Source organism: Alternaria metachromatica (genome assembly GCF_023757995.1).
Source record: "Alternaria metachromatica strain BMP 0045 chromosome Unknown scaffold_19, whole genome shotgun sequence".
NCBI lineage: Eukaryota > Fungi > Ascomycota > Dothideomycetes > Pleosporales > Pleosporaceae > Alternaria > Alternaria metachromatica.
The window spans coordinates 6,780-546,229 of record NW_026055510.1 but is presented as its reverse complement, the minus strand read 5'-3'; the positions used below and the strand labels follow the sequence as shown (position 1 = coordinate 546,229).

The 539,450-nt window shown below is 51.2% G+C and overlaps 172 protein-coding genes and 1 non-coding gene across 173 annotated transcripts; 88 read left to right on the top strand and 85 right to left on the bottom strand.

Annotated features, from left to right (window-relative positions):
* Positions 1-554: 554 nt before the first annotated feature.
* J4E83_007664 (uncharacterized protein) lies at positions 555-2,555 on the top strand (the record flags this gene model as incomplete). The annotated part of the gene is made up of 1 exon (XM_049334567.1): positions 555-2,555. The coding sequence occupies one exon, from the start codon at positions 555-557 to the stop codon at positions 2,553-2,555; it is 2,001 nt and encodes a 666-aa protein (XP_049186453.1).
* Positions 2,556-6,029: 3,474 nt separating this feature from the next.
* Positions 6,030-8,660, top strand: J4E83_007663 (uncharacterized protein; the record flags this gene model as incomplete). Its single annotated transcript, XM_049334566.1, has 2 exons — positions 6,030-6,538; positions 6,599-8,660. The coding sequence occupies 2 exons, from the start codon at positions 6,030-6,032 to the stop codon at positions 8,658-8,660; spliced, it is 2,571 nt and encodes an 856-aa protein (XP_049186452.1).
* A 3,105-nt stretch (positions 8,661-11,765) lies between these two features.
* On the top strand, positions 11,766-16,207 carry J4E83_007662 (uncharacterized protein; the record flags this gene model as incomplete). The annotated part of the gene is made up of 7 exons (XM_049334565.1): positions 11,766-12,116; positions 12,169-12,817; positions 12,869-14,328; positions 14,381-15,051; positions 15,105-15,255; positions 15,311-15,463; positions 15,524-16,207. The coding sequence occupies 7 exons, from the start codon at positions 11,766-11,768 to the stop codon at positions 16,205-16,207; spliced, it is 4,119 nt and encodes a 1,372-aa protein (XP_049186451.1).
* A 4,607-nt stretch (positions 16,208-20,814) lies between these two features.
* J4E83_007661 (uncharacterized protein) lies at positions 20,815-21,991 on the top strand (the record flags this gene model as incomplete). Its single annotated transcript, XM_049334564.1, has 2 exons — positions 20,815-21,814; positions 21,864-21,991. The coding sequence occupies 2 exons, from the start codon at positions 20,815-20,817 to the stop codon at positions 21,989-21,991; spliced, it is 1,128 nt and encodes a 375-aa protein (XP_049186450.1).
* Positions 21,992-24,791: 2,800 nt separating this feature from the next.
* Positions 24,792-25,440, bottom strand: J4E83_007660 (uncharacterized protein; the record flags this gene model as incomplete). The annotated part of the gene is made up of 3 exons (XM_049334563.1): positions 24,792-24,983; positions 25,046-25,252; positions 25,306-25,440. The coding sequence occupies 3 exons, from the start codon at positions 25,438-25,440 to the stop codon at positions 24,792-24,794; spliced, it is 534 nt and encodes a 177-aa protein (XP_049186449.1).
* Positions 25,441-25,955: 515 nt separating this feature from the next.
* Positions 25,956-26,923, top strand: J4E83_007659 (uncharacterized protein; the record flags this gene model as incomplete). Its single annotated transcript, XM_049334562.1, has 2 exons — positions 25,956-26,451; positions 26,499-26,923. 2 exons carry the CDS (start codon positions 25,956-25,958, stop codon positions 26,921-26,923), a joined length of 921 nt encoding a protein of 306 aa, XP_049186448.1.
* A 961-nt stretch (positions 26,924-27,884) lies between these two features.
* On the bottom strand, positions 27,885-30,269 carry J4E83_007658 (uncharacterized protein; the record flags this gene model as incomplete). The annotated part of the gene is made up of 3 exons (XM_049334561.1): positions 27,885-29,916; positions 30,029-30,183; positions 30,234-30,269. The coding sequence occupies 3 exons, from the start codon at positions 30,267-30,269 to the stop codon at positions 27,885-27,887; spliced, it is 2,223 nt and encodes a 740-aa protein (XP_049186447.1).
* A 1,234-nt stretch (positions 30,270-31,503) lies between these two features.
* J4E83_007657 (uncharacterized protein) lies at positions 31,504-34,903 on the bottom strand (the record flags this gene model as incomplete). The annotated part of the gene is made up of 2 exons (XM_049334560.1): positions 31,504-32,634; positions 32,684-34,903. The coding sequence occupies 2 exons, from the start codon at positions 34,901-34,903 to the stop codon at positions 31,504-31,506; spliced, it is 3,351 nt and encodes a 1,116-aa protein (XP_049186446.1).
* A 1,504-nt stretch (positions 34,904-36,407) lies between these two features.
* On the top strand, positions 36,408-37,311 carry LCL3 (putative endonuclease lcl3; the record flags this gene model as incomplete). The annotated part of the gene is made up of 2 exons (XM_049334559.1): positions 36,408-36,779; positions 36,859-37,311. 2 exons carry the CDS (start codon positions 36,408-36,410, stop codon positions 37,309-37,311), a joined length of 825 nt encoding a protein of 274 aa, XP_049186445.1.
* Positions 37,312-38,255: 944 nt separating this feature from the next.
* Positions 38,256-42,108, top strand: ARG4 (argininosuccinate lyase; the record flags this gene model as incomplete). Its single annotated transcript, XM_049334558.1, has 6 exons — positions 38,256-38,595; positions 38,651-40,142; positions 40,201-40,228; positions 40,355-40,540; positions 40,588-41,952; positions 42,004-42,108. 6 exons carry the CDS (start codon positions 38,256-38,258, stop codon positions 42,106-42,108), a joined length of 3,516 nt encoding a protein of 1,171 aa, XP_049186444.1.
* Positions 42,109-44,007: 1,899 nt separating this feature from the next.
* J4E83_007654 (uncharacterized protein) lies at positions 44,008-44,843 on the top strand (the record flags this gene model as incomplete). The annotated part of the gene is made up of 2 exons (XM_049334557.1): positions 44,008-44,048; positions 44,105-44,843. The coding sequence occupies 2 exons, from the start codon at positions 44,008-44,010 to the stop codon at positions 44,841-44,843; spliced, it is 780 nt and encodes a 259-aa protein (XP_049186443.1).
* Positions 44,844-45,231: 388 nt separating this feature from the next.
* Positions 45,232-46,465, bottom strand: J4E83_007653 (uncharacterized protein; the record flags this gene model as incomplete). Its single annotated transcript, XM_049334556.1, has 2 exons — positions 45,232-46,346; positions 46,417-46,465. The coding sequence occupies 2 exons, from the start codon at positions 46,463-46,465 to the stop codon at positions 45,232-45,234; spliced, it is 1,164 nt and encodes a 387-aa protein (XP_049186442.1).
* A 1,428-nt stretch (positions 46,466-47,893) lies between these two features.
* J4E83_007652 (uncharacterized protein) lies at positions 47,894-48,893 on the bottom strand (the record flags this gene model as incomplete). Its single annotated transcript, XM_049334555.1, has 2 exons — positions 47,894-48,569; positions 48,616-48,893. The coding sequence occupies 2 exons, from the start codon at positions 48,891-48,893 to the stop codon at positions 47,894-47,896; spliced, it is 954 nt and encodes a 317-aa protein (XP_049186441.1).
* Positions 48,894-51,433: 2,540 nt separating this feature from the next.
* Positions 51,434-54,499, top strand: J4E83_007651 (uncharacterized protein; the record flags this gene model as incomplete). Its single annotated transcript, XM_049334554.1, has 1 exon — positions 51,434-54,499. One exon carries the CDS (start codon positions 51,434-51,436, stop codon positions 54,497-54,499), a length of 3,066 nt encoding a protein of 1,021 aa, XP_049186440.1.
* Positions 54,500-56,463: 1,964 nt separating this feature from the next.
* Positions 56,464-58,533, top strand: J4E83_007650 (uncharacterized protein; the record flags this gene model as incomplete). Its single annotated transcript, XM_049334553.1, has 2 exons — positions 56,464-56,831; positions 56,880-58,533. 2 exons carry the CDS (start codon positions 56,464-56,466, stop codon positions 58,531-58,533), a joined length of 2,022 nt encoding a protein of 673 aa, XP_049186439.1.
* Positions 58,534-61,088: 2,555 nt separating this feature from the next.
* On the top strand, positions 61,089-61,663 carry J4E83_007649 (uncharacterized protein; the record flags this gene model as incomplete). Its single annotated transcript, XM_049334552.1, has 2 exons — positions 61,089-61,317; positions 61,371-61,663. 2 exons carry the CDS (start codon positions 61,089-61,091, stop codon positions 61,661-61,663), a joined length of 522 nt encoding a protein of 173 aa, XP_049186438.1.
* Positions 61,664-62,782: 1,119 nt separating this feature from the next.
* On the bottom strand, positions 62,783-64,475 carry J4E83_007648 (uncharacterized protein; the record flags this gene model as incomplete). Its single annotated transcript, XM_049334551.1, has 2 exons — positions 62,783-63,800; positions 63,850-64,475. The coding sequence occupies 2 exons, from the start codon at positions 64,473-64,475 to the stop codon at positions 62,783-62,785; spliced, it is 1,644 nt and encodes a 547-aa protein (XP_049186437.1).
* Positions 64,476-64,680: 205 nt separating this feature from the next.
* ATP3 (atp3 gamma subunit of the F1 sector of mitochondrial F1F0 ATP synthase) lies at positions 64,681-65,567 on the top strand (the record flags this gene model as incomplete). Its single annotated transcript, XM_049334550.1, has 4 exons — positions 64,681-64,711; positions 64,771-65,222; positions 65,276-65,498; positions 65,548-65,567. 4 exons carry the CDS (start codon positions 64,681-64,683, stop codon positions 65,565-65,567), a joined length of 726 nt encoding a protein of 241 aa, XP_049186436.1.
* Positions 65,568-68,096: 2,529 nt separating this feature from the next.
* J4E83_007646 (uncharacterized protein) lies at positions 68,097-68,763 on the top strand (the record flags this gene model as incomplete). The annotated part of the gene is made up of 2 exons (XM_049334549.1): positions 68,097-68,107; positions 68,223-68,763. The coding sequence occupies 2 exons, from the start codon at positions 68,097-68,099 to the stop codon at positions 68,761-68,763; spliced, it is 552 nt and encodes a 183-aa protein (XP_049186435.1).
* Positions 68,764-69,425: 662 nt separating this feature from the next.
* J4E83_007645 (uncharacterized protein) lies at positions 69,426-70,789 on the bottom strand (the record flags this gene model as incomplete). The annotated part of the gene is made up of 5 exons (XM_049334548.1): positions 69,426-69,504; positions 69,565-69,832; positions 69,886-70,449; positions 70,527-70,688; positions 70,747-70,789. The coding sequence occupies 5 exons, from the start codon at positions 70,787-70,789 to the stop codon at positions 69,426-69,428; spliced, it is 1,116 nt and encodes a 371-aa protein (XP_049186434.1).
* Positions 70,790-72,815: 2,026 nt separating this feature from the next.
* On the bottom strand, positions 72,816-75,892 carry J4E83_007644 (uncharacterized protein; the record flags this gene model as incomplete). Its single annotated transcript, XM_049334547.1, has 5 exons — positions 72,816-72,950; positions 73,001-73,450; positions 73,501-75,348; positions 75,404-75,645; positions 75,844-75,892. The coding sequence occupies 5 exons, from the start codon at positions 75,890-75,892 to the stop codon at positions 72,816-72,818; spliced, it is 2,724 nt and encodes a 907-aa protein (XP_049186433.1).
* Positions 75,893-76,694: 802 nt separating this feature from the next.
* Positions 76,695-77,764, top strand: J4E83_007643 (uncharacterized protein; the record flags this gene model as incomplete). The annotated part of the gene is made up of 3 exons (XM_049334546.1): positions 76,695-76,756; positions 76,866-77,455; positions 77,505-77,764. The coding sequence occupies 3 exons, from the start codon at positions 76,695-76,697 to the stop codon at positions 77,762-77,764; spliced, it is 912 nt and encodes a 303-aa protein (XP_049186432.1).
* A 1,230-nt stretch (positions 77,765-78,994) lies between these two features.
* Positions 78,995-79,998, top strand: J4E83_007642 (uncharacterized protein; the record flags this gene model as incomplete). Its single annotated transcript, XM_049334545.1, has 2 exons — positions 78,995-79,123; positions 79,219-79,998. The coding sequence occupies 2 exons, from the start codon at positions 78,995-78,997 to the stop codon at positions 79,996-79,998; spliced, it is 909 nt and encodes a 302-aa protein (XP_049186431.1).
* A 586-nt stretch (positions 79,999-80,584) lies between these two features.
* On the bottom strand, positions 80,585-81,826 carry J4E83_007641 (uncharacterized protein; the record flags this gene model as incomplete). Its single annotated transcript, XM_049334544.1, has 3 exons — positions 80,585-81,571; positions 81,630-81,734; positions 81,788-81,826. 3 exons carry the CDS (start codon positions 81,824-81,826, stop codon positions 80,585-80,587), a joined length of 1,131 nt encoding a protein of 376 aa, XP_049186430.1.
* A 231-nt stretch (positions 81,827-82,057) lies between these two features.
* NUO49 (NADH:ubiquinone oxidoreductase 49kD subunit) lies at positions 82,058-83,535 on the top strand (the record flags this gene model as incomplete). Its single annotated transcript, XM_049334543.1, has 2 exons — positions 82,058-82,726; positions 82,777-83,535. 2 exons carry the CDS (start codon positions 82,058-82,060, stop codon positions 83,533-83,535), a joined length of 1,428 nt encoding a protein of 475 aa, XP_049186429.1.
* A 632-nt stretch (positions 83,536-84,167) lies between these two features.
* On the bottom strand, positions 84,168-84,854 carry J4E83_007639 (uncharacterized protein; the record flags this gene model as incomplete). The annotated part of the gene is made up of 1 exon (XM_049334542.1): positions 84,168-84,854. One exon carries the CDS (start codon positions 84,852-84,854, stop codon positions 84,168-84,170), a length of 687 nt encoding a protein of 228 aa, XP_049186428.1.
* Positions 84,855-85,701: 847 nt separating this feature from the next.
* J4E83_007638 (uncharacterized protein) lies at positions 85,702-87,638 on the bottom strand (the record flags this gene model as incomplete). Its single annotated transcript, XM_049334541.1, has 2 exons — positions 85,702-87,535; positions 87,613-87,638. 2 exons carry the CDS (start codon positions 87,636-87,638, stop codon positions 85,702-85,704), a joined length of 1,860 nt encoding a protein of 619 aa, XP_049186427.1.
* A 2,025-nt stretch (positions 87,639-89,663) lies between these two features.
* Positions 89,664-91,346, bottom strand: J4E83_007637 (uncharacterized protein; the record flags this gene model as incomplete). Its single annotated transcript, XM_049334540.1, has 3 exons — positions 89,664-91,034; positions 91,084-91,170; positions 91,221-91,346. The coding sequence occupies 3 exons, from the start codon at positions 91,344-91,346 to the stop codon at positions 89,664-89,666; spliced, it is 1,584 nt and encodes a 527-aa protein (XP_049186426.1).
* A 1,809-nt stretch (positions 91,347-93,155) lies between these two features.
* On the bottom strand, positions 93,156-94,784 carry J4E83_007636 (uncharacterized protein; the record flags this gene model as incomplete). Its single annotated transcript, XM_049334539.1, has 3 exons — positions 93,156-94,615; positions 94,725-94,733; positions 94,781-94,784. The coding sequence occupies 3 exons, from the start codon at positions 94,782-94,784 to the stop codon at positions 93,156-93,158; spliced, it is 1,473 nt and encodes a 490-aa protein (XP_049186425.1).
* A 1,060-nt stretch (positions 94,785-95,844) lies between these two features.
* On the bottom strand, positions 95,845-97,085 carry J4E83_007635 (uncharacterized protein; the record flags this gene model as incomplete). The annotated part of the gene is made up of 2 exons (XM_049334538.1): positions 95,845-96,009; positions 96,057-97,085. The coding sequence occupies 2 exons, from the start codon at positions 97,083-97,085 to the stop codon at positions 95,845-95,847; spliced, it is 1,194 nt and encodes a 397-aa protein (XP_049186424.1).
* Positions 97,086-97,720: 635 nt separating this feature from the next.
* On the bottom strand, positions 97,721-98,614 carry J4E83_007634 (uncharacterized protein; the record flags this gene model as incomplete). Its single annotated transcript, XM_049334537.1, has 1 exon — positions 97,721-98,614. One exon carries the CDS (start codon positions 98,612-98,614, stop codon positions 97,721-97,723), a length of 894 nt encoding a protein of 297 aa, XP_049186423.1.
* A 1,496-nt stretch (positions 98,615-100,110) lies between these two features.
* Positions 100,111-102,353, bottom strand: J4E83_007633 (uncharacterized protein; the record flags this gene model as incomplete). Its single annotated transcript, XM_049334536.1, has 5 exons — positions 100,111-100,903; positions 100,996-101,105; positions 101,153-101,263; positions 101,766-101,871; positions 101,920-102,353. 5 exons carry the CDS (start codon positions 102,351-102,353, stop codon positions 100,111-100,113), a joined length of 1,554 nt encoding a protein of 517 aa, XP_049186422.1.
* A 258-nt stretch (positions 102,354-102,611) lies between these two features.
* On the bottom strand, positions 102,612-103,552 carry J4E83_007632 (uncharacterized protein; the record flags this gene model as incomplete). Its single annotated transcript, XM_049334535.1, has 2 exons — positions 102,612-103,392; positions 103,548-103,552. 2 exons carry the CDS (start codon positions 103,550-103,552, stop codon positions 102,612-102,614), a joined length of 786 nt encoding a protein of 261 aa, XP_049186421.1.
* A 1,781-nt stretch (positions 103,553-105,333) lies between these two features.
* J4E83_007631 (uncharacterized protein) lies at positions 105,334-106,488 on the bottom strand (the record flags this gene model as incomplete). The annotated part of the gene is made up of 2 exons (XM_049334534.1): positions 105,334-106,428; positions 106,483-106,488. 2 exons carry the CDS (start codon positions 106,486-106,488, stop codon positions 105,334-105,336), a joined length of 1,101 nt encoding a protein of 366 aa, XP_049186420.1.
* Positions 106,489-106,986: 498 nt separating this feature from the next.
* On the top strand, positions 106,987-107,383 carry ALTA5 (60S acidic ribosomal protein P2; the record flags this gene model as incomplete). The annotated part of the gene is made up of 2 exons (XM_049334533.1): positions 106,987-107,058; positions 107,114-107,383. 2 exons carry the CDS (start codon positions 106,987-106,989, stop codon positions 107,381-107,383), a joined length of 342 nt encoding a protein of 113 aa, XP_049186419.1.
* An 843-nt stretch (positions 107,384-108,226) lies between these two features.
* Positions 108,227-108,919, top strand: RPS15 (ribosomal protein S15; the record flags this gene model as incomplete). The annotated part of the gene is made up of 4 exons (XM_049334532.1): positions 108,227-108,263; positions 108,366-108,423; positions 108,503-108,624; positions 108,675-108,919. The coding sequence occupies 4 exons, from the start codon at positions 108,227-108,229 to the stop codon at positions 108,917-108,919; spliced, it is 462 nt and encodes a 153-aa protein (XP_049186418.1).
* Positions 108,920-109,286: 367 nt separating this feature from the next.
* J4E83_007628 (uncharacterized protein) lies at positions 109,287-110,424 on the bottom strand (the record flags this gene model as incomplete). The annotated part of the gene is made up of 3 exons (XM_049334531.1): positions 109,287-109,377; positions 109,428-109,845; positions 109,896-110,424. The coding sequence occupies 3 exons, from the start codon at positions 110,422-110,424 to the stop codon at positions 109,287-109,289; spliced, it is 1,038 nt and encodes a 345-aa protein (XP_049186417.1).
* A 712-nt stretch (positions 110,425-111,136) lies between these two features.
* On the top strand, positions 111,137-113,762 carry J4E83_007627 (uncharacterized protein; the record flags this gene model as incomplete). The annotated part of the gene is made up of 3 exons (XM_049334530.1): positions 111,137-111,232; positions 111,282-112,969; positions 113,018-113,762. The coding sequence occupies 3 exons, from the start codon at positions 111,137-111,139 to the stop codon at positions 113,760-113,762; spliced, it is 2,529 nt and encodes an 842-aa protein (XP_049186416.1).
* A 3,618-nt stretch (positions 113,763-117,380) lies between these two features.
* On the bottom strand, positions 117,381-120,469 carry J4E83_007626 (uncharacterized protein; the record flags this gene model as incomplete). The annotated part of the gene is made up of 4 exons (XM_049334529.1): positions 117,381-118,216; positions 118,270-119,058; positions 119,402-120,175; positions 120,229-120,469. 4 exons carry the CDS (start codon positions 120,467-120,469, stop codon positions 117,381-117,383), a joined length of 2,640 nt encoding a protein of 879 aa, XP_049186415.1.
* A 37,863-nt stretch (positions 120,470-158,332) lies between these two features.
* J4E83_007625 (uncharacterized protein) lies at positions 158,333-160,045 on the top strand (the record flags this gene model as incomplete). Its single annotated transcript, XM_049334528.1, has 2 exons — positions 158,333-158,490; positions 158,542-160,045. 2 exons carry the CDS (start codon positions 158,333-158,335, stop codon positions 160,043-160,045), a joined length of 1,662 nt encoding a protein of 553 aa, XP_049186414.1.
* Positions 160,046-162,100: 2,055 nt separating this feature from the next.
* Positions 162,101-163,027, top strand: J4E83_007624 (uncharacterized protein; the record flags this gene model as incomplete). The annotated part of the gene is made up of 2 exons (XM_049334527.1): positions 162,101-162,392; positions 162,447-163,027. The coding sequence occupies 2 exons, from the start codon at positions 162,101-162,103 to the stop codon at positions 163,025-163,027; spliced, it is 873 nt and encodes a 290-aa protein (XP_049186413.1).
* Positions 163,028-166,139: 3,112 nt separating this feature from the next.
* On the bottom strand, positions 166,140-170,285 carry J4E83_007623 (uncharacterized protein; the record flags this gene model as incomplete). The annotated part of the gene is made up of 6 exons (XM_049334526.1): positions 166,140-166,261; positions 166,314-166,583; positions 166,632-168,981; positions 169,697-169,855; positions 169,904-169,984; positions 170,037-170,285. 6 exons carry the CDS (start codon positions 170,283-170,285, stop codon positions 166,140-166,142), a joined length of 3,231 nt encoding a protein of 1,076 aa, XP_049186412.1.
* Positions 170,286-170,916: 631 nt separating this feature from the next.
* J4E83_007622 (uncharacterized protein) lies at positions 170,917-171,647 on the top strand (the record flags this gene model as incomplete). The annotated part of the gene is made up of 4 exons (XM_049334525.1): positions 170,917-170,949; positions 170,998-171,021; positions 171,078-171,137; positions 171,186-171,647. The coding sequence occupies 4 exons, from the start codon at positions 170,917-170,919 to the stop codon at positions 171,645-171,647; spliced, it is 579 nt and encodes a 192-aa protein (XP_049186411.1).
* A 1,074-nt stretch (positions 171,648-172,721) lies between these two features.
* ATP1 (Alpha subunit of the F1 sector of mitochondrial F1F0 ATP synthase) lies at positions 172,722-174,844 on the top strand (the record flags this gene model as incomplete). Its single annotated transcript, XM_049334524.1, has 7 exons — positions 172,722-172,793; positions 172,985-173,193; positions 173,247-173,642; positions 173,695-173,891; positions 173,953-174,065; positions 174,130-174,518; positions 174,568-174,844. 7 exons carry the CDS (start codon positions 172,722-172,724, stop codon positions 174,842-174,844), a joined length of 1,653 nt encoding a protein of 550 aa, XP_049186410.1.
* A 746-nt stretch (positions 174,845-175,590) lies between these two features.
* On the bottom strand, positions 175,591-176,792 carry J4E83_007620 (uncharacterized protein; the record flags this gene model as incomplete). The annotated part of the gene is made up of 2 exons (XM_049334523.1): positions 175,591-176,293; positions 176,341-176,792. 2 exons carry the CDS (start codon positions 176,790-176,792, stop codon positions 175,591-175,593), a joined length of 1,155 nt encoding a protein of 384 aa, XP_049186409.1.
* A 1,219-nt stretch (positions 176,793-178,011) lies between these two features.
* J4E83_007619 (uncharacterized protein) lies at positions 178,012-180,339 on the top strand (the record flags this gene model as incomplete). The annotated part of the gene is made up of 4 exons (XM_049334522.1): positions 178,012-178,934; positions 178,985-179,698; positions 179,748-179,920; positions 179,969-180,339. 4 exons carry the CDS (start codon positions 178,012-178,014, stop codon positions 180,337-180,339), a joined length of 2,181 nt encoding a protein of 726 aa, XP_049186408.1.
* Positions 180,340-180,864: 525 nt separating this feature from the next.
* J4E83_007618 (uncharacterized protein) lies at positions 180,865-181,698 on the top strand (the record flags this gene model as incomplete). The annotated part of the gene is made up of 2 exons (XM_049334521.1): positions 180,865-181,598; positions 181,644-181,698. 2 exons carry the CDS (start codon positions 180,865-180,867, stop codon positions 181,696-181,698), a joined length of 789 nt encoding a protein of 262 aa, XP_049186407.1.
* A 1,031-nt stretch (positions 181,699-182,729) lies between these two features.
* J4E83_007617 (uncharacterized protein) lies at positions 182,730-183,733 on the bottom strand (the record flags this gene model as incomplete). The annotated part of the gene is made up of 3 exons (XM_049334520.1): positions 182,730-183,157; positions 183,232-183,469; positions 183,695-183,733. 3 exons carry the CDS (start codon positions 183,731-183,733, stop codon positions 182,730-182,732), a joined length of 705 nt encoding a protein of 234 aa, XP_049186406.1.
* Positions 183,734-184,034: 301 nt separating this feature from the next.
* On the top strand, positions 184,035-184,435 carry J4E83_007616 (uncharacterized protein; the record flags this gene model as incomplete). Its single annotated transcript, XM_049334519.1, has 2 exons — positions 184,035-184,106; positions 184,166-184,435. The coding sequence occupies 2 exons, from the start codon at positions 184,035-184,037 to the stop codon at positions 184,433-184,435; spliced, it is 342 nt and encodes a 113-aa protein (XP_049186405.1).
* A 633-nt stretch (positions 184,436-185,068) lies between these two features.
* On the bottom strand, positions 185,069-186,429 carry J4E83_007615 (uncharacterized protein; the record flags this gene model as incomplete). Its single annotated transcript, XM_049334518.1, has 2 exons — positions 185,069-185,222; positions 185,291-186,429. 2 exons carry the CDS (start codon positions 186,427-186,429, stop codon positions 185,069-185,071), a joined length of 1,293 nt encoding a protein of 430 aa, XP_049186404.1.
* Positions 186,430-187,090: 661 nt separating this feature from the next.
* J4E83_007614 (uncharacterized protein) lies at positions 187,091-187,773 on the top strand (the record flags this gene model as incomplete). The annotated part of the gene is made up of 3 exons (XM_049334517.1): positions 187,091-187,285; positions 187,335-187,499; positions 187,549-187,773. Coding segments are annotated over 3 exons (585 nt in total), but the record flags the coding sequence as incomplete, so codon positions are not given.
* Positions 187,774-191,202: 3,429 nt separating this feature from the next.
* On the bottom strand, positions 191,203-191,746 carry J4E83_007613 (uncharacterized protein; the record flags this gene model as incomplete). The annotated part of the gene is made up of 2 exons (XM_049334516.1): positions 191,203-191,622; positions 191,669-191,746. The coding sequence occupies 2 exons, from the start codon at positions 191,744-191,746 to the stop codon at positions 191,203-191,205; spliced, it is 498 nt and encodes a 165-aa protein (XP_049186402.1).
* Positions 191,747-194,650: 2,904 nt separating this feature from the next.
* On the top strand, positions 194,651-196,578 carry J4E83_007612 (uncharacterized protein; the record flags this gene model as incomplete). The annotated part of the gene is made up of 4 exons (XM_049334515.1): positions 194,651-194,801; positions 194,863-194,958; positions 195,034-195,779; positions 195,829-196,578. The coding sequence occupies 4 exons, from the start codon at positions 194,651-194,653 to the stop codon at positions 196,576-196,578; spliced, it is 1,743 nt and encodes a 580-aa protein (XP_049186401.1).
* Positions 196,579-197,216: 638 nt separating this feature from the next.
* Positions 197,217-198,302, top strand: J4E83_007611 (uncharacterized protein; the record flags this gene model as incomplete). The annotated part of the gene is made up of 3 exons (XM_049334514.1): positions 197,217-197,295; positions 197,352-197,449; positions 197,502-198,302. 3 exons carry the CDS (start codon positions 197,217-197,219, stop codon positions 198,300-198,302), a joined length of 978 nt encoding a protein of 325 aa, XP_049186400.1.
* Positions 198,303-201,822: 3,520 nt separating this feature from the next.
* J4E83_007610 (uncharacterized protein) lies at positions 201,823-203,724 on the top strand (the record flags this gene model as incomplete). The annotated part of the gene is made up of 2 exons (XM_049334513.1): positions 201,823-202,044; positions 202,093-203,724. 2 exons carry the CDS (start codon positions 201,823-201,825, stop codon positions 203,722-203,724), a joined length of 1,854 nt encoding a protein of 617 aa, XP_049186399.1.
* A 772-nt stretch (positions 203,725-204,496) lies between these two features.
* J4E83_007609 (uncharacterized protein) lies at positions 204,497-205,107 on the bottom strand (the record flags this gene model as incomplete). Its single annotated transcript, XM_049334512.1, has 2 exons — positions 204,497-204,653; positions 204,707-205,107. 2 exons carry the CDS (start codon positions 205,105-205,107, stop codon positions 204,497-204,499), a joined length of 558 nt encoding a protein of 185 aa, XP_049186398.1.
* An 855-nt stretch (positions 205,108-205,962) lies between these two features.
* J4E83_007608 (uncharacterized protein) lies at positions 205,963-206,755 on the bottom strand (the record flags this gene model as incomplete). The annotated part of the gene is made up of 2 exons (XM_049334511.1): positions 205,963-206,207; positions 206,260-206,755. The coding sequence occupies 2 exons, from the start codon at positions 206,753-206,755 to the stop codon at positions 205,963-205,965; spliced, it is 741 nt and encodes a 246-aa protein (XP_049186397.1).
* A 309-nt stretch (positions 206,756-207,064) lies between these two features.
* J4E83_007607 (uncharacterized protein) lies at positions 207,065-208,735 on the top strand (the record flags this gene model as incomplete). Its single annotated transcript, XM_049334510.1, has 1 exon — positions 207,065-208,735. One exon carries the CDS (start codon positions 207,065-207,067, stop codon positions 208,733-208,735), a length of 1,671 nt encoding a protein of 556 aa, XP_049186396.1.
* Positions 208,736-212,128: 3,393 nt separating this feature from the next.
* J4E83_007606 (uncharacterized protein) lies at positions 212,129-213,841 on the bottom strand (the record flags this gene model as incomplete). The annotated part of the gene is made up of 2 exons (XM_049334509.1): positions 212,129-212,941; positions 212,990-213,841. The coding sequence occupies 2 exons, from the start codon at positions 213,839-213,841 to the stop codon at positions 212,129-212,131; spliced, it is 1,665 nt and encodes a 554-aa protein (XP_049186395.1).
* A 970-nt stretch (positions 213,842-214,811) lies between these two features.
* J4E83_007605 (uncharacterized protein) lies at positions 214,812-216,322 on the bottom strand (the record flags this gene model as incomplete). Its single annotated transcript, XM_049334508.1, has 2 exons — positions 214,812-216,146; positions 216,308-216,322. 2 exons carry the CDS (start codon positions 216,320-216,322, stop codon positions 214,812-214,814), a joined length of 1,350 nt encoding a protein of 449 aa, XP_049186394.1.
* A 273-nt stretch (positions 216,323-216,595) lies between these two features.
* On the top strand, positions 216,596-218,244 carry J4E83_007604 (uncharacterized protein; the record flags this gene model as incomplete). Its single annotated transcript, XM_049334507.1, has 2 exons — positions 216,596-216,646; positions 216,748-218,244. 2 exons carry the CDS (start codon positions 216,596-216,598, stop codon positions 218,242-218,244), a joined length of 1,548 nt encoding a protein of 515 aa, XP_049186393.1.
* A 3,136-nt stretch (positions 218,245-221,380) lies between these two features.
* On the top strand, positions 221,381-223,423 carry J4E83_007603 (uncharacterized protein; the record flags this gene model as incomplete). The annotated part of the gene is made up of 2 exons (XM_049334506.1): positions 221,381-222,183; positions 222,283-223,423. 2 exons carry the CDS (start codon positions 221,381-221,383, stop codon positions 223,421-223,423), a joined length of 1,944 nt encoding a protein of 647 aa, XP_049186392.1.
* A 2,648-nt stretch (positions 223,424-226,071) lies between these two features.
* Positions 226,072-228,605, bottom strand: J4E83_007602 (uncharacterized protein; the record flags this gene model as incomplete). Its single annotated transcript, XM_049334505.1, has 6 exons — positions 226,072-226,102; positions 227,078-227,142; positions 227,408-227,714; positions 227,810-227,903; positions 227,956-227,995; positions 228,045-228,605. 6 exons carry the CDS (start codon positions 228,603-228,605, stop codon positions 226,072-226,074), a joined length of 1,098 nt encoding a protein of 365 aa, XP_049186391.1.
* A 2,898-nt stretch (positions 228,606-231,503) lies between these two features.
* On the bottom strand, positions 231,504-232,255 carry J4E83_007601 (uncharacterized protein; the record flags this gene model as incomplete). Its single annotated transcript, XM_049334504.1, has 2 exons — positions 231,504-232,044; positions 232,095-232,255. 2 exons carry the CDS (start codon positions 232,253-232,255, stop codon positions 231,504-231,506), a joined length of 702 nt encoding a protein of 233 aa, XP_049186390.1.
* Positions 232,256-234,419: 2,164 nt separating this feature from the next.
* On the bottom strand, positions 234,420-235,135 carry J4E83_007600 (uncharacterized protein; the record flags this gene model as incomplete). The annotated part of the gene is made up of 4 exons (XM_049334503.1): positions 234,420-234,476; positions 234,534-234,749; positions 234,801-234,973; positions 235,024-235,135. The coding sequence occupies 4 exons, from the start codon at positions 235,133-235,135 to the stop codon at positions 234,420-234,422; spliced, it is 558 nt and encodes a 185-aa protein (XP_049186389.1).
* An 809-nt stretch (positions 235,136-235,944) lies between these two features.
* J4E83_007599 (uncharacterized protein) lies at positions 235,945-238,858 on the top strand (the record flags this gene model as incomplete). Its single annotated transcript, XM_049334502.1, has 3 exons — positions 235,945-236,065; positions 236,292-238,300; positions 238,352-238,858. 3 exons carry the CDS (start codon positions 235,945-235,947, stop codon positions 238,856-238,858), a joined length of 2,637 nt encoding a protein of 878 aa, XP_049186388.1.
* A 1,002-nt stretch (positions 238,859-239,860) lies between these two features.
* Positions 239,861-243,058, top strand: J4E83_007598 (uncharacterized protein; the record flags this gene model as incomplete). Its single annotated transcript, XM_049334501.1, has 6 exons — positions 239,861-240,065; positions 240,118-240,347; positions 240,405-240,713; positions 240,766-242,166; positions 242,219-242,776; positions 242,828-243,058. The coding sequence occupies 6 exons, from the start codon at positions 239,861-239,863 to the stop codon at positions 243,056-243,058; spliced, it is 2,934 nt and encodes a 977-aa protein (XP_049186387.1).
* A 598-nt stretch (positions 243,059-243,656) lies between these two features.
* Positions 243,657-245,100, top strand: J4E83_007597 (uncharacterized protein; the record flags this gene model as incomplete). Its single annotated transcript, XM_049334500.1, has 3 exons — positions 243,657-244,030; positions 244,103-244,874; positions 244,933-245,100. The coding sequence occupies 3 exons, from the start codon at positions 243,657-243,659 to the stop codon at positions 245,098-245,100; spliced, it is 1,314 nt and encodes a 437-aa protein (XP_049186386.1).
* A 758-nt stretch (positions 245,101-245,858) lies between these two features.
* J4E83_007596 (uncharacterized protein) lies at positions 245,859-246,842 on the top strand (the record flags this gene model as incomplete). The annotated part of the gene is made up of 1 exon (XM_049334499.1): positions 245,859-246,842. The coding sequence occupies one exon, from the start codon at positions 245,859-245,861 to the stop codon at positions 246,840-246,842; it is 984 nt and encodes a 327-aa protein (XP_049186385.1).
* Positions 246,843-247,533: 691 nt separating this feature from the next.
* J4E83_007595 (uncharacterized protein) lies at positions 247,534-250,128 on the bottom strand (the record flags this gene model as incomplete). The annotated part of the gene is made up of 3 exons (XM_049334498.1): positions 247,534-249,044; positions 249,092-249,793; positions 249,843-250,128. 3 exons carry the CDS (start codon positions 250,126-250,128, stop codon positions 247,534-247,536), a joined length of 2,499 nt encoding a protein of 832 aa, XP_049186384.1.
* A 3,140-nt stretch (positions 250,129-253,268) lies between these two features.
* J4E83_007594 (uncharacterized protein) lies at positions 253,269-255,791 on the bottom strand (the record flags this gene model as incomplete). The annotated part of the gene is made up of 1 exon (XM_049334497.1): positions 253,269-255,791. The coding sequence occupies one exon, from the start codon at positions 255,789-255,791 to the stop codon at positions 253,269-253,271; it is 2,523 nt and encodes an 840-aa protein (XP_049186383.1).
* Positions 255,792-256,057: 266 nt separating this feature from the next.
* On the top strand, positions 256,058-256,710 carry J4E83_007593 (uncharacterized protein; the record flags this gene model as incomplete). Its single annotated transcript, XM_049334496.1, has 2 exons — positions 256,058-256,100; positions 256,151-256,710. 2 exons carry the CDS (start codon positions 256,058-256,060, stop codon positions 256,708-256,710), a joined length of 603 nt encoding a protein of 200 aa, XP_049186382.1.
* Positions 256,711-256,847: 137 nt separating this feature from the next.
* J4E83_007592 (uncharacterized protein) lies at positions 256,848-259,513 on the bottom strand (the record flags this gene model as incomplete). The annotated part of the gene is made up of 5 exons (XM_049334495.1): positions 256,848-257,406; positions 257,461-258,243; positions 258,290-258,405; positions 258,455-258,733; positions 258,782-259,513. The coding sequence occupies 5 exons, from the start codon at positions 259,511-259,513 to the stop codon at positions 256,848-256,850; spliced, it is 2,469 nt and encodes an 822-aa protein (XP_049186381.1).
* A 439-nt stretch (positions 259,514-259,952) lies between these two features.
* Positions 259,953-261,233, bottom strand: J4E83_007591 (uncharacterized protein; the record flags this gene model as incomplete). The annotated part of the gene is made up of 4 exons (XM_049334494.1): positions 259,953-260,635; positions 260,684-260,936; positions 260,986-261,010; positions 261,064-261,233. 4 exons carry the CDS (start codon positions 261,231-261,233, stop codon positions 259,953-259,955), a joined length of 1,131 nt encoding a protein of 376 aa, XP_049186380.1.
* Positions 261,234-262,596: 1,363 nt separating this feature from the next.
* Positions 262,597-263,405, top strand: J4E83_007590 (uncharacterized protein; the record flags this gene model as incomplete). Its single annotated transcript, XM_049334493.1, has 2 exons — positions 262,597-262,805; positions 262,859-263,405. 2 exons carry the CDS (start codon positions 262,597-262,599, stop codon positions 263,403-263,405), a joined length of 756 nt encoding a protein of 251 aa, XP_049186379.1.
* Positions 263,406-268,911: 5,506 nt separating this feature from the next.
* On the bottom strand, positions 268,912-269,818 carry J4E83_007589 (uncharacterized protein; the record flags this gene model as incomplete). Its single annotated transcript, XM_049334492.1, has 2 exons — positions 268,912-269,462; positions 269,515-269,818. 2 exons carry the CDS (start codon positions 269,816-269,818, stop codon positions 268,912-268,914), a joined length of 855 nt encoding a protein of 284 aa, XP_049186378.1.
* A 1,875-nt stretch (positions 269,819-271,693) lies between these two features.
* On the bottom strand, positions 271,694-272,709 carry J4E83_007588 (uncharacterized protein; the record flags this gene model as incomplete). Its single annotated transcript, XM_049334491.1, has 2 exons — positions 271,694-271,780; positions 272,176-272,709. 2 exons carry the CDS (start codon positions 272,707-272,709, stop codon positions 271,694-271,696), a joined length of 621 nt encoding a protein of 206 aa, XP_049186377.1.
* A 239-nt stretch (positions 272,710-272,948) lies between these two features.
* On the top strand, positions 272,949-273,630 carry J4E83_007587 (uncharacterized protein; the record flags this gene model as incomplete). The annotated part of the gene is made up of 2 exons (XM_049334490.1): positions 272,949-272,978; positions 273,031-273,630. 2 exons carry the CDS (start codon positions 272,949-272,951, stop codon positions 273,628-273,630), a joined length of 630 nt encoding a protein of 209 aa, XP_049186376.1.
* An 874-nt stretch (positions 273,631-274,504) lies between these two features.
* On the bottom strand, positions 274,505-275,255 carry J4E83_007586 (uncharacterized protein; the record flags this gene model as incomplete). The annotated part of the gene is made up of 2 exons (XM_049334489.1): positions 274,505-274,793; positions 275,101-275,255. The coding sequence occupies 2 exons, from the start codon at positions 275,253-275,255 to the stop codon at positions 274,505-274,507; spliced, it is 444 nt and encodes a 147-aa protein (XP_049186375.1).
* A 576-nt stretch (positions 275,256-275,831) lies between these two features.
* On the top strand, positions 275,832-276,620 carry J4E83_007585 (uncharacterized protein; the record flags this gene model as incomplete). The annotated part of the gene is made up of 2 exons (XM_049334488.1): positions 275,832-275,986; positions 276,038-276,620. The coding sequence occupies 2 exons, from the start codon at positions 275,832-275,834 to the stop codon at positions 276,618-276,620; spliced, it is 738 nt and encodes a 245-aa protein (XP_049186374.1).
* Positions 276,621-276,915: 295 nt separating this feature from the next.
* J4E83_007584 (uncharacterized protein) lies at positions 276,916-277,691 on the top strand (the record flags this gene model as incomplete). Its single annotated transcript, XM_049334487.1, has 2 exons — positions 276,916-277,043; positions 277,094-277,691. 2 exons carry the CDS (start codon positions 276,916-276,918, stop codon positions 277,689-277,691), a joined length of 726 nt encoding a protein of 241 aa, XP_049186373.1.
* A 1,501-nt stretch (positions 277,692-279,192) lies between these two features.
* Positions 279,193-280,869, top strand: J4E83_007583 (uncharacterized protein; the record flags this gene model as incomplete). The annotated part of the gene is made up of 1 exon (XM_049334486.1): positions 279,193-280,869. One exon carries the CDS (start codon positions 279,193-279,195, stop codon positions 280,867-280,869), a length of 1,677 nt encoding a protein of 558 aa, XP_049186372.1.
* An 80-nt stretch (positions 280,870-280,949) lies between these two features.
* J4E83_007582 (uncharacterized protein) lies at positions 280,950-281,428 on the bottom strand (the record flags this gene model as incomplete). The annotated part of the gene is made up of 3 exons (XM_049334485.1): positions 280,950-281,146; positions 281,235-281,327; positions 281,392-281,428. 3 exons carry the CDS (start codon positions 281,426-281,428, stop codon positions 280,950-280,952), a joined length of 327 nt encoding a protein of 108 aa, XP_049186371.1.
* Positions 281,429-281,850: 422 nt separating this feature from the next.
* Positions 281,851-283,466, bottom strand: J4E83_007581 (uncharacterized protein; the record flags this gene model as incomplete). Its single annotated transcript, XM_049334484.1, has 2 exons — positions 281,851-283,205; positions 283,259-283,466. The coding sequence occupies 2 exons, from the start codon at positions 283,464-283,466 to the stop codon at positions 281,851-281,853; spliced, it is 1,563 nt and encodes a 520-aa protein (XP_049186370.1).
* A 1,786-nt stretch (positions 283,467-285,252) lies between these two features.
* Positions 285,253-286,128, top strand: J4E83_007580 (uncharacterized protein; the record flags this gene model as incomplete). Its single annotated transcript, XM_049334483.1, has 1 exon — positions 285,253-286,128. The coding sequence occupies one exon, from the start codon at positions 285,253-285,255 to the stop codon at positions 286,126-286,128; it is 876 nt and encodes a 291-aa protein (XP_049186369.1).
* A 557-nt stretch (positions 286,129-286,685) lies between these two features.
* J4E83_007579 (uncharacterized protein) lies at positions 286,686-289,802 on the top strand (the record flags this gene model as incomplete). Its single annotated transcript, XM_049334482.1, has 3 exons — positions 286,686-286,980; positions 287,038-288,451; positions 288,704-289,802. 3 exons carry the CDS (start codon positions 286,686-286,688, stop codon positions 289,800-289,802), a joined length of 2,808 nt encoding a protein of 935 aa, XP_049186368.1.
* A 644-nt stretch (positions 289,803-290,446) lies between these two features.
* On the top strand, positions 290,447-291,655 carry J4E83_007578 (uncharacterized protein; the record flags this gene model as incomplete). Its single annotated transcript, XM_049334481.1, has 1 exon — positions 290,447-291,655. The coding sequence occupies one exon, from the start codon at positions 290,447-290,449 to the stop codon at positions 291,653-291,655; it is 1,209 nt and encodes a 402-aa protein (XP_049186367.1).
* A 3,414-nt stretch (positions 291,656-295,069) lies between these two features.
* On the top strand, positions 295,070-295,874 carry J4E83_007577 (uncharacterized protein; the record flags this gene model as incomplete). Its single annotated transcript, XM_049334480.1, has 2 exons — positions 295,070-295,192; positions 295,254-295,874. The coding sequence occupies 2 exons, from the start codon at positions 295,070-295,072 to the stop codon at positions 295,872-295,874; spliced, it is 744 nt and encodes a 247-aa protein (XP_049186366.1).
* A 515-nt stretch (positions 295,875-296,389) lies between these two features.
* On the bottom strand, positions 296,390-296,481 carry J4E83_007576. The gene has a single exon. It is a non-coding gene; the product is annotated as a tRNA-Asn (tRNA).
* A 167-nt stretch (positions 296,482-296,648) lies between these two features.
* Positions 296,649-297,502, bottom strand: J4E83_007575 (uncharacterized protein; the record flags this gene model as incomplete). Its single annotated transcript, XM_049334479.1, has 3 exons — positions 296,649-296,719; positions 296,769-296,882; positions 297,073-297,502. 3 exons carry the CDS (start codon positions 297,500-297,502, stop codon positions 296,649-296,651), a joined length of 615 nt encoding a protein of 204 aa, XP_049186365.1.
* A 773-nt stretch (positions 297,503-298,275) lies between these two features.
* J4E83_007574 (uncharacterized protein) lies at positions 298,276-299,254 on the top strand (the record flags this gene model as incomplete). Its single annotated transcript, XM_049334478.1, has 3 exons — positions 298,276-298,385; positions 298,443-298,966; positions 299,016-299,254. 3 exons carry the CDS (start codon positions 298,276-298,278, stop codon positions 299,252-299,254), a joined length of 873 nt encoding a protein of 290 aa, XP_049186364.1.
* A 4-nt stretch (positions 299,255-299,258) lies between these two features.
* Positions 299,259-300,395, bottom strand: J4E83_007573 (uncharacterized protein; the record flags this gene model as incomplete). The annotated part of the gene is made up of 2 exons (XM_049334477.1): positions 299,259-299,980; positions 300,029-300,395. 2 exons carry the CDS (start codon positions 300,393-300,395, stop codon positions 299,259-299,261), a joined length of 1,089 nt encoding a protein of 362 aa, XP_049186363.1.
* Positions 300,396-301,794: 1,399 nt separating this feature from the next.
* J4E83_007572 (uncharacterized protein) lies at positions 301,795-304,008 on the top strand (the record flags this gene model as incomplete). The annotated part of the gene is made up of 4 exons (XM_049334476.1): positions 301,795-301,897; positions 301,957-302,726; positions 302,785-303,615; positions 303,664-304,008. The coding sequence occupies 4 exons, from the start codon at positions 301,795-301,797 to the stop codon at positions 304,006-304,008; spliced, it is 2,049 nt and encodes a 682-aa protein (XP_049186362.1).
* Positions 304,009-304,648: 640 nt separating this feature from the next.
* On the top strand, positions 304,649-305,989 carry J4E83_007571 (uncharacterized protein; the record flags this gene model as incomplete). Its single annotated transcript, XM_049334475.1, has 3 exons — positions 304,649-304,716; positions 304,767-304,799; positions 304,855-305,989. 3 exons carry the CDS (start codon positions 304,649-304,651, stop codon positions 305,987-305,989), a joined length of 1,236 nt encoding a protein of 411 aa, XP_049186361.1.
* A 992-nt stretch (positions 305,990-306,981) lies between these two features.
* On the bottom strand, positions 306,982-310,605 carry J4E83_007570 (uncharacterized protein; the record flags this gene model as incomplete). The annotated part of the gene is made up of 3 exons (XM_049334474.1): positions 306,982-307,266; positions 307,317-310,460; positions 310,510-310,605. The coding sequence occupies 3 exons, from the start codon at positions 310,603-310,605 to the stop codon at positions 306,982-306,984; spliced, it is 3,525 nt and encodes a 1,174-aa protein (XP_049186360.1).
* A 1,316-nt stretch (positions 310,606-311,921) lies between these two features.
* Positions 311,922-312,869, bottom strand: J4E83_007569 (uncharacterized protein; the record flags this gene model as incomplete). The annotated part of the gene is made up of 1 exon (XM_049334473.1): positions 311,922-312,869. The coding sequence occupies one exon, from the start codon at positions 312,867-312,869 to the stop codon at positions 311,922-311,924; it is 948 nt and encodes a 315-aa protein (XP_049186359.1).
* Positions 312,870-313,353: 484 nt separating this feature from the next.
* J4E83_007568 (uncharacterized protein) lies at positions 313,354-314,190 on the top strand (the record flags this gene model as incomplete). The annotated part of the gene is made up of 1 exon (XM_049334472.1): positions 313,354-314,190. The coding sequence occupies one exon, from the start codon at positions 313,354-313,356 to the stop codon at positions 314,188-314,190; it is 837 nt and encodes a 278-aa protein (XP_049186358.1).
* Positions 314,191-318,384: 4,194 nt separating this feature from the next.
* Positions 318,385-319,692, bottom strand: MDM12 (Mitochondrial distribution and morphology protein 12; the record flags this gene model as incomplete). Its single annotated transcript, XM_049334471.1, has 1 exon — positions 318,385-319,692. The coding sequence occupies one exon, from the start codon at positions 319,690-319,692 to the stop codon at positions 318,385-318,387; it is 1,308 nt and encodes a 435-aa protein (XP_049186357.1).
* A 6,937-nt stretch (positions 319,693-326,629) lies between these two features.
* On the top strand, positions 326,630-328,900 carry CAT1 (catalase A; the record flags this gene model as incomplete). Its single annotated transcript, XM_049334470.1, has 2 exons — positions 326,630-326,860; positions 326,909-328,900. 2 exons carry the CDS (start codon positions 326,630-326,632, stop codon positions 328,898-328,900), a joined length of 2,223 nt encoding a protein of 740 aa, XP_049186356.1.
* Positions 328,901-329,946: 1,046 nt separating this feature from the next.
* On the top strand, positions 329,947-334,396 carry J4E83_007565 (uncharacterized protein; the record flags this gene model as incomplete). Its single annotated transcript, XM_049334469.1, has 3 exons — positions 329,947-330,162; positions 330,215-330,561; positions 330,796-334,396. 3 exons carry the CDS (start codon positions 329,947-329,949, stop codon positions 334,394-334,396), a joined length of 4,164 nt encoding a protein of 1,387 aa, XP_049186355.1.
* Positions 334,397-334,688: 292 nt separating this feature from the next.
* Positions 334,689-335,735, bottom strand: J4E83_007564 (uncharacterized protein; the record flags this gene model as incomplete). The annotated part of the gene is made up of 2 exons (XM_049334468.1): positions 334,689-335,074; positions 335,129-335,735. The coding sequence occupies 2 exons, from the start codon at positions 335,733-335,735 to the stop codon at positions 334,689-334,691; spliced, it is 993 nt and encodes a 330-aa protein (XP_049186354.1).
* Positions 335,736-336,467: 732 nt separating this feature from the next.
* Positions 336,468-338,389, bottom strand: J4E83_007563 (uncharacterized protein; the record flags this gene model as incomplete). The annotated part of the gene is made up of 2 exons (XM_049334467.1): positions 336,468-338,158; positions 338,206-338,389. The coding sequence occupies 2 exons, from the start codon at positions 338,387-338,389 to the stop codon at positions 336,468-336,470; spliced, it is 1,875 nt and encodes a 624-aa protein (XP_049186353.1).
* Positions 338,390-339,295: 906 nt separating this feature from the next.
* J4E83_007562 (uncharacterized protein) lies at positions 339,296-342,481 on the top strand (the record flags this gene model as incomplete). Its single annotated transcript, XM_049334466.1, has 2 exons — positions 339,296-341,512; positions 341,561-342,481. 2 exons carry the CDS (start codon positions 339,296-339,298, stop codon positions 342,479-342,481), a joined length of 3,138 nt encoding a protein of 1,045 aa, XP_049186352.1.
* A 496-nt stretch (positions 342,482-342,977) lies between these two features.
* J4E83_007561 (uncharacterized protein) lies at positions 342,978-344,102 on the top strand (the record flags this gene model as incomplete). Its single annotated transcript, XM_049334465.1, has 3 exons — positions 342,978-343,315; positions 343,406-343,897; positions 343,946-344,102. 3 exons carry the CDS (start codon positions 342,978-342,980, stop codon positions 344,100-344,102), a joined length of 987 nt encoding a protein of 328 aa, XP_049186351.1.
* Positions 344,103-344,403: 301 nt separating this feature from the next.
* Positions 344,404-345,411, bottom strand: RPL20A (60S ribosomal protein L20A; the record flags this gene model as incomplete). Its single annotated transcript, XM_049334464.1, has 4 exons — positions 344,404-344,562; positions 344,616-344,792; positions 344,843-345,027; positions 345,378-345,411. The coding sequence occupies 4 exons, from the start codon at positions 345,409-345,411 to the stop codon at positions 344,404-344,406; spliced, it is 555 nt and encodes a 184-aa protein (XP_049186350.1).
* Positions 345,412-345,766: 355 nt separating this feature from the next.
* Positions 345,767-347,364, top strand: J4E83_007559 (uncharacterized protein; the record flags this gene model as incomplete). The annotated part of the gene is made up of 4 exons (XM_049334463.1): positions 345,767-346,423; positions 346,479-346,690; positions 346,739-347,171; positions 347,281-347,364. The coding sequence occupies 4 exons, from the start codon at positions 345,767-345,769 to the stop codon at positions 347,362-347,364; spliced, it is 1,386 nt and encodes a 461-aa protein (XP_049186349.1).
* A 1,987-nt stretch (positions 347,365-349,351) lies between these two features.
* Positions 349,352-350,218, bottom strand: J4E83_007558 (uncharacterized protein; the record flags this gene model as incomplete). The annotated part of the gene is made up of 2 exons (XM_049334462.1): positions 349,352-349,979; positions 350,037-350,218. 2 exons carry the CDS (start codon positions 350,216-350,218, stop codon positions 349,352-349,354), a joined length of 810 nt encoding a protein of 269 aa, XP_049186348.1.
* A 1,517-nt stretch (positions 350,219-351,735) lies between these two features.
* J4E83_007557 (uncharacterized protein) lies at positions 351,736-353,258 on the bottom strand (the record flags this gene model as incomplete). Its single annotated transcript, XM_049334461.1, has 2 exons — positions 351,736-352,984; positions 353,062-353,258. The coding sequence occupies 2 exons, from the start codon at positions 353,256-353,258 to the stop codon at positions 351,736-351,738; spliced, it is 1,446 nt and encodes a 481-aa protein (XP_049186347.1).
* A 1,708-nt stretch (positions 353,259-354,966) lies between these two features.
* Positions 354,967-356,283, top strand: J4E83_007556 (uncharacterized protein; the record flags this gene model as incomplete). The annotated part of the gene is made up of 3 exons (XM_049334460.1): positions 354,967-355,187; positions 355,236-355,481; positions 355,542-356,283. The coding sequence occupies 3 exons, from the start codon at positions 354,967-354,969 to the stop codon at positions 356,281-356,283; spliced, it is 1,209 nt and encodes a 402-aa protein (XP_049186346.1).
* Positions 356,284-356,558: 275 nt separating this feature from the next.
* J4E83_007555 (uncharacterized protein) lies at positions 356,559-357,457 on the top strand (the record flags this gene model as incomplete). The annotated part of the gene is made up of 2 exons (XM_049334459.1): positions 356,559-357,317; positions 357,368-357,457. 2 exons carry the CDS (start codon positions 356,559-356,561, stop codon positions 357,455-357,457), a joined length of 849 nt encoding a protein of 282 aa, XP_049186345.1.
* Positions 357,458-357,945: 488 nt separating this feature from the next.
* Positions 357,946-358,838, top strand: J4E83_007554 (uncharacterized protein; the record flags this gene model as incomplete). Its single annotated transcript, XM_049334458.1, has 2 exons — positions 357,946-358,553; positions 358,622-358,838. 2 exons carry the CDS (start codon positions 357,946-357,948, stop codon positions 358,836-358,838), a joined length of 825 nt encoding a protein of 274 aa, XP_049186344.1.
* Positions 358,839-359,671: 833 nt separating this feature from the next.
* On the bottom strand, positions 359,672-360,358 carry J4E83_007553 (uncharacterized protein; the record flags this gene model as incomplete). The annotated part of the gene is made up of 1 exon (XM_049334457.1): positions 359,672-360,358. The coding sequence occupies one exon, from the start codon at positions 360,356-360,358 to the stop codon at positions 359,672-359,674; it is 687 nt and encodes a 228-aa protein (XP_049186343.1).
* Positions 360,359-361,079: 721 nt separating this feature from the next.
* J4E83_007552 (uncharacterized protein) lies at positions 361,080-363,835 on the bottom strand (the record flags this gene model as incomplete). Its single annotated transcript, XM_049334456.1, has 5 exons — positions 361,080-361,800; positions 361,847-363,170; positions 363,408-363,474; positions 363,524-363,594; positions 363,643-363,835. The coding sequence occupies 5 exons, from the start codon at positions 363,833-363,835 to the stop codon at positions 361,080-361,082; spliced, it is 2,376 nt and encodes a 791-aa protein (XP_049186342.1).
* Positions 363,836-364,342: 507 nt separating this feature from the next.
* On the top strand, positions 364,343-365,728 carry J4E83_007551 (uncharacterized protein; the record flags this gene model as incomplete). The annotated part of the gene is made up of 3 exons (XM_049334455.1): positions 364,343-364,670; positions 364,722-365,496; positions 365,545-365,728. 3 exons carry the CDS (start codon positions 364,343-364,345, stop codon positions 365,726-365,728), a joined length of 1,287 nt encoding a protein of 428 aa, XP_049186341.1.
* A 481-nt stretch (positions 365,729-366,209) lies between these two features.
* Positions 366,210-368,003, top strand: J4E83_007550 (uncharacterized protein; the record flags this gene model as incomplete). Its single annotated transcript, XM_049334454.1, has 4 exons — positions 366,210-366,362; positions 366,504-367,085; positions 367,145-367,879; positions 367,932-368,003. 4 exons carry the CDS (start codon positions 366,210-366,212, stop codon positions 368,001-368,003), a joined length of 1,542 nt encoding a protein of 513 aa, XP_049186340.1.
* A 1,593-nt stretch (positions 368,004-369,596) lies between these two features.
* On the top strand, positions 369,597-370,003 carry J4E83_007549 (uncharacterized protein; the record flags this gene model as incomplete). The annotated part of the gene is made up of 2 exons (XM_049334453.1): positions 369,597-369,762; positions 369,810-370,003. The coding sequence occupies 2 exons, from the start codon at positions 369,597-369,599 to the stop codon at positions 370,001-370,003; spliced, it is 360 nt and encodes a 119-aa protein (XP_049186339.1).
* Positions 370,004-370,992: 989 nt separating this feature from the next.
* Positions 370,993-372,389, top strand: DLH1 (carboxymethylenebutenolidase; the record flags this gene model as incomplete). The annotated part of the gene is made up of 8 exons (XM_049334452.1): positions 370,993-371,034; positions 371,088-371,279; positions 371,335-371,438; positions 371,493-371,629; positions 371,676-371,747; positions 371,800-372,018; positions 372,068-372,253; positions 372,322-372,389. The coding sequence occupies 8 exons, from the start codon at positions 370,993-370,995 to the stop codon at positions 372,387-372,389; spliced, it is 1,020 nt and encodes a 339-aa protein (XP_049186338.1).
* A 164-nt stretch (positions 372,390-372,553) lies between these two features.
* Positions 372,554-374,079, bottom strand: J4E83_007547 (uncharacterized protein; the record flags this gene model as incomplete). The annotated part of the gene is made up of 2 exons (XM_049334451.1): positions 372,554-373,927; positions 373,984-374,079. The coding sequence occupies 2 exons, from the start codon at positions 374,077-374,079 to the stop codon at positions 372,554-372,556; spliced, it is 1,470 nt and encodes a 489-aa protein (XP_049186337.1).
* Positions 374,080-374,556: 477 nt separating this feature from the next.
* Positions 374,557-376,689, top strand: J4E83_007546 (uncharacterized protein; the record flags this gene model as incomplete). Its single annotated transcript, XM_049334450.1, has 2 exons — positions 374,557-375,489; positions 375,538-376,689. The coding sequence occupies 2 exons, from the start codon at positions 374,557-374,559 to the stop codon at positions 376,687-376,689; spliced, it is 2,085 nt and encodes a 694-aa protein (XP_049186336.1).
* A 794-nt stretch (positions 376,690-377,483) lies between these two features.
* Positions 377,484-377,876, bottom strand: TIM10 (protein transporter tim10; the record flags this gene model as incomplete). The annotated part of the gene is made up of 2 exons (XM_049334449.1): positions 377,484-377,682; positions 377,779-377,876. 2 exons carry the CDS (start codon positions 377,874-377,876, stop codon positions 377,484-377,486), a joined length of 297 nt encoding a protein of 98 aa, XP_049186335.1.
* A 4,971-nt stretch (positions 377,877-382,847) lies between these two features.
* On the top strand, positions 382,848-383,795 carry J4E83_007544 (uncharacterized protein; the record flags this gene model as incomplete). The annotated part of the gene is made up of 2 exons (XM_049334448.1): positions 382,848-383,391; positions 383,443-383,795. 2 exons carry the CDS (start codon positions 382,848-382,850, stop codon positions 383,793-383,795), a joined length of 897 nt encoding a protein of 298 aa, XP_049186334.1.
* Positions 383,796-383,939: 144 nt separating this feature from the next.
* On the bottom strand, positions 383,940-385,576 carry J4E83_007543 (uncharacterized protein; the record flags this gene model as incomplete). The annotated part of the gene is made up of 2 exons (XM_049334447.1): positions 383,940-385,518; positions 385,569-385,576. The coding sequence occupies 2 exons, from the start codon at positions 385,574-385,576 to the stop codon at positions 383,940-383,942; spliced, it is 1,587 nt and encodes a 528-aa protein (XP_049186333.1).
* A 1,347-nt stretch (positions 385,577-386,923) lies between these two features.
* Positions 386,924-387,351, top strand: J4E83_007542 (uncharacterized protein; the record flags this gene model as incomplete). The annotated part of the gene is made up of 3 exons (XM_049334446.1): positions 386,924-386,983; positions 387,035-387,153; positions 387,204-387,351. The coding sequence occupies 3 exons, from the start codon at positions 386,924-386,926 to the stop codon at positions 387,349-387,351; spliced, it is 327 nt and encodes a 108-aa protein (XP_049186332.1).
* A 285-nt stretch (positions 387,352-387,636) lies between these two features.
* Positions 387,637-388,908, bottom strand: J4E83_007541 (uncharacterized protein; the record flags this gene model as incomplete). Its single annotated transcript, XM_049334445.1, has 1 exon — positions 387,637-388,908. The coding sequence occupies one exon, from the start codon at positions 388,906-388,908 to the stop codon at positions 387,637-387,639; it is 1,272 nt and encodes a 423-aa protein (XP_049186331.1).
* A 247-nt stretch (positions 388,909-389,155) lies between these two features.
* J4E83_007540 (uncharacterized protein) lies at positions 389,156-394,240 on the bottom strand (the record flags this gene model as incomplete). The annotated part of the gene is made up of 6 exons (XM_049334444.1): positions 389,156-391,422; positions 391,474-391,517; positions 392,464-392,773; positions 392,835-393,320; positions 393,382-394,072; positions 394,130-394,240. 6 exons carry the CDS (start codon positions 394,238-394,240, stop codon positions 389,156-389,158), a joined length of 3,909 nt encoding a protein of 1,302 aa, XP_049186330.1.
* A 785-nt stretch (positions 394,241-395,025) lies between these two features.
* J4E83_007539 (uncharacterized protein) lies at positions 395,026-395,704 on the bottom strand (the record flags this gene model as incomplete). Its single annotated transcript, XM_049334443.1, has 3 exons — positions 395,026-395,287; positions 395,363-395,375; positions 395,425-395,704. The coding sequence occupies 3 exons, from the start codon at positions 395,702-395,704 to the stop codon at positions 395,026-395,028; spliced, it is 555 nt and encodes a 184-aa protein (XP_049186329.1).
* An 879-nt stretch (positions 395,705-396,583) lies between these two features.
* J4E83_007538 (uncharacterized protein) lies at positions 396,584-398,403 on the top strand (the record flags this gene model as incomplete). The annotated part of the gene is made up of 5 exons (XM_049334442.1): positions 396,584-396,750; positions 396,795-397,088; positions 397,135-397,310; positions 397,357-397,727; positions 397,777-398,403. 5 exons carry the CDS (start codon positions 396,584-396,586, stop codon positions 398,401-398,403), a joined length of 1,635 nt encoding a protein of 544 aa, XP_049186328.1.
* Positions 398,404-398,477: 74 nt separating this feature from the next.
* Positions 398,478-399,458, bottom strand: J4E83_007537 (uncharacterized protein; the record flags this gene model as incomplete). The annotated part of the gene is made up of 1 exon (XM_049334441.1): positions 398,478-399,458. The coding sequence occupies one exon, from the start codon at positions 399,456-399,458 to the stop codon at positions 398,478-398,480; it is 981 nt and encodes a 326-aa protein (XP_049186327.1).
* A 477-nt stretch (positions 399,459-399,935) lies between these two features.
* On the top strand, positions 399,936-400,938 carry J4E83_007536 (uncharacterized protein; the record flags this gene model as incomplete). Its single annotated transcript, XM_049334440.1, has 2 exons — positions 399,936-400,203; positions 400,256-400,938. 2 exons carry the CDS (start codon positions 399,936-399,938, stop codon positions 400,936-400,938), a joined length of 951 nt encoding a protein of 316 aa, XP_049186326.1.
* A 99-nt stretch (positions 400,939-401,037) lies between these two features.
* On the bottom strand, positions 401,038-402,789 carry J4E83_007535 (uncharacterized protein; the record flags this gene model as incomplete). Its single annotated transcript, XM_049334439.1, has 5 exons — positions 401,038-401,366; positions 401,419-401,566; positions 401,617-401,813; positions 401,867-402,265; positions 402,321-402,789. 5 exons carry the CDS (start codon positions 402,787-402,789, stop codon positions 401,038-401,040), a joined length of 1,542 nt encoding a protein of 513 aa, XP_049186325.1.
* A 598-nt stretch (positions 402,790-403,387) lies between these two features.
* Positions 403,388-404,836, bottom strand: J4E83_007534 (uncharacterized protein; the record flags this gene model as incomplete). The annotated part of the gene is made up of 7 exons (XM_049334438.1): positions 403,388-403,416; positions 403,469-403,553; positions 403,601-404,059; positions 404,108-404,169; positions 404,219-404,475; positions 404,526-404,688; positions 404,740-404,836. 7 exons carry the CDS (start codon positions 404,834-404,836, stop codon positions 403,388-403,390), a joined length of 1,152 nt encoding a protein of 383 aa, XP_049186324.1.
* Positions 404,837-405,102: 266 nt separating this feature from the next.
* J4E83_007533 (uncharacterized protein) lies at positions 405,103-406,420 on the top strand (the record flags this gene model as incomplete). The annotated part of the gene is made up of 3 exons (XM_049334437.1): positions 405,103-405,246; positions 405,294-405,931; positions 405,976-406,420. The coding sequence occupies 3 exons, from the start codon at positions 405,103-405,105 to the stop codon at positions 406,418-406,420; spliced, it is 1,227 nt and encodes a 408-aa protein (XP_049186323.1).
* Positions 406,421-406,722: 302 nt separating this feature from the next.
* Positions 406,723-408,150, top strand: J4E83_007532 (uncharacterized protein; the record flags this gene model as incomplete). The annotated part of the gene is made up of 1 exon (XM_049334436.1): positions 406,723-408,150. One exon carries the CDS (start codon positions 406,723-406,725, stop codon positions 408,148-408,150), a length of 1,428 nt encoding a protein of 475 aa, XP_049186322.1.
* Positions 408,151-408,599: 449 nt separating this feature from the next.
* J4E83_007531 (uncharacterized protein) lies at positions 408,600-413,690 on the top strand (the record flags this gene model as incomplete). The annotated part of the gene is made up of 11 exons (XM_049334435.1): positions 408,600-408,894; positions 408,942-409,931; positions 409,982-410,301; positions 410,565-410,777; positions 410,828-410,859; positions 410,910-411,036; positions 411,086-411,590; positions 411,644-412,137; positions 412,666-412,763; positions 412,817-412,987; positions 413,036-413,690. The coding sequence occupies 11 exons, from the start codon at positions 408,600-408,602 to the stop codon at positions 413,688-413,690; spliced, it is 3,900 nt and encodes a 1,299-aa protein (XP_049186321.1).
* Positions 413,691-414,986: 1,296 nt separating this feature from the next.
* On the top strand, positions 414,987-417,754 carry J4E83_007530 (uncharacterized protein; the record flags this gene model as incomplete). The annotated part of the gene is made up of 4 exons (XM_049334434.1): positions 414,987-416,219; positions 416,269-416,391; positions 416,441-416,491; positions 416,540-417,754. 4 exons carry the CDS (start codon positions 414,987-414,989, stop codon positions 417,752-417,754), a joined length of 2,622 nt encoding a protein of 873 aa, XP_049186320.1.
* Positions 417,755-418,163: 409 nt separating this feature from the next.
* Positions 418,164-419,663, bottom strand: J4E83_007529 (uncharacterized protein; the record flags this gene model as incomplete). Its single annotated transcript, XM_049334433.1, has 2 exons — positions 418,164-418,949; positions 419,001-419,663. 2 exons carry the CDS (start codon positions 419,661-419,663, stop codon positions 418,164-418,166), a joined length of 1,449 nt encoding a protein of 482 aa, XP_049186319.1.
* A 340-nt stretch (positions 419,664-420,003) lies between these two features.
* On the bottom strand, positions 420,004-421,736 carry J4E83_007528 (uncharacterized protein; the record flags this gene model as incomplete). The annotated part of the gene is made up of 3 exons (XM_049334432.1): positions 420,004-420,806; positions 420,867-421,107; positions 421,158-421,736. 3 exons carry the CDS (start codon positions 421,734-421,736, stop codon positions 420,004-420,006), a joined length of 1,623 nt encoding a protein of 540 aa, XP_049186318.1.
* Positions 421,737-422,629: 893 nt separating this feature from the next.
* On the top strand, positions 422,630-423,460 carry J4E83_007527 (uncharacterized protein; the record flags this gene model as incomplete). Its single annotated transcript, XM_049334431.1, has 1 exon — positions 422,630-423,460. The coding sequence occupies one exon, from the start codon at positions 422,630-422,632 to the stop codon at positions 423,458-423,460; it is 831 nt and encodes a 276-aa protein (XP_049186317.1).
* A 1,522-nt stretch (positions 423,461-424,982) lies between these two features.
* On the top strand, positions 424,983-426,541 carry J4E83_007526 (uncharacterized protein; the record flags this gene model as incomplete). Its single annotated transcript, XM_049334430.1, has 2 exons — positions 424,983-425,007; positions 425,055-426,541. 2 exons carry the CDS (start codon positions 424,983-424,985, stop codon positions 426,539-426,541), a joined length of 1,512 nt encoding a protein of 503 aa, XP_049186316.1.
* A 738-nt stretch (positions 426,542-427,279) lies between these two features.
* On the top strand, positions 427,280-428,047 carry J4E83_007525 (uncharacterized protein; the record flags this gene model as incomplete). Its single annotated transcript, XM_049334429.1, has 1 exon — positions 427,280-428,047. One exon carries the CDS (start codon positions 427,280-427,282, stop codon positions 428,045-428,047), a length of 768 nt encoding a protein of 255 aa, XP_049186315.1.
* Positions 428,048-428,138: 91 nt separating this feature from the next.
* Positions 428,139-429,196, bottom strand: J4E83_007524 (uncharacterized protein; the record flags this gene model as incomplete). Its single annotated transcript, XM_049334428.1, has 3 exons — positions 428,139-428,920; positions 428,975-429,044; positions 429,107-429,196. The coding sequence occupies 3 exons, from the start codon at positions 429,194-429,196 to the stop codon at positions 428,139-428,141; spliced, it is 942 nt and encodes a 313-aa protein (XP_049186314.1).
* Positions 429,197-429,713: 517 nt separating this feature from the next.
* On the bottom strand, positions 429,714-430,346 carry J4E83_007523 (uncharacterized protein; the record flags this gene model as incomplete). Its single annotated transcript, XM_049334427.1, has 2 exons — positions 429,714-430,135; positions 430,211-430,346. The coding sequence occupies 2 exons, from the start codon at positions 430,344-430,346 to the stop codon at positions 429,714-429,716; spliced, it is 558 nt and encodes a 185-aa protein (XP_049186313.1).
* A 1,418-nt stretch (positions 430,347-431,764) lies between these two features.
* J4E83_007522 (uncharacterized protein) lies at positions 431,765-433,105 on the top strand (the record flags this gene model as incomplete). Its single annotated transcript, XM_049334426.1, has 1 exon — positions 431,765-433,105. The coding sequence occupies one exon, from the start codon at positions 431,765-431,767 to the stop codon at positions 433,103-433,105; it is 1,341 nt and encodes a 446-aa protein (XP_049186312.1).
* A 1,117-nt stretch (positions 433,106-434,222) lies between these two features.
* On the bottom strand, positions 434,223-435,882 carry J4E83_007521 (uncharacterized protein; the record flags this gene model as incomplete). Its single annotated transcript, XM_049334425.1, has 2 exons — positions 434,223-435,738; positions 435,785-435,882. 2 exons carry the CDS (start codon positions 435,880-435,882, stop codon positions 434,223-434,225), a joined length of 1,614 nt encoding a protein of 537 aa, XP_049186311.1.
* Positions 435,883-439,640: 3,758 nt separating this feature from the next.
* J4E83_007520 (uncharacterized protein) lies at positions 439,641-441,122 on the bottom strand (the record flags this gene model as incomplete). Its single annotated transcript, XM_049334424.1, has 4 exons — positions 439,641-440,538; positions 440,595-440,712; positions 440,759-440,971; positions 441,017-441,122. 4 exons carry the CDS (start codon positions 441,120-441,122, stop codon positions 439,641-439,643), a joined length of 1,335 nt encoding a protein of 444 aa, XP_049186310.1.
* Positions 441,123-441,567: 445 nt separating this feature from the next.
* Positions 441,568-443,658, bottom strand: PCN1 (DNA polymerase delta processivity factor; the record flags this gene model as incomplete). The annotated part of the gene is made up of 6 exons (XM_049334423.1): positions 441,568-441,585; positions 441,633-441,919; positions 441,984-442,413; positions 442,461-442,501; positions 443,303-443,480; positions 443,578-443,658. The coding sequence occupies 6 exons, from the start codon at positions 443,656-443,658 to the stop codon at positions 441,568-441,570; spliced, it is 1,035 nt and encodes a 344-aa protein (XP_049186309.1).
* A 2,880-nt stretch (positions 443,659-446,538) lies between these two features.
* Positions 446,539-448,538, top strand: J4E83_007518 (uncharacterized protein; the record flags this gene model as incomplete). The annotated part of the gene is made up of 4 exons (XM_049334422.1): positions 446,539-446,587; positions 446,647-446,828; positions 446,883-447,358; positions 447,410-448,538. The coding sequence occupies 4 exons, from the start codon at positions 446,539-446,541 to the stop codon at positions 448,536-448,538; spliced, it is 1,836 nt and encodes a 611-aa protein (XP_049186308.1).
* Positions 448,539-456,049: 7,511 nt separating this feature from the next.
* J4E83_007517 (uncharacterized protein) lies at positions 456,050-457,537 on the bottom strand (the record flags this gene model as incomplete). The annotated part of the gene is made up of 2 exons (XM_049334421.1): positions 456,050-457,423; positions 457,475-457,537. The coding sequence occupies 2 exons, from the start codon at positions 457,535-457,537 to the stop codon at positions 456,050-456,052; spliced, it is 1,437 nt and encodes a 478-aa protein (XP_049186307.1).
* Positions 457,538-458,127: 590 nt separating this feature from the next.
* J4E83_007516 (uncharacterized protein) lies at positions 458,128-459,322 on the bottom strand (the record flags this gene model as incomplete). Its single annotated transcript, XM_049334420.1, has 5 exons — positions 458,128-458,320; positions 458,374-458,978; positions 459,030-459,109; positions 459,161-459,221; positions 459,278-459,322. The coding sequence occupies 5 exons, from the start codon at positions 459,320-459,322 to the stop codon at positions 458,128-458,130; spliced, it is 984 nt and encodes a 327-aa protein (XP_049186306.1).
* Positions 459,323-459,770: 448 nt separating this feature from the next.
* J4E83_007515 (uncharacterized protein) lies at positions 459,771-461,731 on the bottom strand (the record flags this gene model as incomplete). Its single annotated transcript, XM_049334419.1, has 5 exons — positions 459,771-460,319; positions 460,366-460,923; positions 460,978-461,242; positions 461,439-461,569; positions 461,624-461,731. 5 exons carry the CDS (start codon positions 461,729-461,731, stop codon positions 459,771-459,773), a joined length of 1,611 nt encoding a protein of 536 aa, XP_049186305.1.
* Positions 461,732-462,242: 511 nt separating this feature from the next.
* J4E83_007514 (uncharacterized protein) lies at positions 462,243-464,355 on the top strand (the record flags this gene model as incomplete). The annotated part of the gene is made up of 3 exons (XM_049334418.1): positions 462,243-462,472; positions 462,520-463,426; positions 463,486-464,355. 3 exons carry the CDS (start codon positions 462,243-462,245, stop codon positions 464,353-464,355), a joined length of 2,007 nt encoding a protein of 668 aa, XP_049186304.1.
* Positions 464,356-465,066: 711 nt separating this feature from the next.
* Positions 465,067-466,691, top strand: J4E83_007513 (uncharacterized protein; the record flags this gene model as incomplete). Its single annotated transcript, XM_049334417.1, has 3 exons — positions 465,067-465,173; positions 465,336-465,511; positions 465,562-466,691. The coding sequence occupies 3 exons, from the start codon at positions 465,067-465,069 to the stop codon at positions 466,689-466,691; spliced, it is 1,413 nt and encodes a 470-aa protein (XP_049186303.1).
* A 2,576-nt stretch (positions 466,692-469,267) lies between these two features.
* Positions 469,268-470,586, bottom strand: J4E83_007512 (uncharacterized protein; the record flags this gene model as incomplete). The annotated part of the gene is made up of 2 exons (XM_049334416.1): positions 469,268-470,393; positions 470,444-470,586. The coding sequence occupies 2 exons, from the start codon at positions 470,584-470,586 to the stop codon at positions 469,268-469,270; spliced, it is 1,269 nt and encodes a 422-aa protein (XP_049186302.1).
* Positions 470,587-473,315: 2,729 nt separating this feature from the next.
* On the bottom strand, positions 473,316-477,376 carry J4E83_007511 (uncharacterized protein; the record flags this gene model as incomplete). Its single annotated transcript, XM_049334415.1, has 2 exons — positions 473,316-473,795; positions 473,846-477,376. 2 exons carry the CDS (start codon positions 477,374-477,376, stop codon positions 473,316-473,318), a joined length of 4,011 nt encoding a protein of 1,336 aa, XP_049186301.1.
* A 1,006-nt stretch (positions 477,377-478,382) lies between these two features.
* Positions 478,383-479,721, top strand: J4E83_007510 (uncharacterized protein; the record flags this gene model as incomplete). The annotated part of the gene is made up of 3 exons (XM_049334414.1): positions 478,383-478,625; positions 478,673-479,277; positions 479,325-479,721. 3 exons carry the CDS (start codon positions 478,383-478,385, stop codon positions 479,719-479,721), a joined length of 1,245 nt encoding a protein of 414 aa, XP_049186300.1.
* A 2,453-nt stretch (positions 479,722-482,174) lies between these two features.
* On the bottom strand, positions 482,175-483,530 carry J4E83_007509 (uncharacterized protein; the record flags this gene model as incomplete). Its single annotated transcript, XM_049334413.1, has 1 exon — positions 482,175-483,530. The coding sequence occupies one exon, from the start codon at positions 483,528-483,530 to the stop codon at positions 482,175-482,177; it is 1,356 nt and encodes a 451-aa protein (XP_049186299.1).
* Positions 483,531-485,686: 2,156 nt separating this feature from the next.
* J4E83_007508 (uncharacterized protein) lies at positions 485,687-486,742 on the top strand (the record flags this gene model as incomplete). The annotated part of the gene is made up of 1 exon (XM_049334412.1): positions 485,687-486,742. One exon carries the CDS (start codon positions 485,687-485,689, stop codon positions 486,740-486,742), a length of 1,056 nt encoding a protein of 351 aa, XP_049186298.1.
* A 263-nt stretch (positions 486,743-487,005) lies between these two features.
* Positions 487,006-487,472, top strand: J4E83_007507 (uncharacterized protein; the record flags this gene model as incomplete). Its single annotated transcript, XM_049334411.1, has 2 exons — positions 487,006-487,292; positions 487,346-487,472. The coding sequence occupies 2 exons, from the start codon at positions 487,006-487,008 to the stop codon at positions 487,470-487,472; spliced, it is 414 nt and encodes a 137-aa protein (XP_049186297.1).
* Positions 487,473-489,031: 1,559 nt separating this feature from the next.
* Positions 489,032-490,070, bottom strand: J4E83_007506 (uncharacterized protein; the record flags this gene model as incomplete). The annotated part of the gene is made up of 2 exons (XM_049334410.1): positions 489,032-489,293; positions 489,346-490,070. 2 exons carry the CDS (start codon positions 490,068-490,070, stop codon positions 489,032-489,034), a joined length of 987 nt encoding a protein of 328 aa, XP_049186296.1.
* A 734-nt stretch (positions 490,071-490,804) lies between these two features.
* J4E83_007505 (uncharacterized protein) lies at positions 490,805-492,762 on the bottom strand (the record flags this gene model as incomplete). The annotated part of the gene is made up of 5 exons (XM_049334409.1): positions 490,805-491,040; positions 491,092-491,356; positions 491,405-492,586; positions 492,638-492,669; positions 492,738-492,762. 5 exons carry the CDS (start codon positions 492,760-492,762, stop codon positions 490,805-490,807), a joined length of 1,740 nt encoding a protein of 579 aa, XP_049186295.1.
* A 330-nt stretch (positions 492,763-493,092) lies between these two features.
* Positions 493,093-494,368, top strand: J4E83_007504 (uncharacterized protein; the record flags this gene model as incomplete). Its single annotated transcript, XM_049334408.1, has 2 exons — positions 493,093-493,184; positions 493,240-494,368. The coding sequence occupies 2 exons, from the start codon at positions 493,093-493,095 to the stop codon at positions 494,366-494,368; spliced, it is 1,221 nt and encodes a 406-aa protein (XP_049186294.1).
* Positions 494,369-497,008: 2,640 nt separating this feature from the next.
* On the top strand, positions 497,009-499,264 carry J4E83_007503 (uncharacterized protein; the record flags this gene model as incomplete). The annotated part of the gene is made up of 2 exons (XM_049334407.1): positions 497,009-497,495; positions 498,009-499,264. The coding sequence occupies 2 exons, from the start codon at positions 497,009-497,011 to the stop codon at positions 499,262-499,264; spliced, it is 1,743 nt and encodes a 580-aa protein (XP_049186293.1).
* Positions 499,265-499,341: 77 nt separating this feature from the next.
* Positions 499,342-500,766, bottom strand: J4E83_007502 (uncharacterized protein; the record flags this gene model as incomplete). The annotated part of the gene is made up of 3 exons (XM_049334406.1): positions 499,342-499,569; positions 499,619-500,465; positions 500,516-500,766. 3 exons carry the CDS (start codon positions 500,764-500,766, stop codon positions 499,342-499,344), a joined length of 1,326 nt encoding a protein of 441 aa, XP_049186292.1.
* A 513-nt stretch (positions 500,767-501,279) lies between these two features.
* Positions 501,280-503,072, bottom strand: J4E83_007501 (uncharacterized protein; the record flags this gene model as incomplete). The annotated part of the gene is made up of 6 exons (XM_049334405.1): positions 501,280-501,439; positions 501,499-502,261; positions 502,307-502,556; positions 502,603-502,816; positions 502,868-502,995; positions 503,052-503,072. 6 exons carry the CDS (start codon positions 503,070-503,072, stop codon positions 501,280-501,282), a joined length of 1,536 nt encoding a protein of 511 aa, XP_049186291.1.
* Positions 503,073-504,005: 933 nt separating this feature from the next.
* J4E83_007500 (uncharacterized protein) lies at positions 504,006-505,499 on the top strand (the record flags this gene model as incomplete). Its single annotated transcript, XM_049334404.1, has 4 exons — positions 504,006-504,069; positions 504,141-504,285; positions 504,373-504,905; positions 504,955-505,499. 4 exons carry the CDS (start codon positions 504,006-504,008, stop codon positions 505,497-505,499), a joined length of 1,287 nt encoding a protein of 428 aa, XP_049186290.1.
* A 682-nt stretch (positions 505,500-506,181) lies between these two features.
* J4E83_007499 (uncharacterized protein) lies at positions 506,182-507,563 on the top strand (the record flags this gene model as incomplete). The annotated part of the gene is made up of 4 exons (XM_049334403.1): positions 506,182-506,879; positions 506,930-507,000; positions 507,051-507,344; positions 507,403-507,563. The coding sequence occupies 4 exons, from the start codon at positions 506,182-506,184 to the stop codon at positions 507,561-507,563; spliced, it is 1,224 nt and encodes a 407-aa protein (XP_049186289.1).
* A 345-nt stretch (positions 507,564-507,908) lies between these two features.
* On the bottom strand, positions 507,909-511,369 carry J4E83_007498 (uncharacterized protein; the record flags this gene model as incomplete). Its single annotated transcript, XM_049334402.1, has 3 exons — positions 507,909-509,354; positions 509,401-511,168; positions 511,236-511,369. 3 exons carry the CDS (start codon positions 511,367-511,369, stop codon positions 507,909-507,911), a joined length of 3,348 nt encoding a protein of 1,115 aa, XP_049186288.1.
* Positions 511,370-511,798: 429 nt separating this feature from the next.
* On the bottom strand, positions 511,799-512,587 carry J4E83_007497 (uncharacterized protein; the record flags this gene model as incomplete). The annotated part of the gene is made up of 1 exon (XM_049334401.1): positions 511,799-512,587. One exon carries the CDS (start codon positions 512,585-512,587, stop codon positions 511,799-511,801), a length of 789 nt encoding a protein of 262 aa, XP_049186287.1.
* A 516-nt stretch (positions 512,588-513,103) lies between these two features.
* On the bottom strand, positions 513,104-514,066 carry J4E83_007496 (uncharacterized protein; the record flags this gene model as incomplete). The annotated part of the gene is made up of 1 exon (XM_049334400.1): positions 513,104-514,066. The coding sequence occupies one exon, from the start codon at positions 514,064-514,066 to the stop codon at positions 513,104-513,106; it is 963 nt and encodes a 320-aa protein (XP_049186286.1).
* A 1,765-nt stretch (positions 514,067-515,831) lies between these two features.
* On the top strand, positions 515,832-516,778 carry J4E83_007495 (uncharacterized protein; the record flags this gene model as incomplete). The annotated part of the gene is made up of 2 exons (XM_049334399.1): positions 515,832-515,945; positions 515,999-516,778. 2 exons carry the CDS (start codon positions 515,832-515,834, stop codon positions 516,776-516,778), a joined length of 894 nt encoding a protein of 297 aa, XP_049186285.1.
* Positions 516,779-518,590: 1,812 nt separating this feature from the next.
* On the top strand, positions 518,591-524,483 carry J4E83_007494 (uncharacterized protein; the record flags this gene model as incomplete). The annotated part of the gene is made up of 2 exons (XM_049334398.1): positions 518,591-519,127; positions 519,174-524,483. The coding sequence occupies 2 exons, from the start codon at positions 518,591-518,593 to the stop codon at positions 524,481-524,483; spliced, it is 5,847 nt and encodes a 1,948-aa protein (XP_049186284.1).
* Positions 524,484-525,688: 1,205 nt separating this feature from the next.
* J4E83_007493 (uncharacterized protein) lies at positions 525,689-530,158 on the bottom strand (the record flags this gene model as incomplete). Its single annotated transcript, XM_049334397.1, has 3 exons — positions 525,689-527,252; positions 527,311-527,403; positions 527,457-530,158. 3 exons carry the CDS (start codon positions 530,156-530,158, stop codon positions 525,689-525,691), a joined length of 4,359 nt encoding a protein of 1,452 aa, XP_049186283.1.
* A 4,194-nt stretch (positions 530,159-534,352) lies between these two features.
* J4E83_007492 (uncharacterized protein) lies at positions 534,353-535,153 on the bottom strand (the record flags this gene model as incomplete). The annotated part of the gene is made up of 1 exon (XM_049334396.1): positions 534,353-535,153. The coding sequence occupies one exon, from the start codon at positions 535,151-535,153 to the stop codon at positions 534,353-534,355; it is 801 nt and encodes a 266-aa protein (XP_049186282.1).
* Positions 535,154-539,450: the final 4,297 nt, after the last annotated feature.

Here is a 539,450-nt window from a genome sequence, read left to right as displayed (position 1 = left end):
TGTTTCTCGGCAACCTCTCCTTCAGACGCTTTCCGCAGTTCGACAAACCCTTGGCCGTGTGGGAACTGCGATACGGGGTCCAGTAAGTTGAGCCCGGGCGTGGGAGACGGCCAGAAGCAAAATGGCACGCGACTGACATGCTCCAAGACCACACGAGTACCCTTGAGCCCTACGCGCCTCCGAATCGACCGCCGTAGACAATTCCCTGCCCCTAACTAGCCAGCATCGGCTGCACCCTCCATCCCAGCGTTATCACCACAACATACCGCCAGCGGGGCTTGCGTGTGCTTACTTTTGCACCGAGCATTGTCCGCAACGTCGCTGTCTCGCTGTCACGCTCAACAGCGCCCCTACGCAGTTACATGCCTCCGAAATATTCCGAGCAAATTCCCCGCTTCGGTTCCGCACCTCCCCAGATACTAGGCCTCTGCCACTAGTCTACCCGGGCGACCGCATAGTCTTGCGATTGGCGAAGACACCGTTAGTGATATATCCGATTACCTGTATAAGTATAGCATCAGGGAGCATCCTTCAAGTGCTGGAAATACTTAAAGATGGCGTCAGCAGCTCCCCCCAGGCGATTCAAGGTCGAGCCCATCGAGACAACAGTCTCGTCCTCCAAGGACAAGGCTGCGGCAGAGCAGGACAAAGCTCCGGCACAGCAGGCCGAGAGGCCGAAGCCACGGAGGTTTGCACCACAGCCAATAGAGACGACAAAATCAAGTTCCAAGTCTAGCCGTAGGTTTGCGCCCGAGCCCGTTGAGACTACCAAGAGGTCCAACCGTCGTTTTGCTCCCGAGCCCGTGGAGACGACCACACGAAGCAGTCGTCAGAAGTTTGCCAAGGATTGGGAAGAGCAAACCTCCCCCACAGGGAAGTTCAAAGCGGATCCTATGGAAGCGGCTTCAAGCTACAGTAGCCAGTACAGAGCTTCTCTAAAACTGCCTACCAAGAAATTTCGACCGCAATTGATCGAAACTGCCCAAAGACATCGCAAGGCTGGGGACGACACTCCCGCAATACAACCGTCTGACAAGACTGAGGCGACCCCGGACTCTGCAATCAGTGCCCGGAAAGCAAGGATACTAGGAATCCCTCCCACACCGCCAACAAACACACCGACTTTTGATATCAAACAGAACCCTTTGTTTTTGGAGATACAACGCAACGCCTCACCGTGTAGACGTCGGTCGTACTTTAGCTCCTCGCAGCACTCGTTCCGTGTTCCTGACTTAGACCCGATTGAGTCTTCCGAGTCTGAAGCATCTGCGCCGCCATCGCCGACCGAGTCGCCACCTTATACTTCAGACCATTCGTTTATGTACAAAGAAGCTACTCGACGACGAGAAAGTGTTGACGACAGTTCTGCTGGCTACCTACTTGAGTTGGCTGCTAAGGCTGCAGAGAAACAGCTTCGGGAACAGGCCTTGGCCGCATTCCCGAACAGCGACTTCCACGAACCCGTGGCTCATTACGTGGATCATGATACAGAAGGCTCTGAGCCATCAGTCACTGAGGCCAAGCCGCAGCGAGAACCGTCCTTCACGCAGGTTAATTGGGATTTAATTGCCATGCGTGAGTATCAAGAGAAACAGAAAGCCGGTAAAGAGGAGCAGAAGCCGAAAGAGTATCACAAGCCTGCTTTCAGTCCATTCGGAAACCCAGCCGGCTTTCTGGATGCTGCTACGGCCAAGAAGTTTGCGAACGAGCGAAAAGACCCCGAATTAGAGCGTCAACGCAAAGAAGCCCGACCTCCCATGCTTGGACAGGACATCAAATTCCCCCGATGTGCATCACCGGAGCCATCTCGTTTTGACCCTACTCAAGGATGCGATGCGGTCAGGACGGCTATGTGCTATCTCTCTGAGCAGTCCAAGGCCGCGTCTGAAACAGGAGAAAGCCTATGGTGTGGAAAAGGCAATGGCAGGCAAACAAGTACAACACCATCACTGTGGTCCAATGCCAACAGCCGAGCTTCAAGCACGCACGGGTTGTGGGGTGGTTTCTGCGTCAACGGTGGAGACAAGTCCCCACGCGGGCCAGCCGGTCTACTTACACCCCACAATGAGAAGCCAAACCCCATGTCGCCTTGTCCAACGCCCTCTACGAGCCTCTTGCCACCTACGCCTCCGGCATCGAGCTCCGGCGTCACTTTTGGGCAAACGGACTTCTCGGGCATCGATGAGAAGCTCGCTGTCGAGCAATCCATCGAAGAAGAATTTGGTGACAACTTTGTCACCCAAGTGTACAATTACCTGTCACTCGGATATCCGTCAATGGCACGTCCGTTCGATGAAGAGCTTTCAAAGATTTCGCACATTCCCATTTCCGAGTTGAGGCAAGACGATCACCTCGCCTCATCCCGTGGCTACATTCGTCTAGGCAACGACGGCAATTTGAAGGACACCCAGATTACCGAGGAGACATGCATGCGCTGGCGCGCCTTACGCATCTATATCCAGGAATGGGCGAGGCAACACCCCCACATGGCTGAAGATGAATTCATGGCTGGGGGGCGTGGAACTGCCGTTAGGAAAGGCAGTTGGGCGCTTTAGATGAGTGTTGCGCTCATGGATTGTATCTTCCCTGTACATGGAGCTTTTTGAGCGGTTTAGCGTTTACATTCAGCGGTTTTTTGGCGTTGGGTCTGGTGTACGTGGTCGGTCCTTCCCTGCATGATGTGGCTTGGTACCTGGATGCAGATCTCCTATGGAGCTGTTCCGGTTTCTCCGCTGTCTGTTTCATGGTGCCGGAGGGTCTGTTGGGACCTGCATATTTCCTTATCTTGAGAATGTACATATGTTTCTTTTGAGATAGGTCCCTTGTAATCAAGCCGTGGTTGGTTTCTAAAAGCTTATGGAATGTAGGATCTGGCAGTGGCAGGGATCGCTTGGCGGATGACATCCGCATTCCGTCGTGGTTTCTTTTTCCCTTATCGCGCACCTCCCCGCCTCCACGCTTCAACGTCTCCGTGTGGATATTGCCGCAGATAGATGCATACATGGCAGGACAAGTCATGTCTTATTACCGGAATCTCACTGCGCTCATACCTAGGTATACAGCTTGAGTGGTTCGAATAGCCTTTGAGTGTGTTCTGGACGAAGCAACGCGTGTTGAATACATGTTTCTGCTAACAATACGGTGCTTCTCTCGTTGTTGAGGCTATTACTCACCGCTCGTCCTACCGTCAGTAAGATTATCCCAAGCATCGCTTACACTTGAATCCTTGCGATGTTTGATACCAATACGGACAATGCCTACCGTGCGGCTGGAGGCGTCCGCCTCGGACGGCGCCTAACTGGGTACATCCCACGCCTTGCGGTCAACCCCATCACGCCGAATGTTGCACCCCGCGCATCGTTCAGGGACAAGCTTACCTGTCGGTAACAATTCTTACCAATTATGCATCCCCACTGGCATTTCTTGGAAGGATGATAGGGCCGACACAGGATGCTAACTATTTAGGTCGACGTTGATGGTGATCATCGCCATAGGCCATCCACGCCATTGAGCTTCGAAGGATTCCAAGATACCGATTGCAACTTCGCGGAGATGTTTATTGACGTTTCTTGTGGGTATAGTCTCAGGATACCCGTCCCGTTTCTTGGGCCATATCCAAATATGATATGGTGTCTAGGTGTATTGATAGGTGCAGCGAATCCATGTTTATCTTGGCTAAGCAGTAGACTTCCCGCGGTGTAGCGTTTTTATCATCCAAGGCTGTCATCTCATCTCCTGAGAATCAAGACTTTTATCTCGACACTATGTTTGGACCGAGCTATTAACAATCCAAAGCATGGAGCATTACATGTGGAGGAAGTGCGACTAATAACTCGAAGCATTCGCTTTCTCTACACAAGGTCTCGTGGACAATACCCTTGGCCGAACGACTCTCAGGCGGAACTATCCTATTTTCGATCATGGGTGAGAGCGACATGTCCGACTTTCCGCAGCAATTGTCGGTGCAGTCATGGATATTATACGGCATCGGCATGGTCATGATCTTACTCCGCACGTGAGTAATACCTAGCCAAATCATATCGCTGTGCTCACTCTCAACTACAGCTATGCGCGATGGCATCGAGTCGGAAGCCTAAACGCCTTTGCAGCAGATGATTGGATCATGGCAACAGCCGTACCAACCTTCTACACCGGGCTGATTGTATGCTTGAACACAATCGCAACAGGAGGTGGAAGCAACCTCTTCCCACCAGAGCTGTTCTCAACGTTCAGTCAAGAAGAGATTGATGAGCGAATCAAAGGATCGAAGATCGTCGTCGTCTCCGAGCAAGTAAGTCAACAGACCATGAGACATGCAAACACACTATGGCGCACAACTAACGCCTAGTAGTGTATGCTGAACGTTATTTGGTCTCTGAAAGCCTGTATGCTGTTCATGTTTGCTCGTATGCTGACCGGAACAACGAACATGAAGTGGATCAAAGTGGCTGCACTATGGGTCGTTATCGGCTGGTTCGCTGTCCAGATTACTTTCTTCAGTGCATGTCGCCCATTCGTAGGATACTGGGCAGTGCCGCCCCCAAATCCGCAATGTACGACACTTGAACACTTTGCGATAGTACAGGCAACTTTCAACATAAGTAGCGATGTCCTCATCATCGCTGTGCCGATACCGATGATCATGTCGCTTTCACTTCCTCTGAAACAGAAGGTTGTGTTAGGCATACTATTCAGTATGGGCGTCTTTGTTGTACGTTCCTCCTTCCTGTCATCTCACGGTTTCTTCTTACTGACACGACCGATAAGATCGTCGCAGCAATATTAACGAAAGTTTACAATCTATCGGACGTATACTCAACCACGTACATGCTGTGGTATACCCGTGAGGCTTCCGTTGCCGTCTACGTAGCCAATCTCCCCGGCATCTGGCCTCTTCTCCGCGAACACATACGCTTCCTTCGTGAGCACACAAGCTATTATGCCACCGGCCAATCAAAGATGCCTGGACAGAGCTCGCATGGATACGGTAACCTATCCATAAGCAAACGCCAGAGCCGTATTCGCACCTTCACAAACCTTAGCTCACACGACGTCGAGCTCGCTTATGATCTCAAGTCCGGCATTAGATCGATACATGCACCTGGGCAGAGAGTACTAAGAAGCGATGATCCCTTCGCGGAAAGAGAAGATATCGAAAGGAATGAAGACAGGAGAGGAGACCTGGAAGCGGGGAGTAGTCGGAAGGGTGGACATGGCGTAGCCCACATGGGCGTACAGATTGATACCGAAGTAGAGATTCAGAGTGACCAATGGATGGGAAGTAGGTTAGAGTTGGCGCAGTCGAGAATAGTCCGGTGTGAAGGTCCGGAGGCGCAGGCAGGAAGATGATGATGCCAACTTATGGGACTGTTGTTAGTTGACGCGCTTCGTCGGGTGTGCTGAATATATCAAATTTCATCTCATCTCGAACCAGACGTTACCCAATCAAGCAATATCGCAAGCCGTTGATTGCGGTAGCATATCCTTCACCCTCTACCCTCCACCCACTCCTCTAGCGTTGCTATTCTTCTTGGTGCATACCCTTCTATAGATGGGTTCTCTCCACCGTAGATTTTAGGGAGTGGGATTTCACACGTACATTGCTGTCGCAACTCATCTCAACCTGGGACAGACGTTACCGCGTTAGGCAAGTATCGAGAGCTGTCGATTGTGGCTCCGGTATCTTCACCTAGACCACTCACCAGGAAGGCGTTTAGACGTTTGTAGAATGGGTAGAGGTTTACTCTTCGTCGTCCGGAAGTGCTATGCAAGTGCCTTCGTATTACCGTATATTCTGACGTAAATGTATTTCGTCGGCCATTAGGCATCTTTCAGGTCCGTTGAACCTGGCGGAGGTCCTTCACTCAGAGATCAAAAGGGCATCGCGATGACGTCATAGGCCCGATCACGCTAAGTTACGCTGAGACTAGCGCCTCGTGACAGCGCGATTCAGCGCGTCGCCCTGGCCTGTGGCGAGTGCTACTTGCATTGGTTCGAGGCGCCGCTCCGCAGCTTGCTGCGACCTTGCAATGGCGCTCAATCCTCGGAGCCCTTCCGTACACAATCAAATGATAACCCGATTCATCAAGCATCCTAAATCCACCAACTTCGATGGCGAGCAAGATCGACCGATCAAGCGCCAGAAGACGGGCAACAGCCCCAAGAAACCACCGCCAACACCACGCAAGACTGTGAAGCGCGAAGTGCTTGACTCTGATGACGAGAATGATGGCACTATAATCAAGGAGGAAGAGAAAGAACACAAGACAGATCTCGAGAGTGCGCTACCACAAGTCGACACAGGCGATGACGCCATCAAAGCATACGAAGCGTACAAGGCGGAGGAAGAGAGCAAGACAGTCGGGACAGATGAGCGCTTGGAAAAGCGATCCTGGGTTCGAGGCAAAAGCTCGCTCTATGTCGACGCATTCAACCTCGCGCTGGATACTGTGCTGGACGAGGAAGGCCACCTCTTTGATGAGGCCGAAACAGAAGTCTTTCGAATGTGGAGAGAGATAGGCTACGAAGCACAGTATCTGTAAGATGGAGGTTCCAGTATGATAAGCAATAGAGTCACTAACCTCGATTTCTCCCCTAGATACGTACGCCTTTTCCTCCGCAAGACCTCCGCATGGCATCGCATAAAGAACCTGGGCTACCACAGCGACATCTCAGACCTTGACGCAGCAGCCGAAATACTGCAACGTACATACGACCTGCCAGCCTCCTCCTCCGAAGTCGAGTCACATCCGGGCGAACTAGAAGCACCAGCAGGCACAACACTGGGCAGCACATTCACGTTCGCGGATCGATCTGAGGAGGAGATAAGCACACTCGAGGAAGCATCATCCTTGCTGAAACTAGATGAACTGAAGGCTCTTGCAAAGGATGCTAAGGTCAAGGGAAAGAACAAGGGTGAGCTTCTGAAGGCTCTAAGACGCACAAGTCAGCGACAGGCCGGTCTTGGCCACGTTGGTTTGACGCGGTCGGACTCGGAGATGTCGCGAGCATCTTCCGTATCCAGGTCACGAACAGAGACGCCCGATGTCGAGCTGGAGCCCGAAGCTGATCTCTCCGATGATGCAAATCGCGATGCGCACTTCACACGGAGGATCATGCAAGAAACAGGCCCTTGTATACGACTCTCGCTGGCCACTTTGAAGCTCTTCGAACGTGTGCATCTTGTCTTTTACCGCTCTACCGAGTGGACCGAGAAGTCATTGACAACCATCATCTTGGCGAAGATTGCGCGTTGGAACTTTCCAGAGTACGTTGTCTCTCGATCAGCGAATATCTTCGCCTCTCGGTCCCTATTGCTCGAGTATGAGGCTTCTATACGAACGCAGTACCGGATAGATAACATCTTGGAGTTCAACGGAAGACCAACGGAGAAAGGGTATCAAGAAATCTTGGATACCTTTGAGGAGGTATATCCGCGCTGGCAAGTGCTTGTTCAAAAAGAGCAGCGAAAAGAGGACAGCGTCTACCACAGTGGCGAGGGGTCATACCTTCGTCGTCTTTCACCAGCTTGGGTATACACGCGCATCATTCACAAGACACTTGACATACTCAGACGACGGAAGGAGCATAGGCGCGAGCACGAACTCTTGAATGAACTGCTGCAACAGCGACTGTTCCATCATTCTCGCAGAGGAGCTTGGTATCAGCGCAAAGCATTGCTTGAAGAACACTACATGGCCGCCTTGACCGATGCGGAGAACAGAAGCGCAGAGAAACAAAAGAGGCATTGGAAGCTTATTGCTTTGCAGACCTGTGAAGACGGGTTGCAGGATAACCTTGTGCATATTATCTATCACTATGATTTGCAGAAGCGTATCACCAAACTTGAATTGTCTCTGAAATGTGTTAAACGATTGCAACACGACTTCTCACATGTCCGCTTGACGAAGCCGGTTGAAGTTGTTATGGAGGGAACGCGCATCGAACGTGAAAGACCCTCACTGTCGAGACGGAATAGCTCACCACACGCGAAATCGGGCCGACGGGGTGGAAAGACAATATGGATCGATCCACGTGAGGACGGCGAATGCTCAGTCGAAGCAATGTGTCTCTCGCATTACCGCAATCAAGGCTGGAAAGGCTATCACGCCGAAGGTGGTATCGTGCGCACGCTTTTCGCATACCTCTTCTTCGACGTCCTATTCACCTACGTACCCAATGTCTTCCAGACTCCGTACCAGACCTGTCCGTTGGACCTACATACCGACGCCTTCTATCCCTCTCGGATATCCGAGATCAACGCAAGGTTGAACGAGATATCAAACGGTGACGCACCCGCCATCATCCAAAGAATCTACGACGACCACCACGAGCGTCGGACTTGCGTTGTAGGTCTGGACTGGACATACGACGTTGTTGATCTGCTTGAGATTGCTCGCTGCTTTGACGGCGAGGCGTTGGCAACTGTGTGCAAAGTCATGGCGCAAGAGTATGGACAGAGAGGTGGCGGTGTACCCGATCTATTCCTTTGGCGAGTTGCAGAAGAAGAGGGGAAGAAGGGCGAAGTCAAGTTCGCAGAGGTGAAAAGTGAGAACGACCGTTTGAGTGATACACAGAGGCTTTGGATACATGTGCTCTCTGGGGCGGGAGTGACGGTCGAGCTTTGCGCTGCCGTGGCTAAAGAGGTGAAGGTCGTTTGAAGTGAGAGAAGAGGCGCACCTTCCGATATTGCAGAACAAGCCATGGATGACATCAGAGGACTGTTTGCTCTTACTAGCCCGATTGGACTGTTGTCGTAACCTTGGAAACCACCTTCGACGCTCCTTCTGTTTTGCTCACCGCCAAGCTTGAATAGCGTCCACGGGTACGAAACACCACGATGGACGCTCGAGTTGCTCAAGAAGCAGCCGTCATGTAAGTTATTACTGAAGTTTCGCGGTGCTCAGATCATAACTAATATCGCTGTAGCACCACGCGCAACCAGCGAGAGTCGGCCTTTCTGCGCCTCCCGGGCGAGATCCGCAACCAAATTTATGCCTATGCATTTCGCGACACCACGATTCCCAAGTTCTCGGAGATGTACGTGAGCCATCTTGATCGACGCCTACCCCTCCCAGCGGATCTCCGGCTCCTCGCTGTCAGCCGCCAGGTCCATGCGGAGACACGCCTCCTACCTTTCAAGCTCTACGCCTTCCAGATCTTGCCTCGGGGTATCAGCACATTCATCAACCGGCTCAGCAACGAGCAGCGAGACGCTATAACCACGTTCAGGGTCACTAGAAGGGCTTTCGAGTTCCCCAGTGGCGTTGTCCCGGTGACTGACAGGCATCCAGTGCAGAACGATGCATTGGCCGCCCTTCGGACTCTGGAAACAATGAGAGGCCTCCAGCGCATTGTGGTCTATGGCTGCGTTTCTTGGGACACGGAAAACAAAAATGTGTGGACTCAGCACTTGGAAAAGGAAATGTCTGCGTGTATTCGTCGCTGTGCTGGAAACCCAGAAATCAGAGTGGTATTCGAGTACACCATGTGGTAGTTCTTTTCCTTGGACTGGAAGCGAGTTTTACACTCTTCTCTAGGGACTCGGAGATCGTAGATGACAAGATCATACACTACATTTGGACTATACAATCGCTTCTCGTTGTTAGACCTACACATGATCTCCCAATGTGTCGATTTACTTTCACTCACTTCATATACCTCACCAGTCTACTTGAACGCCGTAATGCTTAGGCTTGCAGCTCCGAATGTACGACTGCGTGTCGGATAAATAGGAATATCTGGATCACGTTCGTATTGTGCCTGAAAGCAGAGTGATTTGTGAGGTATATTATGCCCACTCAACGGAAGAATAGCAATGTATCTTGTGATTCAACAGCCCCGCCCATTCACATCAGGGTATGCTCTCCTCCATGTCCTCTCTCAAGTTGCTCGCTTCAAGCAGGGATATCAGATGCTCTTCAATGCAGTACTTGTTCCCATGAACTCCTTCGTATAAAGTCAACCTTTTGTAGCGTGCACTGCCAAACGCTTGCGTACGCCCATTCCTGCGCCGTGTATATGCTAATCGAAATCGTCGGGATTTGGTTCGTAACGTGTATGCGCCGCGCTCAGCCGAGGACCAGTAGATAGATTATCATGAGGGTGTTGATCAACATCAACGGTACTGCATCGTGTTAGCAAATCTGCCTTGGCTTTGTCTTCCACCCCTCCAAGGGACGTGGGTATGGAGAGGATGGAGGGGTACACGTACACCTCATGAGTGTCCGTACGGAGGATACGAGGTTGATCAGTCGCGCCTTTATACTGGCATCGTCGCGAGGGCCGCCGAAACCGGGTTCTGCTGCAGATGCTGTCCAGCCAACTGTGTCCTGGTCAGTCGGATGCTCAATTGTAATTCGCGTGTGCCAGTGGATGCGTAGACGCGCAAAGGTCGCGGCGGGTCATGAGGACCTGGTAAACGTACTGCGTGCGAGGAAGCGGTCTTCGGAGAGGATTGCTATGGCGTTGACGAGGAGGACCGCGACTGCGCGTATTAGCGAGCGAATCTATCAGATGCGACTTCACATGTAATACCTGTGAACAGCCCGCCGAGCCCGAAGAAGAACATTTGTGAGTTTTGGACAGGATGAAATTGTTGTGTCGTGCACTAGGAGGTGTGAAGAGGGTATCGCTGAGAGTCGCAGGTGTCGATGTAGCTGCCTAGTAGAAAGACAGTTGTCGTCCTGGGCTTCAACATCACCATCATCGGGATTATGTAAGCGCAACGCCTACCACAGCGTATCTGGAAGCAGCTCGGGCTTCTTGACAGGACATCGCCCCAGCTAAATGGCACGGGAAGACTGTGTTCACTATGTCTGTTTAATACCAGTTCCGCACGTGCATAAAATGTTGTGATCCCGGAAAAGGTACAGTTGCATCGTAATCATGGGAATTTCTCGATTGCCGTGCATGGCTTGTCAATCGCGTTTGCAGTAGGCGGCATTCTAGACCGCCGGTCGATCATGCCCAACCTCGACTGAGGACCATTAGTGGAGGTCATTATCAGGCCAAATCGTCGACATGGTCAATACACACAATGGAATGCCCAGTTCGAGGATGATAGAGACAAGACGGTGAAGTACCTAGGTACCTACCAAGGTAGCCGTGGAGACCCTTAACCGAACAGTGTTCAGCCCACAATGATCGACGTCGCATCAGCCAAAGGAATCGACCCCCCAGATCTCGCGCCAAACAACCGACAACCATGTTCCGTCGAATGGCAGAGCTCGGGCATATTCCCCATGGCCGCTACGGACGCGCGCCGTCTCAAAGGTGCGTCGACTTCTTTCACCTGCCAAATTTGCGTCATTGCTATAGCACCCGGCATCCCGGAAGCGTGATTCTAGAACTTCGCGACATCTCTGACCTTCACTCATACGTTTTCCTGGTGGTGCCTTTGTGTGCTTGTCGCCTCTCTCGATTCACTTTTCGCAGCATCGGTAGTTGTTACCTTGGTAGCGTCTGTCAGGGTCTAGACTTACCGATCGACCCCTCGTATAGCGATCACCGAAGCGCGTCGACAAACACCGCCCAACATCTTTCTACGCCGCAAACTCGCACTTCTCTCCCCCGATTTCGAATACGGCTGCGCGCGAAACTGCTCATGATCTGGATACGGCGTTTACTCCATGTTGTTGACTGATCTGGTTGAGGCGCTCGGAATCGGCTCTATCTTCGGCAGTCGCCACGGTTCGCGGATACACGAGTCGCATCACAACCCTACGCGGCCATAATAATCGCGCCACCACACCACCGTGATCATAATGACAGAGACCGACAGCGGCGATGGCGGCTACTTTCCTATGGGAGAGCGCTCTCGCTCCAGATCTGCGTCTCCCAGCTCGATTCGTAGCGACTCAATGTCAATCCATCTCACAGAGCCGTCAGCCACCATGGCTGCATTTACTGCGCTTCAGTACTTGCCAGTACCGGTTCTTGTCTTGTCTGCCCAGAAGACCGTAGTGCTTGCAAACGAGGCCATGGGTCGCCTTTTTGGTATTGACTTGGAAGGTGATCATGATCTTTCAATAGCGGAAGCGTTGCAGGACAAGACTATGGGTGATCTTGGTGTAGATATTCTACAGAACGGCTCTCCGATTCTGATCACATGGGAGGTTCGTTATAGCCCATGCATTTGCCGATGGATCAATTATTTAACTTTTGTAGAGCTTTCTGGATTGCGTAATCGACGACTCAATAGCAAGCAGCTTAGACGAAGATGGAGATTCTCATATGGGCAGCGGCCACACCACACCGACCGCAGCGACCATGCCATCTCTAGGAGAACCCCAGTCAACAAAACCATTGCCGCGCCTGAGCAGTACAAACCTTGCGCGAACAATGGTACGCGACGTATCAGTAGAGGTGGTCATTGCGCCGCTTTCTTTGGATCCCGACGGCACTTTGAAAAAGTCAGAAAGAAAGAAAGATTACGAAAATGCAATGCAGGCATCTTGCATCATATCCATCTGGAGCATTGATGATAACCAATACTACACGCTGACTTTCACAAGTGCAGTAGCTGCTGATAGTGCGCCACCACCCACCAGTCGTATAGTCACTCGTACAAACACAGGAGCTCGCCTCGACAAGTCACGAAGTTCGGGTTCGTCGAGCTCTTCCTCAGGCCGGCGTTCGGGAAGCAGTTCGAATTCGACTTCGAAAGCCGTTACGCCTACTTTACAGCAGCCAGAATTTCCACCTCGAGGTCCTCCCACTAGGGGCAAGGCCGACATTGCGAATTCAGCCTCTATATTCCAAAAGGCAACACAACTCAAGGATGCTATCCTGAATTCTATTACCATGCCCGCATACGGTATGTATGATTCCACACCTACCTGAGGTTCTCCGACTGACTCTTTTACAGCAATGTGGAAAGACCAAAGCTTCGGAATTCCAAACAAAGCCCTCCTGCGGCTACTTTCGAAAGATTCCACCTATGCGCCCGGAGACCAGCTAGATTTTCTCAGCCAGTTCAACTGTTGGACCGAAGATTTCCAGCGCCTTCTGAACCTCGATGAGTTCCCCATTATTGAGGTCTGCCGTACACGAGAGAGAGTCGGAGGACGGCGCATCGGTATGCGACATCCGCTCACAGGTACTCGGATTGTGTATGAGATCAACGGCGAGCCTGTATTCCACGAAGAGACTGGGGATTTCCTTGGTGGTATAGTGATCTTCAAGGATATCACCGAGTATACCAAGCAAATTGCCGCCCAGATTGAAGAGAACGAGAAGCAGTTTGAGTACATTGCAAACTTCATGCCGGTCATGGTATGGACGACTACGCCTGATGGGCTTCACGACTGGTTCTCTCAACGGTGGTATGACTACACAGGGTTGACAGTCGATCAATCAATAGGTGAAGGTTGGCGCCTACCGTTCCATCCAGATGACATGGCAGCGACCGCTCAACGTTGGTTCCACTCTCTCAAGACAGGCGAAGAATACAACACAGAATACAGATGCCAGCGCTATGATGGAGAGTGGCGCTGGATGTTAGGACGAGCTTTGCCCTTTTACGACGACTCCGGACGCATAGTCAAGTGGTTCGGCACATGCACCGATATCCACGATCTTGTCTTGGCTCGTCAAGAGGCTCGTCAAACAAGAGAGCAATTGCAGCAGGTCATCCAGCACGCGAAAATTGTCCTCTGGGTTATTGATCGCAACAATGAGGTCAAGGTCCTGGAAGGCGATATGGCCGCTACCGAACGAACCAACAAGGAAAAACTGGTTGGAAAAAATGTTTTCGATGTCTTTGAGTTGCCCAGCAATGATCGAGCGCGATGGCATGGACCTATTCAGGAGATCCTACAGGGAAAACAATCAGCTGAGATCGTGAACGGGAGATACATGTCGGAAGCTCGCTACTACCGGACCCGTCTAGTGCCGCTCATGAGCACTTCCAGGACTGCAGGCGTCGACGGCAATACTTTTGTGAATGGTGTGATCGGTGTTTCTATGGATATAACCGAGCTGCGAGAAAGAGAAGAACAACTCAAGGAGCAAGAGAAGGAGAATTCGAGGCTCCTGGCCAACGAAGCGGCAGCGAAAGAAGCAAGTCGGATGAAGTCGCAGTTCTTGGCTAACATGTCACACGAGATCCGAACACCTATCGCTGGCGTAATTGGCATGTCTGAACTCCTCTTCGATATGAACCTGGACGAGGAACAGAAAGAATGTGCCGAGAACATTCATCGAAGCGCCAACAGTCTCTTGACGGTAATCAACGACATTTTGGACTTTTCGAAAGTTGAGTCAGGACGGCTTGACGTCGAGGAGGTGCAGTTCAGTCTCAGCGTCGTCCTCCGAGACGTGAACAAGGTATGTCGCAGACTACAGCGTATGACCTCATTGTCCTAACTGACCCGCTCAGATGATGTCTTTTGCTGCACAGAGGAAGGGTCTGGATTATCAGAGTTCCATACAAGATGAGGTCGGGGCAGACCTGCGCGTAATGGGAGATCCAGGCAGATTACGGCAAATTCTCACCAATGTGCTAACCAACAGCATCAAGTTCACCTCGGTGGGTACTGTAAGACTTGCCGTCTCCATCAGTCAAGAATCAAAAGATATGGTCACGGTCAACTTCAACGTTGAGGACACTGGGATTGGTATAGAAGAGGAGGTCCGCAAGCGATTATTCCAGCCCTTTAGTCAGGCAGATTCGTCCACGGCTCGACGATTCGGCGGAACTGGCCTGGGTTTAACCATCAGCAAGAACCTCGTTGAGCTCATGAAAGGTCAGATATGGCTGGACTCGAAGCTGGGGCAGGGGACTACTGCTACTTTCTGGATACCATTTACTCGTGCACCCTCGCAAGATGGAGAATCACCCTTGGTTCATCTAGAGTCAATTCCGGATCGACTTCAGAGCGACATGTCAGTCTCATGTGGCAGCTCGGAAGGCCATACACCGCCGTTGACACCGCAACTTCCTAATGGGAACTCATCATACCCGTTGCTCAAATCAGCAATTCCGGATCATCTGATGAGCCTTCCCGACAATGAAAGACAGGAGATTCACGTTCTCGTTGTCGAGGACAAGTAAGTTGCGCTTGAGCATGTTCTCATGGAAAAGGTGATTAACAAACGACCAGTCACATCAACCAGCAAATCGCGCTCAAGACGATCAAGAAGCTTCACTTCTCGGTCAATGCAGTGTGGAACGGCCAAGAAGCTTTGGAGTATCTAATGCAGGAGTTCGGCCCTTCGCACCCACGCCCGGATATCATCCTGATGGACGTTCAAGTGAGGCAGCTTCGTACGAGATTTTGCACGTGTTGCTTGCTGACAGAAAATGCAGATGCCTATTCGAGACGGTTACTCCGCTACCCACGCAATCAGGACAGAATCGCCGTGGCGCAATATGCCCGAAATTCGAGGTGTTCCGATCGTTGCCATGACGGCTAGCGCGATTCAGGGCGACAAGGAGAAGTGTGTATCGTGTGGTATGGATGTAAGTTTTCACCAGGCACATCTTCGGATTCGTGATATAGGAGATGCTAAGACTCAGTAGGACTATCTCGCCAAGCCAGTCAAAGGGAAGCTGCTGGAGAAGGTAGGTTTCCCCAAGCCAACTGGTGGGTCCGCTAACAATCAGAAGATGCTTGTGAAGTGGGCACTCGAAGGCCGGCGAAAGACGGCAAAAAGCAAGCCACCCACAAACGACAAAGATCGACATGGCGTCGCAACCCCAAGCTCCAAGGTGGGCTCTAGGGCAAAAGATCACCCGCGAACGGCAGACTTGTCGGTTGAATCTGAAACAACGGCGCAGGCATTGACCGCTGAACTTGACCGCCTCCACTACCAGAGCGATGCAGCATTCACAAGGTCCAACGAGAACGAGGGTGAGAGGGCTATGCGGCGTATTCACGCTGAGGAAAGAGACACGAAATTGCGCGACGAAAAACTGCTTTCGTTAGTCGGGCCACAGCTCATCCGTCACAACAGCTCTCAGGGGCCACACAACGAACCATCGATGCCTCTGACCGAGGCAAACATTGAGAAACTGGCCCATGAACAAGAAACAGACTCTCTCACAACAAAGAAGCCCGGTTCTCTGGATGAGGCCGACTCGAATAGGGCAAACAATGCTCACAGTATGAGCAACGCGAGACAGGCTACCTTGGCACGACCGGGGCTTTCAAATTCGCGCCTCCATGACAGTGAACGGACGGTCGTTGAGCACGTCACTCGATGAAATGCTTAGAGACGAATGCTTCATCACGACCACCGTCATTTCAACATCGATAGAGCCTCGACATGTCGGGAAGACACCCGCGCCTTCCTTCCTTTTAGAGACGAAGCATTGACAGCGCACAGCTGCACCACTTGCTCGAAAGGTCAAGTCAGTCTGCAAGAAAGAAGTCATGCAGATACGCTTAGACACTCAACCACAGTACCGGAAACTTTTCTGAAAGATAGGGATGCATCATAGGGTAGCGACAGGAAGTTAGATGCTGGTGGTGCTCGGCGACCATGCAGCCTCACTTCATTGGCAGGGCTTTCAATGCCAATGCATAACCTGACCCGTTCAGGCCCCGAGATGCGAAGACCCATGCGATGTCCTGGCAGAAAGGAGAATGCAGCTTTCCTCATGCAGCATGCACGTGCTCGGGGAGATCATGTGCATCTGATCACATCCTGGTCGTCCGATGATTCTCCTTGAAGCCGGTCAAAGAATGAAAACGTGGATTTCGACTCGAGTCAACTGTCAGAAGTACCCCACCAGCAAGTTAGAAGCATTGGCATTGCGCGTCCTTTCGGGCGCATAAAGGGGAGATAGGGCTGTAGTAACGGCTGTAATGCCGCATAATCAGATTAGGAAAGAAAAAGATTTTGATCTGCGAACCACATCACAATTCTCGTGTCCCTGGTCTCTCGTGTCTCTCGAAGGGGAAAGTGTTTGCTTTTCGTACCCAATTCCTTGGCTTGACAGTGATGATCATGTACCTTGTCCGTTAGGAGGGCGGGAACTTTCTGGAGATCATGCGATAGAAATCGGACATGCAGAATCTCCAGGTCAAACTTTGTTATGGCACAGACGTGCCTTGCGCAGCCACCCCCAAGATTGACAGCCTGACAGCCCGCGTTACTCCCGCAGTTTCGATGAACGTTACATCGGGCGGGTTGAGAACTCGTAAGTGCGGCTTGCCGAGTCGTAGCGCTCTCTTGGCTCACCACGTTGCCATTGGCTGTAGCGCGCAATTGCACCGCTGCCCGTGACTAGTGTTTTTGCTAGCAAAATGGACCTGGTGGTTAATGTACCAGAGTGTCGGGCGCACTTGATTCGCTGCCTCGCCGACTGCTTTTGTTTTGCGGTTTTACTGCTGGCTTTTTGTCGCTGGTTTAGGCGCTGTTCGGTTCACCTGCTGCCCGGATCTAGCAGGAGTTTGTTCGTGCGCTACGTGGCTATGGAGCGGTTGTTGAGCACTAGCTGCACACAAGCCTCGGCGGAGATGGTTTGCGCAACCAATTCGGTGCTGCGCAGCTTCGTCGTGAACGTGTCCAACACGTGTGCCTGACAATCACTCGCTGCTGATCGATCTCGCAGAGCCGCATATCTGGCTCATATGAAGATCGCGGGGAACGCTTACTGAAGATCTCCAGAACTATGGGATGCTGTTGCACATAGATTGTCTGCAAAGCCGCAGGTATCTGGAGAGCCGGCTTTGCTTCTCCACACGCCTTGTGCTATTGCTCGTATTGCAAAGCTAGTGTGCGATCTCGGAAATAAAAAACAATCCACCCTAGAGCTTATCGAGTACCCAAATGGCTTGGCGGTGGGCGTAGGTGGGCGCAGGATGCTCACAGACAACGGCTAATAAACTTCGGTGATCTGGCATGGCTTGCGAATGCAGGGTCCAATGTCCAAATGCCGAGCGAGCGGCTGCCGACACCCTACGACCTTTGCGACAGCAGATAGCGCTGGGGATGGGTCACGTCCACTTCTTTTTGGCCTGCTGTTCTGCTGCTGATGCGATGCACAGCGCGGCGTCAGATGCTGCACTCGATTCACCGGCCACTCGAGTAGGGTACCACTCCCGCCGACAGCTGCATACGCAGAGTAGCGGCAGAGGCAGACGCAGCGAAGTGGAGGCCTGACGCTCAAGTGACTTTGATAGTGCAGGCTGCACGCTCGATGTTGAGCGGGATGGCGCTGCTCCAACAGATCTTGCCCTGCATGACCAGGCCCCGCGGAGCCACGAACACAGTGAGGGGGTTTGCAGAGCAGCTCCGTGCGCTTGAGATGCAAGGCGGCCCTTTTGTCCCAACACCTAACCACTCACGTCGACCAGGCATACAGCGGTGAGATGGCAGGTTCCGAGTGCATGCTTTCTGCCCATTGCCACTCGTGCTCGCGCTCGCATTCAGACAAAGGCCCCAAGCCACAACGCGCGCTGAACGCCCAACACAGCGTTCTGCCCGCTGGTATAACGCACTGCAACAATGGCTGCTGTGCAGCATGCTCAATATCCCGGGCGGCAAATCATCTGCATGCTTGACCGCTCCTACATCATCCTGCATGGCCTTCACTGTCGCCAGGTACCGCTTGGGGGCTGCGCCAATGACAGCTCGCTTACGGCCTCTAGCGTCTGCGCTAGGGCGGGCTTCCTATGACGACATTGCCAGCAAGCACCCATGATGCGCCCACATCCTACAGCACCTTCCACCAGCGCGCGTGTCAGCGGGGTGTGCAAATGGGCCTTGGCTCTCATCATTCCTCCCAGCTAACCATCCGGTCCGCGTCAATGACAGGCCGAAGATACGGAGCACGAAACACCCTGCCCCAGGCCAATCGTCGACGCTGTGCTATCGGCTCACGATTTCGTCATTGGTGGATATAGCGACCGCACACACAACCAGCCCTGCTACACATGACGCCTCCATCCCAAGGGCAAGCCGATATTGGGGAGTGCGACTGATTGGAGCTCTGTGGGAAGCCAAAGTGGTGTCTTCCTCAAGACTCGGCCCAGCGTGTGAGTCGAGTACAGTTACATGGTGCCGAGCAGGTACACCGACTGCGACCGACGTGCCTGTGGTGCCCCTATTGGACAAGGCAGTTCCCGAGACTGTCGTGGATGCCGCAGCTCGTGACCCGCCATCTGGCTAAGCTACAGTCGTTGCAGCCAAAGCAACATGGACGGCGATCAAACGCTTGCCCATTGCTTAGGTATGCGCACAGGCGCTGCTTCAGGGGACTAATTTCACGTCGGGCGCTTTTTTTTCTGAGTGCGCCGTGCACGACGGAGAGTCAGGAGAGGGGCGGAACCAACGCTAGGACAGAGGGAGAGAAACTCACAGAGTTCGAGTTTACGCAACAACGTGGAGATAGTTGTGGCGGTCCGACTCCGCGACGCGAAAGCAGCCTCTCCGGCCAGTGTCCGGCGCGATGCACCTCGAAACCGCAAGCTTGCGAAGCCGCCTTTTCGGTCCCTTTCTTGGTTGCGGTGGAGCGTGCTGCTAGGCGACCGTTGTTCTGCAGCGTCGAGTGTCGACAGTCTCAGAAGCAATGCTTAGGGGGTGATCAGATATCGCCAGGATGAGGACACAGGGCAACTCCCAGGCCTGCCGCACTCGTCAGCATTACTGCGGAGCATTTCACTCTTATCGCTCATCAGGCTAGCGCTCATTGACCAAAACGGCAGGATGCAATTGTGAGTGAATGCACTAGTCCACTTCCATACCCCTCGTCGACCCTGGCCAAGTGGATGCACGCCAAAACAAAAGCCAAAAATCCCTCCCGCGCCTACCGCCCGCTGATTCGCAGCTGTCTGGCAGAGACGAAAGGCTTGCCTAGCGGCGAGGGCTTGTTTGGCGCACCACTGGCCTCTCACGGGTGAGAGGGCTGCCGGTGATAGCGCAATGGAGAAGCGGTAGACGCTGGCGTGAGTAAACGGGAGCTGAAGGCTGTTGAGCCCACTGCGCTCAATGGCGCGGATGCCACATCGGCCGTGGGCAGGCCATTGAATAACGCTCCCCACACGCTTAAAAGCAGCGTGCAGAAAGATGCCTTAGCGCAAACCATCCCTGTCGTCACCGACGTAGGTGCTTCCGGGGTCTTCAGCCAACTTGCCTGCTCACTACGCTTGGCTGCCAGCCTATGATGGAGGTGCTGTGAACCCAAAAGACGTAAACGCTTCAAGGAGCGGAATTTATCAGTGTCTCTTCCCCGATAAATCGCCTGCTGATCAACACTCCCCAACCTCTAAGCTTTACTCAATCCTAAATTGTCTCTTGCCTTAACTCGTACCAGAGACTATCAATACTGCTTTCATCATCGTTACCCTCACATCCTTACTTCTTTGTCGCTGGTTTGCTTTTGCAGCGAATAACGTTACCGAACCTTCCACCGCGACACGCAACACGCAACCCCAGCCCACACGGTCCGCCCCTGCACCCGCTGGGCATTCTGCTCCTTGCAAGCACTGTGCTTCACTTGAAACGCTCGAGCGTCTGCCACCCAGTCACTGGTGTCCGCTTTCGCCCTACACCTAATCTCGCTGGTTCATCGCCACGGCTCCTGGTTAGTACAGGTCAACTGATCGACATACCAGAGGGATTATCTTTACTCGACTTGGACTACCACTGCACGGGAGTCCCCAGTGTCAGAGTGAATTCAAAAGGTCGCAGATCCCACCACTGAGTACCTGTGATCGACTATCTCCACGTTTTCAACCCTCGAACTATCACGTTTCACACCTGGATCTACGAGTAGAGTGCCTGTTGTAACACTCACATTCGTCTTCTTGTACCACCTTCTCCTCCGGTCCCTTCCACCTCACCTCCGCAACCATCGACATCGCAATGGCAATGGCAGTCGACAACCGCCAGCAACCCCAGCTTAGCAGCATGGGCTACGATCACATGCGCTACCCCCAACAACAACCACACTTCACCAACCCGTGGGTGTCCACCGGCGCCTCGCAGCAGCAACTGTACCAAACAACGGTCGCACCCAATGTAGACGCGCAACGGCCTACCAGCATTGCGATCCCGTTCCACAGTCTGCCAGTCACAGCTCCTCCCATGGGACAAGGTATTACTCTCCCGGACGGCACTTTCGGAACAGAGAACTTACTTGTTACGTCTGAAGATATCATGTCGCGAGGATACCCTACTGGCTATGCTACCTCTGGGTCATCACCAAACCAAACCTATGCTCCTACTTCCGCACCCTACTCTCAGGTGGAATATGGCAACACAGAAAGGAGCCCGTACGCATACCAACAGGATGCCTCCCGCCGCTCTTCACATCCGTCAGTCCCCTCAATAGCCTTCTACGAGTCCGTAGAGAGCGCAGCCCAACGACAACGCCAAAGTTCACTTGTTGACTTTAGCAGAATGAACGCACAGCAACCGCGCAACAGCTTTAGCGATGCGCTTGACGCAAGCCGTGGCATGGTCTCCCTGAGTCAGTCAGACATTACTCCTAGGAATATCTACGGCTCTCAAGGAACCAGCCGCAGCTCGACCGATTCCTACGGCTTCCCTTCCGCACACTCGACACACTCGTCAATCTCATCAGGCAGCTATGGCCCGAATGGGTACTACGGTGGTGAGGGCTCTGTGACAGATTACAGCTCTGCATCTGAGTCTGTCGATCTTGGCAACTCGCGCACTTTGCCCCGCCCCAATGCGCTCCTCGGTGCCAACATGCCTCCCGCGCCTGCGTCGATGATGAGCCAGTTCAGCTCAAAGGTCTCCTCCAGCTCGCAAAAGAAGCACAAGTGCAAGATCTGCGACAAGCGCTTCACACGACCAAGTTCGCTACAGACGCACATGTACAGCCACACTGGCGAGAAGCGTAAGCACTCCCTAGCACATCACAATCTACACCACTAACATTATGACAGCATTCGCATGCGAAGTCGATGGCTGTGGCCGCCACTTCTCCGTCGTATCCAACCTGAGGAGACATCGCAAGGTTCACAAGAACGACGGCAGCATCGACCACCCTTCACCGGAGAGCGTCGATCACTAGGTGATCACCACCTTGGTCGCATTTAGTGCTTTGCTTGTCTCGACCCCGTCCCAGGACTCACACCAACCGCTTCGTCGCACACGTCTTCAGTACATATAATGTTTTGAGATACCACCGTCGCGCGTTTCCTAGTCACGACTATAGATCGAAACGACAACAATCTGGGACGGTCCTTCCCTTCTACCCATCGCTGCCCACGGTTTTTTACTGAGATACCACCTGGCCCTCGACCCGAGAGACCACCACGGCGTTCTGGTGTTCCGAATTACGAGTATTCCGTTTCCGAGCGATTTTCAGCACCCTGTAACATTACGCGTTTGTCTTATCCGGGCCTGGTCTCTTGCCGCCCGCCGTTGCTTATTTAATCTTTCGACATTGCTCGACAAGGGCTTTGACCCATAGTCGTCATGGAGCATTTTGTCATCACCATTCGCTTATACCCTTTAATATTTTAGACTCTCTTTTAGCAACCACCCTTTCCCGACATAGAGTCGTGCGGAGGGTCGGTTAGCACAATGACGTTTGTACAGTAGTAGCTTGCAGCGCGCGCGCATAGGTGCCACCCACCGAATGGGGGTACAAGCCAGGATGGCTTTCCGACAGACACTGAGTCGTCGAATACAGGCAGCGGGATCGAAATGACGCATCCCTCCATATTGTGGATAGGAACGCGGCTGAAATCAAAGACCCTTGTTTAATCCCATGCATACCATCTCCCGTTTTTTCTCTGTCTCGAAAACTTCCAAATTCTTCTCACCAGCTGACATAGTGACGGCAGCGGCCCTTTGGTTCGGGACCATGGCGCGGTCTCCGGTCGTCACTTGCGATACCTCGGTCGCCGGTTTAGCCAACGCGACCTCGTCATGACCTTGTCTCCGCAATGCCATCATTTGGCGTCCCGTGAGCGGTGGGCTTACGACAAGGGGTCAGTCTTGGCTCCCGTCATGCAGCGTCAGCCCCTTGCTAGCCGCAAGACCCTTCTTACCTCAGCGAGTGGGATGTCTGCCGCCGCACCTTGGGCCGCCAAAGGCTTTGGTTCTATGCTATCATTCGCTTTCACACCCACCGGTCCCGTCACTCATGGTAGCCCCTGCCATTAAAGTCGGAGTTGCGTACGAGGCTGAGTGGGACGCAACGATGTCACTTGTTTCACTCGAAAGCGCAAAGCCCCATAGCTGCTGACGTCGGGCTTTCTCTCTGCGTCGCGTCGGCTGCGGGACTTTTTATTTTCTCTGCTTTGCAGGAAGTGCCAATCACGATGCTCGCTTGTAACAGTGGGTCACGCGCTGGAGACGGTCCGAAAGCAGCCTGAGATGAGATCGTAGTGTGCCTGACGGCTGTAGAGTCGTGCCATTTTTCGAGTAAAGATCGTCGTAAGGACGCGACGACTTACAGCATCGCGAAACTTGAGGCAACATATCGCGTTACGAGAACGTGACGAGGCGAGTGCGTGACTATTTCGCTCCGCTTGCTACTGGTTTCCGCCGCGCCTGTTGGTGCCCGGAGAGTGCGCTGTAATCTAGCTTGCAATACCGCCGAACCACCACTCAGGACAAAGTATCTCCGCCGTGGTCCTAAACACCTGTCTTTTCGCCACCCGCTCCGGCTCCTCTATTTCGGTCGGCCTTTGAAACCGTAAACCTTGTGGCCACCACACGGAATTGCAAGCCATCATGCAAGCCAGTGTTGCGTTTTTGACCGTTGGTTCGTAAGGGAGACACCCTTTCGCTTTGCTATCCTAATCTCCGGCGATCGCGTCTCCAAGTGGTACCATGCACCGACACGCTCACGAAGCGAGGGCGGAGTGCCTTAGCTGAAGCGAACTGGTGTCGTTGGGTTATAGTTCCGCATACCATGATATTCCAGGATGCGAAGTCCACAGCCTACCAGCATGCACTTCCTGCGCAGCCGTCTCATGTTAAGCGACCATGGCTGGTAGTATAATCTCAATCCTGGTCGTGTCTACGCCGCTTGAAAACAACCATATGAGGCTTGGGATTGCATGCATTAATGCCCTTGCTATTCTTGATCTTGACGAAAAGAAGGGTCTCTGCAGCGGTTAACGACAAGGATGGTAGGACTATGACCATACGCCTCATCTTCACTACACATTGCGGTGCTACCATGTCATGAAGAATCGAGGGAAGCAGGTTCGAAAAGCTCATTAGCTACCGCTATCCCCAGATGATGTACTTTGAATCCTTCACAATCTCTGGCTGCGACAAGCGGGACTTGCACTTCGCATTCTACTTCGTGATCCACTATGCTAACCCTCGTCAAGCATGAAATCCGCTTCGCAGAGATGAAGCCGCCAGCAGAGACTACAAACACGGCTTGCGCGTAACAAAGTGCCAAGCCGAACTCCACCGCCATTCCTCGAAGCAAGCACCAAATTCAAGCATCAGGTAATCTCCACTACGAACGCCAGCTAGTCAGCACAGATGCGTTGTCGTCCGCTGGTGGTGTAGTACGTTATCCTCCCTAAAGTGGGTCTCATATCGAGATTGAACCAACCCCGCGTTCCCAAGTCTGATCTACGACAGTTTCAGCCCTCCCGCGCCTGTTGTAAGGTATCCACACGCTGAACACGCGCAGCTCCGGGTGCCTAACCGATGCTTTTGTGCCTTCCTATTTTGTTGGTAGGCGTGTTAGATTCCGTGTCTCGGGACCCATAGGACGCGCAATCGTCCTCTCGAGCAAATTGCTCGCCTGGAGAAACTTTGGTACTCTTTTGTAATTTCAGGATTCTTGTATCCCGCCGCTTTCGAAGCGAGCGGTGTCGGAGTCTTGGGATCGGTGCTCACTCGCGTCCGTAGGAAATTTTCTGTCGCTTCGTCTTGTTGCCGTCATCGTCGTCGTCGTCGGCTGCCTTCTTCTTCTTGCTTCCTCCTGGCCTCGCCCCGTTTGTAGGTTGGCTCGATTCGCGTGTAGGGAAGGACGAAGTTGGAGTAGGAGCGTGCGATGGCGTCGCGGAGCCCGGTGTGGAAGATTCCTGGAGTGCAGTCAGCATCGATTCTTTGGCTGTCCATGAGCAAGCGCCGTATCTCCACGTACCCTCAGGAAGCTTGTAGAGCTCCGACTGAATATCCGGTCTGCATCACTGATGGGCGCTTTCCGTCTGGTCGCGGTGCCTGCTCCTCCTGCTGTCGTGGTGGTCGCCGCTCCCTTGATGTAGTTGTCGAAGCCCTTGATAATGTTTCCGGCGCTCGTCTCTTCCAGGTATTGCGTCTCGACTCGGAGGATGTTGTCTTCTAGTTGTAGCTGCCATGGAAAGTCAACACGCAAGTTCACAACGCGTCATTGGCTGTACTGACCAGACTGTTGTCGATGATGCGCTTCTTGTTGAGCGACTCGCGCAAGTCGCGTCGCAGTCTCTCGTAGTAGGGCATTCCGCGCGAGCTGTCTGCGCCCGTGTTGTTTGCGCTTCCTGGCGCCGCGTTTTCGGCCATAGTGATACTTCGGATGTTGGCTTTTGGTTATTCCGGAGGTAGAGGTTCACGGCTGCAGCAGTTGTCGTCGGTCCCTAGTCCGGTAGATCCCAGGTAAACGGTCGCGGTTGCCTTTGGGTGAACGCGGAGGCTAGCGTTGCTGAGCTCGGGCCTCTTCAGCAAACGCAACTTCTAGATCTCGAGCAACGATGCCATCGCACCACATCTCCTTCCCTCCTGCCGCCTAGCTGCCATCTGTCGCCTGTACAGTCGCCGACACCTTCCGCTTACCAACGTCGCGTATACCTGCTCCGGACGCGCTCAAGCACCCCGCGCCGAACCTCCGACCTCTCAGTCGCAACAACAAATCAGAGAGACCTTGCCCGCGTGACAGCGACAGAATCTCTCCCAATCACCCAAGCAGCAGGCCCATCCTACTGTATTTGCGACTTCACAAACATCGTCGACGGTTTTACCAAGACAACAACAATCTTGCGCCCGGTGTATACCAAACCTCGAGGATTGCTGCCTGAACTATGGCAATGGACGCCAAAGAGATTGAGCTCCGTGGCAAGGCCATCGGAAAAGCTGTGGCCGAGGGCGAGCCAAGCGCTTCTGTGATCAAGCTGCTCAACGACTTGAAGACGGGTGTGCAAGCGACCGAGGATCTCTTGCGCTCAACCCGCATTGGTGTCACCATCAACCGTCTGCGATCGCACAAGGACCCGGCTGTACAAAAGCTGGCGACAGAACTGGTAGCAAAGTGGAGGGACGAGGTCAAGAAGAAGCAGCCACCCAAGATGAATGGTCCCGCAAAAGCAGCCGCGAACGGAGGTGCAGCATCTTCGCCAGCTCCTCCACCCTCAGGGACTGCGTCACCGGCCCCCAGCCTGGCAAAGAAGAAGCACGATGTCGCCGCCGACAAGCGCAATCACAAGACCGACAAGGTCAAATACCAAGTCACTGGGGACGAGGCACGCGACAACTGCGTAAGGCTGATGTACGATGGCTTGGCCTTTATGAGTGAAGCGAGTAGGTTCGAGCATATCGTGTAACTTGTACTTGACTGACATGTGCAGTGCCCGACGAGATCCTCGGTGTCGCAAAGCAAGTCGAAGCCGCCGCCTACAGTAACGCCGGCAGCGTGAATAACGCCTACAAGGAAAAGATGCGCTCTCTCTTCCAGAACCTCAAGAACAAATCGAACCCTCAACTCCGCAGGCGCGTATTCAGCGGCGATATACCCGCCAAGCAATTTGTCGTCATGACACACGACGAAATGAAATCGGATGCGCGCAAAAAAGAGGACGAGGAGTTGGAAAAGCTCAATATGAACCAAGCCATGGTTGCACAAGTCGAAAAGGCCATCTCTAAGGAGTTCCAGTGCGGCAAGTGCAAGCAGAAGATGGTCAGCTACAGTCAAGCGCAGACTAGGTCCGCTGATGAACCTATGACTACGTTCTGCGAGTGCATGAACTGTGGTAACCGGTGGAAGTTCTCATAGACGGTGGTCGATTGTGTTCACGTGTGGTGCAGATTGTACGCGTGCGTGGTGTATCAGTATAGCGGGTTGCGGCAAACATTGAGTAGCGGGCGTTTATAAAGGTGGCATCGAGGGCGTCGGTCCATTGCGGAAGAGTGTCTGCGTTTCGACTTTCTAGTCTAATCTGCGGAGGAAAAAAGCAGATGCAAGCTTCTCTTCTTTCGGCACTGATGGATATGGTTACTATATCAAATATAATTTGGACCCAATTCTTTCACAGTAATCATCGCTTCAAGCATATTCTCTTCCAGCATGCGACTGCCGTGTCTCTAGACCATCTCGAAAAGAGCAAGTCGCCTTCTTCCTGAACGACCATCTGATGGCAGCCTATTGAGCTACAACAATCCTTTCAAGACATCAAGGTATTTCCGCGTCATAAGAGTACATGATCTCTGGAAATTATAAGAAGTCAAAGTCTCGACAATTCCCCCTGTCAAATGATAGACCACACACAAAGTAGTTCTGATATCACCAGCCAAACACAGTACTGTCGAGGTACGAAGTGAACATCCCCACCATGCACAACCCAACCCAATAGACTCGTGACAGATATCAAAACGACAACAACAAGAGGTCATAGCAGCTCGAGAAACAGTATAATTCGCTATTCTTGTCGTCGCCATAAACTCGCAGTTTTGCTCAAACGAGTACGCTACAACGGTATTCCGAAGATTGAATATGCACAATACACCCGCCCAATCCGTGGGGGATGGTAAATTACAACGCCATCGTCAAGTTAACAAGACATAGAGAGAGACTGCGAGAGGAAAGAAAAAGGTAACTATGCAATGCACCGCCGACGCTTTGGGTTTCGTCCTCATCCGCTCAGAAGAGACTCACTCCAACAGGTGAACTTGTTGGATCCAAAGCTAACAATGCAACAATCAGCGACACTCGGTTACGGCCCGGCATTCCAAGTCTCCTAGAACTTGAACGTGCTCTTCTTCCGCCCTAGACTGAAGCGGTTCTTGCCGTCCTTGTCGGTGTCGGTGGTGGGTGTATCGGGCGGGTTGTGCTCGTCTGTCGTACCGTCGTGCTTGTCCTTGCCTCCGGACCAGAATTTGGGTTTGGCTTTGAGACTCATTGATGTATGCCTAAAACGACTCAATCCGCTCATACCCTTGACGCTGCCAAAGCCATTCGCAGCCTTGTCCTTTTCCCCGACCGCACTTGGGGGTGGTGGTACAACCTCCCCACTCGCGACGCGTTTCTTCTCTTCTTCAGCTGCTGATGTTTTGCTGGCTTCGAGTGCTGCACGGAGGTCATCTTCTTGTTTGCGGTAGTTTTCGCGCCGTTGGATTTCCATCTCTTTGCGCTTTTCCCTCGCTTGCCTCTCAAGCTCCTTCTCCTGAGCCTTGCGTTCCTTCTCTTCTTTGCTCTTACCGAAGAGCCCGAGATTGCTTTTGCGTGGAGCGAGTGCGGGGACCTGAGTTGTGGTATGTTCGACTGGGTGATGGTCGGTGTTCGTTTGAACATGTGCAAGCGGTGGGGCGGTAGCTGCATGGTCGAGGCTTGCGAACTTGTCGGCCTCTTCCATCGTGGGGGTGGTCGCGTTGTGGAAGGTATGATATGACTGGCCGTTGACCCCGTTCGCTTTCGGTGTCGTGACTTCTTCCTGTGCCATCTTGGCAGCTTGCTCTGCTTCGGCGAGAGCGTCGGCTTCTTGCTCCTTCATCATGGCTTCTTCTGTTGTCTCCTGGTAAAACAAGACATATGCACAAGCCAGCACATTCTCTCCACCGAAGAAATTCCTGACGTAGGCCTTGTCTACCGGCTCAACCATCTCGTCGTCGAACAATAGCCAGCCTCGATCCTGCGTCTTGATGATGGATACGTAGTGACCATGATAGGGCCCACCTCCTATATGCACCACAACTGCATATAGCTCGTATAGTCTGTCTGGGTCTTCTGCTTCATCGGTGGTGTTGAACAGCCGGAGGTAGAAGGGGTATACGACGCGGTGGAAGAGCTTCTGCAGGCGCTGGAGATCCTCGGTATACTTAAAACGCTTGAGATGCAAGGCCAGGATTTTGGGCAATCGCTTGATCTTCATCCTCTTTTCCGCCTCTTGCAGGCCTCCACAGTTGTCGCAATGAAATTTGTTCCGTTCACACAACATCTCCTCTTCTGAGAATTTGCGCAAACAGCTCGTCACTGACGAGTGCTGTTCCAGATCGACAGACAGATCCAGGAATGCCTCGTCTCGCTGTGATGTGTTTTCGCATGTGAGGCATCGTGTTTCGGACGTTAATGTGCCTTCAAACAGCTCGTGTACCCACCCAGAGTTCGACTTGGCAGAGGCCACCGAGTTCCGCGCGGTCACTACTTGGCCATCCGTTACAGTCTCGCCGTCCTCGGTTATCTCTTCCACTTGGGCTGGGCGACTCTTGGAGTAATTCTCGACATTATCTACGACCTCGTTCAGCAGTAAGTTCAGGAACTCGTGTGCATCCTGGTGCATAGGTGTCCGGAACATCTCATTGTCCCGCCGCAATATCTCGAGAAGTTTGTGTGGGCTGACGACGCCTATGCGTGATCTGTGTGCTATGACGGCCTCGAATATATCTTTCAGCGATGAAAATAGCGATTCGTTCATGCCATATGCGTTTGCGTTCTCGTAGTCCATCTGCAGAACCGGACCGGCCGCCAGAGCCTGCTTCTTCTTGTACTCTGGCGAGTCTTTGTTATCCTCGGGCTTGGTGCCTGGGGGCTGGTTCGTCGCGCCTGGCGTGGTTGCCGGCTTTGCGGGACTTTTGGCATTTGGGCTGGAAAGTGAGGTGCGCCCTGTGGGTGAGAGGGCTGTACTCTGGCCATTTGGGAGGTTTGTGTTGAGTTTGAGGGGGCCTGACGTGGGCCTCTCGAGGGCTTCTGGGGGCGAGCGCGCGGGAAAGTTGATGACCTGTTCTCGAAAGGGCACTGAGTAGTATAGACACTGGACTATCGAGTTGCAGTAGCTGGCGGGCAGTCAGTATGTGTCGGAACGGGAGTGGACGAGACGTGTGCATACCATGTGCTTCCAAACTAGAGCATAGCGTTGTCAGCAGGCGACTCGCGAAGGGCGGTTACGTAGCCAGACTTACATTCTCAAAGCCGAAGAACTTGTCGCTGCCGTCGCCGCGCAGAGGGCCCGCGTTGAGCAGCAGCTTCTCCAGCGGCGTCACCTCGGGTGCGTTGGGGTCTTTCCTGACGGGTATGCTGCCGGTCGCTGGGCTCAAGGGCGGCTATGGTATGTCAGTCAGGGCCAGCCATTGCCGACGAACGCGCGACTCACAGCACCGGACTTGATGCGACTGAAAAAGGAACTCATGGCTGGGGTATCGTGCGCAGGGAAAGGGTGGGGTGCAGGCGGACGAGGGCTAATGCGACAGCACTTCAGGCGATGTGGGCACGGTCGTGGTGCGAACGGGCTGGGGAAGGTGCTACTGGGTGCGGGCCCAGGGTTGTGGAAGGAGCGAAGGGCAACATGGAGGCCGGCAGAGGTACGAGGCGTGAAGGATGCAATTCACGCACAGCGGCTTGGAAGGCTGGCAGGTTGGGGAAGCAGAGCCGGAAGACGGACCAAGGCGAGGCGAGGCATGGCTCTTTGGGATAGCTAACGCGACTAGAGGCGCCATAAGAGAGGCCGATGCCGAGAGATCCCCACGACCTGGCACACGCGACCCCGCCAACGAGGAACCGCCTCGGACTAACGCGCTGAAGCCAGCCGTTCCATCCAATGCTGTCCCGGCCAGCGAATTGTATCACCCACGCGGTGGGGCGCGATACCGAAGAACATGCATAGAACATCTGATGCTGATGCCCCATCACGACACGCTGACCCTCGACGGCACCCTGCCCAGCCCGCCGACGGTGTGCCTGATGGACAAGACGCTCAGCCGCCTGCATCGAGGCTAAACTCCCACCAGTCATGCGCCGCGCTTCTAGAACAAGACTGGCAAGCAACCGTGGCGCTTGTCGGCTGCCAGAGCGCGATCGTCATTGGGGGACGAGGGAACTGCTTCTAGCGTCTTCCCATACTGTGGTTGTGACATGCACTGCAAAAGTCCAGAGCATGACGACACCAGGCCTGACAGTCCAGAATTTCACCCCCGCCAAGTCGCTGTCGACTACACTCAAAGTCCAACACCGACACCCATCTCAACATATTGCCGGGGCCATGCACATGATTCAACAGCAGGCGGGCACCCTCCCGTCTTATGCAGCACGGCACACATCCCCCGCATATCAGCTTCGACGACAGGGTATCCATGGTGGGTCCGAATGGGTGTGCGGCAGTCATGCGTTCATGTTAGTTCCGTATTACTCACTACATTTCTACCTCTGTCGCTGTGGACGACGAATTACAAGGAGTATACACGCACTAAATACACTTGCCTCACGAAAATGCCCAAGGCGGGTGTACATTGTTGTGCGCCTGCCGTTGAAAATAGCCACGCGAGAATCTCAGCCACCCTTTTACCCGAACTCCATCTCAACTCCTCCAAATGCTGATAGCCCACGGAACACAAATATGACACATGAATGATACAACAAAACAAGACTTAGAGTCTCCGCAATCGCTTGCCAGCTCCCAGCTCGATGGCTGTGCGGCTGTTAAGAATGAGCTCCTCGTTTCCACCCTCTGGCGGGTTGGCCTGGATGTACTCGCGCCGTATGCGTGCGGCTTCTTTGTCCCACGTGTCTACGCGCTCCTTGAAATCTGCTGTACTTGCCGTCGCGTCGTCTCGTGCGTTGCTGGCTTGGTCGAGGTAGGGCTGCTTGACTTCTTGCTCTGCCGTGCGCCACCGTAAGCCCACAGCATTACGGATCTCTTGCTTCGGTGCTTTGGCTTCAAGATTGCCTGTCCTAGCTTTGTGGGCGTCGTCGCACTCCTGCTTGCAGATGTACCAGAAGTCTTTGGTGAAAAGCAGGAACGGGTTGACGCCCGTACGTCCTGGCTTGATTGGCCGTTCACCAATCTGTTCCAATATAGCCCCTATAATGGCAGCTTCATAGTCTTCATCGCGTTGTATCCGTCCAGATTTGTTATCTCTCGACTTCGACGTTGATGCTGGAACGGCAGGCTCGAATCGGCGTTTCGTCTCGACGCTGGGTGTCCCTGGCGATTGTTCGATCTTGACCACTTTCTTTTCAACAAGTGGGCTGGGTATTCTGATGGGTCCGAAAATTGTCTCAGCAACCTCCGCAGCAACCCGAAGGCCTGACAGATAAGCGCCGTGCACCGTTGCGGGATGTGTGCCACAAGTTGCTTCTCCTGCGAAATGTAGTGGGCCATGGGGTCGCGCCATGATATCGTAGTCTCCTGCTTGTGTCTGTGGTCCGACGTATGAATAGCTGCCGCGGGCGAACGGATCTTTCTTCCAACGCGTCACTATCGTTTCTGTTGGGAGTGGAACGTGGTTCGGTGCGAACATCGCGTCGAGCCGGTCCGTGACCTCTCTAACGAGCTGATCGTTCGATGTCGCTTCGGCGTAGTGAGCAGCGTCGCCTGCCATCAGCGCTATCAGCACTGGCTTTCCGCTTGTCTTGATACAGTTCCAGAAGAGATAAAATCGTCCGCGTTTCGCAGAGTAGTCTTCCGGTCGCATGCTGGCTTCCTCCTCTGCTTTGTTGAGCAGGCCGAACATGTCTCGGTCTGGCTCCCAGAAGGCCTTTTCGTACACGAGAACGATCTATGCATATTGTTAGAAAACGTAGCAAGCGTCTCATAGTTGAACTGACCTTGTTGAGGAGACCGAAACCCATTCGTTCGATAACGTCCTGCTTCCAGTCAGGTAGAGGAGGCTCGAACTTGATTGACCCGGACTTCAGCACTCCCAGTGGGGTTGTTAAAACAACCTGATCGGCCTCGTAAAACTCGCCATTCGTGCACTCAATCCTGACAGCTTTGCCCAGGTACTGCTCCTCAGTGTTGTAATGAACGGCTTTGATAGGGGTGTTGAAACGGACGTCAAGCTGACTGGGACATTGCCAGAGGCCGCGCGGAACTTGTTGATATCCTCCAATCACTTCGCTGTGCTCGCCCTCGAACTCATTGCCGATGTCCTGATCCCAGCCGCTCAGACTGAGCTGGTTGACGCTTACTGCATTCGCATATTCGAGATTAGCGTGATGCCAGTTCAACAGACGCATGTCTCTAGGCTTCAGATCGACAAGCGATTGGTATTGAAGAAGACCTTCGTCCATTGTCTGCCCAAGTGTGGGATACTGGGACGCTTTCGCAATCGTGTCAAGATCTAAAGACTGCGTCCCTAATGCGCCTGCTTTGAGTTCCCAACCCATGCTTTGCACCGTGTCAGCTGCTGTGACATCCGGGTTGAAGCCAGCGCTGAGTTGGTACGCCCTACCAGCTAGCTTCTCCACTCCTGTTGTCGGTTTTTCTTGCTTCATTGACGCGGTGCTCGCAGCGTTTGCGGATAGGGGAGCATCGGAGTGTTCCAATTCGGCGACGGTAGGACCACCGGCATCAGCTGGCTCACGGCCAAAGGCCATCAGGTCACGATCGCCTTCTACTGTCCTATGAGCTGCTGACTTGTTTCGGTATGCTGCCGCTCGTTCAAGGACATCGTTGTAGAGCTTCTCCACCAAGATGTCTTGACCCCTCTCTACAACCGTGCCATCGTAGTCGTAGAGTATAGTGTTGTCGCGAAGACCGTGGTAGGGTATGCCGAGCTGACCCCGGATGATCGAATTCAACGGGTTGCCGTGTTCGAATCCAGTAACGATCTGAGCGCCCATCTCAGCTGTACAGCGATGCCCGGGCGGAAGTGTAGAACCAGACTGCTTGAGAAAGGGGTGTGAATAGACACGGCCTCCAACGCGTGGGCGAGCTTCAAGGACAGTAATCTTAGGTGGAAGTTCTCCTGCTTCTGTCAACTGATCACCCAGCTGGGCGAACAGTCCTTCCAGATGGCGAGCGCATCCTAAACCTGACATACCCGCACCCACCACGATTATGGTCCGTCTTCGCGCGACCTTGGCTTTCGACTTGGGTAGTGTACCAGTAGTATCAGGCACCTCAGCGCATCCGAAGTTGATGTATCCGTTCCTCATGAGCCACAAGTGTGCCACCTTCGCGAGGCCAAAATAACGCTTGTCTCGAGCGCATCCCGCCGCTTCTTCAAGAGAGACGTATACCAGAGGATTGCGATGCCACAAGCGAAGTATCGCGTTCCTGATGTTGAGGTAGATGGTAACCTGGGCGTGAGTTACATGATCTCGTAGTAGCTCGTACTCAGCAGGATGTAGAGTGAATGGGTTGAGCCGACTGTTCTCTGCCGCTAGAATACATTGCCTGCCAAACTCTGGCCAGGAAAGCTCTGCAGGTATGCTTGAATTCGCCTTCATCTCAATGACCTTTCCTTTCACCGGAAGAGAATTTGTCCTTCGATGCTTCTTCGGCTGCTCGTGTGACTGCGGAAGCTCGGGGGTTGAAGATGCATGTGATGCGCGACTCAGGCTCTGTGGTGTTCTTGTCGTAAACGCTGCGTCCCTTCGATGGTCTTTCAATGATGAATGAGGTTTCGCGTCGTTTCCGTTGGCAATCGCATGCGAACTGCCGCCCTTCAGATGCGATGAATGTTTGTTCGGGATATTAGTCAGGCCGTTGATGCCTGAGTTTGGTGTGAATGGCTTTTGCAGTGGCGAAGGTGTATAGTTGGCTCCATATCCATTAACGAATGCACCTGGAGTAGACTCCTCCCCTTCGTGACTTGTGCCCAGTTCTGATGTATCGCGAGAATCGCCGTAGTGCACGGACGACGCACTCGATTCCCGGCCGTAGCCCAGGTTGCTAAACCCAGGTATAGGTGCGATGCCGCCTTTCAGATGTATGCTATCATTAGACATTGGCATCGATAGGAGATCATCGTGAGTTTGGTCGAAGAGATACGTGCCGTCATCGAGTGCGGTGGGATCGGCTGTGGATGCGATGGAGAACATGCTGATGGAGACCCGGGGAGGGAATGGGAGGCACCTGACAAGGAAGCGGCTACGGGCCGCAGTCAGTGGTTGGCCACAATTCCTCTACGAATGTCAGAACGTGTAACGAGTGAGAGTTATTGCGAAAACATGAGGGGTTCGGTTGAAGTTGTAGCGATGGTGGCAGGATGCAAGTAGACGATAGACCTGATGCCCAGAGTTGGAGGTCGAGGCACGAAAAGAAACGCGCCATACCCACCTAGGCAAAATCCGTCCAAGCCAACCCCGTCGTTCCTGACTTCATCCCTCTCCCACCCACCTCGAGGCGCCCATCTGCCATCCATCATGGCCATGGTGGACTTGCGCATACTCTCTCAATGTTAATGTGTAGCTTGGCATCCAGGAAGCGCCGATAGCTGCAATGCCGACCCCGCTCTTACGGAAGCGAACAGTGCTACAACTCGTTGCGACACCCAGCCCCAGACATCCGTATCTCCATCTCGAAGGCCTTCACCTGGGTCTGGATATTGCGCAAGACATGCACACAATCTATTGATACCTCACCAGCAGTCGCGATAGCATGGCTTCAAGGCTTTCCATCATTGCATGCATGTCTGCATTCATCATATTGCGCCTCCTGGGGTAAGCCTCCACTGGTGAAGCTAACTGAGAGAAACGATAGAAGCATAGGAGGGGGAAAAGGCAATACATGTTATTGTACATAGCAGGTACTTCGATACGTATATATCACTCTGATTGGATCATGACTGATGAGACATACAGGACTCTAGAAGCCACCTATTTTCACAGATTCCTGCGCAAACCTTCACCGTACTAGATCCGAGACTGCGACTATATCATATCCACCAATCGAGACTCATCATACATATCGTCTATGCGGATCGCGGCCTACCGAGTTCCTAACATCGGAATTGGATGATCTTGACGGCGCGTTGTAGTCTACGAGGCACTATTCGAGATGCACTCTGCTCCCTCGCAGACATACATGTCATCCGTTGCACATATTCCTTGGTGCTGCGTGGATTGTGATGGCCTGCAAAGCCGAAGGCATACTTTCAAGACAATAGCTGGTGCTACACCATGGGCCCAGGGCTGCCAGATCCTGCTAGCACAACCCATCGCAGCCTTTGCCTGATTCTGGGACATATAATGCTCGAATACACATCGACGCTTAGAAGACTGTGTGCTTTCACCGTGGCGCACCGTACTTTGCAGCTCCCGGGTCGAAAGCCAACTGGGCGTCACGTCATTGACATACTGACAATGTACCTGAACACGATAGAATGCTTGATAGTCTGATCAAATGCACTTTACATCTTCAGTTTTCTCCAAATCCTCTGCCCTTGTCGTGGAGTCTTGACAACGCATGTAATCACGTGATAGGTATTGACGCTAACCTTCTATGTAAACCGAGGCGATCGCGCTGCGCCAATTGCCAACAATTCGAGGCCCACACTGTCTTCTGTCTTCACTTCCCACACCTCACGACCTCGCATAATAAACAATGCGATGGCCGTGGTCACGCAACGACGATGACCAAAAGAAAGGTGGACTCGCAGATTGGATCGCGCCAGCGAAGCCAAACAACTGGTCAAGCGCGCTGTATGAGCCGAGGACCCTGATTCCGGCGATCGCGCTCACAGTCTCGACGGTTGCTGGTGTCCGGCTCTACAAGTCCTATCTGCGTCGCATCCCAACCGTCAACCACATCAAGCCAAACTACTACCGCCGCAAAGGTGTATTTGGCCAAGTCACGAGTGTTGGAGATGCAGACAACTTCAGGTTGTTCCACACGCCAGGTGGGAGAATAGCTGGGTGGGGTATCTTGCCCTGGAAGAAGGTGCCATCAAAAAGAGAGGATCTCGTCAGGCAGACAGTAAGTGCTCTGTAACAAGACGGTACTAGACGTCACGGTAGGACTTCACGTCGTTATCGACGGCTAACTTTGCGCCCAGCTACATATTCGGATTGCTGGAGTCGACGCTCCAGAACTTGCGCACTGGGGCCGAGAAGCTCAGCCGTATTCGAAAGAGGCCCATGAATGGCTCATCAATCTGATCCATAACCGCCGAGTACGCGCCTACATATACCGACGTGATCAGTACGATCGCATCGTCGCCCAGGTTTTTGTGCGCAGATGGCTTTTCAGGAAAGACGTTGGATTGGAGATGCTGAAGGCTGGATTGGCTACCGTATACGAGGCCAAAACAGGTGCTGAGTTCGGTACCGCTGAAGAAAAGTATCGTGCTGCAGAGAGAAAGGCTCGCGAGAACAGGGTCGGGATGTGGTCGAAGCCAAACTTCATACAGAGGATGGGAGGCGCCAGCAGTAAGACACTGGAGAGCCCACGCGAATACAAGAATCGGCACACCGCTGCAGACAAGGCAGATAAGGCAAAGAAGGCATGATGAGGAAGTTCGGCTAGAGACACAGTCATACACCTGCTCGTGCGCAGAAGCACACGAGTGCTGCGATCGTGGCAGAAACGCGCCAGGCTTCTTCATCGTGCCGGCCCAAGCATGAGGAGTCACCAACGGTCCGAAGACCCCACAAAGTGAATTAGCGTATTGGCACAATGTGATACTGGTTTAGTTCAATGTTGGCATTTTGTGGATGTGTGATCGTAGAGACCGCAAAGAAAGCGGTCTTGAAGGGCGCGAGTTGTTGGCATACTCTACTACAACGAGTGTACGTCTAGGAGTGTCACGACTCGTGCTACCCGCCCTTACAGACGAATGACTACTAAGAAGGTGCGCATGGTGCTGAAAGTAGTAATGCAATGACTTCCGCAACGCGCTAGTGTGACTGTATGGAGAAAGCTCTGCACGACCATGTCAAAATTTCTTCTCATCCGTGCTTGCGTGCCAGAATGCTGGGGATCAGAGTTTCGGCGCCGCAATCGGTGCTCCGCATCGATGTTGCTCGCGACAATATGGTAGCAAACAGAGCAATTCGCATTTACATCGGGCGTACTTGTGACTGGGTCGCGTATAATGAGTGGATCAATTTGAAGAAATGCGAATTAAATAGAGGCAGTAAATGACCGCATACCACGCTTCGTCCCTCCCGTCTCCCAGGATCGCCGACGGTCTTATCTGTGCGTTATCGGAGATAGCTTGATTGGCCCGTCGCGCATCATTGGAATTTTTTGGCTGCCGCATCACATCTTCCCCACAGATTATACATAAACCCGGAGGGAGTCATTCGTGCTCTGCTCAACTGGGTCGAGCTATAAGCCTGCAATTTCACCCGTCGGCCACCGAGCGACCTTCCTCCCGCGCGTTCGACGCCTAATCCTCCATCCTCATCCTTTGTCGAGGCCGAAGCTACCCAGTTGCTTGACTGCCTGCAAATGGCTCTCTGCGGACGTCTAGCACGTCGCGTACCTTCCCTCACAGGTCACACCCGCTCTATTGCTCCTTCCACATACTCTCGAAGTTTCACAACCCGAAGTGCTCGGCCGTTGACTTCGCTCCGCTCCAGCACAGAGTCACCTGCCGCCCTCCGGCAGCTGCGGGCATTCACAAAGGTCGCGTCGACATGGAATAAGACACAGACTGCGCCTAATGCAGAGGCATACCTGAAGAGCGGCGTCATTTCTGGCGCGCAGAACTTGGTCGATGTCAAGAAAGTCCTAGTTATTGGCAGCGGTGGTCTCAGCATTGGTCAAGCCGGAGAGTTCGATTACTCAGGTGCGCATACATTCTCATGCACACGCAACCTTGCGCCATGCTAACCAGACATCAGGTTCGCAAGCACTCAAGGCCCTGAAGGAAGCTGGCGTCAAGTCTGTCCTTCTCAACCCTAATATTGCTACCATCCAAACATCCCACGTGCTCGCCGACGAAATCTACTACCTGCCTGTAACTCCCGAATACGCCGAATATGTAATCCAGAAGGAGAGGCCCGATGGCATCTTCCTCAGCTTCGGTGGACAGACTGCGCTGAACCTTGGTGTACAGATGGATGCCAAGGGTATCTTCGAGAAGTACGGCGTCAAGGTGCTCGGAACCAGCGTCCAGACTTTGAAGACCAGTGAAGATCGTGACCTCTTCGCGCGCGCTCTCGACGAGATCAACATTCCCATCGCCAAGTCGATTGCCGTTTCCACTGTCGACGAGGCACTGGACGCTGCTGAGAAGGTCGGATACCCCATTATCGTCCGTGCTGCTTATGCGCTCGGTGGTCTCGGTTCAGGTTTCGCGAACAACCCAGAGGAGTTGAAGAACTTGTCAGCTCGTTCCCTCACACTTTCACCCCAGATCTTGGTCGAGAAGTCCCTGAAGGGCTGGAAAGAGGCTGAGTATGAGGTTGTGCGCGACGCAAGCGACAACTGCATCACGGTCTGCAACATGGAGAACTTTGATCCTCTTGGTGTACACACTGGTGACAGTATCGTTGTCTCCCCCAGTCAGACATTCAGCGACGAGGAATACCACATGCTCCGTTCTGCGTCCATCAAGATCGTCCGTCACTTGGGAGTCGTTGGCGAGTGCAACGTGCAATACTGCCTGCAGCCAGATGGCCTCGACTACAGGGTCATCGAAGTCAACGCTCGTCTCTCTCGTTCATCTGCGTTGGCATCCAAGGCCACTGGTTACCCGCTCGCGTACACTGCGGCCAAGATTGGTCTCGGACACACTCTCCCTGAATTGCCCAACGCCGTCACCAAGACCACCACTGCGAACTTCGAGCCCAGCTTGGATTACGTTGTTACCAAGATGCCCCGATGGGATCTCAGCAAGTTCCAGAACGTCAAGCGCGACATCGGCAGTTCCATGAAGTCCGTCGGTGAAGTCATGGCCATCGGCCGTACATTCGAGGAGTCTTTCCAGAAGGCTTGCCGCCAAGTCGACCCCAAGTACCTCGGTTTCCAGGGCGAGAAATACGGCGAGAGCCTAGACGAAGAACTCAAGAACCCCACCGATCGCCGATGGCTCGCCGTCGGTCAGGCGCTCTTCCACGAAGGCTACACTGTCGACAGGGTTCACGACCTCACCAAGATCGACAAGTGGTTCCTGCACAAGCTCCAGAACATCGTCGACTGCACACACGAGCTTGAGGAGATAGGCAGCTTGTTCGGCCTGAAGAAGGAGATCATTCTCAAGGCCAAGAAGCTCGGTTTCTCTGATAAGCAGATCGCCAAGGCCGTTAACAGCACTGAAGACGAGGTCCGCGCTCGCAGGAAGAGCTTCGGCGTCAAGCCATGGGTCAAGAAGATTGACACACTGGCTGCAGAGTAAGCAATATGCCTATCTCAACATCATGCGAGACACATACTGACTTGTTTACCATAGATTCCCCGCAGATACGAACTACCTTTACGTGAGTATACTGTCCTCTTTCATGGCTTCGCGGGATTTGGATATTTCCACGGATTCAAGTTTTAAGCTTTTGAACATGCGAGGACCTTTCATCTACCCCATCGCAGTCGCTAATCTATCATTCTAGACCACCTATAACGCCTCCTCTCACGATGTAACCTTCGATGACCATGGCATCATCGTTCTCGGCAGCGGTGTCTACCGTATCGGAAGCTCCGTCGAATTCGATTGGTGTGCCGTCAACGCTACCCGCTCCCTCAACGAGCTCGGAAAGAAGACTGTCATGATCAACTATAACCCCGAGACATACTCTGTAGGTGGCATGAACGCGTACATTTGGCTTAACTAACCGCTTTTCAGACCGATTTCGACGTCGCCGACAAGCTCTACTTCGAGGAACTCAGCTATGAACGTGTCATGGATATCTACGAGTTGGAGACTGCCAGCGGCGTTGTTGTTTCTGTCGGTGGTCAACTTCCCCAGAACATTGCTCTCAAGCTGCAGGAGTCTGGAAAGGCGAAGGTTCTTGGAACCGACCCTCACGACATCGACAAGGCCGAGGATCGCCACAAGTTCTCTTCCATCCTGGACTCAATCGGTGTTGATCAGCCCGCATGGAAGGAGCTTACTTCCTACGAGGAAGCGAAGAAGTTCGCAAACTCCGTCGGATACCCAGTTCTCGTTCGTCCATCATACGTCCTGTCAGGTGCTGCCATGACTGTCATCCGTGGTGAGGACGAGCTGAAGGAGAAGCTCCTTGCCGCTTCCAACGTCTCGCCCGACCACCCAGTTGTCATCACTCAGTTCATTGACGGTGCTCAAGAGATCGACTGCGACGCTGTCGCCTCCAACGGAAACGTTCTTGTCCACGCTGTCAGTGAGCACATTGAGAACGCCGGTGTTCACTCCGGAGATGCCACCCTCGTGCTGCCCCCTGTCCACCTCGACAAGCGCATCCAGGAACGTGTCAAGGAGATCGCAGACAAGGTTGCCAAGGCCTGGAACATCACTGGTCCCTTCAACATGCAGATCATCAAGGAAGAAGTTGAGGGCTCTGAGCCTAACCTCAAGGTCATCGAGTGCAACCTCCGCGCCTCTCGTTCCTTCCCCTTCGTCAGCAAGGTTCTTGGTACCAACTTCATCGAAGTTGCGACAAAGGCCCTCGTTGGCCGTGACGTGCCCGAGCCAACTGACCTCATGACCGTTGAGAGGAACTACCTCGCCACCAAGGTTCCCCAGTTCTCCTGGACTAGGTTGGCGGGTGCTGACCCCTACCTTGGCGTAGAGATGTCATCTACTGGTGAAATGGCCTGCTTCGGTAAGGACCTGGTCGAGGCCTACTGGGCGTCCGCGCAATCGCAGATGAACTTCCGTCTTCCCCAGCCCGGTGAGGGTCTCCTCTTCGGTGGTGATGTTACACCCGGTTCGCTCCACGCGAACTCCCTTATCCAGATCGCCAAGTACGTCCACGCACTTGGCTACAGGTTCCTTGCTGCCAACAAGGACGTCAAGGAGCTTCTGGAGAAGAACACCGAGGGCATCAGCGTCGACGTCATCGAGTTCCCCAAGGATGACAAGAGGAAACTCCGTGAGGTGTTTGAGAAGAACGACATCCGTGGCTGCTTCAACCTGGCCAAGTATAGGGCGAGCGGCTTGTTTGATGAGGACTACGTAATGAGGAGGAACGCGGTCGACTTCGGTGTTCCGCTATTCATGGAGCCCAAGGTAAGTTCATCATCTTGATGTTCGTGAAGTAACAAGCTAACCTGAACGTAGACTGCTGTTCTGTTCGCTCAATGCATGAGCGAGAAGCTTCCCAAGAAGGAGGGCATCCCAAGTGAAGTCAGGTCATGGAGCGACTTCGTTGGCGGTCGACCATAGAGGAAGAAACTTGTTGGTTACTACGGCAATGTTGATGTTTTATCGGAAAAAGGAATGGTTCATTGTAAGAGATATATCCAGATGTAGGGTTGGGTGGGATCAAGATCTTGGGACAGGATGATCGGGATGAAGATTATGTTCTCATGTGTATAGCGTTTCCAGCTTGCGATCAGCTCTATGGGTCGGTCAGCGGGAGTTGTATCAGTTCCTTTTACTTTCAATCTACTTGAAAAGCTTACCGCCTATGTGTCCAGGTAGTCAAGGATAAATTTAGTTCTACTCTAGTCTGCTGGCCTTTACAGGTGTTGTGCTGAGGTGGATACCCTGTGATACCACGAGAAGATCGTGGGGCATTTCACGTTCTATTTCCACATGGAGACGACGATGCACATTCCTATCGACAGTATAGTAGCAATAAACAGCTGGAATGCTTGCATAAGCAACAGGTACGCTGGCGTCTACATTAGTATGAAACCAGGATCAAAAAAAGTATTGAGGCAATGTAGTCTCCTGAGTTATCTGTGTATCTCGACAGCTCTATTATCTTCCCTGAGATGAGGTGCTGGAAGCCACGTTTTGTTTGTTTTCACTCGCTTTCCCTTCGTAGATGAGAGGCTCTGGGAGGCAGGTGCGACCACTGGCCAGAGTGAAGCTGAGCCTAGCCTTGGCACTATCTCTTACCTTGTCACTTCCACTTCTACTTCCCACAGCTACCCTTCGAAACGCGCAAACTCCATACGAACAATATGCCAAATTACTACGATACCATCATCGATCCTTCGGGCGAGAGACTTTCTAGCGAAGCCGCAGAAGTCATGTAAGTTTGAAGTAACACAACGTTTCATAAAAGCTTACCCGATGTATAGCTCCGAGGTCAACCGCCAGCGCTCACCTCTTCTTCGCCTACCTGCTGAGCTACGGAACAAGATATGCGCATACGCGCTCGGTGGTATGGACATTCGCATCTCCTACAGAAACAGGAAATCGGCCCTCTTTTCTGCATTGTCTTATGATCCGTCCGTCTCGCTCACACCTCTCCATCGACTCGTCGGCTTGACGCTCGTGTCTCGGCAGCTCTACGCGGAGACCAGGATTCTACCATTCGAACTATGCACTATGGATGTCATAAGGTCCTTGTTCCATTATCAAATAGAGAGACTGAACACCACTCAGCGTCAGGCCATATCAATCATACGTACGCATTACCGGGACGCCTGTAATGGCATAGCATGGGAAACTTGGCCAGCGGTCAGGTCGCTGAAGGGGTTAAAGTGCGTGGTAGTCTATGGCTGTCCAACCATGGAGCAATTGAAGCCTGGAAGTCTAATCGAGACTATCAAGAATGGGCTTGGTCGAGACGATGTAGACGTCCTGCTTGAGTTTGAGAGGTGAACTTTTCCTCTTGGCTATCGGCACGAGGCCGTCGAAGACATGGATTCATACGACACCAGCTGGCCAATGAAATCTGGTCGTGGCGTATAGGCAAATTTTGGAGCAACAGCTGGGAAAGGGTGCTCTTTGGCTGACTGGAAGAGGATAGAGCTATTCATCTGAACAAATCGAGCATTCTTTACATCACTTACACCTACCTTTTGTATTCCATGTGCCTGATGAAGCGAACGGTGACCCAGGACCGCATATCCAACTTGCTCTTCATTCCTTGCTCTTCATTCCTACGTGACAATAGAATGAATGCCTACGCAGATCCCGCAACACTGTAGTGGTAGCTTCACAGGGTAATACATAACAAGAAATTCACACCCTATCCATTCACCCAATACTATCAACATCGGGCGTGATACAAAAATTCTTGCTCCCTGAATTTGTTACCCCTGTCACATCTAAAGTCTACTTAACACGCTTCCGCAACTCTAGATATCCTACAACTTGCACTCAACCATGTCCGATAAAGAAGATATGATGGCCGAGGCAGATACAATGTACGTCTGAACGTTGAAATCATCATGACAGACCCCCATGCTGACTACATTGACAGTACACAACGCAACCAGCTCGAGTCGCCCCTCCTAAAGCTGCCAGGCGAGATCCGTAACAAGATCTTCGACTACGTCTTCTCAGTCGGCAGCGTCTACTTCGGTCGCTCACATCACCACTATCGCACGAGCGAGACAGACTACGTGCCGGAAGGATGTGAGCCCACCGATCTACTAGACGTCACATCGACGTGCCGACAAATCCGTTCAGACACCTCTACGCTACTATTCAAAAACAACGTAATCATCATAGACGACCAAAAGATTTTCAAGATAGTTGAGCAGCTAGAGCCGCACCAGCTCGAAGCGATCAAGGCTCTAGAGATAATCTTCTACGACATAAAGGGCTGTATGCCGAACTTGACTACTTTGAGCAGAATGTTCGCCAGGGAGTTCAAAAACATGCTGGGACTCGAGAGGGTAAGCGTTAGGTTGATCTGCTGGCTCCAGGAGGATGATGTACTCGAGCGCGAATGCGAGGCATTTTGCGAGGCGATTAGGAAGAACACTCGTCGTAAGCCAATTGAAGTTACAAATGCGTTAAAACATGAAGACGACGATGAGGGGGAAACGGACGTGGATGAAGAAGAGACAACGTCCGACGAAGAGACAACGCCCGACGAAGAAGCTGAGCCCGAGGACGAAAAGACTGGAGATGATGACGACGTGTCAACATCTATGAAAAGTATGTCGTTGGACACCAAGACTGCCGTGGAAGAGGACGATCTTATGGAGAAGTAACGCTATCCTACTTACAGCTGTTCTCGGTAAACGACTTGCAGAGCACGACCTCACGGGCTGCTCCAATATCGATAGCAACTTATGTATACACAAGAACAAATGCCTATATTGAGTCTATAACTGCCATCGTAGCTGACCGACCAGTAATCCCGACACATTATACGTGCATTCAACAGCACCCACTATCTTCTCACTTTCCTTGGAATCGTAGCCACGACCCCAAGACTTCCTAACTTTCAGACCAAGCCCAACGCCAAACCAGCGCCATGCCGAGTGATATCAATATGCAAGCTGTCGTAGTAGAAAGGAATGAAAACGCCCGCAATACCTGCAAATTCGTGTTCGCTAAATGCTATGCATGTCATGTCGTCACCGTTATCGTGGATACTTAGACGCGGATTCCCGCGCCAGAACCCCATCGTAGCTTCCGCAGACCGAGGCCAGTGCCCTTCATGCCTGCAGCAGCTTCCTTACCGCAGCGTCCGGCCTCGGAACCTGCAGTGCCAATCTGACCCATCGCCTCAGCATGTCCGGTCTCTTTACCAACGACATAGCCAGCCGAGAAGCCGATGGCGCTGACCAGGACTACGACGCCAGCGCTGACGACCCAGGTAAGCAGCGTCGGGCTGATTTCCTCAATCATCGGGGTTGTCTTGCGTGCCTTTTTGACGGTACGGCGGTCTTTGCTACTACTACGAGCACCGGGTACCGGCGGACTTGCTTTGCGCTTGGGCTTATCAGAAGGACTGCTGCTGGTGCTGCATGGAGAGGATGCGGTCTCTTCGGATATGTTGCCCAAGGCCACAGACTCTGGGACCATGCGGAGGGAGGATGGATCGACTCGGGTGGATGAGGGAGTGTTCGCGCGCGGTTGGCCTGGCTTCGGGAGGCCACGCACAGCGGCAGCAGCAGAGAGCAACGTGGATAGGCTGGCGCGGAGGGCTTCGTCGTGGTCGGGTTGGTAGTTGGGTGCCATGGCATTGTAAGGGTTATGCTGAGGGTAGGAGTGCTGTCGCTGTCCAGCCGGCCTCACGTTCCTGCGAGGTGTGTACAGGGTGCCGGACTGCGACCGAATAGCTTGTTGGTTGTTCGGATGCGAGAAGGCGTTTGGCCGTGGCTGGAACTCTCGCCTTGAGGAACGCGGGTAGTTGACCGCCGTCGCATTCTCATCGTCGTCGTCTTCCCTCTCAGACATGGTCTCCGAAGACGCGACAGACTGGGGAGTTTGCCTCAAAGGTGACGGAGCGATGGCCTCGTTCGAGGATGTCATGACCCTGTCCGACTCGCTTTCGCTCTCCTCATACTCCTCCTGACTACTGTTCCCTCCCGCTGTGATGCGGTGTCCAGTCCCTATTGAGAACTGACCGCCGCCTCGTGAGCGTCTGTTGGGCCGCCTGTGCGCGTTGGAGTCGTGCTGCACCGTAAGGCCCGTTGTGATGATCTCGTCGGTCGCAGAGGATAGGGAGGTGGACGAAGGCGCCGATGCGAGATCAATCCATGACTCTGTGTACGATGTGTCAGCTGTTGCTCGACGTACAGATGCAGTGAAGTATTGAAAGAGAAGGGGTCATACCCTCTGAGCGTTGCCTTGAAGACGCAGCGACATGTCGAGAAGGAGGCATGGCTTGGTCCTGGTGGTTCGCGTCGTCGGCCCCTATGTTCTGTCTGCCTGCTCGCGGTGGACGGTGATCGTGCATCGCACCCTGACCTTCACAAACTCGAGCCTTGGAAAGAGCTCTGCGGCGCTGGACCTCTGCGATAGTCCTTATATCCCCGAGCCCTAGGTTGACCGGTGGTGTGGAGGTATGCGCTCAAGTGGATCCCAAGGGCCGTTCCGACTTCGGTTCTTTGTTAGGACTCGGAACGCTACAGCTTGTTGATGGAAGCAAGAAAGGCCAGCGCAGCTCTGAAACAGCTTATCGGGGCCCAGAAACAAGGCACGGCACCCAGAGCCACCGAATCCTGTCGCGGCGACGCTGCGAGTCGTCGTTGGAGATAAGGTAAGGCCGCGGACGAGCTGACGCTATGTAGACTGGCTCCCCAACTTGCGCACGGCCAGGGTCTGGGCGTAATGACGTTTCGTGGGGAAGGGTGGAAAGCGGAGATCACGGTAATCGCCTTGGGCGGGGCGCGAAGGAACACGACAGAGAGCGACCGTAGCAAGCGGAAGGAGACGAGTTGATGTAAGGAGAGATATCGCAAGGTCGAGGTTGGAGTACGTAGACGGCTGCTCGTTCCTGACCCCGTGTCCCGTCTGGTCGTTGGCGTATGACCATTGGCAGTAGGTGTGGGTGACGGACGAATCAGACGTCGCTCACTCCCCTTCCTATCCAAGCCTGGCGAGTCTAGACGTGCTCACCTGCCTTTATTCAGGACATGCGCATCTACCTCCTGAGCGCATTTGCCCTGTGGTCTGCGGTGTGCAAGACATGGTCGCGTAGTCGCGCAGCCTCATCTCTCAGTGCTACGTACAACCATGCCGAAGATTATACAGATCGATCATCACTCCACCCTCCTCGACGCTTGTTTACCACACGCTATCTATAACGTCATTATCTGGGGTGTGAAGCGAGTCGAGTTGCGCCACGTAGACTTTGTTCTTCTTCGACATGGACTGGACAAGGGAGGCCAGCTCTCCCGGGCATGCTTTGCAGGAGATTCGCGTCCTCCAATACCGCATACTGTAGGTTCGCTCATCTGTGTCGACTTCAAGTTCTTCTTTCCTTGTTCCCCATACTGCTTCTGGAGTACGTCACAGGCTTGGTATGAACAACTGGGGAACCCTTGCAATACAAATAGCGATCCTACGAATGAGATGCAAACACACCGTCCAGCTCGGTGTCCAGTGCGCCGAAAGTCAATTTCGTATGGTACAGATATGGAACATCGACTCCGATCCATGCAGATATCATACCACTGTCATACATCCTCCTCTATGCGTGCGGGTATTATAGCAAAATCGTAAGCCGAGCCGCAGGCTTAGGGAAATCCAAAATATATCGAAATGCGTTCCAGTTCATCCAGACCAACCCCCATGTTTCGTGAAATCTCTAGTTCTTCTTCTCTTCTTTCTTCTCCTCCTTCTTGGTCCTACTCTTAAAGAAGTCCGAAATGCCGTCCTTGAACTTCTCCCAGGGTGTGCGATTCAGGTGGTTACTGAGTTGACGATATTTGTACATCTCAGCCCAGCAGTCGCGACCCCATTCGCAGCCAGCCATGTTGACCATAAAGTCGCGATCTTGCTCTTGGTAGTGGATATCGGGGTTGTCGCCATTCTCACCGCATGCGCCTGGTGGGAAACTCATGATTTGGCGTTGCTGGATAAAGGCGACGTGAGGCCTGATCCAGGGCTGGTTCTGGTACATGTACTCAAAAGCGTCCTGCTCCTTGTGCTCCCACTCCATATGTTTTTGTTCGTAGCCGACAGGGTCCCACCAGATGTCAAGCAGCCTGTCGGTCCACGCGCTTCTTCGCACCATGAATGAGCCCAGATTGAAACCGCCACAGTCTTGGGGTAAGAGCATGTTGACAGAGTCGACCTTGCCGTCTCCCACTGGTGAGCGTGTCTCGGGGTCGAGGTATTCGTCGGTCAGAGGATGGGTGATGTTGAGGGGGTTGTAAACGTTGATGTCGCGATATGTCACGTCTTGTAGCTGCTTGAAGACATGCTTCTGAAGGGAGTATGTCGGCTCCATAATGAACGTGTTCGTATCAAGCCACCAGAACCTGCGAAATATTAGCCTGGACCACATCATCATCACGCAGCACGTACCATTCAGCATGCGGGTACTTGCGCATGGCGTTGCGAATGGTGTCAACCTTCTCCCAACTTTCTCTCCACTCGTGCGCATAACGCTTCTTGGTGCTCATGTCTACGATCTCCAATTCGTAGCCCCAATTCCTTGTGTACTTCTTCTTATTCTTGACGCTGTCGCGTTCGATAGCCCATTCGCGGGGACCTTTCCATTCCATAACACCTCCACCTTGGTTCGCTGCGAGTATAACGACGTATTTGCTGCCGCCGCCGAACCATGCGGACCGTCTGTACATACGACGGATGGCTAGAGCTGTCAATGCCAATCGCCAGAGGAGGGGCTTGGAGGGGGTAATGACTTACGTGTGTTTGAATTGTAGAAAATGAAGAAGAATACTACGAATAGTACCAATGCGACCCGTTTCCGCAGACGCCATATTGTCCAAGCTATGCCATTCAAAGCACGCATTACTTTGTTTTGCGACCGCCCACGACCTAGTTTCTCTTTATCGCCGTGGTTGAAGGGCAAGCTTGTAGAGATTCTGCGAAAGTGCTTGCCAAAGAAGCCTTGGTTTCTCGGGGTGAAGCCGGGGTATCCTTTCACCTCAGCACTCCGCTGTTGAGCCGATGCCCAAGTGACATTGTGTGAAGAGGAGCCATTCGGGTAGGGGCTCGTCCGCCCACTGTTATCGTATGGGGTATTCAAGCCCGGGCTCGACCATCCGCCTGGCTGAGGCGAAGGCGATCTCGACATTTCGAAGGCACCTGGCGTGCCAGGAATGGAGGGTAAGGCTTCGCCCAGCGAGCGGCCGTGAAGACCGCTGGTTGTGCCTAACCTGCTTCGCGACTCTGCACTATCCGGAAGGTTGATATTACTGGGCGGCAATTGCCTTGCAGCAGAAGAGCGCCTCCTGCGTTGGCCACTGGAAGCGGAGAAGGAGGATTGGGAAGCCAGCGTGACTTTGGCGGCGTTGGACGGGCCGGGTGGAGATGGAGGAGCGACGCCGACGTGAGGGTCGTGGCGACAGGACAGTCAGCTACAGTCGCCGATGTGATTCGACGGCAGCTGCTCGAGCGTGCGGCACTGCAGAGGCAGCGTTGTGGTATTACTGAGGACAGCTGGCGGCTGGTAGCCAAGTTCTCGAACGGCAGGAGCGCGGCGGTCGCACTTGAAGCGGGAAGGAGCGTCGGGGAGAATGCGGTGCAACGTCCAAGGCTGTCGTCTCGTCAATGGCAATTGATATAACGAGGGACGGGAAACAATAAAATACTACAATACGTCGGGGTGTATAGCTGCTGGAAAGGAGTCTGGCGATAACCCAATCTAGGTCTTCGAGTTCGCTGCTTGGCGTGGATCCAAAAGGAGTACGCTAATTCCGCCTTGCGCGCACCTCCAGGATTGACTACCCTTCAAGACTCCAATCTACTCCGCGGCAACGATAGACCTCTGCTCTACGGCCTTGTGTGGCTTCAATGCGTCTCGTGGAGCGCGAAAGACGCTGATATACAGCAGCTGTGGCATCGTGTGGTGATATTAATAGTTCGTATTCGGATAGCTGCACCCACATCGCCAGCAGGCGCGCAAGACCGACTTTGATAACAGCTGTCATGAGTTGTTGTGCGTCCAGCAACTCCAAATGAGGTGTCTGATGTTTCCCAAGTGATTTTGGCACCAGTGTGTTTGCATGTGCCCCGAAAGGTAAAATGCGAACGTGTGGTCGCAGCTTCGGCTGACCACATTGTGCACGCTTAAGCCGTGGCCGCCTAACGGCAGACGTCGCAGAAGTATGCATATCACTATATGCTATACAACCTGATAGTGTGTTCAAGAGAGTACCTATAACCGGCGATGGAGTCGCATCTATACAGTGGTGGTACTAAGAAGAAGAGTCCCAAGCACCTGTTCGGCTGAACACCACTGGCCCAATCTCCACGACTTCACCACTGCTACCACTGACTGCGGAATGCTCATGGAATGGAGAAGAGCCTCCTCAGGTACTTATAAAGGCATCCACCAAAGAGTAGACAGGGAATTGGTCGGCGCATACAGACCGCACCGACGGCTAGCTAGCGCCATCTTGGCGGCGCCTTTCTCGTCCAACGGTTGGTGGCAGCCCTGATTGATCTGGCGCTTGAGTTACGTCGTCCTCGCCCCTGACTGGCCCATCTCAACTTTCACTAGACACGACATCCAGCTATGCTTCTGGAGCGTCTCAGATTTCGCATAGTGTTGTACAATTCCAGCCCAGCGAATCCACGGCGGTTACTGAGCCTAAAGCCTGGATACATGGCGCTCTTCATGAAGCAGATCCACCTGGTGGCTCCAATCACCTTCACTCGGGACCCGTTGACAACGCCTGTTGCGTCCAGCACGCTTTGACTCATTCATTCGTAGTCGCCAGTGCTGCCACATTACAGGCTGGAGCGGAACTCTAGGTGAAGGAGCTATGCACTATGCGGTATGGCAGCAGTTTGCCTGGTAGGCGGCAAGGCCATCGATGGCCATGTAAAGATCCGGGGTTGCGTGTTCGCCCAAGAGCAAGAGCCTCACCATTCTCCTTTTGTTGCGCCTTTACCGTCTTCCGTACCTTTATATCACTCTCTTTAACAGTTTTCGCTGTCATTTGCTTTATGCCGTTTTCCTCGTTTTCTTTTTCCATCGTCACGTAATAGATTTCGGGCCCCGCGACACCTCCACAATAGCAACAACAATAGCACAGCCACATAACGTCTCGGCTTCACAATCACTTCGACGCCGACATAAGCCATTGTTGGTATCACCTTCGTTTAGTATCGAATACCAACCGACGGAAGACACCGACGGATAGCGCCAACGATGAGCTCGACGAGGAGAGATGTATACGGCCAGCAGCCATCTCTCAAGCCATCATCGAGGTCGACATTCAATACCGCACACCAAACGGACAGCGATCCTTACGCATACGACGTACAGGTGGATCGAGAAGAGCAAATATCGGTGCACTTCAACGATGAGTTTGACGGAAGCGCAAACCCAGACAGGTCAACGTGGGACACCGAGCCCCATGTTGAGTCGCAACGAAGAACGTCAAGACACAACTCGCGATCATTCGCAGGACGCGTTTCAAGGCAGAAGAGTCGGCGGCGAGAGCTTCTGGGAAGACCGGCGAAGCCTGGAATTACTGTCGATACGAGCTTCACAAGACATAGAGGCACCGAACCCCACCAGGTCTTCCCCCAAGGTGGAGAGAGAGGAAGCGGGTCTGTTCGCAGGTCGCCATGGTTTGGCTTAGGGCGATCTTCGACCAGGAATAAGGGCTTGGGTATCACCAAGGGTACACCTCAACCGAACAGCACACATCGGAAGAAGCCAAGCGTCGACCGGAATGATCTAGACACAGCCATTTCGATGACACCCGGCGGCAAGTCGTGGCAAGAAATATCACCTTGGGATCGACGTATTCCAATCGGAATATCAGTGCCCACCGACAGCATCTCCGACTTCAGCACGCTACAAGCCAACCGACCTCGCGCTGGCAGTGACGCTACTCTTGTGACACCAAGCATTATCATCACTCCCGCAGCAGTGAAGTCCGTTTGGTCTCCAGATACTCCCTTTACAGAATCCGATTACACGCCGAGCATTTACTCTCGATACCAATCGACTTTTGCGAGCTCGAACGTTCCTCCAGTTCCAGCTCTGCCTGCTGGTATGTCGCAGGCACCAGGCCCTAGTGCATCCAGAGACACACAAGGAGCGACTGGCCACGCCAGGAACGATACTTTGGATTCAGCGGGGACTGCCTTTGAAGAAGAGGACGATGACGCTAAAAGGAAGGATCGTATAATGTCTACCAGTACCGTCTTCGAAGAGGACGAAACACCTCTAAGAGAAAGAAACGTAGAGAACTCTCTGGCTATTGACACATCCATGGTACCCACCCCACGACGATCACAAGGTTGGTGGAATGTCATCACAACCCCATTTGTTATGACACCAAAATCTTCAACCTGGACCGAACGTGGCGGAGACCGAACACCAGACGTACCGATGGTCCCTTTCCAGTATGGTACCCGAAAAGCAAACGAATCAACACCACTTCCAAACACATCCAACACCACGGCGGCGACAGGACCCAGCGTCCCAATGGGAGCAGAATCGGAGAAAGCCTTAGCCTACTCGTCGCAAGAACCACCTTCTGATCCTCATCGCGGTGTTACGTCGCCACTTTCTACTATGTCTGCCTCGCCAGTCGTTGGTACGGCCGCCATCGGAACTGTCTTGATGCCCCGTCAGGTCGAGGAGCCACGGCAGATCAACGTCAACATTGAACTGCAAGATAGGCGACCGATGCCGGACAACTATTCCGTTCGAGCTAATTACCCACCGCCTGCACAGAACTTGCACACGTCAGCGCCAGCACAACAAGTGAAGAGGGGAGTGTCTCCATCCGCCAATGCCAACAGCTCACAGCAGAGCTTGCCGGTATTTGCGCCGCCACCCAAGTTCGCCCAGAAGGCCTCACACTGGAGCTACGATAACGTCAGTCGTTCCAGCTCACAAGCGTCTTCACCTGATCTCAAATCACGAAAGAAGCATCGCAAAGTCTGCAACATGATGAGCCTTTGGCCGTTTGGGAAGAAGACAATCCAAAAGAACCAGGATGGCACAAAGGAGAAGAAAAAGAAGCGAGGCATCTGTTTCTGGGGCTGTTGCTGTTGTCTGGTCTTCCTCATACTATTGGCAATCATCATCCCTCTAATCGTGGTCCTCCTCAGGAAGGGCAACGACGACAAGCCCACGGCAACTCAGCCAAGCGCAGATGTCGGCAACCAGTGGCTCAACCTGACCGACTACCCTCCCATACCAACGGGCATTTTGACTGTTGCACAACCCGAAGCTGTGGAGGAAGAAAGCGGCTGCGTTGCGCCTACGACGTTGTGGAGCTGTGCACTACCGAAAGAGCTTCAGCAGTCCATTGAGCCTAACAAGCCCGACCAACCGAACTTCAAGATCGAAATCACGTTTGAGAATGGCAGTGCGGCCGAGTTGCCAAAGTCTCAACGAGCAAAGAGGGCGGCAAATGCAGTCTCCGCTGGTGCTTTCATCCGGTCATTGCTACGTGCACGTGCTGCACCTTCGCCATCTCCTGCGCCTCCATCGACTGCTGACATGAGTTTTCTGGGACAGACCACTGACGGCAATTCTGCACCGTTCGAGGGTGAGGAGACTGGCCTGTTCATCAGCATGCAAGATCCCACTGTCACCGCATCGCGACTGATGAAGCGTGCCGATGCGAGCGATCCGACAAACATCACCGCGGCGATCCCACCACCGATGTTGGCTTCTGACGGAACTGCCGCGCCTGCGAACTTGCTGCCTTTCCCATCTGCGCAGCCTCTACGACTGTACAATCGCGGAAAGGACAATGAGCACTACGGCTTCTACAACTACTTCGACCGCTCCATTTTCTTGAAGCAGATTAACGGCACCAACCGTGGTGGCAATCCTGCAGACGTCGACGGAGGGAGTGCAAAGGACGCCGCAAAACTGAGGTGTACGTACTCGCAGACACGCTTCCTGGTACAGATCTGGACACGCAGCAAAGAAAGCAAGCCACTGCTACAGAACTCGGCCTCAGGCGCATCAGACGTGTTCAAGCGGCCAGGCACCTTCCCTTACCCAGTCACTGTCACTATGGACCGTCACGGCGGCGACCCATCGAAAAAGAACCTTTATTGCTACGAAATGGAGGACGACGGCTCCATCAAAGACGAAGAGTCGAAAAAGTCGTTCCAGTTTGAAGACCGCGGGTTCGGAGGCAACCTTGTCAAGGGCACGCAGGGACAAGGAAGTGTCAGCGGACCCATCGACGGTGGGACTGGCGGCTGCCGATGCCAGTGGCAGAACTGGTTGAGTTAAGGGTCCACTCACTCGGGACCCCAGTCATGAGTTTTCCTTTGTCGAACGAACACTTCCAGGTTGATGGAACTTGCATAGCGTTTGCCTTTTGCGCATAGAAGATACTGCGCCTTTTCATGTCTCTCACTTTTGTTATCAAAATTGCAGCCTCTCTCGTCGGCGACCGGAGTAAGCTCGATTATAATACTTACCCACTGGATGGCTTTCTTGTATAAAAATATCCTTAGCTTGGATCCCTAGTTAATACATATTTATATCAAAACACGAACACCGAACAGTTCACTTCCACCGTGCATGGTCGCTAAGGCTAGCTGTAGCCGTAGCTTGAGTATGTGCTTGGTCCACATGCGGCTCGGCGAGCCATTTCGAGGGATTGTGGATACTGTGCAGTACCGTCGGATGGTACCGTGGCATCTCCGCTGACATCCTGGGCCTTGTGTTTTGAGAGCTGAAATGCCGAGTATCGTATGTGTGTATTGGGTGAAGAGAGAATGATTACGCTGGTGGTAGTGGCAAAGACATGATGCCGGTAGTTCCATGGCAGGGTGATATTGCATTCTCCTGCAGAATCGACGACAGGTCCATCATCCCGACTCTACTGCCGTGGCCGTTCGAGACGAATCCTCGGATATGAAAGTCGTTCCTTGTAGTCCCACTTCGGGAGTAAGCAACAGAGATTTCCTCGGATATGCGTCTGTCAGGCGGCAGCACGTACCCCAATACGTTCGGAGATAATAAGGGCAATGTCACTTGGCAAGCGTTGTTGGTGTTGATAGGGACGTGGGAGGATGGCAGCGGAGGAAGTGTGGATACTCCGCAGAACTGACGAGGGTGCATGCGACTAAGCAGTCTAGCAGCCCTGCACGGCCCAGATTCTCGGACCCCGCCATGTCCACTGATCTCGCCCACGTTCTCTGTGCGGCGCTCTCATTGGCCCTCCAGCGCCTCATCCTTTGAAGACCTTTCGTCGCCTCGTACGTGCAAAGTAGTGGCGACGCGGGTCAAAGTGCGTCAATGGCGCGGGCGGCCTGGGCAATTGATCTGTTGCCATGCCTCCTGATCGCAGGCTTGGTGGTGCTTGTCCAAGCCCGCAAAAGGCTTGTCCAAAACGTCATCGCTCCAGCAGCTATCGCGAAGTAAACCTTGGTTACACCGGAAATCTGGGGACTGGGCGGGTGTCTATGGCACAAAAAGGGTCTTTCAGAAAGACAATCTTTAGCACTATGGGGCATAGAGCAAGGCACATAGCAGATGCGCTCGCTCTCGGCCCAATTAGAGGCTGTTGCTTGTGCCGAAAAGGCTGGGATTTGCTGTCGCGTGAGCTCCTTCCGGACTGGGTGGGCCCTCCAAACTCGTAGCATACTCGCGTCCGTAACGTTATGCCCCCGCCGGAAGCGACGGTCTCTACACTAGAATTTTCTTCCCATCCGTGGACCCTTATATAGCCTGGTAGCATCGGCGTCTTGCGAAATGCTCAACTTTGTTCACCCAAGTTCGCGCTCTCTTTGCGCCCCTGCCTCTTCTCCTCCCCTCGGCTGAACGCGTGGGACCTCTGACCCTCAGTTCTTACGTACTGCGACCCTCAAGAACAAAAAAGCGCACTGCCACCACGTGAAGGCGCATTCATCATCAATCAGCGCATACACACTCCCGGAGTCGGTTTCGTCATCGGACCGTCCGGCTAGTACTAGGATCTGGCAGCGTGCTGAATCGCAGATCCCATCCACCACTCAGGAGCCACCCACGTCGAACGTGGTACTGCTCTGCATTGTACGTGGGACTACTCGCGCTACAGACACCACCGGGTGATCGGTATCCCTGTGGGACAATCAGCATTCTTGCATTACAACCAAAGCGCATATAAGCTTCACTAGGACCCGCGCTTCTGGGCAACGCTTTCACCAGCCATCTCCACCATCAGCATACAACAACGAGATCGCCTCGATCCTCGTGAACTTGCTGCGATGCCGGAACTTCGCGATCCTACGCCACCTTCCCTCCGGGATTATGGTATCGCTGCACCCCATGGACCCAACATGACTGGCGAGCACCAAGCAACTCAAGACATTGACATCCGGAATGACATGAGCGAAAATGAATCGAGCGTATTCCATGCCCTGTTGCACCCGGACGACCTCTACAATGCCAACGGCACCTACTGGGCAGATCTGCCCCTGGGTCAACGGGTCAAGTTCATCGGCCAAGTCGACAAAGCTGAAGCGAAAGCCGAAGCGAGCTACTTCTGGGATATGTTCAAGAAGGACCCGCTTGCGCCTATGGGCCACTACTTCCGCACATGTGTGATCCCCGGTGCTGGTCTTGGTCTCGAGGGGTAAGTTCTACGATATTGTAGCTTAGAACATTACTAACAATTGTTTAGATACGTGCTCTTCTCTATTGGCAACGTCAGACCTCTCTTCCAGGCTGCTTTCCCGGAATGCTGGAATGATCACGAAATCTGCGACAAGACCTGGCTCCAGGCTGTCGACTACCTAGAGATCTGTGGTATCATTGTCGGTCAGATCCTCGTTGGTATTATCGGTGACTGGCTCGGTCGTCGCTTTGGTCTCATCCAGGACGCCGTCATCATGTTTGTCGGTCTTCTCATGCTCACCGCCGCCTGGGGTGTTACCCAGAACGGATGGGTCATCTGCTACGTCTGGGCTCTCTTCTTCTACGGTATCGGTGTCGGAGGCGAATACCCGATGACTGCAACTGCCGGTATGGAGAACGCCGTTGGCTCTGGCAAGGTGTCCACCAAGGACGACCGTCTTCACCGTGGTAGGAAAGTAACCAGTGCTTTCCTGATGCAAGGTTGGGGACAATTCTTTAACCAGGTCATTTTGATCATCTTGCTCCTCATCTTCCACGGTGGATCATCGCCCCCGTACTCGAAAACCTTGGCTCAGTGGACCTACCGCGTGTCCTTCGCCATCCCCGCTGTCGGCACACTCTGGCTTGTCTACTTCCGTTACTACAAGATGAAGTCCGCCTCAAAGCAGCTCGCGCTGTCCAAGAAGAAGTCCAACGTCACCGGCTACGACGTCCAGTCTTTGAAGCTCACCTTCACGTATTTCGGGCCCCGTGTCCTAGCCACTGCGGGGGCTTGGTTCGCCAACGATGTTTTCTTCTACGGTAACAAGCTCTTCCAGAACCAGTTCATCGACATCATTACGCCTGGCAACAAGTCCGTCATGACCGGCTGGTTATACAACTTGATCAACGTCGGTGTATCGCTATGTGGCTACTACCTCGCTTCCCTACTCATCGACAACAAGTTGTACGGCCGCAAATGGATGATGATCGTTGGTTTCCTGGCTGACTTCGTCCTCTTCATGATTCCCGGTTTCGCCTTTGAATACTTCACCAAACCCGAGAACATTCACGGTTTCCAGGCCATGTACTTCTTGTCCTCCTTCTTCAACCAGTTCGGACCCAACAGTGTTACTTTCCTCGTCGCTGCCGAGGTCTTCCCCACACCCGTCCGCGCCACTGCCCACGGATTCAGCGCCGCTTGCGGCAAGGCGGGTGCCCTACTCGCTGCCGTGCTGTACAACTACATCGATACCCAGACCAAGTTCTACTTTGTCCCCTGGTTCGGTCTCGTCGGTGCTCTCCTTACTCTACTTTTCCTGCCAGACACCACTGGTCTGGATCTCAAGGAGCAGGAGCGTCGTTGGGCTTACATTCGCGCCGGCAAGGAGCACGACTACCACGGTATTGCCGTCCACTGGAAGCACATGTCCTGGTGGGAGCGTTTCCGCGGCCAGCACAAGGACTACGATGCCAAGCTCGACTACGAGCAGAAGATCGCTGAGATGCGCACAGATTGGCTCGAACGCCAGCAACACAAGTTCTCTGAGAAGAACGGCTGGGAAGGTGTTGAGGCGGACGAGGACGATCACACCGACGTGCACAACTACTTCAAGCGTACCACACCTGGCTCATCGCACGGCCCTGAGCCCATGATGGCACCCAAGACGGTGTCGGAAAGTGACTCAGCGGATGAGATTACGCGGGAGAAGCAGCTCTAGTGGAGCTACGAATTTGAAGTTTCGTTGTAGATCCGATGGATAAAATGTTGATTATTAGCGTTATCGTTCTTTTTAGCATTACAAAGGCGTTTCTATCGTCTTGCGCTCGACGCAGAGGTTGTACCATGATACATATAATGAAGATCGTTATGACAAGTATGTTCTTGGACCCATCCAGACCGTTTTCATTCCCGGCTTGAGTTGTTGAGTTTGATGAGGAGAGCGGCGCGGCAAAAGCAATCATTGACAGAATCTCGGTGCATTGTTGAACTCGATCAGAAGTAATATAAACGCGCCCGGCTAAGCTTCTCTGATACACGGCGTGCAGTCGTGACCGATGTTGAGCATGCATACATAAAGTTGTGCACGAACAGCAGTCGCTTGGACAGAAAACCTCTGTTCGGCTGTTCGACCCAGCCAACAAGACAGCCACCGGCGCCTAGCCCCGGGCGCAACCCAAACAACAGCCTCTGGTTTCACGAGCGACACCTCGGGATGACACAGCAGATAGGCGGACGGACACCTGCAGTTGGCGGCGCACATGAAGAAACCTTACCGCAAACCTTCACAGGTTTCGGTACACGCTTGGTTTCAGCAGTCAGCCATGGTGGCAGGACGTGGTAATTGGAAAAGGGCAGGCTGGGTGGTAGCCCGGGCAACTATCACCCACCCGCTTTTTCTCCACGATGCGCGCGGCGGTTTGGCGGTGACAGCTGCCTGAACTTCGGGTTGCCGGCGCTACACCGGAGTAGAGTACAGTTGGCAGCTTGGGAACCGCAGCAACAAGGCTGGATGTCTGGTGTCAGTCGTGTCTTGTGCAGATGTCTACGACATTGGGACCTGCGCAAGTGCAGCATGTCAAATGCAAGTCGTAGCGTCGGACCTGATGTGTGGACAGGGTGAAAGGAATCTTCCCGAAAGCTTTCGCGGCTTTTTCGCCGAACAATCTGCAGGCGCAAGATTTGCAGGCACTCTTCTTCAGTGTGCTTCCATGGCCGTCTTTCCGTAGTTGCGCCGGCACATTCGTCCACACCATGTTGTTGCGACGAGATCGAGAATATGTCAAACACGAGATGGGAAGGAGGGCATATGACGACGTCATGATCTCCTTCTCCTTGAATCCTTATCACGTATTACGGCAGCGGCAAGCAATCGTCGTTGCGAAACGAGATTGCGAGCGTGGTCCTTGCATGCTGGTGAAAAGTCCGGAGATGGGGGGACTGGGGTGTTTCTGGCCGTGCGCTTCATTCCCTTTAGCCTTTTGCTCGCATTTGCCGGTGAATGCGTCGACATGTAGGTACAGATTGCACGTTGTTTGTTTCAATATATTGTGTTTGCAAGGGGTTTCAATCGAGATTCTTGGGGTTTCCTCGGGCCATCGAAAAGATGGTTTAGTGTTGGTGGCGAATGTTCCTTACTTAGAAGCAAGCTGCAAGGGACGGGGATGGATCATCAGGAGAGGGAAGGAGAGGACCGAAGTGCTGGCAGCATTGATCGATTGATTGATTGCGCGTTAGCGACCAGAGCGAAAACAAGGGCAAGGGACACGCGTCACCGCACCCACGATCACGGGATTCAACAAAACCGATGCAGCTGCCGAGGATGGCTATGAGCAATCCCAGGCACCTGTTGCTAAGGATAGTAAAAACGAAGCAGCATCGCAGGCCAGCAGACGAAACACGATCAGACAGCGGTGCGCAGGCAAACTGCTGCCAACAATAACCGTGAGGGACGCATAGGGCCGCCAGCTGTACCGGGCAGCGATCTGCATGCGTTATGGACGGGCTTGAGGCGATCGAATGGTGACGGACCTGCCCCTGGCACTATGGTTGCTAGTCGCACGGCCACTGGCGGGAGGCGTTTGCTGGCGTCGCGATAAGGTGCGCACAAGCGAGTTGCAGTGGAGAGATGTTGCGTGGCACTGCGAAACGGGCCTCTTCTGAAGTCAAACTCTTTCGCCTGCTTGCGCGTTGGCGATGGCTGGTGTGGCTGGCGGTCTGGGAGAGGGGGAAAAGCTGGTTACACGTCGAAGTTGGCGGTAGTCAGCGACATGGAAGCTCCCAGGCAATCAAAACGAAGCAATTCGGCCGCTTTCACCAGCATGACAAGCTCTCTCGCAGGGGACTAGCCTCGCCCAACGGTTCGAGTGGGCCAACTTGGATAAAATTCTTGGAACGATGCTTGTCCATCTGCCAATCGCGGACTCGCCTCGTGTCTGTGCGCCGGGGCTGGGTTGTTCTACTCTTGTCGAAACACACGGGCGCAAAGCCTCTCCAATTACTCTGCCTACCACGTCCACTGGGCGCACAGGGCACCTTTGGGTACGGTGGGTCCGCCCGACCCCATTGCGACACAACAGCCGCAAGTCTTGCGTGTGTGTTGCCCTGCGGCTCCAGGCGAATAAATAGATAGCCCGTTTGCTGCCTCCCTTTCTCTTCTTCATCCACTCACTCCAACGCACAAACAGATTCCACCCGCTTCAACTCTCCAATCTACGAGTCGATCACTACACAGTCGCTATCTTCAAGTAACTACTACCAACCCACATCATCAACATGCGTTTCTCCATCGCCTCCGTTGCCATCATGGCTGGTGCCGTCGCCGCTGTTCCTCAGTACGAGGTCCAGCCCATCTCCCAGATCTCCGACGGTCAGATCCAGGCTCCTCCTGCCACCAGCATGATCCCCGCCGTCCCCATGCCCTCTGGCTCCATGGTCTCTGAGATCCCCGCTGTCCCCATGCCCTCCGGCTCCATGGTCCCCTCTGGCGACATGACCTCCACTGGTAAGTTTCTCTGCGACTCTACTCAGTCCATAACGATACTAACAACACCATAGTCGCTGTCACTGAGACTGCTTCCGTCACCTCGGTCGTCGTTGTCCCCACCGCCACTCCCGTCGTTCCTGGTGGCTCCATGTCCGTCCCCATGGGCTCCAACACCACCATGGTCACCGGTACCGGCTCCATGTCCGCCACTGCCTCCACCCCCGCCTCTGAGGAGACCTCTTCCGGCGTCGCTGGCAGCGCTACCGAGAGCGGCGGTATCCCCGAGTCCACCGGTGCTGCCGCTGGCAACATGGTCTCCTTCGGTGGCCTTGTCCTCGCCATCGGTGCCGCCATCGTCGCATAAGCGCCTCACCACCACCCTTTCTTTCCCCTTCTTCACGATATACCACCAACTCAGTCACGATTGGGTTGCATGTTTGTTTAAAAGCAACACGGAGTAACAACACATTTCCAAGCATTAATGGCGGGGATTTTTAATTCGGGGAACATTCAGGTCGGGGTTAGCGGGTTACGAATGATTCTTCTTCTCATGTATCCTACTAATGCGACAATGTTCCGACGGGGATGCATACACATGGCTTGACATGTATAGATAGTTAATTCAACTGAGATACCAGCCGCCGAGAGGCGGTCTGAACCAAACTTTACTTCCTACACCTATGCATGCGCTTGAACAATGTCTCTGTCTCCATGACGTGTAGTTCAGAAGAGTTTTCCTAGCTACCTTGTTTGACACATGTGAAAGCTCTCGACATATGCAGCTCAGCGCAAAGGAAAGTGGTACCTGGAACCGACCGCGCCAACGTATGCAAGATAATCGCCGACCTTCCAGCTGCCCCTGCCTCGGTCAACCCGCAAGACGCGACCTGCCTCCCCTCTTTGCGCGACCACACGCCCACACCTACTCACTCTTCCTGCTGCTGCCTCCGACAGCGAATGTACGTCTCTTATCGCGCGTCCTCCCCCTCTGCGCAATACGAGAAAGACAGCGGGCGCGCGGGCGACCCCGAGCCAACGAGCTGCCCCCAGCGCATTAGCTCCACTCCACTAGCCAAAACGCTACGTGGGCAAGCTTTGCAGCTAGAAAACGATGAAAATGGCACTTGGCAGGTTGGCTGAACTAGCACCGGTCAAGTGCAGTGTGCGTCTCAACCAATTTTTATCATCCTGGAGCAGAGCTAGAGGGCGGAGTTTGGAATTGTCGTGTGGTAGTGCTGGTGTATATGTTTTGGCCTTGTCTAGATGTGTGTGGTTTGGCTGGAATGGTAGGGAGCTAGAGGTGTCCCCACATGTTCATGCTTGGATGACGGGTGAGGGTGTTCTACGGCGCCTTGGTCCGACGAATGAACGTTTGCAGATGTGAGAGCTCTTATGCTATCGGAATAAATGTGTGGGAGTTGGTCGGGAAGTTGCTTAAGTGATGTGAATATTCCGGGTATCATTCTAGCTATACATGTATCGACTACCTCGCCTCCACAACCTGCGTCAACAACTGTCCAAATACATTCAACCCCTCATCCGCAGTGAAGATGCGCTTGGGTATCTCAAACTCTACTTCTGGCTCCTTCTTCAGATCACGGTCGAGTTCGACATCGAGCAGCGCCGTGTAGGAGTGGTCCAAGAAGTCTTCCAAGTTGTACGCTCGCTTCGTGAATTGCTCCGAGATGATCTTTGCCAGCGTCGCAACGTTGGGGTGGTAATGCGACTGCAGTGCCTCTAACTCCCAGACACTGCTGTCAATGGCGTTTGTGAGGAGAGGGTCCAGCTCCTCCATGTCGAACGGGTCGTCCATGCCTTCCTCTTCCAGCTCCTTTTGCAGGGCCGGGTCCCGGATCTCGCGGTGCATCATGAAAGTGCAAGCTGGATGTCTCTTGAACATGTTGTAGACCCAGGGTATTACGACGACGACACCCGCGGGCGGGCCGTGAAGAGCTAATCGCGAGAGACGCTTGATGAAGCTGGCGACGAGGTTGGCGGGCAAGTGGGAAGAGGACATGAAGGTATCTAGTAGGCGGAAGAAACGCGATCGGTGTTTGGAGTGGAGGAGGCCTTCGTCGAGGAGGGAGTACAGCTTGAGGTAGAATGACGGGTAGTCGAGGTTCTTTTCTGAAATTAGGTAGTAGATTCCGGACAGAGCCAGAAGAGAGGTTGCGCCGCCCACGTTGTACGAGTCTGTCAAGAAGTCTGACAATATCTCAGGCTGCTGGAACCACGGCGCAATCTGGTGAGAAAAGTTGTGCAGGATAGACTTGCGCTGCTCCTTGGAGAGACCTGTGCGCATCGTCGCTAACCATGCTGCCTGTGCCTTTTCCTTGTATGCTTGGAGGGACGGTATCGGGCTCTTCCCTTGCACTTGGACGTAGAAGTTCTGGATGTCGGTCTTTGATTTGGGGACTTCGGTGAGTGTGAACAGGAGGGATAGGCTGTTCGCAGCTACGAGTTGGCGCGTCGTAATGTCGAGTTCGCTGTCCAGTACATCCCTGGGCGTGTTAGTGGGAGTCATGAGGCCTAGGATGTGTATATACTTACTTGATGCTCTGGAAGGTCTGATATCGGACATCGTCGAACTGCTTAAGGTACTTCTCTGCAAACTCCTCGCGATTCAGATCGTCTAGCGGGAGACATAGCAGCACCCGAATCAGTCTCGGCAGCGGCCCGTTCTTGATCTTGTAGTCCTTCTGTGACTTTGCCTCCTCTTTGACTAGTCGCAGAACCAGTGTCAGGGCCACAGACTGCTTCGGTGGATGTTCGCTGCCGAGGAAGTCGTCGATGAGAACGTCAGAGAGTTCTCGGTAGCGCTCTTTCAGCCACGATACAATGACACCCTCTGCCTCGCTCATGCCCTTGCTCTTCACCATGTCGCCTGTCACGAGTAGTCGTGAGAAGACTCGGCAGAGGGCCACGGCGGCGAGGATTGGACCCTCATTCTCGGCGTCTGGCTGTCTCGCTCGCTGCAAAAGAGTTGCAATGTTGTTGTAGTGTTTCCGCGATTCCAGGATCTGTGCTTCGAGCTGTACGATCTCCGACTGGATGTCCTCGCCGTCGTCGCTGGGGGATTTGCGCCGGCTCTTCGATTTGGATTCGCCGCGCTCTGGCTTGCTTGGGTCCCTTTTCCTCTTGACACCAGACGTGCTGGCCGACTTTGCACCCGGCATGTTTTTCTGCGACACGTTCCTTGGCGTGGAGTTGAATTGCTTGCGGGCGCAAAAAAGTTGGCGATGTCGAAAAGTGAGGGCGGGCCGGGCGAAGTTCGGCTAGCGCATGGGCATCGGCGCTTGGCTCAGAGTTCACGCAGCATCACGAAAAGCTAGCTCTCGACGACGACCAGCACCCCCAACTCCCCACGCCCATCAGACAGCCATGGCCTCACGTCTTGCAAGGAGCGCGGTCGGTGAGTAGCACCTGCCCGATGATTCTGCGATGCCATTGACCCCGTGCTCACCCCAATAGGCGCCGCCCGTCTCCGCCCATCGCTCCCTCTCCGCGCCCTGCCCTCCATCGCCGTCCAGGCCCGCTACAACTCCAACCTGCCCCAGGAGGACCCCAAGAAGAAGGCCCAGACCGTCCTCGACTCGATACCCGTCCCCGGCAACAGCCCCCTCACCAAGGCCGCCGTCCTCTCCGCCGGCGCCGGTCTCAGTGTCGCCGCTATCAGCAACGAGCTCTACGTCGTCAACGAGGAGTCCATTGTCGCCCTCTCGCTCCTGACCATCTTCTGGGCCGTTGCCAAGTACGCCGGACCTGCCTGGGGAGAGTATGCGCAACAGCAGGCCGACAAGATCTCCGGCATCTTGAACGCTGCCCGCCAGGACCATACCACCGCTGTCAAGCAGCGCATCGAGAGCGTCCAGGACCTCGGCGGTGTCATTGACATCACCAAGACCCTCTTCGAGGTTTCCAAGGTGCGACGCGACGGCAGAGGACATGCAAGGACCACACACTGACAACCCCACAGGAGACCGCCCAGCTCGAGGCCCAGGCTTTCGAGCTCGAGCAGAAGACCGCCATCGCCGCCGAGGCCAAGTCCGTCCTCGACTCGTGGGTCCGCTACGAGGGCCAGGTCAAGCAGAGGCAGCAGAAGGAGCTCGCCGAGTCCATCATCGCCAAGATTGAGAAGGAGCTCGAGAACCCCAAGACCCTCAAGCAGATCCTTGACCAGAGCGTCACTGACATTGAGAGTATGTGGCATTGCATTTCAAACGTGCGGTATGAGCTAACAAGCAACAGGGATCGTCCAGAAGGCATAAGCGTCCTATAGCATCCACCAGTCAAGTCAATCAATGTTATATAAATCTGTGCAATAGTCAGACTCGTTCAATATAGAGTACCTCAGGCTGGGAAAAGGCCGAAATCGATTTCGTTCTGTCTCCTGAATACAAGTGTCTTTTCTGTCGCATCTTTCAGTTCGGTCTCAGACAAGGCGGGGCCATTGATTATCTGGAAACCCCCTTCTCACGTTTAGCATCGCCATAGCACCGAAGATTTCAACAGGCACCAGGCATTCAGAAGCGAGAGACGTTATACGAGCTTCATTGGGTATTGGACAAGACGAATTGACAAAGGAAACAGGTTTATTACCCCGCGAAGTTTACGAACCCACTACCTTCCCATTTCGTAACGACACCCAACCCAACAACATCCCTCTCCGTTCCCTCAACCCGTGCTGCCACCACTGCAGGTTCTGTCGATGACAACGAATGGCTTGGACCAAAGCGGCCAATGCTTCCGATACAGATCCGAGAAGTTGCGACGCGCCTCTATGTTGGCAAAAGAACTTGGCACCACCATCAGCCCAGTGACGATACACAAAGTACTGCGTGGAGCCCACTTTCGCATCCGCGTAGAGACGCATCTAAGCGTCGACTCCGCCATCTACAAAATCAACCTTTGCGCTCTCTTGGACCGCTGTGTTTTCACCCTTGAGGTAGCGGTGATGGTCTTTTTCGCGGTCCTCCACTTCTTCTTTACATCTGCATAGCGATCCTTACCTTCCCAATTCCCGACGCGCTGGTCGTTGACATCTGTGTCTAATGACACCCCAGCAGTACTCAGTAGCTTGATGAGTACAATGCTATCTGTATTTGGATGTGTTACTATCATTAATTCACTATGTGGTAGTGTTGTATCTAACAGGTTTAGCGCATATCTGACAATGAAAGTGGCGTGAGTGACCGAGCGAGTCTGTCTCTAGGCAGCCAGATATAGCAATTCCCTTACAAGTACTCAAAGTGACTGGCCGTTCGAAAAACGGGTCTCTACTCTATCATCTGCCCAATTACAAGATAAGCGGTCAAACGAACTCTAGTTCTACACTATCACTGAAGCCGTTGCCCACTCTCCACCATCGGCTCTATACGACCTGATAAACCGGCCACTGTTCTTCTAATCATACGTCTAACCGTCAGACCTAGTAGTCATGACAATAGTTTTCGGCGTCTGGCAGGCGTCGGCTCGTCAGCGCAAGCTGGCTCAAATCATGGCGAATCCTCGACACTCTGCCCCTTATTATCGAGGCCCTTCGCCAGCAGTTACTTACCAGAAGAACGGACTGGTGCAGATGGATCCCACTCCAGAGCATTTGCTCTCCAAGTAAGTACTATCTCCAAGGTCACGTCAGACGCTAATGTATTAGAACCCAACACAACGCGTCGACGAATCTCCTCTTGCTGCCTGCAGAGATTCGTAACATGATCTTTCAGGAAGTTCTAGGCGGCTTCCAGATATCAATGAACGTCCCCGGACTCGATATTTGGCAAAATGGTGGTGATGACTACAAGCCTGGAGAACTCCGAAAGCTCGCGTTTGTGCTGCCATACGTATGCCGCCAGATCTATACAGAGACCGCTCTATTACCTTACGCACTCAACACGTTCGTCGTGAGCTGCCGTTCCCACCGCGATGCCTTTGCCGGAAACCGCAACCAAGCCCAACTAGAAGCCATACAAACTATCCAAGTTAATAACCCCTTCCTTTTTGATTCGGTCAACGGGACGGGGTTTGGAGGCTGCTCACGGTACGCACGAGGATGTAGTTGCCCGTTCGAGTGGAAATCCTACCGTTCTCGTTCCCCACCACCGTTAGCTATGCCGTTCACGCTCCTATTCCCGAACTTGCGGCGAATTTGGATTGAAGTTGACGTCACTGAAACTGGTTCCGACATCCATTTCGTCAAGTTGTTGGCGCAGCATGCTGGCTTCAAGGATTGGAAGGATTATGTGACGATGCGGGAGCGTGGTGTCCTTGAGGTCGTCGAAATCGTTGACCCTGTCGAGATCGATGACGAATAGCTCCTGATCCAGGTTCGGCAGGGCGCGTCTATCAAGATGCTGTCAACTGTATTGGCCCGAGGTTGAGGCTGTCGTCATCGGTTGGCTGTTTGTAAGAGCGTCCGGATTCAGGAAGCTTTGGTATGTTGGGATGACTCACACTACAGTCAAAGATGTTATTGGCCTTGTTTTGACAGAGTATCTAGCGCTCATGTATAATCAAACTATTGATTCAAAGTGTCACATGACAATAGTCTTCAAGCTCGTATAGTCTGCCAAACAAAACGATACATTCACTGACATTGTCTCTGACCAATTTCGAGAATGCACGAAGAGAGAATCGCTACGAGAAGTTCTTACTCTTGGAGTAATTTAATAGCACAGTGAATGAGACTTTCCATTTCCAGATACGTATGGCTCTTGACTGTCTGCGCTAGTCGCGGTTTGACCAGTCGCATGCTTATCGCAACAAACCCTTCGCACCTTCTCAGATTCTCAACTAACGCCATCATGAATCCAAAGTTGAGCGCCCGTCCTGATAATGCCCTGCCAAATCCAGGGAATACTCCAGCGTATCTGCGCCCTCGGTAGGGAATAGAGCGATCAACATAGCAATAATTAACTGACCAAACACAGTACACAATCCAACGCGCGTACACGTCTTCTCGCACTGCCTGCAGAGATTCGCGAAAATATTTACAAGTTTACACTCATTACCAACAAGGAGGTCACCGTCTACAAGGGACGCGTCAAGTTCGACCGCGGACTAGCCCCCCACGCCCTCGCTTTACTAACGACTTGTCGACAAATCTACATTGAATCGCGCCTGGTATTCTACTCCGGAAACAATTTTAAGTTTCCCTACGACACCTTCCTCGACCGCTACTGGGCCGGGAAGTGCGCGCTCTCGCGCGAACAGTTGGAAACTATCCAGAGCGTTGTTCTCTACAAGTCATGGATTTACTTCTGGAACGGAAGACATTGGGAATTTCCCTGGACGGCGTGTATGAGGACTTTTCCAAACTTGAAGAAGATTGTGTTGCAGGGGGTTACTTTGACGTTCATGTTAGAGCGTGATGCTGTGGTGGGAGGGAGCACCACTTGGGTGGAGTACCTCGAGATCCAGAAGGGTATCAAGCTTGAGGTCATCACCGAAGATCATTCCCAGGCTGGGTAGCTGGCGAACTCATCAGTCATCAATATCCAGGATAAGGGATGCGATAAGTTTTTCTGTGATGGAGATAGATTAATGGGATCGATAGCATGTAGTCAGCGGGTAGGATTCCGGCGATCTCATACATTGCTGGTTGTAGCCTAGGCAATGCACCTGCTCTCAGCATTTCGCACCTCACAGAAACCATAGCACAAACCAACAGTCAATGAGCACAGTTAGTCGTCTTACGACAAGTCGCGGTGTACAAGAACAAATGCTAGATTGAGGGGTATGTAACACCAAAACTCGCATGCTCCGACAGCAGCAGCAAAGATCAACACCATACAGTACCGTGCGCAAACGAGATACATGCCCCAAACATACAGGAAGAAGGTTGACACACACACAAGGGAAAAGCGACTGCCAGATACAAATGCCCGCAAGACATGAGAAGACCATAAGGGGTGAAATTGTCGAATCGGGTCGAAGGGAGCCCAGAGCTCCAGGTAATGCATGCTTTCGCTGCTATGCTATGCTGAACTGAACAATCGGTCGTCGTTTTTGGAAGATGTAAAGGTGGTTGTTTTGGTGGTTGGGTATACGGGAAAGGGGGTTCGTCGTGAGGAAGGTCGTGACAAGAAGGAGGGTATCGATGGAAAAGAAGTGGGCGAGTCGAGCGGCCGAGGCTATGGCCACCAGTTCATCCTCTTGTAGCTCTCAATGACCTCTTCGACCTTTTCTTTGGTGATCTTCTCTACGTTGTATCTGGTGGTTTGTTAGTATATCGCTGGCTTAATCTTCTATGTGAATAGTGGTGTGACTTACTTGAAGCCCGTCTCCTTCTCGAACAGACTCCCGTCCATGCTCAGATCCGCATCTTTCAGCAGCTCCTTCTCCATGTACGGTGTCAACGGTGTCGATTGGCTGATGCCGGCTTTTTGTTGCAGTTCTGCCCAAGGGTCTAGCGTCTCGTCGTTGACTTCGTCGACGACATGGTCGAGGTTCAATCGTGCAAAGGCTGAGATGAGTGTGCCATGGAAGCCGGTTTCGATGTTGAAGATCTTACCCATGAGCTGGGCAGTGTCTTTTTGGGCTAAACGTCATGTCAGTACTGCAATAGATCGGATATAGTCTGGAGAGGCTTACAGTGATTCGCATGATCGACAATGTTGAACGTAGGCGCCGGCCTGCGTCCCGCGGGCCCCTTCATGTACCACTCGACACCATGCCACAGCGCCCTTGTAGAGTCTTCAATGTGCACCAGGTTCGTCTTCAGGTCTTCTTTCCACAGGAAGCGCATCTCCTTTCCTTTGCTCTGGTATACCCTCGCCATGCAAAGCGCCGTGCTCAGGTATTTGCTCGTGTACGGTCCGTAGACGTGTGCCATCCTCATCACTATCAGGTTCAATCCTTCGATCTTGGCCAGGTCCTCCTCAGCCTTGAGCTTCCATTTCGCGAGATTTGACCAGGGCTTCGGCTTGTCTGACTCTTTGCTGGGTGCGCTGTCGGGCTTGTAGACCATGCCGGTGCTGACTTCGAGGAAGCATTTGACCTTGCGTTTCGCGGCTTCGCGGCCAATGGCCATGGACAGGCCGTAGGAGCGGAGCTCGTAGACCTTCTCGTCTTGGGCGAAGCGGGTCTCGCCGCCGCAGTTGAAGACATAGTCGAATTCGGCGCCGCCTTCACGGTCGAATATTCGCGGGAGGGATTCTGTAAGGTTCGAATTAGCCTCGAACGTCTTGTTGTAGACATCCCTTGGACCCAGAGACATGGTCAGGGGTACGCACTCTCCTGCGCCGCATCCGCCTGTATGAACCGCTCTCTTGAGCACGCCTCCTTGAATTCAGGTGCAAGCCATGCCAGCTCCGGGAGATGTTTGTCGACGATGCGAATCTGCGAGGCGAGGTTGTTGTCGTGGATGTACTTGGTGAGGTGTCGCCCGGTGTAGCCTAATGCACATGGTCAGCCCTCGTGGCATGCTTGGGTTGTGCCCAGCGCGAGCCTTACCCAACCCTCCTATTATCAGCACCGAAGGCTTTTCTGAAGCCATTTCTGGGGTCGCGTATGTTCGTGATCTGCGTCTCCTGTGCGCGCAAGAAGAGATCGCTAGGGGATTCTGAAGGGCGCAGTGGGCGGATGGTGTCTGCTAAGGCCAAAGTCGGGGGTGGAGATTTGAGCGGTGCGGATCGCGCTCAGACCGTCTTTGCGAGGAACCAACTGGCGAGGGACAATATCACGGCTGCTATAGGCGAAGCGTCTTGCTGCGATCGTCTGTCTTGCTCACGTTGGAAGAAAGATAACACGCGGCGTTCGTGATCGCGGGCGTCGAGCTGGAACGAGAGGGACTAACCACGAAGAGAGATACTCCAAGTAGGATACCGCGGCACCACAACGATGTCATATAACTCAGGCCCAATATGCGCGACTCATTGACCTGCAGGAGGGGGGCAGTCAGGCCGATATTTAAATGTGCACACCCAAGCCCGGCGATAATTCTCTTCGCAAGAGGCCACCCCCATCACTGAGGCTCAAAAACCAACTATGGCCGCCAGTAGCAGTCATGGTCGGGCACTTGTGGCTGATCCAATGCACACCATAGTGGTCCGCTCCGCAAGCAAGTCGACCGAGATTATGTGGGCTTCGTATGTAGCGAGCCCGCGACAATTGTATTGAAGGCGCCCGCCGCCACCCGCCACGTTATGCAACTTGGGCACGAGCACACAATGCGATCCGCTCCACCGTATCCCCTCATATTCACAGCATGACGTTTGCTGTTCCTATCTCCTGGATACATAGCGGTTGTCGCGGGAGATGTACAAGAAGCGGGCGGTGAACGACGGCGCGCTCCCGCAGTGCTGGACCTTGTCTCGAGCTTCAATACTTTGGGCGCATGACAGCCCGACAGTGGGGGTGAACTCCCCCTGAGTTCACACCAACAGAGCTATCAGGCAATCCCTGACTGACGTAGCCATAATCCTTGGGCGTTCTCCGACGTTGTGTACGATGTGTAAGCCACACTCGCCATCCTTCAACGAGCGATTACCGAATAAAAAGCAAACAAGTGCGGAGCCGCGAGGTTTGTCGCTAAATCGCCTTCCCCTTTACAGACACGATGCTGGGGTTGTCCTTCTAGCTTAACGTCTAGCCTGCATAAAACCCTCGCTTCGTAACAAGTTCAGATGACTTCTACTAGGCTAGGCACCGTGACAAGAAGTTCGGCTCGTAGCATTGCCGATATGTATTCAATATTATGGTCATTGAGTCAAGTAAGACCTCGTAGCGGCTGACTTAGACGGCACGAATGCCGTCAGATGTTGCTGTGATTCCGCGGAATGGGGACTACTCATCAGCCCAACGCCCTCGTCGGCGACTAAAGATTTATTGTCAAGCCTATGGACGGCGCCTCCAACATACACAGTTCGTACCGGCGATGTGTCATGCAGCTCCGGGCTCCGAGGGCCTGTCGGCGCCGGGTGCCGTAGCACACGGCGTGCGAATCTAGAGATCTCTTCGATCTGTACCTCCTATCAATAAATGTAACGCAGGTACCCAAGCCGTATCATTGGCTGCGACGCACTTTCTTACACCGCTCTATGCCATCCATCGTGATTGTGCGACTGGCCGACATGCAGTTTGCATCCAGAGCAGGCTGTGTGACGGTGCATTGCAAGACAGGCATGCATGCACAACCTCGGAGTCGAACAGCAGTTCATGCATAGAACGTCACTAAGGATGGTGATCGTCCCGCACTTGCATATGCATCAGTAATCCTTTTCAGCTGAGTCTCTATTTGATATGTTGCTGTAGATGACTGGCTAGATCGCAGAGCAACTATGAATATCTTAAAGCTATGCAGTGGACTCCCTGAAGTAAAATGAGATCGCAAAGTCATATCGCATGCTCGCCGAACCGTACCACCCATGCCCTTTCATACGGAAATAGTACTAAATGCCATCGTGCTTTTCTTCGCCGCATGTCGCCCAGTCAGTCTCACCCTATGATGCTGTGTGCACCCGATGCAAATCTAAGAAGATGTCCGAAGACAAGGAAACCCCGCCTTGTATGCATGCTTTGCTCTAAAACTCCCAGGTCTCGTCGACTGACTTGATGGCCCAGTCGAACTTCTCGCGGAGTGTCTTGGAAAAGAACTTCTCGATGGGTACGTCGAACTTCTTGGAGAAGACCACAGTGAGACGAGGGTCGATGTAGTTCTAGTTGCGGTTAGTCAGAGATCATGCAAGATGGACGGGGAGTGACTTACGATCTTGGACGTGCCAAGGGCAACCTCCTTGTTGCCCTCCTTATCCTCCATCTGGATCTTCATGTTCTCAATGCGCTGGTTGAGCTTGTCGATGTTACCCTCCAGCTTGTCGACTGTTGGACCCTTGCCCTCAGCTTCGACCTTGCCAGTCTTGTTCTCCTTCTTGTACTTGGCGGCCAGCTCATTCACCTTCTCCATACGCTCCTCGAGCTCCTTAGGCTTCATCTCCTTCTCGCCGTCGGCCTTGAGCTTCTCGTTCTCTTTTTCGAACTTCTTGATGATCTTTTGTCGCATCTCTTCGATCTCTGCCTCCTGGTGCTGTTTGACCCACTCCATATCGAGGTCTTCGGGTCGCTCAAAGTACTCAGCACCCTTCTTCTTCTTGATCTTCGGGTCCACGTCGATCATCATCATCTTGGTCCTCCAAACCTGATAGCGAAGACCATTAATCTGACGGAAGTTAGCATTGTAAAACAGGGGAATGTGCGACGATAACATACCCTCTCGTTCATCTTCTCGATGGAGGTTGCGTGACTGGCAGCGACAGTACGCTTGTGGTTACACAGGATGGCAACTTCACGATTGGCATCGTTGTAAGCCTTCACCTTCTCCTGGACTGTGCCAGTAGCCTTCATCTCCTTGAGCAGCCGGGCCATTGTGTACGAGGCGTTGTAGGTACGGAAGACCTTTGCGGTGAGACCAGGCATGTAGCTTGTCAGATGCTTGTTGAGACCCGACGTAGTCAATCGATCGAAGATGTCATCGCCTGTGGTCTTGGGCTCCTTCTTGAACAGCTTCAGGTTCTTGAAGACTTGCGGATCGACCTTGACTTCGTCGTAGAACCGAATACTGTCTTTACCCAAGAAGTCAAAGATGACAGTCTCCGGCGGCTTCAGAGTGATATGCTGAAACTTGAGCGAGCAGCAACCGACCGTATCAGCCTCATCCTCTCCCTTCTCGTTACCAGCACGGAGGGCGAACTGATCAATGAGGTAGATGGCGGTAGCACGTTGACGATCAGCCATCATCTTGGAGTTGAGATCTTTGCGGTAGTCTTTGCGGATGCGGTCGATGTGCTTCTTGAGTTCTCGCGCCTTCTCGAACTTCTTGAAATCGCTCTGGCCCTTGATGTCGGAGTTGGCAGCGAGCATGACGTACTTGTAAGCACTGTTGATGTTTTCTTGCCACATAGCCAGCCATGTGCCTTCGTGATCGTGCTTGACCGCCTTCCATTTGTGACCCGCGGGTGGCTCAGGGACTTTGGCATTCTCGCCAATGTTGATGGTGATCTGCTCGGGCATAACGCGCTCCTTTACACGACCGGTCTTGGGATGCTCGCCACGACCACGGAAAAGACCGGGGGGTTCAACGCGGAAGTTGCCGACCTTTTGCTTGCGACCGTCCCACAGGCAGTACATGTACTGAGCCTCAGCAGCCTCCTTCTCAGCCTTGAGCGCTTTCTTCTCAGCTTGTGAGAGAGCCTTCTTCTTGGCGCGCTCCGCGTCGAACCATTCGAAGATGGGCTTGAAGTCGCACTTCTCAAACTTCTTGATCTTGACTGTGTTTCCATCTTTGTCCTTGCCGTGTCCAGTCTTATCCAGAACCTTCGTAAAGTCCTCGAAGAAGTTTTTGTTGAAGGTAGGGTTCTCGACGTTGTGGGTGGAGTTCAGCATGCTTCCGTAGAAAGTAGCTACCTCTTCGGCGTCCTTGTGCAGGGTAACAGGTACACCATCGTACACCAGTTTGACGTGTTTGGGAAGCGGCTCGTACTCGGGAGGAAAGACAACACCGGCGTGTTCCAGCGTGTCCCACTTCTTGGTGCCATCACTCTTGCCTGGGTCCTCCCACCAGCGGTACTCTTCCTCCTCGTTCTCAGCCTCCTCGTCCTGCTCAGTCTCCTCTTTCTTGACTTTGCCCTTGCCCTTCTTGACAGGCGCGGCGGCGGCGGCAGGCTTCGCTTTGGTGGCTTTCTTCGGGGCGGCCTTTTTGGCGAGCGGCGCGTCAGAATCGGACTCTTCCTTCTTGACTCCGTTTGTCTTCTTGGCCGGCGCCTTCTTCTTCGCAAGAGGAACGTCGTCGTCGCTATCGCTTTCTACCTTTTGCTTGCGCTTCGGGGCAGCCTTCTCCTTGCTGCGCATGGCCTTAGCCTCCTTTGCGGCGGCCTTCTCGATAGACTCCTTCTTCTTAGTGAGCTTCGTGGCGAGAGGCACGTCGGAGTCGGCAGACTCTCCGATTTGTTCGGCGCTTGCTTTGGGGAGCACCCTGGCCTTGAGAGGCACATCGCTGAGTTCTGAATCGGAGTCGTCCTGGGTGGGTTTTGCTTGCTGTGAGGTTCGCCGCCGCTTGCTCTGCTGGAAAGTTAGTCCAGCTTAACGCGCGTGAATTTCATCAAGGGCGACCTACCAAAGGCTTGTCGTCATCCTCGGAGCTACTGGCGTCCTTGTACGATTTGCTGTTTGTGACGCGGCTGCGCGACTTGCGCTTTCCGTTGGCGCCGTTGGTCTCGGGCGCATCGATATCCATCTTGTCGTCGTCGGCGACTGGACCCATACGGATTGAGATGCCGGGCTCGACGTGACCGTTGGAAGGGACTTGGGCGTCCATTTTTCGGTCTTCTTCTTTGGTGATCTGTTCGTTGGACTTTGCTGTTGGAAAAGTTTCGTTAGCCATTTTGCGTCTTTAGTAGAGGCGCACTGGTTGCGCTACGTTGGGTAAGGTAGCGAGGGAGGAGGTTGGTAATAGTTGGGAGGTGAGAGGGTGGAATTTGACAAGGGCGATCGGGGCGCGTGAGAGGGAGATAGCCGTGGCGCGTGGAGATAGCGCAGATTGCTGGGCGCACTCACCTTGGTTCTTTCCTCTCACAAGAGGAGTGTCGTCGTCTGAAGAGGACATGATGGAAGAGACAGGCGCGCGCCGGGATTGCGGATAATAAAAAACAGAACGGGCGTGCTCAGCGAGATCTGGCGCAGATCGAGGAAACCTAGTGGGAACGAAAGAGCGGAGCCCGTGGAAGGGTGAGAGTTGTGGAGAGACGCGCGCCACTTGCGGGCAAACACGTCGTGCGATTGAGGCGATGTTGAAGTTTGAGGCAGCAGGGACGAAGGGAATAGACGAGGGCGGACAGAGGATGCTGAGTTAAGTGAAGCGCAGCCAGGGAGCCATTGCCCAGCTGTGCTTCACTAAGTCCACCAGCGCACGGGCGTTCGGCCTTTGCAGCAGATGCGTAACCTCACCATCGATCGATGCACTAGGACGTTGCAAATCGGCTACCAGAGGACACAGCCATTGTGCAAGCTGCTTGCTTTTCCTACAATACGGAACATGCGGAACGGTGCGTCAAGGCTTTGGTGGGTGCCTAGTTGGTGCCTGCCACCTGTTCCTCCATTGTTCGTGCCTATGTCCTCCTAATGTTGTCACGACGATGTCGTCTTTGGAGCCATTTTCAGACTCCTCGGACTTCAGCATGGTTCAAAGACACACTATACACTGCACGCAGACTGCCACGAGCGTGGCGGCGCTGGTGAGAGGGACCGCATCCGGTGTCCTTTGCTGGATCTCTCACGTGACACTTGGCGTGTTAGCGCGGAAAGCAATTCAGTGTCCCGACTGCCCGATGAGAGCTTCCGCTCAGCAAAGACAGCAGTGAAGCACCACCACCGGCTGTCGCCATCTCCACTCATCTCAATCCGTAGCCATGATGCTGTCACGAGCTGCGCGCCCGGCCTTCAAGGCGGGCATGGCCGCCGCCGCCGCCCGGTACGCTCCCACCTCAGCCCGCAGCTTTTCTCGCGCTCTGCGACCCCCCATTGCCGGAGCCATTGCATCGCCCGCTGCATCGAGTGCTGACTGCAACTTGTGTATCTAGGCCCGCCACCCTCTCCGTCTCCAACGCTGCCGGCTATGCCACCCTCCGTGAAATCGAGGGCCGTCTCAAGTCGATTCGCAACATCGAGAAGATCACCAAGACCATGAAGGTCGTCGCCTCCACCAAGCTCACCCGTGCCCAGAAGGCCATGACCGAGTCCCGCAAGTACGGCCAGACGTCCAACACCGTTTTCGAGAGCGCCGAGACCAAGCCCATCGAGAGTGAGGGCAAGAAGAACCTGGTCATCGTCTGCAGCTCCGACAAGGGCCTCTGCGGTGGTATCCACTCGGGAATGTCGAGGAAGGTCAGGGCTATGCTCCAACAGAATTCTGACATTGAGTTGGCTGTCATTGGCGAGAAGTGCAAGGCGCAACTTGGTCGTTCCAACGGAAAGAACATGGTCCTGTCCTTCGCCGGTGCCGGAAAGGACGTTCCTACCTTTGCCGACTCCCTGCACATTGCCGACCAGATCTCCATGCTGCCCACCGAATACGCTTCCATCAAGATCGTCTACAACAAGTTCATCAACGCTTCGAGTTACGAGGCCACCATCCAGGAGGCCTACTCTGAGGAGGCTATTGCCCAGTCTGGTACGTCACACCTCCAAGTAGCAAAATTCATGTCTGACAATCTATCTAGCCAACTTCTCTGCTTTCGAGATTGAGGATGAGGTTCTCCCCAACCTCCGCGAGTACGCCCTTGCCAACTCGCTCTTCTGGGCGCTGGCTGAGGGTCACGCTTGCGAGCAGTCTGCGCGTCAAAACGCCATGGACAATGCTTCCAAGAACGCTGGAGACATGATCAACAAGTTCCAGATTCTCTACAACCGAACGCGTCAAGCCGTCATTACTGGCGAACTTGTCGAGATTATTACCGGTGCGGCTGCTTCCGAGGGTTAAGCGCTCCAGGAGCTTTAGACTTGATATCCCAATGATCTGGTTCCATCTCCCTCATGGGCTGTGTAGAATAACCATCTGTTCATAGCTCTTTTGTACCAGCCAGTTCGTGGAAAACATTCATGGTTGAATCTTGTGCTTTGTGTCATGTCTGCTTCTCGACCGCATCTACGCTGCGGCCTACGTCACATCTGGGCAGCACCGTGCAGATCTAGGTACTGTCATGCTCATCACGTGTGTCAGCTCTCCTGCTCATTGTCGTCGCAGAAATGCAGGCTAAGATGACCAGCCACCTCAAAGAGCGCCTCGGCATCCTCCGTCCTCGCTACAACCTCCACGCCAGATCGGAAACGGTCGCTTGGATAAACACCACGCGGATGTGTGCTGCAGTGCAGCGCGATCGGCCTCGGATCTAGATCAATCATCTGCAAGTTGGCGTGTGTGTGATATATCTCATCATGGTCCAACAGCAAATTGGCAAAGCTAATGTCCGGCTTACAGTGCCGACCTGTCCCTGAGCTGTAGGTCATGAGTCGCAGACAACGGCAGAGGAAAAAATCGCCGGCAGACGACTACACCACTACTCAGTGAGGCAGCAACTATGCACACCAACAGCCATGAGACTGCAAATCAAGCTGTCTGCACGAGGGTTCTTCAAACCTTATGCGTGCTTCAACCCCAATGACGGCAAGTGTTTGCGTACCTGACCTTCTTCGGCGCGCTAAGGGTAGGGATAGCTGGTTTATGAAACGTAACCTGCATTCGAAACGAACTCGCCCCTCTTACCACACCCTCACCCGCAGAAATAGTACGTCAGGCCTAGTCAGGCACGGTCAGGCCCTTGAGGCATCATATAATATGGCCCATTATGGGCGTTCGCACATTGCTTTTAATCCCGTTCGTTAATTCTCCACAAAGCGCTCTGGTAGCGGCCTGGCATCTACCCTGGAACTGTCCCGACGTCTCAATACCATCGACAAGAGGAAAGCGCACCTGCATTATTGCCTTTACTGCTTACGCCGCTACCAATTCAACAAGTCTTGACGACCTCAACCCTGGAGCCGGCTTCACTTTTTTCATTCTTTGAGGCTGCGCTTCTCTCTTTTCGTTCCGCCTCTATCCGGTTTGCTTCACGCCCAAGGTCACATTCGCAACTACAATTCAATCGCTGCTTGTCCTTCAATCAAGTTCGACCCACAGTCAGCGATCCGCAACTTCGAACGTCTGAGCAATATGTTGGCGCAGGCTGGAACCTACATGTTGAAAGCGAAAATGCAGGCTCTCAAGGATCTGTATGCTAGTCGACACTACACGCAGTGCGCAACTTTTGGAGAGCGTTTGCTGGGCGACATCAATGACAAGGTATGTAAAAGTAATAGTACGCCGCGTACCTTCCATGAACGGAAGGTTGCCAAAGCAGGCGCAACACGTGAGGAGCAAGTGCTAACGAATAATAGATCCATCCCATCCACTCCGCTTATCTGAACTTCTACATCGCACTCTCTCACGATACACTGGCAAGAGAAGCTACCCTCAAGAACCGCTACAAGGAACTGAACGCGGCGGAAAAGTACTACAATGAGACCATTGTCGCTCTTACACCACCTTCGCCATCTTCCACTGCGCCGATGGAGGACGACGACCAGCCTCTGACACCAGACTCTGCAACCATCCCCAACGAACAGACTTGGTTCCGGCGGTCATCCAGAGTCAGGTCTTTTGACTCGACCAGCAGCTATCGCAGCTCGACCTCAAGCACAGATTCCTACGCCTTCGATCTGGAGGTAGACCCAGATCTTGCGCTGAGGAACTTCCGCTTCCCATCCCCACCCGGCAAAAACGTGGAATGGGACTCGTGTGCCGACCCTAGACCCTTGTCCCGCCACATCAAGAACGACAGTATCCTGTCACCGTTATCCACAGAGCATGTGCGATCGAAACCAGGGGTCCAGCTGCCGAGTGGCACCCCCGCCTTTGTCCGCATGGTAGAGGGCCATCTTACTAGTGTGCGGACCCTAAAAGAGACGACCGGTGTCCGTGGTGTGCGTTTCGCATTCCCGACTCCCTCGCCATCCCCCACCAAGTCGCAGTTCAAAGATCCTCGCAGCAGCTGCATGCTGACAGACGAGGAACGGGAGAAGCTGCAACAGAAGAGGAAGAACATGACATGGCGCCCACGCTTCAACCCTGAAAGCGTGCAGAAGCTGTGCAGCGATGCGCTGGCAGAGCTCTCGTAGCTGTCGGCATGTCCTTTCGTGGAAACCTTCCCAACTATCGGTCGCAACGATTCAACGCGGATGACGCACGAATATGCCCATACATTATGTCACGGTCAACGAGACACACAACTCCTATACGACTTTCTTTGATGTTCATTTAGCAAGGTGTCCCAGGTGGACAAACTCTCATATACCCCAGTTGATACTTGTCGGTTTCGTTTTGTGTAAAGCTATGATTTGTGTATAAATACGCGTCAATTACGAATGTCTAGTTGTATCAATAGAAGCAAGCTTGTTTTTCTCTCTAGACTGTACTTCGATCTTGTTCTAGCATAGACATCAACGTCATTGAGTACGTTTTGAGTTTGAGGTACCAGATCATACACATGAAACCTGCTCCCTTAATGCGAGATGTGATGTGAAAGTATGGTGTAATGATTTATTATGCCTTTTTGACAACCGCTCAAAGGCACAATGCCAGATGGACTAATCCATGCAAAAGAAGTCGCTCCGTGATATCGTAGACTTTTCGAAACCCGCCACCGTAATGCCCTAAAACGCCGTTGCAATGCAAATTCTTCCACACTCTCGTTCCGAAGACCTCCTACTTTTGCATCTCATCCAGTCCCCTCTTAATCCTCTGACACTTGATCTTGAGCAGCTTGACACTCTCCAAAAACAGCTCGTCGCTCTCCCACTGGCCAGTGCTTTCTACCTTGAAGATGAAATGGTCTCGTATCCGACCCAGCTTCACTTTGTCTTTGAATTCGGGATGTCTTAAGCATTCTCTGCTGACGGTGTCGTTCATGGCGTTCTCGACTACAGCCTTGGGCTCGCCTTCCTTGCCTTCCAGCTCGGCGTGTTTCTGAGCATCCTCGGAAGTGACCTTGTCGAGCTTGATGACGCCCCGGGGGAAGCAGCGCGCGAATTTCTTTGCGTCGGCGCCGATGATGGGTTTCGTGATGTCGATGGTAGGCATAAGGCGGTACGAAGCCGTTGCGACGGGCGAGAACTTGGCATGGTCTTGTCCGATACCCTTGATAGCGTGCATGCTGAGACAAATGCTCTGCCCTGGCCTCATCTTTGCGATCAGGATATCTGGGTTGGTAGACCGGATTTCTTTCCCTTCGCTTTGCGCAAACTTCTCCTCTTGACGGCCGTGGGGTTGGAAGACGATATCTTTAGCGTAGACATTGTGGCCGACGTAGAGCTTATCGGGATCGGTCTCTCCAGCTACTGCTCGTTGCAGACCGCCCTCTTGCCATGTGCATTCCACGTCTAGTCGCAGCGCAATGGTGTTGTAGTCTGAAGGTGTTCCGGAGCCCTCGTCGTCGTCTGTGGGCTTCTTGTACCATTTCAGCCAGCGGAGACCCTCGCGGTCGCCGCAGAGGGGAATCAGGCCGAGGCGGTGGGCGAGCACTTCGTCTTGGATGATGGATGTGTTTTGGTAGATGAAGACGTCTTCTATGGCGAGCGTAGGGATTTCGGAGAGGAGAATGCGGCGGAAGGCGTTTGCGACCGAGGTGTCGATTCCAGTGAGGGAGAACTCGGCGTTGTTGGGGACAAATTTGTGGAAGGTGACGTTGAAGTTCTGAACCTTTGGTTAGTACGTGGTCACGTATTTTTGACGTGAATCTGGTCGCGCATACCTCCTTGAAGTATTCCAAGTCCCATTCGTGGTTCTCGCCCGGCCAGTGTCCTGGGAAGTCGGTAGACTGCTGGTTGGTGACGGTCTCTGGACCAACTCCAAGCGTCTAATCGTGGCATTAGCAAAAGATCAACCCCATATTCCAAGTCGCGTAAGTACCTTGCGCTTGATCTGCTCCTGTGCACTCGGCGTCGACATGGTTGCGGTGTTGGGGTCAAGTTTGGGTTTTTCGGAGGGGAGCACTTTCCATGTTCACAAAAAGTTCGAGGAAGGCGCCGGCACGCCAAGACCCACGCAGCCAATGGCGGTAGACTCAATCTGGTAGCATCATCGATATGAGGAAAGCTCCCCTCCAACGCCACGCCCTCACTCTCCACTCTACACGCCCATTGAGGCCCTATACTCGACGTAGGGAGAGATACCACCACCATGCCCGTCTCCTTTGCGCGTCTGGCCGGCCCCGCGGCGAAGCGAGCGTGCCTCAACGCCTCCCGACCCCAGCTCCGATCGGCAATCCCTTCACGGCCCATTGCACGCTGCCTGTCGACTACATTCCCCCGCCGATACGCTGAAGTCGAGGAGAGCCAGCGGACACGATTGGTCCCGACCGATTCCAACTTCGGCGGCGTTGCACCGGCCGAGACGGCCCAGGAAACCCGAGCGGAGGAGGACGAACATGTAGACACCAGGAAGATCCGGCATTACACTGTCAACTTCGGGCCCCAGCATCCCGCTGCCCACGGTGTGTTGCGCTTGATTCTGGAGCTGAACGGAGAGGAAATTGTGCGCGCCGACCCGCACGTTGGCCTGCTGCACAGAGGCACAGAGAAGCTCATCGAGTACCGGACATACCTCCAGGCCCTGCCATACTTTGACCGACTCGATTATGTCTCCATGATGACCAACGAGCAGTGCTTCTCGCTGGCTGTCGAGAAGCTGCTGAACATCGATATCCCAATCCGCGCCAAGTACATCCGTACCCTGTTTGGTGAAATCACCCGCATTCTGAACCATCTCATGTCGGTTTTGTCCCACGCTATGGATGTCGGTGCTCTGACGCCCTTCTTGTGGGGTTTCGAGGAGCGTGAGAAGCTCATGGTGAGTTGTGCGTGGCAAAAGTATAGATTGCACATGCTGATTACGTCTAGGAATTCTACGAACGTGTTTCCGGTGCCCGTCTCCACGCAGCCTACGTCCGCCCCGGTGGTGTGTCTCAGGATCTTCCCCTCGGTCTTCTCGACGATATCTACCAATGGGCTACCCAGTTCGGTGACCGCATCGACGAGACTGAGGAGATGTTGACAGACAACCGTATCTGGATTGGCCGCACAAAGGGCGTTGGCGTTGTCTCAGCTGCCGACGCCATCAACTACTCTTTCTCCGGTGTCATGCTCCGAGGATCCGGTGTTCCCTGGGACGTCCGCAAATCGCAGCCATACGACGCCTACGACAGGGTTGACTTCGATGTCCCAGTCGGTGTCAACGGTGACTGCTACGACCGTTACCTCTGCCGTATGGAGGAGTTCCGTCAGTCCCTCCGCATCATTCACCAGTGCTTGAACGACATGCCAGCCGGCCCCGTCAAGGTTGAGGACTACAAGATCGCGCCCCCACCACGTGCTGCCATGAAGGAGAACATGGAGGCTCTCATCCACCACTTCTTGCTTTTCAGCAAGGGCTACACTGTACCACCTGGTGAGACATACAGCGCTATTGAGGCGCCCAAGGGAGAGATGGGTGTCTTCTTGGTCTCAGATGGTAGCGAGAGGCCGTACAGATGTAAGATTAGGGCACCTGGATTCGCACATTTGGCCTGCATGGACCAGATTTCAAGAGGTCATTTGCTCGCCGATGCTGTCGCCATTATCGGAACCATGGATTTGGTGTTTGGTAAGTACTATCTGTAAGAAGTGCATATGAGACATTTACTAACTTCCCCTGCAGGTGAAGTTGACCGGTAAGAAGTAGAAGAAAGAAATAGAAAGGCGGCTGCATTTTGCTTCGATTTGCACAGCATGATTTTTTGTCGCGTTGCATGAGGGATATAGGGCCGATGGGTGACACTCGTATGGTCGACGAGATCAATCACGAAGACGATTTGATCTTCGATGTGGTGGCTCAGCAGCGGCGGTAGCGGGTTAGGTGACTGGTTGTAAATACTGTACCTACGTGTTTCTTGAAAGTCAATTGACGTTTGCATGTTCATCTCATCCCTTTCTATATGCGCATCTTGTAATGACCTGCAGGGAGTTGTGCTCGTTGGTTCTTCGACTCTTTCTCTTTGCCATTTTATCGCAACATGAACGCGTCACATTATGGAACGGCCATGAGCATGGTAGTGAATGAGATGTTCATGGCCATAAGACCATTTCAGGCAAGCACCAACCATGCAATGAGACCATCAATCATACCACTGGTATGCATGACAGCAATTCGTGAATTATGTTACGACTAGAAAAACTTACACGAAGGTGCTAAAAGGGGACATGGAAGCAGGACCAGCTCAGCTGTAATATACATTATCCTGTCCCATGCCCTCTTACAAGAACATGCCCGCAGCGGAGCCGAGCGCCACGATGCCGAATACCGCCAGCCCAGCCTTCGAGAACGCACCATGTGTAACACCCACCGCACTGGCAGCGCCCGTCGAGTCCGCATTCGAAGAGCTAGCACTCGCGCTCGCATCGCCACTTGAGCTCGCAGTCGCGCTCTCCCTCTCGCTCATCGTACCCGCCGATGACGACTGCGCAGCAGAACTGCTGCTACTAGCCGTATCCGGGTCCGTCGAATTCTTGCTAATCTCGTCGAACGGTGGAGTGCAGATGACAACGTCGACCCTCTTGCTCAGACACTCTCCCAGTTCCAAGAAGCTCTGTTCATCGCTAGCGGAGCACATTGCCGTGCAAGGGAACGGGCTGCCCATTGCGGTGCTATCGTTTCCAGAACAGCACGCGTACATGTCCCAGAAAGCGTGGTCGTTGAAGTCCGCGTCGTTGCTGATGACGCATCCGCCATCGCGGCCGGACGGTCGACCGAGAGGGTAATTGGAAGGCTGCGCGGGTGTGTCGGGCATGGCAGAGTTGGAGGCGCATCCTACTGCAGGGCCGTAGCTGAAGATGGACGGGAACTCTGTGGGTTTGGTGAAAGGGCTCGGTGACGCATTTGTGTAGGTTGTGTAGACGTAGTTGTAGGTTGTCGTCGGTGTTGTGGTGATTGTAGACGTCATCTTGAATGGTTGTTGCTGCATGTAGCGTGATGCGAGTGGTATGTTGGTAGGTAGGCAGGTAGTAAGTGACGAGTAGCTAGCTAGCTGGAAAGAAAGGCTGGAGGAGGTTGAGCACCACAAAAGCAAACAAGATAAACTTCAGCTAGTAACGAACGCACGAGCTGACGCGTCTGAGTAAAAGAGCTATATCGTATCACAGGTGAGAAGAAGCGGTGTCTCGAACGTAGGCGGGAAAGGATACGAGATGTGTGACGGAGTATACGAGTCTTAGGACAGATCTAGAAGGTGACTGCTTTTCTTAGTTTCTCAAAATAGTAAGCGAGATCGTCGACGCAGGTTTGCGAGGAAGTGTCGTTTTGAAAGCCGGAACGTAGAAAGTGAATCTGGGCATCTGTTTTGTAGCGTTCACTGCACAGCAAACAATCAAATGGAGTGAATGATTGTGCATGGGTGCAAAGAGTCTTCGCCAGTAAAGTTCACGGGAGTTGCGGGGCGCCTCTAGGGCTGGCTTAGCGCGGCGACGTCACATGCCGTCCTCCGCTAGCCTGCGGTTGGCCAAAATACCAGGCAATCTGGACTCGTCGCACGCCGAACAATAGTGGACCATGAAACATAAGAACGCGGCCTCAAGGTAGATCGAAGTCCAGCTACGTAGAAGAATTCAGACTGTATCGGCATCAGTGCTTTTAACGGATGAAGAGAAAAGTCATTCAGTTACACATCACGTTATCAGAGAACAGACGATTTATTTTGAACAGTTGAATTCTCATCTTGGTATCATGGCTGCCATGCAATATGGCACATTAACTTCATACTAGCATCCCTATCGGGATCTCCTAAAACCCATCTACGCCTTCTCATCAATAGAATGGTGGACACCGACAGTGCGGTCTCCATGCACACTGCTCCTCCTCAAGGTCTCATCCTTGTCGTAGTCCTGGTCAAGCTGGTTCATCTCGTCCTCAGTCTCGTTGAGGTGGTGGAACAGAATCCATATGAGACAACCAGCGATGAAGGATGCAACGGCAAGACCAGCAAACATCCACTGGATCTTGGGGTCAACGACAAGCGGGTTGAGAGCCTCGGAGATGGCAGATCCGAAAGCGTTGGTGAGGAGGTACATGGACTGGACGAAGGACTTCATGCTAGGCGGGGCCTTGGTGTACGCGTACTCGAGTCCAGTGACGGAGGCGAAGATCTCAGAGAGACCAATGAGAATGTAGGCACCGGTTTGGGCGGCAACGTGGATGTTGTTACCCTGGTGAACGCCATCGACAAGATCAGCGTCGCAGGCTAGCGGGGTCATGTAGCAAGGACCAGAGTGGTAAATGTAGTATTGGATGACGCAAGCGTAAATCATGGCGAAGGATGCAATCCAGAAACCGGCGACAATACGGTTGATGGGAGGGAAGGCGATCTTGTGCTTGCGGAGTGTGGGCATGAGCCACTGGTCGACAATGGGCAGGAAAACGATAATAGCGATGGGATCGAAGTTCTGCATCAGATCGTTGGGAATGCCGTGAAGACGCATCTGACCGGCCTGGGTGACGAAGTTGTTGGAGAAGTTACCGTAGACGACCCAGTAGATGGGGTAGAAGCAGAAGACCTGGCAAGCAATAAGAGCACGCTTGACCTCATCGACAAAGTGGTCGTCCCAGTTGAGGACCTTGGTCTTGCCGAGGCCGGCCTGGTAAGATGGCTTAGCAGCGTCCATGTTACGGTTCTTGATCATCATCCAGATAATGCGGAAGGCATCGGTAATGATGGATCCCTGAGGAGGTCGGACAACGTAGACCTTGCGGCCGAGGACGAGGACGAGCAGTCCGACGAAGAAGACGCAGAGGCAGAGCAAGTAGGCACTCCAGAAGTCGCGGTCGCGTTCCAGGTAGGGAGTAGCGAGCAGAGAAAGAGATCCGGCGTTGATGCACCAGTAAAAGATCATGTAAATCCTCTGGATGGTGATGGCAGGGTCAATGATAACCTTCTCGCCAGTCTTGTCATCGGTGCCAATGACCATTTGTCTCCTCTTGTATTGATCGGCGATCAAAGGCGCAACATTAGACTTGATACCTCCAGTTCCGAGACCGATGATGATAATGGCAACAATGTAACCAGCGAGACCGGCGCCGTGATCCAAAGCGGTAGGAATGGATGTGCAGGTGAGGACGATAAGACCGAGGATGTAGACGCAGCAGAAGATGACGATGGTGTTGTACTTTCCAAGGTACTGATCGGCAATGATGGCACCGAGAATGGGAGTGACATAGCACCAGAACTGGAAGAAAGTGGTGAGACCAGTGGCTCCTTGGTGACCCATACCGAGCGCACCGCGACCTTCCTCACCGCTGCGAGGACGCGAGATGTAGTTTTGGAAGATACCGGAAGCACCATAGTAGGTGAATCGCTCGCAGAGCTCGACAATGGCGACCAAGAAAGCGCTCTTGGGGAGAGGCTCTCCAACCTTGCGGAGTGTCTTCAACTCCTCGGCGGTGGGCCTGATGCCACCAATGCCATCCTCTTCCTGGACATAGGAAGCAGCATCGGAGTGGGAGCCAGCAGTGAGCGCAGCGTCCTTCTCGGTGGAAACATGCGCGCCGGCAACGTTGGAGTCGTTGATGGTGGCACCGTAGAGGTGAGGGTGCTTGTCAGCGACCTCTTGGCCGTGCTGGAGTGCCTCAGCGCTGTCAAACATGTCAGTAACCCGTATTAATCCCAGTGGACCCGAGTACCAAAGGGCCGACGGGGAAGCAGAACATACGCAGTAGTCTCGTGGGCGGTAGCCATGGTTTCAGATCTCAATTGCGACCAAAGATTCGGTCAATAGAGAGGCAGCCCAGAGTGAGTGTGACCAGAGAGTGAGAGGGAAATCCGGTAACACCTGGAGTCATACCAGAAGAACGAAGACACCTCCATATTTAACCCACCCCCTCGTTGAGCACACGCGGTACCCACATGGCATTCACCTACCCAATGGCTCCGACGTTTGCCTCTGTCGCTCAAGGGCAGTGGGACCAAGCACGCACAAGCACTCTCGCCAGGCCCGATGTAACGTCTTGATAGCCCTGGTTCTAACCAGATAAGCATAGTCGTCCGGTACAAAGCCTGTCGAAGCCTTCCCTTGGCAGCTTAGTCGCGCCACTGCCCGCTCGGCGTGCAGACAACCGATTCGCCCCCAACCCGGAACACCTGCAAGCACCTGCCAAACGCGGCGATGGCACGCGGTGATCTTACGTTGGTGTTTGTGACAGAGTAGTTGGTTACCACACCTCAATGTCGTGCCGGGCTGCCGGGCCCTCGCCTGGAAATACAGTCGTCGTGGTTCGCCAGTCCGCCAGTTCGCTTCGATGTAAGGCACACCCCGGCATGATCAATACTCGTATAAAAAAAACCGCAAACGCAAGTCTAGCTGCAGTCATGCTAACCACTGTGCCGCCACAAAGATAGGAAGGCATCGGCAATCCTGCAACCAAAAGATCCAACACTTTCCATTACACAGCACCGACCGACCCATAATCTTTCCAATCTCCAGCCTTCCAGACACTCATCTGTTTGCAGAAAATTTGCGTGGCCGGCCCACTCCGATTTGCGGAAAGTAGTAATGGTTCTGCCATTTTCTCCGGTTTCAGGGACCAGGTCCGCCGAATCTAACGACCTCGGTTTCTTCTCTAAACGGTCCCGAGCACACACTAGCTCGGGCAACGCCGAGAGAGATAAGCTTCTGACCCGCCGTGGAGCTGTTCTCTCGTGCATGGTCATCTCGCCTAGACACGCTCGATTGGGGATTCCTGCCTCGACATGGCCAATGGGTCTGGGAGGATCTCCGCATCGCGCGCTTATTAGGTGCTTAGTGGGGAATTTAAGCGGTGGTTGGGTCTTGGATGTTGGTGTGGGATCAATGTCTGATAGCGGTGACCGAGGATCAGGCGAGTAACGGGCGTAAGACGATGATGATCTGGCAGCGTGATAACTGGACAGTCGCCATTGCCGTGTGTCTCGTTACTGTGAAAGCGCTGTGATGTGAAGGTGAAAGCACTGCATTGGAGGATGTTTCCTGAGATTCAATCACGCCCATTCCGTCACCATACGCAATTTCCGTTACAAGCACGGCTGGGCTGCAGCGCCCAGACACGGAAGGCGCGGTCAAGCTTTGTTACCGACACACATCAATCTGTCAGCGGCGCAGTGGCGCGCCTGAACCTCGGGATGCCTACATGGCCCTTGGCTAAGCGCGCAATCCCCGCGTTAATCCCGGGCTTTCCCTTGCCCATGCGATTCTTGCTGCTTTCCGTGTGCCTGTCGTTGAGGCTTCCAGAAGGTCACAGCTGCAGCAATCATGGCGGTACGCCGGTACCCACGGCTCAACCCACAGATCTGGAAGCTGCTTATCCTTGTGCCCACATAAGCTCCATAGTATTAGCTTGGTATATGCTTGGAGTGCTTCGTGTCACAGGGCGCGAGTGGAGATGTTGCCCACTTGGGTATACTACCCACAGCATCAGCACGGAGCAAGTGAGACACGCGACCTGCCAGCTACTAATTTAGTTGGGTGGTTGGTGTAAACGGTGAGATAAGGCCTGGGGATACGAGTACGCAAAGTCACGTTTTGTGATATCTTTTAATTATGTTTACCTCATCTACTCGTCGAATACACAACGATGCAATCAAGCTTCATCCGGCTCTCTACACGCACCCCGCGATCGACGACGACCTATCGCCTTAGCTTTTCGTACAAATATCCTCCCAAACATTAAAGAAAGTTGACACATGATGCGTCGGGTACTGTGAATAACAGAAGGAAACAGTCGACGCTTATGATGATGGACCGTTGGGACCGGTAGTGTTGGGGTCACAACATTGCTTTCCTCCACCACAGCTGTCGGGGCACTCTAGAAGACAGGCGTCAGGGCCGCCCTTGACGCTGGGGTTCTTGCTCTTGCGACCACCATCTTCCGCGCCGCTTTCGTCTGAGCCATGTGCCGAGTGGTCGTGGCTAGCGTCGAGGCAGAACTCGGGCTGGATGGTCGAAGAGTGAATACCGTACTGGTGGAGGCATTCGCGGATTTGGCGCGCGAGATCCATGTAGCGTGCTGAGCCCTGACCCTTGAAGTCAAAGTCGACCTGGACGTGGAGGGATGCGATGAGCTTAGTGTCTGATAGTTGCCAGACGTGGAGGTGATGGCAGGAGACGATGCCTGTGAGGTCAGTAATGTCGTCGGTGATGTCGTCGATGGACAGGTTTTCCGGGACGGCTTGAAGAAGGATACGAGATGCAGCCTTGCACAGGGGTAGAGCAGACAGGAGGATGATGACGGTGATGAGCAGAGATACCGCGGGGTCGGCATACATCCTCCAGGAGTATTCGGTAAGCCAGATGAACAGGGCAGTGGCAATGACACCAATGTTGCCCAGGGCATCACCCAAGACATGTAGGAAAACACCGCGCATGTTCAGATCAGCGTGAGAGTGACCATGTCCACCTCCCGATGCCTCCTTCTTGGGCTGGTTGTGCTTGTGGCCCTTGTGGTTGTCCTTCTGGCTAGTCTTGCCGTTTCCGTGAGCATGGTCGTGAGAGTGATCGTGCGAGCCGTGGCTCTTAGGCTTAGATAGAAGCGAAGTCTGCTCAGTAGGCTCCTCGTCCTCTACAACATCGTTGTCCTCGTCATCTGCCTCATCATCGTGCGCGCGGGAAGACTCGATGATGCTGTTCCTGAAGGAAGAGGGGTGTACGTAGATCTCGTCGATGGTTGCGTAGTTGCGTGAGTGCGATCGGCTGTGGCGCTTGTTCTTCTTTGCGGTGGCTTTGGAGGGGCTTTGGGTGAGGTTCGACGGGAAGCCGACGCGGTTCTGGGGCAGCACATCGGCTATATTGCCGCGCTCGTCCGCAACGGCATGGTCATGCGCATCGATGCCGTGAGAGTGTCCCTCCTCAGCGTGCGAGTGTGTGTCGTTTCCGTGTGAATGACCGCCGTGGGAATGGCCGCCGTGACCGTGGTCGTGGAAGAGGAAGAGGCCGACAATGTTGGACAGGAGGCCGCAAGAACCGACGATGAGGATGATAACCGGGTGGGAAACGTCCTGAGGCTCGACGAAGCGCTGAATGGCCTCGAGGAAGATGGAGAGACACAGCGCGACGAGGAAGACGCCGTTGATGAGAGCGCCCAGGGTTTCCGCGCGTTGCCACTGCTCCAAGTTAGCATAGCCATTACATGCCAGACGCGAGGCTTCTTACTCCGTATGTGTATGTCTTCGAGTTGGTCTTTTGGCTAGCGACCTTGACGGCCCATAATCCAACGAGGAGCGATATGACATCGTTCAACTGCGCGTCGTGTCAGCATCATCACTGGCGGCGAGGCCAGATATACGCACCATGTGGAACGAGTCGGCGACCAGCGCCAAAGAGTGCACCGTGTAACCCGCGATGAGCTCGACAAAGAAGAAGGCCGTGTCGATAGCCAGCAGGATCATGATGCGCGTCGATTTGGAGAGCCCCATGGTGGCGGTATCGAGGCGCCGTGGACGCTGTATCGGACTGGAGTGATGGCGGCGCAAAGGGTGCGATCGGGGCTTCGTCGCCTATTATACAACTGCAGAGGTTTGTTGTGTTGGCAAGGACGCAGAAAAGGGTTTGGATCCACGGTTCACAATGCGCGCTGAATTCAGAAACAAAGTCGCACTAGACATTGCGTCAAGGCTCATCCAGGCCGGTCCGCGTCCCCCGCCACCATCTGCCCTCAGCACCCTAAGCACTCCGCCCAAAATGGCTCTGTGAGGCAGCGTAACGGCCCTATCTGCCCAATGTAACTTTAATCGCCTCAAACATCATCAACTCTCCAAATTCTTGGGGACAATTGGCGGTCCTGTTCGCTGCTCGCTGACTGCGCATAACAATTCCAACGTATACCGAAGCCCAAGACCAAATGCGTCCATTCCAATAGCCAACATACCCACAAAGATGGCAGACCTTTCCAACGCTTTGCCCCGCATAGTTACTACGGTTTGCCGCTGTGCCTTCCGCCGACTTCAGTGCCGCAGCTTGAACAGTGAGCATGGCTAGTCGAAAGGGTCTTACATGGACCCACAGCAAACGATGACTATCCGCTATTCGAGACATGTTTGAAGCGTAACGACGCTTGTACAACTCCTACATGACTAGTTCTCGACCTCTGCTCGTGGCTGGTGCGCTGACTAACCACATGCTGTGGCATGTGAACAGGCACTACTCATCCTCCAAAATACGTCTTCTCCACGTCCACTCCAACGAGTACTGCAAACGTGCCCAACAGCAACAACCCCATCAACGCCATAACGAGTCCTACTTCCCACCCTCCCGCCATCGCCTTGCCTCTCACAAGCGCTCGCTGTAGTCTCCAAAACCTCATCGCTCCAACCAAAACTACTACAATCGCCATGCAGATGAAGGTCGCTGCAAGTGGTTTCCCAACCTTGTAGAAGCCAAAGTGCGAGTTGGGCGTAGACGAGTGTTGCAAGTGGAACAGTTGGGCAGTCACGATGCCCGTCATTACAAGAATGAGGGAGGTACGAAGGTAGCCCAGGAAAGTGCGTTCGAGTGCTAAGCGCAAGATTAGCGATTGGACTATTTGAGGAAGCAAGGGAGATATACCTAGATGATCTCTGTGCGCCCCTTCGTCGATGCTGAGACTGACATGTCTAGTCCAGAACCTAATGACTGGGTCGTACCACCGCTCTCTCCTACCCGCTTCCTCTCCATCGCTACGATCCTCATACACATCGATCTGTGTACTTACACCATCCACATCGGAAGTACGGCGTCTTAGGTCATTTCTAGACCCATGCGACGAGCTGCGCAGTGATGTGTTGCGTGATTGTAGGCTAGCAAGACCGGGTGTCGCATGCGCTTCATTTGCTTCAGCAATCCTTTCGTGATGTACGGGAACTAGTTCCTTTGAAAAGCGCTGTCGCTCGTAGCGCACTGCATCCTCGGAATCGGGGTGGGGCTCAGCATGGGCGTGATAGTGTAGAGCAGCCGAAGGCAGGTCAAGTGGTGATAGCGCGCGAGATGATGTAGGGTCGCTCATCAGTTGCTTCTGAAGTTGTGCAGAGGTTGTAAAAGTGGGAGCGTGTTATTAGACATGGTAACACTTGCTTGGTTCGTAAGTGACGGTATCGGCTTGTCGCTCGGCTGATCGGGCATAACCCTTGGAAGCTCATTCAAAGCCGCATGTTCCACTTCAACACCTCGAACGCTTGATGATGATAAATATTAATATTACGTTCCAGCAACATACCATCATGACTACATCCCTTCTTCCAACTGCTTCCTCATGCAAGCGCCAACCCACCAACAACCACTACAGCAGCAACGTACACCTGCTCCATAACCCCATGTGTCGCTCTTGCCGCAGCACCGCTCGATGTGCTCGCAGGGGCAGCTTCCGTATTGGATGCTGAGCTCGAAGGAGAAGCAGTAGGCGTAGGAGTCCTCGCAGACCCAGTCTCCTCAACATCATCCGGCGCATCAAAGAGCTCATTCCCATCAGTTGCCATCGTCCAGCCCAACGCGGTACCGTCACCGCTGACAGCCTTTCCACGTACAAAGCCTTCCAAATCGACATCCTGCAGATCAACCGTCGTTTCGAAGCCCGTTCTCCTTGCCACAGTGACATTGGTCCAGGTACGTGAATCGCTAGCATTGGCTGTGCACACAACCCAACTCTCAACCTCAGTGGCGCCGTTCCAAGAAAAGAACGCCGTGTTGCCGTCTTGGTCCCAGTGCACATCCGGCTTGGTTGATGGCTTACCCTCCCATTGCTGGCGGTACGCTCGGTATGCGTTCACGACGTTGCTCTTGCCGAATTGCACATCGAGCAAGACATTGCCTTCGTGATCTAGCTCGGTGAAGTAGGGCTGGCTACCAAATCCAAGCATGAAGTTTGTCGTTTCGTTGGAGGGATCGATGGCCTGTAGGCTACCTTCGAATGTACCAAAGGTTTTGCCTAGATTGGTGAACTCGGTGATAAGCTTGACAGTCTTCTCGTCCTGGTTTACGTCGAGCAGAAGGCCTCGTGAGTAGCCGATTGTTTCGGTGGGCCCATTGTCGAAGAGCGTCATGCGTGTTTGATCTTCGTCCACCCAGCGAGCATCGTGCTGGAACGCGAAGGTGACGGCTGGATCAACATCAAAGTCCGACTGACGGCCTTGAAGACGCCAGATGATGCTTCCATCTTGTCCAGATATCTTGTAGATGCAGTCCATGACACGCGCTGAGACTAGGTAGTCGCCGTTCTTATCCTTTTCAACTGAGTTGATGTGGAAGTAATCCCACGGCGCTTCTTCGGACTGGCCAACGTCGGATGGTAAAGAGTTGTACGACTCGTTGATTCCAACATGCGTACTAGCGTTCCACTCAAAGACAATATCCCCAGTCTCGATGTTGATTTCCTGGAACGTGTTCTCGAACAGCCAACCGTTCTCAACACCCCCAGACGCTGTCAGATCCCATGGAATACCATGATAGATCAGGACGATCGCAGTGTCATCGGCGGTGATGAGAAACTCGTGGATATCGCCCATTTCGTCTCCGAACCGGCTGACTTGGAAGTGCGCAATCTCATCGTAGCTCTGGTTGAGGATGTGATAAGAGCCGCGCCCATAGCCGTTCAGTAGCTCGCCCGACCAGAGTGTGAGTACAGGCTCGCCCTTGTATGTTTGCGTCTTGAAATCGAAGGGTTCGCTGTAATTCCCGGTCCACACGAGCGAGCCCATGCGGTCGTCCGAGAACTCTGGTTACACAGATTAGCACATGGATGCCGCGTGATACGATAGGGCTGACCCAATGCAGGGTTCATGTCACAACCCTCAACCAGCTTCCTGGGAAATAGAACGACGTACCAAATATCGCTGGCCAGTTCTGCCCACTTGTAGGCAAACCGTTGATTCCCAGAAACACATGGCCATCCATCAATGCGGTGCCGTTGCGATTGATCTGCATCTGCGGTGGCTTCACATCCACATTGGATCTGTAAGTTTGGTACGGAGTGCCGCTTGGGTCTTCAGCTCCGTAGCTATCGAAGTCATAACTGACAGAGTCCTGCGCGGTGACGAGAGGCAGTAGTAGAGACGAGAGCTGCAACAGTGCAAGGCTAGCCTGAGTAACGACTGAATGAACTCCGCGCATCGTGACGGCACACACTTAACGACTGACTGGAGCAGAACGAGACGAAAGCGACAGCAGGCACCGACAGGATATAGTAGTGAAGGATTCAGAGCATAATGAAAGAGGACAATCAGGCTGAGAACAAAAGGCACCTGCACAAAAAAGGCGGCCAGCCGTCATGTACCCCGGCCAGGGTGCGGCTGTTGGCTTCCCAGCTCATCTCCTCAATCCGGTCTGTCGATTGCTTACACTTGGCCCGGATAAGCTGAGCAAGCCACGCGCATTGGGCCTAACACGTCTCTCTTAGGCGCAGGTCATGGGGTACGTGATCCTCTTCGATGCAGCTTGTAGCTTTTGGCTGGACAGCTGCAGGGTGTGGGGCCGCGGCATGTTAAGGGCCCAGAGTATTGCATCCTACAAACCGTCTATTACACGTACGATCAGGCTGCCCATTCACCGGTTCTGGCTCTGCGGCTGGGGTACTTGCAGACGCTGTTCGTAGGCTGACGACGGCTTTGTTGTGACGCAAAGTAAACAGCAGGCTGAAGTCAGGCGTGCTAACGGCACGCGTTGATGATACGGACGACTGTGCCGTGTGCGCCACAAAATGAAATGCGGCTGCCGCGTCGAGCGGGGCTTGAAGGATGATTCGTACACCACCGCCACAGTCTTTCACCCTCGCTTATCGCTTGCCAGGTTTTACGGAAAATTACTGATGGTTAGCGCGGCATCATATCTCCACTTACATAAAGCAGGTTGTTGGTGGGTCGGTGGACGCATCGTGATGCCAAGTCAGGATGAATTCGTCGGCTTATGTTACCGTCTTGACCTCTTGGGCTATCATACAGATCGACTCTACTTACTCATAAACTTTGATGCCATGTTTAAGACACTCCCAAGGCCTCCAGAGCCGCCGCTGCTACCACCACCACTGCCTCCGCCCATCTGCGACTTCAAGTAGAACTTGAGAGCCATCTGTGCAGCCTGCGCAATGGCATCCTGCTTAGTAGCGCTCGGGTCCTACGCGTGTCAGTAACGATAACAGGTATGTTGAGCTTGTGACTTACAGTCTTGCCCTCGCTCTGTTGCTTGTCGAAAAGCTGGGCCGCCTGTCCCATGGCCATGCCGATGAACTTGTTCTGTCCGCCCTTGGCATCCTCGTTGCTGCTGTTGTTGAACATCTTCATGGCTTGCATAGCAGCAGCAGCTCCGACGTTGTTTGAGCTGGCTTGCTCGTTACCGCCGTGGCCACCGCTGCCGTAGAACTTCTCGTGCTGCTTGACAGCGTCGTCCTCGTCAACGTCCTCATCCTTGAGCTTATCCTTCTTGCCGGAAAGCATGCCGAGGACATTGCTGAAGAGGTCGTTGTCACCGCTGTTACCAGACTCGCTTGATGCGTGCTGGGCTGCGCCAGAAAAATCATCTGAGCTGCCGCCGTAGCCGCCACCTCCGCCGTAGGATGTGCCAGAAGATTGTTGGCCTTCATGGTGGCCGGATCCGCCGTAGCCTCCTGAGTTACCTCCACCATAGCTGCCACCTGATGGGCGGTCATTGTAGCTGTCACCTCCGGATGGGCGGTCGTTGTAATTGCTGCCTCCGGATGGACGATCGTTGTAGCTGCTGCCTCCAGACGGACGGTCATTGTAGTTGTCACCGCCACCTGAGTAGCCACCGCTTGGACGTGACTCCTGGCGGCTTTCGTGTCCATATCCTCCGCCACCCGAGTAACCTCCACTGGGGCGGTCACCGCCATATCCTCCTCCACCCTCTTGTCGTCGTCCACCGTGGTCTTCGCGTCTGTCATCACCTAGCGCAGGGCCACCGTAGCCGCCTTCCTGTGGTCTTCCATGTTCTTCTCTGCGCTCATCACCCCCACCGTAACCACCTGAGGAGCCGTAGCCACCTCCACCCCCACCCCTCCTCTCTTCGTCGCCAAGAGCAGGTCCTCCGAAGCCTCCCTCCTGGGGACGGCCGTATTCTTCGCGGCGTTCACCGCCACCGCCGTATCCGCCCTGTTCGTTTCCGCGGCGGTCGTCTCCCCGGCCACCGTAGCCAGACTCCTGGCCGTACTCGCGGCGATCGTCGTTGTAGGACATTTTGTAGGGTTGAGAGTCTATATACGTGTTAGCAACCGATGCGCCAAGCTGCACTACTCTGGAATTGACGATGTAACTATGAAGCGTAGCGTCGATGCTTGCCAGTCTGACGAACGTCCAGAACACTTCACCAGAAGCTTGCTCCGATGCTTAGGAGCAGCCAAGCTTCATTAGACCGAGGCGAGCATCCAAGCTCGCAGCTGATCAATGCCTATGAGAATGAAAAACTTACAATGTGTGGTGAGTAGAAGAGTGGCTGGGTTGAGTGTTGCCAAAGTGTGTATGCGTAGATGTGTGTTTAAGGGGATGTAGGCTTCAAGTGACAGACTGGCAGCTATAGCTCTGGGCCCCTCCCAGCATGAGATTGCCCCGCTAGTGACGTACACCACGCGGCAAGCTTCCCTGTCATGATTCGCGCTAGTGTTACAGTAACATCTGCGCTGTCTGGGCTCGCATGTCATGTCACGTCACGCGATTCATCGATTGGCGGTCAGGGTCTTTAGGGTACAATTGCAGTTCTACAAACATACTATAGTAGCCTCGGCGCAAAAATTGCACTACGGGAGCCAAGCGACGATTTGCAGCTATGAGCGGCCATACCGAATCCACCGACCGTCATGGTATTACACCGACCTTCAGTAGTCATCGCTTCTCCTGTTTGAGCTACCATATCCCGAGTTCCCGCGGTCGTTGGAGCCGTAGCTGTCTTCGTTCTTGCGTCCAGAGCTTCCGTACGAGTCATTGTCGTCACGGCCCGAAGAGCCTCCATACCCAGAAGAAGTGTTGCCGGAGCCATAGGAAGTTTCTTCAGAAGCTCCAAAGCCACCGGAGGACTTGTTGCTTGAGCCGTAGCTGTCGTTGTCCGTCTTGCGATTGGACGAGCCGTACGAGTCATCATCGTCCTTGCGGTTCGATGAGCCGTGGCTCGACTGGTTCTTGCTACCATATGAGTCGTTGTCATCGGTACGGTCCGAAGAACCGTAGCTGGATTGTTTGTTGCTGCCGTACGAGGAATCGTTGTTGTCGTTGTCGTTGCGGTCCGAAGAACCGAAGCTGGACTTCTTGTTGCTGCCGTACGAGTCTTCATCGTTGTCGTTACGGTTCGATGAGCCATAGCTCGATGATTTGTTCTCCGAACCGTAAGCGTCGCCATTGTCCTTACGGTCGGAGGAGCCATAGCTAGACTGCTTGTTGCTACCATAGGAGTCCTCTTCGTTGTCGTTGCGGTTCGAGGAGCCGTATCCAGAGGACTTGTTGCCAGACCCATAAGAGTCGTCGTTGCGGTCCGAAGAGCCGTAGCTGGACTTCTTCTCGGACCCGTAGGTATTGTCGTCATCATTCTTACGGTTGGAGGAACCGTACGAAGTGCTGTCGTTGTCATTCGACCCGTAGCTAGACTTCTTGTTGTCGTAGGACGAGTCCTGGTCGTTTCCATATCCGGAAGACTTCGAGCCGTACTCGTTGTCCTCACGGTTGCTGCTACCGTAGCCTGAGGTACGATCCTCGCGGTCGTTGTCGTTGTAAGACATGTTGATAGAGATGTGTTTGAGTGAAAGACTCTGAAGCGTTGGAGTGTTTGGTAGAGAAGTTGCTTGCTGTTTGCTGAACACTGACTATCGTGGCAGGCCTCTTCCTCTTTATATGCGTCCTCTCGAGGGCAGCCTACCCCTCTATCACCCCGCAATGCCGAAAGCAGGTTTGGTGTTGTTCATCCCGCCTATGCTGTATTACTATCGCTGTGACCCCTGTGAAGCTGAGCCGTACATTCGGACCGCTCTAGATCTCGGCAAAGTCCGGATGTGCCTTGGTTCAGCGGCAGCTCATCACCAAAACTGTCATGGTGAGTGATTGAGTCTTCATCGTGGCACCGCAAAGCCACCGCAAAGAAATGGTCCAGGAAGGATGTGAGAGTCTAATGTGGCCTGTTACAGCATAGAACGACCTCACCAACTCTCGTAGTATTACCGTGGATGCACCGAAGCTGAAATTGCGGTATTAATGCGGTGGCTGATCATGGTTACACTTTGTTCGGACACGTCTGGAGAGTTGGAGGGGTAGCTATCGAGTGGGCGTGGGCGAATAGAGCAAGTGCGATCGGACACGGGATGACCGAGGGGTGGGACATCGAGCACGCAAGCGACATGGGTCGCGAACTGGACCCCTACACAGCACAGCCACCTCAGCCACGCTTCCAGCCACGGTCTAACCCACAATTGATTAATGTATGTGCTAGAGAGATCCGTCCAGACAGTAAGTAGGTTCCATGTGACTGCGATTACGTGGTACGGTTTGCTTCCACTTGTCTTCGTTTGTGCGACCAACGCGTCCGTCTGGACTTGCACGATCACCAGCGTACGTGGCACCAGCAAAGGCTCTTGCTGAACCCATACTGTAATTTCGTTCACCCATCAACGTTTCCACTCATACTGCGTAGGCTGTTGATTGCCTCCATAGATATCTTGCTCTAGGTTCCAGGCTCATTGCTAGGAAGACTCTGTTCCAATCTACCAATCGCACGCTCAATCTTTTCTGCCATCGAATCTTGGGAGAGGTGTTTAGCAAACGTCAGCGGCGTCATGCCATCGTTTGTAACAGTAGTTAGATCAGCGCTCCAATCGATCAGAAGATCCAGTACGTCTTCATGATCATTTGCAATTGTCTCGATGGTTGGTGTCCAGTTGTCCCAAGTTCGTACGTTGATATCGCAACCGTACTCCTTGAGCTTTCGCACTATATCCAGATCTCCACCACGGCAGGCCCGATAGAACGGACTGGCTCCAGATGTTGAAGTTACATGCGGATTGGCCCCATGTTCCAACAGCAAGTCCAGTACGTCGAAGGCGCAAAACTCAGCCGCGAAATGTATCGGAGTCAAAGCTCTTGGAGAGTCCGGTTCGGAAGATGGCTGATCAGCGTTCGCGCCATGTTGTAGCAGATGTTTTGCCATGTACAGATTGTTCGCTTTGGCTGCTGCAGCTAGGCACGACAGGCCGTTTTCGAAGCTATAGTCCAGGCTCGGTAATTTCTAGATCAAATCTGTTGCAGTAGCGTTTAAGCCGAGCCAAATACATAGGCAGATGGGAGAATAATCGAAAAAGTCCGTGTCTGTGTACGTGGTCGCAAGCAGTTCCTGCCATCTCGTGTAGCAAGGTGGACCCTCCTCTGAATCAAAGAACAGATACACGAAAGGGATGGGGATATCTTTCGCAGACCAGTAGTCTTCTACAAGCGTCGCATGTCTGTACCAGTTGAACGCGGCATATACGCGGAACACGTATGTCTCACCGACATCCGGATCCAGACTTTCGTCCAGTGGCTTCCTGAACGCATCGAAAGTGAGATACCGTAGACACAAGCCAGTCATCCAAGCATGTGCCTCGTCCTTGTCGACGTAAAATTCGTTAGCTGGGCTTTGTCGAATCTCATCAGAGCTGAGATACTCTTGAAATGAGTAATGACAGAGCTTCACTACGCTGATCAGTCCGTTCAAGTCTTCGATGCGTACAAGAGCAGATACTGGTTCCAGGACATCGTACGGATCCGTAGCTACAGCGTCATGGTCCAAATCATGTTCCTCGGGTTCTATGGCCAAGACCTCTGCTAGCTGGCGAGCAGTCATGGGCGAAGCAGCAGCAACAAGACACCGGAACAACTTTTGTACCTCTTGAATCTTAGTTGGGTATCGCGCAGCGATATTGTGTAGAAGTATCTGGTACGTGTATCCAAGCCCATTTGGTAGTCTTTGTATCATGTGCTTGATTTCCTTATCCGACTTCGCTGCACAAATATAGTCGATCTGCAAACGTGCCTGTAGTATTCTAGACCATGTTAACTGTCTTTCTAAGAAGCCAAATCATGCTGCCTGAAACCTGCGCCCAGCTCACGTGGCTCAAGGGAAAAGGTAACTTACGTGCCTGCGCAGAGGGAAATATGCCGCTCTATGATAGGCAGAATGCTTTTGTTCCTCAATTTCAATATACCATTGGCTAGGCGCAATTGAAGTTCTTCTTTGATGTAGTGCTGGATGTCGGGACGCATGTTCTCTGCAAGAACGATGTGTGTCACACCAAGGTTTGGATATCGCCCTTGAGTGCGAGCATCGAATCGGCTCGTAAGAAGGGTTCTGATACGGCAGCCCGCGCTCTTTCCGGAGTTGTGTATTGTTGTGAGGCTTTGAGCTATAGCATCACCTTCAGTGGACTCATCAAGCGCGTCTACGATGACGAATACCTCTTTCAGGCATGCCGTTGCCGAACAGATCAGTGGTATGTACTCATCTTTAGGACAAGGACGACTGCCTTCCTTAGATTTTTCATTGTACAGCGCTCTGCCTGGTTCGAGAGACAATGGTGAAGCTTCCATCATCTGCCTCACGACGCTTGCAGCGAAGTTATCATGCGTCATTTTCGCACGATCACGATGATCGCAGAAAAAGTACAAGACCGCGGTGGTATCCGTACACATCTGTTGAATATGTCGAATAATAGAAGCACAAAGAAGCGTCTTCCCTGCTCCGGGAAGACCAGTAATCCACATGGTGCCAGAATCCGAGTCTTTCCAATTTTGAAACTCTTTGGAGTGCAAGAGCCATTCTCCGGTCCCAGGAATATGGCGATTCAATGCACTTGCAAGACTGACATGCGCACCATCGGATGGCGTTGAACAGACCCACGATATTACCTTCTGTGTTTCCTCACGACTCATCTGCGCACGCAGCTGCTCAGACATATCCTTCATCTCATTTAATATGAGGCCTTGTCCTAGTTCGATGCGCCGTATCGCGGATCTGTGGACCGTTTAGGCCAGATACTCATCAGGAAGCATGCATACTCACGCAGAGTTGGCCTCGATAGCATTCGCAAGTAATCCACGCATGTGATGAAGTCTCTGCAGAGCGTCTTTGGTCTCTTTCTCTTTGAACGGCCACATCAGTTTCCTTCCAAAGTTCTTTGCATCTTGACCATTGACCTGCTCGCATTTTGCCAGCGCCCGCTCGATCGACTTGAGCGTTGACTGACATTCTTCAAAGACACCAACCCGTTCAAGAGCCTGTAGCGCATCGTCTGCAGCTGCCTTGGGCGATGTATCTGCGATTTGCTGAATTTGCGCAAGAAGGCTGTTGACGGCCGCGGTTTCCGTCAGGAGACTCCGGATCTCGCTGGGCGCTCGCGCGACCTTCGATAGGAAGTTGTAGCCGCCAGCGAGTAGGGCACCACTCAGTTGGACAAGCTGAGCGACAGACGCAACTGTGCCAACAATCTCAGCCATGACATCTGGCCAACAATGAACGCACGTGGTTGATCGTTGTGAGTGCGCGCAGTGTAGGAGTCTAGGATGGTAGGCGCGTCAGAGCTGAAGTTCAACGCGAAGGCGGGGAGAACCCCAGCCACTTCCCTAACGGTCAACCTTCAACAATCAGCACTTCCATGGTTGCATCTGAAGAGCAGTGTTGCATTTGTAGTCGCTGCTTCACATGAGATCAAAAAAATAATGCATTACGTTCGTTCTGCACATCGACACATATCATCAGACATCCCTCCGCGACCCTTCAACAGGCCGCACCCCCTCCTCTGCCGCATTTCTCTTATCATACGCCTCCGCCAACCCCTTCAACTCTCCCAGATCCTCAATGAGTATGGTGACATTCTGTTTTGCCATCAGCAGAAGAGCATCGAGTTCCTTCTTCTTAAGAAGGCCCTGTGTTACTTTTCCAGTTGGCAGAGGCGGGGCGACATAGCCTTCTGGCTTACAGAATTCTAAAAGCCCGTCGTCTTGAACACTGGGAGTGGGAGTGCGCGAGAAGATGCATGCCAAAGGACTACGGTACATTTCGCGCCTTCTCTGGATATCGAGGAGTGTGCGCCAAACCTCCCATTCGCGCTCCCAGCATCCAGTCAGAACTTTGGTGCTGAAATCTGCGATGCGCTTTAGCTCTGTGATCTCGTCTTGTAAACTGCTGTTTTCTCGATCGAGTTCTCTGATCTGCAGGTGATTCTCTTCGAGCTGCGTGCTGAGCTGCGGAATGAGATCTTCTTCTAGGCCCCAGACGCGATCTTGCAGACCGTAGACAGCAGCATGTAACCTCTGCACAAGACGCACTACTATTGGAATATCTGACGCGGCATTACTGGGCGGCACAAGTGCAGGGAAGGGTGGCAGATGCGGAGGTGCCGAGTCCTGGACGACGTCGTAGTGGAGGGCGAGCTCGGAAGGTGTTAGTAGCGAACAGAGGAGGTTGAAGACGTGCTCTGGCACGTTGTCGGGAAGTGCAGGTGGGTAGTGGAGGGCAGCATTACCCGAGTCCCCACTAGAGCTTGATGGGGGATAGTAACCTGGATGTACACCATTCGTTAGTAGAGCTGGGCTCTCGTCACTGCCTCCTCGTAATGGCAAGTTGCGGGGCGTGGGGGATCGATAGAGAGTGCGGCTTGAACTTGAATCGCTGTGATGTCCAGAACTAACACCATTTGTCAACGGCTGCTGCTGTCCTCCAATCCCCCTAACATCTTCTAGTGACTGTGATGGAGGTGTCTCCTCAGCATAAATGCGATCATAGAACGCACTTCCAGCAATTGGGTAACTGAAGTTTGGAACAAGACCGGCGTCTGCCATTGTGATGGGGTGAGCGTCTCCATTCCTAGGTTCAACAGTGGTAGAGTTTTGACGCACTCTCTCTTGAATCCTTGTTCTCGTGGCCGGATCAACACCATCATTGCGAATGATTCTGTTAAGCGCTGTAAGCCACGTTAGTAATTCAAACTGCTCCGTCCGGTCCGATAAACCATTTGGTAATTCTGTAGGGAGTTCCGCTTGAGCTTGCGTATGTATAGAATCTGCTGGAGCAGGTGGAGGTGATGGATCTGTCCGCAATACCGCATCAACAGTAGTTTGAGGCGGAACTGTTCGATGCAATCGTGCTGCAGGGTTTGTCGTTGTCGGTAGGTTGTGTGCTGCATTTGACTCATCTATATTGGCCTGTTCACCATGGTCACCGAACTGACGATTATCTGAAGGGAAGTCCATGAAGCCATCCCACTCACGAGTGCCTGGCGTGATTGGCGCCCTCGGTGGAGAAGGTTGTCCTGGAGGAGAAGGCCGCCGCTCTGGGATCTGTGTTCGCCTTGCAGTAGGAGTCCTGCCGCTCCGCTCTTCCCATCGCCTGAGATTCTCCGCGTTTTGTGCGGAAGTCAGATACTCACTCGGTACAGGCCTTGGGTTCTGTGTTTGCCCAGCCACAGCAGACTTGTTGTTCTTCTCTTCCCACCTCCTCAGATTTTCTCTGTTCTGTGAGGCCGTCAAGTACTCACTTGGTACGGGTCTTGGAGGGAGCTTCTGCTCTGCTTGTGTTTTTGGACGCCGGATTGGAGTCCTATGCACCTCCTGCCGAAGCTCTCCACCTGGTGGACCAGCGTATATTGGTTCAACGTCCGAAGCTAGCATGATGCTGTTGAAGAAGAGCTGCTCTCGTGGGTATATATGGCCTCGGTACGGACCCCTATCGATGATCACCGGCAGTTCGTCGGGCGAGTCACCACTCCTGGGCCCAATACGTCCGTCATCGAGGTCATTCTCGATTTTGTCGAGAGCCCTTTGCCTCTCCTTCTGGCGTTGTGTTTCTAGCTGCCTCGGTGTAGGGGACGGCTCATGGATCGTGTAATAATGAGTAGGGCGTCGGAATGGGTGTTTGAGTCGCTGAAAGGATGGCATCGTCGTGGTTCTGATACTGGGAGTTAGGTGGCGGAGATACTGGACAGGAGATCAGAACATGAGTGTTCGATGGTGAGGATACATGCTGGGCTGTTTGGCAGTTCCATGTGCTCGGTTGTGACAAAGGGGCGTTTGTTCACGCGCTGGCTGAACATTCGCTTCAATGCAATCGCAGAGCGGTGCGTGGCCATGGTAACATATGGACACGTTGATCCTCGGCAAAGGTGATATCGATGGTTTGGAAGGGACAACACAGACAGAGCACAGTCCATGCGGTAACGTTGGAACGGAGTAGAGGGGTACCGTGATATGTTGGAGCCTGAAGGTATTATTGCCGACGGCGTTATAAATATACACTACTTGCATTGTAATCTCTTGCAGCGAGATGCTTACTGTGAAGCCATGATCGTTCTTCCGGGTATGCAAAAACCGTAAATGCGCCATGAAAAAAAGAAGAAACCGCTCCATGGCTATGCAACCGCGAGAATGCAGATGAAACGCCCCCATGCCGTGTGATCGTAAACCGTAACGCCGAAGAACCTCAAAACCTCTTCTTCGCCTTGGCAGCCATAGCCGCCAACTTCTTCTTACGTTCTTCTTTCTCACGCTTCAACCGATTTTCCTCCGCTAGTGCCTCCGCGTCTTCCTTCTTAGCAACCTTGAGTGCTATTTGTTCTTCTTCTTCTACGTCCCAGATACCGCCCTCCATATCAGAAGAAGCGTCCGAGGCATAGTCTTCTTCTTCGTCCTCCATCTCACTAAGCTCGTCCCAGTCTGCGTAACCGTCATATCGTCCTTTGCCTGGGTTCGGTTTGGCCTTGACGGCTGGTGTGCCGTTTCGACTAGACGTTGCAGGTGCGCTTGTTGGACGGGCGGTTCCCTTGTAGCCAACCTCAACAGGCTTCTTGGCAGGTCGTGCTGTGCCTTGATAACCAACTTCGACAGCCTTCTTCTTGTCTTTCGATGGATCGGCTTTCGGGTCTGTTGTTCTTGAGGGTAATCCAGCGACGGGCTTCTTGCCCTTTGCGCCGGCACTTGCTTCTGCCTTGAGTGCCAAGCGTTCTTTTCGTGTGAGGATCTTTGTTGGTTCATGCTTGATTGGTGGGGCGATAGGCTTCGTTGAGTCCTTCTCTTTCGCCTTCTGAAGCATAGCGAGATATCCTTTCTTGGGTGCGGCAGACGAGGCGGGTGTTGAGGTGGTGGCGGCGGGCGCAGGCTTGGGTGCAGGAGCTGCAGCCTTCGGTTTGGCAGCGGGTGCGTTTGACGACTGTAGAGGTTTTCGCACGGGGGGATTCGCCGGCTTTGAGGATGCGGGTGCAGCAGTGCCACGATACGGGACGGCGGTGGTAGATGCGGACGGAGCTGGTTTCGACGTGGCAGGCGATGAGGTGGCGCGCACGGCACCATTTGCCTGCGCTGATCCCCCGACAGCCTCTTTCCGCTGTATCTTGACCTGTGTACTCTCGACTGGACCTGAGGCCTTGCGCTTCAGCTGGGGGGTTTGCGAGGCGCTACTTGCCCCTCCGATCGGTCGCGGCGCTGGCCTAGGGGCTCCGGCGGGCGAGCCTTGCTTCGAAACCGTCGCCTGCGTCTTCGCGCCCGTACGGTCGATTATAGACATGATGTCTTTGAGAGACTAGATGATGCAGTCAGCATACGACTGCTGCCGGGGATGAGTCGCGGGACTCACACTCATGATGGGCAACTGATAAGCGTTTGACTCAGGCTACCGGTCGTCAAATCGATTGGAGGACAAGTTGTACATGCTTTCCAGGTGAGATTCGCCGGTGTCGATAGTCGGCGGTGACTGATCACGCGCGCGGGGAGGAGGATGGGCGCACGGGACCGGTCGTGGATTGAAGAGGGGAGCGGCCAGAGAATGAGCGGTCGGCGGCGGCGCAGACAAGTCGCTTTTATACATGGCTTTGCGCCTAGCCCGACGACACGTGACAAGGCGGGCGTTTTGCGCTAGTCGCATTGCGGCATAGCCCAGGTAGCGAGATCCCACCCGAAGTCAATATTCGCGGACCTCGAACTTTTCTTTTCTACGACAACCTACAGAAGAACTTGTAGCTTCAGTCTCCGGCCCCGACGGTACGCACCACTTTGGAATCGCAATCAGCAGCGCAATACTGACAAGCGTAGGTTAAATCGATTGAACTCCTGTTCCAGACAAACCACCCCAACAATCACAATGAAGCACCTCGCGGCATACCTCCTTCTCGGTCTCGGTGGAAACACCTCCCCCTCCGCTGCTGATGTCAAGGTAAGAGGGAATTGCTCAGTACAACTCGCTGTATCACGTCCTAACAACGCAACAGGCCGTCCTTGAGTCCGTCGGTATCGAGGCTGACTCCGACCGTCTCGACAAGCTGATCTCCGAGCTTGAGGGCAAGGACATCAACGAGCTCATCGCCTCCGGTTCCGAGAAGCTTGCTTCCGTTCCCTCTGGTGGTGCCGGTGGCGCTGCCGCTTCCGGTGGTGCTGCTGCCGCTGGCGGTGCCGCTGAGGCTGAGGCCGCTCCCGAGGCCGCCAAGGAGGAGGAGAAGGAGGAGTCTGACGACGACATGGGTTTCGGACTCTTCGACTAAGCGCGTCGCCAACCACCTCTTCACGATGTATGATCCAGCAAATCTCTCGACCATTACGAGAATCATGCGCAACGAGTTCGATTTGGGGAGTGTCGAGCGAGCACTACAAGGGATTTGGAGAAGGACACTGCGGCATTACTAGATTAATTGCCTGCTGAGATACCCGGAATGAAGCCATGCACCCTCAAACATTTATCAAGTGTACTAGTGTCGTGTGATACCCGACCAATCCCGCATGGTGACTGTGATTGTTTAATACAACCGTCTTTGACTAAAGTTGCGTTGTGTCCAAATAGACCAGGTCCCAGTTTGAGTCTAAGGCGCATTCTCACTTACTTTCGACATGTCATGTCAAATCTCGCGACTGGCGAACCGACAGTGAGATGTATTGGGATACCACAGCCACCATGAACGAGCATAACAGAGATGGTTATGATCTTGGGAAAGTATTGAAGTGATCTCGGATCGTCATCTAGACTTAGAGAAGAATAGTCGCGTGTGAACTCACTGCGTCATCAGGTATTTGAAGTCGTTGAACGCATCCTATGTAAGGCGAGGTTGATGTGGAGATTCTGTTGCGAGGTTCGCATAAAGCAGTTTCCAATTACAACCACGGAGCGATAATTCATCATCACAACTATGTTCACATCAATTTAGATGTTCTTGTTGGTGAATAGCATGATCGCAGCTGCCCGTCTGGACTGGCGCTAAGAGGTCTCGCTTAGCGCACGGGGCAGCTACACCTCCAGGGCTCTAATTTCAATATCGCCCATCGAGAACTGACGACCGACAACTACCCTCGCGACCCAACGAAGTTCTCCCATCACTTCGACAACCGCAAACATGGCTGACGCTGACTACGATCCCGAGGCCGCAGCTGGTACGCCCTTGCCCTCCGCACCAGACCTTCCCACACTCCCGCACCGCTCTCCCTGGATACGTAGACGCACAACGTGATGGACATGGCTAACGAACACAACAGCCCTTAAGGCCAAGAGGGCGTTCCGCAAGTTCTCTTACCGCGGCGTTGACCTCGACCAGTACGTCTTCCGATCCCCGCGACTCCTCGAACGCGCTGGAAATATACACAAGTGTGGCGGTATTCTGATCGATAAACAGGCTCCTCGACCTCGGCTCTGAGGAACTCCGCGACCTCGTCCACGCCCGTGCCCGCCGCAGGTTCAACCGTGGTCTTAAGCGCAAGCCCATGGGTCTCATCAAGAAGCTCAGGAAGTCCAAGCGTACGCAAAGCTGTCCGCCCAGCCGACGGGTCATTGCTAACACAACACAGAGGAGGCCAAGCCCAACGAGAAGCCCGACCTTGTCAAGACCCACCTCCGTGACATGATTGTCGTCCCCGAGATGATCGGCTCCGTCATCGGTGTCTACTCCGGAAAGGAGTTCAACCAGGTCGAAATCAAGCCCGAGATGGTCGGCCACTACCTCGCCGAGTTCTCCATTTCATACAGGCCCGTCAAGCACGGAAGGCCGGGTATTGGTGCCACTCACTCCTCCCGTTTCATTCCTCTCAAGTAAACGAACTGGGTTTTGGTTGCATGGGTTCTTTCGTGGGGCGGATATGTACTTGATGACCTACAATGAATAAGGTGTTAGGTGCATTTACTCTCGATGGCTACGACGTACACAACGGTCACAGCGGGCATGAAGATATGGTGTAGATAGCACCACCATGACATTCGAGATACCTCCAAGACTGCTCCTTCATTACGTAACATGCACATGTGATGGTGACGAAGTAGTTGTTGGTTAATCAAACATGGCGCCATGCTGCACTTCACAATGTTCACATTGTACCAAGACATGGTAAGCCAACGAGACGATGGATAGTAGTAATCAAATTGGGTATTGTTACAATAAGAGATACGACAAGAATGCGATGCTGCTATCTCCCTAGGCGCATCTCGACCTTTGCAAAGTTGTACAGGGCTCGCAGGAAGACCTGGTAGTTGACACCCTTGTTGTCTGGTAGGTGGCTGCATTGTATGTCAGTAGGGAATCAGTGGTTCGAAGTATGGCAACTTACAAGATCTCTGTCAATCTCAGCTGCCACGGTGGGTATCCTTTAAGCTGCACTGTAGGACTGAACAGAATCAGAAGATCCGGTTCACTCGAAACGTGGTCGTTCAACTGTGCATCGATCAGGTCCGTATTGATCTGCTCTTGTCGAACATCGCCCTTCTGGGCCATCTCGGCCAGTGTGCGCGTCAGGTCAACAATGGTGTCACGGCCGTCGTGTTCGGAGAGGAGGAGGACGGTAAGATGCTGGCGTTCTTCCCCTTTGAGGTCATCGTCTGCACTCTGAGGAGGCGTGTTGGGAGGAGAGTAGGAGGATAGGTGCGGCGCACGGAGGGAGAGCGTAGGCTTGCGATGGGGTCCGAAGTAGGCTTCTAGGGTTGACCAGATGGAGGCGTGGGTTTGGGGGAGGTAGTTCTTAAGTACACCTGTTCGTTCTTGTCAGCATAGCTCTACGGCCATGATGTGAAAGACTTACCCGTCCGTTCGTAGACACTCAGAAAGGGTATGCCGGCACTTGCGGCCCAAGCTGCTATCTCACAGACATCGTTTACAAGTCCTTCCAATCCGGCTGTACCCTGACTTCCGTCGTCCTCTTGGTATTCAACTATCACACTAAGGTGCTTTGGCAGCTTCTCGAGGTCCTTGACATCGTGGGCGATGAACTCTGGGGTGCGGTGATGGTACTTGAGCAGCGAGACGACTTTGCCCCTGACAAGTCGGTAGGCGCGACGGAAGCGGAAGAAGATGCTGAATAAGAGAGCGACGACGTGGTAGATTGCGAGGTGGAGGAAGGTCTTGATGGGGCCTGCGAGTGGCTTGCGGTTCTGTTGGGCTGCGCGTTGGCGGCGATCACGGAGCGCCTTCTTCTTCTGCGCCTGCGTCTCGCTGTCGGATGGCTCAGAGGGGAGAAAGGGCTTCAGAAGTTCTTCGCGTTGCTGGACAGAGAGTTGCTTGCTTCGTCTAAAAGCGGCCTCTTGCGTGGGAGTCAGGCCTGTGGTAGCCATTACGGGCGGTGTGGAGGGTGTTGAACAACAAAATGAACGGGACAGGCAACGTCTATGGGAACAGGGTCGAGTAGTTGGAGTATGACAGAAAGGAGAGGAACAATGCGCGCGTTAGCTGGCCATGTCTGGCAGACGTAAGATGATGAAATATCCCGGTGAGGCTGGTGCATACGAAGTACGTGTGGCGCCGTGCCTGCCGAGCACAGCCAAGTATAGACGCGCATTCCGCCTGCTCCGCCATGCGCTGAGGCGCCATTACGCGGACGCTGTCGCAAGTACTGTGAGGCTGTAGACCACTGACAGATTGTTTTGCATCTTTGTATACGGCCTACCCAGGCTGGACTGGTGGCATCATAGTGCATGGGGTCACCCGTTGTTCGTTCGGCTGGAGCTGCTGCGAGTGCGGACCTGGTACCGAGGCGTGGGGTGTCCACGGGTGCGACAAGCCACAGTCGCGACTCGGACATGTTACACGCTCCATCACCACATGCAAATCACTGCAACAGGAGACATTTACGCCTAATACCATGCGGGAGTGAAAGAGGCGTATCCTTTAGCAAAACCCGGCAATTTCATGCCCTGCGACGGCTCAATCAGCACCTCCAGGGCAACCGGGGGCATTGGCGCGCTGGGCTGCTACGATAGACGTCCGTGATAGTAGACTCGAGTGATACCCAGCACCCAAGGCGCAGTTGCCCACACTTCTGCAACCATGCAGCGCATCAGCTCCGATGGCTCGTCGGTACTCACCCACCAGACGTCGAGGAATTCGATACGCGCGCCGCAGTTCACCCTAGAGAAGTTCACCGTAAGCAGCCGTACAGCTTCCGCTTGGTTTCCTCTGTTGACTCTCACAGAGCAAAGACTTCCTGGTCAAAGACTTCATCGAGGACCTCTCCCAAATTGCCGTACCTGCGACACGACGCTCCGGAGGCGCTGCCGGCCAGCAGACATTCGACCCCAAGCCGCTCATTCGCACGTTCGAACACGCCCTCACACGACTCAACAGTCTGTCTGAAGACCTAGAAGAGAAGGAGACTGAGCTTTCCACGGCTGTGCGTCGGGCGGAGCTGCAACACAACCAGAATGTCGAATCGCTTGGGAGACGGCTGGAGACGGCCATGGATAAGTTCCAAAGGCTTGACAGCTCGCTGAACGGCAATGATGAGGGAGGGTCCGATACTGGGGGTAACGTGGCCATGCGCATCGGAGAGCGACTCGAAGAGCTCGATCGCCAGCGGAAGCGAGCCCTGGACGCAAAGTTCCTGATTGAATGCTGGCAAGAAGTCAGCGAACGAGGCGAACTCATGATCCTCGAGGACCAGCGAAAGAACGGCGACATAGTACGATGCGCTGAGATTGCACGTCAACTACTGCGCATCAGCACGCGTCTCGACCCAGAGGGCAGCCAGCGAGTCAACGGAGAGGTACAAAACGGCATGAAGAGGAGAACGGTGCACCAGTCAAGACACAACACGAAGGAGGTCATCGAGAAGTTCTTGGAGAACCTGGAGCAGGACCTTCTCAGCAAGTTTCAGGAATGCTATGCGCGTCCAAACTACGCTGGCATGCGCGACTGTGCCATTGCGCTCAAGGGGTTCAACGACGGAGCTAGTGTCATTGGAACATACGTCAACCAGCACTCTTTCTTCATCGACCGCATGCAGCTGAATGGCGAAGACCTAGCGACGGATTTGGAGACTTGGGATCGCCTTCAAGATCCTGATGCGGAACCACCGGGCGTCGAGCCTACGCTACAGTCTCTGATCGACGAAGTCAAGATTGTCGTTCAGGATGAGTCCGCCATCATCAAACGAGCATTCCCGTACTACGAGGAGGTGCTCATCAAGTTCCTCGAGCGCATCTTCCAGCAGTCGATACAAAGCCGATTGGAGATGGTGCTCGATAAAGCAGGAGAACTGTCTTCACTCGCATTTCTGCGCTCACTGCAGGCATCGAGGAGCTACATCACGCAGTTGGTGGACGACCTAAAATCACATGGGTTGACAGAACATCCAGAGCCTGCTACATCGGCGGTTGCAGCTACCCTTGATCAGCAACTGGAAGAGCTCTTCTCCTCCTACTTTATCGGAGAGAAGTATATCGAGCGCGAAAAGAAGAACCTGGAGGAATTGTACTCCTCGCTATTGCTCAAGTTTACAATCTATCACTCGCGACGCAGCAAGATGCCCACCTCATACTTCGGATCGCTGGCCCAGCGAGGTAAGGAGTTGGCTGCATCCGCTCGTGACAAGTATATGGAACGCCTTGAAAGTACCGAGCTGCCCGCTAGTCAAAAAGCAACGCTGCTCCGCATTGCTGGCTTGAAAGAAGACCAACAAGAGAAGAAAGACATCGAGGTGACGGATGAAGATGGCAGGCTATCGCTACCAGTCGCTAAGCGTATGCTCAAGTGGCTGGCAGAAGGTGTTGGGCGTGGACTTGAGCTGTCGCCTGGTAATGAGACGCCGAAGGACGTGCAAATACTACTGAACCTACTGCTACGGCAGATGGGCGAGATCTATCTGGAGACGGCACTAGACGCGTAAGTCATACCTGCTTGAATTGCGCATCCTTACTAACACCAAAACAGTGCACAAGACCATGCCGTTTCTCAAGAGAACTCCAAGACAGCTCCTGATCTCGCCCACTTCCCGTCGCTACACGCCATCACCACAATTCTACATCTTCTCCAACAAACCACTACAACCATCGTCCTCCCCCTTTGCACACCCAATCTCACCATACGCCGCGACATCGAAAAGTCCGCGAATAGCACAACGTCGACCCTTGAATCCAAACTATCCAACATCCTCAATCTCACACTCACAGCATCTCTCAACTGGGTGAGCAGGTGTCTGTCTCAACAAAAGAAGACCGACTTCCGACCCAAAGAAGACGATCTGATGGTCACAACCGAAACACAAGCTTGTCGCGACGTCTCCGCGTTCCTAACCCGCGTCGCCTCTCAAGCCTCCGCCGCCCTCTCCGGCCGCAACCTTTCCCTTTTCCTCGCTGAACTCGCTCGCGGTCTGCGATCCCTCGTTCTATCTCACCTCCTCAAGTTCACCATCTCACAAGTCGGTGGTCTCAGTGTATCCAAAGACATGAACCGCTATGTTGAGCTCGTGAGAGCATGGCCTACGGGCGATGAACTGGAACCGGGTGCCATGGATGTGTTGACGGATGTCAGTACGTTGTTCATTATTGGACCGGAGGCGTTGAGGGATAGGCTTAGGGCTGCGGGTGGACAGGATGCGCAGGAGCTGAAGGGCTTCATTGCTAGGAGAGATGATGTTGGAACTGTGGGGGTGCAGAGTGTGCTTAGTGGTTTGTAAAGATTCAACGTTCATATAAGCTTGCGGAGCTATGAATACATTACCAGTACATTGAAATTGTCCACGAAATACACAGCGAACGTCATTCTGAACATGCGCCACGGACTTTTCTGGACATCAACCAATCATGTTGAAGCCAGGATCCGGACGCCATGCACAGCCAAGCAACAAAACTCATGCAGGGTCCGGGTATCGCGGGTCTGAATGTTAACAGTCGAGTTGGTAACTCAGGCCTAGAGGTCTAGATGTTTGGAGAGAGTGGTTCGGCGCATGTCATTAGTACTTAGCGGGGAGGAAGTGACGTCCAAGGTGAGATGCCGCACTGCACACCATATAGTGTATAAGAGGAAGTAACGACCCATAAACTTAGCTATCACGAAATCATCATCATCATCAACCATCACCTCTCAACGGCCGTTCCTTCTACATCCGAATACATCTTCCCAAACACCCTCAACGCACCCATCCAACCGCAACCATTTGTATCACAAGCGCCCTCGTGGCGTTGCTCGCCTGCTTTAGCGGCAAATCGTCATCGCACTCACGTTCACGCTCACAATCGCACTCATCGAAGTCGAGATCGAAGTCCAGGCAGAGACGAAGTTCAAGCAAGCGCTCTACGCGTTCTGGGCATCCACATAGGAGTTCGAGAGATTATCCGCATCGTTCGCACGCTCCGAGGCGCGTTTACTAGGTGGCTTGTCTTTCGGGGGTTGGGGGATGGGCGGGGAATGTTGGATGATGGGACGGAGGGGCGGGTATGGTGTGTAGAGTTTGTATGTGTTGGATTTTGGATATATCAGAGTGAGATTTTAGGTGATAGCACCTGGGCAGTGGAGGGGGCAGGGTCGTGTGAGAGGAAGCAGAATTGCGGGTGCAGGTAAACATGGCAGCATGATCAGAAGAGCACATGGACAAGTACAAAGGTTTTGCAGAAGAGAACCCCCAAGTGGTACTTCATTACCCATCGGGAGTGCTTGGGCTTAGAGGAGGGCGGTGGTAATGTCATGGGGAACTATGAAAGATTCAAAGTTTACCTTTACCTTCACCTTCATATATGCTGCGCATCTACCACCACTTACCAAACACTAGCGCGAGTACCGAGCACTAGCCGACTATAAACTGGCCTTGTCGTCGATGTCAACTTCCACGACTCTCTAACATCACATCATGGCGCGTCCTGACCTCGAGAAACGCAATCGAAAGACTCCTGCCTCCAAGACGACAAGCAAAGTCGCAAAGCCCAGTGTTTCTCGCGTTACCAGAAGTGAGACACTACGTCGGGCAGCCATGTAACTACTTTTCCAGTCCTCCGCTATCTGCAATCAGCTGATGAGATGGTGTTCAGTGCTCAGCATAACAGTAACTCCCCTCTCCTTCGCCTACCAGCAGAAATCCGGAACCAGATCTACGACTACGTTATAGGAGGCCAGACTTACGTAGTTGATAAGACATATTGGGAATCACGGTACTGGCTCACCCGACAAGATGGTATTGGCTTCCTTTGGCGTCATCAGACAGCTCTCTCCCGAACTTGCCGCCAATTTCGCCACGATACAAGTGTGCTTCCCTTCCAGAAAAACAGCTTCACGGCCAACTATAACGACACTTCCTTAACCATGAACAGATGGATGTGTTCATTGCAGCCGTATCACGCAAGTGCCATACAGACCATATTGTGGGGATTCTTGCCACCACACAGCAACCTCGAGGCTCTGGAACTTCTCTTGGCTGAGTGGGTGGGAATCAAGAGGGCTGGGGTATATCGCTACAACTATTCAAGTCAGACCGCAACAACTCAAAAAGCTCTGGAGACTGCAGGTTTCGAGTTTGATGACAGAGGTGAAGATAGTATCTGGGGGTACACCTTAATGTGGTATGAGCGGTCTTGATCAGCTCATCAGTAAGTGACTATTACACAATTCTTTTGCTATATCGGCTGACGTGAATTTCCAGACATGTCGCGTTACCATGTCGCGCTTGCTGAACTCGGTCAAGAATATCGGCATGCTCTATTGGTGGGTTTTGGATTCTACCTATTGCTTGACCACCAGCAACGGACTCAAAGATTTTAGTACCTTCCTAGCTAAAGCGGTTCAATACTCCCAGTGGTTGGATAACCATGAATAATTTGCTTTGACCTTTTTCAGCTCTCATTTCCTTCTGCGCAGCAGCAAAAGTCTTTAAACGATTACTATACCGATAGCATATACGATATGAGAGACATTTAACTGCTTTCAAGAACATTGATTCTCATAATGATTACTTGTGTGATCTTCCTATCTTCCACACGATCTATCAACTTAGCCTCTACCCCAATGGCTCAATGGTAGTTATCCACAATGTCATAACCACGAGAAAACCGATCATCAACCCTTCGAAAGCCTCGAAGTGGCCCTTTGCTCTGCACTGACTTCGCTTTAAGCCACTTCTGCAGTATCACCATCAACCTCTCTTTATAGACTGCCTCAAGTCGTTCAAACGTCTGCCATTTATGCTCCCGCAGTAATTCCAGGTGAAGCAAGTCTGACCTACATCGCACGTGAGTAAAAATACGTTACTGGACTCTTTCTGTAAATCATAAACCACTCACCAGTATATCCCAACCTCTACATTCTTCCCCTGTATAGCGCTACCGATCTCCTCAAAGCACTCTCGCAAAGGTATATTTGTTTCGATACCACTCCATTCCCACTCTTTCATAGCTTTCATCTCCCCAGCCGTTGGTAGCGTTTTGGAGAATATCAAGTGATCGCGTGGTAGACATTCTACCACATGCAAGCCCAGGTCGAGATGGGTAAGCGCCGGGAATTTCGCCAGAAGATTCGACGCAAACCATAATTTAGACTGCTCCACCATACCGTTTCTTTCGTCGAACAAACGGATAGAGTACAACGGCAGCGAAAGCTTCCGTATAAGAGAAAGGTTATGTGCCCCAATCTTCAGCCAAAAGGTCGTGAGGAGACTCTGGTAGCCGTATTTCCCGTGTGCGGGTATGAGATTGAAGCAGTAGAAGCCGAAGAAGTAAGTGCGCACCTCTTGTGAGATTTGGCGGCTTGTCAACATGAGACTCCAGAGGATGGGCCGCGCGGATGATTGGAGTGCTTGAAAGGTGCGGCGGTAGCAAAGGCGGACACCGACCGAGAGTGAATCAGGGTCGCGTTTGTTGAAGAGGTATCGGTAAATTTGCTGTCGGACTTCTAGGGGAAGCTTTTCGAAAGAAGATTTTGCGTGTTGGGTCGGAGGGGATGGAACAGTAGGGTTTAGTTTTATCGCAGATAGGGTAGTCGTGATGCCGTCTAGTGTTGCGGATGAGGAAGACATGACTGAGAGATGTTGCCCGATGGCGCCACAGTATCTTGAATATGAATGTAGAGCGAGTTGAGGGATCAAGAAGGTAGAGCTTTGGTTGACTGCGTGTATTGTTGATGAAAGACTGCACCCGGGTAGATAAGTAGGCTAGGGGACTGCAAAGTCCAAACCGCGGTAGCTCGTAGCTCACCCAGTTAGATTCGCCACATGTACTCGCAGAGAAATGGCACCCCCATTCACTCGACCTGTCAGCGCTCCATAGCAAGTACTCTAGCTTATCGTTCTCTTCACCCGCTTGACAAGTCGCTACAGTCTTGCTGGCTTATCGAAAGCAAACAGCGACCTCCCCTTCTTCTCACCATCTTGCCAAACCCATCCGCTTTTACCCACAATCTCGACCGCACCACTAGCCATCTGTCGCAATGTACTTTCATCTCCATGGTTCGAGAGGAAACGTTTGTTGCTGCTCTTTAAGCGACCGATAATGTGACCTCGAAGCGGGCTGCCGTCTCGGTTGAACTCTACGGTGTAAGTTTCGACAACAGCCTCGCCCTCTGGGTCGAAAACGAGCTCGGGCGCGGGCACATCAGTAATTTGCGGCGGTAGAGGGTTCTCTGTCGGATAGTTTCCTTCTCTTCTAGGCTCTTTCGACAATATCACGACGTACTGATAGCTCAGAACGCCGCCATTGCAGAGCACCAGTCCTTTCTGGCCTTTGCCGTCTCTCAGCTGTCGCGTCATCTCAGTGAGCGCATGCATCGAGTAGTTATTACCAGCTCCACCAAACGATGTCAGACCACCAAGTATCGTCAATGGCTTTTGACGACCAACCACAGGTATTCCTAGATGCTGCGCCGCAATCTTAGGCACGATAGGGAAGCAGGAGTATATATCAACTATATCCATCTCTTCTTTGGTCGTACCAGATGTCTTCAAACTCGCATCGATAGAGCGCGATATACTGGGCGAAGAGTAGAAGTTCGGTCGTTTCCAGAACTCATCGTCGTCCTTCGTTCCCGCGCCGCCAAGCGGATAAACCCATTTCGACTCGGGAACACCTAACCTTTTGGCGAAGGAAGTCGATGTAAGGATGACTGCAGAGGCAAGATTAACCGTGTTGAAGGCGTTCATAAGCAGGGGATCTGCGCGTGTGATGTAAGCGTCCGTTCCTAATGCGGAAAAAGGTGAGACCAACAAGGATAGCATATCATCCTGTTCTTCTTCCCAATAGTCTTGATGTCCTCTTCACTACTTGCAGTTCCTTGACCCCATGCGTACTCATTATTCTTTGCGACGTCTGCAAATTCAGCATACAGCTTTGCACTCTCTTCGTGGTTTGCCTTCAGCGTCTGCCCGCGATGCGCACGGAACGCATTTTCGTAAAGTGGGTAGACATGTATTGGCGCACCAATCTTGTGAATAGCTCCGAGGTCTTTGCCAGAGTCAGTAGAAGAAAGGGTCTGCCAGAGAGAGGAAACCGCACTATTTCCTAGGTCGCGACCTGTTGGTGTGAAAACCGAATCTACGGCTTCGGACGGAGCTGTCCAGCCTGGTGGAGGAAGCTTCTTTGCAGCTGCACACGCGGATACTGGTACACTTAGCGATGAGTGGAGACGACGGAAAGGCATGCGGTACGCACACGAAGCTAATGCTTCACCTCCAGTTACAACCGCGACTTTGCATTCGCCTTTTGCAATCCTCTTAGCGGCCTCATCGAAGAGCTTTCCTGGTTTATCGCCTCCATGTTCGGAATATCTCTTCCATTTCAGACTCTGATCAACGCCCAGCTTCTCTGCCAAAAGCCCGGGTAGATCTGGATACGGCCAAGTCCACGTCTTGACGACATCGATGCTGTCGATTGATGACTGCAAATCGGTCTTCGAAAAAGATGCAGTGTCGCTGATGGCTTTCTGGATGGCTTCTAACATCAGTGTCGCGGGCTCCTTCGCATCCGCGATGGCCGTAGAGCGGTTCTTAATGTCGCCTACGCCAATGATCACGGGCGTATTGGTGGACATCATGTCGGGTTGAAAGATTAAGCGCAAGACGGGCGCAGTTTGATCTCTCGGTGTGAAATGCAGTTCTACTTATGTCACGTACTCCGTGATTGAAAGCATGGCTTCCATTGCATGCCGGAGAGTCATGGTTGACGTGAGGAGTCGGATTTGCCGAGGTACAAACGACGCGAACCACTGCCGCATGCGCTGCTCATGTCCTCGACGCGTCAGTTCCGGTCATCGCGATTGATGCATTATCTGCAACAGTCTTCCAGTCTCTCCATGCAGCGTATAACAATACGACAAAAGCCTGGCCCTCCGGATTGATACCGTCGAGCGGCGTCCGCTGACCCTCCTTCAGTGAGTTAACCACAGGTGCCGCAACACCAGTTTCCTCATCTAGATGGCAACTGACAGACTCCAACTTACGCGTCGCCCATCCTACATATCGTTCTCCGAATGTGCCAGGCTCGAGGACCGCCATCCTGAAGACCGTAGCTGCCATTAACGCCGTCCCAGCAACCTCTGCAAACCATGTCTCGTCATCGAGATAGTTGCGCAACAGGCCGGATGCATCGGTATCAGCCTCTATCACGCCGTCAAGAATGCCTTTGGTCATATCTAGTAGTATCTTCTGCTCATCAGCGGTTTCCGGTTCATGTTGAGATTTGCGCAATGTTGCTAGGACCCTAGTCATCCCAGCCGCAGCCCAGGCATTGCTCGTACACCACGCGCCGTCATCGCTCTTTACGCTGTCTGTGCTCTCGACATTGGCGATGTGTCGCCAATACCCTTTCGATGTGCCCAGCACCTCCCAGTATAGCTGGCACTGCCGTACACTCTCTTTCATCATATCTATGTCTGAGGTGAAGACACCGTCGTATGCAAGAGCAGGCGGCACCATGTAGATGAAGTCTGCCCACAAAGAAGGGTACTCATCGCGATGCGATATCGCGCCATTGCTGTATCTGGGCGTGGTGGAGAGCAGGTCGTGCAGCTGGCGATTTACAGCGGAGAGGTAAGGATTGTCAGGCGCTTGCGAGGTTGTTGATTTGTAGAGCAACAAGGCCGGAATGCAGAGAGATGTCGGATCGGACGACGAACCTAGTTACTGCCTTTAGCATGCGTTGGATGAAATTTGAGAGAAGAGAGCTTACCGTTACCTTCGCACAGTCTCGCCCTGTTCGTCTGTATGAATGGTTTCACATATCGCAACGCCTCTACATCCTCTATCGTCAACTCTGGTATCTCGCCCCCGGGAAATGGGTCATGAAAGATGCTATAATGAGGATCTCTGTACTCGAGTAGCGCTTCAAACACGGTGCCGTACTCCCAGCTATGTGATGCAGTTTCCTGCGCTTTGGAGAGAACTTTGTCCATCACAACCTGCGGAATCATATCGCGAACTTCCCGATTGATGCTTTATATTGGTTTCTAGGGTCGACGGGGATTGTAGCTTCGAAGCGCGTGCATACACGTCTGCGGTATGACGTTCGCGACGCGCATATGGTGTCATCTCCGCGCCTTCGCTTCCTGCCGCGGGCAGGTGCAGAAAGCTTGGTGAGGGGTTATTGTTCCTTCCAAGCACCCTCGAAGCTTGACCTAACAGCCTGCAGCAAAGCAGCGCAGCGCTAAAGCAAACTATGCTCTCTACTCTTGCTGCACAGCCTGTATAACGCCCTTACTAACGCTATAGACTTTCTACTTTGTACTGCTAAGCTAACTTTAAGTTATAGCATAGTTATGTGCAATTTATAATACTTAGCTACTTACTCTACGCGTTGCTTATTTTATACTATTATAATATATTAATAATATAATACTTTATAAATGCACATTTATAACTCTATTATACTGCCTATATCTCTATATTAATATATATACTATTAAAATGCTGTAGTTATATAATTAAAATAAGCTAAAGGCTCTAAATAAGACATAACGTAAGGCTCTTAAAATCTAATACTATAATAGTGTCTTTAAGCGCCTACTAGCAGATATTTATCTTCTAGCTAACACTAGTCTCTTACTTTAACTTAATACTAAATTTATATTAATAATATTCTATAGCTATATACGTCTACTACGCATTTATTATAATCTCTATAATAGTAGTCTTCTTAAACTAGAAAACTATTAGCTTTCTTAAGAAGATATAAAAGAATTACGTACTTATAAAGTTAGTAAAATATTAATAGTAATACTATAATATATTAAGATTATATTAGCATTACTCTATTTAAGAGCCTCTATTACTGCGTTTAATATACTCTAGTTAACTAAATAGTTACTAACGCGCTAACCTATAAAGTTGTATAATATACGCTAAACGCCTTTAGCATATTAACTATTATAATAAGTACTCTAGTATAGCTATAAATAGCTTTGCTTATGTTATTAATATTACTAGAAAGACTAGAGATTAAGTAATAGCTCTCTTTACTATACGTATATACATCTACTAGCTATATAAACTAAGCTTACCTAGTAAAGTATATTTAATATAGTATATATAGAGCTAGTAGAACTATATCTAATACGTACTGCAACTACCTAGAGACTTAAGTTAATATTTACTAATTTAACTACTTGTTTATAAAGCACTATAAGTATCTAGTACCTAAGCTTAGAGACCTTTACTACTCTAAGATAATAGAAGATTTATAAAAGAAGATAATATTCTACTATATTATAGTTAAGAATAAGAACCTAGATTCTATAATATCTAAAGCTAATTTGTAAGTAGATCTTATAAAGTGTAGCTACTCTATTATTAATATATTATAGTCTTTATATTACTTAGAAAAGACTACTTAAGTAGAAAAAGCTCTATATAAGACAAACACTAGACTACTATATTACTATTTAAGAAGAGAAAACTAATAGACTAGATTACTCTCTACGTAAATATATATACTATAGCTACGTAATAAAGGCTTAAGAGAGTGCTTGCTATTATAAGGTTAAGATTCTTAACACTATATTAGGCGTTAATATTCTATACTTTATTAAACTTATTAGCGCTTAAGCTTCTATTAAGTCTAGTGTATATAGTGTTATTAAGAACGTTTATAGTAGTAAGAAGAGATTATATAGTAAGACATTCTATAACTACTAGTAAATATTTTACTAAAGGCGTTAGGCGTTAATTATCTATAAGAAAAAGGTAAAATAATTTATTTAAATAATAATAAAGCTACAAAATACTCTTATATCTTCTAGTTTATTATACTTCTTAACGTTACTATCTACCTCTAAGTTATTATTATAGCTAAAGGCATTTATAACTATGCGCCTCTGCCTTCTAAATAACTACCTTCTACCTATATAGAGTAACTTATCGCTGTTATAATTATAGTAATAACACTCTTAATAACCTATAGTATAGACGCCTTAGCTAATAACTAAATTATTATTAATATATTATCTAGTATAGTTCTAATAATTGTTGTAACTTTGTAAACTTCTTAAAGAGTATAGAGTAAAGATACTTAGCAAATTATATATAGTATTTACTAATACTAATCGCCTTGCGCGCTACTTCTGCATAGCTAAGTATATAGTAAATCTAATAGGTAATAGTTTATAGAGACTATAGTAGAAGTTTAACTAGTATTATAAGACAAAACTAGATATAAGCACGCTAGTATAGTTATATAGTTAACTAACTCTACTAATACTATAGTAGCGCTATATTTAAACTATTAAAGCTAAAGAAGATAACTACTCTATAATTTACTTCTTTAAAGAATAAGTAGATAACTTTCTTCTTTAATTTTTATTTAAAGTAGACATATTCTTTAAGCGCGTACACAACTCTAATATAAATAAAGTTATCTTTACCTATTATTATCTATAGTAGCGTAAAGTTATAATATCTAGTTAGATTATTATATTATATAATTTAACTAAAGAATACTATAAGTGTTTTTATTAGTTTTTCTAAGCTGTGTAGAATTGCACTAGACGTGTACTACGCTAGCGCTATCTCTATAAGCAAAGAGCTATAGCTTTCTAGACTATAGTTACTAATATAGATAGTAAGTAAATAGCAGGTATATAGTAAAGCTACTACTATCTAATACTGTACTAATATATTGCGCAAGGTCTTAGAGCGTATCTATTAGATATTAACCTAAAGTATTATATTTAGTAATAGTAGCTAAAGTAGGTTATAATATTTTATAGCGTTTACTTTGCCTATAGTATTAAGAGAGTATTATATTCTATTTAAGATAAAAAGATAAGAGAAAAAGCGCGTGTATTAATATTTAGCCTATATATAGTTAAAAGTAAAGAGAAATACAAATCTATATATTGCGCACTAATAAGTTAGTATATTAATTTCTAAACTCGCACCTATTAACTAAGTTATAGACTCTAGTAAATCTACTCTTTTCTTTTAGGCTAGGCATAAATTAATTCTAGTTATTACATCTAGCCTTAATCTATATATGTCTAACATTAACGTGTATATCTTCTAGACTACCTATTAATATAGTAATATAGTAGAATAAGTAGCTAATAAAGGCTATATATTTAGTAGTACTAGATAGAATATTATATTAGCGATATATAAGTATATACGTTTTCTTAATAGTATAAGTATTTTATTAACCTTACTAGTGCTATAGAGCTTAACTATCGCAATCTTACCTAGAGATAGAACTACTTTACTACTAGTATTCTATATCTTAAATAGAACACATTATAATTCTTAAGTATATATAGTTTTAAGTCTAGAAAGAGTAAGTGTTACTTAAAGAAAATATTAGTAGCTAATATATTACTAACTTACTGCCTAGTGCGCTAGTAGCGTAGACGTAACGTAGAACTCTTAGTTAATAGTTATCTTAACGCTGTAACTAACAATAAAATTCTTATAGTAGCTAACTCTAGTAGTAGTTCTAACTACTATAGAAGAAGATATATAGCTACTATTTATTAACGCAGTGCTAGAGGTATTCTACAATTTCTACCTATATAGTTATTAGTTTAATTAGAGTTACTACTAAAGCAGTAATAGATAGAGGCTAAGACTCTAGCGCTAGTCTAACTAGGCTTATAATATATTGCATCTCTTAGCCTTCTAACGCTGCAATTAAGATCTAGTTCTATAGTAGTTATTAACTTTACAACACTAATACGCCTATACGTTTAATATTTTATATTATAAAAACCTAGCTAATTACTCTATAGATTTACCTGTTAATAGCTTACTAAGTAATTACTATAACTAGACTCTAGTTCTAATAACTCTATTAGAGACAGCTAATATTGCAGTTCTATTACTATAAATATTAATAACTTCTCTAAACCTAAAATTAATAAGCTAGATCTTATAAGCCTAACACTAAGGTAAGCCTTACTACGTAATATATTAGTACTAAGCTAACGCGCCTTTTAGACTAACGCGTCTACTTATAGTACTACTCTCTAACGCGCTAGTATTTAAGAACCTTAGTAGTAATATTCTACTATCTACCTCTTGCGTACTACTTCTATTAGATTTATCTAACGTTTCTCTACTCTATACGCAGAGTTTACTATCTTAGTTATCTAGCTCTCTACTAAAGCGTAGACACTATAACATACTTAATAAGTTTTAATTATTACTCTCTAAATAGTTAGACTACTTCTCTATAATAAGCTCTGCGCTACTAGTTACATAGTTAGATTAGTTAAGTAGATTATTATTACTAAGCGTTGCTTACTAAGAGCGCAGAATAGCTACGCAGAATTAGAGTCTAATAACTTCTAGCGCTTTGTATATTACTTAACTTTATGTATATATTATATATTACTAATCTACTAGTAATCTATCTCTACCTGCCTAAACTATTACTTCTAGAAATAGTAGTTTTATACTAACTACTCTTAGTTAAGTGTTTAAGACTAATTCTACTAAGACTATAAACGCGTTAGAGTTCTAGTAACAGAAGTTATAGAAGCTTAAAAGACAGCTTATTCTTCTTTTATATTAGATTAATTTATATAAGAAGTAGCTTAAGCTTACTAGCCTTAATTCTACTTTTAGTAATAGCTCTAGCTAAAGTGTTTATCTAAATATATCTTATAATATATTACTATAAGCTTATAGAACCTTGCGTATATAATCTTATAATATATTATTAAACTTATATTAATGCCTCTCTTTGCCTAGGCGCCTAGTACTAATTATTGCTAAGACTTATAATTCTCTAACAATACTACCTAATATTACTACGTTTACATTAAAAGTGTATTATATAATAACCTTAGTCTAAACTATATAATAATTATTATATTAGTATTTGTTATTGTAAATAATTATAGATAGAGTAATACTATACCTTTAGTCTACATTATATAGTGTTAGTGTAGCTTAGACGTTATTATAAAACACTAATATTTCTTATTTTTATATCTACACTATATATATAAAAAAAATCCTACTTACACTATATTATATTTTAAATTATAAATTTTATATCTTTCTACTCTTTATATCTAGCTCTATACTGCTACACCTTTTTTTTTAATAAAAAAAGCGTTTTGCGCTTATTAATATAGAACAAGAATAAGCGCTGTACTATATAATTATAGTTTCTCTACTACGCAATATATTACTAGTAGTATACTAATAATATAAAACTATATAATTACTTAGGCGCTAGAAACTCTATCTATTCTATTTAAGCTAGTATTACCTTATATATATTTAAGAGATTAGAAAGTGTTTATAGATAATAACCTAAGCTTTATTATATTATTCTAGTAGCTTAATATATAATAATAAACTAAGTATATATATAGTAAAACTAGTTATTAATTTCTATATATAAAGGTCTAATTTTTTGTTCTCTAACGTTTTAGAAGCTATTCTTGCGTATTCGCTATATCTATATCTATATACCTAATATTATAAATATTAGTAGCTACTACGCGTTATACTCTCTCTAAGCTATTATTATAGTTATATAAACTTATAGTGTTACGCGCATTGTTATTATTACGCGTATTACTATTATTGCGCGTATTATTATTATTACGCGTATTATTAGCGTTAAACGCGTTACTAGTAAGTAGCGCGTTACTAGAGGTGCGCGTATTAGTATTACGTAGTAGGCTAAACGCGTTAAAGATAGAAAGAGTGCCTAGTAAGGCTATTAGAATAGAGTCTACCTATTATTAATATATTACTAGTAGAGTAGAGGCGTAATTATATAAACCTAATACGTTACGTTATAATCTAATAAGCTTAGCTATTGCCTTCTAGTGCGTAGACGCTAATATTCTCTATATTATCTTTACTATATTCTTTTTATACGCTATAAGAAAGGTATCTCTATATATATCTACTAAAATCTATTAATATAGTATATATAATAAATAGAATTACTTATTACGTATACTACTTCTACTATACCTATATATAATTAAGCTTGTCTTCTGTATAAGTAAACGCGTAGTTCTTATACTAGAGTATCTTAAAATAGCCTATAATATATTAGAGACTTATTATATACTTCTACTATAAATCTACTCTTATATTTCTAAGTTTTTATATATATCTAATATAGATAGTATATACTTAGGCAGCTAGTCTTTGTAAGAGCTTTTACTTACCTCTTAAGGTCTAAGTTATCTACCTAATAAAATTAGATATTATCTTTATTAGATATAGAAGTAACGTACACTACTATAATTAGTACTAGAGCGCGTAATAATAGAGTAGCGCATAAAGTTGTCTGCGTTATTAATACCTTACTACACTACTATTAACAAATTATAGTACTCTTAAATGTAATAGTACGTACTAGAAGTAGTTATTATAGTTATTTATATTCTAGGCACGCAGCGCTAGTAAATAATATAGGCCTTACTATTAGTAAATATAGTAGTAGAATCTGTATAGACTACTAGTCTAGCTCTATATTACTATTAACGTCTTCTAGTGTTATTATATCTATAACTAGTAACGTTTCTATTATAGCTTGCTTATTTAGGTATAACGTTATAAAAGTTATTAAGAACGTAGAGACTATAATAGAAAGCTATTATTATTATCTCTTAGAAGAGAGTGTTAGCTATAATATATTAGTAATATATTACTACGTGTAGTAGAATATATACTATCTATATATTGTCTTCTGCTTTGCTAGGCGTCTAGTTCTTCTCTAACTACGCATTATTATTAGAAGCGTATAGTAAGCGTTAAATATACTCTTTCTTCTAACTTATAGTATCTATCTTATCTACTAAGTTACTAGTAGTATACGTAGCTAGCTCTATAGAGGTCTCTGCTTATCTAAAGTATTACTAGTCTATAGCTAGTAGAGCTACTACATTAATAAAGTTAGACGCGTTTATTATATATAAATATATCTATAGTATAGGTTATAGTACTATATTTATTATATAACGCGACGTAAAACGCGCTATATACGCTATAATTACTCTAGTATAGTACGCTGTATTAAAGTAGTCTTTAAATTATTTATAGTTAGAAGAAGCTGTTATATTAGCTATTACGCGTTAGTAGAAAGCTATAATATATTAGTATATATATAAGAACTTATTACTTATTCTATAACCTATACTATTTACGTCTCTAAGAGCTTTACTAGTAATATATTCTACTTATCTAGGTTAGTATTAATACTCTAGATACGCACAGCTTATATAACGCGTAAGTTTTACACGCTCTAGGTATAGTTTCTATAATTTATAAATATAAGCGCTAGAGTAACTAAGTAGGTATACAAACACTATAACTAGAAAAGTAGCAGAATATTAACCTAATCTCTAGATCTACCTATTATATACTCTCTAACTTAGGTTCTATATTACCTGCTTTATTCTAATAGAGTTAGACATATTTACCTCTTAGATTACGTAGTAGTAAAGTATATTTATAGCTTCTATAACCTGTATTTAAGTAGAAAACCTCTAGAGCGCATTATTATATAATATATATAGGTAATATATAGGCTTTGTTATTAGAGCGCACTAAAGCGTACTTAGATAGGCCTATTCTTATAGAAATTTAGGCTAGAGCTATATAGTACAAAACTAGAGGCGTCTGCATACTAAGTGTAGTTATTTCTAGTAGGCTTAATAGAGTTACTTATTACGTACGTAGGTAACTAATAAGACGTAGTATATAAGGTTACTAGTATAAATAAACGTATTGTAATATATTATAATTATATTATTACGTAAAATATAAGAAATAAGATTAACGCGTACGTAGTAGTTCTTAGTATAATATTAGTCTACTTTATAGTAGCTTAGCTAGAATATTATAAGTCTCTATTTAGTTACTAAACTTATTATAAAGTATATATAGAAGGCACTAAGGTTAAAATATTTATTAGAGCTAGTTGTTGCATAAGAGCTAGCTACACTATTACTACCTAAGTATGTTTAGCCTCTAATACGTTAGTATTCGCTTTTACTCTTCTTCTAATCTAAATTATCTAGCGTTGCTAGAAGACGCGTAATTATATCTAACGTAGTTCTACCTATTATAAAGGCTATAGGCTTCTCTCTACTATAACGTAAATAAGCTTCTAGCTAATATTAGGTAACCTACTATATATACTAATATAACTAAGCGATTAATTAGCAATATATTACTTATAGTATACTTAATACCTATCTTAATAGAACTCTAGAAAATACGCGTAGAAAATAGTAGTAATCTCTAGAAAGTTATTAGACGCTAGAAATCTGTCTAATTTAGGCGCGTTATTAATACCTACGTCTTAATTAGAGTTTTCTTAGGTCTCTATAGCCTTAGAGTCTACTTCTAGTCTAACTTTAGTTTATTAAACTACTAGTGTATAACCTTGCTCTATAGCGTTATTTGCTCTAGAGATATCTTTAGCTTTATTAGCTAAGCTTAGATTCTTCTCTTCTTTATTACTAGATATAACTATAACTATAATATATTAGCAGAGAAATAAACTAAAAGAGCGCGTTTTCTACTCTTACGCTCTTAGACAACCTATCTAGCTAATTCTGCTCTCTCTCTAAGCTATCTAGTAACTTGCGTAGGTTTCTCTCTAGCCTTCTAGATACGCAACGCTAGTTACCTTATTATAGCTAGAACTAGTAGTTACTTTTCTTTTACTTTTTAGATTATATTTACTTAGAAGCGTTAAGTTCTTGTTATAGAAGCTCTGCCTTATCTAGCATTATTTATATTTCTAGTAGATAGACCTAGTAGCTCTAGCTCTATAGAAAGTCTTAATATTAGGTATAAGTAGTAGAACGTGCGATTAGATAACTTAGCTAATACTAACTTAGCTAATCTATTACTATAATGCTAGATCTAGAGAAGTTAGTAATATATTATATAGTAGGTAATATTATATTTACTCTGTAAATATAGTTAAAAGCTCTATCTAACACGTTAGAGATAGCTAGAGAAAATTTAGGTTTAGAAGAGTTACTATCTACTCTATTTAACGCGCTAGAGTCTAGATAATCTTAGTCTAGAGAGTTGCTAGCTGCGCTAGATCTCTAGTAATTAGCTATACTACGTAGTAGTAGAGTAGTTGTAGTTAATTTAGGAGTAGGTAGTAGTTATAAGTAAAGTAACTAGCACGTAGTAACTATAATACAGCACTAGGCTTTACTAGGCTTAGTCTTAACTATTACTATAAGTTTTGTTAACGTTTAGCAATATATTATGTTATAGTCTAATTGTAGTAGTAGTAGCGCCTACTAAGTAAGTCTCTTCTATTGTTTAGAAAACTCTTTTATATAAAGAAAGTTAAAGTAGATAGTATAAAGTATAAAGAATAGCTACTATCTAGGTATATGTTACTAAAATACATTTAGCTATTATAAAAGTGTAGACTATATTTCTCTTATTAATATATTACTAATATTCTATTACTACTATATTGCTTTACTGCATGCTAGCTAGAGTGTTTAATTAGTCTTAGTATCTATAAACAAAGTTAACTACTACTATTTCTCTTTGCTTCTAGCCTATAATTATGCCTACTATATAAGTTTTAGCTTACCTATACTCTTTCTCTATTATTCTTTCTATATAAAAGGTTTCTTAAAAAAGCGCTACTATAGCTATATATAGTTATCTTACTCTAAAACTTATTAAGCTCTTTAATAATAATTACTATACTACTATATTACGTATATATTTATTTAAAAACGCTTACTCTAAAGCCTATAGAGTATAAGATAATATTCTAGTACTAACTAAAGTTACTAAAGATCTTATTAATAACTACTTTTGTGTCTATATATTTTACACTAAAAACTATAGAGTACAAAATAATATTCTAGTGCTAACTAAAGTTAATAAAGATATTATTAATAACTACTTTCGCGCCTATATATTTTACACTAAAAGCTATAGAGTATAAAATAATGTTCTAGTGCTAAGCAAAGTTAATAAAGATCTTATTACTAATATAGCTCTTGCGCCTCTACTTTTATACTAAAAGAGATGTTATTTTTATTAATATTGCTTACAGCGTAGGTTAAAAAGAAAAAGACTATATATTAAGAAGTTATCTTCTATATAACACTAACTCTTCTATTTCTTCTAAAATATACTTTAAAAAAGAGTATAAGGTTTCTACTTTTCTAAAAAGAAGTTAAGATTTATAATATAAGTATTACCTCTACTCTAAAAATATACAAAGAAAGTCTCTATAGCTTCTTTATAGAAGAGTACCTAGAAATTATCTAAAAGTCTAGCAGCGTTAAGTTACGTATAATATATTAATAGCCTATTAGCTATAGGTATAGTAGAGGCTATTCTAGCTTAGTTAGCAAGCATAAGCCTTTCTTAGTCTTTCTACTTTAGAATATTACCTAGCTAATCTTACTAGTTATAGTAATACTAGAATTATTTATTAACTACAATACCTTTTCTATTAACTTCTTATACCTCTAACCTACTATTAATTGCGTTTAACTAGTATAGCGCCTATAAAGAAGAACTCTTACCTATTTAGTTTAAAACTTACTAAGACCTACGTAAGTAACCTATAATATATTATACATAAACCTTAGAATATTAATAGAGGCTAGAGTGCCTATAGGCGCTACCTCTATTTTTTTAGAAGACTACGTAAATAGCTAAAACCTAGTACTACTTAGAAGAAGGTTTAAGCCTAAGTTAAAAACGCTGTAATATAACAAAATAGCTCTCTTTAGAAAGTTAAACGTAACTATTTTAAGCCTCTTCTTAGAGCTATATTTTACCTAGTTTATAGTATAAGCAACGTCTACGTTAGAGGCAAGCATACTATTGCTAATAATAATAGAACAAAACTCTTATATAATCTACTCTTATAACCTATCTTAATAGCTAATATAATATTTACGTACTTCTAGTAGAAAGTAGTAATCTAAGTAGTAGAGCTATAACCTACGCTGCTTATAAGTCTATTAAAACACCTACTAATATATTATTAATATATTACTAAATATATTAAGGTAAGTATAAATATATTATAAAAGATATTATAGAGAAGAGCCTGTTTAAGCGCTTTAAAGATAGATTTAATTCTATTAAGTGTAAGCTTGCTACCTAAGAACTTAATAATATAGCTAAATAGAAGTAGGCGTATACGCTATATAAGAGAAAGTAGAATAATATTATAGAAGAAGTCTAGTAGGTAGATAAGCGTCTATTAACGCTAAGAGCCTCTAACTACAATTAGCACTCTATAGGTTCTACTAATAATATAGCTAGTACAACTATAATTACTTTACGCTAACCTTAACACTAAAGTTAGCTATTACTGCTATTACAGACGCCTAAATGCAAGCCTATTAACTTTTAGTATGTAGTTACACTAGTATCTAGTAATTATATAAAGTAAGTACGTATAATAAGCTAAGGCTCTAGCACTAGAGCACGTAAATTAGATAGTATTATAGAACTAGTATATTTTCTATCTAGTGTACGTTAGCAAGAGAAGATAGTTTATCTTATTGCTAATATATTATTAGAAAGAGTCTACTAACTACGCAACTTTTAGTGTAGATAAACTTATAGTGCTATATAACCTAATAGTAGAAGTCTCTAATTATAATAATCTTAACACTAAGAGCTAGGTCTCTATCTTAATAATACCTAATACGTTATTATTAACTATACTACTAATACTAGTTATACTGTAGAAACGTTGTACTTTGTTTAATAGAATTATAGTTCTCTCTACTACCTAATAACCTATAATACTCTATTTTAAGTATCTATAGAATATCTAAGATAATTATATACTCTATAAGACTATAGTTTATAGATAGAAGAGAATAGTAAATTGCCTTAACACGTATTGCAAAGCAAAGCTAATATATTATAGATAGATCTATTATCTATGCGTACTAGTGTAGGTTACTATAATAAGACGCACTCTTTACGTACTATCTTTTAGTTAATATAGCTATGCTATATATATAGAGCGTAGTGTAAACGCTATAGAAAAGAAACTAAAGATAGTAGGCTTTACTAAGACTAGTTTAATAAGTATTATATTAATTATGTTTTAGATTGCTTTAAGACACTATTTTATTAAAACTATACTTACTTCTACACTAAAGATAAATTAACTATTTTAGAGGTATAGTAATATTAGTGTAAGTGTATTACTTTATATATAATATATAGCTTATATATTATAGTAGATAAGTACGTAGATATAGTAAAGAGCGTATATTCTAGTCTTAATATTAAGGCAATTATCTATTAGTATAACTATTATTTAGCACTAGAGTCTTAGAGGTACTCTAATTACCTTATAGAAGATATAAGTAGTAATTTAAAGTAGAGTAATAGACTATAAGTTCTTTGTATAAGTAGTAGAAGTAGTAAATAAATACTTATTATTAGTAGTATTACAATATATTGCAGACATTTGCAAACAGCACTACGTTTATTACTAGATATAACTTAACGCCTAGTACACTAGTATTACAATTGTAGTTATATTACTAACTATAATTACAACCTAAGCTTCTCTATAATATCTAGTCTATAGGTAAATATATTATATTTATATAATAGCTTAATAATCTCTCTAGTATCTTCTATCTACTATTTATAAACGCTCTATTTTATACGCAAAATTATAGGCGTTCTTATATACTCTAGCTCTTAATATATTACTAGTTACTCTTACTAGTAGATAGTATGTTTTCTAGTTACGCCTTTCTAGCAGAATTAACTTTAGCTAAAGACTTTTTAGCGCGAACGTAGGCTTACTATAATCTAGTTTATTAGTCTTAATAGGTTTATTATTAAGATCGCTAGCGCTAGTATTATTATTACTACTAGCTTTCTTTATACTTAAGATGTTAATTATCTCTAGTATAGTAGTTTTAACTTATTTATTAGTTCTATTCTTCTTTAATTTTAGAATAGCTATTTTTATCTTCTTATAAACTTATTCTATAAGTATTTAGTAAACGCCTATAGTGTATTTATTAGATACTTATAGCGCAAAACCTTAATAGGCTTTATAATTTTCTTTATTAACTCTATAACTAGAGGCGTGCTCTTATAAGAGCGTTTGCAGCGCTTACTAGCCTACGCTAACTAAGACTTTTAGAAGAGTGTATATCTAGTCTTCTTTTTAGTAGACGCTATAGGCTACTATAGTAATAGCGCGTTCTTATTCTTATAAGGTACTATATTCTATTCTATATCTAATAAGGTTGTATATAGCTTGCTAGGCATAGAGACAGCCTTTACCTAGTGCTTATATAGTATAAGCAGGTTACGCGCGTTAAGTATTATTAGTAGAAGAAGCTACTAACCTCTCTAAACTCTACTATAGTTCTAGTAATATATTAGTAAGACCTTAATATAGGTATAAGGTATATTATAGCTTAAAGTAGGTTAGAGTTATCTACACTATAGAGTTATACGTGCGTAGTTAGTAGCTATTTCTATATTATAGACTTATATAAAGCATAGAGTTAAGACTCTTGTATTCTGTTCTAAAGTGTAGACATAGTACCTTAGCCTTAAGATTTCTATCTCTAGATAGATATCTTCTATAATATATTAGTAATATATTATTATTTAACTATTAGAGCATAGTACACGCTATCTAGATAGAATATTCTACTTATTTTACTTAAGTAATCTCTAGAGTCTTATAGCTTTAATATCTCTAGATGTTATAGGTAGCTGCGCTATATCTTGTGTATAATAATATTAGAGACAACTTTCTTAGCTAGTAATACGCTAAGAAAGGTAACTACGTTACTTATTATAAGTAATAGATATAGCGTTGTTGCTATATAGAACACGTGTAACTATCTAGTTATTTATAGATAAAGTTAATATCTAATAGAGTTAGCTATCTTAGTGTACGCTACTAATATACTACTTATATAGTTATTAGAGTATTTTAGAGCGTCTCTAAGCGTATATATTAGCGTATATCTTAGGCTTAGACTTAGGCTTATAAGAAGAGGTTTTATATATAAAGTCTACGCTTCTTATTAGTACTATAACGCTGCTGCATTTTAAAGCGTTAGCTAATAGTAGGTATTATAGTCTAGTAAATATAAGCTTACTATTATTATGTTATATACTATATTATATGCAGAATAGATACTAAAGTTATTTAATAATTAAGAGAAAAGAAGTATTTAACTAAGATATTACGTAGTAGAGCTATATTAGCGTTAGTGTAGGTGTAAACTTATAGTAATATATTATAGGTATACTATAAATATAACACAAAAGCTTTAATAATAAAAATATAGCCTAGTTACTTAATTAAGATAAGGCTAGATATAGGTATACACTTATATAACTACTATCGCCTAGAAGAGCTTATAGTGTAAGACTAGTAGGCTTAATAGATAATAGCGCTTTTATATACCTTAGTCTCTAAGCCTTCTCTTCTATTATTTCTTACGCGCTAACTCTAACTACTATACTCTTTGTTTTCTAGTTTCTAGGCCTTATAGTAATAAAGTTTGCTTACTTAGAATCTATAAAGAACCTAAGGCTCTTAAGCTATAATATATTAGTATACATTCGCGATATATAAGTAAGTACCTTATATTAGAATTAAGGCTGCGTTTAACAGCTGTGTAGGCCTATAAGAAAATTAGTGTTTACTTATTAAAGATAATTATATTTTAGGTAGTTTATATACATAGATAAGTAGGTACAAGTTATTAAGTAAATATTAAAAGGTTAGTAAAACTACTATAGATAGTGCTATAGAGAAGCTATAGTTGTGCTTATACGTGTGCGTTAATGTTAACTAGGTAGAGTTTGTAGGTAATACCTATAATATATTAGTAATAGATTTACACTAAGATAAATAGTTATATACTTAAAAATCTAGACTATTACTTTCTAGAAGTAGGTTAGGCCTTAGAATTATTAGGCGCTAGGCTAAGAGCGATAGCTTCTTAAAGTATACGCTTTTCTTCTTAGTATTAGCTAGTAGAGTTGTTAGTAAGCGCGCTAGATAGATTATAACTTCTTACACTAGTTAGTAGAATGCTATATAGATTACGTATAGCGTAGTTTAGTGTTGCTTGCACTACTCTACTATCTACTCTAGCCTACTAAAGATAGTTAGCATTATCTTACTAGTTAGTAGATTAGGCTTACTACTAGCTACTAGAACAAGATATTACTATTATTCTACTTAGCAGAGGTTTAAAGGTAGTCTAGAACTTTATCTATACTACTAAATATTCTTTTCTAAGTAGTAGTAGTGCCTATAGCACTCTTATAAAGGTTAACTTAAGTAATACTAATATAAGATATTGTAACGTACTTACGCTTTAGAATTCTTATCTTTATCTTTTACTTCTATTAGGTTTTCTATTATATTAGGCAGTGTTAGTGTTTTATATATTAGAAGAGTAAGAGAGTTATGTACAAAGCACCTCTATTAGCGCTAGCGTCTTAGCGCTACTTCTAGTAAATAAGGTAAATAACGTTCTTTTATATTTAATATATTATAGACTTTCTTACTATTATTAACTTTAATAGAAGAGATTAAGGTAAAGAATCTATAGATTTAGTGTAGATAGAGAAGTAGCAAGACAAACTATTTATACTCTATACTATTCTCTTACTTCTTATATATCTATTTCTACTTATTATATTTCTAATATCTAATTATAGATATGTAATTATAGTATACGCATTTGTAAGTACTATTACCTAACCTTAACTAGCTATGTACACTCTTAAGCTATATATATATCTAATTCTGCCTAAGCTATAGTATAGCGTAGTTACTTGCTACTATTATTAGGCTAACTATAATATTTAAAAGTGTTTAACTAAGCTAATAGGTTCTATAATACGTTAGTAGGCGTTTACGTCTATAGTATAGTAACTTTACTAATAGCTCTTAACCTCTCTCTACTACTATAAAAGCTTAATAATCTATTAGAGTAGTAATAATAATAATATTAATAGATGCGAATATACTTAAATTAGCACACTAGAGTTATTAGTAGCGTATTAATAGGTTCTCTGTATACGAGTATAGCTAGAAGTACTATAGTAGAAAGAGATTAAAGATAAGAAGTAAGTAACGCAGAACTAGTAGCTATTAGAGGTTAAATTATTATTATCTATAGCTATAGATATAAGTAGCTATAATATATTAGTAGTAGATTTAAGTGTTATTAGAGGTTGTTATATATATTACATATGCAACGCCTTAGGTCTTATTCTTATAGTAAGCTCTTATTCGCGTTGTCTAGACTCTTGTAGATTACTAAGTCTAATACAGCTACTTCTTATATATTATTCTAGTTTTATTATAAGTTCTAATAACTATATATTAGCTTTACTAAGTCTTAGTAGTAGTAGCTAGAGAATTTAGTTACACTAGAGTTAGTAGACTATACTATATTAGCATTTATATTTATAAGGTGTTTAGAGTTTATAGATCTACTACGTATACCTAATATATATATATATAAGAGCTAGCTACTTCTAGCGTCTCGCGTAGGTGCTAATAGTGCTTATTCTTATTAGTAGAGGTTTTATCTACTAGTCTGCTATATTTACGTAGAGTAGAACTAGCTTTAGTTAGAAAATCTATCTATACTATTATTAGTACTAGAGTATTAACGTTATATTCTAATATACGCCTAAGCTATTCTTATAAGGCTTCTTATTAGCTATAATTAGAATTATATAGTGTAGTAGTGTAGTAGAAGTAATAGTGTTAGCGAAGCTCTTAGACTTTAAACTATAGAAAATAAGTTAGTGTAATAAGAGATCTAAAACTTTGTTATAGTCTAGCTTATATATATAGATAACGCTAGTAATTAAGTTATTATAAATACAGTAGATAACAGCACGTATAATAGTAACTATAATATATTACGTATAGAGGTTACCTTAAGGCTATACAGCCTGCGCTAGTCTAGCGTGCCTAATAGTTTATTAATACTTTATAGACACTTTATAGACTACTACTAACTAGCTTTATTCTCTAAGTAATCTACCTAATATTTTAAATTAATCTACACTATACGCCTACTTACGAAAGCTTAAATAGCTACTATAGTAATTATAGTTATATATTACTTTAATAAGAGTCTCTATAATAATTTAGTTAGTTACTTTATATAATATATTGTAGCTATATTAACTAACCTTAGCGTAGAAAGTATATAGAAGATACTCTTAGCTATTAAGAGGGCTCTGCTACTAGCCTAATTCTCTAGAACAGACATAGATAGTTAAGGTAAAAGAACGCGTTAATAGTAAAATTACTAGTAAGGTTATAACTATATTGTAGTAATATATTAAGCTACTTATTAGCTAGTTTTTCTATTTAAAATATAGTGTATGCTATTCTAGAAGACGCTCTTATATATAATATACTAATTTATTTTAGAATACTATATTAGACTACTAAGTTCTTAAAGTCTATCTAGATTAAGTATATAATTTGTATGTCTTACTAGCCTAATAAGCTAGTAAGGCAATAAAGCGCGCACGCTGTACGTAGTAAATACCTTTTATAATCTATTACTAATATATTACTAGAGGCCTATAAAAATATAATAAGTAATATTAATAATAAACTAGCTCTTAATAATCTACTAGATAGGTTGCACTCTATAAAGCTGTACACTATCTAACAAGATTAGAATACAAGAGAGAACTAAGAATGCCTTTTTACTAAGAACGCGCAACTTTAGCTTGCTTAATAGTATCTATAGTATAATAGTACTAAGTATCTTGTAAGTTACTATAAAAGCTTCTATTAATAGCTCTAGAGCTAACTTAGCTATAAAGAACTACACTATATTACTAATAGCTATAAGTAGTAGCAGCTCTAATATAATAATAGCTAGACGTTAGAGTTCTACTATTAAGAGAACTAACTTTTCTATTAGCTTACTCTGTAAGACTAATAGCATCTATATATTACAGACTGCTTAGAGTAGAACTACTAGATAATATTTAGTTCTAATAACGTGTTTAACTTCTCTAGTATAGAGAATCTTAATAGTTATAACTCTAGTTATAGTATAACTAACGTAAGCTATAATATAGGCTATATATATATTAAACTACTACTAATATATTACTTTAGGCTTTCTAGCTTATGCTACTACCTACACTACTACTAACGTAAGGCCTACTAATATTCTTTAACTAATACTCCCTCTTTATACGTTTCTAGAGCTCTAGCTACGCTAAGATAATCTATAGCGCGTTACCTTATAACTAAGACTAATAACGTAATTAGAATTATAAGAGACTATATAATAACATCTTACTTATACTACTAATACGCTAGCGTAGAATTAATTAACTATCTATATCTATCTAAGGTAATATATATTAAGAGCTATATATAGTTTATACTCTTTTTATATACTATAATATATTACTAATTAGTGTAGCTATTATTATCTAATAGTACAACTAATATAGTAGAAGAAGAGTAGATAAAGGTTACTATATAGCTAGATTAGCCTTTTATTAATATTAAAGAAATCGCTGCTAAACCTACCTAACTTATTCTACCTCTACTAAATAGGCTTAATAAGCGTTATAAGCTATTTAACAGAGAGTTTATTAATAATAGTTAGCTCTAGCTACTAGTTTCTGTTATGCGTAGTAAGTAAGAAACGTAAGTGCACTTAATAGAATATAAAACAAAGTAGGTTAGTAGAAAAGAGGCTATAAGATTATATTAAAGACTAATATTTACGTGCTAATATATTATAGGTTAACTCTAATAGTATAAAGGCTAGAGTTAAAATATATAATAAATTATATCTAAATAACTTTATTAGCTACCTATATAACGTATGTAAGGCTATTAACAAATATAAAAACCTCTACTAGAAGCCTAGTTAGTGTCTTCTCTTTCTATATATAAAGTGTATTACTAATTACTCTATAGCCTACTTTAAGACTGTAGAATATAAAAACTACGCCTACTTCTTCTATGCCTAGAACATAGAACTAGTTTATAAATAAGAATTATAGTATAAGTATAATATTACTATTATATAACGTGTTACTAATATATTATAGTACGTAAGTACAAAGACGTAGTAAAGAAAAGGTAGCTAGACTTTAATAGAGCTGTATACGTTTATAACAGCGTGTAACCTATAAAGTATCTATTTAATAAGAATATCTCTAATAATATCTACTAACTAAAGAGTAATAATAATAGTAAAAGTAATATAGATAACGCTAGTAGTCTCTAGTAGGTAATATAAGATAGAGCCTATAAGCATATACAAGAGGTTAATAACTAGCATTAAGAGCTTTTAGTATAGAAACTAGAGAATAACTATAATGCTAGTAATATAGATAGATTGTAAAGCTAGGTTACGTAAGTGCTACTAGGTAAGAATAGAGTAGCCTAGTTAAACACTTTCTATCTAGTTAGAGCTAGAAGACAAGTTATATATATTTTTAGATAGTTTGCAAATATACTATAATCTCTATATATAATAAACTAGTCTGTATATAGTCTATCTACCTCTAGCTATATAATATATTAACACTATAATATAAGTTACTTATACTCTACGCATCGCTAGTACGCTGTAATTATAGTATAGTTAATACTTAACCCTCTAGAGCCTATCTACCTATATCTACTAACCTAAAGTAGCGCTAGCGCCTATAACTAGTATATTAGGTTTTCTTAAAGCTACTCTTACTAATAATATATAATTAAAACTTTAATTAGTAGTAGTACTTAGAATAATATCTCTAGCGTTTGTATCTTAGATACTTTAAACTATAAGTAAACAGCGCTATACCTCTAAAAAGATTAGTATAATATAATCTATAGTTATAGAAAACCTACGTAAGTATAGCGTAATGTATTAATAATTTATAAATAGTTAAGCTTACTTCTCTTTAGATAGCGTATTATAGGTACGTCTAGTACCTTTAATAACCTAATAACTAGCTAATACCTATTATCTACTAGAAGATAATAAAAGTACTAGTAAAGTATAACTAAAAGACTACGCACTACAAGAAAAAAGAAGTACCTATATATAATAGGTTACTAGAGGCAATATTCTGCGCCTTCTATAGAGTAAGTCTAAATTTATATATAGTCTATATATACGCAGTATTAAATATTTATAGGCTAAGATAGCGAATTAGTCTACTTATATAATCTATGTCTAGTATATATATAAAACGCGTATAGCGCCTATACTAGCTAGAAACCTAAGCAGCTAAATAATTAATTAGGCAGTATGTAGGTTAAGCTTCTACTTACTAATATATTACTAACACGTAAACAGAGCGCTATATATAGATTATAGATACTATTAATAAAGAACTAGAATTTAAGAACTTTAGAGACTAGCTTAACCTAATAAAGTACTAGCAGGCCTAGAAGCTATACAACTACAGAATTAATTAAGAATAATAGTAGACTTAAATAAACTGCTAACTATAAGTATAAGTAGAATACTATAGCTAATAAAGGCGTTAGAACTCTCTAAGGCTAGCGCTATAATAGGCACTATAACTTCTACCTCTACTTCTATATACAACTAGACCTATGCAAGATAATTTCTATATAACTAATAATATAGAATAGATATATAACTTTAATTTTAGTTTACTACTTATAACTAATAATATAGATAAGTTTAATTATAACGTGCTGCTATACTCTTCTCTAAATTTTATTATATAGTTGCTAGGCAACACTAGACAGTAGAAAGACATTATTAATATATTACAGAATAATTCTGTTAGTAGACGCAACGTAGTAATACTAAGCACTCTCTTCTTACTTAGAGGTAATAGTATACATAATAACGCAGGATCTAGTACCTATAAAAGAAGGCGTCTAGTAGATAGAGACTACGTTTCTAGCGTATATAATATAGCACTTATACTATACTTAAAGCTAATATATTACTAGGTAGGTAGAAGTAACTATTCTAATACGTTTATAGATACGTCTAACGTTAATATAGCTCTAGCTAATTCTAAGTAAATAAGAACTAGCTAGTCTATTATAGATAAACTATATAGTAAAGAAGAGTTAGCTATAAAAGATAAAGAACTTTAGTTCTAATATAAAGCAATCTCTGCACTAGTGCGTATATAGTAAAAGAGAACCTACTTATTTAATAGTAGTGTTCTACCTCTATATAAATATATTAATATGCTTTATATTAAAGAACTAGAAGACGTAGATTAATATTATTTACGCTATAAGACTAAAATAGTAGATAGAGAAATATTAGTATAATTTATTATATATTATACTATATATAATACGCTAATATATTATAGGCTAATATAGAAATAATAAAAGTAGATATTGCGCTCTATAACACCTGCTATCTAAATAGACTATAAGTAATATTTCTATATAGTAAGTGCTACTTCTAAGATACTAAAGGTAATTTAATATACTATTAACTCTAAGAGTAGAAAGTAAAAAGAATTCTATTAACATGTACTTAGATTACTTTACTACTCTATAGTATAGAAACTATATGCTATTCTATACAGAGGTAGAGTATAGTATACTATAGAAATAGGCCTGCTAGCGTAAGGCCTATATCTACTCTTACTAGCAGACACTAATATATTGTAGTACGCTATTATAAATAAATTAGTAAGAAAAGATAGCTAGGCTTCTTAGCGTTATTGTACGTATACTATAATATATAGAAGTTTATTAGTAAAGAAGGCTTTAGCCTATAGTATAAGTGTAACTATAATTATATAGGCACTTCTATACACTCTATAGATAATATTATTTTACTTACTATAGATAATAGCAAGTAGAGCATACCTAGAGTAATACTAGATAGAGTTAAGAACGCACTAATGCTAAAGCAATATCTGTATAGTATAGCGCTAATAGTTTGTTAATATATTACTATACTATTTATCTTATATTACTACTCTAATAAGTAAGGTAATTAGTTTTCGCGTAGGCTACACTATTTTATATTAGATTATAGACTATGCGTATAGCTCTCTTATATCTAGTTAATACGCTATAATAACGTGTATTAAATAAACTAGATAACGCACACGTAGTATTCTACTATAAAGTATTCTTTTATTAAAATTCTTATAGTTATATAGCTAGTAGAACTACTATTAGTGTAAGGCTTAGATAAAGGTCTGCAATATATTAGCAATCTAACGCTTATTACAACGCAAATAATTACTAGTAAAGCTTGCTAGTTATGCTATGCTATAAGCTATTCTTTAATAATATAGATTATATCTATTATAAACAGGCAAAATAGCCTTAAATAGTAGAGATTACTACTCTAATAAGCTAGATTATCTAATTTACTACTACAAGAGTCTAAGTATTATTAGATAATACACTTAATATCTAACGTTATTATAGATATTACTTATAGTAAAAAGAAGATCTACGTTGTCTAGAGTCTATTAGTGCTAACTAGCACGTGTAATTATAAATGTATAGTAATTAGTGCTAAAACAAATATTAGCCTAGTCTTAAAGATACTATAATCTATTACTATATGTATGCCTTCTATTAATACTATAAGGCATTCTACTAAGAATCTCTAGTAAATGTTACTACTACTCTCTATGTTAGTAATTTAGCTAGATAAGAGTATTATATATCTATAGAAGGCGCGTAGGTATAAAGAGTAAGTATAGACAAGGTAAGATTGCTTTAAAGTACTTATTAAGAGTTATAGTAGACTTAGCGCTAGAAGTAGGTTATTCTAAGCTAAAATATATCTATAGTATTAGTAATATATTACGCTACGTCTGTAAAGCTAGACTAGGCTTACTAGTAGGCTAGCGTCTTCTCTGCTAGCGCTACCTAGAATTATCTATAGGTACTAGTCTATATACCTACTCTTCTCTATCTATTTAGTCTTACTCTAATACACGCTGTATAACTATAATAAGCTATCTATATTATAATAATCTCTATAAATCTAGTGTAAGCAGAACTAATACATTACGTAGCTATTTACTAACTAAGGCTAGAGTGCCTATAGGCGCTATATTTAGTATCTTTAATAGCCTTCTAGATTACTATAGCTAATAATAACTATATAGACTATAGAAGTAAAGATAAAGAAGAATAGAATAGTTGTAACTACCTCTACTAAGAGATTGTACATTAAACTACTTCTAGAGACTATATTCTATTCTATATATAGAGTATATATACTATAACTAAGAAAATATAGCTTAAGACTAATACTAGTCTAGAAAGAGGTATTTATAAGACTAAAGCTAGTAGTCTATTTACATACTAGCTACAACACTATTATCTTACTACTTAATACTTCTCTACCTAGAGTAAGAGTAATTAATAATACTTAACGTATATGCGTACTCTACTAGATATTAGAATACTAATATATTATAAGGCGCCTAGAACGGCCTTATAGACAAAGTTTAAACTAAGCCTAATTTTTAGTTATTTACTAACTACTATAATTCTAGAAAATACTAACAAGCTTAATAAGATAGTAATATAGTAGCTTTTTAAGATAGAGAAATTTAAAAATGCTATAAGTAACTAAGTTACCTCTAGAATGCAAGAGAGGTAGAGGAGCTTTAAGTCTAATAGATAGGTAAGTGTTACTAGTAGTAGCTACTTTATAGAAGAGCTAAACAAAACTTCTATCTATACTTATAGAGTATTACCCTCTAGTTTTCTTAACTAAATTAGTTTAGTGCTATACTAATATAATAGCTACTAGAGTATTATAGTAGTTAAGCAGCGTCGCTATAACTACAATATTATAATATCTAAGTAGAACTATAGGCAACTTAAATCTATTTACGCTAGATATAATAGATACAACGTTATTCTAGATAGCTAGAGTATAGACTATACTTATCTCTACTAGAGAATAGCATAGTTACTAGGTATAATATACTATAAGAGTAACACAAGTTATATAAGAAAGAGCGCCTAGCCTAGTAATATATTATAAGCTATAAGAATCTAGTACGTAAAGAGCTACTTTATAGTGTTAACACTAAAGCTTCTATCTCTATACCTAAGGTGCGTTATAGTATATTTATATATCTACCTACTACTAACATAATACTAAATAGACTAATAAGAAGAGATCGCGTATAGGTACTAGTAGATATCTAGTTACACTACCTAATAGTGCTAAGAAGCTAGGTTATATTAATTCTAGATAGAGCTAGCATAAGAAACCTTAATATAATGCTAATGCAGTATATCTCTATACAAGGTAGACTAATAATACTACTAATATATAGAAATTAGTTAGATTTACTCTCTAAGCAGCTATAGGCGTCTATTTTAATAGAAGCTAGTAATAAAACTAGGTGTAAGAAGCGCTGTGCTAACACGCTAGATACTTGCAATAATAGTAAGAATAAAGCTAGCGCTATCTAAGCGCTAGACCTAAGAATAGTTAGTAACTAATACTATGTATAGTTTTATGCGTACTATAAAGTGCGTATAATTTAATACTAATATATTATAAAGATAGTATAGAATAAGTAGTAGATAAGCGCTACGCGTAACGTATATAAGAGAAACAAGCTACTACTAGACGTAAGTAGAGATCTACTACCTACTTTTAACCTAGCTCTGCTTATTTCTACACCTTCTTAGATACTATAGAAATAGTAAACACTTTTTAATAGTTACTCTATAGATAATAATAAAACGCAGCCTATAACTTTTCTATTTCTAGGTATTACTATAACGCAAAAGTATTTCTTAAAGTATAAGTTAAGAGTATATAGTAGAAGAATTATTATATAACAAACTTATATAGATCTATACTCTTACTAATATATTATAGATAGACTCTAGAGTAATTAAAGTAGATATAGCTAGCTTTAATAACTCTTGCTCTCTTAATAAATAGGTTAGCTAGCTATATAAACACTATCTAAGTTATAGTTAAAAGGCTGCTACTAATACTAGTAAGATACTCGCAGCATACGCTCTAGAGAAACGCTAACTATAGCGCAGCCTACTTTATAATTAGTAGATATAATAACTATAATTGCTTCTACACTAAAGAAGAAATAGCTATTATTAAGAAGTAAGATAAGTAGAGTATATTTTCTATAATAGCGATTTATATTAGTGCTAATATATTATAGTACTATAATATAGATAGTACGCAGCTAGACAATAGCTAGGCTTTAACGTAGACTAGTACCTATACTATAATAATAATACTAGTGTAATAGGTTTATTAAATATAAGTCTCTTATATTATTTATATCTTCTACTAGCCTAGTCTATAAGAGTAGTATTCTAAGTATAGCCTAAGATAAGCTATACTTAAATAATAGTTTAAGCTGCTAGAAGACATTTAGAGTATTAGAGAGTACTATACTAACCTTCTACTAGAAGAGAAGCCTCTATCTATACTTAACCTAAAGATATAAGATATACAAGATAGAAACTTCTAGTTACCTAATATACCTAGTAATAGAAGAGAAATCTTTGTCTCTAGAGAGTTGTGTAGGTTAATCTTACTTCTAATATATTATATATAGCTAATAGTAGAAGATATAGCGCAGAAGATTACTATAACGTTTAGAATATAATAGATCTAGAAAGCTATTCTAAATAGTAGTTAGATATATAAGTTTTTAACCTTATATTATTATATTATTAAAGACTAATATTAAGTATAGTTACTAAGTACATTAAGGCTTATAAAGCTAAGTACCTATTAGCACTAGAGTACCTTAGTTACACTCTAGTGCTAGAAGACGAATTAGAATACAAATAAAGTACGCAGAAACTAGGTTTAATTATACTATATATAGAGTAAAGGTAGTAATAAGAGTATAGATAGTCTAGCTAAACAAGGTTAGTCTAGATATAGAATCTAGTATAATGTAAAGTCTTATTTCTATAAATTATTATATATATAGTAAGCATTATACTATATTAAGACTAAGATATAATCTTTTTATATAGAACGTATTTACTTAATAAAGAACGTCTTTGCTATACGTAGTTGCTATCTATCTATAGTAGATATAATAATATAAGAGTAGCTATTTTCTCTAGCCTAAACGTAACTAAGAGTACTACTACTTATACTATAGACCTTTATAATATATTACTATACTAAAGTAGAAGCTAAGTGTATAAACTAAGTCTTTCTCTTTCTACTAGTAACCTTTAGGTAGAGACGTTCTGTCTATATTATAGACGTATTCTTAATATTATTATATATATATAATTTCTTGCTATCTAATACTATAAAGTTATTATTCTCTAGTAAAGCTACAGCATCTCTCTCTTTCTTATTCTTATTATTAAGGTCTAAATTACTCTGTATAATTAGCCTATTCTAATAGCCTACCTTTATAATATATTAGTAATCTATTATAGTACTTGTGTAAGCACTTACTATACAAAGCCTTTTTATTTTTTATAATTTCTCTAGTTATTAGAGGGTATATAACTTAGTTATATAAAGCTACACTATTAGCTAGTATAGCAAGGCTTCTTGTATATATAGATATAAGCACTAAGATTAGTAGAGAATAGAGTAGAAGTGCCTACTTACGTTCTTAGGCCTAGTGTTATACGCTACCTCTTTCTAGAAATAAATTACGCGTCTAGTACGCTAGAAGCTAGCGCTAGGTAGAGATATTATATATATAGGTAACACTAAGAGAGAATAGCTCTAGATCTTACTTAACTCTCGCGTAATTCTGTAAAAGATATTAGTAATTTATTAAGACTAAATAAGGTAAGTTACACTACTTAAACAGAATTAGAGTTATTAAGGTTAAAAGAATAGACTCTAGTAGCTATTATTCTAGCCTATATTAACTTACGTCTAGCGCTTATAGTCTAGAGTTATAATACTAGTTTGCGCTAAGAATATAGTGCGCTTAGATTTAGGTATAGAGCTTTAGTAGTAACTAAGGCCTATAATAGGTTAGTAATATATTATAGATAGGTAGAGCATATAATATACTCTTTTATAGAGATACTACTAAAGCTTCTTTTATTCTTGCTATATCTTAGCCTCTTAAACTACGTTACGCATATCTACTTTGCTTAGTTAGCTCTAGATATATAGGTGTATAGATATAGTAGTTGTAGTTTAGTAGTTAAAGTAATTACTCTCTTACGTAGTAAAGAACTAATTATAGCTATAAACCTAACTAGATATTAGTATTAACTGTCTTTACGCAGCTAGTTAAAGAGTTATACTAGGTTCTAAGGTAGCTATATAGCTTAACCTTATTTGTCTCTATACTAGCGTTGCAATTATTAATTAGATAATATTATAGTAGATTATAATTATAGAGATTATAAGATTATTACTATATAAGATATTATTAGCAAAAGTAAGATAGTAAAGAGAGAGACTTTTATTATAGAGATACTAGCTATAAGATTCTACTACGTACGTAGGTAGAGTAGTAGAGTTAGAAGTAGTTCTTATAATATTATAATAAACTAATAGTAATAGAATAAACGTATAGGCAGCAAGTAAGTAGTCTAGATATAGACTAGCGTTGTTTAGACTACTTATAATATATTACTAGTATATCTCTATTAAATATTATTATAATAACGTACTTACCTTATAATTACTCTACTAGGTAATAATAGTAATATAAATTCTTATTTAGGTACTGCCTAACACTTATCTCTACTACTAGAGAAAACGCTAGCACGTTTACTTTTTACACCGCACAAACGTATAAGGTTAACTATTATTAATATATTATACTACCTACGCTCTGTTAGTCTATCTCTTAACTATAATAATCTACTACTTATAATATACGCGCCTAATAATAACTATACTCTACTATACCTAAATACTGCCTAAAATACTAGCGTACAGCGCTAAACTCTACAAGAACTACGTACGTAACTATTAATATATTATTAATATTTTACTTACTTTATATTAGCTAGAGTATTAGTAATACGCGCTCTACGTCTAAGAGCTCTAACTATAGCTAGAGCTAATAAGGCGTAGAGAGACTCTAAACGTACTTATAAAGGTTAATAAGAAGACTATTAAGTATAAAGATTAAGAGGTAAACGTAATTAATAAGCTCTTTAGAGTAATCTTCTACCTCTTTTATAGTGTAAGGTATTATAATATTAAGAATTTTATATACTTAGGTAGCTAATATCTTTAGTAACTATTAAGTAATAGATCTTAGTATACTAGTTATACTAAAACGTAGTATAACGCCTATATTAGACCTTATAAAAGTAGTAACCTAATAGTGTAAGTACTTATAAAAGCTAAGAGTATAAGTAGCTGTACGTTTCGCAATATATTACTAATAGATTACTAGAGTTCTATAAGATAGTAATAAAAGAGGTAGACTACAAACTAAAGTTTAATAATATTCTAGATTAGAGAGATCTAATTAAGTACTAGACTGCGCTAAAGAAGTATAACACGTGTATAGAAGAAGCGAGAAAAGAAGCTATACTAAAGACAAAGATAGTAAAGCTATAAGAAGAGTAAAAGGCAGTAGTTTAATAATACTAAGCCTTAGTAGCTCTAGGTAATAGATATTAATATAGATCTACTAGTAGGCGTAGATAGGCTACTTGTAAAGCTGCTATAGTTAGCATATAGCTTATAGCTAGAATAAGACTAGCACTTACTTTCTCTTATGCGCTCTAGAGAAATTAGCTAAGATAGTACTAGGTTTATATTCTAAATATCTATTCTCTTGTTTTTAACTAACGCTAATATATTATAGCTAGACTACCTACTAGCTTAAGATCTAGTCGCACTAAATGCGCAAGTTAAGACTTATAGAGAAGACTAGATAAGCTGTTTAAAAAAGAGAAGAGTTTTAATTACTAAATAAGTAGATTACTAGATAGGTGTCTTAAGAACTATTTGTATATATTACTAATATATTGCTAGAACTTAATAGAATAAGCGCTAAAGGCAAGAAAGATAGAGTCTACTAGTAGAACACGTGCTATAGCTAGTCTAGTAAAGATAACTATATAATTTCTAGGCAAGAAGAGAATAGCTCTAACTTTAACGTATTACAACACTATAAGAGAGCCTAGCACTACTAAGAACCTAAGCTCTTATAAGGTAAGATAGACTTAGAAACTACTTACTACGCAGCCTTATAGCTACGCTACGTCTAAATATAATAAGGTTACTAATATATTATAGGCTAGTTTAGAGAAGGTATAGCGTAAGATACTATAGCTGTCTATTCTATTTAAGAAATAAGAACACCTATTTAATAGTGTTATAGTACTACTAAATAAGCGTTGCCTATAAGTACTGCGTATTATAAATATATAAGATATCTAAGATAACTACCTTTTATTTAAGAGAACGCTAGGCTACTTTAAGCTAAAGGTACTCTTTTAAGATACTATAAATAGAGATATATACTAATATAATATAGAAGTGTATTAAGTAGCGAAATAAGCTTATTAATAAGTTTAATAAAAGATATATAGGTAATAAGATTAAGAGCATACTTTGTACGTTCTATTAAGTCTACTAGTAGAAGTTAAAGGTAAAGAAAGTGTAAGGTATATTTTAGTCTAAACTATATAATTAACATGCTATATACTTACTATTATATAGACTACTTTACCTAACTAGATTATAGTATGTATAGAAGGTTTTATAATAATAACAAGTTTAAAATTCTATAAATATAGTAGTGTTAGCGTAAGCTTTACAAGCTAAATAATAATATAAACCTATTACTAATATATTATAGTGCTTAAGTAGAAAGTAGAAAGTAAAGCTAGATAGCTAGAGTTTATTGCGAAGAACTACATGCAGACAGAGTATTTAGGCAATAGATTTCTAGACTTTAATAGAAACTTTAAATACAACTACACGCACTTCTTACTACACTAATATAGAGTATATTATATAGCTACCTAGAATAGAAAGTAAGAGGTAGCTATTATATAGCGCGTAGAAGATTATCTAATCTTAGCTTTTGTATATATACGTACGTAAGACCTGCGTAGTAATATATATTATAAATTTTATATTAGGTAATAGCTTCTATATTTTATAGCGGCTAGTCTAGAATAGATAGAAGAGTTTTATACTATCTGCTTAAGAATAGACATTTAATAGAAATAGTTATAGAGTTAAGCTAGGTTAATACAAATGCAATATATTAATAAACTATTCTTTTCTAACTATACTATAACGCTATAGTAATAATAAACCTAGATAGTAAAGTTTCGCTAGCTGCGCTAGATAGACTAATAACGCAATAATAGAGGTATTGTTTTATTCTATATAGCCTTAGAGAGTTATACTTATATATTACTTTCTCTAGACTCTAAACTATAGACTAAGAGATTATTAGAATTAGAGTAGATAAACTTCTCTATTAATTTACCTAAGTTTATAGACTAGAGCTTGTTATTATAATACTAGTTATCTAATTTCTTATCTAACTTCTTTTCTTTCTACTTCTCTTTACTTAATAGATTCTGCTAGTTAACTTCTATACTAGATGTAGCATTACTCTCTTTACTATCTTCTAATACCTTCTTAGTAAAGAAAGACTTTATCTTTCTTTTAAAACCTATACGTAATATATTAGTAAATAATTATAGACGCTAGACTAAATTATTACTTTAGTGTAATAGTAAACGCAACACTCTAGTCTTTTTTGTAACCTGCTTATATCTACGTTATCTAAGAGTTAGCGTCTTCTTCTTTAGGTTTAGTTTAGTAATCTTTACTATTACTACGTCTCTATTTAACTCTATAGTAGTCTTAATAATAGTAGGCGTTCTACTCTGCGTAGGCGCTGTACGTAATAAGCGCTTCTACTATAAAATAATATAATCTAATATTAACTAGTATTATACTAGTTATTGCTGTAATAGAGTTATATACGTATAGTGCTGTAGGTTTAATAATATTGCTAATAGGTTTATACTAAACTAGCTATTTCTTAGCTACTACTAGTACTTATAATAGTTACTAAGAGGCATTAGTCTATAACTACGCTTAACTTATACGTAATTCTTATAATATATTAGTAATAACTTTATATTTAATATATATACCTCTTACTAAAAATAGTAGGTCTAGGTTATAGAGGCTGTATTAAAAGTTTAGTAGGCTAAGTAGTAGTAGTTAGACACTACTATGCTGTGCTAACTGCACATAGTTACTTTACTAGAAGTATAGTTAGCTTTACTATAGGTAATACTATATAAGCTGTTAGTATTAAATTATAGTTATAAGAGAGAGAATTAAACGTACTAGCTACATAGTTACTATATAGGTGTTAATAGGCTTATATAATAAGAGTAGAAAGAGCTAGTAGTACACTATAGGTATACTAGAAGTATAAAGTTATAGAGGTAAATTAACTTAGAAGTAGGTAGTAAAGAAAGTATATATAACGTACTACGCGAGAGATACACTAGTCTAAAAGAAGGTGCAGTAAAAGTTGTAATTACTCTTACTATCTACTATATAAAGTATAGCTAGCTCTAAATATACGTAATAATAACTAGACTAGTAAAATATAAGTAATATATTATAGGTATAGCTCTTAGAGAACGCTACCTAGGTAACTAACTACTTTTTAATAATAGAGAAGAGTAGAATATATTTTAGATTTAATATAATAAGTAAGTTAGTATATTCTACTATAGGCGCTTAAAGCTAAGAGATTATCTAGTAGGTTTTAATGCTGTACTAGCTGTCTAACTATACTATTCTAGACTATATCTGCCTTTACAGCCTACTTAACAACTAGCATATAGTTACTATTAACCTAGAAGTACTAGAAGAGATTCTATATAGTATTAGCCTAGAGAGTAGAGAAAAGCAGAGTATATTTACCTTAGAGAACTAGCCGCGCTCTATAGTAGTAAAGGCTTATAGTACTATTAAAGAGAGAGCTAATATAATACATTAAAGTACGTACTATAAAGAGTAGATATAGGTTATCTAGCGCGTAATAATAAGTCTATAGTAACCTAGTTAATAAGCGACGTATTGCTGCATAATAACGTAGGTTAATAGCTCTAGATTAAGCTATACTCTAGATCTGCTATAATATATTAGCTATATATTAAAACTACTTATATAATTAGTGTACTTGCCTATATTATAGGCAGACCTTTAGCGGGCGTAGATATCTTTACTATACTCTTTCTTACTAACGCGACTAACGTAGATCTTAGTACTTAGAATATAGCTATTATATCTAGGTTCTTGTTATAAAGCTCTAAACTTATTCTTAAACCTAGATCTAGAGCTACTTAGTTATCTTTATTATTAGACTTAGATTAAGAGTTATTAGTAATAGTAGAGCTACTATAAAGACTATAGAGGTTAGGTTTAACGTTCTTAGAGAAGCTGCTAGTAGTAACAAAGGTAACTAGTAAGTTCTTCTCTAGCTAAGCGGGTTCTCTAGGCTTTGTAGATAATAAATTATTAGTTTTAGATAGATTGTTAGAGTTAGCCTAGCTATAATTAGTATTATAATAGAGGCTAATGTATTACTAACTACTTATAAGTAGGTTATAATCTTTACTCTCTATTTTTAGTGTAAGGTAGTTAAATAGATATTCTAGAAAGAGAAAAGTAAAGAGAGAAGTACTTAATAGGTAATAGAATTAGTGCTAGTAAACGTGTAGTCTAGTGTAAACAAATAGTTTCTAAGATTACTTTTACTTAAAGCTAACTACTAGGTAAGACTACGCTACTCTATTACAACGTTATATTAATAATATATTATATTTGTGCCTAGACTAAAAGCACAGGCCTTAGACTTCTATTAAGTCTTATTCTAATAGTAGACACTAACTTTCTTCTATTATATAATCTACCTATTTAGGTACGTAGGTACTTACAACCTTAGAATATACTAAAGAGATAGTAAGAGTAGCACAACGCTAAAATATCTAGTTTACTATACTATAAGTAAGTCTATAAGTCTAGCGTAAGTCTAATATACATAATATATTAAATATTAAAAAGCTATTTTATAACATTAATTAGGCTAGATATTGCTAATATATCTTATACTAATAATAACTCTAGAGACTCTCTTAGCCTATATCTATAAAGGCATAAGTTAAGGTTAAGATTAAGTAAGATAGAAAGTCTAGACTAATAATAATAACTAAAGAGTATAACTGCGTAGAGGTTTATCTAGAGATAATATACTACTCTAAATATAATATACGTTAACTAAAGATTATTTAGAATTGTAACGCTAAGTAGATATAGATTAAAGCCTTAAATAAGGTAAAGATAGCTTACTACTTACTTACTAGCTATAATCTATATATCTTACTAGTAGACCTAGCTATACTACTAGCACGTGTAGTCTTTCTTGCTACGCGTACGTATCTTAAAGGTTAACTATTAATATACTAATATATTGCTAGAAGTATAGAATTAAGATATAGACCTAGTAGAAGATAAACTAGACTATAAGTTATTTGCAGACTAATATAACGTAGTTAAAGTTAATAAAGCTCTCTAACATTAGAATGTAATTGCCTACTAAGATTAAGAAATTAAAAGGTATAATAAAAAGCTAGTATTATTATAAGACTAGAGGTATATAAGTACGCGTAGGTAGTATAGAGTCTTCTAGCCTTACTCTTTACCTAAACTATAGAGTAGAGATTACCTACGCATTAATAAACGCAACTAGACTAACTAATATTCTTATAACCTAGATATACGTACTACACCTTAACTACGTATATTAGAGTATAGTTAAGTAGGTAAGAATAACTATAGTTAGAAGCGTTACTATACAACTAATAGTATGCAACCTCTAGTTAGATAGCTTAAATACCTAATAAACTTCTTTCTTCTTAATACATAGATAGAGGCTTACGCTTATTAACTAGATAGATACTTACTTAATAGGCTGCTTAATAATACATAATATATTACAGAACTAGAGACTACTACGCAATAGAATAAGAGAAAGTTATATAACTAATTACTCTTTAACGTACTAACTAATATACGTAAGATTAAATATCTCTATTATTATAGTTTACTAATATGTTTCTATAGCTGTTTTTAAGATTTAGAACTATAGAAGATTAAGTTAGGTAGGTAACTCTAGTTAATATGCCTAGTCTCTGTAGAACTATCTACAATAACTCTACAAAGTACGTAGATAATATACTTAATTATAAGAGTACGCAAAAGTAATAGTATAATACGTTTCTACTTAATACACGTAAGGCAAATGTTAGTAAGAGTAATTAGAATAATATTAGTAGTACTACTACAGTAGACGTTCTTTATAAGTAGTTCTAGCGTAATAAGTAGATAGTACGTTTAATATTATTATTAGCTTATTATATAGCTAATATATTACAAGAAGAGTATAATAAATAGACTAGATAGTGCTATAATAGATAATGTCTTCTATAGAGCCTTAGTTAATAGCTTCTATCTAGATTCTTATAAATATAATAAGAATCTAGATAAATAAGTAACTAGTAATACAACAAATAGAGACTCTAAGCTATTATTCTACTATAACATAGTATTATAGAAAGTTAGATTTATACTTTAATAAATGCTAACGTATTATAAACTAGAGAATACTTAATTAGCTACAAGAAGACGTTAAAGCTAAAGTACTTAATAATACTATTTTATTTTAACAGCACGTAGTTAATTACCTAGCATTTAATATAGTAATACTAATCTCTGCACTACTAACTTTTCTACTATAAAGAGTAATATTATTTAGTAACTATAAGCTACCTAAAGGTAAAGATAGTCTAGTAATACTAGTTCTACCTAGAACTAAAGCTACCTATAGAGACTTTCTAAGGTACAAAGAAAGAGTATATAGAAGTAATATAGAAGTAAGATACTTACATAGAGTAGTAAGCTATACGCTAATATATTATAGGTAAATTTAAAGAAGATAAAATAAGATGTTACTAGCTATAATAAGTCTTAACCTATAGAGAGTTGTATAAGGTAGCTATGTAAGCTATATAAAGAGCACTAATACAAAATAAGAAGCTAGATAAAAGATAAGTTCTCTATTTATATATAAAGAATTTATAACTAATATTTCTTAAGTATACTTTAAGATACTAAAGTGTAAGAACTACGCTTGCTTCTATATAGATAAAGAAATAGCGCTAGTTAAGAAGTAGAACGCATAGTGTAGGTAAAGATAACCTACTATATATTATATTGCTAATATATTATAGTATCTATATACAAGAACTACGTAAAGAGAAGGTAGCTAGGTCTAAATCTGCAACGCTACATTTACTATAGAGATAAGTAAAGCATAACTTATAAGTTATATATAATGCCTTAGCTTAGTGTAGATATATAATATTAGTTAAAGAGTAGATATTATATAGTAGATAATAGTAAAAGCTAAGGCATTATAGCTTAATAGGCCTGCTAGGTTAGTAGTATGTTAAGAATACTTTACTAACATTTCTATAGTAGTTAAATCTTCTTCTATTATCTCTTCTACTAATTAAGACATTAAAGATAAGAAGTTTACCTTACCTACTAACTCTATAACTATAGTTAGTATCTCTAAGTTAGATAAATTATATAAGTGTTAAGATCTATTATAGTATATTAGAGAAGCTAATCTTACTAGACGTGTTTTAAGGCGTAGCCTACGCGTTTAGAGTATAAATACTCTAGAAGTAGATTCTTAGTAGAAGTATATTATATAAGTATAGCCTGTTAATATATTATATAACTACTAATAGATATATAGTTATAGATTATATTAAGTTAAAAGAGGTAGCCTACCTCTCTACTATAGATAAGTTTAGATATACTCTAGAAGTAGATAACTACGTTAATAACTAGAGAACTAAGAATAGCTAAGGTATATTAGACAAAGTAAATATAGTATAGTAATAGAGAAAGTAGTTTAGAAACGCGCTTTTAGCTACTTAGCTTACTATTAGACGTTTTTAGATAGTCTATAGATACTTTAGAGTCTCTTTAACTTAGTGTACTTACTATCTAGTTTAAATAAAACTATATTCTATTAGCTTTATAATATGTTTACTTAGAAATATATTATATAGACTTATAAGTTAGCTATAGATACTTATCTTTGCTATTTAGTTTGTAATATATTACTAGCTACTCTTAACGTAAGTTTAGTATTTAGGTAGTAGAGATTACTATATCTAAGTAAAGTTGCTATTATATATAAAATAGCTAAAGTTTAATTTTCTATAGCGTAAGAGATTGCACGCAGCCTCTATTTACAAGAACTTGCTTTAGCACTGCTACGACTTAGTAGCGGCTGCTTGACCTAACTAACTTGATAGGCCTGTGAGAACGACTTAACTTACGTTTTGAGATATGATTGACTGTAAAGGATATTGGGCTGTTGTAAGCTTACATGACTAAGCATAGGACTTGCTTCTGCGCGATGTTATGGGTTATATGTGCTCAAAGATAGAGATAAGTGTGCTCTAAGAGCACATGTTGCATGTTGCTACCTGCCTTCAAAAGCGCATGCGGGTGGAATTAGGAGACCTATATATTGGTGTGCGCAGGATTGCAGGACCAACCGTGTCGACAGGGGGGACGCCCGCACAGTGTTACCGCACTGACGTTTACCAAAGCTAAGAGCGGGCTTTTTCTCGAAGGTCGACAAGCAAGTACTGCCCAGGAACGAATTGTTAAGAGGGTTCCTTTACTCCGGAATCCGGGTACATGCCAAAGCTGCTAGATTGATGTCTGATGTACCCACAAGAGACCCGCAGTGAATATCCTCCAAGCGACGTCCAAGCTTCTGGGATTCTGTCTGGGTGAAAGTATTACGTTTGGAAACCTCAACGGTACGAATGCTGAAGATAAGAGTAGCACATTATGATAACAAAGGAGGCCTAACAGCATTACAGTTGAATGTCAGAATTTTTCAAGCGAGTGCCAACATGTCGAACTACTGCGTCTCTTGCTATACGGCGGATACAGTTTTGGTTGGTATCATCGGCAACTTGTCCGGTGGGACCAAATAAAAGCGCCGCCGGATGAAACACGAACCGCCATCCCCGCGATCTCCAGGTTTTGCAGTGAACTGTCAGTCAGTGCACCTGGGCAGTCTCCATGCGCCCCATGACCAGCTCCATTTCTACCCAGACCCAGCTCGCAAACCAGCGGCGGGTACCTCGAGCGCTAAGCCTTCTAGGCGTATTTCCAGAAGCTTGTCTGAGCTCTGGACACGCCCAGTTTGAGCCTCATGCACACGACAAGCGCGGTTTACGTCGGCTCAGTTTCTTTCATGTCACTCCACGCGTAGGGCGCATCTCGAACCCCAACAGATGAACAATGCCCGTGGCGCAAGGAAGTAAACCCGAAGGAATGCGCGCCGCGCAGAGGGGACGTCATCATACGAGTTAAGCAACGGGCTGCAACCATCACAGCGCTCGAGGCATTTTCCCCCGCCTTTCCTACCGGTAGTCTGCACTAGCCAACGATAATTGGTTCCTCAGAACCCGTTCTGACAAGGGTCTGGGCTACAGTCGTCCCATACGTTCGATAAGGACTTGGCCACCGAAGCCGTACCATGTTTGGGTAGGTCCGAACCGCGAACGTGGAATAATCCTCCTCTCGCGCCGGCCCATGCACCACATTTGTTACAAAATCTGCTATCACAACCGGCGCGTTCTTCATCCGCTTTCGTTATCTAGTTCTATATAACCACTAGGCATCCCCTCTAGGGCGAAAGCAAGATTGGTACCACCGACCAAGCCTTCCTTTTGTCTCGTGTTAATCATGCCGAACCACCACATGGCCGATGAGAAGCCTGAGGCTGTGCCGTATGGCTACGATGAGAGTCAGGTTGGCTTCGAAGAGCCGTTTGTTCACGGCGCCGCTACTGTTGGTGGTGAGACTGGACGAGGAGGAGACACACATCGTGGACTGAAGAGTCGACATATCCAGTTTCTGTAAGTTTGCATTCTCTTGTGTCGCTGAACCAATCGCTAACATTCTGTCAGTGCGCTTGGTGGTGCTATTGGAACAGGTCTCTTCATCGGATCTGGATCTATTCTAGCCCTTGTCGGTCCTGCTCCGTTGTTCATGGCCTACCTCAGTATGATGCTTGTTGTTTACAACGTTATGAACAACTTGGCTGAAATCGTCACTTACCTCCCCATGCGCGGCATCACCATTCCTTACTTCATCAAGCGATTCGTAGACCCGAGCCTCGCATTCGCCGCTGGTTGGAATTACTGGTATGCCTACGCGATTTTAGTGGCCGCTGAAGCTACAGCCGGAGCAATTCTTGTGGAGTACTGGGAGACGCCTGTCCACAATGCTGTCTGGATCACCATCTTCCTGGTCGTGGTCTTATTCCTTAACATCGTTGCAGTCGAAGTTTTCGGAGAAGCCGAGTTTTGGTTCGCTTCTATCAAGTTTATCACCATCATCGGTCTCGTTATTCTCGGCTTTGTGATCATGCTAGGTGGCAGCCCAAACGACCAAGGCCGGCTCGGGTTCAGATACTGGAATAATCCTGGAGCTTTCAAACCGTACATCGTGGAAGGGAACTCCGGGCGTTTCCTGGCCTACTGGACTGCGTTCGTTCGTGCCGGATTTGCTTTCATCACTTCGCCTGAATTGATTGCGCTCGCTGCCGGAGAGACTATTGCACCACGCCGGAATATTCCCAAGGCTGCTGGCCGCTTCGTCTACCGTCTCGCCATCTTTTACGGACTGGGTAGCTTCATCATCGGCGTCATTGTTCCATCAGACGACGATCGCCTCCTCAGCAAGAGCTCCAACGCTTCCGCTTCTCCCTTCGTCATTGGTATCCAGCGTGCGGGAATCGTGGGTCTGAACCACGTCGTCAACGCGGCTGTCTTGACATCAGCATGGTCTGCCGGAAACGCTTTCTTGTTCTCTGGATCCCGTGTCTTATATGGTATGGCTCTCAACGGAGAAGCGCCTAAGATCTTCGGCAGGACCAGCAAGAAAGGTGTACCGTATGTAGCTGTTCTCGCTACATGGGCCATTGGACTCCTCGCGTACCTGAATGTTTCCAGCACTGGCGCCCAGGTCTTCTTGTGGTTCTCCAACATCTCCACCATCTCTGGATTTATTGCCTGGATCGTTGTCATGATCACATACATTCGCTTCCGCAAGGCGATGATCTTCCACAACTTGCTCGAATCTCTCCCCTACCGCACACCGTTCCAGCCATATCTTACATACTTTGTTCTCGGCGTAGTGTCGCTCCTGACTCTGACCAACGGTTTTCAGGTCTTCGTGCCTGCCAACTGGGCCGTTTCCGACTTCCTTGCCGCCTATATTACCATCCCGATCTTCATCGTACTTTACGCTGGCCACAAGATCTACTTCAGAACACCATTTGCGATCAAGGTCGAGCACATTGATGTTATAACGGGTGTGCGAGAGATGAACGAGTTGTGCAAGGACGATATCACCGGTGCACCTGTGCCGAAGAACGTCATGCAGAAGATCTGGTACTGGATTGCTTAGAGTAGCACTATATAATGGTTGCCTTCGTCTCTTTTACTAGCTAGCATGTGCTTTCTGTATGTTCTTAGCTGTATACCATTGCTCCATCAACAAGTTTATTCAGCACCGTTGTTTCTTGCCACAAGCATTAGACTTCTAGAGCAAATGAGATGCAAGGTTACTAGAGTTGCTTGATAGTGAAGATCCCCGCCTTTCATCCTACTCTTACTGGTTAGTCAAGACATGCGGCTGAACCATTGGATCAGCCTTACCGTGCGTCTAGAGCGGTTTACACCTAGCATCAGGGTAGATAAAGCTCATGCATCAACACTGTACCTAGCCACTGAGATCCTATCCAATGATCATCTGGCATATGACGGCATCGGAGCGCGGAGCAAGGCTATGGCATCGAAGTCATCTGAGCAGCATCCAGTATGAACAGCAATGATGACAACATCGTAGTCGAAGCGGTGAGAACGCAGGCTACATACACACGTTGCCCTACGTCTTTCATGCATTCCAGACCATGGCGCGCGCGTCGATCAGGCTCACCGGTTTCTGTACTACATGCAGGTGCTTTCGATTCCGAACTAGCGTCGCCTTGCCACGTTCGTACACACTGATAGCCTGATGTACCCCATGCATGTTGCTCGGTTAGCTAATGCGGCTCTGCCGTTGACCCGGGTTGGTCCCAGGAGAAAGAGAATCCGACTTGACGGCACGGTATCAACGTGTGAATAGCTTACCATCACTCTTTTCTTGTCTGCTCAGCGACAGTCGTGCAAGAGAGTCTGGAAGCACACTTGCATTTTCGCATGCACTGTACTTTTCTTTCGAATCGCTTGTTGATTGATATTCGTTTGATCCGTTCTTTCCATAGCTGGCATATGAGCAAATACGCCATGATGCGTGCTCAATACCGGTGCATGGTTGATAGCTTACTCAAACCCGTATACCAAGCCGATTGCTTCTCTTTTCGGCGTAGACTATACGCCCTGTCCGCAGGCTCAGGTGTTGCACCAACGTTGATGTGCTGGAGAAGCAAATATCAGATCTGCTAAACAGGAATTGATGCTGGCCGGCATCGCCGGCCGTGGCGTGCAGGACACTGCGCTGCGCCTGCAAGACCAAAACCGGAAACCAGCAACACTCAGAAAAGACAGCAGCGGTTGACGTCCATAATCTTGATGTTGACAACGCATCTAGGCTGTTGATGATGCTTGTCATGATTTATGATGTACATGACTTGTTGTGGTCTGTTCAACTCAGGTACGCTGCTCTTGTGCAGAATCGAGCGTGGGGGTCGAAGGATGTGAGCCAAGGATGCGCCGCGAGGCCGCAGCGGATCGAAGAACTCAGGCCTAGATCTTCTGGAGAAGCGCGCAGAGGAAGATCAGATGATTGTCTTCGTACTGCTGTCTACTGTTGGAATATGCGGGGATCCGCCTTCATCATGCTCCATCTTTTGACATGCTCGACCGCCGGGCTTATTTAGTGGAGGAGTCGGGCGGCGGTTGAAGTTCTTTCCGGTAATGTCGCGATGATGACTTTCTGATTCCTAAGCCCCTGCCTTCACCGCCAGTCGGCAAGCTCAACGGGCGTCCGACCAGCGTGCTCAGCCCTGATCCGAAATCCTGAAGCTGATGGCGTGGCATCCGGTGAGAGGTCTAATATGTTGTGTACATGTTTGATTTGGTGATAACAACCGTTACGACGCACTCAGGCTCGAGACGAAGTCCGTAACGGATGCGCCCTTGTTGATTGGAGTGACGATACCGTATTGGCCCTTGTTTGTATTGCCGAAAGGTAGTAGCAACGGTGTATGCTATGTGGTGGAAGGCAGAATCAAGGTCGTGGTCATCCAATTGGTATTTATCGTGAGGCAGAGCGGATAGGTTATATAGAGATCGATTTCCTGACTTGTGGGTCCCCACAATGCGATCAATTCACGGTTCGAATAGACCAGCCTGCTGCCTACTCTTTCTTATCTTTGCTCGATCCGAGATAACTTCGAACAAGATCAAAACTGCCGAATCGATATTGCTGCATCGGGAATCCTACTGAACTCCGGCTGTCATGCAAGGCCCTCCGCGCCGCTACTCCGTCCTGTACGGCGAGATTGTAGAGAATCCAGAGCTTGCGAAGTTCCGGAGAAACCTGGGCCTGTGGGCTTGGATGCTGTACAACGAAACGGGGGAAATCGATAAGTTACGCCGAGAATGTGATGACCTTATCGAGACCATTGGCGCGGAGACTTCTGGCTGGACCGTCCGCACACTCCTGGATTATCACCAGGCCTACGACTTGGATGACCACCCAGTCTTGAGATCCAAGATTGACGCTCTAAAGATCTCGGTCCGGCAATACAGTAGGTTTTGGCCGATTCTGTGCGCCAAGGATCGTGCTGACGGTGGCGATGTAGGCAAAGATCTCTGTCTTGCAACCCATGTTGCCAACTTACCTCACCAGTCCGACGTCTATGCTCGACATTTCGCTGCTCGAAAGAGTTTGTTCGAGGATGGTCTGTTTGGACCAACCAAGGAAGAGGCGGCCATGTATACCCAGGTTCCGTCGCATGCCGATGCATGTTCTTTTAAGGACGGCGACCTAGATGAGCAAGACATGTTGACTGCTTTCGTGATTCGGCACCTCGAATCAGTCAATACGTACGTGACGCGGTTCATCACTCGCGTCCGAAGACAACGATCTCTTGAGGATGGCGTTGCATCCCAGCGATACCTTGAGCTGGACAAGATACAAATGGTCGCCAACATACTCACCGGAATATATGTACCAGTATTCCTAGCAATATGCTTGGGTATTCTGAGCTGCATCGAATCTGAGAAAAACCGTATTGTTGTGCTCGGTGTGCTTGGTATTCTGCTTGCGCTCCTCATGGTCGTGTGCGTCCCGGTGCCGAAACGTAACGACATGTTCGCAATTATGGCGGCCTTCTTCGCTGTGGGTGGTATCTTCATAGGAGCGAAGCGTGAGAGCGATTGATGAAGGGAAGGAGCGGGCAGATGGTGGGTGAGCTAGGTGCAGGTGCCACCTCATGCAGGGCTTAACACAGCTGACGTAGACCGTGCAAATCAACGAATTGATGCAAGCGCCGTTCACTGCTATGGAGTATGTCCCAAATAATCTATCCTCTTGTCACTGTGAATAGAGTAAGTCGAGAGAAGCGTACATACGGTTGCTGAGCACACCTTGAGACTACCTAGGTATACCTAGGTGTCTCCGCATCATCAGCGGCGGTACTTCGGTGCTACTGCCTAGATCACGTTAGCCACACAAGACCATCGCCGAATGTTCCGAACCAACCGTATCGTAGCGCACTTAAGTTTGTCTACCGTTCGTTGCACTATGCAGGGTGGTGGAGAAAGCAATTATATACCCTTTCTCAACATCATCTTCCGAAATGAGCTTGCCTGAGTCACAAGAGACTGGATATATCTACCTAGGCAGTTTAGACATCACTCGCTACGCTACAAAAAGCTACATATCTGCGAAATTCCTTTTGGATTTTGGGGCAATCAGCAAAAAATGGTGTGGGTCCGTGTGTTTTACGACGACGAAACACGAACCTCTCCAACTTCGTGTATGTGACGGTGGGACTGTTTTGAGGCATAGAAGTCAATAACGTACGTCCTGTAAATTTGGCATCTCGAATGGTACAACTAAATTGGTCTTCGCATCTCGAAGATCGCGCGCGTTGGAAGCTGGTGTCGCTTTGCTTTTTTTCTGGCCTCACATCACATGCAAACGTCACTGCGCTAACATGCAACTAAATATACCCACTGTGTTGGTGTTTTCCTTTTCCTTAGGGGTAAATGGCTCCTTTAAACGTATGCATCACTCCAAACTTCCATCTCTCTCTCTCTTCTCCTCTTGCCATCGAACAGCCAAGCGGATGCTCCAAGACCCCCCCACACCCTTAGCATTATGCAACAACCAATCCCTACGCTATATGCAATGTCGCGTACTAAGGTTCCAATTGCTCCACCGAAAGAGCTCCGTAGGTACATCGTTCATCGGTGGAAACTAAGAAGCTGAAGTCTTTCTAGCTCCGGCAAAGTAGCATAGTCAGTGACATGGTATCCTGGAACCACAAGTGCCAAAGCTTCCAAGCGTCCAGACAAGGTACTTAGAGGCTCGCTCTGCATGATGACCACGTTTGCAATAACTAACGTGTGCGTGTATTAGTCTTCAAGGAGTATAATCTTCTAAATCGCCGCTAGGATGCACCCCCTACACGCCTAATCTCTTACTAAAAAGCAGCTACATCAGAGCAGCAGATTTAACCGCTAGACGCACAACGCGACAAAAAGGATATAGAGTCAAGTGTAAGCGAACCTACAAAAATAGAAGAGGTATTACTGTAGGCGCTTCTCGCGACCAATTCAAACAGCCTAGTAGAGTGCTGCGGCTTTCTAATATACCTATGTCCTTTTAGTTTATGCCATTATACTCCGTCAACAACAAGAGAATATGTTAGTTAATCTTCTGAGTCCATGCTAGTTTACGTTCTCTTCCTGTCAAACACTCTCCTCATACACATCTGCGTTCTCATGTCCACTCCTCCGCAGGAAGATCTTCATGCTCTCGAGCACTTGCTTCTTCAGATCCGACCTCTTTAGATTCTGTCCCGGAAATCCTCCATACGTACTGTCAAACTCGAACGGCTTGATCGCCTTCCAAATCCCATGGATAGCATTGGGCGTCAGTGGGATCATATTAGGGTACGCCCACATGAACGAGTACGACGTCGTATCCGGCACGCGGTGCGCGTTGTTGAAACCAGACTATCACGATTGTTAGCAACCGTGACTACATTCATGAGAGAATCGGAGGACTGACAGGTACACTCATAAACGTATCAGCAATGAAAAGCTTCCGATCCCACCACAACACCGAGCTACCCTCGAAGTGCCCACCGCATTGAATCATCTTGGCCTCGCCCCCAATCTCTTCAATCGGAACGACGCCCCCGACAAACCTTCTCACATCATTCTGATCCTCTCGGTTCAACCACATCTCATCGCCTATGCACATATACACCGGGCACCCGAACACACTCGCCCATTCCAAATGCGTCGTGTAGAAATGCGGATGGCTTATCACAATCGCCTTTAGCCCACCTCTTCCTTTGATGAACTCGATTGTATCAGGGTTCAAGAAAGCAACGCAGTCCCAAAGGATGTTTCCACGTGATGTCTGCAGTAAGATGGCTCTTTGACCAATACCAAGTTGCTTGCGGGTCGTGCTAGAATCGGCCAGACCGGGAGGGAGTTCCGATGGAGAGAGAGGCGCAGTGGTTATGTAGTGAATACGAGGATCTTCTTTATCCGTTTCGAAAGTGTTCTTTTGAAGGGATTGGCAGGCGGAGAGTGAAGTCCAGGATTGTCCTGATGCGGGAACATACTGGCGGGGGTCCTAGACATCGATTAGCTCCACTGCTTTTGTGTCTCGTATGCTGGTTATGGTGGTTCTGGCTCCTTGGTGGTAGCAATAGACGTACATCGCAGATCCGACATGTCTCTGGGTGCTGCTCAAGCGGAACGTCGAATTGCGTGCCGCACGTTTCGCAGACGGCTAGATTGCTAGGCTTGAAAGTCATTTTGTCGATATTTGGGGTTTATGTATCGAGCCACAACTTAGTCCAGGCGCAAATGTAAGAGGATGGACGAAGATGCCGTCATGCTTGCGATGCATGATGTAGTAGCTTCAAAAGTGGGGTTCGAGAGGGGAAGGAGCAGCCGATGAGAGCTTCCTCAATGACAGCCACTTTTGGACCTGCAAATGTATTGTGTGAGATTTCTTATAACCATACTGCGATATCACGATTGTCAAGTAGGTTCAAAGTCGCGTCAAAGTGTGGGGCTTGCTTAAGCATATTCCTACATCGTAGGTTTACTCCGGTACTCAAAAGCGGCGAATCAGCAAGCACAAGCAATGCATCATGCATCTTAGCTGGCTTCGCTACATTGTTCGACTTATTAGCTGCGAAATTCAAAGGTATCTGCACATTCGGGATGGCTGATGAGAATAAATTTGCAAGGTAACGATATTGGAATTCGCCTGTAACGCCTACGCAATCTATACGCGTCAAACACTATACATGCTGAGCCTTTGACTCACGTCCTATCGACTTCGAATCAAGTTGCGATTTGGGCACCGCATTCGTGATCCTCGACCATTCGCCGTTGAAAGCGTTGACGAGCCACCACTTGAGCTCTGGAATTCCGTTAGTCGTTTCCTTGCATCAATGGCACACTGATTCACTTACTGTCGTAAACAATGCGGTTCGCGTTGTGGAAGTAAATACTATGATCCGAATCGGGGAACACATGGACATCGTAGTTTTCGATACCTGCAAGATCCAGCCGGTCAAGCAGGGTCAGCGTGTTTTGCATGTGCACGTTGTCATCGGCGACACCGTGCATGACCAGGAAGCGGACGTTCTTCGCTAGGGAAGTGACATCGGTGATGGTGGAGTTGTCATAGCCCTCGGCGTTGTTCTGCGGCGTGTGCATGTAGCGCTCCGTGTAAATGGAATCTGCGGTAAATTATTAGCGAGGCAGATGGGTACCGTGAGTCTTCTTACCATAGTACCGCCAGTCAGTCACAGGAGCGACAGCCATTCCATACTTGAACGTCTCTCCTCCATCCTGCTCAAGTGTCTTCAGTGTATTGAAACCGCCGTAACTCCAGCCCCAGATCGCGAGTCGATCAGCGTCCACGTACTTCTTGGCAGCCCAGATTTTGGCTGCGGCAATCTGATCGTGCGCCTCGTAGTATCCAATGTTGCCTCTCGTGATGCATCGAAGCTTCCGACCGAGGAAACCCGTACCTCGCCCGTCCACTGTCACCACGATGTACCCGAGACTGGCGGCAATGTACGACTGGAAATCAACCTTGAACTTCTTGTTGACTTCCTGCGAGCCTGGTCCGCTGTATTGGTAGAAAAGAACAGGATACTTCTTCTTCGGGTTAAAGTGCGGCGGACGACGCTCGAGGACGTTCAGCTCGAAGCCATCAACGTTGATTGTCTGATAGTTCAGAATGGGCATCTCAAGCCGGCGTACGAAGCGGTCAAGCGCTTTGTTTTCCTCAATGACCTTTTCGTACTTGTCATTATTCGATGGCGTGCTGATGATCTTCTGCCATGGAATTCCGGGACCGTTGTAGGTGATCAAGGCGTAAGAGCCACCAGCTGAGAAGGAAGCGTCGTAGTAGCCTGAGCCTCCATTCTCCAGCATTTCGCTCTTTCCAGTACCGTTCAAGAGTACAGAGTAGACGTGTCGTTCCATAGAGCTCTTCTCAGTTGAAACATAGTACACCAGGTTGTTCTTCAGGTCCACGCGAGAAGGCGCATCAACGACTTCCCACTCGCCCTGAGTGAGCAATACAGGCTTGTCGCTGTCCAATGGTGAAAAGTAGCCGATATGGTCGTAGCCTTCGTGAATGATTGTATCAATGTATCCATCATCCTTGCGACCGTTGTCAGGATCAGCTGGTACGAATGTTGTCTTCTGCGAGACCTCCATCCAGCCTCCGTCCAGCTCAGCGACATTCTCGGTTCTTACTGTCTTGCCAGTACGCTTCTCGACGTCCATCAAGACGAGCTTCAAGATGTCGCTCTCGCGATTGGTTTCACGAACAAGTACTTGCTTCGTCTTGCCGGCCCAGACGATTTCGGTGATCAGACGGTTTTCGTCACTGAAGTCGTCTTCCATGTCGACACTGAAGACCTCGCCCTTTTCGACGTCGTAGAACTGCAGTGAGACGATGGGGTTGGGGGCGCCTGCCTTGGGGTACTTGATGTCGCGAACCTCGGGGTAGTTCTCTTCGCCAGCCTTGGGCTTCTCTCCGCTAGGCCGTGACACGAAATACTGGACGGGGTATGTCGGGACGGTGGACTCGTCGGTACGCAGGAAAGCGATGTACTTGCCATCCTCAGACCACCATGTCGCACTGTTTCCTTGGAAGACCTCCTCCTCGTATACCCAGTCAGGTACACCATAGAAAAGCTCAGAGCCACCATCTTTTGTAATCTGTATAACCTCCTTGGAGTTCAGCTTGCGCAGGAACATGTTGTTGTCTCTCGTGAACACGACCGCATCCGACTGCGGAGATATCGAGGCTAGCTGAATTGCGCCGTTCGGCTGGTCCGGATCCAAAGCTTCCCCAGTCTGTGTCTCAACATAAAAAATCCAGTACTTCGCAGTACCGGAATGTCGCCAGTTCTTTTGGTAATCCGACGTGACAAGAACCTTCTTGAAATCTTTACTTGGCTGAACATCACTTGGATAGACGTATGTGCCATCCACCTCAAATGTGTTCTTCTTCATCAGCGTGGTCTTGCTCGCAGAAGACGTTGCCTCGCCCTTGGACCTTATGTCCTCAACGACCAGGTATTCCTCGTTGCTCGAGCCCTTCTCAAGCAACAGGCCATCCTCGCCCTTTGGTCCCGGTATCCATGCGACGCTTTGCTGTTGGGCATAAAAGCGGCCTCCGAAGACGTCGTCCAACGTAATCTTCCTCCCCGAGCCCTTGGTAGAACTGGCAAGAGGGTCGTGTGGCCTGGACGAAGCATGCTTGTAGCTGCCGTTCATCAAGAAGAAGACGAGCGCAAGCGCCCATCCAGCTACACAGGCCGTGCCCACGATCCAAAGCCACCTCCTCGTCTTTTTGTCTACAGCAATGGGGGCCTTGAACCGCCCATCCTCGACGTCGAACGGCTCGCGCGCCAGGCTTGCGTCGTCATCGTCGTCCGTGTACTTCTCCCCACGCTTCGGTTGCGACGCGCGATTGAGGGACGGGTCGTTGATGTGTTCGAGGACGAGCGATGTTGTGGAAATGGAGGATATGGATGTTTCGGAGCCGTCTTCTGAAGTGCGCGCGGATCTCTCTTCCTTGGCTAGCAGCTCCGTCTCCTCCTCCTTCGCGGCGCGCTGTCGCGGCATGGTAATGATCAAGTATGAACAAGAATGCAAGCAATTATAACATGATAGTAGAAGGCGACGCAGGATCAGATGAGACCAGCCTCAAGAAATGGGTATAGTGGCAAGGCGCGGGTGCGGGTTATGAACAGTGTCCAGCTGGGCGGAGTTGCGGAGTTCACGCGGAGGTGCGGGAGCTGGTGTTGGCCGAAACGCCCCAAGCCACTCTTCGACGCAAGGGGCCGCCCGCGCTGCACCAAGACTTGCATTACAATGAGATTGTGCGACGCGTTCCTATTCAAGCCTGCTCTGGGAATTTATTGGAATGCATGGCGCTACAAACTGTGCCAAATCTAGATGGTATGATTTCCTTCCGCTGTGGTCTTCAATACAGCCACATCTGCTCTGGTTCTGCAAACCCTTGAACCAACTGAGCAATTGCCTTACTCCCTACGAGTACTGATACAGCCAAGAATTCGATATTTCGCTTCGTGTTTCTACGACGGTGTTGATTTGTGCATGAATTGCCAGATGGTCCCGCCGAACAATAACATCTGTTCTGTAGTGAAGATGCCTGTTTGAGCAGACTGCTCACGCACTGGCCCTCCACAATGGCGCATACTGTCAATGGCCGTCGAATCATTCTACTATGATGGCAATGGGCCAAGGTAATCCTAGGAGCTTTGCTTAGCCGATGGTCGGTAAGGCCGACGTTCATCTTTCTTACCTCCTTCATGGTGCCGACCGCATACATCTTGTCCACCTCTGATCTCAGACCCTTGATCTTTATGCGGATGTTGGTGCCCTTCTCGATAACCTGCTCTCCGTCGTCGGTCCACTGCGGGGGTGTAGCGTTCGCGTCGAACTTGATTTCAGCGGGGATCATCTGTCGGTGTTAGTGATGGATGGAGGCATGAATTAGGGTGAGATGTACACTGCGTCCCACAAAGGCCTGCAAAGATCCACAGTCGACGAAGAATCCGGTGCGGAGCACTGAGGTGACAATGCCGTCCATCTTAATATGATTAGCAGTGGACTCGATAATCACGTCGGCCGCTTCCACATACCACCTCGCCCTTGTATGGCCGCCATACGACCGCCTTGTAGTGGACAACATACTCCGCAGAGCCGGAGCCAGGCATCACCTTGCCATCGGAGATGTCGAACGAGTCCAGAATGCACACGATGGTGTACTTTCCCGTGCTCGATCCCTCCTCTTTTTGTAGCAGCTCGCGGTGGATGTGCTGACGGATGAGCGGACCAAAGTACGAGGGATGCAGCTGGATGGTCTTCTCAAGCTCTTTGAGGAAGAACATGTTGCGCGTTGTACGGCGGATACGGTAGAGGAGATGCGCGGTGTGGACGAGTTGCACGGTTCAACGGTGAAGATCGAGACAAGGTAGAGACAGGACCGTCGTCCTTGCTATTATGCGACTTTATTGTCTTTATGCTGAGCGGCCCAGTCAAGAGTCGACAGTATGCGGTAGGCAGCGCGCGTGCTTCAGCGAGACGCGCCTTCGGCCTCCAACGCAGCCCAGATTCTTATATGCAACAGCCCATGCACCCAAGTCGCAGTGTGATCGCGGCGCCCGTGCAAGTCCGAGGGTACAGTGGTCGCAGATGTGGGCGGAGTGAGTGTCTTGTAGCCGTGCAATGGTCGCGACGAGAAAGGTGAGCTCCAAGGGCTGCAGGGCTCTCGGCGCGGAAAATCACTCGCTAAGGCCCGAGCAGCGACCCAACTCCCACCTGCCAGCTTGCGCACCCCCACACACCCATGTCGTGATACCCATTCACCCTGCGCCATCATCTCTCGGCTCCCGCCGCCGGTGCCTTGGTCCTTCCACACTCCCCGAGCTCGACTCTTCACCCTGCGCTTCCAAGACATGGTTTAGTCCTTTGACATCCATCCCACTCTTTGACACGCGCCCAAGTTCCCCATCCGGCACCATGTCTCTTAATCTAGAGAAACAACTCGTCTTCGTACGTCATTCTTCAACAGATGTCTGTACTTGGCTGACTGGAATCTAGTACGGAGCATACCACCATAATAAAGTAGGCTCTGCCGTCAGAGAGCATCTTCACATGTCAGCTAACATGCCATGTGTCAGGTCAACGTCGGAATACATCTGCTCTGTGTACCTCCGATCCTGTTGACGTCTTTCCTACTGGTGAGGAATCCGACTGCTCTCATCGCGGCCCCTCTAACACGATAGTAGCTCACCAACACGCCTGCCGTCCCCATACCGTCATGGCTCTCGGTACCTAATCTCCCGCTCAACGTCGGCACCGCCGGAGCCGTTCTGTACTCGACCTTGTACATCCTCATGGAACCTGTCGCAGGTGCCATGATTGCTCCGATCCTTATCGGCAGCACCGCGTACGCGAACCATCTTACGTCGACGTACGGGGCGACTGCCAACTCGTGGGCAGGCGCAATCAACATCGCATGCTGGATCGCCCAGTTCGTCGGACACGGAAAGTTCGAAGGAAGAGCACCAGCGCTTCTGGACAACCTTGTGCAGGCCATCTTCCTGGCTCCGTTCTTCGTCTGGTTTGAGATACTTTTCATGCTCGGCTACCGCCCCGAACTCAAGCGCCGGATAGACCAGGCTGTCGAGTTGGAGATTCAGAAGTTTAGGAAGAGCAAGGAGAAGGGTCAAAATGGCTCCGCGAAATGAGACGCAACTCGACAACGGATGTACAGCGCATGAGCAGACAAGGACCCAGTTATTGGCACTTGCAGGTTAACCGAAGCAGACATTGGAGGACCAGAAGACAGTGCAAATAGTGTATGAATACTGCAGGAGAAGGAGCATTGCGCAGGAGCAAGGTGTACGCGGCGTCTTGAGGTATACGTTGTCTTTGGTAGTCAAGTTTGCATAAGTGGCTGCGAGTTTTTAAAGATTCACATAACATAGTAGGATACCAATTTAGAATGTTGCTATTTTATATCTGAAGCCATGCTATTTCGACCGTGATCTCTTGAGTAACCCGAGCTGGAAGAATGCTCGACACATTGGCGTAGTTTTTTTGCGTACTACAACAAGACAGCAAGGCGTATACAAGAACGTATCAACAGCTTTGACACCTACGATACAGCGGAGCTATCGTAATCTTCCTCGCTGTTTCTTTATGTAGATTGCAACATAGAGGACAGCCCGTCGGCTTGTGTTGGAATGCGCCCTTGTACGTGTTACAAGTACTGATGTATTGGAAGGGCCATTGAGGTAGATACGCCATCCGTACAATGTATGCTTCCAGTCGATAATAATTATCTGATCCTGACAACATAAATTTGCAAGGGAGACCGTGATATCAGTTGTACCGTACACCGAAACGCAGTCCGAAGGTATCCACAAACATCTACTTTATCTTTATCAAAGTGTGGGGTACTGACAATGTAGACGAGGATCGTGTATCGGATCGGGACGTCGTACGAGGAGTTCAACGCAATAGTGCGTAGCAGCTGAATGCTCCATTTCGTTGTCTAGTGTTTCATTCAAAATCGCCAGTCAAATCATGGCTCGTCGAGTGCCAACGTGGTGTTGCAGTGAGAGAGCTCGGTTGAGATGCGGCTTTTTTAGGATTAGGGTAGACGCCAAGGTCCGCGCTTTCCTCCCGAACCGCAGGACTTTCTTCCTCACAGCAGAGCTCCCCATCCTGCACTCCATCACCATCTCCCCTCTTCCATACCTGCATCAATCTCAATTGGTTGCAGAGCCTCCGAATTAGACTCTTGAGCAGCTGCAGCCATGTTCTCAAGGGCCATCCGCCAGTCGAGCCGCCGGGTCGCTGCAATCTCTGCCACGAGCAGGATTGCGTCGGTAAGTCCATCGCAACCGCCTGCAATTGCGCCTGCCGCCCGTCCAGCCATCGCCAGCAGCCTCCAGAACCGATATCCGATGCCATTGGCGCCGCAATGGAGCTTCGTTGATGGAACTGCCCGGGCTGCGCGGCGGCGGGACCAGCTCCCCTCTACCCAAGTGCACCACTGACGCCTTTTGCCCGCCCACAGACCCGCGCTCCCGCGTTCACCAACGCCATCCGATCCTACGCCGCCGATGCGAAGGCCACCCCCACCGAGGTTTCCTCCATCCTGGAGCAGAGGATCCGCGGTGTCCAGGAGGAGAACAGCCTCTCCGAGACTGGACGTGTCCTGTCCGTCGGTGACGGTATCGCCCGTGTCCACGGCATGAACAACGTCCAGGCTGAGGAGCTTGTCGAGTACGCCACTTGCACACTACGACAATTTGCCATGGAAGCTAACGGGGTGACAGGTTCGCCTCCGGTGTCAAGGGCATGTGCATGAACTTGGAAGCTGGCCAGGTCGGTGTTGTGCTCTTCGGTTCTGACCGTTTGGTCAAGGAGGGCGAGACCGTCAAGCGTACCGGAGAGATTGTCGACGTTCCCGTCGGCGAGGCTCTTCTCGGACGTGTCGTTGACGCTCTCGGTAACCCCATCGACGGAAAGGGTCCCCTCAAGACCACTGAGCGCCGCCGTGCTCAGCTCAAGGCCCCCGGTATCTTGCCCCGCCAGTCCGTCAAGGAGCCCGTCCAGACTGGTCTCAAGTCCGTCGACGCCATGGTTCCCATTGGACGTGGTCAGCGTGAGTTGATCATTGGTGACCGTCAAACCGGAAAGACCGCTGTTGCCCTCGACGCCATGCTTAACCAGTACGCAAATATTCTTCCGCCTGCAAGCAACACAAGCTGACATGAGGATTAGACAGCGATGGAACAAGGGCACCGACGAGAAGAAGAAGCTCTACTGTATCTACGTTGCCGTCGGTCAGAAGCGATCCACCGTTGCCCAGCTCGTCAAGACCCTCGAGGAGAACGACGCCATGAAGTACACCATCATCGTTGCCGCCACCGCCTCTGAGGCCGCCCCTCTGCAATACATTGCTCCCTTCGCTGGTTGCTGTAAGCTCATTCGCACATTCGATAGTGTAGCCAGGATGTATTCGCTAACAATTTTGAACAGCCATGGGTGAATGGTTCCGTGACAACGGCAAGCACGCCTTGATCATCTACGATGACTTGACCAAGCAGGCCGTTGCCTACCGTCAAATGTCTCTGCTTCTCCGCCGTCCTCCTGTCAGTAATATCCATGTACGAACTGTATGTGAGACAAATACTGACTTCGTACACTCATTTTTAGGGTCGTGAGGCTTACCCCGGTGACGTTTTCTACCTCCACTCTCGTCTCCTTGAGCGTGCCGCCAAGATGAACGACAAGCTTGGTGGTGGTTCGCTCACCGCTCTGCCCGTCATTGAGACCCAGGGTGGTGATGTGTCCGCTTACATTCCCACCAACGTCATTTCCATCACTGATGGCCAGATCTTCTTGGAGGCCGAGCTCTTCTACAAGGGTATCCGTCCCGCCATTAACGTCGGTCTCTCTGTCTCCCGTGTCGGTTCCGCTGCCCAGGTCAAGGCCATGAAGCAGGTCGCCGGTTCCCTCAAGCTCTTCTTGGCCCAGTACCGTGAGGTTGCTGCCTTCGCTCAATTCGGTTCCGATCTCGATGCTGCGACGAAGCAAACTTTAAGGTCCGCCGTCCCCAACATGCACATGAAACATATACTGACTTCTTTCTAGCCGTGGTGAGCGTCTCACCGAGCTCCTCAAGCAGAAGCAGTACTCTCCCATGGCCGTCAACGAGATGGTTCCTTTGATCTACGCTGGTATCAACGGTCTCCTCGACTCCGTACCCGTCAGCAAGATTCTTCAGTGGGAGGCTGACTTCCTTGCCCACCTCCGATCAAACGAGCAGGACATGCTCAACCAGATCGACCGGGAAGGTGCGCTCAGCAAGGACCTCGAGTCCAAGCTCAGGGAGGTTGCACAGAGCTTCACCAAGAGCTTCGCGGCATAAACGAGTTGAAGGCTGGAAGAGTGGGTACTGTCTATTCCAATGTTCTGAGGGGCCAAAAAAGTGCTGATTGGTCTTTGAGAATAGATGTATAATAGAAGATGCGTCCTCGCCATCAGCTGTGTCTCAATATGGAAGATTTGTTCGTTTTTCTGCATTGACATCAGCCTGGCAACGCACGCCTACCTTGGTCGACGAATACCTCTTGTGATTCCCTGTGCTCCTGTTAGCGGTACATATACGGCTCTTTTTCAGCTCATGGAAGTGGGATGGTGGAGGCTCTGTATATGACAAATGAACGTTTCCTCTGTTATACTTGTTGTTCCTGACGCATGTGACGATGATGGTGATACCAATACTAAACTAGGCAGGAACTCGTTTGTTCTGCTGTAGCTACTTATCATCTTGGGGCATACGTGATGATTTGTGTTAGACTCCAAAAAGCTTAGAGGTGCCCTGATACGCACATTGCTTCATACCTCACGCCTCTGTCCATGGGGAAAACACCGAATACCTCCAGGGACCAGTATAAAAAACTCTCTGAAGACGCAAACTTATCTGTAGTAGGCAAACATAATGTGGAATGTGTGCAATATGGAATGAACTTAAGAGGCTTTTCCCATGGCTGGTAGCCAGAGGATACCTGTGTCACGATATAGTTGGAAGGGAATGACGTTTGACAATGCGCATTCAATTCTAGTAGTCTATAGGTACGCGCCTTATCCAAGCGATCTAAGCAAAAGGACCGTCTACTTCTGCCTTCCGCGTCCCCGTTCCTCTCCGTCACTCGCATCACCATCCTTGAAAGGATCGTCGCCGATTTCCACGGCATCACCCGTCTCGGGTGGCTCATCTCTGTATTCATCGTCCCATGTTGTCCGGAGACTGATGTCGTCATCTTCCTCGCGTAACCGTTCGGCAGCTTCCAGCGCTCCCGGGTCATCCGCGTATTCATGTTCAAGGTCCTCGATACTCATGCGACGGATACCCGCACGCTCCTCAGCTTCTAGTTGAGCAGCGCGGGCCTTGGTCTTACGGTATACGAGCCAGCCCGTGGTAACACCCGCAACGAGACCAATGAAGATGGAAACGTAGGATAGAGCTTTTGTGCCGGGGTCCATTTTCCCTCCACTCTCAGCAATCTTCTCGAGTTGGCTGCCGATGAATATGTGTAGCATCAACTTTGGTGATACAATGGCTGTGGCTAGAGCATATGATGCCCAATGTACGGTGGGGAAGGTTGCGACAGCGCCGTTGGAGATGGAGTATGGTAGCGGACATAGTCGGTACATGACGAGGAGCTTGAGACCATCGTGTTTGAGGGTGAGGGAGAGGGCAGCGAAGCGCGTGTCATTGGCTATGAGGCGGTGGACCATGGATTTGAGGAGAGTGCGCGAGAGGAGGAAGGATGCTGTGCTACCGGCGACGGTTGCTGTCGCGGCTATGAACCAACTGGTATACTGTCAGATTGCGTATTGTGAATAATGTGTGAAGCATACCCGTTGGGAAAGCCATAAACAAAGCCGGCTATGGTGAGTAAACTCGAATAGCCAATCAATGGCGGAAATGATACGATGAAGATCAAGACCCAGAGGATCAACCATCCGGCTGTCACGTCTCTCCATTTCTTCGCGACGGGCAACAGGGCCCCGAATATGCGCTCGTTGTACACCAGGAACAGTATGCCGCCCACTGCCAGCACCAAGTTCCCTACGAAGAACAGCACTTTCTGTAGGGGAGAAAGTTTGTTATACTGATCGAGGACTCGTCGCGAGAGCGTATCGTATTTGTCCATGGCGCGCTGCCGCCATGAGCTCTGTTGACTGTGGTGCGATGCGTTGCGCCGGAAGGTGGATGATTGCGGACGTCGACTCCATATTGGCGTCTGGCCTGTTTCCTCGTCGTCTAAAGGAAGCGCAAGAGCGCGGACATCATAGTCGCTCGCTGGCATGTTGATGGATGCCTCTATACGATACGGGGAGGTGCGCCTAACGGAGTGGCGCGGAAGTATGCGGAGGTAAGAGGATGTGAATGCGGTAGGGAAGTGAATAGAAGGGTAATGGGAGATGTTAGCTGATACAACTGGAGACGGACATTCCGCGTGGTGGTAGTGGAGCGGCGGAGGCAGCTTTGGTGTGAGATGCTAATGCTAGTGTGGTGTGGGCGCTGTTGGAGAGCTCTGGGTTTCATCGTCATCCGGGCGGACGAACGCGGTGCATCCGCCATGGATCCGCCCTGCATTAGGCGATTAGATCAGATCGGCCCCGAGTTGAAAAGCAGTCTTGCTCGGCATGCGCGTGGGACAACTATAATTCGATGATTGCAAGTCAACCTAGCAAAAAACTGAACACCCTGGAGCCTACGTTGACGTTGGGTTACCCACTTTGCAGGTTTTTGTCGTGATGTAGTCCGCAGACCTGTTCAAGTTATTTCGTGTATAAGGTGATTGCCGCATTGTATGCGCATATGCTGTGTGTGACATGTGCTCTGGTCATGTTAGACAGCTCCGAGCAACCTACAACGTACTGCATCCATGGATGTTTCCGCGGACCCACACGACGCAAAGCACGTGATTACTCAGCCTCTCGCAGTCTGTGGCGCCCATAGCCCTATTCGATACTTGAGGCATATGTTGCAGCTTGTTTTTCCGCCGACGAATGCCATCGCAGCACTTCTTATCCAGCCCCAGTCGTCATCATCCTCGCTCAGCTGAGACTCACACGCACACGCACCGCATCACCACCCGCTTGAGGCTCCAGGGCCATGTAGGGCAGACCGGGAGCAAGTGCTGGAGATTACCGTTCCCGCTGTATGGTCGACGTTGCTGCACGGTGCAAGCATCCCCCACCCCTACGTAGTTGAGCCTAGTCCCTTGAGCTTCATTCGCGCTCGAGATCGCCCCAGGCATTCCATCACTCTGCCCGTTTTGGCGCACTTGGTGTGTCCTGCAGAAGAAGGCTGCGGGACTGGTTATTGCCCTTCGTTGCAGCTTCATTCCTCCTGTGACGCGCCGGTCGCTCCTCTGCCATTACCGCAGTACTTCTAATCACCCCCGACGGCCTCCTGTCTCGACCTGGACCCCGACCTCTGACCTCTGACCTCACCCGTCCTGCGCGCCACACCTGAACACCCATCGCCCAGTATCCTTTGCCCGCTTGGAAGTAACCGCCATGGTCGCCGACGACTTGTACGAGAAGGCGCTGCCTGTGCTGCAGGACGAGGCCCTGGATGAGGAGGACAAGACGGACAAGCTCGAGGAGCTGATGCGCAAGGAGACCAACCTCACGGGCAAATCACTTGAGAACATTGTCCTAGACTGCCTCTGGCGCTATCGCGACGCCGGCAGCTCTTCCAGCTCTCCCCCCAGCCGCCATACCATCATCCGCCGGCCCTCGCCAGCTCCCTGGCAGGCCAATCGCGCCCCTACTCCTGTCAACGCCTCGCCGCGCATGGTACACCCTCCGCCGGGCTTCCCCATGCCACCTGGATTCGCGCGCACAAAATCGTCAACCGCGTCCCCCTTTACTTCCCCGCGACCCTCGCCTCGCCTTGCTTTTTCCACACCGCATATCCCCCACAGCCCCAGCCTGAGCGCATACCAGTTCAGCGAATGCGCAAGTCCCAACACCGAGTCGTATGGCGACCTCGATGGCCACTCCGTCGACTGGCTAGTCAACGATGACGCCGCGAGCACTGAGTCGTCTCTCCTCGGCGATGGCACGCTCAACGGTGCCGCGGCCGAATGGGTGCAGCCCCAGACCATGGACATGGGCCCATACGACATGCTGCGCTCGATCCTCAGGGACGACCGATCAGACGAAGAGCTGGAGAAGGTCTTGGAGGCCAATGGCTACGACCTCAGTGCCGCTCTCCTCGCACTCATGGGACAGCAACTGGACGTACAACAACTCCCTACCACACCCTCCGAACACCCGGGATACGTCATCGGAAAGTCTATGAGCCCAGCATTCAGGCCTAGTACACCCGTGGGCCAGCAGAAGAGCAACATCGTGTGCAAGTACTTCCTGTCAACTGGACATTGCGCCCGAGCAGACTGCAGATTTAGCCATGACACCAGCAAGACGTTGTGCAAGTAGGTATATATACAGCTCTCTAGGTAGTCCAGGCTAATACCCAACACAGGTACTTTCTGAATGGAAACTGTCTAGCTGGCGATACATGCCTCTTCTCACATGACCCCTCTGCGCTCATGGCTCGTATGGCTGTGTCAGACGTCCAGACTCCACCAATACCCAACTTCCAGATGTCCGATTATGAGTTCCCCACGCTCCACTACAACGGCTCTCCCCTAGGCACACCGTCGATAACATCAGCCGCGACCTCTTTGGAACAGCTCTACGGTCTGACAGGTGGTGGCCCCACACGCCCTCCACCAGGACTGAGTCCTTTTGCAAACTTCACTCCCGGAGGCGGTAGTCGCCCGCAGTCTAGAACCGGCAGTCGCCAGACCTCGCGTGCCACTACACCTTCAGTGCTCGCAGTCGACGATAACGACGCTTTCCCCAGTCTGGGTTCCGCTGCTGCTGCTAAGACTGGAAAGCGTCACCACGGCAAGCGAGGTGGACATGGCCATCACAAAGATGCTCCAGGACCTAACAATCTTGCAGATGTCGTTCGCATGTCGCCTGTTCCGGCTCCTGCCACTCCGGCTCGCAAGGGATTGAGACCGACTAAGAGCTTCACAGGATCTCGCGAGAACAGTGTGGCTGCCCAGGCGATACCCGCTCCTCAGCACATTCCATGGCTAGAGACGGGTGAGAAGGGCAATCAGGCTTATCTCAAAGCTCGCGCCGAGGCTTTCAAGCATGGCAGTCTGCGCAACAAGTTTTTGCAGAGGTAAGAGGCATGCCTCGTCCTACGCCATTCCATCGCTAACATACAACAGCGCTGCTCAAGCTTGGAACCGCAGCGATTCGCGCGCGGCTAAAGCTCTTAGTCTTAGGGGGCAGAGCGAGAATAACCTGATGCGTGAAGCTCACCGTGAAGCTGCTCGTATCCTTTACGAAGATCGCAATAAGGACAGCGACGGCTCGAGAGAGCTGTATGTTGATCTTCACGGTACGTCGAGATAGATTGTGTGTTCATACCGAGACTAACATTACCCAGGTCTGCATCCAGATGAGTCGGTTTCGTATCTCGAAGGCATCCTTCTAAAGCACAGCTCTTCTTCGCGTCCAGTCTACGCTATTACAGGAACAGGTCACCACTCCAAGAACGGCAAGGACAAAGTTGGCAAGGCTATTCGCGGCTTCCTAAACGAATGGCGTTATGCCTTCCGCGAATTCTCTGTCCCTGGTGACCGCAACAACGTAGGTGGCATTCTTGGTATCGACCCGAGTAGCTACGACAAGAGTGTGGCGGAACGGCCAAAGGAATCTGAATCGGATGGAGATAGCGCAAAGAAAGACACGAAGATTCGCATCATGAAGAGAGATGATGTGATAGATGCGCCGAAAGGACCGAAGCGTACTGCTTGATCTGATTGAGTGGAAGTGGGGGGTACCCAGTAGGTAGCATGAAATAAGAAAGAGTTTACTTCATTAACTGTCTTCTGATCTGGTCTTCGTTAAGGCGTTGCGGTTAATGTGTTGCCGCACCACGTTGAAAAGGAACCTTTGCAGGTGCGCTGCAGTCTTAGTTGTTATCAGAACGGAAGTCAGCAAACTATTAACTTGATGCAGATTTCCAGGTTGTTTGCTTCTATTCACGTCTATAGGTGATGTCCAGTCTATCCCTTGATGGGGTGGCGGAGATGTGCCAGCTCGGTGAAGCTGCTCGACTGAGGAAGCCACACCCAACCTCGTGCCTGCTTCTCTCGTCTGGACCCACCATCGCGTCGCGAATATCGCCTCTCATCTTACGGCGCACACAGCCAGTCATTCTCGTCACCTTTCATGTAGCGGTCAGCGTTTTCTACCTGGCCTCACCGGCAACATCACTTACCCTCATCACCGCATCGTACTAGCTAACGCATTATCGTCACTGATTCGCATCCCCTCGCAATGGGTCCCAGAAGACCTAGTTCGGCGACAGATGTCGACTCACGCATGCCGTTCGCATCGGCGGAGGCACTGCTATGGGGACCAGAGATGAAACAACAGCACGCCCACCTGCTCACGGAGATGCGAACACTTCAGAAGCATCATGAAGAATACGAAGCCCGCATCAGATCTACCGAACACGTTGCAGAGGCTGCCGAAGCTGCTACGTCGAGGGTCCGACACCTGGAGCAACAACTCGCAGCGATCGAAGCCGAAGATGACGACAAGGCTTTCGAGAAGTGGGCAGCAGGTGAGATGACACGCCTCGGCATCTTCGTCGACACGAACAAGCACGTCAGGCAGAAGCAGATCGAGCTGGATAATGTTGTGTCTCATGCTGTGGACGATCTCGACAAGCTCAAACAGGTCCCCAGGGAACTGAAGGGTGTTCTTCGACGTCTTGATCTTCTCGAAGCTGGTCGTAATCAAGACGCGCGTCGGATCGAGAGTCTAGAAGAAGAAGTCACCCGGCTCAAATCTACGCCACAGGATCCCAAGTCCAAGTCCAACACCGCTGGCCCACAAACCGTTTACAAGCCTCAGCATGGCATGCTGAGATCCATGACACCGTCTCAATTACCCAACGCCGGAACTTCAGAAATAACAAGTGACACGGACGATGAAGACCTGATACTCATGCCTGGGTTTGCACGTGAAGAAATCCAAGTACCCCGGAGTCCAGAGATGAAAGAAAGGTAAGAGCGGCCTTCGGTACGACCTTTTGTAACGCTAACGACTAGCGTAGGGGAACAGTCGATACGTCTACTTCAGCTCTACCTCCAGGTCATCCAGTGAAGTCAGCAAGACAGAGACTGATGCAGAGACCTTCGATCCACAACTCTATGTTGCCACATCTGGCAGAGGAGCAGAGACAAGTGCGAACACCTGTTCCAAGGCCTATTCAACCAGTATACGCTGCTCCCGTTGCAACGCAGTTGGTCCATCACAACCGCCCGACTCATCCTTCGGCCCCGGCTCCAATTCCAGCCCCAGCTCCAGTGCCAATTCCTACCCGAAAGCCTCGCCCACGTGCCAGAGTCGCTCCGCCTCCAACGCAGCTGACCGGCAACGCCATTACACGAAAGCGAAAGCAGCCTACGAAGGAGCCCCAGACCCAAAGGCTGACTCGCGCTCAAGCCAAGAAGATTCAAGAACAGGATGCTGAAGAGCGAAAGCCGCATGTAACAAGTAGCGAATCACTCCTCCCGCCAACACAGTTGGTCGAGCCAGCTCTTTCATTGCGCAAGAAGCAAAAGACTGCCCATGATCAAGGATTAGACGATATCAAGACCAGATCCAGCACAGCGATTGAGCCCACCGGTAGAGCTCCTGCGACCGCAAAGCGCAATGCTCCTGCAAATCAAAGCAAGAACAGGGCGATTGAGCCTACTCAATTAGTTACGAGAAGTCCTGCCAAGTCGAACATACCTAAAGCCACCACTTCACCTGCCAAAAGGAGGAATCCCTCGCCAGTTCGACCGAGCGCTGTAAAGAAGGGGCAGCAAAAGTCACTCGTTGTCATTCTACGCAGTCCGCAGAAAGTGACAGGGACTGGACGTAGCGAGAGCGATGACATGCATACCACTGTGGCAGGCAGAGCTAAGAAGTCACCTCGCAAAGCAGCAGCAGCGCCACTGTCACGTTTGAAGGCCATTCCTAAGCCTTCGAGCTCGCGCAATACGGGCAGCCGAGTTGAGCTAGCTGTTGGGTCTGGCACTAGAAAAAATCCTCTTAGGACGAAACAAGAGGTATCGGAACTCGATGATTTTTGGTATCCATCGGAAGCAAACGAGCCTCATTGATTGTCCTCGATTAGGGAACTGACTCTATGTCTCGCTGAACTCGTACAACCCCTCGCGATCCGCAACTGGCACCTCCAAACTTGCCTCTTCGATATCTTTTCCATCGACCTTCAGCCCTGCACGCATAACGTCACCCGTCTTCACTGGGCCTACACCCTTCGGTGTTCCCGTAAGTACGATGTCGCCCTTCTCCAGTGTCATGACCCTGCTAATGTCACTCAGCTGTCTTGGGATCCGGAAAAGCATCAGCTCAGTGTTGTCGGACTGCTTCATCTCGTTGTTGACTGAGAGCCAAAGATGTGCTTTCTGTGGGTCTGGGATTCTGTTTTTCGCGATGAAGTTGCTGATGGGCATGAACGTGTCGAAGCCTTTTGCGATAGACCATGGAAGTCCTTTTCTTTTCGCCTCGTCCTGCACGTTACGAGCTGTCATATCGATAGCGAGAATGTAGCCTGAGTACGTAATGTTAGTCGGACGGATCTCGATATACTGTTACATTTGGCTGGATGTATGGCGTTCTTAGTACCTTCGATAGCATCCATAGCACCCTTAGTATCTTCAGGATGCAGATCCCTCAATGTCTTTCCCATGATGAGACCAAGCTCAACTTCATAGTGCATGTTTACACCACGTGGGCGGAGGACCGGGCCAGCGCCGGGTAGTAAGATAGACGACGGCGGCTTCAGAAAGAAGAAGGGCTGCTTAGGCGTAGCACTGGACAGCTCTTTGATGTGGTCTGCATAGTTTCTGCCTATGCACATGACCTATAACATGTCAGATTGCACGAAGAGCGTTTCTGCCAAATGCTTCCTTTCATGGGTCCCAATCTCAACCTTCATAACACGTATGCCAGAGAGATGGCACATGTCTTCACATAGGATGACAAATGAGCAACTCTACAAATGCAGCCCTCACTTTGACGCGACTTCCCAGCCCTTTCTTCTTCTCTTAACCCGTTGATAGCGCGAACATGACACGAAATCACGTACCTTGCGGCAGTTTGCCCTGATAGCTTGGATACTCGCCATAATGATGACCAACGAACGTATTCAAAACAATGACCCAAAATCACGCAGAGATGATTGAAAGCAAAGGTCGCACACCGTCTTCGGCAAAGTACTTAGCCGGCAATTGACGGGGCAGTTTTAAGCTGAGCCCCTGCCCGCGACGGGGAGTTGGGAACCGAGATGTGGGGTGAACGTCAGAGCTTCCAGGCCATGCATCCCACTTGCGCTCGCATCGCAACCAAACTATCAGAACCAGCACACGCTGCATTACACAGCTGCTACCAAACACGCCGAATCAAGCTTCCTGTCAGCAATAGCAGATATGGCGCAAACCCAAGGAAACACAATGCAACTCGCGGAAATACTATCTGACCTCGTCTCCCTGCGCGTCTGTGTACGTCACCCTCTCTACACCAGCAAACCTGTACCCTTTTTAACACGATCCGACTGTAGGACCCCGCCGCAGCACTCGCCCTCGTATCCGCGCACGCGAATGCCTCTACCTCCACGTCACTCCCATCTTCTCACGATGCCGCCGCAAAGACACCAATAACAGACCCAACAACGACAACAATGGTGGACGAGGAGCAAGACCCAGAGCTGAAGCGCGCAAAAGACCTGCTGAAGTACCACTACGAGGTCAAGGAGGCGCATAAGAGGGGAGAGTTGGGCAGAGGCCTGGAGGAAGCGAGGAGTTTGGTTAGGAAGGCTGTTGGGGGGTGAAGAGGGTTGGGGTTGACGATGGAACTACAATACTATGAGTGGGAGTATGGAGAAGTGATGAGAGAAGCCCAGCGCGAGAAGAGGTGACTTGGCGGCGAAGGCTCAGAGCGAGGCATATCTGGCGTCATGCTCAACAGCAGAGCTTGCACGGTGGGTATTGAGGAGACGGAATGAATAGGAATGCCAAGACGGATGGAGACATTATGGTGTCTATATACACGTCGCTGCATGTCAGTAGTAACTTCTTGCGCGGAGTTGCGGTATACAAGAAAGAATCTGAACAAGAGACACCAGGTGCATCTCGTGTACTGCAGTCTACATCGATAGATAGGAGGACTTTGTTGAGGGTTCCAGGGAATCGTAGTCGTCTGGGCTACTTTTGTATCAACACAGCAACCTTCTTACACGTGTTGTAGTAGGTAAAGAAGAGCATGCTAAGAGAAGTCCGGTCTTTATCATGTACGGTATGAAGCAGAGAAGAGGCGTTACACGTGAACGAAGACAAGGGTAATGATGAAATTGAGCTACGAGTAGCATCTACATAGGGGTAGGTAGTCAAAGCCAGGTAGAGGGAATTCTTAGGTGGACTTGAAGTTCACCACCACGATCCAAATACCAATCTTCCAATTCACTTCAAGATCCCGCGGCCGCGAGCATGGCATCGGCAATGGCCTTGACGTCCTCACCAGCCTTCTTCTTCTGGCGGAGAAGCACCATTATAGGGACGGACTCGGGCGGTGCGCGCATTGCTGCCAGAAGCTTGACTTTGTCGCGTTTGCGGGTTTTGCTGGTGGATGTTAGTATGAAATCAAGGGTAGTGTAGTATAGCGATATCGGAGGAGTCAGTGTACTCACGTGGCAGTAGTGGCTACGGAAGGGGCTGGTGCTTCTGTTTCTGCCACAGACGGTGCCGGTTCGGGCGCTGGCGCTTCTGGAGGCTGAGGGGGCAGGTCTTCGGTCTCTGCGGCAGTGTATGCAGGTGCTGCCTCCGGTACCGGCGCTGCTTCTGCTGGTGCTTCTGGCTCTACAGCCCTAGACACCGGTGCGACCTCAGGTTCAGCCGCCGGTGCTGCCTCGGGCTCTTCCGCGACAGGTGGTGCAGGTGGAGGTTCTGTTGGTGCATCTGGAACTGGTTCAGATGGTGCTTCCGGTTCGGCTGCACTCTCGACAGGCGCGGGCGTAGGTTCAGGCTCGGCAGCTGGTGGTGGGGGCTCTACAGGTGCTGTCTCAACGGGCTCTGTAGCAGGCACCTGCAACGTTGGCTCTGGTTCCGGCGCTGGTTCTGTTGATGTAGCCTCCGCGGGTGTTTCATCTTTGGGCTCTGCAGCTGGTGGCTCTGTTGTCGGCTCCTCGGGGACAGGTTCAGGTGCAGGATCTACCGAACGCTGAACTGGAGTTGGAGCAGCTTCGGGCTCTTCAGCTAAAGGCTGTGCTGCTGGCTCTTCTGGCGCGGCGTCAGGTGTTGGTTCAGCGGCAGGTTCAGACTGCTTTTCTTCAGGGGGCTCCTCTACAGGTTCAGGAGGTTCGGTTGCAGCTTCAGGCTCTTCAGCTGGTGGGTCTGCTGCTGGTTCTTCGGGGGCAGCTTCAGGTTCTGTATCCGGCTCAGGTGCAGGATCTGCGGGAGGTTGATCCGGGGTGGGCGTAGCTTCAGGCGCAGCTTCAGGCTCAGCTGCAGGCTCAGCTACAGGCTCTTCTGGGGTAGCTTCAGGTGCCTCTTCAGCAGGTCCATCAGTCTGAGCTTCACCAGGGCCCTCCTCTGGTGGATTGGGAGGAGGTTTGAAATCAAGTTCCGGCGGTTCTGGCTCATCATCTGGCTCAGGTGCAGCTGTATCGGTGTCTTCAGGATATGGATTAGGAGGCGGTTCGACAGGCAGTGGTGGTACGGGCCTGCCATGATGTCCGGGCTTCGCAGGCTTGTGAGGACGTTTGGGCTTGGTATGCTTCTCGGGTTGCTCCACAAGAGGCACGTCCGTAGCCGCAGCTGATTCCGCCATGACAAACAAGTGCGGGTGGAATTAACGATAGACAAAAGATGCTAAGGAGGAGCTATGAAAAGCAACCAGAGTGGTGAGATGGGACGCGGGAGAGATGGTATGCTGGCCCAGGTAAGTGGATGGTTGTGGCCACATCCTATCTGATCGAGATAGCTTGACTCTGGAACAGAAAGAGAAGCCTTGACCCAAACATCCCGATCGAATGACGGCAGGAAGAGATGCGTGAATACAGCAAGTACGCGTTCAGCCTTTCCCAACTTGAACTGCTGAGTTTGGCGATCGGGGCCACTGCATGATCGCTTTCGACACTGATATCGAGCTGGTCGAGATTGGCGAGTTGTACGATTTCCGGAGCTCTTACCCCGACGCTGCCGACTTCGACGAGATGGCAGAGGAGGCTGGAGATTCAGACGATTTGTCATCTACAACAGAAAGAGCGGGAGCCGCCAAAAGACCTGCCTAAAGAAAGCGTGAGGGTTGGGACGGGTGACGACAGCGTTAGCGTCGGTCGTACCTGCATGAACGACGTAATTCCCGGAGGTTGCCGCCAAGCCCGCAGATGGGCCCGCCCGAGCTCCAGCTTTCACTGTCGCGAACTCGTCTTCCCGCACACGCGTCACCCCATTATTCTTGCAACTCCACACTATCTCAAGTCCTCAAAATGGCGCTCAGCATCGATCAGAAGCGCCTCAAGGCGACAAAGTTCCCTCCCGAGTTTGACAAGAAGGTCGACATCGAGAAAGTCAACATCGACCTGATGAAGAAGTGGATTGCTAACAGGATCACCACCATCCTCGGTGACGAAGACGACATTGTGGTCGAGACGTGCTACAATCTCATTGAGCAGAATCAATTTGTCAGTAACCCTCCAGTTGACACAACGGAATGTTTGCTGACGGACGCAGCCCAAAATCAAGGAAATCCAGATTCAGCTCACGGGCTTCCTCAACAAGGAGACCGCACCTTTCTGCAAAGAACTATGGGATCTCATGCTGAGTGCGCAGGATAGTCCCATGGGTGTGCCCCGAGAATTGCTCGAAGCGAAGAAAGCCGAATTGCAACAGGAGCAGGTAAGTTAGGCAGGAGGCTTGCTCAATTACCATCGCTGACAACTCATAGCTTTCCAAGGCTGCTGCCGATGCTCGTCGTGCCGAAGAACAAGCGCAGAACGCTATGATCGACTCGTTCCGTCAGAGCGAGCGTCCGGAACGACCCGAGCGTGGCCCTGAACGTGGCCGTGGCGGAGGAGGAGGACGATACCGTGGTAGTGATCGTAGGGGACGTGGAAGGGACTTTGACAGAGGACTTCCGCGTCGCGATCGCGACTCAAGATCACCACCGTATGTCCTTCGCATTTACATTGAAGATCAAGACTGCTGACATGTGACAGGAGACGAAGACCCTCCCCACCGAATCGTGAGCGCGATGTTTACATACCTGGAGGAGGTCGTGGTCGCGGGCGTGGAGGCCGTCGCGACAGGTCTCGCGAGCGTCGTCGCTCACTCTCCGGCAGTCGTTCTGCATCTCCACCAGCTCGTCGTACACGTCGCTCACCATCGTCAGAACCCTCTCGATCTCCACCACCACGACGTCGACCGCGGCGTTCTCCGTCAGCTGACCGCTCAAGATCTCCTCCTCGTCGTACGCGCCGTCGGTCTCCTTCCCGTAGCAAGTCTCCACCTGCAAGACGAAGGAGAGACCGGTCTCGAAGCCGGGACAGCAGGAGGCCACCCAGGCCCATTTCGCGATCTAGTTCCCCGCCAGTCAGAAACAAGTCGAGCTCACCAGCACCCAGGCTGCGATCACGTTCACGATCACGATCACGAACTCCTCCCCGCCGCCGGCGTCGCTCCCCATCGAGCTCTATGTCTATAAGCCCTGCACGACCGCGGCGGCGCAGACGTTCTACTTCGTCTGGGGCTGACTCAAACGGCTCTCGTGCCGACATCAAGAAGCGTAAACGATCCGTTAGCTCTAGCAGGTCACGTTCTCGCAGCAAAACCGGTAGGGCTAGACGTCGTGTCACTCGCTCACCCACAGGATCACCGGCTCGTGGAGAGGGTACTCCCAAGTCATAGGCTGCCTATAAGGACGCTCTCTGCAAGTTATGTTTGACAGGACCACGTTCTTCCTATGCAGAAGCGAAGCGGTGTTGGCGCTGCCGTCCTGTGAAGAGAGCATACGATCGACGCCAGCCCCCCGCCATGTACATCTGAAAAGCAAAGGAAAAGGCGACTATGATCAGTTCAATCGCTGCTTTCCTGTAAACGCTTGAATCACATCCTTGCCCACGCGCCATGGAGGACCTCAAAACATGATGACATGGATGGATAGAGAATGTCTGTACTGCAACTACGCCATTAATATTCCGATGGTCATTTGTACTCTAGACCGTTTTACATATCGCGACCCTGAGCATTCTATCTCAATGTCATAAAGCATTCATTTTCAATTCTCCTTCTACTACGTCCCTGGCATCAATGCGGTGTATCGCATACTTCTTCGCGGCTCTAGTGTTGTAGCATGGCCAAGTATACACAATAAGTTACCCGCGATAGAAAACGCAGTAGAAATCCATGCAGTTCGCAGTCTCCTCTATGGTATAAGGAACAACGTCGAATACGTCCTATGGCATATGCGGCTTTCGCGTAGATACTAGTATACGGCTTCTCGGCGCGATATATGTCTCGGGCTTCGGTGTGGCGCTGCGACGCTATGACACAGTAACGCACGCGTGCAGGGCCGTTCGCGGAGGTACAAGGTGTGACCTGTGATCCGGTACTTTTCCATGGCTTTGCCATGTGGCCTTCCGAGCGGAAGCTTAGTGCCTTCAGGGGTCATCGGCGCGTGGTGAGACCTGTAGTCTTTTGCAGAAGTTCAGTCATCAAAACCTCGTTTCGCGGCCTCATCCTTTGCGCCGTTTGCACTGTGCAGCTACTACACTAATGTCGTCCAGTTTTCCTAGAATGATGTCAGCAGAATACCTCGCCCATATAGCTAGCTGTACGTACCTCCTTCAATAGACAAGCCCTCGTCAATCGCCTTCTCCATATACGGACTCTCGGCAAACGGGTCTTGAGCAATCTCTCTCGCAGCATCAACTAGCTGCTGCGCTACAAATTGCATGCCATCAGCATAAGTCTGATCTTCTGTGTCTTTCTCCTTGTCTCCGTTCCACTTCTCCATGCTTTCGCAGATGTTCTCTACGATTTCATGTTCCCACAGGTTGTCTACTACGCCATCCGACATTGCCAGGACGACATCTTCTTCCTGGATTTCTACACAATCCATGGCTGCGTTGTTGTCCGGAGTGTCTGGACTATTAGTCCCTAACTGCCGTGGACAATCGAACCAGTGCCACTGCTCTTGCGTTTTGTATATGACCTCCTTACTACTCGGTCGTATGACGAGGATCTGGGAATCGCCTAGTTGCGTTACGTAGAGTAAAGGGTGGTCGGGCTGCTCGTTGTCTGCACCGAGTAGTGCTCCGCAGGCGGTGGTCGTGCCGTGCCATTCGTTGGGCGAGGAGGTCGCTTGCTTTGTGAGTTCGTATGCGGTCTGGAGGTATGTGACGGGGTTTGGAGGTGAGGTGGAGGAGTAGGATGCGCTCTCGATTTCGAGGGACCAGAAATGGGCGATTAGGCGGGACCATAGACTGCAGAGTATGGTCAGCACTTGTACGTCTTGAAGCGACCGGGTGGCACGCGACTTACGCAGCATGACCCTTTTCTCTTGTTGCCCATGCGCCCACGCCGTCGTTCGCTGCAATGAAGCTCTCACTGACTAGCACCGCATCGTCCCCATTTGTGACGCCTCTTATCATCTGCCCGTTGACAGTCGGTCGGCGATCACGACTCTTGTTGTGCGTGCTCAGGGGCTCAGAGAAACTCGTCGAAGGCAGCGACAGGAAAGGCGGAGGAAATGGCCGCGAAGGCCTCTTTGCGAAGAGCGCATATCCAGCCTCGAAGTAGAAAGGCAACTTGGACTTGGGCGGCTCAGCGTTATCAGGAACAGGCGTAGTCGTGCCAGCGCCCGTTTGCGCTTTGGACGCTTGCTGAGAATACCATCTCGAACGTTGCGGGAAGACGATTACAAGCGACTTTCGTTGTGCTAGTCTCCAGGCTTGTGATAGTTGGTGCTGGAGGAGGGGTCTACTGCGCATGCGAAAGGAAGGTGCGAGCATGCCAGCGATGGAGTATGCAGAGAAAGAAAAAGTTCTGTTGAGGACTTTTGCGTCCAGAAATGTTCAACCCAAAAAACCATGCGGAGCCGTCGCTCTACCTTCCGGTGTGTGGGGAACCCGAGAATGCGGTTTGCGCATGGCGACCATGGATCGGGAATGTGAGGACATGAGTCAGCAAGTGGTATTGCCGTCTACCATGACGTGAGGGGGAGTCGGAGGTTCACCTCGCGCGAGAAACGGCCATGTAAAGATTAAGGAGATTTAACATAATCGAGTAAGGTTGCACAGACATGATCTACGGGACATGATCTTGTACACGTTTTTAGGTATTAGTGCAGCGTGGACAGGCTAGAGATCATCACTACCTCTGGCGCTGTCGCAGGGCCTGATACGCCTGGGTACTGCAAACACGTATTTATAATATTTTGAAAGAGCATGTGTCGTAGATGACTACTTTCTGAGGATCATTATCCTTCAAGCCGTGTTGAATTGAGCTTCCATAGCATTGCCATAGGGTATACCAGATAAACGCCTGCCAATGCATCCTGTGAGGTTATTCCATTGCCCATCACTGAGCATCCCAAGCCAGCTTATGCCCTCCTCTTCGCAAAGTTCTCCAGATCCGCCCGTGTAGCCACGCCTAGGACGAACTTCCTGCTCGCGTCTGTCACTACCGCAAACTCCTGCTTCCCGCTCCCGTCTACCCCGCCGGCGAAGAACTCCTCGAGCTCTTCCAGAGGCGTCTCGGTGGTGATGACCTTGTATCGCCTGCCGCGACGTTGGAACTTGTGCATGGCAGCCTCAACTGGGTCGCTGTCCTTGACTTTACCCTCTTTGAGGAGTTGCTGGAGATGCGGGATGCTGATGTAGCCGAGTAGGGCGCGGTTCGTTTGCGAGATGACTGTGAGGTGTGTGTAGTCGCGCTCAAGACCGGACATGAGCGCCCATGATATGGGGTCCGAGGGCTGGATGGACAGCGCAGGCGGGGGGTCAAGGTCTTCTACGGTGGCCTGCGGGTCGTTAGACCTGGCATGCTGGGTAATCGAGGATACATACACCACGGTATTTGTCCGCCCATAGTGCTTGGTAGTCGCTGGTAGAGGTGCCGTTGGCGGCGGGCGTTTCAGTTGCCATTGTTCTGGTGGGAAGATATTGCGGGGATGTTTGTTACGCAACTTTCAGAGGAAAGCTAGGGATGCAGATCGCCGGGTCGTCGATTGCCTTGCGCTAGTAATTGCAGCATGCGCGGACCGGGCTCTAGCGGGTAAGGCTTTTGCAGTACCTGTGTGTTTCAGAACGTATGACAGACGTTCTAGCCGGCCTGCAAGCACCTGCGTAAGCCTACCCAGGTACGGCCGCAGGTATCCTGATTGCACCCTCGACATTGCCGTCTGATCGTCCCGACTAATGCGCTTTCCATGCTACATCCTTCACGTGTCGGCTTGGTCTTCGTGACCAGATTGGACTTTCAGACTGCGGCTCTACTTAGGGCACACATGGTTTTGCAGCGCTTAAAGGTACACGTGATGGGCGGTCCACTAGCGACAACCACAGGTCTCGCTCGTGGGAGCCGCCCGCTTCGAACACCATCAACGCCCTCACATCGCGAGCAAGTGCATGTCTTGCATTCTTCATGTGCATATTTTGGATATCCGCTCTGTACTCTTAATATTTATGTACCGCACGACGACCACACGATGGCACTACCAGCGCACCACTGCCCCTCGATCGCCCACGTAAACCGGTCGGACGAACGACAATCGCATACATCGCACTAGTAACCACATCGGACGAACGCATTGATGGATATGGAGACCGAATGGCTGGGGCCTCGACGCTGGCCTGGCGCTGGCCCCCGTGCCTTGGCTCTGCGAAAGCCGCTTTGACGAGGCCTCTTGTCGGGGCGCTTTATGTTCGGAGGTCGCGATAACCATCATGATCATCATCATCGCATACCACAACAGGGGTCATTTTCGTATTGGGTCTCTCGGCATTGCTTTGCACATGTCCAAGAAAGGAACGCTGCCGGCGACTGAATTACTTGAGGCGATAGAAAGCAAGCCATCTTGCTTCACGGCATTTGCACGATGTCGGATCACCAGACAATGGTCAAGCATGGGTCTACACCTGGAAGCGATATACAACCGTGTTACCGCCGTGGGCATTACACAAGAGACGGCAGATGCAGGCTTATCGATAGTCACGCGGATACGGGCCACCCCCGTCTCGGATTATGACAATCCGGGGAAGCCTTCCACCTAGGAGGGGACCATTCTCAATCCTGCCTGAAGATACTACTGACCCTGTATCCTGTTCTAGGAAATCTGTTATGCGTAACAGATATACATCCCTTGTTCATCCCCGGGTTCTACGGGGTGATCCAGACAGTACAGGAGCATGGCCATTTCTAGGTCTCGCAGTGTGGTTTCGAATACCGTTGAAGAGGCTCATGATTTTGGCCATGGGCACGTTCATGACTGCGCTCTTATCCCGTATCTGAGTTGGTTACAGATCCTCTCCGATGCATACTTTCCCTGCATATCGTACGCAGAGTCCCACTGCTTTTACCTTTCCAACTCTGTACAGGGTATCTTCATTCCCACTACGCCTTCACTCACTCGAGAAAGACACGTCTGAGAATTTGGTCAAGAGATGGAACTCGTGCGATCTGTACAGGGATACAGTGACGTATGAACCGGCCTGTATTGAAGTACGCAGCCAGGTTAACGAGCTCATGATGCCCTAAAAGTAGATCTGAGGAATAACAAGGCTTCACTCCTCATGGGACTGACACAGCATGATGGTCGGTCCCTAATGGTGGGGTTTACTGATTTCATCTATCATACTACAAGGTATTACTGAAGGGCCTTGGAGACGTCGCGGTGTACTTCATCAAGGCCGATGTACCAAACGTCCATGACGCCAGCTTGAATGCGCCCTCAAACCCTGGCCATCTCATCCAATCATGGCAATGTATTCATCTACATCCAATTATGACTGCGCAGCTAGAGCTGTCGCGCAGGAGATAGGTTGCGAAGGCATAGGGGACAATGGAGCTGGCAGGGTCGTTGGCTTTGTCTCGATGGTAAGATCCGGAATTTTGGTAAAGTGCAGGCTAGACTACGGTGAGTGTTTCTTTGTTTTATCTTAATTCAACAATACTTAAGCTGACGATGTTCTAGTAGTAACCGAAATGCAAAATACCCTGACAAGCCTACCCTGAGCACGTCCAAAACCCCGCAGCTCAGCGTTCTCACTTGGTGCCACGCAACTTAGCCGCTCATATCTCACCATCGTCGCAACACGAGCGTCATCTTCTAGCGACGAGCACACTGACCTCACAGAACGAGAAAGAGCTGGGAAAGGTGGTCTCAACAAGTGTCGCTTCCATCGGCCTGCGCTCTTACCTCGAGGGATTCGTCTAGCTCGTCAGTGGCGGCTTCTCAGTCACAGCCGATCGACCGCTCACCGTAGCCCAACAAAGCGAGAAAGGCATAATCGAAAGATCTGCGCCGACGTGGAAAACCCGTCACTTTCGCATCATCAGCAAGCTTCGTGCACAAGTATCAGAACAGTGGGTTTGCTTGGCCGGAGGCGCGGCTGCTCTCAGGGCTGTACTCCTGCACGGACCCAAGTCATCGCATCGCGCGAAACCTCCCACGACGCAGCAAACACGCCACACGTGCTGCAACATTACCAAAACTTCACCGGTGCCTAAACGAACGATTCCCAATTACCTCGCGCTTTTTCGAACGCGATAGCTCGTCTGGTGCGTGCAGGCCGAAGAACGTCACGTGCTGCGCCTGGCGTCGCTGGAAAGTTCAAGAGTTGCGTCTCCGATCTCTTCTTTCTTGCCCTCCCCACACCACCACAATACGACCCAACCACCTCACCCACCGCGCACCATCGATTTACCCGGTCGACCATCAATCACGCGACACTGCCATCGCGCCCGACACATCGACGAGGTAATTCGCGAATCTGCGCCTCCCTTACGCGTCGACACGACATCGTACAAGCGTGAGCTTGACTCGCACAATGGCGGACGAGGCCAACCCACCCGTGTCTGCGGACACCACCAACACTGCTGAGTTGCCGACGCGTCCTTCAGACGCTGTTGCAGAGCCTGCTGTCGCTGAGGCCAAGCCGGCTGAGGACGGTGTCATAGCCACCTCAGGTGTCGCCGAAGGTAACCAATAGCCTGCTCGTAAAATCTACAGGGCGCAGTAGCTAACGCGATCGCGAACTAGTTCCCGAAGACGACGCTGCTCAAAAAGACGATGCCGCGAAGGAAGACGTCACTGCTGACGCGCAGGCAGAGCCAACCACGGCCAGCGACGACGCAGGTAAGTCCAGCCATGCTTGATTTCGAGCCTCGGGCTACCAGCGTATTACAATCGCGTACTAACCTATTATCTCAGATGCCGCCCCTGCCTCCGACGCGCCAGCAACGAATGGCACTCCAGCACCGAAGAAGGCTGCCAACGGCAAGCGCAAATCAGGCGCAGGTGTCCCCGAGCACAAGAAGAAGACACCGGCTAAGAAGGGAAAGAAGCCGCCCCCGGAGCTGCGTTTGAATGTCTCGCCTGGTGACATGTTCATGGTCGCCATGCGGGGTTACCAGCCATGGCCAGTCATTGTTTGCGATGAACAAATGCTCCCAGAGTCGCTGCTTAGCAAACGTCCTGTCAGTGCTAAGCGCATTGACGGTACATATCGCGAAGACTTTCTCGAGGGCGGCAAAAACGCTAAGGATCGGAGGTACCCGGTCATGTTCCTGGGCACCAACGAATTCGCATGGCAGGTCAACACTGAGCTGTTATCATTCGACATCGAGGAGGTGAAGAAGGACGTGGAGTCCAGCAACCAAGGCAAGAAGAACAAGCAGCTCTGGGAAGCGTATCAAATCGCGGCTGAGGGTCACGATCTGGCACACTTCAAGGAGATGCTGGCTGCCCACGAATCTGCGATGCAAGAAGACGTGGAGCAGAAGGAGCAAAAGAAGAAGGAGAAGGCTGAGAAGTCAGCCAAGCGTAAAAGCACAGCCCCTGACGACTCAGAAGACGTTGAGATGGGAGAAGCTGGCGACGATGCTGCCCCTGCAAAGAAGGCGAAGGCCACTAAGAAGCGCAAGAAGGATGATCAGAGCGATGGCGAGAACGAGAAGGTATGCGCCGCATATACCTGTCGATTTACGCACTCTAATTTGCTTACAGGCTGTAAAGACTCCCAAGATCAAGTTGACGACTGGCAAGACACCAAAGGCCGCATCGGCCGCGAAACCCAAGAAGGAGCCCAAGTCTAAGAAGAAAGCGAGTGAGGAAGCTGCGCCCGAAACACCAGAGGAGGCTCCTATGACTGAAGAGGAGCGACTAGTGAAGCGCGAGAAGCAAGTTCTCTACCTCCGTCATCGCTTGCAAAAGGGCTTCCTCTCGCGCGACCAGAAGCCAAAAGACGAGGACATGACGAGCATGGACGAGTACCTGAAGCAGCTTGAGGCTCACGAGGATCTGGAGGCCGATGTCATAAGGAAGACCAAGGTGCACAAGGTACTGAGGGCAATTCAGAAGCTTGAAACTATTCCGATGGAGGACGAGTACCACTTCAAGCAGCGCTCCAGTGATCTTCTCTCCAAGTGGACCCCTGCTCTGGCGTCTGAGCCTGAGGCTGCTGCTGCCAACGGCGTCAAGAGCGAAGATCGGGAGAAGTCTGAGTCTGCCAAAGACGAGGCGCCGTCTGCTGAGAAGACCACAGAGGAAGATAAGAAGGACGATGCTAATACCGATGCCGCCGTTACCAAGACCGCTGACGAGGATGGCGATGTGCAAATGTCGGAAGCCGACAAAGAGGTCATCAAGGATGCGCCTGCAGCGCAAGAAGAGGCTGAAAAGAGCGCAGAAGGCGTCGAGAAGGCGACTGCTGAGCCTGAGACTGCTGCTGCGGCAACGGATGATGCGTCCACCTAAACGCGGCGCGCTCATGAGCAATGAGCAAGGAACTGGCGTCTTCGGCTCGGTTGCGGTCGTCTTTCTGCAGTAACCTGACTGCAATACTGAAGCGCAACGGCTTGCGATGGTTGGTATGAGCATGCCCTAACAAAACGCGTTCGGCTATCTCTACAGCTGGCGCACCAGCTTTCGTATTTGGACGACAGGGGTCATCGGTGTATATACATATAGTGCTGAACAAGCAGGGTTATTGGGGTCCGATGAGAAGACGCGGGCTTATTCTTTGCGACATGCGTCTTCTTTCATAGGTTCTCAGAGATTAGTGAGCTTTAGCGGAGTAAGAGACTGTCTTAGCAATCGATAACACTTAGAATTACCTCTTGAATATGCCACTGCTGTTTCCGACAGTGATCACATTGACTACTTTTCATATCTTTATTCTCTCCGCGCATGTATCATGGTAGTGTGTGGCGCGCGCATCGCGTGGAGCAATGGATGCCCCGCTATCATTATGACGTACTCTTCGCGCGTTGAGCTCCATAACAAAACCATAGCCGCGCAAAGCTCCTCGCAGCTATTAACAACAATCGAGACTCGATACTTTCTGTCGTACAAACACTCAACACGTCAATCAACACCCTCAACACTATTCCAAGATGGCCAGCGCAACTAGAAAAGACCTACTCAAGAAGGTCTACAACATGGTACCGCCCATGCTCGAGAGCTTTCACAAAGGTAAGGAATGATCTATGACACTAGCCCCCGACGTGGATTCTAATGTATTCGAACAGGTCAATTGGGTCGTGTAGCTGTCATTGGTGGCAGTGAAGACTACACTGGTGCGCCTTACTTTTCTGCTATGGCATCTGCAAAGCTAGGTTGCGACATGGTAGGAACATCCAGACATTCTCATATTGAACAACGTGCTCACTTTTCTACAGTCCCATGTAATCTGCGAACCTGGCGCCGGTGCGGTAATCAAGACATACTCTCCCAACCTCATGGTACACCCATACATGCGCCAATCGAAGAACCTCGCCAAGTCCGAAAGCGCAGACAGCATTACCTCGGAAGTGGTAGCCATGCTATCACGTCTCCACGTCATTGTCATTGGTCCCGGTCTTGGTCGCGATGAACTCATGCAAGAAACCTGCGCACAGGTCATCCAGGAGGCAAGAAAGCAGGGCATCCCATTTGTGCTGGACGCCGACGGTCTCTACCTCGCTCAGACAAGGCCGGAACTCGTGGACGGCTGCACTGAATGCATTCTCACACCCAACGTTGTCGAGTTCGCAAGGCTAGCCAAGGCCAAGGGCGTAAATGTCGACGAAGGTGATCCCTCAGAGCTGTGCGCCAAGCTGTCAAAGGCATTCGGCGGTGTCACCATCATTCAGAAGGGTGCCAAGGACTACATCTCCAACGGTTCGCACACACTCGTATCCGAGGGCGAGGGTGGCTTGAAGCGCTCTGGTGGCCAAGGTGACACTCTCACCGGCAGTCTGGCGACCCTGTTGGCGTACAGGAAAGCATACCACGACAAGATCTGGGACATTGGCACTGAGATGTCAAGGAGCGAGACGCTTGCTCTTGCGGCGTACGGCGGATCATGCATCACTAGGGAGTGCTCGAAGCTGGCGTTCAAGGAGATGGGCAGGTCGCTGCAAGCCAGTGACTTGACTGGTCATGTACACACTGCTTTCCTCAACGTCATTGGCGAGAGGGAAGAGACTCCCATGTTGTGAGCTTAGAGATGGCTCCTTGTGTGATGATAAAAGTGAGTGTCTACGGCAAAGCACATCTAGTGTTAAAGACTGGCGTTAATACATAAGTAAATGTAATGATTTGTAGAAATACATCTTTTTGGCCACCTTTTTTTTCGTGCCTTGAGCGACATAGCGGTCTACTATCCGAGTATATGAGGCCGCTTGATTCTCATACGATTTGCTAAGTGTTGTCAATGATCAGGCAATTCATCAATTCATGTTTACATATGCTGTGCGCGGGCCCAAAATCGCTGGGCCTGTCTCCCGCGGTTTGAAGGAGCCTTCGGATACTGCACATTGTGTTAAGTAACTTGGCTTCGATAAGAGGAATTGACAAAAGAGTATGGCAGAATTATGTCCTATCACGTACGTACAGATTTTTACTCTAACGAAACAAAACCATACGCGAGAATGTACATATCTACCTAGACGAACGTATTGTACTCAAGCTAGGTACAGAGCAAGATCTCTAGAACCTAACGTACAAGTAGGCTTCCAAGGCAACGTAGTTATTCGCAATTTCCCTGTATCGTGAATGTCCACTCAAGGCTGGACACTACAGCAAACGTAGCACACCTGGAATAACGGTACCTCAAGAAACGTCACACGGTTCAAGGAAGATGCCATAAGCGCATGCGTATGCAGGGCATCTGAAAATAGACGGCGTGCATGTGGAAAATGTTCCGGTTATTGAGGAACGCGTTGGTGGTTGTGCTGATGAGGCTCGGCGACTGCGCATATGCAAGGGGCGATTTCGGGCTGAAAGAGGATTACAGCCCGGGAATCTACCCCCAAAGTAAGCAGCTTTGATCAGGTTCGGGGCTACGTACTTGATGTTGGCGGATAGAGAACTTCCTGTCTAGGTGTATGTACGCGCTTCGCCCCAAACGGGTGCCTTTCTTTGTCCCCCAAATTATCGGAATGCACTCCCGCCTCTGTCTGTGCAACAGCAGGATCAGTGCAGCCATGTGTAGACAAAGACAGCCTTTAAGCAACGCTATCGTCATCGAGTTGTATGTATGTGCATCTGTTGGTTCACTTCTGCTCTTCTAATCATCATCGTTGCAATATGGCACATAATGCAGAAGATTACTATGACATGCCTGTCGAGATGCTGCCGTCTGCAAACTTCGCAGGCCGCCCTACGAGCGACATCAGCATAGGCATGTACGACGGACTCTGGGATTTAATGTTCTCGCCCTCCTCTTATTCGCCCGAAGACGAAGCCGCAGAAGAAGGCAACGAGGCCGCTCTACAACAACGGACCCCACCGAGATCACCTCCTTCGCCGACGCAATTAGAGTCGCCAGTAAGACCAACAATCAGAGTAACGTCACCGACGCTCAGAGATGAGGAGAGACTATGGAGAGAAAGCTGGGCCAACGATGAGAGCATGATAGATCGGCCACGATTGAGGAAGAAGTCCCAGACAGCACCTCCCGGCGGCTTTGAAGCACAGGCTACACCACCCCTGGAGCCGCGGCGAGCGATCAGTGTAAGGTTGAGCTACTCGAACACAATAAGGAGAAGGCGGCCGAAGTCGGATGAGGGGGTTGCGAACTGTTTGGACACCAAGAAGGTCTCCAGGGACGGGCGATTGGGACCACGCAAGGCATTGCCGAAACCACCATCATGCCAGGATAACGAGGCGACACCTCATCGTACGACGCGTGCTCTCGGCTTCTTTCCCGAGAAATCACGAGGGCAGGAGACTGTGAAACACAAGCAGCTTGGGACGCTAAACACTCTGAACACTGCTTTGGCGGACTTTGAGTCGAAGAGATTACCTACCTCGCCCAGCTCGATGCTAGAAACACCACGAGAATGTTACGCAACACCACCAGAGCGGCTTGGGACAAGTGAAACCTCAGGTAGCCCACGCTCATCTCGCTCGTGGGGTCGGAAGTCAGTCCGGTCTGTCAGACCTGTTGCTCATACAACCCACTCGCCCTCCTTCGCACGGCCAAACGTAGAAGCCCACCATACGCTAAAGCGCAAACACCAACGTGGAGATGTTGACGCGGCTGAACGGCGGAGAGTTTATCTACCCGGGGCCATCATGCTGGCAGAGCATCCAGCTAAGCTTCGCAGAGATTCTGTCGCAACGCTTGACCCATTTACGTTTGACCCCAAACTAGACTCGCCAGGAAGGCGAACATCGGATTCCGCAGGGCTGGACAGTATAGTAATCTTTTTCGAGGAGTTTGGTGTGGTCGCAAACGTTACGGAAGCCACCTTTGACCAGTATTGGCTACGACAAAGTCTAAAGATGAGCGACGCCATGGATGAAGAGATGGAGGACTTTGTCGCCCGCAAGGCAAGCGTATCAAGCGTGAGGGAGGTAGGGCCAATGGGTCCCCGTGTCACACAAGGTCCTCCCGGGTTGAAGTCCTCGTTCTCGTCCGCGTCATCTGTGGTTTCTATGCACCCACCAGAAAAACGTAAGCGGAGCAGGCTGCGAGGACTGCTATCACCAGGCCTTCCTGGCGCAGCCTTCCTCAAATCCCCTGCAGGTCGGGGACAGCAGATGGAAAGTTCATGACCAAGATAGCAATAGTGTAGATTGGATCAATCAAACCTTAGGGAGATGAGCCGCGTACCACGACTCAGGCCGGGGTACCTGGGTACCTGGGGTGATGCTCTGCCAAGGTGTGATCGCGATGAGGTGCCATCCTGAACGGGTAGTTCACGACACATGGGCTGGCGGTTGCCAGTATGGGAGACGATCATTGAGCCTGGACTCTTCTTCTGCTGACATGTCTAGCGCGAGGAAGAAAATTGATGGCGATCCGCCGTTTCCGCATTTCGCGTACCCATGGGCGATGACGACTGATGGCTGGCGATTCAGCCGTGCGGTAGACGCTTTGGGAATAAGACGGACATTGGCGCGGCGCCAGAGGAAAAACGTGTGGGTGACGCCTCTGCCACTGACAGCACAGTTTGCCAAATGCGAATGGACGCATGAAACCTGGTGGTCCCTCACCGAGTGTGGGTTCACGATAGGGTAGCACTGGGGAGTCCCCAGGATCGAGTGGCCAGGGCCACGGTGTTGGCTTCCGTGTGCCAAAAGTGAGGCAGCGAATGAAAATTGCGTCCGCCCCTTTATATCCAATGAAACGCCAGACGGATGGCATCGATCGCCGGCGAGGATAGCCCTTCTGAGCTCACCTTGGCCCTTCGTCCACCGCTCAGCGCGGGCCGCATTCGTCAGACGCTCTCTGACACGAGCCAGCGCATCGCTCGTCCCCCATGCACCCAAGTGGTGCTAAAAGCACATCTTCCCCTTCGCAACCCGCATTCTCACTTATTCATCGCCTCGCAATTCTGACATTACCCCATTTGCTTCCTTCTTCACCACAACCATCTACCACCACCGTAAGATTTTCCTGCACAGACAAGCCCTTCTTTGGCCGTTGTTGCTGATCATCGTTTCGCCCAGCTTGCTTCTTACACCGTTACCACTATTCTTACCATCCCATCCCACCACCCCTCAGACGTCATGGCCTCGACTCTTGCGAGTAGTAGCAGTAGTAGTAGTAATACCTACGTCGCCTTCCTCGAACAAGCCAAGCACGACTTCTGCATGAGCAACGCACACCTCTCAGAGGAGGAGCTAAACCGCGCGTGGTTCCAGGCTGCCTGCCAACCGTCGCAACCTTCCATGGCCCACCAGGTCCCACGGTCAATGGCCTTCAACACGTCAAACATGACCCAGCTCCCAGTATGGACACATTTTTGGTCTTCTCGTCCCTGATCTAACACCCACTAGACAACTGGCTTCGAGTCAATGGACCGGACTCGTTCTGCTCCCGTCATGAACCGCTCAGACTCGGCCATGACCGACAACCTACACCGCTCAAACACGACCTACTCTGACTGGCCTTCAATGTCCCAAGAGTCCAACACCGACTACACGCTCTACTCTGACACTTCCATGCGAAGACAGCCGACTCTCCAGTCGATGCCAGAGCCTGCTTACAACAGCATCGCTGAGTACAGTGTTGGCGACTACGTCAGCAGCTGCATCCAGCCAGACACCTCATCTTCCCTCCCCACCCCCCAGCATTCACAACAGTTGCAACTGACACCCAGCTTGCAGTGGAGTTCGTCTTCGGACGTCTCTTCGCCCAGCACACCGTCAACCGCTCTGATGACACCTGTTACTCAATCTAGTAACATGAGTCGTCAGGGTAGTTACAACCCTTTGTTTTTTGATAACATTTCCATGTCGCGTAATCAGTCAAATTCTTCATGTATGCCCATCCTCCCAGAGGATGGGTCGTTTCCTTATTCCTTTAACGTCGCATCAAAGCCCATCAGCGAGTCCGCTGATGGTTCTCATTTTCTCAACTTCACTGGCTCCTCCAGTGAAGCTTTCCTTTCTTCATCTGTTCCTGCAAGTGCGCATGCACTTGCCTCTTCCGACAACGATCAGTCGTGCCTGGCGGAGGATATGCGGAGGTCGACTTCAGCTTCATCAAGCGAGGGTTACTCGAGCGAGGTCTCTGCACCTTCATCGACCAACTCTCGTCAATCGCAACGCGAACGCGAGATCAACGCGCAAGCTGCGTCTCGCAAGATTGCCCCGAAGGCAATCGACAACAATGATGCGACCGAGTCTGCGTCATCAAATGCTCAGATGACAAGGATAAGGTCTGAGGATGGATCCTCTAAGACTGTCGGTGTCCTGTCAAAGACACCGTACGTGCGTCCTCAACACCCAAAGATCAAGTGTAACTTTTGCAACGAGCGACCCGATGGGTTCCGTGGCACACATGAGCTTGACCGTCACATTGCTCGCGCCCATGCCTCTCGCAGGAAGGGCTACATCTGCGTCGACTCTTCAGCCGACAAGAAGTTCCTCGCCAACTGTAAGCACTGCCGTAACAAGAAGGTGTACGGCGCGTACTACAACGCCGCCGCCCATCTTCGCCGTGCGCACTTCCATCCCCGCAAGAGGGGCAGGAAGGGCAAGAACGACGAGAAGCGTGGTGGCATCGGTGGTGGAGACCACCCGCCCATGGAGTATCTCAAGCAAAACTGGATCAAAGAGGTGGAGGTCGACAACAAGCCCACCCCTCAGTCGCCCGAAAGCGCTTCCGACAACGACGCGTCTGAACAGATCGACAACACCTTCGACACTTCTGCGTACGAAGTCGACAACACTGCTGTTCCTGCTGCCGCCTACCCTCCGTCGCAACAGCCGCTTCCCATGGCCATGCCCATGCAAGTACCCATGATGGACCAGGTCCCTATTGACCCAAATCAATACATGGACTACGGTATGAACATGCATGCGAATGAGCCCATGGTGTTTGACAACAACACCTTCTTCGACCCCAACCTCCCTGTCCCCACCGACATGAGTAACTTCCAGTTCGACGCATACATGGGTCCTTGAGCCCATGTATCCATTTCCTCTTCCTCCCTCACCCCCTTTCGCTTGACTCTTTGAGTCGCTCATGTATATAACGTTGGGTCTGCGCTGTTTGCTTTTTTGATCTTCGGCGTTCGATGTATTGACCACCAGCTTGACTTCCTATGGAGCAGCTGTGGTAGGTCTGCATCTTGGCGCTTTCTTGGTTTTGTCTATTCACGCTCGTCGACGTACATGACAGAGATTTGCGGGGCTTATAGAGAGTGACGCTGTCCCTAGGGGCGCTCACATAACGTACCGATGTTACTGTCGCATAACGTTAATGCTCGTGTAGCTATTGCTACCGGGCTTCAAAGAAAGAAAAATACAATAATCAAAATAAACATGTCTGCGTTGGTGTGATGCTTGATTCTATTGTTTCCTTTCTAACTCATCTTCGAGTCCTTGTCTTCAATATCAACAAACGGTAAGTAAGTATATGCTCCTATGCCCGTGTCTACTCCGGATACATATTTGACTCCGTGTTCACCCACCGTTGTCAATTGTCATGTCTATCACCAAGACGCTCGTCAGCAAGTCGTCTATATGATATGTTACAAATAACAAGCCTTTGTGTACTTTTGTTCACTTCCAAAACGAACAGGTCGCATGACTGAAAATGCATATTGATTTGATGGCATATTATGTGCATTGCCCCTGCCATATCCTACGCCTTCAAATATACTAGTCAACTTTCTCAAGAAGCCTATTCACACCAGAATATAGTCCTCCGCTCCGCTTCTAGACCAAAAAAGACCTAGTAGCTAGAGTTGGGGTAGTTACCACCACCCTGTGTCGAGTTATCAACGGGGTTGGCAGGTCCACCAGTCTGGCCCAATGCACCACCAGTCTGTGTTGCCTCGCCCTTTGACTGCTTAATAGCCTCTCTCGCCTCGGCTTGTTCAGCCTTCTTCCTATTCGATTGTTAGCACACATCCCTTCCACTCATATAGTATCCAACACTCACCTGTCCAGATCGCTCGCCAGATCAGGCTGCTCTCCACCACCACCCAGACCCTTCCCACCCTGAGCCACAGCATCCGCTACACGTCCCTCGCCCGGCGCAGCCATTTGTTGCCCGTCCAGCTCCTTGTGCCTTCCTACGTCTTCATGGGTCAGACCTTTCCTCTCTTCGCCTGCTGGTGCGCCGTGTACGCCCATGCCTTCCTCGAACTTTGCATTTCGTAGGCCCTCGGCGTCGGTAGCTTGCTTGGTGGGGATACGTTGGTCAACGGTGGCGGCGTTGTCGGTGGCGTTGAACTCTGTTTGAACTTGCTCTTTGGGGTCTTTTTGCGCTGGGTTGCCGGGTGTGGTGTAGGCTTGGTTTATAGTGGGCTGCGAGGGACCCTGGGGATCGAGACCGGACATGCTTGGTGTTGGTAGATGTGGTTGTGGTTGTGAGTAGGTAGAATGTCAATTGACAGATGAGGATTTGGATGTACAGAGTATGTGAGGTTGAAAATTATGTAGATTGGGGTTGTATATGGGAAATCAGGCTGGAGCTGTCGAGGATATTGTTTTGGCCATCTGCCATTGCTATGACGTCTGCGGGGTGGGCCCGTCATTCATTCCCGCCCCACCAATGCGCGCCGTTGTCATGTGAGGACGTGGAAAACAAACGTCTGAGCCGCGTTTTAGTCTTGTCTCGTAGTCATTGGTATCGGCGCGGCACGATGGCGGGAGGACTAGGTGCGAGATCGGTCCCAAAACTTGCATGGGGCCGTGCAACGAGAAACCAGATAGATACACGCAGGTCTTCGTCTACGCTGCCGCCTACAAAAAAATCAACGTACTGAGGTGAAGAACGGTGCATTCATATAGAGTTCTGGGTTATACATACAATTATAGTATATGTAGTATTGTTTGTTACTTGCTGATATAGTAGCTGACGGGTTCAGTACTTCTCTTTAACGGAGAGCGTGCTTGCTAATGAAGCACGTCTCGGAAGACCTTACTCAACTAGTACTATGCTGCTGATTGTAGGAATCAATATCATACCATCGCCACAACCTCGTATCGCCTAATATATGATAGAGGTATACGCACTGTAACCACTACAGGCCGTGGAATGATGAGCACGCGAGCTCGAACTCCCAACAAACCCATGGAGTAACCCTGTGGGCTACAAAGCCGACCAGCCCATAACCTAGATATCCCCGAACGCCTTAAAGATGATTCCTGACCAAACGCCTTCGCTATGCTTGTAAGATGAACAGCCAGATATCACTCCGTTTCCATTTCCACGTCCGCCGAGGGCTCCCTTGTTTCGACGGTGTTTGTAGTTTCGCGGCTCTCTCGTTTCGATTCGGCTGCTTTGGCGGCTCTTTCACGGGTTCTGCGACACCACTCTTCTATCGATTCGGCGCCTCCTCCTTCGATCTTTATGGTCTTGGGTTCGGCTGGGACTCCCAGAACGGTGCCTTGGAAACGTGACTCGACGCCGGTCTTGCTGTGCTTCTTCATGAGAGCTAGGGAGCAGTTAGTGAGTATACAGGTGTGTTGAAAGGCAATCGGACATACTGTTCAGGTAATCCTCCATTTCCTCCTGATCAAGCTGCTCTGTCGGGTTCGTCGCAACTGGCTTGTAGATGCCAGCTATGCGCCGAATCTCCTTGTTCTGATCGCCTTTGACCCATTCAATGAATTCGGTCACATCTGCCGTATCCTCGGCGTCGCGGCGGGCTGCCTCGTTCTCGCGGGCGCCCGTCTCCTCGTTGTACTCATCGAGGGGTTTGCGCAGGATTTCCTTCCACAGTTCTTCCCCGGCTGTCATAGTCGGCACGAGAAGGGCGCAGTCCTGCATTGCCATGCGCACATCGCTAATGTCTGGGGTGAGGTCGTTGTGGTTTGAGAAGGCATTGTAGGCTGTGCGCTCTGCTAGTAGCGATAGATAGCGTGCCGTGAGGTCCACGATGGTGTCAACGGCCGAAGGTTTGCCGTGTTGGAAGCCCGTGGCGCGTAGAATGTGGAGGACGGCGGGCCGCAGCAGGTTGAGGAAGAGGTCGTTCTGGGACATGCTGGCGGCGGTGCAGGCGATGGAAGATGCAGAGGTCCGCTGTGGTGTGGTGCTGTTAGGGCGGGAACAGCAGGCGCATGGTGGGACTGTCCGGCGCAGCGAGTGTAAGGAAAGTGAAGGTACGCGACTGGAAAGCTTTGGCCCTTCACTGCGGTGAACGCCAAGGCCGCCGCCCATGGAATGCCAACGCTTCCGACTCACCTACCACAGCTTTCCCACAACCGCGCGCCCTCGCAAATGTCGCGTACCCAGGCGCGCAGTCCGAAATATCCGTCTTGAATAACGAAACTCCCCGTACCGCCGCCCAAGATGAAGCTCAAACTCAAGAACCTGAATGCGCCTTCTGGCGATGCGCCGCCCGCCGCACCTCCCCCGGCCGACGCGCCTACACCCGTTTCCGCGAAGCCAGGAGGCCTCAAGATCAAGTTCAAGCCCTCAGGACCCGCGGCTGGTGAGCCTGCCGATGCCCAGAACGGCGAAGCTGCCAAAGTCAAGCGCAAGTACACCAAGAAGCCCAAACTCGATGAAAGCGGCAACGTTATTCCCCCGGGAAAGCCTGGACCCAAGAAGAGGGCACGCGAAGACGGCGACGATGTCGATTCACCTGCCGCAAAGCGCAAGCCGAAACCCACCGCGAAGAGCCTCGCCATGGCTAACGACAGCGGCGACGACGACGACGATTACGCCGCGGTCCAACAACCTCCGCCCCAGCCTATCAAGTCACATAACCGCACTCAGTCCATCAAGCTCTCGATCAAACCGAAGGGAAGCATGACCTCGGCGAGACCAGCCATCCTAAAGGTCAAAGGCGCTGGAAAGCCGCCAGTCAGACCATATGGTGTCGGATACGACAGCGAGGCAGAAGAGGCGGAACCTGACCCGGCTATCGAATCTCAGTTTGTGCTGCGCATGAAGCCAGGCCCAGACTGCGATCTACTGCGCAAATCTATCGAAGAGAAGACTATCGGCAAGAGTGTGTCACAGGGAGGGCCCGGCGTACACTTCCGATTCTTTGACCGCGAGGGCCGTCGGGCTATGCTCACCGTACAAGGCCGCCACTACGCTGCGACTATGGTCGAGTTACCCGCAGTTATAGAGTCACTGAAGAGTTGGAACAAAAAGGACTGGGTCAAGACCGCAGACGTCTGCCAGATGCTGCTCGTCCTGGATGAGGTTAAGAACGAGGAGGAAGCGAAGAAGTACCCACTGCCATCCTACATCTCCCCAGACACGCACCGATTTCCTCACGGTCTGACACCACCTATGAAGTGGGCCCGTAAGCGACGCTTCCGCCCTCGCAAATCCTACATCGACGTTGAACGCGCCGAAACAGCGTTACACAAACTACTGGAAGCTGACGAGCTTGCTGAATCAACCAAATATGAAATGGTAGACAGTGAAGCCGAAAGCTCAGAGGAGTCAAGTTCAGAAGAAGAGGTCGACGACGAGGAGATGGCAGACGCTACCCAGGTGGAGGAAATGGATGCCGATCAACTGGAGCAGATGCTTGCCGAAGGACTCATGGACGACGAGGTCGAGTTCCAGGGCGACAACGACCAACTGAAGGCCTTGCTCGCAAACAACGACAACGTGCAAGTCGAACAAGCCGACACGCCAACCACCGCTCACGACGTCGCCATGCACGCTCTCAGCCAGAACGGAAACGTGGTTGTCGAAACCGAGACAGCAGCATCCACACCCGCAGCCGCGACATCTGCAGACGACGACGATGATGATGACGACGAAGATTCCGATGAGGACGTCGATGAGGTGGACGAAGCCGCCGCAGCGGAGGAACAGCGTCAAGAGCAGCTTCGGGGCGAAATCGCAGAGTTGGAGAGAGCTATTGTCCAAAGCACAGAAGCCCGCGACAGACACACCAACTTCCTCTTCAAGAAGCGCGCACAAACTCAAATCGACAAGCAGAAGGCCGATCTTGCAATCAAGCGTAAGCAGCTGAACGAGGAGGCTGATGAGTGATTATGTTTGCCCTAGATTCTGCGCTTTTCATGAAGGGTTGGTCATGAATATTGGGTAGCGGTGTTTATCATATGTAGCATCGCTTTGGCGTTCTCACTGGACACGGAGCATTTACACGGCGTTATCTTTAGGATAGGATGTGGGATTTATGGCTCCATAGCGGATATTCCCAATTTCAATTATCATTCGTCCAGAGAGGTCCTAGGGGTGACATGCTCTGATGCCCATCCACGGATTCAGGATTGTCCTCTTAAGAAGGAAACCCGGTTGGCCCCTTCTACTTGGAACGAACACGAATCTACCCACTCCTTCTTTTGTTCATCGAATGCTGCACGCATGCAATATAGCTGCAGTAGTACATCTGGAGCCAGCTTGCATGCTACTGGTGCCCTCAGTTTTAGCCCCGCTCGATGCGCATCAGTGCCCAGGTATGGTCTATCGCTATCAGCATTGAACATCAGTGCCTTGAGGTCATCTGCGGCGTAGTATTTGGGGTCTTATCTAATTTGTCTGGTCTGCTTGTTGTGCTCGGAACAGCCGTCGTGCAAAGTCTATCCATGCACCTTAACTATACCGCTGGAGCTGCTGCGCGAGCGGATATGTGAGTACCTAGGTATGTACTGCATCGCTTTCCTCTCGATGGTGACGACTGATTATACACCCTGGTAGTTTTTATTCCACGGAGCGATATTACAGCGACAAAACAGCTCGAAAGACAGCGTGACCAGAAGCCGTTCAAAAATGAACAAATATCCTGGAAATTATAATTACCTACCTTTGGGAAATGGTATTCGAGGGTTGGTCAAGAATGACGGAACCTTCCCTCCGCCAGATTTGCCAGACGATGCTTTATGCCTCACTGCTTCGGTTGAGAAATACCGCATGGAGACGAAGGGCAATATTCGAATCCTCGAGCTTCTCCCTGGAGAATTCAACGATCCTTTACGTTGCCAATTGCGCACTGCGGCACTTGAAAGCAACCCAGTGTACGATGCGCTCTCGTACAGGTGGGGAGACCCAATATTCACGGGTAGAATAATCCTCGAGGACAAGCCCTTCCCTGTGACTCCGTCACTCGAGAATGCTCTGAGACACGTGCGTCTGGGACACCGTGTGCGCTACATTTGGGCAGACGCCGTGTGCATTAACCAAAACGATGATCAAGAACGCGGTAATCAGGTTCACCTCATGAAAGAGATCTATTCTCGGTCCAAAACTGTGAGGGTCTGGATTGATGTGGAGCTTGATCCTAAGAGTCCTGTCGTTAAGAGGCTCCTCACACTTCACCTACAAGGCACTCAGGATCAGCTGGGCGATGATCCCGAATTCTGGAAGCCACTTCTCCCACTTCTTCAAAACGACCTCGGGAGTATTGGGACAGACTCTGGATACAACAGGAACTTGCCTTTGCCCCAAACCTGGTATTCCACTGCCAGAGAGTGGCTATCCCCGGGAACTGCTTGATGGCATTCCAACATCAGATGTTCCGAAAGTCGGCTCGTGACGAGGGGCCTTTCGGCGTAGACAATGCGTGGAGTCTATTTAGACCGCTAGTGTCAACCACCAAGGCTCCAGCACGGAACTTAGCTTATTGGCGGAAGATGATGAAGAACAAGGTGCCAGTCGATCCACACACTCTCCAACCAGACTTTCCTCTCCTCAAGCCAAAGGCCGACTGGCAGCTTGATCCCATTAAATGGGGTCCGTCGCTGAGCACAAGCCCGATCTATTTGTTGGGCATGTTGCGGCTATCACAGGCCTTGAACGCAACAGAGGCAAGAGATCGGGTGATTACCACTCTAAACCTAGTCATCGACTATAATGACGATGGTACCGAAACGAGCTACGAACAGAGCCTCACTGAACGTTACACACGCGTCACTCGACTACTGCCATTCAAATGCAACAGCCTCCAGTTTCTGGCCCTGGCAAGAATTCATAACAACCCAGATCCTGCTGTCGAGGGCTTGCCTTCGTGGGTTCCAGATTGGGGTTTGCCGGGAAACGCAGACTATTTCTCGGGCCCTTTTCACGCCGCAGGTAACTTGCCCATGTACGGTACGCCCTTTTCGGGTCTCGAAGACGAAGATGATATTCTGCGCGCTAGGGGATTTCGGTATGCTCAAGTCAATTGGTCACTCTCGTCCACCGATAATGCCTTCTCTCCACTCGCGGTCTTGTCACATCTATTCGTTTCCTCCAATGAGTCCACTGGATGTCATTTTGACGATATCAAGAATCTCGGATCCACGATCACTGGCCCAGCCATTTCCGAGCTCCGCATAGGTCCTGACTATTTTGACCACAACGAAGTCGTTCTTTACACGGGTATCCTGCTTGGTTACTCGTTCGTCACTCCTGGGCTTCGCATTGTCGATCTACTTCCTTACGCAACGGATGTCTACGATCAACCTCAGAGAGATTTGAAAGTTGCACTTCGAGCTTTGCGCAAGTTCCGTGATCTCCGCCCTCCATGTATTCGCTGGCTCGACCTCGAAAGCCTATCCGCTGCCGTTCAAGAAACACAGAACCAGACTGAGCGCTTCGGGCCCTTCATCCAGCTAACACACAAAACTTTATCCTCCGGATGCTTGGCTTCAACATCTACTGCCACCACTCTTGCCATCACGGAAGGGAAAGCTCTGGTGGAGATTGATGACGAGATATGGATTCTATTTGGCTGTCCAACACCCATGGTACTTCGGCGTATTACTTCACATTTCCTCGTTGTTTCCCCAGCCTATATATGTGATGTCATGAATGGAGAGGCGATGGATGGGGTTATTACTCCCGATGATAATTATGGTGGCTGGCCTAGGGTCCTAGTAGAAGGACGTTTGGGCACCACTCCTTCTTTTTCATATGAATCAGGAAGAAGCAACCGGCGGGTGGAAGTAATTCACATCAAATAGATGTCTGTTGCTATACATCAATCATCACGATCACGAAAGCAGCATGCAGTCATCCAATGAACGATTAAAAGAATCGATTTCCCCAACTCTCCAACACGGGTATATACAACGAACCAAGGAAACCGTATGCGACTAGAGTGAGACCGCCATTCATGAGTTCATCCAACGAAAAAGAGACAATGCGCCTTTTCCAAACAAATAGAACACCCTGACAAGGAAGGCGACGCTTCAACGCTCAAAAAAGCGGCGATACCGCGCGAACAGAAGTGGGTACCAAGAATGCAGTAGCTGATGGATGGCAGCAAGGACAAACAACCCAAGATGGAGATAAGCAAAGGAACCCCGGCGCCAAGTCGTCATGATGATGATGATGATGATGGGAAAAGAGACAAAGAAAACAAGGCGTGTATGTACATGCCGATGCCCGCAAACGGAGCACCAAGAATAGACAAGAGTACAACAAAGAGAAGAAAGACAAAGCTCAATCGCTTTCCAGCAACTGTCTAATCTTCTCGTAGAAACTCGCTGGATACTGACGAATCTCATCGTCGGTGGGCGGGCTCTTATTCGGATCTCTAAACCGATCTGCGACCCGTTGGATGATTTGGCCGAGCAGTTCCTGTGGTATTCTCAGGTCTTCTCCGCCGTCGGGGTAGAGGAAAGGGTCTCGCTCGTCGAGGAGTTGGGCCACGTTTGGTCGGCGTGAGGCATCGCGTTGCAAGCAGCGACGGAGCGTAGCTTTGAGGCCGGGAGGGACGCGAACGTCGCCGACACCGAGGTCGGGGATTTCGATCTTGTAGTCGCGGTTTACTATGGCGAGGACACGCGCCATTTGGTTGGTGATGTGTGCGAAGGGAGGGCGGCCGTAGACCATTTGGTAGAGGATGCAGCCTAGACTCCAGACGTCGGAGGGTTTGCCGAGGGCCATGTCCTTGGAGCCGTTGCCGTTGGAGAGCAGGCCTCGGGCGCCACCGGCTGAGTCTTCGAGCGACTCTGGGGACATGTAGTTTGGGGTACCGATGTGCGAGTCGCGGTGCACGTTTACTGTGTGGTCGACTTCGATGGCGTTCGCGATGCCAAAGTCAATGAGCTTTAAGCGGCCAGAGGTGAGCAAAAAGTTTGCGGGTTTCAGGTCAGAGTGGACAATATCGTGGTCGTGGACAGCGCCGACGCATTCGAGCATTTCTTTCCAGTAGTAGCGTGTGAAGCTTAGGTCTAGTTTGCCGTCTCCGTCGGCGGGATCGAGCTTCATTCGTATTATGCGGGCGAGGTCAGATTCTCCGAGTTCCATGAGCTGGTGCATGTTAGTATAGAACTTTGCCTTGTTTCAAGATACACGTACCACACTCAGCACTTGACGCTGCTCATCGACCTCCCAATCGTATAGTCGCACAACGCGGTCAACGTTCTTCAGCTTCTGTAGGAGGTCGATCTCGCCCTTGAAGCCCCGTACAGTGGCTTCGTCTGCATCCTCAAGCTTGACTCTCTTCAGTGCCAAAAGCTTGAAATTCTCTGCCATGACGCGGTACACTGCCGAACTGCCTCCTCTTCCTATCCTGTCCATTTGCGAGTAATGCTTTCCGTTGACTGATAGTGTGCTCCTCTTCTTTCTTTCTCTTGTCTTTGTTGTGGCTGCTCCGGCAGCAGTAGTCGCCGTCTCCAACACTGACATCTTCGGCGGCGGCGGAGGTGCCGGTCGTCGTGGAGTGTTCGCACTTAGCGCCTGGAGCGGCATCTGCTTTTCTTGTTGCTGCGAAGATCGTTGTATCGGTGACTGGTGCTCTGGCTGCGGTTGCATATGGCGATCCTCTGCAACCTTCATGACAGAACCGGTGACCTTCAGGACGGAATCGGGGACGTTCTCAGGCTGCGACTTGACCGCGGAGATGGGCATGTTCTCCTGGTCTTGAGAGGGATGATGTTCCTCCTCGCTCTGAGGCGTCCTTCGAAACCGTCTCATCGGCGCACCTCGCAGTGGCACTCGCTTTATTCGCAAACTTGGTGCAGGTGTGACGGTATCCTGCACTGGCGTGTTGGAGCCAGAGGCATTGCGCGATATCTTTAGCTTGGGTTTCCTCTTCTCAGGCGAATCGACGTCACTGCCTTGCGCAAGAAGTGCCGTTGTCAAAGCGCTGAGCTTCATGGGTTGTGGTATCTCGTCATCGGAGCTGTCGCCAATGTTGATGTTCTGCATCATAGGCGCATCCGCTGAGAAGCCCTGCGACTGCCCCAGTACGGATAGCGGAGAGTCTCTCCTGGGTCGTATTGAGGAATGCGCACGCATGCGCCCATACGAGGGCGTGGGAGAAAGTGTAGCCATTCGATTGTCGCGTCGAGATCCGGCAAGCGCGTTGCTTTCTATGTGCTCGTCGGGTTACGTGGATAGCGATTGTTAGCTAAGGGTTAGTTGCGCATTCATCCGGAAGGTGGGCGGGCGATTTCGTGGTAAAGATGGGGTGAAGTTGGCGTTCATGGATACTTAGGTAGCGCGCGAATCCTGAGACTCGCGTGGCCGCGTTGCTGAGGTAACTGCGATAAACAAACAGCCGAGGCACCATGCTGCAAAATGCCCCACACGTTTGACGTCAAAGCTGCTTCGCTATGCAAGACTAGGCCTGCCTGTGCATTCTATCTGTCTTGACGTTTAGACGTTGCAGTAATCAGTGCTCTGACGCATGACCCTACTGTCATCAGACGAAGACATGGTAGCATCAGTACCCAGGTAGTCGATATATGATCAATATAGCGAGTAGGAGTATGGCATAGATGCCGATAGTCTACATTGTCTACAGTACATGCATGCATCATGTGAAAATTAGGCAGACTGCCTCAACTTGAGGGCTATGTCGCACGAAATATGCAAACTCGAGGTTTAATTTGACATAGAACCACAACAAATGGATACCGTGATCTAAACACACCCAGCTTCAGATTCACTCTCTGCGTCTACACAAGAGATGGATCGTAAGAGCCCAATGTAATGAACGATCTTTTGATGTCGCTATCTAGTCTTCAAACATTCGTAACCACTGAACTTCATACGCTAAGACGATTACCAACCCATAGTGGCATGCGCAGATGCGCCTCCGATTCCGCGCCTGAGTCCTCTCCATAACGCCATCGCCTACCCATGCAGCCAAACAACAGAGATCTAATGCATATAATCATAGCTTTGCGCGCTGCGGTGCATCCTCAAGCACGACAGCTACCACGGCAGCAATGTCGTCCGGTTTGCCACCGTGCCAATTCTCCCCAGGGTAGTATCGTTGCACTTCTTTGGCGAAGGGGCCATCCCGACGAGTGTTAAGCCCCGTCACCTTTGCCTCCTTCGCGACCGCGACAGCCACCTTGGCTTGGAGGGAGGAGCTATCAGCTTTACGAGCTGAGTCGGCCTGTACCAGCTTTGCTAGATCCTGTCCAACCTCAATGGTGCCATCTTTCTCGACCCAAGCACCCAGGTCGACCATATGACGACTGACAATACCGAGCGCATCCTGTGGGCTCAGGTTGTCCCACACACCATCGGTTGCAAAGAGGAGAACGTCGCCATGGCGTACTTTGTGGTGCGTTATACTCGACTCCTTTGGCATATCCGAGAGTGTGGATGGGCCTCCGAATACGGCCATTTGCACGAGCATGCGCTGGGGAGTTTTGGAAAGCTGATACGGGGTATTGAAGGCGTGCGTCTGAGGCTGCGTGAAATGTCGTACGGCATTGAGTCCGAGATGCATGAATCCTGAATCTCCCAGGTTGGCTACCTCGACGTTGCCATCCGGTTCGGCAACAGCCAGACATGCGGTGCTACCACCACCCTCAATGGTGTCATCATCCGTGACCTCGTCGTACGCGACCTGGAGCAGGTCTTTCGGGTGTAATGCTGTCGTGTTGAATCCGTGTGGCCATGAGCGCGCGGCGCAAGCCATGTACTCGCACAATCCATGAGAGAAGTCGGCGGGGTCCAATCCAGACTCGACCCATCCTCCCACTCCATCTGCAACACCAAATGTTGTGGTGTTTGTGTTTCCCACCTGGCTGAAAAAGAAAGCATCCTGGCCACTTTTCGCTCGTTTCCGCTTGTCTATGGCCTCCTTGCATTCGCGCAGGTCTTCAACCTTGCTACTGCTGGGGTCATGCAGCGGTCGTGTAAACAGATTCTGCTCCGCATTGAAGCGATCCTGCTTGGCTGAGTAGGATGCCGCAACATGGTATGTATATTGCGGCGTACTCCGCCAGTTGTGTGAAGTCGAATGAAAGGAGCGTAAGCCGACAGTGGCCGGAGAGGTATCTCTGTTCAGCGGGCAGGTTGGTTGTGCGAAATTGGAAGGCATGCGCTGCGAGTGAAGGCCGTTTGTTCGACTAGACGAGGCAGGCGCTGCCAATGGAGATGCGGCGAGAGCAAACAGGAAGAGGCCACTAGAGGAGGCGCGTCGCGACACAGGTGGAAGTCGCGCAATGCCCGCAGCGCTGGTAATCGCAAATGACATGGCCACAGCCAGAGCCTGGAGATGGGAGTCAGTACGTGGGAATTGGCAGCAGAATGAGCGCCTGTTGGCGGTGCCGTACCTCTGCGACAAATTATGTTGAAGGAAAAGGGACTTCTGGGCTAAGAAATCACATTGGCCGTCGTCATTGCCGATCGGCTAGTTCGTGGAGTACTTACAATTATCTGGAGCATGCTTGTTGGGTAGATATAGCAAGAAATACCCCAATAGCAAACTAGGGATAACAGAAAGGCATTGTTTTACTGCGATCTGGTCTCTACCTGCAGAGCATATTCGTCTAGACCAAACACTGCAGGTGCTTCAAGCTTCGTCTCAAACGCGGAGTATGACATAACCGGCGCTAGCTCAGCCCTATCGCCTAAACCCGTGGTCTGGCTCGGAACTTCTTTTCGAGATACTCGCCCCGAGCACCAACATCCTTCCCCGCCGCGGGACCCGTAGTCACCATGAGCATGCACCCGGCGCGACAAGCCTATGTTGAGGAGGAGAATGGTCCGGTACGTACCCCGAGTTGCAGCGATAGACTGGCGCAGAAGCATCGCGGGCTTCGTAGCTCAGTCGCAACTTCTGTCCGCATAAAAGCTGACCATAGCCCCAGGCTGATGCGATGGAGGGCATCGACCTTTCCAGTGTCCCGCTCGACCGTAACCATGCCATGCCCGGCGGAGGAAACGCGTCGGCCCATTCCCTTATGGAGGACTTCGACCGCAAACGACGAGCAGCGCAGTTAATCGTACCGACCGCCGACCGCGATGTCAAAGCCAAGCTGCGATCGCGAGGTGAGCCCATCACCCTATTCGGCGAGGGGCCCTCTGAGCGACGCGACCGACTCCGAGCTTTGCTTGCAGAGGCAGCAGAAGCACTAGGCGAGGATGCGGCAGATGTCGACATGCAAGATGCGGAGGAAGCCCCGGGTGATGAGCAGGAAGAGTTCTATACCCAAGGCACACAGTCGCTACTGGACGCGCGACGAAACATGGCCAAATACTCTTTACCCCGCGCAAAGGAGCGCGTCGCGTTCCAGCGTCGCGAAGCTACCATTCCCCTCAAAACTCACGTCGAGTTCCGGAATAAGATCAAGGACCGCCTCAAGGGGTTCGAGCTGTATGGGTCGCAAACCGCAGATCGTCCAGTGAGCATTGTGCGCGTCTCGCCCAACGGCAAGTATGTCGCATACGGTACCTGGGGTGGAAAGGTTGCCTTGTTGGAAATTCCCAGCTTGGAGCAGAAGAAGGCGTATCGTGGAGGACACACGGAGCGTGCTACCGGCATAGACTGGATGCCAGGCGCGACATTACAAGGTAGCAACGTTTCAACCTCGAGCGTAAACTTCGCATCTGGCGGAGCAGGGGGCAAGATTCAGCTCTGGTCGCTAGATGACGACAAGCCCCTGCGCACCCTCGAAGGCCATACCGACCGCGTCTGCAGAGTAGCATTTCATCCGTCGGGACAATACCTGGCTTCCGCTTCGGACGACACGACATGGCGACTCTGGGACGTCAACACCGGTCAGGAACTTCTCATGCAAGAGGGTCATTCAAAAGAAGTCTATACCGTGAGCTTCAGCGGTGATGGGTCATTGGTCGCAAGCGCTGGCCTTGACAGTATCGGCCGCGTGTGGGATGTGCGTACAGGTCGTGTCATCTACATGTTGGAGAGCCATATTAAGCCCATCTACGGTCTTGACTGGTCAACGGACGGCCATCGCCTTCTGTCTGGTTCAGGTGACGGTTTCATGAAGTGCTGGGACGTTCGAGCCATGAGAGAGACAAACTCAATTGCAGCCAACACAGGAGGTGTCACAGACCTCCGATGGTTTAAGGGTACAGATGGACCAGCGAGCGGAGTACCGTTACAGGAGAACAGTGAAGGAGAAGTCATACCAAAGAAAGCCTCTACGTTTGTCATCTCGTCTGGCTTTGACAAAAACGTTCAGATCTTCTCGGCAGATGACTGGGCACACTGCAAGACACTTCAAGGTCACTCAGGTCCTGTTTTCAGTACCGACGTAACGAGTGACGCGTCTTGGATCGTCAGTGGAGGCAAAGATCGCACTGTCAAGTTGTGGGCCAGGGACGACAACGGCGGAATATGAGAACAGAGCTGCTACACAACGCTATGACTCATCACGTCAGACGGCAACAGCCACGAACACGCGACAAAAGCAAGGGGAGCGGAGGCCATGCGTTTGAAAGGAGACACAAAGGTTAGTGCTTTCCCTCTCTACACTGAAACGGGGATGTTGAACACAGAATGTCCATAGCTTTGAACCGAGATACCCAGTACTCCCGAGCGCGTGGAGTTACAAATTCACAGTACGTTGCGCAACTACGAGTGTGCAACGTCATTCTTCAACCCAGCCTCCTTCACATGTTTGCTCGCTGCTTTTCTTCGATTCCGAAACTCACCGCTGCTTGCCCGTTTCCGCGCTCCATTGGATCAACATGCCAACCTCACAATCCGGCTCGCGCGGTCGTGATGTGCTCATCATCGCGAGATAACGGAAGACCGCTCGGCATTCATCGCACAGGAAGAGGCATGTGGTTATCCTTCCGCCTGTAGCATCGCGTCACCTTCTCTATGGAAGACTCTACCCATATTTCCAAAACACACCACGTCCGTTTCAGCAAGTAGGTCTGTCTCTTCACCGCAATGATCAGAACATTCAAGAATCTTTCTTCTTCACCGCAAATTGATCGACATCGGAACAAGACGTGCGATAGACTGTTCTTGGATATCGGCCGGCAGTCTAGCTTGATAATGGACGACCGACGGGAAGCGTAACCGGACCCGCGAAGTGTTTCAGGTCCACTACGATGGAGTAAAGGCACAATGGCCTCGACTTCTAGCTTTTCCACCGTCTTCCACGCCCTTGCCGTCATCGGCCGGTACTCTAAGCTTTTGGTGATATGCAGGCCCCACGCCAAAGCCGGGTGCGGAGAAAGAAGACGAGTGACTCATTGTTTCAGATCAAAACTCGGTGCATGGTGCCAAGATGTCAACGATCGTGGACATTCCCTACGACAGGAATAACTATGACGGCGAGGTTCTAGTGATGATGGCCCATGCGCGGATGCGGAGAGTGGGTCTTTCACCGCTACAGCCTCACCTTTTTGACAGACACGATTAGTCGACGTGAATTGGGGCCATTCATGTTATGCGCCCCAGAGATTGGGCTTCAACGTGTTTCTGATGCTGTCTGTTTGATCCTCTTGCATCAGCGTCTGTAGCGGGTTCCGGTCAACTGGAAGCCCTCGTCTCAGGGTAGACAGGTCGGAAGCATCCGAATACAATAAGTGGAGCATTACATTCGGTTTAGTATGCAGTCCCTGGCCCCGAGTAACGCGAGCCACAGTACGCGCCATGATAGAGAGGATCAACAGCCACGGCCGATCCAGATGCAGCGCGAGCAGCGTTTACGCGTCGGCGAGTTGACCTAGCTTGTCAACAAGAAGAATGACGCGTTGCCATTTCCGACAGACGGCGCGTTGATTTGGTGTAACGCGATCTGGAGAGTTTGGCTTGGGGATGGATGTCTTAGTAGCCGCAGTACGCGTTGCACGGCACGGGCAGGGCGCACAAACCGCCATAGCGAGGCTCTATTACGGCGTGCAGCTTGTAATTGGGGTGGAGATGAAGATTTCGCAGCGTCCTACTTTTCCTACTACGGGCATCATGCGAGACTTGAGACAAACCGTCCGATGATGCTCGGCGGAAGAATAACAAGCGGCAACAAGCAAGCATGATAAGGATTTGCGAAAAGTGACCAATGATCGGCGGGGAAAATCTGGAGAGTTTCCAGACCCTCGGTAAAAGAGACAGTCGGATCTCGAGGGTGGCACAGGACGGCAGGCTGTGGCTGCGGTGTTTGCCTCTTGATGGGCACGCAGAAGAGTCCAGCCAGACGGAGCGGCGGCCGCTTGGTACCTTGCACGAAGCAACTGCCCACGATAATAACGAGAGCGGACACGGAAGTACAGGAACGGTAGTCGAAAAGCCAAAATAGACAGGGAAGGGTGGTGCGGGCAGGGAGCGGTGAGATGACTCGCGGACGCCAGAGGGCGCCGGAACTTGGACAGATGACACCATGATGAAGAGCACCGAGGCGGCCAAGAGGGCTCACCCTGCGCAGGAAGGGAAATGAGATCAGAGTCGGCTGACGGCCAACTGCCGTCTGCGAGTGGCTGTGGTCAGTGTAGTGAGGGACGGGGTGTCGTTGCGTGAGGGCGGCCGGGGCTTAGGCGGGCCGCGTCGTGCTCAGCAGACAGTAGTCATGATGGCGATTACGCTGTAAGCCCGCGATGCGCCGCTACCAGGACGAAACAGCAATTCCCACAGTTGCGGGAGGGTATTTTTTCGACAAGCGCGCATCGCATCTTGACTCTTTCGAGCAGAGTTTTCACGGCGGGCGGCCGAGGAGGGTATAGGCGAATCGCGATGGGGTTGTCCGGTGGAATATGGCAGTACATGGGCCGGCCCGCGCAGGCTAGCCAGTCATGCTGCGTATCGATAGAGGCAGAGCAGCGGTGCAGCAGCGCAGAGCACAGGCAGGGCGGCACGGGAGCTGAGCCGAAGCTGTGGCAGCTGTCGTACCAAGCGCCATGTCTGGTAGACGGCGGCAGTGACAGAAGGCCTGTCCCCGTGAAGCCAAAGCCAGAGGCAGATGCGTGACAGCGGGCGCGCGACAAACGGCAAAGCATCACTTACACAGACGGCTCGTCCAGCGACGTGCAGCGCCGGCCCCAGGGCAAACACTGGGTAATCGGTGCGGAGGGTGAATGGGCCCATGGCGGGCGTGACAGGACAACCCCAGCCAGTCGCTGCTGGGAAGAGTGCTGGAATGATGCATCAATACCCGACGCTATTGGGGCGTCCTATCGCAGGGCCTTGCTCGGTTTCGTGCCCAGATGCATCCCACGGAAGCGTGACCCCGGTCGTCGCGCTCAAGCAGGCTTGCGCTTCCTGCACACCCCGCCCGAAGCCTACCACCATGCTTTAAGCCCCCTCTCCCACCTTCACCTGCCACCACCCAGACCCTCACTGAGCCGCTACCTGCCCATCGCTCGCTATCAGACGCGCATCGCCTCTGCTGCCCGTCTTCCTGCCCCAATACCCGCAACCGTTGAAGTTGAGTACAATCGCTGGGGACATCCTGCGATCACCTTTACCGAAAAGAGCAATCCACACCGCCAGTCCTAGCCCACACCGGTACTTTGATACATAGGCCCGCCATGGACCATCAATACTCCAACAACGCACATCACATGGATTTTCACAGGCCGAATTCCACACTGAACAACCTCGACAGGAAACCTTCCGCCTTTTCCTTTGACGACAACGCCACCCTCGACTCTACCATCCTGGACACGCCCGTGCTCATGTCGCCCACCACCAGCACCCAGGGCATCTTCTCGCCCGACACCTCCATCTGGGAGGACTTCTCCGCCGGCCAGTTTGTCGACCGCACCGCCACCAGCTCCGTCGTCAACACCAACGGCAACAACCCCTTCTTCACCGAGCAAAGTAACAACCCCTTCGCCCGGTTACCACCCAACCAAGCTGCTACCTACGGCCAGCAGTCATGGCCCGTGACCGACAACTCTGGCTCCAGGACGCCCACAGCCCCCAAGCCGCTGAACCCCTTCGGCCCCGGTGACTTTGGAGCGGCGCCCTTTGTCGAGCAGCAGCAGATGCCCTTCCACGGACTCCCCGTGCACCAAAATGTCCGACCAAGTGCCGTCTTCCCCTCAGCCCCAGAGCAACCCATGTCGCCCCACACCCACTCCGACTGGATGGCCTTCAACCAGCAGGAGATGGACGCACGGCCCGGACCCAAGCGCATGAGGCCCAACACCCCTCCCCGCTCCTTCTCCCCTCGTCGTGACGGCGGCATCCGCAAGAAGAACGCCCGTTTCGACATCCCGGCCGAGCGCACCCTCGTCAACATCGACAACCTCATCCAGAGCTGCACCAACGAAGAGGACCTCAAGGAGCTGAAGCAGCAAAAACGACTCCTCCGCAACCGCCAGGCCGCGTACGTACTCCCATTTGGTTCTTGGTTCCACGCTCCACGTTTGGTCCAATCTACCTCTTGGTCTATCCTCTCCCTATTCATCAGCTAACATCATCATAGACTTGACTCCCGGCAACGAAAGAAGAAGCACACCGAGGAGCTCGAAGAGGAGAAGAAGCAGTGGATGGAGAAGATCTGCCAAATGCAGGATGACTTCGCCTCCATGCGCATCGAGTACGACTCCCTTGTTGCTGAGAAGGAGAAGTGGCACCATGAGTCCATGGAGATGCACCACATGATCAACCAGCTGCAGTTCGACAAGGAGGAGCTTGTGCGCAACCACACTCTCGAGACCGGCGAGCTTCGCAAGAAGGTCTCGGTCCTCACCGAGCGCCTTGAGGCTGCCAGCAGCACCGGCATGGCTGCCGCACCCAGCAGCACCTTCACTGACTTCGCTTCTGAGATGGACAACCTCAACATGGGCAACAGTGACTGGGACAACTACATCTTCGTCAACGACTTCGCTTCGGAAGACCAGCCCACTCCCCAGCAGAACCAAGAGCTCTCCCTTGTGTCCCGCAAGGACGAGGACAAGCCCGTCGCTTCTGGCCTTCTGCTCATGCTCCTGCTCTGCGGTGCATTTGTCGCAAGCAAGTCCGGTGGTGCCGCTCCTCCCATTCCTCGCATGCCCGACGAGGTCCGTGCCGCCTCCGCTACCGTTCTCGACAGCATCTTCAAGGATGCTGGTGTATCGACCGCTATGAGCGAGCAAGGTCTCATTGCCAGCCACGTCACCGGTCTCGAGCCGACGCCTTCCGGCATGGCCTGGCCCAAGACTACCATGTCTGGCTCTGAGCTTGCTGGTATCTCTGGCTCGCACCTCGACCAACTGCACTCTCATCTCACTGGACCTACCAAGGAGCAAGAGCACGAGCAGCTGTTCTCCATCACTCCCGACCAGTACAACAGCATGACGTCTCTCGACTTCACTCGCTCGCGCTACAGCATGACCAGCGACGACCTCAGCGACCCGTTGTCACCCGGCTCTCAGCCATCGCACCGTCGCAACCTTGCCGAGACCCTCGCTGCTATGCGTGAGCAAAGCAAGGGCGACTCTGCTGCTGAGATCTACACTCGCAGTCTGCTCTGGGACAAGATCGCCCCTGAGGTTGTCCACGAGTTCAAGCGCATCGTTGAGGAGTCTGCTGCCATGTCCCGACCCAGCACATCCGACGGCACCAAAGTCGAGAACATGGGCTAAATAGCCCCACCACGATCACTACCAACAAACCACCTTTCCTTTGTACTCCCCTAAGTTGCATTTGTCGTTTATCAGCATAGCGCTTCACTTCTTAGCACCCCTTCTATAGGGGTGCCTATAGGGTCACAAGTTGCATCATGGTCCGGCTGGAACCTCGTTCTTCTGCGCGTTTCTCCTTTGAGCGCCTACGATGGGCATCGCCATTTTCCTTTCTACCACAGCTCTGGCGCTTGCCAGTCTTCTACAATATGGGACGGCAACGTCGAATTTTGGGTCCACCTCATCAGGTACCCTTCTTCGCTTGAGCATAACATGGCGGTTGTTTTCCTTCCACGTCGAGACCTGGTTCACGACTTCACCTATTTAGTTTTGTGTTTATTGTTTCCTTTGTACTTTGGTTTTCCCTTTGGCATCAGACTGGTTCAGCGAGCAGAGCGAGCACACATTCGCGGTTGGCTTCATCTTTTGTATTTACTGCAAAGCGTAGCGAGCGTTGGATATTTTCCCTTAACGTTACCACGAGATATGGAGAGAGATTGAAACGAAGGACATGGGACATGTATCCGACGACAAACGACGAGAGTTGTATATGATGGCACGAGAGCGAGACAGATTGGCAGCATTCTTATTTTCTGGTACTTGAGCGAGGAGGATGATTACAAGTTTTGTTTTATTGCTTGAAAGAGACGATGCTTTCCCCTTCTCCTTCCCCCTTCCTCCTCCTCTTACGACTAACATAAGTTTTATTACGACCTTTACGCTTCTCACGGCCACCTACTTACGCTATCACTTTTCGTAATACCCCCTTCCGGACCTGTTGTCCGCGCATGTTTTGAGATACCAGCTTTTTCACGATTATTCCCTTGTCGCGTCACAGATGCGGCCGTTTCTGCGACCTTTGTCACAGGGCCTTGGTGGGCAGGGCTCGATTGGTTGGCATGGCACCACCGGGACAATGTCTTTGTACCTAAGTAGTCGCCCACTCTATTGGCGAGGAGAGAAGTGCGAACGAGTCAAGTAATGCTATCGGATGCCCTTCCATTCCAGCGCTTACATCGCTTCCTTGATTGTGCACCCGACTTCACCCACTGGCCTGTGAAACCCGTCTTCCTCGCCACTGACTGCCATGTTCGAGACTCTTGCATCTGACAACGCCAGCCCGCCCACTTGGTCGCAGTGAATCATTCATCCACTGCCAGTCCATGTCTCCACCGCTTCATGTGTGAATTACCCCTTCTCCACTTACGGCTTTTCCGTCGAGGACCCACGCGGTTGACCGTCCGTCGCGTGCCTCGCATCGCGCGAAGCGTCCATGAAAGGATCTCCCTTCCATAACAAACGGGAAAACGCGCCATCCGCGGGTTTTCTGACATGCTTCACAAGTCTACGCGCGGTGCATAATGCATGGCCTGAAGCACGTACCCTTTGACTGCACAGCCGTTCACCATGTCCAGTAATTCACTCTCTTTACTGTGGGTATGACGCTTCGCCAACGCAAGCCACCCAGCCGATTACCTTCCTTCACGCGGAACAGTAGCCCCAAAAAACTGCACATCCCCCACTCAGCTCACAAGGTGAGACCTGGAAAGTAACGTCTGTGGACTGCGGATTTACCACAGGGTCCAGCATATCATGCAATATGCAAGTTATCGGGCCCTCAGTGGGGCTGAGCCACCTTTTTTTCCCTCGTCCGATGGATGACGAATGTTGTCTTACGCCCCACCCTATGTTAAGTACCTTGATTGGTAACATGTCGAAAGGATCTGACTTGACTGTGCAGAAGCGTGCAGCTATGGTGAAACACGATGAATGGAGAGGCTAATGCAGCAGAGAATGGTATCATGGATGATGGATGATTCATATTCGGACCGCTTCTTACTGAGGGGATCAGATGGGTCGCGGGAAGCCTGAGATGCGTCGTGTGAGTGGCTGAGCAAAGAGGGTCAGTTTCCCTGCAGTAGTCAACACGATATACGATACATGGACACTTGGGGAGGACGATCTATCGAAAGAGGACATCAGAAGGGCAAGGCCAAAGACCGATGTCTTGACCGTCACACACGATCCGATGCGGGTAAACACACCATCGCCTAAAACGCAACATCCAGCAAGCTTCGTCTGACAAACTAACAAGAAACGGGCGGCTGTACTACGACATACGCCGTTGCTGTGCCACACCACATGCTCCCCACGTTCTGAAAGCGGAAACATAGCCTATCGCGTACCAGAGACATTGTCCGTGTACAGCCCTCCGGACCTTCGCTTCCCAGATCCAGATGACGGCCTTTCAGCAAGCCACTTACTCTACGTGCATCCTCAGCAAACGATAGCGTGTGAACTAAGCAACAGTCATGGGGGGTAAAGGAAAAATTCCAGATAGTACGGCGACGATGATAGGCCAGCAATAGTGTGAATTATTGGAAATAACGTTATGCAAGACATACGGTGTGAGTTTCCGAGCAAAGGAAAAGCAAAAACAATAGCTTGTTTTTCCCTTTCCCCGCGCGGGAAAGGGACCAGGCTTCTGTCACTGTCCTCACACGACCACTTCCGGGTGTGTGCCCTCATGACTTCCAGGATAAGGCTTGTTGAAGTAGAGTCGGACCGGGACGGAAGGACCTGTCCGTAAGCGGGTTGCGGATCGCGCCTTATTTGGGGTTGTATTTGTCCTTCCAGATCCTGTAGAGAGAGATAAGTCAGCACGTTGTTCATCCCACCAATCAGTGAAAACATCCTCGGTATCCAGTCGGTGCAGACCAAGAAGGCAACGGGATGCCGAGACTACTGCGGGCTAAAGACCCAGATCCAGATCGTGATGAAGTTGTTGATGGGTCGTTGGTCGTCGTCCCGAGGCTGCCGTCATTGTCGCGATAGCCGTCATACAATATTCCGCTTCTCTTTCAGCACCACCATTGTCGCGCCATCAATGCAACTCAATCTCCAGCTTTGCTCAGACCATCCGTACATGCACCATCTGACTGTGCTCCACACACACCACAACGTTCGTGGTTCCGTCATAATTGGCTAAACCTCCCCATCGTTCCGCTTACTCTTCCGCTTCGGAACCGAGGCCACCAGCGACGCGCCACGTGTATCCCCGTAGACAAGCTTGTGTGTACTATGCACCCAGCGCAACGGGTCTGGAGGCATGCCACTATCCATTATTGGAACGGGAGAGCGAGGCTTGTGCCAAACGGGACATGTGCTACTGGTCAAGTTTTTCTTTGCGAATGCCATCATGTGTGCGTAGCGGGGAACTGGCAGTAAGTGTGACAGGTCGTGCTGCGGGTGAGGGCGAGGGCCGTCCAGCGTCCGCATCGACTAAGCGAGCAGGACTGTTCAAAACCGTGCATCGAGGGCCAATCGATTATGCTTGGCAGATGCGCGTTGAAACCGGTCGGCCGATGCGGACAGTAGCGCTGTGCGTTGGATTGTTGGATCCTGTCTGGTTGCTATGGTGGCTTGGTGTTGAGGATTGATTGAGGATGCAACACCGGCTGGAACGGGATCGCGCGGATGAAGGTCGTGATGGCTGCTCGTGGTGACCACCATGTGCTCCATCCACACGGCGTCAAGGTGGTCCTCGGTCCGGCATATTCTCGCTCTTCGTGCTCGATACAGAAAGGGATGAAGGAAAGAATCTATGGGGCTTACCATGTGTTGCCTAACGTCTTGTTCCCTTTGGATTCCGCGAGGCGCAGAAACTGAGCCGCTTTGAACTGGCGAGGCGCAGTTAGCATACCTGCCGCTTAATCCGAATACAATCAATGCTGCCCAAACAATGAGGCGGGATAACGAGGGGAAGTCGTGTCTCAGTGCATATTGCGCGTGATGGCTGAGGTCGAGGCTGTACAAGACCTCCGGGCTGACCGTTCGCGTCGCTATCGCATGAACCTCTAAACGAGTCGACATTGACCGGTGACGCAGGCGTGCACTGCAGGACGGCCAAAGTTGGGCTGATGAGAGACGACACGGCTTGCTTACCTTATCCTTCTTCGTTCCAAACCCCTCGGTATAGCACCAGGCTACCTCGTTCATCGCATCTGTGTCACCTAGATTCGCGGCGGTCTCGTAGTATTGCTTTGCGGCTGCGGGATCTTTCTTGATACCCCAGCCATTGCGGAAGCAGTTGGCGAGTTCGTACATGGCCAGCACGAGCTCCCCTTTGGCTGCACCGCCTTTCTTCATGCCGGCTCCGAGGGCGAGTTTCTCGACCTCAGCGCTGTTCGCCGCTGCCATGGACAGGTATTGGACAGCTTGTTCCTGGTCAGGCTCACAACCCCAGCCATGGCTATGTTCTAGTCAGTACTGCCTTGGGCAACATCCAGGGCAACATTCGGGTATGCTCTGGAGATATCAGGCTGCGATCAGTGAGGCTGGACCTACCGTAATGCGAGACCGTAGAGAACCTGCGCTAGAGCATTGTTCGCACCCGTTGGTTCTGCAAGTCTGCCAAAGAGCGCTGTTGAGGCCTCAAGATCTGGTCATCCTGTCAGCTTCATAATGAGAACCCACCTCGTGTGACTACTCACTACTACTCTCATGCAGACGGATGGCCTCTTGGATCGTCTCCTATGCAAAGCTTAGACCAATTCTTGCCCTTTCCCAGAGTTATGCATACCTCGTCCGCAGGCGCACCGACAGTCCCACTACGACTCCTTGCGCTCGTCGGTCGTCCATGTGACATTGGGTTTACAGACTCGTGGCTTGGTGTATTGGGCTGACTAGATCCGTATTGCGAATGTGTGACCAGCACCGTAGCCCTCGTCTCCCACCTGGCCTCTTCCTCCTCTGTTCGTGCGACGCCGTCTCCTCCGACTTCTGGCAGATTGTCCGGCACGTTTATTGAGCTGCTCGACCTGCTACGTCCAAAGTGCAACCGCTCCCCCAATTTGTCATGCTTCTGCTCCCCACCAGCTGCTTGCGATCCCTGAGAGGAAGCGCTACTGCGACTTCTGAATCGGCCAAACTTGCCGCGCGATGTCGGCGATAGTAGAGGAGACTCGCGCGTGGGATCGCCGGGGAAGCTGGGCGGCTCGATGGTCTCTTGCGTCGAGGTCGTGGTGCGGAAGAACTGGAACTCTGGGACGTCGGGAGACAGCGTAGGGCCCGTGGGTGACGTGGGAGTCGCGCCCTCATCCCTGATCTTGTCCTTCTTCTTCAGCAAATCTTTGAGCGCCATGGTGGTGCGCAAAGGAGCTGTCGCGTCGAGTTTCGCGTTGCCAGCGTAGGCAAGGGGTACGCGGCTCGAGACCTAACAATATCCAAGGGTAACTTCACGCAACGGAAAGCGAGCGTCGTGCGGTGGGTATTATTCAATTCTGAGGGTGGTCCTATATCTCCGTAGATTCATCGCAAAGGTGAAAGCGCTCATGGTCCTGCCGGCGCGGGCTGTCGAATTGTAAGGCACGATTGACTGTAGGACGAGGGCCAAGCAGTAGCCGCAGCCCGTCTCAGCCTCCACTGCGCGCCTCATATGTCAGACGCAGCGCCACGAACCGCAGCAATCACAATTTGGTAGCTATACTGCGGTACCAGACATACGTATGTGGTGAGACCATTATCACGAACACATATAAGACATTCAAATGAAGAGGGAACATTTTTTATGAGGGTGTCAAGCCTAATAGCCCGTCTCACACTAGGAATCATGGTACCTGACGCTACTGATGCCCGCGTCGAAGCAATAATTAGTGCCTGTTGAAGATGGCGACTGACTACGTGTAGCAGTCTATGGCATCACACAGCAGACGGAAGAGGTTTATCTCAAGTTCTTGATTTTTTTACATGTTTTTTCTTCTGTTCTCTTTCACGTACATGTCCTTCATAGGACGACTGTATCCATCAGCAAGCCAGCAGCGACTTCGTGAGCCTCTGTGCAAAATCCGCCAAGCGTACAACGTCGCATCGGGTCATATGATACGCTTGCAGCAGGAGCGAGAGATTTCGCTCGATTAGAAACAAGGAAAAGACAAGAGAGGTAGGAAATCGTAAGAGGGGGTATCATCGAAAGAACCCTGAACGCCATGAATAGCTCTGGACCTTCAAAAGTCAAGACAAGCTGAATGCGTTCCAGAGATTACCTACCAGGTCGGAAAACCACAGGCTGGAAACTTTGGAAACCTCAAATTAGGAAGGACTGTAATGGAAGCTGAGCAGAGGGGCACATACTATGTCCGGATATCACGGATCCAGTGAGTGGGCAATGCTACTCGTCGTCGTTCTCAAAGGCAACGAAGTCCGCCTGCTGTGTGAACTGCTGTGGCTTCGGAGAAGTTCCAGTCTTCGGAATCATCCACTCATGAGCATCCTCGGCAGTATCCATATCATCCTCTGGGGCGTCCGAAGTAGCAGGGGTGTGTGATGAAGGAGAACGAACCGGGGAATTAGGCGGGGACTGGGCTGGAGAAGACAGACGAGTGGTCTTCCTCATGCGAGAGGCAAGACGAACATGTGGATAGTGGTGCCTACCAGTGTAGGAACACTCTCCCGTATTGGCGAAAGTGGGACACTCATATGCATGCAACTCGGCACAGGTGTCTCCTTTCTGGCAGTAGCCCAAGCGTCCAAAAGCTTCGCAGTTCGGTGCGGATGGATTGACATGAACATGAGCAAAGCGGCAGTCTTCTTTGGTGCATCGGCCTGCTTGGAAATGCTGGCACGTAGGCGTGTTGTGCGACGATGCAGTATGAGACAGTTGGCAGGTGCTGTCGGAGCAAACACCCTTGAAGAGGACAGACTTGCATACAGTTTGTGTATCCGGATCATGACGAAAAGGACAACCCGGGATGGAACACCGACCTAGACAAAGGTTAGAGGCGAACAATGGGTGAGGAAAGGACCCGAAATGTCGTTTCGTCGAAATACCTGTGTGTGTAAAGTTGGCACAAAGTCTTGATGGTTCAGTCGGCTGGTGATCTCTGGATGAGGACCTGGTGCTGTCCGCCGGTACCTGCGCTGGATCCTCGTTCTCTTTGGCCTCGCGTGACTCGGGGACAACATGTGTGCCATCGGAATCAACAGTGTAGCGAGTATACACAGGTGCATTGAGAGGACGCGCGTAGGGGTGGTAGGGTGTGTAGCCTCTGCCTCTGCCTACGGCACCTCGGCCTCTACCTGTACCATAGCCGCCGCGCTGGTTGTACTTGTTGTACGGAGGGTTGTAGGAAGGATTAGCGACCGGAGTGTAGACGGGATTGAAGACGGGGTTGTGGACGGGTCTGTAGGAAGGAATGGAGGGAGAAGTATAGTTGTGAAAGCCGTGGGAGGTGGTGCGGTAACCAGAGCCAGTATAAGCGTTCGACTGAAGCCTCTCGCGCTCTTCCCTCTCTTGTTTCTCTCTTCTGGCGCGCGTAATGTAGCCTAGAAGTAGATCGTAAGTATGTTTCTGACCCTGCGACTCGCATTTCACGTACTGGTGAGCTCTGCCTGGGCGCGAATACGTTCCTCCTGTGAGGTTATCGCTTGGAGCTGTTCGGCCGTGTACGGAGGCGGACCGAGCGGCGCCATGTTAGCACTGGCGGGTCAGGAAATCTGTCACTTTCACTTGTTAGTAATGCGCACCCCTTCCACTGCAGCGACACTTGAGGTTCCGGCGTTCGGCGGGCGGTTGTTGGTGAGGTTTTGCCAAAGCAGAGCGTGGGGCAACAAAGAATAATACAAGCGGTTAGGCTGCGGCTGCTCTTGGCAGGGTCCACGTCACGTGCTCCCTGTTTGCGCCCGCACGAGCCAGCCCTGGAGGGAACTGACGCCACAGTCTCTCGGTGTTCGTACGCTTAGTTTCAGTTAAACATCTTCTCCTTACACCTAAAGGAGAAGTCCTTTGAAGTAATGCAGTCACAGCGGAATGTTCAACGATCATATTCTTCACAGTAGACCACACCCAGAAGGCATACGACCCAATCGCTCTACGATAGTGTCAAGCATTGCGCACACCTTAAGAGGGCGATCTCGCTGGTACAATCTAGGGTAAATCACCTCCTTCGTGGGGCTGATCAAGATTAATGGATGACATGAGTCTCATTTCCGAGAAGTAATACAGTAGAAGCTAAATGTAACATGCATTCAGACACGCGACACCTCAATCGAAGTAGTGGACCGCGACCTTGATATCTCCTCGACCCGCCTCCTTGAAGACGTCCAGCACTGTCGCATTCAAGTGCTCCTTGACAACCTCAATGTCACTACCAAACCAGATCAGTGTTACGTCTTTCAGACTGACAAGCTGACACAGGTCCCCCAGTTCCTCAATGAACCATGCCTTGAGTCCGGCCTCTGGAATCTTGCCATCCCTGTACACTCCGAAGGCGTCAACATATAGCCGTACATCGGATATGATGTCGGTTTGAGAAGGAGTGAAAGTCGTCAACAACAACTCGATGACATGCTCTGCGTAGCCGACGAAAACGTTGAGGGCGAACGGGAAGAGGTTGGCTTCGAAGTAAATCTGGCGGCAGGTCTCCAGTAGGTTCAATTGTGATCTTGGATATGCCCAGTGTGGCCACTCTCTGTGCTCACGGGTTGGGCGGACTGGATGGGAGAGGAAAGCGTATTTGTAGATTTTGTTGCGGAGTTCTGCCGGAAGACGAAGGAGGGGTGACTTTCGGTGATTGCGCTGTGAGCTGTGTCTTCGTTAGCTAGCAGTCCAACAAATGCAAGATCCAGTACTCACATTGCTGCGAGGCGATCCATGAGCACAACACTGCGATCGTAGTAGCGTACACGTTCGGGAACAGACATAGCCTCGGCGGGCGAGTACATGGCGAATACAGAGCCCTGGGAGTTGAGTACTGATAGTAAGATCAAGAAGGCTGCGTAATCACTTTTGAGCATGTGCGAGGAAAGTGGGGCGGTAAACAAGGAGCACGGTGTGGAGGGAAGGCGCGAGCCATTGCAAAAAAGTGAGAGTTAGATGACGTGCTCGCGGAACGAGCATGCGTGACGAAACGTGTCGGTGACTATGCGTGAGTTATTCAGATGTGTCGATGCTAATGGAGATGTATTTGGTTGCTGCCACGCTCGCGGTCTGGAAGGTTCAATTCACTCCCAACAGCGTCACTACAAGAGATCACGAATGGAAAGCCCTTCTAGTGGTCTGTGAAAGCTTGCATCGAGTTCTACCATGATTGCCCACATTATTCGTGTACTGCAGTCGAGTACATGGACTCCACATGGTCGGAGAAAGACACCGGAAGCGACTCCTCACTGGCTGTAACACAGCTCTCCAGAGACCTTGCATGTGGGCGCTTAGTAACACGTACCCATCTCGAATTCACACATAGCATCTCATTTAAGGATGAGGTTGATACGACCTCATTCAGATGTCATCGGCATCCATAGCTGCGGTCACTCAGTTGCTGCATCGTCACATCTCATCCTCACACAATGGAAGCTCTAGAACAATTAAGGTAGGATTGAACAAGTTTGAAAGTCCATCGAATTTACACATGACCAGAGTGTGAGTCCGAAACTACCGGTAGGGGCGGTGAGGTGACACGCAATCACAGTACAAACGGCCCAGTCCCTTATTTCGGCCTATCAGCTGTGTCGATGCCACAACATCGATACCCAAACCCAATATTGTTACTGTTCAACCAGCGAACGAGTTTTTATCTCTTTGTGGCGAGTTCTCTGCTGTCGCAATGCGTCTACTACCAACAGTCTGCAATCCTCCGCCCAACCGAATTTCCAGATCTGATTCCAGGGGTTGTCCTCGTATTGCGAGGGAGAGAGAAGAATCTGTTTCAGCTCCGATAGCCTTGCAAGCCTCTCTAACGTCGATAACAAAGTATCATGTAAAACCAAACGGACGGGCGCGTATAAATTCTCGAATGAGTGTCCCGGTTCCGATACATCTGTGGTGTAACTGAAGTGATAGTCATCGACCACAATATCTATAGTTGATATGGCATCGGCTTGATCCCAACTGAGAAGCCTTGTAATGCTTCGCAGTGCCCAATGACCACCCTTGAATGTATTCGAGGCGAAAGGAAGTAGCCTGGCCTCGGTATAGATTTGACGGCAAGTCCCAAGTAGCTGTAGGTTCTGTCTAGGATAATGTGTGTGACCATCATTGCTGGTATTCTCGCCAATTGGGGCGCAAATCTCTATATCGTCTTCTTGAAAGACGTACCGATAGACTGCGTTTCGAAGCTCTGGGGGAAGGCGGAGAAGGACGCATTGCTCTTGATTCTGAAGAGTGCTGTTAGAAGCTGTTAGCTGAAGTCCATACTAGAGGTGATATGACCTACAGGGCAGCGAGTGCAGCTGTAGCTTCTGGGCCATCGTTTTCCTGCTCCATTCGTTCGAGTGGTTGTTGTGTCGACTGGATCTGTAACATAGTATTACAATATTAAAGTTGAGTAGTCGAGACCGTCGAAGGGCTCTGGAATGAGCGAGATTGGAAATCTAAATGCCAGAACCAGGGGGTACGGATCAGGCAGTCGTAGAATGAGGCGATAATGAAGAATGAATCAGAAAAAGTGCACAGACCTATGGGCCTCCGCAACCCGGAACGTATGAGTAAAACGTCACGACTTGGTGTAGTGCTTAAATCCTGTACAACGACTTTCCTGTCAGATGTCTGTTTCGCATGCTCAAGATCTTTCGCTCATATTTCCTGTGTCTCTTTCTCCGTTACAGACCAGTTCTGTGTGCTCCACCACTTCCACCGGCTCACTCTATAGCAAGCTTGCTAAGTCCGCGCAGACTTTGTATTACTTGCAAAGTAAATATGCAGTGGCTAAACCATGATAATGAAACCGAGAGGCCTCGGACTCGATGGAACGTCTTTGCCAAATATCATGACAATAGTTTGTTACGTTAGTGTCAAGGAGGGGGGAGGGCACCAGTATCTCCAGGAATTGTAATGTATATTTATTGGACAATATGATAGTACATGTGTATACTTAGCTCCCGTAAGAGGATCTATGTTACACTGTCAAGTGACATGGAGATATAACCTTTTCTGGAGACTTAGTCGATACCGACGAATATCTTAATCTTTCTTCGAGATGGCCCTGAAGTCCCAGTTGTTCAGGTAACCTGATCCAATCTGTTTGCAGCATCAGCCTTTGGCAATTCACGAACGTCGAATGGTGATGGTACTTACGCAGAGGTATGTTGCGAAGCTGACCCAACCTAGGTAGGGTGCGAGCAGCCATCCGCAAACTGGGTCCACTTGTCCCCAGACATTGATAAGGTAGGCAAGAGTTCCACCGAGAGCGAGAATGTCGACTGAAGCGGGAATGGGACGACCGAGACCAAAGTAGAGAGGAGTCCATATCAGGTTCAGGGCCAGCTGGATAGTGTAGAGAGTGGCTCCGTGCTGCACCGGGTTAGCTCGGATGATAGCAGATCGCGCATAGCATTCTCATACCTTCGCCAGAGCAACAGTATTAGGGTTAGCAGACGTCGCTCCATTAGTGTACGCGCGATAGGCTGTGTAGCCCATGGTGGCATAGAGTGCTGTCCAGACCGGTCCGAATACATAACCGGGAGGATGTAGTGGAGGTTGCTTCAGCGTTCGGTATGCTGTCTGAGATACACTTGCTGTTTTGGAATCAGAAAACCATTCCGGTGCGAACCTACCACTGACTTACGGCTGATGGCAAATCCTGTGGCCGTTCCACACAGAACAGGTAGCAGGATAGCCACTGCAGGGTTCTCGAAAGCGAAGCTGGGAAGCGTGAGGGAGGGGATGTAGCTCGTCATGATGGCGGTTAGTGTGATGAGGTTTGTGTGTAACCGTCGATCAATGTCACATACGCAACAGAAGACGTCGCTAGAAGAGGAAGCGTCCTGTACCTGCACTCCGCATCTCGTGATATTTTCGGAGCGCCAATCACAGCCTCGGCCAACGCGTGGAAGGCCGGGTCCACTTTCCGCGTGGAACGCTAGCCCCGTCTCAGCCGTCGTTCGGGTCTCTCCAGCCCTCCGCGACGTACCTCACCCTTCTCTCTGCCATCGCCCTCTCCACCGGCATCGTTCTGCCCGGGAGTCACTTTAGCACATCGTGAGTGCACCTTCTCGTCCTTCAGCTGTCCCATTGTTCGTACCCCTTCTTCCTCTTGTACAGCTGTCTCGATAGCTCGGACAGCTTCGTCCCCGTGGCCCTGCGCCCAGCCTCCCTCCAGCTGCCTCTCTGACCTCATCTTCCTGCGGCGCTGCCTGTGTGCTCTCAATCGCACCAGGCGTGTCGGCTTCTTGTCACTTCTTACCCGCCTCTTCTTCCTCGTTACTAATCGCATTCCTTCTCCGTCACCTTGTCCCTGACTTGTTCCTCTCTGACCGAGCCATCATGGCAAACAGCTACCCGCGCCGATTGCCTGTCGAGCATCCACTCCCACCCAGCGCATACTCCCGGCGAGATTGCGCGTCAAAGCAACCGAAGACTACGCGCGCTGCCCCCAGGCTCGCTGCACTACACTCACTCCGAGCCGCCTAAACACGACTGCCTGTCTCTGTTTCGCGCCACATATTCATAACTATTCACCATCTTATCACGCGTGCATACCGCAGCGATGGACTCCTACACGTATGTTGGTGCAGAAGACGGTGCGCAAAGTACGATGCTGACAGCTCGCAGTGCCACGCGTGAGGACTCCAGGCCACCCGCGGATTCGTACAGACGCCGTTCACCAGGTAAGCCATATACCCTTTTTGAGACGTGACGGACTTTCATTTTCACCGTCACGCGAAACTATGCCGCGTGTTTGCTCCGGGCCTCTCTCGCCAAGCGCTGTTAGCACAGACCGATTGCGCGTACTTGGGCGTTGTTGTATGACTCCTGGACATGACCGGCATCATTTCCAAACCTCATCTTGAATCGCTTCTGAAACATCAGACTGAGCTAACATGCGTCACACAGGCTCCGGAGACCGTAGGGCAGGCAGGCGCCGATCGCGCTCGCCCCAGAACATCGACCGATACCAGCCTGATCGCGCGCGCGACTACGACGGCCCCCGCCGAGATGGCAACCGACGACGCTCCTCGCCTCCGCCCGTGCAGGCAGGCATCGATCGGTACGTGCCTGGTCAGGACAACTTCGCGCCGACCTTCACCACAAACCCGGTCCCGAACCCTATGCACCTCGAATACCAGGTCGGGTTCAACTACTTCGCAGAGTGGTGGCGTGTGGAGCAGCTCATGAAGGAGGAGAAGGAGCGCGCAAAGAATGGCGGACGCAAACCAGGTCTCAAAGGCGAGCGCGAAGCTCGAGAGGAACGGGGCAAGGAGCGCGAACAGATCCAGGCCGCGTATGACGAGTACAAGGAGAAGCTACAAGTCCAGATGGCGAAGACGTTTGTAGACAAGCATAAGAACGAAGAGTGGTTCAAGGAGCGCTACGACCCAGACTATGACTTGGCCTTCAAGGAGAAGCTCCGTCAATATCGCCACGGCATCTACGAGGAGTGGGAGAGACAAATAGATGAGGGTTACTTCGACGAGTTCACGCTGGAAGGTATCTACAAAAACGATTCGAACGGTGCTGGAGGGATCGTGGAAAAGGAAGAGGGCGAGACAACGGCTGCCAACGAGGTGCTGGGCGTGGGCGATTTGTTGCCCTGCAAAGGCGGCGAGATCCGCGATGAGACCGCATTCCAGCCTACGCTACTCATCAAGACCATTGCGCCCACGGTCAACCGCGAAAAGGTCGAGGAGTTCTGCAAGGAGCACTTGGGAGAAGGCCCTGGCGGCTTCAAGTGGCTCAGCATGAGCGACCCTAACCCACTTAAGAAGTGCCACCGCATCGGTTGGGTCATTCTCAATCCAAGCGATGAGCAGCCAATGGTCATCGACGACCGTGGTGATGGACGCGATGACGATGCCGAAGAAGGGGCTGTTGAGGATAAGCCTGAAGCTGCCCAGGGCCCACAGTCTACCGCTCACAAGGCTCTTGAAGCTCTCAACGGCAAGACCGTCATCGATGAAGAGCGTGGCAATTTCACGTGCCACGTTGGCATTCATGAACCTCCTGCCGCTCCTCGCAAGAAGGCACTTTGGGACCTCTTCTCTGCGCCTGAGAGAATCGAACGTGATCTAGAGCTTGCTGAACGACTCGTGAGGAAGCTCGACTCCGACCTCAAGGCGCAACACGAAGAAGAGTTTTCAAACGTCGACGGTGTCAGTAAGATCGAAGAACGTGTCGAGGCTCTGCGCTCGAAAGGCTGGCTTCAGCCCCCAGCCAATGCCCCGGTGCCGACCAAGAAAGCGCGGGATCCAGAAGACCTGGAGGAGGGTGAAGATGAAACCATGGAAGACGACGAGGGTGCTTTCGATGATGAGGTGGATGATGAAGAGCTGCTGGCCAAGAAGAAGAAGCTTGATCTCCTCATCGAGTATCTCCGACGTGTCTACAACTTCTGCTTCTTCTGCGTCTTTGAGAGCGACTCGGTCCACGAGTTGATTCGCAAGTGCGCAGGAGGACATCTTCGCCGACCGCGCGCTAGTCTCACAACTGCGGCCAAGGCTACCGCGAGAGCTACGGCTACTGGAGACCTCTTTCCTTACAGGAAGCAAGAGTCTTCAGGTGACGCAGAGAATGGCGAGGGCGGTAGTCCTGTGCAAGAGAAGAAGCCGATGCGGTTGAGTACCAAGAACCAACAACAACTTCAACGAGCATTCAACTGGGTGAAGACGTATGAGGAAAAACTGCTACAGCTACTTGAGCCGGAGAATGTTGATATCCGCAAGCTCGGCGGCAAGCCTCTAGATGAAGCTATCGAGGATGAACTCTCACGTTATGTCAAACAGGAGGATGAATCCAAGTGGCGTTGCAAGGTTCCGGAATGCACAAAGTTGTTCAAAGGCCAGCACTTCTGGCGAAAGCACACTGAAAAGCGTCATCCTGAATGGCTTGAGAAACTACACAAGGACGTAAGTGTTTACAGGAATGTTTGTAAGGATACATTTGCTAATGCGAAACAGCTGCGACTGGTCAACAGCTATGTTGTCGACCCTGCGCATATTGCTCCATCCCGTAGTGATGCCAACAGTAATGGCCACTTCCCGATGGGCAATCATGTCCAGGCCACTGGAACGCCGCGGGGATTCAACTTGGCCAATATGAACATGGCAATGGCGAACAACGGTATGCAGAACGGCGTGCATTTGGGCGCTTTGTTCAATCCTGCTATGGGCGGTAACTGGGACCCCAATGCTGCCCACGATGACCGTGCCGGACCTATGCGACGAGGCGGCCATCGCTTCAACAACCGTACCGGACCCTACGATCGTCAACCTCGTGACGGCCGTGCTCGTCCCGCTGTTAACGGCGGCCGATTGACCCCTCCACCTCGTGGTAGCCGTCAAGGCCCTCAGCGATATGGTGAGGGTGGACCTGGACCTGTACAGTCTGTGCAAGGCCGATCAATCAAGAGCTACGAAGACTTGGATGCAGTTGGTGGTGGTGGCAGTGGTGAGCTCAACTACTGAGCCTCGGACCTACGAGTGCATTGGTGGTTATCATGTAAGATGTGAAGTGGGCTGGCGTTAGCGTGGGTAACTTGAATTCTTCTGCCGAAATGCCATGAAAGGTCTTGGCAGCAATTTGGGAACAGAACAGGCCGGCGTCCTGGGCTAATTATCGCCATAGACTGGCATCTTGATTTATTCACCCATCGGGCTTGTACGAGTACAATTGAGTAGATATCAACCTTAGTCAAATTGCAACTGAAAACCTTAATGTTCGCACACGATAGTACCCGGCGTGATGTTGTACTAGTTAGTCAATCAGATATCTTGGCCCGTGGCCAGAACGTGTTCGATGTCATATTTCCTTGCTAGATATGAGTGACAGGCTGCGCCAAGGGGAGCAAGTCAGCCATGCATGACCTTGCGATGTGCGAGTGCGGTCCTCGAGAGCAGAAGCGAGCCGAATGCGGTCCGATTTCAGGTACTTCCGAGTCTTAGGCACCGTTCCGAGGAGGGGTACTCTTGTCAGTTCAACCAGAACGCCTCGTATTCATTCCCAGGATACGCGACGCGTATTGTGCAGACGAGATGGGGAACAAAGGGCGAACACGGCCAAGACATAGGGTGCCGTTCTTTCCTTCGTTCGGCCTCGTGGGCCTCTGCGCTCCATACGTCAGATGAGCTAAGACATCGGGTTGCGTCACTCAGCCACAATCCTTTACGCGCCCGACTCAGCTTCAGTGCCGACAAGCATTGAATTGATCCACTTTGAGCAAGAACGGGCGGTGCAGACCCATCGTATCTCTTGTCCTTGGTGCCGTGCCCGCATCTCCGCAGTGCACCAGCCTCAGTTGCAGCCACAGGTACTCCGTGGTGCTAGTCAGGCGTCATACAACACGCGTCGACGGTCATCTGCAGGGACCCCAAAGTCTGCTTTTCGCTATTCCTTCTCCTACACCTTATCTTCCTTCTTTCGGATCGCGGCTCCCTAGCCCGCGCGTTAACGCTGCTATTAATCCAACTATGCCCGCCAACCTCGACACCCCGCCTGCCATCCAGCTCAACGGTGCCACAGAGCCCACCACGATGAATCCTCAGCCCTCAGTACAGAACTTTGGCGAGCCCGCGCGGCCGGCGGTGCCCCAGCGCAATGACACGTCCTACTCCAAGTTCTCCACCATGTCGGTGCCGCCAGAGGGCTCCATATTGACAGGCAAACAAGAGCACTGTAAGCCGTACAACATCATCCATAGCCCGTGGCGAAACTAACGATGGCGCAGACCTCAAGCGCGAACTCATCTCCCAGCAAACAAAGTACGAAATCGCCGAACTCTCCTCTCCTACAGCGCTGCGACGTTTTGGCGCACCCTTTCGCTCAGATGCCGGCGAAGTTGCGCCGGAAGACTCAGAGCTGCCCCTCCTCCGCTACATATTCGTCAATCATGTCCGGAACTTTCCCTTCTTGGACAAGGCCAAAGAGAAGGAGTTCTGGCAGGACAAGTTACAAGTTGTACGTTGTATGAGGTCATACTGTGTAGAGAAGGAACTGACAAAGGTGCCGTTCTAGTTCCTAGAGTCATTCGCGAGCAAGGACATCTCATCCTCAGAAGACCGGCTGGAGGAAACGAAGAGGAGAAAGCTAGCGCTCAAGGCCGAGAAGCTGGTCGAGCTGATGATGGTCTCTGGCATTCCCACCGCGTCGGGCTACGAAGAAAGAATACGCTTTGCCGAGATGGAGATCGTGGACCGACAGGCAGATGAAAAGGGTCTTACGATGAATGAGCCGAGCGGACACGCTATCAATGGTTGGGACGTCAATGTCGCAGGCGTCAGAACAACATCGGTGAAGAGACATCTCCGCTACCACACACATGCGGTAAGTAGATATACACGTTAGAAGAAGACAGAGCCTAATGATGCGTTTGCAGGAATACCTCATACGTGTAAAGCACGACGGAGACAAGGACTTCTACATTGGCCGCCGATACGCAGACTTCGTTCAATTGCACAAACGCATACGTCTCGAACTGCCCGGCAAAGTGCTCGCTCCATTACCTCGAAAGAATGCGAAAGATGGCCTCCTACAATCAAGTGCTGATGACGACGATATTAGCTCTATCTCGTCAGGATCTACGCAAGGACCTCCCCCTCCTGAACCTGTTGAGAGCAGTGGCGGTGGTTTGCGTAGCTATCTCTGGGGCGGACATAAGAAGAACGCCTCACAGACATCACTAGGAAGACGTTCGCCGAGAGCCTCAGCGGACTTTTCAGCGTACAAAGCTCCTCGTAAGCTGTACAGGGAAGAACAACGTGTTTCTCTTCGCGCATTCCTCCGATCATTCCTACACAACGAGCGAATCGCCCAGTCAAGTGCCATGGCTGAATTCCTGACACACGATCCCATTGAGGTCAATGAGGAAGAAATGGAAGACATCCAGAGGCGAGAAGAGATGGACAAGAAGCGCATCGAGGAACAAAAGCAGTTCTACGAAGTCGCGCGGAAGCGAGCAGCGGAGCTTGACATCCACATGGAGAAGTTCAGGAGAGAAATTGTAGAGAGCAATGGACTCTCACACCTGTTCCAAGAGGTCAGAGTCAAGAACACCATCCGAGACCTGAAGCCAGAGTACCAGAAGTTCGCAGAGTGGTTACGGATAGAAGTGGCTGCTACCATCTACCATTTGTTCCTAGCCGAGGACAATTCCCCCGAGCTGTTTGCACAGGCGAAACGCATACATTCTCTCGTTCCTTACGGTGTCCTCAAGAACGTCATTAGGATAGCCAACCCTGCAGCCGTCATGAGTGGGGTTCTGGATCTGTTCCTTGCACAGCCGTTCGGCGCTCGTTCATTACTTCAGCGTATATTTGGTATGGCTATCAACGACGGTGTCAACTCTGTACAGAAGACGATCGACACACTTGGTTCCACGAGGATCAAGGATGATGTTCTTTGCGACAAGATCAAAGCATACGTACAAGCGGATGAAGGTGTCAAGGAAGCGATTCGACAAGAAGCTGCGCGCGACAACGTCGATGTCGTCGTGACCATACTGCGCTCCGAGTTCTTCCAACCAGAATTGTCTTCGCAACAAGTGGAGAAGGTTTTCAATGCCTACGTTGCATGGAACAACGCGGTCGAAAATGTGAGATCGAGCCGCCTCAGCAGAAGAGCTAGCACCCGCAGCACCGTCAGCACAGCTACTAACGCGACCGGTCAGGTCGAGAAGGAGATGCGATCTGGCGCTGAGCTTTTCGCGCACCTCAAGCAATACTTGAAGCTGTGTCTCAGACAGAGGGATAAGCTTATGATGCTCCAAATCATCGAAGAAGTAAGTTTGACGGAAAGGCGATTTTAGAGATAAATGACTGACGTACTTCTAGCCGACCACGCTACAGCTCTTCCGGGATTTGTTCACCATCTTCTACGAACCTCTTGTCCGTGTATACAAATCCGCAAACGTTTACAACAGTATTACCGACTTCGCCATGTTCGCCGATGACACCATCAAAACCATCGAAGCTTGTCAACGGCAAGAAATTTCTGCAGACCCCAATCAAACCGTGCAGGCCTTCATAGATCTGTGCGCCCGCCACGAGGATAACTTCTACAAGTTCGTTCACGAGGTGCACAAGCATGACAACGGTCTCTTCGACCAGCTCATGGGATGGCTAGAGGGTATCTTGGACTTCCTGCGTCACGGCCCTGGAAGTGGCGGTAAGCTTGATATGAATGCGCTCTTCCAGGGTGGAATCGATTCAAATATGATCGACAAGAACAAGGCCATCCGTGAGATCAACAGTCTGATCAAGTGGCAAATGGCGAGGAAGAAGTGGCATTCGGACAAGACAAGGCAAAAGATGGCGAGCGGTGGTGATGACCCTGATCCGCTTATGGGTGGTATCGCCGGCTTCAAGTCGAGCGACTTTGGGCTGAACGCGGTTTGTTTTCCTCTCTGACAACATGTTGGGCCATACACTAATGAGATACAGATGGATCTCCAGGATCTTGAACTCGACGATGATGGTAGCGACTCCACCGACTCGGAAGACATGGACGATACAGATATCGCAGATCCAATTGAAGCTGAGCGCAAGAGCCGAGCGCGCGCTGCTGAGAAGCTTCGGAGAAAGGCAGGCGAACCGAAGAAGCCACCTATCGTGGAGCTATACAAGCTCAGTGATGGTTTCAACAGCATGCTCAGGAACGTTCTCGCTTCGTAGGCTATTTATAATAAGCCCCTCAGATGGCATAACGCCAATCTGGTTACCTTTGAATAGCGGTATGATGGAGCATCCTGCATGCCTCTAAAACCTAATGAAATTACTTCAATTCTGTGTACAACTTGACTGCAACTCTCATCTCCCCCTTTTATTAAACGGTTCCTGGTATTGGTGAACCACTCCAGGGCTGCAGCTCCACGTGCTCGGTATGCGCACCTACCCGAAGCACGCTAGCGTGGTGCGGCGCTCGGAGCTAGTGTTCAGTCGCATAGCTGTCCTTTAGTCCAGCCGAAACGTTGCCGCGTCCACGCGTTGACTTGCTCGCCAGTTCTCTTCTCTGTACGATGATACTGCGACTTTTGCACGGACAGTGCTGATATTCATTCCTTCGTTTTCACCTCCTTCAAGAAGCAGCGCCAATTGCGTTCGCAGTTCAAGTCAACTCGGTCCTTGTTCAAGACGCGAGCTACGACCACGTCTCGAGACAACGTTCGGCTACACCCTCAACCCCACTGGTCTCGACCCCAATTGCCTTCTACTGTAGGGCTTCACACAACTTCATACAAACTCGCCTACCCTGCAGCGGTAACCCGCCGTTATGCCCGCCAAATCGCGATTCACGAGGCTCGACGCCTTCACCAAGACGGTCGAAGATGCGCGCGTGCGCACAACATCCGGTGGAATCGTCACCATAGTCAGCTTGTTGGTTATCTTCTGGTTAACGTGGGGCGAGTGGGCCGACTACAGGAGAGTGACTGTGCGACCGGAATTGGTGGTTGATAAGGGCAGAGGCGAACGCATGGAAATTGCCCTGAACGTAACGTTCCCACGGGTACCATGCGAGCTGCTCACACTCGATGTCATGGATGTTTCCGGAGAGTTGCAGATGGGTGTCACGCATGGCATCAACAAGGTGCGATTGAGCCCTGAGAAGGAGGGCAGCAAGGTTATTGATATCAAGGCTTTGGATCTGTAAGTCTACATGGAGTCGCTGTTGGGCGCTGGCACATACGGGAAGCAACAGAGTGCTAACGACGGTCTCAGGCACGCGGACGAAGCGTCACATCTTGCTCCCGACTACTGCGGCGAATGTTACGGCGCACCTGCCCCCACCAACGCAATCAAGCCCGGCTGCTGCAATACCTGCGACGAAGTCCGCGACGCATACGCCTCGATATCTTGGTCTTTCGGTCGTGGAGAGGGAGTCGAACAATGCGAGCGGGAACACTACGCCGAACATCTCGACCAACAACGTCAGGAAGGATGCCGTCTTGAGGGCAGCATCCGCGTTAACAAGGTTGTCGGGAACTTTCACATCGCGCCTGGAAAATCGTTCTCGAACGGCAACCTGCACGTTCATGACCTCGAGAACTACTTCAAAGACGAGTACGCGCATACTTTCACCCACAAGGTTCACCAGCTTCGCTTCGGCCCCCAGCTTAGCGATGTCGTTGTCCAAGATATGCAGAGGAAGCACGCAGGCTCTGGCGCTGGTGGGTGGTCAAACCACCACATCAACCCTCTTGACAACACCGAGCAGCATACCGACGAAAAGGCCTACAACTTCATGTACTTCATCAAGGTCGTGTCGACCGCTTACTTGCCACTCGGCTGGGAGAACCAGCTTCCTCGTTCCGCAAAACATGATGAGCTCCTTGGCGCGACCATTGACGCTTCATACAAGGGCAGCATCGAGACGCACCAGTACTCTGTGACCAGCCATCATAGGAGTCTGCAGGGTGGTTCTGACGAGAAGGAGGGCCACAAAGAGAGGATTCACGCTCGGGGTGGTATCCCCGGTGTCTTCTTTTCTTATGTAAGTTCCCGAGTACCAACTCCTTGTTGCTTGATATGGTTACTAATGGTTGCAATAGGACATCTCACCCATGAAGGTCATCAACCGCGAAGCCCGTGAAAAGTCCTTCTCTGGTTTCCTCGTTGGTCTCTGCGCCGTGATCGGTGGTACTCTTACCGTCGCTGCGGCTGTGGACCGCGCGTTGTACGAGGGTGTTAACAGGATCAAGAAGATCCACTCAAACTAGATGACGATTGTTGCCAGAAGGCCGTCTCATTGTTGCATTTACGCGCGTTCATGTGTGGAGTTTTTGGCGTCACGGAACATCAACGGAAAGACTAGATTTATGCTACAAGTCTGGGAGAGTGGTGTAGGTGGTGGGAGGTATGGAGAGGTATCAGGACTTAGAGACTTTCTTCTGAACAAGGCTTGTATCATTTAGATCGGAAATCTATGAAACGCACACTTACTTTACTGTCGGTCTCAGTCGACTACTGGATGATGTGTTTTGCTTTCCTGTATCCAAATTCATCGTTATTTCTGGGTTTCAAAAATTGGTCTTGTAGTAGATATAGAGCGCATTGTGCAACCAGAGCCTCAGAGGCCCTGAAATCACACTCCGAGTTGACAGAAGAGAGCGTCGCGGATGGCATTGTCAGCATTGATGGCGTCAATTTCTTCGGGCTGTCATCAAAGTGGCTGCCCTGCTGCCTGATTGCAACCCGAGGAGTCAGCACGAGAGAACTGTATTGTTTGCACTCAAATCACAATTTTCAATAAGCAGGCATGACTAAAGAGCATGAAACAATACGTGAGAGCAAGAGCACAATAGCAGTGAACTTGGTCGACGTCGAAGGTTCCATGGGTTTTGGCCAATGACAATTGGACGAACTGGAAAACTGTGGCTTGGCAGCGCACAGACCTTCCGACCTTATAGACAATCCCATCTGCTCAGTCTTGCTTGATTAATCTCTTCCACTTCTAACACACAACCAACATACTCCAATGAACATGAACGATCAACCAAGAGGTGGGCGAGGACGTGGTCGCGGCCGAGGACGCGGGAACTGGAGCGTCTCATTCACACCACAAAACCATGACGACGATCAGATGATGGTCGATGGCGAGTCTTCACGCGGACGTGGCAGGGGACGAGGACGGGGACGAGGATTCAGGGGAGGTCAAAACCACTTCCAGCACGACAATCGCACAGACAATCGCTCACGAGAGCCGGCGATCGACAAAGAAACCCTGGAAAGACTTAAGGCAAATCCATCATATCCGCTGATGGAAGGCTTCCTGGGACGACGCTACGATGCAACCAACAAGCTGTTGAACTTATCCACTATCGCCGGCGACCAAGAAATTCTCCAATCCGGCATGTTCGCATCGGAAGGCGCACAGAAGAAGTTCTTTCCCGCCCTCATGATTGTTTGCGACGCCATTCTTGAGACGCAAGAAGCGAAAGAAGCAGCAATCCACAGCGTCACACTCGCCGGCAACAACCTCCAAAACACACACGCCGTCTACCAACTCTGCAACCACTTCCGCCACATCCAAAACCTGGATCTAAGCAACAACGCTTTCGCGACACTGGACGCCTTAAAGCCGTGGAAAGGCCGCTTCAGAAACGTCGAACACCTCATCGTCGACCCGTTTCCCAACCCGAACTGGCAAGACGAAATCGTCTCGTGGTTCCCCAAACTCACAATCTTAAATGGCAATCAGGTCCGTCCTGACGCGCCGGCAAACAACAATGCAGCAAACGCACAGCAAATAACGGCTGCTACAACACCAACACCGACACCCGCCATCGTCGACCCGGAGCAGCAGAGGAAGGAAGAGATGATTCTCTACGTTCAGCGCGAAACCAACCTTAAGCGCGACTACGCTATTCAGTGCCTGGAAGCTGGACAGTGGAATATCGAGCAAGCTGGCGCCCTTTTCGCACAGAGCCGTGAGTCTCTGCCAGCTGAAGCGTACAACTAGACGTTGATCGTTTGCGAGCTCACAAAGACGGAACTTCGCAGGGCATAGGAGGAAAGCGAATTTGGTGTCATCTGTACGACATCAGGCATGGAGCAACGAAGAGCAAGGAATCGGTATTGCTGCTATCTTTACAACATCACAACTCAGGCAGCACATTTTTTGGAAACATGAACGTCTGCGCAAAGAGAGCGGGACTTTCAAGCAGGCGCGGACATCTTGGGGGCAGCATCTGGCTATCATCGCGAGGAGCAGGACTTTTCTTTCACTGTACGGGGCGAGGCAAAAATGGTTCTGGACAGAGCATAGCATGGCGTTGATGTTTTGTGTTTGGGGCATGACGCGGTACATATACCCAAGCGTACGAAAGCAGGAGCAGAAATACGAGTATGGACTAAATAGAATGAAAATATCATCAAAGACACCACGACAGATCAGATCCCACCTTGCCATCGTGATCAGTTTGGAAAGGAAGGAGTGGCCGCCTAACGAACCATCTCACGTCAGCTACCAGCAAGACCGACATCGCACGCTCACGTCATCACACATGCAGATCGTAAGACGAGTCTTTGAACAGGGAAAGCAACACTCAAGGCAAACAGCCGAGCGCAAATAGATATCATCTCTACATAGTATGTACTGAAAGAAAAAACGAGTCCTTATTACCACAAACGCAAAGGCCACAACACGCTGCTTAGTGACTCTTCCTCTGCGCATTAGCCAACGCACTGTTAAGCGCAGCCGTAACATCCACATGGAACAGCGGCCTGTTCAGCCCTTGAACAACCGCTATCCGGCCCCTATGTCTAGCATCCTGCGCATCGGCGTGTCCATACGCCTTGCTGTGCTCCAGCTGCTTGGTGATACTACCCGTCTCGGAGCTATCGCCCGAGTCGGGATGCGCAGCCTCAATGTCGCGACTTCGTACTTGCGATAATGTGCGTTGTGCGAGGAGGTTCTCGCGTGCTTCTGCTTCCGCGGCAGCAGAGTCGGAGCCGCCGATTTCGGCAACGCTGAAAATCGGTTTCCATCGGTGGGTGATGCCGCTATCCGGCATCTCAGGAGTGTAGTAGCCGAAGCCGGCGGCGGCGAGCGAGCGCTTGGTCCAGCGGTTGTTGATGTTGCAGAAGTGCCAGTCGACGGTGTCTGGGGCCGCGTACTTGTCGAGCTGATTTCTTACATCGATCAGGTTTTGAATTGAAGTAAGGTCGACATTGTTGACTGAAGAGAAATCGAGGATGATAGCCTTGAGCGTGGGTCGGTCGTCGGTAATTTGGGTATCCTTGCCACGGCGAGGGCCAGGGTCGTTCCATGGGCGGTCTCCCGGTCTGTTGTAGGTCGCTTGGTTTGTACGGCGCGTCTTCGCAAAAATGATGTCGGTGAGCTGGTCGAGGTAGTGGTTTGCGTTGGGGTAGTTGAAGCCTTCGCTGAATCGGTAGATGAAGATACCTGGGTAAGGGTCTTCCAGCTGAATGCTTGGGTTGGATCCGTCTTTGTGATCGATGGGTAGGAAGACTTCACGAACAGAGTGCTCTCCCTCCGAGGGCTTTTGCCGAACACCAGGCGGCGACATCTTGTCTTCCTCGGTTGGGTCCAACAGATGGTCGCCAATCACGGAGTGGATCTTGGCCCTACCCATGAAGCGGCCCTTGGCCTTGAAGAGACGGAAAGCAAACATGCCTGCGGACACTGACACCGTGACGAAGATGCCATTCTCAATGCTGGAGAAGACGGTGACGAGAACACCAACGAAGAAGATGATAACTTCAAGCGGTGAGATCCTCCAGAATTGGTATACAGTGTTTGGCGGGGTAATCAAGTCCAGCACTGCGTGGATAATGACTGCCGATAGCGCTGCGTTGGGAATGTACCAAAACATAGCTGGGAGTGCGTAGATGGCCAGTAGCACTACGGCGGCCGTAATGACACCTGCAAAAGGCGTGCGCACACCAGCCTTGGACTTGATGGCAGTACGTGAGAAAGAACCTGTCGCGGGGTATGCTCCCAGGAAGGGGCCGAGGCAGTTGGAGACACCAATGGCTACGAGTTCTTGCGATGGGTTGATAACGTAGTTGTTCACACGTCCGAAAGACTTGGCGATGGAGATGTGCTCGATGAGGAGGACGATGACTGTCGATGGGAGTTCGGTCGCGAAGGACTTGATGATGGGAATCGTAATCTTGGGCACGCGCGCGTGTTGGAAGCCTGGAAATGTAAGTAATGAGTTTGATCAAGCTCAGGAAGCATCTTACCTCGTGGAACAGTTCCAAGGGTTTTGATGATCGGCTTGGTTCCGTTGGCCCTGTGCTCTCGGTTTGCCAGGTAGCTGAATAGGATATACAGCAAAATGACGAACACCGTTCGCAGGGTGTTGATGAAGAAAAACAGCTTGGCGCGGGTGGGGAAGCGCTTTGCTAGCTGACCGCAGGTAAACCGGATCGCATATAGGAGAAACAGGCAGGTCAGGCCGAATGATGCGTTGAGATCGGTTCGTCCAAGGTACTTCAGCGAGTTGATGACCACTTTGTACGTGGGGTCCCTAGTCGAGAATCCTGTGATACCCATCATGGCAGGGAACTGCCCAGCAGCGATACTAAGGGCAGAGCCGGTCATGAAAGCCGAGATAGCAGGCAGTGAGATGAGGTCCACAATCCAACCCATGCGGACAAGACCCAAGAAGAGAACGATTGATCCGGCAATGATGGCCAAGGCGGACGCGATCATGTCTCGTGAGATGTCTTGGCCAGCAAGTTTCTCTTCTGCGGACAGCACGACACCGCCCGTGACTGTGGATAGAACGGCAACGGGTCCGATGGTGATGTCCTTCGAGGTAGCAAAGAACCAGTAAATGAGTACACCCATGAAGGAAGAGTACAATCCGAATTCGACTGGAAGCTCAGCGAGCTTCGCATAGGCCATACCCTGAGGAACTACAACAGCGCCCACAGTGATACCTGACAAAAGTTAATAGCTATACAATGATACTGTTAAAATGTGACGTACCAGCAACAAGATCTCCAATCAACCATTGTACGTTGTATCGGCCTATCCAGGAAAGAAACGGAAACAAGCTGGAGCAGTATTCTCTCAGCTCGTGCCCACTGGGAAGAGTGTCTTTGATCCATTCCTTCGCGGTAGGTTCTTCCTCGACATAGGTGTCTGCGGAGTCGATGGTGAAGACGCTTTCGCCTCGAGTTATGCGTTCCGAGCCAGTTTCATTCCGGTAGTGCAAGTCGATGCCGAACACTTTTGCCAGGCCTTCGCCGACTTTACTGGCTGTAGAAGCCATCGTTGCGATGAGAGGTCTCCAACGCGCTCGAACGGAGATGCACTGGATCAGCACTGGAATGCCACGTGCCTGAAACCCAGTACTAAGTTTGACAAGACCGAATAAGCCTTAGAAGCAACGACAAGAGCTGACGGACGTCCGAAAGCTTATCTATGCAGTCCACCGAACGGGCGGGTATGAACAAGCACAGCGCAAGCAATTGGAGGCTTGGAGTGAAGCGCACGCGGTCTCTCTGGGACGAATGGCGGTGGTGCTGTGCCGGTCTGGGCTCCAGGATCGGCCTGTGAGCTTCGAAGTCAAGGTAGCTTGGGAAGCTTGAGTGCCCTGGATGTGGGAAGGACCGAAGCCTTTACGACGCCTCGGGATTGCTTGATATGACGAGAAATTGCGTGATCGCTTCCGTTACTGGATCGGAGTTGGTGTTGACGTACGCTAATAGTTTATGCGCAGTAGGGGGAATGTCGAGGCAATAAGGCCACTGCTACGATAGAGAGGATGAGATGGGTAGGAAGTATTTCCAAGCAAAGCCCGAGTGAAGGGATCTGACAAGTGACATAATGCCCTGATATGCCGATCAGATCTAAGTGATTATTAGCGACCGTGACGCTTTTCGCCGCGGTACCGGCAACAATCTGATGCTCGATGGGTCGAGCTTGCAAGGGTGTGCGGGTGCGGCGACAGGGATGGGGCGCGAAGGATGTGATGGTCGCTGACGGTTCGCACTAGTGTCCAATAGAGATTCAAGGCCGGAATTGCGTGCTCGGGAGCAAAGATGTCGACTTCGGTGCGAGTACGCCAAGTGAGCTTGGAAAACGGTTGAGGTGTGGCACAATTGGCACACCAAATCCTTCCGAGTAATCGTAATTGTATTCCCAGCTGACGTGCGGCTACATCATGTGTATGTCTTGAGCAACCACGCTGAGCACAGCAGCTAGCCTGACGCATACCTACAGTGTGTGCGACAAATTAACTCTGCGTCAAAAGATCCTCCAATGGTAAGAGGCGGCATTTTCAGAACTCCGAGGCTCTTGGTTGAGCGCAGTCGTGATGTCGCGAAATAGCATCTGACGTCATGCTCTGGGGAAAGCCGGCTGTGCGGGTACGTTGAGACGGCACTTGGATCCTCGACGGGAACTTGCATCCAATCCAGGGCAATTCTCTCAGCCTACCACGATAAGCCCGTGATAGAACCGGCGCTGTTTGTCGTGAAAAAGATGTCTGTGGGTGCAATTAAGGTTCTTTGCAGGATGCCAGCCCGCACGTGGGGAAAACTGGTCCTTACTAAGCGAGCAGCCGCCACTTAAATATGGGGTGTACGTTCTTTTAGGAAGGCTGGACACAAGAAGTGCATACCGCTTTTGTCCATGCTCAAAACTCAGCAAAACACAGTTGATGGGTTTTCACGATAGCTCTGCTCTAGATTTCCATGAGTGGGCGGCGAGCTATGCCGCTCTGATTGAGATGCACACCTCAAAGATATGGATGCGTTACTCCAAGAGGTGCTGCGACCACATCAAGCTAGTCTCGCGCGTTCGGCGTCAACGCTTTCCGACTTCCTTCTTGGCTGACCCTCAGTCCTACGTACTCGGTTTCCACCGCTTGCCCACCTCAATTACTTTCTCACGACACGATGCCTCCACACAAAAGGCTCAGGACTGAGTCGGGTCAGTCCGCCTGTCCGATTTAGGCCGATGTCGTCATGCCGTAAGCCGAGAGATGTGCCCGCTCGAAACCCACTGCCATATGAATCCACGGCGCATAACGTCTATCACAAGAGATAGTTCATGGCGATCCTTCTAAGAGTTTTCGGGGTCTCCCCACACTCATGCAATGGAGACACTAGACAGTTGTGGTTGTTCATCTTCAACTAGCTTGGAGTCTACGACGCAGCATATCTAAAAAAAAAAAAGTAAAAAAAAAGTGAAAGATATGATATTAGTATAGCCTCTCAAGCTACCTGCGGCGAAGCGATTTGGTACTTTGGACTACAAGCCTCTTATCCATGAATAATTAGACTCTGTACTCAAAAGTATCCAGATCATCATACTACACGAACCAAAGGATAGATTTGCCAAATACCAATCCTACCACAGCCGTCTTCAACTCCACATCTCGCCCTGAAACAACTTCGTCCTACCAACGCTCATCTCTAACCCGCAAACTTAATACCACCATCTTCTCTACTAGGGCCCCCCAATCACCGGCACCTCAACACGTAGACCATCACCCCGGTCCGTGCCCTCATTAATAAGTTTCTCAAGGCCATTGAGACTAAGCCGACAGTCAAGTAAAAACCCTGCCGCCGACCTGCTACACCTACCAGTATAGTAATGGTTCAACTTCATCAGTCGGATAGTACGAATTGCGTTGCGCTGTCGATGTGAGAGGGTACTAAGGAAATGCGGGAAGCCTCGGTTGTGGTGCGCCTGAAAACAGTTCAACCTGAAGGGTAAAAACTCTGTCTCGCATCGTAGTTGTCGCGAAGTGGCTGTAAGCGCGAGGAAGTGGTGTGGTTTTGTCCATATATCGTTGTTATGGGAGGACAGCTGGATGGGATGATAGCCGGGCGTGATGAAGCCCCAGGGAGGGCTCTCTGTACGGATTTCATGGCCGCCTAGTACATAGGCGTAGATCTGATTGCGGAGTTTGGCTGGGAGACGGAGAAGTGGGGATTCGCGTTGGTTTCGGAGGGTTCTGGTGATGTCAGTTTGGGTTGGTGAGGTGACGGGGGTGTACTCGAAAACATACATTGGTTCGCACGTGGATGCGGCGGCCTCGGACTTTGTTTGGACGTAGGCCATGGCTATGGTTTATATAACTTGAGGGTGTGCGGTCCAAAACAGTGAGCAATAGTGGACGACGGAGGCTCGCAGGTAAATATAGCGGTAACCCGATTGAGTAGCGGTGCTAGTTCAAGAACGTGTGCGTTGTGATTCCAGTGAAACGTGATTGTGCGCTCAGGGACTAACGTCAAGGTGACTTCATTTTGTACTGGCCGTATAAACATCCCGTGCACGAAACGGTAGCAGACACGTGCAATGCTCGGTACCATTCCATTACCGCAACAAAACAATCGACTCGTCAACGCCATATAAAATGCATTGCGACTCCACCGACCTGGTCTTCCACAACAGAACCACCTATCTACCACTCTTCCTAGCCTTCTTCGCCCGATCATAAGCATTCTTCTCCCTCCCCTCCTCACCCTGAATCTCCGCCACAAGCCTCCTATACTTCGTCTCATACGCCTTATCCTTCTCCTTCTTTTCCTTGAGCGTCTCCCTCGCAATAAAGTTGGCATCCTTGCGCAGCTCCCTGAGCGCACCTTTCCTTTCGCGCTTGTACTCCTTCTGCAGCTTCTTGGCTTCCGAGCGCTCCTTGTCTGGGTCGTAGTGGCGGTTGGGATCGAAGGATTCTTCGAATTTGGGAATACTGGATTTGATGGGGAGGGGGCGGTGGTGGTGCAGGAGGAGGGGTCGTCGTTTTGAGCGCGCGAGAGAGAGGCGGGCGAGGAGGTTTTGGTGGGTCGAGGTTTGGTTCGCGGATTTAAGGGGGGCGAGCAGCGGGGTGAAGATCTCGTTGAAGGCGGTTGAGGCGCTCCAGAGTTCGGCGGCTGCGATGACGTTCTTGCTGTGGGCGGCCAGGAGAGTGGGTGTGGCGTGCTCTGATTTGAGAGACAGTCCGGTGTAGCGGATGAACTCGGGGATGTATCGCTTGGATAGCCTTTGGTATTGGAGACATAGCGCACCGATGAATGCACCGGTTGCAATATCTTTAGTAGAAGTAGGTGAGGTAAGTCCCATCCAGCGAGCCATGAGAGTGATGGCGGGAGTGACGACTTGGTGGAAGTGGTCAGAAGTGGGGAAGATGGAGCCAATGGCTGCAAGTAGAGCCAAATCACCCGGAGTTGGGTCATTCGATACCTGAAGCTGCTTCAAGTGTTGTCGGATTTTGGTAGCAATCTGAACTGGGTATGACCGCGTCATGGAGTGAATATGGCGGATGATGGCTTCGATGACAGCCAACGACGCAGCGGGCGTCTGGTTCGACAGGTAGGAGACGTGATCAACAAGCGCGCACGCGAAGTCGGCAAGCTTGTGCTTGTTGTCCTGGTGCAGTCCAGCATGGTAGAGCGCACGTATCCGCTGAATGACAGTGGAGGTATCGTTGGGAGCAACGTCCTTGAAAACCTTCAGCAGCTCTTCGTGAGACCGCGGGCACGCGTATGTAAAGGCCAGTTTTGACGAAGGCTCGGCAGCGAGAGTAAGCACGCCGTTCACAGCCTTGGGCTGCTCTTTCCGTTCTGGCATAACGTGCTTCAAAAAGTCTGCATCCTCTTCATCCATGGCCATGGTGTCGTCAATCGCAGAGCCAGCATCAGACTCATCGTCAGACATGTCTGCTTCCGAGTCGGTAGCCACGAGATCGTCGTCCATGATGAAGTCGTCCTCATCTTCAACGCCTTCTGGTCGCAGTTGACCTGGTAGTTTCAGTCCGAACTCGGCAGCATCATCGGCAAGATCGTCTTCATCTTCATCTTCATCCTCCTCGGGCTCCTCGACACCATTCTTGCGTGGCTCTTCGTCATCGCTGACTGGCTCTCCTCGCATCCTCTTCAACCGCTTCTGCTCGAGCTCATTCAAGCGGTCAGCCTCTTCCTTGGCCTTCTCCTCTTCCGTCTTCGTTCGCTCCGTTGGCTTCGCTCGCTCATCTTGCATCAGCAGGCGCACGCGCTTATCGTATTCTCTGTCCTTGTCTTGTTGTGTGGTTCCAGCGAGGAGCGCGGCGCGGTCGGCGTTCATGCCAAACTCGTTGACTTGGGGGTCTTTTGGCTTCTCGGGTTCGGGCTTCTTGTTGATGTGTCCTCGCAGGGCAGACAGTACGTCGTTGAGGTCCTTGTCGAGCTCGTCGCGCAGCTCGTCGTCGTCTTCTTTTTGAGCCTGACGCTCGTATTTGTGCTGCTTTGACTTGGCCACGACTTCCTTCATGACCTCTGCCTTGCTCTTCTTGCGCTCTGGCTGATCTGCAGCCGCTTCGCCGTCCACTTCACCGTCTTCATCGTCATCGTCTCTCCGCCTCTTCTTCTTCAAGAAGCCATCTTCGCCGTCGCTTGACCCAGCAATGCTAGCCGCGTCGTAGTCTTCCTCGCCAATCTCATCGTCAAAACGGAGGGATTGTCCGCCGTGGGTGAGCTCCACCTCGTCGGCATCGTCCTCGAGGTCGAAGACATTGCCACCTCTCTTGCGCTGTTGTTCCCTCTCGAAGCGCGCCATCTCACGATCCTCCAAGCTCATTGTCGGGTCATCTTCGCCTATCCGCCTATCCAGAATGCCTCCGACTTTGTTCTTGCGATGCATCTCCGGAAGCAGCGACTTCCTTCGTGCCTCTTCGCCCGCGCTCTTCGTAACGCCAGGCCGGCCGAGGATCTTCTTGGGGGCATTCTCAGCCTGCGCAGAGACGTACTCATGCTTGTGAGGGCGCGCAAGGTGCTTGAACTCGAAGGGATTGAAGGATTCGCGAATCGAGGCGAGCGCAGAGGCTTTCCGTTCGTGGTGGTCGGCGTTTTTGGATTGCGACTTCTTCTGCTTCTTCGACTTTTGCGGGCCGGTGATGCCCTGTTCGCGCAGGGAGGCCTTTAGCCGCTTCAGCTGGGAGGGCGGCATCGTGGCGGGTATCCGAAAGCCTGGAGACCTTCCGATAGAGAATTCGGCGTTGCGAGGCTCGTGGGCGGCTCGAGATGGTCGACCTGAAATTATTTCGAGAGCCAAAACTTCGGGCATGGTGATCCTGGTCTAGCGCCACCTGTGAGCCGCGCCCCACTTTCACACGCGACGAGCGCCATGACTGCCCGCGCAACTGAGTCCACGACCGCATCATGCTTCCAGCCTCGCCGCCATAGGCCTCACGTCATGTACAGCTATTCTTCGCGATGGCATCCAACATCCCCGATCACTGGCTCTGGCTCGGTCTCGGTACATCTCCCTCTTCCACCAACCCATCAGCCCCGCTAACCATCTCCCAGGCGTCTTCACCTTCATAGCCGTCCAGCAAGTCTCCCACGGCCTCAACCACATCCGCACCCTCACCGAGATCCGAGACCCCCAAAACATCCCCCAACAGCGCCGCGCTATCCCCTCCGGACCGCCGACCCACCAAGAAGATGCGATTAAGACAAGTTCACTCTTGACACTGGCGACGAGTCACAACAACGATATCCGCGCCTCGGCTACCAAGATCCTATGTACACGCTTCTACGCCTCTAAATCTGCCAAGGACCTGCTTATCAAAGACCTGTACTGTGCAGATGGAGAAGTACTGCATCGCGCCCAGTTGGCCTTCAATTTGTTGGGCGACATGGGTGTCTGGAGGGATGATGCGTTCTTACCCAACAACAGGTTCAGGTGGGATGTCGTTCAGCAGCCTGGAATGGGGAGTGGTTCGCAGAGGGATCTAAGGAGAAGACGGAGAGAGGCCATGGTGATAAGCGATGGTGAAGGGCTGATCGGAAGTGACGATGTTTACATGAGGGAACCTGAGAGCGAAGAAGAACATGATGATGGGGAGTCATTGTTTGTGTCTTGAAGACGCCAAGTTATGGATATGATGTGGAATACGGATTTTGATACCCATCGATGTTAGAATACATCTTCTTTTCATGTTATCATATTACTGCCTCGAGTCTATCGATATACAACAGCGGGCGCGTCTTCTCAGCCTGTCTAGCGTCCATCTTCACTGCGTCCAAACCCTCTAAAACCCCCGACATCTCTCCTGAAGAATTTGCCAATGTTCTTCAAATTACTCTCCAGGTTTGCGCCTCCATCAGCACCTCCAGCCTGCTGCTGCTGACCGGGCGCAGGACTGCCGAATCGATCAACACCATCTCTCGCCGCATTGACGAGCATGTTGCCCAGACCTGTTGCATCAAACCTGCCTCCGCCGAGACTTGGTGTACCCATCGTGCCCATCACACTTCCCGCCGCACTACCAACACTACCTCCCGTCTGAATTTGCAGTGGAGTGAGGAAAGGCGAGTTCTGCACCAGGTTTTCATGGTTGGGCGATGCGCGGAAGGCAGAGAAGAGGTCGAGGAGCTGGGTTTGCTCAGCCTTGCGGATACCCTTGAGATCCATAATCTTCTTGAAGTTGGTGTCCGATTTGTCGGCAATGTGGATGAGGTAGGCTTGTACAAGGGCCTCTGGTGGCGAGGGGCGGACTTGAAGTGTTTTGAGGAGAGGGTCGATCTTGGACATCGACTGGTTTACGCGTTTGATGAAGCTGATGAGTGGGTTAGCTGTACGTTACGCTAAGCAGGAGGGGCTCAGAACATACCTTGCTGGTGGTGCTGTACCAGGCTCCTCATTGAGCGTGGGTAGCTCTGTGAAGCCTTTCTTCAGCACGTACGAATCGAGCAGCATCTGCTCCGCACCAACTTCTGAGATCGGCTTGCACTGCACTATGTTCGCAATGTAGGTGGAAGCCATCAAGTCGACGAGGTTATCGCTGAAAGCTCGCGCATATTGCTGTTTGTGAAGATACTTCAGGATTTCTCCAGATCTCTCCTTGACGTTACGCAGAAGCTCTCCCACGTAGGAACTTTGATCGCCAACGCTCTCGAGCTTTGCCCAAGGCGTGTTGCGCATCTCCCTCCAGCTAGGCTCGCACGCGATTTCCACTTTCCGGACAAGCATTCGGACTGTCGCACTAGCGATACCCATGAAGGCGTCGGCCTGGCTCTGCAGATCGACCTTTTCCTTGAACTCTTCGTCTATGCGACCTCTTATCTTCTCTTCCAGTTGATTGCAGGTCATGTAACAATAGTCCGCAGTGTTGAGGATGAGGATGGCGTCTTCGACAGATGGTCCTTGCGGTCCTGCTTTCTCACTAAGGAAGTAATACAGCACTTGCTGACCGTACTGGTCCAGGTACTTGGCAAAGGTCATGGACAATTCCTGTAGCCTCGTTCCAGTCGAGAGTTTAGCGCACTGCGCCAAGGTCATACGATAGAATTGGAACAACTCTGTCGACGAGGGTATCACAGCTTGATGCGAGAAATCCTCTTCTGGATTGCGTAGGGGTTGTTGTCGGTACTTTGGCATTAGATTGGCAAGTTGCCTACAAAGTCAGCTTTGCTCTCGACAGGTACATGTGTGTAACCTACTTGTCTTGAGACTCCACCCAGAGGCTCATATAGGGTTCAAAAGCCTCTGAGATGGCCTGGCTAAAGCCATGCGGCCGATCGTCCTTAGAGGCGACTGTATCCAAGGAAGAACGGGACTGCCGGGAATGAGTACGTATTACAATGTGATAGACTGTCTTCACGAACCTCGTTGGAGAACCGCCTTTCCAAGCTGTGTTCGAAGTCCAGCGTCTCCTGTAAGCACGAAAGGAGTAGTTCGACGTCCAGACTCTGCCCGTCGCCTCTCCGCACAGCCTTTTGTAATATAGACTTGAAGTCTTCGCGGGTTCCTTCGCAGAACGAGTTGGCCAGCATCTCGTTTACTCTCCAGTAGGCTGGGAAGATGGAAGCATGTTCGACATCGTACGTCTTCATCATCCTGTTGAACCAACTATATCTTCGCCCGATATTGTCTAAGGACCCAGCCTGTTATTATTAGCGCCATGTTACCATGAAAGAGTGCAAGTGTCCCACCTCATCATTGCCCCGGAAGACCTGGCGGTACTCGCGAAGCTGCGTATTGCAATACCAGTTGATAAGCCGTGTACGAGCGTGCTCTCCGAGCGCATCTATGACCAGACATGCTTCCGCCAGCATTCCTTTCCGTTGCGCTGTTTCGCCCTTGGCGAATGTCACTTCGAAGTCCTCGCAGACCTGCTCCAGCAATTCGCCCTGCACATCTGCCACGTTGCGACTCAGCGTTGCGATCTGGTCTATCGAGCGATAGCTCTTGAAGTGTGCCACGAGCTGTATCACAGCCTGGAGAAGCTGTGCGCATTCCCGATATTGCCGCGACTTGCTGAGGCTCCGTAGTTGTTCGTACGCCGTCGTCAGCATCTGAAGGCGCTTCAACGCCGTCATGGAGAGCGTCAGGTTCTTCTTGGTGCTATCCAAGCGCTTTATGTCTGCAGTCATCTCGGTGATGGTCTGCTCCGTCTGCATGGCCCGCTCTCGGACGCTCTCGATCTTCTTGAAGAGGTCAGCCAGCTCTGCCTTGGCGGCCTGGATGCGCTGCACGCTGTCGGCATCGGCAGTGGACTGTGAGGCGACAACGCCCGCGATGTCTTCGTCGAGGTCATGCTGGTAACTGCGGAGGGCGTCCGACGTGGCAGAAACGGACGAGAGCGCGGCGGGGTGGGAAAAGATGGCGTTCAGGTGATCGATGGGGTCGTATGAAGCTGCATTGAGCGTCAGCGCGGAATCCATGCTTGTGGGTGTTACTGGGAATGCGTACTAGATTCCAGCGAGGTGGAGGGCGCAGGCATGTGGTTCGGCGGGCGTCCGCGTCAATGGCATGCGCTCGCGGTACACGGTTGCAGTCGTCGCAGCGGCAAGGAAGGCGCAGCCAAGGTGCAAATTAAGACGAGAGATATCCTGTCTATCTAGGACGCAGTACGCACAATTCGGTATTATTGGCAATTGCCTGACGTCCCCCATGCTTCACAAGCCAATATCCCACGCGTCCTCAATCAGGGTCTCTACTCCGAGGTCCGAGCTCATCGCGCTAGAGCACCCTGACGTGTGGTAACATCGCCTTTGGTCGTATACAGAGTACAGACACAACACTCATTCACATCAAAGTCTATGAATACATTTGGATACCACTTGATTTTGAAATGTGGGGTTTACCACTACGATCCAGGCACTATTGCGGGAAGAGACCCAGAAACCCGTTGTACACTAAACTGCGGTCTTTCTGTGTGAGCGAGCTTGCATCCCCTGTGCCGGTCCAATAGAAGAGTCCACCTAGTCCGTTTTGACGCACGTAGTTGGCCTTCATCCTGACTGTGTGCGGGGTATCGTATGTGACCAGGCCTCCGTCACCACCAATGCAGTAGGCTGCGCCCAGCTGCTCGTCTACGTGCTCTTCCGCACCCGGACGTGGTAGATCTCGGTACTCGAATGTGCCCTCCTCTCCTGCCTGCCCAGAGAACGAGTGGCCAATACCACGAGTTCCGGTGAAACTGCGGCCATATGCTGGCACACCCATGACAATCTTATGTCTTGGAACACCTTGCTGCATCATGTACGAGACAGCTGAGTGGCACGATATCGCGGCCTCGGGACTGTGCGGGATGTGTGGTGTGAAGAGTTGAGCTTGGTGTCCGCACTTGCTGACCCACGGTCCAGAGTAGTCGTAAGCCATAAGGTTGATCATGTCCAGATAGTGCGAAGCATGTCCCAGGTTGATGTGTTGAAGGGCCCATTCGCCCGCTGGAAGTGCCGAAGAGAGAGTGTACTGAGGGGCTGGCAAGTACTGACGAAGTATAGCCAGAAGAGCGATGTAATCCTGACCTTGACTGGCATCTGAAGGGTGCTCCCAGTCGACTATTGCCTGGTTAGTAGAGGCTCTTTAACTTGCTTTGGGGAACTGACTATCGATTCCATCGATTCCGAACTGCTGTACCAGTGCCAGCGACGACTGAGCGAAACGCTCGCGGCATGCGGGGTCTCGAGCTACACCAGCAAAAGGCTCACTGCCTTTCCCGCCTCCACCGACAGACAGTACAACCCGTAGTCTGGTGTATTTTCTCTTCAATAGAGCAAAAGAGTTCAGACAGCCCTTCGTTGCAGGAATGTCGTCAGTGCCTGGAACCTCGATTTGAGCATCTGCCCACTCATCGCTCAGCTACAATGCGAGTCAGTCGGTGAGATTTCTGTACATCTGACATACTCACGTAGACAGTTCCATCATCTTTCACCCTGTGACCGTATTAGCCCTATCACCCAGTAACTCTATCCTGCACTTAGCGTACCAGGCAAACGCATAGAAAACGTGCGAGATGACATCGTAGTTCAGCGACACGGGTGGCTGGTCGCGATAGATGCGCCAGTTAGGATAGTAGACTCCGTTCCAGTACATGGCTTGCAGCGGTGTAGAGAAAGTGGTGTCGTGACCAGGCGGGTTGAAGTAGTGTCGGCTCATTTTCGGTCGTCGTCAGCTACAGCCTAGCTTGCTGCACGTCAGAACGCCCTGCAGGTATAGGCGGGTACCCGGACTTTGAAGGATCAAAGTTGGACGGCTATCGGAAGTTCCTTTTCGTCTTGGTTTTGAGATTTGGTCTTGGTAACGAAAATGTACAGGTATGTAAGTAGTTCGAAAGAACGAGTTGTGTGCGTCGAAGATTCAGTGGCTGAGAAGTTAGTGGGCAAGAGATGGCGAAGGAACAGGTCGAGATTGTTCAGTGTAGTTCTGAAGCACTCCTTGCTTGTATATGAATATAAACGCAACGCAATCAATAGTGGCACCAAAGGCCATCGGTGATGCAATGCTTCGGATGATCGTCTTGAGACCGACGGACCGCGCAATCATCCTAGAAAGGACGAAGGCTTCCATGCAGGCCTTGCTATAGTGGCTTTACTACAGATTAGACGGTGAGGCCCAGTCTGGAAACTGATGGACTACAAGTAGACACTAAACTGCTACCCCAAGCATCCATGATCGCGTGAAGCAGGCCTGCGTCGCGTACGAGGTTGCAATTTTCTCAATATTCCGTCCTCGTAATGTGGGCCTAGTGCTTCAAGAGTAGAACGATGAATTCCACCACAAAACAGTCCAGCTCTACCCACACCAGCGGGAGTGCAAGGACATAGTGACGCGAAACTGGGTATCGAAGCAGTCAATATTGAACCGAGGACAATTTCTCAAATTATTGCGGAACACAGGCGGAATATTGACTGCTGATTACACGACCAGGAACGGCTTTCCGGATCCTTGTGGGGAGAGGGCATGACGCAAGCGGCTAGAAGTATAGCAGCCAAGGAGCATCAAACGCCGTGTTGCAGGAATGGTGACTAGGTGGAGGGACGACCCCGCACGGAAGCAAAACCTGGAAACGATCATGACTGCGAACGCGTTGATGAGAAATCACAGTTCCTGCAAAGCGTATCGACGGGCCGAGAAGAGCAGAGTGAGCACCGTGAAGCGTCGTATGCGTGGGGTCTCAGGGTCGCACGATCGGTTCGACGGCACGCAGGAAACGCACATGTAGTGGGTAGATCAGGGTAAGTCGAAGGCCGAGCGGGATGTAACCGCCATGTAATACGCATCCGGTAAGTTGCAGATGCAGATGTGGATGCGAGAGTACGGTGATCGCCGTCGGGCCGGAACAATGAAGCTCAGCACTAGCGTCCACGTGATTTCGCGACCCTTGATGTTTCGAGGTTGGTGATCGCGCGGGCTCCAGCGACGTCACAGCAGCAACGCATCACCCCAAATCTATCCTTTGCGCTATCGCATACTACTTACTCACATGAGGTAGTCAGAGCGCGCTGCGATGACTGAAGTTATGAACCCCGTACCAACGCCCGCGCCTGAACCGAAGCCGATAGAAGCTCAGCATCCACAATATACATTCAAGTTCAGCGAGTTTCTTCGGCGCGAATATCGCTTCGGCCTCAGCCCAGACCGTCCAGTATGCAAGGCGTATCTACAAGGTCACTGTCCCGATGGAAACAGGTGTCCAAACAAACACAACGTCTCGTCATCCTACAATAAGTACGCGGCTTTGTAATGGAGCATGTATGCACTCATATACTAACAAATCTCAGTCTCGTATGCAAACATTGGCTACGTGGGTTGTGTAAAAAAGGCGAAACATGCGAGTTCCTCCACGAGTATAACCTACGACGAATGCCCGAGTGCTCCTACTACGCTCGAACACAGACGTGCTCTAACGGTGACGACTGTCTCTATCTCCACATCGACCCCGAAGCCAAGCGCCCATCCTGCCCACATTACGACCGAGGCTTCTGTCCACTAGGGCCATATTGCGCACTCAAACACAACAAGAAGGAGAAGCTGTGTCCTTTCTACCTCTGCGGATTCTGTCCCGAAGGAAAGGGCTGCAAGTACGGAGCACACCCACGGTTCCCCACGGAACTCAAGAAGCCCGAGGTGCGCGTGGAGAAGAGCGCTGAGGAGCTTGAGGCTGAGCGGATAGAGCGCGAGCGCGAGATGATGAGGAGAGAAGAAGAGGACCGCGAGCGCGACGAGAGAAACGGTCATCAAGGCGGTCGCGGTTTTAGGGGCAATTGGGATCGCAAGAAGCGTGGAGGCCGGAGGGGAAGGGGTGGCAGGGGACGAGGAGAATACTGATTGGCTTTCATCTGGCTCACTGGAGCTTCAGATTGCTACAAAGCGCCCCTCGTTCGGGCGGTGGCCGACTATCGCGCCCGGCGCGTATTGGACACAAGCCGGGAAGTTCGAGACGGAAAGGATAGTGATACCCCCCAGGCTTGATCGTGGTATCAAGCGCTGAGCAACAGAGGGCCTAGCTCGGATGGCTGTGATGCCGGTTTCCCATCTGAGTATGCTCTCGGTAAGAAGGTGTAAGTGGACAATCGCGCGATGCTTGTCCAGCAGAAAACCACCGTCGGACCGAAATCTTCGACTCAAAGAAAAGGGTACGGCATACAGTATTACTATTACATTGTTTCCAGTCACATCTACTTTCGATAGGTACTAGATGATTATTTCATGACAGAGATAAATCCCCAGAAACGATCTCGACAACGCTTCAATGATGACATATTACCAGCTCCAGAGGAAACCCGCCCCACATCCCATCCCATCTCTCAACGACTACAACTGCTTCGGATCGAGCCATTCTGTTCCTCTCCTACACCGATGTGCTTGGGCTCCTGTTGTCTGCAGTTTTTGGTATTACTCACACTCCTCACTCACTTTGTCTCCTTTGGGCATCTCTTCTGCACCGTCTAGAACCGCATGGCTTTCATCAAGTCGTCATGCGACTGCTGAGGTGCACGACGCACACTGGGCATCACGTTTTGACCAATTGGTATTGCCTCTGAACAAACTGGGGCGAGCGTTGAGTATCCAATCCGTAGGCGGAATTAGAAAGAGAAGGTCGGCAAGCACAACCGTAGCTTGGATGCGCGCACAGGCGTTTGGTCTGTTTGGTTCATTCTCTAGGCAGAGAGGTAACGGCCCGGTCTACTAATTATTTCGCAAACCCCGTGTTTTTGCGCGTACTGGGTTTCCAGACGGCGTTAGCCTGTGCTTTGGGGGCCATGGGCGAAATTTCTTGTCGTGAGCCTGTCTTCTTCAACACGTCTGTCGCAAACGTATCATGCTTCATGATAACCCCCGAACAAGAGTGGTATGCAAGCCAAGGTCGAGTCTCCTGGACGCTGCAGGCGGAGGACTCCGAGCACTGACCTTGTGGCGTCAGGACGATCCCTATAGAGTACCGTGAGCCAGTGCATCAGCCTTACGGTAAACATTTCCACACAGCATGTGGAGATGAAACAACTAGCTGTCCTGACCAATAACTCAGCATGCTTAGCGCAGATCTTTCCAGAACGGCTCACGGCTGTTTGGTGCGCGCGGTGTTGCCTTCACTCGAGTAGTCTCCAACGGCAGCCGTTGAAGAACGTGATATGGAGCTGAGTTCAACAAACCTCGCTGCGGGTCAAATCTTACTTATGCTTTCGAACACCATTGACCTACCGGCTAGGAAAACCGCGACGACATGCGTCTGACCTACAAGTTGAACGTAACTAGGCACCGATGCCGGATACCAACGTGCCGCCCACCGGGGCGTGACGCCGCCCTGTCGGAGGGAGGGTGGCCTCAACACGCACCACTGCTTGGCTCAGCCTCCAACAATCCTACACGCGACTCTGTTTCCATTCTTTTTCCCGTCGAACTGCTGGCTTTGTCTCTCCCATTCTCAGTCATCTGAGGTACCTGGAGTCTTCATGATCACGAAAACCCATACGACAAAACCACAATGTGAGTGCACGTTCAAGTCGATCATCCATACTCGTCAGCTTGATCACCTCGTTCATTGACAGCTTGTTCAAGACGTAGCTCATACATCTCCAGTGTATGCAGACTAAGACGACCCATCGATTGAAGAAACCCGCCCACCGAAAGCGCGAATACCGAACTCGCTTCAGTCTACCCAACCGCGCCTCTGCCTGCCTTCAGGGATTTGTTGCTTTCGACAAATGAGCAAGCGAGCTTTCCACCAATGGTACTGGAACAAATCTGCAATTTCTCAGCGGTCACCCGCGCGCCTTCTCGCAACCACCCAGCAATTCTGTGAAGGCGTGAAGAGATGCAGCTGGACGCATCCATCACACACGACACTTAGAGATGAGCATATCTGACATCTTGTCCAAGATACCTGCGAATCATTATACTTGTGCGCTGTAACAAGACCCCTGACGCGGTCTTCCAATGCCATGAGGCTACAACAGGAGGGATGCAGGACGACACGAATATAGACACTGTGAGACGTTTTGGGACATTTGATAGCCTTGTGGCTTCACATGTGGCTTGCTCACAAAAGTAATATCTAGGGCTACCCTTCTCCGACCGTATCAAGCCCTTGACGCTAGGTGCATCACACTGCCGAGTGCAAGCGTACCAATTGCAACAGCATACCACCCTCCTGTTCACCTTAAATGCGTCCCGCATTGGAGCGTCTGTCCATCGATCGTTCGTCTATTACAAACTGGCGGGAATGCTTATCTCAACCGCACACCTGGGCATCAGTTGGTTGCTGGAGGGAGGGCGCACACTGCGACGCTGAGATGGAAGCTGGCGTATGGGCGAGTGTATATGTAGGTAGTGCTGTGATGCAACTGGAGCAGAAAGCATTTGGCTTGTCACTTAGATAGCTGGGAAAAGTGTAAGGCGTAGCATGGTTGCAGCTAATTGTAGCTCAATCTTGTCCCGCAGCCAGCTTGCACATCGTGCGCTCGAATATATTAGATAGTCCTTGCTGCATAACGACTTCGAAATGGTGCAGAGTCCCACTAACAAAGTCTTTAGCAGAGTGTAATGCTGAAGTACTGGGACTACGACGAAGTCCCCCGTTGCACAGGTACCGACGTTGAATTACTGGTGCTGGGGCTGCGTGCGGTATATAGCACCATGGGGTAGTCGCAATCAGGCGCTGAATGGGCACGCCAAGCGGGCGTCTTAATGTCGCTCAGTGAGACTGCATCATGCGTGAAGGTGCCAGATTCCATACCCATGTACTAATCGCTCACCATCCCATTTTCTGAAAGCAGCAATTAGTCTTCGACTCCAAGAGCCCATAAGTTGACTGGATAGTACTTCCTGCAAAGTCAGAATAACGAAAGGGTCATCTTGTCGCGCGGATCTTGCCCGTTGTGCCGAAGTCCCTCAACCTTGGCACATAGCGCCAGTGCGTTCTGGTCTCCCAGCAGTTCGCCTCTGAACTCTCAGACCCCCATCATCTCCTGCAAACCTCTTCCTCCTTGCTAACTCTTCTTTTGCGAGGCCTTTTTGAACATCATCTTCGTACCAACCTTGGAAGCACTGCTTCTCGCCACGCTGGCTCAGACACATACCTCTCTCCCAACGGGGGGTCCGCCATGGTTGGAAAGACTCCTTCATGTCTTCGATTAGCACCAAATCAAAGTAACGAACAACCACTGCGTCGGAAAGCTTAGTATCAATGTGGAACGCTCTGTAAGGCTCGAGCTGTCAAGTCTTGGGGCGGGTGAATGCCTCCTTTATACCTAGGTACCCACCACATTCGTCTCCATAGTGCGCTCCCCTCCCGAACAAAAGATAACGAGACCTTGAAAGCTGAGTTTAGATCCTTCCAGACTTCAATCCCCACGCACACTAGCAGCGCATGCTCCGCCGAACGTTACGCGACCTTGCCCACGACGCGAAAGCACCTACCTTTTCCGGTACAGCGTGTAATCGACCTAAGACAACCCCACACACAAATGGCGCGCAAATAATGGTGGAGCATGGATATAGCATTATTTCTAGCTCAGTGGCTAGGTTAGGCGAGCAACAGGGGCATGCTGTTCACGAGCACAGTGGCATACTCAGCATGTGGGGAGTCTATCATACAATAACGGTTCACTCGATGATTTTGAAAGCTCTATAGGTCTCCTTCACGCGTTTGAAAAGCCGGGCTGTCCGCTTTTGAACTTCAGTGTAGCAACTCCACAGACTTAGAGGACCAGACCTTACATATATACGCGTAAGATAGCGGTCCAGGGATGCTGTTGGAGACGGCATCGTGTGAATACAAGCTGGCCGCGAGGGGATCCATGACATGAACTACGAGGCGCAGATCGTAGCTTTGCGTTGTCGTTCGTCTTGTTGCCCAAGGCTTGTTGCACGCGTACAAACCTGCACACTTTGCAAATACATGAAGGAGACACCGGTTGCGAGAGCGACCTATAGTACCGCCCTTTAAATGCTGTAAACTATTGCTGCCTGAGTGCTACGTACACGATTGACGAGCACTGCTCGAGGTACAGATTGAGTGTATGAGAAAAAGACTGCAGCGTGTCTCCGTAGATCCTACATCCCCTTGCTCATGGTTGCGGATTCAGAGTTCCTTCTGCCGTTTTCATACATGTGTGTCAGGGTGTGTGTATGCGTGTCTGTGTGAGAGTGAATTGGAGGGGAACCAACGACGCGACGCGTTATGGAGCTTCTCTAATGTCGACACAGTTTACTGAGACCGGCGGCGTGATCGTGGAGCTATTACATGCGCTCCACCGTGTGTGGATGTAGTTTGTCTGCTGGGTTCTGTGCTGTCGCTACTGTTTTCGTTCCTTCTTTCCTCGTCGCTCTTAGGTGCCTCACTCGGCGGCGGAGTCGGAGTCGGAGTGGTACATGCCTCCTCTGGGTTGCAGTCAGCTCTATCTGGGCGTCACTCGTGGACATTTGAAGCTTACCTATCTCATCGATATCAATCTCGAAGATCAGACGCAGGTCTCGCTGGGTATGCTCGCCAGCCATGACGCTCCGGCAGCACGAGAAGAACGCGTCTGGTCTCAATCTGGAGGGAACGGAAGAGCTTGTGGTGGAATGATCTTGGTCCAAACAAAACTGCGAGGTAGTATCTTTGGAGAAGTAGAAATATTAGCGCTGTATCATTCCTGAAATTAGGAGTGCTGGTGGCCCCGGGGGCCTCTAAGCGACCTGTGGCTGAGTGGTATCGGAAACGGATCGATGGTCCAGGCAAACAGCAGAAGGCAGCCTTGCGAATCAGGACGGTAGCAGACCTGGCGAGCGCATGACACGACCACCCGAGATAGTTGCCCTCCTAGCATTGAAGCTTGCTGCACCTTTGATACGACGAAGCTACGAAGGCATTGTCGAGTTTGCGCAAGATAAAACTTGCCCATGATGAGGAACGCGACGAAAGGTCACCCGCTAGCAACAGCGAAGACTGGACATGGCAGCGTCGCGTCAAAACAACTTTGGGATGTCAATATCTGGATCGATGAACGGCCCGATGCACAATCGCAGGATATGTGGCTAGACACATAAGTCTTTGTGGGTAAACTGGTGAGGAATTGGGAGACTTTGAAACGATAGCTCATGATGTTTCGATTGATACAGGGGGTACGATACGTGGTGTTGTGGAGTTCAGATGATTCCGTTTTGGTATTAGTTCGAACAGGCGGTGAAGGAAACCAGGCGTGCAGTGCCGTCGCGGTACAACTAGAACACCAACACTCACCCATCCAGCTACCGTTATTCTAGTTATCTAAGTTAAAGGTCATCGCCTGGAAGTATCTATTACAATGTCAGTACACGCTGGTAAGAGTAAAATGGTGATGGTGTATTCTTACGCGATCACCATTATGAAGGAAGGCGTTGCGCTGGTACCCATGAACTGTGCTGATGCAGCCAGGAGCAGACAAAACAGCGGGATGATCACAATTCTTTGCGACTGTTCACCGACGACGGTGAACGTAGCGATTGGGGCGATCAAGATCAGTATGGCCAACACGTAGACGCATGCGTTAGCAACGCCTTCTACTGTACTCTTGGTGAAGATCCGGCGCCTGCTGTCTTTGCCATCGACCGGAAACCTTCGCTTGTACATCGGTAGTTTCGAAAAGAGGTCCCTAGGAGGTCCAGAGATGTATCTGACCAAGGGGTCCAGGACCCAATCGCAGATAAATTGCGCCATCGGCGAGAGGTTTTCGTTCTTCACGGTGGCCACATCATACGGTATACGCTCACCGCGCTGGCCATACAACAGTGAAGCCATCTCTCCGTTTGCTGCGCGCATACCAGGCACTTTAACACGATTGCAGGCGCGCCACAAGTCGAAGGCTTTCTTCGAGGGTGGCGAAGACGAAGTGAATTTCTCGGAAGTTTCGACAACACGTCCTTCAAACCCTATCAGCTATTGGGGCAACTCCAAACTCGCGGGTATACAAACCGAAAAGTAGTACAGCCTCGACGTAAGGCATCATGACCTCCTTATGAGTGGTCTCAGTGGGGGAGGGTTCCCCAGGCTGTACGCTCTTCTGCAGGTAGCAGTTGACGGCTCTCCTACATCGGAAGACCTCGCTTTCCACGTATGCTCGAACTCTAGCAAGATCTTCTGGTACTGTCAGGTAGACTCCAGCTTGTGGGAACTCGGCGATCTTTCCAAATCTGTCCCGGTGATCGTATAGAGCCTGGATGCGTTCCTTGACGGAAGGTCCACCACCCCCGAGCTCAGAGCAGGCTTGCTTTGACATGACGACGAATTGACTTGATGGGATAGGTGCAAGATATATTGGAAAAATTTGTGAAGGATGCCCTGCTGCCATCCAGCAGCCTTCAGTGGTATTAGTACGATTTGCTGACAGTCGACTTGTCTATCGGATGAGAGATGGCATCGCAACAAGGACTACGGACCTGTCGCCACCCTTCACTCCTCAAGAGCCTCATTCTGAGCTGTCAGGCAGATATGCAACACCAGAATGCCGCGCCGAAGCGCAGGGTGTGCATGAGCTGGCCTTCAAGAGGTCGAATCATAGCTCCTACGTCTCACCATCCACTACACCGCTTGAGGCCATCTCTGGGACCACATCAGTTGGACGCAAGCAAGTTCTCACCGGAAATGGGACTGTAGACGTTGCAATAGGCTCGACGACGAGCTCAGGGAACGACGCGGTTGCACATGGGTCGAGACAGCCACTTGTGTGATCCACGCGCGATCAAGGACTATGGCAAGCGCTGTATTCCGTGGCCTTGGGAGGCTATGCTGGTGCGTTGAAAGAGTCGACCGGGGTCGTGGGATGGTGTGTGGACATGCATGCTGAGGGGACATCCCCTGGAAGTTGATCATTACACGCTATGATGGCTGGCTCGACCCGTGCCGAAAGGTCCGCGCGGAATGGTTTGCAGTCGTAAGGATATTGTCAAAGATTGGAGTTGACATCTATGGGGAAGCAGCGCTGCCCAGGTAAAGCTCTTGACTTTAGTGCTCCTGCTAGTTGGCAAGCGAACCTTGGGGCCGAAGACCGCCAAACCTCGACAACCCCGCCGTCGAGAGTCACCATCTACGCTCTCAAGCCGGCAAGATAGAACCGCTGTTACTTCGGGAGCGGCTCACAGAGAGTGCGCGAATGAAAGTGAGCACAACAAGCACAATTCATCCCGGATTGCTGCGCAACAGAGTCCCGAGGTCTTCCAACAGCGACAGAATGGCCCCGGATCGACATTTCTTGTATGCCGCTGGCGCGCTTTCGCGGTATCAGATGACTCTGCCTCGCAGCAGTAGACGCTGTGCGACAATGGCGTTCTACGGATCACGATGGGCTGCATCTATCGAACAGTACGCTCATGACATTGCCTCCTTACGAGACGGTGTCCAGGGTTCCACGTCGACTGCACCAAAAGCCATGCGCCTGGCTATTTGCGATGATGTTGCCACCACCACGATGCCAACATCGATGACAAGCGCCCAAGTCTGCAGTGCGTACGGATCCTTCGGCCTTGATAGACAGCGAAGGCAACCATTACACAATTAGAAGCCGAATGACATCTTGTACCGGCCCTCCTCCACTGATTATCCATGCCCCTTGGGTCTTCGTGTTGTTCAAGCAGGATTGGTGGTTATGGGAGTCTACACCGCCTCTACGCTGAAGCTTTCAGCCTCGTCGTTGTCATTCCGAGTGCCAATCGAGGCTGGTTGAACACCTCGTTCATCACTGCAACCTTCTCTATTGTTACTGCGGCTATGTGCATGACGCTCGAGATCTTGGATTCGCAGAAGAGAGCAAGTACGCTCAGACATATCCCATACAGAAGCTGACATCACGCCTGACCTCATGACTTATCCCAGTGGAGAAGAAGGTCGTTGGGCTAAGGATCTGCAACAGTAGGCAGTGATTACATGCAGCGTAGCGAGCGAATACATTACAACACAGTGCATTGTAAAGAAAATTCATAATCTATAGAGACCGTGACATCTACCGAGTTGAAGCTGGCTTGTCATAATACCGTCTAATGCTCGACATGAAACAAGTATGTACAATCGCAATAGATCGTCCGTGAGAACAAATATCGGATAAGAGCGGATGCGATGTCACCGGTGCGACTGTTGGGATCTAATGAGTTTATCATGTCTATCCGAGAGAGCCTCCAAGAACCCAAACCTCGCCATTGGATACCTTGTCGGCGATGCTGGTCACTTCGACGTCGGCAGGTTGGATCTGCAGGTTCATGTTAGTAAGAATACACAAGACTTGCGGCAGGCCGGTCTGTTAGTGGCAAAGGTCGGCAAAAATCCAAAAATGGTCAAAAATGACCAAAACTTTGGCAAAAAAAGATCCTGGAATATCTGACTATAGCCAGACGAATGCTGAACAGAGTGGGACTCGAACCCACGCCACTTTCGTGACCAGGATGTCTTGAATTTTCATTCTAGACTTAACGTTAAGAAACCTTAACCTGGCGCCATAACCAGCTCGGCCATCTGTCCTCTGAAGGGAATTGATGGAAAGTTGACAACGAGATACGACTATATTGTTGGTTGTGTGGGCGTGGGACGAATGGTGGGGCAGTGCCAACGAGCGGGCGGGACCACCGACATAGCGGCATGGCTTACCTTCTTTTGGCCGTCTTTGGATTCCCACCAAATCTCATTACCGGCAAGCGTCTTGACCTTCTTGCCCTCCTCCCATGGGCTCTCTGGTATAATGTGGCGCTGCACAAAGCGCTCGAGGTTGCCCCGCGCTCGGTCTTGGCCGCTGGTGCCCTCGTATGCGTCAGCGCCAAAACTGTCATAGTCGTCGGGGTCTTCCCAGGGCTTCCTCTTCAGGTCGCGCATGATGCTGTTGTTCGGTGCCAGCACTGTGGCATTCTGCGAGGCGTTGTCGAGGCGGCCGGAGACTGCGTCGATGTCACGTGTCAGGCCGCTGAAGATGGCGATGTTCTGCGTCTTGCCGATGACATCTGATATGATAACACCAGTCGTCGCCTGGCCTTCAGGGTTGCTCATGATGTAGTCTCGGAGAGGTGACTGTTCGCTGAGGATGTTGAACGACTGGATGATGCTGTCGAAGGGGCGGGCTTGCGCAGACGTGGCAAGTGTGAGGGCGATGGTTGCGAAGGGATATGCGACGAAAGATACGGGCTTCATGATCGTTCCAGAGGGTGCATTAGGGTGTCGTTACAGGTTCTGGGTGAACGCGGCGTTGAAGATGGGAGCACAGACGTCATGCCGCGGTGAAGCCAAGACCTCGTGACCGCGCGACGGGTCCACGGGTGCCTTCCGAGCTTGGGGACCAACCCTTCTTTTCCTCACATGCCTTCACCAACGTGACACCCCGCGCCCTGGAGCGCGTCTGATCCACTCGCGCAAAAGTTCAAATACCCGCCATGGAGCTTCAAATACCAACCGTCACTACCGTGAGTGCAGCAGTCAAGTATCGCGCTCGTAACCAGTCGCTAAGTAGCTCAGGACGACCTACGCGCCTTCCATGCGCAACACTTCCCACACGCGCCGCCGCCAGAACACATACTACACGGCTTCGAGCCAGAGGTAGAAGTAGCTGAAGGATACTACGACGAAGCCGACGATGGGCTGGGCTACTACCCCGACGGCACGAAGCGCACCCTGACCGACGAGCAAATCGCCATGTTTCGACACTCCGAAATCCATGCAATGCTCCGCAAACGGCGAGTACGGAAGGAAAATGGCGAAATCTCTGACGACAACGCTGTCTCTGCAAGTCCAGCGCCGGCTGTTCCACCCACGCAAGAAGACCCCTCGCGCACGGCTGATGTCGACAAGACGCTGCCTGATGCGTCTGCAGAACCGAAGAAGCAACAGTGGGCGACCAACAGTGCCACATCAAAAGCCAAGGCCAAGAGAAAGCGGGATAGATACGCGAAGAGGAGGAAAGAAAGAAGGCTGGAGAGAGGCTTGCCGCGCAGACGGAGTGGGCGCGACGGTGCAGACAGCGGCGATAGTGACGATGGAAGCGACGAATGGGACGCCTGGCACCAGGCCAACGGGCCCGACGTGCAAAAGGACGAGACCCTCGATCTGGACTATTGAACGGATGACACCGATCACTGATGGTCAATCATTCATTCGATGCAGCAGGCCGTCCAGCCCAACTGCTGGCTTGGAACAGATACAACACAATCAGCCGGACCCAAGTTGTAAGTACCCTTCTCTCTTCACCCCCATATGCAATGATGAAACCCTAGTTATCATCCTTAGGCGTAGCCGGCGACAGGCTTGAGACGAGGGTGAAAGACTGCTTGCGGCCTGATCTCTTGACTCGTCTGGCGCTTTCCAAGACGACTCATAATCTTCTCACTGAGCACCACTTCTCTCCACAACCACACAACATACTATCCGTATCATTGTACTGACTGTTACAAGAACCAGGGTCAAGAAGTTGAGACAACGACATGTACCGGAAGGCGGGAAAGAGGCGCACAGCTGATCAGCAGCTTTGGTTGCGCCGAGGCATATCTAGCGACTTCTCTGGACCACGGTCACGGCACCTACAATCTATAAGAATCGGGAGAATTGATTGCATTCCAGCAATCAGTTAGGTATACCGTTGTGAGAACAAAATCTTCATTGAAGTCATGAAAGCAGCGTCTTCAATCTATCTCCCTGGTACCTTATCCAGAATAGCACTAACATCGAAGGCAAGAAATCTCAATATCCAGCACAACTTTTGATAAGTAGCTAAATGGGAGATCGCCGCAACGCTGTCAAGTGTCGTTATTTTATACGTGAGTGCTCCTGCCGTGTTGGACTTTAGTTGTTCAGCGAGTGAACCGTCTCCAACCCGTCGAATGAGATAGCCAAAACATCTCATCATCAAGTGATTTGAAGGACTGCAGGATCGAACCTATAGCTTCATTAGTATGGTTCCATGCGGACAGCTTCATATCTGGTCGACTTACAAGTTTCAACGACCAGACCATGGTAGATTGGTCTGGTGTACCTTTACTTCGACCGACATCCCTCGGATGCTTGGTTCGAGGTACTCGTGCACAGCCTCCTCCGTTCTTTCGCGGGTCATAATTGGATCTTGGGCCGAGTATACTTCAACTCGCAGCTCTTGCAACGCGGGGAGCGAGTCAGCAAGTATAAACTTGTTGCGCACAAAGAAGAACTTTGTGAGCTCTATGACGCTTTCGGGCGAAACGATGTCGAATTGTAGTATCGTGATTTGTTTGCGCTGCCGTAGCTTGAATCTTCCGAAGGATCTCTTTGCCCGCTGGACAGAAGATATGGAGAACACCGTGAGAGCCAACGGCATGATTGCGGTTTCGGAGTAGATCTGACGACAGGTTCTCAGAAGAGCAGTGGCGTTCTTCGGCTCTGCTAGTGAAGGATAGAACTTCCCTCTCGCATCTGTCTTATACAATTTCCCTCCCAATGCAAGCTTCCAGATTGTATTGCGGATTTCAGCAGGTATACGAAGCAGCGGAGAACTCTCATTTTGTTTGACGCTGACAGACTGTTAGCTGTTGCTCTTACAGAAAGACTAGTTACACTCACAGCTTTTTTTCATCACCTTTGGGTGTGACATTCAGTAAGCCATTTCGAAATTTGTGGTATCCGCGCGCCGGTCGCTTGATGACTTTGTTTGCGGACTTTTTGGTGACAGGTGCTTTCGGAGCTTTGTCGCCGGCGGCGGTCTTGCGGGGCGCCATTGATGGTTCAGGTCGTCGGAATTACTGAGGTTGTTCCAGCAATGCGCGGTGTTCTGGGTTGGGGTACAATCAAGAGATGGATTGACCTTTGAGGTAAAAGCGGCGAAAGACCTGGCAGCGGAGGACTACTACGAAGGCAACAGCGTAAGACTAGCGTGTGACCGTGCGTTGAGCGAATCGGCAAGCACGTGGCAGTGTCAGAGATTGGCGAGGGGAGGAACGATGTTGATGGTGATACGAATCACTGAGTATGGGTTGCTATCTAATATCCACGCCGTATCGTCGCTCACCTCACGCGACATGTATGAGCGAGCGCCGGTACCGTTGGAGATGAGGATGGTCAGTTGATTTTACCCTCTACTTCGTGCTGCTACTTGACATTATATCTGGTCTCACCCACCTTCACCTCCTACATCCGGCTCGTATCAGGTACCTCATCTCTTCTGACTCACCTAGTAAGCCCGACCTGCGCCTTTACCTAACCGCTAGGGCCCGGCAGTTCCATAAGTAGTAGTCTACTCTACTCCTTTCCTTGGACATCTACTCTACACCTCCTACTTCATCGACAGCCTCATCATGGCATCTCGAAAGCCTAAGCAGACTGCGACCGTCGCCAAGAGCATGAAGGCTTCCACTGGTGCAGGAGTAGCCAAGCGCAGTCACAAGAAGCTTCGCTTTCATGCAAACGGCCTGCTCAATGTCGAGCAAAAGACGGGGAAGTACCTCAAGATGTCAGTATTTCCATCGACTTGGGTTCAAATGGTTCACTGACTTGAACCTAGCGCGAGACAGAACCAGCGGGACTCCCCATTACTGCGGTTGCCAGCAGAAATTCGCCATATGATCTTCGGATACGCACTTGGTGGCAAGACATTCCACATCCATCACCTCGAATATCAAGGCATCGCAAAGAACATGACGATCTCAGAGAACGCCCTCGCTCTGCTCGCTGTCTGCCGACAAGTCTTTGCTGAAACCGCTTTGCTACCCTTCAGCTCGAACACCTTCTCAGCTGTACATCCCCAAGTGTTTAATATGTGGATCGAAGACTTTCCCTCGGTCTTCGCTGAAACTGTCACGTCGGTACGCCTTCATCCATGCGTAGAGTTCTCGCTTCCGGATCAATGGCGCGACATTCACGACGGCATACCAGATTTGCGAGACATGTTCCTCGGCCACGGAGATAAACGATTGTCTCCGAATCTGGTCTCTCTCAAGTGTGTACAGCTTGCTATTGGTATCACAAATGTAAGCCACAAGAAGCTTAGCAAGAGGCGATGGAAACGTGGCTGGGAGTTCATAAAAGGTCTGTATGAGACAGAGAACAGCGGGATCAAATTCACCAGGAGTCCGAGGAAGTCCTAGGTCATTGTGTGTTTCTTGGGGATTTGCGACGGTTGCTTTTCTTGTCCCTCTTTGGCAAAAGTTCTCGAAATCGGTCTGGTTTCATTGCGAATGCCGGAGTAAACTGCAGGTCCTTGCCTGGAAAAGCCTATTCATCTAGCGTCTTGTTTCACTAGCATCATGCATCTCTTATGCCACACAGCGAGCGGCTTTTCACTCCAAGCAGCCCTTATCTGGGATCTAAAAATTATACCTTCGGCTTATTCGTCTCCTCTCAACCGCTCCACCGACGCACCCGTGCAACTTTCAACTCAACATGTCGGCCGCTCAAATTACATCTCAGATCAACACATTTGACGACAAGCCTCGCCGAGGAAAGCGCGGTTACCACAAATCCAAAGATGGCTTACTAAACGTCAAACCCATAGGTAGCGAGATTGCTATGTAAGCTCAGCACCACCACATCTAAATTTACAATACTAATGCCAGTGTAGTGTACAACGCAACGCCAAAGAATCGCCCCTCTTACGACTTCCTGCCGAAATCCGCTCCATAATCTGGAAGCTTGCTATTGGAAACCCTATCATACGCCCAGCATGGGGTGGGCCCATTAAGCCACTCAGATACAGATCCGTGTTTGAAGAGCGTGCGTCTGAATTCCCCGCGCCGAGGCACCGCTTCGCCCTCCTTCGTGTCTGCCGCCAGATTTACTCGGAAGCTGCTGCGTATTCTCGCCAAATCAGCGTGTTTCGCTTCTACAACTTCGGCAGTCTACAATATTGGCTCAACCATGCCACAAGTGCTCAGCGAAAGGCCGTCCAGAAGGTACAGTTTGGCCGCTATGAGTACATATTACGAAGGTGGATGTCGAGAAACTTTGCCAAAGAATTGAAGAAATTGCCGGGGTTGACTCAGGTTGAGATATCGTACTATGGGTACAATGCTGAAGCAACTAAGGAATTACTAGATGGGTTGGACAAGATGAAGGGGAAACTCGGTAAGACCATGAACGTGAAGCTGGAATACCAAGCTCGGCAAGGTAGTCATGATTGGGTTTGGACTTTCTTGCATGGAGAGGACTTCAACGTGTAATGATTAGATAGAATCTTGCTGCAATTACCTATAATCGAATATTGAATACGTGGTGTCGACGCGCATGTCATTGACGTCTCGAAGCCCAGTCAATCTTGAACATCTTTCACATTTGCCAGATTTCTGACACGCGTTGACGAATGCAGTCTTGCGACTGTACCCAACATTGCCGATGAATCTTCGCTTTACGAACAAAGCTACCGTATTGCCCCGAGGCAGAGGCCCAGATGGCACTTCCCCCGTCCTCATGCCTAAGGGTGCCGGGATCGTCTGGTCGGTATACCACCTACACCGTATTGAGTCCATCTATGGTCCAGACGCAAGAGTGTTCCAGCCAGAAAGGTGGGAGAGTGGGGAGTTGATTAAGAAGGCTCGTTCCGGCGCTGGATTCGTCGACTTCAATGGTGGCCCAAGACTTTGTCTAGGTATTAAGCGAACAACGGTGTGTTTCTGAGTCGCGAAATGCTGATTCCGGATAGAGGATTACGCATTGATGGAAGCTAGCTATGCGGTGATTCGAATCCTCCAAGTCTTTCCAAACATCCGGATTGCCTCTGGGGTTTCGAACGAGCCTGTCGGAGCGGAAAGACAGACATACACTATTGGCATATACCCGATGGATGGTGTGCATGTGGATTTATATTGATGCAAGCGGTGTTCTTGGCGGTTATCACGGGGTTTGCACAAAGAAAGTGGGAGCCGCTTGTTGGCCATGCGGCGAGGAAGGGACGCGCGGAAGGCGGCCGTGGCACGCTCGGCTCACACGTCACTCCTATGGGGATGGGTTCTGGCAATCCCAGCCCACTTAAAGCTTGCGACGCGTTCAGCAGCTCGTGAAAAGAGTCGCAGTCGTTTGTTTTAGTATCCGCGGGCTTGGATGACGCGTTGCTCTTGTGCCTGTATGTGATTGGTATTCTTAAACTCAACCCTTATGAACGGTGAAAAAACAGGCTTTTACTTCTCTCGAAGGTGTGATTCGTGGAAGTCGCGGATGTCTTGTCGCACAAATAAGAGCATTCGTGCAGCTTGTGGCTGTCATGCATGCAGCCAATACGCCGTGGGCATATCTTTCAGCCTCGCTACATTCTCAGCCTTGCATGCTTACCATGGAAGATATAGCCGCCCTTGAGCCTTTAGTGTTGTGTTGATATTGCTTGTGAAAACCAACAGCCTTGCAACTGACGGGTAGCGGCGAAGGCGCCGTTTGTACACAGATCGAGAATATGACTCCCAAGGCCCCAGCGAAGAGTTTGTCAAATAGGATGCGCGGCTACAAAGCGATACTGATAGCCTTGAAGTAAGAGCACGGCAGCTGCATCTCGTTCGAACTGACAATGCCATCAGAGAAAGAGTCGTGGTAGTCGCCAAGAATATATACGCCAAGATCAGACACCGTCCAGCTGTGGCGACCCGACCGGGCTTGGAATTCGCCGACTACTGGATGCTGGCCATTCGCGTATCTGTCATCGGAATTATAGTAACCGGGATCTCGCTCGGAGCGATGCGCACATACATCTCCATAGGCCTGACCCGTGTGTTCGGTGAAGAAGTGGATGCGGATCTCAAGCTGGCCTTTCTTGGTTTCTTTAACAAGAGCCTCGATGTCCTCTTGGTGAGCTCCTTGGAATACATGGCTTCATTCTTCATCACAGTCTGGATGGCACAGACTACAGCAGTGGGTGATAGACGTGGTGTGAAGTACAGCGACTTTGGTTTGAGAGAGGAGTTGACGAAGCCGTGGATGACTGTTAGCAACTTTGCCACAAGGTGGCGAAGGTCTAGCTTGAGCTGGAAAAGCGTTGCCCGCTGTTTGCTTTGTCTCTGCGTATCTGTCTCGGTTATGTTGCAAGGCCTGGCCGTGAACACTGTGGCTATACCGAAGAAGCGTTGGTATCCTGTTTATCAGAAACGTTGGAAAACAACGGCACAGGACCGAACGACAATGAGAATCGAGCATCCTAAAGTATCACTCCTCGGCGTGGACTGGCTAAACATCCTCGGTGTCGGCCAATCCAATATTGGAGGGGAAGGCTACCCACCATGGGACTGGGCGCTCGGCATGTCCGCTTCTCTCGCGTTCGCCGGCCTAACGCATGTTGTGTCCACGGTAAAGGAATCGCAGAAAGGCTGGAGACACGTATACAACTACCGGCTGGACGGAGATCCATGGAAGCGCTGGACTGCACTCAATACCGATTTCGGCCTATCAAATGGGTCAGTCGAGACGGCCTCCGCAGACGATGGGCAAGTAACCAGTGTCTACAACTGGCTCAAGGACGCGGACCATCAGCCAACATCTTCATCGATCGGTTGGACCGGTAACTTGACGCTCGTACTACCAGTGCTGAACACTGTCTGCACGCCAATGGAGTCATTGAACCCGGAGGCGTCAATCCTTGTCCGGCCGCCAGCTAGAAACGAATCGTCGGAAGCGGTGATCATGACCGATTTTGGACCAGTCCCATCCCTAGGCTTTGCCGGTGCCACTTGTTCCAGCTTGTTCCGACATGGATTATACGCAGTCAATGTGTGGATCGTGGACAGGGAAAGTCCCGACCTTAGCTTTAACCATTACGGCGCTGAATTGAACCAGAAGATTGTTTACAACCGCGCAACTGCAAGCGACTTTGATGTTGCCAATGGAGTAGGTATGCAGGCACGGGACGTCATGCCGAGGCTTGAGCTATTGGTTCCATCGACTAGATTACTGCCGCAATTCTTATTGATGAGTCGCAACCTACAGGCAATCGATCCACTTGTGAACTCCGACGCCATGGGCCTGTCGATCGTTATGGGGATCCTATTCCAGAACATCCTCAGCATGAGCAATAAGTACTGGTCTCCTCTTCCGTCGTCTCTGCCTTCTAAATCGGAAGATAAGATTGTATCCTATCCCATTCAATGGCAACTGTACGGGTCCAGTCCGCGTCTGAGCTGGGAGTGGGTAGCCGTTGCCGTCCTCGCGATCGTGCTGTTGTCGTCTTGCTTTGGCATATATCAAACACTGCGGTACTGGATGGCACCGGGTCCGTGGGTACAGCTTGATGGTATGATGATGATTGCGCAGCGAAGCCCAAAGCTTGAGGGCATCGGAGACGAAGAAACGGCGCGGAAAAGGATGTACTCAGTAGAAGAGAATGGGAGTGGGGTATTGATACTCAAGAGTAGAGCAGGGTAGTATATAGCCACCCTGAGTAGTTGTACAAGGCGCCATCGCCGTTTGATGATAGCCTTCTTTTCAAGAAGACTGAATGCTCCTCAGACACCATACCTGAACTCGCGCACCTTCTTCTGGTAGTAGTAAGTCGCCAGCGCACCAGTCGCACCCAGAGCAATCGGCACAGGCGCGCGTCCACCGGTCTTCATGATGCGCGGTATCGCAGAGCCCATCAACATGATGCTGTTGCCAAGCGCAAGTTCAGTGCCGTAATCCTGGTTCTGCTTGATACGGTAACCTTGGATCGCAGGTCAGCTGAAGCGCCCACAAGCAGCTGCATACGTTCAATGCAGCCAAAATCACGTTCTATGGGCTAAACAGCTTACCAGCAAGAGCGTACGAAGCACCCAATCCGATTCCGGCGACAAGGCTTGGTGTTGAGCGTGTTCGAAGATAGCCAGCAGTTCCTCCGACGGCCACTGCACATCATTTCTCAGTCAGCTCTCATACACCCAGACATGCAGATGGCGTCGTGACACTTACACAAGCCTGCCAATGTGAAAGACGGATGCTCGGCCATTGTTTCTTTACGTTGGTCTGATGAAAAGCGATGCTTGTGCGTGATGGTGTGCTGATGCGGCGCCACAGGATGAGGTGATTGGGAAGCTGTCCAGGGCCAGCACGGACGTGCCAAGACACCATGACACCATTACTCAGAAATAGGCAAGAATAGAGGATGCAACTAGCATGAGAATGACAACGTATTAAGTTCATTACTATATGTATGGGTATCTGGTGAGCGATCTAACGATAGAAAAAGGCGACCCGAAAAGAGCATGAGCTGCTGTGCGATGAATGAAAACCCTGCCACTCTTCCATACCAAAACGCCGAAAAGCAAGATCCTTCTCCAAGAAAAACATCGCGCGATAATCGTCAGGTTGTTGCGCAACAAAATTATCTTGATCTCATCACTGGTCCTCCCACGACAACCTGGAACATCTTCAGGTCACGATAGAATGGCTCACGCTGTACCTCGTGCTGGGCGGCGCGAAAGCCGAATAGCCGGGTGGCATCTCTTCCCGTGTGCCAACACTGGCGCTGCGAGCCGTCTCTGTGCTTGGAGGCGCAACACTGCGTGGAGAAAAGACATCAGAGGCAGCTCTGAATGCCGTCTCCTCGACACTCCTCGCCCTAGCATTCTCAATACCAGTATCACTGCCTTCGGCGCAGATCTGGATCGGGACCTTCAGATGTATACTGGAGCTTCCATGGGCGGAGAACTGCAGCGCGAGGGTATATGTTCGTGAGATGAGGCAGGAATGGAATGTCGGTATGAAGTTTTGTGTCATAGGAAGGGTGATTGGCACCAAGATCTGCGCTGTGTAGAAGGCACCTTGCTTGTAATCCTTGGATGCAGGTAGGATGCCAATCGCGAAGGCCTTCTCCGCTTCGCTCAGAGTTGAGCAATCGCTAATGCCGGAGTCGCGTCGAACCAGGCTTTCTGGACTAGGGTTTTGTGCCGCATCGTGCTTTTCCCACTGGGCGGAGGCGATGCAAAGGTTGGACAGCGGCACGTACTCGGAGTATAGGCCTTGCGACAGATCGAACCCAAGCGTAGACCGCGTTGGTAGATTCTGCCTAGGAGCTGAGGCGTAGTAGGTCACGACCTTCAACTTTGTCCCCAATGAACCGAGTTTCGGTGGTGCGCTGGTCTCCTCTGTGGGATCAAAACGGAGAACTAACTTGGCCATGGTCGTGATCGTTCTGCCCTCTGTTGATCTTGCGCCCGGAATGACAAGAGGTGGCGGCTGGATAGTCTTCGCAGATAATGTCCCGAGCTTTCCTTTGAACAAACCCTTCTTGACTGTCTTTTCCTGTCGCGATCGGTACTCGTCGTTGTGATCAATGTTCAGTGGGGGCTGCTCTGCAAAGGCTGGCTTCACGCGCACTTTCTTCAGCTTATCAGCAAGCACCGAGATGCCTTCTGATCCGCGAGTGTGCGCGATTTTGACTTGAATTCCGTAGGTGATCTTTGACATTTCCGGCGCAAGGTCATCAAGCAGTGTACTGCCAAAACCAGCAAGGTCGGGATCGCCAATGCTGGGTGGTAGTGAGAGATGTACGTCGCGTATGTGATCCGAGACTACTGGATGGGAGCAGGCTTTTGGAAGTAGTTGCGAAGGGATGGTAAATGTGAAGGGAAACTTGTAGGGTCTTCCAGCTTCAAAAATTCTTGGGGAGGGGAAGTTTGATTGGTCTATTGGCTGTCTAAGAGTCAAAAACCGGTGCTTTGCCTCTGTTCGTCCTGTCATTGTTGGCGTAGTCGTCATCCTATCCACATATACCTGGCTTGTACCTGTGTTATGTCAGATACGATGATTGCGAAGTTCGTGTGTGATCTGAGCTTACCAGTGAATGCGATGTCGATGTCCTCAAAACGAGTGTCGTGCGGTGCAGTGATGGTGACTGTTCCCTCGATTGTATCCATGGAAGAATAGCTGGTGATGAACTTGTGGCAGTGGCCATTGCTGTCGTTGAGATCGATCACGATGGTAGGCTGGCCATGATGCGAGATGTTGCGGACCTTGTAGCCGATTTGATTGCCCAGTGCCTGCATCCTGTCTGGTGGCGCAAACACTGATGTGTTCGATGAAGAAGACATGTCGATGCTGTCGCGTGCCTTAAGGTAGGCTTGCTAGTTGCAATAGCCAAGGCAAGGTCGCACCAGAAAGCGGGGAACAATCCTGCTCAGATAAGACGTCTCGAATGCGGAGAAGCTGAGAGCTGGGCAGCTGGGGTAGTGCGAATAGGCAGAGATCGGACTAGTAGGTGGCGAGTGAAGATAAGACGTCTGCTCCAGAACTGCACCACAAACAAGTGGGCCTTAAGGTTGTCTTATACATGGCACTCAGGCACGCCCTGGGTTGAGTCATTTGCAAGCGGCACAAAACTAGGGCTGGTAGGTGATGAGAAGGTTGCATGCTGCAGATGGATGATGCGCTGAGCGATGGCTTGCTTTGCCGTCGGATACGCGGGGGAGTCATCCTGCATCCATCACAAACCACGCCCTTGACTCCAATAGCGTCGTGCGCTAGGCCCATACAGGTGCCTGTCTCTACATTTCCGCAAAGCTGAGTACTGGACGACATCAGGACGTCTCCACAAGTCAAACGGTCTCGAATGTGCTTTTCTCAGGTTCCGTGATCTTGCCCGTCGCGAACGTGCTAGCTTGCGGCGCACCCACCAACCATAGCGGTACTCTGGCGGTCAGTTATGTGCCTCAAGCCAGCCTTACAGGAGCTCATGCCACAAATGTTGAACAAGCGCGACACGTTCCTGACTACTTGCGCTGAGAGTACACGACGGGTGGATACCTTTTGTCATAGACTTCATTGCAAATTTTCAACGTTATGCCGTTAAGTGGTAGAGTCAATAAACGTCGCGTTTCAACCTCATCCAACAATCGGGGCTCTCCGAAGTTGCGTTTGTTAGCAAATTTTCCCTTTCTTGCAGCTAAAAAAACTTCTAGAAAAGGGGCGGCGCCTGGTGGACCATCACAAGTATACTGACATGGTTGACTGTTGGCGGCTTAATTAGGTATGCATATCGGCGTCGCGGACGTATGAAACTTGCATGTAGGGCGCACGCGCACGCGTTGGAGAAGGGCGCGCTGGTGATTAATCAGCGCCCTTGTCTTGCTCCTGGCCACTCAGGACGGGCCGATGGCGGGAGCGGCTTACTTTGCTGTGAGATGCACGGCATAGCAGCTGAACTCCGATGGCATGCTATTCCGAAGCATGCAAGTTTTCCGTCATATCGCATTCCTAGCGGAAACGTATCCTGTGTCCGTTGGAAAAGCCGTGAGCGTGACTGTCGTTGCCTCAGCTACTGCAGGTTCTCCGGTGATAGGAGTTCCTGATGACAAAACAAAGCCCACCAACAGATTGACGGTAAGCAACGGCAGAGGTAGATGCGGTGTCGGAGGTTTGGCGACAATTGGGTGATGCTCTGCTGTCGATGCAGGTGGTGTTGCGGGATGATCCAGGGCACGGGCTGGGATGACGGAGGAACCTTCCGCGAACGTCATCTCGCCATCAGGAGCTCCGCGCTCAGCTATCGCAGCACCAGTGCAACTTCTCAGCTCAAAATTCACGATGCGGGTCGATCCCGCACGCGACGAAGAAGAACGCGCTCACCCTACGGCGTAGAATGACGATTGCACCTCACCCCTCACCCACTGCCTTGCGTCTTCACCTACCACCGTGACGGTGAACAAAACCCTGGAACCATATACACACTATTTCCTTGTACAACGGAAAAGCTGAACAGGTTTGCAGCCTCCATTAAGATAAAATCATGCAAATCAGGCGATCTAAAGTCAACGTAGGCTCCGGGTGTTTAGTATGGCCGAAATCCCTACTCCTCCAGCGTCGTCTGCGCCATCACAGCACGCGTCGCCCCTCCCACAAGCACGCAAACACCCGCTGAAGCCCGGTGGCCCAAGGGAATCTGATCTGATACGCTACCTCGACCATGGCGTCAACATCATCCAGAAGCGAGTGGACAACCGCATGACGAACCGAAAGCTTAAGCCAGCGCCGGGCGAGGAGGAAGGATACAAGGCGTTCTGGGAAGTCGCAAAAGACCTCGATGGCCTGGTAGATGTTGTCTGGGTATCTGGATCACCGAACCTCCAGATACCCTATCTGCTCAACCTCGCCGTCCTCACCGCCGACTTCCTCCCACTATTCGATTCCTCAACGCGTTCCGCTCAGGCTACTTTCCGTCTTCTCTCGAAACTCGACTACGCCTTCTCCTCTTTACTTACCGGGCACGATACTGCGACCGGAGAGTTCTTACCTGGGTTTGAGAATGGTCGTACAGTCACCACAACGGACAAGGTTCGCTTGAAGGGCGTTGTAGACCGGACCAGGCTCACGGTCACCCGTGTAATGAGCGGAGACAGCGTGGTCGGTGACGAGGGCGATGTAGGTGAGGCTATGGACACGGATACAGAAGGAGAAGCAGAGGCAGAGGCAGGTGGACGTCAAGGCACTGTGACTTTTGAAGGCTTCGAGGATAATGACGACGATGAGGAAGATGAGGACTGGGAAGAGCGCGGTGTTGCGAGTGTGTACGGAAAGACTATAGGCGAGTTAGGCGATGTCCTAGGCGGTCCACCGATTGGCATCATTACCGACGACTGGGGCGTCAACGGCACCGAGCAGCAAAGAAGCGGCGGAGGCTTCGTTGAGTCCGGGGGTGAAGTCGAGCTCTGATGCATGGTATCGGCTGCCGTCAGCTGCGCACCCTTTTGAGGCGAAATTATACGCAAACTAGGCGTTCTTTGTAAGTATCTCCTCGTGCGCATAGGACTCATTACGATTGGGATGGCTACACTCAGTCTTCTCTCTACATGGTCTGCCGGCGCGTTGGGGTTTCTCAAAGCGGCTTGATTTGCATCTCCATCACTTTTATTCATCGCGTGTATATTCTCATAGCCAAATCCACTTTCATGGCACCTGGGTACATTTAAGATTGCCATACGTCAGGTAGGATGTGTATTGACGCAAGTCTGGCCACGGCGGCGAGGACGAGTGCGCGGAAAGAGCACTGGAGGTACCTGCCGGAAACGGAAGCCCACGATATACGTGACGCGATTTCAGCAGCGCTCGGTCACCGCAACGCGTCCCCCATACACCCCCACCATGCTCGACACGCTCTAGACGGCCTTACTGCACCCAACCGACTCGAGAATACCCAATCGCCGGGCAGTGCGGCATTGCCTCTTGCGACGGCCATGTCATAATACGTGTATATTCTTTCACCTGCAAATATGCCTACCTACTTCGCGCGTGGCGTCTCGGTGCGCCTGGGCGCGATTCCGCTCGGTGATACAACTACAGCAAAGATCATACTGAGAAAGGGAGAGGCAGCCAAGCAACAGTCTGCATTAGCTGAAAAGAGGCTGTTGAGGAGCAAGCTATTGAAGGAAGAGCAGGTGCCTTTCCCCGGTGATGACGCCGCCTTCCAGCTCAACTGGCTCGCAAAAGCGCCTTTCATGCAGACCCGGGTCGGGAGTGACATATACGAAGAGGAAGCTCCTGGGGACGCACAGGGTGCGCCGAAGGGTGCGTACCTTCTGCCTAATACTAATAGCACCACCGCGGCTAACGATAGCTTCTCAGATGTCTCGCAGCTCACACTGAAAGCACTTACCCTCCACGTCAACCTCTCCGACCAGACCTATGTCTCCGGCCTCTACAACCAGAGAACATCGCTCAAGATCGAAGTCTTCTTCAATGGAACACTCGCTGCATGTTTGGCCATGCCCAACTACGACGGCAAATCTGGCTCGAAAGACCATCACCAGGTCTTCGCGGGCACTAGAGTCGACTTTCTCGCTGAGCGGCCATGGATCATCCTACCACCCGGAGTCGCCGCAGATGGCAGTACTGCGAAGAACAACACACCACCTTCGGTAGAACAGCGATGGCAACACATTGGCCAGGCGCTCCAAGCTGAAGCACGCGAGCGGGGTACCGACGAACAAGGCAACATTCCTCCTACTGCCGACTTCCTCCACGCGCTTGCGACAACGCAGATGCCGGAGCAGGTATATACTATGCAGAGGCCAGGTGGAAAGACTTTCGGGGTCATCGACGTAGTCATCACATCTGGAGAGGGTAGGAAGCTCACTAGCGGCGTGGGCTATTTGAAGACACCGAAGCGCATGATCGACGAGAGTTACCCGTTCGTGCTCGGGGCAGACGGCAGTACTATGCAACTGCGTGTCGATGCGCCTAGCAAGAGTGAGAGTGACGCGGAACCTCAAGATACCGTGGAGCCGACCTCAGAGGTCATCGACGTGGATGCAGAAGGAGACAGCGATCCAGAGTACAGGTCTCATACAAAGAGACAGGCTCTCCGGTCTGGAGTGCAGTCGAAGCAGGATATGTCACCTGTCTTGCCATCAGCTCTAACCATGGAACCCTTGACGCTGTCAAGTCCACCACTCGCCGGTGTCGGATCAAGCATTCCAGCACTGATAGCACCAAACATTACAGATGCAAGAATTACGTCTTCACCAGTTCGAAGAAGTGCAGATACCTCCAACATACCGCGTGCACCGGAGACTGGACGAGCGCATACGCACGATGCAGTACGCATCTCAGAAGCGGAGCTCACGTCGCGTGCAGGGTTCACTACGAAGATGATGAATCCAGATCTGACCCCAAACTCGCAAACGACTCACATGCTCCCATCACCATATACCTTTCAATTCTCGGATCCAACACTGGGAGGAGTCGCACCCAGTGATCTCATGCGTCAGATACCGGGCGACAACGCCGGCCTGACGTCTAGTCCGCTCGATCGCTTTCCCACGGCTTTTCAGGGCCCAGGTTACCAGTACGCATCACCTTTTCCTACACATTTACCAGGGCTCAGGCAAGCACCCTCAAGTCATAGGCCGCATGCGGGTTCTCTGCCTGGAGAACCACGTGGTGGCTTACCCGAAAGCCAATACACGCGTCGAGACTACACCATGTCCGGTATGGGGCCCAACTTCTGCGGAGCTCCCGAGAGCTACAAGCCAAACATGTTACCACAAGTCGCAAACCTCCATGGATATCAGGAATCTCGGCCACCACACCTGTCATTTCCGCCGTTTGATCGCAGACTGTCCCTGCCGTTACCGCCAGCAGGTTTGTACTCAGTACCTACAAAGCCAAAACGAAGTGTCTCTCCGAAGAAAGCATCTCCTCCAAAACAATCGATGAAGACAAATTCCAACATCGTGGTCAGACGCTTGGTAGTCTATGGGCAAGATAGGTCAATTATAGTAGATCATAGGTGGGAGCCTGAACTGCGTTTAGACTTGGCTTCCAATCGCCCCGTCCAGAATCCGACTCGACAGGATATCGTCCCAGGAGATGATGAACAGAAGAGATCCATTGACTCAGAGAAGGCAAGCACCGAATTTCGCGGGTCAAGAAAAAGTACGGTCCGGATGGGAACGCCGCCGCCTACATCGCCATTAGAGCACGCGAAGACTGACCTGCCCCTCGCTATCGACAACCCACAAGAGACCAGCGCTTTCCAACCGAATGTTGTGGTCGAAAATCCCACATATACTGTCAAGAACTCTATCCCAACGGGTGAACGACTTGAAGTAGAGGAGGTCAAGCTGCATGGCGATCAGCTGGGTGCTGACTCAAGCGACCAGAGTATACATGCAACCGAACCAAGACTCTCGCGTCGTACAACTTCTAGCAACAACATTCTTGGTGTACAAGGCCCAAAGGCAAATCCATTCTGGTTCGAGGACCCAGAAGAGATACTTCGTGAAGCATCTGCGCGACTACGTCGATCTCGCTCTTTCGCCAAACCGAGAAACACGCCTGACGCAGCTCCATCGTCCAAGATCGCGATACCGGTCGTCCAGAACTCTAAGATCTGGGACACTGCTACATCTTCCCCTCTATCCAGCCTACATACAACTCCTGAGCCTGATATGGAGCCCATTTCATATACCCGGTCACCTCAAGCACCTATTAGATCGTCTCCTGCACCTATTCCGCAAGCGGATGGCTCATCGGAACGCAAAAGCTTGCGCGAATCACGTCGCGGCAATGAAACCCCGTCCCCAGTGAAGCTCACTTCAACTCTGACGACACCTCAACTTGCGCGCCACGAACCCTCTACACCCCAATCCTCGGCTACGAAGAAACGCAAGAACCTCCACCGCACCTTACCGAAGGAGCCTCGCAGTCCCACACGTCTAAAGACGAACAGCAACCCATCGCTGAACCGGGATTGTGTCATCGCGTACGCGGAGAGCAAGGACAAGAAGAACAAACAAGGCATTCTAAGGCAGGTGAAGAGTGAGAGGCAGGGAGTGTTCAGTGAGAACGATGTCGTTTTTGCGGCCAGGTTCTTCGTGGAGGAATGAAAAGGTGCTATATGGCTTGCGTATGATGAAGTAGAAGCACGCATGAGACATGCGGATGATGTATGTAAAAACTGTACGCTCACGATGTACGAGCCTCGATGTTCTTCGATGCATCGAGCGCAATGCGAGGTCTTATAACTTAGATCATGCACATGACGTTTGTTGATTCGGACTACGTGAGAACCAACGCGTATAGGACGGTAATGTAAATTGTACCATATCTTCTTCGCTGCCCTCGGAAAGTCGCAGGTTCTGAGATGGCGTCATCGTCATCGCGTGGTCACGTGCCTGGCGTTCTCAGTCTAGCCCGGGCACGGCCCCAGAACGCGGATTGATTCACGCGCATGCGAGCACGAACATGACCACGATATGGGCTTGACACATGCAAGCTGTCGCAACCTGACGACTCTATACATCTACTCTAGCACGACCGATGAGAATACTAAGCGTAACGTCTGCGCGCGCTCCAATAGGCACGCCTGGAATGGAGAATAATGCTAGAACGAACCATGGCTCGCCCTCTGAGTCAACTGCGCCTGGCTAATATCTAGCAACTATATCGCATCTGTTGAAGTATAGAACGTAAACTTTGCAGATACTCTAATAGCAATCTAGCCCACCATTCTCTTCGCAGAGCTGCCACCATGGCGCAAGCAGAGCACGAACACGCGAGCGATAACCCTCGAGATGGCCTCCAAACAAGCCCGGCGTGCGCATTAGACGACAACCCCGTAAATCTTCAAGTTATCGGTCGCGGCACATGCGGCACCATCTACACCTGCGTGGATCTCTCCACGGCTGCATACAAGATTGGTCGGGACCGAGACGCACTATGGAATGATATACGGCTGACGGCTCACGTACATCGGTCGTTGACGGAGTCAGAACGCGACTGGGAAATCAAAGACTACACTCCCAGGGTGCCAGCTATTAAGGGTTGGATAGCAGATAAAGCTAAAGAAGACTTCTGGACACAGTTCGCTGGCTGTTTCACGGAAGCCGAAGACAAAAAGACGGCACCGTTCCTGTTTTCCCTGTCCCTTATCCCTACATTAGGCCTTGAGGTTCGACACGCTCTGATAACGCGCTACGAGTTCACTACATCCCAAGCCGTGGTGTTCGCCAATCCCGAGAACTACTTTTGTCTTGTGCGACCGTATCTTGGACTAGCAACACGCAAGGACGAACCGTTGTGCAGGTCGGACAATCTTTGGAACTTTCCTCTAACAAGGGAGGACCTCAGATCGTTTCCATTTGACGACGACCTGGCGATGGAGTTGGCGAAAGAAGTGGCTACAGGCCTGGCTATAATACATTGGCATGCCCTCGTAGACGGTATGGATATCGAGTTTGTACTCGGTGGAGCAAATGATTGGGATGTGGACCAAGTCATTCCTGCTGGCGATCTGGAAACCTCCGAGCCCTTCTGCTCTTCCTCACCGCCGAATCTTGTTCTCGGCGCCCCGATATCGAAACCCAACTGGAGACAGAACCGATGGGACCGAACACATCATATGTCAGATGAAATGCGCCTTTACGTCCTCGATTTCGACAAAGCCTCGCTCCTCTCCTTCGATCGACCCGAAGCCGCCATACAGCGATTAGTCACAGCGGTGACCTGTAACGATCCATACTTTCCCGATCCTATGGCTACAGAAGACCTAGACAAACAGTTGTGGAATGCTTTTAGAGCGACATACCTCGAGACTGCACACTCTGTGTCGAAGCCTCTTCGACGGACGTATGGGAAGCGTGCGAGAGGCTGGCCATTGTGGTTTATGGAACAATGGGAGAAGAAGGCGGAACAGCTGTCCGGAGGAAGAAACGGCGAGTTCATCGAGTTTGGGGACTAACAACTCACAACTGTATTCGAAGCCCCGAGGCTGCCTTACGACCGCAACGCTCGCAATACAGACGAACTCGTATTCCTGATATGTACCTTACATATCCTGCTTCTTCTCTGTGGTAGCGGCCTCCTTTAATGCTACTCCTTCGTCCAGTTTCACGCCAGCAGCCACATTTCTCACAATGCGTACGACGCCTTCCGTCGTTGTCGAAGCAATCAGCTCCCCTTACATCTGTCGGTCTCTGAGTTGATACGACCAGTACATCGCGCCAAGCACCTTGTCATGATCGCAGCCTTGTGGTCGTCCTTCGCATGATTGAGATGCATTATATCCAACTGATTCGCCTTTTAACTTGTGAGATGATGGTCTCGAAACTTCTCACAGAGGATGTGATTGGTGTGGCCTCAGCTGCCAAGTCTGTGGCGTTGCTCAGCCTCACTCGTTTCTGTCTACTCCCGTTAGTATATCTCATCAGAAACCCCCTTCATTCGAAACCGCTGCCTTGCATCTCGCATTCGAAACCGGGGCTTTACCTTACGGTCAGGGCGTTCGCCATGTCAACAAACCACACAAGCACCAGTGTCTCTACCAACCCAACACAGGTCCGGCAGACTGCCTCTACCCGGTTCTCGCCTCTTCTGCATAACGGTGACAGCTTCCGACTTTTGCGCGTGCTGCCTAGCCTGAGCCATGGTTCTCCAATACGATGCGAATTAAACACGGCTTCCATCTCACGGGAACGAAACAAATATATCGCTGGGTCGTACGTCTGGGGTCCGCCCGAGCCAACAATGTCCATACTCGTGGACGGCGGACACTTCCAAGTGCGAGAAAATCTATTCCGTTTCTTAAAGGCCTTCCGCAGCCGTTACAAGACGCAGGTTATATGGCTGGATGCCATATGCATCAATCAAGACGACGTTCAAGAGCGGAGTCATCAAGTTCAAGAGATGAAACGGATCTATTCTGGTGCCAAATGCGTTTACAGCTGGCTCGGCTACGACGAACCAATGCCTCATACTGGCATTTTCAATCGACAGTACATACTCGATTCGTACTATCGATGCATAAGAGATGAGCGCCAACATAAACGACGAAGAGAGCAGTTGGACTACATCTTACGAGCAGATTATTGGTCACGGATGTGGATCGTTCAGGAATTTCTTCTTGCAAAGAAGGTCCAGTTGTTGGTGGGAAGAAACAAACTTCCCTACAGCAAGTTGAAGAAGATTTTGCTAGATGGCGCTCTCTTTGACGGATGGAGTGAAACATCGCAAAGTCAAGATAAAATGATCGCTCTTATAACCTATCGAACCGGGTGGAGGTCGCTTGAGGCATTGTTTGAGAAGTTTGGAATGTTACCTCGATCAGTCCCTCTAGACGGTGTTTTCGCTTTACTTGGCCTACTCGAGGGGACTGAAGAAGACTTGAGGCTCACCAACATCGTCGATTATAGCCTCACCGTATGGCAGCTTCTCCAGCAAATCTTGAGGCTAGACATCCTGAAGTCTCCTTTCAAATTTGCCGAACAGTACAATCGTTATGTTATCAAAGGACAAAGAGACAACCACATGGGCGGTCATGTTGGATTGAAACTGATGACAACCCAGCCTATGCAACCACGCGGTGCCGATGACAGTCATTACGCGCGCACTGAAGGTTCCTCCTGGGAGATGGCTGTGGGTATACGAACTATCCAACGCAGCGGGATTTACAGAGAGGTCGACGCCGAGGCTGTCGAAGTCGCAATGTACACGTCGCGATGGCGCTCCATTTCTGGGCAAAGTGGCGTATTAGTCAGACTGTCTCAGTATCCTGGAACACTAACGACATTGGACTCTCTTTATGCGCACGTCCTAGTGGAGGCTTGTGACTCACGATGTGCTACTACCTGTGCCACCCATACAGTTATTGGCTTCTCATGGATATTTACCCACAAGCTTGAGCATACCGGCCATTTAGTATTGACTACATCAATCGATGTGCCACTACTTGCCTCTTATGCTTCAGGGGATGTTTCTCGGCTCATTCTCAACATCCGGCAACGATCAATGGAGATGGTAGAAGCTATAAGCAGCAAGGTACGCATGACCGCGAACCACGATTTCAATCTTTACGACAGTCGAACCCCGTACAAACTAGAGACGGATGTCGAGACTATGGTGATATTGTCGACCTTTATGAAAGATCTAGAAACTCATAACGGATGGCAAGGATTGTTAGCGCTGGCAATGGACTTGATACGAGAATCAGGAACTGAAGAAGATGCTCCGGGCCCAATTATCCCCCTCTTTCGAAGGAAGCATGGGTTGTAAAAGAGGGGGAGACACGCGCGGATCGATGGACGAGATCGAGAATCAAGGGACGCTACGTTGCGCTACTGAGGTAGATGCGTCTCTCTTGACTACTTACTTAAGAGCATTAGGGTGTCACTCACTGTATGTTGATTGTGTCTTCGTGTCATGTGTGGATGAGACAAAGCAGCTAGGCTTCTAGTGTGTGAAGTTCTGCTCTGCTACTTAGTGCAATCGATAGCCGATACAATAGCCGCCTTTTACACTGTCTTTGGCCGAAGGCTCTTTTGTATCATCAATTGTATTGTGACAGGCAGTATTACGCATCGTAGATATCAATTCAAATAGTAAGAGAATGACATAGGTTTGGATAAAATTGCATGGAGTTAGTCTTACTACATAGAGTTTCCACCCCTCGTCTCTTGTAACATGTGCGCTGCGGGATGTAACACCTAATTGTAATTACCAACACTTCGAGTACGATCTTGATAAAGACTGTCATCATACATATACAATTGAGACCTCGACTATGCTTCCTCATGCGAGCCTAGCCAGGAGCCTAGGATTTTAGTATATGTGTAAGTGTACTAAGACGGGGGTGTCTAATGCGGTGTATTTCTTTCGGGGGTGGGATCGGGGAAGAGCAACCCAGTGTTGTTTGATTAACGATTCAGTCATTATATATGCATCGTCGTGTGTCAATCACTGCTAGAAGAACAACTAGTAGGTTATCGTGATATGGGCCGGTCAGAGCTCGAGTGACGGCTCGCAGCGGCCGATCATCATGCCCTTGAGTGGGGATGTACTCAGGGGGCTCTCGGCAGATACGATTCCAGTGAAGCTCGTAGGGATAGATAGCCACAATGTCGGCGATACTCGGAGCGAGCGAGGCAGCCTGAGCCGAGTAAACTGATAGGCAGCAACCACAACAATAACAATGTAAATAGTGCCTATTAGCCGAGTAGTAAAGGCGTAAAACTCTTACAACAGCCAATAGTGATCCCTCGTTCTGCCGACGAAAGGTACAACCTCACTGACCTGCACGTCTTTCCCGACTCTATCTGCTTGATTGCACTACCCATAAACCTCTACTATCTAGCAAATATCGAATGCAATCGCCACAGAGATGCCCAACTACGCGCGACAGAGTTCCTTGGACCTGGACGAGATCTTCGGCCACTATATCAAGAACGACAGCAACGCCGCCATGATGAGAAATATTCGTACCAAAGAGAGAATGGGCAGCGCTGTAGGTAGCCGAGAGGGACTAAACTTATGTCGAGAGAATACACTGACCTCTTCAACCACAGCATCACTGCGAAGACAAGGAGTGTGGCGGCGGGCCATCAATGAGATGTGTCAGCGCGCTGCACTTTTGCTGGTGCCTTGCTCCCGTCATCGACAAAGACAAGAAGTCAGATACATACGACGAGGTCGTGATTTGTGGGCAGCGCTTTCAGTGCATCTCCCCCAAAGGATGCGCCGTGCATCCATACCTAGCGGGCTACAACCTCTACGTCAAGAACGCGCGGAACAACTACCCAAACGTCGAGGTCGAGTGGAAGGCCATCTTCGAGTCATTCAAGGCTGAGCACGATGCAGCCGTGGCAAACAAGACGGAGCAACAGGAGTTGTTGAAGAAGAAGGGAGAGATGACCGAACCTCAAAAGAACCGCTACCGGAAGCTGCAAGACCAAGCCGCGTTCCGGAAAAGCCTCGAGAAGGAGCTTGATGTCGACCAAGAGGATACTGCCCAGGAAGTACCATGCCTACCCACCACGACTCCCGCCCGACCCCGTCGAAAAGATACCAAGAAAGCCAAGAGACAGAGAGCACGTAGAGACCGTGATGATGCAAAGGCCTCCGAGGAGAAGGCCGAGGAAGACGATGTGTCAGGTCAGACAAGGGGTCTAGAGGTGAGACCGGCGTGAAGAGAGGCAAGACGCTCGTGAAGTCAGGGCTGGTTGCCCGGAAAGACCGGAGGGCCAGATTGACTCAATCTTCCAAGGGCCATCGAAAGAAGGTGACATTATAGCATGGTGTGTGGGCGAGCATAGGTATCGTGGATGGTGTGGAGTGTGCGTTGAGATAGTGCTAGCCCTGGAGAGCTTTGGCAGTCAGGCGGCAAGAGACTTCGAATGAGAATTTTGAAACGTACAATATCGCGATCACATTGAAACACGCATTCTATCGCGTCATGACAGTATGAAATGCCGCTTGCGACGTCTTGTATATGTCGACGCGTAGTGTTGTTGTGAGGACGCGCAGGAAGGAGCATGGCCATAGCGCCAATCGATGACGTTTGCCGGTTATGTAATCCCACAGCCAGGTGGATCCTCGGCAGCTGTCAGTCCATGCACTACCCACAACCAGCATCTCAAAAATGTACTTCTCCATCAACCCACGCCAGTCTATTGTCTTGTCCGCACAAGCAGCAAAAAATTCACTCCTCCGGGAAGGCTCGAACTTCCAACCTCCTGATGACTGCTACTGCAAGCTGTAACAGTCAGACGCGCTAGCCAATTGCGCCACAGAGGATAACTGAATTGTGATGTGCAAACCCTCGATTGACTGGACCGTCATTCCAGGGCCTGCGCAGTCCGTTACGCCTTCTCCATGCCGACCTACGGCTTTCCAATCCATACGGGTGGGCCCGGGATGTTGTATACCTAGGCAATGTCGTCAGCATAAGCTTTTGCAGCAACTCATGTCTCCATTGGACGTACCGTCTTTTCCGAGACCTCGGGACTGTAAATGTCGATATTGATCTCGGGTTCTATCTATCATCAGTCGCATACTCTTTACTCGGCCATTGGTATACGTACGGTCCATACTCCACACGCCTGGAATCTTGACCATATACTCCTCACTAGGAATCGAGCCTCCCTCCTTATCGTTCGTGACTTCCAAATGCGCGCATTCGGGGTAAAATTGTGGTTCTGAGCACCCCAGATCATTAGCGCGTTGCACCTTCCCTCATCCTCGAAGAGCTGCATCTGGAGGAAGGACCCATGGACATACTATTCGCGGAATGCAAGCTAATAATCTCATGCCTCACCAAATATCTTCCCGCCCTCAGCCCTACAGGCACCATCTCACTCCACAGACTTGGACTCCCATCCCACATACTGAACGCCTTCTGGAACCACTCCCCAGTTTCGATGCTTCCTTCCAGTAACCCCTTTTCGCCGATCTTGAACCAATCTGCCGTCTCGCTAGCAAAGGTCGTGCAGTCATTCTCGGCGTTGTCGCAGTATGCCATCCAAGCTATCATAGGACCGACGGTATGCACCCAGTACGAGTACACGGCGGTTATGTTTTCGCCCGCGCGAATGGGTATGTATGCGCGAGCGGGTGTACCGGGGGTGTTGCAGGAAAGAGACGTGTTGGTGGTTTCGAAAATGGGGTTGTTGGAAATCCATTTTCGTTGTGGCATCCATGCGGCGGCATCCTGCATGGCCTGGTCGCCATAAGGATCGTAGCTGTGGAAAGCGTTAACGAGATTGACTTGTTTACATCCTTTGAGGACTCTGCAAGTTGACCTTACCCAGGGTACCATGTGTCTCCGACAGTGTAGTTCAGAGCTCCGCCATGAGCGGAGACCCGACGGGCTAAGAGTACGACGGTGGTTGCGAGGAGAAGCCACATCGTGAATGTCCTTACCCTGAGCGGAATACGATTAAAAGTAACTGTTCGAGCAAGCTGATCTATTCTTAGGAGGATATTATGTCTCCTTGTCTGCTCAAAGTTCCTCACAGTAAGAAGGACGACCTTCGCGAAGCTCCCCACATGACACCAATGTCGGCCTCATATAACGTACCAGACATTCAGCGCAGCCACCCTTCTATCCGCGGGACTCAGTCAGCAGCACTTTCTCATTGCCCCTACCCTACATTGCGCTACTTTCCAGGTATCGCAAGGCTTGTCTAAAAGCTGCGCCTGACGTCAAGCTTCGTCCGGCACCTAGAGTAGCTGGATTAGACTCTGAGGATGGGCCGACCAGTAACATCAAGTCCTCGTGTTTCATATGGGCAGTTGCAAAGTGGTAGACGTGGATGCAGGGATACAGACATATGCGGGTAATGTGCGAAAAATGCTTGGTATGAAGCTTGATTGCGAGCACCTTGCCCTTTATCCGGAGCTACCTAACAAACGCTCTGATGAACGTTGTGCCTCACGTGGCGCCATAGGCTTCGGACACTACATGACGAGACGAGGATGTCAACTTCCACGAATGAAAGTCGACCCCACTCTGTCAATGCGGAGCTTGTGGGTGTATATAGTGACCAAGTTCAGACATGGGACTGCCAAACTACCTCCAGCTCCTTCAAGATGCTTACCAGAACCTTTTTTGCAACCCTCGCACTTGCTTCGCGTATTCTCGCTGCTCAATTGACACAAGTCTCCAATTATGGCGGTAGCGCGCGAGCAAAGCCAGGCATGTGAGTGATCTGCGCCCCTCCTTTCCAATGTTGCAATTGACTGACACGCCACCCAAGGTGGGTGTATGTGCCTGACCAGGTCAAGAGCGATGCACTCGTCGTGGCGATCCACTCATGTCAGTCATCGGCGCAGAAGTACTTCCAAAACTCCCTGATTCCATGGAAGAAAGGGTCGGATAGCAAAGGCTACGTGACAGTCTGGCCGAGCTCCACGACTGAGTGTTGGGATGTATCCAGCAAAGCTTCGTTGTCGCATAATGGCGGTGGTGATTCGAACGCGATCGCGAACATGATCATCTATGCGATCGACAAGTACAAGATCGACCCCAAGAAAGTGTTCGTGACGGGTGGCTCCTCAGGTGGCATGATGAGCAATGTTCTCGCCGCCACCTATCCCGATCTCATCAGCGCAGTATCTCTGTACTCGGGAGTACCAGCTGGGTGTTTCGTCTCTGCATCCGGAGCAGCGGCAGCATGGAATAACACCTGCTCTGGCGGGCAGTCCGTCTCGACTGGGCAGCACTGGGGTGACGTAGTTCGGGGGATGTATCCCGGGTATAACGGAACACGACCGCGCATGCGTAAGTTCCAAGTCTTGTACGCTCGTGAACCAAGTACTGACTTCTCAAGAATTCTGGCATGGCTCGGTAGATGGAACGCTGAGTCCGAAGAACTACGACGAGACGCTGAAGCAGTGGACCAACGTGTTTGGCGTTAGCACCACGCCGACGAGCTCGAAGAAGGATACGCCAGAGCGCAACTACCGTACTGACGACTTCGGTCCGAGTGTCGAAGGCATCTGGGCAGTAGGTGTCGGCCATAGTGTTCCTTCGCATCTGACCGTATCGGAAGCCTGGTTTGGTCTATGAGCGTTCAATGGCTCTCGCTCCTACGATGCACTTCCTTTGGTACCTCTAGCGTAGCCCTTCGTTCTGGTCGTCGGACAGGGCTGATATCGGGACGCGGCGAATCCTGTATAGGTGGCGGAGATGTACTGCCCTCGATACCTGATGTAGATGCAATGCTTGCCGCATATACGCTGTTTTCCCTTTCTTCGCGGAGCTTACTGTACGTGCGACTAATCCTTTCTAAATCGGGATTTCGTAGGATCTCGCCAGGAACTTCGGGAAACCTATGAGTGTCTTCGTCATTGCCGACATGATCTGTATCGAGTTTCTCATGCGCAGCGTCGCCGAGGTAATTGCCAGCAGACGTCAACCATTTACGCACAACGTTTCTACCGGCTGTCGGCTGATCAGCTTGGGGATTCTCTTGTTGATCATCGTAAGAAGAAGGGCTGGGTTGAGGGTGTTCGGAGCCGGGATGCGTGATAGTCGGGATCAGTTCAATAGCATTGGGCGACTCTGAGCGTATGCCCAAGCCATTCTCCGCAATACCCTTGGGGCTGAAGTAGGTGGAGGAAGGAGGCCGCGGAGATGGTCGTCGCTCGCTACTACGACTGGGGCGCGATGAGCCAGAGTTCTCACAATGGTCCACATGCTTCTCCTGCGGAGCCTCATCACCACCAGTCGACCACAGGATATATAGAGAGCCAAGTGCGGCCAATATTGTTCCAGCTATGGGTGACCATTGCCCTGGGGACTCTGTTAGCACCGAACATGTCACTGCGCTACACTACTTACCAATCGAAGCCATAGGTTCCGTCATATACCGCACCTGAGGACTGAAGAAATTTGCTTCGCCAACCCCAATGATTGTGATGATCACCCCGCCGAATAGGGGGATCTCTATGACACTCAAAAACTTTCTCACAACGTTGTTGATGCCTTTCATCTCTCCAACGGTCATGTTGGCACCCTCGATCCGAGCGTCTAGCGGCTCCACGTGACGTCGTCTCTTCCAGTTGATCTCCAGAATCTTATCCCATGTGAAGATCAGGGACAGTATCGCAGGTATGCAAAATCCGGCCGAGAGCAGCATGGCGGCGTTGAAAGTCAGGATGCGCGGCACGGGAATGACATAGACGTCGGCAGCAGATCCGCCTCGCATCGGAGAATTCGGACCCACGCTTTCAGAGCAAGTCAGATTGCAAGTAGCATGCTCGTACGGAAAGTTAGTGGCACCTTGGAAAGGATTCCCATTATCGTCGCTGCTACAGGCCGTCGGAGTGACCCGGTAGAACTCGACGCAGAGGGCCAACAGCCCCATTAGGATCAGTATCGTCCAGAGAAATATGATGTTGCGACCGGGAGACTGGAAATAAGTTCGCGACAATCTCACAGTGAGAGGCGCTGCTAAAATGCCAATTGCGCAAAACTGGAAAGCCTGCACAGGCGAAAACGATCGATCAGTGTTTGTCGCACGGCATGTTGGCACCAAGAACTTACGCCGTAAATATCCATATCGACGCCGCCTGTTAGGGTTCTTGGTCAGAAGTGCGCTTCTTGGAGTTCTTGGTGGCCGTTATACTGACCATTCGTATGCGCGGCTGCTAGCACGAGGGCCTGCAGGGCCGAAATGGCCGGCAGAATTAAAACGGCAGCCAGACAGGTGTTCCGTAGCCATTCTGCTTTGCGAAAAGTTACACATGCGGCAACAAGAACATAGTACAGGATCTGTATTCATGCATCAGTTTTCTGATAGGTCCAGACCCGCTCTACACGTGGTAAGGAGTTGGTACTAACACGCGACCCTGCTCCATAGTTGGACGAAATGGGCCAGGCACAGACAACTTGTAGCGTTGGGCTAGACGTTGTAGCGGACGAAGTAGCGGTCGCAAAATCGGATAGCGCTGTAGTTGCAGACATGCTTCCCTGGTATGGGTAAAGACAGATGAGATGAAGACATTGCTGGATGAGCCGTCACGAAGGAAGAGCAGCGGCATAGGTATTGCGCAGCGCGCATAAGGGCGCGACTCCGGGGTAAGGCGTGCCATGTAGATCTCCAATGGTTTGGGGCAATGCAGATTACCGGTGAACTATATCGTCTTCGCCTGTCGCAGTTGCATAGGGCGAGAGGCTGAGTGGAAGGCATGACCTGTCAGCGCTGGACCCTTTCTCGATACGGGAGGCGCTACTCGCTAGCGGCCCAACCGGCGCCGAGATGCCATCATCTTGTCATCCTGGGCTGCGAGCTCAGCCTCCTGGGCTGCAGATGTCGCGACAATACAAGAGCCTCACTTGCCTGCCGCCATGCCCATGTCGCGCGTCATCGTACAAGCAATTTCTCGGCATCGGTACTGAAGTCCACGGTTGCGACGGAGGCCCAGGCACGCCGGCTCACAGATCGCCTGCAACGTCTAGCGGGCGTACGTACCCATCAATCGGCCCTTACCCAGAACCCAAAAGCTTGTTCTTGCACGTTTTAAACGTCAGGACACCTCCTGGGGTTTTTCTGGCCCCAAGATCATCTTGCAGTGTGGATTTCCAGCATTGCTACGGGGCGCAACATGTTGAACCAGCGCGCCACAGAGACAGAGAGGCCTGACCTTGATACTAGCAAGATCAAAGAGTGGCGCTCTATAGTGACGCTCATTGTTTTCGTATTGACAAGTAAGTAGCGTGTGTGTACTGACATTGCAGATGGCGGACTAACGAGCAAATGTTTGTAGACATCAATGTTCTTTTTCCATTCCACATACCCATCTATGTGCCGCGGATAATATGGACCCCATTCGTCAAGACCATGAGCGCGTTGCGCATCATTGCACCACCACAACACCCAACGAGGGTCCGGAATGGCAAGCCTGGACCATTCGTCCGGTTCGACTTTCCCATGAACTTCATAACGACACCTCTGGTAGCTGATCTCTTTCTACTAGCCATCCTTGCTATTGGCGCAAAAGAAGTAAAGGGTGGCACCCTGGGTGATCAGGGTATTGTTCCATACGATATCATGCTGTTCTTCCTCTCTCTTGCTTACATCGCCATTTCTGTTGATGCTTCCGGTCTCATTAGATGGCTAGCTTTCAAGGTGTTGCAGAAAGGAGGGAAAGTCGGTCACCGGCTATTCTTCTACCTGTATGCCTTCTTCTTCCTTCTCACTGCGTTCATCGGTAACGATCCGGTCATTTTGTCTGGCACTGCGTTCCTGTCGTACATGACGCGTGTATCAAGCAACATCAAGCATCCAAGGGCGTGGATCTTCACACAGTTCTCGGTCGCCAACATCGCATCGGCGATACTGGTATCATCCAATCCGACCAACCTAGTCTTGGCCGGCGCGTTTGGGATCACATTCATCAAGTACACGGCCAACATTATCGTACCAGTTCTTGTCACGGGAGTTGTACTGTATCCTTTCTTGTTGTACATCATCTTCCACGACGAATCTCTCATCCCCGCCTCTATCAAGATGGAAGATCTTCCAGATGAGCTCAAGGTAAGCACTCCCACAAGCGAGGTGTTATAGTATGTGCTGACAAAGCTTCCTCCAATAGAACAAGAAACCGGTCAATCCCAATATTCCCTTCGCCAAAGGTGCACTCGAAGACAACGAAAGCGATCCCAACAGTGACGACGACGAACACGGGAAGAAATTATCCCTCGAGGAAGTCCTGAACCCCTTCTTGGATAGGAAAGGCGCAATGTTTGGAGCAGCCATCATGGCAGCTACACTGATTACTGTCTTGGCGATCAATGCTGCCTCTCAAGGCTCTCATGAACGTCCGGTGTTCTGGGTCACTTTACCCGCTGCATTCGTCATGCTTATCTTCGATCTCACAATGGGTTGGCTCAACCGGGCAGAGACACGTAAGATCGCCCACGAGGGCCGACGCAGAGCAGAGGCCGCACTTGCTGAAAGAGCTGAGACTAGGAGGCAGTCTGTCATACAAGAAGAGCTGGACGCGACCGCCACTCAAGCGGATCACAAAACGGCCGAGAACCCCGAGGAGAAGTCGCGGCCATTGGCTGAGGCGTCTAGTCACATATTGAGCGGTCGAACACGGGAGATGATGGGCGCTGAAGTCGTATCGCAGGACGAGAAGAGGCTAGAGCCAGCCAAGAGGCCGATGCCAACCACACTCGCGTCACTCGTCGCAGACACGTATAGATGGGCACAGGAGACGTTTCCGACGACTATGACCGTATTCCACCACCTCCCGCTGGCGCTTGTTCCTTTCGCCTTTTGCATGTTCGTGCTGGTCCAGGCTTTGGTCACCAAGGGCTGGGTTCCGGTCTTTGCACATGGGTGGGACCACTGGGTTGAGAAGACAGGGACGGTTGGTGCGATTGGAGGCATGGGCTTCGTTTCAGTCATACTGTGTAACGTGAGTGTCCATTTCACCATAAAACTCCAGTAGCTAACCTTGGACCAGTTTGCTGGAACTAACATCGGCACCACAATTCTCATCTCTAGGGTGGTACAATCGTGGCAAGAAATCCACCGTCAAAACGGCATTCCAATATCCGATCGAACTTTCTGGGGCACGATATACAGCATGGCGATTGGCGTGAATTACGGTGCTTTCAGTCTTGCCTTCAGTGCATCGCTGGCGGGCATGCTCTGGCGCGATATTCTGGGCAGAAAGCACATCCGTGTTGGTGGTCTGGAGTTCGCGCGCGTCAATCTGCCCATCATCGCGATCACCATGCTCGTCGGTCTGGTAGTTCTTGTTGGCGAGATCTACATCATGAGGACGGACGCTCCCTATGATAGGTGATGGGGCAGAACATCGAGGCTATCCATATGGATTGCGAACTGCGCTGTATGCCACTTCAGAAGTACTGTTTCCTCTCCCGATCTTCTCAATCGCCATCGCCACATTTGGGCGTACAGCAATAGTCTAGAATGGACTGTGCTCCTCCTCCGTTCGGGCAATTGTACTCTTCTGAGACTTCGTTCTTTGAAGATGGTACTAGGCTCAGGGACGAGACAAGCGTCGGCAGTTGGCGAGAAGAGACCAAGGTATGGATGAACGGCGGATGAGGCATTGGGATATGCAAATGGGGAAACGGAGGCTCGAAAAGACAGATACGGCGCGAGGCCGTCATACACACATCCGCAATGGACGACGAGGACGGGTCGATGCAAGATTCTAGACTATAGACGCGCGCGACACCAAAGCCGGAAGGACTGTCTCAATCATAATCAACACTTTACTCATACCCCTTCTCTTCAACGGCAACACGAACGTCGTAACTGCCCGGTGTCTCAAAGCTCGGTCCCTTTCTCGTGACACCACCAGTATTGCGTTAGCGCGTCATTAGCGCGGACCCTGACATCCGCTATCCCACGCCTACGACTCCCAATACTTTCACAAAAAACACTCTCAGCGTAACATCTATATTTGAGTCCTTAGCATGGCGAGTGCAACCCCTTTCCGCGACAATGCGCCCACGCTCGAGGCAACCGAGGCAGAGCTGTCAAGGTCAGTGATAACATTCGCGACATCTACAAACGATTGCTCACACCTTATAGGCTTCTCGTAGAAGAGATTTCTGTCCAGACCGAGTAAGTCCTGTCTTGGAGCGATCGCACAAGGATTTATGGCTGAACTCCCACGCAGGCTTGATGAACTCAAGAACAAGGTTGCAGAGCTCGAAATCAGGCGAACAAATGTGGGCAAGGAGTGTCATCACCTCACCCGCATCGTCGCTGAGAAGCTCTGCCGCAAATTCGTCGACAAGTTCCACACCACTCTACCACCAGAGCTCCGCGAGATGGTCTACGAATACGTCTGGGACGAGCCCATGCTCAGGCTGGTCTTCGATGACGTGACCTTGTACGAGAAGACTTCGAACACTACAAGTTTCCCGCCGTCCGTCGCGTCGATCGGCCGTCGAGGGCAGGACCGAGGGCGGGACAGGAGGCGGGACCGAGGGCGGGAAAAGATCAATTTCGCGCCTTGGTCCGTACCCTGCAGGGGAGACAGCTGTCGCTGTTTCCATTGGTGGGAGCTTCCGCTCTGGGCTCAGCACCAGTATGTGGGAATGGACGTCGCGAAGGAAGTCGCCAACGCATACTATCGCATCATGCCCGGCCGTCAGTTGGATGCTAATCACCTCCACGAACTAACCAGCTTCCTGTCTGAAGATCACTTCCACCTCGGCCTCAAACCTCTCGACCACATCCGCCGTCTAGAGCTCTCCTTTGGGGATGAGGCTTACATCCAAAACGAGGGCCGATCGAAACACTCTTTCCAGACCAAGAATGGCCAAGACATCTTCCAGCACTGTTTCGAAGAGCTCTTGGACTTGCGTGTCAAGAAGGGTTTCCACCTGACGATCAAGCTCCAATGGGACGGTGATCACATCTACTGTATGCCGGCTCTGGAGCGCTCCCGTAAAGTCGTTCACGCGTTGATGAAGGAAGGCGCTAAAGTCACTGTGCTTGCTTTTGAGATGAACTACCGCAAAGAGTACAACGTCTCAGATTACTACGCACTTTCGCAGGAAGACTGGCAGGCAAAGTGGATAAAGAGGATGCGAAAAGCCCATCGCCTTCAGCGCCGTCGCCCCGCCTCACTCACCGACTCTATGATGGCGCTGATTCATGGTCACCCTGGAATTGATATCGACATCCTTGATGAAGACCTCGTGGGCGATTCACAACAAGATAGGTCGGAAGACGATGCGTTTGTGAGGGCTATGGCCGGCTTGAAAGCTCCTCCCGACCCGAGCGCTCTTCTTTTTCCTATGTGACGGCTTTGGACACGTATATCCTGTTTGTCAGCGTCTGGAACGTCCGAGCCCACTACTGGATACTACTGTTTGAGTCGAGACTAGGGAGGCACGAACGGGTATCGTTGGCCAGCGGACGGAATATTCGGTGCTACAAGACACTCGGGTTCAATCTCATACTGATATAGCCCTCCGATATATAAGAAGACCAAATCAACCTATTACACGTGTCTTCATCTTACGTGAGAAGGTCTGCAAGTGAGTTCACAATATCACAACATCCAAGGAAAAGTCTGAACATTCATACAAAGCTCTAGACCTAGAAGACCATATAACACCGAGATTTTGTTGTTATACGTTTGTACGCCAGCGTAGACTGAAGCGCACCTGCTAGGTCTCTTCGTTGTATACAATGGTTCAAGACGCAAGATCTTCCCTCTCTTGAAACATTCACATCCATCGCAGAGTACGGCAAAAACAACCTGTTTGTAGACAACCAGTTCAGACAGTATACGTGATACGCAACAGCCAAAATGGCGTTGCAAGATAAGTTCAATTGATTCATCCCAGATCCCCGCCAAATGTTTTGTTGCCTAGTAAAAGGACCCCCGCGGGCCATCTCATTGCTCCGCATCCCACCACCAAGAAAACACCCTCGGAAATGACCACAAATCAAAATCTCTCCAAAGAAACAAGCCCAACAATAACAAGGCTCTGATGATTGCAGGCCGAAGAGTAAACGCCAAAACGCACACCCAGATGTTTTGTGACCAGCAGAAGAAAAAAAGAAATCGACCCGTACCCGACCAGCGCCATGCTTGCTATGTACATTTGCTGCAGAAGAAAAAGGAAAACTAGAAGATCGCAAACGGAGATTAGAAAAGTAGCGATTAAGTGGTATCGTGGTTAGGACATTACAAGGAACTTCGTAGACAGAGGTGTCACCGGATAGGGATAGTGAATCCAGCAAGAAAGATCAGATGAGAGCGCAGCTAGATAGTGCATCACTAGCGCTACGCTGCGGGCGAGGTCATGGGCGATATGGCTGGCGATTCATCGGCACGCCGGTTATCGCTCGTTCCCGAGACGATGGTGAATGGCGCCGTGGACCCCGCCGCTGGTGGGGCAGGCTTCACCGCTACACCATTTGGCTTCGGCGTCAAGACCGCAGAACCGGGTGGCGTTGTGTCCGACTCTTCTTCTGGAATAGTAGGACAGTATGTTTTGAGGACGTGTTTGAGGGCGGGTCGGCGGATAGGTTTCGAGAGGAAGAAGTCCATGCCTGAGTCGAGGCATTCCTAGGGCTTGTTAGTATAACAGAAGCAAGATCAGGACGCTGATTACATACCTTCACGTTACTCTCCTCTGCGTAAGCTGTCAGAGCGACGATGGGGGCCGAGAAACCAGACTGGCGGATCAGTCGCGTTGATTGCAGACCGTCCAGGTTGGGCATTTGGACATCCATGAAGATGAGGTTGTATGGAGCTTTACGTTCCATACTTTCCATAACCAAGTCGAGCGCTTCCTGACCGTCCTTTGCAACAGTGACATCGTACACATCTTCAAGCTTCAACATGCGCAGTACGACCTCTTGATTTGTCTTGTTGTCTTCGGCGACGAGCACCTTGACTTTGTCTCCACGTTTCGTAGCTTCGGCTTCGACGCGCTTCATAGCTGCAACCTGCGAGTTTGGTGATTCCAATGGCGCATTCGAAGCGAAGAAAGGCTGACTAAGACCGACAAGGCGAGGCTGAGTATCGGTGTCGAATGCAACTGGCCCGGACGGAGCAGTAGCAGCGGTGTTCCCAGCGACGATCGGGCCACTTGTAGCGGACTGTATCGAGCGGGCCGAAAGCGCGTCATCATGTGAGCGACCTCGCGGCGGCTCGTCGATCGACAGGCTGCGGCGCGGTGTCCCGGTTTCCAGGTTCACGTTCCTGGAGCTGGCTGTACTGTCGGCCCGACTTGTAAGGTGCTTCAACGGTATTACCATAGTGAAGACGCTTCCGTGTCCGACCTCACTCTTGAGACCGATCGTGCCCTTCATCAAACCAGCCAGCTGCGAGACGATACTCAGGCCAAGACCGGTGCCACCAAACTTCTTGCTTAGACCCAAGTCGCCTTGGACGAAAGGCTCGAAAATCTTGGCATGTAGATGGTCGGGAATACCTGGGCCAGTGTCTTCGACCTCGAATTCGAAAGACAACCACCGTCCCGGTGGCGGTGTTGCGGCTCGCTCCTGAGCCATGTAGCGGGAGAACGCATCACCCTTGCCCATGACGTTGATGACGTTGGCGGTTCCGTAGTTGTCGCTCGGTGTCGCAATCGAGACAGACCCTACTTCTGACGCGGAGGCTCGTACGCGGGTTTTCGAGTTGCGCGTTGAGCTCTGCCGTGACTGCAGAGACGCCTTGCGACTGTCTGACATGTGTGCCTCACCGGGACAACGGATGGTGAGCGTGACAGAACCACCCTGTGGCGTAAACTTGAGACTGTTCGATACCAGGTTGATGACCACCTGAAGTATTCGATGTTGATCGCCGTACAGAACCATGTCCTTGAGTCGACCAAGCCCGAAGGGCCCGAGGTCGCGAAGCTCGTTCGGCCGTCCGCTATCGTCCAGGTTGTTTTCGTATGGTCCCTCGAATTCGACAGCGAGCTTGATGCCGCCCTCTCTTGCTTGCTTTTCGAAAATGGCCAAGACTTGAGAGCTGATGTCCCGTAGCCGGAACTCTTTCTCGTCGAGACTGAGCTGTTGACCGACCTGGTTCTTGCTAAACGTCAAAAGATCTGTCAATAGATTGAGTAGCAAGTCTCCACTCTTGTAGATGATGCCTAGCGACCGTCTCAACTTGTTTGGGTCGTCTTCCGACATGCACACGGCGCACATGCCCAGAATACCGTTGAGTGGTGTCTTTAACTCGTGCGAGATGTTCGCAATGAATAGCGTCTTGCTCTCGTTGGCCGCCTCGGCCGCCTTCTTGCTCTGTTCGAGCTCAGCTGTTCTTTGTGCTACCCGCTCTTCCAGCTTCTCATACTGCATCATCAACTCATCCGTCATTTCGTTGAAAGTCGTTGTCAGATCCGTGAGTTCATCGTGAATGAAGTGTTTACGGTCCTTGACTTTGCCTGGAATGCGGAACTGTCTCCGCCTCTCGGCTTCCTTCTTCTCTGCTCGGTTCATCTTTGCGTTTCTCCGGTAATGTATGATTTGACCAAAGAAGCCCTCTTTGCGGGCAAGGGCCGCATCTTCCGAACTGTCGTTGGCGCCATCGTTTTGCGAGCTGAAGTCGTCGTCCTCAAACATGTGAGGTGCTACTGTCTTTTTGGTAGCGTCGCGTAATCTTCGGATGGGCTGGCTGGAGAAATGTGCCACAGGAAAAGCCAGAAGTAGCATTGCACCCATTGTGCCAAACACACAGGCAAGTATGACGTTCCGGAGGTGATAGATGGGTCCCCAGACTTCGTCGTGGGTCTGCTCTACCACAATCATCCAGTCGACCATGGGACTGTTGACGACAGCGTACCCAACGGCAACATCGTCGCCATCCTCGTTTCTGGTCGAGATGATGCTACCAGCATTGTTGGTGGCGCCGGTCGGCTTGGTGAAACCCTTGCGAATGGCGGGATATCTTGCCCAGTCGAATGGAGGCGGGTCAAGAGAGGTGTCGTATTGGCCATGCCGTTGCACCTTTGCTCGCTGTGTTGGCGGGGCGAGGTAGCGAACCTGTACGTTCTCGGGAGCGTTGGGGGTATCGGCGTCGTACAGATATGCCGGAGGAAAGGTATTCGTGGCATTGTCCGGGCCGAACAGCAGGGTCAGACCACTGTTGTCTAGACCTTCCATGGCGTTGACGACATTGGTAATCAGCGACGCGTCCAGGACAGCCGTCAGCCATCCTAGGGTGTCAATGTTGGACGTGTTGTTGATGATGGGTATGGTGACCGAGACCAAGCTGAGTGTTTCGTTGACGCGATAGGGCCCAGTGAAGAGGTAGCTTGTGTTGTCAATGGTCCTGCCTTCGTAGTGTGCCTTGTAGGTGTTGAAGGTGTCGTTGTAGGGAATCGTCTCAACAGAGAACTTGGGGTAGAGCTCGGGAATGAAGCCGTACTCCTTGTCGCCTAGCGTCGCATTTGTGCCGTCGGGCTTAAGTATGGGCAGCACAACGTCCGTCATGCTCTGTGCGGTCCGGCTGAAAACGGAGCGCTCGGAGGAATTGAAGGGGTATATCTGGGCCTGGACAGCCACACGAGTTCTCATATCACCAGAGAAGATGGCATCGTAGTCCTCCTCGACTCGGGCCCAGTTCGCTTCCGAGGTGTTGCCGTCGTAGTATCGGTTGAGGGCGGCCTGCGGGGAGAGGCGGTTCGCAGCCTGCTGGGACAGGATTTGCATCAAGTTCAGATTCGAGGAGAGTTGGGCGGCTTTGAGCGAGGCAGTCAGCGTCAGGCGAGTCGAGCGGATGTTGAGCACGAAGTTGTGGTTGGTGAGCTGGCAAAGTCAGTACCAGCACGGATGAGTATACAGCGTCGATATGTACCCATGTTGCGACGGCTATGACGGCCAGGCCGATCATGGACGCCAGCAGAACCAGACATCCCAACTGTTCGCGGATGGGAATCCGCATCTTGACCATGGCTCTGCGAAGAGTCGCAGGCTATTCGACCGACGTGCTTTGAGGGGAGCAACGCAGCCCGGGAATAGGTGGAGAATGCGCAGCCGGGGCGGATCTCACTCAGCTGTCCAAGCGGTACCGGCGAGCTGACAGACGCGATGACGGGCGGGTGTTGTGGGTAGACAGAGGGGAATGTGCGAATCCCATTCCTCGCAGCGGGCGGCGGCGGAGTTTTCCAAGCGTATCGTCGACGATCAGTACAGGATCTCGATTACTCTGGGGCGCGGCTCAGAGGGCAGGCACGCAGGCGAGGTGGAGTGAAAGCACGACCAAGGCTGCTAGGCCCGAAGCAGCGCGACAGGTGCGTCGGCCTCTGGTGGTGCAGGGTTTATATTGCTTTTGGCCGCAGGTCCCGGGCGAACGATTGCGAGCAGCGGACTGGCGAAAAGAGAGGACGAGCGGGTGCTCTGGCGGGCGCTGGCGACGAGTGTGAAGCTGGACGAGCAGCTCGGCGGCGGCGGCTCGGTGCAGGTCGCAGTCGCGTCCACGGTGGTGGAAAAGGGCAGAGGGCGGGCCTCCCGGGGCGAGATTAGGCGTTGGTCCCTTTGGGCTAGACGCCTCGAACGTTGAACATGGGCTGATGGCTCCAGACCCAGGCGAAGGCTTGGTTCGCCACAGCTTGCAAGCTGGCCCAGGGCAATGCATGGACAGAGCAGATTGCGCTGTGCAGAGGCGTGCCCTCTGGACGCGCACTGCTGTCAGCCACACTCGGTGTCACCACGCTGTCTGCTGTGTGGTGTTTGGGGCGCCCTCGCAGCGTTGCCTCTCCACCAGCAAACACGAGTTCGAGCGACTTGGCAAGCGGGGATGGCCTTGTCGTCTTGGACGGGCCCGTCTCCACCTGCTCTTTTGATCGGCAGATTGGCTCGAGTCGGTGCGATCCAGAACCTTCGCCCGGGTCGGGCGCGCATAGGGGTTAAGCGTCCAATGCGCCTCCGAGGCATGACTGGCATGAAGCCACCGGCACAAAGAAATAAAACATCACGTCGAAACATCAACATTGCAACGGCTGTTAGGTGGTTGCTAGCAGTCGTTGCCCGGTCCGCGCCGCTGTCTCGAGTAGTGCGCGAGCGCTGTCACGCCGTTTTCTAGCCTCATGACGCCGTCACCCACGCTCTGGTAGGCCATGCCCCAGATCGACACCCATCTCGTCTCTAGGTGCTTTCTCGGCCCTTCCACGCGTGGCACAAGCACAGCAACATGGTACCTTTCGCGTCTTTCGGTCAGCCAATATCTGCATTGCACCACCTAATATCCAACCTTCAGCTACATGCATGCTATCCTGCCCAGTTGCCCAGACTCGAGTAGCCTGCTGTCGAGCCCCGATGCAGCGACGGTAGCGGCATCTCTCTGGCCACCGACCCTACTCGTCCCAATCCATTTGTCTTCGGGTTCGTGTAGTTCCTACCCATTCTTTTGAAGAAGGTAACGACAACCATGACACCACAGACCACCTTGTCGATACCGCCTGGCGCCAGCGTCAGTCCGTCGCGGAAGATGGCCAAGTCGCCAACCTCTGCACCTCTCAGGGCGAGCACGCCCTTGTCTGAGAATGTAAAGCGCGCAATGACTTTGCCAGAGTCCTTGTCGCTCAGCACCAATGCAATTGGTCGCATGTCGAGTGCCCAGACGTACGTTTTGTCGTCGATGGTGCAACTCCAGTCCTCAAAGTTCAACGACTCCATCTTGTACCGCGTATACGAGCCATCCTCCACGGTGTAATCGAAATGCGCGCGGGGCCGCCAGGGGAAGCCTCCGTCGTTGTCGTAGGACAGTGCGGCTATGTTGCGCTGTCGCATGTCCTGCGAAGTATGGAGCACCTCCATCTCCGGCTTCTTGGAGAAGACACGGAAGCTGTTGGTTGTGATCCGGTACGAGGGAGCGACGGGCGCATCGTAGGTAGCGAGCATTTGTATCTTGCGATCATACTGGCGAAGACAGTAGGTAGCGAGGGGCCCGTCGTATGCGCCGTAGGCAGGAGCTGGCATAGCCTCGGCATAGCCAGGAAGCTCGTCATCGTGCTCGACGTCTAGGAAGTCCAAGGCGTTTGCACGCAGAGTGGCGGACATGGTGCATTTAGTTGTCTTGTCTGCTGCTAGTCCAAAGGCCGTGGCATATATACCCTCGCCGCACGCATTGCACTCGTAGGGAATGCGACACCCATCGAGCGTGTGAGCAGTCGGCTGGCCTATGACGAGGACAAGAGCTGGTGCCGAGCCGGTCATTCGCTGTGTTAGTCATCGCTACACGCGTGAACCTGCCCGATGCTGCTCACATCGGCCACTACACGCCGAACAAACGAACATGAGTGCCCGTCGTAAAATGACTTCATAGACTGCAGACGCGTCAAAGCTCGTGGGGTAGTGTCTGCTCCACAGGAACAAGATCCATCTTGCTTCTGACAGCTGCTTTCGGGTCCGTGCGCTCTTACCCTGTCTGAGATACCGGCAGGAGCACCAGCTCAGTCGACACCAGCTAATATCGTGAGACCTGGCAAAACCAATCGTAAACTCTTGCAACACATGCGAACACATATCGTTGATATTCTCCATTCCTCGTGTCGCCCCGCAACCCGCCAAGCTCCTTTAGTCTTACGTGCATGGCCTACCTGCATCTCATCCACATCACAGCTCCCTGACTCAACATCACCACCCTCAATTGCCCTCAAGACAAGACAACTGTGCTCTTATACCAACAACCACTGCCAAGATGACAGACTCCAAACCCCTCGTCTTCTACGACATCTCCTCCCCAATCCAGCCCCGCTCCTACGCACCCAACCCCTCCAAGGCCCGCCTCGCCCTGGGTTTCAAGGGCGTACCTTTCAAAACAACCTGGGTCGATCTCCTCGACATCTCCACCGTCCGCAAAGGACTCAACTGCCCAGCCACACGTAAGCTAGACGATGGGTCCGACTTCCACACCCTACCCATGCTACAAGACCCGTCCGCAGACAAGGTCATCGGAGACAGTTTCGACATCGCCAACTACCTCGAAGACACGTTTCCCGATTCTGGTGGCTGTCTTTTTCCTAAAGACTCTACTCACACTGGGCTTGACTACGAGAGCCCGAATAAAGACACCATGTTCTATGCACCCCTCACGTTGAACGAGGGGGCCAAACACGAGGCGTATGCAAAGTTCAACACCCACGTCGACGCCACGTTCTCTGCTCATGTAGTCCTCGTGGCTCAGTATATGCCTTTCAACCCTGAGACGGCAGATGCCGCGAAAGCACAGATGAGCAAACGTGCGCACTTGGATTCCTGGGACAGTATCTGCATTCAAGGAGAGGCTAGGGAGCAGCTCAAGGGAGCGTTCAAGGCGGCGCTGAAGTCACTGGCAGATCTTTTCATGGTTCATGAAGAGGGGCCGTTCTTGGAGGGTGAGACGGCGAACTATGCGGATCTTATTGTAGGTGGATGGGTGAATATGATGGCTTCTTGTATGCCCACTGAAGAATGGGACGATTTTCGGACGTGGCATGGAGGTGTTTTTGGAAGGTTGCATGATGCGTTGCAGGAGAAGTACTTTGTGTGCGTATAGTGAATGATTTTTGAGGAGCGATGGTCGTTGCAACACTTGATGGGATACATGACGCGAAGTTAAGGGATAATAGAAAGAGATAAGAGTTGTTGTCACAGCGGCGAATAGCTCGTGAATATGTCGAGTACTTTAACTTTGTGGTTCTCAGTGTGATAGATCCAAGCATGCTACTCAAGAACGATATTCTGTCGCCGAAGATCCATCATTAGAGCTTCTCCATGCATCACCCCGTACACGAATGACTCTCCGACAAGACGATAATGGCCATTAGGCAAAGGCCGCAGCACAAAGGGAAGACCGCCGCGATACAACACCCAGACCTCATCGCCTACACGCAGCGACCTCGCTCCGGTGCCCATGAACCCTCGGCGCGTTTTGAATAGTCTTCGTTGTCGGCCTGCGCTTTGGTCGAGCTCGTGCTGTAATTGCGCAAGCCCGATTGGCGAATATGTACCATTGAACATACTCTCCACCACAGCAACTAAGCGCTTAGAATACGAGTCGAAGCTGTACGGCGAGTCTGGTGGTTCGAGCTCAAGGAGTTTGCGCCAATCTGGATATACAGACTCTGTCAATGGCGAATGGTGGGGTTGGAAATCGTCAGCGCTGGACCATGGAGTCAAGCGATGCCGGATCTGAAGGTTGAGGATGTAATCAATGAACAGTTCACCTGTTTGTGCTGGGGCGGGATATGTGTGGTTGTAGATGTCGGTAGTCAGCGTTCGCCAGAGTATTTCGACACGCGATGGCGCCTTGCCAGTGCCGCCTGGGTCGGGGTAGGATAAGTCTAGCGCAAGGGCCAGGTTCACGATGCTTGCCCATACCGCCGGAGGGTCTTCTGATTCGTCAGTGAGCAGAGAGGTCTGGTCAATCTGATCTAATCGATGTCCTTGGACCGGGAGAAGTCCTTTTTTCATGCTTTCTACATCCGGACGCCAGACGCGATTCCCAGCGGCATGCCAGTACGCGGGCCCACGGTAGCGAAGCGGGTAGGGTTGAAGCGGCACGCTCAAGTCGGGTACCCAGGATGGTAACCCTGATATTCGTCTTTGCGAGGAGTCCTCTACGTGTGACAACCACGAAAGATTCTTGTAAGACGACATCAGCACCGCTGTAGTTTGGGTGAAGACCTCCTGTACACTGAGATTGTAATCCGGCGTAAGTGCGTTAGGCTGCGTGCGAAATGGAGACATGCCCCGATTGGCCAGGCCGAGGAAGGCGTACACCTTGTCCCTGGGATCTGAAGAATCTGAAAAGCGGTGCTTGTCGAGCAGGTTCCGGAAAGATGGTTGTTTGGTTGCTTGACCGTCGTCTCTGATCAGTGAAGATGCGAATAGCCGGGTATCATTGAGATATAGAGGGCTGATGCCGACAGCTAGCTTCGACTTGAGTATTTGTTTGTAGATGCCAGGATGTTTCCGCAGTTCTTTTACATGCTTTAGTTTGTCTGCATGTAGATGATGATACCACCTCGTGAGCTTGACAAAAGACAGTGTTTTGGATAGAATTTCCCAAGGAAAGACCTTGTTACCACAGACTACCAGAGCCGATTTGCCAAGTGCGATCTCTTGAACGACCTGATGATATCAGTCGTCGGCTGTGCATGTAGCTATTCGTCACAAACTCACCCAAGCCCTCTTGAACCATGGGCGGTTGATGAGGACTATAAAGCCTAGCCAGTTGTAGAAGGTGAGACCAGTAGAGGATACTAGCTGGCTCTCTTCGGGATTATAGAAGGATGTGTAAGGTACTAGCGGCCAGTGTTTCTCGGGAATAGCCGCTATCTTCCGCATGGTAATGACAGCATCCAGCGTGTACTGATCCTCTTTGCCTAGCCAGACAACAACTCCATCGGCCTTCTTGAAAACATCACCCATACGGGCAACCTGGGCATTCCTCTCCTCAATGTCTGTTTGGTTCATGCACAAAAGGTCTATCCAGTAGTAGGTCGGGGTCTTCGGCATATGTGGCATGTTGATAGCGTTGCTGAGCATTTGCAGTGCATCTCGAAGGTTACTGGTGACCTTGAGAAGACAGCCATCGCATATGATGGTGTGGTGGCGGGTCGATTCTACTGCGTCGTTCGATGCAGGTTTCAGTCCTACTTCATACTGTCTCGATGTTCCTGATACGGAACTGGCTTGCGGACTGCCCCATGTGTATGACAGAGCTTTGAAGGAAGGCGCATCTGCAAGCTCAGTAACCTTCAACGAGCAGCGAATGATACCGTTGCTTGTCACTGGTAGGAGCTCCAATAGGCGTATACAGGTAGGCGATGGCAGACGCTCATACTGGTAGGGTTTGCTGTTGCTGAACACAGACAACCGCGCATTTCGAGTGACGCGGGCGTGGCGCACGAAGTTTCGCAGCCTCATGAGTGGATCGAGTAGCGTCAGGGCGCACAGGCGCGTCCTGCGTCATTTTGGATCATGACGCGCGGGGTCGCGATGTGGGGAATGGTGTGCGTCATTGGCCCATTCGCGCTCAGTCAGCCAGCCTCGCTTGAACGCGGCCTTGTCGGCAAGCCTAACCAGCAGGCACGGTGCATGCACATCATCCAAGTTTCAAAATGTCTGGAGGCCTGATCGGATGTCAACCAGATTAGTGATGGAAACTATTGTTAGCTTGCGACAATTTCATACAGTAGTAACAAATACGCCAGACTGTAGACCGATCAGCAATGGTGTGGTATCGGTACAGATTGACATCTATGCCGTCCTCCAAAAGGAATGGATGTGCCAAGCCTGGGAAGCGTGAACTCTCGGGGCGCCAAAGACCATTGAGGAATGCATAGACGTGGACATATAAGTGATTTCCATTATTGCATGAGCATCCCGCTTCGGATTGTTCTTGTACGACCTCTGTAGTCTTACCGTCGCAGTCCAGCCATATTCGAGCAATCATCGTCAGATTAAACCATTCAACTTTACCGGAACGTGCTGTTGCTTGCTTGGCTGAAGCAGTTGTAGACGGACGTCACGACTTCCGCCATGCAAGACACGCCATAGCGCCGCAATCCTTGCCGGTACTATGACCCCAAGAGCCTATATGTGACAATAACGGCACAAGGTACGGTAATATTGCGCAAAGCATGCGACATGGTTGTCATCCATTCCAAGGGTTATCGAAACTCTATCTTATGATTGTCCAAGAATAGGTCGCATGTGATTGAGAACATTAGAAGGCGCTCGTGTTTGATGTTGAGAGGCATGAATTTCATCTCAGTTTACGTGGTGAGATTGCGCTACCAGATTGCGAATTGTTGGCATACTGGGATTGGCCATTGCAGTACTCTAGCAGTAAGGTGTTGCGTCAATGTGATCGTCTGGGGGAATTGCAGACTCAGTACGGAATCTGTTGGGTCTGATCTGTCGTGCCTCTATATCACTGGTCAGTCGGTACAAAGGCGGTTCAACGACCGGTGAGGTTGAATGCACAACATCGTATGTGGGTATCATTGGCGAAATGCACACCTGTATGCTAGCAAAGGGCGCATGCAGCCAGGGTGATTACAATGAAGGCGGGAATGGCGGGAAACGAAGGACAGGATGCGGCATCGATGATCAACACACATGATAACAAGGTTGATGGGCAATGCGCTAGTTGACGGGACACAACCGCGGTGCGAGGCTTGTCTGTATGGGCCCGATGCCGACGCCGACGGGTAGTGATCTTGACAGGCAGGTTACACTCGCACTAACGGCTCAAAAGAGTGCTTCATTTGTCCTCGTCCCTGTTCTGAAGGTACCAACGTGGCCTAACTCCGTCACACCCGCTGTCAGTAACATAGCTGTCAAAATGCCGTCCCTCATCGCTTCTGCAGGTGCCCATGGTGACTGCAAGTAACCCACGTTCTCGGAACGTCTGCTGTATGACCCTTGTAGTGAACACAAAGGAAGGGCTTGCTACAAGGCTCTTTGCTGCCGTGAGACACTAGTTTTGTCACTCGGGTGGGGAAAAGCGCTGTTGTGTGACCCCGAAACTGTATGCATGCATGCCGTGTGTTAAGGTCCATAATGGACAGATGGTATGCTGTGCTCGAATGAATCCCATCCACCGTTGGCGGTGAACAATGCCGATGCGGAATGTCACATCGCCATTTCGTTGCTGAGGCTGGCTGGCTGTACATGTAATGTATGTAGCGCATGCAATTAAACATACAATCGCTCTTTACGCGGAGCGACTTCCAGAGCTCTAAACGAGGAACGTCCAGAAGCTTGGATAGACAAACTCATCTTCGAAGATGCGCCTGACCTGCTCCAGCACGAAAGACTCCACCTTCCCGACATTCTTGAGGACCTGCTTTCCACTGCCCTGGCCACCTATCTCGCTTTCGACTTTAATGTTTTCCAGCAGACCTCCGATCTTGGGTCGTTGCACAGGCCGCGGGTTTTGGCCTTGTGCGTCTGTTTGAAGGCCGTTGAAGCCGGTCTCGCCGCCGACTAGAGCATCTGCGTCATCTGGTGATAAGAAACAGAAATGGGCCCGCTTTTTGATGTATGCCAATATCGCAACACCGTCAAAGGTGAGTCCGGTGATGTTTAGCTTAAGAGGAATGCCGACAAAGCTTGGCATCGGGTAATCCAACAGGATTTCCGCTGTCAGTGACATTTTGATGTCGCCGGAGTATTGTACATGTGTCACAACCTGTATGTCATCAGGACTCTTCTCACGCATGCGGTGAGGAGACGCAGACGGTGTCCGCGCATAGCTATGCTGAGAAGTACCGTCGTCTGATCCGGCAAAGGACGGCCTCTTTCCCTCGTCCTGTTGGTGCCTTGAGGAAGGCCTTGAACTTGGATCTGGGTGAGATTGCGGTGTGAGGGTTAGCGAGTTCATGGACGCTGCGTTCCGCAGACGCATATTTGTTGGCGTAGTTGGCCGACCGTGAGGGTTTTCAAGCCAATTATGCAATTGAGCACCAGCTACAGCAGCAAGAGGCGTGGTAGCGCCGGAGAGACCTGCACTCAAAGGTAGATGGAAGTAGTTCATATTGGAGGTGCCACCAGGGATGCCTGGCGTGAGTGCTCCATGAAAGAATGGGCTGCCTAGTTCGTTGGGAGCCAATGACGCGCGTTTCGTGGATGGCCGAGGAAGAGGTTGAAAAGGGCGTAACCTGGTCTGAATGGGAGTGTGTTCCTCCAAGTCTACCTCTCGGCCTCGTTCCCTAGAATGGCTATCCCTTCGTGAACGACTGGGTGGGGTGCTGGAGTCGCGTGACTTGGCGTCATGCTGCGTGTCGCCTTCCTCTGGCCCGTCCCCTTGTTCGTCTGGGTAGTCCTCATCATCCTCGTAAAAGTCAGGTAGTGGGTCGCATATGTCTTTAATCTCAATCTCTGGGGGTACGCTGCCGAAGTCGAATGAGTGCACGTGAACTGAGCGGATAAAGCGTGGCAGCGTCACCTGCTGAAACCGGTCGTGGATGAAGGCGCGTATCGTCTCAGCACGCGCGGAGCCCTCTGCACCGCCTGTGATGGTGTCCCAGTTGATATCAATCGACATGGCTGCGGAGTGGAGGTTGGGGTTGTCGACAGAACATTGAAACTCGCGGCTGCCGAGGCCGAATGAGGAAGCGACTACCGGGCCGAGCGCACAAACGACGCCGAGCCGTCGAACCACTCATCATCCTGACAACGAAGTCATCGCTTGCGCATCTCATTTCTTCACGAAACGTGCGGGTGTGATGAGCTATTCGCGTCTGCATCAACACCCTGTCACTCCTCCGACCCCGAGCCGACTAGACTCAACACTTCATAGCGAGACCCGCTGCCGGTGTTGTCTCAAGTTGGCACAGGATGCGACTGCACTCGGGCGAAGGTCGTCTAATTGATGAAGCGAAAGGAGCCGCTTTGCGTCGCTGCACGTACTAGTACAAGCGCCTTGCTGCAGATCGACCATGTGATGTCTCGCGGAATCAAGAGCAAGGGATAGAGTGGTAGTCACAAGGGTCGGCACTGGTACATGCAAAACACCCACCACAGGGGATTAAATTAGACTGAAGATGCCAATTCAGAGGGGCCACGGCGCTCTCGAGTGTCGATTCAATCAACCATACTAGCTTCAACAGCGTGGCGAGAAAAGCCTGATGGGGCCGGTGCACAATCACACGCATGACAAAGGACGCTATTGCTGCGTCTATGTGGCTCAGTCTTCGGTTGAACCGTCAAGGTGGTCAGGCTGAATGCCTTCTAGAAGACGCGTTACCCGGTTGGCTGCAGATGACCAGTGCGGAGCTTGACGCATATCAGGTGCCAATATACAAGAGTCTCGGTTATTTGGCGATCTGGATACATGTCTGCACAGGCCGCGGCTTTGCTGTTGGTCACATGAAAGCACTGCACTCACTTGGACTGGGTTTACTGCGAGAGTTTTCAGGCGGCCATGGAGGCTGAGATACATGTGGCAGCATGGCTGGGAGAGACGCCTCTAAGCTTACGGCGTTGAACATGCTACGGCCCGTCCCTCAGCATGATCGGAGGTGTAATAAGACAGCCATATTTTGAGCATCATACGACGGCGACGCTCCTGTTCCCAGGTTGAGACTTGTGCCCGGTGCACATGCTAGCATGTGCTGCATGACAAGACTGGAGCTTGATTGATGGCATCCTATCACGGGCTTAGAATAGACGGTGCCTTGACCACGTCGTCTCGTTTACCTGGGTATTAGTGCAGGGCTGGTATACAAGGGAGTCAGACCCAATATACAGAGCAAATAGGCGGCTCGCGTGATTGGCGCAGCTCGCCGACGTGGTTCGAGAGCTACATGAAATGTGATTGATGGCATCGCAGAGGCCGTAAGCCAGGGCGATTGGCGAAAAACGGCATTGCATATGTTCCTCATGCGTGATACTGTACCGCAGATCAGCGCAGATTGATTGGGCCGCGACGGTCTCGAGATCCGCGGAGGCGGCGCAATAGAAGAATGGGCTCAACAGATGAATTATGGCAATCCGAGAGAGGACGAAGTGCCCATCTCGGATGCCCAGGGTTTGATTGACTTGCTCGTATACTGGCCGTTTCCCCTCGTGTCAACGTCGCGGAGCGCCAGAGACTGCAGACAGAGATATAGTGATAACAATGACAAGATAAGAAGAGAGAACCGGTGCGGTTCGCCGTCGGCGCATGGCGCGACAAGATTAGGAGAGCGTGGTATCCATGTAGTAAGAAAGCTGCCGAGTGGCACGAGTAAGAAAGTGTCTCGCAACACCAGCCTGTATCCAAAACGCCGGACTTGCGGTGCCCACAGTCCAATTAAGAGACAATACCCAAAGGGGACCAATACTTTTTTGAAATCCGTGACGCCGTGAAATGCAGTCCTAGGGCTAGAGCCTCAATGGGGAGCTAGCTGTGTATCAGGGCCAGAGAGTCGCGCGACGAGAAGCTAAGAGAGAGGAGGTGCTTGGAATGCGAGTGCGAAGGCGGGCTCGATGCGTGCGACTGGCTGGCCGTGATGGGGTATCGTGCGAATAATTTGACGGGAGTACACTATAGGACGAGGGGGGTTAGACACGTGTGACGCGTAGGGTTTGGGGAGGGTCGGGCGCACCTGTCTCAATGGTCGCATCTATCACACTTCTCGTCGTGCTTGACGGTCTTGGTGTTGCAGACGCCGCAAGGAGCTGTTCTTGACGTCGCGCATGGCGCCTTCTCAGCAATCTCGTGGCCGCAGCCATATTTGTGTACGACCTTGGTGCACATGTTGGCGGGGGTCGGCGAATGGGGCAGGCGCGGTCGTACGGCGGGGGTAGCGCCTTCTGCAGCGGCGTGGGAGACGAGGAAGGCGGGGTGGCAGCTTGGGGGCGCTGATTGGCTGGCGGACGGGAGCTCTTTCTTCTTGCAGGTGAGGGCGAGACTGCCGTGCGGAGCGCAGCTCAACGGGCTCGCGGGGAAGCAGAGGAGAAGACGGAGTTGGAGCAGGAAGAAGAAAGGCAGGCCAAAAAACAAGCGTGACGCGGAGAAGATAGGCGGCCGGCGGAGGTATCAAAGCTTGTTGGCGGACGTGGGATGGTGCTGGACTGGTCGGGGAGGAGAGCAGAAGAGCAGCAGCAGGGTAGGTCTACTTGGTCGAGCGGGTGAGGAATTGGTCGGAGCGTCCAGAGGGGATGCAGCGGGCAGCGTGGAGAGTTTTATAACTTCGACATGGCAGCGAGCCAGTCTGACGGTACGCTCCAAAGCTCTTAGATTACCTTCGCTCCCGTTTGCAACAAGACGCGACAGTCTTGTACAGCCGTTGGCTCCGTGCGGAAAGGCAAGCACATACATACGCGGAGCTACTAGCCTTGACGCCTAGCTGCAGCCAGCAAGCCAGCATCGCATCAGCCAGGGTGATCCCGCCTCCTTGTCGAGCGCCAGTGCTGTGACCAACACGCCGTGAATGGCCCAATCGCCGTGCCTGGACACCCGACGACCGTTGCTCTCCTCCTTCACCTGCCCAGGGTCTGCACACTTGCGGAGTCAACCCGGCACTTTGCCAGGAAACACCCGCTGCGCCAGCTCCGATGCTCGTCCATTTCCATTCATCTGCGCCTGAGGTACTTGGATACCACGCAAACAGGACATGCAACGCCAGCACTCTCGCGGCGGCAGCAGGTTCCCTTGGCTGGTCGGATGAGGGCCCCGTGCATCAGACCATACAGGGCTGACTCTCTCGTCTGCATCTTACTCGTACGGTACAACATGTGCTGTTGATGGACGTTGACCTCCACTACTGCAACAGTCCGTTCGTTACAAGGCTAGTTGCAACATTGTGCCAGACGGATAGCCGCATGCTCGCCTGTGACGCCAATGTGCATATCGCCAACTGACCTCAGTCGCATTGTCGGCGGCCAGCGCCCGAGTCTGTTTGCGCGTCCTGACTCACGCCTCGACTCAAGCAGAAGTGGTCGTCGACCAAATAAACGCACCCTGGTTCCTGTCGCGACCGCACATCGCTGGCACATGGCACCCTTGTGAATGCAATTCGACATGATCAAAACACGCCCGGGCTCTACAGTCCTCGTCATGCGCTGTCGATTCCAGCGCGACGGACACCACGGGTGGAACATTGGAGGCAATAATAAGGGCCGTCCTTGCATAACGTCAACGCAACTCCACGACAGCTACCTTAGGGCGAGGTCAAGTGAAGCGTCTGCTGTCGAGTCTAGTTGTTCGGTGGGCCAAATTTGGACGCAAGCTTTAGCGTAGTGATTGCGACCTACGCCCATGAGTCGAGACGAGATGGAAACGTCCTCACCTCAGTCGCCTACCCAATTTAGAACCCTGGCACCAAACGAACTGCGGATTGCAAACATCTAGCCGACAGCACGCCCGTCAAATGAGCCACCACGTCAGCGCCGGTATGAAGGGGATCGTGGTAGAGCCGGCTTGCGCAGCTGGCCCGTCGCTCACCAGACGTGATGACTGCCCGTCTCCACATCCCGGCAACAGTACGAGCAGTCACCTGGAGCGCAGAGCCATCCTACACGAATGGACACGTCCCCTTACGGACCGCGATCGAGATACAGGCGCTACTCGTCGCATGCTGTGTACCTAGCCTGTCAAAAAAATGTGTTGCACAAGCAGTCTCCAACGGGCGACAGGGGTAGTTTTGCGCGCTTCGCCTGACGTGGCCTAGCCTCACGGCCCGCTCTTACCTGATCGACTTGTGCGACCTGGAGCTCCACAAGTGCAGATGCGCCGTCGGTGATCAAAAAGCAACGCGGACTGTTTCGTTTTGCGAGACGCAGGAATCAAGTCCGCGCGACTGCAGAACTGGCGCGCAGAAGCAACCTACGTCTTTTTACCTGCAACAATCCTGTAAAGTCTGTTGCCCTCGCCTGGGGGGCTATCGCCCACTTGGGCCAGGGTTGTGTTTCGGCAGATCCATCCACGTTTGAGGCACGGAGGCTCGCGGCTGTAAGATTAAGATGTGACTCGTTTTCCCCTTTGTGTGTGGCTTGTCCCACGTCTCCACGCATCACAGCAGCCTCATGTCACCTGCTCCGGCTGTTGCTCGGCAGTCGACCACACTCGAGAGCTGATCAACGATCAGCATCGTCCGCAGATCAGTGCAGTACAAGGTGGAGATTACGAGAAGAGCCACACCAGTGCCCATGCGAGTGCCGGCCGATTCACGCACAATTCTCAAAGGATCACTTGCGACTCAGCGCCGTTCAGGTCAGCCTGGCGGTAATCTCCAGGATGCGCATCTCGGTTGCGCTTACCACACGCGAAGGCACTAGCTCAGGCCACGCTATGCCACGGTGCGCTTGTGACAGCGGCCCTATCCTTACATTCTTCCGCTGACCACAAAACCGTTGGCAGCTCCTCTCGCTAGTATTCCTATCAGGATAGCAATTGCTAAGAGGCACAGCACGCCCCACTTCACCTGTACATATATCATGGCCGCCGCCATGACTAGCACCAAAGCCATGCGTCAACCTCGGCGTACGCCTGATCAGCAACTATGAGGACCGGGGCTGCCCCGCCTCATGACGGACAGGGTGTCTCGTCTACTCTCGGCACCGTTATGACTTCTTGGTTATAATCGACGACATCATAAGCAATCTTACATGTTGTTGAGACTCTTCCCTTGTCAGCTCATCTACAGTACGGCCTGCATCCGAAACAGAAAGCTCGCTGGCATAGGGTGAGAAAGAATATAGTTGCACATGCAGCTAGGATGCAGCTCCACAGGAGATGCATCCATGGACAGCGGTAGTTACCGGAACCCAGCTCCAGAGCCCATTGCAGCCTCACGGTGCGTACAAGCTCCGCATAAATGTTGCTCATCTATATCCGTACTCGAAAGCATTGGACACTGAAACCGATAAAGCTTGTGGGGTTAGCAGCAGATCATCAATACTTAGAAAAGCGGCCAAACGGGCGTTTTGCGCACCTTTTCAGGCAGCGACAACATGAACGACATAAGGGTTATATCGAAAGTGCCTGCCTTAGCACAAGCCAACGGTTAGTTCACTGATATGATAAGATATAATTTGGATGCTCGCATTCCTATCACCCCTCTAAGCGAAAGCGAGGCTTAGGCTACTGACGTACCGGTTCCATTGCCAAAATGCCGACGAGAGAGTTTTTCCGCCGTTTGACAACTGTAACTTCCGGAAGCCGCGGAGGCCTTCGGTATAGATGCAAGGTACAATTGACACGCACAATGCCTGTCGATCATCAGGCAAAGCGACCGAGCAGGCAATGCTAACCACTGCAAAACGTACTCATGGCTCATTGGCGGAAGGATTGTCCGGAACATCACGGCTCATGGCGGATGCAGGATGCGGCAAGACCATTTGCTGCTACTAATTTGCGAAACACCATCGGCAAATAACATAGATCAGCGTCAACATATCGTGACTTTGGAGATAAGCCAGTCGCATATACACGCTGTGCAAAATAGGCTAGCAGATGATTTTGTGAAGCGCGCTATCAACGCTTCGCAATCCAGTGGCCTACTGTGCGAAAAAGCAACCCCGGCATTAGCGTAGAGCGGCCTGCTCGAGTTGCATGAAGCTGTAAAGCGAGCATTGATCCAGGAAAAGTTCCGGACGTTATGTGTGGCTATAGACGCGTAGTCATCCGGCTTTCGCGGTTCGCCAAGATCAGGTCACGCGGCGGATGTGCGTTTCGCACGCAAGCCAACGGCCATCGTAGTGTCCGGCGTTAATGGTGAGTTGCTAGCTCTAGGAAAGTTTGTCGGGGAAGATGCGATAGGGTTTAGGAGCCAGGAGCGAACGCGAAAGCTTGTGAGCCGGTCCATGCGTAGCCCGACGCAGCCTGAGAACTCGTCTTCGTCGCCCTGAATATTCTGGACCTTCTTCTTGCGACCCCCTCCCTTCGCGCCTGAAGCTCTCGCAGCCCAGAATATCGTGATGATCTGTTCTGGCACATGCAGCTGGTGGGGGCGGTGCGGGGCATCCACACGTGGGCCTCTTAACGGTTTTCCATCATTGACGTCACAGCAGGATATTTGCGAGCAACGGCATTTTTCACATTCGCGGACGACTCGGTCTTGGTTCGCTAGAAAGAAAATGTAGTGGCGGGTTCAAGGATGGGCTTCAGCAAAGGCCATTTCTCAGCATGCGATTCTCGAATGGCAGGGACTAGCTGCCGGGTACATGGCAAAGTTGAGTCTCGCGTGGCACATCGGCATCGCTCGGCAGTCGATGCAAACGTTCAATCACGATGATCGAACATCATCTTCTTTACCATTGGCTGGGCTCCACATACTCCACTTTCAAGCGCGTCGCAAACACGCAGTCGCTGTCCTGATGGAGCTGTACGGTAGAAGCATTAGGCAACTCCAAGCCGAAGTGCAGCGAACACACGTCGCTATGACGTCGAAAAGTAAACAGTCCCGGCAGTACAAAGACGGGCGCGGCGCGCGCAACAAACGGCCACCACACCGATTGACATCGCCAATCGATTCAATCTTTGCACACTCGACAAAATGGCGTCCGAAATCATAGGCAACGTCGCAGAGAAGGCCAAGGGCCTCACTGGCGAGAAGACTGGCAAAATGGCCCAGCTCGCAGCCGTCACCAAGGATGTACACGACGACAAGTGGCGCATCACCAGCGACTTCGGTGTCAAGCAGAACAACACCGACGACTGGCTGAAGGTGGCGACCGATGACCAGACCGGTCCCTCTCTTTTGGAGGACCACTTCGCCCGTGAGAAGGTATGCAGACCAGACCTAGCCACCAAGACTGAGTAGTAACAATGTTAGATCCACCGCTTCGACCACGAGCGCATTCCCGAGCGTGTTGTCCACGCCCGTGGTTCCGGCGCCTTCGGAAAGTTCACTCTCTTTGAGTCGGCCGAAGACGTTACTTCAGCTGGCGTCCTTACCGACACATCGCGCGAGACCCCCGTCTTCCTACGATTCTCTACTGTACTGGGTAGCCGTGGCTCCGCAGACACCGTGCGCGATGTTCGCGGTTTCGCCGTAAAGTTCTACACAGAGGAGGGCAACTGGGACATCGTTGGCAACAACATTCCCGTCTTCTTCATCCAGGACTCCATGAAGTTCCCCGATGTCATTCACTCCGGCAAGCCAGAGCCTGACTGCGAAATCCCCCAGGCACAAACCGCACACAACAACTTCTGGGACTTCCAGTACATGCACCCAGAGGCGACGCACATGTTCATGTGGGCCATGTCCGACCGTACCATCCCCCGCTCATACCGCATGATGCAGGGTTTCGGTGTCAACACCTACACACTCGTCAACGCCAAGGGCGAGAGGAGCTTTGTCAAGTTCCACTTCACACCCGAGCTCGGTGTACACAGCTTTGTGTGGGACGAGGCACTCAAGATTGCTGGCCAAGACCCTGATTTCCACCGTAAGGACTTGTGGATGGCAATCGAGAGCGGCGCCTACCCCAAGTGGAAGTTTGGTATCCAGGTTCTCCCAGAGTCTCGCGAGCACGACTTCGACTTTGACATTCTGGACGCTACCAAGGTCTGGCCTGAGGAGCTGGTGCCTATCCGATACATTGGTCAGCTCGAGCTGAACCAGAACCCCGACGAGTTCTTTACCCAGACTGAGCAGGTCGCCTTCTGCACAAGCCACATTGTCCCTGGTATCGGCTTCAGTAACGACCCTCTCTTGCAAGGACGCAACTTCTCCTACCAGGACACTCAGCTCTCTCGTCTGGGTATCAACTGGGAAGAGTTGCCAATCAACAAGCCAGTTTGCCCCGTCATGAACTTCAACCGTGATGGTGCCATGCGCCACACCATCACCAAGGGCAAGGTCAACTACTGGCCTAACCGCTACCAGACCGTGCCCCCTGCCACCGAGAAGGAGGGTGCTTACATCGACTACCCAGAGAAGACCGCCGGTATCAAGGCTCGCATGCAGAGCAGCAAGTTCAGGGAGCACAAGAACCAGGCCGAACTCTTCTACAACTCCATGTCGGAGAACGAGAAGATGCACATGAAGGACGCTTTTGCCTTTGAACTCGACCACTGCGACGACCCTGTTGTCTACAAGCGCCTCTGTGAGCGTCTCTGTGAGATCGATCTTGAGCTTGCTCAGACTGTTGCGGAGATGGTTGGTAGCGATGTGCCCACTCAACAAACTCGCCCCAAGCACAACAAGAAGGCCAAGGGTCTATCGCAAATGGACTTCATGCCCGAGAAGCCTACCATTGCCACCCGCATGGTCGCTATCCTCATCGCTGATGGTTACGACAAGGTCGCTTACAACGGCATCAAGGCCGCCCTGACCGCTGCCGGCGCCCTTCCCTTCACCATCTCTCCCAGGAGAAACAAGATCTTTGCCGAAGGTGAGGACAAGAGCAGCGCCGGTGTTGTAGCAGATCACCACCTTGAGGGCCAGCGCTCTACCATGTACGACAGTGTCTTCGTGCCTGGTGGCGCCAAGTCCATCGAGACCCTGCGCAAGAATGGCCGCGCTGTTCACTGGATCCGCGAAGCTTTCGGTCACTTGAAGGCGATCGGCGCTACCGGCGAAGGCGTGTCGTTCATCAAGCAAGCTGTCGACCTCCCCGGTATGGAGTTCTCGGCTGCTGCTGATGTTGTCAACAGCTACGGTGTCGTCACTGCTGGTCAGGTTCACGCCGATAGCTTCAAGGAGGCTGTCAACATGGCCAAGGAGGCCAAGGACTTCACCAGCGCGTACCTCTTCAGCATCTCGCAACACAAGAACTTTGAGCGTGAGACTGCGGGGCTTAACCAGATGGCTGCCTTCTAAGGCGTGATGGGAAGAGAATGATGATGATACGAGGCCAAGAGGTTCTTCCTTTCATGAACGTAAATAATTTTCAATGATACCACATGAACAATTTTACAAAAGATTCCAAGCCACTCATGTTCCTTCTTAAGCTACCAAGATTGTATTCTATGATGCGAGAGCAAACGCCTTCCTTAAACAGCAGAGATGGCGTCCATCATATCCAACTTTGTCAGCAACTGTAGGCGCCGTCGCGGCTTTCACACACTTCGACTTTTTTTCTATGTTCCCATTAACCCAGACAAAGCATCGAGAACGATGCGAGGGTAGTACACTTCGAGGTTGGTTGCACGTCGATTAACTAGTGTACATGGCGTCTCGCTAGAGCAGAAGCTATGCAAGTCCAGGGAGATGAGTATGCGATCCTGATGAATGGCACATTGTCAAGAGGGCAGCTAAACCTCAATATGGGGGTGAGTCCAAGTTCGCGTTCTCCGTATCTTCTGCAGCTCAGCCACACGCCCCACTTTCGGCTAACCCCATCTGGATGCGCAGCGAGAAAAGGGCGTTACAGCAAATTAGCGCTTACGAATGTGCGGCCGTTTCTTTTCGACCCCGACACTGAACTTTACGACGGGTCCGAACATCATCACTATTTCGCACTCCCTACATTAGACACGTCTTGAGGAAATATAAGGCGGCTGGAAAGATCCAGGAGGGTTGCCAAATCCCGCAGGTTTCCCAGCGCCACAATCGCGTCTCGAACGACCGTCTTGGCGGGGTCGTAAAGTTACCGCGAATCCCCACTAATCGTCTGACCGGTTGCCTAAACCTTGGATCTCCATCGCCCTTTCCCAGAGCTGAAGGGCTGCGTGGATGACTCCGAAAGCGACTGCAACACTCGTGGGCGCAGCGCCCTTTGATCTAAAATACTGAGCGACAAGCCTCAGGCTCCTGAACACTCACTTTCCATCATTTTCGCTCACGCTCTTTCTTTGAGCCCGTGATTGCTAACCGTCTACTACGACGAAATTGAACGCCCTCTGACAAATACACCACACATAGTCATGGACCATCAGGGCGCAGGTTTCGCCTTTGACACCAACATGGATTTCAGCAACATGTTCGCGACGCCGCAGCAGCAGCAGTCGTACACGCCAGCGGATAACACTTCTGGCTTCTTCTTCGCTGACGAGGGTATCGATACTTCTGCATCATCATCTTTCATTGATCCGGCTGTATTCGAAACCAACGCTCAGCAGTGCACAATGCAACAAAGTCTGGTAAGCTGATTGTTCATTTCGCCATATCGCGTACTTGCTAACCATGCGGCAGACCTTGGATGACACCTCGGCGACCCCAGCATGGATGGCACAGCTCACACCTGATATGCAGCTCCAACATACCGCGAAGGCATACCCACCTACACCACTTCACTCATTTGATGCCATGCCTACGCAGTTTAATGCGCTTGGCAAGCGGCCGCTGCAGCTTGAGACGCAGGACTACCCTCAGTCCAAGCGTCACGCAAGCTTTGATTTCCCATTATTCCCAACACCTCCTGCAACGACGACATCCAGCTGGGGTCTGGAGGCGACCCCGCCCGTGGCCGCAGAAGGTCTTCCAGATGAAGCAGCCGATGTCTGCGCAACGTGGTTCCATAAATACAATGTGCTGCCCAGGTAAGCTCATGACCCTCCGACCAAGATTGTTCAGCCAGACGGATACCACGGCGAGAGGGAAGTCTGTCCATACATTTATGGGGTGCACAAGGCTGTGTTTCGTGGTCATCTCCGAGTCATACACACTCTCATGTATCCCCCTGGCTGGCAACTTCCTCCTTAACTTCGATATCATGTAGCGCATACGTGTTTGTAAGACCAGAGTAATGTTCATCAATGCTAACAATCCAAAAGCGATAGGCACATCGACTCACTAAGCCAGCTCACCGGTGAGCCTGCAGATGCCATCCGAAGCTGGTTCGGTCAGCTCTTGAAGCAGGGCATGGGTGGCAACCAGAGCGATTCGGCCTACAAGTCCCAAACGGCACTCATCCAACAAGACCGGCAGCAGAAGCAGCCAGAACTCTTTTGGGATGATCAGACGTACCAAACAGAGCTTTCGGGGGCATACACTGCTTATGGGAACACGATACAACAAGCACTGGGAGAGACGGTCACCCCCGGCTCGTCACCAAATTGCGACAACACTACCGTCACCATACAGCCAGTCACCACACGGGGTAAGAAACGGTGCACACCTACCGAAGACCTGGAGTTGCTCGGTAGGGATCCCAGAAAAATTTACCAGTGCACTCGGAAATGCGGCAAGCGGTATGGCCGTAAGAATGACTGGAAGCGGAATGAGGAAGAAGGCTACCCATGCAAATCATGGGTCTGCAGCCTGTGTACAGTCGGGGGTGTCGATAACGTTCGACCGTGCTTCAGAAAGTACCACTTTGTCCAGCATTTCCGCAATATCCACCCTGAGATGAACGCGGAGGACTTCGACGAGGCCAGCACCGTGTACTCCGAGACCGAATTCCCACGCAAGTGTGGATTTTGCCGACATCGCTTCGAGACGAGACAAGAACGAATAGATCACATTGCGGATCACTTCAAGCAAGGCAAAACTATGCTTGACTGGCGCGATGAGGAAGACAACGACAGCCTCGATTCCGCAGACGACGACGATGACAACGGGCCAGGCGATGGCGGCTTCGGTGGCAAGCCTTCCCCTCAACCGCCTTTCCATCCACAGGGTGACGGTGGCTCCAAACACACTGGCTCAGGCGGCAGCGGCGGTTCTGCAGGCCAGTCATCCAACGGCGGATTCTTCCAATTCCAGCTCTCACAACTTGGTGAGAGCCAGTTGTATTGTGTGGACCAACTTATCAAACCCACTACACTTTCGCCGAACATCTCTCAGTCATCGATCTCACCTGAAACGACCGATCAGCAGCTACTACAAGACAGCCACGTTGCGACAGAGGAAGACCACAAGAATGCTCTGGCCAGCGATGTGCTCTCCCAGTCCGTGAGGAGTGTACTCCTGAACTCATCCTCAGGCAGTAGAACGGATGCTCGACCATCAGAACACCCTCACTGGAAGTATTCCAGGGCTGATGTAGCAGCTGCTGCTCCAGGGTCATCTTCTGCACCTCTCTCCAGCCCAGAGTATCCAAGTATCCAGCCTTCCGACGCATCATTGGATACGAAGTCAACCACGTCCACTCAAGACAATACAGCCATGACACTATCCAGGACAGAAAAGGGTCCATCAACGACGTCATTCCTAAGTGTCAAGCTTCTGGGCTCCGGAGGCTTTAGTACAGTCGATGAAGTCGTGCATCAGCAAACGGGACTCCACGTCGGTCGCAAGACACTCAAGAACCGTGACCAGACCGCCATTGCGGAGCTCAAGAAGGAAGTCAGCGTTCTTCAGAAGCTTCGCCACCCTCACATAATTCGATTCCTTGGGGCCTACTCTAGAGGCGACAAGATGTCGATCCTCCTCTCACCCGTTGCAGAGACAACGCTTGCAGGATGGCTGCAGCGAACTGCGCTGCAGAAGCCTGCCAGCCTGCCAGAGACTATTACCAAGATGTTTGGCTGTCTTGCCTCGTCAGTGAGGTATCTCCACGAGCAGCGACCTGTTGTCAAGCACATGGACATCAAGCCCCAGAACATCTTGATCGTAGAAGGCGATCAGGAATTCCCACACGTGGTGCTCAGCGACTTTGGCGTCAGCTCCGCAGAAGAAGTGGGCGACGATCAGCGCAAGCCGCTAACACGTCAATACATCGCCCCTGAAGTCTTTGAGGGCTTTGATCGCAAGCAGGCAGCTGACATATGGAGTCTTGGTTGTGTCTTCGCCGAAATGGCGTCTGTATCATTCAGCCAAGGCAACACGGAATGGTTAGCTTTCCGCAAGACATTCAGCGGTCGTACTGGCAAGCACTACTGGCAGGACGTGTCCGGTATACAAGACAAGCTTGCCGCATTCCTTGTTGAGGCAAATACTACGACGGAGCAGACCGTTGTGCGTACGCTTCAGACCATGTTGAATGCCGATCCAGATGAGCGGCCGGACGCACGATCATTGACCATGATCTTTACTCCCGCACCATGCTGTCTCAACTGGCCGAACGACAAGGCGACATACCCTGGCCCACAAGAGGAACTCGGCGGAGTAGAGACGCTTGCTCACCAAGGCGGCGACGAAACCTGCTGCCATTCCCACGCTCACGGCAAGACCAGTACTGAGTCAGAGCCTAGCCTTTCGAATGCGAAGAGCTGGCTAGACGAGTGTACACACACTCACGAAGCTTGTCACCATACAGCAAAGCGCGATGCCAGCAACCTACCCACACGTCTGATCGAGATTCTCCCGGGAAGTCCGGGTGATGCAATTCGCGCGAAGATCGTTCAGACCGACAGCCTGAAGTCGTCTATCGAATATGTCGCTTTGAGCTACGTATGGGGCGACAACCAGCCAGTACTCTCCAGCAGCACGCTGTTGAGCATGCGAAGTGAGCTGCCTCTAGGAACACTCCCGATCACAGTTGCGAATGCGATTGCGACAGCACACCGCCTAGGCCACGACTATTGCTGGCTAGATTCACTATGTGTGCTTCAAGATTCGGAAGAAGACAAGCAACAAGAGTGCACGAGGATGGCGTCCACCTTCCGTAACGCAGCACTGACAGTCGTACTTGACCAGTTGACCGGCGAAGTGGTCATGTCAGGCATACCTGAAAAGAACTACCCGGCGTCCTTACTTGGATCTACGACCAGCAAGAGCCAGACCCCAGGTCGACAGCCGGCTTCTGCCTTGCTGCCAGCTGGCATCCTGACTACACCCAACTTCGGCTGGGATACACGTGCATGGGCGCTACAAGACCGCCTACTCAGTCGACGCTTCCTCCACTTGGGTGAACAGTTATACTGGGAATGCAACACGCTCAAGGCTTCTGAAACCTTCCCCCGCGGTCTCTCAGCACTAGTCTGGGAGAAGGTGCATACGGAATCTGATCAAGGTATACTGTCTATGCCAATCGCTGCTGCAAATGGGAACAGCAAGAGCAGCAATGCAGTCCAGCTGATGCTGAACGGCCTGCCTTCCTTTTTGGAACCAGTCCAGACCACTATGGAGAACGACCATCTGGACAATCGGAAAGACCGCACATCCGATGCCAAACATGTTCGCTCTTCTGCAAGCACCGAGCCGCATTGCGTACTTCCATTGGCAATTCCTCTGCGCGAATGCCAATTATCAAACAAGCAAGGCGATAGTGTCTTCAATGGGATAGAAGGCGACCAAACCCAAGGATCGAAATCGATTTCCATGTGCCAGTTTCGCAGGAGTGGGAGTAAGAGTGGGAGTCGTCGGCTCAACAAAGCGTGTTTTCAGACGAAAACACTACCTGGACAGAACCCAGGCGGAGGGGAAGATGAAGAGATGAGTGGTGGAATTGCGAATGGGAATGCACATGGGAACGGGAAGGGGATGACTTAAGTCGCTGGTCTGCGCACACTCGTCTCTCTTTCTTCATGGGAAGATTTGAGATTGGTTTGCAATTTCCTTTGTTATGTTGAGTTTTACAAGTGCTAGTTTATGACCATGGATCAATGTATTGATTTCATCTACTTCACAATTGTGCCATGCCGAGCGAGTCGTGATTTGAAGAGAACAGTTTAGTGAAAACTTCATCGGGTGGCACAACGGCGTGCAGCTGCACTCCAAGGACTTATATATAGCAACTTCCCGAAGGAAAGTCTTCATCACACGCCCACCACACATCCAGCCCTCACGTCTCCGGCCTAACCCTCCCCCTCCTCTCCCTCATACCCTCGACCCTCCGCCTATCCTCCTCAAACTTCCTCTTCAGCAACCCCTCAGCCTCCTTCCTCCTCTCCCTATTCTGGAACCTATAAAAGTCATTCGTAGCCCTGTGATTCCTCTTCCGCTCATCCAACTCAGCCTTCTTCTTCTCCGCCTCTTCCAACCTAGCAGGCCCAACGCGACCGCCTCTTGTAACCGTCATGAAGCCTTCCTCGTCAGGAACAGAGCGCGATGTCTTGCGAATGCGGTTCCGCGCTGTTTCGAGGGCGTTGAATTGGGTGAGGTAGGCGTTTAGCGAGGCTTGGAGGAGGGTGGGTGTGGGGTAGATGAGGGAGTTGTGGGATTTGTAGCCTGTTGTTCTTGGGTTAGATGTGAAATGAGTGTGAGGGGATTGTGAAGACTTACGCTCAACGCCTAGTCCTTCTCCTCCCTTCAACGATATGCTTCTGCCCTCTTTTACGGCCTTTTGGATCTCCTTCAGAGCTCCCCTCGCACTCTTTTTGTCTACGAAGACAACGACAGCGCCGCTCCCGCTCTTTCGCACTTCGCTGTTCCATAACCGTGGTAGCGCGCTCTCGGCGTCTTCCACCACACCCTCTGCTATTACTGCCGCGTCGTCGGTCCTCTTCCTCTTCTTGCCTCTCGAGGTAGCTGAGTCATCTTGCGTCGTAGGCTTATCGCTCTTCCAGCGCTTGTGCATGGGTTGCGCGGGAACAGAGGCATCGAACTCGACGCGCTCGACCATGGAGCCGCCTAATTGTTCTTGGAAGAGCGCGCGGATGTTGCGCTCGGATGCGTCGACGGGTACGTTTGCGATAAAGAGGCTGCGCTCGTCGTCGGCGGTGGGTATGCTGGGTGCGTGCGGTTTGACGTAGATGTAATGCTTTGCATCATTGCAATTCGCTGGTAGACCAGACAGCGTGGTTAATGTGAGGGGAAGAACGGTGAAGTCGGCGACTGTTTTCGGCGTTGCTTTAGACTTCTTCGTCTTTGGCGGCGCTTCGGGTGCCATTGCGGGTGTCGGTTGCGACAGGCGGCGCTGTGTGGTTGGAAGGAGTGACGGTCGGCCTTCGAGAGGACTTGGTGTAAGACTTTTTACAGATCGCTTCGGGCGCAATATGTAAGAAGCGCGCCGACGCAGTACTTGAGGGTGCAAATGCTGGTGTGGAGGTTTGTGTGTCCGCGCAAGTCGAGCTCGTGGTGGAATTCCGTTCACGAAATTTTGGCAGGGGTGTCACGGCCGCGTTAGCGCAGCCGGCCGCCCACGCTCTCACTGCCTTCCAGATGAGCCATGAATTTGTTATGTATCACCCTTGAACAATGCCAGACATGTGCTGATTCGAATTAGACATAATATTCGTATATGGTGACTATCGGTATGCAAGCAAACGAATTGCAGTTTTGAAATGGCACTAAATACATGCAGATGCTATGGCGAGCCATGCGTGAGCAGGGCAAGTAAAGCAACAAAGTGGATATCAATGGGAATCATAATTCGTAACGACGGTGAAAGGCTGTCTCCTATCAGGATGTGGTGATCGACCGGGCATGGTTGCGTTTTGGCCAAGCCGAATAAGCAAGTGGCAAGACGCAGTAATCATGCGCTTGGGGTCGCAACGCCATATTGTAAGCGTAATCTGTGAGGGTGTAGTCCAGGATGAGATGGTCATCCCAGCTCTATATATGCAGCGAAAGAGCGGTGTAGAGAGAGGCGGAAGTCGATTGGATGTTAGACTTCGGTCGCTCAGTTGAAACCTCCTGGAATGCTCTTCATCGGGGACTCTGGAAGCGAGTGGAAGGCGTCGTCCTTGTCCTCCTTCTTCTCGTCATCAGGTGATGGCTCGTGAGAATACTTGGGCTTGAGCCTGTTGCCAATCTGCTCGAGTCTGTTGTCTTCTACGGAGGACAGAGAAGAAGTTGAATCACCGCGCATAAGCGAGGGGGTTGATTCCGGGCTATGCTTCGGCACGGTTGGAGAGTTCAGGGAGCCGTCTGAGTTCGTTGAGACGCGGTTGCGGAATGGATTTCTGACCGGTAGAGCAGGAGGCATTGGCTTGGCAACTTGGACGACGCGTGCGCGAATGGCTTGCGGGGCAGCGGCCTGGTGGACCTCGTGGACGATTGGCTCTTCTTCAAACTCATCTTCCTCCTCCTCTTCGTCTGATTCCGAATCGGAACTTGACTCGGAATCATGGGCCTCTTCAGTGGCTGTGGAGTTCCGAGGAGAGCCGTCGGACTTTGGGCCGGCAGCTTTGTCTGTCTTTGTTCCTGCAGCGGTAGGTGTTGCTTCTTCGGCCTGTCTGTCTACACTCCTTGCTCGTGGCGGAGTAGCTTGCTCGACCCTGGTCTCGGGTACTTCCATTATGGGAGGAGTAGGTGTGCGTGCGACGCTTGTTCTTGGCGGCAGCGTGGGGGGTGACTTCTTGATGGTCGGAGGTGGTGGCGGTAGATCGTCGGTCTGGGTGCTCATGTCAACTGTTGGCGTCCGGGGTTCCAATACGCCGCTGATGGTGCTTGTGCGCCAACTCGTTGGCCGACTGCCAGCATAGCTCGAGCGATCCATGCTTCTCCGGAATGTAGAGTTTCTGAAAGTGTTGTAGATGGGGCTTGTGGGGCTCGGCTTGAACTCGAATTGTTCACTTGCCGGACGGCTGTGTGTGCCAGCTTCCCTGATCTCTAGACCAGCTTCTTGTAATGCCAGTACGCCATACGGGTCGGGGTCAACAGCGTCTGGAATACCAAATGTCTTGTCTTCCGGACCTGTAATCTCGAAGTCGGCAGGTGGCGCCTCGTCTGGTATCAAAGTCTCGTCCACGTCCGTATCGCCTTGAGCCGATTTGAGAGTTTCCATGAGTCTCCTTATCTCGTAAGGCGGGTGCCTCACTTTGCCTGCCAAAATGTCTTTGACTCCTATACGTTCGCCGTAAAACCGTTCGTTCTCGTCTGTTCGCTCGATGATGATAGTTCCGTCTAATTGGAGGCCAGCATAGAATCCTCGCGATTTGATATACGTGAAAAGTGGTGACTGTCGCTTGTGGATCTCCGAATCCAGTATGCCGCCAACGCCGGCTGGGCCTGCGACTGCACTGATTTCACCTCCCAATGTGCAGCGGATGGACTGGAAAGCCTCCATGGCCTTGTCGGAGTTGATGACAATCACGCAGTCGTAAATGTCTACCCCTACGAGAAAGCCTACACCCACGGTGTGCATCATGATGCCTGACGGGGGTGACCATGTTCCATCGGCCTTGCGTGCGACCAATATGCCGGCTCCGCCAGATCCGGAGACCCAAAGGCCGGACCGCATGGTGGTGAATATGCATAGGCCTTTGGCATTCTGGATGACCTTGGAGGGTATCTTCTTGAGGACTCGTTGTTTTCCCTTGGGGACGTCGGTGGTGATGGGTCGGTCTTCTTCCTGGTAGAAACCATCCTCTGCGGGCGTGTCAGTACTTGGCGGGACGCATCGGAAGTTGACGTACTGCAGAAGCTTTTGAGGATCCTCGCAGCCTTGTCCGACTCGATGTCTAGCGTCGTAGGCCAGAAGGCTTCAGAGCCGACCTTGTTGGACAGTCGATTGACGGGGGCACCGAGCTTGTCAACCCACGTGTAGACCTTGTCGAAACCTTGCTTTGACTGCGTCTTCGCGGTGGACCAGAGCGCCATGATGGCGGGCTATCGACGGGCAGCACTACGTCAGAGGTGGGCCGAGGGGTATGAGTGCGCAGCAAGCAGCATTACACATTAGAGATGAGAAGCATTCAAGTAGGACAACGCGCACGAGAAAAGGCAAAGAGTAGGGTCAGGCGACGGAAGCAGCGGGTGTGGTCGACCAGCGGGCTCCAACCGTTTTTGAGTCGCACGGTACGTCAGCTGTAGGCTAATGCTGGCGGAGGCTGGCGACGGCGCAGTCTAGCATCGGGTACCTTAATAAGGAACCCTAGGCATTACCAAGTGATTTGACCCCTGCGCTCCACGACTCGACAAAAGACTTAGTGACGGTGATGGGATATTGATTTACCAGAAACAGCCCGTAGCGGGGTTGAACACGGGTGGCAGCCACACCATCTCGGGGTATGCACGCCGCCTGATTCGTTGCGAAGGCACGCTTTCAAGGCGCCGCCACCAGGAACGAGCAGAAAAAACCAAAAGTCAAGCAAGCGGGATGAACTAGGCATGCGTCGCGAATCATGCGCACGTGTCGTCGAGTCTAGATAGCCGGGCGGGTCTGCAATCTAAAAGCAAGCTGCGAGCAAGACATCCATGGACGCAGGTGCCGCTCTTGCACGGCGCGCGCACTTTGTGAAGCCGGGGGAAGGTTTCGCCGGGCGCCGGCCCGCGGACGCGCCAAGCCGAGCGCGTCGCTGGAGCTTGTCCAGAGTTTATGTTTTGCGACCGCGACAGTAGCTAGACCGAGAACAATCAAATCCCTTCACCACGCAAAATAATTCATTACGGCGCATGTGCGGCGCAACGTGTGAACTGGGAAATTAAGTGGAGAAAATACCTTGGTTTTGGATCCCTGTTCGCCTGTTCCACCGCGTACCCAGGTAAACTTGCGACTGGAGAGCAATGTTTCGTGGACCACCGTCAACACCCGGCCGCAGCTACTACGACGACAGCCTACACGCCCCCTCGACCACACCCGCTGGCCCTCCGCCCCTAGACGAATCGCACTATCCCTCCTCAACACCAGCTGGCCCGCCGCCAGGCATGAACCAAGGACTCTTCGGCAATGCACGCCCAACCTTCAACCCAAACAGCTATGACTACGCCAGCAACTCGCTATTCGGTAGCTCGCCGCCCAAGGGAAGCATGTTTGAAGGCAATGGGCTCGGCTCAATAGGCACTTCGACTTCCGGACGGCCCCCAACACAACGTGGACGCATCGCAACTTCTGGCCAGTTCCAAGCGCCCACACACACCCTACACCAGGACGCGGAAGGCGAGTCGGAAGAGGAGTACACGGATGAAGACCAGGAAGAAGATGACGACATGGACGAAGATGAGGGCACCGAGGAGGACGAGCCGCTCTCACCGCAGCGCCGCAACAAAACACAGAACAGGTTCTCCCAGTCAATTGTCTCAAGAACAAGCGCAACCGACATGGAGCCAAGCCCAGCCTTGGTGCGGTCAGGCGCAAAACAGACGCGATTCGATCTCCTTGCGCTCGCTAAGGGCCTTACTTCCAACAGCGACCGACAGGCTCTGCGCGAGTCCGACCAAATCATATTGGAGACGGAGCGTCTGGTCGAGAAAGTCCACGAGTCTCTTCAATCAGACTCGCCAGACAAGCGGACTGAGGTGCTTGGCACAGTCGCTCAGGAGTTGATCGCAACTTGGCCAGATGCACACAGGTCGACTTCACAGGAGCTGTCGCAAGCACGCCAGCTTGCCGCTCTTCTGCTGACCCTTCACAACCCCCCACAGATTGGCCTAAACCAGCGAGCCTCCGCCCTCTCCCTCGTCGCGCGAACCGATTCGAAACAATACACACCCATCCCGCGAGTGCTGCTCGACTGGCTGAACAGCACATTCCCTCAGGTCGAGGCCGAAGTGGTGTTGAAGGAGACCCGCGGATATTCAAGACATTCCTCGTTCTGGGAAGCTGTCCATGTATCTACTGTCCGGGGCAACTTCTCGCAGACTATGAGACTACTTCAGGGCGCTCAGCTTGAGCACGCCGAGACAGCTCAACACGACGGATTGGGCACTTCAGGATACGTCGGGTCACACCTCTCATACGCAAACCACGCGCTTCGTCAAGCAATCGATCTCCTCCGGGAATGTCCAGCCATCGCATCGGAAGATTGGGACATCAAGGGTCACGATTGGAGCATCTTCAGGCAGCGCGTTCACCAGGCGAGTGCTAGCTTGGAGGAGTTTGCAGAGGGCGAAAGTGTGAGCCGACACTCTATCTCTCAGCCTTTCAAGGCGGCACATTTTGGCATATCGCAAACTCAGGCAAGCTTCCAGCTTAGTGTGGCCAGTCGCAAAGCTGAGAGCAAAGTGCCCTGGTCTGTGTATGAGGCCCTCAGCACGGTTTACAAGCTCTTGCTGGGCGATGAAGAAGCAATCCTCGAATTGTCAGCCGACTGGATCGAAGCAGTAGTGGGTCTGGGCGTCTGGTGGAATGGCGAAGAGGAAGATTCGGCACAGGGTAGTCTAGCGGCAAGCCGTCGCTCCATCATGCGGTCTCAACGAGTTCGCCCTGTCGACGTGACTCCGGTCAAAGCGTACTGCCAACGGCTATCTTCCGCGCTGGCGGCTGTCATCCAGAACAGCGACGAAGACTTCAGTGTCAATGCTGTCGACCCTTTCGAGGTGGGGATAGCATGTATACTTGATGACAACATCGAGGGCGATCTCCAAATCCTGCAGAGTTGGTCCCTCACCATGGCTTCTGCAGTCGCGGAGCTTGCCAGTGCAGGAGAGTGGTTCACAAGCGCAAAGGGCCTGATGGATCAGTTCGACCAGAGTGATCTGATGGTCCTGAGTTACACTGAACAGCAACAGCCGAAGGGTGTGAGAAAAGACGACATACTTATTGCCTACGCCAATTTGCTGCCAGCCAGGGGCGAACTCGAGGCTAGAGACGGTCAAACATCCAAAGAAGGATGGGAGATCGCGGTGCAGATTCTCGGTAGACTGGACGACGGCATCACAGCAAACGAGCGTATTGAGCGGATACTAAATGACTTGCAACTTGAGTCCTCAGCTCGTGTCGACAAGATCACCCAGCTTTGCCATAACTTGGGCCTCTCACAGCATGCCGTCATCATCGCTCAGGTATGTTATAGAGCAAGAACACTCCCGGATACAAGCTGACAGTTGCAGAAATACGCCGACCATCTCCGCACCAACACCGAGAGCTATGGCGATACACTGCTCTACTACGCCCGTGCCCACGACGCACAAAAGATTCAAGAGGTGCTACGAGTCTTGGTCGCCCACTGCCTTATCAAGTCGACCGCCTATCCGCCTCTAGATGAACTGGACGAATCACTCAACTCGCTCATTACTTCACCAAAGCAGACCCTGACAAAACTCGCAAGCCTAGACTCTGAGGCAGCTTCTCTACTTTCAAACCATCTGAGCGGTTACGCAACAATACGCAAATACTACGACCTACGAGATGAAGAGGTGTTGTTGAAGCCCGGAGAGAAGCCAGCACATCGACCCATGGCACGGAAACGAGCTGCAGCGAACGCGCTCATGGTTATCATCGCCAGCGCGGCATCCAGCATTCGTGGAGGACTGTACGATCCAGAGATAGAAACTGTGGTTCAAGTCGACGTTCTCCTACCGTTGCTAGGCGAGGCACTCATCTTTGTCAACCAGCCCAAGCGCACATTGACGCTCCGCCACTTGTACGATCTCCTCGCAGCCATCGAGGACCTTGATACCGCACCTAGCATGATCCGAACGCAATGTGAGGAGGTACTTGCGACTACCCTCCTCTCCGCACACGACCCCAACGCCTCTCAACAATTATCGAAATCGACATCGAATTTGACGACAGCGTCAAGCCAATATTCGCTTATAGGCTCGATTGATTTCGGCTCCGCAGATGGTCAGAGTGCAGAGGGCTCGACGGTCTTTGTCAAGGGTGGACACGTAGACGATAGTAAGCGCGGGTGGGATTGGCGGAAAGGCTTCCCGAAGGGTGCAAAGAGTGAGGATATTATTGCGGTGCTAAGATTGGGAGTTGCGAGGGAAATCGGCAGAGCTTTTGCTGAGGGTGAGGTCACCGCTTAGATGTCTCGTACGGAGAAATGATACCACTATGTAATAGTAGAAGGCGACTTGGTTTTGGCCACTATAGATGATATTTGGACATTGCATCCTCTCACACTGAAGAAGCAGCGGTCTGTTGACACTATGATTGAGCAGCCGTGAGCGTTATTGAAAAAGGTACATTTCATAACACGCAAGAGGTGGTACGGCCGTATGCTTGGATCACTCATCACCCCGCAAACGAAGATAGCGTTCACAAGCATCTTCCGTGTAAAGAGGCTGTAATGGCTGCGATGAGCTTACCCGAACCCAAGCTTCGACGTCGAACACCGCCAACGCGTACCTCGGTTCCGCGTCTCCCCGCATCATCAACGCGACGAGCACGTCCACCTCAAACAACATGGGGTAGGCGTAAATAGCACGCGCATCCAACCACCTGGGCAGCATTTCATTCCTCATCAGATCAACTGTCTGTCTCCACCCACCCATCTAAATCAAACCAAAACTCCAACCAAAAATGCCCCCCAAAAAAACTCCCCGCCACAAACCAGACATCCTCCTCCCCACCTCCTACAACAACCTAAAATTCACCCAAATCCGCACTCAGCACCACGAAAAAGAGCCTTCCGTCATCATCCTCACATTATACAGGCCCGGAAACCACAATGCCTTCACCGACACCATGCGCGCGGAGATCGAAACCGCATACGGCATGTTCGATGCCGACGAGCGGGTGAAATGCATCGTGGTAACAGGAGATGGGCGGATCTTTTGTGCGGGCGCGGATCTAGATGAGGGGTTTGGGGAGGGGGTTAATGGGGCGGATGCGGAGAGGGTGCAGGATCATCGGGATGGGTATGTTGGGTGTCTTTATTGATGTGTTTCGAGTCGCTATTCTGCGACCAAAGAGAACAAGACTGGGTTGGCCATATTGACAAAGAACAGTCTGCTAACAGAAAACCGTTTCAGAGGCGGACGCGTAGCCCTAGCCATCCATCATTGCCGCAAGCCTTCAATCGCCGCTCTGCAAGGTTCTGCAGTCGGGATTGGCATCACCATGACGCTGCCCATGAACATCCGCATAGCGTATGCGTCGGCGAAGATAGGCTTTGTTTTCTCGCGCCGTGGACTCATCATGGAAGCGTGTTCTTCCTTCTTCTTGCCCCGGTTGATCGGCCATAGTCGCGCTATGCAGGCCGTGACGACAGGTAGCACCTATCTTGCTAGCCACAAGGTCTGGGACGGACTATTCGCAGAGGTGTGCGACAAGGCGGAAGATGTGTTGCCGAGAGCGCTCGAGGTTGCAGAGGACGTGGTGAAGAATACAAGTAGTGTGAGTACGTATCTGATGAAGGAACTGATGTACAGGGATGCGGGGAGTCCCGAGGGTCAGCATTTGTTGGATAGCAGGGTCATCTACGAGTTGTTTGGATCGCCGTAAGTCCTTCTTGCTGTAACTGATATCCATAAACTGACTAGCCACAGGGATAACACCGAGGGCGTAAAGTCCTTCATGGAGAAGAGGCCGGCGAATTTCACGGGGACCATGGACAAGACAAATGTGACTGGGTACCCATGGTGGATGCCAATAGACACACTGGGAAGGCCAAAGGTGGCGCCAACAGGGAGGGCGAAGATCTAATCGCATGTTAGAAAATGAGTCGAAATGCAACATGTACTGCTCAAGTGTATTGGCATGACTTCATTGTCTATCGTCCAACTCATCCCTCGGTATCGCCTTTGTTCGACGTCCCTGCAAGTATCGCCTTCACGCGCGTGGCTAGCTAGCACCCCAAACTGCATCACGCGCACCGACGGCCGAATGGAGGTATCAGGGATTTTCATTCGTTCCTAATGTACTTCTTTTCGTGAAGCATGCATAACCGAGGGAAACCCATAACATCCCTTCCCATCCAGACCGCACTCCGTAATGAGAAACACGCTTAGAAGAAAGTGGATGGTCGGGTAGAGGAGAAGACCTTCTTTCCAACCTTCTTGTTGATGCGGTGGGGCAGCGGGAACTTGAGGTTCTTGGTGAGGAGCTGCTTGATGTATGGGCGGCGGAGGTCGTCGGCCTTCTCGACCTCAACAACCTTGAGAATCTAGATTGAGTGTGAGTGATTTGACGCAGGCGGCTGAGTCGATTTGATCATACCTGAACGGACCTGAAGCGCGATCGGTGACGGGCGGCCATATCCTGGTACAGGGCATCGACGGCGGCGACACGGGACATCTCACGGTACTCCTTGTACATGTTGTGGGTACCGGAGCGCGAGTCGTACTTGAGCCAGATACCGAAGTTCTTGACCTTCTGGGGCTTCTTCTCGTGGATCTGAACCGGGTCAATTTGTTGTTGCGCAGTCTTCTGCCGCCTCGACATACCTGGTTTACGGAGACGATCTCACCGTTGGCCTTCTTGATCTTGCGGAGCTTGCCAAGGAAGTACCAGAACCGCGACTTGGCGACAACCTCGTTGGTCGCAAAGATGCGCATGCGGTAGATCTTGGGCGAGGGGTTGGTCTCGCTGGGCAGATGGCGCCCGATGATCTGGTATTCCTGGAAGCGTGCTGATGCATCGTCAGTACTGCTTCAATGACAATATTTTCCCTAGTCCAGCAATTGCAGCGGTCGTGGTTGGGGAAGGCGGTCGGGTTAGGGCAGTCGAGTACGATCGTGTTCGAGTTTGTCGCATGCGGACGATCTCGCGGGCTTCGCAGCCATCGTCACATCTGTTCGGCGCCGTTGGCCTGTCCGCTGGGTATGCACACCACCAAAGCTCCTTCCCACTCGGCCCCAGCTTCGTGTCGTTTAATCGCGATGGTGAGAGACGGTCATGGTCGCGCTGGCCTCGTTCGAAAATTCCATCGGCTGCAATTGCTGGACGGGACGGTGTTGCGGACGAAGAAAAATTGCTTACCCATCTGCGACTGGTTAGCGGGCGGTATGGGCATGAGCTGGCGACGTAGACTGACCTTGAATGTGCTGTGAGGTTAGTACCTTGAGTTGAGAAGTTCAGTCAGGTCGTCTCCATCGTGGATTGACAAGCGAATTCGACACCACCTTGTGCGCGCTAGCCGAGTTGAGCAGGGGCCCACAACAACTTGGCGGCAGGCGCTACGGACGTCGGCGAACAAACAGCCCAAACACCCGACCACCTCGAGCACCACTAGAATACCCACCAGTTGGTTCTCAGCAAACAATCCGCACCATGTCAAAGGGCTGAGAGTACCAACTGAAGTCGCGCAAACCTTCAGATTCACGCGACAACCGACATCCCGTAACCCGACCGAATTCCTCATGGCCGCCATGCAAGCTGCACTCGTGCCTTTCCATCAGGCACTGGCCAGTGGCCTTGCGCAACCCGTCGCAGACTTCTTCAGTCCAGTCGCACCCGCGCATGACCCTGGCCGGCTATACGACTTCTACCGCGCCTCCAGTGACGAGAAGATCGAAGGCGATGTTGTTTATGCGCTCGAACAGCGAATGAACCCCAAGAAGGCCAAGGCTTCTCCCTGGGTTGATATCATTGCTACTTATTGGCGCGCTGTCAAAGAGATCATCAAGACCGACGAAGCAGCAAATCAGGGCAAGCTGAATGAGCGTCAATACCTGGCAGTGTACGATACGTGGAAGGACCTGACGAGCATCTTCATCAAGCACATATCTGGTGGACTGCTACCAGCATGGGCCATATTCACCCTGTACTTCACTGCAAATCATCTTAGGAAGATAGCAATCAAAGCAGACGAGCAATTGGCCAAGTCGAAACCAGCAGCTCTCAACACCGGCTACTCAGACGATATCGTGAGCACAGCACCTCAGAATCAGAAGCTTGAAGAAGCTGCGCGAGTATTCAACAGGATCTTTGCCCTTTGTCTTGGTGACAGGAACCCCGACATGTCACAATCGCGAAAGTGGGGTGTATATTGCATAGCCAACCTTCAGTTCAAGACGTATTTCAAAGTAAGCCCTATCGCAGTCTGCGTGGTGTAACGACAACTAACTCGCATGTACCCAGTTGAAAGCAATCAGCTTATCCAAGAACGTTGTACGATCAATCGAAGCACAGTCCGACCTACCTACATTCGAGCTGTACCCGCGGGCGCATCGAGTCACATACAAATACTATCTCGGGGTGCTGGCGTTCCTCCAGGAAGACTACGCCAAGGCAGAAAGCAGCTTGCAGCAGGCATGGGAATCTTGCTGGTCAAAGTCGCAACAAAACAAATCGTGAGTTAGGTCAATCTAACGGATAACTCCTCGGAACTAACAGTTCAGGCTCATACTCACATACCTCATTCCCTGCCGCCTGATCACTCAACACAAGGTTCCCACCGCCAGCCTACTCGCCGAAGCCCCTCGTCTAGAACGCATTTTCGGCCCCCTCGTATCCTGCATAAAACGAGGCGATCTTACGGGCTTCGACAAGGCACTGGCAGAAGGCGAGCCCGAGTTTGTCAGGCGGCGCATCTTCCTTACTCTGGAGCGGAGCCGCGACATCGCTTTGCGCAACCTTCTCCGAAAGGTCTACCTCGCTGGTGGCTTTGACGATCTCAAAGAAGGACAGACGGAGAAGGACCGGATACGGAAGTCGCGAGTACCGCTAGCAAACTTTGCCGCCGCGCTCAGGATGGGTATTGCAGGCGAAGGCAGCGGCCAAGCAGTGGAGGACGACGAGGTCGAGTGCCTATTGGCAAACCAGATTTACAAGGTGCGTACGCTATGCCCCAGCGTTGGGCTTCTATAGGTCTTACCCGGCTCTGAGGCAGCCTCGTCACGGATGTCACACCAAGAACCCACTCGGCTAACCCAGATTGCAGGGTCTGATGAAAGGCTACATCTCGCGCGAACACGGCATGGTAGTCATGAACAAGAAGGGCGCATTTCCGGGAACAGGGGTCTGATGCCTAAAAACGTCGGCCTGCTCCCGTCTACCATACAGATCAACTCCTTGCTCTATCACAATCACGAACCACGACACGTCACTGTCCAAGCTGGGAGCAGATGCGCGGTTGCATGTGTAAGCAGCCTCGATGCGCATGGAACGACGATGTGCGATGCACCACACCATCGCGCCAAGTGGGGATTAACGACGAAGGAAGGCAAGTTGAAATCGCCAATATCTCGATAAATGCTACCGATCTGCCTCAAACTTTGATTCCCTGGTATTTTCTTTATCTAACCCCTCCCTTGCATGGTTCGTGAGACGAGCCGGCTCTTCGACGCGGCCAGTGACTGGTGCAGGACCCCAAGCCGCGTCCCGCACAGACGCGCTGTCGCCCTCTCAGCTGATATCGCGTTGCAGGCCCCGCCCACACCCAATCCGCCGCCCTGTCCATCTTTACCCCACTTGCACTACCAGCCCAACGCGACGCGACGCGATACATTGCTTCCGCCTCGCTTCGACGTGCAGATGGTGTCCTTGTCGCATCTTGCATGAACAGCAAAGTATGCCGGCTGAATAACTGTGACTGTACCAGCAAGTACCAGTACCACGCCTAGTCCGCGCATGTGGAGCGTTTGACAAGATGAGTCAACGCGTATCGATCGGCGGTGTTCCCTCGTCTCCATGCCGAGTCCTGCTTATCCACTTGGCTTTGTCTTCGGGCATCGTTAAGACGCTGCATTCGTTCTCCATCCCGCTTTGTATGGTTCATCCCGGACTGGCGTCGTTGTATAGTGTTCGCCGACGCACCTCAGCTCTCGGCTGATCCTTTCTGTCTTTCCTTCTTTCCTCCTGCTTCCGCTCACAGCCCACATGCCTTAGTCGCAATGTACCGTGCTGCTTTGCTCCGGAGGTAACCACGTCTAGAGCGATTCGATGATAGACTTCACTCCGCGTATCAGGTTATGCGCGAACTTGGTAGCGACATTGCCCCCCGTTTTACCGTTGTTCTTATGGTTCTTGTGGTATTTGCGATACTGCTTTGGAACTTTCTTGCCTCCGACGCGTTTTGCGCCGATGGCTTGGGCTGAGTGTCGAGGTGGTTTTTCGGGGAACATGGTGGTAATTTAGTGTTGGTTGCGTTGCGTGGTGTGTAAGTTTGTGAACAGATTGGCAAATACTGCGGGTATAGTAATCACCGTGTCTATGGTATCGTCAAGTCCACATGCGCTTGGTTATCGTTCCAACTATATACTTGGAGGTTGTGAAGTATGTGCTGCGTAGATGCCGTGTTGCCGGCCAATGATATCAGCCAAGCCAGTGTGGAGACAGAGGATCAAGGCTGAGCAGCATGGTCGCTACGAGCTGTTGGAGGCCTAAATGAATCACTGCGACATGCGCCATCACGTCAGGTTAGATACGGTAGTCAAGAATACAAGCGTAAGTGTTCGTGATATTGTATGCTATCATTAATCGCTTGAAACACAGTACGAAAGATGCGACCATATCCTGTTACAATTTGATGCTGCTGTCCTGCAGATAATACCGCAACAATTGTAGAGAAGGGACTGGCTTCCCTAAAGGAGAATCAAAAACGAGACGAAGGACATAAGTAAAGCGCAACCATTCTGGTAACTTGGATAGCTAGGAAGTGTTTTCTGTCTTGAGATGCAGAGAGGAAAGTTGAACCAATGCGAAAAGGCCTGCGCATCTAGGCAATTTTGAGGCCGATAGAGAAGACGCGAGAGATGAGGAAACCCAAGCCAGGTAAAGAGATAAGTATAGTACAACAGTGGCGTGAATGAGTGCCAGAAAGGTATATCCAGACCGTAACGCCGTGCAGAAACAAACCCAGTGAAGGGAAGGCATAGCCGCGAGGCTGAAACGCAAGGTGTATGTACAAGAAGGTCAAGAAATCGCAGACGAAAGGGGTCATTAGTTGGGAACGATGAAGAGGACGAGCTACTCAAGGGAAGCTTGAAAAGATCAAATGCGATGGCAGCAACTTAGTGCGGCGACTTCGCTGAAAGATCGTCCATGTGGTTGACCATGGCAACGAACAAGTCGAAGAAGAGCTTGCCGCCGTTCTCCATCTCGTTCTGCATTGTGCCGCTGCGCTTGAAGGTGTGTCGGGCACGGATGATAAGCGCGAGGTAGTGTGCACGAAGCTTGGAGTCGTTGTCAGGAGTGTTGGCATATGCGTAACGGGCGGAGGTCAAGATAGTCGAGCATTGGATGCCAGATTGAAGGCCTTGCTTCTTGAGCGCAAGCTTCTTCAGTTCTTGGAGTCCGTACTTGTCGGCTTGACAGTAGATGACCGTGTCTTTTAGTATCGGTCCAACCGAAGACTGAACGATGGCTTCGTGGGCGTTGTTGGCGTTTCCACCATCTTCAAGGTTCCAGCTGTTTCGCTTCTTGTCATATTCCATGCGCGGGTAGTAGTCGCCCTTGTAGAGATATTCGAGGATCGATGAGAAGACTTCGGGCTCTTCGTCGGGTAGGTCGATGCGCTTGTTGGTAGACTGGAAGAACTGGCCGCTGCAGAGAGTCTGGAACCAGGGAGAATGCGATAGAACGTCTTCGTGCGCTGCAAAGAGTCGCTGCTCGCGGCCGACGGAGATAGTGATGATGGCACTGATGGAAGTTGTCAGTAAAGTTTCTTTGGCTTTCATCGTAAGAAAACAAACTCACCTTCCGAGTGTTGGAGAAGTTTGGTTCGATTGTGGTGATGATGCCTGGGCATGCTGTGCTAGTCGTTCTACTCTCCTCGGTGAGTCTCTGAAGGAGGGGTTCTTCTTGTGTGATTTGGACTTGGATGCGCGATGTTTCGAGAAGCTGCCCTCTTGATGGCGCGTGCGGTTTGATGAGAACATGATGATGCGATGTTGAAATGCTGTGTTTACGATGGATGGGTTCGGTGCGAAGAGGTATCGCTGATACTTATAGGTGCAGTGAGTAGGCAGCAAGCGTACGAGTACAAGTAGGCAAAGCAGACGACTCCGAAAGATCCTTAGGCAGAAACGTCGTAGGGCAAATAAGACGATAGCACGCAAGTACTAGGCGACTGCAGCCGTGTATATATACCTGACTCCTCACAGGAGGCCACTCTCCGGCCCTCGGCCAGGGTGAGGGTGAATTGCGACGCGATTGGACGCGTAAATGGACCTAACGCGTAAACGCGATATCACATGTTCCACTTTGCCTCTTCCAGAGCTAAGAGTCAGGACGGCTGAGCCCCCGGTCCTGGACCAAGTAACACTTGTGCAAGGTTGTGAAACAAGGGCGGAACAAAGAAGGCTGATGGCGCTAGTTGTGCGCCGGTGGCATGGCGTGTTCCTCTACCGCAAACAACTGAGCCCGCTCAGGACATGTTAGCAGGACCTGAGGACCGACACTTCCAATGTCTCAAGCCGTGCTTTTTGCTTGAGGCATGCGACGAGCATTCGCACGGCACGATAGAGTGATGAGATGACTGGTCGCGTTCTTTGCGCAGGGCTCCCTGAAGGGTTGAAGCTTTGGCCAGGCACCCAAGAAACTTTGCGAAAAGCAATCGACGCCGCCGCGGTGCAACAGCCAGCGTCGGCTCATCGCTTGCATCCGCGAATCAACGAATTGCGGCCGTCCACCGGAGGCCCCATCTAGAGGCCGTTTGGCGTTCCCCTGAGGGGCAAATGTCGTGTTGAAGGACCGATGGTGGGAGAGAGGCGTAGCGCGAGGCTGCCATCCGGTTCCGCGCAATGACAGGATTCGCGGCTGGCAAAGGCGATGTCAGCGACCATGACACGGTCCCTGATGCCGTGAAATTATGCGTCGCTGATCAATGAACCTCGGACGCGATGGGTCGCGTCGGTGGAGCTGGCTAGGCACGCACAAAGAAAAGCGCCCCTCGACGCGTCCTCGCGTCTTCACGTTACCTTCATGGCTGCCAATTAAGCCCGCATCCGGCATGGCGCGTAACGCTATCAGGGGACCCAACGGCTGCGCAGTTTCACTACGTCCGCAAGCATCATAAATGACGGCAGCAGCACCCAGCCGCTGTCGCATTAGCCGTTGTTTCTTTGAATACAACGTCAGTTTTGTGGGGGGCTATCTCTGGGAATTCCAATCAAACATGTAAGCGGCATCGCAGCGTGGTAAACCGCGACGGTAGAATTCCGCGACAGCTTACAGTCAATCGCGTCTGGATAGGTCGACTGCGGATACCAAAAGCCGTTCAAAAGCAGCTTTGATCATCAGCAAGATTCACGGTCCTGCGACACAAGTTCTGCTTTGAGCCCACCCAGATATCGGCCCGTGTTAGGCAGTAGATACTACACGATTGTCGACTACATTCACCAGTAGGGTATGCCAACAGTTGTCTACTACCCGGGTGAAGGGATCTCGGCAGTAGTTAACAGTACGCCGCTTGGCAGCCGAGACAGTCAACTTTTGCGTCGTCAAAAGCGAACTGCCTTAAAACAGGCGACAACTTCCAGCGTGCAAAGAGCAGTGGATTCTCCACCAAGATCCGGCGCAGCATTTCCCCTCTCTTCGCTGCACCAGGCCATTTGCCCTGCCACACGCGTACATAAGGCACCATAATTTCCAAGGCGTCCCTGACCCACCTCCCTGCTCTTTCCTCACCAATCCTCCCCTTTTGTACCATCCGCCTCTCCAGCTCCCCCAAGAAATGCTCTCTCTCTTGCATGTTCTCTATCAACGCAGCCTGCATGACCGCTAGTAGGATATGTGACCGGATTGAATAGTCCAACTCATCCACCTTGATTGCTCCAGCTCCTAGTCCGGCTGTCTCCTCCATCGCAACAGCGGCTAGGAACTCGACCTCCTCCTCACTCCCAATCTCTTCCTGCCACCCCCTCTGCAACGCTTGATCTGCAGTCCCTCCATCCGGTATCCCACACCAGAAAAACACTGGCTTGCTAGGTTCTGGTTCGACAACCTTACCCGAAGAAACCTGTGCGAGGTACTGTGCTTCCAAACTGTGTATATCATACAATCCCGACGCGACATTGAGCCCAAAGTGATGGGGCCCCCATGCTTCGCGGTTGTCCTTGCGAGGCGATGGGTCAGATGTAGGGCTCGAAGATGAAGGGATCTTCTCCTCTCCCTCCAGCTGGGTGTTGGTGTTCGTGGACAACGCTTCTTGTTTCGATTCTGCGATGGGAGGTTTGTAGTACTCGTCTAGCCAGAAGCGCGCATGTGGTTCTGAAAAGGGGGGTGTGCTGGGGTAGGCCGCGTGTAGGCGTGTCAAGGCTGTGTCAAGCGTGCGGAGGGCTATTTCAGTAATCGTGTCAAATGGAAGGAACGGTTGCCTGTGGCAAGTCCGCCCCACAGTATAAGCCCAGCGGGGGAGCTTTAGGACGTGTTTGGATACCGGATTGTCACGCGGCAGACACAGTGGGGAGGACGAGTCCGGAAGATCCTGGAGGTCGGGCATGCGGTAGAAGCGTGCTGTGGTGGGTTGGGTAAGGAATGCGGTGGAGTAGTAGGAGCGCCAGGCTGTGGGACTCAAGAGGTCATGGTGCGCAGTGTAGAAGGCGTCGAAGTCTGAGAAGGTGAGAGGGTCGTCTCCATTTAGTTGGTCGGTCCAGCGGTAGTAGGCTGCTGCGATCTGGGCGAGATAAAATATATCCAAGGTACTGTTTTATCTTAGTCACACACGTGCAGGTGCTGGGTACATCGGTATGAGGGATTCTCATATGAGGATGTAGCTTACCGATTGAAGCGGAGCTCGTCCTCACCAAAAGACCAGCCGTGCGCGTGCAGCTTCTCCACAACATCATATACGCCCTGGCTGTCCCACAGCCCCTCATCGATATAAATGTATGCGATTCGCAAGACATCATCGTGACATGTTACTGGCACGATTCCGCCTTCCACATTAGCCAGGAATGCCTTGGCTTTATCGTCCATTGTAGTGTCTGTCGTACGCAGAATGCAATTGCTGGGGTTGATGTTTTGACATTTGCCTCTAGGGTTGGAAAAGTAACAGCGCAGTTTCACTACGTCCGCAACATCATAAATTACGGCAGCAGCACCCAGCATGCTTTGGACGCATCATTTTGTGACGCATCGATGTGCGGCAGAGCTTTCCGCTCTCACAACGCCGTTCTTCGTCGTTTCTACCCCTCTTCATCACGCTTGACAGCCGAAACATGTCCCACATGTCGCACCGTCCAAGCTGTGTGAGCTGCCCTCATCTGCAGATCGGAATGATCGCCAACAGTCATTGCATCGTCAGTCGTCTCCTCAAGCCACGAAAGTATGCTCTCTATTGGGTTCCATTTGCGTCGTTCGCTCCGCCGCTCCGCCGCTCTGCTTGGGTTTGCTCGCAGCCCGATCCAACAGCGCACGCCACACTTGTTCAACAGTATCTGAATCTAGCAAGGACAGGCCTCGGCATATGCCGTGTTCCGTCCGGTTGTAAGCATACGCCCCATCTACCATCTACTTCGATGTGCTTTTCGTTCGAAGGCGACGCACCGCCAGGGATCCTGATCCTTCAATCAATCGAATTGGACGCCAAGGACGTCGCCGAAGCTCTCCCAAGCTGATCTACTTAAGCATCACCAGTTTTCACGAGAAGATAAATGGCCGGCTTCTTACGCATGGCGCGAAGTTGATGGAAGCCTCCGTCGGCATGCATTTTCAGCAAGCGCCATGCGCCTCCATACACGCGAACACTACCGGAGAGTCTGCCGCGCTGTGCATTATATGAGGTATCGCGCATCTCCTTGCGAATGCCTCGATGCAGAATTACGTGGCGCAGCTGACGAATACCACCACCTCAGGTGTACTGAGTAGTAATCAATGTTGATGTCCTACAGTTTCATCGAAACATGTACAAGCTTGGCAAACACACCTTGCGCCCGGCAGAATCCTACCGAACACCAGGGGTATCATAGCCGGTATTACATACGCCATATTGTCCGGTTGGGACTATCTGGCTTGCAAGGGATGAATAACGGCAACGACGATCTTCCTGTTGCCAATGGCACATACTTGTACGCTGACCACGAACATCAAGAGCTTCGGGCGCTTGGTCTGAACCTGTTTGTAGCTTTCGACACTTTCAACCTAAGAGACGAGGTATCACGAGGGTCTTCGCCATCGCACAACAGAAACAACCTTTAGAGCTTATTACGGGGAAAGCTCGATCTCAAAGTAAATCGGAGTTGATTTCACAGTCCTGACCAGGCGCCTTACATTGCATACAAGGATGCTGACCGCTTCCAGTTGACTGCCGCTCATCAACGCGGTCAGATGCAGCTCAGGTCTTGGACATCAAAAGTATGGACTCTGTGACCACTCGTGGCCACCATGAATGGCATGCTGCAGACCCCATGAACAGGAATGGCTGTTCGTTGAGATAGTCATGATATTGGAACACCCTTGCACAGCAGTATTTCGTCGGTACGTGTGTTGCATGCCAAGGGTGTTCATTACAGCAGAGCTTTGTAGAACTTCGCCCCACGTCGGGCAACCCTCTAAATAAATGACCCAGCACATGCAGTAGTATGGCACGGTTGATGTTGGCCTGCATTGGAGAAGGAGGCTGATCATGGTGCTCGACATAAAAGCATTGAGATCCGCACTTAGCTGAATCGCCAGAAATCAATCGATGGCAGGCATTGCGGTTGTCAAGGCCCTTGTGGCATCTCTGTCTCTGTTCTCTAGCGCTTCAGCATCTCCTTTTACTCAGAGGCAAGACACGCTTACCCTCGACGGCGTCCAGAAGCAAGCTCTCGCAAATGCATACAAGGTACTGGATGGGACGCTGTCAGACGGTCTGACGAGGCCTGCGACATGTAACAAGGACACTGTTGCTGTACGCAAAGAGTTGTAAGTAAATTTGGGCACTGCCACGGTCATGATGCTAACACACGATAGCGGCGACCTCACGAAAGAGGAACGGAAAGCATACACCACGGCCGTCAATTGCATGCTCAAGGCGCCCTCCAAACTTCCTGCTGGTCAATATCCTGGAGCAAAGTCTCGCTATGAAGACTTTGTTGTGGTGCATATGAACATGACACCGACGGTTCACGCCACCGCAAACTTCATGCACTGGCACCGTTACTACATATGGGCTTACGAAACAGCGCTTCGCACGGAATGTGGCTACAAAGGCTACCAGTGAGTATTCTTCTTTAGATCTTGTGTAAAGCATACACTAACCTCGCCTACTCATCACAGACCCTACTGGAACTGGGCCAAGTACACCGATCTCGTTAACAGCCCCATCTTCAACGGCGACGAATGGAGCATGGGTGGGAATGGTGATCCAATCGGACCGCATGCAGGCATGAGTCTATGGCCGGGTGAGACGCTTCCTGGTGGACCCGGAGGAGGCTGTATCAGTAAAGGTCCTTTCACCAATTTGACCATTCGTCTTGGTCCCCTCGCGCCCACCATGGACCCTAAACTCAACATCCCACCAAACCCACGCGCCGATGGCTATGGTGACAATCCACGTTGCCACCGTCGCGACGTAAGCAACTTCTTCACCGAGCGCTACCTCCGGCCTCAAGATCTTCTGTTTCATATCACCATCAATAAGGCCATTGGTACCTTCCAGGACACACTCCAGACCAACGCGACGAACAGCCTTTCAGCGTTGCACATTGGCGGTCACTTCTCTATCTGGGGTGATCCCGGAGGTGATGTCTATGTGAGCCCTGCGGAGCCAGCCTTCTGGCTGCACCATGCTCAGCTGGACAGGCACTGGTGGATGTGGGCCATGTATCAAGAGAAGGAGGTCAAGTCTCGCACAAGCATGTACGAAGGTGGCACCCATTGGTCGATTCCCAACAGTCCCAAAGGTAAACCGACAGACCAACAGGAGTTGGATGTGGTGGCGCCGCCAGGTCAGAACCACATCGCGAGCAAGGAGTTCTTCTCCACTACCTCGGGGCCGCTGTGCTATGTATATGCTTAAATAATCGTGCTTATCACAATACGACCTTCGTGCTTGTGAAGATTTGATTCTATCATGAAACGCGTGTAATGTTCGTACCTGCCTCGTTCAATAGAGCTGCTGGTCGTCAGTTCCTAGAAAAGACGCCCTGATAGACACGTGATGACGAGGCTCTAGCGCGACGCGTCAGACCATCCGAAATCAGAAGCGACAGATGACATCGCCAGTCCCAAGACACTCACCACCCCCCACTTCGAGAATTGACCACCCACACCAATGCCCAAACACCCGCGAATATGTCGACCCCGCAAGCGAAACGTCGCCGGCTGAACGAAGCCACGAAAACGCTCCAGAAGCCGTTCAAATCGCCGTTCCGCACGCCGTTAAAGCCCAGCATAGGCGACGACCCGCCATCCTCAGATCCGCCTGAGGTCCACACTCCTGCGCTTGATACACCTAGGACAACGATCGCTCCTGCTAGAAGTACCGCCCCTGCAGATAATGGCGCACAGCAACCGGCCACCTCTACTGCCTCTATGCAACCCCCCAAAACACCAGCAACGTCTAAAGTGACACCACGCGTCTCGAAACCTCTCGTCTCACGTTCGAACCTATCAACCCCGTCACGTGTTCCGTCGAAGAAGACATCGTCGAAACCCTCGGTCGCACGCGAGATCATGCAGATCCGCAATGAGATCCAGATGCTTACACAAGCTCAGACCCTGGCTACGTCTACAAAGGATGACGATCTGGTCGTGCTGGTCGATAAATGGCGCACAGCAAGTCGTGCAGCGGCGGAAGAGCTGTTTGGCAGCACTAGAGACAGGGTCAACAGGATGGGCGGGGTAGGCGCATGGAAGGAACGTGAGAAAGAATCCAAGGAACGGCAGATGCAATGGGATAAAGAAGAGATGGAGGCGGAACGTGAGAAGATGGAGGAGGCGAAGGAGAGTGGTGAGGTTTCCGAAGAAGCGTATGATCGCTACGCCGAGATGGACTCGGAAAGGGAGAAAGGGGAGGAGGAGAAGGAGACATTCAAGGGAGCAGACGATGATGTGAGTGCACGGATGTGTACATACAAGTTACCATGCTAACGTTGAAGCAGTCGTTCACGATGGATATGATGCTCAAGACCCTTAACATCGACCTCAAGCTCATCGGCTACAACAAAGAGGCGCAGAGGTGGGATGGTTGATGATTTCGATCGAACAGCCAACAACACTCTTCGACATGCCTCGACTATTTCAAGTCTAAAGCTCATAAGCATAAGCGACTGGAAGTTGCGCTCTTCACAAGACACGGACTCGCGCCGCGATGGCAATGCCAGATACGAATTGTAAGTCAACGCCTGAGACCTTTGATTTGCTACATGACTCACGCTATCAGAATGATTGTTTACAGAGATACCCTTATGGACTATATTTACTACACATCCAATGCAACGTGTTATACACATCGGACACCATTCGTAGATGACAAATGCGATGCTGATGACGTCATTCTTGCTCCACCGAAAGCCTACTAGCATGTTCATCCTCCGCACATGTACTCCCTGTGTAATCATTGTCATTTTCATTGTCTCCTCACGATCAGACACAGCAAAACAGATCCGAGGTTTCACACCAAGTGAACTATTATCTCAATTCATCCATCCATCTCAACCCCATACTCCTATCCCTTACCATGTCACTCAAAGACCAAACCGTCCTCATCACAGGGGCTTCTATGGGCATCGGCGCAGCCATCGCGCGTCGACTAGCCGCTGAGAGCGCAACACTCATCCTCTTTGCACGCTCAGGCGACAAGCTAAAGGCCCTCTCCGACGAACTCAAGAAAGAACACAAAGACTTGAAGATCTTCACATCAGTCGTCGACGTACAAGACCACACATCCCTCAGCACCGCCGTCTCAAACATCGTCCACCAGGTCTCCCACATCGATGTTCTAATCAACAACGCCGGTTTAGCTATAGGTGCGCCGTCACGCTTCCCTGATCTGAAGATCCAAGATATCATCACAATGACGAACACAAATATCAATGGGTACATGTTCGCTGCTTATACGGTTTTGAACGAGGGAAAGATGAAGGAGCGTGGCAAGGGAACGATTCTGAACGTGACTAGCACCACGGGGCTAGAGGTACCGCCTTTCCCTGGCGAGGCAGTGTACCATGCTAGCAAAGCATGCCAGGAGGCTTTCACCAATGTGCTGAGGACGGAGTTAGTGGGTACTGATATCAAAGTTCTCGCGTTACGGCCCGGTGTTGTAGCAACAAACTTCCATGAACAACGGTATGGCTTTATTCCCTTCTTCATTGTATCAGCGCTGCGGTGGATTTCCGAGCTGACAAAACATGCAGTGTTGGATACGAAAAGCAGAGCTACGATACTTTCATGTCTGGCTTCGAGCCTCTTGTTGCGCCGGATGTTGCGGAAGCTGCAGCTTTCATGCTGGGTCAGAAGGATAGGGTTAGTGTGAAGGCGTTGGATGTCGTGCCTACTGCGCAGAGAAGTTTGCAGGTTTTTGATCGGGAGTGGAATAGTAGGGATGAGGGGAGGAAAGAGGAGAAGATGTGAGCTAAGCAAGAGTGGAGTTGGAATGATAGCTGGCTGGGTGAAGTCAACCCTGGTTTGGATCAGCTAAGAGTATCTGATGTAGCGATTATAGCTTTGAGCTGGGCGTTAGCGTCTTCTGAACGAGCTCAAGGACGCGCTCGGCGGTGCCCCTGCGAGGTATATTAGTACCGTACTGTCGACATAGACGAGCTTCAGTGTACTCACCACGAAGACTGATACCCCGCACCAGCATGCCCATAGCAATGCACAACCGGAACCTTCCACCTGCCCATTTCCGTCTCGATCCTCGGGCCGCCCTTACGCGACGCTATACACTGTCAGCCAATCATCCATAAAGTGATTCTCGTGTCGATACTTACGCCTCAAACCCACATTCCGTCCAATAACCTGCAGATCCTCCGGCTTCCCCAGCTCAGGACACAACTCACAGCACCGCTTCATGATATCCTGACCGAGTTCCTCATCCCACTCTTCACTCCAATCGTTGTCCTGTCGACTGCCACCTAGAATCACGCCGCCGCCTAGCGGACGGGGGAAGACGTAGGTTGTCGTGGGATCGATGCGCTTCGGAGAGCGGAAAGACCTAGTTTGGTTCGTCAGTCAAGCTGGATACACAGAAAATAGTCGGATCTGGGGCGGAGGAAGACAAGTAGGATGGCAATTGTCGTACTTGACTCGTTCCATTTCATACATTCTGGTCATTGGAGTTTTGGGTTCAGCGACCAGTAGGGTCTGGCCGCGTGTTGGGTATAGATTCGTATCTTTGATGTCGGAGAGTTTGAGGGAGCCGAGACCGGTGCAGTTTACCAGGAGGGTGGTGGATGGGTGGTCGCTTAGGACTTCTGAGACAGAAGGGTAGTGTCGGCGCACGAGACTGATGCCTTTGCACAAAGCTTGAGCTTGGAGCCTGGTACAATATCAGTCTCGCTGAAGCTAGGACTTTGCGTTATGGGAATGAGGATCAGGAATACGTACCACTGCAGATACACTTGCGTGTTGATCCTGAACGTACTTGGGAACTCGAACCCAAAGTTCGCTCCCTTGGGCAGCTCACTTCCTTCCAATTGCCTTAACCCGCCTACTAGCTGATCGTACCACACCTTACCCGTCGCCTCAGTCAAAACACCCGCCTCTTCAATCGGCTCATCAAATGCAGCCCACATACCCATTCTCCCAAGGCCCGCCTCATTGCCCCCTCCATTCACCCCATCAACACCTTCGGTCTCGCCAGCCTTCAGCGCCTGGCATCCAAACACGCTCTTCCCGTCGATAAGCTCGCCGAAACGGTGGAAGGTGACCTCGTCGTACTTCTCCAGCAGTCCGTTGTCGTGGGCCATAGAAGACCAGTTGGCGCCCGCCCAGGGCGATGTGTATTCTATAGAGCGGTCACCGGGGAAGTGCTTCGCTACTACAGTTATCTTGGCGGTGGGGTACGTGTGGGATAGGACGAGTGAGGTTGTTAGACCGATTACGCCGGCACCGAGGATGAGGATGTGTTGTTGGTCTTTTTGGGAAGCCATGATGGGTGGTTGAGGGATGATAGATAGCTTCCGATAGGGACTATGTTTGGAGATGTTGATGATGAGATGCTTTGGTGACAGACAGGCCGAAGTGCGAGCTCTTCGTTGAACCTATTTTGAGTATCAATGCTCAGGCGCTGCACGAAGCTATATACGAAGCTACATGAATGTCAATGACTCATCTCTCTCATACATTCGGTACAGCGGAGTAAGATTCACCCATACCTTGTACGCTATCCCGAGTTTCACCAGCCTATTCCGACGGTAAACGGCGACTGTCTTATACACGGTATTGTACAAGAACCGAATCGACGCAAGCTTGATGGAGCATGTAAGTAGTCGCGTAGATCACACTGAATTGAATGACAGTATTGCTTGATCAGTGAGATGTGTTGTCAAGTGTCGATTACAGAGGTCGAGCGAGGATGCAGATAACGCACCGATGGCATTCCGATCGGAATGAGCGGTTCCGGACAAGCGTACACTACGAGTCACGCCCAGGTACGGTCCTGAACATCGAGCTGCTTGGACTCATTGCATGCACATATCACTGGTGATAAGACGGCCGAGTCTGTTAGAGATAAAATAGGGTATCATTCAAAGTAAGAAGAGATTGTATGGACAAAATTATGAACAGGGTCCGAAACGCAATATTATGTACCGAAAGATCAACCAACTTTTACAGTCCACTTTCCGTGCACCCAAGACACAAAAAGACATGTTATGCCGACTGCTTCATAAACCAATCTGAGCTCGCATCGACCATATAGTTGGTGATGTTCGACTCATTTCCAAACCCGCCGTCAGGTAATTGTATGTTGCCGTCAGGCGCAGGATAGCTCATGGCCCCATCGATCGAAACCGGAAGCCGAGGCATGTTGAAGAAGTCGAACACATCGAGATACTCTAGCTCATTCGCCGCCGGTGTTCGAGCTGGAGTTACCGATGGTATCTTCAGATTTTGTTTGTTGCTGAGCTTGGGTTGGCGGGATATGAGGAAGTCTAGATCGAACGCACATCGTCGCATGTCGGCGAGGATCTTGACGGTTGAGGGTGTCACGCGTTCACCATTCGCACCAGCGGGAGTGTCCTGGCTCTCTTGATATTCGGAAAGTACGCGTGAAAGAAGACTTGCATAGCGCGTGCCTACTTCCCAGTACTGACCCATGTCCTGGAGAGTGCTGACCAGGAGATTGATGGATTGATCGACTCGGTGATCGATGGTGGATCCGTGGACCAAGAGAACACGTGCGGCTACCCAGAGCGAGAATGCGAAGGGCGGGCCAAGTTTGCTCAGCAAACCGTTGTCGCGTACGGTAGCACAAAGGGCTGTGATATTCTCAACAGCACTGAGACATCGCTGGCTAGCGCTGAAGGACGGCGTGAAGATGGGTGAACGATGGGTGGGGTAGGCCGCGGATGAGTGAAGACGAATCACAGTGCTGCCAGAGTTAGTTTCTTCCTTAGGGCAAAGGGAAGACAACTTACGTGTGGAAGGCCGCATGGAGCATCACCAAACCACTGTCCAAATTCTGTCCCATACCCGGCTTTGCAAACAATCTCGCAGAGTTGCCAAATTCTTGAGGAAGATTGTACTTCCATTGCTCGATGGCATTGTCAAGCTCACGATACTCGCTTTGCCAGGTCTCGACGTCGGACAAGGATGTAATGTCTACAGGCTTCTTGAGGAATTTATGGATGCGCGTGAGAATCCCCAGGACTTCGACGTAGTATGAGAAGGAGCCCAGGTTTTCTGGTCTGTTCATGCTGTAGTCAGATCTTGTCGAAGTTTGAAACCATCGCGTCTCGACGGGCACGTTTCGCGCATACATGTCGTCGCGACACGGCAACCGACGGTCGATCTCCTTTTCGTCGAGAGCGAATTCGAAAGCCGTGGCAACGGTCGCGTATCGGTCTAGGACGTAGATCATCCAGAAAAGGCGGCGTCGGCTCTCTTCTTCGATCCAGTCCTTGGGCTCAGGCAGCGTCATGGCGCGCAAGGTGTATATTGACGCAAACTGTGGAGCGACGCTCGGTGAGTAGCTTTCGACCGACAGTCCTAGCTGGACGACTGAGCGCGTGATAAGAGCCAGAAGGTTCCAGCCGGGAGGGCCATTGGAGCAGCCAACAACGTCCAGAGCGAGGATCACAAGCGCCTGCAACGACTTTACAGAGCTGTTCTCGATGCCATACAGCAGGACCTTCTCTTTGGAGTTCTTGTGGTAGCGCGTGCGCTTCTCAGCAGTCAAGCGCTGGTCGGTAGAGAACTTGACAGTCGTTGCGACAACTGCGTGTAGTATGATTCGATCCGCCTCTTCTAGCGTCGCGTCTCCGAAAAGCGAGTTCAGCGTGCTCTGGCGGTGGAGGATGGGACACCAGGTATTGATGTGCTTGAAGAAAAGATCGACGAGGCCATACAGAAGGTCGTACGGTGGGAAGTCGGCATCCGCATGGCCGAGATTCCTCGATATGGCCGGCTGGTATTGCTCATTGTATGGTGTGTAGCCGTCTCTGGACAAGCCACCGCTCATGCTCACATCCTCGGACTGGTAGCCATTCCCCGTGACCGAGGGGGTGGGTCTATTGTCCGTGACGCCGTTGCCATATTGGTTCTGTATTGCGCTCTGCGAAGGGAACGTGGGCTTCTGGATGAAGAGGGCCGTTTCGGGACGCGGTATATGGGGGGTTTGGATGACGGGCGGGCTTCGGAACGCGGCTACCTCTTGCGGTGACGGGCCGGACGTGGCGACTTGGGTGCTGGAGAGATGGTTGATTTGCGACTGCTGCTGGACGAGGAGCGCTTCGAGCTTGTCTGGGGAAGGGACGATTGTCAGCTGTGGTCGCGATTGCCCTGTAGGGTCTCTGGCTGGCGGACAGAAGGAGCGCCCGCTTAGTCAAGCTGCGCGACAGTCGTGACCTCCATCAAGTCCCACCTGGGCACTGTCATGACTGTGGGCGCGCGAAGTTTGCCAGCGATAACGGCAAACTTCAGTCTGCTTATCCAGACCTCGGCTACTCCAGAACAGGGTGGTGAGGATGCGCGACTTACCAAGTCTCGACTCGAGCTCCCGTCCATAGCCAGCGCGCAGGCCGGGCTTCTTGCGCGGAAGGTAGACCTGATGCGATTGAGTATTGGGGGTGATGTCAGTGGATGGCGCAACTGACGCATGCTGAGTGGTTCTTCAAGCACCAGGAACAGGCAGGCGCGCCTCTGTCGCATTTGACTTTTCGCTGCTCTACGCATGGTGAGCCTCAACAGCCTCATCATGTTGTGTCACACTTACTGCATGTCTCACAACTCACAGAAAGCGGCCGCTTCCGCTTGTTCGACGTGCCACTTTGGCTTCTGTCGTGGGCTTCTTCGTCGCTGGAGCGTTCATCACCGCTCCAGTCTTGCGCATCGCCAGGAGAGTGGTTGGAGAGCTTCGCAGTGCCGTTCGGACTTGCCGCCTGCTGGTGGGTTGTGCTGGCGTCCATGATGATGAAAGCGAATGCGATTGGGGGCGTGCAGGTTCGGAAGAGCTACACCGAGGGTTCTACTCTTGCAGCCCCGCCTGCACGCTCTAGTTCCCTACCCCAGATATCGTAAATCGTATAGACCGGCAAGCGCGCCCTCCGCATCCTTCGATTGGTGGCACCGAGTGGGCCGCTGGCTTTTCGGTACAATACTCGTCAGCAAAAACACATGCTTCGGCCTTGTCCACATTCCGACCTTGGTGCCGAACGCCTCACAGCGACGCCTACTCACGCGTTCGCGCTCCACTTCTTAGCCCAGGTATCAATGGCTCTTCCCAAGTCGTCGCAAATCGTCGCAAATCGCAGCGAGATGGACCGAGGGACCCTCTTGATCAGACGCGAAGCCTGGCACGCCGCTATCTCGCGGTTTAAATATCATTTCTGACCCTCCGTGCACTTATCTACCCCTCCTCTATACTCTGTGTTCTTCCGCTTTGTCGATTCCACACTCCTCTCCCTGACGTGATCATGCCTTCCACCGAAGAATCTGGCGCAGCGCGCTCCTTCCCGACCATCAAACACGTGCGAACATTCATAACACAGGGCCCCGGCAGCGGCGGAGACTACCATAATGTCGCTGGCGGACATTGGCTCATCGACAGCAAGATCTCCACTCCCATGAGCGGATATGAGCAGTACCGAAAGTCAAGAACTAGCTGGGGAATCAATGTTCTGGGGTCTTTCTGTGTAGAGCTCGAGGCCAGCGACGGCACCAAAGGTTTCGCTACTGGCTTTGGAGGGCCGCCAGCGTGCTGGCTAGTCGCTGAGCACTTTGAGCGCTTCTTAATAGGCCAAGGTGAGTATCCATTTGTGCGACGCTACGAGTCTTCATTCTGATCCAAGCCAGATCCCAGAGACACAAATCACATGTTCGAGCAAATGTACCGCGCGTCCATGTTCTACGGTCGCAAGGGTCTTCCTGTCGCTGTCATCTCGGTCATCGATCTTGCTATTTGGGATCTGCTCGGCCACATTCGCAACGAGCCCGTATACAAGATGCTTGGTGGAGCAACCCGGGAAAGGCTCAACTTCTACTGCACTGGTCCCGAGCCAGCGGCAGCAAAGGAGATGGGCTTTTTCGGCGCTAAAGTTCCACTCCCGTACGGCCCTGGTGAGGGTGTCGAAGGCTTGAAGAAGAATGTCGAATTCCTCACCAAGCATCGCGAAAGCGTGGGGCCAGACTTTCCCCTCATGGTCGACTGCTACATGAGCTTGAACGTACCCTACACCATCGAAGTGGTCAAGGCCACCGAGCACCTCAACTTGAACTGGTGGGAAGAGTGCTTGTCGCCTGACGACTCAGATGGCTTTGAGCAGATCAAGCGCGCTCACCCCCGCATGAAGTTCACCACTGGCGAACACGAGTACTCACGATATGGCTTCAGGAAGCTCATCGAGGGCCGCAACCTGGACATTCTCCAACCCGATGTTATGTGGGTTGGCGGTATGACTGAGCTCATTAAGATCTCAGCCATGGCTGCTGCCTACGATATTCCCGTTGTTCCTCACGCCAGTGGACCATACTCGTACCATTTCGTCGTTTCTCAGGCCAACTCGCCTTTCCAGGAGTACCTCGCGAACTCACCGGATGGCAAGTCTGTGTTGCCTGTGTTCGGCAACCTGTAAGTTTCCCTTCCGCGTGCGCAAAGTGTTATGCTAATACTGTGCAGCTTCACCAACGAGCCAATTCCCACCAAGGGATATCTCGACGTCAAGACTCTCGACCTTCCCGGCTTTGGTCTCAAGCTGAACCCCAACGCCGGCTTGATCGACGCCACTCGCATACTGAACCCAGCGCCGCAGAAATCGCTCAAGCCTGCTGAGCCTGAGAAGGCGGAGGTCAACGGACATTAGTAAGATGGTTACACGACGTCATGGCGTTGCGGGAGTTGCATATGGCTTGCTTTTTGGATGGCCTGGTGTTAAGCATTGCGCTGAAGCGGCATATATTTTGCTCGTTGTTTGCTCAACTAGAGGCTTCTGGTTGGAATTACGTAGTTACGGATGGCAATAAGCGATTGACCGTACTGCTAGCTTTGCGATGTAGTCGCAGCTCATGAAATACGAAGGGTACACAACAGGTCTAAAATTAGTGACGCGGGCGCTGACGATCTCGGGAGGCTCGATCGCACCCATGTGCAGCAGGGACGCACGCCGAGTGGGGCAACACGAGGCGTCAGTGCTATGCTGCAGTCGAATCTTCATAAGGACGCGGTGAGCCAGCAAAACTGTACCTTTCCACGAATCCAGTGTATATATCAAGCATACACTTTCGAGATCAATTGCAACCTCTTTCTGCATTGCACGAGTTACCCCGCCAATACCCCGCATCACCATGGACGCCATTAAGGATACCGTCAACAGCGCGCTCGAGAAGCTCAACATCACTGGGGGCGCACCCCAGGGCACACCGGCCAAGGAGCCAACAGAGGAACAGCTGAATGAGCTCAAGGCCAAGTACCAGAAGGCTGGCCAAGAGCAGGTTTTTGTAAGTGCAGCCCGGGCGTTGGTGTTGCAAGTCTGGGAGCACCTCGCTGGACTGTGTGAGCACTGCATGGCTTGCTCAACCCCGCGACGTGCCCCAGGACTTGTTCTCATCACATGCATGTTTACTGACAGACACAATTAGGCCTTCTACGACAAGCTTTCCACAGCCGAGAAGGCGACCCTCTTCGAGCAGCTGAGCAACTTCAGCCCCGACTACATCAACGAGATCACCGAGCGAGCCCTCCACCCCGCCGAGACCGAAGCCAGCGAGAACAAGCTCGAGCCCCTCCCCGAGAATGCCACATCCTCCGTCCTGTCGTCCTCCCAGGAGGACCTCGACAAATGGTACGACAGCGGACTGGACCTGATCGCCGAGAACAAGGTCGCGGTTGTGCTCATGGCTGGTGGCCAGGGCACCCGTCTGGGCAGCTCAGCGCCCAAGGGATGCTTCGACATTGGCCTTCCTAGCAAGAAGAGCCTGTTCCAGCTACAGGGTGAGAGGATCAGGAAGGCCGAGATGTTGGCCGCCAAGAAGCACAACAAGGAGAGCGTAACCATCCCGTGGTACGTCATGACCAGCGGGCCTACTCGCGGCCCTACCGCCGACTTCTTCGAGAAGCACAACTACTTTGGCCTGAAGAAGGAGAACGTCGTCATCTTCGAGCAGGGTGTCTTGCCATGCATCTCGAACGAGGGCAAGATCCTGCTGGAGAGCAAGTCAAAGGTACGTCCGCTCTCATTCAGGGTGCTGTTAGACCAGGACAACATACTAAGAATGACTAGGTCGCTGTCGCACCCGATGGCAACGGCGGTCTCTACCAAGCTCTCATCCAGTCCGGCGTTGTGCAAGACATGGGCAAGCGCGGCATCCAGCACATTCACGCCTACTGCGTAGACAACTGCCTCGTCAAGGTCGCCGATCCCGTCTTCATCGGTTTCTCCGCCTCAAAGAACGTTGACATCGCTACCAAGGTCGTCCGCAAGCGCAACGCCAAGGAGTCCGTTGGCCTCATCCTGCAGAAGAACGGCAAGCCAGATGTTGTCGAATACTCGGAAATCTCTACCGAGGACGCAGAGGCCAAGGACTCAAAGGACTCCAGCCTGCTCAAGTTTCGTGCTGCCAACATTGTCAACCACTACTACTCATACAAGTTCCTCGAGAGCATCCCAGAGTGGGCAAAGAAGCTGCCTCACCACGTCGCCCGCAAGAAGATTCCTTTCGTCAACACCGAGACCGGAGAGACAGTCAAGCCAGAGAAGCCAAACGGCATCAAGCTGGAGCAGTTTGTCTTTGACTGCTTCCCCTTCCTGACTCTGGAGAAGTTTGCCTGCATGGAAGTGAAGCGTGAGGACGAGTTCTCGCCCTTGAAGAACGCTCGCGGAACTGGTGAAGACGACCCAGATACCAGCAAGGCGGACATCATGACCCAGGGCAGGAAATGGGTGCAAGCCGCCGGTGCGACTGTCGTTAGTGAGGACTCCGACTCCTACGTCGAAGTTTCACCATTGATCTCCTACGTAAGTTCTCGAGGCTGTTTGAGAGATGAGACTATATGCTAATCCAAAACAGGGTGGCGAAGGTCTTGACTTCCTCAAGAGCAGGACAATCAAGGCGCCTGCGGTCATCGAGTCTGAAGACTAGAAGACCTACAAATCTCGATACAACGTAGGTCTCCCGAGCCCTTCTTTTCGGAACGACACAGTAGAGTAAGGAATATGGCCAGCCACTCTTACAACAGAAACTCTACAGCTGTTGGCATTGAATAATACATAGACACGAATACTTATGAATATATCGGCCACTTGCCTCTTCGGCGCCTCTGACATATCTGGACCTCCCAAAGGGTGATTACTAACTGACTTGTGGAGAAGCTAACTCTGTGTCCTAGCTCCAGACATGCGACTGCAGCAATGGTGTCATGAAGCGGGGCAGAGACATAGTTCTCGAGCTGGCGGCAGCAGCGGAGGAACTGGAAAAGATAGGTCAGGGGCCGACGGCATGAGGAAAGCGCCTTTGCTGCACGAGGATAGGAGACAGAAGTCGTCTAGGGTGAAGAGGGTAAGGTTGCGGTGGTTTGAAACGTCGCATGATGCAATTGGGGGCCGTTTGGGACGCACTTTCGACCTCGGGAAGAACCAGATTGCGCATTTCGCTAGCGCACGGAGCAGGGACCACCGTCATGGGAGATGCATTTTGCCCGTTGCCCGAACATTCGACGATCCCCTCATTCTCTCACCACATACACCACTGGCCGGAGGTTGAAGAAGTGTCGCAGCGGGAAGAAGGTCTGGAAAGTTGAAAGAAAGTAGGTTGCGCCTGCCGAGGATTCCTCCGTCTCGAGGGTGCGCGCGAGGTTCCGCCCTGGCGCGTGCTCCGTCCGCAGTCTTTACCCCTCGACAACAGCCCCTCGAAAAATCTGCGACTGACTGGCGAACGCAGGTGAAGAAATTGAAGAAGTAAACGAAGCAGGTACGTGCGCCTATCACTCCTGCTGTTCGGCGCGTATTCCTCGAGCAAACCAGAGGATCAAAGCACACGTCGCAGCAAACACACCACACAACCGCCCCTCATTCGCGATCTACTCCTCCTCGCTGCTCACACAACCACCGATTTTATACTTATACGCTGCCCAGATATACGCAGAGAAACATCATCATGTCTTCTCTATCTCGTCGTGCGTGCTTCAAGTGCGGAAACGTTGGCCACTACGCTGGTAAGCGATATCCGCGCATCTGCTCGGCGCGCGCGCTGCAGTCGCATAGTCGGGACATGTATCGCGAACATCGTCTCTGGCTGCGGTGTCTGCATCGCGTGACCTCGAGCGATGAGGCAACTTCCACAAGATAATGCGACTAACAATAATGCGCAGAGGTCTGCTCTTCGTCTGAGAGGCTTTGCTACAACTGTAAGACTACACCCAAACACCAAGTACGACTATAGACTAATCTTTCCACAGGCAAGCAGCCAGGCCACGAGTCCAACGGATGCCCGCACCCGCGCACCACCGAGAGTACGTCACTCCGAGTCCTGGCGCACGTCGAGAGCACAGGCGGCTATACATCCAGAGAATGAAGGACTGACGAAGGAACAGCCAAGCAGTGCTACCACTGCCAGGGTCTCGGACACGTCCAGGCTGACTGCCCGACTCTGCGCCTGAGCGGAGCCGGCACCAGCGGACGTTGCTACAGCTGCGGTATCGCCGGCCACCTTGCCCGCAACTGCCCCAACCCTGGAATGGGTCGCGGCGCCGGTGCTCCCCGTGGAGGGTACGGAGGAGGATTCCGTGGCGGCTTCGCTGGCGGCGCTCGCCCGGCCACCTGCTACAAGTGCGGTGGACCCAACCACTTTGCCCGTGATTGCCAGGCCCAAGCCATGAAGTGCTACGCCTGCGGCAAGCTTGGTGAGTAAACTGAGCGCGTTCCTATTTACAATTTCTGACCAAACCAGGCCACATCTCCCGCGATTGCACTGCTCCCAACGGCGGCCCATTGAACACTGCCGGCAAGACCTGCTACCGCTGCGGCGAGACCGGTCATATCTCCCGCGACTGCACACAGGCTGAGGTCAACGGTGATGCCACCGTTGCCCCTGTCGCTGCTGCTCCCGTCCCGGCCGCTGCCCCCACCGCTACTGTCGCTTAGACGACTGTGAGCTTTGCCAGAGGTCCACCATTGAGTAATATCGCGGCGACCACTGGCTTATCTGGCATGCATTTCCATGCCTTCCTTTAGTTTGTCATTCCATCACAATCGTTTTCTTGGCCAATCTCAGCATCATATCGGCATATCTCACGCATTCACGAGTCATCAACGGATACGGCAAAAGTTCTTCACGATTCTTACACTGATACCCCACGAACATTGTATCCCTTACTTCAACCATTCTACCATTATTTCGACAGACGACGGCTTGGCGATTTGGACGGCGGCCTGTCTGCATGCAAGTGATTTGGATCGACTGCGGCTTCGGCAGAAGCGTTGTTGATACGAATTTGCTTGGATAGATCAGGTTCGCTTATGGAGCTGGAGGCGGCTGTGGTGGTTTGGTGTGGAAAGAGTGCCCCCAGGGGTTGAGGGGGAAGAGTGAAGGAGACTGTGTGTGTTTGTCGGGAGCTGAGTCGGTATATCTGTCTGTTATCATGTTTACACTTCTTTGTGCTTGCATATGATAGATCTAGATTGTATCATCTATTTCGAATATATGCATTCTCATGAACGTTTACTTTCCAAGTTTTGACTTCGTTACTGACACCGGTCACGGCCGTAAGCATCTAAGCTGCCCAAATTTGAGAGTTCTCGCAATGTCTGTTTATGGACATACTAGACAGGGGCATACATTCTGTCTCTGTATTCGGACTCTGCTTACAATTGAGCCGATACACGTTCAGCTTGATCTCAGGGTTGAAGGCTATCGTGTTGGTGGTGGCTGCCCCTTCCTTCCTCTCAGTCACACGTGGAGTTGAGCCTAGCGCTCCTTCCCATCATGCCTTCCTCCAGGATCTCACCTCCGCAGAACTTTCTCTCGTCTCTCCTCGCATTCTTCGCACCGTCACTCGCAAACGCGTCATTCGCAATTCGTTCGTATCGTTCCTTTTCATCTCATTTCGCGTCAGTTATCACCAGCAGTCACTATGGGTGCTTCTTCAGTGGCCAGCGACGACTCGAACAACGATGTGAGTGACTGCCTCTTTCCACAGTAAGAGTGATCTTGACTAACCACACAAAGGACGGCTTCATCGTCGATATCGATGCGATTCAGGCGCACGGCATCGGTGCTGTCGACATCTCGAAGCTCAAGTCAAACGGCTACTATACGATCGCATCGGTGCATTCGGCTACTCGGCGCAACCTCCTCAAGATCAAGGGCTTCAGTGAGATCAAGGTTGACAAAGTCAAGGACGCAATCGCCAAATGCCAGGTGCGCCACTGCAGTAGGCCAGCACTTGAGTGCGCATCACTGACATCCATTGCAGCCTTCTGGTGGAGGCTTCCAGACCGCTCATGAGCTCGGACATCTACGCAAGCGTGTGATCAAGATCTCTACTGGTAGCAAGGCACTCGATGCAGTCCTCGGAGGGTGAGTGCACCCCCGGCTGTCTGTCTGCGGGTCGACGCTAACGGTAGACAACAGTGGCTTTCAGACCATGAGCATCAGCGAGGTCTTCGGAGAGTTCCGCTGCGGAAAGACTCAACTATCACATACCATGTCCGTCATTGCGCAGCTGCCGAAGGATATGGGTGGCGCAGAAGGCAAAGTGGCATACATCGGTACGTTGGATGTCGCTCTCTCTGAACGCTGCTAACCACTGTACAGACACTGAGGGAACTTTCCGGCCTGAGAGGATAGCCCAGATCGCAGAACGTTTCGGAGTAGACCCTGAGACTGGTGAGTACCCTTCTTATACTCTTTCTGGTGCGTTTATACTGACCATCCATAGCCCAAGACAATATCACCTATGCCCGCGCTGTCAACTCAGAGCATCAGATGGAGCTTCTCAACAAAGTCGCCGAGTTCTTCGTCAGCAATGAGTACCGACTCCTCATCATCGACAGCATCATGGCCCTGTTTCGTGTCGATTATACAGGTCGTGGTGAACTCAACGAGCGCCAACAGAAGCTCAACCAGTTCCTCTCCAAGTTGACGCATGTCGCTGAAGGTGCGCGAAAGATTACTCCCAATCTTTATTCTGTGCTAACATCACTCAGAGTTCAATGTCGCCGTGCTATTGACAAACCAGGTTCAGAGCGACCCTGGTGCGAGCGCTCTCTTCGCTGGGGCAGACGGTCGCAAGCCGATCGGTGGCCACATCCTTGCTCACGCGTCGGCTACGAGGATTCTGCTCCGTAAGGGTCGCGGTGAGGAGCGTGTTGCCAAGATCCAAGACTCTCCTGGTATGTCATCCTTCGTTGCTACTACTCTTGCTACTACTCTTGCTACCTCTACTAACGGATTGCGTTAGATATGCCGGAGAAGGAGGCGACGTACATCATTACCAACGGCGGTATCAACGATCCGGAGAAGGTGTGACAGATATGTAGTATCTCGCTTCGGTGCATATATGAGGGAAGATTTACGAATAGGTGGTGGTTTAAGAGACGGAGTAATGTACTTCTTTGATTCTCGGTCATGAGAAGGCTTTATGTGGATACATTCCTTAGTAGTCGCATTGCAGTAGTCTACGAACAGCAAGCCTACAGCTTTATAGTAAGATTGTACATGTCTAGACCCACTGCAACTGCGGTGACCGCAGCAATGTATGCGACGAGTATTGCCATGGACTGCACGACACTCATGTGCAAGGTCGGGAACGTCATGTTAACCAGACCTGTGAGCAGATTCGCCACAAGGAAGACTGCGAGACCATTGCGGTTGAAGGCATATAGTACAGTGCTAGTCGCTTCCCGGCTCCTCCGCGATTCCTCGCTTTTGGTCGTAGCTTTGTACAAGTTCGGAAAGAGGAAACTTTCGATAGCGTAACAAATGGTGATTTGGTAGCTGTTGAACGACGAGACCCAGAGGAAGTAGGGCAGATTGGCTAGGCGGCGCGATACAGGGAGTCGAAGACCGTAGTAGCTGGTTGAGAAGTAGAACAACACGGTCCAAAGCATGGAGGTCATGATCAGCTTCCCGAATGTGGTTTGCCGAAGCTTCGTCTGGAATGACGCATCCTTTGGGATCTGCTGTTGCCTAGGTAGTGCGGAGGCACCCAGAGATTGGCCTGCAAGGAAGATGGCGAGGTAGCCGAAGAAAGAGAATATGCCTTCTCGGTTCTGAGAGAAGAGGTCGGTACGGGGCGCTATTAGGATGAAGGATCCGAGGGAAGTCCAGTCTAAAGCTATCTCGTAGATGGCAGCCAGAGTAAACGAGAGGACGGCATAGGATGGTACCAAGTCAAAGGCCGTCTGGAAAAGAGCGGCGAATGGGGGAAGGAAGCCCAGAGTGAAGAAGAAGTTCCAGTGTACCCCATACTCCGTGACATGCTCGGCATAGTCCAGTCCTTTTACAGAGATGAGCCGTATGATGCCTAGAACAAGAAGGGGAATCGCATGTCTGACCGATGCTGTCAAGCGCTTTGACAGTGGCTGAAGACCAGCTCCTTCCTTGAGAGACGCCCGGACAGACACCACGCCAGCTGTAAAGACGAAAGATCCCACACCCATATCCATGAGCGATGTACCCCAATTCTCTACTTTCGCGAAGCGCCTCGGAAAGACACGGAAGTCGACTGCCAGAATAGCAACACACGTTATAACCATCATCGCGCCACGGTAATTCGTTATAAACGGCTTGACGGGCAGCGCATCGAGCTTCGTGTCCTTTTCCGACTTATCGATCTTCGGTGGCCTTGGAGCGTCCTTCACCGCGACCGGATTCTCGAAGACGTATAACGTGATTGCCGGGAGCAGCAGAAGGAGATTCAGGACCCATGGCGAAGAGGAGTATATGGTAGTCGCGAACAACGTGGCACCGCAGTTGAGCAGGAAGTCGACGAGGAAGGCAGGCGGCGTGTACGGCGTGAAGAGACGCATGCGCGACTGAATGACAGACCAAAGTAGAATGCTCAGCTGTGCATGCGGTTAGTAAGAGTGCATTGCTTGAGTAGTGGGTGTGTGTACGGTACAGGCATTGCGAGCGAGACGCTGTTCACGTCTGCTACGGAGCTCCCGGTGTGTCCAGACACCCAGGCCTCCTTCATTTGCTTGTATGTCTTCGCCATGGTGCTAGAAAGAGCGTTGCGCGAGTTGGTCGTCTACTATACAGTGCAATGGTTGGTGCATCCTGACGCGTCTGGCTGGCCTTTTTGCAAACGGAACATGGCCCGAGCTTTGATGACCTCACACATCGCGACTTCCGCACCCCTTCTTCTACACACTGCACAACGTAATGTAGAGAATATAACCAAACCCCAGGGAGTAGCAGTCAAATCTGACACCGAAATCATGGAACGGTATATGATTTTCACCGGGGATGCCAGAAAGAGTAGGAGTGCACTGCACGTGGCCGGACTTCCTCTTTCACCATCACTGCTCCTCTATGAGTAGACGCGTCCGTGCGCAAAACTCCAGATCTGGCAGCTACAACAGAAACTTCAGGCGCCTGCCCACCGCATCGCGACCGCCTCGAACCGCCACGTGCCAGAACCTCTTTGCTGTGACCTCCTGACAGCTTGTCAAAGCTGTCAACACATGCTAACATGACGGGCGCTAACAAATCAAAGATACCCAGCATCCGACCCGCCTCGTTTGGCGTGAGAAGTCCGCTGCCTGAGAGGGCATTGTCGCCGGCAACGCGCGCGACGACGACGCCTACGGGCACTTCACGCCTCCCTCGTCGCCCTCAGAGCGAGAAACCGCTGCCGAGTCCGCCTGTCGCGCAGGTGGTAGACCCCAACTCGCCTCCTAAGGCTTCGCGCACCTTGGTGGACGCCTTTACGCCGAGCCCAACGCTGGAGAACTGGCCCATTCTCGCTCCAGAGAACATTCCTCCTCGCCTGAGTTCGAAGAGGAGCTCGCTCCCCACGCGAAGCGGAATCAACTCTGGCCGTCAAACGCCTTCCAATGGCAAGGAAGGCAACAGGGTAAAGCGACTCTCATGGCATTCGACGGCGTCGGGCTCAAGCTCAGGAACTGGACCCATCCTCACTATCTCCGCCGACGCAGACGCAGTCATTCTCGGTCAGCGCGACTCCATCCCGGCAGTACCCACTATCCCCGCGGTGCTACCAGAGCGTACTTCTCAGCCGCGTTCTCTAGGTGCTCTTGCTAGTCGACTCACTAGGGCGACAACGTCCAAAGCATCCTTGAGTATTGCGACTACATCACCAGTGCACAGCACGGCAGAGCTCACGGCGAATGGCAGCCCAGTGGTTAAGATCAGCCCCATTCGATCGATGCAGCCAGCGAGGAAGCCTAGTCTTGACGCTCATTCTCCCCAGCTGCCTTTGTCTCCGTCTATGATCTTCCCAGACGCGACAACTGTCGGTAACACACCTGAGGTAATTGTAGAGACTGAGCGCAGTGTATCGCCGATCTCAGATAGGTCTGCGACGCCTACACCTGAGCCTAGGTCCGTACCGTTGCTTCGAGACTCCTCTGAACCGCCTGTGGATTCCTGGGACGCCTATCAGGTATGTGAACTCAATTGCGTGACGTGACAGTGCTAACTATAGAATCAGGAACAGCTTGAAGAGCTCTCTGAGCCTACGATTGTACCAGGACCCGACGACTCCCTCACCGTGAGCAAAGTCAGGCGGACAGCACCAGCACGCGAAAACGCGAGTCCCTCACCAAGCTCCATTTATCCTACCGTCGAGGACGACTCAACCGCAAACCCCAGTGCTGCCGAATTGAGTTCTTCGTCACTGCCTCACGCCGAGCCTTCACGCGAGACGGTCCGCACCCAGGCTCCTCCCAAGCCAAGGACCGCGGAGACTGCCAGGTCGATCAGTATTGATAACCCATTGGGTCGTGGAATACCCAAAGCCCGTCAGCCCTTTCGCCGCCACGTCACACCTGTAGTCTCTTCGTCGCCTGCAGAAGATACACCCCCGGACAACCATGATAAGGAAACTGTTACAAGCAGGATCAAAGCCAAACGCAGCATTCGCAACCTGTTCAACCGTGAGAAGACAAGCCCAAAATCACCAGAGGCGGCGGCGTCCAAGCAAGGATTCATGAGTAGCACGCGGAGCTCGCTCGCTAAGGTCTTGCGCGATTCCAAGAGCCTCTCGAAAGTTCATCTGCCAAGAAAGACTGAACCGAAGCTGGAGACTGAGTCTGATCACGTCTCTAATAAGAGGAGCTTCCAGCCAGGCATGTTCTCTACATTTCCCAGCGGTAGAGCCACCCCGGCCGAACAGCCATCGCCTGGAAGGCCGAGCCACGCAGATGAGATGCTTCACGACATCGTCGACCGTATAGATGCGCAACCTGAGAACTCACAAGAGCGTCTGCGTCACGTGGAGATTGCAGAGGTAAGTGAAGCCCTCCGAATCAACACCGCGGATGAAGCCCTCCGATTGAAAACCATTGCTGAAGAAGAGCTTGTCCTGACCGTACGAAATAAACAGTGCATCATTTCGGCCGCCGACAGTTCTCGCAAAGCCAACATCAGCGCTATGGAAGCGAGGAAGAGTGCTGTTGAAGCGGAATTTCATGCCGACCGCGTCACGTCGGAGTTCACACGCCTGCGCGAGCTACTCGACAGCACGCCGATGGATGCTGAGTCCACGAGATACATCAAGAGTTTCCTACCTAAGTTTGAACGCAAACGATCGAGAGAGGAGATTCGCCGGGGATTTATGCCGGGCTTTCATACAGCATGTTGAGGGTAGGTTGACATTGTTGATGTACCCACAGACCAACAGCTAACGAGGAATAGCGCACCTTGAGCACCACTTCGTATGCTCTGCTACCACACACACCCGGCTATCGTTCAAGGCTCGTTCTTTGCATGATTGACGCAAGGTCATATCTACGACTTGATCTTGTTGCGTGGATCTGGGCTTTCCGGTTTTTGCTGGACCAGATGACTTCTTGTACACTTCCATTTCCTTTTATCGACACTTCTTTCACATGAGAGAGACTCCATGGCGGGACGATTGTACGATACCCAACGATTGCATGAGTTTACGGTTTCGCGATGCTGTGAAAGCACACGCTCATGGACCGACACGATGTCTTGCTCATTATTCAGCAAGGACATCACCTAATGGTTAAAAGACTGCACGACTGGACACTGAGTTACTGGATCGAACTGCACTTACATGCCAACACGTAAGGTGCAACATTGGGAGATGCCCTGATACATAGACCGGTCGAATTGAAAACATAAACTTTGTATTGTACATGTCCTTCATATCGTGTTATATCATTGCTGAGACTGCAACCACATCAACACTCGTACATCAAGAGGCTGGAAGGGAGTATGCAGAGCAACCCTCCAGCATCTTCAAATAGAGAAACGTCTGCTGCAATGGTGCTCCTACCCAGCCGTGGTCACCCAACAACATGGCGCCTCTGCTTCCAAATGCAAGACTTGTCACAGCCCAACGCAAAAACGACGAGGCATTTCCATATCATCCAGCCTCAGCATCTCGCGCATTCCATATAGTGTCCTTCTTTACATTCCACCACCGAACATGCCGCCGCCACCACCACCCTGCTTTCCTTGCGCCTCACCCTGCATCTTCTCGCTAACCTTGACATTGACCTCGAAGAACTTGGATACGCAGCGGTCGAGGCACACGGATTCGCCCTTGTTGAGATCGGCTTCGCGGTACGATGTGTCTATGCATTTGGATGTGCAGGATTTGACGAGGCTGGGGCAGTGGAAGTTAGTAAATGCTGTGTTTTGAGAAGATTGGGGGAGAAAGGGAGGGTAAAGGGATGGTTAGGGAAGAGTGATTCAGACGTACCGGCTGTACATGTCGGAAACCATGTCGATTTCCGCTTCGGCCTGTGCAATCTTTTGCTCCGAAGAGATTTGGGGTTTTTGACCGAAGAACATTGACATGTTGGGTGGTAGTGTGTGGTTGTTGTCTTTCTAGGGTAGGTGAGAGAGGTGCGCAATTGGCGTGTTGGTTGGGTTGTGGTAGGTACGGTACGGGTGCGTGGTGGCTTGTTGGGGTGGAGTGGCCGTGGTGATGGATTTGGACATGGGTGACGGCGGGCGATGATGTCGCGCGAGCAGGAATTTGGAGCTGGGTGCGCGGTGGGGGACGTGCGGGATGGCAGCGCTGATGACGCGGTGTGCCAACCACCAGTTCGTCTGAATAACCACTTCGTCTCTGCGTCTTTAGGCAAACTTCGTAGTCATGGCTACTCATCACGTCGCTTTACGTTTCCCCTTCGCTTTTTCAGCCATCAGCCGCATCTATCACCTCCTGGACCTCGGGCATCCAGCGCAATGACTAGATTCGCGTGCGCGGTCATCAATATGAGTATCCGGGATTCTGGAATGAAGGAGAGACACTGTTCATATCTCGATGAGATATTCAGAATCAACGATTTCAAGCCTTTCTTGTCAAGCTGAAAGTATATTGCTGTTTGACAAACTTCAGATACCACAAAGCCCACTCCCGTTGCTACTACAAGTATGCCTTCCCAAGATCGATGTATCGTCTCTTCGTCTCTGTCGCGATGAACTCAAGATCAAGTATCCGCAAGCAGCTACCTTCGAAGAATCATGACTTCCTCACGAGTTTCCCCCCTGAGGTGCGAAATCCGATCTACGAATACGTCTTCGAGGACTTTAATCATACTATATTGGTCACGCACACGGCTGCTTCAACGGATGACGGAAGGCCAATGAACGCATCACCACGTATGGGAACCAACGATTCTGTGTTCTTCTGTAACATACCGTCTGTACAGCTGCTTCGGTGTTGCCGACAAATCTACCGCGAAGGCATGGGTGTGATCCTATACGGGACGACAGTCATGTTCAAAAATCGGCGTAACTTTCTGCCCTTCCGGGACAGGGACCACCTGCCATTTGTACGTTCCTGGCTGAAACATTTTGGATCTGAGACCCCGCTCTTGCGAGCAGTCGTTGTTGATCTGTCTGTACCGACCCTTCCCAATCACAACGACCACCACAAGCGTATAGATCTCCTACCTTTACTGAGCAGCATGATTGGCTCGCCTCAAGAAATATTGTGGGTTGACTTCACGTTGAGTCCACAATTACCGTCAATCCCATCGGTACCAGACTACACGAACGCTCGCCTACGTTTGGGTTATTCCAATTGGAGATCTCCTCCGGATCAAGACCCGGATCAAGACTTACTGGAAGGAACGTTGTACACACTTGTGAGACAAGATCCACTAAATCTTCGTAGACTTGGCGATCTAGGCCGCCGTCTTTCGTGCATCACTGTTGACAGGTCTGTGATCAAAGGTAACATCAGATGGCGCACCATCACTGGTTGTTTGGCGCCCAATATAAACTTCAAAGTTCCTGAAGACAGTTGGGCAATACACAAGAGACACATCCAATCGACCTCCAATCTCTTCTTCCTCCCACCAGATGTCCTGGGAACAATTTGCGAACACGCACTAAGCTTACTTGAGAGCATAGTCATCGTCCTCGGCATGAAGACAAGTATATTTCCGGTATTTCACCTGCTCAACCTGGTCAAGAAGCGTCCGAGACTCCTCGGCGTTATCGTGCCCAGTATTTACACATCGAACACGTTCACATTTATTACGAATATTCACACGAAACGCGCAACATATGGAGATATGTCACACCTGTTCTCCTGGCTGAGAATGGACGTGCTCGACATTCGGACGGCCGCCACGACAGCCCCAGAAGCGGTTCACAGAGTCAAAGAAGAAGCAAAACGGAGACCTGGCAAAAGATTAGCTAGGGCGACCGCCAGAGCAGCCGCTGGACAACGCAAAATTTTGTCGGTGACGTTTTCCGAAAGAGTGATCGATAGAAAGATGATGTCTTGGCGCCTGGCTCGCGAAGCTAGGCAACGACGTAATGACAATCAGGCGAAGGCGGCTCAAACAACGGCTACGAAAGACGCACGAACAGTTCTGCGGTGGATGAAGGCTGTCCAATTTGAGTTTCGATTCGATCTCTGCGAGAGAACGTCATTAGAGAGCTTACGGATCAGCATCATCGACTTACTCAAAACGACAACATGGGACGAACCTTTCACTGCCACCATCAAATGCGTACTTACTTGCCCTGGGAAAGATGGTCGCACTGCGCACTACGAAAGCGCCTTCACCCTCCGCCATGTACAGCTTAACACTTTCGTTATCCTGTCTCACGTACTGCAAGCTCAGCCCGGAAGGTTGAGATGGACTTGTCCAAACGTCTACATCAACGGCTTCGGCACCGCCGTAGAGATCACGTATCCAAACAAGCCCCGAGGGCCGAGGTTTCATGGCGCCACCCACGATATGAGCAACCCAACAAAAGCAGAGGAGCGCGGTAAGCATTACGCTAGGTGGCTCAAGCATTTAGTGCCTGTGGGCGGGAAGACTTGGGAGGGTAAGGAGATGACTGATGATGAAAATCGAGTTCCGGGTAGCTTGATCAGGTTGTGGGATGATTTGAGGATCGCGCTATGGGGTGAAGGTCTGAGAGCTGCGTGGTGAGTAATTGGGCGCCTTGACGAGGACCCACTTTCCGAGGTGAGAGCGGCGAAGTTGCGTACGAGGCCGCATGCGGTAAGTGGCCGCCTGTGTATGTAAAAACGCACAGGGCGTGACTTCTACTTTCTATATCTCCGGTGGATTGCTACTGTTTGTCTTCTACTCTTCGTACTTTCTCCTACACTTCACACTCAACGGTCTTTACGCTCCATCATCTCTGCCATGGAGGCACGTCTCGACTCGACCAACCCCAACGGGAATTTTGACCTTCAACAGCATACGGCCATATCAAGTTCCCTGTCAGCACATGACAGAGCCAAGCAATCACCCGCCGCAATCTCCAACAAGAAAGACAGGGCTAGGGCAATCCTAGAGACGTACTCATTGCCGGCGGACGCAAGCGCACGTTCTTTCATCTCGCTCCCCTCAGAGATCCGAAATCAGATATACGACCTACTGTACGTCTTTGATGAACAACTCTTTGTATGGGACACGGGCGCACGTTGGGGAGGTGTCGAATCAGAAGTGGCACTGAATTTTGGGCTACTCTTCAGCTGTCGTCAAGTCTACTGGGAGGCTGCCAGCGTTCTGTATCAACGGAACTCCTTCTTCCTGGGGTCCTGGAACAAAGAGGCTTATCTCAAGAGATGGTCCGAACAACTGGGTCCTCGGGCGCAATTCCTGAGACGTGTCACCATCGATTACTCCGCTTTGTCTTCCGAGCTGGAGGAAGATCACGGCCCCACTTGGGTAGTCGCTCTCGACTTGCTGCCGTTGTTACGATTGCTTTGGACCGAGTCTGGAGCAATGCTGCAAGTCTCGATCGAGACTCCAAGTTATAACGATGCGCCCGCCATATTCAACAACGCTTTCAGATCCATCGCTCAGGAAGACCAGCTAAACCTCAGACGGTATTCAAATCTACTTGCATCGGTGATCTTGAGGGTTGAAGGGACCATGGGCACAGTTGCCTTCGCAAGCACTACCCCCGAAGCGAACGTGCAATCTACTTTCTCATGCTCAGATGAAGGGAAGGTAGTCACTATGAGCCAAATTCCGCGGAAACCGGAGCTCTCAGCTTTACCTGCATCCGTTTATCATGCTATCATTGCATATGCAGTCCAGCCTACCGTAAAGCTCTTCGCTAGCCCGCTCTCTACGATACTGCCGCCGTGGAAGTCCCCTGTGTTCCGTGTCAATCGCAAGGTACGGTCAGACGCCCTATACCATGCGTATAGAACCACTTCGTTCGTCTTCATGCTCGCTTCAGAAGGTCTCCGACCCAATTTCGGCGGATTCTCATATATAGAGAGATTGCGTATGGTAAGAGCCGACTCAGAGAATGAAGCCCAACTCTGGCCACACGGTTTCGCCAGCGACGTCGACCTCTTGGCGAGAAACTTCCAGCTTTTGCTTGAAATTAGTCTTCGGCCAGAGGATCAAGATATGGATGATGTTCGCATCGACATAATCGAGCTGCTTCGAGCCACGTATCAATCGCGCCCTTCCATGGTCATAACTGTTCGGTTGCGCTCATTACGCGACGGTGTCAGCAGCAACACCCAGTCCTCATTCACACTCAAACAGCTGAGACTGAATGTATTCATCGTTCTGTCTCAAGTCTTCGAGGACGAGGACTACAGAAGGCATGGGCGCTGTCCGGCTGTCTACATCAACGGCAAGGGTCATCCAGTGGAGCTCGTCTACCACGCGGATGATGTCATCAGAATGTTACCAGACCAGTCTCAGGTGTTCAAAAATCAAGAATCGATATCGAAGAAAGCGAAGAGATATGAACAAAGGTTGCGACATCGGGAAGAGTTTCTTCACCAAGAAGGCTGTATATCACTTGGCAAAATGTGGGACAGCTTAACACTCATGATGTGGCCTCGTAGGCCCAGCTAGGCCGAATGGTGAACGGATGCCAATCTTTTCCAACTTAGAAGAGGCGATGTATTGTCTTCAAAGAAATGGTAAGGAAATGGTAGCAGTAATCTATTATATCCAGGAATCGAAGGTACCGAACGCGTGACATCATCACCTCGCTTAGCGCCCCGCGTGTTTTCACTCGTGTCACCAGATCGTACCTGAGTTCCATCACCAAACCACTAACTCCGTGCGAGACTATCACATCTTGCGCCGCGCATCTCCGTGCCAATGCCCCGGGAAATGGATGAGTGGGGTTGCCGTTGAGGTTTTAATACCTTTCAGGCAGGTGCTGTCGATCTCCGCCCGATTAGACCAAGACCCACGATGATGCGATGCCCAGCATCGACTTTGTGATAAGATGCCGTCACTGACAGTGTGCGGTATATGTAGTAAGCTTTCGCGTTGAGTGCTGTCCATTTCGTTGGGTATCGGCATATTCATCATGCGGCTTATCACTTTCGTCTACACCGCCGCTCTTGCGTTTACGGCCATCGCGACTCCCATCTACGGAACGAATGGCACTAACACGACTTATGTCGGTCCAGAAAACGGCCACCTTGTTATCGTTGGAGGGAATTTGCAGAGCGAGAGCATCTACCAGCGCATCATTTCCCTTGCTGGTGGCCCCGATGCATCGATTGTTGTGGTTCCCACGGCAGGTGGCGAGGACACATACGACCAGAACTTCACGACCGCAGTAGCGTTCCGCAAATATGGTGCCACCAACGTGACGGTATTGCATACATACGACCCCGCGGTTGCCGATACCGACGAGTTCATTGCTCCATTATTGAGTGCGAATGGCGTCTTCTTCGGTGGAGGCAGACAATGGAGACTTGTCGATGCGTACGCGGGCACCAAGACCGAAGCAGCTTTTCAGAATGTTCTCGACGCAGGAGGTGTTATCTCAGGATCTAGTGCTGGCGCAAGTATCATTGGCAGCTTCCTTGCTCGTGGTGACACCGCGAACAACACCATCATGATAGGTGAGTCTGTCGGATACATGTCATAGAAGAAAAAGCTAACGTGGTTTGCAGGCGATCATACTGTCGGCTTTGGATATTTGAAGAACTCGGCCATCGATCAGCACGTCCTTGTACGCAACAGGCACTTCGACATGTTCGAGATCCTGAACGCCTACCCGGAGCTGCTAGGATTGGCAATCGACGAAGACACCGCGCTGGTGGTCAACAAAAACGAGATGGAAGTCATCGGCAGCACGTATGCGTTGGTATACGATGGTGGTTTCTGGTCGAGAGAAGGAAGCTGGGAGAGGCCCCTGCCGCCGTCCAATGCGAGGTTTTACTTTCTGCGCGAAGGTGATAGGTATGATCTTGGGGCTAGAGCAGTCATCGAGCCGGAAAGCACTGGCAGTGGTGACGACGCATGAAAACGCTGGATTGATATGATGGAGAAGGCCCTGCCCATATCTATGATGGAACATCTTGCGAGGCCCAAAGTCACGCTCTTCTTGGTAAAGCATACTGTTCATGGAGCTAGGGTAAAACTCGGTGACGACTGCGAAGGTGGATAGCTACCAAAGGGTGTATTCTTGCATAGGCTCGTCATCGAAAGCTCGAAAAATGGCCTCTTGAGCTTCAAATCCTTCTTCGTATCTCGACTGAATCTCCTTGTCTGAGAAGCCATACTGCCTCTTCAGCTTTAAATATACGCGCGGCATGTATACCTCAGTAGCGGTACAATCCTCCTTGTTCCGGAATGGAAATTTTCCAAGGTGCAGTAGCCCAATCCGCTGCCATCGCTCTCCAGCGGTCTTGTCCTTGGAAATTAGGAGACATGATAGCGCCTCATCTGGATATGTATATGTAATCTTGAGTCCATGTTCAGGTATTGAATGCATCGCTACTCCATAGGATGTGATCTTCCTTCCAATTGGGACAATGATAACTTGCTGTAGAGCCTCCACTTTGATCTTGGTTGTTCGTAAGCTGAACAGTGGACAAACATGATGATTCAAGCGAAGGGGGGCGTCGTCACCCGCACGGAAAGTTACAGTATATCCTGTCGGCGAGGTTGGGTCACGCTGGATGTTTGCGCGAACTCCTTTCGCTTTGATCCGGATATATGCAGAGGTCAGCTCCCCGTAAGGGTCCCTGCCCGCTGGTTCGACAACCGCTTCGACAAGCTCTGCAAGCGGCCGTTCGACCTCATGAAATTGAACCTCGTCTACCGATTGTGTAGACGCCCATGACCAGGATGGCGCTCTCCAGTGTTCTGCGATCATTTCTGCTTCTTCTAGACTCCTGAACCAGAGCAGATCTGATATGAGGAATTTCTTCCACAAGCCGGCTACATAATCGTCATCCATTGTTTTGCCGAAAACTTGAGCGATTCCAGACAAGGCTGGTAAGCAGTCTTTTGGGAAGGTAAGGTCCAGTGTGGAGTAGTCGGTCACGATAACACGCCACATCTCGTGGGGGTCTTTGGGGTCCATCATGTCAGAGAAGGGATCGCTGGAACCAATGCTGGTCTCATCGCTGGTCTCATCGCTGGTCTCATCGCTGGCCTCATCGCTGGCCTCATCGTTGGGTCCATCGGCTGCGGACTCTCTAGGTATCTTAGCTCGGGGATCCCAACCATGATGGCCTTCACATTCGCAATCTCTTTTCTCGACGCACTCCCAAAGCAGCTCCTCGCTGGTAAAGTAGATGATGCGAGGCGAAAGAAGGCGTTCCTGATGAACCCAGCCGCGCTTTAGCAACGGAAAAGAACCGTGCTCTAAAGCTTGTCTGCCAAATACAGGAATTTCGACTCCATTTACCGTAAGTTCGACAGGCATTTTCTCAAAATTACACCTCCGATCGCCGTGAGACAGGAGTCTAGAGTTAGAGTCCTCAGCCACAGCTGCTGCCAAGGTAACATAGGAGTTGCTGTAGATCTCAGCCATCGCACCGGATTGCTTCTGCCAGTCCACTGCATCGTCTTGGATTATACACACGCAATCGATCCATAGGTAATCGAGTCCAAGCCCACGTGTAAATGTAATCGCGTCTTGGAAAGTTTGTGGTATGGTTAGCCACGGAATATCCTGTTCGAACTTCTTCATTGTTACCGCGTTTGTCTGTAACATCAGGGTTGAGCCCCATCGGTGACTGAGACAAGCGTAGTGTCCACGCTTCCCCTCTGTTCGAGCAAGCCGTACTCTTCCATCGCGGAGATCCAGTAGCCTCTTCGGCAAAGGTGGGAGCTTATCGGTTCTGCAAGCATGCTCATTGTCGCATTTGTTGATCCAGTCTAATGCCATGGGTAGATTCGCCCCGAAACTCGGATCACATGGTTGTAGCATTCGCCCAACATCTGGCCCGTAAGTCCCCGTGCCACCGAACTTCACTTGTCTGTCATATATCTCAGACTCCTCGACCAGGTCGCTTTTTTCGACGACCCATTCGAAAAGCTTCTTATCAAACTCAAAGCTGTCGAATAGAAGGTCGTGATCATAAAGAACGAGGGCGGGCAAGTCCTGAGAGTCTTGAGACATTGTGTACCCAGAGTCCAGTACGATCTTGCGGCGTAGGATACATGCTGGACAGCCCGATCGAACGCACACCCCCCACGCATCCCAGCTCATGGTGAAGTCCGACCGCCGTCCAGCAGCCGGACAAACGTCAACATGACCTTCACCGACTGACGTTGTCACTACAATTTCATCTCCAGACTCGGCCCTTTCGGCTTGGGGATCTTCAAGCTGTGCGGCCCGTTCCTTGGACATTTCGTCTGCGAGCTGATCGAGCCTTGCTAAAAGTCTCTCTTTCTCGGACGACAACGATTCAAGTGATAAATCTGTCATGCTCATGTCTATTGTCGGTTTCGGTGTTTCAGACTGATCCATCTATCGAACTGTTATCGCTCCTGGTGACCTTGGTCAATCGGATGTAATTCGCAGAACAAGACCCTGGCACCGACAACAACCTTGGAAGAATAGATCGCGCTAAGCGTTGCCATATGAAAGCACGTACAAGTTCCCAGAGCTTATCTGAATACTATGCTGACGTATACAAGGATAATATGATTGTCAATGTATCTGAAAATGGTGATGACTAGAATCATAAGTACCTAGGTATTAGAGTGAATGATGCGGCACGGACTGGGTGCGCGTCTGCCCCGCACCTCGTGACCCCTCGATGCTTGCAAGCGAACTGCATCGGCAGAGGCCCGTGTGGAGTATGCAGTCGTATTGCCAAGCGGCAACTCCCGTCACAAAACCGCTATACATTGCGACTGTGATGGTTGTGATGGGTAGGAGAGTGAACGCGCAGTATGTGCTGCGACGCGTGGATACCTCCTGAATCGTGCCTCGGCATCTTTCGGTTCGGCGCTACTTTGGGAAAGCGGAGAAAGTAAGCTGACGGCGACGACCTAATCGACGCGACTTCTGGCTTGGCTGCGTTATCTGAACATCCCGTATCTCTTAATACTTCTGCATATTATAGCTCTTTTGCGCGCTCAGACATTTGCATTCCCCTAAGCCAACATTTGCGCGTCGAACATTACGTCATCATGTCCAGAGGCTACGAAATCATCGCTATCCTCAAGCCCAAGCCTGGCAACCAAGACAGGGTACGCGTGAAATTGGCACCGCATCATTTACAAACAACTAACGCGTCCCAGGTAGAGGAGCTACTCAACATTGCAGCCCAAGAAGTAAAAGCCACTGAACCCGGCACCACCCGGTATCACCTACAGCGCGAAACCAAGGGCGACGCGCCGAGCTTTGTCATATTCGAAACGTAAGTCACGCCGCAAAGCCTTGGGCAAATTCAAAGCTGACACTCATCAGATATGCGGACAAAGATGCTCTGATGTTCCATGCCAAGAGCGCGGGATTGAAGAAGCTACAATCGGCGGTCAACGGGGAGGACCTACTTAGGGAGCCGATGTCGGTTATGATCGTTAAGGATGTAGGCGGTTTTAAGAGCAAGTTGTAGGCGGGGTGGGAAGAATCAGTTAAACGATAATGAAGGAAGAGACTACATCACCAAGCCTACGAAACGAGACTGTGATTCGTATTGATTCGTATTGTAACCGTGGACCTCTACTAATGACTAGCTAGGCAACAGCTTTCCTTGAAACCATGGCGAATATCCATGCGGGTTGATCGCATCACCTACTTCAGATCTTTGCGAACCGGAAACCTTCGCCAACCTCGATACTGAGCTCTCGGGACGAAGGAACGAACTCCAAGTCGGCCCGGTACCGAGCTCGTAGCAGCACTAGACTTCGTAAGGCGAGATCTGTTGCTGCTTCACCTCGTCCACCTGCCTCGACTTCCAGTCCACGTAGAACTCCTCGAACTTGTCCTTGGTGATCTCTTTCATGACCCACGCTGTGCTACGCTGCAACTCAGGCTCGACACCCGGGTGCGAACTCTCCCACTTCTCCTGGAAGAAGTCTGACAGGTAATCCTCGTGATATTCGGCAAGTGCATCAACATGCTCTTCGAGCAGCGTCTTCTTGTCCTTACGCATGACCATGACCGCACCAACATCGCCCTGCCAATGTGTATGTGCAAAACCCCAAACATAGTCCAAATCGCCAGTTTCTTCGCGCTCGGGTTGACAGGCTCTATTAAGGAAGGTAGCTGCTCTGTTAACCCAAGGTGCCTTGTCACGAGGGTCTGTCCGCTTCTTCCATTGAGTAACACTTCTAGGAACGCGCTGGATAACGATAGGTAGCTCGATATTTTTCGAGATGTCGGTGGCGGCCTGGTTGAAGAGCCTGTGGTAAGCGGGAAGCTCCATTGGCTCAAAACGCGGACGACCGTCAACCTCGACATCGCCATCGCAGTTGATACGCACACCAGATACGGCACGGAACTCTTGCTGGATACTCTTGATGTTTAGGGGAGTATGGGACTTGCACAAGTAGGTGTTCAGCCAGTGTGCGATGATTTTCAGATCCGAGGGGCCCAGATCCTGGCTGTAGGACGGTTCCCGGCGGAGAGGGTTGTCATCGTAGACGTCGGTACCATGCGCAATCATGGGACCGCGCCACTCGTGTAAGTGACGGGAATAGAAGTCAATGATTTTGTTGCTGGCTTTGTTGTGTGTGGACCCATCATTGAGAAAGTTGTCCCTGGATGAGACCACGATATTGTACGGTAGTCGGCGGGCGAGAGCGTAGTCGTGGCAGATCTCGTCCTTGTTCATCCGGGCGTACTCTTCGGAGTCTGCTTCCTCTTGGTTGATGGTGGTGAGAGCGTCGGGAAAGGTCATCAGCCACGGGTACTCGTCTCCGGCTACAGTACAGGTTCTGAGCCAAACGAATCGCGGCGCGCCTTCGTCGTAGTGGAAGTAGATAGCGCGCGTGTACTTCTCACCAGGCCATTCGGCTTTTGGGCGGTCTTGGAAGTCTTTGAGGCTGTTGCAGAGGACTTTGTGGAGTGGCCATGCCTTCTTCTGGCAGGCCTTGGAACAATACCAGCTCGAGCTGCAACCGCCGCAACGCTGCGCGCCCTCGTTGTCGCACTCGTCGCAGAGTGTCATTGGTGCTTCGATTTTGTCGTTAGGTATTGAGGCGGGGTATGTTGGAGAGAGTGAGTGGGTGTAAAAATATGAGAAAAGCTGGTTGCTGTAGCAAACAAAATCAGTGGCCCGAGCGTAGGCCCAAAGGTGAAGGTGGAAGTGAGGTTGGAAATGGACGCGGACAATGCAGGTGTTTCGATCAATATGGTAGTCAATCAATAGATTTCTACATACGTTCCATCGCATACTTAGGCATACGGGACACTTTTTACATGGTGCTCTGGAACTCCGCAGGCTCAGCACCATAGTCGCTACCGTAACCTCCATACCAGTAGTCACCAACGTACTCGACGCCCTGAGCAGTCTGGTTAGGACGCTGAGGCCACATGTCTAACATCGCATGCTCTCCAGTCAAGGTAAAGTTGACGCTCGCAAGCGGGTGGTTGTCGATCAACATGGTGTAGTCACCGGGGTACAGGACCTTGTTGCCCATCTCGTCAACTCTAGCAAGAGATGCAAGAGTAAGGTTGAGAGTCGCAGTGGCGGAAGAGCCTCCAGCAATGTTGTGAAGGCGCTTGTAAGAGACGAGCGACTTCTTGGGGTGGGGCGCAGGACCGAACTCTCCAGCAATGTAGCCAAGAGTGACGTAGTCAGAGCTAACATCGCCGTCGTTGGAGACCTCGACATCGACAGATACGAAGGGGCAACGCTCGAGGAAACCTCCCGTGCTGTTGCAGTTCTGAGTGAGGGCAGAGATGGCGTAGCTCTGTTGAAGCTCGCTAGTGACCTCAGCGGAGAAGTTGGTGTAGTGCAGACCGTGACCGAACTCGTAGACGGCGGAACCGTTGTACCACTTGTAGGTGCGACCAGGGTTGTTCTCACCAGGGCGCATGTTCATATCCATCATGGAGACCTGGGCAATGTAGTTGGAGGGGTACTGAGTCGTAGGGAGACGTCCAGCGGGAGCAGTCTTTCCAGTAACAATATCGATGATGGCAGAACCTCCGTCCTGACCAGGGTATCCGGCCCAGAGAATGGCAGAGATGTTGGGGTTGTTGACGAGAGGAGTGTTGTCAATCTGTCCACCTCCAGTGACCACAACGATGACTGGCTTTCCGGTGTCGGCGAGCAGGCTGATGACATCGAGCTGAGCTCCAGTCCAGGTGAGGTAAGTACGGTCGTCATCTTCCGCCTCAACGCTGTTGTCGATACCGCCGACATACATTAGCACGTCGCTGGTAGAGTACGCGCCATAGAGGTTGGACCAACGGTTGGTCGTTGGGTCGCCCTGGCCACCAGGGTTTCCGCCAGCATAGTTGATGGTAACGTTGAGTTGTTCGAGAGCGTACAGAGGAGAGTGAAGGTATGTAGCGACACCGGCGTAGTTACCAAGGAGCTGATCGGTTGCGTTCGCCCAGTCACCGAAAAGGCCGATAGACATAGACGAATCGACAGAGAGCGGCAGAGTACCATCGTTCTTCAGCAGAACGATACCCTCGGCAGCGGCTCTGCGTGCAAGTGCCTGCGAAGCGTTGGTAGCAACCGCGTCAAAGCCGAGCTGGCGGTATGGCTGGTTATCTGCAGAGTCGAAGTAGCCAAGACGAACGAGCGAGGAGTACTGGCGGACAAGGGCCTGGTCAAGAACAGCTTCGTCGAGAAGACCTTGCTGGACAGCAGCGGGGAGGTGCTCCTGCATGTAAGTACCGCACGTAAGATCGGTACCAGCCTTCAGGGAGTCGTAAGCAGCGCCACCACGAGATGATGACCACTGATGCGGGAGGTAGACGTTCTGAACAGCATCGCAGTCGGATGTGACCCATTGCTCTTCATTCGTCCAGCCCCAGTGCTCACGCAGAATGGTCTGCAGCAAGTAAGGGTCGGCACATGGTGGGGCACCATTGACTGCATTGTAGCTGCACATGAAAGCACCGACGTTCGCCTGGACACATGCCTGGAATGGAACGAGATAGTACTCAACCATATCCTGCTGAGAGATCTCAACGTCGTTCTGGTAGCGAAGGTTTCCGTTCCAGTCCTCAACGTCATAACCTGCGAAGTGCTTGCAAGTTGCGACAACACGCTTGTACGGGTCAGACGCGTCACCCTGAAGACCGTGGATCAAGGCCTGGACGTAAGAAGACAGATGGTAGGAGTCTTCACCGGGTGTCTCCTGTCCACGTCCCCAGCGAGGGTCACGGAACGGGTTGATGTTGGGTGTCCAGAAGTCAAGACCAGTCCTGTTCGCGTTGTTGAAAGCACGCGCTTCGGTGGAGATGACCTTTGCAACCTCGGTGATGAGTTCATCGTCGAAAGCCGCACCCATCAAGATGGGCTGGGGGAACGAGGTGGAGTAGCTAAACTCTCCCTCATCGCTGAAGTTGGTGTAAGGGCCAGCAATGCCGTGAAGACCCTCGTTCCACCACTGGTAAGGTGGTATGCCAAGACGAGCAACGCCTGGGGAGCCACTGCTCGTAGCGTTGATCTTCTCCTCGAGAGTGTAGAGAGACACGAGGTTTCTCGCACGAGCTAGCGGAGCTGCAAAGCATTAGTATGGCCAAAATGTTGTGTGAGTGGAGATGAACGTACACGCCGAAGGATCGCAGATGGTCTCATTGCTCAAACGTCCACTGCTGCAGTCCGGGAATACGTATTGAGCATACGCTCCTGTCGCAGCGAAGGCCAACACTTGCAGCGCACGCGTCGAGGTAAACATGACGCCGGTTGTCTGATTTGGTTCGGATGGTCCGGATGCAGCTCGTCGTCGTCCTCACTCCATATCTTATAGCACAGTAAATAGCCGTAGTCACCGACCCTGCGTCAGCACGCGGTTGGTAAACACCACAGCCCACGATTCCTGTACGTCATGGTCTCGTCGGCCACGCGGTTGAGCAGCGGTCGCAAGTCCACTTATTTCCGAGCGCCGAGCCAGTCTTGTGTCCGAAGCCACTCCCGATGCTTGGCCCAGAGGCATACGGCAGCCAAGAGTGTACCCGAGCCGCATGCGGAGCCCCATGGTACTTGCAAAATCTGTGAGGGGTTCGCGCTATGTGGATCTCCCCGCCCTCCGATTGGCTGCGCCTGGCTATGCATTCAGGCTGAATGTAAATCTACGACTGTAAGCATCACACCCGAGCAGCGGTAAGTTTAAGGCACGGCAACTACACGTCCAAGACGTCGGTGAAATACTGGAATTGCAGGATGGTCTCGCATAAGCATCAGCCGAGCATCCGCAAGGGATGCGCCAATGTGGGCTGACGGAAGACGGGATGGAACCTTGATGGTATTTGCTTATGCCTCAACAGCCATGCTTCCAACCTTGGAAGTTACCTACCCCAGGTTCCGTCAGTGTCGCGCGGCAGTTTGTCAACGTGCATCAGACAATAAGACTTGACCGTATGACAACCATGGCACATTTCCTAATTTCCCATGACACGTCGACCCCAATCCACCATCCGCCCCTCCCGAGTCAATACATACACACATGCGTTGCGGAGCAGGAGCCCTGGGATGGTCCATACTAGCGACCGCCACTGATGTCGTCTATTGACCCGAATTGGCAGCCGTTGCCGCGCTTACTGTGGCCAGTTAGACTTCTTAACGGTCATCGGCATGCCGTCTCGTGGTTTGGCCTCGAAGACAAATTCCTGGTAGGCGCGATCACCGAATGTCAGATCCAGATTATTCCACTCTGCTCGAGGCGTCTTGTTGGGTTTCAGATCCGCACAAGTAAAGTCGAAATCGCGTATTGTCAGCAGGAATACGATCACGAACTCGTCCATAGCCAGCGGTTGGCCCAGACACGCACGCGGTCCTCTCTCGAACGGACGCCAGGCGTGCCGCGGATGGTCTTCTCGTGTAAACCGATCTGGGTCGAACTTGAGCGGGTCTGGACGAAGCATTAGCCACCGGATGTGTGTTACAAAGAAGGATCGATAGATGTCACTTGCCTGGGAATATCGCTGGATCCATATGCATAGCCAGTTGGACGGGGCAGATCATGCGATCTTTGGTCGGCCATTCGCGGCCCTGGTACGTGAGAGTATCGATGCCCTTGCGTGCGGTATTTCCTATCGGATAGAACCTCAGGACTTCCTTGATGACGTTGTTCGTATAGGTGAGCTCATTCAGCTTATACGGCTCCCTTTTAAGCATCTCGTACGTCGCTTCGATACCAGGGGTGAAAACACGGTCGTGCTCTTCGCGCATCCTTTGTACCACTTCAGGGTGAACGCTAAGCAGCATAGCTCCGAAACAGATGGTATCCGACGTAGTTCCAAGTCCAGCGATCAAAAGAGTCTTTACTTGTGTGAGAGCATCTTTGGTGAATTGGGGGTCGAGCTCCATTACGTCACCCTGTCGCTCTGCGATATAGTCTCGCAAGATGAGGTCCATGATCCCTAGTCCTCGCTTCTCCGAGAGATCGAGCTTGTCGCCTGCAGCTATGTGTTAGCCGCACGAAGTTCAAGTATGCAGGGACTTCATTGGGCTTCTTACGTTTGACTATCTCGAATCTCTCGTTGATGAGCCCTTCCACAATAGCATCAAACTTTGCGCGTTCGGCGAAAACCGTCCGGTTGACGAAGAAGTTGCGGATATAGTTATGAGACTCTCGCGTGATCATAAAAGCACGGCACATCTTTTCAAAGTGCTGCAGAGCAGGGCTACCTTTGGTCTGCGCGTCAAGAGATCGGCCAAAGGTCATAGTCGATATGACATCAAACGTCATGCACAGAGTATGGTCCTCCAACCTGAAAACCTCACCCGATTCAGCTTTCTCGGAAAGTTTCGACCGAAACTTCATAACCTCGTCAGCAACCATCGGCCTCATGTTGGTGATGTGCGAAGTGGCGAAAGCAGGACTCAACATCTTGTGGAGATACTTCCATTGTGGTCCGTTCGTTGTGACGATGTTGCCGCTTCCAATCAAGGGGTCGACCATTGTTGCCTCCATTTCATGTTTGGGGTGATTCCGGATGACTGTCATGTCAAGTGCAACATCCGGATCTGTCACCACAACTTGCTGAAATGAGGCAGGCCACAAATCGAGGTAGAAGACACCTGGCATATTGTACTTTCTGGCGATCGTAACCACCGCTGCCTGATAATGTACATCGCTGGGTAACGATTTGAAGGTCTCGCCGAGCAGCTTCAAATGGCCGAAGAAGAAGCTATGAGGCGGTTTGGGCTGATCTGCTGTCAGTACTGTCTTGTTTGTAGCCCGTGCCGGATACTGCCAACTTACGACATCTTTGTAGAAACGCCGAACTTGGATCAGTCTCATTACGCCATATGCGAGCGCCGCAATGATGCCAGAGAAGAGTATCGTCACCCATGGTAGGTCACGAAGAGCCATTGTGAAGAGCTAAAGTGTAAGGTCTGCTATGTATGGAGGTTTGAAGTACCCAGGTATATGAGGTTGTGCTGATCCAGGCCCCCCGATCGTGGCATCTTGGCACTTAAGCGGAGTACATCAGCACTAGGCGATCCTGTGGCGCTTGGTGGTGGGATATCTTTAGCGAGTGTTGGAAAGGCGCATGTTTGTAAATTGCGGCCGTGGAAGCATCGATCCCGTATCGTCAGAGGCTTGCGATGTTGGAGATGGACTTCAAGGTGTGACAAGATGGCGTTGCTTGCTTGAGCCATGGCCACTGCCGTCACCACGTATTCTCTATTGAACATCTCTTTTATCTCCTCCGTTGCCATTGCCTACCACGCGCTTTAGGCTCCTAGGTTGCGGTATTTCTTGTAAGGCTGGCGGGGCGTTGTCTGTAGTGTGGGCGCTACAGCACCCTGCGACGCGAGACGTCATGATGTTGGTGTTCAGGTAGGCGCGTCTTTAGCGTGATGTCTAGGGTGAGACAGCCAACTCACAACCTTGGAACAGACTATGCGCGAGCATCGCCCAGCAAAATGGACGACTGCATTCACTTCTCTAAGCAACCTCGAAACAATTCACGTCTGGCTTGTTGCTTTATCGACATCTAGCAAGACAACGTTGACGCATTCCACATTCGTGCGTCCAACCTGCGGACAGCAATCGCGCCACGAAAAAACGCGTAGCGAACCCACCGACGCGTTTACTGATCATCAGGCCTCCAACATTCGGTTACTAAATCTGGTCCGTGTCTCAAACTCCATCTACGGTATCTCATCATACGGTATCTTTTCCTGGGCTGCAACTCGCATCTCGTCGTCCAGCAGTGACATGAGCACCTGGTCTGTGCCCTTCTTCAGCCAGCTAGCATCGTGTGCGAGCGCTGTATGAGCACCAAACTTGGTTTCCAGCAGTCCTATCTTAGCGATGGTTTCTTTCGCCGAAGACAGGTCTGTATGCAGTGACATGCTCACTGCCCCTGGGCCTTGGAACTCCGCAATTGTTCGCGTGCCGTCCAGCAAATCCCTGACCGGTCAGTAAACGCCCGATCGCATACACCATGCACGTCAGCAAACGCCTGGTGCAATCAATTTAACGTACCGCGAATGACAGCCTAGCAAAAGATTAGCGAGCGCCAATGGAAATTTCATGGGACAACATACAATCGCTGCCAAGTATTACCCACTCGCCATCTTGCAGCCTTGCAGCAGCAGCCAAGTTACCAGGCATATGGCCGGGTGCATCGAGGATCCAGAAACTGCCGTCTCCGAAGTAGTCCAGTGCTCTTTCGAACGGGCCAAAGGGCTTCCACACGCCATGTAACTCATCCCACTTTTCTGTCGAGTTCTCCGGATCAAAGAAGCGGCCGTCCCACTGTAGGCTTGGATCTCTCATATGCCCTGGCTGACATGCTACTCTCGTACCGGGACCAAAGTACGCCATCGCATTTGGAAATAAATCGCTGATAGGCCTCGAATGATCCCAATGAGCGTGGCTGCAGGCTGCTCAGCGAACTTCATTCACGCCACCGTTGTATCCATACCTGAACAAGACAGTATCGACATCTTCCGCAGCCACGCCTCTTTGCGCCAACTGCTGAACGATAGTTCTCCGTGGTCCGACGTGATTGACGATATCCAACATGAACTTGTTAACCCAAGGGGTATAACAACTTCGGTCCTTCAAGAAACTAGTCAGAAGAAGATTGAGATAGCCAAACCCGACATTGGCCTACGCACCTCATCCAGCCCAAGATCCCAAAGTATGTGTCTTCCCTGGTGCGCGATGTAAAACGCCCAGTTGTACATGCGAAATGTGCCACTCTCACCAGCATGCAAGCGGCTCAGATCTCCTAGAAAGCTGCCGCCATCGAGGAGAGCAAGCTTGACAAAGGCGTCAGTATGAGAGAGGCCGACCTCCATTGTTGGTGTCATTTGTGCAAGAAAATGACTGCGTGTAACATGTACATCTACCTAGGTAGCTCTCTATCTAGCCGAACACATGCTTGCTAATTGCCGAGCTCAGACATCGAGCGAATTACGATATCCTCATCGATGCGAGGCGCAGTCGCTGTAGTACCCCCACATCCCGCACGCGGTGTTTGGTCGCGGGTGATTGCCCCACTACTGAAATGGCAGGTACAGGTGCGGGGTAATTATCGGACCATCATTGCCCCCAACGTACCTGCTTCCAGAGAAGCAGCTCCAGGGATGCGCAACTCCCTCCAGCCAATCCAAGCAGACACTAGGCAATAGTAAACAATCCGTTAGTCTATGGAACGATCCTTTGCTTCCTACCATCCCATCCCACGCAGCAGCCAACATGTCGGAAACCCTCAAGCACCAACACCTAGGTGAAATAGAAGGAAAGCCAGTAGATGGTGCAGTTCAATTTCTTGGCCTGAAGTATGCTTCGTTGAAAGATCGCTTGGCTGCACCCCAGCTCGTTGACAGCTATGGATCTGGAACTACGGATGCCACCAAATTTGGGTATGTCAACTGGTGACGCCGGTTACCATTTACTAATAGAATAGTCCTCCTCCAGTATCTCCAGTCGGTGCCATTGAACGCGAGTTCGGCTTCATTCAACATTCCTTGCCACTTCCAGAGGTTCCGACGCATTCCGACCTCGAATGTCTGAACCTCAACATTACTGTGCCGACCAACAAGGATGGGGCTATTGATTCCAACGCGAAGTTGCCGGTCTTTGTCTTCATACATGGAGGCGGCTTTGCTGTTGGGAGTAGCTGGTACCCGCACTATGATCCAGCTCCCATTGTGAAGATGTCTGTCGAGAGGAAAAAGCCCATCATCGGCATTACCATCAAGTGGGTCTTAAAACCCGAAGCGTACCTCGTCTACTAACAGCTACAGCTATCGACTGGGTTTCACAGGGTTTGCGACTTCCGAAGAATTGCGCAAAGCAGGATACAAAGCGAACAACGGCTTTCACGACCAGCGCACGGCTTTACAGTGGATCAGGGAGTTCATAGGCGGGTTCGGGGGTGACGCAGATGAGATCACAGTATGCGGAGAGAGCGCCGGTGGACGTATGTTGTGGACACTGTTGATGTAGAGCTCGACTAACGTGCGCAGTGTCTGCGACAGTATTGCTCTGCTCGGAGGAGCCGCTGATGAAGCGCTGTCTTAGTACTGGAGGAGCTGTGCTACTGTTCAAGCCCATCCCAGATTTCGTGGCAGAGTCCTCGTATCAAAAAGCCATCGAAGCATTTGGCCTGACAGACAAGTCGCGTGAGGATCGTATCAAGGCCCTCCTCAGTATACCCTTGGATGATCTATGGCAGAAGGTGCCACCCACAGCACCGATGCTGCCTTCAGTTGACAAAGATACCATGCCGGGCTCACCAGATTTCCTTACCGTCTCATCCCAAGAAGACAGCCCAGCTTTCATGATGCCGGGCAGGAAGTGGTGCGAGGCCTTTATGATCGGAGAGTCAAAGCTGGACGTAAGTTCCATATCGTGAATCTCGAAATATGTGAGCTCATGTTTTTTAGGCAAACATCATTGCATACCTGGGCCTCGATGCTCGCAAGCCGGGCGTCGCGCAAAAGTTCATCGACTCCTGCAACGCCACACTGTCCGCCAAGCCAGAGGTTGCGGAACAGCTTCTCGCATCCTACAAGATAACCCCCGAGGCTCCGGACGAAGAGGCTATGCTTTCAATATTGCGCTTTGGTTCCGAGATATCTTTCTACGCGCCCGCTCGTGCCTTCGCCCAAGGCTGGCCCAACACACCCGACTCGAAGTTCTTTCTCTACCACTTTAACGAAGGAATACCTTGGGAAGGTCGCTTCAAGGGCGAAGCAGGCCACATTCTCGATATATCGTACCTCTTCCAGAACTACAACGAGCACCTGGACGATGCGCAACAGAAGGTAGCACGAGAGTACGGAGAAGACTTCATCAAATTCGTGAATGGGGAGGACCCTTGGCCGCCTGTTAAGACCGACAAGTTGTGTGCCAAGGTCTACGGGCCTAGTGCCGATGGTGTCACGAGCAGATGGGTTCCAGATGGTGATCCAGCGAAGATTGGAAGAGATGAGAGGGTACTCAAGCTGGGAGAGACGGCTGGGTTTGATGCCATTATGGAGGTCTTCCAGAACTTCTTCCAAGGAAAGTAGACGGTATGAAGACTACATGAGTGCATCAGAACGGGTTCGCAACAACACTATGTACGTTAAAGATGACAGGAGCCTTACTCCGCAAACTCCCACGTTCCATCCTCATTCTTCCTCCCTTTGTCTTCGTATCCCTTCGGTAGAAGACCTCCAACATGCAAATATATACTACTACCATCCCTATCCACACACCTCTCGTCTTTTGCCGCCTCTTCCCAAACCTCCAACGCCCTCTCCGCCATACTCGGCCTCACCCCAACCTGACCCGCGCTCTCGATACCCAAACCCAGATCCTTCAGCATCATCTGCGTCTTGAACCCCGGCTTATAACCACTGTTACTCGGTACCCAATACTCTTTCTGCACATTGGGAATGGGCATGACATGATCGCACATCCAAGACTGACCAGTGCTGTTCTTGATCACGGAGTATAAAGCGGCGGGATCGAGACCGTGAGATACGCCTATCGCGAGGGCTTCGGCGGTGGCGAGGAGGATGGTGCCGGAGAGGTAGTTGTTGCATATCTTGGCGGTGAGACCGGCGCCGAGGGTGTTCAGGTAGAAGGCTTTGGATGGTGGGCCAAGCATCGTGAGGGTCGTCGTGATTCGAGAGTCTGGAGAAGCGGATGAACTTGGTGTTTGCTCTGGCGGTGGGTGGCCGATCAACATCGATAGTGTGCCTGCTTCTGCTGCTGGAACGCCGCCGGATACGGGGGCGTCGATGTATGTTCCCATCTCCGCTTCTTTGAGCTTCCGGCCTACTTCTTTTGTGGTGTTCACGTCGATTGTGCTGCATTCTAGCATTACCCTGTCTTGGTCCCTCTTCGCTGCAATCACTCCGTCTTTCTCATCTAGATACACTTTCCTTACATCTTCTCCTCCCGGTACGATGGATACCAGTACTTTTGCATTTTCCGCTGCTTCGCGCGCTGTAGCGACGATTTCTATAGGGCCGTGCGACGAGTATTGGGTTTTGAAGCGGGAGCATGCCGAGGCGTTGATGTCGTTGATGTAGAGGGTTGAAGATGGGTCTATTTTCTTGCGGATGTTGGCTGCCATTGCGTAGCCCATCGCTCCGAGACCTTGTCATTGTTAGTGGAAACTACATAGACACTGGGTTGAAGCGCTCACCGATGAACGCGTAGTTATCTGCCGACGTCATGTTTCCAAATGATACCCTATCGTGAAACAGTAGTAGAATCGACCTTCTGATAACTTTTACCCTGTAAGATGCCTCAGTTTACAACACTGATCATGTTCCTTTCCATGTACTCATTTGATCGGCTAGCATCATTCGTTCCTTGGTGTTTACCCAAGCCCCACATCATCCCCTCACTTCCCCAACTGCCTTTCCCCAATACAACAACCTCGGCGTACTAAGCCGAAATAGTTGCCATCGGGCACGCGTTACCTTGCATTTGACGACATAGCATGGTAGTCATGTGAACGCGACGCGACGTGTACCCACCTACTTCACACTCAAGTGCCAAAATCTGAGCGCAATCACAGATACCTTCATCTTTGTTATATTCTATCATGTCTTCAAAGCCCCTCCGGGTAGGTGTTATCGGCCCTGCAGGTTTCGGAGGATCTTATCTCACCGTCGAGTTGCTAAATCGCGGCCACACCGTCATCGGCATATCACGCAACCCCGAGAAAGTAGGAAAGCATCCACGCTACATCCCCAGGCCAGTAGATGTCGACCAAGTCTCGATAGAGGAACTATCGGAAGTTTTCGATGGCCTGGATGTCCTGGTCAGCGAGTTTGGACCGCACACAGCTGGTCCAGGGGCTTTGCTGTACAGTACGTTTCAGCCAATTCAGGATACCAATAACCAATGACTGATCCACAACAGTGCCGTTCCTAGAATCCGTCCGCAAGATCCTGCTCGCCTACAAGCTACGGCCCGCATCGTATTTCGTCTTCGTCGGCGGCGCAGGCTCGCTTCACGTCCCTGGCACCAATATCTCCTGCGTCGACCACCCAGACTTCTTCCTCGCCTACCGCCGCGCCATCTCCACATCGCTAGCGCACATTGCATACATGGAAGAGCGCCTCGGTATCATGGGCACCTCACTGCGACGATACCGCGAAGCCAGATTAGCAGAGAGCTCGGGAACGACCACAGAAGAAGACAGGACCGTAATAGCAGACTACGAGAAACAGATTCGCGCCAAAGACAACGCGTCCGACTTCATCAAAGCAGGGCGAACGGTGTACATGTTCTTCGAAGACCGGGAGAACTTTGATTGGAGTTTTGTTTCGCCGTCTGCTTTGTATCGTCCCGGGAAGAGGACTGGGAAGTATGAGATTAGTGTTGATGACATGGTGTTGCTGGGTGAGCAGCAGGAAGGTAAAGATGTGTTTGAGGGCAGGTTGACGGGGATTAGTGTCGCGGATATGGCGATTGCGATTGCGGATGAGATTGAGCAGAAGAAATTGGTCTGGAAACATTGGAGTGCTTGGGGTGATATCAGTGAGGATATGCCGGCGCCGGCGTATGTGTTTTTGGATGCTGTGGAGGGCGGTAGTAGATAGGTTTAGATTAACAGAAACTTGGAATGAAGTGGTGAAGATTGTTTGCTTGCTCGCTCAATGTTAGAATTTCTTCTTTGGTATCTTTTTTGCTCGGTCCTCCTACACGCTCATCTCCTTCAGGTCCTCACTGACCTTGAATGGCGCCTCCGTCTTGCTTCTGATCTCATCCACGGTGACGCCCTTCGCATGCTCCTTAAGGGTCAAACCTTGGACGCGATCGCAGTCGAATACAGCCAAGTCCGTGATGATAGTGCTCACGCACTTTTGTCCTGTGAGAGGGAATGTGCATTGGTTTAGGATCTTGGGGTTTCCCTTCTTGTCGACGTGTTCCATGGTGATGACGACTTTGGTTTGTGTGGGGTTCGCGACTAGGTCCATTGCGCCGCCGATGCCTTTGACCTTTCCGGGAAGCATGAAGTTTGCGAGGTCTGGAAATAGTTAGTGGGACGAAAGGTATGCATTGAACAGTATAGTACGAACCTCCGTATTGGTTCACCTGCATGGCACCCAGCATGGCGACGTCTATCCGACCTGATCGAATCATGCCGAAGGACTCGTGGCTGCCAAACGTTGATGCACCCTTGATCAGAGTCACAGTCTCTTTTCCGGCGTTGATAAGGTCGGGGTCCTGAGCTCATTAGCCACACTGTGGACATCCCTTCGTTATCGCATGCTTACCTCCTCGCCAGGCTTGGGATACCTTCCCATACCCAAGATTCCGTTCTCAGACTCCAAAACAATCTCGGTGCCCTCGGGTAGGAAGGCAGGTGCTGCCAGCGGCATGCCGATACCGAGGTTGACATACATGCCATCCTTCAGCTCTTGTGCTGCGCGCTTGATGATGCGCTCGCGCTTCTGTGATGACTCGGTCGAGCCTAGTAAGACCATTAGCCACGATATTCCCATGCTGTTGTCTTCTTCGACTTACCACCCTCCAGCAGTGCCTTCTTCTGCTCCTCGGGGCTCTTCCAGAAGACCTTCCGCTCGATCTCCTTGCCCACTGTGCTCTTGATCACCCTCTTCACGTATATGCCCTGGAGATGAATGTCTTCTGGAGCGATCTCTCCATCCTCAACGATCTCATCGGCCTCGACAATCGTCATCTTCGCGTTCTTGCCCATGGCTTCGTTGAAGTTGTTTTGTGCCTTGCGGAACTGGCAGTTTCCGAGACGATCGGCTTTGGCGACTTTGACGAAGGCATAGTCACCGAAGATGGCTTCTTCCATGACGTAGGATTTGCCGTTGAACTCGCGGGTTTCTTTGGGAGGGGCCATCTTCGCAATGGTGCCGTCGGTGTTGTATCGTACGGGAAGCTCACCGGTTTGTACTGGGGGGTGTTAGCTGTGCCCTGCACTTGTCAAATCATGGTGAGATCCGCATACCTATTGTTCCATATGCCGCTGGTGTGTAGAAAGCCGGTACACCCGCAGCACCAGCAGCGCACTTCTCTGCGATGGTACCCTGAGGGGTCAACTGCAGACTCAATTGACCCTTCAGGTACATTTGCTCGAACACCTTGTTGTCTCCAATGTAACTTGCAATCATCGTGCCGATCTGCTTCGTCTCCAGAAGCTGTCCAAGGCCAACACCTGGCATACCGGCGTTATTGCTGACCACTGTGAAGTTTGTAAGGTCGCTTCGGTCGCGTAGAGCGTTGATTAGGGTATTTGGCACTCCTGAGAAGCCGAATCCGCCGACCAGGACTGTGGAGTCGGACTTCATGTCCTTGATAGCTTCTTGTGCGGAGGAGACAATCTTGTTGATGGCTGGTCGAGAGGCGCTGGCAGAGAAGAATCGCATGCCCGTCGCTGGGCCGCGCCGGCGCACCGAGAAAAGGAGAGAACGTTGCATCGTGAGGTTCGTAGTCGTGAGTGCGAAGTATCGAGGAAATGAAGTCGGAACGATGGGGTTCGGATCGCTTGGCTCAGCTTGAGATGGCACAGAGGTTGTTGATGGCGTTGTCCAATTCCAAAGTGTAAGCTCAGCTCAATCGACACCAGATTGAAGCGTCAGACTCTCCACAAACCTCAGTGCACAAAGATCGCGTGTAGAATTGTGGTGTACAGCGGAGATGACGCTCCCCACACGAGCACCACGAGGGCATGCATGACAGCAAATAACCGATTGGGTCAGACCGATGCAAATGCCGTGCCGATGGCGGGTAAGAGCAAAGCTCCACAATCGGAGGTGGATGAGGACTTAGCCGGCCAAGATGCGGAGGTTGCGGGCAAAACGCACGTTCATTGGGCCAACCGACGCGCGGAAAAAGGCAACGTGGAAAACATTTCCAAGGCCGAGCCACGATGGCTGGCTCACGTGCTGACGCGCCAACGCGTGTAAGTAAGGCTGGTGGTCATTGACGGGCTGCGGGCACATTTGGGATGTCTGTATTGAAGAGTTGGTAGATATGTATTACTATGGACGCTACATGACAAACTCATCGAGTCGATTAGTACAGATCGTGCACGATTTGCTTCACTGCAGCGTATGTTAGCTAGAGGATTTTCGGAGGACGGGCGCGATAACGTACAGCTAGCGAAGTCCTTGTGGTCTTTGCTGTGTAGCGCACGCGATGCGATAGCCTCTTCTTCCGCATCACCAGTCGGCACATTGTACTATTTGACGTTAGCAATGGCCTCCTCGGCATGCTTCAGCTACTTACAGCTGTCAATGTGGTCTTGTGTCCCAGTTCTTCGACCAGTCCAGCAATGGCGTCAGCAACGACGTGGGAATCCTTCTCGTCGCTGCCAGTACTTTGCTTCCCGATGTATGGGATGATCCTAGCGATTTGCTTCGCTTCCTCTGGGTTGCTCGCCTTGAAGTGTACCGTCGGTGCGAGACTGAGGCAGCTGGTGATACCATGCGGAATGCTGTATGTTGCACCAATCGCATGGCCGATGCTGTGACTGAGGCCGACTCCGCCAGTGTACAGGAAGGGGAAGAGTGACGAGTAACAAGCAACGAAAAGCTTGGTTCGCACTTCGGCGTCATTGGGGTTGGCCTTCGATTGTGGTAGGTATGTGAAGAGATCCTTGATAGCTTCCAAAGACATGCGTTTTGTCGGGATCTCGGCGGCGAGAGGGTGGTACATCAGCTCCACTGCGTGGTCCAGTGATCGAATCTGCCAGTGTGTCAGAGACTTCATCGCCTGGGGAGATGATGAACTTACTCCTGTGCTTGTCCAGAGGTTCAAGGGTGTGTATACAGCAAGTTCACCATCGTATACCACAGCTGAATTTGATCAGCTTGAGTCTCTCCGACCATCCGACATCGTGCTTACCCTTGGGTACAAGTTCTGGGTTGCTCACGGCGATCTTGTGCTTTTCTTCGGTGGTGAAGCCAGCGTTTTGCGTCGTCTCAGCTACACTCAGTGTTGTTGGTACGGCGATACTAGAAATCCACTTTCCGGTCTCCTCGTGGATATTGTATGCAATGGCTTTGGCTGAGTCAATGGGTGAGCCACCGCCTATCGATATGAGTACATCGCATCCGGACTTTGTCATCAGCGCGGTGGCTTCTTTGATATCTTGAATCGGTCTTGGACTTGTCAGCCTGCGCTTGTCATACTTCAACAGCTCTCCACATACGCGTGTTGTCCGATCTTGCTGAATGTACCACCATGCGCAGAACCAAGTGTCTTCTCAATGTTCTTGATCACGGGAGTCTTCTCGTATAAAGATCGTCCGGTGATGATGAAGGCCTTTGTAGCACCGAGCTCGGCAATGACATCTGAAAGCTGGCTGCTCGTTCCTGTGCGAACATGTAAGTTTTCTTTTCGATTCGCAACCGCAGTCTGCGTACCATTTCCGTATATCATGAGCTTGACGGGCGATGCCCTGTACACTCCCTTGGTAGAGGAGTCAATGCTGCCATTTTGGTACTTGTTCGGGAGCGCCATCGTGTAATGTCTTGTTGAGATGAGTTTGCGCGTGAAAATGTTCAAAGTAAATGGTCGCGTCCGCATGCAAGCTAGATTCGGCAAGCATCATTGCGTTGTTGCCCGAGTCGGCATGGAGGGGTCTCTCGCTCCTGCCCCACACATACACGTCGCCCCGCCACAGCTCTCGCCGCAACCACGATGCGGCACTTTCTCGGCCCTGTGAGATCATACAATAGGCATTCCTGGACCAATGCGACGCGTAGATTATCAGTTGTTGTGCCAAAATGGCGTCCTTTAGCAAAGCCGCGCGCAATGTGCTGCAGAAAAGCCCCAACGATGTAGTTTTACTTTCTGCGGTCAGGTCGCCAATCAATCGTAGTTTCAAGGGCGGTTACAAAGATGCTCATCCAGAAGACATCCTGATGCCGGTGAGTCTCGGCAGGAGAACGCGCTGCACTGTTGCTGAATACAACAGATTATGAAAGCTGCAGTACAGCGAGCTGGCATCGAAAAAGTCGACGTGAACGATGTTATGATTGGGAATGTACTCGCCGAACTGGGCTTCGCGAAGACAGGACGTATGGCGCTGAATCATGCCGGCTTTCCAAACTCCACGACCTTCCATACAGTCAATCGGCAATGCTCGAGCAGTCTACAAGCCATCACACACATCTCACACTCGATCATGGTGGGTCAGATTGACGTGGGGCTGGCTGGCGGTGTAGAGAGCATGTCGAGAAACTACAGCTCGCGGGGCGTCCCGACCGATGTCTCACCCACGCTACTTGGGTCGACCGTCAAAGATGCGCGCGACTGTCTTATGCCTATGGGAATCACGTCTGAGAACGTAGCAGAGAGATACAAAGTTGACAGGAAGTCGCAAGATGAATATGCGGTGCGAAGTCATGGTCGCGCAAGTCGTGCCCAAAAGGAAGGTCGCTTTGATTGGGAGATCGAGCCCGTGACGATTCAAAGGATGGACGAGGCGACAGGCCAGCCTGTAGGGCATGAGGTCACCAAGGACGACGGCATTCGGCATGGGTTGACCTTTGAGAAAGTGTCGACGCTGAAGCCTGTGTTCGGCGAGAACGGCAAGAGTACCGCAGGCAACTCGTAAGTGGACATGACTCAAAGCTCTCGCAAAGCTGAACTTTCAGATCTCAAATATCGGACGGCGCATCCTCCACCATACTCGCCCGACGTTCGTGGGCTGAAGAACGTGGATTGAAGCCACTTGGCCGCTTCGTTGGCACCCAGGTCAAGGGTTGCGCCCCCGACGAGATGGGCATTAGCCCAATATACGCCATACCAGCACTTCTAAAGTGGACAGGTGTTGAGCTGAAGGACGTTGATATCATTGAGCTCAACGAGGCGTTTGCAAGCCAGACCATTGCGTGCATTCGGGAGCTGGGTCTCGATGAAGACAAGGTCAATCCGAACGGAGGTGCGATAGCTCTTGGGCATCCCACCGGCGCGACCGGGGCACGGCAGACTGCCACATTGTTCGGCGAGCTGCTGCGTCAGGACAAAGAGATGGGTATCGTCAGCATGTGCGCGAGTACCGGCTTAGGCGTTGCTTCGTTGTTCGTTCGAGAGTCGTAGTTCCATAGAAATGCGATAGGTTGTGTTGATGCAAATCACGAAAGTGTCGCGTGCATCACGTGCACAAAGAGTCTAGCCACTTCCAATCGCTAGCGCGGAATGCAGAGGCTGGCCGCTTCCGAGCATGGAGGCCGGCATTGTCTTCCCCACACGATCCATGGATGCTGGCTGCACCCGCGTCCCACACGTCCACCGCTTCAAGGCCGCTATGTCTTGTATAGTGCTGGAACTCCTTTTGGAGCTTCACCTCCCCTTCGTCACTCATTGACTCATTGAGGTGCTGCACAACCGCAACACACATCATGTTCCTGTTTCGACGCGTCCCACTGCGTGCCATCCCCCGGCAAACCACCCTTCGTCTCCAACGGCGATCTCTCGGCAGCGTGAGCGCTATCGACTCAGTAATCTTCCGCACGCTGTTTGGAACCGATGAGATCAGAAAGGTCTTCGATGACAAAGCGTATATCAATCGATGCGTTGATGCTGAGACCGCTTTAGCAAGAGCACAATCAAAGTGCAATGTCATACCATCTCACATCGGAGAGATTGTGACATCCAAAGCTCGCGAAGTCGAACTGGACTACGATAGGCTACGCAACGAAACTGAGATCGTCGGCTACCCCATCTTTCCTTTGGTGCGACAGCTCTCTGCATCATGCGGTGAGGAGGCTGGGCGATACGTGCATTGGGGAGCAACAACGCAGGACATTATGGATCTGGCAAGCATTCTGCAGATGAAGGAGGGCCTCGAGATCGTTGAGCGCACACTCCGCTCCGTCATCAAAAACCTCGAAGACCTGTCAAGAAAGCACCGGGATACGCCCATGGCTGGTCGCACCCATCTTCAACATGCTCTTCCTATCACTTTTGGCCACAAGTGCGCTATTTGGCTATCTGGGTTCCAACGACATCTCGAGCGTCTTGAGCAGCTCAAACCTCGCGCCTTGATGGTACAGTTCGGAGGCGCCGCAGGTTCTTTGGCTTCACTAGGTTCGGGCGATGATGGCATTCGTGTTCGAAAGGAAATGGCAAGAGACCTGGGTCTGACAGATCCTCCGATCACCTGGCACGTCGCCCGAGATGGTGTTGCAGAGATCACCAACTATCTCGCGCTTGTTGGTGGTACCCTCGGCAAGCTTGCCCTAGACATTATCATCATGTCTTCCAATGAGCTCTCGGAAGTGTCAGAGCCCTTTGTACCACACCGCGGTGCTTCCTCAACTATGCCTCAGAAGCGAAATCCCATCTCGAGCGAGGTCATCTTAGCCGCATCGAAGGTCCTGCGATCGAATGCTGGCTTGGTGCTGGATGGCATGGTATCGGACTTCGAGCGTGCTTCCGGTCCATGGCATCTCGAATGGGTGGCCGTCCCGGAGAGCTTCGTTATGGCTGTCGGAGCGCTGTACCAAGCTGACTTTGCGCTCTCTGGTCTGGTAGTCAATTCGAAGCAGATGCTCACGAACCTCTACTCCACTAGAGGTCTTATTGTCGCAGAAGCTGTCATGATGGGTCTTGCTCCGCACGTCGGTCGGTCAAAAGCTCACGACGTTGTCTACGAGGCATGCAAAGAAAGCATTGAGAACGACACCAGCTTGTTGGAAGCTCTACAGACACGACCCGAGATTACCGATAAGATCTCCGGCGAAGAGCTGAGCTCATTGTGCGATGCAAAGAACTATCTAGGCTCATGTGGACTCATGGTGGACGAGGTCTTAGCTGCATCCAAATAGATCACATCCATGTCATTCATCAGGGAACAACAATCGCCATGCGTAGATATGAGGGAGAACCACATTCTGACTGGTTCATCTGAGTCAGCACTATATTCTCGATTGGTGCTCTTCTCAGAAGCAATGAAGAACCCCGCAAGTGCGCCACGTCCACATTACCATGACCTCCATGTGGGAAAGGCTATCATACTTTCATCTGACGAGTTCCACTAACCCGGTCGCGGCCACTATGTGGGCCTCTCACAGCTCCCGTAGCCCAGTTACCGAAACGGAAACCCCGCTATTATCAGGGTCGGGCCCCGCCACCACATACGATGCGCAGGCCGGACCACCCAAGTGCGGCAGATGTCGGCCTAGCATTCCACGGCCATGGATACTCCAATATAAGGCTGAAATCTTTACATGGTAAGCTAGATCACTCCTACAATCATCGTCATACGCTAAACACCATGCAAGACTTCAAAGAACGCCAGCTCGTTACCGACCCCCAAAAGGCATTTCATTTCACCGATCTCCAAAGACTGAAGCCAACGCGTGCAAACGATCCTTACGACTACCAAGCAGGATGGGGAAACCGACATCAGTCTGAGGTCATTCCTGGCACTCTACCTGTCGCTCAGAACAACCCCCAAGAAGTCCGGTTTGGACTTTACACTGAAGGCATTACGTATTCAGCGTTCGCAGCTCCACGTGCACACAACTTCAGCACTTATATGTACCGGTGTCGACCAGCGGCTGCTCACAGTACGTATTGCGGCAAGTTCTCGCAGACATTGGCTAACGTGTGACAGAGGGTTACGTTCCTATCGAGACAAAGTCCAACATCACAAACTGCTTCTTGTCCATCAATCCCAAGGTCGACACGCTTCCCGAGCAAGCAGAATGGCGTCCGTTCCCACTGCCAAAAGACGACGAGAAGATTGACTTCGCGGATGGCCTGCATACTCTCTGCGGTAGCGGAGACCCAAACATCAAGGAGGGTCTTGCGCTATACGTGTATATGATTAACTCTAGTATGGAGCAGCGAGCGTTCTGCAATACCGACGGTGACTTCCTCATCTGTGCCCAACAGGGTAATCTAGATATCAAGACAGAGATGGGCAAGATTTTCCTACAGCCCGGTGAGATCTGTGTCATCCAGCGCGGCATCCGCTTCTGCCTCAATCTAGCACCGGGCACGCCAGTGGCGCGTGGCTACATCACAGAAGTATGGGGCTCTATGTGGGAGCTTCCTGATCTCGGCCCACTAGGCGGCCACGGTCTTGCCAACCCTCGCGATTTCCTCTACCCGGTAGCTGCTATCGATGATGATTTGCACGTCGATTGGCAGATTGTCAACAAGACGAATGGTCAGCTCGTGGCGATCCAACAAGACCACAGCCCCTTCGACCTTGTCGCATGGCACGGCAATGTCGTACCTTACAAATACGATCTGACGAAGTTCTCGTCACAGAACAGCACATCTATCGACCACACTGATCCTTCGATCTTCACAGTACTCACAGCCAAGTCCCGCGATCCCATGACACCACTCGCAGACTTCCTCTGGTTCGGCCCAAGATGGGATGTTGCGACCAACACTTTCCGGTTGCCCTACTTCCACCGCAATTCCGCGTCAGAATTCCTTGCCTGTTTATACGGACAAGGTCTTGGACGAAGCGACGACTTCCAGCCCGGTGGTGGTAGTTTCGAGGGTGGCCACACGCCTCACGGTGGATTCCATGAGGGATACCAGCACGGCATGCGGATACATGAGAATCAACCCGAGAAGATATTGACTGGTAAGTTCATCCCATCGCCGATTTGCGTATACATACTGACTGATAACCAGACCAACTGACCATCATGGTCGAATCGAGTCGTCTGTTCCTCTTTACCGAGTACGCCCGTAAAGGCTGCGGAACAATCGAAACACACGGTACTGACTACAAGGTCTGGGACGCTCTTCCGGACCGCTTCTCCGCCAACAAACGAGCGCAGGAGTTGCTTGCCCGGATCAAAGACGACAAGATCGCTGAGAAGAAGAGGCTTGCACCATACTACTTTGGTGGCTTTTCACATGGCGCAAACACCAGCGATACGGATGGTGTCCATGCGGAGGAGCTCAAGCAATATTTGAGCCCTGAGTCAAAGACCAACGGGACGAACGGCGTCCACGCATGATTGAGTCTCTGTTTTCACGGTCTTGAGTGTTCCAGGCGTTTTAGCGATGTAATTTTGCATTCTCCGATACTACATGTACACGATAATTCCAATTCCATACAATGAGCATCGCAAGCTTTGGCATAGCGAACTAGAAACGTCTGTGCATTCACACTCCATACCCTTTGCCGACCCCACAAGCGTCATGTGGGGCAGGAACCTCAAGAAGTTATGCTCGTTTTCTTTAACATGACTGTGTGTTGGCATGGCAGGTCTGGAGTAAGACCATGTCGTATCCTTTTGGAGCTGTCGCGAAAGCGGCTCAACGCGCGCACTTCCGACATGCGGCTAATCGGATCGCGAGTCGAACGTCGCAAACATGGAGGAGAAACATTGCGACGAAGAGCGATGTAAACAAGCAGATGGTTGAGAAACTACCTTTGGCTGGCATCAAAGTATTGGATATGACGCGGGTGCTTGCAGGAGTATGTAAATGTTGCTCAGACGGAAGATCATGGTCGCTAACATCCAGTAGCCATACTGTACACAGATTCTTGGAGATCTAGGGTATGCAATAACTGTAAACTCATACATCACATATGCTGATGAGCGTTCAGAGCGGACGTTATCAAGATCGAGCACCCTACAAGAGGCGACGATACGAGATCTTGGGGTCCACCAGATGCGCCCTATACCGATGGCATCGAGCGTCAATTCCCTGGCGAAAGTGCATACTATCTTTCTGTAGGACTTGCCGCACGACTATTTCGTTCACACTGCTAACATGATGCAGGTGAATCGCAACAAGAAGTCTGTCGGACTCGCTTTCAACAACCCCACCGGTGTCTCCATTCTCCATAGACTAGCCCAAGAGTGCGATGTCCTCGTCGAAAACTACCTCCCTGGATCACTTGCAAAGTACCAGCTCGACTACGCGACGCTTGCGAAGCTCAATCCTTCCTTGATATACGCGTCTGTCACCGGCTATGGGCAAACAGGGCCATACCGCGACCGCGCGGGTTACGACGTCATGGTTGAGGCCGAGATGGGCTTGATGCATATCACTGGCGAGCGCGATGGGCCCCCAGTCAAGGTCGGCGTAGCGGTGACGGATATCATGACCGGGATGTACACTGCGATCGGCATACAAGCAGCGTTGTATTCGCGGAAAGAGACCGGCTTGGGTCAGTGGATCGACGCGAGTTTGAGCGACGTGCAGGTCGCGGGGTTGGCAAACATCGCCAGCAGCGCGCTGGTGACAGGAAAGGGCGATAGCGGACGATGGGGAACTGCACACGGTGAGCGCATACATGAGCTATGTGCCAGAATGGCGATGCTGACTCCACCACAGCAACAGTAGTACCCTACCGAGCCTACAAAACGAAAGACACCAACATCGCAGTCGGCGGCTGCAACGACCGCCTATACGGCATCCTCTGCGACAAGCTACAGCGTCCAGAATGGAAAACCGATCCTCGCTTCCTCACGAACGCGCTCCGCGTCAAGCACCGTACCGAGATCGACACGCTCGTAGAGACCGAGCTCATGACCAAGACAACGCAGGAATGGTTGGAAATCTTCGAGGGTAGCGGGATGCCATACGCGGCTGTCAACGACATCAAGGGCACGGTCGAGCACGAGCATGTTCTTGCGCGTAATATGATCGAAGAGGTTGAGCACCCTGCTGTAGGCAAGGTAAAGCTTGTCAATCATCCGGTCAAATATTCGAGAGCAGAGCCGCGGATCAGGAGTCCGCCGCCGTTGTTGGGTCAGCATACGGATGAGATCTTGAGGGACATACTGGGGTACGACGAGGCCGGTATCAGAGAGCTGAGAGAGAAGAAGGTAGTCGCGTAGACAGGTGGCGTAGTAGTCGCGTACCCAGTATTCCAAATCCCCCATCGCGAAGACGCGTCCGAAAACAAACAACTAGAGTACCAAGCGCGAGCACACACGTCCTCACATGATTCAGACACACTTCATCTCCGAGGTCCGATTCTTCCGACGCATTGGGACGCAACTGTCCGAGAGTCAGCCACCGAAATTTCCTGAGCCGCGTGTCGATTGTCAGCAAAGTGACGTTTCGCGTAGGCCCCACATCTCACCGGAACGCCTGGCCCCACATGCGCCATCAGTATGCACCCCACAACGTCCTTCACGCGACGTGCTCTTGGCCATATCGCGGGTGTATTGTGCCCTGCATGTGCCATGTGGTCTGGATATTGCAGAAGCCGTTCGTGTGGAATAATGGAGGTAGTGGGGATGGGAGGCGTACTGGTAGTGTGGTGGAAGGGTTGCATGGCTGGTAACGGCATGCTGAACGCGTGAAAGTACAGACTGTATTGAGTACGTGTTTCCAACATGGCGACTAAGAAGGTTACCGTTGGCAATGGCAACAATGCAGCACCACTGCCTTTCCGCTACCAATTTGCTGCCGGGGCTGTAGCTGGGATATCGGAGATTTTGGTAATGTAAGATTGTCTCGGTATCGGAGGTCAGAAGCGAGTGCTAAGAGTGTAGATAGGTACCCCCTTGATGTAGTCAAAACACGAATTCAACTTCAGCATGGCAAAATTATCGATGGTGAAGGGTACAGCGGCGTTCTAGACTGCTTCCGAAAGATCATTCGCAATGAAGGTGTATTAAGACTATATCGTGGCATCACTGCGCCAATACTGATGGAGGTTCCCAAGCGGTACGACCCGAGTTCGTGTCTTTGTTGATTGCGACTGATTGAAAACAGTGCTATCAAGTTCTCCGCAAATGACTCGTTCACGCAGTTCTATCAACGCCTCTTCTCAGCCCCAAGCCTGACCCAACCTCTCGCCATCCTCACCGGTGCCAGCGCTGGCGCGACCGAATCTCTCGTAGTTGTTCCCTTTGAGCTCCTCAAGATCCGACTTCAGGATAAGACCTCCGCGTCACGATACCATGGGCTGCTCGACTGTCTCGTCAAGGTAGTCCGCCAAGAAGGTCCATTGGCGTTGTACAACGGCTTTGAAGCCACGTTATGGCGACATATCGTATGGAATGCCGGGTACTTTGGCTGTATCTTCCAGGTACGCGCTCAGCTGCCTGCCCCGGCAACCTCAAGCAATCCAAGAAGGCAGAAGATGGGGAACGACCTCATAGCAGGGTTCATAGGCGGTGTTGTAGGAACGACGTTCAACACACCACTAGATGTTGTCAAGAGTCGAATACAGAGCGTTGCCAAAACGCCTGGTGTAAGACAAAAGTACGCTTGGGCGTGGCCGAGCTTGGGGGTTGTTGCGAGGGAAGAAGGGTTCAGAGCGTTGTACAAGGGCTATGTGGCGAAGATCTTAAGGTTTGGGCCTGGTGGTGGCGTATTGTTGGTGGTGTATTCCGCAGTGTTGGACATGTTCGCCAAGGTGGCATAGACATCTTCGTGTTCTGAAAATGGAAGTATCGGTGCGAATGATCTCCGACTTTCCGTTCGGCTCAAGATGATGTGCTTCGCTTGCCTATTTTTGATATTGATATCGGAGTTTTCAATACACCGCCGAAGGCAGAGAGTATCTAACCATGGCCAACTGCATGCCCCTGCGTATTGACCAAACATCCAATACTATACAGCCTCACAATCTCGTCGAGCTAGGCAAAGACATGTCACGAACTTGCTAGTACCTGGCGCTGTGGTTGTGGCGATTCAGTGTCGATTAGTTGATTACTTATCTGAGACGCCATTGTCTGATGTGTGACCCTCTAGCGGAAGATTGACGCAACGAAACGCAGCTAGCCGATATCCAAAGTAGCAATTGATTGATTATACGCACCAGATCAAGCAGAGCTAACCAGCTTAATGAGGCGAATGAGACAGTGGATGATTCCAACAACGGTCAGCAGCCAGGGGAGGCCCCACTAGCGTACGCCTCATAGTCCCACATGCGAGTCGATCCGGGGTTGGTGTAGGACGAAATCCTTCGAGAAGTCTGGTAATTTGAGGGCGATTCAAAGGAGCATTTACCTCGTCATCCAACGGCCGTGATAAGGCACGGAGCGATCGGTGGTGCTAGGAGCTGGTACGGTGTTTGGCGATCAGATGAGGGTCCCGAGCGCCGGAGGTATCTCCAAGCGGCGACTATGGACCACCAACGTAAGGATCAGCTGTAGTCTTCGGATGCGCAGATGTGCGCGCGGCGCAATCTGCAGCAGCAGGATTGCAGGTTTATATGCATTTTGTAGATGAGTTGAGATGAGCCTATAATGCTTAGGCCGAGTCATGGTCTTGCTTTCCCCCGCAGCCGCGATCGCTTGGCGACCGACAGCACCTGCAGACTCCGGCCTGCGAAGGGTCCTCCGATCATCAGCCAACACATCAAATCTTTGCGACGAGCGACATGGCGTTAAAGCAGTGCAGCATGTGCGATCGCACATTCACCAAGTGTACGTGATTGCCGAACGCGTGTAGAAAGTGTACTGACCCCGATTCCAGTAGAGCACGTGAAGCGGCACGAGCGGTCCCGTTCGTCCATCTCAAACCTCCATCATCAGCTGTGAGCTAAACACCATCTCAGACACACGAGAGCGCCCCTATGAGTGCCCGACATGCAAAAAGCACTTCTCGCGCAGGTGAGGCCCCCAATGAAAAACCTCCGTACTAGCGTCCAACCTCTTCATATAGCGATGTCCTGTTTCGGCACTGCAAAGGCCATGCGCAGAATGCGATGAACCGGATGAAGAGTAATGAACAAAACACCAACGACCAGCAAGAATTCCGCCACAACTCCATGGACGAGAATCAAACATCACGACCATCTGCCTCACGGAACGTAAACGGCCCGACTCCAGCAGCAACACCATTGATCCGCGAAGACTCCAACTTCTCGCCTATGTCCAGGAGGAGAGAGTCGCAAATACCGCAGATCAATGTGAATAACCACTACAATGCGCATCTATCACCTCCCACGGATGGCCGTCATTCTTCATCGCGGTTACAACCGCCGTCACCCGGTGAGGACCGGATCGAAGCGCTGATCAACGCGGCCCAACATCTGGAGCCTGGAGCAGACACACCCTGGCGGTCGCCATCGCCTATGATTATTGCGCGTGCCGAGAATGTCCAGATGTCAAATCGAAATCCCCATGAGAGCATGGGTCCACCTATCGACCCAGCTATGGAAGCGCTCTCGTTCTCGCCAGCCGGGCATGTCTCAAGTTTGGACCAGTGGGCTTTCGAACTCGTTCAAAGCAACAACCCAGTCCCCAATCGCACTCCTGCAGATGCGTTACAAACTTGGCTGTTTCCGCTCGAGGGCGATATGAACACTCCCCAAGGATCGCATCACCTCGGCGTGGAAGGCTTCTTCGAGCACGGAGCATTCCAAGCACTCCCAGAAAATCAGGCCAGTCCATCGGGCAGCAGTGTCTCAATAGCAAGCAGAGTGCCGCGAGAGCGATTCCAGCGAGTCCAAAGTTGTTGGCCCTCCCGGAATCGCAAATCCTCCCGGCTTATGCCCGATCTGTGGCAGAACCTTGTAGCGTGTGAATGTACCAACATACTGTCGGAGGTCGGCTCTGGAGCTATGGAGACGCCTATGAGTGAAAGGGAGCGGCGGAACTCGCGATGGGGATTGGATGAGGAGTGCAGAGGCAGACTTCAGAGCGCCTTGCACAACTTACCGGCATCTAATCCACCAAGATCCGAATCATATGGCGACACTGCATCTTCGAGCGGGGATGCCGCAGGAAGTCCGAGCATCGAAGGTGTACAATTCCCCCCCGCCGAGATCTTGGACATCGCTCTAGAGATGTATCTCTACTACTTCCACCCAACCCTTCCGATTATCCACATTCCGACGTTCTCTGCAAAGAATGCGCCACGGCCATTACTACTTTGCATGTGTCTCATCGGCCTGAGTATTCTTGGTACCGCAGGTGCAGCCAAGTTTGTCACTCGCACATTCCCGGTAAGCAATGCGATAGCTGTACATCTCACATATACTGACCCTTGACAAGGCTGTGTTACAACTCGCGTTGGCCGAGCTACAGACCCTTCCAACAACAGATCATCCGCCACATCGGCAGATGCGGATCATTGCCACTAGCTTGCTAGCCTTGAATCTAGCGTCTATCACCGGAGTAGGTAGTAATCATCGATCATGCAAGTCATGAGCTAATGTTCATTTAGCGGAAAAGTCGTATTGCGCAAGCTGAGAAGATGTATGCAGAGCTTATCGGGGTATGTGACCGCTTGTACCACGCTTTCGAACGTGACTGACTCTCTTAGTTTGCGCAAAGCCAAGGTCTCTTCTCTGCCAATGAAGGCGTGAAGATAGATCCTCTCTTGGATGAGATGATCGATATCGACTCAAAGTGGAAGGCTTGGTCAAAGGTCGAATGCACTAAACGCATCATCTTTGGTCTTATCGAAGCAGACTGCTGGTGGGCAGGCTACCTCTCGACAGCACCGATGATTCGCCCCGAGACAGTCCAGATTCTGCCGCCCTCAGATTACTCGCTCTACCACGTCAACAGTGCGGCGAAGTGGTTCCATCTCGTACAGCGAGGGGCGAGAATCCACTCGCAGAGGATAACACCATCGTTCCATCCGACCCCAGGCCTCAAGCTCGACGCATCAAGCTTCCGATCATTACTAACTCTCCTCTTACTACGCATCTACGAGAGCAATGACAGGCTTGCTCCCGCGACAGGAAACCAGAAGCAGCTCGAGCCTTGGCGGATATATGCCGAAGATGCGCGGAGTCGAGATATCCTTCCCTTGCTGGTGAATCTCTCCGGCTCTTCAATCGACGCACTTCGTACTGCGGATCTGAACTCCGCCGTCCTCTGGCACGCCTCCTGTATGGTCCTTGGAGCAAACATACGCTACTTCGAACTCGCAGCAGGACGCTCCGGTCCCGAACCTGCCGTCAACGCTCTGGAAGACATTTCAATGTGGTGCCAAACACCAAGCGCGAGAAGGAGCGTGTTACACGCCGCGCACATCTATAAGTTACTCTTCGACCGTAAAGTCAGCGACATCGTCAACCCTCACAGCGTGGTAGCGCTCTTCCACGCCGCCCTCGTCCTTGGCCTGTATATCTTCGCTCTCCCACCAACCGACAACAGGCCCATGAGCGACTCTTGCATTGAGCTTCTCGATCTCGTAGACTGGATCTCCGTCGGCCAACTCGGTTTCATCGATACCCCACAATCGCCCATAGGATTCGGGGACGCCACTCAAGTCGTCAACTTCATACACCGCGGCGGCAGCTTCAGCATAACGGGAATCGCACTGGAAGGAGGGTATCTTGCTGCTCGCCGTACTCTGCTACATTGTTCGGATCTAATGGAGGGCATGGGCCGGTGGAAGAGCAGGACGTTCAGCCAAATACTACATATCATGAGCGACGATTTGACCGATTACGACGGTCGCGGCAACGACGATGGGGATGACGAGGTAGATGGCGAAGGGGAAGAGGGCGAAAGGAATTCCCGGTGACGGTTAGCGTCCTCTTCTCAGCAGTGCCTTTCAATTACTCAATTGCAAGGCCTGTGGGGAAGAGGATGATGGAGATGACCGAAAACAAGATCTATTGATGGTCTTTGATTGTGATCACAGCTAGTTCGGGACGCTTCAACAGCGTGGTATAGAACAGTACGGAGGGTTTGTTGGTCCTGGAAGGTGTATACGATTTGCATTGGGTGGCGTTGAGTCGCATAGTAACGGTGTTGCACAGCGACAGGCAGAGTTAGGATGCGGATCCGAGGTCTCGAAAAGCAAAGTGTTTCTCATGGCCATCTACTTAATATATTATACTTCATTCCAATCATGCAGCGCGCAATCCCCTCCTAGTGGTCCCCTTCTCTGGAAACACAGTCATAGTGTTGCACTGGAGCCCAGTCCCACTCTAGACCTTTAGCCCAGTCAGCTTCTCGATGAGCGTATCAAATGCTTTGCTACTGCAGTCAACGATTGATGCAGCAGTAGCCCAGAAGATAGCCGCTGGTATCATGCTGATGACAGTGATGAAAGTAGGGTATCGTGGGAGACCGGCGAGCTGCTGCTGTTCTGGATCAGATGTACTATCTGACTCCTCAACATCGGCGTCATTCTCCTCGTCCTGCTCGACAAGCAAGTTTGGTCGACGTGGTGAAGGTAGTCTGGACTGCGGGCGTTGTAGGTCGATCCAATCTTCCATCTCGGAGTCCACGGTATCAGATGCGCTATGGAGAAAGAGGGCTTTGTCACTGGCTTTCGCAGGAGCTCCGCACATGATCAAGTCGCCAGCTGATCCGCCCTCCATGACAGTCTCTATCGGTGCAAGATCCAAGTCCCTGAATTGATCTAGATTTGCCAACTCCCTTTGCTCCGCTTCCTCCTCTTCCACTCTAGCCTCCCGTGCTAGATCGACAATTTCTGTCGGCGAAGAGGCACTGCGGCGGCTCTTGTGCGGCGTGCTGTCTTTTACTCGGCGAGAATCAAAGTAACTGGGAGCGTTCGTCAAAGGCGCGACTGGTGTAGTAGCCGAAGGCGCAAAGTCGACGTGTCTCCCGTTGGGAGTTTGAACGACCGCACGGGCAGGAGAAGGGAAGGCAATGAACGAGGTTGACACTGGTAGTGCATCTTCAGACGCACGGCGGACGTTGCGAGGTGAGATGCGCGCTCGAGGTCGGTCGCTGTAGGCTTCAAGGGACTGTTACATATTCAGCATACGTCGATTAAGCTCTCCATGGTGGGTACTCACATCAAGCGCACTGGTGGCCGCCTGTTCTTCTTCCACTGGGTGCATCCCAATATCTTCTTGTAGATTCTTGAGATCACTGTTTCCATCGATAGCTAACGCCTGGCTTGACACACCGTGGTTTAGCGCGTCGGTGTCAAAGACACCGTCTGTTGCAGCAATCGCTGATGCGCATTCCTGCTGTCGACATTGCTCCTTCAAGTCTTTTTCGATCGAAGCGCGACGAAGCTGCAGCTTGCTAGGCTCATCAGGTGTGGGCTTATCGTGGGCATAGAACCTGCTAAAGTCCTGGTCAGCTACCGGCGGTGTTGTCTTGCCAGGAAGGTTCATAACATCCTCGATCGTATCCCCATCTTTCTGTCTGCCTGTACCGAAAGCATCCTCTTCATCGCTCAAATCCATACTGTCATCTTCATCCTCGTAGCCTCCCTCTCGTTCATCGCCAGAATCGAACACCTTCTCCTTCTGGGCGACTCGCTCTTCCGCGAGGCTACCGGTAGGTGTCGCAGTGAGATTGAGCTTCCTTGCGGGTGTGTCGTCAAAGTATGACGTTGCGGAGAGAGGTGAAGGGCTGCGTACGTCACGGAGAATCTTTTGGAGGGTGCGACAATCGGCTGGGGAAAAGTTGGAACCCCGTGAGTTGGTGGGTGTTGATCGTGAGCTCATATTGTCGTCGCCTTGCAGAGATTGGCTATCGTCTAATGAGGCTGGTCGGGGTGGTGTCGAAGGCATCACGGTCGGCGGTGGCTGCGGATCATCTTGGGTCTTGTTGTTTGGTGACGACATGACAAACACGTGGAGTGAGATTCTATCTTGTTGTGGTAGTCGCGATCAAGATGGGAGGCGACGGCGAGGTAGGAACGAGGCGGGGGGTAGAAGAGCACTGGTCTAAGTGGACACGACAAACAACGAACAAGCGCGATAACGAAACTAGGACAGGGCAAGCACGTCTGAACAAAGTTGGGATGAGTGACAACAGGCGCACGTGACAGCCCAACCAGCATGTCTATAGCTTAACACCTTCCTCACCAACACGCACACCCCTCAATACATATCCATCCCTCCTAGCTTCAGCCGCTTCTCTCGAGATCGTCTCCTTAGTCTCCTCACTGCGCGGCTTCCATCTCACCACGTACGGCTTCGCCATCGTCGTGCTTCCGACAGCATCAAACGCTTCATCGCTGGTATCTACCTGCACTTCATTTCCATGTGGATCTAGCGGCGGCAAGATGTCGAAAGCCCATAACAGCTTGGCTAGCACGATGAACATACTATTCTCGGCTAGATGCACGCCCGAGCAGATCCTACGGCCCGCACCAAAAGCCCAGTGATCGCGGCTTGCAGCTGGTCCGGCTGCATAGTGTCCACTTCCATGAGGGTGGTTTAGATAGCGCTCGGGCTTGAAGCTATGAGGGTCCTCGAACACGTTGGAGTCGTAGTGTATCGGGTATTGTTGTAGACATACGACTGACTTGGCAGGTATGTGGATGCCTTTGTAGGTTATAGGCGCAGTCGTGTAATGTGGTGTACCGATGTTAGTGACGGGGCGTAAGCGTAGAGTCTCTTTGACGATGGCACGGATAAAGGGCAGTCCCGGTTCGTCTTCAAATGTTGGTGACCGAGAAGGTGGAATGACACCTCTGATTTCGTCGATTGCTCTCTGTCGTGCGTCCGGGTTCGCGTTGAGGTAGAGAATAGCAGTGTTGAGTGCCGCGGATGTTGTCTCACTGCCCGCTTCGATCATGCTACCAGCTAAGAACGCCGCCTGCAGTTCACTGATACCCTGCTTCTCGTAATCGCTCTCGATGACTATAGGCGTAAGGGGTCAGGATATATGCAACATGAAGTTCTCATAGCGATATCACTTACATTGCTTGACGAAGCATTCCGGGGCCTGCTTGGTCTCCATCTGAGTCTTGAGTGTACTCCAGAAAGACATCCACAAATTGGCTTGTTTGTCAAAGTAAGGTTTGACCGCCTTACGCCACCATTGTAGTTGCGGTGGAAGCTTGCCGAGAAACGGAAGCGTGTCTGCTAGGTACGTCCCTGGTTTTGCGATCGTGGAAAAGTCGTTCATTATGTCGTAGATACCGTGCACTTCGTCGCAATCCTGTTACATGTCAGCATTGACATTCTCATTTGTTCAAAAGCGCTACTCACCCATTCTGGAATACGTCTCCCATACGTGCTAGTCATGATGACGCTCACAGTGTATCTTCGAATGGCCTTGTAGCTAACTCCATTCCCTTGCGCTGCATCTGCACCCTTCAGTATCTCTTCAAGCAACATCTTCGCCTCAAAATCCTGACTGGGCTTGAACGTCGCACTGACAGCAGGTGTCAAAAGCTTATGACTGATGCCTCTCAGCTTCCGCCATTCCGGTCCGTATTCCATAAACAGGAATCGCATGCCACCACCAAGTGCATCACCAGATACCGGCAACGGCGTTCGAGAGCTTGTATGGGCAGATTGTTTATCCAGAATCTCCTTGCATGCTTCGGGAGAACAAATCATGTACCAGTCGTTCCAGCCCAAACGGATTTTGTAGACTTCGCCGTACTCGCGAGCCCACGCGGTGATTTGCTGGTGCGGTTGCTGGCCCAATTGATGTGCATTCCCAAGAACCGGAAGACCAGCAGGACCTGGCGCGGCCTTCGTGCCAGTTGGCGGTCTGTTGCTGTATCGCCTGTACAGTAGAAAGATCCAAATGGAGAATAGGAGGAAAGTGATGGTATACATGTGGGGCTGCGTGGGGACGATACCGCTCAAGGAGTGTTCAGAAGGAAACTTGAACAGAAGTATCTAGATCGGAGTGAGTAGTACGTCTAGCAACCGCCTATTTTAATGATCAGACATGCGCGAACATGCCCATAGTATATCAACGTATCGCGAAGCGCAGAGTGCTTGATGCACCATCATGCAGGTTCCCCACATGTTCGGATGGATGAATCCTACCTAGGTACCCTTTGCATACGTAAAGCGGGAGAGGGGAATGCGGAGTAAGTCCTGGAGCCATGCTGGTGAGCTTGTTTAGACGTGTACGTTACTCCAACTTCCGACGTATTCGGTCCGTGTACAAGAGACTTCGAGTTTGGTGTTGGGGAAGGTCCCAAGGTCTCGTAGCGCGTACTTCCAAAATTGCGCGCCGACGCAAGCTCGGCCGATATCCGTCGCGTCGTCCTCACCACCAACTTTGGAAGGACAGGTCGCGTACTGCTAACTTTGTCTGCACACTACCTCCATTGCGATGACATGCGCAGAATGATTAGATTGTCTCAGGTAATCAGAGTGCGCGATGGAGGCCGAGCGACCCTGGATCCGGAATTCTGGCAGTCATTTAGTCAGCCGTCCCTGTCGGCTCTTCGTAGCCACCGAGCGCATCCATCGTTCCTCCAGGCAGCCAGAGAATCGTGATTTAGGCGCACAACAAGCTCACGGGGCGCGTCATAGAGTCCATTCAGCTCTACGTATAAAAGCTTGCGCGTATAATCTCATAACTGACATCGTAGGATATGCTTACTCGCTTCACAGCTCGCACGCCTTTGCGCTTCCTCACATCCAGCCTGTATCTGTCGAGTCTGCGCCCGTCGAACCTCCAACCGCTGAACGTCCCGAACACATTACCGCGCACGATGTCCACCTCTACCTTCTCGCTCGACCCTGCCATCTTCAACAAGACACTATACAGAAAGATAACAGACATCTGGTTCCCTGGCGTCGACACCAGCGGCAAGGAGTTTGACATGAGCATCGCAAAGCGCTGGTTCGCAGGCAGTCCAGAAGAGCGACTTGCCCTCGACGGCCAATGTAGGGATGTCTGCGGCAAAGCCCTTGAAGCTATTGGCCCAGAGAAGTTCCCAGAAGCGAATGCGCAACCTTTCCTAGACGAGATTGTGCGTGTCGCGGAGGAAGAGAACAAGGCAGATGGCGCGACAGGAGAAGACGCTGCGTGGACAGCACTCAGCTTCGCACTCCTGTTAGACCAGATGCCGCGGAATATCTACCGCACAGACGAAGGGCTGCGTCTGGTGTATGGGCATTACGATCGCATGGGCCATGCGCTCGTTCGCAACCTCCTCTCACCCGCATCGCCAATTGGCCGCCCCGACAAACATCCTGCGCTCCGTTTCTCTGCCGCGCACAGGACCTGGTTCTACATGCCACTCATGCATTCCGAAGACCTGTCCGCCCACGATCTCGCCGGCGAAATAATAGCGGAGTTCGCGCAAGAACTCGAGGGGTTGGACGGGTACAATGGCACGAAGATGTTGATTGAGAACTACCAGAAAGCTGCGAAGGAACACAGGGATCCAGTGGAGCGGTTTGGTAGGTATCCGCATCGAAATGCTGCCTTGGGTAGGACCAGTACAGAGGAGGAGAGGAGGTTCATGGAGGAAGGCGGCGCAACATTTGGGGTTGCGCAGAATCAGAAGGGTGACACTGCGAAGTCAAATGGAACGTAGATAACCTAGTAGATGCTGAATTATTGCTATCCTCGTCATGGCCTCCCAATGTGTGTGTATGCGTGTTCAAAAGTTTTCCAGATTGATGTGCTAGTAGTGCAACACAGACGCAATACTACAGTCTCTCCCCCGGTCCGGGTGCCTGGCGTAAATTTCAACCCTTTTTTAGCTAATAAAAGAGCGCAGCAAGAGTAAAGTAGATATCTTTGTAAAGAATAAACCTCTTAAATAAGGCTCTATTTACTAGCATTTCTTCTTAATAAGGGTAACGCAATGCTAGCAAAGTGCGTAGTAGCTAGCAACAAGAGATTTAACAAATTACAACTCCTAAAATCGCTAAGACGCAGTAGGCACCTGAACTAGGGGGGAGACTGTAGATTGTAACCGCAATGCAAGTATTCTTCCTGTCACGAGATAGAGTATCACATCGTTGCGCACAAAACATATGAAGTCTTGACGCGCTATCGTACAACCAAGTTGATTTGCTTGACAGGAGCATGTATATCTGTAGACCCTTCAATGTGAATATCTCAATAACCTACCTAATCATGCAAAAAGAGGTTCTGCTGCCAATCCTGGTCTCTCTGACCCCGCCAGGGCCTCTAGAAGCGCAAAAAGATGGGTCTTACCGCGACTCGAACGCGGGGCCTCTCGCAAGCTATGCTTGGGTTTGCAAGCGTCCGAAGACGCTTTCCCTAAGCGAGAATCATACCACTAGCTGTTGTGTGTTAGAAGTTGTTTGAATAGAATTGAATGCTTGGTACTTACACCATAAGACCATTTTGCTGTTGCAGCTGTTGATGGAGAGACCAGGAATTGGTAATTACATATCGTAATTGCACACAATCTAGCACATCTTGTAGCCCCGCCCTTCATTGACAACCTGTGTTAATAATGAAGTAATTGGTTGAGTCATGGTGAAGCTACGGCTCAGTGTTGGGCGGCTGAAGTCCGCATATGTGGGGACCACAACACGAACACGAACGATGGAGGGGTAATATGACTAGCTTACGATGGTACAAACGATGCACACTGATAGTTTCAGAGTAATCTGACCATTGGTCGTTGAGATAGTCGGAAGCTCAAGTAACTCAGGGGGTAAGCTTGACGTGGTACCTTTATACACAATCCGCCTTTTGCCACGCCAAACAAGCAGCACACTAAGTTCAATCAACGATGCGTACAACAAGATATACAATAGCCTGGAGATTTACAGGATAATTTCAAAACAATTTCACATGCCAAAAATGTCCCGGGGCGTACACAGTTTCTTATTAATAATCACCAGTGAAAATAGAGGTAATGCAAGGAGATTCTAACTACGATTGTCGCGGCGGATGCGCTATCGCAAGGGTCGCTGCATCCTCGCCTCGACATCATGGACGCGCTCCTCGGAATCTTGGAAGCGCGCGTACCTTCCAGCACCTCCGTCTACGCCGCATCAACGTCGCAACATCAACCTCCGATGGCGACCACGGCTTTACCTCCACCTTTGCACACGCTGGAAAAGTCATAATCCACCATGGTGCGGTTGCTGGTTCCTGAAGGTGAGTTGCGCGACCAGATGTAGCTCCAGTATCCTAACATAACCCAGGCGAGAGTCAGCATGCCATCACCGGGAGACCACCTGGCGCAATCGCTACACAACGCGACCTTATCGCATCGCCATGGAGATCTTCAATTGCCGCTGCAGCCGTTACTGGCGGCTTCGCGCTTGTTGGCCGCTCACGACCCGGTGTGTTTCTCAAGTCCGCCGCCTTGATCGGTGCCGTAGACCTCACATTCACCGCATCGGGAATATATGGGCGACATGAACTGCACCGGGGCGTCTTCAAGATGGAAGGGATACAGCCCAAGCCGGGCAAGCTATGGGAACGGACAAAGCACTGGACGTGGGAAGATGCGACACTTGGGGGAGGAGTGGTGGGCGCATTTTTGGCACTGAACCCGCGTGCTCTACCCGGCGTCTACGGCTTCGCGCGATTCTTCGGAGCAGCTACAGTTGGGTGTGCGCTCGGATACAAGGCCGGACAGTTCTACATCGTTCGCCTGCCCCCACAACTCCTACAACTCTATGACCTGACGATAAAAGCGAACCGTCAAAAAGAGTATGAGAAGTTGCAGGAGAACGAAAAGGCCAAATCGTCCCTTTCTCGAATCGGCAAACTTGCGCTCTGGTTTCACACGTCTCAGACGATGACTATTCTTCGGAGCCCCCTACAACTTGGCGGTATTGGAGGCATGGGAGGATTTGGCGGTAGTCCTGGTGGTCAGCAGTCACCGCATGGTAGCCCGCTACATGCATTGAAGGCCGAGATGGACAAAGAGACTGTCTTCCAGACCGAGTTCAAGGAGGGTGAACTTGCAGGACCCGATGTAGAGAACGGCTACCGCGCGTACAAGGACAACCTCAAGTCAAGAGATGCAAGCAAAATACAAGACTGGTTGGAGCAAGTTCGGGAGCTCAAGAACAAGATTGGTTCAGAATGGCAATACGTCTGGGGATACCTTGGGCAGAAAGAACACGAGTTCTATCAGCATGCAGAGGAAGACGGGGAGAAGGATCTGCTCCGACGGGAAATCCAGCTGCTGAACAACATGGCTGCTGATATAGTTACCCGATGTGCAATCCTCGAGTACCACGAACGCGATGCCCTGAAGCAACTACGGCAAATCGAGCAAACAGGATCAAGCGTCGTGTCCGATGCAACATCCCAATCCATCACGACGCCGTACGAATTTCCACACGATTCAGCCGAGCTTGCTCAGAGCAACCACCGTGGCCCACGCATCGCCACCGAGCGAATCCGCACGACCTGGTCAAGACAAAAAGAGCTGTTGCGACACTTCGACCACGCTGCCGCCCGTGCCAGTGAGATATCCGAGGCCGATAGCGGTTTTCACGTCGCTGAGCACCTAAAGCGTCTGAAAGAGGATGCTGAACAGATGCGGAAGAACGTAGAAGCCACTGGGCGTTTGCTGCGACGGTTTGAGGATCGGATTCGTGAGGCTGATGAGGAGGCGAAAGAAAAGCCTCGCCAAAGCGGAGTTGATTCGGATAGTGAGCAGAGACCTACTTGACATGGATTTTTGTCGCGACTGGGTATACTCTGCCTTTGCCATGAGCCAACTCGTTGAAGCCAGGCGTTATAGTCTCCCCGGTTGAACACATGCAACGACTGATATCATGAGACTATTGGTCTGTAGGTATGCATGCCTTGCTTGAATACGGCGAGTAATGAACTAGCAATCACGTCGCGAAGTCAGCCCGATGGCTCGAATACATCCGCGAACATACATAGCTACAATAACACAACAAGCCGCGTGAGCTGCGATACCTAGGCAGTAATGATGCTTCATACCCGAATCTGTGGCGTTGTCTGTGTATTGTCCTGTCGGTGTCGGTAAGACACTGGAAGGGGCTACCTCTATTGGAAGCGACGCAGTCCATCCCTGGGGTGCATCAATCAGGTCGAAGCAATTTGGAAATTACTTTCGTAGTGAGCTTCCCTGTATATGGTAAACTATTAAAAAGATTCAGACGGCCAGATTCCACCTTGGCCGCATACAAACTATGACTCAACTTTCTCATAGAGCACGAAATACCATACAAAGCTCCTTGGATGTATATAGTGCATGTGCATCAGCATTGCTCAATGTCGCTGTGGGTAAGAGACGGCGATGGATGACGTAACCATTCGGAACTCGACGCGGAAATCTCTCGCCGCCGCACTTCTAGAAGACTCACTCCGACCACGAAACTCACCACCGCATCGCGTCTCCTAATCATCATCCCATACACCTCCTAATACCTCAATAATGCGATCCATACGTTCATCTGCAGCGCGCAGAATCCGCGCATCTCTTACCGAAACCATCACCACTTCGCCATTCCGCACGCGACCAAGCGCAACACCGTGCATGCTCTGCGCACATCGCATACCGCCCCAGACGATATCACGCCGATTTCAATCTTCATCTTCTAGCTCGAATAAAGTCGAAAAGCCATTCGAGACACAACAATCCTCCACAGCGCAATCATCGCAGGTCCCACAAACACACTACGCCTTCTTCCCCAACTCCTTGCCATCTGGCCCGCCCCCAAATGGCCCCTTCGCCATCGACCTCTCCGCTCTCAAGAAGGAATTCCTCCAACTACAAGCCCGCGCCCACCCCGATCTACATCCACAAGCCGACAAGAAACGCGCCGAAGCCCTCTCATCACGCATCAACGAGGCCTACAAAACACTCCAGAACCCGCTTCTAAGAGCGCAATACCTGCTATCGTTGCGCGGAATAGAAGTAGCAGAAGATGAGACAGCGAAGGTAGAAGACCCGGAGCTGTTGATGGAGGTCTTGGACGCCAGAGAGAGCATAGAAGAGGCAGAGAGCGAAGAAGATCTGGTGGAGATGCGGGAGCGGAATGAAGAGAGGATAGCGGAGAGTACGCAGATAATCGACGAGGCATTTAAGAGGGACGATTTAGAGGCTGCGAAGAGCGAGGCGGTCAAGCTGAGGTATTGGGTCAATATCAAAGAGAGCATTGAGAATTGGGAGAAAGGGGCGCCGGTTGTGCTGCAGCATTAGGTGGTGTGGTGGAAGATTGAGAGGCTCTTGTACGATACTACGACTCGAAATGCCGAAAGAATACAACAATCCACTGGGGTTTCCATCTCTTCTAAACAGGAACAGTAATGGGGTTCATAACCCCCGCACCCCCATCAACCCTCAACTCCGCGCCCGTAATATAACTGCTAAACCCACTCGCCAGGAACCCCACCGTCCTACCCACCTCCTCCGGCCTACCCGCCCTCTCCAGCCCAATCGTCCTCTTCTGACTCTCCTCTCCCTGCAGCGCAGCAGGCGGAAACTGACCCTGCGCCATCTCTTTAACACCGCAATCCTTCAGATCAACACCAACATCAATCTGCCCAGCCGTGATGGCATTGATACGCACACCCGTCCCCTTGAGCACCAAAACGCCAGAGCGCACCACACCAAGCGCAGCATGCGACGCCATAGTAAAAGCAGGCGCCCAGCACCCACCATACGTCCCCGCAACACTAGTCACAACAATAATACTCCCATACGGAACATCCTTCGGCGCAGCATTAGGATAACTCCCTTTCGGCGTCGTCTTCTGCATAGCAGCCGGCGCGTACTTGAGCGCGAAGAAAGCCGGCATGGCGTTCGTGTCAAACGCGGCGTACAGATCTTTTGGGCCTGTTTGGTTGATGGACGGCGGACCGAGTAGGCCGGTAGAAGACGTCCAGACATCAAGCCGGCCCCAGGAGTTTAGCACGTCGTCGATGAGGGCGAGGGTGTCTTCTTCGGAGTTTATCTTGTAGGGGTAGCCGATTACTTTTGTGTTGGGGTATTGTGCGTTTATTGAGTCGGCGAGTTCGGCGTAGGGTTCGGAGGGGAGGGAGGAGCAGGCGTATATGCATGCTGCGCCGTGGGCTGGGAGGAGTGTTAGCAGAAACCGAAAGTTGTGGTTTGGGGTTTGATATGTACCGGCGAGTTCAGCGACGATTGCTTTTCCTACGGGTTGTGTTGCGCCTGTTACTACGCATACGAAGCCATACTATATTACATCGCAATGTTAGCCAATGTTGCGCTTCGTCTCCCAGGATGACGACCACTTACCAATTTCCCATCTGCTCTATACGGCGAAAAATGCTCCGAATCAGTGATACCAGCCTCCCTAACACCAGCCCCGTTCGTGTTGTTGGCCATGGGTGCAGGTATCCACGAGGTATTTCAGTAAATTCGCAATGAACACAGGTCAATGTAGAAAAGACACGCGCAACAGCGCGTCTATAGGACATCACATCATTGTTAGCTGTTGATTGACAGCTGCTTGCTTGGGCAGGAGGTGTTATGTCAGTGTACATATCCACGGGGCGCGGAGATGCGGAATAGGCGTGCGATTGTTGGACGGGTGGGCAGCTTATCGGCATCTTATCGGGCTGCATGGTGGCTTCCGCGGGGCTCTCGTGGGGCAGGGACAAAGTCAGGGTAGCTTCATTTACGGACAGCTCCAATGAGTATACGCATGATGGAGATGCAATTGTGAGGAAGATTTTAAGATGTGCATTTGTGAGCTTTGAAGCTCTGTTGTATAGATTCACCACCTGGTTCTGACGGCCAGTCACCATCATACTCGTACACCTCCCGCCAACGCCCTTCAAGATGCTCAAACCCCTGGTATCTGCCTCACAATGCCGCCAATGCCTGCTTCCCATGAAACACCCTATGCCGTCTTCGCTTTATCATCTTCCTGGTTCTGCCTCAACTTTTCCCTCGGTGGCAGCACGTCGGGCCCAAAGCTGAGCGGCAGCAACTCGCCCATCGTCCTCACAATCCACTTTCCTTCTTTGTTAAACATAAAGATTGGTGTCTCCAGTGTAAGGAACTCGCGCAAGAATTGTCTGCACATTCCGCATGGCGAGCAGAAGTCGTCGATGTCGGTTGTAACACCAACGGCCTTGAAGCTTCCGATGCGATGGCCTGCGATGACAGCGGTACCCATGGCGACACGCTCAGCGCATGTTCCAACGGGGTAGGCAGCGTTTTCTACGTTTGCGCCGATTATAGTGTGGGCTGCGGATGTGTCGGTTGCGGAGGAGGTGGTCAGGAGGAGGGATGCGCCGACGCGGAAGAGGGAGTATGGGCCTAATCAAGCAGTCTGTTAGTACCGATCTCCGTCCAAGAATCATGCGCTGCATCATAGAAGCCCGGAAAACATACAGTAAGCCCTCGCCCTCGCATCAAAGCACTGCTCGCCCAAAACCTGCAGCTCCTGCGCCGAAACGCCATGGATCAACCCATCTTTCTCGGTCACAGCTTCACCAGGGCTGAACTTTGGTACGGCGGTTGTTGACATGGTGGGAAAAGGAAAGGAAGGAAGAGAAGAGTGCGACGCGACGCGGGGAGCATTTGGGGAAATTGGATGACGCCAGCCGAGGTTTGCCAGTGGGGCGCTGAGCTATGGCGACAAAGGAAGGTTCGGCCACCTCCGATGCATTACGGAAGACACAAACGTCGTTCAAAGTGCTGACTGTTGTCAGATAACAAATATGCCAGCGTATGGTACGAGGGTTGGGGTTCTGCTGACGATAGCAAACCTCGTGTTGCGGCGGCCCTACCCCGACCCATACCTAGGTAGGTGGCTACGGTCGTCATCAAAGCTATCGCAATCATACCGAATACCAAAGTGCCATCTCAATGACCAGCCCGGATCATGGCCAGGCCCTAGTCCCAGTCAAAGGCTGTATTGTTGGCGACAGCCATTTCCTACAGCTCGGTTGGTTGCTGTCCTGCATCACAAATAAGTGCACCATCCCTAACATTCGCGCGGAGCAACAGGACATTATATTGAACAGCATACATAGGTTTGAACACTAAGCTAGAAAAAAAAGGTAACAGGAGCGATGTTTCCAAATGCGTTCCAGAACGTGTTCAAACCACTCCACTTTCTTTGTCTCACTCTCTTTGTTAACCCGTTTCTGGGATCAAGTTGTCGTACCCAAACAAATTTGCATTCGTCCCAACTCCAACATTCAAACACTGTAAGGAAAACAATTTTCTATCCTCCATATTCCCGAGCAAGCCACCTGGGATTCGCAACTCCTACCCAACCTACGCGCGATCGCTGCCTCAGTTGTGACTCTACTGTCAAGTTCTACTTCCGGCTATTGGCTTTGGTGAACCAGGCATCTTCTTCCTTTTTCTTTGCATCATCAGCCTGCTTCTTCTGATCTTGTCGCTGCTTGTGTTCCTCTCGGTCTGCAGCATTGGCTTCTCCTATGCAGTACTTGCATTTACCGCTGGCATAGTAGTCAACGTCGTGTTTGTCACATCGTGCTATGTGCTTTCTGCACCGACCAGTCTGACCGCACCAGCAGTGGTGCGTTACCTTCGAGGTACGTGTGCGTACCATATCTAGGGGCTGAGAGAATTCGGTCGGTTTTTCGATTGAATGCTAGAGTGGGCAGGTATTGTTTCGTGGTGTCTACTCAACGAAGGAGCAGTCTGCCCGCATTAAATATCAATCGGACAAGCTACTGAAGATTGAGTGAAAAGCAGTGTGCTCACTGCTGTCAACAGGTGCTCGTTCCTCGTCTGGCTCACGCACGGAAAGCCTTTAGGGATCAATTGAGTCACAGCAACTACTCTGTGAAAGCTTCTTTCTCGACATTGTTCCTTCACACAACGCTCAAGGAAACTCTTATATCGCCACACTCAGCTCTACCATTATTCTCACTTGTCCGCTAGATCCGAGCAGAGTTAACTCGGACAACTATGTCGGATAACATCAAGTCACCTGGCGTCATGGCTGAGCCTGCACCGGATGCTGAGAATGACGCGGCGTCCGTCGCGAGCTTCGAAAATTCGACCACCTCAACTGAGGAGTTCGAACACGAGCCCTTTGATACCTTCCAGGTTAAGGCGGGGGAGCTATGCGCAAAGCTGTGGCCTCATCTCTCCAAAGATGCCTTCACAATCACACGAATGGATGGCGGATCCTATAACCGCGTCCTCGGCATTCAGATTGACGGCTCTCGGCGACAGGCGGGATGGCTTATGCGTCAAGCACAAACAATTCTTCGCACGATATGCCCTGGTGTAATCCGTAAGTCAGAGATTCGAGATTACGTCCTGCGTATACCACGTATGGAGCATGCGTGGGTTGAACATGAGGTCTCGATCCTCAAGTTTCTTGCGGTGACAAGCCTTCCGGTACCTAGGATCAAGACCTTCAGCCTCTCGGCGGAGAACCCAGTCGGTAGCCCATACATGATTCAGCCACGTCTTCTGGGAAAGTCTGTGGTTGAAGTCTTTGATGAGCTGAACACACAACAACGTGTTTCATTCGCAAAAGATTTAGGGTGCGCACTAAAGGAGATGGGCAAGATTCAATCCCCGTCTCCCGGTACACTGAATCCTGACACCATACTCGCCGGATCATCAGATACCCAGCTTCTCCGCTTACAATGCCCACCACGAAACGCATTTCGCGTTTCCGCAGACTTACCGGTACCATCTACGCCTCAGACTGTGTACGAATTCTTCATGTCACAGTTCGCTCGTCAGCGCGCATACGATCTAACCCTTCACCGCGACTACCTCAACCCATGGAAACCCTTTGAGGCCATCATCAAACATCTACATACAATGGGTTACCTCAAAGACAACATCTACGCACTAACACACATGGACCTGGAGCCCCGGAACATGCTCCTCCATGTCACATCACCCACAACTGCCTCTTTATCCGCCATTCTCGACTGGGATGAGACCGTTTTCGCCCCCGCTTTCACAAACTGCCGGCCGCCATTCTGGCTTTGGGATTCCGAAGACGATGACGCCGAAGATATGGATGAAGCTGACGCTCAAATCACGCCAAATGACGCTGATCGCGCGGCCGTGAAGAAAGCGTTTGAGGAAGGTGCTGGTGAGGAGTATTGCAAGTGGGCCTATACGAAGGAGTATAGGCTGGCGCGAGATATCGCCAAGTTGTCTATTACGGGCTTTTTCTCGGACATGGACTTTGATGTCGCTGAGAAGGTTATCAAGGAGTGGAATGAAATGTTCCCACACTTGAAGGTGTGTAAAATATCTGACTACCATGAGGAGGAATAGAGTCGTAAGGTGCGATGCTATTGCAATAATGGTATAGGGAACATTCCAAGAAACACTTCAATGACATGGCACATATATTATATTGTGCTCAGTAGCTTTCAAGCACATACCCTTCTTTCGTTGGCATACTATTGGAAGGTGCCACCCGCAACTCGTTCTAATCTATCTCATCTCTGTTATCCTCATAGATTTCGCTAACAAGGTCTATAATATCAGTGCATCTAAGTAGCATGTCTATTCGCTTCAACATGTACTGCCGCATCGGATTGTCTTCTTCTAGAATATATAATGCACTTGATGCGGTGCAAAACGACCGGGAACCCACTCAACATGCTTTCCATAGGGAATGGCTTGACTGCTGCAAACAGTAATATGCACTAGCATCCATCGTCGCACTATAGTACATGGATCATCACCTCGAGCCGCGAATCCCTTCGCAGATCAAAAGTAACTTCTTCGTTGACCCTGAAACAGTGAGGGATCGTGATTTGCAGTGAGACATGCCACCACCCAACCACGTGCCAACATACCTAGATAGTCTGGTATCTCTAGACAAGCCACATCCACTGTTGATCACAGCCTACGCGCATCTCCGCCGTCCATCACGAATGCTGATCAAACATCAGACCAAAAGCCATCGTATCTGATGCATATCAAGGTTGCAAGCGGCTCGATGCAAGTCCGCCGCTAGCTTAGCCTCAACACTAAAGTTGGGGTAGATCTGGGGAAAGCGCGCGTGGCGCTGCGGAGTGTCTCCGGCTGGATATCGATGGCAGTTACAGTTAGGAGACGGCCCGCACGCTGGTTGGTCGCTTAAAGACATGCTGGGAAAATGGCGCACAAGTGGCGGGGCCTATGCTGGAGCTGGACTATGAGCTATATTCGTTTCGGCGGAATGAGTCCGATAGACATGAAGATGGAGGTTGAAGACAGGTGGAATGCAAGAGGAGGCACAGCAAGTGGTGATGTAGATGAAGTTATAGTAGTATCATAATTCATAGATGATTGGATATATACAATGCTGCGCTATCAAGCGAAAATCAAACAGCTAGTCGGGTATTTACAAGTGTGGTAGGGAATCTCTCATAACTCTTCGTAAGCTCCGTGGAGTAGATGCTTAGACAACAGTCTTCTCAGGGTACTCGGTGTAGGTAGCGCTCCTCTTGCGGGAAGCATCAGCCTCGATATCGGTAAGGCTGGCACGGCGGTTGTCGGCGTGCATGTCCTGGACGTCCTGGAAGGAGATGGAAGGAACGAAGCCGGGAGACTTCCAGGCCTGGGAGCACTTGCCGTAGAGCTCGTCGACCTGCTCGAGGGAAAGACCCTTGGTCTCGTAGATCATGGCCCAGACGAAGAAGATGCAGATGAAGCAGCATCCGCCCCAGACGAAGAAGACCTTGGCGCCCATGTTGGCGTTGCCGGGTCCGTCGTTGACCATGTAGGGGGTGGCGTATCCGATGGCAAAGTTGAGGAGCCAGTTGGATGCAGTTGTCATGGAGAGCGACTTGGCGCGGACCTTGAGAGGGAAGATCTCACCAGTCACAACCCATGCGACAGGTCCCCATGAGCAGGCGAAGAAGAAGATGTAGATGCAGACGAATGCGATCAAGGCCTGCTGGGCAGCCTGGTTGTCAATACCAGCAACGGTTCCGGTGATCGCGACAATGAACTGACACACTGCCATACCAACGGCGCCGAAGAGGAGAAGGTTGCGGCGACCCCACTTCTCAACAAGGTATAGACCGGGGAAGGTGGAGGCAACGTTGACGCAGGAAGTAATCATGGTGACGACGAAGGGGTTGCTGATGCCCGAGTTCTGGAAGAAGGATGTTCCGTAGTAGAAGATGAAGTTGACACCAGTGAGTTGCTGGAGAGACTGGAGGGCGCAACCAGTGAAAAGGCGCTTGCCCAAGTTACCACGGAAGCAGTCGAGGTAGGTGGCCTTGCCAAGAGACATCTCATACTCGTGGTTGGCAGTGATCTCAGCCAACTCCTCAACAAGAGCCGGGTCGTCAACGTTGAGGCGGCGAAGGGTAGAAAGAGACTTGGCAGCCTTTTCTGGGCGGCCCTTCTTGATGAACCAGCGAGGAGTCTCAGGAAGCCAGATGCAGCCGGTGAAGAGGATGATAGCCCAAGCGAATTGAACAGCGATAGGGATACGGTAGGAGCCAGTGTCGGTCCTGTCCTTGGTGGAGTTGTTGACGATAGCAGCGAGGAGAAGACCGATGGTGATAGCAAGCTGGTAGCAACCGACAATGGTACCACGAATCCACTTGGGAGCAGTCTCGGATTGATAGAGCGGGATGGTGGCACTGATCATACCAACACCGTAGCCAGCGAAGAAACGTCCGGCAACGAACATGGGGATGGCAGTGGCGACGGTCTGAAGAATGACACCGACGCAGAAGACGATGTTGCTGACAACAAGTCCGAGGCGGCGACCGAGGAAATCAGCAGTGGGTGCTGCGGTGAGAGCACCGAAGAAGGTACCGGCAGAGAGGATAGAGACGATCAAGGAGGTCTGCTCGGCGGTGACATCGAGCATGTGGTCCTTCTTGTTGACGTAGCCAGTGCTGAAAAGCTGTCGCCAGTGGTGCATTCCAAGAATGCCACCAATGGTACCAGTATCATAACTATACTTGTTAGTAGAACTCTTGAAGAGGGATCGAGTTTGCATACCCGAACAAAACACCACCAAAGGCAACGAACAGGCCGACCAAGATGGCGGGCGCGGTCGAGCCAGCTACGCCCTCAGGCTTCTTCAGCATCAGACCCATGATTGGCGACTGTCTGTGAAAGTAAAATGGGTGTGGAAGGAAGACTCAAGTCCAGAGAGATGGTTGAGTACTCGGATGAGGATGACTATCACTCCAAGGCGGGCTGCCCATCTTTAAGTACATTTGGGGAACTGTTCACCGAGCCTGGGGATCTCCATGGGCAGCTGTCTAGTCTGGAGACTGGAAGCATGGGGTCAGCGCGCTAGTCCCGCGGCTGGCCAGCAGGCTAGCGACAGTAGGTCCGAAGCGACTGGGGTAGCTTAGTGGGTGGTCTTAGCCATGATGGTGTTGGAGCTAGAGCAGACCAGACGCTGACCACTAGCACGTCGCTGGCCTGTGGATGCCATAGCGTTCAAATCATCGTGAGCCAATTCTAGTAGATTTGGAAATCATGGAGCCGAGATTCAGTTAGCGCAACGTTATCCAGCGGTCCCACGTTCGTGTTGCTGGAAAACGATGGCAAAAATCGTCGGGTTACGTGACACACACGGTCAGTCTGCTGGCACACGCACCCAACAGTGAGATGACAGTCGCGTGCCGGGGCGAAGACGGGGCGTAGGAGCAGCTAGCTGATAGGACACTAGATGGTAAGCGTCGCCTTTAGCCGTCATGACCTGTCAAGTCGGGTTCATGTAAGCCATGAACCACTGACCTCATTCTGCGGGGATGCATCTTGGTATGCAGGCAGACACCGTTCATCGCCTCTGCTTGATAGACGTGGTTGCGTAGCAAACCATCAACGGATGTTTGTCTGTCGGTGATCATCGGACGGGCACAGCGCATCACTCAACGAATGCGTGATGTTTCACTGGACAATACGATCACCAATTGGTAACGCGTATGCAGACAAGCCTTTCCATGCGCGATTGCTTAGACACACGGCATCCAACTGTTTGTAGTATGGTGGTAGAAGGATTCTGGAATATCGCGACTCCGGTGCTCGGTGTTGCTAACATTGGCCGAAGAGCTGGTACCAGCGCGTAGTCTGTGGGATAACAAGCGCATATCGAAGAGGTGGGGAGATGAGTAGCGTGCAGGATTTTGCTTCTGGCCGCGCCAAAGTCGCAGAAAGACCCCAGGGTAAACGGGGTGCATTAGTTCCCATGCCCTCCGTGAGGCTCAACAAGCATGCTAGAGCACGATAGCGTGGTCTCGGCCAACCAGATGGGGCGGCTACTGTAGCCTCGAACCATGCACCCAGCGCTTGGTCGAACTGTCGGGAGGATTTTCTTGGCCTAACCGATGTAGGGCTGGCAGTCCGGTAGTGTTTAGCTGCGCAATGCATCTGGAGGCAAAGATCTCGTATGCATGGAGTCTGGCAGCAACTCCGCTCAATAATCGGGGTCCACTCGAGACGTGCTCTTGGAACAGAACACGGCTGGTCATGTGGTCTGGATACCGAGATCCACCAAGGCGGCTCCGATATGGCGTGTCTGGAGAGAATCGCGGCAGGGAGAGTTGGTAAAGTCGGAGTTGCCTCCACTATGCATGGGGCGCGTCACACCAGCGTGACTCCCCGTGGAGTACGAGTTTCATGGGGATCACGAGACTCGATATTCAGCTGTCTCGTGACATTTGTGCCAGGATGATGGCGATTTTGCAGAGATGACGGGTTTGTGCCAAATTCGCAGGTCAGGTCAAGCTCGTCGGATGCCCGTTCAAGCTCGCGAGCCAAGACGGCTTGGCCGAGGCACGCTGGCGCCAGGCCGGATAGTCGCTTCCTCCGATCCGAGAAGTCGGAGGCACTGACCCGTAGTGTTCTCGGTACGAGCATGTCATGACACGGTGTCTTTAATGGGACACTCTCTCGTAGTCCTTAATCGATGGCTGGATCACAACGTCTCAATCGAAAGTGATCTTATCGTAAGGGTCTCATGCGCCTCCTCATAACCCTGGAGACATGACGACAGCATCTGCAGGCTGCGCAGTGCGAACATCAATGCGGGGGATCGACGCAAGCCACAATGTTCCCGCCACTGTCTGCGAGGTCACGAGAGACACGACATCAGCTGAAGGGCATGCGCACGCAGCACCAGGTCTACCACGGAACACAGTACGCGCTTGACATGTGAATGAAGAGCCCTGCCTCCGATCTAAGAATGGATACATTCAATGCGCATTTACCCTCGCAAGCGAATGCGACTTTTCCTCGTCATTAGCAGAAAGCAATGATGGCCAGGCAAGCGACGTCCCTCGACCTGGCACCAATCTCATTTGCTCTTGGAGCTCTCCACTACCACCGTATCATTTCAAGCTCAATGTGATACTCTGCAATGGAGGAAGATTACGTCGACTTTTGAGACGTGTTCGGTACTTACAGGAGGGTTACAAGGAGTCCGAGGACCCAACACTTGATTCAAGCTCTAATCCAGGAAATGTCATGGTATCTCGTTCTAGCAAACATCAAGTTGATGCAGAACCCTGAGTAAGTCATAGAAAGAGAAAGGTGCTCACGGTCAACAGAAGCAAGTCGCACCTTCCTCGCCAACCAGCCAATGACAACACAGCCCAACGCGTCTTCTCTTCCCCACCAAACGCGTCCTCCGTCCACCCTCACCGCCCCTCCAAACAACTCAACTTGCACCCTCGCAAAAAATGTCAGACACGCCAATACCCATCCACGAGCCGCCGTCTCTGCCATCGTCACCCCTCCCCAAGCGAACCAAAGTCATTGACCCCACTCCTCTCTCCCACGCCTCCACTTTACCACGAGGAACAGACTCGGGCGCCGCTACACCCACACCCTTGGCAGCTTCACACCTCCCCAGTCACGACAACATGGCAGCACTACAACCTTCAGCGCCAGTCGGTGCTTCGTCATTAGCTAGTGCAGCGGCCGCGGAGCAACAATTGCAGGTACAATTGCTGAGCCCGAACGCCAAGGCGCCGACAAAGGGAAGCGCTTTCGCTGCTGGACACGATCTGTACAGTGCGGTGGAGACTGTGATTCCAGCGCGGGGAAGGGCATTGGTAGCCACGGATATCAAGATCTCGGTACCGGATGGGACGTGTACGTATTCTTTCCCATACATCAATCATCGAGGAGGTTGCTGTAGACATCATGCTAACCATTGTTCAACAGACGGCAGAGTAGCACCCCGCTCCGGTCTCGCCTACAAACACGGCATCGACACCCTCGCCGGCGTAATCGACGCAGACTACCGCGGCCCCGTCGGCGTCATCCTCGCCAACCTATCCGAGAACGATTTCCCCGTCAAGATCGGTGACCGCATCGCACAACTCATCGTCGAGCGCGTCGTCATGCCCAGCGTAGTCGTCGTCGACCAATTAGAAGATACCGTACGAGGAGCTGGTGGCTTCGGCAGCACAGGAGGCTTTGGCGCGGCGGCGGCCGTTGCTACCCAGGCGGCGGAGACCGCGACAGAAGCTGCCGAGGTGGCAGAAGTAGCCGCGGACAGTGTGAAGGTTTAGGTGGCTGCACGCCAACTTAGGAAAAAACTGAACACTCTAGAGCCTACGTTGACGTTAGCTTACGTACTTTGCGAGTTCTTGTTTTAATGCAGTCTGCAGACCTGTTTAGGTACCTAGGAAAAAGCTAAACACCCTAGAGCCTACGTTGACGTTGGGTCACCTACTTCGCAGATTCTTGTCTTGATGTAGTCCGCAGGCCTGTCCAGTTTTTTCCTTGTACGAGGTGGTCTGGGTTGAATTACATCTTCGGCCGTTGATCGTAGTCACGAACTGACGATGCTTTGGCATTCATAGAATTCAACGCGTGACGTCTACACAATCAGATATCATGAATCACCCGCCTCCTTCTCTCCCACTCCAACAACCTTGCCCTGAGTACCTGACTGAAGCACCTGCATCGCCCCACCATCCTTCGTACCAACACCCAAATGCAGCACGTTCAACTCATCCGGCTTCCTCTCCCCAACATCCGCTGGTACACTCTGCCCCTCATACACCGCTCGTGGCCTGAACCGCTCCAGATCCGGCGGATCCAACATCTCCTTGACATACCGCGGAACCGTCACCTCACTCGCATTCATAAGCGCCAGATGCCTCTTCTTGCTCACCTCCTCATCTGCCTCATCGCCCTCACCCCTCCCTTCCTTCGCAGCACGCGCATCATACGCAGCCATCTTCTCCTGACACGCAGACGTCGTGCGTGTAAGTATCGCTTGCATGGACGCGAGCACCTTCTGACACGCCTTCGCCAACGGCAAGTTCTCAGCTAGAACATCGTCTGGTGAGCGCCAGCTCGGTTTCGCATGCAGATCAAACTCGGGTGTAGACGCGTCGTGTACGGCTTCGATGAGACGCGGGATCGTGAGCGCGGCGAACATGTCTCCTGTTCCTGAGAAGAAGAGCGGGAGTTGCGGGGTGTCGATGCGGAAGAGACGGGGTTTGTAGTCCGAGGTTGCGGTTGAGCCGATGATTGTCAGGTTTTCGATGGAGGAGAGGTCGATTTGGGGGGCTGGTTGGGAGGGTGATGCGTCGAGGTGATGGGGGTCTGAGGGGGTGTGGGTGCCGGTGCCGGCTTTCGATACTGGGCGCGAGGGTATGGTCTGGTTGTCGCGGGTCAGGCGGAGGGACGTGATGATTACGTGGGGGACTTGGTAGGTCTTGTGGAGGACTTGGATGGCGGCTGCGAGGGACTTGAGGTCGGTAATGGGGGTATCGGATAGTAGTCTATGTCTCTGTTAGCAATCGCGACGCGTATTCGACTAGTCTCCAGATGTACTCACTCGGCCTCAAACTGGTTCGGAAGTATGAGATCTGCCTCGCGCAACAGTCCTTTGTACTCTGGTACTTCATCCTCCGGAATGTACAACTTGCCATTGTCGCCCATGACCGGATCGAGCACTGCCTTGGTCAGTCCTGCATCATGCAACCTCGCACACGAACCCACCCCAGAAGAAGCTGCCCGGCTTCGTGCCAGCATTGAACTTGATGTCTCTGCCAATCGTCCCTATTGTTTGTACGGCCTCGGCACTGGGCATGTATCCGGTCAAAAGTACGTCGAAGTTGGTCAGATTCGCTTGCTGTAGACCTTCATACAGTTCGAGGATTTCGCTCGCGGATGTCTTGGTGCCTTTGACTTGCTTGTACGCCGTGTGATTGCCTGAGATGTTAGCTATGCGCCAGTCGACAGGAATGGTCTACCTACTGTAGTGCACAGTGTTGATCGCAGAAACGTCGCAACCTAGCGATTGCATGACAAAAGTGGCCATTTTGTTCCCAACATAGCTCAGCTCAATGTCAGTGTACTGCATCTACCGCGACGACACGCGACTCACCCATGGACCACCTAGAGCATGTTAGCAAGAAATAATCTCCCGCGCGTGAGTCTTACATGACTGGCAATCGCAAGCACGCGCGTATCCGGTATCAGCGTGTCAGAAGCCATGGTGTATGATAGTAGGAAACAGTCAAGTAAGGGAGGTGAAATAGAGCGTGCAGGCGGGGTACGTTGTTGATTTACTGTTGATCTCCTTATCTGAAATTCCGCGACATGACGTGAAGCCGTTGGTGGGGCAGTAGCTTTCCTTTTGTGCCTAGGGCGCGGAACACACCACGCGGCACCGCGTTTTCGCCAATGTCGCACGCCAGAACCTTGAACTAACAGACGCTCGATGCATATCAAAGCCATTGCGCCGCAAATCCCCCACATCTATCCTGGAAACATGCCGCTCGTGCGTGAATGAAGTCATGATGCGTTTAGTCCTCGTCGCCAATCTGTTCGTATTAGCAATGTGTTGGTGTCTTGCGGGATAGATACATACCTTGGGCGCGAGGTAGAACCTTAGGTAGCTGGACTCAAAGGGGTATTCGACAAGAAGGGGAACCTCGCTAGATAGACAGAGCTTGACTTGAGTTGACAGCCCGCTCGCCTTGCAGAAGTTGATCAGGTACTTGAGAGAGAAAGTGAGTGAGACAGGTTCATTCATCTCAACCGAAACGTTCTCCTCTGGCTTATCGACGCTGGTGGATGTCTTGAGGATGACGGAGCCCGAACCAATGTCGCCAGAGCATGCAAATTTGATTCCATCCTTGGTGCACTCAATCGAAACTGAAGCAAAGTTAGTTTGTTGTATAGTGTGCTTTCGCGCTGTCGCGTCTGGTTCGGGACGTACCTGACTCGGACAATGCGCCTAGGTCCCTGCAGATGCGCTGGAACTCAGCCGATGGCATCGAGACTGTTGCCGCGTAGTCCGTCTCAGGAATACCGAGATGTTCCTGGTCGATGTCCATGAGCTTAATGTCGTACTCGCTCAGCCTCGATGTGGTGCTGGATTCGAAGAGCAGGTTGACGACATCAGGCGAGTCCTCAGCCTTGATGGTAAGGGCGTCATCGTTTCCAGCGGCACGAAGAACCTTTGTAAGAGAACCGAGGTTGATTCCGAGCGCGATGTTGCGGTCGCAGCGGAAGGGATCGAAGGCTTCGGATTTGAGCATCATGGAAACAAGTGCGACGTGCGAGTTGTCCATGGCCTGGAGCGCGATGCCCGAATCATTGCAGTCGAAGTTGCAGTCCTGTACGAGGTCCTTGATGGCGTCGACGACCTGTTGCTGTCAGAAGAGCTTTTGCTACGCTTCTTACGCGAACGTACCTTCTTGAGGATTTGGGCCTGGGGTAGTTTTGCCTCGAGCACTGCAGATGGTTAACTATGTTAGCCATATGTCAACGAAGATACATACTGTTGACTGTGGATTGAGATTAAGAGGGTACGATAACGCTGACGGGGGTATACAAAGCGCGGTGGTGCAGGAGACAATTGCGGTGGAGGCAACAATCAATGGAGGGGAACGCGAAAGTGGTTGGCGAACGCGTCGGCCACGCGCTAACTCAGCACAGGGCATAAAGTACCGCCAAGACCATACCCTTCGTGCTTGACTGGTTCCGGATTGCTCAGCACTATTTGCTCCTGACAATGAATTCGTTCATTGTTATTGGAGTGTCTAACACAGATTGTGTTCCGACTGAAGGGCCTGCACCATTCGAAAAGATGCGTGATCATGTCAATCTGATTCAGGTATCAAACATCGCGAATCTATGTATTCAGGTGGGTATCATGATGAGGTGATGCAGCAACAACCCATCCGCATCCCGAAAGCACTCTTCGCACCTTCGATTACTGCTCGCCTATTCTACCAGCTGTATTTACTGCACAGCCTCTGACCTGCCGCCGAGTGCTTCTTTCCATGGCCATGTGCCCGTATCTCGTGCATCCGTCGCCTGTGACCCTGCCTACCCCACAAGCGTTGAAGCCCAGCGCTTCTATAAGCCATCAATACCATGTCATTCGTGGTATCCTCGTATCCTCATCCAACAATCCATTTACATCGCAACATCCAGCTGCGCCTTCTCATGCTCTGACCAAGCCATAGAACAGCGTCCAAGTAAGAACGAACCCACTCAACCCTCCAAACACATCGCCCAGCCACAGATCACCCAGCGGCCGGTAAAAGTATGCGCCGGGCTTGCCATTTGTCTTGAGCGCAAACAGCAGCGCCGATACCACGAGCGAACCGAGGAGGTAGAATATGAAGCCTGTGTACGACTCGAGGCCTAATGTGCCTGCGGCGACGCCGAAGAGGGATGCGGTGAGACTGCGGATGTTGGAGATGACCTGTGTTGAGCTTATGTTAGTCCAGGAAGGGTGAACAGGGAGAGAGGAAAGATCGGTGTCGCGCAATATGGCTATAAGAGCTTGGTGGAGGGCGTACCTGAGTGTTGTGCTGTACGCTGCTTGCGACAATTGGGTGGATGGCGAGTTCTCGCTCTTCGTTCAGTGCCGATGCCGCCATTGTGTATGTCTTGTGATCTTGGACAATTGAAGCGTCAGATTCCGACTGGTTGTTGCGGAGATAGGTGTTCGGTCAAGACACGGGCGATGAGTTCGGCCGTGTGGTTGCTGCTTCGTCCGGAGCGCCTCGGTGCAGGATCAAGTGTGACGTCGTGGATATGTGCAGGCGATGAAGAGGTCTGCGATGTATGTGGAGTGCGCGAAGTATCGTGTGAATGCGCGATGATGCTGTGCTGGCTGCTTGGGGTAGTCGCAGTGCTGGCTGGACCTTCCGACGGTAGTGGAGTTGAGTGGAGGGTGGCCCGTGCCTGGACCCTGCCATCATCCATGGATGCGCCCACGAACACGAACGACCCACGAACACCTGTCACATCACCCTTTAATTTGTCTGACAGCAAGAGTCTACAATCTAGGTCTCGCTCTAGTTATTCAATGACATTAATTATCTCTACAAATACTCATATATCGTCATAAAGGGGACCATATCCCTCGAGATACCTTGATCTGTCAGCCCGATGCGCCGCTTCATCGTACAGCACGAGCACTCACCGTTCCAAATGTGGTGCCAGGAAGTAGTTTGGCATTTCTCTTGCGGCTCGTAGATATGCAATCGCATGCTGAAAATATCGACCGTTGGCTCTTACTGATGTGACATTCCCCAGACTCATGAACGATTCGGCAGCCTGGTTAAAGTTAACGAAAGAACACATCAATCGTGGCTTTACTTATTGTAGACAGCAGGTAACCTGTAACCACCCCCTGTTCCGTCGCTACGTATACTGCACGCTGAAGATATTCGGTAGCTGGTAAAAGTAATCCTCTGGCTTCGACATAATCTGGCCCATGCAGTCGTTCTTCAGCTTTAACCGAAGCCCTCGTTGCCGATCCAGTGTTGCTTGTTTCGCTGCTCAAAGATGTCCTCTCCGCCCGAGAAATGCTTGACAGAGCCCTCTGCGCTCGCAGTAACCAGTTGCGGCCAATTACTGCAGCAGTCAGCGTTGCTCGATATCCTCCGGAGAAACTCACAAGCCTGGATGTCGACGTCGTCTGGGTATATTTGTAGAAGGACTAGTAGCTGACGCAGGCACCAGTCTGCTAAGTCTTTGACAGCACCATGATCAGCATCGACAAAAGCCACACGCTGAAAAACGCTGATGAGAGGTACCTGCCAATGCCGGCGTGCTTCGTCGGGAGTTGTATCGTTTATCTCGAAGGAGGCAGTAATGTTTTGAATGGCCGGCAATTGGTCTTGCCACGAATCAGGTGATGTATCGAGATTGGTGTTGATCAGGTCGACAGTAGTCAGTAAACGTTCGATCATACTGTTGTCCATGCTGATAAGAAAACAATGAATGCTAGGTGGGAAAAGCAATGATTGCTACACATGATCGTGACAAAGACAATACATAAAGTATAAAGTCAAGATAGATCGCTAGCAGAGACAGCCCGCTTGACAATCTGTGGCGTTTTGTTATCCTGTCACGGTATGACTGTCCAGAGGCGCAGCCTTGTTCTTGACGTCCGGATACACTGGAAGACGAATGGGAGTTGCCGAACGTTGTTCGTCATTGCATTGTGTAGGTGTAGTGTAAGCTGACTGATTAGTCTGCAACTCAGTCACCCACCCGGACAAGTCTGCGCATCAAGCACCGAAGGAGGACTATTTCGCGACATTTCCATGCTCATGGCCATAAGAGTTATATCCGGCTAAGGAGGCAGTGGCGGCGAGCGGTCAGAGGTGACATCTAGGCGAGTTCGAGATGTTGTCGATACATCGTGCTCAGCACGTTACCTGCGGGTTCGTTCCGTCTGTAACGCCGAAGTTATCCACGGGAGGATATTCACCAGACTGCCGTTCCATGCTTTGTAAGCTTGAGGCTCACATTTCCATTAGCTTCCGCGGTCAGCACGGAGAATTTTGATGCGACCTGAAGGTTGCTTTTGCGGGATCTGCAAGCCACATGCTTTTGTAGATGCGATGCTGCAGGTACGTCATCGATAGCGTTATCGATTATCCATGGATAGATACGGCTGTTTCTTTGGTTGTACCATACATTGCAGGATGCTCAGGTACCCGGGCAACGCCGTACCGATAAAGCATAATGCGGGTAAAGTTCACATTTGGTGCGCAATTCAGGCGGTTCCGCTTCTTCGAACATGGCAACGTTATTGTCGAAATGGAAGGCCGAGTGCATCGCAGCAACTGCGCAATTAGTGTACCGCCGGTGCCAATACAATGCGGCGGAGATGGGTATGGACAGATTAGTCCGGAGCATCAGTGCGAGGACTAGGATGGCATGTCGGAGGACGTGCGGCTGACTCGCAGCCTCGATATCGGAGAACGAGTGAGCGAACCCTGGAAGTGATGGTTAAGAGTGCCGTTAGATGAGTCGTTGTTGGTGTGTAGCCAGATGTTAGCAGGGGAAACGACAATGCACAGCATGCACAGGCACATGCCATGGTCGTCATCCACACGTCGGCCTCGAGGACAGAGCAGGCGCGCGTATGCAAGGAACCAGGGGCACGTTTGTCGAGGGGTGCGTAAACGAGCGAACGTTCCCCATGATTGTTTCACACCAATCACGAGTTCATTTCCGGACCCTGACCTATACCACTATTACTACCAGAACCATTCACACTCACCTACACCGCGCATGTGTCTCCCACGCTCCTTTCCTGCCACCAGCCGCCTCGTTACCCGTTGACAGTGCCCACGATTGGATCCCACGCACAACACGCGCCGGCCCCTGCAGCAGCCATCCCCGCCATTTCCATATCACGGGCACCTTCCCTCCCTAGCCTAGAGCACCCGCAGTCATCACAAGCGTTGGAGCGGGACCCTACAACAACACTCGAAATCGCACCATGCGGCGGTAGCGACATGGAGAACATCATATCCGACGGCTCGCCTCTTGCGCAGTTACTAGAAGGTGCGACCCGCCGCACCACGACGATGACGATATTGTGGATGCTAACCGCTGTGGCTTAGGTCAAGGTACTGGGTCACCCGACAACTCCCCAGCGCAATCCCCATCGCAATCCGCCTTCCCGCAGAGCTTCGCGCCCCGGGGCCCTTCGACGCTGCAATCGCGGATACGAGACAGGCTGCCCCAGCCGCTGCGCATCCACGCCCGCCATGGCTCCATCGCTCGCATACACACGGCGTGTTCGGTACGACTGCGATGTTCCCCCGGCAGCATATGGATGCTTATTAACGTGACTTAGAAAGCCGTCAACTCTCGCATTGGGCGCGCCGACAACGAGCGCTTCCTGGAGCAGTTCCGCTACCTCATCGTCGCTTCCCAGCTGCTCGGCGAGCAGGGAGGTCTTCGCGCATCCGCCATCCCCAGCTTCGCGGCCAACGGACGCCCTGGCCCTCACGAATTCAAAGTCGCAGCGATAAACCCCGTCGGTGCGGCTTTCATTGGCACGGCGACCTTCATACTGGCATGGCTGGTCCACTGGTCGCGACGCCAGCCTGCATTCAGCAAGAGTAGGACCCTGCTGGTCATTCTCGTCTTCGCTGCCATTGCTACCGCCGGCTACACGTACCTGCGACGGCAATGGCTGCAGTATCTGAGGCAGGAGGCAGTCAAGGGCGCATCCGACCTGGTCGCGAACCTGCAGGCGTTCGAAGCCTCGACATCGTCTGCCCTTGCATTGATCCAGGAGGTCGAACTCGTCTCTCGCGGCTATCGATTGTACGTTCCCATTTAACCACGGTTCATGGTATCCACACTAACGTCGCGCAGGAGCAGTCCTCTGCCTCCCATCTCGCGCATGGAAGAGAGGGGACAGGCCCGCCGTTGCCAGCGACTGCGTCGGAACCTCCGCGCTGCATATGCCGACATCGTCCCCATCCTCGCCGAACAGTGTCGCAATCTGAAGCAATTGATACAAGAGGATGATCTGGAAAAGTACCTCGATGTGTACGAAATCAGCAATCCGGACATGCAAGAGGCCGCCCTGAGCTACAGCGAGTCAGAATTTGATGACGCCGAAACGCTGAAAGCGCTGCGCATCCTGCAGTACCGATTGTCCATCCTCCGACGCGTATACCTGTGCTCCCTTCTCGCTATGGAGGCAGACGGCGGCAAGCCTGACTTTTCGCGATGGTCAACAGTCGTGGACTCCATGCTAAACACGGCTCGTCCCGTGGGAGAATGGAGCGAGAAGTTCAACCGCGTGCTCGCCGAGGAAGAGCAGTTCGTACTCCCGTCGCCGGCCAAAGTTGCACCCACGCCTGGCCGGGAAAAGATACGCAATTCCGTGCGCAAACTGTCGGGCTTGTCGAGTGGCATCCGCGGCTTGCAAGCCAAAATGCAGGTACTCCGCGAAGAGACCAGCAAAAGCTTAGAGGACACGGAAGACGTAACCGATCTGGGCCACTCTCTCCTGGTGCAATACGACTCCATTGGTGCAGATCTCAAGAGTTTGGTCCAAGCCTGGGAAGCTGGCAAGAACGCCCTGGCTCTGAACATCGATCGCCACGAACGCAGAATCTCGCAGGCATCGAGTGGGCTGCGCTCGCCAGTTCCAAGCTTAGGCGGCCTGACTGCTGTAGATGAAGGCAGTCCGTCTGATGCTCTACGCGCCCTCAATGGTGACTTGCTGAGCCCCCACCAGAGTGCTCCGTCGAGCGATCAAGGCAGCAATTCCGACGACGAAGTGTTCGAAGCTATTGCTATACCCAAGACACGAGCCACTATGTCGAGAGAAGAGCGCATGCAGAAGATCCAAGAAGACCGCGTTCGGCAAGCTTCGCTACGTGAGCAGCGAGATGCGAGCACCAACATGCTGAGAGAATTAGAGTCTGTCATCAATCTCAGACCACATCGAGTCTCGGCGCCCCCGGCCGGCGCTCGAATTACGAGCCTTTGAGGCATCTTTTCCTTTTGTTTATACGGTTGGACTAACGACGGTCGCTAGATGCCGCGTTTCTTTCGCTTGCTCTACTTCTTGGCGCGCATCGGGTCTCAATTTGATTTTGGGCATTTACGCTATACCATTGCCGCGGTCGCATTTACTTTCCTACACATGTCTTGGAGTCGAAGGCTTAATGTCTATAACGCATACCTTGTGGTCAGAACATCCACACAGAATAGTAATGACAAATATCAATACCACCACAGCGAACCACAGCCGGGGTGCTCTCAAACGATCTGTCGTTCGTTCGGCACTTGGCTTCCGGGCCATGGAGCGTCGACGTGGCTGACGGGTGTTGGCCGCGGAAAATTGACCATCCCTGGACCTCACGGTAGCGAGATGCGGCTATTGGCAAACTATAAGTATACGCCTTTTGGGACAACTTGCATATGCGAGGGCTTGCGAAACCACTTCATGCACTCAATACGTATTGTATTGACGTCAGGTACGTGGTACCGTATGACGATGCGAGACGCTGTCACTTGCTCTTGCGCAAACGGCATCCATCTAGGTCCAATCTTACTCTACCAACATGGGAGGCAAGACAGATGACCTCAGCAGCGAAAGGCGTGATTCATCCGTGCGCAGAGTCGAATGGACAACGTATGACTATTGGGTCGAATGAGCATGAGATGCTTCGGATGGCAGTTGCAAAAACGCCCGTGACGTTCCGCTTCCAGGGTGATGAGGAGCAGCTGAAACTGGATTCACGATCGACTGCGACCCGTGGACTAACCGCTCTTGCCCAAGACGACCGGGTGATCCTTCCCGTTGGGCTGCCTGACGACTCAGTGCCCCTGCCATGAACCTCAGACGCCGTTTCTACTTTCCCCGAGAACCATCGTCACTTCACCCATCGCTTCACGCCAGTCATGGTGGGCCCCAACTGAGTCTGCCATATTCTACCATTGTTCTATAACCCTTGCCGATGACGAACGCCCCGACATGAGTGCCTTCTTCCGGGTCTCCGGCGGAAAGCGCAGCTAACGACCCTGACCTTTACCGATTACGTAGACCGCATGATTGCTCTTGCCGTCATCGACACCGACATATGCGCGCACCAAACCCTCCAAGATATCAACGATATAACAGAAAGAGTCAGAGTTGACAGATGAACACACAAAAGAGACGGATAATGAAAGAGCTACGACCAGCGAGCATACAAAATGTCTTCTTCGAGAATGGCTGTATCGGGCCGACTTGACCCACCACACAGACGACGCCGCCAGAAACTCGTTCAGTCTTCATCCTCATCAACGACGCCATCGGTCCTCGGCACAGGTGGAGGTGCACCATGCCGTCTCCGCATATGCACTCTCAACCCATCCGAACGAGCATACTGTCTTCCACATCCGTCGATGGGGCATGGATAACGAACTTTGGCCCGACTGGACCCTGCGCAAGCCTGGGTCTTGAGGTGACGCGTCAGGTTTCCCAGCGCATGTACACCTGTCAGAACTGTGCCGCAGCGATACGGGCACGGTACGCTATACTCGGCGTCGATGTGGGATCCTTCAGGAACCTGTATCGGCGGTATCGGGTATATGGCAGTAGGAGGCGACGCCGGTACGCTCGATGCCGGAGCCACGTAGGAGTATGTTGGGCCCTGGCTTCACAGCAACATCAGCATAAGCGAACGACTTTTGAGGAGACCACATACTAGCTAGCAGTCATGGAGGTCGTCAAAGGCGCTTGGGTCGTTCCCATGGCATGGTATCCTTGATGCGTATTGTATCCCATTGGTGGATAGGTACTTACGTAGCTATTACTCAGTCAGCGGGCGGGCGATATTGGACTTTATCCAGACACGTACCGGGGCCCACCATGGAAGGGGTTCGGTGGTGCGTACTCAAATTGCGCGATGGGACTACTCTGCGGAGCGCTTACTGCGTCAGTATGACTTTGATATGCATTACTCTCGGCGGTATTGGGTCCTGGCGACAGAGGTTGTTGGTAACCACTGTTGGGATAGTGGATTCCATAAGGCTGAGGGTACTCAGGCGATACCGGCACCCAGCGCTGAGGATATCCGCCGAATCCGGATGAAGGTGCGGTTACTCTCAAAGTTTGCTCAGCTCCAGTATCGCAAACTACTGTCGCTGGGAACGGGGCTCTTCTTCTATACGCATCGCTTCGCTGCGACCACGAGCCCTCGTCGCCACCCTGCGTCTGATCGTACGCCATGCGGCCAAAGCTACCCAACAACGTCCTGGACCAAAGTGGAGCAGGGTTTGGCCACGAAGAGATATGAAAAGGGATGATCTTTTCAAGAGAACGACTTTGACGACGCCCATGAGGTGACGTAAATTTCGTCCGAAGGCCTCCAAATTGTACTGAGTTCAGCGAAGCACCTCCGTGCGCTATGTCTCCGTCAGTTTTATCACGCTTCAACTAAAGAATACCCCACAGAAAACCAGTCTTACAAACCAGAGTCTTCCAGATGCAAAGAAACAGAATGAACGCAGGAGCGATTTCGTTAGTGACCTGGGGTCCGCACAGTGTTTATGCCGCTATCCGTATCCAACGGCGACCGATTCGATTGGGGACGAAGACGCGCTGGAGCCGATGGAGGACCCTGAGCTGAGACACGACAGTCGGCAAAGTCGACGCCAGGGCATGTCGCGCCTCACCGCGTGTCCGAGTGTCGAAACGGAACGCGGATCAGCCCTGTCGACGTATCTGCGTCTCAACTTAAACGGCAAGGGATTGTGCGACATTCGTTAGTTTACAGTACACCAATCAGATACGCAACAGTAGCACCAGATGCGGCACAGCACATGACACCTGTTGGTCTTTATGCGATGGGCCTTGTCGCTCAATGTGTACTGCGGCTGCGGCTGCTGCAGCGGGACGCTTATCCTCAAAGACCACCCCAAGAAGCAGGCAGATATACCAGGAAAAGCATATACGCTTATTTTCTGCCGGGCTACCCTGAAGCCATGTGCGCGCATAGTCGTTTATCTCTGAACACTAGGCGTAGACCATCGGTTTCCCGCCACTAAGGCTCAAAGCGCATTGACAAGGCCAATGCTCATACGAGTCCAATCGACAAGCATATCCAGCTGTATTCTAGCCCTTGTATGCTCGTCTTAGCACCTTCTTAACTGGATAGCCGTAATGGAATGTCAGACTAGTACAAGATCTGATGGTCATATCGCGGATATAGGCAACAGGACCCAGGACGGGCGGAACGGACGAGTATAATATACGTTCTAGCCTCGGTCGCCCATGCCTGCCATCTGCGCGTCTTACTTGCAGCGGCACTGTGACGAATACCAAGCCGCATGGCGTTTCGCCAACATCCAGCGTCTATCAAGGGCTCTCCCGATCAGGTACGCATATTGCAGTATCGAGGACGGTCTTTTCGAAAAAGAGAGTGGGTTGACGGGACGGCTCGTGACCGGCGCAGCACCGGCTATTAGTGGAACACGTTCTCGCACAATCGTGCCTAACCGATCAGCACGGCCGGCCCGAGACCTTCCCCATTCGCAGGGAGCAACTTCCCGCATGATGAAGCATGTTTGCATTCACTGTCTGTCGGCAAAGGCGTCACTTCGAGGCACAGCAAGCGAATACATTTCTGGACCCATATGCTTACATTCACTGTCCCACTAGGGTCGCTACTATGGTGGAAGGAACTACGAGGATCTAGAAAAGGAGGAACGAGAGGGGTGCCCTTCTGGGAAAGAGTCAACCCATTGAAACAGTTTCTTTCACTGCCGCCGCGAAAGGTATACCCGGCTACTTGGCTCCATAGTAGTGGGTGCGACCCGGGCCTGCGGAACAAAGAAACTCTTTACGCTCTATCATACACCGACGTTTCGATTTGCCGTGCTACTAGGGCGATGACGAAGATGGCTGCATAGCCACACGACCCGCGGCAAACAAGGTTTGGGAAGCGGGAGTGTACATACACCTGAGGCTTAGGTCGAAGAATGTATGACGGCCCGAATCACATCTCGTCGCGCTTTTGATCACGACTGCGTGCAGCTATTCGACAAAATGGCACTAAGTGAACAGGGTTCTTACTAAATAGTGCGATATGTGCATGCATACTCTGCGCGCACTGATCGACACTGGTCGAAAGGATTACACACACGAGCAGTAGCAACATGGCTGCATTACTCTTGGCCTTTCCCCGATGGTTCTCACCTACCAAAAGAGCCCCCACATTCGAAGTCCATAACCAGCGGTAAATCATGTCGGGGTGCGCATGCAAAGGACTTCGCGCAAGAAAAAGCGGTGAAGCTATGCAATCGTGGACATGCAAGTTTGCCTTCTCTGCAAGCTGCACCGTTTGGGAGCTTCTTCTAATGCAGCGTCTGCGAATGTCGAATGCTTGAAGATGGCGCCTCAACCAGCCATACTCACCGATCAAGTCATTGAAGCTGTCAATGCGTCGGAGGATTTGGCGGCCTTCTGGCCCGAGGCTGCGCCCTCGCCACATTGGGCAGTAAATGCATGGGAAGACGAATCATCCATGCACGCAACGTGATGCACTGCATGTAGAGCTTGAGGGGATATCAGCAAACTTACGAACCATGATACTCTAAAGTTGCTCGTAGTACATGGCGAGATGGATTTGGAACCTTGCACACGCTGTCCGACCATGAGCATACGTCATCGCACTGCCCGAAGGCGGGCAAGGCCTCTCCGCAGTACCAGCACGGAACGATGTCAAGCCACGCGGATGGTATGGGTATGTCTCGTTCAAAGACTCATTGATACGCTCCGAGACTATTCGTATATCCGCTATCGAGGTTATCGGCATACAGTTTCGCAAGCTATGATACACAGCCCAAGGGAAGATCTTCTTACACGACAGATGTAGCAATTGGTGTCGAGTGCGCTGGTCGTACCATCAGTCGACAATCAAGAAGCAACGTTACGCTAACTTTATTCTAACAACGTGGGATTACAGGGTGGTAGTACGAATGACCAACGATCCTGCGGAATCTATAAGCACGCATATCTGTGCTTCGACGCTGAGATGCAAGACCAAAAGTCTAAAGAACGCATGGAAACACTATCCGCAAACCCGAAAGAAGACCCCGATTGTAACGCCTATGAAAGATCTAACGAAGAAAATTTTGGTGGCCGTCTTTTGGTTTACTCTTCTCTTTTCCGCTTCTTGGCAGGCGGCGTGTTCAGCTCTGGATGACTTCGCCTGAGGTGGACGAGCAGTGCATCTTCTCGTCCGAATGTTGACGTGCATCCTGGTTGCCCGCAACGGATATGCCTTCCACTACTGGCCCCAACGCACGTGTTGTGCTTTTCCATGTGGCGATTCAGATTCCGCTGCGCATACTGGCCAGTAAACGAGGGGTTGTCTACGCATACCAGACAGCGTAGACTTGTCTTCTTGCTGTGGGTGTGTCAGCAACGAACGACAAGGAGGTAAGACTGGCTGCTTACCTAGCTACTTTTGTTTTGGTACATCCATGTCCCTTGCCATTACCGGAAGCTGGAGGCCCAGCGTTGTCTAACGTCGAGCTTGATCTACAATCTATGGGACTCGTTTCGAATACGCTTCCACTGTGCAGTTGACTTACACCGTTCATCCATGACTGGACATGGCTCTGGTTGTCCTCTCGGTGCGAGGGAACGACTGTGTTCGGTGATTGCCATGGCTCTCCAGTCGGTGTCTCGCGATCTCCAAAGGGAATATTGTGAAGTTGCCTCAACGGCAGAGACGCCGGATACGCATACTGCGCAGCTTGATATAGAGACGGCGGCCAGAGATTGAAAGCGTACTCCGCTGATGGTAATGAGTCGGGATGGTAGTCTTGTCCGAGCGTGTGCTCGTCATGGAAGCCTGGATCGTCGAACGTCTCGTTTCGATCGTACTCATCTGGACTATGCTGTTTCTGCTTTAGCACGATCACTACCACCACGAAGTTTGCGTCGCTCTACTAACCATACCGCCAATATCGGGAGACCATCTGTACGGTCGTTGTCTCCGTACAGGCATCATGGCCGCATCGTAGGTCCGGTCTACCTAGCAGTCGGTTCAAGCTCAGTAGGCCAGGTCAGATTACAAAGTATGAGGCGTACGGTTGTAAGTACATGGAAATCCCAGGAGCCGGGTAGCCAACGATTTTAACGAGTCACATCAGGACCACCGAACTAACTGTTGAGAGGGCACAAGGAGCCGCTGTCTTCGAAGAGACACTTCGGTCACGACAGCTCATGCCTGCCTTGTGTCGTGGACAGCTCATTACCACAGGAATTCTGAGGCGAGTGAGGTGGTTGAAAAGTAGCTGTCGGAACGGATGCCGCCCAACCCAAGCTGACGGCAGTGGTTGCCTCGCTTTTGCGATTAGCTGGCGACTAGTTGCCTTCTCCTTCACCGGTCCTCCAACCTACGTGGACGAATGACCATCTCTGCTGCGCATGGCGGGGGGCGCCCATACCGGCATTTCGGACTCAAGAGGGCGGCCTCAGGAACAACTGTCGACTTGTCTCGGCGCACGCTATGTGTTAGCAAGTCCAACGTGTCGCAAAACGATCTGATGTCGCCCTGAGGGGTATCCGGGATGACCCTGGATTGTCTGCCTACTCTTTTGCTTCGAGTCCACGTCGCACGAGTGCAGGTAGCGCTGTAAGTTCTGCAAGGCATACTAGAGCGATCTAGGTCACTAAATCCATCGTTGTACTCTCAGTCAGCGAATAAGCATACTCATAAGTCCGACACAGCCAATCCGAGTGATGGCGGATAGCTCAACGCCTGACAGCTCCCCCAACCGTGGCTGAGTACCTAGGTAAAATGTAATCGACAAGTTGTGGCGGCGGTATGACAGCACTTCGTTGCGCAAAGAAAACGTGCCCCGCAGGGCACAGCGGCAGCATGCGAGACGGGAGCTAAGGTGAACCAGAAAGCACGAAGACGCGCTATCTTGATATACGATTCGACCATGTTGGGCATCAGTTACAACTTGCCCTCGTCTCCCAAACAGTGAAGCGGACGATGCAAGTCAAAAACGTAAAGCCTTGCTATTCCTCCGCTGCAGCATCGAGGGCGACCATGAGGCCTGCTGCGTCACAGAAGACGAGGCGGAGTGGTCAGCCTGATGCGTGTATACCACTGCTGGCGTGCCACGTCTTTTGGAAGGCGGGAAATGAGAGCCTGACACGTAGGATACATCACGCACGATTTGGGTGCTTGGATGTTTAGAGTTCAAGGTGACTGACGTGGTGGTTCTGCCTGCTTGGCTTGTTGGCGTCAGTGACGATGGTGGCAGCATTGCGGCTGTGCATGGTGGTGGCGCTGATGCCTGCTCATAACAGACCCTGCAGGTTGTGGCGTAGATAGATACTTCTCTAGGCAGACACAAGGTATTTCGCAGAGACAAGTCAGTTCGACGCAAATTGGATACCCAGCGGATAAAATCTAGATGGTTTCATTACATACAGCTCTTCGTTAAACGTCGGCAATACGTACAACAACCCCATTAATCATCCGTAACTTACAACACAGCCCTCACTTCACCATTACTTCTTGCCTCAGCCCTCGTCTCCCTCTCAAAATCTTTCCACTTCTTCTCAACATCATCTTCACAAACATAGGTGATGAGCCAGCTACCCACACCACCCCATCTCCACGCCAGAGGGTCATCACCAACCTTTAGTCCCTTTTCTTCATATTGCTCCTTGCTTATCCTTCCCTTACCATTAAACTCACCAAAAGCGCGAAGCGTACTATCGCGTTCTTCTTGTTCAGGACCATCGTGGACATGATAGAGATATTGCTGACGGTTGCCGCGCGAAACGACGCGTTCCGTACGTTCGCGACGACAGCGTTCATAAACTGCTAGTGCACGTTTCTTCTCTGCCGTGGACTTGCTCTTGATCTTACCTAAGCATAGGCCGAGAACATGTCCATCCTCCAAAGACATACCAGCGCCCGATGCAAGATAGGGAAGAGTGGCATGTGCAGCGTCGCCGAGGATGGTGTATGCACCCGTTTCATGAGACCAAGTGGGATCGAGACCAGGCCGGATCATTAGCCGCCACTTGGCCACCTCCTGGCAGAGTGCGAGCAACTTGGGTATCCGTGGATCCCAGTCTTTGTACAGGGCACGCATCTCTTCGACATTCCCGGCAAGTGTGTTCGCGCCGGCGGGCATATCATCTGGTACTAACAGCACCATGTTGAAGAGCTTGCCACCTCGGAGCACGTAGTTGACGGCGTGGGCATCTGGACCTATCCAGTAGTTGACCTGCGGGTCTTCCACGAAGCCTCTTAGCTCAGGGTCCTTCAGCATGTCCGCAGTATTAAGCAGTAGTCGGTAAGCGAGGTCGCCAGTGAGTTGTGGGGGGTCCTCGTGGCCGAGCAGTATCTCTCTGCACTTCGAGTTGATACCATCGGCGCCTACAACTAGATCGGCTTTGTGTCTTGTCCCGTCCTGACACACGGCGATAGCTCTTGTGGCGTTGTTCCCCACATCGGCCTCGTACTCAACGTCTACGACACGCGCCTTTGTCGTGAGCTTCGCGCCAAGCTCCACCGCTCTTTCCAACAGTCCCATGTGCAGGTTCGCCCTGTGGAAGTCCCAGAAGGGTGTGCCGCATTCCTTCTCGTATTCGTGGAAGTCCATCTCGCTTATCTTATTGCCTTTCCAACCGATCATGTTGCACAGCCGTGGCGAGGTAGCGTGTTTCGAGAGGTAGTCTTCTAGACCCCAGGCTATGAGGACGCGCGAGGAGTTGGGGAGACATTGTATGCCAGCGCCGATTTCGCCTATCTCTGAGGTACACTCGAGGATGTGTACATTGTGACCGGCGAGTAGGATTGATATGGCAGCTCCGAGACCGCCTAGACCAGCGCCGACGATTATGACCTAGCCATTGACATTAGCTGTACCTCTCCAAGACTGTGAGAAGAAACTTACATCGAGCTTGCTGGACTCATCTCTGTGCTGCTTTTGGATGATCTGGGGTTTGACACCAACCATGATGTCACAATTTTGAAGCTCTCAACGAAATAAAGTAAGTTCAGTATTGGATAACCAAGGAAAAAGCAAGGTCGATGCCAGCGTTACAGTCGATACGTATCGTCCATGAAGAGTGTAAACACTTCCAGCATACATTCACTACTCGAACCGTCATCACACATAGCCATGCTCACCCACCTATCGCGATTGATACGCGTGACAGCTAGTTGGCTGACAGTCACTGGACCGATGCAAGGAGGTCAAGTCCATGGCGCTTATCGAGCTAGTCCGGCATCCGAGCTCTGGTGCAGTGGAGGTCCAAGATGGGGGAACGCTCGATTGGTGGGTATGAAGGCATAATCGCGTCTACGGATGGTGGTTTGGTGCATTGATGCAAGAGTGGGGGGAACGTGATGGTTGGAAGATGCACAGGTGGCTGGCGTGAGGGGTATGCAGTAACGCGGTGGCCATAGCTTCATGCTGCGGAATCCTGTTCCGATCATTCCGAGATAGGCACGCGCGTCCCATTCACAGACATAGAGACGACGATGTCACGGCTAATGAAGTTCTGTGCAACTCTTGAATTATACAGCAATGGGACTATCTGGTCGCTATTTTGGCATAGGTCCATCGTAATCAAGTAGAGAGTACGCCTTCCCTTCCTTCTGCAACTTCAGGATTTCACCGCGTGGCGACGGCATCATCGCGTTCTCGGGTACCTTGTTATTCTTCTTGAAGTCGTCCGCCATCTGTTCCATAGTCACCCATTCCACGCCCTCGTGTTTGTTGATATGCTCGATGATTCTGCCATTTCTGTTAGGGTGCTTCTTTGTATCCTACGTTCTCATCCGACGTACCTTTCATGCATGAGCACAACATGTGGCCTTCCACTGACGTCCGGGTGGATTGTCATCGGGAAGACAAACTCGTCATACTCTCGATAGAAGTAATCGAAGTGGTCCATCCATATCTGTTCCACGTCCCTCGGATTTACCCATCCATGGCTGTTCGCGCTCTTCTTCATGAACATCATTGGCGGTAGGTCGTCGATATACCAACTGCCCGGTATCTCTACCAGACCCGTTTCTTTCCCTTTCGTGAGGGGTTTCATCCATTCTGTCGCCTTCTTGGTATAGTCGATCTTCGTCCATTCATCGCCCGTGCGTAGCCAATAGCAGCGATGGTCTTCGTGCGACATGGAGTGGTCGTATTCGATGCCGTAGCTGAGCAGTAGCTCGGTGCCCTCTTTGGACGTCTCCCACCAGGGTGCGACGGAGCCTCGTGGAGGCTTGCCATTGCAGAAAGCAGTGAGTTGTTTGTAGGTTTTGTCAAGAACATCGCGTTGTTGCTCAAAGGTCATGTCGGCAGGGTTTTCGTGCGAGTAGCCGTGTAGTCCGATCTCGTGTCCTGCATCTCGTACAGCAGCGCAGTCTTCGGGGAAGGTGTCGAGAGAGTGGCCAGGCTATGAACCATCAGTTCAGCGATCTTGATTTTGGAAAGCTTTGGGGCTTACGATGAACCATGTTGCCTTGATTCCGTACTTGTCGAAAAGCTTCAGCAGGCGCTGAGTTCCTATTGTTCCAGCCCAGAGACCTGCATCATGTAAGCAAGAGCCCGACCTCCAATGCCAGACAGCAAACATACCCCGACTGATGTCACTCGTGGAGTCTTCACCTCCATATGAACCAAGCCAGCCAGCAACAGCCTAGTATCGCCCAGTCAGTGATTGCGCAAGAACTTGCTGCTCACAACAAGTCTTACATCGATGTCAACTCCATAGCTCACGAGAACCTTCTTCTTTCCCATTATGTTCGTTATTCCAGACGCGACAACGTTGCAGTATAGTAGAAGTTGACGCGATGATTCGGGCAGGAAGAAAGACAGTGAGATTTACTGCAAACGCGCAGCAAGAGCGATCGATGGTCGCATAGCTCATGATAGCATGTGTAGCTACCCCGCTTATTCTTCGAACCGCCAATGCTGGGTAACCCATCTGGCGGAGCTGATTGCTCGATTGGAAGGTGGGGTGATGCTATGATTCATCGTACCTGCCGACGGCTGTTGCGGAGCTTATCAACGCGTGCTCGCGTGGACACGTGCATTAGCGTTCATCCTGCGAACTCGGCAACTAGTCTGGAAAACGCAATCTTCAAGTTCGTACTTTTGCAGAGCAACTCACGTGAGGCGGAAAGTTGCAATGTGAGTTTGGACGAGTTACACGTGCGAGATACATTGGCGATAGCAGAGACCTATCCTAGGCCTGCTTCTTCAATATGCTGTCGATAACTGTGGCTGCACCTAGAGCCTTCTCCTCTTGTAGTCTTCTGGCAACAACTTGAATGCCTATCGGCATACCATCCATCGTGTCCAAATCGAACGTCTTCCAGTTCCACTCATCTAGTGGATTCCTGGGCTCATACTCGTTCATCTTCTTCGCAGCCTCGCTATCAAGCTCTTGCGAGACTTGACCAGCTGGCAGTACTACTGCCGGGTAATCGACAAAATTGAAGACTTTGGTGTATCCAACCCATCTGCATTTCCGATGAGGTACCGCCGAATGAGGCATGACAGGTGTGAGAAGGACATCAATCGGTTTGCCAGAGCTGTCAGACTTTGTCGAATTCCAGAGGTCGAGGTAGCGCTTTTGTAGCTCAAGCTTCTTCTTATTCAGCTGCCAGTAGTCGTAGACTGAGATGGCCTTTCCCCTGTTGACCAGAGCCTCTACATACGGAATGAATGGCTCTCCACCCGCGGCAACGTCTCGCCTGATGTCTTCACCACCGTCTGCTGTGTAATACTGATCCTGATCCTGGTCAGCTCAGAGTATAGAATTCGCTCCGCGCACTTACCATGATATCAATACACTCTTGATGAAGAGTGCCAGGAGTCCACGTCACTACCTCATGTCCAGCCTTCTGGAGCTTTACCGCGACTTCATCTAAAACGCGGGCGATGGGCGGATGGCATCTCACAACTCCATCGTCACGCATGATAGCAACTACTAGCGGTCGTGTACGCGCATCTTCGAAAACTTCAGATCGCCATGGTACCGGGCAGCACTTCGGGTCTTGTTCCCATGGTTTTGCGTCAATGACTGCTTTGGTGACTGCTGTAAGCGAACCAATGTTTCGCGTCATGGGCCCAATGACGGATGGAACGTGCTCTTGACCATCGGTTGATACGGATACGCCCTGATATGGAAGGCGAGTGCTACTAGGCTTCAGTGCGTACAACCCGTTCATGTGTGAAGGTATTCGCACGCTGCCGCCAATGTCAGTACCCCAGCCAACCACAGTGCCTTGGAGTGATAGAAGTGTAGCCTCTCCGCCGGTCGAGCCACCAGGGGTGAAGTTGGCGTTCTTGGGATGAGTCGTGAGGCCCCATAACGGATTGTCGGTTTCGCACCACTGGAAGATATGAGTGTCATGCTACCATACGCAAAAGCTCATCGCAAGACGTACCATGATGCTCTGTGGCAGGTTGGACTTGGCGACGATGATCGCGCCCATCTCCTTCAAAAGCGACACCAGTACACAGTCTTGCTGCGCAGGTGTGAAGGCGCGCCCTACATACCCAAGCGTACTATCGTAGCCTTTGATATCGAACTGATCCTTGAGAGTCATGGGCACCCCATGAAGGGGCCCTACCAAATGACCAGTCTTTTCGAACTGATCATCCAACGCTTTGGCTTGTCTGATCGCATCGTCAAAAAGGATCTCGGTAAGGCTACGTAGATCAGCAAGTATTTTTAGGCAGGATCATGGGTTAGACACGTGCCAGTTCGTCTTGGATATATGTCAGCAAATTTCCGCGTTCACAGCTTGAGACACCGTTGTGGGGTCGTACTTGTTTGTGGGCGTCTATGGCGCTGGAACATGTGGCGTGAGAATGGTACGATACAAGAGCAAGCCGCGGACCTCACCGGTTGATGTAGGCATTGAGCAGCAGCGATGCCGTCACAGCACGCGACATTATGGCTTCTGGAATGAGTCGGACATCGTCGATGGCTGTCACATCTTGATTACTATGGGATCCGCCGGTTCCATTGGGTTGCTGGCGTCGTCAATGTGTGTCTTCGGCGCGTTCGAGCGTACCTAGGTAAATTACCTCGGCCAGCGGTGCTTGCGCATCAATGAATTTCTGAATAGCGTCATCCCGTAGCTTGCGCTTCTTAGTAGCAGTTTGCAACCACTGCGGTAACTCAGATGTCGTCATGTTGGGCGTAGTTGAACGGCTGGGAGGGAGCCCTGGAGACCTCGGGAGGCATGGAAGTCACTCATGAATCCATCAACGATGCCCGCATATTAGACGCATCGCACAACGTCAGCATGGTATAGATAACGGCAATACCAGGGCCACTGGCTTTTGATCTCCCTCGCAGGCGCGCAGTGTTGCTGGCGTTTGGGGCGCAGGTGGGGGAGATGATGCAGGGATGCCGAGGTGGACGGGCGCGCGCTCCCACCCGCCGGACTGAACGCGTCCACGGCGGAGTGCATCTGTCTGCTACTCCCCCTTGCCTCGCATCACCCCATCGCAGCAAACATTTTCGCGGTCAGCAACATGTTGACGCACTCTTGCAGACGTCATGGCACTCTTGAATGGCACCAAAATGGGCAGATGTTTGCCAGAGAGTCAAACGATGCCCCTCCATCCTCCACACGTATATCCGGACCCCCATCTTTGCCCCTAGTGGCCGGTCATCAGCGCAGCCCATAGGCCTTATAGCATGGCTCCTTCATTATGGAACCTAATGAAGCGCTCAACGTCCAACAGCCCGCCGTCATCGGTTAGACAGAAGATGGCTCCTGGCATTACGGTGCCAGACTCCGAGTCTCGTTCGTCGGGCAACAGCTTGGAGGTTGCGTCGCAGATCTCGTATACCAGAGACGATGACTACTCGAGCTTCATGAGCGATGTCATGGTTGTTGGCGCAGGACCAGCCGGTCTGATGCTTGCGTAGGTAGATACAGGTCCATTGAGCAAACACCAACTGACAGTGACAGCGACAACCTGGTACGATATGGTATCAAGACGCGCATCATTGACGACCGACCCGACCGCACCTCGACCGGACGCGCTGACGGAATCCAACCAAAGACTATCGAGACGTTGCGACAGATGCGACTTGCTGAGCCGCTGCTGCGAAAGGGTGTCAAAATCTATGACATTGCTTTCTGGAAGTCGACGGCTGATAAATCGCTTCATCGCACCGGTCGTGAAATTCACTACCCACCGGTAGTAGACTTACTTGATCCATACATCTTGCTGGTACACCAGGGCATGGTCGAAGGCGTCTTGGAAGACGACCTACGGGAAAGGGGTGTCGTCGTTTCCAGGAACACAGCCTTCGTCGACTTTGACTACACACCCATGTCCATCCGTCCACTGACGGTCAACTGTCAGCAAGACGTCAGTCACACCAAGAAGACCTTCGCCACACGGTACGTAGTCGGCTGCGACGGAGCTCACTCAAAAGTGCGCCATTGCATACCAGGAGCAACACCCGTGGGCTCATCAACCGATGCTGTCTGGGGCGTGCTCGATGGTGTCCTCGAAACCGACTTTCCCGACATCTGGAGCAAGGTGGTCATACAGTCAGACGCTCTAGGATCTGTGTTGATGATCCCTCGCGAAAGAGGTCTGACCCGTCTGTACATTGAACTGCGGCCGGATTCGACGGAGGCAGTGGGAGCTCAGCAGACTACACAAGAGTTTGTTCAAAAGCGGGCGCGGGCTATACTACGCCCATATCGACTCGAGTGGAAGACTGTTGAGTGGTTTGGACGCTACAAGATCGGACAGAGAGTCGCAGCGCGTTTCACTGACCACGAGCAACGTGTGTTTATTGCTGGCGATGCTAGTCACACTCATTCTCCCAAGGCGGCGCAGGGCATGAACACAGGGATGCATGTAAGTGCCTACTGGACGAAATGAACGTAAAACATGCACTGACTTTTCTTTCTCTGTAGGATGCGTGGAACTTGGCCTGGAAACTCAACTTCGCGACGCGCGGCCTTGCGAAGCCTGCTCTTCTCGAATCATACGAGCAGGAACGACAGAAGATTGCCAAAGACCTGATCGACTTCGACTACGAGCACGCCAATGCTTTCCACGACGGAGACCCGGTAGCGCTTGCGGCGAACTTCGCGAAGAACGTCGCGTTCATCTCTGGCTACGGTGTCAGCTACGACCTCAATACTCTCAACGTGCAAGCGAAGGGTTACAATAAAGGGCATCTGAAGCCGGGCTACCTGCTGCCACCTGCCAAGGTCACACGCTACATCGATGCCAATCCGGTCGACATCCAAACCGACATACCCGCCCTCGGTCAATTCCGCATCTACTTCTTCACCCATAATGTCCATGTATCCATGCCGTTCTTGGAGAATGTGTGCCACTCGCATATTGGAAACAACTCATATGTCGGCCGCGTAACAGCTGCCGGCAACGCCTCATACACCATGCAGCCACCTCTTGCAGCACCCCACGACCAGTTCGTCTTGCCTGAGCGATACACTCCCGTCAGTGGTGTCTTCACGTATGCTTTAGTGACCGACGAGGATCGCAACAACTTCGAAATCCGAGACCTACCAGCCGTACTTCGCGAGTCCGCCTTCACATTATACCTTGATGATGTTCCAGACAAGGACACTCGGAAACAGACATGCATGGACAAATGGCTGGACGGTCTTGATGAGAAGGAAGTGGTTGTTGTCAACGTACGTCCAGATGGTTATGTCGGAACAGTGCGGAGATTCGCCGACGGTACCAGGGAGAATGGGATGGCTGCTGTACAATGGATGGACGAATACTACGAGCAATTCCTGCGGGATACGTAGAAGCAGACATATTGGGTTATCTCGACAGTTTCGAGATTCTAGTGCATGGCTTTGGAGTTTGAGGGGAATTCAAGGTATCAACCTGGCAGAGATAGATTCATGACTATGATAACCGCTGTTTCCTACCATCATGGTAATAATTCACGTGTCGAATGTAAGTCTTGGCTTCAGCGTATCGCAACCATGGTTATGGCAACAAAGCTCTCGTCCATGGAAACACGTATACATCTTTGGTAAGCCCTTCTCTTGCGGGCTTGGCATTAACCAGACGGACGCCTATCTCCAGCATATGTCCGCTGCAACTAGTCAGTCTTCTGCATGTGTCTCTCCCCCACTCTTATCAATATTTCCTCTTTGAGACTTCCGCTTTATCAATCAAGGTCGCTTGCAGCGCGATCCTTCGGGCCCCAATGTGCTGCACGCTTGGTTCACACCTTTTATGCGCTACGCTACTGATCTGTTCGGTGGCGATAGGTAAGATAGACGCATGTGCACGGGGTTCAAAGATGGGAGGCTCAGTGGCGTTGTACATGCACGAGTAACAGCTCAGACGTTAATAACAGGATGCTACTTAAAGCCATCGCGCTTTACCGAGCAAATGCCAATACAATAGCCAGCCAGCATCTTCTCTAGTATTTTCGACCTTCCCAGGTCTACCCTTGCTTCTGTGCGCACCTTGCCATGCCAGTCGAGCAGCAGAAAGACACCACCATGATTGAAGAGAAGCCCCGAAGGCTATCCGGTTCGAGCACATCGAAAGAAGAAGCTGGTATAGTCATTGACACTTTCGACAAGAACATCGAGAGCGCCTATGGTATGTTCTGACTTATCATTACCACAAAATGACCACATATTGATAAATCATGCAGTTCGAAAGCTCGACTTCTATCTGCTACCATTTCTCTCGCTGATGTATTTTTTCAACAGGTGGGTTCATCTCCCTTGTATTCTGATCTTATGGCAGACTGACCCGGCACAAGCGTTGACCGATCGAACCTGGGCAATGCGAAGACAGATGGGATGGACAAGGACCTCGGCTTTACCGGCGAACAGTATAGCTTGTTGATCCTGATATTCTACATCCCGAACGGACTGTGCGATCTTCCACTCAACATGTTGACGAAGAAGTGGAGTGGTAGAGTTATGCTTCCGACTTGTAAGTCCATCTTCTTAGATCACGCAACATGAGCTGACGATAAACTACAGTGATGGTAGGGTGGGGCGCGATGGCTCTCTTCCAATGCGCAGCACACAACTTCGCAGGCATGCTCGTAATTCGTCTCCTCCTCGGTGCTTTCGAGGCCGGATTCTTCGCTGGCGTCGTCTTCTACCTCACGCTCTTCTACACGCGCGGCGAACTCGGCTTCCGCATCGCACTATTCTTTGGCAGTGCACTTCTTGCCGGTGCTTTCAGCGGCCTCATCTCCTTCGGCGTCTTTCAGATCGAGCATACCAACATTCCCGGCTGGAAGTTTCTCTTCATCATAGAGGGCGCTCTTACTGTGGTCCTCGCTTTGATAGCGTATGCCTGGTTGCCAGCGACTCCTCAATCGGCGTGGTTCTTGAACGAGGCTGAACGCAACGTAGCCGAGCGTCGCACACTGCGCGATCTATCCTCGTCCGGCTCCCACGAGTTCAACATGCGAGAGTGTTTCAAGGAGTGGAACACGTGGAAGATGCTTCCTTGGTGCATCATCGCCTTCACCTACCCTGTAGCTTTCAGCACGACCTCGAACTTTCTGCCTCAGATCGTCCAACGCCTCGGATTCTCTGTCATCAAGACCAATCTCTGGACCGTAGCGCCAAACGCGGTGGGCTTCGTCGTCTTGCTCTGCATAACGTACAGCAGCGACTTCTTCCGCGAACGCACGTTCCACATCTGCGGCGCTCTTTGCATTTCGCTCGCCGGACTCATCATTCTCGCAACCATCGACGTTCTCAACAACAAAGCCGTCGCATATTTCGCTTGCTTTTTGTTATGTGCAGGCGCGTACGTACCTTCCTGTCTCGTACACTCTTGGCACAACAACAACAATCTCAATGAGAACGCTCGCGCTGCTACGACCGGCCTCATGGTCGGACTCGGCAATCTTGGAGGCATCGTCTCCGCTGCAACCTTTAGACAAGAGTACGCGCCAAAGTATCTGCCGACGCTTTATGCAACTGCGGCTTGTAATGTTACGTGTATCTGCTTCACACTGTGGCTGGGAGGGTGGATGAAGCTGGAGAATCGACGGAGAGATAAGGTGCAAGGTGTTAGACTGAGGGCGGATGATGTTAGAACTAGCGAGTTGGGCGACGGGGAAGAGAGTGAGATGTGGAGATACTTCACTTAGGCAGGGCTGCATCGTTTATCTTTCTGGGTGACTTCGAGAGGTTGCGCGGATGGAATGTATACACGAATGCAACCTCATTCTTTGCAAGAGTCACCGGTTGGATTGCTTTGCGTTCCGCTGTTCCCGCCCTCAAGCAATGGCGTTGACACCGCCCGATGCGGTAAGCGCAGCCACTAGCACGCACGGCCTTCTTCGATCCACATTTTCCTTCGAGATAGCAGCCCCAATTGTCGTCGCGTTGCCATACCCTTCACGCGTCCATTTCGATGATTCATCGCACATTCCTTATCATTGATGCACTTTGACACTCTCTGGCGCAGTCTTGCACTCGGTTCACACGCAAGTTGCCGAGCATGGCTTGCTTCACGAAATACAGCAACGTCATCGCTGGGACAAAGCTGGAACAGCAAGGTTCTAGTCTCGCGCAGGCCAGCAGGCATACAGTTCTCGTCGTCACGGTGGTCGTCGCAAGGGTTGCAGAAGCGAGATGATGAGGAAGAGACGCGTGCCACCCAGCAACAGGACCCATCAATGGGCGATGGGACAGCCCTGGATACAAGTACGAAGCACGATGCAGATGTTGTACACGAAGTGACATCAGAGGCTAAGTCACGGCATGAAGCTGCAATTCATTCACTTAGCGCTGCGATCGACGACGACAAAAGCCTCCCGACCGCGATGCCATGGATGCATTACGTTAAACTCTTACCTACACCCTCTGATAAGAGAGCAGCGGCTCTTGCATTGTTGGAGATTTTGCGGCCTCATATCATAGTGACGAGATCATTGTATAAGCGCACAGTGCCAGGACAAAAGGCACCACGGGATCGCTTAAGGCGCCGACTCCGGCTCTTGTGTAAGCACAAAGATCATATCGTTGAATATGAGAAGCAGATCAAAGCAAGTGACGAGACTCCTGGCACGAATCTAGAGGGGGAGAAGGCGGAGCCCCGAAAATCTTTCACGCAATTCGTTGAGAGGTCGCTTGCCAATGATGAGTACATGGCAAAAGGTTGGTTCAGGCGCGTTGCCCCAAGGCTACCGCCGGATGAGCAAACGAGGCTCTTTCGTGAATCGACCGCGATACTGTTGGCGAAGGCACGAGAATACGAAACTAGGGGCTCAGCAAAGAGCCTTCAGAAACGCACGATTACTGCACTCCTGCACGGCATCGACCAATCGTACCGACAGCTTCGAATACTCGGGCATGCATCCATCGATACTGCGACGTTGAGGCGGCCCTTTAATCCGTTCACAAGAGCCTCTCACTCTACTCTACGACAGGAGATTCAAGAGATGGAGCGTTGGCGCGCAGCTCAGAGTTCATTCTATAATGAAACACTGGAGGACCTGAAGCCAACCACAAAGCTTGATGGGATGTCAAAACATGTCCTTGAAAAGCAAAGCAAGGTTACTAGCCTTAAGCTGCTCTTTTCCCGCGACTATCTTGAGAGACTCCGTGCAGAAAACAAGTCTGTGTTGTCAATCGAGCCAGAGACAGACATAACAGTTCAGCAGTTGGGCTCTAGTCCGGAGTTCACTCGGGCCCGTGGAGCTTCGAAACCCGTCATGGTCATGGTGCCGTACCAAGTCCAACACCACATTCTGGGGGATGTTCATGAACGGTTCAAACGAGCCATATTCGTATTTGGCCGACGTTATTTTCCCGATGTAATGCAAGAGAAGAACTTGAATGACCCCGAAGGTTTATCTATCTGGGACTTTGAAAAACTCCTAAGCGAGGACGAACATTGGCGCCACCTCTATAAGATCATCCAGAGAAGGCTTGAATCACTTCGCTTCATCCGCAATGCGTATGCACACGAGTTCTCGGAGGTGAATCTGGACCGTCTTGAGGAGTTGCTTGCCGATGCTCAGAGCATTGCTTGGCTTGTCGAAGATAGCTCCCTCGTCATTCTGACGCAAAAGTACAGAGATCTGCTAACAGTATATGGCAAGAGGTATTTAGATGAGTGCGCTGGCCCGAGGCAGTTGGCCGCCCAGAGATATTCGGCCGCAAACAAGCAGCTCAAGATTGCGAAAACTCGATTGTATCACTCCTGTACATCAACCCACACGAAGCGGTATCGGGCAGAGAAATCACGTATCGAGCGCGTACACCAGAAGTCAAAGGCCGCCGCCAGAGCAGAGTACGTTCAGTTTGAGCTGAACTTGGCTAGCGAGCTAAAGGCCTTTGCGCTCGGTTCGTCCATTCGATATCGCTTGGGGTTAGGTGACTCGTCCTGGGCTGCTAGTCTGGTGAAAACACTCTATGAAGAATACGCAACCACGCACGATAGCCCGACAACTGAATCGACTGCCGAGGTCACCAAACACGCAGAGAATATGCGCACGTCCACCACTGTTTCGGGTACTTCGACTCCTAGTCCCCGATCCTCGACTGCCAACGATGATAGCCCGGCCAGATCAGCAGAGGTGAACGCAAAGTGGCCATATAAGAAGCCTGTAAGGACTCTGGGTCACCGTCATAGATGGCTTGGAATTACACGGAGAGAAGGAAGCGACTAGGTGCCGAGGAGATAGATGTCGCGATGGAATTTTTAGATCTTGGCATTTCATAGGCCGCCGCTACCGCCAACTAAACGCCACTGTACAAGCCCTCTAAGAACCATCATGCCATCATGAACGACAGCCCACCGTACCTTACTCAAACACTTGCTCACTACAGCTGCGAGGCCATTCGTCCCCCTCTTCCCCATACCGCCAGCGAAAACGCCTTCCCTGCCGGGTTCAAGCAGCTTCTCAGGCTGAGCTACGAGAATAGCGCCAAGCAATGTCTTCATTTCTGCAGCAGGATCCCAGATAATCTCATCCTCATCGTCAAGATGCTGAAGATGCTGCGGCAATTGGTTTCCAGATGGTGGTGGTGGAGATGGCCGAGCATACCATACGCCCCATACCACCAACGTACCAAGGTACACGGCCCAAGGGTGGTGCCAAAGTCTCCCTCCACTAATGTCTGAACAGCTCAGGTCACCGTCAAGAACTTCCACGCCTTCGCTGACGAGGGCGGCGGCGTGCCAGACTGCTTTCCCGGCTTCTTCTGTGTTTTCCGCTACCCATTTTTTGACTACACGCTGAGAGCGTGCGTAGTCATGGCGCGCGACTGGGCGGCCGAGAATATGTCGCGATCCGGCGTAGATTTGGAGATCCAGGAAGGGTGTGTGGAGCAGGATGTGCGCGGCGTGATAGAGCGCTAGTGTGGCGGTGCGGCACACGTGGAATTCCTTAGCGAGGAAGAGTGTAGATGACGGAAGCGACGAAAGATATGAGGCGCAGAAGGTAGTGTAATCCGCGTGCCACGCGGAATATGAGGCCGCGAGACGAGCTTGCCAATTGCCGAGTGGGTTTGACTCAATCACGCCCAGCGATGTCTGGTCGCGCCGTTGCATATCCCATGCTACAGACATTAGGCCATGTAGAAGCAACGACCGGGACAACGCGTTCAGGTTCTTGGGGATAGTCGCAGCATCGGGGTGAAGATACATCTTCAGACACGATAGAAACAGTGGGGTCATTGGCTGCTTCTGTCGCAACTGATGCCATGTCTCGGCTGAGTCTGCCTCCCAGATAGCCTGATCGCATGGCATGTTGGAACGCAGCTCGAAAGCGGACATGCAGAGCGACTGGCAAAAAAGCACTGCGTGTTGCGTATCCCACATGAAGCATAGGAACGCCAGCCTGCGCACTTTGAGCTAGGTGCCGTGAGGGTTCAGTTGATGAATACATACCTCTTCTTTTGCTCTGCTTCGCACCATGTCCGCCAGTCATCTTCAAGATCATCTGTGGCTTCTTCCGGTGTTGGTGGCCGGATACTTTGGCAATCGCTCCGCCGAATGAGATTGATGAGTAAGCCGTGGAAAAGATGCGACATGTCGTGTTGCTTTTGTCCAGCTCTGCTTTTACCGAAACACTCGACCAATAGGATAGTTTGAAGAACCCAGAGATCTGGCTTCGCCGAAAAGCCGGCATTGGCAAAGATCTGTGGCCGCAGCACGTCGTGGATGCATACCTAGTTCGAGTCAGTCGGATCTTAAACAGCATCTTACGTGTTCACTTACTGCGAGCTGGTGTGCGTCTTTCTCTCCATATGTTGCGCCTAACAGCAAGACTGATACAAGAAGAAGTGTGTCGACCTCCGATGGGTCAAAAGTAGACATATGTATCAACGGATATGTGGTGTTGAAACGCGTGAAGAACAGGTCGCAGTATGTTTGCAAGCATGATAACGAGAGCAGCGGGTGGTCTCGCATGACTATACTACCATCTGGTACTGTAGGTTGTACGATGTCAATAAGATCAAGCAACTGCTGACGAGCTAACTCATCAATGATTGGTAGGCTTCGCGATGGTTGCAGTAAAGACAGTGGTCGCTCAACGTCGAGGGAAGCATTGTTGTCTGTCGCTAATCCGGAGGGCTCGTAATTAGATGGCGAACCAACCATTTTGTTTGCTTCATCAATTGGCGGCGTGATTAATTGTGCAGTTGACGAATGGTGGTGCTGGCGGTGAAGAGACTCATTTGGTTGGGACGGAAGTGAGCCAAACTGGCCGACCGTCGATAGCGAACCTTCCATGTCCACCTGTTCCAATTGAAAATCTAAACCTTGGATCGATTGAGATACCGCATTATCCTCAAAGGGTAGGGCGGGGAATGGGTCTTCTATGATCGGTTGTTGAGCCTGATCGTTCCTCGTCCAGTCCATATCAAAGAGCCAATTGTAGTTACTCATGGTTGTGAAGGGCGCATTAAAGGAACTCGCTGTATCTGGATTAAATATCTCGTCAAATGGCGCATTGTCGTAAACCGCAGAGGTAAATGGCTCGGCTGATGATTGCGTGTTATTGGCGGACCAGAAGCGCTGATCTGTGGGCGAGTGTGAACTAGATGAAGGAATGCTATTTGGATCGAGGTTTGTTTGGGGGTAGTTGATTCCTATGCCTGAGTCTCTGTCGTCCAATGAATGGGGTAGAGATGGCCCATTCGATGTAGGTGGTGATATAGGAACACCCTGATATGTTGCGAACTCGGCGAAGTCTGGCATTGACTGCAAGAGGTCCTCGGTTTGCGATAGCGACAGCGACCCGGTCCTCTGACCGTCTTTAGATAGATTGGGCTTCTTCGTGACTATCTTGCCTTCGGCATCTTTCCACATTCGCTTTCGGGTATTGAGCACTCCACAACCCTCAGCGCCGGCTTCTTCGTCTTTTTGGCGATGGCGACTGATGTGCCTCTCTGCGCAAATGGGTTAGTGACTACGATCAATAATAGAGCAACGGCGCGATGCTACAAAGCAGATGCGAGAACCAACAAACAAGAGCTTAGGTGCTGTATTTCATAGAAAGCTGTTTCATCTAGTAGCACGAAAGGAGCGCGGCATCTTGTGGGCATGTAGTTCCGTGCGTCTCAGCGAAGAGCAGCTCATGGGCAAAAACAGCCATGCATTCTCGGAGCCAAGGAAAGAGTGCATCATTCTTACCAAGAAGATCTCTCCGCTTAAAGTGAGCCCTGCATCGATCACAAGTGTACTCTCCCGTCGAATGATTCAGCAAATGCCTTTGCAGATGCTCGGCCCTAGTGAAAGACCGCCCACACCCATCATTCGTGCAGACAAACTTCTTCCCTTCATTCTTGCTCAAATTCCTTCTCTTTCGCCCGCGGGTCCCTGAGCTCGCACTGTCGACAGTAGTGGATGCCATAGCGCAAAACCGGAGAGATTATTTCGATGATCTGATCAAAGGATGGGGGCACTGGAGATGAAATGGGGTGAAGGGAGGCTCACGACTCCGCTTCACGGAATGCTATACGATATCGCGTCGGATAGAGGCATGCTTATCGGGGTCGAGAAGTCCGACTATCGCGGCCGAGTGTGGAGTTGAGTCGTGCCGCTAGTGGGCGGGGTTACGCGTGGTGGCGTAGCTTTGGGAACGCATTTCCAAGAGTGGGGGTGAGGTTTCCCAACGCCATCAACATCCATCATCAAGCGCGTTCCTTCCATCTTGGTTTCTGTGTGTCGGCCTGGCAAACGGCAGCAGGCACGTAGGCTGTGGTTGACGACGCTGCTCGATTGTCGGGCGCGTCAGCAGCAAGGCGCGGAGAATTTGCGGTTATCTCCGCCGCGCGTAGTTCGCATGGAGATAGACCATGGTGGCCTCATGTGGAGCTGTCATATTGGAGGACACGGGAGTTCTAGGAACTTGTTCAGGCAAGCTGCATTGATGCAAGGGGTGCGGTTGGTGTTGGTAGCTGCTCTATCATGGCCCGACGCGACTTCCTTGACACACTGCCGCGCGACCATTAGTCATGCCACCGCTGAGGTCATCGCTACCGGCTTCGCTTTCCGATAAGCTGCGCGATAGGCTTTTCTCAACCGACGGAGTTGTGGTGAAGGCTATCGGAAAAGATCCAACGTATTCGCTGTAGGAGGTGTTGAAACGGGCGATAGCATCAACTTATGTTCTTGCCAAGCAAAGGGTAGCACGCGGGCGGGACACGTCAAACCTCGCAAAAGCAATGCGCAAGAGAGGCGCCATGCTTGAATGGATACCTGTATTAAATGAAATGATATATGGAATGGTGAACGCGTGTTCCCATACCCATGATCACGCTACAGCAACCAAGAAATTCGTCTCACCCTCTTTCTTTACCGTTCTTGCCCGGTCAACAAGGTCATCTCCAACCGCCAACCTCAGCCTCTCACAGGTCGCCGGACTATCCAAATTCCACCCCTCGTCATTCTTCCCGTTCATCTTCCTCGCTGCCAACACCGCCTCTCTCAGCGCGAAGAAGACCGTTGATCCCAGGAAGAGCGGTGGCTCCCCAATACCCTTGGAACTTTGAACACTCCTCAAGTGGTTCCACGACAGCGGGTTGCCGTCGTTATCGTGGCGAAGCATACTGGCGTTGAAGACCTGCGGAATGTCGCTGAAGCCGGGGATCTTGTATGTTCCGGGACCCCGAGTGAAGAGCTGGCCGTTTCGAGTCCAGAGTGTCTCTTCGATGGTGAAGAGACCTTGGCCTTGGATGAATGCGCCTTCAATCTGTCCGTAATCGATCGCTGGGTTGATGGAGTTACCGACGTCCTGCAGTGTTGTTAGCATGTTGAAATGAATGCATCGGCATGCGCGCTTACCATCATGATATCTGCTCGTAGCACGGTGTGGTCGCCAGTGAGTAGGTCAAGTTCGACTTCGGAGCAGCACGCTCCTTGGGTCCAGTAGTAGTACATAGGCTTGACGGTGTCCAAATTTGTATCGCCCCACGTATACCCGACCTTTGGCATCTTCCAAAAGCCATTCGCAGCGAGGTTAACACGATCGACATAAGCTGCATGAGCGAGCGCCTTCAGTGGCGCGTCTTTCCCTAGCTTCTCGCGATATGGTCTCAAACGTTCGTTGATTTGATCACATGCGTTCTTGACAGCCATGCCATTCAAATCGGATCCGGATGACGCAGCGGTAGGGGATGCGTTCGCAATCTGGTATGTCTGACTATCCTGGGTGTAGATGGCATCGAGCGGGGTGCCAAGCTCTTGTGCTGCTATCTGACACATCTTGGTGTAGAGACCCTGACCCATCTCTGTTCCTCCATGATGCAAGAGTACACTGCCATCATGGTAGATCTTGATGTAAGCGCCAGCCTGATTGAGATGGAGAGCCGTGGCAAAGCTAAGACCGAACTTTGAAGGAACGAGGCAGATGCCTCGCTTTCTCCATCGGTTCTTTGAGTTGAAGTCTTTGATAGCAGCTTTCCGATTCTCGTAGTCGGCAGACTTGCTCAGCTGGTGCAAAAGCATAGGAACGTGCCAGTCCTCGTCGATCTTTTGGAAAAATGGGGTGTGTTGTCCAGGCTTGTACAGATTCTTCAATCGTAGTTCGTCCACATCCATGCCCAGACCTTCAGCAATGTTGTACATGACGGTTTCAGAGAAGTACATGCCTTGTGGCGCTCCAAAACCTCTGTATGCAGTGTTGCTGTGGATGTTGGTCCTGCACACGTGGCCACGCAAGAACACATTTGGACACTCGTATGAGTTGTCAAAATGCGTCAGACATCGATCCATGACTGCTCCGCTCATGTCTTGAGAGAAGCCAGCGTTGTTGTAGACATCAGCTTCAAGCGCAATGAGCTTGCCTTCTTTCGACACACCGACCTTCCAACGAGCTTGGAAAGGATGTCTCTGGCCGCTGAGTAGCATGTCTTCATCGCGGTTCAGCATGATGTGCACTGGCCGCTTTTCCTTCCTAGCAGCTATCGCTGTGTATACGGCGAACGGCACGCTGCGAGACTCCTTGCCACCGAAACCGCCTCCCATGCGCTTCACGCGAGCATTGACGCGGTTGCTTGGCACACCCAACACCGAGCTAACAAACTCTTGAGTTTCCATGGTGTTCTGTGTCGACGACCAGACCTCCATAGCCCCGTCTTCCCCGGAAGGTATAGAAAGCGCTGCATTCGTTTCGAGGTAGAAGTGCTCCTGCCCGCCTAGCCGGCTTACACCTTCGAATATCTTGTCGCATTGGGCGAAGGCGTCACCCATCTTGTCATCGATTGCAAGACCTTTCCTCAGATTCTTCCCATGCGGAAAGTAGCTTCGGGCCGCGATAGCTTCGTCGATAGTGAGAATGGGGGGTAGTTCTTCGTATTCGACCTTCACAGCCCGCACGGCCGCTTGTGCTTCCAAGGCCGACTCTGCGTAAATCATTCCAATGACCTGACCGTGATAGAGAACTTTGTCTTCAGCAAAGAACGCTTCGTCCTTCTTGATTGAGCCCCAGATGTTGACATCCGCGGGTATGCTATGGCGATCGATGTAGCCAACAACACCAGGCAGCCCAAGCGCTCGCTCCCAATCGATGCTCATAATTTTGGCGTGGGCCTTTGTGGACATGACGAGTCCGCCGAATAACTCACGATCTAGTCGTGGCATATCGTCAATGTACTCCGCCTCGCCAGTGCACTGCTTCAAAGCAGATAGATGCGCCACCTGCTTACCTACTACGCGCTGCTCGTAGGGATTGTAATCATCGCGAGCACCACTGGAGATCTCCCGGTGAATCTCATCAATCACCTGCTCGTCAACGTTGCCAAGACCAAACTCAGCAGCAGAATCGTGCCAGAAGCGAAAGAAAAGTGATAGGGTAAGCGTTTTCCGGTAGTCTGCCATGCCACCTGGAACACCATATGGAAGATCGTAATCCTGTAACAACGCCGTGAGAGCCGCATCAAGAGTTTCCGAATGAAACCAGGGCTTACCCAAGAGGGCAGTCTGGGTTTTGGGTGACTCTTTCGTCATAGGCGCCATGCCGCCGTATACGATCGAAGCATCCTCCACTAGGCCGTCAGGATTTAGACGCACTCGGAACGCAGCCGTGACGATTGCGATGTCGTCGTCTTTGCGCTTGGCTTGCTTGTAAGCCTTGAGAACCTCTCGTGATCCTTCCGGTGGCAAAGGGATTCGAATTCGATGTAGCGTTGCATCAGGCGGGAGTGATGTGGTTCTGTAGGCGATGAAGAAACTTGACATCGGGAGATCGACGATGCCATCTTTCTTGTTTACAGCTTCCAGGGTAGCACCAGCCGCAAGCAGCACAGGGTTGGCGTCTGAAATTGGCGATGCTGTTGCAATGTTGCCAGCTAATGATGCAACGTTACGAATCTGACGACCCGCGAAATATCGCAATTGTTTGCGAAGGGCCTCTAGCACCATCGCACGCTTTCCGAGCATTGTGTAAACCTTTTTACAAATCTCCTCAAGCTCAGTGAGCGGGGTGTTCGCTGCAACGACGAGTTCTTTGGCTGTCTCAAGCTCAGCATGCTTTGGTATCCGCGTTTGCTTCAGTTCTGGTATATCTGAGATGTAGACGGAAACAGCAAAGTCGGAGTTCTTGAATCGGACTTCCACTTGAACTTCACTGGCACCGCCGATGAGCTTGGCTGAGGGGTATGCGTCTTTCAAATGCACAAGTTGCTCGAGCTTTGTAGGACGAAACCAGATCTTCTTGTCGTTACCGTAACACAAAGGCTGCGGCTCGTATTTCCACAACGCAGGGGGGAAGATGAGCTCGGTATCCGGAACGTATTCAGAGAACTCGATCTTGGGGACACCCTTCTCTGAAGCGGCCGCCGGTGCCTCGATAGTGGATGTGACAGTCTTGGATTCGGCAGCCGCACCATGCTCTTTACTCTTCAGCGGTTTTGCGTAGTCTGCGCCGCTAATCTCGGGATCCGGTTGCGGCTGTTTTTTTGCATCCAAAACGGCAGTGATGTGCTCGTCTTCTGACGCCGATGTTGGCTCCGTTGGAGGTGACGAGGTATCTGACTTGGTGTCTGTTGAGCTGCTGTCGGACGGGCTATCCCTACAGCAGCCACCCGGTCGCCCGCAGGAGACCTTGGAAGGACCTGCACAGCCATTGCGAGTCAGATCAATAACATCTTTCTCAAAGTTCTCGGCATCGGCAGTCGTTGGCTCGTCTTCTTCTGCTAATTGACCTTTCAGATCCTCGGTGACGAATGTCTTTGCAGCTTGAAGTATTGGCTTGTAACCTGTACAGCGGCACAAGTTGCCATCCAAGTGACCTTCCATCTCGATCTCTCGAGCGCTGAGATGGAACTTCTTCGTCTCCGGATTGTACGCGTTGCGCACCACTGCGTACAGACTCATCACGATACCAGGCGTACCTATGGAGATAGTCAGTTTTAGAGCAGGAAACAACGTCAGGTTGACTCACAGAAGCCACATTGGCTGCCGTGTAACTTCGCGATCCTCTCTTGCAGAGGATGCGGTCTGCCAACATTCCCGATGCCTTCCACGGTGATGACATGCTTGCCGTCGATACCAACTAGAGGGAATAGGCACGCGTTCACTGATAGATGCTTGATTCTCTTCTTTTCAGAATGCCAATCTGCAACCTGCAGAACAACAGTGCATGCGCCGCATCCACCCTCGCCACACCCTAGCTTCGTGCCTTTGAGGCTCGGCTGAGCGCGGATGTAGTCCAGCAGAGTCCAGTGTGGGTTCGGATTGGTGATGATTGTTTTCCTTCCGTTGATCCACGTTGTTATGTCTGGTGTTCTGAATGTCGTCTCGATGAGAGGTGTAAGGGCTTCGGTAGCGGAAAGGCCCCGCGGCGGATCTGCACTGCTTTTCGGCGGAATCGGCAGAGACATGACGGGTGTCAAACCTGAGCAGACAGGTAATGAGGCCGAGGCGATAGAGAATGCGATGTTCTCTTCATAATATCCTCACCCAACATCCGTTTCCGCAGTATTCACACCCTTCTCACGTAATGCGATCGCTGATTGGCCTTTCTGCGCGAGACGACTGTTCCGATGATAGACGATTTCGCCTTTCCGATGGCCGGGCCCACAGTACCCCACTCTTGGAACAAAGCGCAACAGCGTCGTACAGATGGCTGTTGGTTCGTACTCCGCAAACACCAGCCTCGTCATACGCTTTGCTGTATCTGCCCCTCCCCCATTTCTGTATCTGCAAACACCACTCACCAACATGGGATCTGCGGCGATGGTGACCACCGTTTCTGGCACTAGCGCCAGGTACATAGGAGACCCTGAGCAGCAGCCATGTAGCTGTTACAACTCTTTTGTGGCAGCAGCGACTTCATTCTCTCCTTTTCGCAGCCATCAGTGCAAGTGCGATACCAACAAATATGCCGAAAGCAGATAGTCCGACAGGCTTCAAGCCACTCAAAGAGACTGCGCTTTTCTCGCCGTTCAAACTCGGCCCTCTGGATCTGGAGCACAGAATAGTGCAGGCGCCATTGACACGCATGCGAGCAACCAAAGAGGGAGATGGAGTGTTCGTACCGGAAGAGCTACACGTTGAGTACTACAGCCAACGCGCAAGCAAGGGTGGATTGCAATTGACAGAGGCTACTGACATTGCCAAATACGTGGGTAGTGCGCGGCCAGTCGAAGCAAACGTGCTGACTTGGACTAGGCCAGCGGATACCCAGGTGTACCGGGTGTGTTCTCGGACTCCCAAATCGCCGGCTGGAAGAAGGTCACGGATGCTGTCCACGCAAAAGGCGGGTACATCTTCTGCCAGCTGTGGCATACCGGGCGTGCTAGTCCACCGTCCTTCCGGGCCGGAGCGCCAACGGTTAGCTCGAGCGACGTGCCTATGGAAGGTAGTTGGCTTGACGGTGTTGCGTGCGCTGATCATCCACCTAAGCCATTGACGGTTGAAGAAATTCAAGGGTTGACAAAGACCTGGGCAGAAGCCGCGAAGAAGGCGGTTGGGGCCGGTTTCGACGGTATCGAGATCCACGGCGCGAATGGGTACTTGCTTGATCAGTTCCTACACGACAATGTTAACAAGAGAACGGATCTGTATGGCGGGTCAATCGAAGGACGCAGTCGCTTTCCGCTTGAAGTCATCCAAGCCTGCTCCAAAGCCATCGGTGCTGACAGAGTTGGCATTCGTCTCAGCCCATACAACTATTTCCAGAACACCAAGGATAGCAATCCCAACGATCACTGGGAGTACCTATGCGAGAAGATCGCGTCGCTCCCGCAGGGTGAGAGGCCGGCATATGTCCACATGTGAGTTGAATCACTTCAGTTCCCAGGCTGATGCTGACGATAGCCAGGGTCGAACCGCGCTTCGATGAAGTCCTCGACGAGCAAGCCAAGATGGACGCTCTGGCCGCTTACACCACACAAGGAGGCAAGGGCGTGGAGGCGGAGGCGACGGTCAAGGTCAAGGGCAACACGCTCGTCAACTTCCGAAACATCTTAAAGAAGGGTGGCGTGAAGTTCATTGCGGCTGGTGGATTCAATAGAGACAATGCCGCGCCCAAGGTAGAGTCCGGAGATGCTGACCTCGTCATCTTCGGTCGGTGGTTCATAGCGAACCCGGATCTGCCCAAGCGCCTCGCTGAGGGCCTAGAGCTGAATCAGTATGATCGCGACACCTTCTATGGCGCTGATCCGCCGCAAAAGGGGTACACAGATTATCCTTTCCATGTACAGACGGTGGCTGTTTAAGGAGGACTTGATTCTCGATGCATCAGCGGCGCTGGAAAAATAGCTGTGTTATTCTCTTCTTGATAAAATAAGGTGCAGATGATTTGACCGCGTCCAAAAGTGAGTCTCGTATCTACTGTTGAGTGTCGATGTCATGATCAAGTGTCGCCAAGATACGCGTCGCAGCGAACGCGAAACCGACGCGTCGGCGGAGCAGCCGGGTGGGGTCAAACTTGGTTTTTAGCGGCAACCGGAGCGACCTCGGGAGCTTGACCGCCGGGGCCCGCCTTCGTGCGATCCATCCCATCCTCTCCAGGTACATACGTCTCTACAACGACCCATACTTCGAAAGTCCCATCAATCATCATGGTCAAGGCGACGGACCGCGAACGGCCGACCACAAGGAGCCTTGCCAGAGGCGGCGTTAGGCCGTCAGAATCCCTCCCGCTTTCGAAGGACACATCGACAAACAAGGGAGATTACATCAGTGCACTACCGGACGAGATACTACTGAGAATCCTGGAATACCTCCCCGATGTTGTGCACCCAACGAGTAAATTTACAGTGACAGACCTCGAAGGCGACGCAATCCGGCCCCGACGGCCGATTCTCGACTACGCATCGGTAGCTCTGACATGCCGCTCTCTTAACCGCGCCGCCACAACCATGATGTATAGAAAATATGATCATTGCTACGATACCGAACCATCAACCCGATTCATCAGGAGTCTGATCACCAACCCTGCGCTAGGTGCGTTGGTAAAAGAGATGAAAGAGGTTGGCCAGGTATCTATCGGAGACGAGCACATGAGCTCTCGCATCCGCAGCTTTCAAGACATACAGATGATTTGCTCTAAGATTGAGAGTCTCGGCATTCCTAACGAAGAATATGCTACACTTTTACGCAAAGGTGAAGACGCATTCAGTGCTTTGGAGTCAGCCTTGATCCTATGGCTCACGCCCAACATCGAGACCGTCGCCCTGAATTGTTGTCCAGGAGCAGCACGTGCCGAAGGAGAGAATCAGAGTTGGGTCCAGCGCCAGCCACAGGCGGCGTTATTACCTATTTTCTCCGCAAGCCTAGGGATACCTTATGGTCGTGTGCACCAGTTCACAAGGCTGAAAAGACTGAGTATCCGAATGCTAGGATTGCACATCAACTGGCTAGCGCCCATCCTTCGGCTAGACTCTCTACGGGAAGTAGTCCTGTCAGACCACGATTATCTTGAATCCAGTCTCAGCGACCCCCCTTTTTCCTGGGGATGTCCCCCGAAGAGGTCCAAGGTCGAAAAAATACGACTGGAAAACTTCGAGTGTGATCTTGAATTGTTGGAAAATCTTCTTGGCTCATGCAAGGCACTTACATCCTTCTCTTGGGGGTCGTCAACACATGCCACAGGCAATACCCAGTGGCAGTGGTCTGAGGCTAAGGCCTTGTTGGAGACGCTACAACCCGGACTTCAAGCTCTGGAGTTGTGCGAACGCCGTGAATACAGCGATACGAGGTTGGGTACACTCCAAAAGTTTGCCAGTCTGCGGTATCTTGCTGTACCGTTTGAACTCTTGATTAGTATGCAATACCCGTCATTGATCTGTAACTTGCTGACCCACGCTAGGTCCTCTCGACAAGCCGGAAGAGCGGAGTCTCGACAAGCTTCTGCCAATGGGTCTGGAAACACTCGTACTCAGCAAGGGTTGGGACTCTTGCGGCGGGCGAGGCGTATTTGACGTGCGGTATGAACGACCTCAATGCGATCCACAAGTCCAAAGCCTACTTGATGCATGTCAGAGTGGCAGCATTCGTCTTCAGAAATTTGGCATCATAATGTATGTGCTGGGCGAGAATCATGACGTCTCAGAGAGGGAGATTGACGCACACTTCAACTTCCACGAATATGCCATCCAGTGCAGGCAATGCGGGATTCATTTTGACTTTGTCATCAAAGTTCGCACTTGTGGAGATAGTAAGTCCAACCCCACAACTGGCATGTCTCGTTCCGCGTACTGACTATACGCGTACAGTTCTACCAGCTTTTATTGAAGCATGGCCTACAGCGAATGAAGAGATTGCGAATGAGTACATGCAGCACCTCTATTGTCCAGATGGCTGGGTATCGAATGGCTGGCAACCTTGTGGCCACCAACTACAGGGTATCTCAAAACCCGCTTTCTTCGATACATACGACGACGCGTATGATCTTGATCACAGAACTTCTGTCCTCAAGGAGCGCGATGATGACTGACTGTAAGTATGACAATCTGAATGCCTGTATATGGGGTGGAAGCGATGGCATAGCGAACTCGTTGCAGAGAAGGAAGTCTCTTTGTCTTTGCTGCCGAGTCAACACCTAGTACAATCACAACGCGTTACTGTTAAACCACGAAATTGGGGGTTTTCTAAACGGCTACCACCGTATCGACGAACAATTTGACCCTACGTCACGATAGCTCCTTACTGCTCATCCAGACCCAGCCTACGCTGATGAATGTGAACTCTCGAACTCGTCCACAATCTCCTCCGCAAGAAAGATATCCGCACCATTCGTGAAACCATTAACCAGAAAACGCCACAACCGGCGCGCGAGAACCAATGCTGGGGAGTACGCCTCCTTCAGGAAGCTCTCGCCCACAACACCCTCAAAAGCGCGCTTAGCCTCCAACAAATCCGCCTCCTTCGGTTCGACCAACGCACCGCCTTCCTCGCCTTCGCTGCCCATATTGCCACTCCATAGGAAGAACGGGGCGCGCGTGCTCATGAAAGCCGGCGCGAATAGCGCGGAATCCCAGCCTACGATTCCAGTAATCGCTATTTCTGACTCCGAAGTGACAGAGGCGAGAAGATTGCGCGCATGGAAGTCGCCATGGTAGAAGTGGAACGGTGAAGAATCTGGGATGAGGCCGGACTCATGTAATGTCTCAACCACTTTGGCGATCCTAACCCATAGTTCTTTGCCACCAGGTTGTTTCGCAGCAGTCGAATATGCACGCTGGCGAGCACATAGATCGAGCAAGAAGTCTTTCGTGCTTTGCGGATCTGAACGTGCGACGTTGAAGGTCACTTGGCCAGTGGTATGTTTGATTCTGGGAATGGGTACAGGCTCCGTGCTGACGAAATCGTGTTTGAGATCGTAAGTTGTGTTGCGGATGCCGATGGGACCAGGGCACTTGTTCCTTATCTTCCTTACATTTAGCAGGATGGTGGAGATGGCTCGCACGGCACTAAGTCGTTGGGCTTGGTTCAACTTTGACCAGAGGACGTCCAGGCGTTGGCCAGGCAGCCGCTTTTGGAGCATGTAGGATCTACCAGGCGCATTGTGTGCGGTCGGATCAAAGGTGACAATCTTGGGGACCGGATTTTCGAGTTTCAGGCCCAGATACGCTAAAATGACACTTTGGTGGTGCATGCATTGATCAGGATTGTGTGGTATGCGAAGAACAAGACGCTTTCGCTTGTTTTGACGTGTCGGCCGACCTGTAAGACATGGCTGAAGTATTTCAAGAATTCTCTGAGTTGTGTACCATGGCGCTTTAGGTGGGATCTTGCAAAGCGTGACGCTGAGGAGGCGATTCTTTTCTCCGTCTTGCATGCGTTCGATCTTTACGTCTCGGGCGCAGTAACCAGGAAAAAGATCGAAGATGAGCTGTGAAGCTTTGTGCTTAAGAGTTTCGAAAGGCTCATATTCAGGTCCGCGTTTGACTTCTGGTGGTAGCGGGACATCTTTCCGCGCGTCGTCTCCAATGTCTTCATCATCGCTAATGACGGAGACCGCATCAGCTTCAGTCTGGTCGCCTACGGCATGCTTATCGGTCAAGGGTTCAGCAGGCGCCATCTTTTCCACTGGATGGAGGCGTGTCGATAGTCAATCCGGTCAATTTCGACTCGCGCACCGCGAATATTGACAGGGAGAGATGGTGTTTTTAGATTTTGAGTAAAGCTCCAGTGGGCATACATTGTCAATGAAATAAGTATTGGTTTCTTTGTTCTGGTTTACATGGTGTGAGACCTGGACTCTCTGTTTGTCGCACATGCAAAGGCTATACAATCACCCAGACACACTGAAGAAGGCGGTTTTGCTGATGTCTTGTAGCCGTGGTCGTTGTCTCAATCATTTGAAGACATGGGCCCAAATGCTCACAATGCTGCCCGCTGCACTTCGTCCATACTGACTCCATGATGCTCGTTTCCGCGTGGACTCCAAACGTCACATGTTCGAGTTCGGGACTGTAGAAGGGCATCGTGGTTTCTCCGGAATCGTCTGCCACCGGGAGTTTGGGCTATGACGACTGCCAAGACGCTAAACGTCATCTCCGCTTCGGCCCATGTCTCCCGAGATCTCAACACCAACAATCTTCACGATGCAACAGCTGCAGTTCAACATAGCCATTGTTCTTCATCGCCACATTATCGGCAGCCTGTGAACTTTGTTGATCGCTTTATGTTGGTATCTAAAATTCACCGCCATGCTTCACATACCCGCGGACGCAGCGCCTGGAATTGATACCTGAAACGCCTCGTGGGACAGTCGTGGCGCTGCCCAGCTCACGCCTTCAAAGATTCCATCAAGCTACATATGACTTGTTTTTGAGAAACTGTGAAAGGCTTTCGCACGGTCACTCGAATCGCAGGCGTGACTTCAGCGTAATCTTGGGCTTGTTTACCGGTAAGCAAAATACACAGTACCTAAGATCCTTATCATCTGCGCGAAGCAACTTACATTCAACTTCCACACACATACTCTGGCTAGCTGATCTATCATGTCTCTGAACAAGCTTACAGTGTCTATGAGGACAAGTGCGTTCAAGGCCCTGGATGAGGCGTTATATGGCCCCGAACATGGTTTCGGGGAACGAACACTACCCCTAGAGATGAGGTCTCGCACCTCCGGATTCTCCATCAAGCTGCCGCTTATCTGTCGATACGAAGACAACAAACCAACACTCTTACTCGATAAAGTGACGAAACATGTATGGGATCTCCTCTGCGGTCATGTCGAAGAGGAGCGCATCATCAAGATCAAACTCGATGATGGTGCCGAAACCTATGACGCAAGGCTCTCGATACCAGGCCGCGAACCGCTTGAACGTAAAAGGGCCGAAGTGAATCTTCAGTGGCAAGAGTACGAAGAAGCGAAGCATGCGCTGAAAAAAGGTCTTGAGTGGATAAAGGAGAAACTTGCATGATGAGAAGGAACCTCTCCGCTAATAAAACTGCAGTGTCTTTCCTTGAGATCTGCGATTACTTCAATTGGTCCCTGATATGCTAACTTATTATGATGCAACTTCCGGTCACACGATCTTGTGCATGACAACCCCGGCCCTTCCTGAGGGATATAAAAACCGGTAGTGTCAGGCCAAGTGCATGAGACAATGGCATGAGGTGGGTGGTATGTTGAAGAGAGCGCGCGTGTTCAGCCTGGCGGTCAACGCAAAGGGAGATCTTTGAGATGTTGACATAACAACACCACCAGGTCTAGAAGCACAGAAAGATTCGAACCGATTCTAAATCCCGACACGTCAACGGGAGCTAGATTAGCGCTGCGCGAAACGCCTTCCTCCTTGAGCTTTCCACGTGTCGCGGCAGATCGATGATACACGTTACGAGACTGGCTCCAGATTGACGTCTTCACCGCGAGCCTCGTCCGAGAGTTTTGCAGTCTTGTCGCCTCAGACCCATACCCTTATCGGACCGGTGAGGGCGGGTTTAACGGATATGGTGCGCACGCACCGCTTGAGGCTCAAAAACGTCGTCAAAGTGGGTCCGATGCCGTCGGCGTAGATCGGCGAAAGAGCAAAACACTAGGATAACGAAACGGCAACCTCATACCGTCTGTTGATGTATTACAAATGCTGGAAAACTTCTAGAAAATGTGTATAGGTATAAGACTGACGAGAAGTAGTAGTAGATTCTGCATCTCATCAAACCATCCTAACGTCTCTCACAACAATTCATCCCTTCCCCTCCATTCAGTAACGTCAACAAACAATCATGTCTTCCTCACCAGACTTCAAGGGATGGGTCGCCCATGACCCCTCCGCCGCCGATGGCAACATGCAATGGGGTGACTACACCCCCAAGAAGTTCGAGTCTACCGACATCGAGATGGAGATCAGCCACTGTGGTGTCTGCGGCTCCGACATCCACACTCTCCGCTCCGGCTGGGGCCCCTCAGACTACCCTCTCGTCGTTGGTCACGAGATCATCGGAAAGGTCACCCGTGTAGGAGACGATGTCAAGGACCTCAAGGTCGGTGACCGCGTTGGTGTCGGTGCTCAGAGCGACTGCTGCGAGGGCTGCAGGCCCTGCAAGACCAAGCAGGAGAGCAACTGCAACAACTTCGTCATGACCTACAACGCCAAGTACAGCACTGGCGACAAGGCCATGGGTGGCTACGCAAAGAACTGGCGCGGACCTGCCGCCTTCGCCATCCCTATTCCCGAGGGTCTTCCTTCAGAGTTCGCCGCTCCCCTCATGTGCGGTGGTGTAACTGTCTACAACCCTCTCGTCTCATACGGTGCCGGCCCAGGAAAGCGCGTCGGTGTCGTCGGTATTGGTGGTCTCGGTCACTTCGCCCTCCTCTTCGCGAAGGCTCTCGGATGCGACGAGGTCGTTGCCATCTCCCGTTCCTCCAGCAAGAAGGCCGATGCTCTCGAGCTCGGTGCTGACAAGTTTATCGCTACCGGGGAGGACCCCGACTGGATGAACAAGAACGCCGCCGGCCTCGACATCATCATCTCCACCATCTCCGGTGGCTTCCCTCTCGACCAGTACCTCAACCTCCTCGACGTCAACGGTACTTTCGTTCAGCTCGGTGCCCCCGACGACCCATTGCCCTCTTTCTCCCCCATGGGTCTCATCTTCAAGAACTTGAAGATCGCCGGTAGCTTGATCGGTACCAGGCAGCACATCCGCGACATGTTGGAGTTGGCCAAGAAGACCAACCTCAAGGCTTGGGTTCAGGTCAGGCCCATGTCTGAGGCCAACGATGTCATCGTTGACTTCGAGAAGGGCCTTCCCAGGTACCGTTACGTGCTCAAGAACTAGGAGTTTATGATTAGATGAGACGATACCCTTTAGTTGTAGTTTGTGTAGTATAGACGAATTGAGCCTTTACCTTCTCATCAATCATGTCGTAGTCGCAAGAACCAGTGATACAAACTGCACGTGATGGGCCTTCTTTGTTCATGTCTGCTGTTCAATAGCCGCTAACAAACACTGCGCGACTATAAGAGCGACACATCATTTGCGAAGCTCATTACCCTGCCACAGAAACCGCTCATTGAAACAGATATCCGATTTGCTTGCCAATGATGCTTTCGATCTTCTGCTGCTCAGATATCCAGGGATATAGGAACCGTTATCTGTCCCACGAATCTAAGTTCGAAACATTCATGGATTGGGCGAACTACCCCAAAGCAAGCGACACTGGTACTGCGCCGTCAGCAACGAGCGTTGAGTTCGCAGTTCAAGTTGTCAAGCAAACTAACTACGGTCCACTGGATAGCAAGAGATACTTTGTTACCGGTTCCGATGACACATTCGCTGAGGTGACTGAGCAGTGGCTCATTGATGCGGACTTCGAGAAGCTGAACACGTCAGTGTAGCGAAGATAACGAATTGAGAAATATGTGACTAATAGCACTGTAGGTTCAAAAACTTCAAGTGCGCGACTCACAACAAGTTCTTCGAAGTCAACATCTACCAGAAGAACCCAGTGAACGCGCACACCTGGCGTACCAACATCGCGAGACCTGCAGCTCAGATTGATCTTTGAAGTACTGCAGCTGTCAGAGAGACCACTGCAGAGTGTGACACAGCGAGAATGTTGATCATTCAATGTCGCGATCAGTAGCCGAGTGCAATACATGGAAGCCTTCGTTGCAAGACTTCGGCCCCCCAACATACTTCGCACTAACAACGCTAAGCTCGAAGACTGCCAAATTACTCCTCCAACTCCCAGACAGGCTTGTGCATCCTCAACCGATCAAGGAAACACCTGACCCACATCTCCACCCCTTCCAAACGTTCCAACCAACTCATTTCTTCCAACAAGTACCCGTAATCCTGATCCCGGCACATACACGAACCGAAGCGAGAGTTGAGTCTGCACTGCTTTTGATCCCAATAACAGTCCTCCGTCCTGTGAACCTCGACTACGGCGCGGATGTAGATGATCTCTAGACACTCACACTTTTCTGAAAGGTATACGATGGCCTGGATGAGAGCTTCTGTAGACTTGGGCGCAACGCCACGGAGACCACGCCGCTTGCGTGAACTCCAAGTCACGGAGCCTTGGAGGTAGGGCTGTATCCGGAAAGAGGTAAGAAAGCGACAGTGATCTGCGATGTAGCGTACAGAGTGTGCTTGGCGGACTAGTATGGAGCGGGGTGAGACTTTGGCCATGCGATGAGGGTTGTCGGTGGAATATGTATGACCACAGTTCTCAGTAAGGGTGATCTTGGTCAGGTTGGAAAACTGCTCATCCTTGAGGTGCATGCGATAGAAGCCCCTGAAAGGTCAGACTCGAATACTGGTGATTTAGGCAATGTGGTAAGCTTACCTCGGTCGATCATTGCCGTAGTTCCCTCCTCCGTGTGGGTCACTGAAATGAACAGCCTTGCTGCTAACCTGGAAACCAAACACTATGTCGATGCTCTGGAAAATCGTATCCCAAAGTTCGCGTCGAATGCCTTTGGAGACGAATAGAAGTCCGCACCGCCAATCGAATAGCTGCAGAGCTTTAGTGACGTACGACTTGCTCTCGTGTGATTTACCTCTTCTACGCAATCCCACCTTGATTGTCTTGGTGAATGAGTAGTCGCATATTTGACATTATAAAAACCCTCTGGGAACAAATCCTACTTTGGGAAGAGGATATATTGTAAGGTTGTGCGTACACACATTCTACCTTGCTTCGTAGCAATAGGCTCCCATACTTTGCCGCCGATGGGGAAGTCGAGCTATCTATAAATATCGTGACGAATCTCTAACGGAAGTTGCTCGAACAATGACAACGATGGGCGAGTATATGCGCGGCCGGTACCCTGTGTGCGTCTAGACGGTACGGCTATGTCTTCGACAGCATCGAGATATCTTCGAATCGGCACGACGGGGTAGTTAGTATTCATACCTGTGGCCATAGCTATAGACCTGAGCTCTCGGTTGAGCGTGTGTGTGCGTAGAACTGGTGAATGTCGAGACTTTGCAAGGGGGTTAGCTCAAAAACACAGGCGAAAATACCCAACCAAGAATGTATGTGCCAGTTGGAGTGAGCTCTGTGCGTCACTGACTGCAGTTCGTGTAGTCTGAAAGTCGATTCATTGTATCGCAGCCCTAAAAGCTCTCTGTAATCCCAGCCTTGATACCTTCCAACTTCGTCGTCAGCTCTTTCCAAACCCTCTCTTGATCCCTCTTCCCCTCCTCACTCCGCACGTACGGGCTCGGTTCGGTAATCTCACAATCACTGAGATACTTGCCGTGCGTCTCAACACCTGAAATACCAGCGTGCGTGAGAGTCCTCGATCCGACTTCCGTTTTCCGCGCAAGCAGGAAGCGTCCAATCGCGACGGCAATCCCATTTTCGCGACCAAATTCGCTTTCAAAGAATTAGCATAAGAAGGTAGCGAAGGGTGGTGCAGTAGACTTACGAGTGGCAGAAGCCAGGGTTGACCAAATTTACCGTGACTGGAATGTCCGATTCGGGGTATCGCTCGCAGAATGCGCGGACGAAAAGTATTTCCAGTAGCTTGCTAACCTGATACCGGTTGTTTAGGCTAACGTCCTTTCCATTAACAACCTTCTCGTTCAGTCTCTCGAAGAGCTTGCCCTCGGGTGCTTTCCTCTCGTCGAAAGTCGCCCATTCGTGCACCTCAGAGCTCACAATGGTAAGCGTGGGTCTGGTGTTGAACTTGCTTGCCGTCTCCTTGAGCTTGGGTAACAAGGCGAAGGCCAGCAGGAAGGTAGAAACGACGTTGACGGTGATGGTGGACTCGTCTTGCTCGAAGACTTCCCACGCGGCGCGGGTTACGCCGGCGTTGAGGACTGCGATGTCCACTCGTTCGAGCTCTTTGCTTGCCTTCTGGGCGAAATCGAGGACGGATTGGTAGGATGACATGTCGAGTTGCATGACTTTGACTACATTGCTGCGGCCTGTGGTTGATTCGATGTCCTTGCGCGCCGCCTCGCCTTTCTCGATGGAGCGCACGGCGAGAATGACGGTGGAGGCGTTGAGCTGGGTGAAGTGACGTGCGGCTTCCTTCCCAAGACCGACATTAGAGCCAGTGACGATGATGGTCTTGCCAGTTAGGTCGCCGGTGGGCTTGGGTGGCGTAACAAACAGTTGGGAATAGAAGAAGCGCCTGATACTAGCCATGATGATTGACGGGCTACGAGCGTGGGAGGTATTGGTCTGAATAGGTGATGAAGCTTTTCGATGTTGAGGGCGCTCTTGCGCTTTTAACGTCGTGATATCACGGTGGGCTTGAAGGTCGCGCTTGACTAGGGCAAGCGCGCACCTTGACGGCACGCGGGGGTTCGCTTTCAATCCCTCCGTCCCGCACCGAGAGAATGTATTCTTGGGATATGATATCACCGAGTTCCAGACCTTCCTGGGCAGCATCCTTGAGATTCACGCCAAAACAAGCTACTGTGGAGTGCGACGAACCACACAGGACCGTGACGGACCAAACGATTCCCTCATCTTCAGTAGCGTCGGGCTTAGCGACGGCAGCTACGGCATTAACGCGGAATTAGCTCCTATTCATCATCATCTCACGGGCGGTCCAACAGAGCTGTAGCGGGTTCAGGCCACCACTTTTATTATCGGTAAACAGTGTTCACATGGCAAATTCATCGAGTGCAATAACAATGCGGTGTGATATCTAGGCAAGCTATTGAGCGCAATCTGGCACTCTAGCCTAGGTATTCAAGATACGATCACATCCTCGTACCATCTCAGCGATGTGCATGCTAACATCCCCTGGAACCAAATTAGTGTACAAATGCTGAGCTTCACTCTCCCATTTTGGTACTCCTCAACGCGGCAATAATGGCGTGCAACTGCACAGACCCGAAGAAGTCGAACGCGCAACTCAAACAATCTCATATCTACCAGGCATCAACGTCAAAGCCCTCCTCAGAGAACTCTGTCGCGACAACCGTTCTCCGGGAGAACTGACGACCGGCAAGCGCCTTGATAGCCTTCTGCGCAGACTCTGTGTCCTTGTACTTGATGTAGATCTTGCCAACACCGAGGTTGACGCGGGCACCAGCGGGGCGGGGGATCTTGGTCTCGATAATGGGTCCGTACTTGCCGCACTCCTCTTCGATGTCCTCCTTGATTTCTGTTTGATGTTAGAAGTGCGCAATGTTTCATGTGATGTTGCCGAGCTTACCTTCGTATTCATCATCGTTCAGCAGCTCGTCCGAGGTGACCATGTTCATCAGGCAGATGACACGGCTGTGCTCGTGGTTCTCAGCAGCGCTGGCTCCTGCCAACATTGAGATGGCTCCAACTCCACCGTCGAGACCAGTCGTCTGCTGAAGTCCGACAGTTGCGCGCGAAACCTTGAGGTTACCATCGCCGAGTGGGATGTCGTTGAGACCCTCGATGACGGCGTCGATGACTCCGTTGTCAGCATACTCGCAGAATGCAATACCCTGGGCTGTGTTAGTTCAGTAGGTTCAGTGGGTTAGGAGGATGCCTACGCGGTGCTGGTCGGTACCAGTATCCTTGACCAAAGTGAAGGCCTTGAGCTTGCCCATAGTCTCGACGAGCTCTCGAATCTGCTCCTCTTCGATGTATGTGGGGATGTTGACGATGCTCAGCTTGTTCGGGCTGTCCTTGACAACAGATGAAACCTCATCGCCAGGTGGGTATGCGTTCTCGTCGGCGGTGGGAGTAATATAGTCCTTGGGACGGCGGATAGACAGACCCGACCTATCAGGTGCGCCTCCGTCATCACGCATGGAAATGCCGTTCATAGCGAGCGCGAGGGTCGCATCTTCGGCTGCCTTGAACTCCAATGCAGCGTATTCCTTGCTCGTAGCGATGTGGGCAGACAGGCAGGGGTCGTTGCCAGATACGACATTGAGACCGTTGAGCTGGTTGTTGAAGAACTCCATAATCTCTTGGGAAGTGCAGCCCTGGGGCAGGTTGTGGACATAGAGACGCTTCGATTGCTTCGCGCCGGATGTCGCAAGGGCAGCAGCGGTGGCGGTTCCTGCGGAGGGCGAAATGAAGGCGGCGAGTTTGGACGGGTCCATGGGTGCAGCGCGAGGAGCTCCCGGCAGCGGGAACATGCCCGACAGCTTGGCCTGCTCGGCGGTGATGTTCTCGTAACCTGCAGGCTTGATGTCCCATTGCGTCATGCGACGCTCGCGCTTCTGGATGTTGGTGAAGGTAGTGAGATCGGGGGTAGCCTCGCGCGGCTTGTTGAATGGCGGAGACTCCTCTTTTTGCGCACGCATCCTATCACGTCCGCCGCCAAAGCCTCCATCGCGTCCTCCTCGTCCGCCTCTGCGCTCTTCGCCTCCGAATCGGTCGCCGCCCCTTTCGTTGCGGTCTCCGCGTTCCCGTCGGTGGCCACGGTCGTCGTCGCGGTCGCGGTCGCCTCCTCGAGGTCGGTCGCGTCGGGAGTAGGAATCGCCCCAAGCACCGCGCTCGGCACCACGCTCTGCTCCACGCTCGCCCCGGTCATCGCGACGCTCACGGCGGGCGTATGTGTCTTCGCGCTCGCGCTCGCGGTAGTCGCGGCTGGAAGAGTACGTGTCTACCTCGTAGTCGCGGCGGGAGCCTCCGCCATGGCGTGGGGAGCGAGAACGACGGCGGCGCCTGTCGCCACCACGGTCGCCCCGTTCGCCGCGATCGCGATGGTCATCTCTCGAGGACTGTTCTGTCAGCGTACGCTCGCTTTTGTCGCGACGAGTGTCGGCACTCACGTAGTTGCGCGATCCGCTGGATCGGCCACCGTCTGCTTATGTTAGTCTTGGTTCTGGGAGCTGTGCACTAGTCAGTACGTGTACTGATAGACTCGCTTACCTCTGGAATAGCTATCGCCGTTCATGGTGGGCGGGTGTGGGTGCTAGGAGCTCTTGCGCCGTCGGGTGTTCAGCCGCGTAAGATGCTGCTGCTGACGGGAGTGAGATGGCGGGAGAAGCTGCAATTAGCAGGTCTGATCAAGGAACAGTGGATGAATCAGCAGCTCGCAACTGTCCGGGCTCTAGGACGCGATGCTTGTGCGGTGGTTGCGGTTGCCGTCGCGGAAAACGTGTGAGAGAAAGTCGGGGCCTGCCTTAGCGTGCCGTTCCCTTGGCGCGGCTACCCCTGTCATCGAGGCTAGACCCAGCCCAGGATGCATCATTCACTCCTGGCGCAGACCACGACTATAACGACAATGGCATTACGCGCCGCTGAATGGCACAAGTTGCCTACAAGCCTTACTGAGCTATGCATCAACACTACCTTGCGATGTGGGCAATCATTCAGGTATCTCCCCACGTCCCCAGTACTCGAGTCGCAACACTTCCTAACGTGCGACCAGATGGCGCAAGTCAGCTGATGACGTGTGGTCCATGGCCCTTCATGGTCGCATACTGTCCCTCCGTCAGGATGCCGAATATCTCCACTACCGCGCGACCTACCCACCTGTCACCACCGCTCTCCCTACTCCGCCTCCGTCTAAAGCGCCCTCAGTCGCCCCCGAAGAAGACGACACCGCTGCTCTCATAAAGCACTACTTCAACTTCGCGCCCAATCTTGGCCAGCTGTACGAGCAATGGGCAGCCTCCGACGCCAACTTCAAGAAGCGCGCACCCAAGTTCACGGGTATCAGGATTCTGCGACAAGACGCTTGGGAGGCCCTGATCGGCTTTATATGCAGTAGCAACAACAACATCAGTCGCATATCGGGCATGGTGCACAATCTTTGCTTGCACTACGGACCACATATAGGCACCATCGACGACATACCCTACCATGACTTCCCCACCCCCGATGCCCTCTCGGGCCCCGACGTCGAAGCGCATCTCATGAAGCTTGGTTTTGGATACCGCGCCAAATACATTGCGAAGACTGCGCGAATGGTTTCCGAGGACAAAGGCATGAAGTGGTTGGAGGACCTGAGCAATCCTGAGTGTCCGCAGTTTGGCATGGAAGAGAAGCCCGCCGGAGAGATGCTCGAAGGTGGTCGAGAAGGATATCGCCAAGCACATGAGGAGCTTCTTGCCCTCCACGGCGTGGGTCCCAAGGTCGCAGACTGTGTGTGTCTCTTCGGCCTCGGCTGGTCCGAGTCTGTACCCGTCGACACCCATGTGTGGCAGATTGCGCAGAAAGACTACAGGTTCGGCAAGGGCAAGCACAGTAGCTTGACCGCCGCCACATACGCTGCGATTGGAGACCTGTTCCGGAAGCTGTGGGGGAAAGAAGCTGGATGGGCGCATTCCGTTTTGTTCACGGCGGACCTGAAGACATTCTCGGATAGGGTCGTTGCGAAGGTCGAGGTGAAGGAAGAGGAAGTAACAATCAAAAAGGAGGAAGAGGACATTGTTCTGGAAGAGACAGTCAAAAAGGAGGTCATCAAGCGGAAGCGCATAAAGAAGGAGCCCGAGGAGGAGCCGACTGTGATAGTGAAAAAAGAGGGAACTCGCAGGAGCAAACGACAAAGAACTTAGGTCAGCCTTATAATCAACACGTTAACACCCTTACCCTCGTACAACTGGGCAGCTCATTGCTGTCCGTCACCCTAGTGTCACGTTCGATCATTGCACCGCTGCAACCAAAAAAAAATGCTCTTTTTACCCTCACACGCAAAAAAGATCAAAAACATACAACAGCCAAGAAGGAGGCTGCCAAGCGGAAGCGTATAAAGAAGGAGCCCGACGAGGAGCAGCCAGTGGTCATGATGAAGCAAGAGGGCACACGTAGGAGCAAGCGACAAAGAGCTTAGACTAGCCCTTCAATCAAGACTTGAACATCCTCATCCTCGTATAGCTCATAGCTGCCAGTCACTAGTGTCGTGTTCCACGAGTCTACCGCCCTAGCAGATGTGATCATTGTGTTGTAAGCTTTGCGGGGAAGCGTCCTCATAAGGGAAGCTTCTTGTAGGCTCGTCTATATCTGTTCCACTATGACTACGCAGAAAGCTTGTCTGGAGCCTTGCGGGAGTGAGTTGTGCGACAAAAAGGAATTGGTGTGTCCGTCCACAAGCAGAAAAGATTAAGAACGGATTTGAAGAATTGCCGTCATGGCAATTCGACGTTCTGGCAATTTGACGTTCTGGCCATTTGCCGTTGCGGCAGTCTGACGTTCTGGCAATCTAACGTTCTGGCAGTCTGATGTCCTGACAGCTTGATGGTCTGACAGTTTGAAGGTCTGGCAATCTGACGGTTTGGCAATTTGACGTTATGGCTATTTGACGTTATGGGAATCTGACGTTCTAGCCATTTGACGTTCTGGCAATTTGAAGTTCTGGCAACCTGACGTTCTGGCCATTTGGCGTTCTGACGATTTGACGTTCTGGCAATTGTACAGAAAAGGTTAGGAACACATTTGAGGAAATGCCGTCCTGGCAATTTGACGTTCTGGCAATCTGACGTTCTGGCAGCGTGACTTTATGGAAATCTAACGTTCTGACATTTTGACGTTCTGGCAATCCTACAGAAAGCATGAGCAGCAAATTTGTAGATTCGCCGCTCTGGCAATATACTGCTCTGGTCATTCTACGGAAAGGATGAGAAGCAGATTCGTGGATTTGTTGGTCTGGCAATTTGCCGTCCTGGCAATTCTACGGAAAGATTAGGATGACATTTGTAGGAATGCCGCTCCAGCATTGTATTGTTCTGGCAATCCTACAGAAAGGTTAGGATTAGATCTGCAAGATTGCCGGCCTAGTATCTTGCCGATCTAGCAGCTCTACAGAAAGGTTAGGATTACACCTGTAGAATTGCCGCCGTAGCAATTTGCCGTTCTGGCATTTATACAGAAAGGTAGGAACAAGAGTTGTATAATTACCGCCCTGGTATCTTGCCGATCCGGCAATTCCATACAAAGGTAGGAAGCAGATTTGTAGGGTTCCCGCTCTGGCGATTTGCCGTTCTAGAGATTCTACCAAAAAGATAAGAAGTACATCACAGACTTACTAGTCTACCGATTCGATATTCTAGTAGCTGTAGATTATATACAGTAGAGTGAATGCTAAATTATTAAAGTAACTATTAGACAAAGTGGAGAATTTTGGAAGTTAAGAAGTTAGGTTTTCAACAATTTCTAAGTTGTGGAATTACGAGTTTAGGAGTTTGTCAAAAATATAAAACCTGAATTTACAAAATAGCTAAGTTATACGTTATGTAAATTGGAGATTGCTGTTGTTGGTATGTTACCATCGCGCGAGATGATATGAAGATCCCATTCTTCCTTCCATTTCCGGCGACAGTTCACGTCGTTCAACTCTTGGGTAAAATCTATGAAGCCGTTACTCGTGCCATAGCTCGAAGCGGGTAAATTAGCCCCCGACTGTCAATAACATAGTTGCTTGAGCGGCTTGCAGCGACTGCTGCATACGCTGATACAGTCTGACACTGCATCTTGGCTGCTCACTCTTGGAGATTGCCAGCCTCAAGCAGTGAGTGCTATTGAAAATCGTGTGTAACGATCATGATGGGTTGCCTCTCATCTTATCATCCTAATAAGAGCGCTCTATAAACGGAATCAATCTTTGATATAAGGCTCTCGTTAGGAACGCGGCTGAATAGCATAAATGTAGGTAGTGCAGTGGCCGTCAACCTTCCTAGAACGATCCAACCTTCCGTTTCATGCGAAAGTCACGACGATCTTACCCCTTTTCGAATCCGCAACAGTAACATCACTTCAAGCTTCGCTATAGTGGGGCGTACCATATCATCAAGGTTACCGGATAACTGGAAGTAAAGGTGTGAGAGGCACGGGTACCTGAAGGCGCCAGTAGTGCCGCGCTAACCGTCCCCGCTCTTGGCGCGCACCCAGGCGGCATCAGAGTGGGCGATGCACTGAGACAACAAAGGGTGATGTTATGTTCATTCTACCTTGATCTGTCTTGGCTATGTACCAAGACACCGTTCCGGGTCGGTCGGCTCCCAGTATGACAGATGACGTCGCGTTTGTTGCATCGCTGCTACCTACCTAGGTATACTTGAGCATTACCACGTATTGTGCTCTCCCTGTTCGCCTTCTTACTTCGCTCATTCCATTTTGCCGTCTTCATTACAGAGACTGAATCTCTAACCAACATCATGACTTCAGCATTCACTGTAGAGACTGTACCTCTCCCCAACACCATGACTTCAACACTCCGTTCGGTCGCAGCGACACTCGTTCCGATTCCATCGAGCATAGCCCTACCTACACCCACGTCTTGTTCTCCAGGCATCGCTCCTAACGGTCTCAATATTACGGGACTCACAGGTCAGATCTGCCAGGTCAACGTTCCTCCAAACGATGTCAACATCACATCCTGTTGCAACAATGATGCCGAGGTCCGTGTCATGAATGACTGCACTCAGTGGTGCGAGGTGGACGACGGAAACGAGTTCTTCGACTGTGTCAATGACATGGCCCCCACGTCCTATCCGTTCCTCGGTGGGCCGTGTCTAGTCTTGTCTGCGGCGAGTTCGATTTATACGATATCATCATCCAGCACCGGAATCGCATCGACACCGTCTAATTCCCAAGAGACTCAGACGCCCGAGTCCACTGAGGCGTCGCCTTCCACCACTGAGTCGGAAGAGGATGGCGCTGAAGCAACGGAAACTCCCGATGTCGAAGGTATGTATCCGTCTCATCTTATTTCATACTGCTATGACAGCTTGCTAATTGAACAAGACGCGGCCGCAAACAACTTGCGTGAACCCGCGCTTGGCGCGACAGTCTTAGCTGTAGCTGCAACGCTCGGCATTATGGCATGGCTTTAGTCAAGAACCTGTTACGAATACAGAAGGAGACATTTACCGATCTACACGCATATAAACGTGGTACAAGAATGATATTGTATTGCAAATCAGTAGATTGTTCCCATTCCTCCAACATGTACACCTTTCCGAACTCGTTTCCTGTCATATGGTGTGGCAAAGTGAGGTGCTGTAGGGCAATCATCGACTTCAGTGTGCGCAAGGCCGCACATGAGGCCCACGCTTTGCTAGTAGCAAACACATGCCATAGCATACTTAAAGCCCCCGGAAGAAAGTAATGGAATGATCCGTATCTCATTAATCATGCACGAATTCAAAGGTCATGTTGATAAAGTTCACAAAGAAGTGATTCAGTACCTACAGAATCAAGGCTTCTTCAATGTCATTTCGAGTACAAGTAGTCTCAGCAACGAGATCGCGCCGATCTTTGCTCGCGACCGGTTCATTGGCGTCTCAGAGAACATGTACGAAAGCATGAGGCTTGGTCTGCAACTTGCGAGTCGATTTGTGGGAGACGAACGAGTTCTCGACTACTTCTGGCATCAGATGAGAAGCAGGACATTGCCTTCGCAGACCTTCGTAAGAGATGAGCCGCCACCACTAATCTACACCTCGACCTCTCAGAACGAACACCCCTCCGTCTTGATGGCCGACTGGAGGGAGAAGCTTAGCAACTTAGCTAGCGTCTTGACCTGGAAGGTGCAAGAATCCGACCGTACTCCGACAGACATGGATTTGGGATTAACTTTCGCTTTTGATGAACTCCGAACAACCTTCTCAGACCGCGCGACCAATGACAAGACTTATAACGAGGTTCTAAGGCTTTGCAATTGGCGCGAAGCGGATAGGAGCGCCAAGGTACGTAACGGTATGCTGGCTTATTGCGCCGATATGATGGGCGAGGGCTTGCGGTTTCGACCAGAGAGGGGAGCACCGACGAGTCCCTGCGTGCTCCTGCACTCATTCTTTCGCAAAGTGCTCGATCCAGACTCCGAGACAACTGTGACAGATACTTCTGGTCCTCCCCCTCCATCTAGCGTACAGAATCTTGGACCCCAATTCCTTCTCGCTCACGTCTTGCTCCACGAGTTGGCCCACTGTCTCGACAAATTTCCGACCTTCAAGTGCAATGATCCCCAAGGTCTATCGATGGAAGCTTATGCTAACGAGGAAGAAGCCAGGATTTTCGCATTTCCCGAATGCGGTCTCTCCTGGGAACGGGCAATCTTCCAAGGCCGTTGCATCCGATTCCATCAATTCGTCGCTAACCAAAGCAAGATAGCAATGAAATACACAGATATTGCTGCCCTTGCCGTCGCGAGTTTCAGCCACAAAGAAGATCGTGGTACTGCTACATCATCTACTTTCACCGTTGGTGACAAAACTTACAAGGCCACGACTGACTTCACGAGCTATGAGAAGGCATTGATCCCGTGGCAATGGATTTCAAACTGGTTTCAGGAGTCGCATTGGCATCCCAATCGGACTCGTGAAGAAGTATTGGCCCTGCCTTCTCTGGGATGGAAAATGTCCTATGAACTCCCCGCACCAGACGACCCGTCCACGATCGCTGATGAGATCGTGAGAGTCCGCGTGAAGGTACCTTACGAAAATGAGCAGGAATAGATGTGGATGCAAAGCTGCAGAGAAACATAGAGTATGCAGCGTGAAAAATTACACTTGCCAAAAATGCACACAGACCCTTAAGCAGCTTGCTTTGTTGTCTCAACTGTCTCCTTCCCATAAACATCATGCTTCGCATCCTCCACAATCCTGCACTCATACAGCTTGAACTTTCGTGCCGCTACTCTAGCTTCGAAAATCTCATCCAGCTCCTCTAGTGATCGCGCCTTCGTTTCCGGAAGGAAGAAGTAGAACCAGGCGACACAAATGAAGTTCGAAGCTGCCCATATATACGTGTATTGTGGGCCCTGCGCCTTTGTCAGCGGTATTCTTGATGAGTCTGGACTCGATGCATACCCAGTCAAGATCTTGAGGATTGATGAAGTATGGCGAGCAAAAGCCGATTAGCCAAGCCAGGAAGTATCCAAGAGCATTCGCGCTGCCAACAGTCCAAGCTCGAAGTCTTGAACTAACAAGCTCTGTCGCCAGGGGACTTGTCGCAACGCCCACCCCGGCGTTGTAACAGAATAGGAATAGTGCCGTGAACGCTACCAATACATTTCCTGTCTCGACCGAGTCGGGCTTTACGCTACTGGCGATTCCGCAAGCAAGCTCACATAGACCGCATGCTATTGCCCCAGCGATCATGATCGTCCTTCTGCCAAACAACTTGTTCATGAAGTAAAGACCAAGGTGAACGCCCACAAAGCCAATGCACGAGTTCATAATGCTGTATTCAAAGGCTTTCGTAATACCAGCGATGGCGAGGAAGTAGGTTTGATAACCAATGAAGAACCAGACGCCACTCGCTGACTGGCTTGCGATCGTGCCCCAACAGAGTAGCGTGCGTCTCAGGTCGTTACCGCGGAAGAGGTCCAGGAAGCCTGAACTCTGACTCAATCTGCGCTCTTCTTCTACGCCACGAATCATCTCCGCCCATTCCAACTCCAGCTCTTCGCCGTGGTCGAAACGAAGACGCTCCAAAGACTTGCGCGCTGCGTCATGTTGGTCACGATGTAGAAGCCATCGCGGACTCTCGGGGACGAAGAAAAGCGCTGTGCCGAGTAGAACCGGGACGATGAACATGCAGGCGAGGGGGACTTGGTAGGAGAGCTTCGAGAGGTAGCGTGAAGTGTAGTTGTCAATGATGGAACCGATAATGCTTCCGAGGTTCACGTAAAAAGAGAAGAGTCCAACCATGATTCTGCCAATGGTCAGTATATCTATCGTCCGCGAAGAGACCCGGAAACGTACTCCCGGAGATGCGCCGGTGCTGCTTCACTGCAGTACACGGTCGAGAATACGACGAAGAAGCCGTTGGAGAAGCCTAGCAACAGGCGACCTACGTACAAACCGGCCTTGGAGGTAGAGCCAATCTGCACCGACACTGCAGCCAAACATATGATGCATGCGAGCCACAAGGCCTTCCTGCGACCAAAGTAGCCACCAAAGACACCAGCAGCGATGGCAGATACGCACGAACCCAGATTTAGCAGAGAGGTCATGAGCTGTTGCACCGTCGACTATCTTGCGCGTCAGTAACTTTCGCGATGTCATAGGCTATGCGGACTTGCATCAATGCCATAGCCAAGCGGGCTTGTCGGGTCCTCATACCCAAAGACCATCAGAAATCCAGGCATTGCCTGCAAACCGCCTACTGCAGCAGTATCAATGCCGTACTGCATGCTAGCAATAGCGACGGCGGAGCATATTAGTAAGCATTTGCGGTTCGCCCACAAGGACGTCTCCTGAAGTTTTGCCATTATTGCTCACGCAGGGACTGACCGGTATCCATCTGCGAGAAGAAGGGATCGCAGCCTTATACAGCGAGATATGCGAGTCAGGCGAGGTTAGCATCGTGGGGCAGTGAGGAGAAACCCATGTCTTCTCCGCACTGGCAGGGGTGTCATGCAAAGCTGTATGGAAATGCCCGACACCTTGCCATTTCGAGAGTTGATCGACCTAGCGAGTCGGCGCATACATACAATCCATGAATGATATCGTATCTCAGCCAATCCCTACTCGTAGAACGTGCTGAACGTGTACTTGGTTTCGCGATCATACTTCGCCAGATCTTGCCTTGCTTGCTGCGCCTCTCGGATAACGGTCTGCTTGATCTCTTCGTGTCTGGGTGTGAACTTGACTTTAAATGGCTGGGGCCGCCAATTCGATCCGCTTCTGCTAAACGTCAATACCAATGAAGCTTAATAGCCTCGGATTCTGGCAACAAAACTTACGTGAACTTGAAGATATCAACAGGCACTTCTTCCCCCGTCTTTGGGTCCACCTCTGGCTCCACCTTGTACGCCCACACTAATCGTGCAATACTGAGATGCGTACCCTGCTCCGCCAATGCTTGACCAGCACAGCTTCTTCTGCCCCATCCGAAAGTCATATAGCCCTTCTCCCCAGGAAACGGTCTCTTATCGTCCGTGTCGAGGAATCTCCTTGGATTGAAGCGATCAGGGTCGGGGAATTCGCGCTCGTTATGGTGTATCGCCCAAACGTTGCCTTGCACCCAGGTACCCTTCGCGATATAGTAGCCGTTGTAATAGTCATCTTGGGTAGGTGCATGAGCAGTACCTCCTATAACCGCCACCGAACGCCAACGAAAGACTTCTTTGACAAATGCGCGGAGATATGGAAGATCATCATCGAGCGTCGGACTTCGTGTTCGACCTACTACACGGTCGAGCTCTTCCCAGGCGGGTTCAAGGGTCTCGGGGAAGGCGCGCATTGCCAGCACCGCTGTTTGTAGAGTGCTACTTGATGTGTCCGCTCCAGCACCCAATAGGTTCGCGGCGAGATTGGAGATTTCGAGAGGATGAAGATTGAGGTGAGGTGCTTCGCGAAACAGGTACTTGGAGTAGTTCTCTTCTGGACATTGCTTGGCTTCTTCAGCCAAAGCATAGAAGAAATCATTGCGGCCATATTTGGGCTTTGCTGAACGGCGAGTATCACGCTTCCAAGGAGCCATCCAATTGGGAAACTTGGCCAGCCCTGTCATTGTTAGTATGGATTTGAGCGAGTGGCTTCGAAAATTACATGGGAAGGTCTCCATCAGTCGCGGGAAATCCTTGGCGACGACGGCCATCTTAGCAGAGGTCTGCATCTGAGCGATCACTTCAGTGATCAACGGATCTTGTATGTCCCCAATCCGACGTCCAAAGCCGATGATGGACACAACGCTCGTAGCGTATCGCTCGAAATGAGCTACGAATTTGTCGGGGGTCTCGAGTAGGTCGCGCACTACTATCTTGTTTTCGTCGTCTTGAAGGCTTCGATGGCGTTTTATCTGGTAACGTCAATATGAGCAACATGAAACCCTGTGGTACGCTGACCTGCTGTATCCCAACACCCTGGTGGGTAACTCTCCTGAGGTCGCGAAACCTTTCACGCTGTTCTTTCGTGTACGTGTATTTGTGCAGCAGGTTCATTTGGCCGGACATAAGCTCAGCGAACATCAGCATGCGGGGTCTAGAGTTGTAGATGTTTGCCCGCTTGACGAGAAGCTCATCAGCAGTCCATGCGTCATTGACCCAGACTGTCGGTCTCCTGTGCTATGTTATTCACCGTCGTTTACGTTGGGTTTGCTGTGCAACTAACCGCCCGATCCAGAACGTGATGAGTGGTGAGTTGTAGTGTTTCGATAGTTGTTCCATGAGATACCAAGGCTTCTCTTCCGGTAGACTAAAGGTGTTCCCAACAATAGGCCAAGGCAATGGTCCTGGCGGCTGTTGTGTATTAGTGACAAACCCAACATGAGGCTGGCACAGAAACAAGCAGTTACCATTCGCCATCTTAGGTACATCATGCGACTATAGTCTACTACAAGAGCGATGATGCCCAGAAGCAGAAGATAGGTAGCCCACATGCTCGCAATTACGTGAAATCGATTGGCACAATAGTAGACCGGAAAGCTGGTGTGCGTTGAGAAACTGGTGCCAGAGCTGGCCCCGGGACAGGAGCCCTTAGATGAGATGCTTATACTTGGTCCTTCCACGTGATTAGATCCGTTGCTTGATAGATCATCAAAGGCAACGGCTGGGGATCATCCCCACATTACCGTGGTGGGGCAGCCCGCTTTGGCTGTTCGCGGGAAGGCCGGAAATAAAGACATGCGTAATCCGCAGTGTGTGTATCGTGCCGACATATCCAATTCGCTGCGAAAGCTACGAGACGCGTAGATAGGTATTGACGGGCTGGGGGAGAAGCGGGGTATGTGTAACGTAGTCCCTGTCATGTCTCCTGTCCTGGATCCTGTTGAACTACAGATACATGGAACAGATACCACTGACCAGCCCGAGAAGATCCTTGATATAGAGGAAGAAGAGTATGCGCCTTTTACTCAAACTGATGAATAGCGTTGTTTCGCTCGACTTTCGGTGTGGTAGAAATGGTCCATGAAGCCTGAACGGCTGGTCCGCCCAACGAAGCTCCAATGCGCGGTATATATCGGGGCCTAACGATTCGCTGTGTCGGAATGCAGGCATATGCGGTGTTGACGCAGCGTTCTCATCCAGCTGGTGTTGAGCACCTGGGCAGTTTCGCCAGATCTTGATGACGTAACGCGCAATGACGGATGCATCTCCGTGTCGGGTTAGTGCCGAATCGCGCTCGTCGCAGACACGCGGCCAGCAGCGCGCGCATACGTGACCAGTACAACTTGTTGTATGTTAAACACGAGCATGTGAAGCAAGCGTTCGACGACTCTTGGTAGATGACGACAGAAGCTACCGCTACTATGGGTTCCATCCAAGGCTCTGACAGCGCCCACTATGTGCCCAATGGCACCAATGGCGTAAAGCGTGAGTCTCCACCTGGGCACCTGCACGATGCAATGCAAGGCACAGTCCAACCCCGACGCTAACAGCACCAGGCCGGCGAAGGTCAACTGTTCTCAATGCGAGATCGCATGTCAAACAGGAACTGTGGAAGCAGGCACCAATACTCATTGGCAGCACCAGCTTCGAGCCTCTTCCTGATGCAAAGAACATCTTGATAACTGGTGGAGCTGGCTTCATGTACGTTGCGATGAGAGCACGGGAAGTTGTGAGCTGTGCGTCTCTTGATCTTTCCTTATGATGCATTACAACTGACTCAACGAATAGAGCTTGCTGGTTCGTACGGCATCTAGTACTTACATACCCACACTACAATGTCGTATCATTCGACAAGCTAGACTACTGCGCTGCGCTCAACAACACGCGAATCCTCGATGATCGATCTAATTTCACCTTCGAACATGGTGACATCACGTCACCGGCGGACGTAAAGCGCGTTTTACGAAAACACAAGATTGACACACTCTTCCATTTCGCAGCGCAATCGCATGTCGACCTCAGCTTTGGCAATTCATACGAGTTCACCAACACCAATGTATATGGCACACATGTTCTGCTTGAAAGAGCGAGGGAACATGGTGTCAACAGGTTCATACATATCTCGACAGATGAGGTCTATGGCGATGTACCTGTCGGGGCGGCAGACCTGGGCGAAACCAGCATACTGGCACCAACAAATCCATACTCGGCGAGTAAAGCAGCGGCAGAGATGATGGTCAGCGCATACAGGAGTAGTTTCAAGTTGCCGCTGATCACCGTTCGTGCGAACAACGTATATGGACCACATCAGTTTCCTGAGAGTAGGCAATCCCAATACCTCGAGTGGATGTACATTACTGATTTGTACAGAAATCATCCCAAAGTTCATCATGCTGCTACAGCGAAAACAGAAGCTCCTACTCCACGGCGACGGCTCACCCACGCGACGATATCTGTACGCAGGGGACATTGTAGATGCGTTAGACACCATACTTCACAAAGGCGACATCGGTCAGATCTACAACATCGCGTCCAAGGACGAGATATCGAACTCGGACATATGTCGCAGGCTGCTAGATGTTTTCAAAATATCCCATGATTCTCCTGCCGAGCTATCGAAATGGGTGGAGCACACGGAAGACCGACCATTCAACGACCAGCGCTATGCGACGGACGGGACCAAGCTGAGCGCGCTGGGTTGGGAACCCAAGACGAGCTTTGATGAAGGTCTGAAGGTGACAGTGGATTGGTATCGGAGGTTCGGCGAAGTATGGTGGGGAGACATTAGCCGCGTCCTGACATCGTTCCCCGTGGTGACGGGTAACGAGATCTGGACGAAAGAGGAGCACGAGGATCTACCCTCTTCAGACGGAGAGGTCACACATGATGAGGACAGCGCGATTTGGACGACGTAGCATCGTGTATGCTTGCTATTCACGCTATAGATTGCAGGACGAAAGATACCCAGACAATGTCGAAGGGCTCATTATTTGCGTACGGGTGGACCTTCAAAGGGCCAATTTAGGCGCGGTGCCTGAGTGCGGCTGCAGGGACCAAAATGATGTGGGCCCAACCATGCAACAGCCCTATCAATCTTTGCATTCAAGTTTGAAATTCGCTGCTCAGGACACACTCGAAACAATATGCAGATTTCTTCGTCCTTTCACTCGAACCCACGGTTGGAACGTGTCTTGTAGCTATTTCGAGCGGTTCCTTGCAAGCGGCCCTCAGCCACAAGCGGTGGCGTACTCACCCCAGGGCTCCGCCTTCGCTAGCGGCATTGGGCGCTTCGAATGATTGAAACACCAGATGCAGCAAAACATTCATTGCTCAAACGCGACTTCCTCTACCTGTGACATTCATATAATACTGCATCGCCTCTTCATCTCGTGCCTTCCTTCATTCACTTTTCGAGTTCCCGCCGCGAGACCCTGAACCTTGGCTCGCCCAATCGATAACCTTGGAACGCACCCCACAATTCCCTTGGTGCTCCCCGACCCGTCAGCCCTCACCGCACCCACCCCTGACGTCGACGCCTACAAGACGCGACTCATCTCCTCGCCTTCTTCACCACACACAAAACTCTACACCTGAATCATGGGTCTATTCTCCAAGAAGAAGGACAAGGGCGGAAAGGAGAGCCCAGCCGCCCAGAACCCGTATGCCGCGCCTGTAGGCAAGGACCCATACGCGCAACCACCCCCCTCGTACTCGAACGAGGGCCAGGACAACTCGTTCCGCCAAGAGAAGACGCCAGCGGTGACCGGCCCGGGCCAGAGCTATGGACAGCGACCAGGCGGATACGGTGCGCAAGGAGGCAGCTACGGCGCACAGTCAGGCTATGGAGCCGATCGCTATGGCGGAGGCGCACCACAGCGGCCCGGCGGCTACGGAGGCCTGGGAAGGACTGCGTCCAACGACACCATGAGCACCGAGGCAGGCCGTAATGAGTTGTTCGGCAACGCTCCCCAACGCCAGCAAGCGCAACCGCCTCAGCAGCCCAGCGCCCTGGGTCAAAGCGGTGCCTATGGCAGCACCCCTGGTGGCGGATATGGCGCTGGTGCTCCCGGTGGCTATGGCTCTACGCCTGGTGGCTACGGAGCATACGAGGACCGCCAATTAACGGCTGAAGAACAAGAAGAGGAAGACATCGATGCCACAAAGCAGGAGATCAAGTTCATGAAGCAGCAGGATGTTGCGAGCACCAGAAACGCTCTCCGTCTAGCTGAGCAGGCTTTGGAAACCGGTCGAGGAACTCTAGGGACACTAGCAGCACAGGGAGAGCGTATCCATAAGTACGTTCAACAGATCTGGACACGTTTATACACAGCTAACTCGTTTCTAGCACGGAACGCAATCTCGACCTTGCCTCCATCCAGAGCGACAGAGCAAATGGACAGACTAAGGAACTGGCTCGTAAGGACGCCCCCCTCGACACGTATCATTCATGACTAACCCGTCTCCAGGCATCAACGCAAGCATGTTCTCCATCGTCCCCAACCCCTTCACAGGCAACTCGAAGCGCGAGAAGCAGATGCAACAAGCCATGGACCAGCACGCACGCGACCGTGACACCCGAGAGCAAACCAACAGGGCCAAGTGGGAGTCCGGAGCCCGCGCAAACGAAGCTCAGCGTAAGCTGGCCACAGGCGGTGGTCCACAAGGCAACAACAAGAGCTCGCTGGCTGCGCGCTCCAAGTTCCAGTTCGAGGCCGATGAGGAGGACGATGAGATGGAGAACGAGATCGATAACAACTTGGGTACGTATTCCCCGTCCATTCCATTAATGTGTTGATTCTAACAAGTTTGTTTCAACAGACCAACTTCATGGCATGGCCAAGAACCTCAACCAACTCGGTCGCGCGATGGGCGAAGAGGTCGATAACCAGAACACGCATATTACACGCATCACTGGCAAGACAGATTCGGTCGATGACAAGATTGCCAGGAACAGGCTCAAGTTGGATCGCATCCACTAGGTCTGCACTCCAGCAAGGTGAGCGGGATGCTAGTCTCGAGTGCAACCAAGCCCATACTAGGATCACGGTAGCTTGATGGCATCAATCGAGATATAGAGCTTGGGATACGGCATCACAGGCGTTTTGGACACAATGACAGTTTTCACCTTGATCCCAAACACGGGTTGATCGTACTTCGTACTCGATACGACACGTAATATTGCTTATGCCTGATGCCCAACTATGTATACTCAACGCCCGGACAGTACCCCAACAAAGATGACTTTCAATGATCTAAGGACCGTCCATGTGATACCACATCCTTTCATTACTCATTACCCATCAACCATCTCCCCTTCACCATACCTATGCCAACAACAGCTTGTAACTCGCCACTTCAAATGCGCGAATCTCGATTGGCACACCCTTCTCCTTCACTTCTTCGGCTCCTACCCTCATGTCACTTATATCCAGCGGCTCACCCTCTTCGTCCTCCAACGCATTGACCTTGATCACCTTCTTCACATCGACATCACCCCAGGTAAGCACGCCCTTGCTCTTTCCACCCAGACTGTCGTAGATGCGTAGGATAATCGAATGGCCCTTCTTGATGGGCAGTTCGCCACGGCTGACATCCTCGTCGTCTTCACCGCGCTTGATGGTGTCGAGCACGAGGTTGGGTGCGCCGTAGATGTGGAAGGGGTTCAGAAGACCACTGTGCATGGAGGATGGCGGGGCGTGCAGGCCCTGGCGCCCAACAATCTTGAGTGGGTTGTTGAACTCAAAAGCCTTGCGCACTGTGCGTTCGTCCAGACCGCCCTTGTGGGGGAAGATGGCGTAGCGAGTCTTGTGGCTTCCCATGTCGGCGTGGGCGTCGGGGGCTTTGGGAGAGCGGAGAAGGGAGAGACGCATGACGTTTCCGGCGACTGCGAAACCGTACTTGCTGTCGTTCAGGATCGAGACACCGTAGGTAGCCTCGGAGAGATCGGCCCACTTGTGACAGCAGACTTCGAATTTGGCCATGTCCCATGTGGTGTTGTAGTGGGTAGGACGGCGCACAATGCCGAACTGCGTCTCGTAACTGGCTTCTGTGTTCACAATGTCGACTGGGAATTCGACCTTGAGGAACCTCATTGTCTCGTGCCATTCGATCTCTGCGTCAAACTCGATAGCACTGGGTGTGTTTCCTACGGCTGCAGGTAGACTCATGGTCGTCTTGACCCACGACTTGTCTGAGACCTTCGTCTCAATCACCAGGCTCACACGGTGAACGCTGTTCTCCGCAATGGTCACCTTGCTGGGCTCGAGTTCCTGGCGGGACTGGAGGTGGTAGACTTCAACGTCCCAAGCTTGCCAGTAAAGTGGCTTGTCGTCGTAAATTACAAGCTGACCGGCTTTGGCACCCTTCGGGATCAGTTCGCGATCAGCGGCAATGTCGAAGAGTGAGGTGATGGCACCGTTGTTGACCTGTACAACGAATTGCGAGTTGCGGAGTTCGTAAACATTGGGATGGATCTCCTCAATAGTCGCCTTCTGGGCAGGGTACGCAGAGTGGAGTGGGAACACGTCGAGAGCGCCCAAACCCTTCTGAGATCCGTTACGATGAGCAAGACCGTACTCTGCCCCTGGGGGACTATACTTCGTTCGACTTGCCTCACTCGGCAACTTGATGATTTCGGTACGGCTCCATGGTAAGGTGTTTATCGCGAATAGCTTGGTGTCTTGATCCCAGCTAGTCTCATCGTTAAAGCCAAGTTCAGCAAGGGCGTCGGAAAGCAGCCTCTCTCCAGTAGCAAACACTTCGGCGTAAATCTAAGAAAGTCAGTCATGAAGTCAAGTTTGGAGATTAGCAACATACCCGATCGGAGTCGTCGTAGCACATCTCGATAGAACTTCCAGGTAGACAGTCGTGGAATTGACACAAGAGCACGTTCTCCCACATGTCATCAATGTCCTTCTTCGGGTACTTGTACGAGCTCTTCTTGCCGAAGCCGTTCTTGATGGTCGCCAAAGTCGCCAGGTACTCAATGTCCCTCAGCATTATTTCCGACTTCCTGTTATTGCGCTTGTTGTTCGATTGCGTAGTGTATGTACCACGGTGGAGCTCGAAGTACAGCTCGCCATACCATGTCACGAGCTCAGTACCATTCTCGACCTTTTTCTCCAGGCGGTCGAAGAAGTCGTCTGCTGAGTCGCCTAGCTTGACGCGAGGCAACAAGCCAGCAGTGTCGCTGATACCACGGCATCGCCTGAGTTTCTCAAGGTGCTGCCATGTCGGACCACCGCCTCCATCTCCTTTGCCGAAGACAATCAGCGATGACTTGTCTTGGTCGAGCGACTTGTGCTGTGTGACGCTGCGCTTGACGTCACCGAAGTTCGCTTCGCACGTGTACGTCTCAGATGGCGGCATGTGGCAGATGACCTGGCTGTTGTCCAACGCGACCCAGTTGAATGTCGTATGTGGGAAGTTGTTGATGTTGTTCCAGCTCAACTTCTGAGTCAGGAATCTGGTCATACCCGAAATGCGACAGATCTGTGGTAATTGCGTCGAGTATCCGAAAGTGTCGGGCAGCCAGAAAGTGCGACACCGCTGGCCAAACTTGCTCTCGAAGTAGCGCTGACCGTACAGGAATTGCCTGATGAGTGACTCTCCGCCGGGAAGGTTGGTGTCATGCTCGACCCAACTACCACCGATGGGCTGGAAGCTGCCTTCCTTGACCTTCTTCTTGACGCGATCGAATGTGGAAGGGTAGTACTGCTCAAGCCACTTGTATTGCTGCGCTTGCGAGCAGCAGAAGCGAAGCTCGGGGTATCGCTCGATGAGGTCGCACTGGTTCGACCAGGATCGGTTGACCTTGCGCTTGGTCTCGTCGAATGGCCAGAGCCAACACGTGTCGATGTGGCAGTAGCCGATACCGTGTACGATAGCCTCCTGGTCGGTCTCGTATACTTTGTGCGAGTCTACGTCCTTGCCGACGTACTCAGCCGCAATCTTGCGGCATGCTTTGATGCTCTCTTGGCTTCCATTGCCCGCAATGAAAGTGTCGATGATGCGGTTGCCGACCTGCTGGGCATCATGGGCTTGCGTCGAGTCCCCAGGGAACTCGCGAGCGGCATCTCCAATCTCCCAGAAGTCAAAGTATAGCCCTCTCGCCTCCAGGTTGACCGCCTGAACCTCAGCAGTGTGCAGCGTATAGTACCTGTCTGGGTCTGGTGGCTGAATCGAGTCGCCGCCGGGAGCATTGCCGAACATGCCGTTGCAGGCCATCTCGATGTAGAAGGTATGTTCTTTGCCGTCTCTAAACTCCTTGGGCAGGATCCATTGTGTGCGTTCACCTCCACCTGTCAGTCCATGGACAGTGTGTCCATCTTCGGTCCAGATCAGGCCCTCATTGTTTGCATCCCAGACGAAGTCGAGATGTTCCTTGTCGAGCATGTGCTTGGGCACCGTGAGCTGGACCTTGAACCAGTGGGTCGACCAACTGGGGCCAAATGACTCGCCGACTTTGGTGGGGTGGAAGGCATGGGAGGTGGCTTCCTTAAAGAGCGGGCGCGAGAGGTTCGGGGGTGAGTAGACGGAGAGCTTCACCCAGTCGGTTCCGGACGCGACAGCTTCGGTGAGCTTGCTGTATGACGTATGAGCATCTTGGAGCTGGAACAGACGATTAGGAAGACGTGAAGGTTAATGCTCACCCAATAAGACTCTGTTCCCTGTACTGTCCTGCATCGAGGAACTGCCTCAATCGGCTCTGGTAGATGCTGTGGATCTGCTTGCCAACGGGACCAGCCGCCAGCTGTGGGTAGTCTTTGGCCACGGGGACGGGCATGTTGCGGTGCGATTCTCCTCCCATGGTGGATGAGGCTGGAGATGGGGATTGGGACTCGGTCGAGGCGGTGTGGAAATGTCGACAACGTCAACAGCACGCTACAGCAGCTGTGGTACCTTGCATGGCTCCGGCTGTGTTGGGGAGGAGCTCTCCCCGCATCTTGGCGAGGGAGGCCCATGCTCCCTGCCCCATGATCCATTACCCACTCATCTCCACTTGGTCCCATCTTGCAGTCAAACTTCCTTTTCCACCCTTTGCGGATAATCGGCATTTACAGGCGGTGAATCTGCCAATACTGGTCTTTCCAGAGTGAAGTTATAGCGTATTTGGGTGACATTGGGGTGATCACGCAGGCGCGACATGTGGTTTCATTGCGCTGTACTCCGTCTGCGTCTGACTTGTCTCTTTTATGCCAGGTCCATGTCGTGTTCATCCGGTATGTGTGCTGGCTAATAGCCGATCTTTCTTCTCTGTATGCATCTTCAATATGCCCCGAGGCACTGTCCGCGTCCTCTTGGCACGTTTATCATCCATGATCTCATCTCCAATGTCTTCAACACTTCGTTTCCTCTTCTTCTCGTTGTTGTGCAGAAATTCGGTCATTCTTCGGTGCCCATTTGTACCAATTGTCCCTTTTCCCATTGTGTCCTCATCTTCGGGTGGGTATTTCACCTCTGTAGCTCCCAGATGTCGATTGATGGCATTAGCCAGCATTTTCCCACCCAACAAGACAGACATGCGATCATCCCATCGTCGCTTCTTGTCTACAATATCTCGTATGCGGGAGATTGCTTCATTCTCACGACGCCGGGCCATCTTATCGGCCTCTACCTGCGGTAGTCTGCTGGCCACCAGATTGGCCGCTGGACCTCGATAGCCTGAACCACCCTGCTCGACTTCAAGCGATTCGCAAGGCTCATCTGTCAAGCTGTCGCGGCTGGCTGAGGACGACGTTGGCCCTTGTGAGAGTGGTGTGGAGAAGTCGCGATGCATCGAGGGGCTTGTCGCCTCACCATTGCGCTCGTCTGGCCATGCATTAGGCACTTTGTATTCGGCTCGCAGCGGGCTGTGGCCATATATGGGATAGTATGGGTCGCGCCATGGTGCCTCTGGGCGCGGATATGAGGTGAGGAGGGACGATGTCAAGTCCGAGACGTCCAGAGGCGGCGTGTTACTGGCCAGAGGTGTGAAGATTAATGAAGATAGCAAGTCGCGCATGTCGCTGATATGATGTGCAAATAGGCTTGTCGATGAGGAGGTGAGTGTCTTCCACAGCAAGGGTCTTCACATCGTAAAGGTAATTGAGCTTCTGCTATTGTCTCTATCAAAGCGGAGCGCGCGACAAGCTAGTCTAATTTGAGAGTCAGTATTCACTGTGCGACTTGACAATAGTAGCGTCAGTGCAAAGTGAGAGAAAGTGAAGGTGCACACGAAATTGTCATGGTGAACGTGAAAGGGGACCAGGGCCGGTTCTTCAGATAGTAGGAGATGAAAATACGCAGTAGAGAGAACAGAACGATGTTGAGGATCCTGTAATAGTTAAAGAGGGTATAGGATAATATTCACACAAAGGCAGGAACGATGAAGTGAAACGTCGATGTTTGTTGCATTGTGACATTTATTGCAGAATTCAAGACATCATCTAGCTAGGGAAATGTAAAAACTAAGAAGATACAGCTATGCTCTTGAATGAGCTCTACAAAGCCTTCTGAATATCAAACACCCACGACGCATCTAACACTGACTCTTACTATCGGCAACCCTCTGCCCACCCACCGCACCATTAAAGCCCTTCAACAAAGTATACCTCCCCTTGACACTAACCTTATACGTCGTGCTCTTGGTCTGATCAGTGCTAGTAGCCCCGTTACAAGTAACACTACTCTTAACCCCCGTCAAACTGGACTGACTCCCCGAGCTCGAACTACCTCCCTGATTCGGCGAATCAACACCCGCCGCACACGCCGCGTAGGCCGAGCTCTTCAGCCATTGCGTTTCCTTGCCGTCTGACGAAGTTCCAATAGGAATGTAGAGGCTGTTAACCTGCTCTGCTTGCGCCGATGCAGCAGGTCCAGAGTCGGCGGCGCATGATGAGGCTGCTTCAGCGCCTTTGGCGTTCTTGATGGACTGCGAGTTTAGGGCGTTGGCGGTGTTGGCGGAGGTGAAGATGAAGACTTCGCCTAGGGCATTGGTTGTAGCTACTGCTGTGCTGTTTGCGGCGCCGGATGAGGATGTGGAGTCGGAGTTTGTGCCGTCGAGGGCGGCAGCTGCGGCGGATGCGGCGTTGCCTGAGGAGAAGGATGTTGTGACTACGCGAGCCTGTCGGCCGTCTGCTAGTGCTGTTGCGTTTGAGACGCTGTTTCCGCCTTGCTGCGAGGTAGAGTCTGAGTCTGTGGTGATGTTCCTAGGCGCTGAGGGGTTGATGGAAGTAAACTGTGTGTTGTATGCCTTTCCGTCTGCGTAGTTGGCTATCCAGGAGACGAGAGTGCCTGAACTGGCGATGAGTGGGATTTTGACCGTGTAGCCGTTCACAAGGAGTGCCAGAGGGCTGGATGATGATGGGTTGGAAGATGTTGGTACCCGCACGCCGAAAGAGTAGTCGATTGGGAGGGATATTTCGGGCAGGAGGGCTCGGATGCGGAAAATGGTTGGAAGGGCTGTGGCTGATGCCACGAAGATAAATGGGGTGAGACGCATTGTAAAGTCTGGAGGTGAAGATAGTGGAATGAAATCAGTATATTCTTATTCCTGCGATATCATGCTCTCGGTTTTATATGGCATCGCAAACTCCCATTATGTCACACTGGTCGCGTTGCGTCATACACGAATTGTAGTAGTGTTCAGTATTTGGCAGACCTTTTCCGTAGACACCTGTTGAGGTAAGTCAGGCGCTCCTTCTCGGGTCTAGATACTCCTACCTCATGGCCGAAAGGACGCCGGCATGTTGTAGTGTGCCCTAGGACACGACCGGAAGCCTTCATCGAGTGTAGAAGATGTGGATTCTAGTAGGCATATGGAAGCCATCAGAAGCCGCATGGAAGAAAGGCGTCGCTGTGACTTCATTGGTATCTTAGCCTCTCCCTCACATCTAGATCAATCCGATGAACGGAACGACGGTCGATCCTCTTGCACCTTTGGATCCAGTCAAGGCGCGCCCAGAATGCCATGATGGAGGGGTACCTACAGCTCTTGCTAAGGTAGTGTGTACCGTACTTCTACTAAAACGTACATTAGCCAGCCCACATTCATTGCATCGAAAGATGTGAGCCAATCGGAAAAGTCGCAAAATCGAAAATGATTTGACCTGTTTTCGCACCAGTCACTGAGATATAAGACGTCGGCTGCTCGGAACGTAGTGACCTCTTCCAGCACGGCTACAAAGGCCGTGGTATAAGACGAACACTCTCCCATGCGCCCTCAATGGCTCTGGAAGATGACGGGAGCATTGTCTCATTGTGTAGGGTTTCGCTGACGTGTCCTCCATTTCCCGGTGAGATGCGACCGTCATTTTTACAAAAGGTACTGTCATTCTACACCACTAATGAAGAGATTCCAGATGGAGTCATTGTAGAACGAACGATGATGGCTTGCGATAATGCCCTGCGAAGTCTGCGGCAAGTACTTTGGTTTGTTCGTGTTACCTCGCTGCGAGAGGGGCCATTGGTATCGGTATCGCGACGAGACGTTTGGAAGTCGCACTGATACTGGCTTCAGAGCTGTTGCTACCAAACAGACACACGATGAAGGGAATATGCGAGTTGCTCGCACGGACGATTCCAAGACAGTGTGCAACATCTGCCGGGCGGTGGCTGCACTTATGCTATAGCACACGCCGGTGGCACGCTACGTACGGACCGGCCCATATCGGCTTGGGGCAGACATGGCTCAAGGAGCTTTTTGCATCCGACAGTTGACGCACGAGCAGCTTCCCGTCAAAGCAAGGAAATGAGAAGGGTGGCTGGGAAAAGCAGCAGCCTGCGCACAAATGTTGGGTCGCCCTTTCCTAGGTAGTCGAGAAGGCATGGACGTAGGTGATCTGGCAGACGCACGCTAGCTGGCTTCTCCTCGATCTCAGCGCACGATCAGGTCCGAGCGCTCACACCAGCCCGAATCGGTCTATCGAGAGGTCATTGATGTCATCCCGGCGCGCGTTTGAGAGGAACGAGACGTGCTCTACCAGCTTCCAAGGTGCTCTGGCCGCCATACGGAATCGTGAAGACTTCATGATGTAGGTGATTTAGGGTGGCTGGCTGTTTAAGATGAGAACGGTTGAAGCTTGCGCAGGTACCTGTACGTCAGTGGAGGGAATCTGGGGTAGTACAAAGATTGTTTGCTGGACGCTTGTTCTTCTGGAATGTATCGCACGCTTCTCCCCCGACCGTTTTTGCTTGTTGCTGCATATCGCGCACCTCGTGTGACTACGACTCCTCTCAGACTTGCTCTTCGTTCAGTCTCATCAAAAATGCCTTCCAAGACCGACGACAAATACACGGATCCGCAACTGCGTGATGAAGTCAAGGAGGAGATCCAAGCTGGTGACAAGGGAGGTGAGCCCGGCCAATGGTCAGCCAGAAAGGTAGGCTCCACTAGTGCGAGTGTACTTTGCACCACTGACATAGACAATTGCAGGCACAGATGATGGCATCCGAGTACAAGAAACGCGGTGGAGGATATACCACAGACAAGAAGGACGAGAAAGCGAAGCATCTGGATGAGTGGACGGAAGAAGAGTGGCAGACAAAGGACGGCAGCGGAAGCGCAAAAGACAAGAACGGCTTGGAACACCGCTACCTGCCGAAGAAGGCATGGGAGGAGATGAGCGAGAAGGAGAAGGAGGAGACAGATGCCAAGAAGCAGGAAGGAGGCAAAGAGGGCAAGCAATATGTGACCAACACCTCCAAGGCTGCACAAGCGAAGAAAGACGCGACCAAAGACGGCGAGAAGAGTGGCTTTACCAAGATCGAGAAGAAGAGCAAGACGGACTGCACGACACAATGGGACGACCCGGACCACATGGAGGAGGATCAACGGGCATACCAGAAGTTTTTGGAGAGCAGCCGGAAATCCAAGAGTCCCCCGCAGGACGATCATCCAGGTCAAAAGCGAGGACGTGGCGCAAACATAGAGGCTCCCAGTGCCAACAAGAGACAGAAGAGCACAGTCAACAAGCACGATAAGCCTATTGCAGCTGCCGGCGACATAACTCGTGTGCCGAAGAAGGGCCAGAAAGTTCAATGGCATTCGCTCCCTGGCTATGTTGACGGTGAGGTTGTGGAGGTTCTGTACGAAGAAAAGCAGGTCGATGGCAAGAAGGTCAAGGCAAGCAAAGAGGATCCCAGGGTGGTGTTGAAGAGCAACGCATCGGGGAAGATTTGCGTACACAAGCCCGAGGCAGTGTACTTCGATTAGAGCATGGTAGTGTTGCCAACTGGAGTTGGAAGCACGAGTTCACGGACGTTCGGAAGAGCACGTGACATACTCAATCGTCGACGGGCGTCATCTTCGTTATTCGACGTCGGTGAATAGGGAGGTGCCGTAGCATGTAGCAGCAGTGCTGTGTCAACAAAACCCATTCTATTACTCCAGACTCGATGCACGTCGTGGTCCAGGTGGCGTGTGTCAGTAGCGCAGAGCTAGTGTTGTGAGGGTGTGATGCGGCACTCAAACCCAGGTAGTTGCCTGGATGCATCCAACGTCGAGGTCTGGACGTGGTTCACCAGGCGAAGGTCGAATAGGAAGTGTACGGAGCGGGAATAGCAAGCTGTTCGCTCCGCTGTGTGTACGTCTATATGACCGCCGACAGGACGGGCTTAGTTGCAGGCGTAGCGGGCCTGGGCCGCATCCAGGCAAGACGGGGAAGGAGCAGAGGTGCATGCGACGAGGGTGTGATTGGGCGGGCAGGAGCGATCTGCACGTCTCCCCAGGTGGTGTATCCACGGCGACGCTGCAGGTCCTGGCGAGGGGCTCGTCTGTTGTCGCGCGCAATAACGAGGGCAGTCGTGCAACGTTGGGCCGTCTTGTCGAGGGGGCAGCGGTCGTGGTGCTCGGCTGATGATGGCGTGAACATGCGTTCGCGATGCTGCACAGCCGTTCGAGTTATTGTCCGACGGGATTAGTCGTCCTCTGGCTGTGTCGTAGCCGGCCTTGGGGAGGGGCTGGCGATCACTAAGGGCTGATTACACACAAGCGCAGTTTTGCAGAATAGTGTTTAGGTGCGCGCAGGCTGTCTGGGAGTGTGCTGCCCGTGGTTCGTCTCGTGTTGCCCAAGCTGACCAAAGACATGGGCGAGCAAATAGCACAACGGCCTGCACTCGTCCAGGGATTACCGGGAGCATGCAGCGAAGCGGTCAGTAGAGGGGGAGTCTGCGGCAGGTCATGACAATGGGAGCAGAGAGTGACGACTGCTGCAGTGCTGTACCCCGCCTTGTCGACAGGCCAACGGCCGTCTCGATTGATTCGCGATTGATTGCCAATGCCGCAGCACTGTGGCCGTGTTGTTGGACAAGCCCGCGAGAGGTTCTGCCGTTGTGTTGGCGGCCAGGATGTGCCGTCACGGTCGGGCGCTCGGGCCAGTGAATGCACCCTCCCTACACCAGCATCATGCATACCCTTTAGCTCCGCGCGCACCAGTGCACGGCTGTTTTGCGTGTGACTTTCTCTCGACGCGTGCTTGGGTGCTGCGTGGGGACTTTTGCCAGCTGGATAGCGTGCCGACGAGGCCCATCCCATGCGTGCAGCTGCTCATCCGCCCGCCTGGCGTGCTTTCTTTTTTGTCAACGCCTTTCTGCCGACGCCTTGTGCTGCCGGCTGAGACGACGCCCATTGTGTACCCCTCTCGCCCCGTCCACCACCACGACGGCGACGACTGCCACGGCCGCCGCCTGCTGCCCACCGCCCTCATCCATCCCCAGCCCGCGACGCTCATTACATCGCCCAATTGCTCCCCTCGCCCTCGACCACGCTCGCACTACCATGCAGCTCGTCTAGTCCCCTCATCCCGGTTTCGAGACCCACTCTCGTTGCAGTCAGCAAGCACTACCGCACTGCTCGTCAACGCGTACCTTCCCCAGCTGCACGCCCGACTCTCCCGGACCGTCGCTTTTTTCCCACCATGGTCCTGGCAGCTCTCTGCGCATAGCTCAGCACCCGCCAGCCCTCGGGCACCCGCCCAATCCCCCCCGGCGACGGGCTCTCGCGACGATAGCACCACCCACCCCAGCCATGGCCGACGAGAAGAAACCCCCGACGCTGGCCCCGCCCGCAGTCACTGCCCTCAAGCAGGAGGCTGTCGGCACCAGCGGCCACCGACAGAACATGGAGCGCAGTGTTAGTCAGGACATGCGCAACGAGCGTGCAGACCTCAAGGAGGCCGCCGAGCACAGTCTGAACATCATCATGGACCTGGATCTCGAGGGCAAGATCCGCTATGTCAGCCCCTCGTGGACCGACGTCATTGGCTCCCTGCCCAAGGAAGTCACGGGCAAGCCTGTACTCGAAATCATATGCGGCGGTGCCGACGGTTTCGCCGAGACGATTGAGTCGGTTAGGAAAGACGACTCCCGGAGTCACATTGCCCGTTTCACCGTACGACTGGGCCCTCATTCCATCCTGCGCAAGCAGCGACCGAGGCACGCCGCCGAGGCCCCCGAGTCAATGCCAATGTCGCCTACCCACGTAGAGGAAGAGGAGGAGCAGCTGTTGAACCTCGAGGCTCAAGGAATCATGGTATACGACCGCACGACTGGAGCGGAGAGCCATGTACGTCCCAATCCGTCCTAACCTTGGACCAGACTAACCGCAACAGACTATGTGGATGGTCCGGCCATCGATCATTCGCGAAGTGACAATCGACCTCCCGGAAGTCCTCGTGGAATCTCTCGGGGTCGGCGCTGAGGTCCTCGCCCATTACCTCACTGGCCTCGCCGAGCAAAGCGCAACCAACCCGGGCGAACACGCACCGCCGCTACCGGTACTCTGCCGAATCTGCGAACGGCAAATCACACCTTGGTGGTTCGAGAAGCACTCTGAACTGTGTCTACAAGAGCACCGTGCGGAAATGGATGTACAGATGGCACAAGAGACTCTTGCTGAGCACCGCAATGCCATCGTCAAGGTCCTCGATACACTGGAGTCTCACAGCCAGCGTTCAAGAGCTGCGGCAGTAGACTCGGTACAGCCAATTCAGCCCGCCGAGTACAAGGGCCTCATCATCCACGCAACATCGACGCCATCGTCTGGCACACCCTCTGGACGCAACTCTCCTGCTTCGCCGCCGTCAAGATCACGCGAACGCTCGGAGCGCTCGTCTGGTTTTGGTCATCACCGCGCGCGATCATTCGCCGTTCGGAGGCCTCTAGCCCGTATCGTTGAGCTAGTTCTGGACTTGTGCGACACCGCACTCGAGATCAACACACCGGCAGTCAAGGACAATGGACGTGGTCAAGCAGCGACGGAGATTCGCACACAATCGCCTCAGTCGGAGAACCGTATCTCGCAAGTCCTCCAATGGCAATCGCCTACCACAGGCTCGGTCGACCACACTGAAGGCCTAAAGCTGTTGTGTGAAGATACCAGCAGGCTTGCCAGGGCAAAGATCGATGCAGTCACTCGCCATAGGAGGGTGCTAGAGTACTCTGAACGACTACGCATTGAATTCGACATCTTGGTTCAAGAATGCATCGAAGCCGCGATCCTGAAAGCTGCTCGTATCGCTGCCGGTGAGGACAGCTCCTCCGAAGACGAGCGACAGGAAGAAGAGGTTCAATCCGACGCCAATGACACCGATACAGCTCCCGGCGAAGAAGGCATATTCCCTGGATCTTTCGATGCGCCTTCTTCCATGGCACAAGCTCTCCGTAACACTTCTGACGCCTCGTTACCAGCACGAGTCGGACGGCGTGAGTCTTCTGTAGCCGGTTCAAATCGATCTAGCAGTCCTAAAGGGGGTTGTCAAACACCACGGTCGCACGCGGGCGCCATCAGTATAGCGACCCACAGCAAGCGCCAATCCATGCATTTCGAGAGCGATGCTGGTGCGGAGAGTGATACCAGCATGCGTTCATCCGTGTTATCTGGCCCTCGCCGAGCTGATTCACCGGCGACATCCGACGTAGGACTCAGTAGGGTAGCCAGTTCACGTGAACGCAAACGCAAGAGTCTAATCTTGCCGAGTGTCATGTCTAGTCGACAACATTCGCCTGCCCGTTCCATGATACCTCCGCCATCTTCACCTCTGCGAACAAACAAGCCGCGCCTGCCTAGTGGCATGGAGGCCTTACAATCACCAATCACGTCGCCAATCTTGCCGACTACCGAATTCTCTTCGCCAGCAATGGTGCATGCTCTAAACCACCACCGGAGACAGTCTTCTACTGCTGGTTCAGACGGTCCAAGACCCGTCTCTCCTCGTTTGATTCCCACCACTCAGCCACAGCCACGCGCAGTTCCTCCGTCAATAAAGGATTTCGAGATCATCAAACCCATCAGCAAAGGCGCTTTCGGAAGCGTTTACCTAGCCAAGAAGAAGTCCACTGGAGAATACTACGCTATCAAAGTCTTGAAGAAGGCCGATATGGTAGCCAAGAATCAGGTCACCAACGTGAAGGCTGAGCGAGCTATCATGATGTGGCAAGGCGAGAGTGATTTCGTTGCCAAGCTGTATTGGACCTTTTCTAGCAAAGACTATCTCTATCTCGTCATGGAATACTTGAACGGTGGCGATTGTGCCTCGCTCATCAAGGTCCTGGGTGCTTTACCAGAAGACTGGGCGAAGAAGTATCTCGCTGAGGTGGTACTTGGTGTCGAACATTTGCACAGTCGGAGCATTGTCCACCGCGATCTCAAACCGGACAACCTGCTCATCGATGGAAAGGGTCATCTAAAACTGACTGATTTCGGTTTATCGCGGATGGGTATGATTGGCCGACAGAAACGTGCACTCAAGTCTGTCGAGCCTGCGCCGGACCTGCTCAAGACCGGCCCATTCCATCGCGCTACGTCTGTAGGCTCTTCACGATCTGCATCCTTTGACTTGAACCACTCGCCTTCACAGACGCCATCCATGACACCTGCTCTCGCTGGAGACATCGGTCAACCGTCGTACTTTAGCCTTAATCGGGACGGTTCCCAACAAAGCCGTGAGCCTTCAAGGCGCACTTCGGGCACTCGGAGCGACAGCCAAGACAGTGATGCGCTACAAGCCATGTTCCGTCGCTTCAGTATAGCTGACGATTCCTTCGGTCAGCCTCGTGGACGGTCACCGATAGAAGAGGAGGCCTACAGCGACGACGGTTCTCCCGACCTCTACCCTGCTACACATTCTCTGAGTCACTCTGCAGTAGCTCAAAATAGTGCGTTGGCGCCTTCGTCGTCAGCAATGCCACCGCCACCTATGGCTCTGTTCGACCCAGAAGATAGCGACCGCAAATTCGTCGGAACACCGGACTATCTTGCCCCTGAAACTATCGCTGGTAATGGCCAGGATGAAGTCAGCGATTGGTGGTCCTTAGGCTGCATCCTCTTCGAATCTCTGTACGGATACCCTCCATTCCACGCTGATACGCCCGATGAGGTGTTCCAAAACATTCTCGCGCGTAGAATCGACTGGCCAGAGGATGATGATGAGCTATACGATATATCAGACGATGCGAAGGATCTGATGAATCGGTTGATGTGCTCTGATCCTGCACACCGTCTTGGAGCGAACAAGGACGACAAATACGCTAGTGGTGGAGAGGAAATCCGCAGCCATCCGTGGTTTGCGGATGTCAACTGGGAGACCTTGCGAGATGACGAAGCATCCTTCATTCCTGCACCTGAAAACCCAGAGGACACGGAATATTTCGACACCAGAGGAGCCGCCATGGCAAACTTCAGTCCCGAGTTTGAAGACCAAGCTACTACACCAGCAGGAACCCCAAGTACCGATTATCCTGACCGACCACACGATGCTTTGTCTAGAGTACGCTCTCAGGTGACTGTCTCGACTATGAAGCGAGGACTGATCCCTCTCCATATCCCAGCTCATGTGCGGGAAGGCCGGTCGAGGAGACTCAGTGAACCAATGGCAACTGACGACTTTGGTAATTTCAGTTACAAGAACTTGCCTGTTTTGGAGAAGGCAAACAAGGACGTCATCCAGAAGTTGCGTGCAGAAGCTATGCTTCCACAAAACAAGCCCGCACCGCCTCTGCAGTCGCCCAGTGTCACGTCGCCATCGCCATCGCTGGAGAACAGCCCGATGCTACCCGGCCCGCTCAAACGTACGCTATCCTCCAACAGAGCCACCGGACGGCCCTCTTCTCCCTCGATGAGCGGGCCACATTCTTCGCCAAGTCGTGGTTCACAACCCTCATCTCCTCTACTCGTACAGTTCAGCACGGGACAACATGACCGACGCAAGACGTCTAGTAGCTCGTCTACGTTGTCGCATTCGACCAGCAACCCATCCTCGCTACAACCTGGAAGCTTCTTCGATCCTTCCCGTGTGTCAGGCTTGCGACCATCCCCAGAAGCTGTCTCACCAAACAGGCTTTCAAAAACACCGTCTGCACCTCCCGTGGCTTCTCAAGAGAAGCCCGTCACTGGACAACGCCAGTCATCGGTACAAACCAATGCTTCTTCACCACGTGCTCGGTCCCAAACGCTTGGGTCTCAAGAGGACGATGTTGTGCGCGATCTCTTACCTGGGCACTACAAGCGCCGGAGTCAAGTGCTTGATGTGTCTCCATCGTCGTCGGACACGGAAGACTCTCGTGCGAAAGCGCTGCTTCGTGTCCAGCGACGACGTCAGAGTTCTCGAAGACTCTCGCAGATCAGCTTTGGCGACGGTCCTTTCTTCCGGCCATTAGACGTATTGATTTGCGAGGACCACCCAGTGTCACGGCTTGTCATGGAGAAGCTGCTCGAGAAGTTGCGCTGCCGCACTTTGACCGTTACCAATGGCTCAGAAGCTATACGATATGCGATGGGCGAGGTCAAATTTGATGTGATCATGATGGAGTTCCGCCTTCCTCAGGTCAATGGTGCAGATGTCGCTCGCATGATCCGAGACACCAAGAACGCCAATACGCATACTCCGATTGTCGCTGTTACTGGATACCTGAAGGAGCTGCAGGCGCCTCACTATTTCGATGCACTTATCGAAAAGCCTCCTACTGTTGCGAAGCTTACGGACACGTTGAGCAGACTGTGCCAATGGAAAGCACCCCCGCCAGGCTGGACGCCGAACCAGTTGTATCCATCGATGATGCCCTCTGGGCTTCGACAAGAGTCTTCGCGCCAGGAGGACAGCCCCACAACCTCGAATTCTTCAGGCTATCCACCCGTCCCTTCTGCCAGTTACCGAGGTTCGAGCCGCGAAGACTCTATTAGTTCTAGCTTCTTCGGTGACAACGATAGTCGCGCAGGCGAGGATATGCCAGTCAGAATCCACAACGCCGACGATTGGCGGGAGCGCGACATCGCACGAGCTATGAGTGGCTTAGGGATTTGCGACGATGCAGCTAATGCCGATGCGAAAGCAGCTGTTCCCAATCGTGTTGGTGCACCTGACCTGCCCCACGGGGACTCCGCGCCAGCCGTTCTCGAGGAGGCAACGATCCGCCGCCAGAGATCGACAGAGCAAGTCGGCGCCAAACGTCGCATTCTGGAGACCCGCAAACACGAGTCGGCAGAGTCTGGGGACGATGAAGACGACGAGCTGGGTCATGCTCCAGTGCGCACTCGGAGTCCAAGGTCAAGACCAAAGTCTACGTCGAAACTTGGAATTGAGATGATGCGAACGAACAGCAGAGGCAGCGTCATCTCTGTCGAAGACCCTGGTCAGCCAGATTCAACCCTACCTTCTTCTCCGCCTCCAATGATTACAGAGGAGCGTGCGGCAGAGGAATATGAGGGTAGCCTTGACGTACCTGCAGTCGCGCCTACGTCGCTCACACCACCAGTCCTCTTTCCCGAAGAACCCGGCGATGATGTGACTGACTTTGTCATCGAAACTCCCAAGGCGCAGAAGGACGCGATTAGTCCGGATCCGGATCCCACGCCCAAAGCAAAGCCTGCCACGACACCCGACCCAGACCCAACCCTCCGAGCGAACAGTCCAGTGGACCCCTAGGCAGCATAGTGGCAGCTGTCCCGCACATATTCATTAAATTGCGCACTTGATATTACATTTTAAGCACGTCTTTCGCAGCATGGCGTTGGCGGTGTTCCTACCGGGAGGTGCGCCAATGACAGCGAGTTTAGGAAGCACTCGACATAGTTCCTTTGTCTCTTCGCGCTGTCCAACTTTCGTTGCTTCGCGACTGCGTGTCGTTTTGAGAGCCCTTGTTTTCCAAGCAATGTCCATATAGTCAACATCTTCTTCTCTTTACCACAGCTTGGACATTTTTTGAGTTCGTATCATGTGCCTTGGGAGGAGGCACTTTTGTCATTCCTTTATTGAAGTTGTTACCCAGTCCACACACGAAGTGCTCGTTGGATTCAGACTGTCGCTCGCTTCTTCTTTGGCTGCTGCCTGTATCAGGTGTACTATTATCGTATTGAAGTTTGCGAAACTTTTGTACTTCCGGGTTTGAGAATCACCGATATAACAGCCGTAAATAGCTGAATGGAGATCACCTTGTACACAAGATCATTTACTGAAGTCTTCTCGCTCACCGGAAACATGTTTATCTCGGCGCTGCAACCATGCCCGAAACGAAGTAAGCCGGCTCTCTCTTGATATTGTAAACACTATTCGCTGCAGAAGGCCGCAGTTTCACCCAGGCCCATGGAGGATGACTGGCACATGTATTCGCTGGGGTTCCTGCACACACCGATCTCGATTTGCACAACTGAGAAACCGTCAACAGCCTCGCTACAGGTACTACCAGCTAGTGCGGTCGGCCTACGCTTGAGGGGTTCGCGGGATATTACGGATCATCTCGACTTACTCCCGCGCTGCACTCTTTTTGAAGAATTGTCTGGTGCAGGCAACCTCAGAGAGAAGTTACGCCTCCCTACCTTGATGAAGAGTTCAAGTAGAGCCAAATCGCAAATAGTCGCTCATGTGAATGATGCGATGAGCCAATGGCAGAGCACAGACGGTAGGAATGGCACGAGCACGTATCGCTGGGCACGACATAGGTACGAACCGTCGCTTTTCGAATGAGAACATGCGCTCCTCGACCAGCGATTGCGCGCAGGCGATCGATCCGAATACCCGTACGGCTTCAATACCTCGTTAACTATCGACTATTGCATACTACGAAGGAAATATAGACAGCCCATGTGACAAGCTCGCGACAGAGCAATCGGCTAGAGAACGGAGCTTTGTGATTAGAACGTCGTTTGTGGATCAATCCTCCACTCGTAGCAGTCGTTATTCAGAAACCCACCCTGCTTCCCGTTCACACCCCCACATTGACAGCTGTTGACAGGAACCTCCAGGTATTTGTGGCACAAGTCGTAGTCATACTTGAACTGGCAGCCTGGGTCGACGCTGAGCGATATGAGGATTTGGACACCGGTTCCCGTGCTGTGGTAGAATGTGTAAGTTAACGACTTGAAGTAATTTTCCTTGAAGACGTCACCCGAGCTACCTATCGCAATGCAAAAGTCGTGGATGGCGCTGTCCATGCGCGCATGCTCCGTCTTCTGATCCAGGCCACCGTAACAGTCGACTTCATTCTGCATTGGATCGCCTTCGCGCGGAGACGCCGTAGGCTCTGGCGGGTCTTCACTTGTTGTCGTTTTCGTCGACGTCCTGGAAGAGGTCGAACTAGACGAAGAACTGCTCGGTATTGGACATACGACCCAGCTGTCTTCCCAGTTTTCGTCGAAATCGCCGTTATCCCCATCCGAGCTGGTGTTGTTGTCGCCGAAGATCCATGGTTCGGTGAAGCAAACCCAGTCTATGAAGCCACACTCCTTGACCAACGGCTCCTCGATCTGACCAATGATAGGCTGAATTTGCCTCTTGGGCCAGCTACCCGTCGGTGGAGGCTGCGCATTGGGACCGATAGATTGAGGTGGCTTCGGAAAGGATATCTTAGGCCCTACTGTGGTAGAATCGCCATCTGGACCGGCGTAGATCACCGAAGGCCAGTGGGGTGTGGTCGCGGGTTTGGGCCAAAAAGCCTCGAAGCCCTGGCGCTTCTGGTTGACAGCTTGTCCAGTCAGTGTCACTGGCTCAAACACCCACTCCGATATCGTCATGGGCGGTTTCGTGATAGTGCTCGTCCATTCGCCATCGCTGACCGTGATCAATGGATAGTTCAGTGTGCTTGTAGCACGGGTCCACGGGGGGATCTTGACATTGCAAGGGGGTGAGCAAGTAAACGCTGGCTGTTCCATGTCCCAGATTTTGGGGTCTACCCAGATGTACTCGTCGTACATGGAGCCATTGCTGCTGACATCCAACACAGATATCTGCGACCAGAAGGGGTGGGAATCGACATTGAGATTATCCTTGGCTAGTATGCCCTTGCCATCCATGACTGCCATATACTTGGCGCCGATGGTAACGAGGTGCTGAATCCTGACATTGGAGAAGTTCTTTTCAAGCAAAAGCAGGGCTTTCTGGCATAGTTGCTGGTCGATGCAGGTCTGCGCGTACGTCGAAAACCACGAGTATAGGCCCGCGCTTGCGATGAAGACATTCTGCGATTCTCGCATTATGATCGCCCACGACTCGTCACACCCACTGAACTCATCGCCAGCCGCACATTCGTATTTTGGGTCACCTGAAAAGACGCCAAGAGCGGACTTGAAGGGAGCGGGTGGAGATGGCGTGGGTTGATAGTATGGTGACTCTGTCTGGAGTAAACCCGCGAAGATGTTTTGGGCTCGGTGAAAGTTGAACTGATAAAATACAGCATGCTCGGATGCAACACCGTAAAGCCTAGTATTGATTAGCTTGACTGCGACGACCGCGGGAGCGGAGATTGAGCTGAGCCTACCATGTCGGCTCGGTGCTTTCGGCCAAGAAGCCACGCGCAACATAGACCGAATTTTGTACCATGTTATTGGCACCGCTTTCGAGATCGGGATCACTGCAGGCGGGTTAGCCAAAGGAACTGGCCGAGGGAAAACAGGTCGTACTTACTCAATCATGCGATCTGCGACCCAGAACCACGCGTTTTCGAGATACGCGGAGCCAGACGACGTCAGGTGAAACATCAAGCTCGCGGCACTGCAGCCTTGATCAACACCACTGGTGACTGGTGGGCATTCCTTTGGCGTCAAATTGGTCCCGGTGGCGCCTCCAACACGTGCGTGGCAATCCCACAGCGCAGCCGATCCAGCGCTCGATGCTTTCAGATTCCACTCCACCAGGATGGCTCCAGCCGTTGCCCCGACTGTGGTGAAGAACAGGTCTTGCATCTCTACATCTCCTACTTGGCCGTTGGTACCGACCTTGAGCAGCACCTTGGGATGGAGCGCATCTTCGAAATAAGACCCGGAAGCAACCAACTGAGACCATGTTTCGCCAACAATCTTGGAGCCACTGGGAACCGTCACTGTCGACGTGAGTATGTAAGAGCCAGCATCTACGAAAAGTATTTTTCCCAGACTCGCATACAGTGCAGCTTGGAACGCCGCCGTGTCGTCAGTGATACCGTCGCCTTTGGCTCCAAGGTCCTTGATGTGCACGAAGTCGCCCACTGAACGGTCTTCGTACTGAGGCTTGGGACGCTCAAAGTACGCCCCATCGCTATCAACAAGTGTTGAATGACGACGGAAACTTCCGACCTTCTCTCCCGTGGTGAACTTGCGGTCTTTCTTATCAGCCGAGCCTTTGTAGACTGGGCCCATGGCCCATTCGTCGATCTTGGATGAGGATCCGGCCAATATTGTCTTTCCTCCTGTATCGGCGACGGTAGTACCCACGCCTGAAAGCTTGATATTTTCGAGGATGAGACCGGTACTGCCTGACCCGACCGTCGAAGTGGGAGGTGAAATTTGTACCACTGTCTTAACATTGTTGAAAGATGAGTCGAGGAAAGACGCTGAGCCAATGTTGCCCGCCGCTGCACCAGAAGTACTGTCGGGTACAAGTTTGAAACCTGTACCGACGTTGTTCATGGTAATGGACTTCCAGACCCAACCCCAATCCCAGATGAGATGGACACCGATCGTGCAGCCCTCGAACTTCAAGCGCTGCGCTGTGAACTGCTGGCTGCCACCATATAGACCAATAGCTCCACCTTGGAAGGTTATATCTGATATCTGCCCACCGCTGCCATTCTCAGCGTACATGCCATTCTGTGTCGGGCCGGCGATCAGGAGTACATTCTGGGTGCTCGTGGCCTGAGCAACCTGGTAATGCAAACAGGAGACCTTCTGTGAAGCACGGGTCTGTCTAACGTCGATAATCACATTGCGAATTTGCCGGTAGAAGTTTGCCGTGTTGATGTAGTACTCCTCATCTAGACCGTCCGCGCCAGTCCCTCCACCAGTGTACTCGTCTGTCGACAACACTCCCATACCGATGAACGACTTGGATGCCAGAACGGTCGGTCTATCGTTTGCATCTCCAATTACTTGCGTCCCAAATGGCATCGGAATGGTAGTCGAGATCAGGTACGTGCCTGGCGGTATATACACGATGGCATTCTTGAGTGTAGAGCCGTTGCAGCCCTTGCCGCAACGTTTACCGTCTAGCATGGCGGCTTTGAACGCTTTGGTGTCGTCTGTAATACCGTTACCAACTGCACCATAGTCGAGCACGTTCCGGAATACTGCGTATGTCGCGTTATCGCCCCATGGTACCGTACCCTTCCTGGCGATACTGCCCATCCAGTAGGTGCCCTTGGCAGGCACAGCGCGCTTTGTCAAATTTCCGGGTATGCCAACTGCATCAGCTTCAGCGACTAGAGCTGCAGCATTCGCGATGCTGTCGGTAATGTTCAGGAGGGGTGGAACCGGTGTGCCGTCTTCTCTTACACGTAGATGACGCTTGGCCTTTGACTGCCCGGTGAAAGTGCCAGGCTTCAGCCCATAGTTGTTTCGCATAGGGTTCAACAATCGGGCTTGGTTGAGCTTGGAAGACTCCGCGATAGCCTTCTCAACGATGATTCGCGCTTTTTCCAGGTCGGACAGTGAGGCGTTGGTCAAGAGAGGAGTGACATCAGATCCGGAGATGGTTCTAGTGTCAGATTGTCGTGCGACTATGGGGTACGATGGAGACACCTGTTCGTTGCGGGGCTCAGTTTGAACATTTGTAGACTCTTCACGAGATTCAAGTCGTTCCATCTCACTCTCTTCATCGATATCGTAATGCTCGTCGAAGATGTCGTCATCGTCATCGTCCTCCTCATCCATCCAGCGAGTGGAGTTCATGTGAGACATTGGGATCGTCGTGCCGGTCAGATCCGCATCGGACCACGAGTCGTAACCGTCGGAGTCATTTGCTGGGACGATGTACTGGCTACCAAGACCGGCGTCAATCAGCTCTTGGATACGATCCATGTCCAGTCCTTGTCTCGAGCCAAACAAATTGCTTGAAATGTTTGCATAGTGTGTCTCGGGTGCATCTCGTCTTTGCTGGTTGACGACTCTCTCGTCAGAACGCACATTACCGGCTGGGTCGTCAAACGTCCAGACTCTTGCTGCGACGCCGTCCGCCGAATTGATGGCTCTGAAGTGGAAGAATGCTACGCTATCCTTGCTCTGATACGTGGGATGTAGACGGAAACCAGAATCCCGTCTCTGCTTTTCTATGATAGATTTGAGCTGACGCTGTAGCTTACCATGCGCATCGGCCTGCCAATTCTGTTCGGCTTTACATCCTCGTGCACAACTCATGGCAGCACAGCGTGTCTGTGATGCTACGTTAGGATCGCTGCGATCCCCTCCGCCCTCTACCCATGTAGCTGGTGGAAATTCATCGCACGTGTACCGCATTTTGGAAAGTGTTGTGATCGCGCCCACGCGATGGTTCCTAATCTGATTGATAGAAGTGCCAGGCTCCAAATCTTTGTGCCACCACACACCGTCGTTTCGCATTACGTCTCGCTGGCTCGTCTCGGGGCAAGGATGAATGTTTTTCCAAGATCCAGGGCAGGATTGTGATCGACGCTGGTATGACCGGAATCTGGCTCTCTTGCCAGTGTTGAAGTCATAGCCGAAAACGCTGTTTGGCAAACGAGTTCGACGTGTACTGGTACTACCAGTTTGTGCTCGTGGTGAAATGCTATACCAGTTCATGGCATTCTCGCAGATGTCTCTCAAATAGTTGCAGTTGTATACTAGCACCACTTGTTTTGGCGAGACATCGATGACGCGCTGCTCCGCCGCATTCGGATTGGGACGGCTGCATAGTCTCTCGTTAGTCGCCGAGTTTCATGCTCTCTAATGTCATCCCAAACTCACTAGAAGTATCCATCCACGAAGTTGTTGGTAATCGGATCGATCACCCGTCTGACATTGTAATCCTGGTCGAGCTGAGCGAGGGTCAGACGTCCCAGTAGCACACCTTGAAAGGCCAGAAGACACGCCAAGAAATACAATGAAGCCATTCTTGGGATGACAATGAGGAGCAGAGAGGTCTCTTCTCAGGGTGCAATGTTGTTTCCTGAGCGGTATATCCACCTTAGGTAATAAGGACAATACTGTGTAGCGACCAGAGAAGCTATCACGCAGGAGACTACACTGGGAGCGAATGAAGTACATTTGACCCGTGGAAACCGTCGTATGGCCCTACACCACCTTGATTTTCGACTTTTTAAGACTAGAGTTTAGCCAAAGTCCTTGCTCAACAGTGTACCAGACTCATAGACATCTGCCAGGTAGATTGGCAATATACCTTTCAATCGATACCCAAGTTATCGCTACTCATTGCCTATGAGAAGATTGTAAATAGAGTGTCCGAAGCCCAAGCATTGATAATTTCTTGTACATCCAGACGAGCACACGCAGCCACCAAATTGTTGCGCAAATGAACTATATGTTACACGTCATTTGGATCAAAGCTTGTACCCCCATGTTTCTTAGACAGATGCAGCAGAGATTTGAATGCCAATAGACAAGGGCGAATGCATATTGAGCGTGCAAGAGTCAGGATAGAGCCATGCGTAGGACGTGGCTGCGCGGCTTCACCACGTTACTGTGGAACCAAAACGTTCTAAAGCAAGCAGAGCGCCAAATGTTGCAGAATACGATGAAATCATAATTCATGCTGTTTGGTCCACCTCGAAGCGGCCACAACGCTTAATGAAATTCGCCATGCTACCCCAAGTAGGTCAAAGCTCTCCAGTGACAAGTCGAAGTAGAAGATGCTCTGCCTCAGGACGAGGATGAACGCAAGTTGACTACACTCGTTGACGGTGCAGAGCCGCATTGCCCAAATTGAGGTTGACTACGTGTTTATTAATGTCAGTTTCAGCTAACACGAATTCTGGGCGGGTCTCATGGAGTTCGGAAGGGAGACTCACCAGCCGGCACCGCAGTCAACCGGAAGTATCCCACATTGACCATTCTTGTTGCAGCAGCCCCCATAAACCACGTTGCAAGTGTATTTGTCTGGGCCTCCACAGCTACCATCCGGTGTAGTCCCAGTCTGCCATGGTAACGGGATAGTCGCAGTGGGGGATGCACGCGTACAGTTCCCTGACTGACAAGAATCAAAATTGCAAAAAGATGCACCATCGCCGCACTTGCCGTCAAGGTTGCAACAATTTCCCCATTTTCCTGCGCAAAGCCGATCCCCGTGTGCAAAACCGCAGGTACCGTCGGTGCTGTATGTTTTGTCCCCCAAGCAGCCGCCCTCGTAACACGTGCCATCAGCGCAATCCTCCCTAGATGATTGTCAGGCTGAGTTCGATTTTCCTACTTCTGTTTCTGCTAAGATTCTTACTCAGATGCGCCGCAAGTGAATGTATTGGCATTGCAGCACGGAAATTCGGTCCCAAGACAGGTTGCATTGTTGTGCTTTGGGCCGCAAAGACCATCCAAGGCCCTCACAGGCTCGATATCTAGCATCTTTCGTGTCAATTCTTGGCACCTTGATCTTGCTCGAACGAGAATGTAATTGAAGACTTACAGCCATCGTAACAGTACCTCGATCTTGGCTGGATATCCGAGCAATCCGTCTTCAGCGTTGGGTTCAACCAGAAGAAATAGTCGGTCGTGATTTGATACTTGTCGCAGATTTCTGTGCAAGTATAATAGTTGACATGCTCGTGGGTTCTGGCCCAAGCTCGACAATTGAGTTCGCCAGGCTTCACTTCCAGAATCCTGATTCTGCCGCCAGTGTTCCTCACAGAACTCGTGATTGGCGTCGACAGCGTAGCACTCCCTGTCATCTCTGCAAAACGAGCAATCTTTGCATCGTTGGACCACGTAACGGGTCGGCAATCATCAGCGATCGATTCGGTTGGGAAGAATGCCAACGTGAAAAGAATGGTGAACACTGTCTGCCTTCTGAAAGAAGACATTTTTGAGGACAGAGCGACGTGACTCTTTGGACTGAATGAGGTGAGAAGTTAGTGCTTGTTGAACGATGCGCTGAGCTACATGGACTGGTAGAAACATACCAATAGGTGCACTCCCCTACAAACTCGTCTGCCTCAATATCGGGCGGTCGTCGGGACACCAGTGGCATGCGCACTGTGGATTCGGGTAAGCCTCTGTGAAGCTCGGTACTAAAACCGTTGAGCGATCGACAGAATGCTGCATCCAACATAGCCTGAAGTCTACGTCGTGTAACGCACGGCAGTGTTGCCCCTGCGTATCGCAATATAATCATGTTGTCATAGGATTGTCCCGCACTGCTACCGAGCCACTGTGCATTGCTATTAATTGTACTGATCAAATGATAATGGATAAAAGATGACGGGTTCAACCTCAGGGAGGTCTCTGTGCTGATGAATGGTTGTGGTAGCGGTTGGTGACACAGTTAGGGTTGCATCCGGCAAGCGACGTGGTACCTAGTTAATCGACCGTGATTACGATCACGCTTGTTATCGACGTGCAGACACGAGATCACTAATATAGAGGCTATTGGCATACATTAAGGCTATGTGCATGTATTTGAGGCTAATGTCATTTGTGCACTCATCACGTGGGTTAAAACATCCGCCGCGAGGAACTTGTTTCTGATCAAGCCAGTTCAGCAATTCCTCGAATATCGTGACATTCATGACATCACTGCAAACTCACTCTCTTGAACCGCCAGCGCAGTCATGCAGATACTCGGACTCCTCCTTCTTTCTATCTTTCCCGCTCTAGGGTCCAGCCACAAATCTAGAAGCTCTCGAGATACCGTACCGAACTTGAGAGGGGGAACAAAAGCCACAATTCAAAAGAGAACTTGCGGCGAAACCAACGGCCGTGTCTGCTACGGGATTGGCGGTGGTGAGGCGCAAAACATCGACGAGGCCGACATCGCATACGCCGCGTCGTACTTGCGATTTCTGGCGGAAAACAGCAACAACCCACTATGGACAATGCCGCCCGAGTTTGACTGCTCGGAGTGGGGATTACCAATAGCCGACGCCGGGACCGTGCTTGTGCTCGCCAAACACACTAAACCACGCACCAACTCCTCGGTCACCTATTATGACCTTGCTCGCACTATCGACGGTGGTGCACAGGCGACATCCGCTCAGATGGCAGAGTCTTTGCTGGGAGCGTGCGGGTCTGGAGGCGGTATGATGGGGGTCACAGTTGATGACAAGGACCCGGCATACAGCACTCCTGCTTACAAGGCCTCAGGCGCAAAACATCAAGATATTATCGTCAAGATTGTAAGGGCTCCGGTAGCTTGATGTACGATGAATGCAAGAATGGATTAGGTAGCAAGAGGCTGATTGTAGCTCCGCCAGCCTAGTACTTGAAAACACTGTCTCAATGAAAGCGTGTTGATTGCAGCTCTTAGGTGATTTACCACACACTTGATCCTATCGTTTTCTATTAAGCAAATTAAACAAACCTCGCTCGACACAATACTTCCAAGGTTCCCACTGCGCTCTCCATGTGCACCTGTATCCATGGGGTATATTACGACGGGGCCGGTCCGTTGGATCCGTCCATAAATGACCAATCGAGAGGCCGCTGAAAGACGGAGGAGCGCCAGTCCGTGGAGTCAATCTTCACAGTATCTACTGACATGCTCCTGCGCCAATCTTCCACTGTTTCGAAGTTCACTTGGTCCGGCAAACCATAGCTAATCATCAACTTGGTGTCTGCCGCCAGAGGCTCATTCTTCTTCAAGTCCCCCTCTGCCCCAAAGATGTCTTCACGTCGGCCTAGCAACCAGGGGTGTACCGCTAAGACGTAGTCGTGAATGGTAAGGAACGCGCCACTGGCCTTGACGAGGAGCGTCTCACCCTTCTTCCGTGGCCGATCAGCGCGACAACACCTTAATAGATGCGGTTCCTCCACCTCGTCTGAGTCCGAATCGTAATCTTGAAGCTCTCCAAAGAGAAACTCATCGGGGTCCTCTCCATTGTCCTCAGGATCATGACAAAAGCGGTGCATTTCGAGCCACTGGAACTCCCAGTCTTCGAGAATGTCAATGTGAACGATGACGGAGGAAGTTTTGGGTTCGGTGAGGGGCGATTGAGATACCGGATGCCAGGTGGTATTCGAGGCTGTCTTGTCACAATATGGCTCTGTCGCGATGTTTGGATTGTAATTGATGGCCTGCATGACCTCGATCGCGCGGTTCAATGGGCCGTCGAGCGCCCACTTTAGACGCTGGGCATCGAGACTGAGACCGATGGGCTGCTGCGCTTCGCGATAGACTTCGTAGGCCGGTGGTTTTGCGCTGTCCGTTGGTTCAAGAATATCTCTAGACATGTCGGCATGTGTAGGTTGAAGGTAACCAGGAAGCGCGGGACGCCGAGACGACCTGCCTTTGTAGCTTATGCTAACTATGGTAGCCCGCGATTAGGCTGCAGGTTGCGGCGCAGGACTAACCTAGGCTAAACTTACACGCATAGCAATATCAGACAATCGCACGTCTCTAACGCTTCTTAGAGATAGATCTTTTTACTCTTCTTAGTACAAATTACAACAATAAGTTATAGTAATTTGTAGACTAATAGCTTTATAGAGTTAGCTATAGTAGCTTATATATATCTTAATAACCTTTATTTAGTAAAAAGCTATTTAAAGATATCTACCTTCTAAGTTATCTTAGAACTACTAAAAGAACTTTAAATTTTAAAATTTTAATATATTTAGTATATATTATTATTACTACTAAAGCTTATATATAAGTAAATAAGTAGTAGTATCTAAAGCTTTACTAAGAGAAAGACTTAATATAAAGTAATATTTATACTAGTAAATAAATATCTTTTTATATATAACTACTAGCTAAATACTTTAAATATATTAATCTAACTAAGATTAGTACCTTTGATATTATAGCTTAGTTTCTAGAAAAATCTATAATAGTTAAAATAATAATATAGCTACTAATTATCTATTACTACTATTATACTATAAGTAAGCTTTATATATTATTATCTTTTTATTAAATCTATTATTACTTAAGCTAAGAATCTTAATATATTTCTTATATACGTAGATAATAGTTTTCTTTTACTTTTAAAGTAAAAGTATTTATAGTTAAATTTTTTATTAAAAGTTATTAGTATATATTATAAAAGTAATAATAAAATAAGTTTATCTTAAATAGAAATTCTAATTATATAGATATACTAATTATTTTAATAAACTATCTTAATAGAGTAACATTTAGAATTATACTCTTATATATTAGTTATAAATTACTAAAAAGCTAAGCTATAATAGAATACTATAAAAAATCTTAGTCTATTTATAAGAAACCTTTATAGTAGTGTTATAGTAAATAAAATCTTAGAATAAGATATAAGTAGAGTAGACTAAAAAAGCTCTAATAATAGCTTTTATAATAGCTTTTATTATAATCTATATAATAATTATAAGTAAAGTTCTATATAAACCTTTAGTAATTATAAAAATAAAAAATAAAAAAGTTCTTAATATAAGTAAAAAGTAAAATAGTATAACTAGTAATAAGATTAGCTTTAAACTAACTAATATATAAGAAACCTCTAGAAAATATATTAAGTATTTTAGATATAGTTAAAAGCTTATTATGTATAAAATCTAAATTACTTTAGTACTATATTTAAGCTATAATTTAAGATTAAAAATATATTTAGATTTTTTATTTACTTTAATTAGAAGAATAAAAATAATAATATAAAAATTACAAAGAGTAGAAGTAAAACTTAACTTACTAATATTAAAGTATTTTTTTATATTATTATCTAAAGCTCTTTTAGTTCTAAGCTATAAAGAATATAAATTTTTTTAGTAATTTATTCTAGAAAGAGTACATCTTAGTAATTCTAGAAAAGTTACTTTACTAGTCTAAATATTATAAGCTATAACTATACTAAAAGTAATAGTACTAAATCTCTAGATTATCTTTTACAAAACGCTATTATTTAATAGATTTTAGAAATATACTTTTTTATATACTAATAATAAAGCTTTCTTATTTTAGACTAGCTTATACTTTAGAGTTATTAGTTTACTTATAGATAGATAATAATAGTCTATTAGTGGAAAAGCTTTTTACTATTTAGTAAAAAAAATATTTTTAAGAGGTATACTTTAAATTAAAAAAAGATTTTAGTCTAGATTATTAAGTAAAAAAGCTAAAACCTAAGCTTAAAATAATTATAGTTTTAAATAAGTAATAAAAAATCTATTAGTTCTAACTTAGTAGAATAACTATATTTTAAGCTCTTGTATTAAAGTAGACTTTAAAATAGATTAAAAGAATCTAGTTTAACACTATTATTAGCTTATAATATATATAAGTATAAGTTTTATAGAAATAGAAGATTAAATCTTTTATATTAAGATAAATATTTTTATATATTCTTTTTTATCTTTAATTTAAATACTTTATCTATTTTAGCCTATATTAAGTTTAAGATATTCTTTTTTAATAAAAATAGAGGTAATAGTATTAACTTATTACTAAGAATAAGATAAATACTTATAAGAAATAATTTTATAACTTAGAAAATAGCCTATTCTATTAGAAGATAGTTATAGACTTATTATATTACTAGTTTAGATTAATTACTTACTATTTTAGAAACTTTTATAATTTCTCTAAAAGTATTTAAAGCTAGATAATCTCTAGAATTCTATATAGTAAGTATTAGTATTTATAAAATATATATAGACTAAGATTACTATATAGAATTACTAGCTATATCTTATTAATCTACTTTGTTTTAGTACTATACTATAATAATAAACTAGTATTTCTAACTCTACGCTTTTAATTATTAATATTATCTACATATTATATAGCTTTTTTTAATTTAGGTCTAATACTAAACTTACTAACTTTATACTTATATACTTTAGCTATAGCTAAGATATCTAAAACTATATAATTTAAGCTATAAAAGTACTTATAAGATTAAAAGTCTATCTAGTAAGAAAAATAAAATACTATATTTCTCTAGATAGTTTAAAAGCTAATAATCTTAACTCTTAAAATGTAATATACTATAAAAAACGCTAAAGAAAAGAAAAAGAAAAGCTAATATTAAAGACTAGCTTAGATATTAATATAGAAGTAATAAAGTACTTTTTATTAAGTAATAATTTCTAACTAAGAACTATATATAAGTAACTCTTTTATTATAGTCTCTAAGCGTCTAAGTTATAGTATATAGTATATAGTAAAAATATTACTTAAATTATAATAATTAATAGATCTAAAAGACTTAGTATAAGTAGATTATTAATAGACTTAATAATATAGTACTAGCTAAAACGTATCTAGAAGAAGCTAGTAGCTAATATCTTTTAGTTACTAGTTATTATATACTTTACTTTATTATAATTTATTCTTTTATAAAAAGAAAGTTAGTTTTGTATATTTTAAAAGAACTTTATTTTTAGAGTATACTAAAAATATTACTTTTAAAAAGCTTTCTTTTAATAGTAGAAGATAGTATATATACTATATTTCTATAATTAAGATAGAAAATCTAGAAGTAATACCTTATTTTAGCTTTCTATTCTATAGATATAATATATTTATTACCTACACTAAATTTAAAATAATTGTTTTTCTTTCTACTTTAATTTAGTCTAGTTATATACTAGTAGTATTATTAATTAGTATTAAAGATATAAATATTATAGTAAAGATACTACTAAAGCTTTTGTTTAAGTTATCTAAAATCTAAAAAACACTAGTTAAGATCTTACTTAAGATAATTACTACGCTACTATCTATATAATCTATTTTATTTTAAATTTATATTTTAAAATATTACTATTATAACACTTTTATCTACTTTTTTAAGTTCTACTTTATAATATAAAATATATACTTTATTATTTAATATTTACTTCTAAGAAATACTATCTATATAAGCTTTACTATTATTAATAAGAGAATAACTTAATTATTTTTCTAAGAATTAGTTTTTATAAGTTTAATAGTACTACTAAAGTACTATAATAATTATTACATTATTAAATGTACTAGTACAAATATATAGCTATAACGTAGTTAAGTAATATAGTATATAATTAAAATATAGATATGTTTTTAATCTATAATAGATAGAAGATTATTATAGTAGAATATTAATATAGAGTAAAGTAATTAAACGTAGTTTAGAAACTCTATATAGTAATCTTAATATAGGTATATTTTCTAATTACCTTATATTTACTCTTATATAGTAGTAGGTAAAGTATAAGCTTTAATAAATCTATAAGCTAGAAATATTAGTATAGTACTACTTAGAAAAAGTATAGAAATTAGAATAATACGTAATTAAGAAAGATATAAAGATTCTAATTTATTTACTAGATTTATATAAGCTTATTAGCTTAGTAATAAAAGCTAACTATATAGATATTTCTAGATAAGTTAAGATATTCTAATAAGTACTATACTTCTAACTAGACTTAAGCTAGTAGCTAGTAAGATAATAGAGTAACTTTAGAAGAATAGTATAGAATAGCTTAAAAGCTTTTAATCTTTTTTTATCTATTATAGAGAAAATTAAAATACCTTCTAATTCTATTTAGTACCTGTTTTAAAACACTAGCC